The 463,392-nt window shown below is 42.0% G+C and overlaps 3 protein-coding genes and 5 long non-coding RNA genes across 62 annotated transcripts in view; 3 read left to right on the forward strand and 5 right to left on the reverse strand.

The window, feature by feature from the left end:
- Positions 1–2,390: 2,390 nt before the first annotated feature.
- On the reverse strand, positions 2,391–37,915 carry BOLL (boule RNA binding protein). 50 transcript variants are annotated; one of them, XM_086897263.1, is made up of 17 exons: positions 37,721–37,915; positions 35,453–35,562; positions 33,701–33,806; positions 30,099–30,190; positions 27,862–27,957; positions 27,227–27,343; positions 25,044–25,184; positions 22,043–22,134; positions 19,825–19,879; positions 18,384–18,462; positions 15,719–15,885; positions 15,140–15,211; positions 14,407–14,454; positions 13,272–13,397; positions 11,799–11,873; positions 8,429–8,494; positions 2,391–6,589 (listed from the first exon to the last, which is right to left on the reverse strand). In XM_086897263.1, exons 6-16 carry the CDS (start codon positions 27,242–27,244, stop codon positions 8,477–8,479), a joined length of 891 nt encoding a protein of 296 aa, XP_086753389.1. In that variant the 5' UTR covers positions 27,245–27,343; positions 27,862–27,957; positions 30,099–30,190; positions 33,701–33,806; positions 35,453–35,562; positions 37,721–37,915; the 3' UTR covers positions 2,391–6,589; positions 8,429–8,476. The 50 variants fall into 50 exon arrangements, with proteins under 50 accessions (XP_086753389.1, XP_086753396.1, XP_086753379.1 ...); XM_086897270.1 differs by having other exon boundaries at positions 27,862–27,907; positions 33,760–33,806; positions 37,721–37,911; XM_086897253.1 differs by having other exon boundaries at positions 25,044–25,187; positions 27,905–27,957; positions 33,760–33,806; positions 37,721–37,911.
- On the forward strand, positions 37,905–217,406 carry PLCL1 (phospholipase C like 1 (inactive)). The gene is made up of 6 exons (XM_086897064.1): positions 37,905–38,551; positions 177,473–179,944; positions 182,120–182,323; positions 191,954–192,029; positions 195,144–195,253; positions 215,659–217,406. Exons 1-6 carry the CDS (start codon positions 38,279–38,281, stop codon positions 215,839–215,841), a joined length of 3,318 nt encoding a protein of 1,105 aa, XP_086753190.1. The 5' UTR covers positions 37,905–38,278; the 3' UTR covers positions 215,842–217,406.
- On the reverse strand, positions 201,187–208,347 carry LOC147652202 (uncharacterized). The gene is made up of 2 exons (XR_015289137.1): positions 205,681–208,347; positions 201,187–203,031 (listed from the first exon to the last, which is right to left on the reverse strand). It is a non-coding gene; the product is annotated as an uncharacterized LOC147652202 (long non-coding RNA).
- A 2,879-nt stretch (positions 217,407–220,285) lies between the features above and the next one.
- Positions 220,286–225,475, reverse strand: LOC111931968 (uncharacterized). The gene is made up of 2 exons (XR_002865862.2): positions 225,385–225,475; positions 220,286–220,460 (listed from the first exon to the last, which is right to left on the reverse strand). It is a non-coding gene; the product is annotated as an uncharacterized LOC111931968 (long non-coding RNA).
- Positions 225,476–225,763: 288 nt separating this feature from the next.
- On the forward strand, positions 225,764–250,839 carry LOC111931967 (uncharacterized). 3 transcript variants are annotated; one of them, XM_086897298.1, is made up of 13 exons: positions 225,764–226,363; positions 227,068–227,157; positions 230,394–230,457; positions 234,332–234,736; positions 236,387–238,449; positions 239,516–239,575; positions 240,252–240,334; positions 241,150–241,206; positions 241,651–241,740; positions 244,838–244,894; positions 245,014–245,127; positions 247,006–247,199; positions 247,387–250,839. In XM_086897298.1, the coding sequence occupies exons 9-12, from the start codon at positions 241,662–241,664 to the stop codon at positions 247,011–247,013; spliced, it is 258 nt and encodes an 85-aa protein (XP_086753424.1). In that variant the 5' UTR covers positions 225,764–226,363; positions 227,068–227,157; positions 230,394–230,457; positions 234,332–234,736; positions 236,387–238,449; positions 239,516–239,575; positions 240,252–240,334; positions 241,150–241,206; positions 241,651–241,661; the 3' UTR covers positions 247,014–247,199; positions 247,387–250,839. The 3 variants fall into 3 exon arrangements, 2 of the variants coding, with proteins under 2 accessions (XP_086753424.1, XP_086753423.1); XM_086897297.1 differs by lacking the exons at positions 225,764–226,363; positions 227,068–227,157; positions 230,394–230,457; positions 234,332–234,736; positions 247,006–247,199 and having other exon boundaries at positions 238,362–238,449; XR_015289112.1 differs by lacking the exons at positions 225,764–226,363; positions 227,068–227,157; positions 230,394–230,457; ... (4 more) ...; positions 241,150–241,206; positions 241,651–241,740 and adding exons at positions 244,376–244,486; positions 244,584–244,714.
- LOC147652203 (uncharacterized) lies at positions 231,266–254,984 on the reverse strand. The gene is made up of 3 exons (XR_015289133.1): positions 254,276–254,984; positions 232,949–233,048; positions 231,266–231,361 (listed from the first exon to the last, which is right to left on the reverse strand). It is a non-coding gene; the product is annotated as an uncharacterized LOC147652203 (long non-coding RNA).
- On the forward strand, positions 254,944–321,854 carry LOC111931969 (uncharacterized). Its single transcript, XR_015289123.1, has 8 exons — positions 254,944–255,197; positions 257,122–257,203; positions 263,775–263,968; positions 272,559–272,706; positions 273,202–273,252; positions 282,653–282,721; positions 314,210–314,268; positions 321,764–321,854. It is a non-coding gene; the product is annotated as an uncharacterized LOC111931969 (long non-coding RNA).
- A 17,996-nt stretch (positions 321,855–339,850) lies between these two features.
- The window catches only part of LOC111931970 (uncharacterized), a 170,932-nt gene continuing 47,390 nt past the window's right edge, over positions 339,851–463,392 (reverse strand). For 3 of the 4 annotated variants that reach the window (XR_015289128.1, XR_015289127.1, XR_015289126.1), the window contains exons 3-5: positions 419,733–419,920; positions 349,395–349,473; positions 343,700–344,155 (exon numbers count right to left, since the gene is read on the reverse strand). This is a non-coding gene — a long non-coding RNA (uncharacterized LOC111931970). Of the gene's footprint in view, positions 344,156–349,394; positions 349,474–419,732; positions 419,921–463,392 lie in introns of all 4 variants that reach the window. The other variant, XR_015289125.1, reaches the window with a different exon arrangement.

The following is a 463,392-nucleotide window of genomic DNA, read 5'->3' on the forward strand; positions in this document are numbered from 1 at the left end:
AACTACACTGATTCACCAGCATGTTGTATTTACACCACTCCCTCTGAAAGGGCATGTGAGTCCTTCATTGAAGCTTGATATAATTTTTAGACTTTAAAATAGGCAAAGACAACCAAACAAAGGACCAATGAGTCCAATGAAACTTGGCCTCCATGGAAGGCTTTAACGATCCCCCAACAGTTCCTATTCTGATTAGATAGAAAAATGATACAAAGACAGCAAGAGTAGCACATCAATAGGAATGTGTGTCCTGTGCTGGATTACTGACTGTCTGTTGGCAACACAGGATGAGAAGCAGCAGCTTTAACCAGACTGTGAGACAAATAAGCCTTGCTGTCTACACACATCTCGGGGTTGTTCCTCCACTTGCTCATTCTCTGTTTTGTTCCCTCTTGTCTGGGGGAGGTTTGAAAACTTTTGTGTGGGAGGCATTTTTGCAACTGTAGATTGCAATGTACAATTACAAATATTATAATGTAATTAACACTACAATGTTAATTGTAACATTAACATTGTTTCATTGTTAATGTAACAATGTAAGCCTTGTTACATTACTAGGCTTATTGAACAAAAAGATACCACCCCATGCCTAAAACTGTACTCTGGAAATAGATGTCCCCCATTTTTGACTCCGTGCTTAACTGCAATCAATATGACAGCCAGGGCAGGCTCTGTCTATGGCCTTGGTGCCAAACAAGTGGTACTGGCATCTCTTTTTTATGAAATCTCTCTTTTAGAATTCTAAGGACAACCCTTCTTGAGGTCTGGAACATCTGTGACAAATCTATCTGAATACAAAGCCTATTTACAGGAATAAAACTATTTACTCCTCCAAAACCCAATACGACCTGAATAAACCATTTAATAATACATTTTAAACATTCCCTCCCTCATTATCTTAGGAGATAAAGAATGGAAGATGGTACCTGATCAGAGTTTCCTCTTGATTAAAATAATGAAATATAAGGAAAATTATAAAAACATTGCATGTACACAAAAGATGTTCCTTGTCTGTATGAACAATATCTAAACCAAAACTCAGGGAAGATCCTAAATGACTGAATCTACAGTTCAGTCAGCTTTACCAGCATCCACACCAAATATTATCTTAGAGACAACCCTGTCTCTTTCTGGTTAGGACACTGGCTAGTGAGTTAAAAGCAACAGAAATCATACTGCTTTAATACTACATTACCTTGAAAAATAAGCAAAAGAAGCAGTATTATAATTTTATACTTCAAAATATAAATCACAGACTTTGATAGAATTTTAGGTGTATCACAGCCATGACAAAACTCCTGCTCAATCCCATGATTTAGAACTGGATTAAGATTCCAAAAGAAGAACATCTCCCGTTTTCCAGCCTGTTAGGCCACCACCAGGACAAAACCATTAGTCTGGGCAGCTTGTATCAGTGAATTTATTCCAGGTAAGCTCATCAGTGAAAAGTTGTGAGTGAATAGCCTTCTCACAGATGTACTGTAACCAGTAAAGATCCATTCCTATTCTCAAGGTTGATACAGTGAGCAGCAGAAATAGAAATACCTTAAACCTCTACCAATTACCTAAAGTATTATTATTATAACTATTAAGAAAGATTTCACTGGGACCAAAACTGACTCAATGAAAAAGAAAAGGCTAACTCCCTCTGACAAAATCAAAATGCAAAATATTTGGACAGAGCATTTCCTATTCAGGCTAGAATGTGTGCAGGCTTATAAAGGATATACTGAAAATGAATTAAAGAAATCAGAATTATTATTGGCTATAGATCAGTCATCACTGACAAAATGTAAACAGAGGACACAGACATTAGTAAGATAAAAGACAGCATATTACAAATACAAGATTAATTTGTCAGATTTTTTTGGACCCCAAGGGTAGCTGAGGTAGTTGAGAACTCAGAAATAAAACATTTAAAACCCCCTAAATATTAAAAACCTCAAATTGCAACAATTTTGAACTTCAGTCCCTCTTTGAATCTTTTTTTTCAGGCTTACTTCCTTTGTTTTATGACTTAAAACAAATGTAAAGTTTTTGCTTGGGAGAGGATAATGACAGAAAACGCAAAAAGCTTCCATCAGAAGAATTCTGCAACTCAGTTGTCAAATATTTTTCACACCCCAATTCCCTGATATTTCTTTCTTTTTTCTCAAGAATGACTTAATTTAGAGATGCTAACAAAGCATGGTTCCATTCTAAAGACTCTGAGGTTTGGAAATTTGGTTTTTTTTCCTTCAGCCTAAATTTTCTTCCTTTGAAGGATGAGTTTTGTGAATGCGACAGTAACAGTCTTGTTAAACATGTTAATTTGAGCAGAAAAGCCAGCTTTTCTGCTGTAAGTTTTAACTTAATGTTCTAAAAATAATGAACAGAGATGACAACAATAGTTTGCTTTTGCAGTCATTAAAACATAGTTTAATGATCAAAGTTTCATTTTTTCCTGTTTATCTAAATCCATATTAAAACTCAGATATTACAATAAACATAAGTTACAATCCAAACAGTAAATATAGACCAGCTGGAATTAAACTTGTAGCTACCAACTCAGAACTTTAGTAGAAACCAAAAACTACAGAAGTTTGTTTATTATTGCTGTATTACAAGCAGTTTCAATATCAAAAAATTTTAATTTCTAAAATTGTCAACAGTTCTCTAAAATGAGATCTGCCAATTTATTCAACTTTTCTCTGTGCATCCACAGTGTCTCACTTACCATGGCAGCATCAAATGTATCATCTGTATCTCTTTAACACAGAATCAAACACTACAGCCATATGTTAACCACCAACTACAGCCATATGTTAGCCACCAACTAAACCCATGGATTCTAGAAGGAAACTTGGGTGGTCTAGATCTGGATTTTTTGTATAACAGCTATATAAGGATTAGTGTGCAGGACTGCACAGATGGCACTGTATTCTGGATCCTTAAAATAAGGATTTAAGTTGTACATTTTTTAATTCAATAGGAAATGTAGGAAGTTAGCAGGTGAACTGAACCTACTGTAGTACTTCAACATTACAAAGGCACAAACCCATTTTACAAAAAAAACCAAGGTATTTTGCAGCCATACAACTTTTCACATTTTATAACTATGTTAGACAGAGAGAAACATTTCAAGAGAGCCATGTGTTCTGCTAGTTTCTACTCAGTTACTACTGGAATGCAGTTTACTCAATGACTTACTAGCTCTTATGGAAAATCAGTTTCAGAATATAAAGAATTGCAAATTTAAAACAAAAACTGTAAACAGTTTTTCAGGGATAATAAATGGACTTCTGATGCATAAGATCTGAAGCAGCAGGAACCAAAAATGCTAGTCAACTAGCAAATTCTACATTTTACAAAAAAAACAACAACCAGAAATGTAAAAATACATGAGAGACAACATCAGTAACTTTCTGCTTGTCTAAGGGTTTTATCTGGTGTTAATCAAATAGAGAATGCTAGAACTAACCTACTGCAATAAAATGTATGATTAAGCAGACAGCAGTTGCTAAAAACAGGGTACAGCTAGCTCAGTAGAAAACAGAAGATATCAACCAGTTCTAAATTCTAAGGGTTGGAAGCCAGAAAATTAACATAGTTTGCTAATATGGGAATGTGGCAGCCAATGCATTAAGATGATTGTCTATCAGTTACTGCATGTCCTCAGGGCACATGGGGATACATTCCCTCCAAGTATGAGTGTGGAGCCTCAATTATCAGTGGGAAACTGCAGAAGGCCAAAGAGAACGTGACCCTTTCTCCAACCCCCATAATCCTCATCTCTAGATCTGCAGTTAACTAAATTACTAAATTATTGTTTAACAGCATTGGAATCTCCACATTCTGGAAAGCTGAACTATAAGTGTAAGACCCTGCAGTGTAAAGGAACAAGAAGTCATGAACTCTAGAACATGAAAACAGACAACTGTAGGCACTAAGGAAATGTAGTTCTTCCTCAGCACATACTTAATTCAACTAGCACATATTTAATTCAACTACAGGGATTCACAAAGGTAAGTCAGTTATGTCTCAATGGTGCCTACAGAGCGATTCAACTCCTGAAAGGTTGGTTCAGTCACTGCTGTCTGATGTTATGCCATCACTCTTGGCAAGCATTCTGAAGAAAGATGAGCTACACTATAAATGAAAAGGCCTCAGTATTTCAACAGTGACTGCCAGTTCCTGGAGAAAAACCAATATTCAGAGCTACTTGGTTTCTTCCCAGTCTCTCAAATCAAAACAAAGCTTTGTTAAGACCTGAAGACACAATCCTAACTAACAGTACCTCCAGACTGATGTTACACACCCCACAGGGGAACACTGCAGGGATAGTTAAGTGCCTGACACTGAATATCCTTACAAACAAGTTCACATGCAAGGAAAAAGACAGTGAGTGATCTGTGAAGCAAAGGCCATGGGATCAACTCATTATCAACAATCAAACATCTGCACCAATTAAGAGAAAATAAACTACATTTTGTGAGTGTCTGGAGTAGAGCCACAATCTGATGACATGTGACTGCACAGTATTCATACACTTTCAAGCAATTAGTTCAAGGGACTTCCCTCTAAGCACTCTTAAGTTAGTACTCACTATAAAATTTAATTCTTGAATCTCTGAAGCATTATCAAAAACAGGCAAGCCACATTTGGTAAACTAAGTGCAGATTCCAAAATAAGGGCTTGGGACTAAATCTCCAGAATCCTGGGTCAAATGTGTGTTTCCTGACACAAGAAGTAAGGCTCCACCAGAACACTCTCTTTCTTTGGTACCTTCAGAGATAAAACTTCATTAAAAAATATTTACTATGTAAAAATTCTTCCATGGAAATGAACTACGGCTTTGATGAGCCAATATTTTTATGATATATTTGTATTGATCAGCTCTAAAATGTGACAATTAAACAGAACTGGACGGAGGTATTTAGTGACACAGACTTGCTCAGAAACATGAGAACTTAAAACAAATTACTATTTCCCCCTTCATAAACAGGCTGAGCTCAAAATGTCTCCAAAAAATTGTATACTTCTTTTGGTACTTACTGGTAAAACAATCAACTACAGCTGCTACAGCAATAAATTGTTAAAAAGTGAAGCTATTAAAATTATATTTATGTAGATTTTTCTACCTAGTAGAAGGTGCTTGAAGAATGAAAGTCACTTGAGGAAACTTGCAACCAAAACCTAGTACATGGCATCTCCCTTCCTAACAATTTCATTACAGCATAAAACCATAACCGGACTCCAACTCTCTTCCTGGACAACACATATAGCACTATTGAACATTAGAAAAATCTTTAAAGAGATTTACATATCATACATGGAATAGTCACTGACTACAGTGTTCACCTGGCAAGATCTCTGAATGATTAAAAGGTAAAAGGCACCAACAAAACAAATCCACACAGAAAGAAAACCCCCAAATTACTACAAAACAAATAAAATTGAACAGCTCAAGGTTATTTTAGATATTAAAAAATAAAGTTTTCAGTGCAAAAGAAGCAATAACCCATACCATGCACTCCTGTTAATAGAGAGGCTGCATTTTCAACCTTTGGGGAATCTGACTTTTGTAATGAATAGAAGGAACCCTAGGAGGTGAGGGGAGAAACAAAAACCAAAAAACAAACAACCCACCACTACCAAAAACCAAAATTATTTTCCTGGATCAAGGAAAAAAAATAGTATTTCATCTCAATTTCTGTTACTGCCTTATTTTCATACAGACAACAGAAAATGTCAAAGAAGCGAAGAGAAATTTTCAATGTTTTTTCTAATTCAAGTAGTTAATTCTTACCTTTTTCTATAGCTAAAAACATACTATAAAACCAAATGCATGACAGAAAAATATTAGGATGAGAACAATTCATTATTCAACTAGGGGTCCAAATTTTATTTTAAAAAGTTGTAACTGCAAACACTAAAATGACACACAAGTACAACACCTTATAAAAGTAGAGAATACTGACAGCAAGAAGAATTAAGCTAGACAAATTGTTTTGGAATGGAAATGAAATTCACATAGATTTAAATAATCAGATTTTATCCACAGTACAAAAATGCTGTATGTGGCAAAATGGCTTCAACTTTGTAACTGAAATATCTTTAAAGTTTATGCAGCCCAGAAATTAAAGGTGACATTATCCCTTTAGTAGAAGTATGCTGGCTTTCAGTCTGGGTTAGTTACTGGAATACATACAGCAGGCTATGTTTCAGAAATCACCTTTTTGTCCTGTAACAGGATTTCTATCAAGAAAGGAAGTCCAGGGATAAAATTATTATTTCACGTGGTTTTACCTGACCAAACTATAAAATTTCATGTTATTACTTGACAAAAAGTGGTGGTATTTTAACTGGGAACCTATAGGGAAATGTCAGAAGTTAGGAAGAACATACCCTCCCCTGTGATAGGTATTTTAGCAAAATACACAGCTAAAAACCCAGTGTTTTACAGCATCTGTAGAAGGTAGTGTAAAATTTCATCTTCCATTCTGTAATCTTTTCTAGGATGAAACTGACGACTTCATGCATACTGAGGTTTCAGACTCACAGATGAATGATGCAGAACATTTCTTCTCACAGAATGCGACCTCAATTCCTAAAGAGAGGGAAAAATGCTGTGTTGTTTCTTCCATTCCAAAGTTGTCCCATTTACTGCATTAATAATGCTTCAATGAATAGTTACAGTCCACTATTGCATAAGCTGGACAGACTTGGTTCAAGAAGGAAAAACAGATTTTCATTATGCACCTAGCTCATGAAGCCCACAGTGGTAGGAAATACCTTCCTTTATTTACAAGCATGGAATCTTAGAATGAGTTCAGAATTCTTTTAGTACAGAAAATAACCAAGTTTTGTTCATTGATCATATAGTCTTATGAAGGTATGTCAAGTTATTAAAGCAATTGCATCCTCTTTATAATTGGATGGGGAAAATTTCTTTTTACAAAGTGTACAGTGAAAAACTTTTTTTTTTTTACTTTAGCATTCTCTGTAATGTAGATTAGAGCAATGCTTTACTATGGGTACTTAAAATAATGTTTACATTAAGTTTTTAGTAGCTGGTACATAAAACCTGAACTAAACAACTGAAAGTTGTTTTATTTTTAAACTGAGAGTCAATGGACTGTGCTTACATAATTTGTCAGTGGATGCCACTAGCTGCTGACGAATCATGACAAATTATGCTGATGGCAAGATGCAGAAAACACAGCTACCACTTTAGGTAACAGCACAAACAAATTTTAGGATACTTGTATTATTCTGTTTCTTCTTCCAAAGATTAAATTCTCTTACAGTCCCCCTATTTCAGCTGCTCTACATCCCAAACGTGCACTGGCCATCTCTTTTACTCTTTACTTAACTATGATAGACTCAAACTGTCCTTTTTTTCTAACCTTATTTCTTACCCCAGGCCTTTTCAGCACTAACTTCTTTTTTATTTCATTAAATGTAAACTTTTTGCCCTCCTTCTGGCTCTGACAGTTTCCTAATACAACAAGCTGCAGTATATACAGGACATCCAACCCACTATAATCTCAAGATATCAGTCTCTTTCCATCATCTACTAACTCCCCATCATGTTTTACACTGCTTTTCAAAACTTCCAAGGTTCCATGCTCTTTAGTTTTCATATCAACTTTACAGAATTTCAACCCCAATATATTTCTCTTTTTCTTTTGTTTAACTTCTATTAGTATAGATAGGATACAAACACATTCTTCTCTGTCTACTGAGAAAATCATCCCCAGTTTTACACTGGTAGGCTTCTAATGTTTGTTTAAAAGCCACAGCTGGGGATAAATCATACAGGCACATATGCAGATGAGAAGTCACATCCTAACATAAAGCAAGGCCCTCCTAAAATCAGTGAGCTGTTTGAAGGCTATCAAGTAAGAAATTGACTCTAATTTTAAGAATTGAAAACACATATTCTTCCCTAGGTGGCTCTTTTCATCAAAATTTTAGTTTTTTAAAAAAATGTAAGCAACAATAATAGGCAGCATTTTCACAGTAAAAGCATGCTTGAGCACCTGCCAGAGTATAGCCCTATAAACACAAGCTACTGTAAATTGCACAAAATAGGGAAAAAAAAGCAAAGAAGTTGTCAAAAGGGAATTGAAATACTTTTCAGAAACAAACAAACAAAAAAATCATACATTAGAAGTATTGAAAATTTTATTCTTGTTGAAGGAAAACAATCCAAACCCACATAAAATTCAGGTAGTTAAACTAAAATGATGATGGAGTTTACATATACATTACCATCCCAGGAATGAATGACACTGATTATATGGAGTTTGTTTTATGAAGAGCATTATTAGTAAGTGTCAAACTGCAGGAAGCAGGTAAGTGATGCTGCAGACTGTGTTAGATCTGAGCATGTTTCATTATTCACTAATTCATAAATAGCAAGAATTGCAATGTAACAACTGACCCAAATTCCACAACTGGCAGCTGCTAGCTGTTACGTTGATGATGGATCTCAGCCACACAGGAAGGACTGGACGCACACACAAAAAAAAAATAAAAAAAAAATTAATCAGTAAAGCTGGACTAAGTGGCCCAAATGCTTTAACAGTGAACATTCCATAGGATCATCAAGTAAAGATAAAGCAAAAGAACAAAACCGACTGAACTGGAATAAGAGCAAACTAACAGAAAAGAGAGAAGTTTGTAAAGAGAACACAGAATGTAACAATGAGAAAACGCATGCACCCCCCTGTACCTTTCCATGTTAATATTAAATTAGCAAGTGGAGTTTCAAACAGCCATTTTAGAGGCAACAGACCTAGCTGCGGCTGGTGGTAAGTCTCTTGTCAATCATATAACTAGAAGTTTAGATTCATGTTTCTTAGACTAACATATCTATAAACAAAAGGCTTAATCTCTTTCAATTTCACTTACCTATAAAGAAAATATGCAGCAATATTTTTTGTTGTTTTAGATGGAATATCAGACAATAACATGCTGTACAAGTACAAAATAACTAAACTTTTCCCCAAATGACTACACCAGAACTCTTATAAAAGACATAATTTACATCAATCTACTTGCATGTGTATCTACAGAAACATTTACAAACACACCTATTTATACGTATTGTGCACACTGAATGTAAATCTTTCCTGATTACTCTTAACTGCAAAGAAAGACAGTGTGCTATGTTCAGTTAAATTTACAGAATACTCACAACCCAAAGGCCATCATGCACCATTATGATCTGAACACAAATATCCAGGCACTATAGGACAAATGACACTTTATTGTCTGGTACTGTTGATGCCACCCAAAAATACTGCTTGACACAAACTATGGGAAAAACAGTAAATGTGACAGAGTAAAGCCATGCCTACCCCCAAAGGGGACAGTGCAGCTCAAAAAGGTAGATAGTAAGGAAAAAAAAAAAGCTAAAAGCATGAAGTAAAACAACCCTGACCCACCCACTCTGTCTATGTGCCAGAACCTTTTACACCTTGCTCACTCTCTGCAGACTGCAATTGTGTGCATAGCTCCTCAGTCCTCAGGGGTCTCCCTCATATACACATAAAATAAACAGCAAACATTTACCAGGCCAATGCCTCAGAACTTAAGATAACTACTTAGCAAAACCAAAACTTAATTCACAGATATTTGTCCTGGGCCTGAAATAAAATTCCAATCCTCTCTTAAGTTTCCACTGTTACTGTAGCTCAGGTAACTTCTACTACCAGACACTATTTAACATATCCCTTTGGAAGCATCCAAACACTAATCTCCATATTAGGAGATTATATAGGATCTGAAACATACAGTAGAGATGAGAAATCTTCTCACTTACTAAAAAACAAAATGTGTCACCTGGCGGCCTTTGAGAATGAATGTTCAACTTATCCATTTGTATAAATGTAAATAGCTGAAGTCACTTCCACATGCTCACAAACAGGACATTCTATTAATTGCCAAAAGAATTAAGCTTAAAGTAAATATATTCAACCTCATTAGCAAACACATGATCACAGGGAGGGGATTAGCATTTTTGATTCAAACTTGATCTTAAATACCAAATTTGGATCTCAAAATAATTTACAGTTGGAAGTTGGAGAATGTTGTCTTTTAATTTTCATTTAGCACTATTAAAAACTTTGTACTAAAAAATAGCATTTTGTTGATCTAACTCAATAGCTACTAGTGGTTCTACTGATGGTAGAACAGAGAATGATGTGCTGTGAGCTGCGTTTGAAATCTGTAAGAAGTCTTTGACTATCAAAAAGATCTGGATACCAGCTGTAACATCCTGCTCTCACCACCTGACTTTCAGCTCCTCGGACAAAGCCCAGGAATTGCACTGGGAATACACAGTGCAGTGGAGGCAATTAGTAGATTTCCTCCAAGGTATAGTCATTACTTCAGGCACCTGCTTTTTCTTACGTGGCCACTACTTGGCAGTTTTCAAGCAGCAGATATATTTGTTGGGGTATTTTAAGAAGACTACAGTCACCAGGCAGTCGCCTTGTGCAGCTGGGGAGCAGGTGCTAATACCACAACCATTTGCCTAACACATAGCAGAGTGCTGACAACATTTGCCTTTTTCAATCATTGATGAGAGCTCAGCCACACTGACAGACACAATACAAGCTGATCATATCCATTACCTGGGAAACATTCAAACTCCAAGTTGGTGTGTGAAAAGGTAATATGAAAATTTAAAAGGGAGAGCTATATTTTAGAACTACTAATTAATAGTAAATGAAGCTAACTAAATAAATAAAACCCAAAGAGCATTCAGCATCAAGCTGTAACAAATAAAATTATCAGAATTCAGTAAGCCTTTGGAAAGGTTTCAGTATCTGTGAATCTACTCAAGACCTGAACAGAGCAGGGTTTCAATTCTAGATAACAAGGCTTCTGAGAAAACAGGAAAGGATGAACAAGAAATACAGGGCACTTCATGCCAAGAAAACACTTGGGTTACACCTCCCCCTGCTGGAAAGAGCTAGTTCATGCTGTTTTACAATAGTCTGGAAAAATACTAAGAAAAGTAAAATAAATTTAAAATATGTGGATAAGAGAGCTTATAACATGGCTTTTATTCACTTATGTTTAGTCTACCACTTGCAGCTGAGTAGCACCTTTCACAGAAGAGTAAATGCTGTAATATCAAGTGTAATTACTGACAACTTCAGATCTCTGTCATCAGGGAAATCAGTCTTGACATTATTTCATGTATGGTATGAACAGCCTCATTAATTTAAGCAAGAGTACTTTAAACTGGGAACCAAAAAAAATCCAACAGCTTGCATCAGGTGACACAGAATAATATTCATATGGCCTTCCTAAATCAGAACTACACAGGACAACACCCAGAGGTGACTGACTGGGACAGCTTTTCATTCTCTGTGTTTCAAAATCTCACATCTCCATTACATGAGGTGCTTTGTATTAAAGCCAAAGTAATGAATGTAATGTAAAGACCCAGAGAAAGAAACAAGGATTTGTAACCACCACTTCAAAGATCTGAATGAGGTTCACCATTTTCTCCCCAAGTGGTTCTTATTTGTGGTTTACTTTGTAGCTCACTCTTAACTAGTCATGTTTTGACTTCCTAGTTTCCCCAAATAGCTCCAAAATAACATCTTTGTGGCTCTGTAACAAAACTTCAAGATAAGAAAAATCTGTTTTTCTCCCAACATTTCCCATTTCCTTATTTCCCAATTCATTAATTAAAGACTTTTTCATCCATTCCCTCTTGTCTTAGTGCCACTGCTTCAAGAAAGGAGACAGCAATACTGCCATATTTGCTATAACTATCTTAGTTTGATACTCACAGCTGCAGGCATGGCTATGTGACTCTGGACATAGGGCTGGTGATGTAGTGTTTGAACTCCATGATCAGAATACAGCTGGTATGAAAAAAACCCCACAAATTATTAGCACAAAAGCTTGTTTCACAATGTTAAGTTTTTAACACTTTCATATGAATTTAGAATCTGTAAAACTCCAAATTTTTGATGTTTATCTGAATTACTGACTTCTTTAAAAACATGGTTTCAATATTTAAATCTATGTTTTCCCCACCGACTGGTAAAGTTCAGTAAACTTAATTTAGCTTAAATCAGTGTCACAAATCATGTTCCTTGACAGAAGTAGCAGCTTCTCTATTACAAATCCATTTCACTCAGCTCTAATGGGAACAGTGTTTAAATGTGTAGATTAGTACATTGAAAATTTAATTCCCAGCAGTATCAGACTTATAAAATATTTACATACAAGTAATACAGATTATTCTTGGAATTTTACACCATTCTTCTGAAATTTGACACACTGCTTCCCTTAACATGAATGAATTGCCTATCTGTAAACTGAGAGCACATACTATCAAAATATTTCTTAAATAATTTAGTCTATTTTCTTAGTGCTCATGGTTTTCACATCTCTGTACAGCTTTATATCAAAATCGTGAAATAGTAAAGGTAAAATAGTACTAAGATTATGACTATAAAGTAAATACCAAGATTTATGCACTTTGAAAAAGGAAGAAAACCCCCCATAACCCAAGCCTTGTATCATTCAGTATCTGTGTAGGGAAATTGAATTACTTCAGCATGTCAGAATTCTCCCCTTCAGACATCTGAAATACCAGTTTTACTAGTATTAGATGTCCTAATTTAGCATCTATTTTGGCTTATTCATGAGGAATGACTATTTGAGAAGTACCAATTAATACCAAATTGAAAATCTCTGTAATTCAGTTTTTCTGTAGCCATTTACTATCATCTTTAATATCCATTTATGAAGAGACCAGTTGAATGATGAAGTATTTTTTGTTCACAGTTTTTTGACTCTGTATCAGTAACATTTCTAATGATTAATTGATTTTTTAAGTACAATAAAGCACTCTTAATTAACTCAGATCATCAGAATATTTACAAACAAGCTTCTACTCATGGAAGAATTATTTCAATAAACTATTGTGGTTCAGGGATATTAAACCCAAATTCCAAAAAATGGACTCCATTTTACTTAAACATTACTTGCAACCAAAACCAATTGACAAATCCTTATATTGCTGTCTGAAATACATTTGTGACTCTCAAAAGTATTTCAGAATCAAAGCATTCTCCTAGACAGGAAGAGAAATTCTAACTTGAGGACAACTGAAATTATTTAACATCAACATAATTACCGGAGCAGTTGACCTAACTGCTCTAACATCCAGTGCTTCAAATAAAAGATAGTATTTTCCAATCACAAATAAGCATTTCAATTTTCAGTACACTTTTTCGCATTTTTAAAAATACCTCAGGAACTGCAGCTTCCATTAGGAGAGGTGGTGATATACATCCACCCTCCTGGTTAATTCCTATTGGTTGATAGAAGACTTCAGATGGTTGCAGATACAGGAGTGGGGGTGAAGAGGTAGGAGACTGAAATAAAACACATTATTCTAATAAATTTTATGATTTAAGCGGGATAAAAAGCTTATTTTACAGTCTTTTTTGCTGCATATAAATGAAAGATAAAGCTTTAAAATAAAGTGTTAAATGAATCTTTAATAACCTAAAGAAACTGAGTGAGAGGGAAAGAGAGAGAAAGGTCAGGTAGTAGAATAAAAAAGTCCTTCAATTTTATGTGGTTTTTAGATTTTATTTACATTTTAGAGAGCATTGCAAAATCCTAAAACTTGTAAAATTCAGACTTAAGATCACAGAAACATACTACAGTTAAATTTTCCCTTACTACAGTGTTACACTAGCAAAACAAGTTTTTTGTTTTAAAATATTTAGAGTGTCTCTGTAATTCAGCACCCTGATTTCAAAGCAGTGGATTGATCTATTAGAGTGGAACAGACTAGAACTGGACAAGGCTGGCTGCTATTAAAGTAACAAGGCTGCAATGTAACAGCTCAAGCTTAAGGGACTTGGGCCTCCTTACAGGTCCAAACATTGAGCTCCTCAAGTGTCTTGATTTCCATATTAAGCTGCTCTTTTACAAAACAGATAAACTGTCCCCCCAAAATGAGTAAGTTAACAATATCTTTTCCTACTTCAGGGGCCTGGGTCAAACTTCACCATGTGTGTCCACATATTTCTGCTAACTCTCTATTCCTATGAAATATCACAGTTACTATCAGTTAATTGGCAAGTTAAAACCCGTTTCTTTAATCAGGCAAAATGTGGCAGTTTCTACTTGCTTCTGAAGAATTTGTTAGGTAATTTGATACAAATGTTTTGCTAAAGAGAAGGGGAGGGGAAGATGTTTTCTTTACATCAGATTCATATTTAATGTTTCAACAGATGCTATTTTATGCCTTCCATTATAGCAGTAAATGTTGTAAATACATTGCTAAAATACAGCAATTAATACTAATTCCAACCAAACTATGAACTAGGTGAAAAATTATGATAAAATGCTGCAATTATGAACTGTATTTACCTGTGGAACAGACCACTGCCACTGACTTGAAAGACACTGTGTTGGTGCCTAAAATTGAATAAGAAGATGTCACTAATGTGGTGAAGAATAAATACACATAGAACACTATTATTCTCAAATCTGTAATTAATTCTCAACTAGAAAGAGGAAACATGACTTCCATTAAGCCCCGAATTATTCAGGAACGTGGTTTTGTCTATTTCCACTTGGGCTCCAACTTGACCATTTCATAAACTTCAAAAATACTTAAGTCAGATTCTCAACAGAGGTGATCAGAGCACAAGAATCAATGAACCCAAGCCTGACCACTAAAAAATGCTGTAGCTTTAAGGGAAAAGTCTTATACAATGAGAAGGATCAAGTAAAGGAAGAGGCTCTCCAGAAATATTGTGTGGAATCTTCATCATTAGAGCTACTTAAAACTCAAATGGACAAGTACCCATGAAACCTGATCTAACCAGCCCTACTCTGAGCAGGAGTTTGGCTTAGCTGATAAGCCAGTTGTCCTGCAACACAAAAGAAATTGTAATTTATTAAACTTTCATGTAGTTACATAAGCAAAATAAACTGTATTTTAGTGAGTAAGTCTTCAATGAAGTTAAAATGTTTCACACTATTATCATGAACAGTCTTTTTATTTCCCAAGAATAAACAGACCTGGGACAGTGCTGCAAATAGTACTGCATGGCTGGAGGATTACTCATGGTCTGAAAATCAATTTTCAAACAGATACCTGATAGTGGTATGTAGGAGACTGATAAACAGGTGGAGCAACCATCACAGGTGAACTGGAAACAGATCGAGACTTCAAAAGAAAAGAAGTTAAAAATCTTATTGCAGCAATTTTGTAAACCATCACTCCTATTACACACAGCTCTGGAGCTATAATGCTGAACCAACCCCTCCCTTCTGAAAATGATTCACTAAACTTTAACCTACACTTGATGTGCTTCAAATCCAGTGTCTCTAATGGCTTATGTCAAACAAAAATCTCTGACCTATTCACTTACACCCTTCTAGAAAGCACTAGGCCATCACTACCTCAATATAGCAAAAGTTATTCCTGGGGCAAGGCCCAGACTGAATATGAACTATCCTGTTCAATAGGTCACACCAAAGGAAAAGTCCTCTGTAGAATCAAAATAAAATGAAGTGTTACTTAAAAACAAACAAAACAACACAAAACCAGCCCAGTACAAGGAAGCCATCTAAACATCTAGCATAGCTGAAGAAACTGAAACAGAAGGGACTTGAAAACACTGCAGTTATCCTGCTCCATAGAAAAGCATATATAGCAAAATAAATTCCTTACTGGCCATGGCTGCTGAACAGGAGAGACTTCAGATGTATGAAAATAAGCCACTCCATTATGGTAAACATATGGATATCCACTGGAAGTGGTCAAGTACATTGTACCAGCTTCTGGTGATACAGCAGTAGTTGCATACATTGTACCAGTTTGTGGTGTCACAGCAGAACCTGGAATATATATTTTAAAAGTTATTTACAAGTAACTTTTCTTAGATGTGTACACCATGAAAAAAAGAGAATATAATTTTTGATCTTCACAGAAAGAAAACATTCAAAGGAAAGAACATGGAGCAGCGTGTCTAATGGCATCTCAATTCCCTCTCAAATGCAATGATGAAAGCAAATGGCTACAGGATGTCTCCAGAACTAGAAGGGAAAGGCTGCAGGAGATGACATCCATATAAATAATTAAACACAATACATAATATGGGGAGATTTCTGGAGAGAAAAAAAAAAGGGAAAATTAATTCTGTAACTGAAGCTGAATAGTAGTAACAAAATAGTAACATAGTAGAGAAAAAATCAGGAAGAACACAATATAAACAATATCACCAAGTAAGCTTTAGTTTTTCATCTTGCCTTGCAAAGATAAAAGCCACTAAGAAGTGCCATTTTATGAACAGACAGAACACTGCAGAGATCACCAGAATGCTCAGTGGAAGATCAAAAAGGGTCTCAGAGACATTCAAGAGCATTCATTGATAGTAAGAGTTTGACTATATCCTCGAAAAGGAAGACATCTGGAAACAACACACCTGAAGTATTACCCATAGATAGGCTAAGATGTTTGTTAGGATGGTGCTAAGCACAGCTTAGGAAAACTAAAGGCTGTCTTAGATCCAGTAAGAAATCTAGACTAGCACTTACTGGTACCTCAGATGAGATCAACATGATCCCATGGCCAACAATCCTATCCACTAGCTACCCGGTACATTGCACAAACTTTCTGCCAGTGTTGAATTAATCTCTGGCAAAGAAAAACTAAATCCTTTCCATCAAATGCAGAAAATTCACTGATGAAAAAAATACATTTTGATGCTGAGGAAAAGCAAACCAAGTGGCTCTCCCAGTTACATTCAAAGCTCTTATCACAAATGATTCTATGATGACAGAAGAGCTAAAAAATCATTTTTCTTCACAGTACGAAAGACAAGCACTGTATGTGTGGGCCACAGAGGACAGCAGTATATTGTCCAGCTCTTTAATTCTGCGAAACATAATGGAACCACAGCTCTACAGTGACATTGTAAGTCCAGGTGTTCTGGCTTGATGAACCCTGATGATGATTGATGAGATGAGCTGCAGGAGGTGACTGATCATCCTGGTGACTGAGGTACACTGAGCATGAGAGCATAGACACTGAAACCAGGCCCTAGGATGTGTCTGAATGCCAGTATGATCTTGTATCACAGCTCTATCCCAGGCATGAGAGACAACCGGTAGTTGAACAGGTCCACAAATAAAGATCTCAAAAGAATGAAGCAGCTTTCTCCAAAAAAATTTTTTTTTTAAGATACTTGGTTTACCCCTCTGTTGCCTCATGTCTCAATTAAAACACAGAGATGTGCCCCTTTTCTATCAATATACACATTATAAGAGTCAGAGGAAGGAAGCCCCACAAGTCAGACAACCTAACTGAGAAAGTGTAAGTCAAAGATGGAAAGTAAAATGAGGCACAGCAAGAAAATGGCATGCAATCTCTTGATGATGCCTGAGCAAAGATCATACTGAATAATTTGTAGAGCGAAGAAACCATACAGTTAGAACAAGTATTGCAATTCCCTGTGGCGAATAATAACCCATACATTTACACACAAGGGAAAAGGGCATACTTAGACAGGCACACAGATGGGAAGAGGCAAACCTCTTGTCCTCCATCAAGTGTGTCTGCACCAACAGCATTATTGTACACATGAACTACTTCTAACAGAGCATGACGAACTAAAGAAAGCTTCAGAATTAAACCAACATTCTTCTGTATTCTGGCCTCAGAACAAAGATGAGCAAAAGGATGGGTTTTTCTTAACTCTTCCAAAAGTTACCATATGACAAATAATGCAGCAAAGTCCTGAAGTACACTTCATTGTCTGCTGCACTTGAAATCTGTTTTACACCTCTGACATGCAGCCCTTACTGAAGACAACCGACAGATCTCATCTTAAAAGTTGGTGATTTATAGCCTACATTTTCATAGTATCCATTCAATATCTTAGAACAAACAGCTCAAGAAGAGAGTGGGGACTGAAACCACCCATTCCTTATGGTTTCTACCAAAGAAAGCAAGACACAACAATCCAGATTTTAGTTACAGAAATAAATCAATGAATAACAATGCAACTAACCAGCAAAGCCTGCTTTATCCTGTAGAACCTGTGAGGACACACTAAATTAGATTTAAGGTTCTGCCAGACAACTTGAATTTCCATTCAGTTTGTTCCTAGATAGTTAACTGTCTCTAATAGAGTAAAAGAAACAATATATTGAGAGATGAAAGAACCAAGAAACCATGAATCTATTTATTTCAACACTTCCACTCACATGCATTTACTTCCACTGCAAACCATTCTGAGCACATGCCACACACAGCATTAGTGCAGACCAGGTACATCTTGGTTAAAAACTTTTATCAATATTGACAATACACAAATGCAAGTTAAAATACATACGAGCATTAGGACTTCGCACTTGCTTTCTTATTGCTGGTCCAATATTCAATTTCTTATCCTTATAGTTGAGTTTTTTAGCCTAGAATTAAAGAAAGAAGACATTATTTTCTACACTGATCTACATATCTGAGAAGTGAAAAATAACTTAGTAGCTTAGATACATTAGCACTGAAAGCAGTTACGCTGAAACCAGACCCCAGGATGTGTGTCTGGAACCTGATGAAAATCCTCAAGGTCTGTTTTTAATACTAACACATAGACAAAATAAAAGGAAGTTCTGGAGACATTACTCAAAATAGGACCAAAAAATAATAATTAAAAAAAAATAAAAATCAGAGGAAGATCAGAGTTTCATACAAAAAAAATCAAGAGTATAAAACAAAATCCCATTAATTTCATACATAAATTGAAACCTAGAAACAGCTTAAGATGGAGAAAGACCTAGATACTATATGAGCTTCAGATGAATATGAGATAGTAGAAATGTGCGAAGATGAGGAAGGTGATAGAATTGTAGGACATCCAAATTAAAGAACTTAGAGCAGGCAAAGTAAGAGTTCAGTAAGACTTTACATGGAACAGCCTTTCAGTTACAAAAGGGGAAAAATGGTACCATTTACAAAATGGTACTCAATACTGGTGTTTAGCTCAGAAAAATAAAGCAATTTTTAAAAAGCCAGGGCAAAAAAGCCAGCTGACTCAAGAAGTTGCTGCTTGTGTACTTTTTTAGCTCCACTTACTTCAAAGGCTTGGAATTTACAACATTTTAACCAGCATTCTAATTGTGAGAAGGCAATTTGCCAAGCCTCAGATGCCATTTACTTGGGTTTTTTTTCCCTGCACTTTCATACCCTCACATGAATGACTAACTCCTGACTGACAGATATCTCCAATACATTCTAACCAAAATACAACAGCACAAATTAAACAAAACCAAATGAACTGAAGAGCTGACCATGTCTCAAGGGAGGCTCTACAAGGAATGTCAAGACAGTAACATTGCTAAGAGAAGCAAAAATTCAATTACTTGAGCTTCATCACTGAAGGCTTCAAGGGAACCCAATTGTTTCTAAAAAGCATTAAATCAGGTCTGACAAACAAAGATGACAATAAATGACAGCAGTCACCTTACTAATTTTCACACAAAAATCTTGACAGCAGTGGAATGTAAAGGATAAATTTCTCCTAATTCTACATGTACTGTAGACTAAGAAAATAATAACCAATGTCAAAAACAGCACTATGAACTAGAACTTCCTTCCTTAGCTCCAGAATATCTCAGTATAAATCTTACCTTAGTCCTCTTTAAACCATTTTATTAACTATCAGACCAAATTTAACTTCAAATGCAACTTGGCAAACACAGGACAAGATTACTCAGGCCTAGTACAAAATGAATGAATTCATTGAAAACACAAACACCATGGGGACTATCACTTACATCTTGTAAAATCTTCTGTGCCTCTTCTTGGGTTTCAAATGTAACAAAGCCATACCTAAACAAAAATGACAGAAGATAAGCCTCTAGAGTTTGTAATTACAAACACAGCACATAATTACTTGATGTACAGTACAAGTAACATTACAAGGTAAATTAATGGGTAAAAAAAACCCCCCCCTAGAAATAAAGATTGAATTAACAACTGGACTCCTAGCATCTTCCTTATTACATTCAATTATGTGGCAATATACCACCATGAATGACCACGGTGATCTTGCTACTCAGCCTATGTCCCAAATTCCTACATTGCTCTTAAACAAAGATTTTGATCTAAACCTTTCACTTGTGGTGACCAAAGATGAAACACTTGGGATTTTTTTTAAAGTTAATATTACACTGTAATTCATACTACAGCCTCCACCTACTTCAGGAACAACTGTAAATGCTCCACACTGCCACAAGCACAATCCACTATTTTAAACTGAGTTCTCAGAAAAACCAGTGATGCAGCCATATTTTGTGAATTCTCTCATAATTCTTAATGGGATTAGCATTAAAAAGAGTTCTGTGGACATCAAGGATGAAGAAATTTTCATACTTTGTGACACATTGTGTCTTTTACCATACCTCTTCTAACTGCTGCAATAAATCAAACAGGCTTTCCAGTCAGAATTCTTGCTTTTCTAAACCCCCTCAATTCATTCCCAGAGCAATCTTGGTGGCACTGCCAGTTCAAAGGAATTATCTGAATGAATACATACATAAGAAAACTCAAGAACCTTTCCCCACTCCATTAAACCCGAGTTCCTAAATTTCAAGTATTACTGAAATCTTTGAAATGTGAAATGTGTATTTCTGTACACGTGATTTGTTAGGGTCATGTTTCATTTCTCAGGGTCAGATTACAGAATGTACGAGCCTCTACCCCTCCTGCCAGCAGATCAGATTTTGTCATAAAAGGTTATCATACTTTGTGAGCCTTTGTATACTAACTTAAATACAAAGGTTCAGTAAATCTGACCAGCTGTACTTTCAAATTCATGGACTTTTCTTGTATTGTCTTCTCTAAACAAGCCTGGAAACATTTCCAAGTTCAAAGACGACGAAGTATTTTCCTGCTTGGGACTTCACCTACACAGACTTTTTATTCTGTACACTGGACAATAAACTAATAGATGTAATCACAGACTTGTAAGTTTTTAAAATCATTTGTGAAGTAGAAGCAATGAAGCCTGCTTGGAATGCAATAGAAATCCTAACAGCATGGAAAGTAATTATCATCCAACACTATCTGCTGTGAGATGCATGCTGGCAATCACAACTGCATAATTATTATGGGTTATAGGGACACACACACACTGCAGTTCTCAGATATTTCTTGGAATTTACTAAAAGGGCAAGAGGCTTGGTGACAGATCTAGGACCAAGTCTCTGATGTCATGCAAGGGCATCCTCTGTGCTAAGAGCTGCAGCTCAGCACATAACTTGCTGGCACATGTTCAGCTCTGACAGCATTAAAACTGTCTTTACTACTCAGGAGAGAACTTTAGAGGTGAACTCTCATGCACATTCCTTCTTGCTTCAGCCCTCTCTCCCCTCTTCTCTGGCAGCAGACTTCGGTACCTTATTTACATCACCATCCTTTGGGCTACAGCAATAATTTTACTGTGCAATCTTCATCTTTCTCCATATTTGTTGTTATTTCTGCTACTGGTGACTTCCAGTCTCCATTTTATGTAATCATGATTTAGCATCAGACTTGTCCCCTATGCTGCTGCTCCAAAAATCTTCACACAAAAATCTGTTACTGCCATTTTACTCCAGCACATTCAGGTGTATCTCAGCTCTTCCTCAACTTTAGGCTCCTTTCCACACTGGCTTTCAGTAATAGGAATAAATATATTTAATAACTAAATAAACTTGATAGGATAATCTCCTTAAGTAATAGTCATTACGAAAACCTGAAGAAATGGAAACTATTGATTTTGTCCTAGCTGCACACAGCTTCATCTTATAACAACATGACTTATGAGTTTTAGTTATGCAAATTGGGGACATTTATATAAAGATATTAAAGAACAAGAACAGCTTTTTGCATGCACAGAATAATAAAACATCAATGATAAAGTATTATGAGCTATAAAAATCAATCCAATTTATTATAGTCAGCTTTCTGTTGTTTTCAATTTTCACAATACACTTCTTCTACTATACCAACCCCTTTGATACTCCAGCTCTGTCATTTATTATCTTCACTTCTGTCACACTGCCATACTGAGCAAAAAACTTCTTCAGGTCATTTTCATTAGTCTAGTATAGTAAATCAAGAGGGAAAAAAAAAAGGAAAAGTTGGTTTGCATGGTTATTCAATTAATTAGCTCCATGTTTATCATAGGACTACTAATGGACATACATTGGATGAAGTTTGCTACAAATTATAACTCTGCATATCAAGACAGAAGAATGAGCAAGTATGAGCCTCAGGGCCCATTTAACTACTGCATTAATTATTAAGCAATAATTCTAGAAACTTCTCATTAGCAGATTTATGTAACAACTGTCCTTTTACAGTTAAGATCACTGAAGCAGGTGTACTAGATCTGAATTTTAATTTCTGTTAATTACATGCTAGAGCAGTTTACAGTATGAAAAATCACCACCTTTCAACTTTCAACTGCAATATGGCAGAGCATACAGATATACACAGGTCACATAAACAAAAAAAACCAAAACCCTAAACTGCAGAGATTTAGTGGTCAAATCCATTGCATATACCGGGATCCTTCCTTCTGAAGTGGTATTAACATAAGAGTCTGCAAATAGGTACAGGTGCACTATAGGAACTCCCCACTGTAAGTAAGAAAATGTTATTTCAATGGAGAAATTAGAATGGTCTAAGTCAACTTGTAAGGATCTGCCCCCTTCCAAGCATGCAGGGAATAAAATAACTTGCTAATATAAAGACTCACCTAAGCTTTGTGAACACTCCTCTGTCTTCTATCAATCTTTTTTTACAATGTAAGTATATATCACACATGATGCTGTAAGCACCTCGTTTGAATTTTAAGTTTTGTTCTATGTAGCCCTTAGTTAATGCTACACCTAACACTGTGAGAAGCATGGTTATGTGCATGCATCATTCATCTATACTTCTCCTTAATTTAAAGTATATCAAGTACTGTTTTACTTCTAAGTGAATGACTTTGATTATTTGTATACAATTCAGGGAATCCTCTCCAGCACATGAAAGGTTTATGTACCTCATCCAAGTCTGAAATTGATCAGTGCTCTAAGTATTACCCAAGGACATAAGGGCTTGCTACATGAGTCTATGAATTGGGAAAGAAAAAGGTTTATGTGCAGATGGGGAATAAGAAGGAAATGCTGTTCTAAGATCACAGTGAAATCTGCAAGCATCTGTGCAAACATGGTATTTAGAAACTTACGAGAAACACATTCAGGACTTGCCTTTTCCTGCTTATGATAAGACAAAGGCACTTGTCAGACTTTTTTAAGGAAGGTAAAGGCTTATCATTAGCTTATGCCAATGACACATGGCCTGCACCACTAAAGAAAGAGCTCTTCAGACCAAGATGAAAATGTTCCCAACTGTAACTTCCCTTACTGAATTGCTTCTCTAAATTTGAGAGGCATTTCCTCTTACAAACAGGAATCACTGCCATGGTGGTAGACAAAATGGCAAAATCAGAAAAGAGCTTGTTAGAAAGCAAGTAAATTTTTGTTAATTGTCTCCCTTTTTCAGAAAAATAATGTCAATAGCTTTCGCATCACCCCAAGTGACTTAAATGAGACCTTTGGCTTAAAAAAAGTACCCCAAAAAACCCCATACTTTTTGCCATGAGATTGCCAATAGAAACCAATTCAAGACTGACACATAAACCCAATAAGGATTAGATCCGAAATTTAAAGTTGTATTTGATATAAAGAACAATACCAAATGGAAGAGCAACTAAAACGGCTATAGAGTTTTCATCCCTTCTATTTCTTCTCTCCTCCACAAAAAAATTTCATCCTCTTTATGATTACAAACATGCTTAAACCACTGTTGAAAATACAATTTAATAATAAATTTTGAAGTATCAGCAACTGAACCAAGTCAAGAGACCCTTTAAAATGAACGGCAAGTATGATAATTAATAAAAATATTGATGTTAGACAGAAAAGTATTTTAACTTTTGAAAGTGCAGAGAAGGCAGAAGAGAGCAAGAGAGGTCTTTATACAGCTTCAGTAATTTGCTTACTGTTGGTGCAAAAATGTACTGTGCCACTTTAATATTAAAGTCCAAATGTACTGAAAGGTCTTGTACATCTTAAAATATGAACACCTCTATTTGAATTATCTCAGCTAAATAAACTAGAAGATTCTGGAATTTCTTGCATTTGTTATGCAAAATAGTCTGTGTGAACTGACAATTCTTGCTCCTCTTCAAATGAATCACTACTCACAAGGTCTCAGACTAGGAGGATTAAAGGCAGGAAAGATACTCTTGGTGGGAAGAAAGCAACAGCTAAGCAGACCAAGCATGTTTTGCAAAAGTCAATGGCTTAATTCATTATCTAAAGAGGGAAGAGAGAAAAAACCTTAACCTTGTCACAAACGTTAAAATCGACTGAACAAGGTGAGAGTGGCCCAGTGTTCACTGCTATTTAAAGATTTCAGGGAATACACAAAGGCACAAGCATTCTATGAATTAAGATTCATACTGTAAAATACCCAGAGAAGCTTACATATTTCTTTTAAAAACAAACTTGCCTTTAAGAAAATTACTATGGCAAGGAATACACACACCTTTGTGTGAACCAGGAGTGTTAGAGGAACAAAAGCCACTGACGGTTGCTCCACCGGCCATATGAAACATTGTGACAGTTTATTAAATTACACTAAATGGTATACATAAACAAAACCTTCCACATGCTTTTCTGCCATCAGCTTTGCTGATGGCAAAAACTATCTTCTTTGAAAAAAGAAAACTCTAAATAAATGGTGTGTCTAAAGCTTCTAGCAGCTAGGTGTAGAGCCAACTTTGTAGGACAGTTATGCAAATCAAGGCTTAAAGCGTTATTCTCTTCTGTAGGTTTGGCTATTGAAGTGGACTTACCAACTAAACAAATACACATGACTCTGTCTTTCTTTTTTCCTCTGTTGATTTCTATATGGCTACAAACTATAATTTAGCATCAAAAAGAGGGAAGAATACCTTAAAATCAATTCCTCCAACAAAGACACGATTTGGAGTAACTGTTCCAAACCTTGGAGAACCGATCAGATTATTTAACCTCACCGGTGACACAGTGTTGGGACATGAAGGTAAAGATTCTGTTTGCATCTGATCAGTGGCCTGCTGATTGAAAGAAAACATTTTCAAAATCTTACACATTATTTGTCAGTAAATGAAACAATTCTCAACAGACAATACATACAGAATTTTTTGGAAGGCATAGCAGATACTGAACATTAACCATGTATTTTTTATTCAGAATGTAGCTCAGTGTCTAAACACAAGCTCGATCTTAATTCAGTAACTTGGTGAATACACCATGGTCTGAAGTCCAATGTTAAACACTTCCAAACTGGACACCAATCTTGGTTCAACTGCAAAGAACCCAGCTGCATAAATTTCATGTTATGAATTCTATTACACAAAGTATCTTCTATCTACTAGACCTTATTTTAAGCCTATATAGAATGGACGTTTTAAACTCAAGCTGTGCTCTCACGCACATCTACACAACTCTATTCTCTGCAACAGCCTCTGGTTCATTTTCCAAGTGCCAAGCACCTATAATTCCACCACATGAATCAACAAGTTCCATACACCTCATGAGAACAGGTATTTAAGACTGGTATTTTAATTCAACACCCTCTTGGCCTACAAACACGGCACACGGCGGTCTGAACAGCAATTCCCTCTGCAGAAGACCAACCAGATTGTTCTTGCCACAGTAAAAGAACATAACACAATGGGATATCATGGAAACCACTATTTGGTGAAGCCTGCCTTTTCTAACTTCCATCATGCTTACACTTGTGAACCATGAAATTATTTTATTGCAAACTCTTTTCAAAACAAAATAATAGTGTCTTACAAAGTCAACCCTAACTGTGAAGATAATAGCTGAAAAGCAGCCACATAGCATTGTCACTAACTTCTCCAATAAGATTATCTGATGCTTCTTGAGCTACCTAAGAGTTACTGCTACTAATTCTAATAATGGATTAACGTTATTATTGTGGATATCTTAAAGACAATAAATCCAGCTTAGTTCACACAATTTTAGTTTTAGAGAAGATACAAGTCCTTTCCAAATGTACTAAAACACACACACTTGGGGCAGAAGAAAACCTGAGGCTGTTATCTGTTTAAGAGAATCTAGTACACATCTCTCCCACTGGGAGTACTACCCTAGAGTAATAACCTGAACAAACCCTACCTCTAGTAAGCAAGGAACCAACACAGTCACTACAGCCCCCAAGAGAACTCATTTTTGCAGCAAAAAAACTCCTGAGGGACAAAACTGGTTACATTCTGCATCTCTCACACAGAAGACAACACTCCAACTGTACAATCACCTGACAATTGTATTCAGTAAGAAAAATTCTGGATTCAACTGTAACAATTAACAGGTGACAGCACAGCCAAAATGTATTCCTTACCTCAAAGAGCCCAAATTGCATTTTCCCCGTACACACTTTAAGAGGTGATATATTAAAAAAAGCCATAAATGCAAAAGCCCCAATAGAACAGGGAATTAAACACACCACTTATGAACTCACAACACTAAATACAGTAAATCCCAGTGAGTTTTAAGTGTTACATGTTAAAATCTGTACCATGATAACCACCTCTTTATCATCACTGTGGCAATAAGAAAACAGTATTTAAAAACCCAAATATGTGCCATCTGCACATCATTTGCCTAAATATTTATTTCTACTGTTTTGCAAACTTACTTTTTATCAATTTCCCTAAAAAATTATGGAAACATAAATTCATCAATATTTTAATGGATTACTTAGTGCATCTGGCAACTGCTCATTAGAGAATCGCTATTTTCATTTTTACACTGAACACAGCCACGGTCAGACAACCTGACTCCACGATCGCCTGGCGATTAAGCGCATTTAACTCCCTAAACACCTCTACTTTCCACAGTCCGTGTGCTGTAAGGTCCGAGCCAGGCCCCGTTGCCCAGGCACCGCGTCCCGCACACCCGGGGCCGCCAGCGGCTTCTCCACAGCCTGAGGCCGCCACAGACAAAATGGCGGCCCCGCGCGGGCGGGCGCGAGCCGGGGCGCCCCGGCGGGACGGCCCCGCTGCCCGCCCGCCCTCCCGCCCTCCGGGGCGGCTGCCCGGCCCCGCGGCCCCGCCGGGCTCCTCACCGCGCCCTCGGGATCCATCGGTCCTCGCAGCCGCCTCGTTCCCGGCACGTTCCCGGCACGCGTCTCGCTCCTCAGCTCCGCCTCGCGCCCGGCTGACGCGCGCCAGCGGGGAGGGGCCTGCAACGGGCGGGGGAGCCTCAGCCTGGCGGCGGCGCTGAACGCACGGGTCAGCGTCCCCCCGCGTTCCCTTCCCCCACACACCTCAGCCCGCCTTCCCCGGAGAAATCACCCCTTTTGGAAATCTCTCTCCCCGCAGCCCCCGAGTACTTTCACTAAATCGCTGCGGCGGGGCGGCCGGGAGTGCTTCTGACCCGGCGCCTCCTCGCCTCAAGGCCCTGGGGCCGCCGGTCCACCCGCGCCTCCCGGAGCGGGCAGCTCGCGGCCGCTGCAGTGCCCGGAGCCCCGGCCCCTTGTGCCGATGGCCCAGCGGGTGTCGGGCGGCCCCGGCTGCTCTGCGCTCCCCCGGGGTACCGCGGGTACCGTGACACCAGCAGCCTCCGCGCAACAACAGCGGGTGGTCCTGACTGGCTCCCCAGTGCAGTAGCTCTGAGGAGCGTGCTGGTACCACCCTTCGGAACCGTGCTTTGAAGCTCTGAGTCAGCCCAGGAACCTCCCTCCAGCAATTTCCCGATCACCTGGGGAGGCAGGAGACAAATCCCAGCTGGGTTTTTATCTTACCACCTAGGGCGTGAAACAGGAAGGAAAATAGGGTCACGCATTTCATCTGGCTTCTGTGGGAGAAATACGAAAATGCCCAGGGAGTCATTTACCTGTGTCACCAGGCTATACTTGATGTGGGTCAAAACAAAGTTTAGACTTAACAGCTATCAATGTGAAGTAAAAGTCCTTCTTTCAACTCTAAGACTCTTCCTAAGATTCCCAAAAGACCCTTGAGTAGGTAGACTAGCTTGAGAACAGCAGTGGGTCCTAGATGAGTTTAGAGATAAAAATTGGGGTCTGCTGGAGAGAGGTAGAAAAGAATACCTTGATGACCACTCCCCCAAAATACTCCAACTCAAAATATTCTTTTTCCCGCCTTTACTGAACTGGAGGAGAAGCACCAATAGTAATGCTTGTGTCAAGTGTACTTCGGTGGTCATTTACTGAACAACACTACGACCTGCTCTCTTGTTCCATAATTTCATCCTGTCTGCAAAAGCATTTTGCCCTTAGAATATCTCTGGTATTAAACAGGTCTAGAAAAAAAGAGTGATTCAAATGCCAAACTCATAATCAATGCAGGCATGAAGGTACAGTCTGATAAAAATCCTTGACTGATGACAGCAGGAGCTGGTATGCAGCAAGTGTGTGCTGAGAGAACCATGCCAGTGGGAAAACTGTTTTTCAAAGTGATCAAACATGTACAGTCTAAGTCACTGAAGCTCAATTGTCAGAATCAGTACTATCATTACTCCCATGGTTTGCGTTTTTTCGGTGCTTTAAAATAAAGACTTCAAGGAAGAGTATGTTGACAATGTCTATATTATATTTTAGTTGAATTCAAATATTTGTATTTTGCTTTATGCAAATTATACCCATCCCACCTAACCAAACAGCCCTTCACCTCATCTAACTTTCCCTTGAGGCACAGCACAGAGCTGCAGTCCTTGTGGGACCCTAGACTGCTCCTTAATTTTTTGCAGTTGCTTCAACACCTATCAGCTTCTGCAATGTTACTCTTATCATAGAGAATAAAAAACCAAATCCTAGAAAAGTCTCTAATAATTCTGTGCCTGTAATATGTGACAGTATAATGCTTAACTTTTACTATTGGTTTTTGGGTTTTTTTACCTGAGGAAACTGTATAAAAGTACAGGCAATTTTAGCAGAGCTGGTAGAATTTTTTCGAAGTACTTATTTTGTGAGATAACAGAACTCTGCTGAATTGCATTCACTGACTTTTATGAATATTTATCAGACAGCAACAAAGCTTATCCTGAGAACAGCGCTACATTTTAATGATGCAAAAGGCAGAATAGCCCAAGCCCTTCATGTGCTTCATATCTTGATTTGGTGAATTTAAACTGAGAACAGCTGAAAGAGTAAACAAACTCTCAGAGACATAGTTTTAATTGTTGTACCTTCTACATTATACCTCCTCCTTCCTAAGAAACCTAAATCTGGGACATTTACATTTAAAATAAGATTGCTGTGACAAAAATGGGACTTTTCCAATAAATAAGAATGATTGAGCTATTTTTTACTGTGATGATTTAAAACCTGAAAATTCAACACACCTATAAATGTACCAAGGTTATGAGCAGAGGTAAAAAATACTGCCATGCATACAAGATTTGAATACAACAAAGGCTGCTGGGCTGCCCTGGTATTACATGTCTGCTTCATTAAGGGAATTGTTTCCTGGCTGAGGGAGCCCCTCTCAAAGGAAGTCAAGAGTGTGACTGTTTTTCCTGATTCCACATGTCAGCAATATATACAGCATGAAATGCTGTTCTCTCCCACAAATTAAAAGGCAGTGCTGGACAGTAAAATGTCAGTAAAATACAAGATTCTGACTATGCTGGTTCCTGTAGGCTTTTGCCTTTGTCCTTTTTTTAGCATCAGATAAAGTCAGAGGTTAAGTGAGGAAAAATAAACTGAAGAAAAACCAAGAGAGAAAAATAGGGAGAAAAAATGAATTGGGAGGAGGAAAAGAATTCTCCAGGCAGAAAAAGACAAGTGTGACTGTATGAGTAATACATGGGCTTTACAACAAATTGCTATTTCACTGATTCACTGGCCTTGAAAAGACATGCTATCTTTTTTCTTCTATTATTTTTATCTGTGGAAAACAATGCTAGTTTTCCCACCAGCCTGTTAAGATCCTTTCATGGAAATATATGCATTAATGTATCCTTGTAAGAAAGCGTACCTGATGAAAGATTACTTCCTGCTCTGAAGTTCATAAAAATGTCTCTTAGGATGTTACTAGAAGATTGGCTTCTGTCTCTGTTGTACACACAACTGTATTGAAAGAAAAAACAAAAATCTCTATCTTACCAAGATGTACACACTAATTTCTCTTATGAGCTTGTGAATGTGTTCTCTACACTCTGAGCCCAAACTGAAAAACCTAAGAGCTCTTAGGTATTCAAGGACTTGGAGGAGACCTCTTGAGGGAGTTAACAATGCATAGAAGCACTGATGGTGGTCACCTAAAAAGTTCCTCAGTGTTGAGTTATGGTCAGTGCTATGTGAAAAATGCAGAAGGAAGTGACAATTTTCTGGTAAGTTTTCCCTTTATTCAAATGGGTGTATTTCTCTTATATGACATTTCCATATTACAGACCCTTTTCCCACAACATTCCCTTTCTTGGGTTGGGTACTTTTCTCTATGAGCTGTGACTTCTCACTCCAGTTTCCACTGTTCTCTCTAACCTTTGTCTCTAGCTCCTACTTTGTTTCCAGTTGCCCTAACAACACTCCTGCTCACCTCCTCTTGTCTCTGTCCCCCTTATTTAAAAAGAATTATTAGATACATAGGAAAAACAAGAACTCAAAGCATTGATTTTTAAAATGGATTTCTAATCTTTCCCTACTTAGCACTGAATTTGAAGAGGTTTTTCCATATTAATGTTTCAGTTAGAATCCAGCTTTATGAGATTACTTATCTTGCCTATGTGAGTGATTACGGGATTTTTATGCTTTGTTTCTCTTTTATTTTGCTCAATTTGCAATTCACTCTTTTTCCTGCACTTTGTAGCATACAGCCTCAGAGCATCTGTGAGCTCTGAAATGTTTTTTACCTTTTGCTTTCCATTCAGATCAAGGGGGTTTAAGTATTTGGACAAATAGGTAATTTAAATTCAATTTGTTTTATTTGTAGTGGCTCATAGGAAATAATCCAGTGTAAATTTTGGCCTACACTATGGACCTTGGGACTTACAAAACAAGAGACATCAGTCTTCCATTCTTCCTTAGATTTTTTTCCTATCCTCCCTGAAATCACAAACCTTTGAAAAGTGCAATGTTCAAGTATGGCTCACTGAGTATAATAAAATGCTCATAAAACATTGTTGGCATCTTTGAACATCGAACTTGCAGAGTATATATGAGTAAAGGTCTGCTGCCTTTTGACATCTACATAGCCTGAAGAGTTTATACACCTGAATCTCCCAAATCTTGCTACCAAGTCTGACTGTAGCATGTAAGATGAGATAAAAAGAGGGTAACCAGTTAGAATTAAAGGATTATTCCAAACCACAAAGTAAACAGGTGACTTTCTAAGTTTGCTCAACATATTTTATTATTGATTAGTCTGTAAATTTCTGTATTTTGGAATAAAACACTCCTGGACTTGTGTTTGGAGAATGCTTCAGATTTGCTAATCCTGTTGTAAGGCACAGTGGGAGTTAGGATAGGGTATAGATTTTAAACAACAGATGATAATAACCCCACTCAGAAAAGACACAGAAAAATAAATTCTTCCAATTTATGCATGTTATACTCCCACAGTGGCAAATTTCAGGAAAATATGCTTACTTAGATTAGTCATTAGGCACTTTTTTCCCCATCCTTCTAACCTGACATTAAGGAACATGAGCTTTTGCAATAAAAGACTAAATATACTTCATCCCTGATGGAAAATATTTTGAATCTTCTTTAAATCCTGTTCAATTAATACCAGAGGAATGTAAGTTATTTCGAGGATTACATTGTGTTTATAATCAGATTGCTTTTTTTTTTTTTTTTTTAGGTTATTTTTTCTAATGAATTGAGAAAGAGGGGCCAAATTTACACACAAGAAAAAGAACCAAACATAAATGTTTTTAGCAGTTTTCAAATTCATGTAACCCTGTGCTTAGAAGTGGTATCAAGGACTAGACCAGCTTGCATATAATTTTAGTTTCAGTTTAAAAAGGAAAACTTTACAGGGTATCTGTTCTCTGCATATACTAACACTGTAAGTCAGTGTAGAAGCTGTCAGAAATATTGCTGGGAAACACAGTCTTGCCTTTTTTTTCACAGGAAACCAGCTTTCTTTGAAATGAGGCAAATGTGGGTATAGCTCTTTCCACTCTTTCTTTGTGAGGCCAGTCAGGCACATTGGATCTCAAGACAGCAGTGTATTTTTAACACTTACTTGCTTTGGGTGCATCTGGTTTAGCATTTTTGTTTGGATCAAGGGGCAGTTTTGAAGCAAATCTCCTGACCATCCTAACTTACCTACTTGGTACACATCAGAGTAGTTTTTGAGTGCAAACTGGCCACTCAGTTGAAACCATGAGCTATTGTTCTCTTCTCCAATGTGCAGCTTTTCTATCCGTGGGAATGGACCTGTACCTCCACTAGAAGTACCAATGGAATGGATTTCCGGGTCTCATCACCAATACTCTCCCCATATAGACCTACTCCTACTGGGTTATTTGATACTTTCCCTCATGTCCTTGTCAGGACTCCTCAAAAAGAATTTAAATGAATTCTTTTCTCCTGGTGGTTAGGCTACTGCATAGCACCTCAGTGGACCAGGAGGCTCATGATTAATTTAGGTCCAAAACTAGTTAAGCAATGCAAAAATCTTTCAGAGAGCACGTTAGGAGGAAGGTTGTATGTCTGATTAACAGGCAGAAGAATAGCCTAACTTCCATTCTTGGTGTACCAACCAGATTTTTTCCAAACTCTTTAACTACAAAGTAGATATGAATATTTGACTCCTGCTGATGATGGTAGCAATTTCCTTCTGAGGTGGCCAGATTAGAGACTGTAAGAGTAGCTTTGTAGCTTTTGAACTAGAATACTTTCCATCCTCAGTAAGAATTTCTGGCTAATAGGTATCATTTAAAACTAATGCTGCTTCCCCAGCAACTGTGCAGTTCATTATAAGCCAAATGATCCCAAGAAATTGCAGGTAAGTGTGTGGGAGCCATGGTGTCATGTACCTTTGTAACACTGAATATATCCATTGAGCTAGCAAGGTATACAGTACACTTGAACCTATTCCTAAGTAATTACTAAAGAATGGAGGAAATTAAATACATCTATTGGATCATACTCTTCAGTAGTTAACTCTAACATACTCTAACAGTAGTTAACAAGTTCACATAACCTGAAAGTTACAACTACAATTAAATTTCTATGTATGTGTCACAGCTGAAGAAATACTAAAAGCAATGATCAGAGGAATTAAAAAGGGCTCTGTGAAAGACAAACATTGGTAAATGTTCTCATTAAGTGGAATTACCACCTACCTTAAACAAGAGTCATTATTATTATTATTATTATTATTATTATTATTATCATTAGATTTGAATAAGAATTCATATTTAACACTCCTTTAAATCCTCAAAACAATTGCTATTATAATGTATATGACATGCCTTCCCTCCCTAAAAACTAAGCAACTAGCAACTAAACATGGGCAACTTGAGAAAGCTTCACTGGTTGAACAAATGAATAAATTCTGTTTTACCTAGATTGTAACATGAATTCTGCAATTATCTCAGGCTGCCCATTAAAAACCTCATTTTCAGTTACCTGTTAACTTCTCGAACTTCAATCACTTTGGCCAAAATTCTGAAGATGAGTGTACTTACGATGTGAATCTTCATGTAAGTGGAATGAATTCTTGACAAACGTCTACCTTTGAAAATCAGATTGGAAAAAAAAGAAGTTCAGTTATTTACAAAACTAAATAACACATTTTACCATTCTCCATTAAAAAAATTCTAATGTTACTTTCTTCTTTATACCTGGTGCCATATTTGGTGGAAGAATCACTTTCGTATCAGGAAATTGACAAAATTGTTGCTACCTGCTGTGACTGTTTATAGAATGTCTCTCAGATTTTATCCCCCTTTTCATTCTAGGCTTTACCTAACCTGGGCTTCACTCAGGCTTGGGCCTGTGTCTATATAGTAAATGGAGACTGTGAAATAGGATTAAATAGAATCTAATTTGAGGTCCTGATTTTACCATTTCTCACACTTAATTAGCATATCTATTTAGGGAAGACAATACTCCTATTAATAAGATAATATTATATTATCTTATTAATATACCTTAATATTATATTTAATTATATTTAATATACCTTAAATTAATATACCTTTAATTTATATTTAATATATCTTAAAATAATATTAATATACCTTAATAATAAGATAAAGGATTATTCCTCAGAACTAGGAATATGCAGAAATCATCTATAACCACAGCATTGTAATTATTAAAAACACTGGATTTGCCTGAAAGTATCAGCAGACAGTGAAAAGAATTCATCAGTGACTTCAGTTCAACACAAATATCATTAAGATAGAAGCATATCACAAAAGTCCCTATTGTTAAGTTAGAGCAGACACAACATTTACACTACCTAGAAAATACAAAATGATGTGTAAGTATAGTGAAACTTTTTCAAAGATGTAGGAGGCAAGAAAAAACAAGAATTAATAAAAAAAAGGAGGCATTGAATCAATGTGTAAATATCTTTAAAAAAATCAAAATTGAAAGCATATGCAGTATATTTTAAAATCAAGATTTAACTACATTTTCTTTACACTGATTTGAATTTGCATTTTTTTTTCCCAGCCTAAAAGCTTCATTATAGTTTTAAAGGCAAAACATGACTTGGCGTTGCTTTGCCAAAATATGAGTGAAACTTAGCAAAAAGTATGTATTGGTATAAATAAATGATATAATTATTTTTTTATTGTTTTATAATATCAGGTTCATGAGGTACCAATGCAGACACAATAACCACTAAGACTTAAAAAAATTACTTCTTTAAGAAGTACCTAGCAAAATATATTCTCATCAATAGCTCTGCCTTAGTCTCATCAATGCTATAATTAGTTATGATTTGCTATCTGTGTGAATGCATACTTGAAGAAATTAAAACTTTTTTCCCCATTGCGTTCCTTGCCTTGTGAATTAGATGTTCATCACACAGGAAAATACATCAATTTTCACACTTCATCAGCTCTGTTCAATTGGTACAGGAGAACCACTTTTGGCTCCTAGCAGAACACTTAATTTTAAGAGCTTCCCAAAATGCAATGTCTAGGTGCAAGTACTGGCTTATGTAAGCTATGCTTCAGCACAGCTCAAAGACAACTGTATTTTCAGCTGGTTTATGATACAAACTACGCCCACTGAGGAACAATCATTTGCCTTAATGATGGAGATGGAGTAAGATGAGTGTAAAAAAAAATCCACATTAAAATAGATATCGCAGGCACTTGCTGACTTGTGTCCAGACAAACACAGAGATGTTTTTATCTATCATACCTTTCTTAGTTTGAGTGAACTCCTTGACTTCTCAAAAATATGTTCCTATCTGAAGTAGGTGTAGACAACACAGCAGTGTTTTTTCACAGGGGACTGCATCAGACCTTCAACTGAACACAGAACCTGTTATATGCACTTATCACAACCGATCTTGCTTTTTTAAAAACTTTCTAGGCAAGCACTTTTACTGTAAAGCTTCCTTTTGTCAACTCTTTTTTATTAGACATTAGGAAGTATCAAAACAAATTGCTCTTTTCTCTCATAATTCATGGTTCTCCACAAAGAAAAGCATATAGATGCCTCAGAAGCATCTAGAGGTGCACAGTCAGAAAAAGACGTTTTAGTCTCTTCTAGAGAAGAACTTAACTAAACCCTCACTTAGCTGTACCATACATAATTCCAAAACCTCTGCATCTTGTGGACAAACAGACCAAAAATACAATTTGTTCAGTGTTCCCTGTAGGTTTGATGTTTATGAAACTTAAAATTTATAGATTCCCTATAGACCTTTTCCAATTAAAGACTTCAGGTGTCAAAGGTTGTAACACAAGGACAGAATTAAAAAGTTTTAAACCTTTGATGTCAGAAGACGATTCATTTAACAATAAATCTCTCTCTAATATTAAATGTGCAAAACATATCCTAGAAAGGATAAAGTTCTTAAATATGTTACATGCATCTGTCTTTGCAACATGCTGCAGAGTTTCTGGCAGATATAGACTTCAACTACGACAGCACTGTGTTGTTCCCAAATAACTAAACCAATGATTAAACTTCGTATGATTTCACAAAATACAAGAAAGATCTTGAACATATTTCTACATGGAGCAATAATTCCCTCTATTAAAAGACTGCATGGTAATTTTCTTCTCTCTTGTCTTTAAATTAGTCTTCTTAGGTAAGCCTGTGTGGCAGTATGGGGATATGTGGTAAGTTTTTTTTTGTTGGTTTGGGGTTTTCTCCCCCCTCTTTGTTGCAGTGACTTTGTATGATGCTCTCTCTCTTGTACAGTGCAGGCTGGGGTTAAGCCCTTCATTCCCTTACAGTCTCTTCTCTCCAGTACTGTTTAACATAAACATTCCTTCAAGGTGAATATTTTCTATCTGCTTTTAGCGTTACTAATTTTGTGACATTTTTCACCGAAATGAAGCAAAATAACTGTGGTATACATGTATTTTGACATTTTTTGCATAAAATTTAGAAGGAAGTTAATGAAAAAAAGCTCAGTGGTATCTAGATCTGTCCCTCACTTAGCTTTCTTTGTGTTGGATATGATAAATGCCTCAATACCCTTGACAGAAGCTCTAGACCTTTTTAAAAATGGAATTCTACATTTATATATTATGTGTATACATATATAAATTTCACATCCTTTAAGTAGCAATTATGCCCTGTAGCCAGGCATTTGCTAGCTGCTAATAACTGGTTAAGGTAAGGAAGTTCTCTCTTATTTTCTTCCTTAATAAGTGACTGCCAACACTTGCCGAACACATTAATTAGGGAATAATAATCAGAAACCAGGGAGAAATTAATATTCCCACAGACTCTTACTGCCTCTGAAGCCGCTAACTGTAATTTTGAATAGTCTTAGATCCCCAGTGACTACCAGCTTGCCCAGCCCTACCCGTCCTATTTTCCATCTCACTGTATAATCTCTTTCCTGGGCTTTCACCCTTGCTGCACTCCCCTTCACCCCACCTTTCCCGAGGTCTCCACGTGGATAATCTCATTATAACTAAATACCCTCTGAGGAATTGCAAGGGACAGCACCACGCTCGCACGAACTCTTCCAAATGCCTCCCGCCGTTCCCGGGCGGCTCCTGATCCGCGCTGGAGCCCCGCGCCGGCACCGAGCGGGGCCCGGCCGCGCCGCCAGGGGGCGGTGTCGGCCCTGCCAGCGCCCGCCGGGCCGGGGCTGTGAGGGCAGGGCGGGAGCGGGACCGCCCCGGGCCGGCGGCCGAGAGCGGAGCAGCCCCAGCCCCACACGACCTTCTTCGCTTTCGGCTCGGTTTTAAGAGGCGGAGGAATCCCACCGTGAGTTTTCGCCGTCTTTTGCGAGCTCTCCCTTACGCTTCGCACCCACTCTGCTGGCCCGCCGTCAGGAAACTTAAGGTTGCTACCCCTTACAGCCGCAGCCCCCACAGCCGGCGCTGGCAGCGTATCTGTTCCTACCACGGTGATCCGCTTGAGGGCTACGCGGCTGCAGGGGGTTTAACCTGTCACCTCTTCCGCACGCTGCTTTTACCCTGGCACAGAGGCAGCCCACACCTGCTTAAAACACGCGCGGGGAAGCATTCCGCGGCTGCCTCGGCACACGAAAGCTCTCGACAGGCAGCACGGTCCCCCCACAGGCCCTCCCGGCCAAGGTCGTGGCGGAGGCAACCAGGTGTTACAAGTCCTCCTACACCGCCCCAGCCGCCCCCCGCGCGCCGCCCCGACCGCTCGTCCAGGAGTCCCGCGGGCACGCCCCTCCGCAAGGCCATTGGCTGCCGCTGCGCCGCCGGGGGGCGGCCGCGACGCCGATTGGCCGAGCTCGCCGTCCGTCAGCGCCGCCCGTCAACACAAGCCCGGCTCCTGTCACAACAGTGCGGGGCTGTGGCTGCACTTCCTGCGCGTTCTCCGCGTCCCTCGCCCAGCTCCTCTAGCACCGCGGGGCCCTGCGTAGTACCTTCCGCCCCGGGGGCGGACATGGCTCCTCCGGGGAAAGTTGGCGCTGTCGCCGCCGTGCCGTGAGAGGAGCGCCGCGGGACGCCGTCCGTTCCTCCGTCCGTGTGACTCCCCCGCCCTCACAGCGCCCCGGAGAAGTTGACACCGCTCAGCGGGGCGATGGCAGAGGCTGCCGGCAGCAGAGAGCAGCCGGCGGCGGGCCGTGCTCCTCCCGACGCCGCTTACCGTGCCGAAGAGGAGCCCGAGGCGGCATCGCTGGACGCTCCGGCGGTAGCCGGGGGCAGGAGGCGGGAGCGCCGCAGCGGCGTTTCGGCCGTGGGTACCGCGGAGCGCTTTCCCGGCGGCAGCCTGGGGCCAGCGGCAGCGCCCGACCCCGACGCCTGCCTGCTGGAGGCGGCCAAGGCCACCCCGCGGAGGAGCAGCATCATCAAGGTAAGGGCGTGCCGCGCCGCTGGGAAGTTTGCGCGGGTCCCGCCGCCGTGTTACCCAGGCTGAGGCCGCCCTCCGCTGCTCCCCTGCCCACGGGAGGAGGCCGCGGTGGGCAGAGGGGTGGTGGGAGCCGGCCGGGGTCGGGCTGCGCGCACCCTCCGCGCAGGTGAAGCGGCCGCTCCGCCGTGCAGCGCTGCTGCCCTGCCTGCAGCGAGCAAGGACGGGGGGCCCACGGCGCTGCCTCGCCGGATCCCCGGGGCAGGGTGCCTGCCCGGGCCGAGCGGCTCTCCGGGATCCGGGATGGGGTGCTGCTCCCGCCGCCGCTGAGAAGGATCGGGGTCCCCTCCGCGCTTCTGCGTGGCCCATGGGGCAGCTTCCCGCCGAGTTGTGAAGTTTTTGTGCAGTAGCTCATATCTGTTCTTATTTAATATTTATGAAGTACCTGGAAGGCAGAATAAATAGCTTCTACAGCGGTGGCTTTCTTAGTTCTTAAGCAGTAAAATATGCAGTGTCACAAATTAACAGAAGGTGTGTTTGGAGACTGCCTGTAGTACAGGTTGTTGCGGAGCAGCACCGGGTGTTTAGCACTTTTAATGTGAAATTAACAGGTCGGGCGTGATCTTAAAGCCTCCGCCTTCGTTGTAGTCTGCTAAGGAAAATGGCTTTATGATTATGTTAATTCTTCTTTTTTCCGGTTTAATTTTTTTAAAATAAACTCTGTGGTTTTGAATTAAATGGCATCTCCTTGCAAGTAGGTAGGCTTAATCGCCAGTTTCCGGGGAACCGATGAATGAAGTCTCCTGGGCGAACTTAATTTAGCATATGGTCACACGTGATCACTCTTGTTAGTGATTTGCACTTGGAAGGCATCGGGAGAACAGCGGAAAATAAGATTTCTCATCTGTAAATGTGTGAAGGCACTGGGTAGAGCTCTACCTCAGTGCCGGAAACCCAGGACGCATGCTTAGCTCTTGCAGCTTAGTATGCCTATTCAAAGAGAGAACAAATACGTGAAATACTTATTTTTTGCAATTTAAAGCTTTCAATGTTCAGAGGAGACCGAGGTAGTTAAATGCAAAGGAGCCTTGAGGGCTCTTTGCAAGTTTCACGTTGGAATATTAACTCATTAAGTCCAGCAAAGTGTTAAGGATTGTTTTAGTTTTCTAAGGACATCCACTAAATGTGATGGGAATGCTTCCAGTCTGAAGTTGCATAAACTCTAAATGCTTTTTCTAAATCAGGACCAAAGTTCTGTAACTGTATTGGTATGGAGATGATATTTTTCTCTTAGAATAGTGTGAAGGTTTCAAAAATTGAAAATATGCAATCTTGGATTTCAGTTAAAAAATGCATAATTAATTCTGCAGACTCTACCAGTTCCATGTGGTAGATACGGTTTTTTATGTCATAAGTCGTGTATAATTGTTAATGACTGAGTAGCATTTTCACTACAGGTCAATAGCTTGATATTGATAATTTAGCACATCCGATAATGATTAGCACATAATGATAATGATCACTCTTCTAACTGGAGGAAGTTTCTTGAAACATATCCAAGGATGGTGTCTAGAAGGAAAAAGATTTCTGACAGAGGTAAGAAGGTATTAATATTCTTATACAAGGAGCTGGTAAGGTCTCATCTGAAATACTGAGTAAGCTCAGTTTCCTGTGCTTAGGAATGATTCATTAGGAGTGCTTAGGAATGATTTCAAACTGGAGCAGATGCATAGAAGGATAACTAGGATGGGCTGATAAGGTCTCTGGATTGAGTACTTTATGGGGGGAATTACAGTTTTCTTGGACAAAAGCAAAGGATTCCTTTGCATAGATCCAGTCTGGAAACTAGAAATTTATTCCAGGGCCTGTAAGGGTTTGGAATGGTTTTATTATAGGAGTGGAATGAAAAGTACGATTGTTAATCGTAAATTTAATTTTTAAATAGATGGATTAAATTAGATAACTTGGCTGTGTCTGATAGCAGGTGTCTGAACTTGAGGATTCACAAGCTGTGAATCTCTAAGGCACAGTGTTGGGACCCCATTCAGAGCATTGCATTTCTTTTCCCACAAGGCTGTGTCAGTGGTGTATAAAAGTGTTTTAAATCACAGTTTTCCTTTGGCTTTATACTAGGAAATGCTATTAACTTGGGGTACAAATTAAACAATGTATTTGCCTGCATTTTTCAGGAATTTCTAATGTCCTAGGACATACTAATCAGGTGTTAAGTGCAAATTTTATTTGGAATTAAGATAAAACCCTCCAACTTTACTCTTTTTTTATTTTTCAGGACTTCAACAGGTAGGATTTCTGCTCAAGCATTGTATGTTTTACAGGGAAATGAATTTTCTAATGATTTATTATATTTATTTTACTCCAGAAAGTCCATATGTTCATATAAAACTATAGTCAAAATAGTATTCTATTGCTTCCTCTAAGCTGACCTTATCTGCTGAAAAATGTGACTTAAGAAGGCAAAGGGAGTTGCACAGCAAGGACAAGCACACTGCAGGAGTTGAACACACTTGCTCTGTTTTCCCATTTCTCTCCTAACTATTTAAATGTGTACTTTAAGCATGAGTGGTCTTACTCAATTAAGCAAAAAGTAAAAATTCTGTAAATTTAGATGGTCAAAGTACACTTCTAACAGCATTTTTTTCCCCAGCTATCTTCTGGAACTCCGCAAGTCTCAAGGTTAGCATCTGAGAGTTCAATTCCAGTGGAAGCCAGACTTGCTTACATTGGAGTGTTCTGGCACCCACAGTATAATTGCGAAGTACAAAGACTGAACATGGACTTGCTTTGAAAACCTTTCCTGTAACGAATTCCACTTGTCATATATTGCAAGTAAAATATGAACCCTTCTAAATAATCTTTAGTGCGTTCATGTGCTCTATATTTGGCTTCAGTAACAAGCAAACTCATTTATAGAAAAAGAACAAAGTGTAGACAGAATATTTTTATTCCCGCTTTGCTGATGTTCACAGCTTTGTAGATTGAAGTGAATTTAAGAAAAGATTTATGAGAAATAGTTGTAGCCATTCTTGTGCATTAGATTGTTTCACTAATGTGCATTAGTTGGGTTTTTTTTAGATTTTGGTTTTATGGGATTTTTTTGGTTTTTTTCCTAATGCAAGGAAGAGGTAAATGGTCTTACTACAGAACTGGAACAAGCAAGGGGGATTGCCATGAGGAACCTGAAATCAGCAGACAAGAATGCTTGGAGATAAAACTAGAGAAATGCTAAGAGATTGTAGAACTTGACCTGTTTTCTAGGAGGCCTAGAGATGGACTACGCATCTATGCATTGACTAAATCATTTGCCAAGTGTTTCCTTTCTTTTTCTCTTTTCTTTTTTTTCTTTTGCTTGTGAATAATCCAGGGCCAGTTGTTCACAAATAAAATAATAATTGCAACCACTTTTAGGCCAGGAGAGCAGAAGACTGGATTTCAGCATTCTTTACATGCAATGCTTTGCAAGCCTTCCTGTGTGGGGATCTCTAAACAGAGTTAAGGGATGTTGTTTTCCTTCTGGCGTGTTCCTGCTTCCATTGCCATGTATGAGTACTTTAATAAATGAGTAGGAAGGCTGTGTAATTTGTTATGTAATGCTACTGAAATACTTCGTAACTTTCTACCAAAATATTTCTCTGTCAATTCTTATCAAGCTTCCCTCTCTGCTTTGTTTGCATGCAAGACAAACTTTTGGGATCATGTGTTTTTCTTCCTGGATATTTGTTTAAGATACTGTAGCAGATAACGCAGCAGACTGTGCCCATGAAATGAACTTGAAGTAGCAGCTGCAGATTCTTTAATTCAAGAGACTAACTTCAGTCACAGTAGAGCTGAGACCTTTTACTGAAGTTCTTCCAATGGCTATTTGTCTGCTTCAAGCGGAGGGTTTTTTTTTCTTTAAAGGCTGGTTGAGTTGTCCTTGCTTATAATACACTACTAGCCTAAGAACTGCAAGTTTCAGAGTTTTCCAATTGAATTAATCAGTGGAAGTGTATCAAGACAGCCAGCTGTCTTATTTCAAGACTTGTATTTTTGCTGGTGACATTTTTAGCTTTCAAAAAAACAAACCTGCAATAAAAGCAATGAGGCTTAGTTTCTTTCAGTTAGTGCTTTGATATGTGGTGACAGAATTTAAGTGTTTTAAATACATACCACATCTGTCTATGCAATGTAACTATTTAAGACTTTGTTTTCAGAAGAAGGGTTTTTCAGGACTCTAATTACTCTCCAGTAGTTTTACGTAGGTTTTTGTTGTGTAAGGTTGCATTTAGACACCTGCTGCTGAAGAATATAAAACTATGACTATGTAAGATTTGTTAAACGTGATTAACTACTTGATAGTTCATTGGTGATTTTATCACTCTTACATTCTTTGACATATATGTACCAGAGAAAAAAGGAGAATACTTAAGTTGAGGTTACATTAAATAATGTGGTAGAGCCTAAAAAGGTATTTAGAAAAGCAAGAATGACATGTCTAGCCATGCAAAGACTGCCTCAGAATGGGAAATTAATCAGATGGATCTGGAAAAAGGTAATTGGAGGGTGATATTTTTATGTATGTAAATTCACAAACATTGTGAGGAAACAGGGAACTGATATTTGCTCTCTTTCATACAATGTGAAGTCAGGGAACAAACCAGTGATAGTTCTTTAGGAGCAGGTGTATATTAAATGGTAGTATTTCCTGAGGCAGCATTTGAGTACATAATGTACTTTACAGCCCCAGAAATCTGTGCAGTCAGACATGTAAATGGGTTTAAGCAGGTTTGAAATGACAAATTGACGAAGAGAGCTTTGCAATGCACCAAAAGCATCTGGCTTAGAAAGTTCCTAAACTACAAGTGCTTGAACTCTGGGAAGCCACAGCAAAGAATCGATCACTTTGTACTTCCTTGCTTCTTATGTGCATGTAATTATCTCCCCAGGCATGTACTTGTCTTGGGATGCCAGCCTAGGTTGATCTTCATGTTATCCAGTATCTGTTTGTTAAAAAAACTTAAAGGACTTGTTAAGAGATCCAGGGAACTGGTTTCCATTATTGCTAGCATAAAATTTCCTTAGAAATTAAAGAATCTTCTTTGTACATTTAGTTATTTAGAATTAATGTTTGCCAGCTTTACAGAAGAGAAGCAATTTGATGATATTTTTTCGATTGCTGTGGCATAGCAGCTGCTTATATTTTCATAACACTGCAACTGTATTCCATACACCACTGTTTTTTCTTAAGCATATATTCAAGACAATTTTGGACAGAACAAATACTGGTTGTAGACCAGTCAAATGAATTATATCCAACAGTTATTATCAGTCAAGATGGACAGTTTTTCTTTGAACTGTTGCATTTATCACTGAGGTACTTTCTCATGGGGGGCAGTAGGCATTTCAGACTGGGTTTTAACCTCCATCACTTTCCTCTTTGTTCTTAAAGCAACATCAGTAGGTCCAATATGGCTGTATCTAAGTTGGTAACACTGTAGTGAGAAAGATTTATGTCTTATGGAATTTTTTTGTCCAGCTATCAATAATAATTATCATAGCAATGGAGACCAATGTATATAAAATGATTCAGGCGCAAAATTTGGGCATTTGGGTCTTATGAAGCTATCTTAAAGGCTCATCTGGCTAAAAGTCTCCTGAAAGTCAGTGGGTCCCTTTACACTGTCTTGTCTGAACTTTACTACGTGAAAAATTTTAAACAAACCCAGTCAACCTGTATCCAGGCCTTATTGCTTCCTTTGAAGTTTATAGTGAGCTTTCTGCTAACTACTCTAGAGTTGGTAGTCCGTGTTTCTTGTTCTTTGGTTCCACTTGGCACGCAACGTAACACATGACCAGTGATCTCAGCAAACATGTGGGTACAGATGGATAAAGCATTGTATTTGGCATGTCTTTCCGTACCAGTTAATAATAGTCAAGGTGATTTGAGTGTCTTGCACTGAAATTACTGAAAGGTGACCTTTCTGTAGGATAACAGCAGGTCCAGTGGTCTGCAAACGCAAGTTCTGGCAGGTCTTTTCAGGAAGTTGTTTGCTAGGTTATCTAGGTAAGAGGTAGGAGCTGTTAAGATCAGGAATAAGAGATGAAGTTGGTGATACTGGTTGATTTGTTTTTAAATTATGTGCATAAAGACTTTTCTGCAGAAGTACGTAAGTAATGATTAAAAATAATACTCTGATGAAGTAATGGGCCTGGTGGACAGGGCAATGGCAGAGGAGGAGAGCTTTCTATTGCTTTCCAAATATGTAGCTGTCAATAAAACTGAATTTTCCTATCTGTGTGGAGATGCAAATCCTGTTTGTCATGCTAATATTTTATTCATTTTGGAGTTCCACTGAGATCATCGCCATCTGTAACAAAAATGTTTTAATTGAGTTAATGGTATGGGTTTTTTTTGTGTTCTTCCCTACAGTAGATGCGAAAATGCAGGCAGTTACTGTAGAACCAATAATACATTTGCTGTGGTGAAATGTTTAGCTGGTCATTCTTGTAAACTTAACATAATAGATTGGTAGGTGTAATTTCTGGTAATACTGGGTGATTTTTATAAGGTATGAGGAAGGATGAGTACTTTTAATAACACGTGTATTCCATTTTTTTTATCTGATGTGATTTGGAGGTTTTGACATGCATGACAGTTCAGTAACTACTCAGACTGGATTAAAAAAATAAGTGCTTCACATGGCTAGATACCTTTACTAAATACTAACAAGTTCTGAAGACTCAAAAAGATCTTTGTATGTATAAGTTTGGAAATCTTACAATCAAAGCCTTGTTCTTAAATCTTTCTGTATCATAAATATTCTGGGATTTGAAGCCTACTTATGCAGAATCCTGCTTTCTGGAAGAGTCTTACGTCCGAAGTTTGCAGTTTTAAGTGATTATTAACCCTCTTCCTGAAATGTGTTCAGATTTCTGAGATTATTGTAATGCTATCATTTAGTCTTGGTTCACTGTTTAATGTGTATTTATGAAGCTGAAAGTCTCTGATCATTAAGGCTTTTTACAGGCCCTAACTGAAATGAACTGAAAGCAAACTGAGGTAAGATATTTCTTCTCTTCCAGAGCCACTTATATCAATGAAATTAGCCGTGGGCTTATTGTTTGAGGCAGCATGCATCAGGTAATGTTATTGTGGCATGCCTATTTAGAGGTATATCACAGTCTAAAAGGTAACTGACACCAACGTATTACTGTACCAAGGGGATTTAAAAAAATATATTCTAGCTGTAAATGTAAACTGTGAAAATTTGATTCTCTTCCTGAGTAGCCTGCTCAGGGGAGTACTGACACACCATGTCTTAGATAATCCCAGCTGAAACAGTTAGAGAAAACATTCATTTGAGTTATACTGAATTTTCCCAAGGCTCTCCATCCTGCTGGATCCTGGCTGACCTTCAGGTTGACCTACGTTATTCTGCTTTGGTACTTCTTGAAGGGGTACAAGGAACATGTATTCGCTGCCCAGTTCCTTGTTCAGAGATTTGTTCAAAGTGGAAATGTGTTTGAATACTTCAAAGTTGTCATGTCATACATTGATTTGTGTGGGTGTAAATGGCTATAGAAGAAGCAGAGTGGTTGGTAATTAGGACTCAAATCATCATTGTTCACTGGGTGCTTGTTTTGGTAACTGGGATACAACTTCTGAATGGGCATTAAGAATCTCAGTTGGAAATTTATTCTTTAGGAAGCTAGCTGCTCAATTGCATAGCTTTTGACTAAGTCTAGAATCAGGTGGAGTGCAGCGCTCATTTATTATTTTATGGACCCAAAGTCTGTTAAGCTAAAGTTGAATGGTGACTCTCACAGAGTACTTTGGACCTGATCACCTGTGTTGTATTATAGCTGGACACAGCGTGTTTTTAATTGATTTGATAGGTTTGATGGATTAAAAATCTGTTTTGAGTGTAGGCTATGAAATTTTTTTATGCTATTCCACGCTTTCAGATAGTTTGAAGGGTAAATACAACATAAAAGGGAGTTTCTTAAGTAAAATGTAGGCTGCGCTAGTGGTATGAGATGCCTGCTGCTCATGGAAATGTGTCAATATCCATTTTGCTTTTGTGTGTACTGGTGGCCTTTTCTCTATTTTGTTTTGATGCATCTCCTAGAGGGTGTCTGCTTAAAAGCCAAACCAGAAGAACGAGCAGCCAGACAAACACTTCTGCCAGGAGTATTGATGAAGAAGATTTCATAAATTTAAGAAATTCTGTTATATTGGATTCTACTCCAGTCATTGCATTTTGAGGAGTAGGTGTGCATTGGAGGCTGCCTGAGAATGACAGCTACACCATGCTTTTGAGAAAAAGGCAGGAAGTAAATAGCAATAGGAGTTAAAACTCCTTGATCAGGAATCAGATGCCAGTGCTTGAGTATACCAGGGAAGCCACAGGACAGAGCAGGGTGAGAGCATGTCTAGAAGCTCAAGTGAAATTCAGAAAATTGGATTATATGTAATCAGAATGCTGCATAGAGCAGAGGCTGTCATGGGGAGCAGGCAAGGCTGAAATAAAACCAGGGAGCCTGGCTGGGAGGTTGGGCACTGGGGTCAAGAGTCAGCCAAGAATGCACAAGCAAGACAGGGGTGAGGTGAAGGACCAGGACATGGGGAAGAATTTTGAGCACAGCCATGGGGATCTCATGGCAGTGCTCAAAATCTGCAGATGCAGCACTGAGCTTCCCTGCAGGGAAAGTCACACAGGACAGAAAAGTAATAGTTTGTTGCCTGAGCTGGGTTGCTCTAGTTTTGTGGCCTTTTGGGCATGTACTGTGCTAGAGGTGTGTAGGTGCTTAAGGGGACTGGAAGCTGAATTATGTCAGGTTTGGGGATGGAGGGGTGAACCTGGAAAAGGGCACAAGGTGCCTGCCAGGAGGCCAGAGGTTTTTTTTTTTTTGGCCACAAATGTGCAGCTCTGGTTGAGAGAACAAGAGGAGGATGATTGAGGGCTGCCTTGGTCCTGCTCTTGTCAGCTTGGTGGTGATTCCTTGCATCTCTCTCTTCTAAAGTGAAGATTGCTGCCTGTTTGAGCATCACCTATTAAGCGTTCCATATCCCTGTAGGTAGCATTTAGGCACATTTACCATTGTATATTAATATTGCAGTGATGTTTTAGTTTTGTTTTTGTTGTTGGGATGATTTTTTGAGGAAATAGGTGGTCTTGGTGTATTCTCTCAGTTGTAGCCTATTTGCATAGAAGAACAAAAAGCATCATTTTTAGCAAATGTTAGATTTTCTCTTAGGACACAAAATATATTATGGGCAACACTTATGAGTTGTACATACGAGTTGTATGTAGATGAGTTCTGGGTTCTCACATTTAATTTTCTGTAAGCTGTAGTTTTGCTTGGAAGACCCCTGTGAATTTTTTTGTTGTTGTTGTTATTCTTTTAATTTGACTTTACAACAACTTCCATGAATGTCTGGTTAGAAGTTGCATTTGCTCACCTACAGAGTCTGCTGAACACTTGAGCAAGAGCTATCAGAAAAAAGCACTGTGAATGGAGTACTGTAAGATCCTTCCTCTTTTTCCAAATGAGATTATGTAGGAGGTTATTACATGAATTTAGCAGCTGTAATAGTTTAATAAAAGTACTGTGCTCCACTGGTGTATGACACACCTCCAGGCTACCTCATGTAAATACTGTAATAAAAAATTCTCTGAGCACTGGCTAAAAAATAGATGTTGGAATTGATGAAACATAAGAAGAAAGACTTTCTGCAAACATTTTGTGTTCAGTGGTAGATGGAGCCCAGTCCCCCAGACTGCCTGGAAAGCTGCACAGCCTTCACTGGGGATGGAGCTTTCATCTGCTGGAGCCGGCCTTGCTCTGTGGGTGACACCCAAGCCTTGGCACAGGAGTAAGGACAGTCTCGTTCTGGGATGTACACATGGATGTGTCCTGAAGGAAGGCTTGTCTTCTAGCATTATGTAAAATTGGTTGTATTTGTGTGTGGTTTGGAAATGCAAGTCATGGTATTCACATAGCTTGTGAATTTCTTGCTTGGTGTTATGATTCACAGTGGCAGTTACTCCCTAAAGCAATGCAGATTTTCAGTATAAACATAGTTTCTGCAGTCTGAAATCAGTGGCAATTTTCCCATTGCCATCAATGGAGGAGGGATTGGATTGAACACAAATACCCAATCACTACACCCTGCTATTTTACCTCATAGTTTTCTTTTTCAGACTCTTAAAATATGGTTAATTATGTAACACTGATTCTACTTAGAGCTAGGCAAGGTTTGTTTGGCAAAACTGTATGACTTTAAATATCAGCACTAATACTGCCGAAAAATGAATTTTGGAGGATTATTTCTAGATAAATTCTTATTGGAAGCACAAAAAAGAATAAGTTGTTATTAGAACTGAGAAAAAATTAGAGATTACTTAACTCACAGCAAATACATTTGTTTATTGTTTGCTTGGCAGTGCTGCTGTGGCATCACAGTATGTGGCAGTGATGCTGTGGCATCAGTGCTGCTGAATGCAGATTTACAATTTGGTTCATATTTAATATTTCTTTTTGCTACATCTTTATGGATGAAAGGGAGGGTACTGTCATACATAACAGTGAGATACAGTGCTCTGATGGACAGGGCTAGTGCTTAGAAGTGAGTGATTTCAATGGACTGATTCAAATCTCTGTTTGATCTTGAGATCAAATTGGAGCTTATTTGTGGACTTCAGAACATTCTCCTGGTTGCCAAAGAGGATTATTCCCTGCAGCAACACCTTCCATCTTGGAAGACTTGTTTTTTTGTTGTTTTTTTTTAACCCTTATAACTACTTAAGTTATTCTACATCCCCATGCTGAGTATAGATTACATAGACCAGTCCAAGGACAATGGTATCTTTCTGCAGAAGTAGCTGTGTTGCAGTAGGAGATTGGGGGAGGATAAGTAAATTGTTTGACTTGGGAGAGTGAAATGTGAGTTAAGCATCGTGCTTTGCCTAGGCTCAGCAGCTCTGCTGGGAGGGGCATGGGTGTGGGGAGAAGGGAAAGCTTAAGTGATAGGAAAATAAGTTGATTTAATGAGATGAGGTTAACATCCTCATTTGCATTGATCAGCGTAAAAACTGTAAGGATGTCCCATGAGCTGTGAAGTGCTGACATACAAGCACTTGCGATAAAATCTTCTGACTTTGCCCGAAGAGCTCACCTTTCTGAGGACTAATGGCCAGTATCATGTTGAGATGTGACCTGGGACTGGATGGATGATCCCATTTACCAAGAAGAGATGACACTGAGAGGAACAGGCAGCATGTTAAACAGGGCAGTACAGAGCAGAGAACAGAGATGTTGGGAAGCTGCACCTTGTAACCTGCTTGTGGCAATGCCTGTGATGTCTGGGGAGAAGAGCAATTTTGTTCCTTTTGAAAATATCAGGACTTAAATCCTTATCAAGACTTAAATGACAAATAAAAAACCCTGGCGCTTAAGAGCACACTCTTACCCTGTATAGCAGTACCTTGCCTTCCAAGTATGGAGGACAGTGCATTTTTTTATAGCTTACTTAAGAAAATTGGCATAAAGCTGTTACCTGGCTTCCACAAAGCCCGACTCTGCAAAGGAAACTATCTCACTTCAGACAAGCTTTTAACTTCTCCAATGATACACAGCTCTCAGCTTGAATAAACAGCTAGCTATATCCTACTGCAAGTGCATTTGGCATAGTTTTTAGAAATTTGAGGATTTGAAAGGAACAGTGTGGGCACAGTGTTCTGTTCACCAGGAGAAGACAGATCAGCTTTCTAACGTAAGAAGGTTGCAGCATTTTCTGCCTTGGCCGCCTCCAGCAGCTTTGAACAGTTGTGAGGCGAAAGATATGACCATGCTGAAATCCACCATTGGTAGGATATAGTCTCGTACTTTATACTTTGTTTGAAATACCATTTAGTTTGTTTTATTTATCTGTACGCCTACTCAAGGATGGCAGAATGTCTCTAGCTTGTGTTGTGGCATATTGCAGCCAGGAGCACATATTGCACAATTCTCCAAATACTACTCAAGGAAAACACTGAAGTGCTTGTGTCTGGATATCTGTATGTTCTAAAGAACATAGTTCCCATTTGCTCAGTTTATTATCTTCCCCTTAATCTCTAGATATAATGCTTTGGTATATACTTTGCATGATAATAGAAATTCACAGAACGTGTTAAATTGACTTTTTATGCACTAAATTTTGCATTATTACATAATTTTAGTAGTGGGAAATTATAGTGTTTTTTCCTTGCATGAATCCAAGAACTGAATGTGGCAGTTACTGGAAGATACAACTTCTTTTGAAAAGGAGGATAAGGCTAATTCAGTATTGCAGCAGAAGTATATGAATAGGAAGGTAAATTATGGTTTACACTGCTAAATAACTTGTATATATTGGAAATATTTCTTTCCATCTCCTGCTCTTTCTGGTATACTATAAATACAAGTCAGAATGGTTTATTTGGAAGGTTTTTTTTAAAAAAAAAGTGTTCAGACAAGTCTCAAGTTTTGAACTGATCGTTGTCAGGAGGGAGCTAAAACTAAAGCTGGTACTAGAATGCCTATATAGTGATTTGCATTAGGTCTTAACTGAAACAGTTTTCTATGTGGACAAAGGCAATGGATGCGTTTCTTCTAAGATGGAGATGAAAATAAGAATGAGAACAACCAGAGACTGTAGAAGAACAAACATGGCATCCATAGACCAGTGTGTGTGCTGCAAAACTGGTGTGCTTACCTACAGCCTGAGCTGGTTTCTGCAAAAAAGCTGCTGTAGGAGGAAGAGAGGTGCAGACTGACTTGTGCTGCTTTAGCAGACTGAGATACTGAGTACTCCTCCTGCCAACGGAATTGCTTTAACAGAGGTGTTGCAGGCCAGAGGTTCTGTGTGTTCTTCAGGATTCCAAATCCAAAGTAGGATTTGATCTGTACGGTATTTAGGTAGAAAATACTAATTGGGAGCCTTTGGTAAAGAGCTTGGTATCCCAAATGAATGTTATCTTTGTGAGTGCTGAATAATGGGAGTTAGAAATGAATGGCATCTTTCAGGGTAGAACCAATGAATGCCCCCCAGTGGTAAAATAGCAGTTACTTGCAGTTTGGGCAGGGCAAATTGTTCTTTGATCTTCCTGGCTGTGTATGGAAAAGGTCAGCGGTACAGCTGAATTAATAAAATAGTTTGTGTGCTGTTTTTCTCTTGTTTGTGTTTGTCTTGGGCTAGGTTTTTTTTTTTTTGTGGCTGGTTGTTATGCCTACCTGGATTTTACTGGTTGTTAAAAATGCATTTTCTCTTAATGAACTTTGTATGTTTCTAATTAGGAGTTGATATCTGAATCCATGGGGAGCATTTGGGTATAACCTTGTATTGCCCCTTTGGGTTTATTATGCTGCAGTAAAGTAATTAATGGATGAATGCAAATATGAAGTTAAATTATATGAAAGAGTAATGTTGTAGAAAAGATGTAAACATGCTGCATGTTTGTGTAACTCGATATTTATTATCAGTTGTTTCTCAAGTGACTTGGCCACTCATTAATCTCTACACCAGATTTCCTCCCTCTTTCATGTTTTTGAAAATACAGTGAGTTTTGTTTCTCATTTGGTTTGGTGCTGGTTTGTTTTGGTTGGTTGTGGGGTTTATTCTTTTGGTGGTTTGTTTTTAGGTTTTATTTAGTTTAACATTTTAACTTTTACTGTTTTACTACTGCATATATGATATATGCTTTGGTTGCTGTAGAAATGATTCTGCTACATCAGGAAGGTGTTTGGGGCACCTGTCATTCTTAGTTGTATGGGTAGTGGCAGTTCCATTGCAACTCTAATTTTAAATCCCTTTTGAAAAGGGGTGGAGAAGCTAACTTCAGGAGCATTCAAGACTCGAGACATCAGGGAGGTATTCAGCATCCTTCTGGAAAGACCTGAGATGGCTGGACTCATAACAGCTGTTAAATGAGCTTCTAATGGTGTCAGATGAGCCACTAAGAACCAAAGAATGCCAGGCTTCTCTCTTTTCTGTGATGATTTACCGCTCAATAGCAGTAAAATAATCCAGGCAATGCACCAGGGAGAATTACTGCTTTTCTCAAGTGGTTCTTTAACTTTTAAGATAAGCTTCATGGTGTTTCCAGTGGTAATAATGATTAATGCTTCCTTTGCTGTTGACTGCTCTAGGGTTTGTTTCTTGGTAGTTTATATACTAAACGAGAAGTTTAGCACTGTCTCTCCCAGCAGGTCACTTCCAGCCATGCCTAACTGCTTAATTAATGGAGTCATTACCGTAATGGATTCATAGTTGGTTTTACAAATCTGTCTGAGTGCCTCCTTCCCTGAGGACTCTACTGTACTTTGTTCTGAGAGGTGTGAAAAGCAAGAAGAAAAGTTTAACTGCCAAATAACTACACTATGTACAAATAACACAATATAACTGTATACAAATAACTGCAGGAGTATTCAGAGACTTGGAAGAGAACAGCTCAGGAAATAATTCCACGCTCCTGCTCACTTTGAAGTATGCTTTGTTTTGTGAAATGGTTGCTTTTAGGGGAAGAACTGTTTGGCCAAAAGAGAAAGCAGAGCTTGCAGGACCTTTCCCATGTAATCCTGTATAAATAATCTCCTGCAGAAATTGTTGCTTGTATTAATTACTGTATGCATAGAGCCAAAACACAGGGATATTCAGGATGGTGTTGGAGTATCTATTACTGGCAAAATACAGGGAGATATAGGATGGTATGGAAGTGTATTCATACATATGGAAATATATTCATAGAGACAATAAAGACTGTGACGGACCTACAAAATCCTTCCCTTTGACTGGGGCAGGGAAAGGAGGGAAATGTCCCATTAATCCAGTTACAATTTCTCCTGTCATTTCTTTTCTGTAAGCAAGAGTAATTTGTATGAAACCTTCATCCTGGTTAGCTGTACTTTGTCCATCCTGTGAAGCCAGTGCCTGGTGCTGGAAGTCAGGAGCACAGGAGCCCTGCATGTCTGAATGTGTCTGGCAGCTTGGGGGAATAGGCTGAATGTGTAGAGCAGGGGAGCAGTGCAGAATGCTTGCAGTAGGACCTAATGTGGCTTAAGTATTTCTAGCCTTTGCCAGAGACTGCTAGCCATTTTTAAATAGCTACTTTACCTTATTCTATGGCTAAATACCTTTGCTCTTTCCTGTTGTTTTGCTTTTTTTTCCAATCTTATCTTGCCACTTAAAAATAGAACACTTTATTTTACTGCAGAGCAGTTGGTCATCAGTTAATGGTGAAGATCATTAATTACATTGTCAAGTTAAAAACTGTACATCAGCAATATTTTTTCCATGTGATCATGGTATTTGCCATATATGTTGAATTTCAATGTATTCTGCTTTGAAACAATTTGCAATGTGATCACTGTTTTCCAAACAGCTGGGAAAGCCACAGCGATGGTGCTCAACCTGTGAATATTTGCTCAGATTCTTATTTTTGCCTCCACTCACTCTCTACTATAACCATGTTACAGTCAACTCAAAATCTGCTCCTTGATCTTGGTCTGTGGCCTTGCCTATACTGGGAATCAAGAGATAATTTGACGAAAGGTGTAAAAACTACACATAGAAGTCCAGATTATCAGGAAAAAAAAATTTAGTCCACTGTCACTATGATTCCCTGCTAAGCGTGGGCTCAACTCAGAGACATATTTTGACTTGATGCATTTATCTAGTCACTCTTGTATCTGTGCTGTCCCTGAGCAGATCAAAGCTAGGTACTGACCCAGTTCTTTCAGTGTGTTTGGAGTTCTGCCCAAGATCACCTTGTAGCACCTTTACAACAGTAGGATTTGCCAAGACTTGCCAGGAGTGTGTTGCGCTGTGGTGCCAGCCCAGAACTACTAAGAGTGACAATATCATGTTATGAGCAGACTTGTTGAATCCCAGTAAGTTCTGGGTTTGGGTATTTTTTTTCATGTTTTTAAAAACTTTTGCTATATTTAACAAAAGCATGATGCTGTGATTATTATTCTTTTTGTAGGAGACCCTTGCAGTGTCCTAAGACTACAAAATACGGAATAAGCTAGATAATTTTTGTTTGAAAACTAACTTTGCATCATGTAGGAATTACTGTGTTTACTACTTTGACCTCCGTAGTAGTCTTGAAAGCTTTACTGTTTTTGTTGCTATGATAACGTAGTGGTGAGTCTTTAGTTCATGTGTGTAACTATAGTTTCTGAGATGAAAACACCATCCTTCATGCGTGTTTAAGATTGGTAGTAAGAGAAAGGAAAGGTAGACACTCCCTAAGGATGCTTTGCAGCACAATAAAAGGTTGGTTGTTTTTTAAAATAAGCTTCTTCCCCAAAAGCAGTGTGTCTACAGTGCTGATTAAAAAGAATATGCTGGAGAGATGAATGAAAAAGCACAGCAAAGAGGTTATTTGATTCAAAATGAGAGTAGTCCTTGTGATCACTCTGTAGATGGATGGAACTTTTAAACCACTGTATGAGAACAGAAATGAAATCAGTTTCTTCTTGATTGGGCTTTGAGGATGTCAGGTACATAATTTGTGTTTGTTTTCAGTGATGTTAAAGGGGACACAATATCTCTTGTGCTGGGCTGTTTGGCTGCAGCCCCAGCCTGCACAGCCAGTCTCTGTGCTGACCACAGCTGTACAAGTGTGGAAATCACCCTTCCCTTTAGAACAGCTTTTACTGAAGTAGACACCTTGGTCTCAAATATGACGAATGCTGCTTTGTGTGACAAGTTGTTAGGTACTATTCCTGCAGCAGTTGGCTTTAAATCTTAGAATGTTTCTGTCATGTTCCCTTTCTGCAAGTGGTTCTTGCTTTTTGCATAGAAGGGTGGAGGTTGTGTACATTACTCTCCCAAGCAACATGAAAAGCTGAAGATTTTTGGAGGCTGGTCCTAGTTAGTATTCAGCATTCACCTTTTGTTGGAATGTGTCCTGAAACTATTTAGGTTTCATATTTTTCCAGACTGATGGAGTCTCTTTAGCCCTGAAATTTTTATTTTCAGTGCAGTAATGACATTCTCTTGGCTTCATTGTTCTCTGCCATTTTTCTGAATTTTTCAATTGCTCAAGGCAATTTCACCTTGGTACTTGATCGTTCTCTTGGAGTCTGTGTGTTCTCACCAGATTGGATACTTCCCCTTTGGACTTGTTCTCATCTCCTATAGCTGTTGTGGCAGTGTGTGGTAATTCAGGCAGGTCATAAATAATTCTTGACAGAGGCCTTGCTATAAACTTAATTTCTTGGCTATTTGGGAATCCTTGATTGCCAGTTCTTAAAATCCAGATCTCCTGCTGCAGTGTCAGATCAGAACTGTCTGATATTTCATTCTTTCTTGCTCTGTCCTGTAGCATAGTCTCAAAGATGAATTCAGTTGTCATCCTACATGGCCTTTGGAATTTGCCAGCATTGTTAAAACTCCATTATTTTGGAAATAAGTCCACAAATGTTATATTCTATGGCTCCTAGAAATTATAAGTTTTTACTATGAAGAAAAATACTACATTGAAAATATTTTCAGAATGAAATTACCCATACTTCAGTGGATGAAGAAAATAACTGGAGGATGCAAGTAGTATTATGCTAACCAGTTTAATAGGAAACAGTGCCAAGAGCTACAGGGATGGAACAGAGTAATGAGTTACTTTAATCATGTGTTTGAGAAGGGAAAAAATAATCTCAACCTGCACTTTTTAGGAGGGGAAATAAACTTTCCTAAATAATTTATTTTGGATACAAACTGAAAGGGATTTCAGAATGATCGCTTCTGTAGCCAATCAAAACCAGAGGCTACTGTTATGAGAAGTCAGCAGTTATTATTTTTACTTAATATACTTTTTACTGTATAGTTCTACTTTATTTTTCAAATATGTCTTGCTTTATAAGGTTGCAACCACACAAACAGAAATCTGCTGTCTACAAAATATCTATTTCTGCGTCTTTTGCCAAATATTTTGACTTGTGTTTCTATAGGAAAGGTAGATTGCATTCTCAAAACTCTTTAGACTTTCAGGGTGTTGAAACCTCCTTCTCCCACAAGAGAGACCTACCAAGAGAAACATGCTTGGTGTTAGGCACCAAATAGCTGTTATTCTGGATACTGCACATTATGTATTGGACATATATATATATAAATATAAAATCAGAATATACAGATTCTGAACCGGTAACCTGTTAATTTTTCAAAGGTTTTTTTTATCAGTGAGAAGGTCTGCTCAATGGAAAAACCTTTATTTTAGTGGGTTATAAAATCTAAATAAGATCTCATTGAAAAATCAGCTCATTAAAAGATGTAATTGCAAAGTATGTGAAGAGCACTGGGAAAAATCTGCATTACTGCAGCCATTTCTAGAAGGTGTAGTTTAGTGTGGGTACTAGTGACAACTGAAAATGCTGCAGTCGAGTCTGGTATAATTTCTTCCTGATGCTTGTTATTCTGAATGTTTTTGCATATAAAAGCTCTATTTTTTTTTCCAAAGATGGAGAAATATCAGCTAAAACAACCCCCTCCACAGAAAAGCTGCTCCAGCTCTATTCTAGTAATGATACATAACTAGTAAAAATACAAATAGAGTTCTCAGTTTTCTTCCTTTGAAGAAGAAAATGGTGGGGGTATAAGCTTTAGAGCATATAAAAAAATGTTTAAACTGTTACTTTGCCAGCAGTGTATCTATGTGTTTCTTATGAAAACGTGCTATTCATAACTAACTTCCTATTACTAATTTTTGTCATCAGAATGTTATTTAAGGCCATGAAGTTCTCAGGTCCTATCTGCAATTTCTGGTAACCAACTGATTTATTTATTCATTATTTTTTTTTTGCATGGACATTACAACTCTTCAGGTAATCTGTAGGATGTATTTTCTGGGGGAAGTGTTTTCTTGTTTCTAATTACCATAATTGGTTTGTGTAAAAAATACTTGCATATTTTTCAATAAGCAAGATGCTTATTGAAAAATATTCTAAGCAGTATTTCCTTGCCAAGCTCCTCTTGCTAATGCTGATTGTGGCCATCCTTTTGAACTTGCTGACTGGGAGATGGATGCTATGGAGTTTGTAACTTCTGGCAGAGTCCCTGCAGCTCCCTGTTTGGGTGGGGAGACTGTCTAGGGAGCTCTGTTGGTGCTCTCCCTCCTGCAGTTGGGATAGTCAGCCCTGCTCAGTCGGAGGGGATGTGCTAGGGAGTTGGAGGTATGTGAGGAGCAGCCTCGGGCTCTCACAGGTAGAGAATTGTAAGCAAAGAAGGTTGAAGGGGCTGAGGATGTTGCTGTGCAGCTGCGGGGATATGGGACAAGGCATATAGAACATTATTCTGCCTCTAATTTTCAGAGGATGTTTGTTAAGAAGTGTCATTTCTTATCTTTTTTGTGTTCATTTATTTTGCAGTGGCTTATAATGACCATCCCAACTGCCTTGTTTTCTCCTCACTGGAGTCGCTAAGTTTGGCCTTGCCACAGAGTTCATGTACTGAAGTGTCCTTTTGCTCACTGTTACTCCAGATGCTTTGTTTTATGATAGCTATTTTCTGATGATCCAAGCCTTGTAATAGTTGAATCTGTAAATATTTTTATTTCATCTTTGTTAAGCAACATTACTGCAGAGCATGTTATGACAGTCCTTCAGTTCCAAATAAAGGAAGCTAACATGCTGTTTTGGGCCCTAAACCAGGACACAAGCTTTCCTTTTTTAATCTGGGAGCTACAAAACTTTGGATGTCGAATGTAGTTCCTACTTTAAAGCAGCATGGTAAACCAATGAGCTGACTAACATGACCATTAAATTAACAGAACGTGATGGTGTAGAACAAACACCCTCCCTTGGGTTAGTTTACTGGTAATTTTTTTCTCCTGTAGAAACTACTGGGTCAAAATAGGTCTAGATGCAATTTAATTTAGATGTAATGTAGCTCTTACACAGTTATGATTTGGGCAAAACGGATTTTAGTTTATTATTTCATAGTGAGATATTTCAAAGATCCAATTAACTGAAAACATGAAGAAAGTGTTTTATTTCTTGGTTTCTTATAATTATAAATGGAAACCGATTGTCTACTTTTTTTTAGTTCTGTTTTTAGAGAGGTTGATGAGGCCAGCTTTTCTTGTGCTGGGTGGGACCTTCCTTTAAATACTGTCTTGGTGATTCTTCCAAGGCCTAGAAGGGTTTCCAAGCTGATGGATGAATTATTATTTCCTCTTCCTGTCTTCATTTTTTTCAGTTTTGTTGTGAAAGTAGGAAGCAGAGAGCTGTAGGCTTGAATATAAATTAAATTCTTGAGGCTTTTTATGGATGTTTTTTGTACTAATATGTTCTTATTTAGCAAAACCTTGGGTTTTGGCTGTTAATCCTAGGAAGGTCTTTAAATGATTATTTAGGCTTTATGAGTGTTTTTACAAAATGTTTATGTATGTTGATCAAGATGAATTAGAGATTGTTTAAAGGATAGGTTTTTCTGGCATCAGTGAGAGATAATTGCTGCTGTGCTGAAGCAACCTCAGGAAGCCTTGCTGCTTAAACTGCTGCATGTACTTATTGTAGCATGCTTCTGATTGACTTCTGGTGTCCTCAGCAGCCTCTCGGTAATGATAAAACTGACAGCTTTACAAATGTGTGAAACAAAATAGTCTGGAGTAGCAAAGTACTCATTGCTTTAGCAGATGACTGTAGGACCTGACGTAGCAGCAGTTCTACCCTTGGAAAGAAAACTAAGATTGGGCTATTAAATTGTGTTGCTCTTCTGTAAGTTTCTATAGGAGTAAGTTTAAAAGATAAATTTGGACTAGACAAACCTTTCAGGGGAGAGAACTAGGTTAGAAAAAAGAGATAATAAAATTATTCTAAATGATACTGCTCTGCTGAGGAAGTTGGTACTGCATAGGTTAAGAATTTGTCACATGGACATAGGTGTGGAACAAAACATGGTCACTGAGACAGGTGTTAGTCTAAATACTAAAGTAACAAGTGTTTTTATTCCTACCCCAGCAATTCATGTAAACAGAAGCTTAGTATGTTCTGCTGCAGAGTGATACAGTATGGACTAGAGTATTTGGAGAAATGAGAGGCTTATCTCTTGGATTATTCATTTTAATAATGGCAATGGACTTGTAAAGCACCACTTTTATATGACTGGCTCTGTTCTTTGCCCTCTGTGGCAGCCAGATGACCTCCCACTGAATTTGTGATGTAAATCACTACAAAAGTAGACTAAGCCAGATACTGCCTTTTTTTAATCCACTGCATACTTGTGGATGGGACTTCATAGATAATAATGGAAGCATTTTTTAAAATAAGACTGAGACAGGGCATTGAAACAATTTCCCATATGCACATTAAATATCAACTTTGCTTACATCTCAAGTGTCTTTGGGCAGTTTTACTGACAATTGTAATGTTGGATTAGAAGCATCTGGTAAGTCGGTGGCTCACCAATGATAGTTAATGTTAAAAGAAGAACCTTCTCAGTATCCTGCTGAATGTCTGAAGTAGATATATCTTTGCAGTCTTCACACTCAACATTTGAATACAGATATCATTCTTGAGTGCTGCATTTGTTGTTCATGTGTGCAAAAATCCTGGTTTGGATATGTCATCTTTGTAAAATCTTGTGTCACTATTTCTAGAAGCAGGTAAAATCAGCTCTGATGTTCGCCATGAGCAACAGATAAATCTGTGAATTCAGTTACATTGCTTTGTTGCTGATCCATAAGGGTGTTCCTTGTGATCTAAAGCCTTTGTGTATATAGGCAAGGAGTAAAAGGACCCCCAACTTTGTGTGCAGTTCCTTTCAGAAGTAGGAAGAAAGCAGAGATGGAGTAAGTTTTCCTACCTTTCATTAAGTATTTCTTTACTTGTTAGTTACAATTCTAACTTGTGAGAACCTGCTTTTTATGTTCTCCCTCTGCTTCTGTCAGTACAGGTGGTGCACAGATGAGAACAATCTGCTTACTACTTCATCCTGAAGTGTCTGGGAACTGTCTTTATCTACCTACGAGATCAAAGGAGTTCATTGACTGCCATGCCAGCCTCAGCCTCCTGAGGTTTGGTAGAAGCAAATGCCTACCATACTCGATTTTTGCAGGGATTCAGATGCAGTGGGTTTGCTTCCGTTGCTGTAGGCAGATAGTTATGGTTTTCAGATGTAGGACAGCACTGCAGCAGGCACCCTTGAATACAGTGCTGTCTGGTCTTGTGGGAAGCCTGTTGAGGTGGGCATGAAGCTGGCAGGGGCACAGTTTGGCAAACTCCCCTGCTGTGGTCATTTCTTCTTTGGGTTCTGCATGTTACAATGAAGCTATTTTGAGAATAGTATTTTCATTAATTCTTTTGCATTTACAGGCCATCCCAAAGGTTAAATAACTGGAGTGATAGAATGTGGCTATTCCAACATAGTGCTGTGCTTTAATGAGGATTCAGAAGGATATTGTTATAATAGAGGCTGCAATTGTGAGTAAGAACCTACAGAAACCTCTTTAATTACACTGTCAGCAGTCTGCTGCTGTTGTTGGATGAATGCTCAGTGCAGACTGCATAGTGAAGGAAAGATGGTAGGGGGTTGCTTCTCATTTATCTTCAGATTCATCCAGCCAAAAAACCTTTTACCATTTTTTAGGTCTGGAAGTAAATGTGGCTGCAGTGGATTTCATAGAAAGGCCTTTTCTGTCATTGATTTTGCACAATATTTCCTTTACATGTGTACGTACAGACTGTTTCATTGAACAGCATGGTAAGAGTTTGGAAATCAAAATTTATAGTACAAATTAAATACATTTTGGGAAGCCGACACTTAAAATGGAAATGGTGGAGGAAAATGAACATATTGAACCACCCACTTGACTGCTTAGTCATTCTGTTTCTTGACACACTCAGCTTCTGCTGGGTTTGCTACAGCACAAAGATGACAAGAGATGATTCTTCATTTCCTTGTCTCTTGCATTGCTGTTCATGCTTGATCTGAATATTGTTACATGATCTTGTTTATCTTGGAAGGCTGCAGGGAAGAGCAGACATCAGAGATGAACTCTGCATTGTTTCCTGGTTGAGAGTAGGTGTCAGCTGTGTAATGTAAGTGACTGAGGAGTTCATTAACTCTTTGGCTATTTTACAGTAATTTTTTTAACAGAAACAGATTCCAGAGAGCAAGGACAAATGTTCCATGGCCTGTTTCTTACAAGCTTTCTACAAGTGACTGCCTCATCTCTGCCTTCTTGGGAAAGCACAACTTCCCACAGCAGCATCGTATGTTTTTCACTACATATGCTTTCAACTACAAGTTGGGGTGAGCTCAGCTGGTACATGACTTCCCATCTGATAGTACATGACACACAAAAATCTCTGTCAAATAGTCCTAGACTAAGGTCACAAAGCAAGGCATTCAGAGTGTAGGTGCTTGTGTGCAATAATGCCTTAGATACTTTCTCCTAACCTTTCTCCAGACGTTTGCAAGGCAACTTATTTTTCCTAGTTTTCCTGCTGAATTATTTTGGTATTTTAATTTTTATTTTTTTGTTATTTAAAGGTAAGTACCTGATAGGGAAAATTTAAGCTCAGAGTTGAAAGCTGGCAAACATAAAAACGACTAAAAAAGGCAGACGCTTGCTACTGAGCAAAATTATCAATAGGTAGTTTCATTGGCTTGGCCTTCACTGTGAATGACTTCTGAACATACAGTTCAAAGAGACCTAAAAATATTTTCTCAACACTCTTTAGTCAGAGTTTACCTAACAGCAGTCTAATCTGCTGAAAAGCTCTTGAAGATTTTTCAAAAAAAATTTGAAGATCACAAAAAAGTCAGCATCAGTTTTGCTTTTTCAGTTTGTTCACAGCCTGTGTAGGTCACACTGATGATACCCTCGGATTCTCGCTTACACGAGTAATGAATTTGCAGTAACATTATAAAGCTTTTATGGGGTGTAAAGAAGGTAAAATAAAAAGCATCTACACTCGAATGCAAAAAGCCCCTCCCATCTTCTCAGCAGTAGGGGAGTATTTGTGGCTCCATTCGATTCTCTTGTTTCTGAAAAATCCTGTTTCCTACTGAAGTTTTCTGGTGAGCAGGACTGTAATTTTGCTTACATGCGCACAAATCTTTGCTATTTGATTCCTATTCTCTAGGCAGCAAACTGCAGACAAATTGCAACTGTGAAAAATTCAAAGCAAGCATTCTGCTGAGCTGGTAAAGTCATCTTAGTCTTCCAGCCCTTTTCTGGGAGCCATGGCTCTGTCACCAGTGTACTGTGGCTTACTGGATCAAAGGAGTGTAGTCCCTCAAAGGTTGGCCATCGCTGGGCTAAGCTGGGCAGCTCTGGTGGTGCGGGGTATTGGGAATCAGATGATGGGTAAGGCGAAGCTCAGTTCTTTGTCCGCAGCAGAGCAGTTCATGCTGTACATGTGCCTGTCTTTCCCTTAAGGAGAAACAACTGTAGAGCTGATCCTTTTTAATTGTTTGTGAGGGAAAAAAAATGGCATGTACAATACCTTGTCATTAGCCCCTCAGCACACCCCAGGGGTAGTGTGTTTTCACAAGCATGTATTGTTTAGGTGAATTAGAGTTATTATTCATTCTTACAGAAATTTTCATTGTCTGTGGTAAAGATAATTAACTCAGAGATAATGCATCTTCTTAGTGCTAATGCCTTGTTACAAATATAAGCAATTTGATTAATAAGTGAAGGATAATGCATTTACTTCTTCCCAAAGCACTAATGGTTTGGTTACACGCCCCCTGACAACTAGTCAATACTTCTTCACATAGATGTACTTAGTTTGTTGCACTTTGGTGAAACCATTAACAGCCTCTTCTGGGTGCATTTGTCTCGGTGTTTCAGCTGGGAGGAAGAGAGAGCGTGCCCTTGAATCGGGCCCCTGATTGTTCCTGAGCCTTGGATCTCCCTTGCAGAGGGCTTTGGGGGAGAGCATGGCCAGGCTCTGTGGAGAACAGGGACATGAGGATGCTGTGCTTCCTACGGAGTGTCCAGACTGGGACCAGGTTAGAGCTAGTCCCAGCAAAGCCCTTGATGTGTGTGTGTGTGAGGGGGAAATGGGAGAGGGGACAGCGCAAGGCTACAGTGCCAACAGTTTTTACACTTCCACTTGGGCCATGCTGCTTTGCTGATGGTCAGACAGCCTGTGTTTGCATGTTGAAAGGGTTTGAAAGATGGGCAGAGCCAAGACAGAATTGTGCTGTATAATACATACAGCAAAATCTTCAAATGATGTTTGTGGTAGGGTTTTGATCATGTGTGCATGATTATTTGCAAGAGGCTGTTTTTATTTTTCAGCATAGATACTCCATAACAATCACTAGTGTTTAAAAAATTAAATCTCACTTTTCGCTCACCATGAAAATCTGAGGCACTTCTTATGGAGTGCTACTGGACAGCCCATTTTTCAAACTGAGTCTTTTAAATGTAATTTCTTCTTCAGTTATGTTCAAGTTTTATGAAGAAACCTAAGTTATACCAAGTTTAAAATTGTGTTAGTTAATAGATTTGCTTGCTCACTTTGGCTTAATACAACTAATTGAACAGTTATTCAACTGCTAACATAGGAAGCAAAATTATCCTGGAGTGCAGTATTGCTTGAGATCTCGGACAAGCCATACACATGAAGTTATGGGTACCTTGGGGACTAGTGCTTGTCAGGGTGTGGCTGTTGTGTGTTAGAGTTTTGAAAAGAAGCAGCAGAAGGAAAGCCAAAATACCAGTCAGGAGGGAAAGGGTAATCAAATGCTCAACTTTCCTGGTCTGTGTTTTGATCCCTGGGTCCTGGAGAGTCACCAAGGTCTCAATTTGAGCGACTGGGTGAGCTGAACTTGACAAGTTCTTGCACATCAAAAGTTTGATCTTTACTGTTCTCACTGCTGGTTCTCTGGGGAAATAGGTGCCCTGTCCTCCTCTGCTGAGGTATAACAGGATTTTGCATGGTCAGTTGTGTCAGTGTTGGGCTGTCTTGCTGGAAATAAGGCTGGGCAGCTGGGTACACCAAAACATGCTGAGTCAGCACTTCAGCTGTCCATCCTGCTCCTGAGCTGTGCCCTGCCAGGCAGCTGGGAGCACTGAGAGCTTCCTCTGCTGTAGCCTGTATCTCTGCCTGTGTCATGGAGCCCTGAAAACAGAAAGAGGAATAGGGCACGAGAGTGTTGTTGTTCATGGCTGAGTGTCCCTTTTCTCCTTACTTTTTCTTTTCTTATAAGAAGGAAAAACCAATCTAATCTTCCGCTGATTTTTTCTTTTGATGCCTCATTGTAGTCCCACCTCCACTACCCTGCTTTGTGTCTTTGGACTGTTTCTTGAGAAGTGGCTAGTTAACTGATTAAGAGATTTATTTAATGGCTGCAATAATCTATTTTGTGATCTCTAAAGAATAAAACTTTAATTTCAGTGTCAGGAAACTGTTAACTGTTAAGGTCCTGCAGGTACCTTGAGTCAACTTGCCAAAGAGAGCAAAGAGATGGATGGTGGAGTGAGCAAAACTATCCCAAAACTAATGAAGAGAACTTGGTTTTGATGTGTGTAAGGGGAGGAGATGGCTCACTTCTGTGATCCAGGTATCAGTTGTCTATTACATACGTGTATTTGCTCCATGATGCTTCTATCATATTAGAATTGAAATAAAAATTTCTTATAGTGGATTAAACAGTAGTGTGGCATAAAGACTCTTTTTCTCTTGAGTTATTTGTATTGTACACATGGGCAGGTAAGCTATTCAGACAAGTCCTTTCGGAATATCCTTGATGGAAAAATGCCTTTAAAAGACCTTTGAAATAATACTTTGATTATTCTTAGCCTGTTTTACAACTTTCTTACCCTTTAAAAAGTACTGGGATAGAAACAAAATCGTATATAGCAATGTATTTTCAGAGGTTTCTTTCCGAATACTAGGCAAAAAATAAACAAAGCGGCAAGACTAATCTATCTCAAATCTAAGTCATTGTCTTTGATTTTTGTGGTTTTTCTTGCAATCACTCTCTCACTTGATAATATTTTTCTCTGCCTGCAAACTGTGAAAAATACATATGCAGCAAAGGAAATTGATTAGTGCTCCTCAGGGGAATAGTTCTGGCTTTGAATAAAGTGTTGTCAAATGTAGAATGTAAACAAACTGAAAATTTAGTATTTCTACCTGCTTAATCATGTTTTGATGGTAACATTGGAAGAAAAACCATATAATAGCAAGTGAGAGTTTTCCCCAAAGAGGCAGGAGTTTAAAGCCAATACAACACTGTCTCCTATCAGTGCTGAACTGGCATCCTGTCTTTTATTTTCTTACTCTTACAGCCTCCACCTTAAGCTTGTAGGAGGCAGCATGGTCTGGAAGAATTTACTCAGGAAGTGGGGCTGCTTTCCCCTCTGGACAGCAGAGTTCAACTCTTCCTGCCTGACATAGCACTTTCTTTTGTATGACAAGAGTGTCCTCATGTCTCCATAAAGCTTTGGTTGTGGTTAGTAGGCTGGGCATAGAGCAGGGATCCAGAATGCTGTTTAGGCAGACTATAGGGAATTTTCTTCCCTTGTATTTTTCTTTTTTTTCTTCTCTTTTTGTGGTTTCCTTTTTCAGTGCAGGAAGAGACAATTACCCTGAAGAGAGGCGGAGATACTTGCTCCTTACAGCCATGGGGAGTTGTAGCTACCACAAGTCTGTGCAAATGTGTTCCTCTGCCCTTGGTGCTTGCTCTGCCAGCTTTTGGGACTTGGTGAGAGCACCACATAGGCTGTGTTTTGGTTCTGGAACCCTTCTTGGCTGTGGAGACTGTAGTATTGGTATTTCGTGTGTTTGTACTCCGGCAGAAGGAGTTTATGCATCAAAGTATAGCCTCCAAAACCAAGTGCAGTAACTTGCTAAATGTTTATTGTGTCTCTGCTCAGGATAATCTGAGGTAAGACCATAGTTTAAACCCAGCTGAAGATCACAGAAAGCATCTTAAGCTTTGTGTTTGTTAAATCAATTCTGTTCCTTTACAATTCTAGTAGTTGGTTTTTTTTTTCCTTTCATTGAGAGCAGCGAATATGGCAAAGTACTTGACCAAATGACTGGTATTTGTGGATGTACCTTGGAGCCACCAAGGCTTGGGAAGCTTAGGCAGCTGTGAGATCATGGCTTCTTCTTTACTTCTGCCTACCTGGCTGGGTACCTCAAGCTGCACATTAGTGTCAGCACAAAGATTCACATTGGAGTGGTTATTGTCTGTGTGGGCTGTTGGAAGCACCACAGCATTTGCAGGTGCGGGATGAAGACACAGAACAGACTTCTGGGGTGCCCACTGTGTGAACCTGTACAGTCATAGTCAACCTGTTTACTAAAGTAGCTCTTAATATCAAGTCTCTTCTAAAGAAGCATCATCTGTGGCTATCACACATTGATATTCCTAAGGAAAAAAGCAATCACTGGATACCTTATCAGCTGCTGTTTGTTTCTCCAATTTAACTTGAATCATGATGGACAGAAAAAGCTTTTTGGGTTTTGTTTTGTACTTTTTCTTTTTTCTTTTCATCTTGAGTCAGGAAAGCAGCATTTGTAAACACTTTTTCTTTCTTATCTTGGCTTTTAATGAAACAAATCATGTGGTACTGTCACTTCTGCAGTCCCTGCAGTCCTTCATCCTGTGCATACAAAGGACCATATTCAAACCTGTACTGTGCTGTAAATTGCTGCGGAGGCAGTCAGCAGGCACTGACCCAGACGGTTCCTGGTGGTGAGGGAGATGAATGGAAAACTGAGAATCCTGTTGTGGTTGTGTTGTTTGCCTCTTGAAATTGGATGGACTGTTTGAATACTGCATGCTTCCTGATTTCTACCCTCCCTCCCCTTCCCCCAGGTTTTAAAATATTTAACTTGCTAAAAGACTTAGGTTTGAAATCCCCTAAGTGGGAAAGCGCTGATTGTTGGCAAGTTCAAGTGTAAAATTGGTTGTAAGTACTTGTGGGGGAAGAGTGCAATGGAGCCGAACAGTACACTGAAAATGAGAGTACTCTAAATCAAAACACATTTGTTAATTAATGTTCATTGCTGGTTTCTGAGAGGACAGCTAGTAAACACGTAATCCAAAGTCCATTTAAGTCAATCAGCAAAATCTTGCTGGAATTAATTTGGCCTGGATTTTTAATTAATTCCTTCTTCCTAGGTACTTTACCTTAAATTTCTGTTATAAGGTGTAGATCTTTTTTTTTTTGGATGTTTCATGAACATGATTATATAGTGGTTTTGTATGACTGAGGCAAACCAGATAAATATCTTAGCTATTAATTAATATCAAAATCTATAATTTAATAATTTTGATTCTCAGGAAGGAGCAGATAAATATGGATTATTTTATTTGTATTTATAGGTATTTAAAATAAGTATTAAAAAAGAGGACTTAAAAGCAGTGTTTAGGGAAAGCCTAAAGTAAGTTAATATTGCTGTATAAGGTTTGCTTTTGCCTCGTCAGAATTGCTAGATGCTCAGATTAATTTAATTTTTTTCTAAGGTTATTCTGACCTCTTTGTACAGATGAGGTACACTGAAAAATTGTTCTGTTCTGCATTGTGTGCTGTTAAATCTTGCAGAACGGGTTTGGTTGTTGATCATATTCCATCATTCTTGTAGTGGTGTGTAGGTCTGATGCTGTTCCCTGACATCAGACCATAGGGTATTGAGGCATTTTTCTGTTTACCTGGAGCTGTGCTGGTACTGCTGTCTTGCAGTACTGGAAGCTTGTGCCAGAGCTGTTTGGCATCTTTCTTTCCAGCTCTCCACAAATGCACTCTCTCTGGCTCTTCTCCTACTTGTTTTGGAAGAACATGCTGGTTATTTCTCCCCTCTCTATTTCCACATAATTTCTGTTTGCTTTGTGAGGGCCAGGGAAGAAGCACTGCTCCTTGATCCAGCCTGTGAGCAGGCCCTCTCTTTGGCCTCTGGGGTCCTTCAGGGCTGCTCTGTATTTGGAACCAGTTGGGCTGTAGCTCCTGTTTGCTGGGGGAGGCAGTTCTCAGCCTTGTGAAGGCTTGGACATGGGGCATTTTGCCATGTGTGGTGTTTCTCTTTAAAACTCACCTAAATAATTGAGCAGGGTTGTGTTTTCTTTTATCTCCCATAAACAAGCAGCTTTTCCTACATCAAAAGATCATCAGTGTGGTGGTGAAGTCAGCTCTTGGAAGGGAGAATATGGCAAATGATTGTCTGGGTGGTCGTGCTGTGGCTTACCACACGTATATACGTGTTTTAGTGCTCTGCTTTTGACATTGGCTGCACAGAATGTTTTCTCCAAGACTCCTATTTAACCAGTACACAGGAGTGGCTCTTTACCTAATGATCATCTCTTACTTGTTTTTGTCATTGTTGTGTGCTTACGCCTGTCTGTATTTCCTACGTGCTGCTGAAGTGATGCTTTCAGGATAGGATTATTAACTAACTCATGGGCTTTCCCTTGGTTCTCATTAGTATAGTAGAGTAGTGTTGCTCAGGCAATAATTACTTGTGCATACAAACTGAGGGCATATCTTTAATTTTATAAGCATAGTAACTGAGACATGGAAGAAAGAGCGTTACTTAGAAGCTGATTTAAAAGACTTTTGTTTTGAAGAGTTCTTAGTATTAAATAGCTGCAAGAATTGATCAAAGAGGGGGTCATCTTGTTTTTCTGACACATGAAGACAAGGAAGAAGAGCTGGGCTTTTTCCCCCCTCTAATGTCCTTCTTGTAAATTGCAGATCTGTCTGGTTTGAAATTCAGCTGGTGAAAGATAACACTTAATTTGCACAAGGTGGAGAGTGTTAAGTAACCTTAGGAGTAATCAGGCCCATCAACAATTAAGTCTCTGTTTTATCAGGAAGATGCCTGCTCTTTCCCTGCTGTTTCTGCTCCAAGCTAGTGATGTTCTGCACGCTCACTTGTGGTAGTGGCAGATGGTTGCTACCTCCTCCATACCAGCTACAATCCTTGCAGCACTGAAGTCTAACAGGTGGCATCAGGAGGCTGCCCCCTTTTCCTCCTCTGCATGTTGTTTGCTGGAGCTGCCAGGACTTTTTGAATGCATTACACCAAGCAAGGCTGGCTAACCCATGCTGTGGGAATGTGTGCCCAGCTCTTGGGCAGCCTTGGGAGTCCCTGCATGTGATGTGGGATGGCTCCATGACCTGGTGTTCCTGTGAAGTGAATTGCATTGCAGGAGAAATCCACTTGCATCTTATTCCATGGGATATTGTACTAACTTCTCAGTTCAGTGAACCAATCAGCATTTTTACATTGTTTTCCTGGAACCCAAGGTAAAATGGTAATAATATTTGGCTGTGGGATTTTTCCTTATGAAGTTATTTGTTTTGCTTTTTCTTTTCAAAGAGCCTAGAGACTCAGTGGAGAGGTGTGTCTCAGTCCAGCTTTGTGTCTGTGACATTCTGAAAATGGATGTTTGCATATTAATATAAAGCAGTTAAATGGGGACCAGTTAGATTTATAGTTGGTTTAATTTTTTTATTTTTTGATGCCAGAAGAATGTAAAGGGCCTTAGTGTAAGGACAGTGATGGCCAGAGTGATCTAGCTCATCTGATTGTGAATGCTTTCTGACTACAATATAATACGTGTCCAGTGCAGAAACATAAATCATAGTTCACAGTGAATCATGTTGTGAAAGCAAGTGCAAATGGTTTATTAGCATGTGTCCTTGGGAGTAAACTGAGATGTGTATTGCAGTAATACAAAGAATATGGGGTGTTGGGAGGTGTTTGTATGTATGTGTTAATTTTTCATATAGACTGGGCAGGTACGGGAGACTGTTCACAGAGCAAAGGAATTAGGTGTATGTGTTTTGTTTCATTGCTTTCCTTGCTTTATATGCTTGAGTGTCAAGATTTCACAGCACCCATGCCTGTGTAACAGTGTTGGATATGTATTTAGCATATTCAGTACCAATTTTTGTAACTCATTGACATTTATTCTTTCTATTCCTTTGTAAGCTCCCTGTTGGTTGCAGCATGGTGTAACTTCTCTTAGCAGGCAGGATTGAAACCCTTGTGAGTCAAACCACTCACCTGCATGAACCCATCTCCTCTTGCTGATGGCAAGACACATAAATATGGAACAAAATGAACCAAAACACATAAATAGACTCCTGCAGTTACCGATGTTAATAGTAATTTAATTTTTTTTTTATTCTAACTCCCCATTCCACCTGCCCCATTATCAGGGTTACAGTTCCCTCATGGCCCCAGTTCAAGAAAGCACTTCAATATTAATCTTAAGGATATTGTTATTCAAGACAAGCCTTTTAATATTTTCCTGGTGTTAAACCCTGTAAGAGCTGGATTTAATCCCTTGTTTGAATTTCAGGTTGTCCTTTTCTATTCTGAATATGGATGCTTTTTAAATCAAAGCCTGATGGGTAGCTGTGTAAGGGAAGAATACTTCTTTAGGCCTCATTTGATATTTTTTTACATAGAGGGAAAAAATAATGCTTACCAAGGAGGCTATTTTTCCCCATTTCTCAGTTTCATTTCTTATTACTGTGTTGTTGGTAAGGGTACCCAGAGATGTCAGCAGTACAATTGGTGGTTCTAGTGTGAAAACAAAGCACACACAGAAGAGTGCTTTGTCCTCCACCCAGGCAGTCCCTTCTGAAATGCTGTGCCCTGGGAAGGGCAGGGAGGCAGCAGGGCTGGCTGGATGGGCATAACAGAGAGCCAGGCACCAGGAGCTGCTGCCCTGTGCCTGCCGTGCACCCAGCCAGTCCTTCCTTCCTTCTGCCAAGCTCCTCAGGGCTGCTCTTCCTTCAAGAGAAAGGCTGCTGTAGGCCAAAATGACCTTGTTTCCCACTGCCTTTACATCTGCTCTGCCCTGCTGGTGTTCAAGTCACTAGAAGTTCTGACTATTTTTCTGATTTAAATCAAAACCCTCTGTGAGTGCAGTAGAGACCCTTGTTTTCCAGTGTGGCTTGAGCTGTAATTGTTTTTAAAATGTCCTCTACTGGTATATGGGAAGGATGTTCAGTTGTACCAACTGGTTCTTAAAGAACTGTGTGTTAATTAGGTGAGTCAACAGTTTGTCCTGTTGCTGGGGGTTCTGGTGTTGTTTTTGAAATAAAGATAGAAATATTTGCAGTAATTGTTCTCTTAAGTTACTTTTTATGCAGTAGAGATGCAGACTGTTCTGTTTTTTTGTTGTTTTTTTTTTTAGTAAGGAATAATGCACCTCAAGCTCTTAGTGTTTTGTGTGCTCAATCAAGTGATCCAAAAAGCATGTAGCTGTGCCATTTATTACCTCCATTCATTGCTCTATTACCCCTATTCTTTGCAGTTAGGGTTTGTAGGTGTTGCATGTGGGTTAGTGATTGCTCTGCAGTTACATTTTGATTGATGTGCTTATCTGGCTGGAGTGATTTTGCTTCCTTGTTTTTGCACTGCTTCTGTTCTATTTTAGACTAGAACCCAAATAACAAAAGATACATGGTGTAGTGCAAAAGTTTGCAATTCCTGAGACTGCTGTGCCATGTGTCATGTTTTCAGTGTGGGAAAGCAGTGAGGATGGGCAGTGTGTTTTTCCCTACTGCTGTCACCCACCCAGGCATGCTGTGTGTCCACAAGGAAACTGTCTTCGCATAATTTAGAGCACCCTTATGTTTAGGTTTTTGGTTTTTTTTCCTCAGAAGAAGGGGCAAAAAAAGGAAAGGAAGGGTGCTGAGAGCGTGTTCGAGAAGCAGGGGAATGGAGGCAAACTGACGAAGGATTTGTTTTGTTAATGTACTGAGAAGTTCAACTAGAGTAGCACATAGAACTTTTGGAGAACTTGGTCTCTTACTGTAGACATTTGTCTTCTGAAATACTGAGGTGTTCAGCTGGAAGGGAAAAACCACTTGCAATACAGAGTCAGTGTGACAGAGGAGATTTGGAGAGAGATCTGAGGACTAGGGTAAAAAGGCAGAATCCCGGAAAATAGATGCTGCTGTCCAAAAAAAAGAAGAAGCTACCTAGAGAAGGGTATGCAGGAAGATACATAGCCAGAGAGACAGTCTGGAGGGATGGAGCTAACAGGAGAAAGCTGCAGAGTGAGGGCTCTTGGTGGTTTGGAATATAGAAGGAAAGCACTGCAGAATTTGGAAGTTTGATTCACAGGTTTTTGCCTCATGTCCCTTTAAGTTACACAAGTCTTGCAAAATGGAAATCCAGAGGCAAATTGACTCATAAGGAAGAGCATCAATGAATGCACATCACATTCTCTAAACAATTTTCTCTTCAGAGGGACAAATGCAAGATGCATTTGGTTATAATCTTCAGAGAAGACAGTTGTCAGTGAAGACCTTAATAATGCCTCACTAGTGTAATAGGAAAAATGTGTTCATCATCTAGGGGGTCAGTGCCTAATGATTAATAGCAACATCAATGTGTGTATATGTAAAAGAAGTTCATTGCTATATTAGAATTTACTGGCTGAGGAGAAAATTGGTTGCTTCCTGTTAAATACCAAGTTATTGCTACTTTAGTCAGAGTTGTATTTGTAAGTAGGCAGTGCTGTTTACTTGTAAAATCAACATGACTTTAATTTTGTGAAATGCATTTTATGGCAGTTTCTCAAAGCTAGATAAATAGAGCTGAAAGAGAACCTGGAATTTTTTGTATTGTCTCCTTCAATTATCTGTAAGTAAATTTAGTTTGTATTCATGTTTTTCTTAGCCTTATCATGGCTTGATGAAAATGAGCATGCAGAAAGTTCAGGAAGAAAAAACTGCTTTTAAGTCACATTTCCAAGTGTTTTGTTGATCTGTAGTGAAAGACAGACTAACACTGATCTGTGTTTTCCTGGCGCCTGGAATAGCACACTAGTTTCTTTCATGTAACTAAACTCTGGACTTGCTACTTCTTTATTTTATTTGAATGTGCAACACAAAATTAATGAAGTACATGTTTTGAGCTGATATTCTAAAGTTATCATTTCAATTATCAAAATTAGGTTGCTCTCCAAGGGACCATGAGTTTTTATTTAAATGTAATTACTTAAGCAACACAGCTCTATGCAAGAGAAGGAAGTACCTTGATGAATACAATATGATGTTTTGATGTTGGTTAGCTTCTCAAAATACACTCTGATTGCCAAAGAAGTGTCTCCAGGCATGTCTTCCTGGTTTAGCTTGGAAGGGCAGGATTTATTTTACTGGCACTCTGAAAACTATACAGACAAATCACTTTTTTGTTGTTTAGGTTTAAGAGTTTGGGTGAGATTCAGCCATCTAGGACTTGAGTATTAGGATGGGTTTGAGACTGCAGAGGAAGCTGCTGTACATACAGAGACCATTTACGGTTGTAGCTACTTTTCTGAGGTGTGTAAGGCATCCTGGCACTTGCTGGCATTGCTCCCCCTTGCTGGAAGCTGCCAGCCCCATGGTAGCAGTGCTGGTGGAGGGGGACTGTTGATTTATTTTTCTCTAAATTTCTTGTATGTAGTTTTTGCATCTGGCATGTTTCTTCCAGAATGGCTTCCCAGAGAAGGCTTTTAGGCTCAGTAAGCACTGGTGCATGGGAAGCACAACACACAGGCTTTATCATGGGCTTTTCTCTTCCAGTAAGCTCAGGTGACCTTGAGTGAGTTATTTAATATCTTCATGCTTTTGTTTCCTCTCCTACTCTTTGCCCTTGTTTTTTCTTATTTGAGATGGTATCTTTTACTGAGCACAATGGAAAGCTTGTGTTAGATGGGTCATCCAAGTATTATTGTAATCTAAATGAAAAAGAGGGATTTTTTTCCTCTCTAGTTGAATGACTTTGACCACAAATAGCGCTAACATTGTGTTTGTGTTGTTACTTTACTACAGATATTCTTCTTGTTCAGCTTTTCTCTTTATTTTGGATCAGAAAAAGATCTACTTTATCCAAATGCCTGATGCTTCCAGTTGTTGGTCAAAATGGCAGGATGAAGGAAAAAAGAAGCAGTTCAAAGGTTATTTTTACTGAAATAAAGGGAAACTAAATTTTTAATTTTGGGTCATATGCAGTGTTTTTGATGTGTCAAAATAATTGATTCTGATGTACGTGAAGCTAATTATGTTGACATTTTCAAATGTGTGTTGGTTTCCCCTTGCAAGGGAAAGTGAAGTTTGCAAATCAGGGCCAGAAGTTACCTTCCCCCTTTCTGCAAGCTTGAACTAAGGGCAGTGTGCAGGGTTTTCATTCCTTCTGGAGGGGCTGTGGAGCCAATTCCCAGCATTCCAATGACAGGCTATGAACAGCCACCATCATTTAGCAGGTTCAGAATGGGAATGGAAACAGGGATTTCCACGACTTTTCATATAGGATGAGAGTAGTGCAAACAGGATCATAGATCCTTCACAGCTGGGGTGGGACCAGGGTTGACAGTAAGTGAACAGTGGCTTGCAAATCTAACATTAATTTGTTAGTGGGCGGGAATTTATTACAAGAGCTTGAAAATTTACTGTGGAAATATTTATAGTTTATTCTGAAACTGCTGGAATAAACTGTTAAGAGGTATTTTTTCTTGGTGTACTGTTTTGCTGAATCTGAACCAAATAAGCCCAGCATTTTCCAAACATTTTTTCTTTTGTTGTGGCCACAGTGTTTGGGAAAATCCTGTTATTTCAGTTACTCTGAAGTGCAGATTTTGACAAAGTGAACTGTCTAAAACAAAGGCTGAAAAATATTGTCTGGTTCTCATTTTATAGAGAAATTCCAATTGTATTTTCCACTGGCTATGCATTTTGTAAATTAATTCAGTGGTTACGTGAATTAAAAATAAAACTGTCTGTTAGCATAAAACTTTGTGATAATGTAAGAAAACCTTTTCACTTCCATTGCCTTTCCTTGTTTGTGGCACACGCAGCACAACAGTCATAGAACAGTAACAGTGAAGTGATTATCACTCACAAAGTAGCTGAGACTGAGGAGTTAGAAATATGGACTAGGAATGACATTTATAGTGTTGGCTGTGAAATACTCGTGGAAATCTACTTCTCCATAAATATTAATTTGACATTGGTTTAGGATTTAATAAGTGGAATGACTCAAGATGATAAAGATGCTTTATTACATCTAGATAGCCTTAGGAAATGTTTGTCTGCCATTAAAAAAAAAGTTACGAAACAAATATGAAAATACTTTAAGTTATGAAAAGTAAAAAAAGATTGAATATAAAGGTAATTGGTATTTAGAGCATAAAAAGCAGAGTCACATATTTCTTTTTAATTTACATAAATAGAGTCAAAGCCTATTCTGAATGACAGGGGAATAAGTCTTTATTTCTTTCCATATTTGTCACATGTTTTCAAGGCACCTATGCTCTGAGTTTAAAAATGCCCATGTGCAAAGGACAGGCTTTGTTCCACTGTAGCACACGTAAAAATGCTTTGACTGAGAAACCAAAATAACTTGGAGGTGACCTTTTGCTTCACGACCTGACTACTTTAAAGACAATTTATGGAATCAGAATCCTTTAGGTTGGAATAGATTTTTAAGATCATTGAGTCCAGCCATTAACCCAACACTGCCAAGTCCACCATTAAACCATGTCCTAAGTGCCACATCTATATATTTTAAATACCTTGGGGAATGACAATGCACCCCCTTCCTTAGGTAGCCTGTTCCAGTGCTTGACAGCCCTTTTGGTGAAGATACGTTTCATAATATCCAATATAAAGCTCCTCTGACACACAGCTTGGCCTATCACTTGTTACTTGACAGAGGAGAACTTTCCTTGTTAAATTGACCTGCAGTTTTCCTGAAGTGAGTTTGTGGCAAAAGGAACATTCCCAGAGAGAGGAATGCTTCCAGAACTGTTCTTCGTTCTTTGTTTCCTTCTGTTGATTTTTCATGCCACGTTATTTCATGGCATCCTCTGGGTCAAAGGTTTGTTGTCATAGTGATGATACTCATCTTTGTAAAATAATAAAACTTAATTTTTTGACAGCAGGAAAAGAAAGTAGATGAAATTGTTGATAGCTAGTCCTTCTTGGCAGGAAACTAGTACACAAGATAAGTCCTCATATATAAACTAGACTCTTATCTTAGGGAGATTTTGGGGTTTTGATATAAAAAGGTTAAGACTGTATCAAGTTGTTGTTAACTTTTCTATTCTACAGCCATGAGTACTTTTTTAAAGGCACATAGTACTACATGTCCTTTAAAAATAAAAGAAGCAAAAAACCCCCCAAAAAACCCAAGCCAACCCAAACCCCTAAAAATACTAAAAAGTTAAAATGTTCCTGCAGTGTTCCTCAGTGTAGCTATTTTGGTTTGATGTTTTAATTATAGCCCAAAGGCCTCCACATCCCTTTAAACCTGGTATTTATATAAAGCAGATAATTGTATTTTATTCTCAAGAGCTTGTAGTCCAAGAGAACTGACAAAGCAGATGTTTGAAGCAAGCATGGGGACTGGGAGTCACTTCAGCTGAACCTGCACACTCAGTACTGCCAGTACTGGCTTGTACCATAACCTCTTACTAGGGCAAGGTGCAGTTGATCCTGTTGCTGTAGATAAATGGTTTGAACTTATTTTCATATGAGGAGCTTGTTTGTTGTAAAGGCAAACAAAGCTTGGGTCCGGCAGGACATCGGTTTGTCTGAAAATTCATTGCTTGCTTATTTTGCTTTCATCGTATAGATTTTATTTTTTATTTCTGGACTTCAGTCCCTGGGGTTCAATTTCTTCTTGCCTGGGCCAAAGACATTTACGAAAAGATTTTATTGCTAGTCCCAACTAAAATAGCTCAACCTTGTGAGAATGTGGAAGTGAGGTAACAGCTGCAAGATCGCTCCATGAGAAAAATCCTTCCAGCTATCCAAGGACAAGTCTAGTATGATGGGAATGTCTGGAGGGGTATTCTACAAAGACAGTCCTTTTTAGCTTGTGAATTTTTAATAATTTTTGATATCTGATGCATAACAATTGGACGAAGTTTTCTTCAAAACCCTAGGAAATGTTCCTCTAAAAAGGTAAGAAATGCAATGATAGGAGCTTCACTGTGAAACTGGAGTTAAAGGTAAACCATTTATGTACTATTGAAGGCAGCTAGTGAGCTAGTTCTGAGCATCCTCCTTATTTACTTTGAATAAAACTAATGTGACTCATCTACACAGCATCACCTTGCAGGGAAACACACCTTTGTTGCCAGTGAAGGACAGTGATCAGTTCCTCTACTGCAGAGCCCAGTATGATGTACTGCAACACCCAGGTTGTCGTAGTTCTGGGTGCTGTTGCCCCTTCACCCCTGAGGATGGTACTTTTTGTTACCACTGTGGGAGAAGGGCTTAAGATGGTTTCCATTTGATTATGAAATTTAATTATGTTTTCATTTAGGAGAGGAAGAAAGAGTTTTAGAACTAGCTTAGTTGTGTTTTGAGGAAAAAAATGAGCCTGACACGTGCTTCTCTCAGCTGTGAAACGTAGTTGGCTGGTCCCCTGTGCATATCCTGGCAGTGAGAGCTAGTGATCTCTGAAAACACTAAGGAACAAAAGTTACTGCAGGATCAGAAATCCCAGCAATGCCTACTTTGGTCCTTGACTTCTTGTTTCAAAAAAGAACTTTGTAGAAATGTGAAAAGAGTCTGCTCCAGCAAGCCATTTGTTGCATTTCGTTATTGTGTGCTTTGAATGAATGCTGAACTTGATGTAATTTTGTTTAGCATATTAGTTTTTTTTCTGGTTTTGCTCCCCCTTCTACCTCCTCTGACATCTGAATGCAATATATTTGAATATAGCTGTTTAGAAAACTTATTTCTCTCAGAACACCATCTTAGCACAAAAATGGAAGCCACATTTACATGGAGGTAAATGTGAATAATCTATAGTGCATCAGGTAGGTAATTCCTAGTTCGGACAGGGTATAAAAAAAACCATAACTGCTCGTTCTTTTGTTTTAATTCACTGTTAAATGATTTCACGATCCACTTACGGTATGCATGACTGAATTATTTAAAAGAGGAAAACCCTAGGGACAGTGTAGCTCAGAAGTGAGTCTTTTATCTCTAGGTTGAAAGTTCAACCAGTTTGTAAGGCTGTTTTAGCATTTGGTGAACTCGAAAGCCAATGCTGTCGTTTGGCTAAGGTTTAGACTTACAGCAGGGCTCTCAGGCATCCAGGTGAGGGCTGAGGGTGGCTGGGGCACTGAACACTTGGCTCCTCTTTCTGTTTGGGGTGTATTGAATTGGAAATGAGACTGGGACAGTATTTTGAACAATTCCTACTGCTGTAGCTGTGTGACTTGGCTGTCAGTTCAGAGCACAGTGGCTGGAGGAGAAAGAGAGTCTCTGTTGTGACAAACATCAATCCTTGTTTTGATAAAGTAGGAAAATGATATTTTAAATATAAGTGAAAATATCTTTTACCTTCCCAGTTACACTGCTGTTTCAGTCTGCAGGTTGATTGTAGGATTTAAAAAGTATTTTTCAAGTCTAAATATGAAATCTTCTAAGGACCTCCTTCTTCAAGTAAATGGGCAGAGTGTGATGTTCATACATGATGCTTTTAGCTTTTCCCTAGATAAAGCTTTTTTTTGTGTATGTGTGGTGGTCCCACTCATATTTGGGTTTTTTGGTACCGATTTATTTATTCATTTTTGTGGAAGCAAAGAGTATACTTGGAGGTGGCAGAAAAATCACTGTTAGTGTTAATCTTCAGATTAATAGTTAAAACAGTGGGGAGAGCCATTTGAAATAAACACTTATTTTCTTTCAAATTATGATGAGATAAAGCAGTGTCAAGCCATGGAGAAGACTACAGTATTCAGACCTTAAACAGTGGTCAAGGAAAGTCTTTGTTGCTTCTCAGAATGTTTTGCCATCTGATAGATTTTAATCTAGGTCTCTCAAGTACAAGAGCCATAAAAATTTGGTGATATACTTGTGATTACAGGGTTCAGTATCTTTTTTTTTTCCCCCCCTTGCAAAGGATCTCCTTCAAAATAAAACTTAATTCAAGTAATGCTGGGACACCAGTCCAGTCATGTCCTGTACCACTTCACTACCAGTTAGACATGTAGAAATGAATTAACTTCTTCAGATTTTATAGCCGATACAACATATACTGGTTTCCATTCATGCATGCTTTGTGAATGTGATGTTCTGGGTGTTAATGAGTATCTTATTGTTTATCTTGTTGAAATCAGGCATGCTAGGATTTACTGTTGGAGAACTGCTTCAAAAGTAATACCCCCAAATCAGTAATTTTGTTAAAAAAAACTAAACCAACCAAACAAAAAAAACCCAAAAAACAAAAAAAACCCCAAATGCATTATACTTGTATTTATATTAAATTTTAAAAATGTGAAGTGGCAGATTGATAGAAAGTATTCATTCTTTATATTCTGCTTTTACACAAAAAGGGCAAGACAGACTAAAACATTCACTCAACTCTTAAAACCCAACTAAACACCCCAAAGTGAACAAAAACCCCAAAAAGTTTCCAGAGGCTTCTGCTGTGGAGACCAGAGAAAAGGAAAGTACTTGGTAACACTTTAAGAAGACCCCTATCTTGAACATGAAATGAAAATGTTAGCCTTATATCTTGTGCTTTTTTTAAACCAGATTAGTCGAAAGATGTGGCTTGAGCCATACACACAGTTTGTAGGCTTGGATGCTTTAGAATTGCATGTACCTATTGAAATAACTGACAGTGAAGGAGTCAGGGATTTACACAGATCAAGAGGCCTGTTAAGTAGAAAAGCTCTATGGCTTTTTGTGTTGTAGAGAAGAAAAATTATAGTGTTGAGATAAAAGGAGTTTGCCTACTACTGGTTTTGCAGTGAAGGGTTTATTGACTTTTTACAGACATCAAATAAGTGTTTGTTTGCTTTTTAATTTATTGCCATGCTGATGAGCTTCTGGAGGGGCCTCTGTCTCAGTGCAGAGCCCAGGCAAAGCTGTCCAAGTGCTAGTCTCAGTCAGCAGCTCCACAAAGATTGTGGACTGGCACAGAGCCTGGTTATTCTAAGTACAGAAATGGGCTTGGCCATCAGCATCCCTTGGATAAGTCTGCTTTAGCAAAAAATCATGTTAGGAAGGTATTTCTGAGAATTCCTTTGCCCATCTGGATGAAGCAATTAGAGGCAAAGGCAGTCAAGTCTGCTTTGCAGGATGACAGCCCTAATTTGCAGCTACAGCTCTGTGGCCCCATGAGCTGCCCCTTCAGGAGAAGGTACACGCCCTGCTGATGCTGCCCCAGGACTATGAAATACCATGAAGCACGGCTAGGAGAGTACCTTAGAACAGAAGTTTTGCAAGCAATATTATTGTTGTGCTTTATCTGCCAACTTGTTGTGTGTGAGACCAGCCCTGCTGGTTCTGGGAGAAGATAAAACTGAGACATTTCTGAGAAATGTGTGTGCACTCACTTGTGTATACAGAGACCTGCATCAAATGGTTTTTCCATTTTTGGTGATGGAGTTTCTGCCAGACCATTTGGCACATGTTTAATCGGGGATTAAAAGAGAAAGGAAATGTCCTTGTAAAAACTTCAGCAGTTAGGAAACACTTTGAAGTTCCATTGCTGTTGCTTTCTTCTTTGATCTCCAGATGTACCAGTCATTTTTATTCCCACATGCTTATTAATTGCTTTTATATTTAATGTTTTAAGGGAGAAGACTGTTTTACCTTTAATCAGCAGTGAAAGTGCTGTGGTCCCATCAGTTTGCTCCAGAGGAATAGAACTTACTTAGGAAATATGATAGCAAGTTTTAGATTTTTTCCTAGAGAATACTGGCACTGTAGTTGTCACTTGTCATAGTGAATCCACAGCTTGCATCCAGTTCCATCTTCAAGGTTTTAACCTTGAGATTGTTTATTACAGTACCTCATTATAAAGTATTACAATTTGTATTTACTTCTTCAATGACAGGGACTTCCCCACAGTGAGAGAACTATGGAAATATCCAAATTTCTCACGTTTGGTTAAAAAAAAAAAGTGGAGGAGGCAGATGTTACTAATGCCTTCTGCTACAGTGATTTGTGTCCTGGATCTGTCACACTTGCAGTGTAATTCTGAAGTATTTGCAATGTAAAAGGGTTTACACAAGCTTAGCACAAAGGCCCAACTTTATTAATAGTTGTAGAAACCAAAACAGAAGGGAAGGAAATGGAGATGCAATTCTACCCAGTAAAATTTTGGTTTATTAAAAAAAAAGTGTTAATGTTTTTTGAGACTCCTCCCACTGTGTCACCAAGACTGCTGACTTAAATGCAATTACACAATGCCCTTCACTCTATTTGGAACAACTTTGGAGTGACTGTGGACTTGCACTAACAATTGTGTAGAGATTTCAAATAGTACACACTTTCAAATCTCACAGTTTGAGGGCTGCAACCTTATTTTTCTAACTAAAACTTGCAATTATGAGAGTGGGAAGGCGCTGAAACAGGTTGCCCAGAGAAATTGTGGATGCCCTATCCCTGGAAGTTTTTAAGGCCAGGTTGGATGGGGCTTTAAGCAACCTGATCTAGTGGGAGGTGTCTGTCTGTGGCAGGGAGGTTGGGATTAGATAATTTTCCAGGTCTCTTTCAGACCAAACCTTTCTGTGACTCTATGATTAATTTTTTACATCATCACATCACTTAATGAGCTGTGCTTAGATCTGGTCCTCCTACTCTGAATTTATAGTTCTTTGAGGTGACTTCTTTCCCTTTTGGAATAAAAGGGCAATAGTTTAAGAATATTTCTAACATTTTTCATGCAAGCAATGCAGTTCACTTTGTGCTCCTTGAAAGCAAATAAATAGTCCTGGCTTTTCTTTGCAACAGCAGCATGCAGCAGTTGGGGCTGTTTGCCCTGAATTACAACACAGACTGTGGGACTTGATAAGAAGACACTGTGTGGGAGCAAGATAAAATTGTATCCTTGGGATTATGCTAAAAATACATGTGTGAAAACGGTGTTTTCATGGCACAGTTTGATTTAACCTGTCCTTGAAGATACCACTCCTCTTATAGCCTGGTACTGTTTTATCTGGCTTCACAGATGACATATGGGGAAAATAAAGCACAGTGATAATGGCCAGTGTCCTGTGTATCTGAAGCTTTGCAAGCAGGAGTTGCACACTGTGTTTATAACCTCAGGCACTGCATGATTTTTGTACTTATCCCTGTTTGTCAGACCACAATTCCCACTGAGCCTAAGAGCGTGTTCAAACTCCTCTCTTAGCAGCAATAGAGGAAATGTCTGTTTTTCAGAGCGTGTTGTTGGAGCATTGCCTCTGTACCTGTGTTCTGTAAACTGTGTTCAGTTGGCTCAAAGCTGAACTAATGTTATGCAAACAAATAGGTACAGGAACACTCCAAAATAAACATAGCTTTTGTTTTGCACTAAAAAGAAAAAGCTAATTAGAATATTTGCTGCTTGGAGATTGATGTATAAAAATGAGTACAAAGTAAGAAAAGTTTAACTCCTCATCATGAATCATGTTGTTTATTCTCTTGTAATCACCATTATACTCAGAGTCCTATGTATCTTAAGTCTTTCCTAGGGTCTGGGGCATGTGTGAATTTTCTTATAAAGACTGAGCTGTCACCTAGGGATCCATTTAGTCTGGGAGACAGAGCAGAAATCTGCATGTCTCATTCTTGCTTTACATCTCTGGAGCATCTCATAGAGACACATTACATTGTGTTTTCTAGTTGTTAAAAATGGATAGCCTCACCTTCTAGGGCAAGCCACTACTCAAGTCAGCTCATAGAATCATAGAATATGCTGAATCAGAAGGGACCAATTCTTAAAGGATTTTTAAACAATCTTACTATATCCTTTCACTTCATTTTTTGTTTGCCCTTCCTGTAAGGGAGGCTCTGTTTCTGTTTAAATACTTTTGCTGGTAGGAAAGAGTAGGATTTGCTTGTGTCTCTTTTCCACTTTGATTTTGATTTGCTCTCTATTCCTATTCATTCTCCTTCTTTCTTTGCCTTACCCACAAAACAGTCAGTCTGCTATGAAACAAATTAAAGATTATGAAGATTAGAATGCAGCAGTTATTCAAAGCCTTTCTACAAGAGCTATAATAAAAATTGAAATCCTTTATGTAACATGCTGTATCCACTGAAGTTATTCTTTTAAATAAGAAAACAGGCTTTTACTGTCAGCATTGTTGTGCTTGGTGAGATGCTGTCGATTTGGATGAATCCAAAGGGGTCAGGTCTGTGATGAGCACCCCTAGGGCTATAAAACTCAGGAGAACTATATAGAACATGTTTCTAAATGTTGTCCCAGAGTGAGTAGGGCACATATTCATTAGCTGGAGATGGATCATACCTTTAACTTTTCTCATTACTGAGGTGAGTTATTCTGTTTTGTCCTAGGCAGTGAGCAAGAAGTGCTAGAGCAGGGTCTGGTGGAAAGCAGGAGTGAAATGGCTGAAATTACTGTGGGGAGCAAGTGCTTGTTTAGCTTTGATTGTTTAAAAACATTGTAAATGTATCTCAGGAGAGAAACAGTCAAACACTATCTATTTAGGATAAAGCAAGTCTTCCTGGCTTCATCGCCTCTAAAGCAGCCTGGGCTGCAACTTCTGTGATGGCAGTAGCACCATGGGGCAAAAAGGGATCTGAGGGGTTGGCAGTGATTAGAGCTGAGCAGGGCAGGGAGTTGGAGCCTGCCAGCTGATTTCAGCCTGTGTCTATGGGTGCAGACACCCAGTTCATGGACTTCTATGGGATTTGTTGAGAGAAAAGCAAGGTTTTTTTGTTAGACTTACACTTCAGACTGCCACTGGAAAAAATACAGGAGCCTAGGTGTTCAGAGAAGTTTGAAAACCATTATTTATGCATAGCTGTTTCACTATCACAATCCAAAAATCATCCTATTCTGCTTCCATGAGACGTTCATCTGTGGGAGAGAAGTGGATATAACATTTGTGCTTCTCTCTCCTGCTTATCATCTGAGTAAATATCTTCTGAGGTTTTAGTGGGGCAAAGGCCAAGATGCAATCAGGTTTTGCTTAAAGGAATAAGGGATCAGTCTGACTCAGCATTTTTGTTTCTAATGATGTGCTTGCACTCTGTCCTCTTCAGGCACCTGGTTTATGCTCTAAGCAGTGTGATAGCTTGTACTTAGACTTAATCTCTGCTGTTTAATTTAGCGCTCAGGATATTTTTTAAGACCTGTGTCAAGCATTAACTTGTTCCACAGGCTGAGAATGACTGGATTGTGGATGTGGTTGTAGCTGCTGATACGGTTTTTGTTTCCCTGCGGGACAGGAGAGGTCATTCAAATGCTGCAGTAAATGTTGAAAAACCTGAAGCTTGGTTCCTGATAGATTTCCCTCTCCTGCATTCCATGCCTTTTGAGATTCCAGTTTTGCTAGGAGCCATAATTATTTGCCAGCTACTTTTAGAACTCTCTTGATCCTCGTGAGACAGATTCTGGCACAGCTCGTCACACTGGAGGTAGCTCCTGGCTTCTTATGTTGGCAGGTGGAAATTATCCAGTAGCTCTTAAGTGAGCAGTATTCTTGAGAAGCAGCTTGTTTGTATGGAATCCTACTTCAACTTTTTGAAATACCCTCTTGTCATCCTGAGTAACATTACTGAATCCCAAGGCAAAGTTGAATTTTCTTTAGTACCTTCTCTGCATAGTACCAGAAGAGCTGAAGGCATCTATAGCTGACTGGCAGTTTTGTCTTTTGATTTTGGAGTGCTTTTTTTCAGGAATGGGGAAGTGAGAAGCAGAACCTTTTCAGAGAAGGATGAAAATTAAATTAGTTGAGGTGGCTAGTTTATAGTACAGCTTGCAGCTTTTACTTCCTGCTTATTTGTTTGACCTCCTCATCATCTTGCCAGTTTGGTTGCAGTCTTGATTTTGCAGTTTCAAAATACAATGAAATGTATTGTGTTATCCCACGCAATGTTTGCTTGGTTATAACAACAGTTGTCATTGATTCTAAATTCCCCATTGTAACATAAAATGCAATAATGTCTGCAGAAGAATTAATCATGTGAAGGAGGAGGCAAAACCAAAAGCCATAGAACACCCAATAGGCCAAATCAATTTGCGGTATGTTTTTTATTTGCTAATTTTTTCTGGGTTTATTTCCTCTTTCCTTTATTATTGTCTCCTTGTGGTTTGACAGAAGATGCTAGGATGGGAAGGATCCAACCTTGATAGAGGTCTATCAGCTGCCTCTAAATTGTTGCAAGGCAGTTGTAAATATAGCGTGGCCAGCACTTGTGGTATATTTTATGCAAACTGAGTACCCACCATCTCTTTGTTAGTTTTAGTGGTGTTTGGAAGTTTGCCTCATTTTCTGACACTGCTGATTTAGTTTCAAAGGCTGTACTGAATCCCTTTTTTGTTTAAAAATATCTTAAGGGGTTAAAATATTAATGTATTACAGTTCTGTTATACATCTTCTGAATTATTCTTCTGTGACACAGGTTTGTCCAGGTGTACCTACAGAAGCAATCAAAAAAACCACATTTCTTTTGAAGGGCTGTTGTAGTTTAGTTCAATCACAGTATGTAGCAATTTGGCATTTGACTGAATTGCATGCAATCATGTAGGCACAACCCTATCTCTTGTGAGTATTTTCTGCAGCCCTCTGGATTTCTTCTGCTTAGAAAATCTGCCTCACTATTCATTTGCAGTTGCAAATAGCTCCATTACAATAGCACCCAGAGGTGCTTCAATAGAGCAAATACAACTTATTAAAAGATGACCATAAATTAGTAGGCCTTCAGATTAGATTTAGTGGTTTGGCTATATTCCAACTGAAATTAAAATCATAGGATTGCTATTAAGTTTATTTAAAAAGTACGCTGTGGAGATAAGAAAAAAACCCAAAAAAACAAAACCCAAAAACCCCATAAAATGTAACCCCATAAAAAGTAATAACTGCTGTTACTAAAATACAGATGTTTTACATCCTACATTGGGAAGTAATTTTTGCCAAAAACAGAAGTGCTAGAGGCTTCCACCAATACATTAAGGACTTCCCTAATATTGATTTTTACGGGAAGATACTCAACTACTGCAGTAAAGAGTGATGGTAGAAAAGAGGAGGAAAAGCAATGCCAGTTATATTGTGTGACACATGGGTTGCTAATTATTTAGAGCATGCCAGGAGAGAGGTTGGGATTTCTGGCTATGCTGAAAGAAGTGAGGAAGAGTGATGGTGACAGACACAAGGTTAGTGTCCAGGAAGCGATACTGAACAAAGGCTGTGGAGATCGCTGTGCCTTAGCAGGAAGTAGATGTGGGCTCTCTCCTTGAAGGTCTGAGAAGCACTGTGTGTGGAGCAGCAGTGAATTCCAGGCATCAAATTTTCTTCCCTGGTGCTCACTTGCACTGGCAGAGCTACAGAGTGATGGGTGCTGAGTGTGGGCTGAGATTCTCAACACCGGTAAATGAGGAAGTCTGGAAAAGCACAGCAAAATGACTGTGGGGGATTTAATGACTTCTGGGTAACGGTGTTGTGAAGAATTCATCTGCTTACACTTGCACAGAGCTCTCTGTAGTAATACAAGAGCATCATGGTGAGGGCAGAGGAATCCCAGTTGTTGGAATACTACTGTTCCTTGGTAAATCATACAGATGCCACTGAGGAGTGTTACTGTTGTACAGGACTTGTGCAAAAGTCAGTCAGTCTGGACTCAGGATGGCCTGATGGGGGAATAACAGGAGAAATGTTTTGAATGGATAATGACTGTCAGTCTTCAAATTTGATGCTTGGTCTGTGTTGGAAGGAAGTACAGACATCTGCAGTGGGAGAGAGCTGTTGTGTACTTCGTCCAGGTCCTCAATTTGGCTGAGGTTTCCACAGTCCCAGGCAAGTATGGAGACTGGGCTTCCAGGCTCAAGATAGCTTGCAGGTCATAGCCTATTGACAGGAATTGCAAGTGCACTTAAAGATGGGCAAAATAGCAAAATATGACAGCTTGAGACATGAGGAATGTGAATAAGACACAATGAAATTCAAGCCTTGTACATAATCAAGTGTATTGTGTGTTTCTCTACAGACGAAAGCTGAAGCAGACATTTCAATGGGGCAAGACATTTGACACGCATAGTGGTGAAGGAGACTTGGGTCAAAGTTAAATGAGAGCCTGCTTGTAAACTTACAGGCCTGGTTTATAAAGCTGTGGTATCTGCATTTAAAACACTGTTTTATTTCTATGCTTTTTCAGTGTCAGAATGACCCAGATTAACTGGAAGGAGTTTAGATAAGAAAGCAATAAATAATTAAAATGTTGTAGGAGAGTCTGAAGAATGAAGCAAGTGCAGATTAAGTTTGGCAAAGTGTAGACTGTGGAAAGCTATAAATCTACACCCATTTGAGTGTAATAGCAAGGAAGGGAGTGCAGCATTGCTGCTGGGTATGTGTGAGCACATTGTTCTGGCCAGTGGCTGTGATAGAACTTTGTAAGCCTGGCTCTGCAGGGCTCTGCCTGAAGAAATCAAACTGCAGGAGCAGGGCCTGCCTGAAGCCAAAGTGCAAACAGTCATGAAGGCAACAAACAAGATGCAAAGCTCAGGGAGTAACAGCTGCTAGAGACTGAAATGAGAGTAATTCTACTGTTTAAAATGGTTTAGCCTATTAGAATTAGGCTAGAGGAGCATGATCATATACCAAATATAGGGATGAATCACATGGAGGAGATGAGGATTAAAAACCCCCAAAAGCAGACACTGGGAAATGCAGGAGATTAGACTTTAGCTTTTTATTCTTTTGCATGAAGACATTAGCAGGTATGGCTTATGGTGCTATAGAAAATATTACTTGGTGTTGTTTTAAGGTTTCAAAGTTTTTTCTTGTGGGTTTTTTTTTTGTTTGTTTGATTTTGGTTTGTTGTTATTTACAAGCTGGAAAATGGACAGGGTTAGATTGGATGTACAGAGCTGCAATTTCATTACTGAACTTAGCTGTGCTCTCATAGATTGAATGGGCTTTTCCTTAGGAAAGTAATTAAGGAAAGAAACAGGCTTGATAAAATACCACAGTGATTTAAATTTTTTTTTAAAGTTTTCTGTTGCAGTGTATCTTGATTGAAATTAGCAATATAAGTAATCTTGATGTTAAAACTCCTGCTTGGAGACTGTGAGTCTTGAGGCCGTCCAAGAGGTTTCCTCTGTTCTGCACAATTTGCCACTGGTAAAATTTTATTTGTTTCCTAACAAAACAATGAAATTAAGAAATCCAACTCAAGAGCAAACAGGCTTTTCTGCTGGCTCCAAAGACTCTGTGTTGGCTGCTGATGTTTATCTAGGATACGGCCAAGTGCTTCTGGTGCTGCATCTGGGGAATCCTGCAGGGCTCTGCCTGCATCCACCCAGTGGTCCCCCGAGACTGCCTGCCTTTCATGGAGCTGGGTTACAGCCACATCATACATCCTTCCTCAAGGCACAGGGCTGGCAGAGCCCCTAACACTGTACCCACATGGCAAAGGCACCTGCAGCTTCAGGAGGAGAAAGAGGAGGAAGCAAGATCTCCATGATCTTCAGATAGCCTGTGGTTTATGGTACACAAGGCTCTTTCTGATTGTCTGATTATACAGAGAAACTAAATCAGTGCAGTAGTCTTTGGTCTGGTAATGCTGTACAGGGCTTGAGTAATACTGCCTCACATGGAGACTCCTGTGATCTGCTCCCCAGAACGATATTTAAAGCTCTGAGAAGTCATCTCTTCCCTTGCAGTCGAGGTCAAGACAATGAGTGGCTTGGCTTGAAGAAGTCTTTCAGGAAAGCTGGAATGGAGCTGATGAAAGCAGAGCCTGAAGTGTTTTCATATCAAAAGCAGTGACTCTTGGCTAAGCTACTCTACAAGATAAGATTGAATCAAAGCCATTCCATATCTGGAGCAAACTCCAACACCTATCTGTCTGTCTGCCACAGCCCCTGCACTGTTGTTATCTGTAAAGAATAAAGGGAAATGGGGAAAAACACATTTTGGGAAAGCAGAGAGAAGCACTGTATCAATCTGAACTCCCATACTGGGTCTTCAGCTGCACAGTCTGAGATTCTGTGTGCACTGGCTGTCAGATTTATGTACAGATGAGACCTTATATGGTATATTTACCAGTTCAACTAAATGAAGTGCAATCTACTGCTGCCTGGACCTTTCTGGATATTTGGCTGAGGAAAGAAGGGAGCAGAATTACTGACTTTGATCAAACATCTGTTCCATTGCTGTGTTTGTGAAGGAGATGCTGGTTCTATGCTTGTGGGAAACCTGACCTATGCCTAAAATTTATGGTGCCTCAAGACCCATCATCTTTGAAAGGCTTCCCAGCGATCTGATGATCTGATGATCTAAAATGCCCCCTCCTCAGATCATAAAAGTGGAGCTGCCTTGAGAACTCTACACTGATTTAAATGCCATTGGCTACTCAGGACAGCTGGCTGTGGTTTGGATCTGGAGAATGTTTTGTGGGAAACCACCTGTAGGTAACCTGTGAATTGTTCTGTGTCTCTGATTAATATTGTGAAGGGAAGGGCACTTTGAGGATATTGGGATGGAGCTGCTGTCAGTCTCATGCATCTCCAGTCTGCTTGTGGAAACACTGGCAAAATCTTAAGAATGTGGCATTTGCTGCTAGCATCTCATGATTCACAACAGAACCAACACTTCCGAGTTGGGCTGGATTAGGTCCTTATAAACCAGCAGAAGTCTTGGATGTAGCATGTCATTGTAGTCCATAAAGTTCACTGGGGTATTACTTGTCCTTTATGCTTAGAGGAGAACTCAGTTGGCCTTTTTTACAAGTTGCTTGTTTTTCTGACCTCGAGATCTAACACTTTGGTTTCTTTGTTTTGAACTAACAGTTGCAGTCATGGTGATGTACACAGAGATTCAACAACTAGGAGCTTGCAGAACTGCATATCATTTGTGCTGATAAAACATGAATTATTAATGGCTCAGGTTAAAGGAGTTCACATTGTAGTTACCATTGGTTTGAGTTGGGTTCCCCCCTCCCCCCTGCTTCTTTATTTTTAAGGTAAGTAGGATATGTGTGCTATACAGGAGGTATTCGTGTTGCTTGCTCATAAAATTCCCTCACATTCCTCAAAAATGGAGCAGTTAGATGACCTCAGGATGTTGTTTTACCCTGAAAGACACTGTTGAGACTTCCACTGTATGTTGCTACTTGGCAGTCTCTAACTTGTTTAGTGGGTGTAAAAACTTCATACTGATGAAACTGCCGACAATAAATTCAAGAACTGGAACGTTTTTGTTTGCTGCAGCTTCCCATGCTAGGATCAGCTTTGTTCAATTTGGTTTGGTGCGTATTGCCAAGGGGAAATCTAAGGATGTTGGAGTGTGTGAAGTGTGTGTTTTGAGGGTTCTGGAAAGCTTAGGTATTTATAACAGATGTGTGTATTTTAGAACACTAAAAAATTAGTGTGCTTTTCATTTAAATGTTTTGTTTAGTGGAACCAAAATAGAAAAGGAAGATAATGTTGGCAGAGACCAGAAGTAAACAGGATTGTATCACATCAAAATTATACCAAATCGGGATAGGCTGCCGAAACAAATATTTATAATGGAAAGAGCCCAAACTTGTGCCTGTTGGAATAGACTGTGTTCAGGCCATTTTTGGGACTTGCAAGGTGATTGAAGGGAAGGAGGGACAAAATGGTTTATGTACTCTGTTTCACAGTTGCTTATACTGTTTTTAGACAGTGCAGGAAAAAGACCCTTCAATGCCAAAGCTTAGGAATTTTGCCCAAAGCAAATCCCACAGGCCCAGATAGTCGTGCCTTGATCCAATAAACTAAGCGTGTCCATAGTTTAAATGTTGTTATAATGTGTTTTAAAGTTACGCATATGCTGAAGGAATCTGCTGGACTGGGGATTGGTGCCAACCCAGGAGATTATTTGAATGCAGCCACATGGAGTGTAGCCCACCCACCACTCTGCATTTGTACAGGAGGAACCATGGTCCAAATGTTCGCATTTGAGGGTAGAGAACTCCCAAACGGCAATCAGATTTTCCATGGCATTTGCAGGATCCAAGTACATTGCACTCTGACAGGGCTTTTACTGTGGCTAAATGCCACTAAATGCTCTGGAGCTCTTGGAAGCAGCCAAGACAACTCCAACATTTGCTTAAGGATTAGTCCTTCCCATCCTTCAGCTCAGACTGTTAGCATTAAAAATCACCAAAAAATCTCTTGCTTGCAGTGCCAGATTAGAATGGATAATTAAAGGATAATTTATTAGTACTATTTCTTTATAAAAGGATAATTTATTAGCACTTTTTTTAAAAAAAGGGAATTTGTTAGTTCACATTTTGGATTTTTCAGCTTGTTGCTGAGATGTTTATTACGATGTAGGTTTGCTTTAGTTAGTGGTATCAAGTCAGAGCTCAGTGGCCTGAAGGCATGAGCAGTTACCTCATATATTTATTGTTTTGAAAATGCCAAGCAGAAATGATAGCTGTTTAACTTTGTGAGCAATTTTTTGTTTTCCTCTTTCTGAAGCAATAAAGTAGTTGTAGGAATTTGCGGGGATACATATGATTTTCTGTGAGTCCCATTAGAAGAGAGAGGTTACCAGATAACTTTCTTTTACGCAGGCAGGTTGTCAGGTTGTCTCTCATGCTGGGAAGAACTTTTTTGAATATAATAGTTATGGAGTTATTAGGCTACTGGTAATGAATACTGATGCATTATTAAAAGAAACTCAAGTGTTACTTTCTCAGTGCACATACAATTAATTAGTTAACTGAGAGCCATTGCTTGAGTTACTTACTGCTGAAAATGTAATAAAGATGCTCATTAGCACTGATGAGCCTTTAAAAAGTTTTGAGTGACTAAAATTAATGCCTCTGGGATGGTTTGCAGAGGCTCTCATATTTGGTTAAGCTTTGAGAACAGCTGTGTAGGGGGTAGTAAAGCTGTTCCAAACATTAGAGCTTTCAGTGTAGTTAGGTGGCTCCTTCCACAAGATGGATATGAAATACAAAGTTATTGAAAAAGATATATGGCTTCAGTCCCATAAAGGATTGGTGCTAAGTAAATAGTTACTATGGCTGAAAACTCACTCAGCTGATAGAGAGTAAACTCAGCAAACAAATGTCCCCTTTCATTCAAGGCATTGCTATGGTTAGATGTTACTTTGTTAATACCATCATTAAAATCAATCCCTGTATTGGAGAAATCTCATCATTGTAAGAAGAGGCTAAATTTTTTAGCCTGTTTGCAATTCCAAGCAAGCTGTGGCACAGTGATGGAGTAGCTGCTTCAAAGTGGAAACAAGTGCAGCTGAACCCATTGAAGAGCTGCAGTTGTGCAGGGGAGCTGCACCCTAGGAGTGCCAGCTCCTGACACTGCTGCTTGTCCTCTGGGTACCCCTTGCTCCCTCAGCAGAGAAAATCCAGTTGGGCTGCTTTCAGCATAGAGGAGGATGTGTTAACCAGTTTTTTCACCTACAAAATTAGCATGAAAGAGAGTAATGCACGGCAATGAAATGTTTTTTTCTAAACTGCATAGATTTGAGAGAGTGTTTGACAGTTTCTATTGCAATTTGCTCTGGCACACTTTCAAATGTTAGGGTATGCCAATAGAAAAAAAAATTAACAGCGCTGAGGCTTTAAATCAGGTTGCAACTTCCATGTTTAAATAAGTCACTTAAATTGTTTGCTTTTATGTAAACACTGGTGTGAAAAGGAAACCCCCTTGCACCCTCCTGTTTAATACTGCTCTTGACTATAGAAGAAAATCCTAGACATATACAGCACATTTGCCACATAGCTTAAAAATGGTGCTAGAACATGTCTGTTTTGTTAATGGCATAGTTCTCTTATGTGGCGACTTAAGCAGTATGAAAGAAAGAAACGTGCGCTCACTACCCAGATTGTGGGAATGAGGAACAGCAACAACTTCACAAGTCAAAAAAGTATAAGATGGGAACGAGTCTTTTTGTGGCATTCTGATTCTCTAAGCTAAACACAGCCTTTCTCATCACGTTCAATATTGTTTGGTAGATACTTCTTTCATAATCTTGTCTGATCACTTTTTTGAACCCTTTCATGCTCAGGGATCTATATCCAGGCAGTTACAGAAAAGCAATTAGAGAGAAGAGCCCTTTCCCCTCCTTTCCAGGTGACTTGTGACCAACAGGAGGCAGTCGCAAGAAGTAACACCAGTGACTGGAAACTGTCAACACTGGGATGGTGTTTTGACAGGAATGGGTGGAAAATGCAAACCTACAGAAAGGAAGGAGGTAATGCTTAGATCAATCTGAGATGAGACCTCATAAATACTGTGTAATAGATGTCTTGGCTTGTGTTTTTCCTTTGGAAAGGAGAATTTTTCTAGGCTGCTTGGATAAAAGGTGGAATGTTATCTTATTCATATTTCCAAGGGTATGTCTACTCTAAAAAATTGAGGATAGTGGGTCAGATTTTAGGAAAAATATTTTTTTTCCTCCCCTCTACCAGGGTAACCCAGAAGTGGTGGGGGAGTTTCTACTAGAAAGTGATGGTGCTTAAGTTTAGCTGTCTTGAACTTCTTCTAAAAAGACCTAAGTTATAAAAGTGATTTTCAGAAACTTACAAGAATATTTAAAACCAGCATATACTGAACAAACTTCACGCTGAAGTGCAGAACTACTGTGGTGCTACCTAATATGCAAAGAGCTCATCAAATTTTGAGATGTTCATAGCTGTCTTGTTCATAGGATATTCCCAATAAACTCCTAGCTATGCACACCTGATTGTTAGAAAGTCTTTTTTTGCACGTTTTGTGATAATTTTAAGCACCTAAGCAACTCCATCCAGGTAGTTATATTTGTTGAAGTTTATACAAGCTGTGCTGTTGCTCTTGATAGATGGTGAATCCTGTACAGAGCTTAAGTTACCAATGGGTTCAAGTCCTGTGGCTGCTGTCCCCACAGTCCCAGCTTTGCCTGGTGGTGCTCGCAGAGAAGTTGCAGAGTGTTGGGTGGGGGGAGATATCCTCTCTCTGCCAGGCAGAGATGTACTGTGCACCAGAACCCCCAGCACACTGCTACCCTGGCCTGGAGATGAAGCTCTGATGGCTGGGCTGTATTCTCTGGATTTGGCAGGGTTAGCAGGCCTTCCTGTCTAATGCCCCATTCTTTTTAGTGAGCCCTCTGGGAGATGAGGAGTAAAAAGAACAACAAGATTTCGTGAAAGACTAAGAGACATGCTGTTGGTGCTATTGCTTGTTGGACTTAAAAGCAAATTAATAAGTACAATAGCAATGCTGATATGATCACCAAATGTTTTCTACCCAGTTTATCTGACAAATGCAGTTTGAAGTGTTTGTCTAGTTATTCTTTCTAAGCAGTTACTTATGGTGCACTACATAGTGCCATAATAAAGGCAAACTCAGTCTTTGTTTCTGCTTTATTGAAGCTACCAGACTGTGAGAGCTTATCAAAGCTTGGGTGCAGAGAAGTGTCTGCTGACTCCATTTAGATGAATCCCAGCATGGAAAGTTCTGAGGAGCAAGGCCCCTGAGTTGTATTTTGGGGTCTTCTCCTTCCCTTAATTCTGCTTTACCGCAGATCATCACTTTGCTTCCTTTTCAGACTGTTGTCTCCTCTTCCTGCATTGCAGCTATCTGTGACCTTTGTGGGAGGCCCATCACAGAAACTGGCATACCATGATAAAGCAAACATAATCCCATAATTTAGAGTGGGACCATGAATTCAGCACTTCACCATGTGAGCAATCTGACTTGAGTCTCTCTTGGTTGGGCATCCCCTGTAGATTTAGTCAGTGAGAGCCTCTAAACTAGCCAAGTTTTGTTGGTTAATGCAACAGCGATCCCTGAAATTGTGCTACAAGCACCAAACCATGGCTCTTTTAGAGATTCTCTAAGCATGTACAAGTCGTTGGCTATTCTTGCTCAGGACCTTATTTTGCTCTCCTTTGAGTGTGTATTACATAAAACATAGGGAAAGATGCTTACCTGAGTAGTGATTTTCTGAACAGTGTTTGAATTGAAATGCCCTGAAGGCAAAATGATAAAGTTTGAGGAAGAAAATCCAGGTCAGCATATATGTGCTGAATGCATTGCTATAGCAGATTTGGCAGGGACTTGTATGGTGCACTGGACACTGTAATCACAAACTATTCATCCAGTGTGGTTTCTGTATTTAAAATAAGAAAGAAGAATACTATTGTAGTGCCATAAATAACTTCTACATCTTCTTGGCTTGTCATACAGTTAACCTTTTTTTGTAAATTTTGTATTCATGTTGATGGTATTTAAAGGTGCGTTTGAAACTTTGAGGTCCTTGTAGATACTTGTGGATTTTTTCCTCAGTGCTCCCAATGATTTTGATTAATGTGTGAGACTGCAATTAAATACTTACATGAGTGCTTGGCAGAGGAGAGCTTGGCTTAGAGGAAAAGTACAAATATTAGCTCGATTTTATTTTTAAAGGCTTTCAGGATCATTTCTTCTTCAGGTCTCACACGTATTAAGAATGGAATGCAGTCACTGAAAAAAGCACTATAGTTTCTTCTAGCTACAAAAAATGAGGCAAGGGTTTTGGTTGCTCTGCCTTTACCCCACGGATTTTACTTGTAGACTCTTACTTGTTCACTTGATATATGGTATTTCATTTCAGTGACACTGTTTAAAAATGTGAATTCTTGTTTATGGCATATTTCATTCTGACAGGAGTTTACAGAGACTTCTCTAGGTACTGGTTAGAAAATATTAACATGTGTAGGTGCAATAGCTTTTGTCAGCAGTTCCTTGCTCCACTGGGTGTTATGCATTGCTCTAATTGTTCCTTGTAGAATTGCATGCTCTGCTGTATCAGAAAGCACAATGCATTTCTGGGGGCTGTCAGTTGGTGACTGTTTCCCTCACAATAGGCTTTTTCCTCATCTTCCTTTTGCCATATTATGTCAGGCTGTGTTGAGAGGGCTTAAGTGGCCCTTTTTTTTCCTTACCTCCTATGAAGATTACCTTGTCCCCTCTGGTGCACTAACAACTAATGACAAGTCCTGATGCTGACTGAAGCAACGTGATCCCCAGACTGCAGTGCCAGCTGCTTTGGAGTTGGGAAAAGATCCAAATGCTCAGAACAGCCTGTTTTGCAACAACAGCACTAATATTGGATTGTTTTGGGGTCTATGTGTGAGGGAAGCTCTACTGTGTTACTTGATTAATTGTAGATGTCTAGAGACAAGAGGAAAAACATGTCCATTCCCATGTCTTGTGTTTGCCAACAGTCTTCAGATAATGGCACTTCCATAAAATCAAGTTTTTCAGTTTTTAATTGTGAGCATTCAGAGTTTTCAACTCCCTAGCCCCTGAAGAGATGATTCTACCTGACATACAGTGTCCTGGGAGATGCAGGGGGAAGGAGATTCCTTGCTCAAGAAACAGCTTTTTTCTGTCAGCACCATTTCCATGCTTGTTTTTGTTTGTTCTGGAAGCATTTGGCTTGCCAGAAGCCACTGAACGACTTGAGGGAAGAACATGCTGTGTCTCTTCTGTGAGAGACTACCTGTATTCAGGATCTGGTAGATCTAGTTACATCTTTATTTCTGGAGTAAGAAACACTCAGCAGGGTTGTCAGGTGGCAAGGTGATGACAAATTATTCTTTGTTACCTTGTGCTGACTCAAGTCATGCTTATCATACCAAACAGCAACAGAAGAGCACGGAGAGGGAGGCTTTACATCATTGCTTTGTCTTGTGCACTGAACTGGGTGTGAATTCACCTTTGGTTGTCCAAAAGGTTCTCTAAAAATGTGACCAAATGTGCCCTTTTTTGGTGGGGTGGGTAGTGGAGTGGTGATGGGAGTAGTAGCTCCATATGTGTTCTATAACTGTGACATGATGATGTGGCTTATTAGTGAAAAACAGAGATCACAGGTATACAAGTGGAGATTTCTGAATTCCAGGTGGATGTGGTTTCATGGTTTGTGTACCCCTGAAACTCCTGGCTTTCCTATTTTTCCAAGAGTTGACATCATTTTAAAACTCCCCTTACTGCCAAGTGAAACAGTGGAGACTAACGAAAGGATTGCATAATGCCATTGAGAATGTGCTGAAAAATACTCAGAAGACATGCCAAAAAATGAGCAGTCCATTGTGACTAACTCCTGGACCCAAGAGCATTGGTTATTTAAAAAAAAAGGCAAAACAATAAAACAAAACAAAAACCAACCCCATAGAATTTTCCTTTGAATTATTAAAAAGTAAACAAAAGAATATGAAAACTAAACAGTAAAAGATTAGGGGCCTTTTGATAGCTCTACAACTTGGGCAACCTGCAGGAGTATGGAATAATTAGAAAAGTGATGGTTGTAGTTCTGCTGAGAAGAGTATATACAACCTTAGACTTAAATCTATTTAAAAGCAAACATGATTACCATGGGATTGATTTTGAGGTGGAGAAGAGGTTGTATCTAGCTCATATTCACTTAGCTGAACTGCAAACACACTTGTTCAAGAGCTTCTGTTTGCTACCAGAACCTGCATGCTTCTGTGGAGATGAATTTAGTTTGTGTATATAAGCTTGTGTTTGGAAGGGCAGCCAGTGGCACTGAACGCTTCTGGAGCGAGTCAGAAGGGCAGAACCTGGAGGCACCCAGTTGGTGAAGAATGAGCTTTGCTCTGCCACCTCGCAGCGCTTTTTGAGCGGACAGCAGTACTGCCTCAGCCTTGCATTTGTCCAAGTGGGTTTTATCTTCTAGCAGAGCTGTGGGAAAGTTTAAAGGAGATCACAAAGTGTTTAAATGGATCAGGAAAGAGCAGATCCTTGTTAACTGCTTGGTCTGCTTCATCCACTCCATGCGGCAGAAGCTGGGGAGTAGCTGCTCTTGCAGCTCGTAATTGCAGGTGACTTCTGGTTCTCTGCTCTGGAGGAACCAAGCTGCTGCCAGCTCTGCTGAGGCACAGTAAAGGAAAAAGAGGTTGCAGAGGGCAAGGAGTGGCCTAGAGGCCAAAAAGTCGGAGGAGATTAAAGTGGGGGGGGGGGGGGGGGAAAAGAAAAAACCCACTAACTTAAGCTGCTGGTCATGTGGTCGTTGCATGTGGCCACACGCTTATTTGGAGTAATGTTTGATGTTGGGACAGGCATTTACAACAGCAGATTAAAAGGTATTTTTTTGGGGGTTTGCCTCAGTAGTTGCACTTATCCCTCAGGGCAAAGGCGTATGTGTTTGGTTTGGTTCCTTCCTTTTAAATGCTGTTCTTGCTCCCTTGTCAGTAAGCTCGCCTGACAAGTTAAACAGATAGTAGGTGGAATGAATTTACGGATGGTTTACTGAGCATCTAAAAAGAGTAACTAGTCATGAGATCATTAGTAATTATACTGGCTTTGCTGAAATAATTCCTTTCCAAGTAACTGCTACCAGGCATAAATTGTTAGATGGAATCTTGTGATTCATATAAGTGTGTATTAGAAAAAGTTAATATTCTAGGGAAAATATGGGAAGAGCTGTATTTAAGTGGAAGTTGCAACATTTCACGTGATCCCCTTCGTTGAATAGTATAAGAAATGTAGTTTTCACAGTTTTAGGAGAAAATTACCCTCGCAGATGCTGTACATTAGCTCAGAGAAAGCAACATGATCAACAGGGCTATGGGAGAGGATTGAGGAGATAGTTAAGGCATGTGATTCTTTTTAGCAGTGGTAATGCATTTGTTCATCCTGTTCTAGTATGATTAATCCAAAACAGTATGCTGACAAATGAAACACACAGCACAGCTAATGTGGGAATTTTAGTTGGAGTAAAGTTGTATAGCTCCATTGGCTTTACTGGGAAGATGCCAACTTTCTGCACTGGAGTATTTGGCCAGTAATTTCAGAAAAAAAAGGAGAGCTCCTTAAAGATGACTATTTTATGAAGAAAATACATATTCTGTACTGATTTTGGTCTTGAAAGCTGCTACAAGATACCCATGGAAAACAGTCCAGCTATTTGTTGAAATATTCCAGCTACTAGTTCAAATAACTTTTGTTTGAAATTACATTATCGTTTACTTAAACTGATAAATGAGTTTTGGCAAGAGGAAGCATTCAGGTCTGAGCTCAGACACATGCAAATGGTTCTTGTTTTCAACAGAGCTACAACTGACAAGGAAAGAATGGACTGGTGCTTCCTGTGGTTTACACAAAGTATTACTGACATTGAACAGTCTTTATCAACCTTGTTAGTCAGGAAAAATAAAGATGTGGTTAAAATATCATACTAACCTGACACTCGGAATGAGACACAATTAGTGCTAAAGTTGTCGATTTTGTGACATTACTCCTTAGGAACTGTCCTTAGCAGTGTTCCTAATTTCCCTATTGGCTTAATGTCCTTTTTTGTAAGAGCACTTTTAACCCTCTAAACAAGACTACTTCTTTAAATATGTGAAAAAAAAACAGTCATTATCATCAGAAGGATTTATGTGCACAGAGAGAACAGAATTTGTAGAGTGTAAAAGTTTACATTTTAGTGTCTTTTTTAAAAAAAATCCCCAGTGCAGTGGAACATGATAAAAGTTTTCACTGTCTCCAGATACAGCTACACTGTGAACTGATCTCAGAAAAACTCTAGGGAAAAACTTATCCGTATCAGAAAACCCCCTTTTGCCAACAGTGTATGAGTCTGTTTTTAAAGGATGCCCACTGTTGGGAAGAAGTATCTGGACTATTTCACTGGTGTTTTTACAGAAATTTGGGCTAGCTGTGGAAAAATACCTACAAAAGTCATTAGCTGTCACAGGAGCCAGCAGCACCTCAGGGTGTGTTGCCCTGCATGGAGGCAGAGAGATGCCGTGGGGGAGGCAGGGCTGGGGTCATTGCTTCTGTCTTGAGTGTCTGGTGGAGATGGCTCCCATCCTTCACCCTGCAGGCACCTTTTATGGGTCCCCACTGGGGCTGAAGGGCAGTCCTGGAAGTGGGGCATGGCCTGGAAATGGCTTAGCATAGATAGCTCGAGTGAGCTTTATTTATAATAACCTGCATTTCCTCACTTCTTGACACATGCCAAGGTCAGTTTTGTCCCTTAAATGGAGGGAACTTCAAAGCAGCTGTTAACAGGCCCTTAAATGATCTATAATCTATAATGCTAACAGACTAGGGAACACCTCCTTTCAGAAATCTGAAAACAAAATTGCTTTATGCTGCCAAATTACAAAAATAATATAAATTTGATAAGTATAATATAAAGTTAATATACACAGGCAGATAAGCTGTGTAAACCCACAGCCTTCTTTTCTGGTTGAAAAAAAGGAAGAGGTGTCCCAAAAAAGGAGGATCTTGGGACAAATGAAATCAACAGATCTCAAAGTCACAAAATTATGTATAGCTGTGTAGAAAATGAGACAGTTTTTTGGCTCTGATCTAGGAAGGGAGGTCTGGAGAAGATCAAGGAACAATAAGCAACGTCGGGTTATAAAGGACAAATTCTGCCAGGCAGATTTGATCAAAACTTTAGATCAAATTACACAAGTAGGTGATGAAGTACTTGCTCTATCTAGGAAAGGATGAAACTGCTTTTTAATGAAGGGATTAGTCTTGCAGAAGCTTCTTGCTGAACTGTGGGATGAACAGGGCAGCTGAGGGAAAGAGTGGGGAACAGCAGTATGTGGTACTGGCAGGAGTATCCAGGGATCAGGTTTTGCCTAAGGGCTCAGATGAGGAGAACAAAAGCAGATTTTTCACTGAGGCTGTCAGACTTGTAGACTTGGGTCTTCTTCCCAGCCTGAGTCGCTGGTGTTGTGTGCAGTGAATGTCCTGACCCGGGCTGAGGGTGATTTCATAAAATGGCATGTGCTGTTTAACACTGTTCTTCTGTAAAGGCAGAAGTGAGCTGCAGAGGTGGTTGAACTCGACAGTGGAATTTATTTGCTCATGCTGCTTGGCAAGTCAGAGAAATAATGTAAATGGAGAAAATTTCTGGAAGCTTAATGACATACTCAAGAAATAAAATTAGGGTTAGAGTAGAAAAATGCAAGTTGGCACATTTTTTGGGGAATAATTAAAAATGCAGATACTCTGTGAAAGGAGACCCTTGGAAAACAGTAAGTGCTGGAAAGGACCTGTGAAAAACGAGGTTCTATGGATTTATAACAGACCTGAGGTTGATCATGGGAAGGAACAGCAGCAGGAGCTTAGTGTGCAGAATAGATGCCAGCATCTCTGCCACATTGCTTACAGGACTCTGGGTGACCCTCCTGTGAGCCAGACACTTTTTCCAAAATTAGCCAGGAGGAATGATTTTAAAATAAGGATTTTGTATATTTCAAAGTGTTTTTTAAAAGGAGTGAGCTGTTGGTAAAAAAATGTGAACTGGCTCTGTTAGAAGCACTTTTTTAAAAATGAAAAGTTTTGATTTGGTTTTCTAAGTGATAGTGTTTAGGTTGCAGAATCAAAATGTCAGGAATGGTAGAGGTTATGTGCTGAAACCAGGCAGACTTGGGCAGCTGGAAATGTAGATGTCTTAAGGCAACTCTCTTCGATACTGTAGCTGGTGCACGCCAGCCGAACTTTAGCATGGTCAAGTAAGTAGGTTTGAGGAGCTGTGTGGTTAAGGTCTTTAAAGTTCAGATGCTGACCCATTAGCAAATGAAGTACAGAGCACTTTCTAGGTTTTTATTTTTAAACTAGATCATATTTCACTTGGAGAGATGCATGGTTTATAGAGTTCAAATGTCTGAGAAGGGTCTCAGCTAGGTTAAAAGTAAATACTTGTGGTTTTGCTCCCAAATTGCATACTGTATGGTTAGTGGTTAACAGGCATTAAAATGAAAGCTTGAAGAAGTTAAAAACATCAGAAGTTTCTGCTTGAAAGACATTTGTTACTTAAGAGCTGTAGCATTCTAATTAGCAGACTTGCCCTTCACAGAGAAGAATATATCCAAAGGGCATGGCTGCAATCCAGCTGTAATTGTGAATGCTTCTTAAATCCTGCAATCACAACTGTTGCCACTGGGAAGCAATGAATATATTCACTGTTCAAGGAAGGACTATTTTTGTGGACCTCACTTTGTAAGTAACTTTACTACCCAGTAGTAGTAAGCCAGTTAGGCAGCAAGCATTTCCAAGGATCAGGTGCTTAGTAGCAGGAGGCAGGGGCGGTGCTGATCTCCCAGCATCTCCGTGCAGAAAACGTTGTTCTTTCTGCTCCACTCTCCTGAAGTCTCATTCAGCTTATGAAGCAGGTTGTGTCCCTGGAGAGTGGCTAATACCTGTACTTCTTTCATAATTTTTATAGTGTTTGGGGAGACTTCCTTCTCAACATGCTGGTATGATTGGTTCAAGTTTGAAGTTGGTACTGATGAGGGCTTCTGTTCAGCAGCCTAAAATCAAATATTTGCACCTGTAACTGCCTGGTGCTCTGCTGAGAGAGTGTGAGGGGTCTTCCTCACAGAGTCAGCTCTTCCTAAGCACCCCCATTTGGGAATAGAGAGGGATAATCTTTCCCCATTTCTTTCTCACAGGAAACAATTTGTCCCTTCCCCATGATCTGTTTTTCGAAAAAGAATGGTTCAGCCCAAACAGGATAATATCTATCTCTGCATTTTCTTGAATTGTCACTTAGAACTATTTCATCGTGCTCTGACAGCTTTTATGAGTGAGTATGCAGTCTGAGAGCGTTTTTGGGGAAATGCTATGCAAACATTCAAGTCAAGGTATAAAACATCTTCAGGCTACATTTTTAGACACAGCAATGAAAAGAAGTCTTTTTTTCTTTTTTGGGGAGGTAGATCAGACTAGAAAAAACAGAACAGGAAAGTCTGTTACCAGTATGAGTATGACCATGTGAGTATGATATTGTCAGTTTGGTTTTTTAAACTTAGACAGCTCTGCAATACAGCAGGATGAGGGTTGTTACACTCTGAGGGAGGCATTTTGACTGCTTTTCCTTTGTACTTGCTGTTGCAAAGAAGGAAGGTGTCCTAAACTATTGATGAAGGACAGTTCTGCTAACCAGTGTGCTGATGCTGGAAATACATTGCAATTTTACTCCTGTCAGCAAAGTCATGGAAACTCATAACTGTGGAACTGGACCTACTACTGGAAGTAGTACTGAAGTACAGCTACTACTTCAGCATGTTCCAATCTTGGAGAAAAAGATGTGTGAAAATCCAGCTAAGGGCATTCAGAGGTCTCCTTTGATATTTTTATATTTGGTAGGAGCAGGTGTTGTAGTGATGCTTCTGTAGCTGTTAGAGCCCTGCAACTCCCCCAGTTTCATACCCCCAGAGTTTAGATTCTTTGTGTCTGCCAAGGGCTTTGCCTTGACGTTGTTGGTGGACCCTTTTACCCCTAGGTTATATGATTAGAAGGGGATAAATACAGGCAAAGCATTTCAGATTGGTGCTTGTGCTCAAGTTTTGTAAGGCTCTTGCACAAAGAAGGTAATGAAGGACTTAGTAAGTACTACATGGAAAACATTTATTACACTGGAGGGAGACTGACAATTCCCATAAGGATAGGAATAAATCCTACCCAAGGTAACTGAATGACTAAAACTCCTACTAGGAAGGCCTGTAGGGGCTTCTCAAAACATAGAGGAAACACATCAGGTTATTATAATGAAATAAAAGATAAAATCCCCATACTTCTCTCCTACTCTAAAATCACATCAGTGTACTATAAGAAAACATGTTTTACAAGTGATTCTTTTGAGACAAATGTTTTATATCTATTGTCTAGGGCTGATGTCCTAAATGACATGAAAGGGAGAAAGAGAAATTCCATCTATTGACTGTGCAGCATTTTATCAGACTTATTGGAACCAAATTCACCATCTGTGCCTTTCTGTCAGGGTCAGTAATAGTTTCTCCTGAGTATTTTTTTTTTGAGATGACTTGGTTTTTCCAGCGATGTAAGTAACCTTGTGCCAATGTACAGTTTGAACAAGATCATGAGGCAGTTGCATTTTTTAAAAGGCATGTTTGTAAGAAGTTAAAAACCTAATTTTTTGAATGAGCAAATCTTACCATCTTTTCTTTGCTTCTGTACTGAGAGATTATTCCCAGAGCACCTTGTGCATTGTGATGCTTCTTAAAATAGACTCTGTTAAAGCTGGTAAACCAGAAATGTCACTTAAGAGTCATATTATGAGCTAGAGACACCTCTAATTGGAGCACCATGTCCCATGTTTATGTTGGAAATAGGATACAGCTCCCTTGTGGAGTACTAGAAAAAACAACCTCAGATTATATTGTGCATGGATTTCCCTGAGCTTGAATTTGGCAGCCTTTAACAAAAGGCAGCTACTGGTTTTGATCCCTTACAAAATATCTCCGTGGTTTGAGCAGTGGTGGTTAGCGTTTAGCCCTCGGCATATCTGTCAGTGTTTCACTCACTGCCTCCTTTTAAAACTCTTCCCTTTTAATATCTTTGGTGCATTTTCTTCATGTTCCTTTTCCCAGTTTTGAGGAAGTTCTGGATCCTCCTTGAGGAGCAGGTACTTTTGATGAACTTGAGGAAAAAAGAATCACTGCAGTCACAATACTGCTCCCCAGCTCCAGCCAGAGCTGGCTGCTGCGTTTGCTCATTAGAGCGAGGATGCAAACAGCAGCAGATGCCTGTTGGTGATAATTAGATAAAAGAGTACTGCAAATGCTACACTGAGAGGGGAGGTGCTTCCCAGACAGGTTGGAGAGGGATCATTCCTATTCTGAAGGGCTGACATTAGACTTCCCATAGCCCAGCTTTTCTGACTGTTTTGCTAATTATCTCCTGTGTCCTAGTTTCTTTCTCTTTCTGGCTCTTATGTGTCCCTAATTTTCCTAATTTCATGACACATGACTCTACTGGTTGTTAGTTGGTTATGGTTAATCTGCACCCCTGTGTAGGGACAATCATTTGGCAACACTGGTCTCTTTCTGCCTTGAATTTTGCAGTGTGGCCCCAGCTGCCTGGGGACATAGAGCAGAAAGTGACTTCTATTGCAGCTTGGGCTCTGGTTGCTGTGTTTCAGGGAAGTTCAGTGCTGAGTTTGTCAGCTGGCTCTGGCTTTTGAGACAGGTTGTCTTCTCCTGTGCTAGGAAGAGGTGGAAGGTTGCTGCACAGAGCAGTGTGGGGTGGGAGACAGGGAGGAAAGGTTCTTGGTTAAGAAAGATGAGCTGCCTTATGATAGCTGCTGTGTTGAGCTCAGTACATCCTTACATCCTTAGCCACATAAGTCATTCTTCATGCAGAAGGGCTGTGGGCAAAGGAACCTGGAAAGAGGATGGGTGTGATGACATCTTCCTTTTTCAGGCCAGTGCTCTGACTGATCTTGTAGCCTTAAAATAGGGAGTTATAAGTGGCAGGAAGACTATTAGAGCAAGACTGGAGGAAAGGGATGCCACAGACACTGGGGAGCATCAAAAGCATCCTCTTGTGCTTTATCCAAATTGACACTTACTGTGTTGGCAAGTTTAAAGCCTGCTGCATTCCCATCTCAGTATGAGATGTGAATAGTTTGCATTTAATATGTGGGGCTTTTTTAACATGAACTACAAGTAAGTGCTCTGTTGTGTTTTAATATTCACAGTTCTTTGAAAACTGAATATGGTGCAAGCTCCTCTTTATGTTTAGTGGCAGTGTACAAAGTTCACTCCAGCCTGCTGACTTTGTGTTTTCTAGTGCCTTTGTGAGGTCCTTAGCTGTGAAGTAGACTTAATCAGCACCTGTGTGTGATTGCAGTGCTTCAGTCCAGGTGTGGCAAACTCTCCTAAAATGCATTTTTGTGTTGCGTTCAATCTATGCTTTACCTCCTGTGGCCTGGCTGTACAGATTGGCAATTCCACACCTACAGGGACACACAGTCTTCTGTTTCAGCTTGCCTGTTCAAAATGCCTGTTCAGGATGCAAGCACTCCCTTCCCTCCGTGTTGTAGCAGGGTGTGCCCAGCCCACCCAGCTCACCTGAGACGGTACCGGTATAGGCCAGGAGCCAGTGTCACCCTGCTGGAAAGTGCAGCTTAGCTGAGGGTGTGAACAGCACTTCAGAGAAGAGCATGTGAACTCTGGGCACTGAGAGGATAGTTCAGCCTCAGTTTTAACTTTTACAAAGGCAGGGATAAACAGAAATGAGAGTCTGCACAAAGATCCTGTTACCTACCTTTCTGTCTATTTGGGTTATTGTCATGGGCTCCTCATCTCACAGCATGGGCAGGGCTTCCTGATGGAGGCTTTTATGTTCTTCATTTTCATTCAGGTGTTGTGCTTGCAGGAGGTGATCTGGATCTGGGGGACTGTGGCTCCCCTCTAGGCTTCCAACCCAGCTGTGAGTTTTTCAGAACCAAAACCTCCCCTTGGGAATTTAATCCTTACTTTGATTGAGAAGATATTTTTGGTTAATTGGAAGGGTTTTTTTTCTTTGAAGAATAATGAGGTCCCTTGCATGTGTCTGTATGAGGTAAGACTCTTCCTAGGCAGTTCAGTGGAGTCCCTAGAGATTTTAGCGAAGCAGAAAGAAGAGCCCTCCTTAGCAAATGCAGCAGAATGGCAATAACTTTCTTTCCAGGTAAATAGTGACCCATTCTCAGAGCATATAGTTTTTGTGTTATGAATCCTATGGCCTCTGTAAGCACTTAAGTTGCTAATATTTTAGGCAGTTATGTAAGTGAGCTATATGAAGGCAGCTTGCTTTGGACTCTTATCTGAGGGCAAGAAGTACAAATCATTATGTTGTGAGCCAGAGCTCTCAGAAGACCAGTTACATCTTTCAAAGAGACTGATCTAGAAACACTGTTAAGTAATTGATTACTCTGATGTATTTGATGTAAAGTTAAGTAAATAAAGATGATAAGTAGGATGGGGTGTCATTTTACAGTGATGGTAATAAACCAGTCCTGGGGATTTTTTTCTGTGATGAATGCCACACTTAGTTTGCAACACCCTCTCATTATATTCTTGCATTTCACAATAAGCTGTAAGTGCTAGTTTTAAGAGAAGACTTAGATCTTCCCACAAATTGGCTTAAGGGAATGTTTTAATGCATCTGTGCCTGTATCCCTGACTGTCTCTTCTGATCCTGTAACTCAAAAGCAGATGACAGCTGCAGATAAAACGTATGACACGGCTCATGACTCGCATAGGAATTGAAGAGGAACCTCTGAGAAATGTGTTCCCTTTGCAGAGAGAAACATCAGCATGTACAGTTGAGTATGGCACTTAATGAGCTTCCTAAGTCTGCAGGTCAGACCTGACATTAACCAAAGTGACTTGGAATAATTTTGATCAGATGGCTTAAAAGGTCATACGTAAATTGAATTTTGAGGTTGCAGATGACTTTCTAATGGATTACAGGCTTTTTTCATGAAAGCATCAGGTACAATTGGTTTATACTTATGAGGGGCTCTGACTAAGACTGATTAGGTGAAATTGGGAAAAAAAAAGGAAAGCCAAGTTGAATTTCTCTTAGGGTTCATGGGGCTTAATTTTTTCTTAGACACTGAGACCCTTTCAGTTTGGGGATTATCTCCCAAGTAAAATAATCACATTCCATTTAGGGGCATCTGAAATGAAACTGGATGAAGTACTGGAAAAAACGCTGTCAGGAGCAATCGAGCACTAGTAGTAAAATGGATTGAATAACCTCAGACTGTTTGAAAAGGCCATGTTTACCGTGTCAGCAGAGAGCAGACTGCAAAGTCTGGCATATTGTAATTACTTTGCTCTTAGTGTACAAAAATACTGCAGTGCCTCAGATATGCCCTGATAAAAGCTGCTATTACTGTGCTGTATTTTGTCCCTTGTACCTCATACTAAAAACAGGGAGATAATTTTCACCCTGAATTTTTTGCCTTCTGGCTACCTTAGGACTGAACTATTTCATCCAGCTGTACTGCTGATAAGGATACAGGGGCTTGTTTTCTTGCCTCAGAAAGCAAGACTCTCTTTTGCATGATATCCATCTTATGAGGATATGCATGAAACTTTTCCTTTCTTGCCACTATTAAAAATAAAAAAAAAAGTGTTGATGAATGCAGTATCAGTGTAGTAAAGGACATGAAGTAAAATGCTGTGGAAGGTTTGCAAAATCTGGTTAACGGTCATAAATATTTTACACAGTGTTAATCCCGCAGATGCTGATGGCTGTTCTACTGCCCATGTCTTTGAAACTGGTTTTTTGGAAGGACTTGCTGTGATGTATTTGCAGGCAGTTGTTTTACAGAAGTTCATTCATGGGAATGTGGCTGCTCTTGAGGACCCAGTCAATGTATTCTCACCAACCAGGGAATGAAAGTACCACCAACTGGGGTGAAGATCTGTGTTCTTGAAAGTCAGACCTGAATCTGGTTTCCTTTGAAGCTGATAAAAGTTTTTTTTCAGATTCCAAGGTTGACAGTCCTTGTTCAGTAGCTGTATTGAGCCTGTAGGTCCTTCAGGGTTGGCAGGCTACATAAAAGCACAGATGTTCATTCAGTGTTTAGTCTGCAAGTGCTGAAATAATTGTACAACCTATGAACTCCATGTAATTATTCAAATAAGTTTTTTTTTAAAAATTTACTATTTACTGCTCCTGAACCCTTTAGGTCTCAATTAAATTGATTTTATAATTGGTTTGCACTACTAGGTAATGATGAGAAGTGGGGATAGCCATATTTCAATCTAGAGGATATTTGAGTAATGTTAGTTTAGGAGCAAACAATTTGTCATCTCACTTTTTAGAACAAAAGAGCTAATTCATGTTCAATTGACAGCAATTTTCATTTATAATGGTAGGTCATGCTGAAGAGTGTGTGGCAGTATGACTCAAGTTTTTTAAAATGGCATCCATATGGTTGGCTTGTTTTGAAAAGCAGTTTGAAAAATATGGGCCAAAACATAAAGCTCTGCTGTTCCTTTTTCCATCTTAGTATAAAGAGGATAGCACTTGTTGGAATGCCTTAAGTTAATTGTTGTTTGAAATCAGAAGTGCAAAAGGTTGCCTGTTGTTTAGATGTTGTAGTTGTTTGTAGTTTTAGGGGTTTTTTTGTTTATTTCTTATGAGTGGTACTGAGAAGAATGAGCCAAACATAGAAAGCAGGCTGTTTCTGTTGAGGCTGAAAATGTCTGCTGAGGCATTGAACCTAGAGATTAATTAAGGAGTAGTAAGCAAATGTTCTAGGGAGAGCTGTCCATGGGGAGTACTTGTAGGTCTGGCTGGTGGATACTTACTAAAAGACTTAAGGATAATAAAACATGGTAAATGAGATGATTAATTAGGAAGAGGATACAGTGAAACTGAAAAAAAATTACAATGATAAAAGGAAATATCTTTGTGGTAAGCTATTTAAAATCAATAGATACCTGGTTTTGACTCAGTAAACCACTGCTACCACTGAACTTAAGATCTGCAGAGCTGTCTGGGTCACAGACTGAGATGGCTGGGAATCTTTGGGTGAACATCTTTAGAAGACAAATAACCTTTTGTTTGAGTAGATGTTCATGGGAGAAAATTTCCATCTGTTACAAAGTATGGGGAATGTTCCTCCCCCCTTCTCTGTGATTTGTTTTTAAAAGATGAAATCTTGGCCTGTTTATGTTCTTTTATATTTTCTGGAAGCCTCCCAGGTCTTGGGAGTGCCAGCCCCGTCTTCCCAGGGCACAGTGAAGGTCTGGACCCTTGGCATGCTGTAATGTAAAGTATGGGTCTTACCAAACTAACTGCTTTAGGCTTTAATTTTAGAGTTGAAATGTGGAACTGTCTAGCACATTTTTGTTGCATGTAACTCTTAAAAGTCGGATTTAAAATTTGTTTTCAATTTTCTGTTAAAAATAGAGGAGGTTGCAACAGATAAAAAGAATATAGTGGTGCCAGATGCCAGAACTTTGCTGTAGGCAAAAATGTTTGCTGCTCTGACCTTCCTGTGCAGGATTCATTTATCACATCAGTGGAAGGGCTGGAGTCAGGTCGTCTTGTGGAATCCTTCAGACATTCATCTTTCTGCAGGATGTACAAGTCATATCAAATGCTTCTGGAATGCAAGTCCCATAATAATTGATCATAACCTGCAAATGGCATGAAACTCCAAATGTCTTTTTGAGCTGACAAGCAGAGAGGGAAGAAACAGGGGAGAGTGGCAAACAAAGGTTGAAGAGAGTCAGCACAAGCCACAGGTGTGTGCAGGTGACTCCCCTGTTGGGCTTCATGCCCACTACTTGTCTTTTAGGGATGGATCACAATAGAGCATATTGAGAGCTGGTTGCCCTTCTTAGGCTGCAGTGCTGCCCATATCCTACTGCAGGAATGTCCTATGGGAAAGAGCACAGAAACAGCAGTGATTTAATGGCATGGTTATAAAGATTGACAGGGAGACTTTGTCACCTCTGAGTTGCCTCTCTCACACACTTCAGTTTGTCTATTCATTGCCCTATGTTAGTTGGGCAAGATCCAGTCTGTTAGACAGGACTGTGTGGCAGTTGAAATCTGTGTTTATTACACAGAACAGCTGAAACAGACTGATAAGGTATGGGCTAACTCCAATAACTGCAACTTAATTTGATGACAGTGAGAAGTGAAAAACAACTTCACTTTAATTACAAACTAAAGAAACACATATTTCTGGTTTTTGAATAATATAAAACAGTTCTCAGATTTTCTGTGGCTTTACTAAAATGAAGATGTGTTCAGTGGAAGCTTTCACAAATGTGACACAATGTGGAAACTTGGAATAATTTATGTGTATAACAAGGCTGTTTTGTTTTATGTGGAAAAAATACTGCTTCTACAGTGGCAGTTTATATTCCTGCAAGACTGAGGAGTCCCAGTTTTGCTTGCAAGTGGAAGCAGGGGCTTATATGCCTGGACCATCTTATTTATACTACTCTTACATTTAATTTATTTGTAATACCACATGTAGTGATTTAGGCCCAGTGTAGAGCTATCAAGCACTTAATTAAGAATGTGGAGTCTAATCTATTAAGAGTTCCAATAAGGCATCCTTGATATTTATGGTGTATCCATACATAATGAGCAGAGAGGGATGAGAAAATCCTTGTTTGATTGCTTGGCAGTTCAGTTATTTTCCATCCTGCAGTGAGGCTCCACATCATCAGTGCGCATCTGTCCTCCAAGCCTAGAGGTGTCAGGGAGAATGGGTGTTGTTCTTCTACCCCATTCCTCCCTGCAAAACAGACAGGGATCAGGTTCCTTTTATGCCTCTGCCTCTCTCACAGCTGGGCTGGGGAGCTGAAGCAAATGGTTGCTGGAGGGCTGGATGACTTTTCTATCTGGAAGGGTGAGGGACAGGTTAATGCCAGTGTTATTCCTTAAAAGGAGAGATGTGCTTCTGCAAGCAAAGTCTGCCTTGTGCTGTCCTGAGGTAGTGCAAGCAGGCTGTCTCCTGTAGTGCATTTGCGAAGATTTTAAAGGATGCTATTTCCCTTGCAAAATACAATTATCCAGAAAAACTGATATGAGGAAGAGGGACCCAAACTGCCTTTGCAGGAATGACTCACTGACCCTTATAAAGCTTAGTGTTCTGTGCTGTCTCTCAACGACTGGATTTAGTATTAACTGAGAGAGAAGATGGTCTCCAATTTACTGTGTTTCACCAAAACTGCAGCAGAAAGTGGAGCTGATTTACAGTGGCGAGTTGTGCAGAGAAATCTTGTGCTCTATATAAAACAATGCTCTGTTTGCAGAGAAGATTCAGGGCCATGGTCTAACCCCTCTAAACAGAGCAATGGTCTAAACATCTGTTAGGATGGTTAAGAGCCAAATGTGATGGAAACGTTTTGAAGCTGGAAGTTGTGTGCTGGACGTTTACATCAGGCTATGGATAAAGAAAATCTCTCTCAAAACAAGTGTTACTTTCTCCTTCAATTCCAAAGTGCTATCTGCTGAAGACACTGCCACCAGCAAAAGTGCTCTTCTCTCAAATAACTGTTTCCCTTTAATGTTAGAGCATCTCCTTGCTGTTTGGTTTTTCTTTTTTTTTCCCTCTAGCTGTGCAATGGATTGCACAGATGGCCTAGCATAAGGAAGAAGGAAAATAAGGATGATGCTTTTTGATGGATTTATTTGTATACAAGTCCCAATGGACCTAAGTATTAAACAGCTTCTGTTTTTTAAAGTTGGCATGAGTATACAGAAGACTGGGCACACGTCACTAAAGCTGGATTTTTTTAAAATTTTTTTTTTTAAAGTAGATAAAGTGGATTTTAGTTTTAGAGTGGATTTTTAGTAGAAGCTTGTAAATGGCTGGACTTGAGTTTCTGAAAAGTGTAACATAGTGGGGGAGAAGCACAAATGGTGATTGAAAGGAAATTATTTTAGAAGAAACCTTGAAACTATTGTTGGGACTAGCAGATACAAATTGCCTCTACCTATTATTTTTTACATGAAGATATGTTTAAACAGATGATATCAAGTACAATTAAGTATAAAACCTGCTTGTCTGTCTTGTGAGACGGCAATGGAAGTTGATGTGCCAGAACCCTGTTGGTCAATACCTGCTGAAAAGCTGTTTTCCACTAATCCTCTATTAAAAGCTTTGGCTGCCTGCTAAATGTCAGAAGGAATGGACTGGTCAGAAAGAGGTTAAAGAGCTCACCTCTGTAATAACATATGTTATTGCACTCTGAATTTTCATTGCTTTTTTCTTCCCATTGGTGGCAACTGCTCAGTTATCCCCAGGAGAGAGGGAGGTATCTCCAGTTGCTTACAGCTCCTTTCAAAATGCAATCACTGTTTATATGCATTGTAATGCAAAGGAGACTTAACTGAAAACTCAGCTGAAAGCAGGATGTTTGCATGCAAAGCATTGAAGATTGGAACCTTTAAATGTAAAGGGCTAGTCAATATTTTTGGCATTGTTAGGGTTGATGAATAACCCCTGTTGATGAGTAGCAGTGCTTAGGATGCTGTGGAATTACAGCTCTAGGGAGAAATGGCATGTGTTAGCCAAGTGTGAACACCCTGGGATTGCACCCTAGGCATTTCAACTTCCTCTTTCAGCTACTGGAGAGGAGGAGGAAATGATCCCTTTTTCTTCTGCTCTTAGTCATTGACCTTGGAGACTCCATCCATAGTTATTGTGTATTCGAGTTATTTCTGGCTCATTGTACAGTTACATAAATGCTTGTGCTGGAAGAGTGCAGAGGGTGGGAATATTCTGCTAGAGAGCTGGAGGGAAAGCAGAGATACTTTGCTTCTTCCCCCCCTGACACTGACAGCAGTGCTGATTTCAGTGGGAGTGTGTTTAGAATCCTAGGGTTTGGTAGAACATGCTACTCTTCCTGCTCTTCCTTCGTTTTATTTTTCATTTGTCTGCCCTCAGCTGCTGCTCTGTGTTCTCACAACTTGATGTGGTTTGTGTTTATTTTTGTGTTTCTGGTCCCCCTGCGGTGTTGCTGGATCCTGCTGGGTTGAATTGTAGACATTCCACTCTTACTCTATGGACAGGGTGATAGCAGTGCTTGGAGGTACCAGAGATGCCAGCAGTTTCTGGAGGAATCCCTGCATTTGATATCAATTTAAAACTGTGTGTCATTTACCCACCCAAGATTATTAACTCACGGATCGCAGGCAGAGTTTAAATTCTGTAGGAATGAAAAAAAGAATGTGGGCTTGCCAAAGGAAACTTCCCAGGCATAGGAAATTGAGAAAGTGGGTTTTGTTTGGTTGGGTTTTTTTTCATGCCGAAGGAATGCTTCTATTCAAGGGGAGCTTTCTTGAACACTTCTTTCTTTGTAGTGCACTTGTGTGTTTTTCAGTGTGAGATATATTTGCAGTTTAACAGCAAACTGTTGCTTGGCAGTGACAGTTACAGTAATTGAAATCACCTGTCAATAACTATATTGATTGTCCTTGTATTTCTGGGCATCTTCATGAACTGAAGCATGAAAGCATGATCTAGTGGTGCCTAAAGATAGAAAATAATTTCTTTAGAGCTGCAAATACTGATAACCTCTAGAGATGTGCTTGCTTATTGTCAAGTTGTTCTGTGCATGTATGAGCATGTAGGCAACTGGTTTCTTGATAGCAACTGCAGTATTCTCTCATTCTCCTGGTTCAAGGCAAGTATACAGAGGAAGCTGGAAACAGTGGTAGAGAGATGTTTTGCCTTCCAGTTGCAGAAAAAATGGTCTGATTTGGAGCAGGGGGAGTGAAAAGACATTATGAAAAAATCAGTAGGCAGTACAATATGTGTGGGAAATTAAGTTCTTTGAGTACAGAAGGGTAAGTTTTAAATGCTGATGACTCCCAGATGAAATGGAATTGGTCCCACAGCTTTGCAACTGGATCAGCATCTTTGTATATCGAGGCAAAGAGTTTGGTCAGGCCTTTAAGAAATGGGGAATAAGCAGCCTATTTACTGGGACTGAAGGTGGGGTGTGCAAGAGACACAGCAAAAAAACCAAACAAACTCAGTTCTGGGAATGAACCACGTGGGTTCAGTGCCTGTGAGAATGAAGATGGCTTTTGTGGTTGCCCTAATAACAAAATGTTAAATCTTGCAGGCCATTAAAGAATGGAAATAGTTGTAAAGGATGTGCTAGCTTTTATTTACAAAGTACATTCTATGCAAGCTTGAAAAGATGCTGATAAAAGTGAATCATATGTGGAAAATACATTTATCTGTAACCAAATCTTCTTTTTATTATATCTGTTTCCACACGTGCATCTCACTTACTGATAAGTGGGATCTCTTCACACGTATACACGATGCCATTTAAAATCACAGCAACAAAAGATTTAACAAAAATAATACTGAGGTTGTGATTTGCTACATACCATTTTGTCTCAGTAACTACTTTTTTCAAGTTTAAAAGGGTAGGGTTTTTTTAATAGGACATCTCAAATCAGAATGATCAATTTGCACAGATAAGGTGTATATGTATGGCCAAATCTTGGGTAGTAATTAGCTTATTATCAGATGGGTAACTTGCCTGGGGACCTGAGACAGTAAACTGCCATAATTGCCTTATGACATGGAGATGGCTGTTTGTTTTTACACAGACTTACCTTTGGTGTTGTTGAAGATAGACGACTATTGCATTTCCAAAGAGAGAACATTAGAAAGAGTAGAGAAATCAGGCAGTATGAGGCTTTACCAACAGATAAAAAAAATGCTCAGGTCAAAGAGTTGGAGCTCTAAATACTGTTTCTTTTTATTCACTACCAGGGTGACAATGCAGGGTGGTGGCAGCAAAAATGCAGAATTGCAGGGATACGTTTGCATTTCTTGCAAGCAGCTGAAGTGAGCAGGGCTGCAAAGCTGCACTCTGAGGCCATTACATTTTACTGAGAGGTGCCAAGAAGAGCTCCAGTGCAGAGGACTATGAAACGATGAAAATTCTCACATGGTGGTTAATATGCTTCTTATCAGTATCCTTATTTGAGATTCGTGACTGTACATCTCAGAAGGCTGCGTTGTGATTAAATCCACTGCAGTGGTTTTCTCTTCAGCATCAAACAGGTGGAGGTAAAAAGGCATGAAAGGATAGCTGGCTGAAAAACATAGCTGGCAAAGGGACAAGATGACAGTTGAAGAGTCAAACTCTTGGTTGACCTAAGCAGGCACAGAATTAAATTGTAGTTCTGGAAAAAGTCAAGTAGATTGTTAGCATGGCTGAGTGCCAGAATTTCTTTCCTCTGTGTTTCAAAAACCATGGTGAAGTTGGAAACATGAGTGAAATGTTAAGACCTGTTAATAAAATCTCATTCTCTCAGCCACTATGTTGCTGGTATTTCCCTTCTGGAATCAGAGTGAATGGGTGAATGGTTATTAATATGTAATGAGATCTTATGGGAACGATAGCATTGCAAGCAAAGGAAAAAGAATTTAGAGAAGAGAATCATTCATGTGAGAGTTAGGCTTGCCATGCTGGCATGTTAGTGCTGGTAGGGCATGGTCCTGAAGGCTTGTGCCAGTGTTTTAAAAGCTAGAAACAGCAGGATGCTTGAACCATGAAAGCAGGCGCCCTCCTGACACTATGTTGTATCAAGTCTCTTGTTCCACTTCTCTGCCTTTTACCGTGTTTTCGTCTATCCACTGAAAACTGCTGGAGGCCGAGGTCATGCCTTTTATTTGTCTATAAAGTGCTGCTACTTGTGAGGAACATATTTTGTTGGTTGCTAGAGGAACAAGTGCCTCAGTAATAGACCTTTGCATATAAAATTCTCTAAGCCTCTATAGCATTTTTCCCAATCTGTGTGGGAGCCTGTAACTCCTGGATTTCTAAAAACTGAAAGTGTACACTAGAGAAAGACAAAGCTCTGTGCTGCTGACTGTCCACTGTCTGGGCTGGATGGGCATTCAGTCTGACCCATTCATTGCCCTGGTGCTGTGTCCCATGGACAGAGCTTGTGTTCCTCCTGGCAAGGGAAATGCCAGAAAACCTCCTCCCTCCATGGCATTTCCCTTTTTCAGTGACTACAGAGTGTTCAGTGCAAGCTTTGTATACTGTACGTTTTTTTAAACAGCTTCATGACTTGGGCTTAATCACCAAAGAATTTTGAGGTTGGTCATTTCTGACGGAGCTCACCCTTACTGTAGCAGCATGCACTTTACACTCCAGTGCACAAATAACCACATATTGTGGCTTTGTGTATTGGAAGATGGAGAATGAATATGTTTTTAATACAGTTTAACACAATGTTTTCCAAGTTTTTTTTACCCAAGGATTGTATTGTGATGGAACATAAACCTGTTGTTCCCAGACTTAAAATGATACTGTCTCTTATTAGCTAACTATTAGGCATAGGTTATAAACTGGATAGGATTATTTTTTATTTGGCCAGTCTTGCTCAGATGATTTTGCCATAAAGATTTCCTGGTAGTGTTTCAGCAGCAGCATCTGGGCTAGGTTGTGTTAAATTACTTTCCCAAACAACTTCTGTTGATCCATCATGGACACAAATAAACAGTTAATACGTACCTGGGAGGATATGCTCATGGTGTTCTTAATTGCTTCTTGTAATAGGTTGCTGCAATACATATGTGATATCTAATTCTTCCAGCACCTTTGTGGGTGTCTGCCCCATTCCCTGTCTGTAAGGCAGCATTTGCCTTGCACAGCTGAACCTCTTCATGTGAAAGAAAGGGCACTGGAAGATGAGCAGAGCTGCAGTAGACAGGTGCTTTAAATCCATGCCCAAAAAAAGGGTATACAACAGGTACAAATGCTCATTAAAAAGTTATTATTTTGATACAGCTCTTAGATTCCAACTTCCCTGCCCTTCATCTTTTGATGAGTTACTTTTCAAGTTTGTGTGAACTTCGAGGGTAATTTCTACTTCTAAGATCAAAAGGCTTTTCACAGGTGAAACTATGATGGATTTCAGGTATTTTAGAAAAGCTTTATGGAAAGGAATTTCAAGAACAGGATCATAAATATAACTGAGCAAAACAAATACAAAGGTGGTAGGCTGGCACTTCAGTGCTGAAATGTCTCACACCCAAACCAGCCGATGAACATATCAGAGAATAAAAATGCACAGTGCATGCACAGAAGGAGAGGAAATACAGATTCATAGCTGTGTAATGAGGACTGCTTCTTGTAAACAGAGTGGCATGAGGGCATAGATGCTAATTAAGCATACAAATTGAATTTGCAAGGATTTCCGAGCAGGGAAGACATCTAAAAGCAGGGTTGGATTTTCTAGAGGATAGCATGAATGATTTGCCTTTACTGCTTATCAAGATCCCTCTAGGAGCTTAGATTTAGTAGTGTTCTGTGTTTTTTAGAATCAGGAAGGGAAAGTGTCAGGGGCAAAGTGACAGACTCTTCGTCCTTTCAGAAATGGCAGATCAGTCCACCTGGCTTGAGAGTTAAAGTAGGAAAAATTGAAAATGAGTTTTAAAAAAAACTGTTTAAACTTTTTCAGATTTAAATGAAACATTTATGACTTAGTTGGGGATTGACCTTTTAGCTCTCTCACCCTGGTCAGTGCTTTGCTAGACTGTAAAAGGATTTTTTTTCTCAGCTGAGAGTTACCTGCATGAAGCTGTAATTGTGGGTTTTAACTAGGGTGAGGTTTGCTGACACACCTCCCCCCGCGGGTTAAAGAAATCACAGCATTTTATAACTTTCTGGAGGCCAGCAGCAGCTGGAAGAGTCTGAGCCCCAGAGATCTGTCACTGTCGTTATCTTTCTGCTCACAGAGCTGTGAGAGAGGGCTATTAATCATCCTTCCTACGGCCTGGGAGCGTGTGGAAGTGCACAGAGAATTGACATCATTTCTGAACAGTCAACACGGCAGGATCCCTTGGTTGCTGCCTGCTTTAGGTCTGAAATACTGTCAGATTGATCAAAGTCTCTGTGAGGACCCCTTTTTCCATCTGGGCTGGTGTCAGAGCTGCCACCTTATCTCCTCTGGAGAAAGCAACAATTGGTTTCTTGCTGAATCCCTCCAGGAGCGGTTAGTGTGGCATGACAGCTGGTTTTGGCAGGAGGGACTAGAGGGTGTTTTGGTTTCTTGTAGGTGTGAGTACTGAGGCAGTGGTGGTGAGCAAAGAGTGAGAACAGAAGCCCCTTCCTGTATCTTGAAGGAACTGCTGAGGTAGGATGGGAGCTGGTGCTGGCAGATGAATGCACCAGTTTATCTGCAACACAACTTCTGGTGCTCTGAGTACTTTCAGGCTGCAGTTAATTTGCTTAGGTTAAGTTTTGAAAACCTGAGTGAGGTTTTGTGTTTCTTGCTAACTATTCTGTGGCTTTAGGATCCAGGTTGAATTGAGAAGAAGAGTTGTGCTAAACTTTGCTGTGAAGTCAGCTACAATTAATAGTTTGTGCATTTATTACATTAGTATTATTGTTAGGGTTTTGAAAAAATCCTTTATTGCAATTACATCCGCAGACTTTCTGCACAGACAAAAGGTAGATTTACTATTTCCCATACAGTACAACTTCATATTTGCAAGCATTGCTCCTTCCTTCCTTCCTCCTACATTTCCCTGTAGAAATTTCTAAGTAGTTCTCCCATAGCCCCAGGCTGAAATCTTACCTTCACCAGCATCAGTGGGGAATCTGCCACTGGCTCCAATGGGATCCTGTTTTGGGAGTAATCTTTGCCCGAGTGAATGCTGCAGGACTTGGTCCAGCAAGAGCTAGTGCTCTCTTGTCAGCAGCACAACCCCTCCCCTACCTAATTTCCATGATAACTTGGAGACAACATGGCTTTTTAATTTTTTTTTCCTTCCTTATTAAATCTAGCCATGACGGATGCCTAGTAGAAGCTGAACATTACTTCTGCAAAACAATCTCTGGAGAAACTGCAGAATTTAATGGCTTTACATTCCCCAAACAGGCTGTGTGTGCAACAGGCAGTGCTGCCAGCCCAAAAGTTGTTGATGTTCTGCTTTCTGTGGATATAAATTCCAGTTCTCTTCACTCTTCCCAGTTAAAAGCTTCTCTTCGGATAAAGGAGCAGCTGACCAAAAAGGGCAGTTGTAGTCACCAGTTTTACTAATAATGACAACTCTGGTATCACTGTCACTTTGCATGGTTTCCAGCTCAGTGACTTTACACACTTCCACTCAATAAGAATTTGTTATACCTGGGTAGTCAGCAAAATATTGATTATCTCCTCTACTTTATTTTGTCATTTATAATCTAGGAAATGAGTGAAATTGTGACTTCCCTGCACCAAAGCAGAATTCATAACACATATTTTCACCTTCCATATTGTTCAGGCTTCTTCCAGTCTCTAGTCACACACAGCTGTTTCCCTTATTTAAGCCATCTCTTTGATGTATCTTAAAAAGATACCATAATTTAGGTAAAATATAATTCAGGAACACCTACAATAACTATTTTCATCAGTACTGACACCAGCTGAAGAAATTCAATAAAGCAGTAACAAGATTAGCATTTGCAACACTGTAAGGGAATTTCAGTCCTTCAAATGGTTCATGTACTCACAGTTTGCCTGCTAAATTTATTAGGAAAATGTCAATCACTGTTGCTTGTCGAATTCAAACAGACAATTAAAGTCAAATCTTCTACACCAGCCCCAGAAAACTGCTCAAATTTATAATTTGTACAGAAGGCTGGAAATTTTAATTATTATGACAAAGACTTTCCCAAGCTGAGCATGACATGTCATTCCAGTACCTCTAGCATTTTATAGTCTTTCCCATTTTTAAACACTGTAACTCTTTCTATGGCCTCCAAGACACTTGACTTTTAAGAAGCCAGATGCAACAATCAGATTTGCCCAGTAGCTTATCTTACCTCTGAGTAGCAGACATCACTTGGACAATATAAATTTCAAAATCCACAACCCTCTTTAAAACAACACCAAAACGTACACACTGTAGGAGAGCAGAGTATCTTTGGAAGATAGCATACCCCCCCAGCGTTATAAAACAAACTTGCAAAATATAAGAGCTGAGCCACTCTGTGGAAGAGGACTCACAATCAAAGAGAAGTTTAGAAAGAAGTATCAGTTCACATTGTGCTGTGTTAATGTGATCCCCCAACCCTAGACTACTTTAATAGGAGAAGAAATGCTACTGCATACTTCCTAGAACAAAAGGACCTTCAAAAGCTTCCTTTTCAAAAATTCTGACTGCCGGTTACTGTTTTGGAGACTAATGATGGGCAAAAATGTATTAATGCTTCTCTGGAATTAAGGGGCAGGCGCTGCAGAAAGGCACTGGGTGCTGTGTGCACAGGGGCGAATACCTAACACCTTCCACTACAGGAAGCCTAAGCCTCTTGAGAAAGCACCTGCCCATAGCTCTCTTCCCCCTGCTACTTCATGCTGACCTTCAAGAGCAGCTGGATGAACAGATGTTCATTTCCTGTCAACGCCTCAGCAGTGGCAGAGGAGTATAAAGGGTCCTGCTGGAGTTGACTCTTCCCAGTAGACTCTGCAACAGCAAAATCCAGTATCCTGTTAGAAAAATGTTCTTCTGCCTTGGCTGTGACAAGAGCAGACACTCCTTTGGTTCCTTCATCTCACCTAAGACAAAAATTGAAGCATGTCTACCAAAAATCATGTGAAAGATTTGCAAGCAAGAGAATAGAATAGATTGCTTCATGGAAAATGCAAAGTAATCCAATTTACCTCTCTGCAGTCACGATCCAATCTGCTGTACTAGCACACGTACACACCCACCTTCCCTGCTCTGCTGTTGCTGTACAGACCAATTTGAATATACAAAAGAGCCCATATGCCTGGGCATAAACCTTTGGCACTATATTTGCGCTCTGCATGAACATGTGAACTTTCAACTCTGCAGCTGGAATCAGCCAGAAAGTCTCTGGTTTCACACATTTTGTCAAGATAAGTTTTGATAATCTTCCTGCGTTTTCAGCCAGCACTTGCATATCCCTTCACAATGATGGTGCCAAAAGGCATGGCTCAGAGCCAGAGGAAAAACTGCCATCATTCTTAGCAGTTTTCAGATTCAGTGCATAGATTCTGTTACATTATAAAAAAGGTGCCAAAGGCTCTATAGAGACAAAGTCCCCCTTATTCTGTACTGTGCTGTGTATCATGCTGTAAGACTGGAATGCTGAAAGGCCATTTCACATATTTACATTGTAAAGCAGACCAAGGTCTTGAATCTTACAAACCCACATAGTGTGAGGGAAAGAAGGGAAAGAAAACCGTTGTTCTGGCCACCTCAAATGAGACAAACGTTGTCCCTCCCTGTTGGAAAACAGCATGAGAATACATAGGCAGGTGCATGGGCAGGTTTCACTGCAGTTTAGCTCAAGTAGGGTTTCTCATCATCTGTGGGTTTCAGAAGAACTTCCTGAGCACACTAAGGAAGCGTGGGTGCTGCAGTTGAGTTCACCATAAAGCAGAGAATTCCCCAAGCTGAGGGAAGAAGACTGGAACTCCCAGCTTATCAGGATGGTAAGATGTTTTTGAAACACTTGCCAAAACTGTGTGTTTCTAGTATTTTGAGCTTAATTGGTTTGCCACAAATCAACATGAATTTTTCAAAGAAACTGGGAAAGGAGACTAGTTATCACTGAAGGAGAGTTTCTGAAGGACATAAAAGGTTAGGGGAAGGTCCAACTTTTCTGTTTCTGAAACCTTCCAACACTATGGATATTGAATACCTTAGATATTAAAGAAAGGGCCTTCAAAGTAAACATTGGTACCTGGTGAATATAAGACACCATGTACACATAAATATCATATCTATATAAACAGATCACAAGCCATTGTGCAATAATGCTAAAAAAATCTGCTGTGTTTAAAAAACCCAGGATGACTAATACATTTAATACTGGTGTAAAAGCAGTCCACAGAATTGCACTTAAAACACATTCATTAAGGCTCCAAGATGTTTTTCAAGCTTTCATAAAAGCAAAATTAATGGATGCTGCTAAAACAATAGGGTGATTTGATTTTTGTAATAATAGCTAAAAAGCCTTGTAAAACACAAGAGCAAGCAGCAATGAGGCTGGGAACTAGAGAGCTCAGGCTGTCTTTTACACTCAATTAAATAGTTAATCATGTCATGTGTTCACTTTTTAATCACTTTAAACCAATACAGCAATATGATAAGTAATAACATTGTTTTTATGAGAAAACTTCTGTTGTATCCTCAGTTGCCAGGAATGAGAACTGTTTATGAGAAGGTAGTTTATAGCAAAAGTTTATGTGAAATGTAGGGCTTCATGCATATCAGGCTGTATGAACAACAATTCATGAATCATGAATTCATGAAACATGAATCTGCTGAAGTTTAATTGTAATTCCTCATAGTTCTGGGACCTTTAATCTATAGTTTGTAAAGCTTATATTACATTTGCTACTCTTTCATAGAAGCTTGTATCTTTTCAGGTCTTCTAAAACTGATGAAATCCTATTTATAATGTGCAGTGAACAATGAGATTGGTATAGTTTAAAAATTGGGACTTCATTATAGGCTCTGTTGCTTTCCCATTAAATAGGTGAAAGAAAACCCAGAAGAAAATTAATCATATAATTTACATGACTTTCATGCAATCTTCTCCTAATCCTAAGCTTTACTCCAGCTATCTCTGTTCAGTGCACAGCTCAAACCCAGCATAAGGTCTGTGCACAAGCAAATGCACTAGTGCCAGCAACACCTCAAACCCGACCCTGCAATCCATAAAAATTGCTCCAAAAACACAAACTTCACCTCACTTCTTTTATGACATATTTTCTCTTTATTTGAATCTTTTCTTCTGTATAGGTGCCACCAGCTTCAATTCATTCGACATGTGCTTTGCTTATACTCCTGGGTTTATTTGTATTAATTGCAGCACATTTATTGCCCTGCAGGAGCTCTTACAAAGCTACTGTTTTGTGCAGGCCAACGGGCTGGAATAACTTCCCAGTACTCTTGCTTTGCCTTTAGTTTAGTTTATTTCAAGTGCAGCTTTTCTCTGGAAAAGATCTCTGTCCAAATGACATGGTAGCATACCAGGACTGTGTCCTTGCTGCCAGCTGGACTCAAGTACACTGTACAGACAGGTCACCTGCAACCTCTGCAGAATTCTCAGTCAGATCAGCCTCATGTAATTAATTTGATGGAAGTAATTCTCTGCACAACTTTTTTCCTGTCCTGTGTAGGGATAAAAAATTGTGTTATGTGACTTTCCTTGAGTAGCCACAGTCTGTATTGCTGTGTCCTTTTTTAGGACTGATAACATGGGGAGTTAATTTTCTGGAGATATTTGGCACCTTGCACTATTGGCTTCTTTGGCTCATGTCCTGTAACAGTCAGGATTTTTTTACCTCTTGCACAGGGCAAACTGTATATTTTGGCTGTTTACCTTTAGGGATAGAGCCACCACTTCTGCAGATCCCTTTAGGTCATCTGACAGCTTGTTTATACAGCTGGGACCACAAAGAGCAGTGAATTGCATTCAGAAGGATGGCAGAATGAAAACAGATACTCCCAAAGGCTAAAGTCTGTTTTTCTTTGCTGAAAGAAAGGGGCAGTTTTCTGTGTTTCATGACACCAGGTTATTCTTTGGAGTCATGTTCCTAGTGTTTGTTCTCACCCCACAGGGCTCAGCAGTCACCCCATGCACAAGTTGATAAAGACCCTTATCAGTCCTTTTTTTTAATATAGGTGTCCTGTTCCCTTGTCAGTGCCATGCACATCACACAGCTCCAGGTAAAACTGAACTCTTGGTTTTCATGGGAATATGATTAGGCCCAGATGATTGAAATCTTTGTTCAAGCCTCATACAGCAGAACTCAGGTATCTGGACTACTGCCATCATTCTGAGTATGATCTCTGAAATGAGGAAGGATATTATCATGCATATATTTTTGTAAATTGGCATCTTGGTATAGTTTAGTTTAGTTTTGTTTTTTTTAATCCAGAAAAAAACAAACATCCCAGTAAATTCAAATGCATGGGAATTAGTGGGTGATGCTGAAGGAGACCGGTACACCTCCAGAGGAGGTGATGAAGTGAAGGTGGTCAGCTCCACAGGGTCAGGCTGTAACTGAGCTGTAAACAGAACACATTGCTTGTGTCAGTAGGAGTTTGTCTTTTAAGTATCGTGAGAGGGTTTTACTTATGGAAATGAAATACTCTTCTAAAAACTTGCTAAAAAACTATTTGATTGAGAGCCTCTCTCAGTTGCTGAATACAGCGATTTAGAACTCTGCCTGGATGGCTTTGATTCTCTTTTAACTTTTTGTTTAGAAGGGTTATTGTGCACTGTTAAATTCTTCAGGATTTTTCCCTTATGGGAAGACTGCAGATTTTGAACCAGCCTTCATTAAAAGGATGCGTGTTAGTTCATGGCTTGGAACTGCTTTTGAATTTTTATAGAAATAAAAGGATCTAAACAGCATGCAACTGAAATTAAAAGCCATGGAAGGACAATCTCACCAGCGTATTTTCCTGAACATATTTGGAAAACAGTGAGACAGGATCTGTGAATTTATAAATATGAAGCAATACAAAAAGAACCGTGAACTTTCAATCAAAGAGGCATGTAATTAAATTTCTCCCTGCTCCATAATTTTCTATTGTATCCTTGTTACCTTTTTTGTCATATCTATTTGCAGCTTCACAAATCCAAAATATCTTAATTTGAATAAAACAAAAGCCTATTCATGCTTGTACTATTCATGTGGTTTAATTGGTTTACAAAATACAAATGTTCTTTGAAAGAAACTGATTTGATTTCAAGAGGCTGGTAGCTGTCCATCATATGTGGTCCTTCTGCTCACAAAAGCCAAAGGAACAGAACTAGACATAAATGGTTTTGCTTCAGCTTGCTTTGTTTTTGCTCCTTTTGGGCTGTGCTCTCCCTGTTGCTCAGTGAATTCAGTAGGAAAACATTAGGGTAGTAGCTTATTGCACAAACAAAAATTGTTTTCCATGTATGAAGTTTAAATGGAGAACTGAAAATACTTTTTAAATGCTCTACTTTCCAGTTCTAGGTAATATCAGCAAATATCAGACTGCAAAATTCATTATTGCCCTTGGAACACCTGGGCAGATACTACTATTATGTGGTAGTGGTAGTAGTGGTGCATACCAATATTAGTTGGGGTTAGAAAGAGATTCCAGATTAGAGAAAGATATTCTTTCTCTCAGTCTCTGCTCCCAGATGAGCAGTTCCTTCTTGGGGTATGCAGAAAAGAGAGGAAGGTGCAGCCCCGCAAGCTTTCCCATCAACCTTCTTGCAGTAGCTGTCCAGTAGCAATAATGCAGTACAGCACAGGCTAAACACCTCAGTGTGCAGGATGTTTGGTATAATTCAATACAAAAGAAGGAGTTAATGTAGGAAACTGTCAGTCAACTCATTAAATTGATCCGTGTGTATATCTGGAGAATTAGCTATTCTGCAGGAAGAATTTTATGGTAACACTAGTTAGTAGTTTAGTTAATTTTTTTTATATGTTCCCTAATGCAACCATGCAGGGACCATCAGCTGAATAATATTCATGCTGTCTTTGGGGTCCATCTGAGAGTGGGGGAATATATGTAGGGTATTTGAGAGAGGCTGCCTGCCACTGAGTCATCTTCAGTCATGTCAGCCCCTCATCTCCGTGCCTTCATGAGACCATACCCAGCATGTTTAGGCTAAACTCTGAAAGGGAAACACACAGAGCTGTCAGTCAAGTCTCTCTGGCTGTCAATATAGTTTATGTGTAAGCACAGACCAAAGGGCACAAGAAGATGCATAACTGACAAAGTAAATCAAATCATGGTTGACAACAGGTTGCAGATGCAGGAGAGAACTGACAATGGATGGGCAATGGAATTATAAAGCAGAGGGAAGTCTCTGAAGGATATGGAGATCATAAAAATGGAAAATACTGGTTACTGGCAGCAATAATCTAAACCCACACTGTGTTACCTCAATGGGAAAGTATTTGCATGTTAAAAGAGAGCTTTATGCGCAGTCTAATGTGGTGGTAATAGGAAAAAAGAAAAATCTGTTTGCAGTGTCATTTGTTGCTCTGCAACTCCCTGAGTTCTGAGACTGCTTTAAAGAAAATATTAACTGTACTGAACTGCAGATTAATTAGTCAAGCTAATGAATAATTCAACTCTTGAATTTACCCAAACCATCTCTTTTCAGTTTATCTGCTTTGCTAATAGGAAAAGAGAAGACCAGCTTCTTGTTGCAGTTTTTTAAAAGCAAAAGCCTTGGTTTATCCTCTGCTGAAATGAACTGGATCAGGAGTTCACAGTAACAGATTTAGCAACCTGCTGAATAGGCAGCTGTTAACCATGGAGTGCTTTTGTTGTACGGGGGATTCATTAGCTGAGTGTTGTTTCAGGTGTTTATCTCTTGACTTTCACGGATAAAAAATGGTGTAACAGCAGTTATTTTTTACTTTTTATTTTCCATGTGAAGCAGCTTGCTTCACTTTTTCTGTACAAAGCAGAAATCAGCCTGGAATATGTGATCAATATAGATTATATAAGTATTTTACAGTGGAGGAAGTAGAGTCTCTTACATGATGTGTACTGATAGTAAGAGTTGATGACATCCAGTCATTTTTATGAATGTCCTAAGTCCTGTGTCTGCCATGGAAAAACTGGAAGGGAACAGGTTTGTGCCCAGCCCAGTATTGCTGAGAAGCCTCTGCATTTTGCAGCTGCTGTCACCTTCTGGTAATCTCTGAGCCCCTTTGTGTCCCTTCTTCCTTCGTGCACCGTTAACTCACAGGAGTGGCAGGGCCCTGCGCTTCTGCCCCCCAACCTTGGGACAGGTGCCTCCTCCTGACTCCAGCACACTGCAGCGGCTGCTGAAGAAAGGGCTCCAGCAGGGTTGTTTTCTTGTGCTTCTGAGTGAGGCAGCTGGGCCTTTTTGGGAGAAATGGGCCAATTTAGTAGGGAAAAGGTCAGATTTTGCTCAAATACTGTGACTGCTGAACATGAGCCAATACCAGATCTAGGACTTCGTTCAGCCACGAAGGCTTTGACGACCAGAACCCCTGGTGGTACTTTGGGTAAAATTACTTTCTGAGAGAGGTCACGAGTATAATTAGTGATTCATTTAATCAAAAAATGCTGTCCCTATCTTCACTTCACTATCTGAAGTGTCTGCTGAATGAGACACTTCAGTGCCTGCTGTGTGGCTGGAGCCAGCTGCTGCACAAGTTTGTGCTACAAAGTCATAGTGCAGTAGAGATGGCTGGCAGACACTGAATGACTCAAGTTTTAAGTATTGATCTGAAAAGCTGGTAACCAGCCTGAGTTCATTGGTAACTTGGTGAGCACTGCCTTTCTGAGCAGGAGGAAAGGGAATTATGGTGGTGGGAGTGGGATGCTGAAAAGCTGTGTCTTTCTGCCTCTTCTCTGAATGTGGCACATACGGAACAGTGCTCTGCAGAGGAGAGCATAGTAGGCTTTGCCCATGGATAATAATTGTTACTGTTACTGCTCACTCTTTTAAAGCAGGGCTATTCAGAAACAGCTTTCAGACATCTTCTAAAAGCTCTTTTGTGGTGTAGGCAGATTTGCAGGGACATAATATATTCTTGTTCCCTAAAGGTTTTCCTCCACCTGCTTAGGTATAGTCCTCTGATGTTATACAGTTGCTATGGAAATGAATGACATCACTGTCTGGGGAACATGGCTTCATATGAGAAATCAATAAAGTAGAGCAAATGAATTGTCAGGCAGCTATGTTGCCTCTCTGTCTTACTAATATGGGAAAAAAAAAAGACATGGATGAGAAAGTGATAAATAATATTTTTTTCCCAAGGAAGTATGTGTTTTCTGAGCCAAATGTCTAGTCAGTTTTTAGACTCCAGCAGAAGTACTGGTAATCCCCTTAAAGATGTATAGGGAATTCCAGTCAGTGAGTTGGTAATTTCCCACTAGCAGCATCATATCTTGTATATTCCAGATATTTCTATTTCATTTTCTGCTTTTGGTACCATCTGGACAGTAGAATGCCATAAAAGGAGCTGGGAGAGATGCAGTCAACTGATGGAAGAGATAATTGGAACTCCTGCAACTCCTCTCATTAGGTGCCTGGGCCACTGCCTGCAGGCTGAGGCAGCGTGGGCAGGGCGTGCACCGAGGCCAGCTGCCTGTGGAGAGCTGGGTGCCACTGCTGCTCCCCTTGTCCAGGGAATTCCATACAGCCTTGCTGAGCCTGGAGGTATGTGACACTTGGAAGCCCCACTAGAGCCCAGCCCACTTCTTGTGGTGATTTTACACATAAGGTATCTGGTCCTAGGAATGCAAGGGTTTTTCCCTGTTCCTCCAGGGGTTATTATGGGTGGATTGCTGAAGACGTATGGGTGTAGGTAAAAGATGCTGCTGCTGTTGTTGTAGCATCTTTCAAGTAGTGTCAGTGCAATAGTCCCCAGGGAGAACACAATCAAATTAGGGTCCTAATGTAAATTGTGAGTCCTAAATAGCTCTTTCTGACACAGTTCATCAGTTAAGGAAATTTAATTGAAAATGCTTTAACTACCAGAAAAAAGGGCTCTAGAGTAAGTGTTAACTTCCATACTTGAAAGAAAACTCTGAATGGTTTAAAAACCTAGATAAAGTGTATTTTGTGTGTCACGTATAAAGACAGCTATTATTATCAGAAATAAAGCAGCTAATACTTTGCAGATTACAACATTTTTTATTGCACTGACACTGGTCCTTACTAGTCAGTGTGTGATGGATAGTCTTAAAAGGATTAGCAACAGATTCACTCCTTCACAGAAAGGCTGAGCATGAGACTGTGCTATTTAGTGGATTTGCTGTCACTTTGTGAGGAATTAGCCCGCTCTCTTCGTGACTGGAGCACACTTGAATCGTGGGATAATTTCTGGATGAATCAGTCACGCAAGAAAAGGGCTTTCAGAGGTGAAATATATATGTTGTATGGACCCATATAGGCAGTAGTGGGTTGTTTTGCAATAGTACTTTAAAGAAAAAGTAGTCTTTAACTTAAAATATTCATAGAAAGGAGTCCAGCACTGACAGGATGTGTTACTACAGCGGAGATGTCAATGTAGGACTGCTATGGTTAATGGCTGAATGGAGGAGTTCAGCACTTTATACTGCATGTTAATCTTTGCTCCTAAGCATTCTGTTTATCACTTACCAGTTGTTACTGCTTCCTTTGCATTTATACAGTGTCATCCAAGCACACCCATTGCAGCAGCCTGAGCTGCCTGTAGGAAGATGTTGTACATGTGTAGCTTTAAACAGTTACTTTAAAAATTGCCTTGTGTTACTTCTATGTTTGAAGTCATGTATGTGTGCAAGGCACAGTGGCAGGGGGGTTTGGTGTAAAACCTGGTTTTTGTAGCAGCCTTCAAGACACTGCAGATTTGCCAGCTGGTGTGATTTAGCTCACCTTAGTTTCCCTTTTGCAGTAACTTTCCACTGTCCCAGCACAGCACAGTGATGACTAATTCACTAATCCCCAAACTGGTATCAGAAACCCCACACAAGAGGGTTGAGTTTGTAGCATTTCCCTATTTTAAGCACCGGGGAGAAAAACATTGGGAGAAATTTATCTGTGTGAAGCAGGCACTGAAATGCGATAGAAACATTTTGGTAAGAAAAAGGTCTTACGCTTTATTATCTTCCCTTCAACTGTATATGATAGAAGGAAATTGTTTTCTTTAACATCCTTCTGTTTAAACTACTTGTAGTTTAAAACTTTGGGGTGCGAGCTCCCTGAAGTAGCAGCAGCAACCTTCAGGGACATGGCACATAGTTCTTGGCAGAGGTCAGTCCTGTCTGCTTTGCACACACAGTTCTATTGAAGTTGATAAAACTATTTGTGTGGCCAAGGCAAGCAAGATTTGGCTCTCTTGGGGGATAGCTTTTAATAGCAGATGTTCACTAGGAAGCCCTGATCTTGTTACCCAGAAATGTCCTTCATAATAAAGAAGAAGAGAATTGAAATAGAGGAAAGGTCTCTAGGAGAAGAATAGTTCCAAGTGTATGTTTTTCAGGAAGTATCACTTTTCTATGAGGGTTTTTCCTATAGAATCCAGCTAGTCAAGATGAAGAGCACTCATGCAAATACAGCCAGTGAGTTCACAGAAGCTGCCTAAATACATAAAACAGGCAGAGTTTTGCTTATTAAATAGTGACTGTTTTTCAGCTTTTCTTTAGTTTGTGAGGGAGTTTCAGTGTGCCTCTCCAAGTCAGGGGAAGGAAAATAATAGAGAGGATGGAAAGGGTAGTAGTAGAAGGGAAATAGTAGAAGGCACAGATTTAGTTAATGATAACATTAGGGGCAGCCTGCTTGCCATCTTGGAAATGATAGAAATATCCTTAAGTTTGTTCTGCAACTCTTCAAATTTATTGTAGACTCGTTGCTATTTTGGAGCATGGAAGAGGGACTGAAAGTTCTCTGGAGCCAGAAAGGAGTCTTGATGTTTGCATAATGGAAAAGATGGGTCTGGAATATGATACATTATTTCCTATTCATTCCCATTCCTCTGTAGAACTAACAAATGTCTGTTGCCCCTTATAGCGGCCTTTAAAATTTGTTTAGACCACAAATAACCATTAAAGGCATCAGGCAGAAACATCTGTGAGCGTAGATTGCAGTAGCTGGTGCAGCCATACCCAGGGGGAGGAGGCATAATCATAATAGTTGACCAGACAGCTCCCATTTAGCAGGGCAAGGTCTCCTGTGACACAGGGCACATCAGTCCCCTGCCCATGCTGGGTCAGCTCTGCTCCATGGGACCCTAGCCAAGCACCTGGCAAGCCAGCAGGAAGAGACCACGGCTATGGGAGACATTATCAAAGTGCAGTGGCTCAGTGTCCTTTATCAAGCTCCCGGATAATGCATGCAAATCCTGCATGCAAACAACACATGCTGGAAGGTTAAAGCTCTCTGATGCAGGGAGCAGCCTGCTGATGTGGTGGCAAGAGGAAGTGATGCATGGAAGCAACGTTAATTAAATGTCATACTGGAAAGATTAGGTACCAAGTGTTTGGGTTAAAATACTGGTGCTGTGTAAAACAGAAAACATGAGTCTTGCACTAATTTCTGGAAACATTTTCTTTATAATTTGCTTATATTCTGGTTGTTGCTGGAAGCCCCAGTCAGCAAACTGCATTATGCTAAGTGTGTTCATGAAGTACTTCAAAGCAGTACTTCCTTTAAGAGCACTGGGTTTGTCTCCTTCCAAATCCATATGTGAGAAGCCACAATTGCCTGTTCTTTTATGCACTGTGCCTACATAAGAAGATAATGTGCCAGTTCACAAGTGGCTGTATCTTGAGGTAGTGTTTATAAAAATTACATATTGAAAACTATTTTGTCTGCTGTATATTTAAGTAAATGCAAGATGGAGGTGGGAATTTGTTATAAGCCGTTCAGTCTCAGGAGAGAATGGGCTAAATGTCACTTTCCAGAGAGCTAATTACTGTGTAAGGGAAGGTGCTTAGTGTAAGCATCAGCCAGGCTGAAGGTCAGGGTGTCTCCTCTTGTGCTGTGGAGGTGCATGGAAAGGGATTCTGTATGGGAGCAGAGATGACAAGGCAGTGTCTGCTCAGGTGTTTTGAAATCCTTCAGTGCTGAGAAGTAATGTCCAGGAGAGTTTTGGAGGCTGGTTCCAGCGGTTTAATATTGATTCTCAACAAATCTGTAAAAACTTGGAAGATTCCAAAGGCCTGTGGGATTCTTAGGCTCTTTTGGTATTGAAAAAGGGCTGAAAAGCATAACCCTTGAGCTCAGGTCAGGTTGGCTTAGTATTAGCTACAGGCTGAAAGGGGCCAGCTTGTTTGGGACTCTGTATTAATTTAATACTCCAAAGTATTAAAGACTGAAATACAATTTCTACTTACTATGGTTTAACCACTGGTAGATTTGTCAGCTCTTTTTTTTTTTTCTTTTGATAGGGTTATATACTTTCATGATAAAAAAACAGCCTTTATGTAATATGCTTGGATTTCTCGAAATCATTTGAACCGCTCCTATTCATGTATCTTTTTGATTAAAAGCAAAATCCAGAGACCTCACATCATATTGAATTAACCTGCTAGGTGGATTTAAAACTTAATATTTTTGAAATTAATTTAGCATGTACATATGAACAGTGAGACCTGTTCATGCTTTCCTACAGCTATTGTTGACAGTGGAGGTTTTGTTGGTAGAGTTTGCACATGGAAGTGCAAGCTAGGAGAGAGGAAATCGGCTTACAGAATGATGTAAATCACTTTTGCTTTCATTCAACCAAAAATAAGGTAATATAGCAAAGAACTAAGAGCCCCACTTAACAAAAATAAGGTGAGAAATTACATATTTGTTGAATGGTAATATTAACCAAGCCAGTTTTAGCTATCATAACCAAGCCTAGCTTGAGCTATTATAAAAAATCTGCTCTGAGCAATCTAGCAAGTGAAGCCTGAAGTGCAACCTGAAATGCAGGGAGAGAGGTGATGAGTTTGAAAAGGGATCACATCACTACCACAAAGAAATGAAATAGTGTAGAGAGCCATGAAAGTCAATTCTAATGTTCAGATGGCTCCATTTTGTATTCCCTTGTCAGAGCAGCCACTGAATTGCCACTGGTACAGCAGTGCAGGCAGTGGGGTCTCACTGTGGGCAGAAGTAAATGGTTGGCAGTGCAGTAGTGGCTGACAAGGTCAGGATTGCTTCACAACCCCACCATGGCTCCAAAGGCGTGCTGACTAATATGTACATGTTTTGTGAAGAAAATAGATATGTGGGAGTGCAGAATTGTTGTCATACTGTTACTTAGCTCAACAGATTCAGTGCCCATGGGTTGAATGGCTTCTTTTTGTGCACAAACTCTAGGGAAGGTGTTTAAAAAAGAATTTTTCTTTTAAATGGCCATTTCTGAGGTCCTGATAGCTGTACTAAGCTTTTTGGAAGGAGCAGCATCCTTTTGTGCCAGCTTTAATTCAACCTTTCCCCTCTTCCCCCATTTTCTGCCTCTCTTATGAGGGATTTTCAGCTTGCTGCCCTGGAACAAAATGGTCACAAACTGTCTTGGATGTTTTCTTTAATTTTTATTTTTTTAAATCTGCTCTCCTCATTTGCTGGGGACGTTTGTGAAGGGGCTGTGTCAGCATCTGCTGCAAAACAGCTCTGTGTGCCAGTCAGCAGGGCAGTGGGGAAACATTTGGTGAAGTCCTCCATGCCGTCTGCCTGCTTTCTCACAGCTGGATGCCGCCAGCAACAGCAATGGGGCTTCATCATGCTTAACACTGCAAAGCCCTGCATACTGCTGGGCTGCCATGGATGCAGCTGCAGCTCAGTGGGAGCCTCAGAGGCAAATTCAATTTTCCATTCCTGGACTCAGTACAGACATAAAAACTGAAATTTAAAAAAAAAAAAGAAAAAAAGCAAATTAAAAGAAGGATAATTTTATTCTCTTGTGACACCTTTATTGGGCATTGAAGTGCTGAGATGTGTAAATGCTCTGAGTGCACACTGTTTGCAGGAATGAAGCTTTAGTCAATACCCTCCTATGAAATCATTAAAAGGAACAAGCAAGGCTGTCAGGGGTGTGTCTTAATTAATTGAGCTGGAACTTTAGATTGGTAGAGAATGTGGCTGGCAGGTGCTGGTGGATGCCGATTGCCTTTAGCTATTAGTAATAACCCCAAGGCATTTGCTGAACATTGCTTTGAGAAATGTTAAATGAGCTGTCAGCTCTCACCATGCTTTTAAAATCTACTGAAGCAGTGACTCAGTGAGCAGAGCTGCTCATCTCAGGTTGGACTAGTCCAAATGGTACTGGAAGGGCAGTGCGAGGTGACAGGAATGGTCCCAGGTATGGGTTGTCTTCTAAATGACTACAGACTTTCAAGGTGAAGGTTCTTCATCCCAGAAAAATACTACAGAAAGGAGATACAGACTCTGCAAACTTGGAGCAGTAAGAACAAAACAGATTGAAAACAAATGCTTATTTTTGCTCATAATAGAGTAAAGATACCTTGAGTGAAGCTGTCAGGTGGCACTTTCAGGCTCAAAGAGCATACTTCTTTTTATACAAGAAATATCTAAGCTTAGTCATGTCTAACTTAGATACCAAGTCAGACGTATTTTGATGGGAATATTAAAAGCAGAGCTGGTTTCAAAAAAGCAAAATCACAATGAAAAAATTGTTTGGGAGTTATTAGAAATGTCATTGCTGTCCTGGGAGGTCTCTTAGTCACAGATACTTAAAATTTATCCAGCGGACCTGTACTAGAAAAGTGTCACCACCTAATGCTCTCCTCCAAGTCTCCCATGTTCACAGCTGTCAAAGAAGGCATAGCAGGTTCCTGGTTCACCTATTTCAGCCATTGTGTTGTGATCATTCAGAGATTTCTGAGTGCTTGAGAGGTTGGGTAGGACTTCTTTTTCTTTGGTATTGACTTTTCATTCCTGGATATGCATTGTCATTAGAGAAGGACATAGCCTATTTTGCTTGTGTAGGCCTACATGGATATAAAAAATGAAATTTATCCTCAGTAAGCATCCTGCCCTCAGAAGAAAGCAAGCATTCTTCTCTCTGCTGAGCCCTCCCATTGACTTTAGTAAGATGATTATCATGACTAATGACTTACAAGCAAACTAGGTGATGCACAGATACTGGAGGTTGAAGAGGATGCCTGTAAACAAAACACATTTATGTTTTTGTCTTACTGGCTGGGCTAGTACAAATGTTTTGGTCACTACAGGTGGCCTTAGAAAAGGCCCTGGTCTAGGAGGTGAGCATTTGACCATTCAAGGAAGAAAACAGTGTACAGTAGAGAAAGTTGGTGTGATGGTTCTTTTTTTAATATTAACTTTTTGTTGCTGTTGTTCTGGCTGCGTACTCTGAGAGGAATATTTTCTCCCCTGTTGCGGAGCTGTATTAGTTTTTCAACAAAAGGCACAAGGGGCCTGACAAGGCACAGATAAAATCATACTGAGCTGTGCTTCCTGGAATGTGGCACATCAAACAGGCCTTTGTTGGGTGGTTAAAGAGCCTGTTTCGTTTAGATGCTATTGAGACAGAACACATTGTTTTCACAGACCCTGGGAATTATGCCCATAAAATGCGTTCAGCAGTTACATTTATGAGCTCAATTCAGCACTGCTACGGTGTTGTCTGGGGACCTTTAAAAACCAGACATGAAAGCAGAGCCGTAATGCTCACGTTGGATCTCATCTGTTGTTACTGCGCTGTCTCGTGGTGCAGCACATCCAGTGTGCAGAGGGTGGGGGGATCCAAGAACCCCCTTTGCCCCTTGCTGCCCATGGGAGCAGCTCGTGCTCTGTCTGGCAGCTTGGCTGGGGGCTTCTGCGGCCCGGTGTGTGCTGCTCACCCATCCAGGGGAGAGGCTGCTGTGGTGGTGAAGGGTCGAGGCTGTGGCTTCCTGAACATGGCATATTGCAAGGCACCAGCCAAGACTGCAGCCCCCTGTTTGGGCTGGTTCTTCAGGCACAGTGCCTGGGACCTGTGGCTAAAGACAGCAGGTCTTTCCAATAGCTGCCAGCCTGGCAGGGCTCAGCACTGCAGCCTCCAAGGCTTCTCCTGAGCTGGCTGTGTGTCTTGCTGGGTGGATGACCTGACCTTGCCAGGTTGACCTGACCAACAGGGTCAGTTCTTGGGCAAAAGAGAGGAGGAAAAAGAACAATCTTTTGTATAGTTCAGAGTGGACTTTTTCTTCATGGAGAGTATTTTCCATATAAATTCTCCTTGTCTTCCCCACTTTCTTACCTAGCCTTTGGTGGGCTGTGGTTGAGGGTACCAATTATACAATATTTCTATATAAATTTTCTAACAATATCTAATATATTATTATGTAATAGTTGTCTAGCATGCCGTAAGTACTGGATAGTGTTACACTTACTCTGTGTAATAGTAAAAGTCTTTCCCCCTGCACTTTCTCTACTGGTTCTGCTGAAATGAGGGCCAGAGCACAGAGTGCTATACAGAATTGCTTTTATAGTCCTCACTGCAAATCCATAAAAAATGACAACAGCAATATTTGGCACTTCTGGAGAAGGGCTGAGTAATCTTTAGGTAAATACTGACAGGGTGTTTTGTAAGTATTAACATGTAGGAAGATAACTTAAATACAGATGAACTATTTCTGAAACTTCTAGAGAAATTCTGTGCATTTTGGGGGGTAAAGGGTCCCCTGATACTCCTTCAGGGATGTTGCTGACTCTTAGGTACAGGTATGCACCATCCATATTTACATATATTTTAGCACACACCTGGATCAGTTTCCTGCATCACTGTGTGTGGTTTTAGGATTGTACTGCTGACACAAGAGAGTGAATGTGTGGAAATGTTTGGTTTGGGGTTTATAACGAGCTCTGCAGGAGGAGTTTGTGTTTGGACATGATTTAAGCCACACTTGAAATTGCACCTTCTGCCCCTACAGTGAGACCACTTCTGTCAGGTACCACCAGCTGTTCAGAGCCTGGGGAGAGTCTAGAACAGCTTTGGAGTTCAGAGCACCACAGGCCTCTGAAATTAATTGCCTTGCTCCCAGGTTAGGAGTGAAATAGAAAAGTGGCAGTATGTGCTGATGTATTTCTTTATGTGGTTTTGACTACGTGAGTCTGGTTATATAAGATATAGATGTACAAACCCAAGCTGTACTGATTTGCTGTATTGCAGCTGTTGGTGGCATGTGATTATTTTAGTTTTAGTTTGGATATTTTTTGAGTGTCAGGACTGTCTAAAGGAAAAGAAGTTCAGCTGGAATGGAGCTATACTTTCCAAGAAAGAAATAGTTGTCTTGCTCCTGCCGTAGCTTTCTCCATTACCTGAACTGGTACAATCTATTCTACTTGTTTTGAGGAGTATACTGTATTATATTCAGCCAGCACTGTTTATGGTGCCACTGCCCAGACCTATTTCCCTACTGTACCTAAAATGTAGGTTTTCCTTACCTCTCTGTCTGTATAGTCTGCCCACGTGATTTGACTAAAGCTCATGTCTTCCTGCTTATGTTACGTTTCTTTCTTGGGACTATTTTTGGGTTTGTGAGGATTTTTTTCCTTTGTGTGGGTTTTTTGTTTGTTGTTGTTTTGTTTGTGTGTTTATTTTGGTTTTGGTTTTTTTTTTTCCTTAGTTGATTTAGCATAAAACCCTAGGGTTTCAAATCTGTACAGCCAGTTCCTTTAGAAGCATACACTCTTGGGCAGGGTGAGTGCTCTTTGCACTGGAGTTGCAACACCTGGAGATATGCTGTGTCAGGGTGTGGATTTTCTACAGGGTATTGGCTGTAAAAGGCTGCAGCCTGGAAAGGGAATGTCTTCTTGTGAACACTGAGGATTTAGTGTCAGTGCTCCAGCAAAAAGCAGAGAGCACGCTAAATGCCACACTCTGAAGCACAAGGCATATGTGTCATATGGTACAGAGATTCAGCCTGTGTGCTCTGGAACAGACACTTGAGAAGGAAAGGAGTTGGCCAGGATGTGAAGATGAGTGTTGGATCCATGTGATGTTTTGCATCGTTCACCCTGAGCTCTCCAGCATGACCTGCACTTCTGGCTGGCTCTTCTGAGTCATGGCAGGAAGGGATCTCCTGGAGAGAGGGTGAGTGCTGCTTCATGAAAATCAGGCCCCCCCAAAAGGGTGTGGCAGAGAGGCTATCTTGAAATAAAAGGCCCAAACTTGCCCATCACTTTTGAAGTTAAGGAATTTAATCAGCTTATATTAATTTGGACCCACTTCTTAAAATGTTTAAACATGTGTATAAATATATTGTTACGAGAAGCCTTAAAGCTAAAATAAAACTAGGCACAATGTTTGTAGTGCTAATTGGTGAATGATAGCCTGGAAGGGCTGGGCCTTGTCAGCTGGGGATAGCTTAATTCTGGTTTTACAGCGGAGTCCTCTTCCTTTCCTGCTGGTCAACTTACTTTCTTCAGATATTAAGAGAAAAATACTTCCTTCCTGCAACTGTGAAATCTGATGGATGAACTTTGTTGCATAGAAATCTGTAAAACGACCAGCTCCAAAATACTCTGAAATTTTCCAGTCTCTTCTCTACCTGTGGCTACTACCAGTGCTTTTGTCTGCGTGTTTTGAGCTGGGTAGTAAAAGGTTGTTTAGTAAGATGGGGTCTTTTGATCTATAGCAAATAACTATTAGGGAAAAGGAGTGATGAAGTCTGTAAAATTCCTGAATGAAAACAGTGACAGAGTATATTTACCACCAAAGCTGTACCGGATTAAACAGATTAAAAATCCAGGTTAGTACTTGCTTTCCAGAGGACCTTGCTTGCGGAATTCTTGCTTGTTCATGCTTTTTGTTTCAATACTGTACTCAGATTTAGTGTTGTTTCAAGTGTGTAATTTTAGAATTTCTCAGCTGTTTGTCGTGTCCTTTCAGCTAACAGAAACAAAATGAATCATCTTTATTTTAGCAATGCTTTCTGTATCTTAGCTAATGAGATTCCCAGGTAGATAATTCTTGGATTAGTTACCAGTGTTTGCAAACCCCAGATCTGGACTCAGTACTTGAGAAGGTGATGAGAGCAAAGTGGAAAAGCAATGTACTGAAAGGTGGATTAAACAGTTCAGTGTGTTTTGCAACACTTGCATAAAATGGTCTGGAAAAATGTTGTCACTGCCTAGCAAAGCATCCTTTCCAGGGAAGGAAGGCCTGTGTAACTGGAGCTCACCACCTCTGCAGTTAGGCAATATGGTACTTTTGTTTCTTACATACTTTCACTCTTCCTTTCAGAAGAAATCTTACTTTTTTGTATTTTTAACCGTATATTTTTTTGTTGTTTCCTGTTGCTTTAATACTTTACTGTCTGCTATGATAGTAATGATAGTACAATCATTAATCTGGTGGCTTTGGATAAACAAATCCACCTGTCTCTGGCTCAGCTGATGTAGGATGTAGGAGATACTAATCATGTTTCTCAGTGCTGAGATGTAGCTTACTTGAAAGCGCTGTCTTGGTGGGATCACCACAAGTTTACTGTCACCTGTGAGTGGAACGCGGACATTTGGAGCAGTGTGAGACACCATCCTATGCACAGAACCTCCCAGGTTGGTTGGGGGAAAGTAAGAGGTGCACCGCATTCTGATCTGTTTTGCTAGAGGATTTGGAATTGCCTAAGTAGATGATGACGCCTGGCGCTTGCATGCAAGAGACTTCTTTAATTAAAAGAAGAATCCATTAGCATAGGGATGCCAGGAGAAAGCAAAGTTATTTTTAAAGCTTCTTTTTATACAGAAACTATTTTTGAAATGCTAATGGTGGTGTGTTTGCCTTGTGCTGCTGTATCATAAGCGAAATTTGCAAATGCTTAAATGCTGTCCTATTTTGACGCTTGGCAACGTCCGCTCAAATTCTGCTGACATGTTTTTACAGCTTGTTACTACACGCACTAAAGCTCCAGCCTGGAGAAATGCTTTGCATCGTGAATGCCCAGGTATTCAGTGTATGCAGTGTCTCTTCAGAGCCCAGCAGAAGGGTTCAGTGGTCACTGATGGAAGGTGTCTGTGGTCTGTAGTTGGGAGTTTTAGCGGATGATCATTGGACTTTGCCCTGTGGTGTTTGTTCAGAGAGCAATTAAAAGGCCTTAGGTTGTATTTTAGCCTGGAAGAAGACTTTTATAAAGATATACTGATTATTTGAAGAGGTTTTTAGGCTTTGCTGATTGTGGGCAGAGGTAGAGAAACACAGTGAACCAGAACCACCTAAGTCCCTGGGGACTTACACGTGCCTTGCAGTAGGTTTTTCTGCGCAGTGGTGACTTCTGCCCTAGGGCATAAGAAGTCCTCAAAAGGGATTTTTTTTTTGCTTGTTATAGTGTCTTTATTGGAGAGTCTTCTCCTGGCAAAACCAGGAAGTTTTTGGCTTCTATGGAGCTGAGCAAACAGATTTTCTCCCCCTTTACTCTGTAAGTCAGAGGCTGTTTCTGGGGAAGCACTAACCTTTAGGAGTGCAAGCTGCCCACTGAATCTCAAAATGCTGAGTGCACAAGTAGTTTATTGAGTTAGAATTTAAATAGCCCTGACTTGGAAACCAAGGTACATTGACTCTTATCTGTAGTTGCTGCAGTCTGCTGATTTTGAATTTGCACAGCTGAGGCTTCCATTTGAATGGCAAGAAAATTGTGAGACCTTTCAGCATCCTATCAGCCTCTGAACGCTGGCACAAGAATATGTCTTTTCTTTTGAACTGCCCTGGTAATTTCTTGACGTTACAGTCAGCATTTAAGACTTTCTCATCATGAAGATGTACAGACAGATGTGTCATGAGGTACTTGATGTTCTCTCAGCTCTCACATCCTTCTCCTGTACTGAGGAGATGAAGTTTTGGGAAGAGGATAAGGAGAAGTGTAGCTAAAAATAAAGATAATTGGATGATAACAGTAAGGCTCTCTCTGCTTCAGTCTCACTTTGCAGTTCAGAGTTACCCAAAGGAGGAATCTGGCCTAATATGTCCAGTATCAATGGGAAGCTTTTCCTTGAGGTCAGAGGCCTTGGGGACCAATTTTGCCATGCATATTGATCACGAATTGGAAAGGACTTCCAATGAACAGAGATACATACCTGGGCTACAGCTCCACATTTACTGACAACTCGAATATCTGCCATCTTTGGCTGTTATTGTGCTGTGCCAGTTCATTCAATAACACTAATTCAGTAAAGCCTGTGTATGGAGCTGAGGAATGACATGGTGATGGGGAACCTGAGTGGCTTTTGAAGAACCCTCTTTGCGTGGCTCAGCTGATTAAGCAGTGCTGTAGTTATGGGGGCTTTTATTGTATAGACCACTTGGGCTGTCTTCATACCCTTTAAGGAGTAGCTGGTGAATCCATCTTGTATCTGCCCCTGGGATCTGGTCTGCAAGGTGTTTGTATCCCATCCATGGGTCTTTCCAGCTCCCCTTTCACTGGTAGCAGCTTAAAATCTGTTTTCCTGGGCATGTTCTTTTGGATATAAGCAATTGCTGTGCATTTTGCAGACATGAAAACCTCAAGCAGGTGAGGTGAATGGTCTGAGCATTCATTATTTGAGATTGACAAAGACCCACAGGAGATTCTGTACGTTAAGCTGTGGTCCCTTCTGTGAAATCCTGCGAGTGCCAGGCTGTGTAACTGTAGGCCAATGGATGTGGGAAAGGCAGAGGAGTACTGAGAGACATGGATAGAAGAACAAAGAGAATTAAGTGCTTGTTGGTGTCTATCTCCTAATGATCTAGTGTAAGATCTAAGGAAAAGGGTGGTACAAATCATGTGATGAGGAGGAAAGGAAGATAAAAAAACCTATTAAGCTTTTATTGTAATGATAGTGCTCTGTGGAAAATGAAAAGTTTCTTATCTTCTTACTTAGTTAAAATATGTAATTGTTTAAAATTCACACCACCACTGGAAGGTGAGTCATAAGATAATTGCAGCTGATCTGCAGGATAGCTAACACTTTAATAGAAGCAAAGGATCCTGACATCCTTTAAAACTGCTGCTTTCAAAATACTGAAATGTACAACATGTACAGTCTGGCTGGCTTTCCACATGTAATAAGGAATACATACTTCTCATATAAACATGTGTGGACCATCAAAAGGCAGCTGTCCTTTGGCACTACAACTCCCCATGAGAGCTCCCTGCTGTGAACAGGAGCAGTGCTGTTCTCCCAAAGAGCAAGGGCCAAGGAGCAGCAAAAAAAAAAAAAAAAAGCAGCAATTTCACTTGTGTCTGCTTGTTCTGAGAAGCTTTTACTGCTCTCATGCTAAAATAGAAATAGCTTCCTCTTCTACTGAGCACAGTAGCATCTGCCTGCTGCAGGCAGACAGTGTCAGTGTCCAAATTACTGTGAATGCTCATTTGTTGGGCTGGAAGAATAACTAAAAATGTTCTTAATGTAAATATGGAGTAATGTTCGTGGGCGATCAGGAGAGTGGCAGGACAACTTGGGATGACAGTTTGAAAAATGTGGCTTGGGGTGGGGGGGGTGTGGTACTGAAGTTCTGGAGCCAAGCTCTGTTTGTAATAAACTGCAAAGTGGAAAGCTCAGGAAAAGATGGATGTGAAGGATTTAGCATCAGGACACTTTGTCAGTGATGAATGGAACTTGGCTACTTTTGCTGCTTGGCAGTTTTACCTCTGCACGGTGCCTGTTATCCTCTGGGCTATCCATAATCACACTGGCTGTGGCTGTTTGGATCCACAGCACAAACCAGGACACAGAGCAAACAGTTCTGGTGTCCTGCTGATGTCTCAGCTTTTTAATCAAGTACATTTCATATCCACTGGGACAAAGAAGCAGACATTTTCAGGTTTTTAAAGATAACTTTAAAAGGCTGGATTTGGAGGTACAACATCCTTCAGACTGTTATAAATTACTGTTATTATCTTGGATGAAATGAATTTTGTAGTTCAACTTCATCCCCCTGAAGGACACCATTTATTGTTGTTATCCCGAGGCTTCCTTCAATTTTTAGCCTGGTGTCAGTCCTAATGCAAATAAGGGGAGCTGCAGTGGCATCATTGCAGATGGACAAGCCTCCAGGCTGGGCTCTTGGGAGGGTGCAGGCTCACTGTGCCACAGCACCAGCTTTCCCTTGTTTCTGGAAGGGGAGGGGCAGCTGACTGGGAGGCTTAGGGTGGAGCAGCAAGGAGTCTGACAGGAGCAACCATCAGCAGGAGCCACGACAGCATTATCTGCCAGAATTCTGTTTTCCTGAGGGATAGTCCTGTGCTTCACGTCCCTGCTTGCTCCTGGGGGCTTTCCTGAGTTTCTTTATTCTCATTTAGGAGTTGGATTTTGATGATCCTCATGGATCCTTTGTAACTCAGGATATCCTATGATTTAGTCTTTGCTAGTCATGACCCTTATGTACAGATGAAGCCTGATTTTGCCATTGCTTCTTGACAAAATTCCAGGTCAGAAAGAATCATTCTTTGATTGAAATTTCTGGCCTTGGTTACCCACAATGGTCGCATGTGCAAGACCAGCCAGATTTTGCACTCCCGCCTGAGTGAGGAATGATGCAGTGGGTTTAAAGGCACGCATCTGTGGAAACAGCTGTATTTATGATAGAAAACTTCCTCCTTGCCGGCTCCTCCCAGCAGAGCTCTCCGCAGCCCTGCCAGCCTTTTGTGGAAGAGGAGTGGCAGCTGCCGGCAGGCTGCCAGGCAGACTCCCTGTGCTGCTTCCAGAGGCTGTGTGGGGATGCTCCTGCTGCCCCTGGGGAGCAGGAGGGTGGCTGGGAACCAATTTGGTCACTGATGATTGTTCCTGGTATGTCAGAGCAAGTCTCCCTGAAAGTTTGGGGCTGCATGATTTCAAAACTCTGCAGTTCTTTCAGACTAAACTGTGCATAATAAGAAAAACCAGAGGAGAAAAACTGCCTGCCATGCTGCCTTGCAAGATGGTTCATTAGTCATGCTTCCTTTAAGAAAGCACCTGGAATTGGAGAGATCAGGCAGCCACATCTGCCTAAATACCTCACCCTCAGCTGGGAGGCCAAAACAATCAGGATTTCATTGTCCCTGCCATACACCTGAGTTCTGTCCAGATGGTGCACATAGACAGCTGGTGTCCTGGGCATTACAGTCCTTTAGGGGAACTTTGTCTTGCACACATGTCCCATGTCTCTCCTATTTGCCTGGGAGTTACATTTTTGCATTCTGCTTATTTGAGGTGTATAATGACTGACTTTAAACAGCACATCACATAATTAGCTCTGAAGGCTTGATTTAATTCCACTGCTGCAAGTATGGGAAACTGCCTTGCCCTTGCTTAATGTAACAGGTAAAATACAATGTATTAAACTCAGCATGGTAAAATAGATTTCTTTATCTTAAAGCAGGTCTATATGAATGTTCCTCAGAGCTTGCTTTGCTGTCACTTGCAGTTTATACCATACTGGTTATAACAGATTTTTTGCTAGAAAAGTTTCTGTACAAAAAGAATAGCAGATTGAAGTTCCAATTAGGGTTTGGTGGTTCCAGTTTTACTGCCTGTAGTGGTTTGCATGGCAATAACTGCATTCACAGATGTTGAAGTTTATGTTCTATAAATTACAAAGAAACATCATACAGTATATTGAGTGTATGTTCAAGAGTGGGTATTGGCATAGTGTGAATGCATGCTGTGTCTGCCTGGGGGACTGGTGTGGTGGAGCCCAAATGTGATGCTGCAGGCTCTACTGATAGAGTAAGGAGCAGCTTAGCAATATTTTCTTTCCATCACCCTGGTGAATAGCTTCCTGTAGCATCATTTGTTTTGGGATGAAGGTGTTACTGTTCAGTGATATGAGATGTTAAGAAAACACTGAAGTGTTTTATTTCTAAGTTGATTAAAAACATGCAGGAGCGAATAGTCCCTTCTGGGTTTGGCAGTTCCAGAAATAACTGTGATTGAAATCTTGCCTGTTGTCTTAGAGGTTTAGCTAGTTCAAGCAATTGAGACCAATAAAAATGGTGCCAGGCTGTAAGTCTGTCTGAGTTTGATAGCTGAATTTGATGCTTTTCAGCCATGGTGGCACACATCTCCTTTCTGTGCTCTTTCACGAGGTAGTGATTCACTCAAGCTTTTTCAAGCCAGGTTGATTCATCTTTGCTCCTAAATCTCTGGACATGATAGGTCCTCTTGACTGTTCTACCAGCTTAGTGGTGCCAGATTTTAATTTGCTCCCAGTTAAGCTAGAAGCCTTCAGTGAGAAGAGGATCCTGTTCTGTACAGCTTTGCACTTCAGTGGAATAAGTACAATGTTCAGGCACTTGCAGACCGTACACTCATCCCATCACTTTTCTTTGGGAATATACAATACGCTGGCTGTTTTATTCAGGGCCAGAGTAACTGAAATAGCATTTACTGTATTTACAAAGGAGCTCTGCTGTCTTTGTCAGCAATAACAAGTTACCATTAACTGCTCTAGGCAGCAATTTTCTCATTAGGTGTTTTAATGAACACAGAAGGGTTTGAATTTCTTCTTATTTTCATCTTTCTTGTGGCAAACACAGCTCCTAGATGTACAGGAACCATGGCTTCCAGGGGAAGTCTTGGTTCTGAATGTAGGCTGCATTAATGAGTGTTGGAATTACAATACCAAACTCATCAGTTCAGCTGAATGCCATGTGGATAAAGGGAAAAGATCTTTATTTCTAAAGCTTTTTTTTTTTTTTTTTCTCCCCCCCAAGAAAGAGAACTTATGCAGCAAAGAGTTGCAATAGGGATTTTTGGTTAACAGAGTAATTACGCTGTTAGAACAGACTGGGCAGTAGCTTTGCTTCCATGCTGGAAAACATAGTGTTGCTTCACTGTGCCTGTGGAAGAGCTCTTTTGGGGATGTGCTTTGGGTCATAGGAAAGATGCCTTCCTGTTGTTATTTTCATAAGTTAAGCTCCTTAGCTGTCTCTGATATATATTTGTTTTTAAATCTTCCTTCTTTTCCCAATTCAATTTTTTCTCATCTCCCATACTGATGGTGAAAACAAAAGAGAAATTTTTGTGGGACAAATTAATGGAAATACTGTAAATTTTGACCTTCAAAAAAACAAACAAACAAAACCCCTGCTGTTTTCCAACCCCTTGATATTTTCCATGTCTCTGATACTGGCAGAGATGTCAGGCTTCCCCAAGTGACAGCCTCAGATGGAGCTATGGGGGGAACCTCCACAGCATTGTTCCTTTACCTGCAGGTTACTTTTTGGTAACCTGGAGATTCTTGAGTGTTTTAATGCAGTTAGTGGCTGGTTGTCCTTTTCCCTTGCTCACTCTCCTTTTACAGCAGCCCTTCAGTGGCTCTCTGGTGTCACTGTGGCTCTCCTTCCAGTCTTCCAATTCTGCCTTCTCTCCCTGCTGCTTCTTCACCTCCCTCCCTCCACTGCAGGCCCTGGGTTGCTGCTGAGATGGATGTGGGGGAGTGGAGCTGCAGTGTTAGGTACCTCATGTGCTAGAGCAGGATATGGAATATCAGCCAGTGGAACCTGTTGAGACCTTATGTTTTAAACTTCATCCAGTGTGTATGGAAAAATGCCCAAGAGAGTGCTCTGAAGGTTATTTTCTTCAACCTGTACATAATTTCTGTTAATCTGTTTTTTCAGGTAAAACTTCAGCTATATTGTGTTGCCCTGGAAGCAATTTATATTCTGTGCCAGTTAGTCCCAGTACAGTCTCCATTTGTGGCCTGATGTTCCAGCACTGCTCCCTGTGCTGCACCACACAATGGGATTAGTGATGTTTAATTATTTCAGTTCTCTCAACTGAAACACATGTACTCTTTCTTAATCTTTGTTTAAACACCTCCGTGCCTAATACACCATACGCTCCTAATCAGCCAGATTCTTTCAGTTACTCTTAATCCAACTCAAGTGCTTTTGTACACTGCAATTCCACGTAATTTCTGCAGGAGATGAACAGTTTGCCCTTATTACTTGTCAGCTGGGTAAACTGAAAAGATAGATCACATCGACTCCCTGAGCTCCACTGAGGACTTTCCTTGCCTTTGGTATTGCATCCAGCTTGTTGTGGTTTGTAGGCACATGTGTGGCCTTTTTGCTGCTGCTGTCTGTGGATGTGAAGCACAGCAGCTATTCATTTTCAGAGGATTTCTAGGTTAGGTTCAATTTTCAGTCACATGCTCAGTGTATCTGAACTAGCATATTTGTTGGCTGTTCTCAAAGGTTTGGTTCAGGTGTTTTTCAAGACGCTCAAAATTCTTTTCAACATCTCTGGATTTTTGCCCTGCTTTAAGATAATTTTTAGCCTGAGAGAAAACAATTTTCACAGCTTCTGCTATGTAGCTATCAGTTTTGGTATCAGAGAGGATTGGGGGTTGCTATACTCGGAGGGATGACTCCCACTGTTTCAAGATCATGACAAGGAAAATTTAGGAATTTTTGCAGAAAGGAGCAAAGCAAAGACATATTAGTAGTCTTTCCTCTGGCAAAAATTAGAAACCAGTCCGCTGGCATTTCAGAAATGTCAGCTTCATGTTCCAACCAGAACACTTTTCTTCCCCCTTTTGCATATACTGAAAGTCAGATATTTAACCTCAAATAAAATTTGGAAGAACTTGTTTATTCTAGCATCAGTCACCATGTTATCTCAGATAAGGCTTATAAATTGGAAGAAATGTTTTATGCTGGAGTGTGATAATTCCAGGTTCATGGGTGGATTTGCCATGGCATGCACAAATTTTGAATCGTTCTGTAGTCTTAGGTATGTGGGCAGATTCTGAAGTCAAACTGCTTGTTTCTTGGCTGAAACAAGCAGTTTTTTAAAACAAATTCTCAAGTGTCATGTGAGTTTGGTAAACCACTTTAAAAGAAGTCTTAGAACGTGAAAATTTGAATAAGTGACCTGATTTTGTTTTTAAGGCTTCAGGTATTTGCAGCACCAGTTCTAGTCTGTGGTTTTAATATGGGGATATAACAAAGACTAAGATGTATGGCTTTGGCTTTCCAAATGTGAAAATATCTACGTTAACTTTTCCCCCTGCATTTGTATAAAACCAAAGCAAAACTGAACTAATCCTGTTGTGTTGTTTGGGGTTGTTGTCTTTATCCCCAAAGCTGCAATGTTCTGTGTAATGAACTACCAACTTACCTACGTATGAGTTCTGCAGAAGAAGAGTTAGGTGAGTCTTTGTGGCCAATACTATAGCTTTTCTTGAAACATGGGGTTTATTCCTTCTTATTTTTAAATGGATGCGGTTTAGAGTTTATTTTCCTCTCAGAAGGTATTGTGAATGAGCACGGCAGAAAAAGCTTCTTCAAGTTATCTTCTTTTCCTGTGCCAGTGAGTTAATTTGTTTCAGAAGCTGCCCACTAACAGACTATTTTCTCCTCATCTGCCGAAGGAAGGAGTTGTAGCTGTTCTGGAGGTCCCATCCATAGGAGGGTGTGACTGGCAGAACATTGGGTGGTGTTCCTGAAGACACCTTCTGCTCAGAGCTGCACTTCCCTCGTGTTCATTCTATGTGCTGCATGTCCATGTTTGCCTGCACCCATCCCTGGCAGCTGGTGCTTATGCCCATTTGTCTGTATTTCATAGCAAGTGCGTGGCTCATTTTGCACAAATCTTTCCTATCCATCCGTTAGCCTTCCAGGATGTTCCTAAGGATCCAAACTAGAAAAAAAGACTATGCAAAATGAGTAGCATTTGGCTAATAACACCTCCGTGCAAGATTTTACACCAAGCACATTTTCCTGAAAATAGTATATTTGGCAAGCAGTGGAATTCCTGGAAAGGAATACTAATGATGTATTGAGCAGGGGAAGGCTCTGTGTGTGCTTGTGATTTGGAAAAGTGAGAACAGTCTGTCTAAATCTTCAATTCCTGGGAAATTAAAAACATTTTAATGCTTCACAACTTGAGCTCAAGCAGAATTTAAGTAGGGGAATGTGTCTCAGAGTCAGCAATGGTGGGAAGGAATAAGAGAGCAAGAGAGCTGAATCTGAGAAGTGTAGCTGTGAGCAAGTGGTGGCATGAAGAGTAGGTGCCAACCCTGTTAGCACACAGAAAAGCTTTTGTCTCTCACTTCTACAGACATGTCCTGGAAGGCAGTTACCATGAACAGAAGGAACCTGGAGCATTAATAGCATGTAGAGAGACTGTTCATACACAGAGAAAGCACTTTTGGTGGTTGTTGTTTGCTGTAAAAACTAAAAGAGTGGGAGAACGTGTCAAAGGAGTAGGGAGGACACAGCCCAAACTAAGTTCATCTGAAGTGTTCTCCAGTTAAGGAGGCTAGTGGGGCAAGATCACTTTAATCACTGAACATCGGGAAAATGATCCTATGGATTGACAGTAGTATGGTGACATCTTGCAGTGTAGACATTGGCAAGAATTAAGTAAAATAATTCTTATAGTTTATGTTACTTGGATGGAGAAGGTTCCAGTTGATGTGGTATCCCTGTTGTCTGCCCTATGGGTTTGGATGGCTGGACATGAACATGGTGGAAGATTCAGGTGTCTGGGTGACCTTTTACCTTCATCCTGCTGAGCCAGCATCAGGAGAGGAAGGGGAGCAGCAGCAGCCTGCTGAGCAGAAGCCCCCAGGGTCAGGACATGGTGCTTCCCTGATGAGAGTTGGAGAAGGGGTCTACTTTGCATGCAGCTGAGGAGCAGTGTGAGCAAGCTGAGCTCTGGAGGGAACTTCAGTTTCTTTTCTTTCTGGCTCCTAAGGTTGCTTTGACCTGACGGCTGAAGATACACATAGGAGAGGAAAATGTGATCCTAAGATCCCTTGAATCTTTATTTTCCATGAGATATTGAGGAAGGGTCAGAGGTTCTGGGAAGAAATGTCTGGTATTTTGATCAGCAAATAAAATACAATTTATTTGTGGGCTTTTGTTTCACTTCCTGTTTTTGAGATTGCTAGGGGATTTGCAGTAAGGAGATGGATATTCCAGCTCAGCTTGTGACTTGAGACCTTTGATGCTGGAGGTATACTCTGTTTACAGAACTACAGTTGACCTTCTTTAAATAAGCTAAAACCACTAGAAATGTATTTCTGGCTTGCAGGGTTCAGAATGTCCCATCTAGAACATGCATTCACTTGAATAGCCTAACAGTCACAGTAACTGCCGTTGTTTTTCAGCTTTCAGTGGTAGACATGTTCTTTTTAGAAGAGCTTTGGAGGGAAGCTGGACCTACAGAACCTGCTGTTGCAACAAAAAACACAACCAAAGAATCAGCAAAGCAGCACTTGTCAAGTTCATGCATCACACTTGAATGTCCCAGTGTTGGAGCGGTTGGGGGCAAGTGTTAGTTTTGGATCCACCCTGTGCAGGTGTCCGGGACCTGCCGTCCTCAGCTGTGGGCTGAAACCATCCTTCTCACAAGGCTGTGGTGGCCTTTTCCAAGGAAACGCAGTGGGCTGGACACAGTCTGGAGCATCTGTGTGAAGAAGAAGCAGCTTGTGGTCCTACAAACCAAAGCAGCCCCTTGAGCATGGTGGGGAATGGCCCATGGGAAGCTGCAGGGTCACAGTGGGGTGCAGGTGGCTTCTGTCTGGCAGTGGGTGCTGCTGGCTGTAGGAGAAATACACGGGGCAGTGCTCCTGCCATGAGTCCTGGTTCACTGAGTGCCCTCAGACCTTCCTTTCCCCAGTCCTGGGTGGAGCTTGAGGTAACATGCTGGTGTTTGATGTTGGAGCCTTGGTTTTTTCTCTTTCACAGAACTCCTACTAATGAAATTTGTCAGTGGAGTCTTCCTACTTTGTACCCTTTTCTTCAACAGCCTATGTCAGGCTTGACCACCTTGTTCGTGGTCAAGAAAACTTCCTGTTTTGCTTGATGTCTTGCCGAGTCTCATGTTCCCTCGCGATGGCAGACGTGCATAAAACTGTCCAATTTGAAAAGTGTTCAGAAAGTGAACTTTAGGCTTCTGTAACTGGCTGAAATGATCTCTTTAGCAGATTACCAAGAAATGCAAGTTCATTGAGTGTCCCATCCCTTAAGTGTTTCTAGATGAAAAAATAAATTTTTTACTGAGTTGTAGAAACATCAGTGTGTAACCCGACCAGAATTATTTGTTAGAGGAATGAGTGATGCATTTTATTTTGTTAGAGGTAAAACAGACAATTCTGATTAAATTTGACTGTCTTTCCGAAGCTGGTGCTGCCCTTGTGCCTTGGTTTGGTTTTGGTTTTTCTGTTGTTTGTTTGTTTTGGGTTTTTTTAGATAAGTGTGAGAAGAGTAATTCTCTCTCAACTTTGAAATAAAGGACTTGAATATATATTTTTAGCTGACTTTTTACACTTAAAAATATTTTTGTTGTACTCCAGTGTGTTGAAATCATCAGACCTATGCAGATTTGCACCAGCTTGGAGACAGAACATTTTCTTGATGCATTTTTCATTTCAAACTCTTAAAAGTATTTTTTTAATAGAAAGAAACCTTTCATTTCAAGGTATGTGCAAAACCTTTTTCTGGACATTTAAATAAGCTGAAGTCACCTGAATTTCTTTCCTTGTGACAGTTTACTTAACTTTCCACATTTTGGAGAAAAATGTGCTGCCTTCAGATGAACAATCTCTTTTTACTCCTATTAAATTCTGTGTAGAGGTGTGAATATATGTAACTAGAGACTTGGGGACAGACTGTGAAATAGAAAATGAGAGAGCAAGACTTCTCCATTTCTGAAATCATCTCAGTGCAATCCACTAATTAAAGTGACCTTCTTGTACCCAGGATATTGTGTGGCCGTGAGAGCACTGCAATATCTCCAGACAAACCTGGGGCAGAGGGAGCTTAGGCAAAGCTTTTGTCTTTCACAGGAGTGGAGCCCTGAAAGATTCACCATTTGGGAGGTGCTATGGCTGGTTTCAATGAGTCTGAAGCATATAAAATATATTAAGACTGCTGTGTCTCTTTCCAGAAGGTGCAGCTGAATTAAGTGCACGCCAGAAGACCATGGTGTTAGGCAGAACTTAGTGTAAAGCAGAGCATTGTTACTGTGTGTTGAGGCCAAAAATATTGGCACACCTGTGCAGCTCAGCAGGAGTTACTTTTTATAAAAGTATGTTTGTCTGCAAATTGTGTTGATCTCAATTTCAAAACTGCAGCAATATGCTTAACAGGCTAAGTAAAATGTGAATAGTCACTTGACAACTGAGAAAGGCTCTTTTGTCTTTTTATTTGTTCACATAGGCTCCTGTTGAAAGCTGATGCTTTCTGTTATACACAATTTTGAAACAGCTTTTAATATACCTGACCTTAAACCTCAAATGTTTTACTTAACTGTCAATTAATAGAAGCCTGAATCAGATTGAGAGATTAAAGTTTCTATACAGGGAGCAGAGTTCAGTTTTACTGTCTGTGAAGAACTTACAGTAAATGCAAGCCCAGGTGTAAGAATGTGGAGGCACTGTGCCGGGTGTGGTAAGCAGCAGTTACAGTAGAGATGCTGCAGATAGGTGAATGTAGATTCTTCATCTTGCTCTTCTCTTGAGGCTCCTGCTGCGGTAACAGAAACCTCAGTCTCTGCTGATGGGGGCAGGGGTTCTTGGGGACTATGCAGGAGATATTTTCAGTGCATTACAGGTATTAACATGTCAGTCAGCTTGGAAGAACAAACCAAATGCTTTTGAAGAGCGTTCTGTAACACTATTTTTCAGTAGTACACTGCATTTTCCGAGAAATGTAACTAACAACCACAAAATTTTGATTTATTAAGCAGTCAGCAACCTAGGGTGTTGGTGTTTGTCCTGCTGTAATAGGTGTTAGGCACATGGAGGTGAAAGTATGTGTGTATGTTCCTCTGTAGACCTTAATCTTTTAAAAATATTTGTGCAGGTCCATACCTGAGACTTGGTCAGTGGATTCCCTTCAGATGGCCAAGTGCTTTTTGTTGATACAGACTTCAGTTTGGGTGGTGCTCTGCAAATTTTATGGAAAAGAATAGCTCATATGGACTTGATGTACACTCATTAATTGCTTTTTTCTCTTTTATCCCTTCTGATGGAGAGGTTTAAGAGATTTTGAGCCTTGGGGAAGCTAGATTTTCTCTTTCTGGAAATGCTGATATGATAGATGACCATCCCCCGAGTTTGTGGGTAGGTCATGGCTGTCCTTGAAGGAAAGCAGTATTGCTTTGGCAGAATATCCATGTGTTGTTTTCATACCTTAGCTGTGTATTTTGGTTTCCTTGTTGCATTATTGGAGTTTTTAACAAGGCATGTCACTAATGCTTGTCTTGTGATCTCTCATCAGTTAAAGCCACATCTGCAAGGAGCAGAGAGTACATCTCAGTCTGATGGACCATCCCAGACCAGTCAGTCCAGATGGACTTTCTAAAGGCCACAGAAATGATTGTTTAGTTGTGTGACAACTAAATGCTTTTAAAATGATTTTTGTAATGGCTTACTTATATTTGCATTGCAGCTTATGTGGGTCTGTGTTGCTGCCACAGCAGGAAGCACACTCATCCCATAGGAATGGTCCACTGCTGGGAGAGTAAGTGGGGAGGAGGAACACAGGGCCTCCTCCCTGGCTGTGCCACTCTCTCTTCTGGTGTGTCTTTCCCCTGTCTCCCACCTGTGTACCCTGGTGTCTCCACTGAGTGGAGGAAGGCAGAAATTAGTCTGGAGGGAAAATCATTCTGCCTGAGTGGGCAAATAGTAGGAAACTGTCTCATTGACTGTGAAGCTTTAATCTTTTTTTATGAGCTACCTGGAGTGCAGAGCCCTTTATTTGACCCACCATCAGAGCTGGCAGGGGCACAGCAGGATCTCTGCTAGTTTGAGCTGAAGGATTTACTGGCTTTTGCCAGCTGCCTTCCCCTTGGCAAATGTCCCTGCGAGCAGAACCAAGGGCAGGGTGTCTCGGTGTGTGCAGCTGGATGCAGCCCCCGGGAAGGCCAGCAGCAGCCGTTCCCCGAGTGCTGCGCTGTGCCGGGGCTGGGCTCCTGCTTCCCCTTCTGCTCTTGGAAAGGCCCGTGCACTCCACGGCAGATGGGTGGGAGCTGTGCCCGTGTTTCCCCAAGGTTCAATCCCACAGGCCCTTGTGTGGGCCATGGGCTGCCTCCCCCTCACTGCACGCTGGAAGAATGCCTGGTGAAACTGCTTTCCACTTGGGCTGCATTTAATTTGTATAAAAGGAAACAGTGCATCCTTGTTTACCTTTCACCTTCCTGTGTCCTCCTGCAATTGCTCCCTCATCCCTGTTGAGGTGCAGCATGATGAGCTAGCAAGGACCTTCCTTCCCTTCCCTAGCCTCACTACGTCCATAGGCTCCCTTCTCCTTCCCTTGTCTCCTTCAGGCAGGGAAAGAGGCTTGGATCTCCTTCCAAGGAAGTGGAAGTGGACTCCTTAGTGTGTGCCTAAGCTGTGCTGTTTGACCTCCCTGTGTGGCTGGGGGAAAACTTTGTCTGTCTGAGAGACTGACTGTGGGCACGCTTGGCTTGCTCAAGAGACTTGGTTTTAGTCTATAATGTAACAGGTGCATGAGAAGATTTAAATGCAAAGTCAACGGCAGGCTAATGATCATAGCCAGATTAACGATTTTAAACCCCTAGTTTTCATATCTTGGAAATGAATATAAAAATTTCCATTTACAAAGGAGATTTTGAACAATGTAGTACAAGTGTTAAATTTAGCATGAATTGGGGGAGAATGGGGAGAGTGCTGCATATGGTCATGTTAAACACAGGAGCCATGACTGAGACAGGCCACTGTGTTCCCACAGCACTGAGCACGGAGAGGGATTCATGGGAAAATGCACCCTTGAAATCCTGATGGGTTTGTTACTCTTTCCATAGAAACCTTGAACTTTTTGTTTAAAGTAAGCTGCTCACATCAGTGGGAAGCTTAACAGCACTTGAAACGGCTCCCCACCCACTTTCCATCTTTGTTGAGGGTGAAGAATGCAGATTAATGGAGACTAATAAAGTCAGTTCATTTAATGCTAGTCTTGAGTCCATTTTGCAATTAAATATACATTAATTTTTCACAAACTCTTTTCCACTTCAATTTCAAAATTACTCTTTTATAACATGGGAAATGTCTTAAACCCACCACCACACAGAACATATGTAGTAATATAGGGAAGAACATCACTGCTCTTGTTAGGTTTTATCTCAAACAATATAATTTATTGTTATTGCTCTGTGTAATTCTCTTTATTGTTAACTTAGTATTTATTTTTAATTATTATTAGCACGCTTATTCTGTTTTAATAGCCTGACTGATGAGCCAGTATATTTTCTGAGTGTCTTAAATTTCCTTCTAAGATTTTTTTTTTTTAGAAATTAGAATAACACAAGCAATGTTAACAGTCAATACTTTAGGCCAACTGTTGCCTCTTTTTTTCACACACCTACCAGTGCTGTGCAACATGCCATTGCAACATCTGGTTGCTACCATCAACTGTTTACTAACCACTAATTATAGCACTCAACAATGGAAAAGAAAATGTTGTGAGCATACTGTGTTGCTATTCTTAAGGATAACTAGCTAGTTTTATTTCCTACTACTCTTGTAGTTGCATGTTAGCTAACTTGCACCCCAGTGTGTTCTGCTGGAGGTTGTTTACATCACCCATGCTGAGGTCTTGTCAGACTGTGGTTGTTATTTTTCTGATGACAGGGCTATAAATCAGTTTTGAATTGGGCTATAAATTAATTTTGAATTGGATAGCTCTGGGAGACAAAACTCCCACATGTAAAAAATGGTCCATAAACAGATGAAACTTTGTGTTTCAACACCAACCATTGTTTGTGACTATGTTTTTAATAAAAATATTTTTTAATTTAAGAAGAAAAGACAGAATAGGATTGAGCTTCATACTGCTCAAAGGGGGAGCCAAGTTTCAGCATAGGTGGATTTCTTGGGGCACTGGAGGTTCATGACCTGAGTAAGCAAAATCTCTTAAATAATCCTAAAACCATCTGGGCTGGCAGTGCATAGCTGGAAGGGGTATTGCAGTCTTGGTATCTGTGCTAACCAAGTCATTGGGTTTTGCTGTGTCTCTCTCTTTCATCTTTCTTAATGTATTTATAGAAGAGAAGTACTTCCAGACACATCTTCCTACGAAGAAGATTTGTGAGAAACATTATGTGCTTTCAAATAAGGAATAAAATGTACTTGCTGATCAATTTTCTGTCCTCATTAAGTCTCTCAGAGGTGAGTTCAAGGGAAGAAATAAAGATGGGAAGAGTTTGGAAATGAAGTCTATTTACAATGAAAAAAGATAACTCAAGAATACTGAAAAAAGACTCACAACTCAGTGGTTGGAGAGATGGAGAACAGACTCAATTATCCTAATGTTGTGCAGCTGCACTACCACATGTATTGTTTTCACTTTACTATCAGATATTTAATGCATGTCAGTAGCCAATGTTCTCTCTTTGTTTGTTCTAAATATTTCCTATGTGTAATGCAGTAAAAGATGTTTTTCTCAATTGTTAGAACAGAACAATTTGGTAAAGAAACACTCACCAGTGTTTGCACACACTACATATTTAATGACAGAGACAGACTAATAATAGAAAGTTTATTCCTGTAATAAGGGAAAGGTAAAAAAAAAGACAAGCAAACTCATACCTTGAATCTGGAATTTCAGTTTAAGGAAAAACATCTGATCATAGTGATCCACTTCTACTAATTAGTTGTGTGCACTCTTAGACCAAATTTGCATACAATGTGCAAGGTGAATCATTGCCTCCTGTTCCTGGATTCGTGAGTGAGATTATTTCTGTGTTGTGTTCTTGGAAATTCCAAAGGTGCACCGAAGAGCATTTTTCTAGCTTCTACCAATCAGGAAAGTGTCTATAGCCAGCAAGGTCCCAGAGGCTCACATCTAAAGCTCTAAAATTTGGTTTTCCACTATGTAGGCTATGTTGGTGGGGGGGAGAAAGGGCAAGATGAGTTTTTAGGGTCTTGAAGGGAAGTTAAACCAAATTGTTTCCTGTCTGAGGTGAGGCTCTTATCTTGGATTTGAGCTCATGGTGAGACAGGCAAAGTAGTGTTAATGCACAGCTATGTATTACCAGTATTTTCTATTTATCTGCCAGATGAAACAATGCTGATGAAGTTTAATGAACAAATTAAGTGATCATGCATTATCTTGTGGTGTAGTCCTTACAAGAAAGAGAAGTATATGAATCTAAAGTCTGCATAAATGAGGGGAGATGAGGAAAAGCACACAGATAATTCTGCTGGTTTTCCACAATATTGCATTATTTGCTATTTAATTCTTCTTATTTTATTTATGATGTTATTCTTCTTATCCTGGTAAAATTTTGAGGTGCAAACTTCATTAAAACAATCCTTCTTCCATCACCAGTTTCTTATATTTGCTGGTGTTTCAGAAGACATGTGAGCTAGTAATAGTTGAATATAGGGAAGACCAGTTTGCCTTCTCCCCATATATTATAGTTTGACATACATAGCATTCATTCATTACAATCTTTCCTCTTGCTTCCAGTTTTCATAGTGAGAGAGAAAGGGCTAAACATGTGAGGGGGAAAAAAAAGATGGATAAACATCCTTTATAAAGTTTGCTGTTGAGGAGGATAAAATGAGGATTCAACATAGGAGGCCTCAATTAGGCACATACTAGTGAACTAGCAGTTTAGCTAAAAGCTAAACTGAACTGAAGCTGGTTGTGTACACAGGAGGGGGTACCTTCAGTGTGAAGAGACTTCTCAGGGAGGAGGACTTGTCAGGTTTTGCAGCAACCCTAGGAGCAGGGTGTGAGGACCATGCTTCGCTTTCCACCTGCTCTGCTGAGTGTGCACAGGCATTTGGAGTCACATTAAGGTTTCACATGACCCCGAGATTGTCTCAGTCACATAAGGGATGAGAACAAGTCCTGACACCTCCAGGACCCAGGGGAAGATTTAAGAAATTGCACTGTCATTTTCCTTGCTCTTTATCAAGCTCGGGTCTCTCTAATCTTGACAATGGCCACTCGAAATACATGTTACGCGTTAGGCCTGTTCAGTGACAATACTTTGTCAGTCAGCACCAGGAAGGTAGGGGGCAATTGGATCTATCTTCAGTCTCTACATGCAGTGGAAGTCTATACCTTCCCTTTTCTTTCTTGTCTCAGTAGACTGTGGAGAGAGATCAGTGTCAGTATCAAGGAGGAGGGGGACTTTGAGGAAGAGAAGAGTGGGAAGGTGAATGCCATCTTGTGACTAGCTCCTTGCTGCATGTACTTCAGAGTCAGCAGTTTGGTGCATGAGATATTTGCATGCAACTTACACTTTGGAATATGCATGTTAGAAGGCATTTGCATTGGGAAGACAATTATAGGTCAAGCATATTCCATATTTTTCCATATGCTTTGTTGTGAATATGTACAGAGTAATGTTGCTTTTATATAGACTGCTTTTTGACTACAGTAAGTGTTTCAATGTTGTTGGAGCTTAAGAATTAAGTAGTTTGAAAGAGGGTTTAAAATCAGAAATAGCTGAAGCTATTTTTAACATGTAGGTTGTGATTTGGCTCTCCGCAGTCTTTGTCTTCTCTTCATCTATTGTAGCGTGGCTGATAAAGAGCTGTTGTCGCATGCTATGCGTTCTATGTCTCAGCTATGAGGATGCTTCCTCCCTTTGATTTCAGGAGGTCATTAGTGCTGATGAGGTTAGAGATTTATAACTTCAGGTCCAAGTCATTATTCCTCATTTAATCAATGCATTTGAAAATGTTTCCTCTAATAAAATTGTAATGACTTTACATGACTTGTTATGCTTATCAAAAACGTGGTTTAAACATTTTTGTATTTTGAGACACTGAGCTTCTGGAGAAGAGTAGATATTAGTACATCATTGCTGGGCCAATTTCCTGCCTCTCTGTCTCTGCTGTAAATCAGAATAACCTAGTCAGTGTAATCACAGTGATATACAGCCAGCAGGGCACTGGAGTCAGGCCGTCGCAAACAGCATAAAACCCTGGGAGAGATCCCTTGCGTGAGCATGATTGCTTCTCTGCCGCCACCTTCATCATTCAGCTGGGTGCTTTGCCTTCCTATGAAAGAGACTATCAGTGGGCTCATGATAAAGGAAAAAACAACCATCTATAATGCAGAGGCTTGACTGGAGAAATGGCTTTTATGTTGCAAGGGGAATGAGATAAATAACCTCCCACAGTTACTAAGGTAAGGGGAAAGCAGCAGTGCTACAGCAGAGCTGGATGTTTGTTAATTGGCTTTTGAAGAAAATTCATCCAAATGTTTGGTTTTCAGGAATGCTCCTGGAATGTGCTAGGACTACTATTTAACTCAAATTACCTGTCTCTTAAACAGTGTGCTGTGTGTATTTGGGTTCAGGCAGGTGAGGAAGGAACAGGGGACATGAATTTACTGTATGCCGGGTGGATGAGTCCCCTGTTGGAACACACAACTGCTGTTGCTCTGTGTGCTGGTCCCTCAGGTCAGTTGCTGTGGGATGGAGCTGGAATGGAGATCACGTGAGTGATTTTGATCTTGCAGGTGAACTGATGCAAAGGGGGAGGATTTGACTGTGTCTAAGGTCGAATGAATGGTCTGTGGGAGGGCTGACAAGGTTATTAGCTCTTGGCATTCATTGCTTAGTGTCCAAAAAGCAGGGTGGTGGAGTTGTAGGGGTGGGTGCAGTTGTGATGGAGGGGCTGCTGTCAGGCAGTGCAATGCACTGGCAGTAGAGGGCTGTCACCTCACTGGGATTCCTTGCATGGACTTTGGGGGTGGTACAGCTTCTCACTGCTTCTGGAGACAAAAAGCCTCCCTGTAGGGCTTAGGGTATAAATGACAAGTCTTTCTACCTCTACCCTAAGCCACTTGCTCCTTCTCAGGCAAGAGTCTAAAAGCAGTGTGTGGGTAAGAGGACCAAGAGAGGTTTTTGCCTGCGTGTTTCAGCAGCGTGGTGGCTGCGGGTACGGCAGCGTAACTGGCAAATCACAGTAGGCAGATGGCAGGTCTCGCACTAGGGGAGGATGTGTAAGCGACCAAAGATAGGTTTTAACAGCCTTTTTCAAAGCCAGAAGTTTGTCGCTGTATAAGCTCTCAGTCTAAACAGCCCTGTGAAATTACAAGCCTCAAGTCTACTAGTAGTTTATTAAACAGTTTTGGCAACTGAAATGGATGCTGTGAGTCACCATGTGCATGCCTGAGTGTGGGGTGCCTTGCATGTCTCAGGCATTTGCTGCCTCTGTGCTGGCTGATGGGTTTACCCAGCTGGCCAACCTGCCTCAGGTCTGCAAAGGACGAGCAGAAGGAAAACCAGCCCTTGGAACAGTCATGCACAAAATGCTTGTGTTTGTTGCCAAGTTAGGGCAGAGCCACTGCTGGTAAAGCGGTGGCATGTTGAGTGTCTCTGGCTGCCCCTGGTGCGTCTCTACCTTTGGGCATGCACTGGAAGCATGTGCCTCTGCTGCCACGGGAGGGATGGCTCGGTTTGACCTTTAATCATATGGATGAGAACGGCTGGTTGCCTTCTGCATCCCCAGACTGCTGTGCTGGGCTGCGTGGGGGTGTGCTGGTACACTGCAGTCAGCTGAAAAGATCAGGCTGGCTTTTCTGCCATTCTGACCTCTATTATTTCTTTTTTTCAGACTGGTCTGTTTTAACAGCAAGACTCAGTTAAGGAGAAGAGCATTTCCTGTACAAATTGCCCTGTGCAATATGTAATGTAATTCAGCTCTGTGGAAGTGCCATATTTTCTTCGAATATCAGTGCTGGTGCTGCCCATTAGTAATATTAATTTTCTTTTTTCAGCTGTTTTAATATTACAGGGAAATAATTTTCAGCTCCCTGACAGAGGTAGAGTGATGTTAGATACCTCAGCAGCAAGGATGATTGCAGTCAGATTACCACAAAATTAGCCTCAAACCATTAGCAGCTTGAGCAATAGATCATCAAATCAGCAGCCCAAAACCAGCTCTAGTGATTAAACTACCCTCCTTTTATTGACGTCAGTAGTGCAACTCTCAGTAACATTTATTGAGAAGGAAATGTGCTTCCAGGAGAACCAAGGTTTTCTTTTTCAGATGAAAAAGCTTTTTTAATGAGGAAAGCTGAACTGAGCAAGGTGTCAAAAGCTCTAGCTTGTCCCCTTCTGAAGTGTGCTGCTGCTGTCTGACAGCCACTTCTACATGGGCCCCTGTTTATTACTTCTGTCCTTTGTTTGTAATTTTTTCACCCTCTTTGTGTATTGCTATTCTTACTGGTCTTTTTCCCTTTTCTTTGACTTGAACTCTGTGACTTATTCCTTAATTTTGTTTATGTTCCCACTCCCCTTAAAGGCTCCCCAATCACTGTAAAAAGTACACTGTAAGCTACATTTCATTGTCTCTTATTTATTTCATAGCTAGAAAATTAAATTAAGTCATGGAATGGGCTTTGTTTGTGGAATCAGAGAAAGTGCTTCAGCAAATGACCAGCAGCATCAGTAGAGCCTGGTTGTGTATGGTGCTGGGCCCAAAACATGTGTGAGCTTAGAAATTGAGGCTGAAGCTGGTGACTGGTTTGAAGAGAACAAAGTTTATTACTTTGACTTCTTTAAACCCAACAGATGAACCTCTGGAAACATCAGAAACCATAGCTTTGGAGAGAAGAGCTGCAGGTCTCACTTCATGACAGTGATCCTGTGGATCTTGGATACAGGTTGAACAGTCTGATTAAAATCGTGAGTTTGAAGTTAGGAGTAGGTCCAAAATGGACTTTGAAGAGCACTCCCTGGGAACAATTGATAGGTGAATGCTGGTGTATCAAACCATTTGAAGTGATTCACAGTGGGAAGAAATGGGGTTAGGTTTCACTAGGGTAGTGGCTCTGGAAAATGGGTGTTGCACGCACAGCTCCCCTGTCACCACTTCTCCCCTGGTGAATGTTTATGGAGAGTTGGAAGGTGGTGTTCAGCCACTGCATTTGAGTCCCACCCAAATGCTGGGGGAAGCTGAGGCCGATGAGCACACACTGTGTTTGTGTGGGGTGCTGGGGGAGTTCAAGGCTTCTCTTTTGCTAAGGGGCCATTTTTTACCTGGTGAGTGAAAAAGCTGTTGGGAGTTTCCTGAGTCATGTATTATTACTGCTATACTGCATTTAGGACCTATTTGCTTTTGTTTTCCTGCTGTTTGACTAATAGAGTTCAGCTGGGCAGTCACTGATCCTGCTGGCATGTTTACTGGCAGTGAAAGGTGAGTTAAGAAAGAAAATAGACCCCTGAAACTTAATTCACTGGTGCCAGTCCCTGCTATTGGCTGAGCTGACTATTGCTTGAAACTCTTGCTCTTAAGTGTTTCTTCTTATTGTTTTCTTTTCTTTGCTCTGGGGAGAAGATAAATCTGTTCAGCAGCATTTGTGCATCACCACTGACATATTAATTTTCAGTTAAAAGATTTTAATTAAAATCCAAGATAATTTGGTATGAAAAATGAGATTGAATTGGTATTATACATGCAGACTAAACTAATGTCAATTCAGTTTCAGAACAACTCTGTCTGATTAATCCAGGCAGCAGCAATGTTTGCTGGAATGTTTGCTAGTTTCTTTTTGTATAATTCTGCCGTTATTCTACCAATATAATTATAGAGAGAGAAGCTTCGTGCTGGTTTTCCCAGTTTCTCCCTGATGGAGTTCTTCCCTTGTTCTGCTTCTCTGTGTCCTTCTGGATGCTGTGTAATCATCCCTGCAAGACATGATTGCCCTCTAGGCTTCAAGGAGAGATTTGTGTGGAGAAAATGTTTGCTCTTGCAACACCTCAGAACATACCAAGTGTTTTTATTATTATTTGCAGGTTGCATTTAGAAAGATGTTGGTGGAATCCCTTCATGGCTCTGTCTTAACTGTGTGTCAGTGTGTGATGTGTTCTTACACAGCTGCCCGCTGGTGGTTGTGTGTGCCTGTGTGCTCATGTGTCAAGCCACAGGACTTAGAACAGCTTTACTCTCAATTCCTTGTGCTAGTCACAAATGGAGTATAAACATGTCCAGGATGTGTATTTAAAATACATCTATTTGCCAAACATTGTCTGTTTGCAAAGGCTTAAATAGAAAACACAAGATGATTTTCCAGGCCTTAAGTACCTTTTTCCCCTGTAGAATAAACACCTGCATCTAATCAATTTAAGAAACGTTTTCTGTCTCTGAAAATTCTGATTTAGCTGTGGGCAGCATGTAATTTTCTTGGTGAGGCTGTGCATATGGACTGCTTCAGAACCTGGTTTTGGGTTTGCGCAGGAACAGCTCTATGCAAGGTCTGCTGAAATGAACATTTTTTCATGTCGTCACTGCAAAAGTCTATAAAAAATAAATGGCAGAGGTAGTGGGGCACTTTTGTGTATATTTTCTGATATTACATGAATAAGAGCTCTCACATACAAGAAGGAAAACAATTAAAATGAAACCTTTAAAAAACCAGTATATGGTATTATCCAAACTGAGCCATTTATTAGACCCTAAATATTGGGAAACTTATCATGAAAGCGGCATAGTTTAGGTTAAGAGGCTTCAAGTCCGTGTCTCCTACCTGCCCTCAGATTGTTTATGGTCAGAAATGAAAAGGGTTGTTTTTCAGGTATATAGTCTGTCTTTTTTCTGGAAGATATTCCAAGCAATCATGTTAAAAAAACACTCGGGAGTGATGTGTGGTGTCTTTTCGGCACTCGCAAAGAAACATTTTATTTTACCAAGACAGCTGTTTGACTTATTTCTGCTGCATGCTGCTACATTCCTACCATGAAGATATGATTCACAAAACATGTAGGTTTGATACAGAGCTCGAGCAGTTTCTGAAAACAGAGGGGTGGTTTTGTGGCTTGGTATTACAACATGTCAGCAACATTCACAGCCTGTCTGCCTTCTGTTTCCTGCGTGATTGTGGGTGCCTCAGAGATTAGCAAGCATTAAAATATCTCTTAAGTTCACTGAATACAGTAGATCTGTGTTTAAATGCTTCGTTGACTCGGCAAGAGCTGGGGATGTATCATCAGATGAGTGCAATGATGATGCAAAACAAAGTAATGGAACTCATGCTTATGTAGATATTACTCTGGAGTCAGATCTGTAGCTTCAGTGGCTGATACCAGTAAGTACCTCTCATTCTGTGTATAATATATGGGACATCTGTACTTGAGTTTTTCTGAAATAGGATGCAAGGAAAACCTGCTTCATACGCAGTCTTGTATATTTGCCTATGAGATTTCAGAATTCAGTTTCAAGCCCTGTGTTTTCAGGCAGCAGAGAAGGAGGACGCTCCAAGCTTAGCATAAAGAATGAGTGTGTCACCAAAAGTAAACTCTAAACTGTGCAAGGTAACAGCCCAGCTCAGCTCTAGAACACTCGACAAGTGTTCTACCCTTAAGTTCTTCACAGGTTTAGTTACATCACTTATCCCGCTTCTGATAGCCATGCTGACCCTGAAATCAAAGGATACATTCAGACCACTTCAGAATTTGTCCTTTGTAATTTAGTGTTTTGTGTGCTTTCTGGATGGTGCAGTTTCCATAGTTTCATACACTTTCCCAGTGTTGCACATGAGTTTATTCTGGGGCATGTTGTTATTGATAAGAAAAAACAGTTTTCTGTGAGAGTTTAGGAAGGAAACACAGATTGAGGTTGTGTTATGCCAACTTCACAACCAAAATCTGTCTTGGTGTGATGGTGTACAATGCAGTGTTTGTTGAATTACCACATTTCACGTGGAACTCTGAAACCAGTGTTTGAGTTTTAAAATACCAGCAAATGGTTGCAGGGTAGAGCATTCATTTTTCATGAGGGCAGTAATGCTATTTCAGTTTGCTGAGCTACAGGAGTGTGCTTTGATCAACAGAGCAATTTAGCAATTATAGAGTATTTGATGTGCCTCAATTTACCTAGTAGCTGAGGAATTCAATGAAAGGTAATGTGTCATTTTTGCCTTTGGAAAATGAGTTAGAAATGTATTGTTTCCCAAAGTACATAATTAAAAAACATATTTGCCACTTTACTGGATACAAAGAGTTGAATATTTTTCTCTTAGTTACTAATGATCCCAGATGAAAACACCCTGTGGGGAAAAAAAAGGAATTCATTTGGCTTATGTATAGGCATAAGGAGGAACGTATTTTTAATAAGCTTCAATATTGATTCAAGGTGAGAAAAGAGCAGAGAAAAAACCCACTGAAATTAATAAGGTATGGAGTTTAGTGTCTGTGGTAGTTTAAAAAGATTTAATCTTTGTTAATCTGTGTTATCTGTAAAATACCTGGTACTGTTACAGTGTTTTGTACTTATCTTCTGACTCCAAACATGCCTTAAAATAGTATATTCAGAAAATATGGTACAGTTAAGAATGGGATTTCCTCAAATCTTATACATTGCTCCTGTGGTCTAGGTTCTGCATTCATTAAATTGAGCTAAGTAAAGAACATTTTCTTTTTGTGAACTAAGGGAATTCAGTGTGATTTGGATCAATGTGAGCATTAATGCATTCACATTTTACTGCAGCCTCTGCTGCTGAACTACAGGACAGAAGCATGTGCAGCATTTACCATATCCAAGGACATTGTCTAGACTGTTTTCTATCTTTTCTATATTTTTTGCTTTAGGATGCATGATGATAGTGTTAGAAACTGCACTGCAAACAATGCATGCTGTATGCAGCAAGTAGAGCTGTTCTGCAATTACATAAGGTAGTTCAGATGAAAGGGCCTCTGTGTTCTGTGTCTGAGAGAGGAGACTTAATTAAGACAGGCAAATTCTCCTGGGTATAACAAAGCAGTTCTCTGGTTACAGCCCTGATTAGACTGTAGTTCTTCTAAATGCATTACCAAAGTCTTCATTATTATAATTAAACAGATATAAAATATGTTGGCCTTTCATTGCATAAAGCTTTGCTTTAGGGTTAAGATGAGAAATTTCATCAAGAGCTTTGAAATGGAAAGCTGACAAGCAAAGCAAATTATTTCTGTAATTTCCTATAATTTTTGAATTTTTGTCCTTTTTAGTCTTCTATTTAAAGTCAGACACTTTAAAAAAGATTAATCTTAAGCGGTGTATTTACAGCAATATTATTTTTCCTTAGGCAGCCAAAAACTAGTGTCATGTGTAAAACTGGAGCTCAGACAGTGGCTTCTCCCAGCACCCTGGGTTTGGAGCCGTCCAGCCTGAGAATGGGTGTGTGCTCCCCTGTGTCTGGGGCACTCACTGCTGCTGGATTCTGCCAGGTGCTTTCCTGCTTACCTTTGGCCTCTTCTTTCCAAGAGCTAGCAACGCCTGCAGCCAAGGTGAATAAAGGGGAAAAGTGTTCGGGAGCATTCATTGTTCATACATCCAACCAAAGGAACTGATGAAAAATAACAAGAAAGAAGAAAGGAGGGAGCTAATATTTCAAGAAGAAACCAACTTTTTCTCAACATTTGTCTTTTCACTGTATCCACTTATGTAAAAAACACACCATTAAGTTTAGAATCTGTTTCCCTGGTGGGAGGAATTACCTTTAAAAGTCTCAAAAAGGTAGAGCACTGTGGTTTAAAAAGGAGTTGAGGAGCTGTTGGACGAACAAATGCACAGTCGTGCCTATTTTAATCTAAATAGAATATTAACAAATAAACAGTGTGAACTTGGGGACTAAATGTGTATAACAGTTTGTAAGATTAAAGCTTAAAATGAGCAACAGGTGATTTTTGTCCATACAAAAGTGGTTCCCAGTGCTCACTAATGTCACTGTTCTGCTACCACTTGTTCACGCTTGCAGAACTAAATGTGGACAGTATTTATTGGTCCTTAGCACCCTCTCAGATTGTTCTGGGCAGAGCTGTTGGTGTTAATGACAACTGTGCTAATGATAACTGTGCAGGATGAGGGAAGCTTGTGGTTTAGTAATGGGGCCTGTGTCGTTCTGTCCTCGAGAAAGCAAATACCGAATTTGGACCTCTTAACACAAAAAGCTTCCCCAAACCCCTGGCCCAGCTGCTCCTGTCCCCACTGCTAGACCCCCTTTTCTGCCATGTGTCCTCCCCAGGTGAGAGGTTGGATGAAGACCCTGGCAGAAGCTGCCTTTTCTCCCAAGGTACTGAGATTTGTGTGTCAGCAATGTTTTTGAGTCTTGTGGAAACCACGAGACAAATGCAGAGCAGATAGTGTTTCCTCAGGATCTTCCTGGGCTTCTGAGCTGAGCTAGAAGCCAGGAGGTTCCCACTCTTCTTTCTGCAAATCCAACATTTTTCTTCTTGCTCAACATTTTCTAAATGTTGCAAATGTCCTAAACTATTGGAGATTTGAGCTGTTACTTTCTCCACATAAGTGCTAAGTTATGTTGCAGCTGAAGTGTAGTTATACTGTGGTTAGAGTTCAAATTTTTTTCTGAAACCCCTATAGCCACTAAATCATAACATTTAAACTGTAAAAATGCATGTATAAAACCCAAGGATTTGTAATACCCAGGCATGCACATAGTTTAATTCTAAGATAAAAGATTTATTATTATTTAGCAAATATATATTTATATGACCAGGATAAAACTACATTATAATTACATTCCTTTATTTAAAAAAAAAAAACCAAAAACAAAACCGAATGAGTAACTGGACTTTTTTCTCCCTAAGATATGGGCTCTGGGAAATAGAAGAGTTTTGCCCTTCAAGGGAGATAATTTTGAAGGAATGCGATTAAAAATTGTAGCGCATCTCCATAGCAAATCAATTATTCTTTAAATAAATTGGATGTTTATGATGCTGCAGTTTTCAGCTTATCAAGGTGCTTGTAACCTGCCTAATTTACTGCTTATTTTGATGAGTAATAAAAACAGACTGTGTCTGCATTGGTAAAAATTTGGAATATGCCTACTGATGGGAGTCACATAATAAGATTTAATGAGGCTAGCACACCTGTTTCTTGAATACTTCTTTCCTTTCTACTAATGGAGAAATCTGTGTTTTGCTTGTAAGGGAGATGCTTAATTTGTCATACCGTTGCTAAGTGCAAATCATTGTTTCACTTGTATGTTGTTCTCAGCCCTGCCAACTCCTTTAGCAGTGAAAATGAGGGTGTTTAGATAGCACAAAGCAGAATTTCACTCCTTTATCATAGGTCAGATAAAACACTGCCTTGTCTTGCCCATATACTTCATATTCTGCTTTATGTATTTTATCTCAACCTATTTAATAATTCAGTTATGACTGACAATTGGAATTTTAAAAAAAATCCTGTTAAACTAGTTTCATTACCTGATTTTATTGATTTTTGTAACTTCATTGCTAATTTTAGGTATAGGGGCTGATCTGAATTGGCGTAAATGTGATTAATGAAGAAATAATTTAAGTTGATTAAAAAGGGTTTAAAATAATGTGATTAGCCTCTTGAGTTTTGTGTGGCTTATTGGATTACACATTTTATTCCTGGAGGACTGCTGCAAGATTCAGAATGAAATTAAACTGGTTACCCTATTTTGGGCCCCCAATGTTTGGTAATCTCTAGTGCCATGATACCAGACCAGAAGGCACAGTCCCATTCAACCATTTTTTTGGGAGAAAACACAGGATTTAATTTTTGAGTTAATACCGAAATAATCAGGCCAAAAAATAACACTGAAGTCTTGTTTGCTCTCCATTAAATAGGACTTAAATGAAATAATTTTTCATCTCATGAGACATCGTTTTGGAAGGAGTCAGGTACTGATGAAAAAAATGCTGAAGATCTCCAGCTATCCTTGGGAGATTGAGACCATTGTCAGTTTTGCTTTTCTTGTTTAAAGTCTTGGTTTGATTTTGAATGTGTTTATTTCCAGGATTTAAAAGAATGTACCACCAGATAGAACTGATCTTCAGATAATCTTTATATAATCATCTTCATAATCAATGATCCCTGTGGATCCCTTCCAGCTCAGAATATTCTATAATCAAAAATCTGTGACATTAATCCACATTTTGATTTTCTAGGGGAAATTTTTACAGAAATATAATTTGAAAGACTTCTTAAAGTACTTTGATTAAGGATTTAATTAAGCTACTCAATTGAAAGCATTACATTCTGAATAGAAGTGCCCAGATACCCCTTAATTAGGGCATGGGGTGTCTGTTAAGTTTTTCCTTATAGTAATGCACATTTTTATTAATACTAATATAATAATTATTAGTACAGACAATATGTGTATTAAACTAAAAGAATTTGTAATCCCTTACTTGAATGTGTTTTCCAAAATCTTCCTGATTCTTGTGGTACTTGTGAACTTTCTAATTTTCAAGGTAATTTCTAAATGGAGAGTATCGCATCGTGCACAAATACAATGATATTAGAAACTTTTATCCTGAGTAGATACTATGTTTATACAACCAAGTATATTGTTTTGTGTGTGATCTTTTTGTTATGTTCTGTGCTGATCATCTGCAATGACAAAGTTGGCTTTTTTTACCCAAAATTATTCTCTTGCATCAGAGTCCTGTAAATAAGTGTTGGCCCTTGTGTCTTTAGAATTATGACCTTGTATTTTGCTCCTTATTTGGAAAATACTTAATTTTTTATGTATTGCCTGTCAAGCAGTCTTTTGACTGCTGACTCACTTCTGTTATTCATCACTGTTGAAACTTGGCTTTTTATCATCTCCAGACTCCATGTGTATTGATTTTCTGCTTTCTTCCAGGTCACTCTAAAAATGCTAAATAGCACTGGACTAAAGAATGGGTCCCTGCAGGATCCCATTTGAAGCATTTCTTCATGATAAGTGTTTCCCATTTACTATTGCATTTGAAAGTTATAATTTATCTTGTGTTTGGTCCATTTAATGTCTTCTGAGTTTATTTTTATTGCTGTATCTTCTTAATCAAAATGTTATTTACTACCAAGTCAAATACATGGCAGAAACCATAATACGTTAGTCTATTACAATGACGTCATGAGTATCAACTAAACTTTTAATATCATAAAAGCATAAATATCAGGTTAGTCTGACAAGCTCTGTTTTCCATAATGTTGGAAATAGGCAATGCTAATCATCTTTTTAGTATTAATCAAATATTGTTTTAGCTTTTCCATGATTTTGGCAGTGAAAATTACCCACTCATAGAGCAGTGCAAATCAAGTATTTGTCGGTGTAATGAAGAGGAGACCAGTTGGGCATGTTTTTCCTTAGCCAGGTCTTTCTAAACTTATTTGGCTTTTCCTCCTAAGTTGCTACTAAGTTGCTTCTTTTTTTCTCTTAATTTTTATCTCAGATGCATTCAAAGGATGTTCAGATAACATCCTTAAAGGATGTAACAGAAAGAGGATTTTTACACTGGAATTCTCCTGGGAATGCTGCAGCCGAGTTCCCCTTTTTCCAGACCTTTCTGTTACTAGTTCTGCTTGAAGACAGAAAGTGTCTTTCCGTCTTTCTCAGATTTATATTCCCTGCAAGATGAGTTCAATCCATGTCCAAGGTGCCTTCGCAGGCTAAGAAGTATTAGAGCCTGTGAGCAACCCAAGCACTTGAAGATAACAGAGTATTTGGGAGTGGTAGTGGTTGGAGATATTACATCCAGTGAGCTAGGTCAGTCCCTCACAAGCTACAAGCCTCCTTCCAGCTGGGAGTAGATCTGGCACTTGGGGTGTCCTTAGTGAAGGGGCTTTTCCTCAGGGAGAATGGACGGTATCCATGAAAAACCTTTATCAGGTGGTGTCTTCTGTAGGCTTATATGGAGATGTGGTGTCTTTGTATTGGTGTCATACAGGAATCTGTTTCTCACTGTAGATATTGCTTAATGCATAAAGGGATAGCTACTTGAAATTGTGGAAAACAGTTGGATGAAACTCTAACAACAATGGCAGAAAGCTCTGTGAAGTGGTAGCCTCATTATAGCCTCTCATGTTCTTGTGTTCTTGGAAGCTTTTCAACCTTGGCTTCATGGCCCTACTTATAAAAAGAAGGGAAAAGTAGTAACTTCAGCATGGTATCATGCCAGAAAAGAAACCCTTCTTGCATTGTGTGCTTTTCATTTCCAAAAAGCATTTCCAGATGGAGTCTTTATGTGCTGCTGATTTTTTCTTTTGCTCTAATTTCTCATTTAGACAGCAAAGGTAAATCTTCTTCAAGGTAAAATTGAATAAATTTGGTAGTCGTTTAAAAAAGAAAATGAAAAAAGCAAGTACACAACAAAGCATTTTTTAAGCAGCAAATCATTTTGGTTCAGGTTTCCTGAAGATCTGCTCCAGACATTCTTTTGTATCTCCTTCCAGCCTTACACAATAGTACTTGAAAGAGTTCTTTAGTAATGGAGCAAAAGAGGAAATCAGACAAGCCATTATAGTCTTGCCTCCTCTTGAGCTTCTCCAGTGGGGATTCTTCAGCATCCCAGAATAGTTAAGCTATTGCCTTCACTCAGTCTTCCTGCCCTTGCAGTACCCATTTTGCAGGGTGACTTTTTCATGAGAAGCTGACCATAGTTATTATTACAGGTCTTGGTGACAGTCCAGTGCCCATAACCAGTGCTGTGGCAATCGTGGGGAGTTGAGGAAAGCCTGCTGTAAATACAGACATTACTCACTGTTCCCCAGGACACTCTTCTTTCCTGTGTCTGAGCTCCCTTAGTCCTTGTTCTCTGTGAATTATGGTAGTGCTGAGGCTTCTGCGTGGAGCTTGTGCTTGAGTTAAGATGCTGGTTAGTGACAACTTGCGGGCTTTGCAGACGTGCCAGTTGGGATTGTTTTGGTATTTGAAGAACTGTTGGACACTGTGTTCTGAAGCTGTTTCTCCTGTATGTGGCCATGCTGTATTTCTGGTTGGCCTTAAGTTTTCTGTTTATTCCATTACGTGTATAGCTCAGCTTTTAACAGTGCTTGTGTTAAATTTTGGGTCTGGTCTTTGTTCTCCATGTGCACAAAAATCCCTGAAATAGTAGGAATTTTGCCTTGAAGAGGCTACCCAAGGTTGATCTCACAGCAGTAATGTCTGCTCTTGCAATCTTCTGAGCTGTGTGTTAGCCCAAGTTTGACTGTCAGCATCCCCACAGCTGCCCACATCAGTAAGGTGTTTTGGCTGTTCAGTCCCTGTGCAGAGGTGCCTGCTTTGTGCTATGAGCTGTAAGTCTGGATGAACTTTGTAAGGCAACCTTTTCTTTGTTGACATGTGAGTAGTCACAGTGGGTATCTATCTGATACTTAGATCCTACAGGTCTTGCCAAGAGAGATTAGAGGGAGTTTAGCTCCTTAATTTGGTGTGATAGCAGGGGCTGTGAGAAAAGTTGATAAAATCTGTAGAATGGGCAGTCCAAGGATACTCTCTGAGGATGGCCAGAACATGGCTGAGATTTACATAAGGAAGCTTTGTGTGCTAATGATGAGCCCTGGCTTCCAGTGATCATTGGTACCTGTCCTAATCATGTGCTGGTACTGTGTTCAAGCCTTGATACAAATCTGATCAAGTGGGCTGAGCCTCACACGTGTATGAGTTCCAGTTGCAGCCCTGACCCAGGCTTCGACTTTGTGGTTTTTTGGATGGTTTATATAAATCTTCCCTGCTCTGGCTTGCTTCATTATAGAAAAATTACACTGTCATTTTTCATCCTTCTACACAGTGCTTTGAGTGCCATTAGTGACTCACTGACTTCTTTACTTTTTGTTTAAAGGTATATTTTCCCACCACAATTATAGTAAACCCTTAAGATTTTCAGAGACTGGGATTCTGTCTTTGTGTAACTGCAATATCCAGAAGCATCCCCCAAAAAATTATCCTGAAGAGCTAACTAGTTTCTCGTAGAAAACAAAAAAAATCAGGTGATCAGTTGGCCATTTAACCGGGTTATGTAGAGTTTCCAGAGCAGAGAGCTTTTAGGACTATTTATTACAGTCTATTTGTGAGGACAGTCTAAGCTGTCTATTACTGATAACTTAGTGCTAGGTTCAGGAGAAATATCAAAGATTAGAATCAAACTGGTGAAAATGCAAATTGTTTTTTTGAGAAATAGTTCTTAATCACACTTAAAGAGTTTATTGTCATGATTATTACTGAATTTCACATCCTTTCACAGGAGCTCTGCAGGTCTTTACGGGTTTTTGGTGTCTTTGGGTAGGTGATGGTTTTTTGCCTTTTTTATCCTCTTCATCAGAATCCTGGAAGACTGTCAATACTTTAGAGAGCCTTCAAGTAACTTAATTTCAGACAAATAATAATTCATGAACTTGACCTTTGTGTGCGGGTTTGCTATCTACTCTTATTACTGCCCTGGTTCCTAACTTCAGATGGGCAATTTATGGCCTATAGTTTTGACAAAGAGGGTGGGGTGAGGTGGAGAGTGTGTTTACTCTTTTTTTTTTTTTAATCCCACTTATTTATTTCTGTTAGCTCTTTGATTTAAACAGCAGAAGTTTGAGCAGTCAAAGGTCAGGGTGAATGGGGTGGAGTTTTCCCACAACTGCTGATGGCATAGTGATCCTACTGTTTATGTATCCAGTCTCTCTGACGAGGATGATGTGTTCAACAGGAGAGCTTCTCCTATTTTGGGAGTGTGCTTAGACTGGTCTTCTGAATCCCTCCTTTAGAAACATTTAGAAAATGCAAGCATGCAGTCAGGCCAGCACACAGATATGCCTCCTTGGTCCTTAATGATTTCAGAGCAGTGGTGCATATGCTGAAATCTAAGTGCATAATGATGTGGTCTTGTACTTGAGGTCTTGAGGTATTTTATGTAAGTGATATTATGCAGGCTCAGGAGCAGGAGGGAGATGGAGTCATCCTGTTAGATCACCTTACAGGGGATAATCAAACAACTGAAGGAAACCCTAGTTGTGAGTCACTTTGAAGAAAGTATCTTGCCTTGGAAACATAAGGTTTCCCATGTAAGTGGGCATTTCCTTTTTGTACTTTCACATTGCATGCAAACTGATCATGTTCTTTTCTGGGAAGAGTGCTTTGTAAAGAGCTTGGGTGTCTCAGGTAGGAAAGATCTTGGAGTGGAAAATCTACAAGTTAGTTCCTCATTTTCACATTGATGTAGATTTCTCTTTTTTAGCAAATATAATCTTTTTTTTTTTTTTTTTTTTCCATCTTTCACTGCCACTATAAATTCAGTTCCATTGGTACAGGTGACTGAGGGTAAAGGGCAGTCCTAGGCCAGTTACTGTCCTGTTATCTAGGCAAGGCATCTTGGAGAAAGATAGTCTTTTCAGCTCCAAGATTCAGGACTGCATCTCATTGTGCTTTCTGATTGCTTTGGTTAATGAAGAGGAACAAGTGCTCTTGCATGGGTGAACACTGAGGAGAGGTTTTTTGATAACTTGCAGTGGGAATCTTCTTGGCAGGTAGCACAAGAGAGCAGGTTTCTTATTTATCCATGTAAGATGTTGGCAGCTTTTAGTTTGCCAGGTGACCGTACTTGTTACTGTATTCAGTAAAATGGAGCAGCAGTTCAGCCACTGGAGACACTGCAGCACAGTATTCTTGGCTGGATGTCTTGTTTTAGAAGATGAATCTGTTGGAATTTGATTAAGGTAGAGATTTAAAGAAAGCAATAGCTGCTCTAAAATTAGAACACAAAGTCTGGAGTCTCAGGTGAACAAGCATAAGATCAGTGGGGAGACACAGGGTATCCAAATTGTCCTCTGCAGGCATTGATGTGAGTGGGGCTCTGTGGTGGGAGGACACTTCTTGAAGAAAATACTCCTCTGCTCCCTACAGTGGTTGCTGGGGATCTGTGGGTGTGTGGCCTGGCTAAACCATGGTGTCAGGATCCAGAATTGCTTGTTCGAGCATTAGGAGTGTGGTAATGCAAAGGCAAGTGCCTGGGCTGTCAGGCTGAGAAGACAACATTGGAGCTTACAGAAACACCTTTTGACTTTTTGCAAGACTGGAATAATTAGCTTCATGATTATTATGAAAACTTTCACATTATAGCTAAGGTAACAACTCTCACTTTGAAAGAACTGAGTATGGAGCTTCTAGTCTGGAGAGACCAAGAGAGGAAAAGCTGATGCAGTAATAAGCTCAGTTAGCAATTGCAATTTTGTGGGCTTTGTGTGTATTATACATTAGATGGAGGACATTGTTAGTACCAGTTAAAGTAATCCCATCAGTGTCAATATTACGTAAATCTTGTTAATTGTAGGCAATTAGTCTGTGGATTAGGCTTGAATTCTCTTCAGTTGATTGAAAGATAGGGGGGAAGTTCTACTCTGACATGAAGTAAGGTTGTACAATTCTGATGTTCCTTACATACCACTAAGTACAAAACCAGAAGTATCCATCAAAAATAGAAGCAGATAAAGATGACACAGAAGATAATCTAATCACCACCAAAATCCCTGAGGGGTTAAGACTGAGTGTTAAAAGGAAACTTTTGTTGTTTGTCCATGAGGTCAATTTTCTTCCCACCTGAATACCTGAAAAATGGCTGATTAATTCCCTGACTTACTTTGATCAAAATACACGGGCATCTTGAAACTAAAAATAAGTATCTGTATTTTATTTCAGAAAATAAAGTATTTCCATAACATTTGTGCCTCCCTCGTTAAGACAAAATGTCAGACCTGTAGATAAATCAGATAGGCTGCTCTGATGAAATTTCCTGGTCTGGCCCTGAGGAACCTCTGTCAAGGAATGAATCACTGCAGATTCCAAGGCCATTAATACACCTAACTATATGAGAAAAATAATCCTAATTAATCATCAATTTTAAATCTAAATTTTGCTCCTGTAAACATAAGGAAATAAAAAAGAAGAGGCTCTTCTAAAACCCATGGAGTAATCTGCTACATTTGTTTGTATTCATTAGCATCTACTGCCTGAAGATTTTCCTAGCCAAAGCTGTGTATTAAAACACAATATGTTAATGCAGGAACAGAATATTTTAGCATAAAACTGTAACTTAAAAAAGCAGCTGACCTGAGGCACTTGCTTTGTTGACTTTCTTCCTGTTTCTTTGAGACCCATTCTCATAATAAGTACTAAATAAATGGCAAGAGTAATTATTCTTGTCAGTGGAAGCCTCTGTACTAGTTTAATGAGAAATCTTTGTCATAAGAAGTTTAGAGGTCTTAATTTTGTTCTTCCCAGTAGATCCCATGCCTTTAAATTCAGTAGTTAGGGGCCTGGGGCTTTGGAAATATTTTGGATGTTATTAAATGAAGTGAGTGGATGACAACAGCAATTTTGTAGAAACATTCATACTGAATAATTTGCTGAAAGCATCTAAGCAGACATGCAGATGAAGAGTGGAGATACTTGGGAGCACCAAAACTCATGCTCTGTGGCTTGGGGAACTACACAAGGTCCTGTTCAGACAGTGCACAGCATCAAAGCACACAGATGGGTGGATGGAGGGCCCTTCTAGAGCAGGGCTTATAGGTAGAATTTGCAGAGGAATATGACCCAGTGGGGGTCTGAATGACACAGCAGATGAAGTGCAGCTGAGAGGAACCAGCTGCTGGGCTAGGGAAGGGAGGTCCAGGCTGCAGAGGATTTAGGAGCTGGTGTTTTGGTGTCTCAAAGCAGATTCCCAGAGGCTGTTGGGGAAGCTGGTGCCTGGTGCACATCTGATGTCTGGGCCTGAGGCAGCAGAGTGGAAGGCTGAGTGCTTAGACCCAGCACCAACATCTCCTTGCCTTGGGGCTCCTTTTCCATTCAAATTTCAGGCAGCTGAGGTCCCTTCAAGAACAGGAGGCAGAAAACTAAGGAAGTATTGCTAGTGGCTAGGGAAATAGGAGGGAAAGCAATTTTAACAAGTCTTTCACAATTAATTGCAGTCTTGAGTGATGTTTTAAAAATATTTTTGGTAGCTGTTGGATAGTTTACATACTAATGGGGTAGATGGAAATCATGCAGAGAAAAGAATGATTTATACTTTATAATTATTGTGAGATGTTTTGAATGGATAATATGCAGGGAAAGGTTCAAACTTAGTTGCTGCACTAACATTACAGACAGCTTTGCAGGGAGCTGGGTTTACATCCAGCAGCAAGAAGTAGTTGATACTGAAAAGACAATCACATGTCTGGCTGAGTATTTTCTCAAGAGGAGTTAGAATAGATATCCTAAAGACAAAGGCTTTGGATTTCTTGTCTGGCTGTCCATTTTCCTGCAGTGCTTTGTAGTTGTTGTACACAGAAATGACCAGAATAACTACTTCTCCAATCAAGTGGGGACACAAGAGTGTGATATATCTGCTTTGAAACTGGACACAACGTATACAACTGGATACTGCCTCCTCACAGTTGTAGCAAGTTGCTGAGATCTGGAAGACAGTTTAATAGCTGCAAATGTCACTCATGAAAACTTGCTATCTCTAATGGCCACAGTCAATCAAGTTGCTTTATAGCCCAGTAGGGAACTGAATCATGGGAAGGAATAAGAATGTTGTGTTTCAAAGTTCAGAAGAACATTAATTATCTTTACATAAATGTACCTTTTCTATTATTTATGCACTTGTGGAATGGCCAAAAAAAAGCATGCTAATTTTTTAAAATGTGATTATTCCACAGGATCCTTCAAACCAGAAGTGTGGAAGAAAGAAGACAGTGTCCTTCAGCAGCATGCCATCAGAGAAGAAAATAAGCAGTGCCAGCGACTGTATCAGCTTTATGCAGGCTGGGTGTGAACTGAAGAAAGTTCGTCCAAATTCTCGGATTTATAACCGTTTTTTTACTCTGGATCCTGACCTGCAGGCTCTTCGTTGGGAGCCTTCCAAGAAGGATCTGGACAAAGCCAAGCTTGATATTTCTGCTATAAAAGAAATCAGACTTGGGAAAAACACAGAAACATTCAGGAATAATGGACTTGCAGATCAGATTTCTGAGGACTGTGCGCTGTCAGTCATTCATGGTGAGAACTATGAGTCCCTTGACTTGGTTGCCAATTCAGCTGATGTGGCCAATATTTGGGTATCGGGATTAAGATATTTAGTTTCTCGTAGCAAACAACCCCTGGACTTGATGGAAAACAGCCATAATACCCCACGGTTTGCCTGGTTAAAAACTGTATTCGAAGCAGCAGATGTTGATGGCAATGGCATAATGTTAGAAGATACAGCTGTGGAGCTAATAAAGAATCTTAACCCCACCTTAAAGGAATCAAAGATTAGATTAAAATTTAAAGAAATTCAGAAGAGCAAGGAGAAACTGACAACACGAGTAACAAAAGAAGAGTTCTGTGAAGCGTTCAGTGAACTTTGCACAAGACCTGAAGTGTATTTCTTACTTGTGCAGATCTCCAAGAACAAAGAGTACCTGGATGCCAATGACCTCATGCTGTTTTTAGAGGCTGAGCAAGGAGTGACCCACATAACAGAAGAAATGTGTCTAGATATTATTCGCAGGTATGAGCTTTCTGAAGAAGGACGATTGAAAGGTTTTCTTGCGATTGATGGATTTACTCAATACTTACTGTCCTCAGAATGTGATATTTTTGACCCAGAGCACAAAAAAGTAGTCCAAGACATGACACAGCCTTTGTCACATTACTACATCAATGCATCCCACAATACATATCTAATAGAAGACCAGCTCAGGGGCCCGGCTGATATCAATGGTTATGTCAGAGCTTTAAAGATGAGCTGCCGGAGTATTGAGCTGGACGTCTGTGACGGCCCAGATAACGAACCCATTATTTGTAACCGCAACAACATGACATCGCCACTTGCCTTTCGAAATGTCATTGAAGTAATAAACAAACTGGCCTTCTTTGCCTCAGAATACCCTCTCATTCTGTGCTTGGGGAACCACTGCTCTGTACAGCAGCAGAAGGTGGTGGTGCAACACATGAAAAGAATCTTTGGAAACAAACTGTACACAGAGGCACCTTTATCCTCAGAAGCCTACCTCCCATCACCTGAGAAACTGAAAATGAAGATCATTGTGAAGGGGAAGAAACTGCCCTGTGACCAGGATGTATCAGAAGGAGAGGTCACAGATGAAGATGAAGAGGCTGAAATATCCCGAAGACTGTCAGAGGACTTCTCAAGGGAACCAAAGCTGATCTGGCTTTGCAGGGAGTTGTCTGACTTGGTGTCCCTATGCAAATCTATCCAGTACAAAGACTTTGAGACCTCCATGAAATCTCAGAATTACTGGGAAATGTGCTCCTTCAGTGAGGCAGAAGCCAGTCGGATTGCAAATGAATACCCTGAAGATTTTGTTAACTACAACAAAAAGTTTCTGTCCAGGGTGTACCCGAGTGCTATGAGGATAGACTCCAGTAACTTAAATCCTCAAGATTTTTGGAATTGTGGTTGCCAGATAGTGGCAATGAACTATCAGACCCCGGGGCCCATGATGGACCTACACACTGGTTGGTTTCTACAGAACGGGGGATGCGGGTACGTTCTCAGGCCTTCAGTGATGCGTGATGAAGTGTCTTACTTCAGCGCAAATACCAAGGGTATTGTTCCGGGGGTCTCCCCCCAGGTCCTACATGTCAAAATTATCAGTGGTCAGAATTTTCCAAAGCCCAAGGGTGCTTGTGCAAAAGGGGATGTCATAGACCCCTATGTCTGCATAGAAATACATGGGATTCCTGCAGACTGCACCGAACAAAGAACTAAAACTGTGCAGCAAAACAGTGATAACCCCATTTTTGATGAAAGCTTTGAGTTCCAGATCAATCTACCGGAACTGGCCATGATCCGCTTTGTTGTTTTAGATGATGACTACATTGGGGATGAGTTCATAGGACAGTACACCATCCCACTGGAGTGCTTACAGCCCGGATACAGGCACATCCCACTGCGCTCTTTTGTTGGTGATATCATGGAGCACGTAACCCTCTTTGTTCACATTGCAATAACCAACCGAAGTGGCGGCGGGAAGGCACAAAAGCGCAGCCTCTCGGTGAGGATAGGGAAGAAAGCAAGGGAGTACACCATGCTGAGGAACACTGGTCTCAAGACTATCGATGACATCTTCAAGCTGGCAGTGCATCCATTGCGAGAGGCTACTGACATGAGAGAAAATATGCAGGTATGAAACTTCCATTGTGTGCGTTGGTGTGTCCTGAACGTGGAAGCGAAAGTCCTAGTGTGAGCTGCTGCTAGGACAGCCTTGCTAAAGCTGGTGTAACTCCAGACCCACAGCTTTTGCCAACCTTTAAATGGACATTGGCAAGCTGATAGTCACAGGTGCTAATTAACAAGCAAACGTAGCAGTAGGCAGAAATGTTTTAAAAATCAGTATGCCCTCTCCAAACATGTTTTACTGGTTGATTTTTTTTCCTGAGAAAGCAGAATTGAGGGTACATTTGTGTCTTCTGCCACTGGTCGTAAGTACTATAATTTCCTTATTGGTTCTAGAAAACATCAACAAGGTTTTGGTTTGCTAATTGAGTGAGGGTTATGCTCTGAATTTTCTTTGGTTGAGTGTAAGAAGCAGTCAGTGGATGTGTCATTAAGGTCTTGTGTACCCCAAAGAAACCCACTGTGTAAAGAGCAGCATGTTTTCCCGAGTGTGTGCTGCCACTGTTTGCCCCAGGGCTGCAGATGTTCAACATAGGCACTGAATGCCACTTGGATTGCAGTTTCCTCTCTGCTGAATAGCTGTTTTGTCTTGGCTGGTTGCGGGCTGGCACAGACACCAGTGCCATGTCTTGGCTCAGAGGGTCTCCTGGCAGTCTGTCCCTGCACCCGTGCTGCTGCATGCAGCAGAGCCTGCTGCGGCCAGCAGCATCAGGGCCCAGGTGCACAGCACTGTGACAAGTGCTTGGGTTAGATCTTGGTGGTTGGCAGGGTGTGAAGTGGCACCAAAGCCAAACAAGAACGTCCCCAACGTTCTCTTCTGTGGTGGGAGCAACTGGAGGTTGATTAAAGGACAGCTCAGTTCAGAGCTTCAGGCACTGCCTAGAAACAAAACTGAGTAGCATTAAATAATGAGGGTTTTCTTAATAAATAGCTGGAATCAGCTGTAGCTATCTCCTTGGTAAAGATACAGAAACAGTTCATTTTTGTCTCAAAAACAGGAGAAAAATGCGCAGCACTTCACTGACCCCACTCTTCTGGATGGAGTCTAAAGTAAATGAAATGTTGACAGCTGGAAAAGTTTACCGAATGACATAAGCTTTAAATCACTCTCAAAGGAATAGTCTCAGCATATTTTTAAGAATGGGAAACTCTTCCCAGCCTTTCTTTTCCTTCATGCCTTGAAACTAACTAGTTTGAACTGCTGACTCCACCTTCTGTCTAGGTCAGGCACTATATATGAACTACATAAATGAAAATACTCTGAATTTGACTCAGGAACAGTATTAATGTGCCTTCCTAGCAAAAGTTCAGTAAAAGATCACGTTCTGGGGAATGCTGTGTAAAGACACAATTTTGGATTTAACTGCATGCGCTCATATTTAATTAATGAGAAAAGAACTTAGCCAGGCATTGTCTGATTATTGTTTTTTTTACAGCAAGTTGTGGGAGGAACATTTGCAAGGTATGGGTTGTTACAATACTCTTCCTTGGGATTTGTGCATCTTGGTCACGCCTTGTACAACTCAAGAAGCTAAATGATGGGTGCATGTCAGCTGTATGTCCTCTGACCTGATAAATAAGTCCTGGCATGTCAGTTTGGTTTGACCTGTATATCCGGTATTGATTTTCTTACATGTGACCTATGAAGGGGAAAGAGTGTTTGTATTTCTTTATGATGTGATAATGTAAGGCTGAAAACAAAGTGAGTTTTGCCTGCTTGCCTTTCCCATGGGAAATGCAAGGTCTGTCAAACTTGTTCTTGGAAGATGATAATGATGGGAGAACAAAGTGATTAGAGCATCAAAAGTGACTGGAGTCTAAGCAGTTGGGAAGAGAAATAATATTTTAAGCTGGTGGTTTAATATTCTGGGGACCAGAACTTGTCCCTGTTAGGGCTGGAATTGCAATACAAAGTAGCTGAAGAGCTAGCAGCTGGGATGCCTGAGCCTGGGAGAAAGCTGGAGCTGGCAGTAGGCTTTGGGACAGAGAATGGGACTAGCAGGGAATTCCTGTGGGAGATGGAATCCCGTGGTCCATGGAGGGCTCGGGGATGGTGAACAGCAGGATAACACTGCCTCCCATCAGAGGGGAGAAGAAGAAAGAGCTGTCAAGGCAATGGCAGGCAGGGGGGACTGAGTGGTGAGTGGCCACACGTGCTGAGGTGTTCGTGTTGCTTCCCCAGAACGCCATGGTGTCGGTGAAGGAGCTGTGTGGGCTGCCGCCCATCTCCAGCCTCAAGCAGTGCATCCTGACCCTGTCCTCGCGCCTCGTGAGCAGCGACAACACGCCCTCGGTGGCCCTTTGCATGAAGGACACCTTTCCTTACCTGGAGCCTCTGGGGACCGTGCCCGATGTGCAGAAAAAGGTGCTGGCAGCATATGACCTGGTAAGCGCTTCACACTGCTACCTCTGCCTTTCCCCGCTGTTGGGAGTGGGACAGGCTGTGCCCACTGGCTTTCACACGCCCAAATGTTCCAGTTAAATAAACAAGGCTCTTCAAATGACTCGGGCTCTGCAAAGTTGCCCTTGAAAATCACCACAATGCCACACTGGGCTTTTTGTTGTTGTTTCCTATTTTAAACACGGTCGTGGCTAGCGCAGGTTGACATTTGAAGAGGACTTTATTTGCAAAACTAGTGGCAATTCAGCCTGGCACTGTTAGTCCTTGTCCTTGGGAAGCAGCAAGATTTGTGTGCTGCCCTTTGCTGGCCTCCCCGCAGCAGGGCACAAGGACAGTAGGTAGGGAGCTGCAGCATGGGAGTTCCCAGGCAAAGCTGAGCTCTCCCTGTCCCTATGCTTTGCAGCAGCCCTGTTAAACACTGCCCCTGCCCCTGTCAGATGAAGTGTTGCTCTTGGGGTGGACATGGCAGAGTTGGTAGAGAAGGTTAAAATGCTCACCTTCTTCTTGCCTGGGGAAGGAGAGGTCAGTGTGGTACCGGAATGCTTACACAAATGTAGAGACATGAACTGGAATCGTTCCAGATGAGTGCTGCTGCTCATTGTATGACATATGTCACTGCTGTGGGTGACTGAGCCAACAGCTGTGCATGGCTTCCAGCAGCAGAAGTTGCTGTCACACTGTGCCTCTTGGGCCATGGGGGTGCCCCGCTGCTTCCCGACTTTTGTGGCGGTCTGCAGCAACCGATAGCAGGATGCACAGTTCTGCCAAGCCTGACTTAAACACTGCACTGTGGCAGCCAGACTGAATCACGACTCATGTTCAGAGGACAGCAGGTTTTTCTGCAACTTGAGTTCATAAGGAATATAACGGTGAACAATCTGGGAGTATGCAATTGCTTCCAGAGACCCTGATGTGTTGCAAAGGGTGATCGCAGCTTTGACCAGCTGTACAATGTGCCAAATGCCCACCTCCTTCCCATCTCAATTTTGCCTTTATAGCACACTTTTCAGGGGAAAATCAGCTTGTAGGGTGGGGGAAGTCACTGATGTTGATTAAAACAGGAATACTAAAAGTAGTCTGAAATAACCCCCAGGTTCCTTCCAGAGTAGTTTCTATTACTTGGAAGTGATTAAATTATGGTAATAAAATGCCAGCTGTAACAATACCAGAACAAGGATTTGCAAATCCAGTTGATTGCCTTATTTTAGATGGAACCTTTCTGGGGTAGATTTGTTACATGGTCCCATGTCTTTCTGAAGGAGCAAATAGCACATAAATAAGAGATTTTTCTGTCTTTGGAGGCCTGCTTAATGGAGTTTTACCAAAATGAATGTGTCATCTCTTATCTTTGTAATTATATACTGAAGAGTACACATGGGACTTTTCAAGGCCTCCTTGTACTTTGGAAACAGTTTTTCAATTTAAATAGGTGAAAGGCCTCTTTTGGATGTAGGCAGAAACACTTGTATAACTGTTTTAAATAATGGTTGTTCTCACATTTGTCTCCAGTGGGGGAAGATGTAACTTGAATGTCAAGAGAGCGTGTAAATGGTTTAAAATCAGAGAGACAGAGAAAGGAGTTGTGCCTTGCCTACATAAGGATTGACTTGAGATATAATTCTGTTAAGAAGAACATGATACTATTTTTTTTTTCCCACTTTGGCTGTGAATGCCTCTTACTTTGCTAAAACTATTCGCCTCTGGAAAAAAAAAAAAAGCTGGATTTAATAAGTGGTTTTGCTGTATTTTGGATGTTTGCCTTTTGAGACAATGCCAGCAGCAGAATATTGAAATCTCTTTCACCTTTTCTACGTTTGAATAAATGAACTGTCTCTATTAATCTTGATACTTGAAAATCACAGTATGGGAAGAGGTTTGCATTTTGAATGTTGACAAGTGGATTCTCCTTGCTGTATAATGACTTCATAAAATCCAGGGTATATTTATTTTAGATACTTTTTTTGTGCAAATGAGAGCTGTGCAAGGAGATGCTGTTGGAAAGCAATATAAAATATTTTAGCTTATTTATTGATTTTAATTCAAGATAACTACTGTTCAGCCTTTTATATTGTTGATAAATATAATGGCTTCAAGGAACTGGATCCACAATGCTTGCTGCATGTGTCTTTACTTCAAAGCACTTTTTGAATTAAAAGGCCTAAGAGCATTTTTAAATGCATAAAATTAAATCTGTTTGTATTTGCTTGTCACTTGTATGAACAGGCTATAATTCTTAATTCCTTTTACAGTAAAATGGAAAAATGTTTGACCCTAAATCTCATAGTGGGACTGCAGTTCTGCTTCACTCACTGGGCCCCACAGCACAGGGAACTTGAGTACTGGCCAAACACTTCCTCACCACTTCTGCAAACACGACATGTGCCACATTCTTTAAAAAGCCTGCTTTGAAAATAATTTCTGATAAAAACAGCCCTAGTGTGTTAGAATTTTTCCCCTTACAGAAAATTGCCAATGGTATATACCTTTTTATTTTACCACAGCAAGTAGTAAAATAGACTCTGCCCGTGTGCTTAATGGGGCATAAACAGGGCTGAGGGTCCAGGGAAATGGAGGTGTGAATGCTCAGAAACCTGCCACAATGATCTGGAAAACAATTAACTGTCTGTTCCCTCCTGCTCAGCCTTTGTCAGCTGTGAGATAGACAAAGACCCGTTTGTGCAGTTTGTTTTATTTCCTGGGAAATTAATTTTACTATTGTGCGCTGCTTTAAATATCTTCTTTTGAGAGAGACCTTATTAGAATAAAATTTAATGTGCTTTGTTTAAGGAACCGGAGCAATTTGTCAGGACTGTGTTTCTCATTTTATGGTGGCATTGCAGCAGTTTAGTGGAGCTGCACTGTTGGCCACGTCTCATATAGGAAGAGGCTTCATTGAAAATACTGGGTTGTATCGGAGTTTCTGCAGAGGAGAGCAGGGGGAATAGGATTTGCCAAAACCAAGAAAATGAGATGGACTATTGGCAATACACAGACGTTTTTGAAAAGTGTGTCAATGATCAGAAATACAGTGTAGAATGGCTAATTTCAATTTACAGCTTTAGTTGATTCCATACATAGAGCATGATGAATGGATTCTGATCACGCTGTCATTGCTTCCCACACACACCTCCTAGGATAGTGTACCCTGTCACTTTTGAAGTTGCTCTTCAGAGCTTTCCTTTCCTGTGAGTTAGGGCTCTCACTCTGCTTCTCTACCTGTGTGCTCCCCCTTGTCAGTGGTTGCTCAGGTGGGCAGCACATGCAGTGTGCCTCACAACCTGTCAAATTAATGCTGGTGTTCTTTGATCACACCTTAAAAAAGGAGTTACTCCATATGAAGAGAGGGAATGGGGCCCAGCTGGACCTGACAGATGGTTGAATTATTCATTGCAAACAGTAATCCTGTGAAGTTAGGATTTATTTTTTTTTTTTGGTTGAGAATTGTTTGGAAACAGATTGTGGTTACTGTGTCTGCATGATAGATTCATGTGGTGGTGCAAGTATGCATGAACTCAGGAACACTTGTGCACTTTGCACTTCAGCTATTGGTTAAACGTTATTTTCCTCCAAGATCAAATGATTGAATAATTTGAAAATCAAAGGCAATAAACAAGTGATAATAAATGTTCTTGCTTTTACCCAATCTCCTGGTTCATGTGCATACAGAAATTTTTCTAAGAAATATGAGAAGTCCAAGTTATCTATGTCTTTTCAAATTGTAAGTAAAAAGAAGTGTAAAAAGGATTGAAGAATGAAGCTATTTGTAATACAAACTCATGTTGGCATAAATGTTTTTCTCTGTGTACAGGCCTGATCTTGCTATGTGGAAGCAGACATGGAAGGACAGGGTGGCTACAGGTACTGCTGAGAGATGGCAGGGTAGTTAAGAACATCTTGGCTAACATGGAGGTAGATTGGGGATTTTTGAGAAGAGAAGAAGCATCTGTGAGGTTGCTGGGAAATAAGTAGAGCTGTTTAATGGCAGTGATTTTGTTGACATGGCTATCGGCCCACACGTGCCAGCAGAGGTCTGCTGAAGTGTGTGTAAGGTGAGCTTCTCTTTGTCTGGTGTTCTTTCATGTGCAGTCTTTTTGGGCTTGTCTTGGTGCAGGCATGACTGCATTACCAAGAATCAAGTCCTTTTCCCCAGTTATTATGTAAATGCAAAATGACTAAGTAGATTTTTGTGAGCTTTTTCACTGAAATTCATACCTCAGCTGGGATCAAGTCATCCCCAGAGGAACATTTTTCACAATTCTCTAAGCAGCTGAAGACAAGGGATATTGCAGAGCATCCTCTGCCAAAGAAATGTCATAATGTGCTGACGTCAAACACAGTCCAGCCCATGGACATTGTCTTGCACTTGTATTTGTTTTAAATAATTTTCCATCCAAAATTGGACATAGACTGGGAAAGTCAGTTTATTTTTCCACTTCTTATTAATGAAAGTCCCATTTCTTTCTGTGCTTCTTACAATTCTCTCACCCACTGCTCTCAAAGTTTCTTGCTCTGTTGTCTATGTCCATTAGTCACTTCTAGAACAGCACCAGAAAAAGAGTCAAATCAGAACTTCCCTTAGAGAAGGAAGTTCCAGTTGGGTACTTCAGGCTGTTTTAGCATAAGCATATAGAAAACTGACCTCTCTCTCTCTCTCTCTTCTTCTTCCATTACTCCTCTTGTTCTGTAGAGGATTGATCTTCACAGATCACATTCTGCCACAATGATTCCATATTCTCCCAGAAATATTTCTAACTGAAAACGTGAAGTTGCAATTCAAGGTGAATTTTATGCAGTTTCTTCTCCAGTTTGTGCCAGAAAGGTATTTCAGATGTCTCCAACTCATGTAACCATCCTTGATGGCTGTTTCTGATGCTGGAAAAGACTCAGATACTGAATTCTGGCCTGAGCTATACTGGGACAGAGACAAGGTGAGGGATAGAATGGTGGCCACGGCATTCCTTCCTATGTCCTGGCACTGCATACCCATCTTCCTTTTCTTGCAAAACTTGCTGACACACAATTGATGGCCTGGTTATTTCTTGTCCCAGGTGCGTACAAGAAATACTCAATGCTAAAGGGAATTATCTTCAAATTTTCATGAGCTCAGTTTGCTCTTCAGCTGTTTTTTGAATTGGCTTGTTTTTGTAACCTCATATTTTTGATTAATGATGGGTCTGGATTGTTTTTGAGGTTTTTTTGTGGTTTTGTTTTTGTAACCGGGCAAAACTCTTCATTGTCAATGAAAGGCAGAGAAGATTGGGATAATGTCCATGAGGAGACACTTAAGAGAAAGCTTCCTTTTAGCCTGATGTTCAATCAATTTCTGTTCTAAACTTTGGAATATTTGTGAGAGATTTCCTTGAATTGTCCCTTTTTTCTCGTTTATCTTTCCAGCAGGAGCAGTACTTTAATTTGCCACCAGGAGCTTTTCCTCTCTTTTTTTGTCTTTTTTTTTTTTTTTGGTGAGACTGCTGTGTTAATTTCCTCTCTCCTTTTCAGTTTATAGAATAATTCACAATGAAAAGAAGAAATTGGTCTTTAGCACAAGAGTTCATTAAAGTAAAAAGAACATTCTTTTGTTCAGTTTGTACTGATCCTGTGATTAAACTGCCCTTAGTACAGGCAATAAATAGCACTGTTAATTTCATGTGAGTAATATGATGCCATCAGTATTAAGATATTTTAAATTTCACTTAAAATTTATTTAGTTTAACAGAAGTGACAAAGTAAAACATTGTTCTTTGTGTGAAGCACTGGGATTTTAAATTTGATATTCCATGCTATTCTTAGACACTGAAGTGAGACAGGTCAGTTGTGTTTTCAACCCTTGGTCTGTTTTACTTTCTGGGTCTCATATACTGGGTAAGGTGAGAACTCCTGGGTTTGGGCCACCTCCTGCTTCAATGCTTTTTTTTTTGAGAATCCACTGTGATTGTTGCAGAGAGCTTTAGGTGGATTGATAAGAATCAAGTTTATACTTCTTCTCTATACTGGAATTGGGTTTCGTGTGCTTTCATTCTTGTTTTTGTCCAGTTTCCCCCTCACCCCTCCGCTTATGTTAAACACATCTGTCAGTAAAGTTTATCGCTTTCTTTCTGACATGGGAAATGCAAGTTGTCCCAAGAAATCCTTCCAGCTTCAGCAGCTGGTAAAAATTTCCTCCCTCCGAGTGGACCCAGATACCAACAGCCATCCTCTAAAGGTTGCTTTTCAGTAAATGTCACTTGGACCTTAATCCCTTGCAGCTCAGCATTGAGGAGTTAACACACTCTGGTGGAACACAGGAGTCCTGAGGGAGCAGGACATCTCCTGCTCTGCAGGAGTCACTCATGGAAGCAAGCTGCCCTTTGGGAGCTGACATTAAAACAGCATCCTGATGGGCTCCAGCCAGATGGCTGGGACTATACAGCTGCCTGGAGGGCTGCTCAGTGCAGATCTGAGCAGAGGAAAGGTGCATGGAAAATTGTGATGCAAACATCAGAAAGCTCAGTCTTCACTTTTGAGATAGGCTGGTGGGTTTTGATATATTACTTACAAAAGTGGGCTTGAAAATCTCAGGCTGTGCTGTGATTTATGGGTTTACCTTCCCAGCAGAAAATCTCATAGCCTTCCACGTTGTGTTTTTAGGGATTCTGGTCCTTGTCACTTCTAGAAGAAGTAGGTGACATCCTCGAGCAGGGTTTCAGATATGATGGCAGCTGGAAAAGCAGGGAATGATTCAGACTGGGACATCATGGTCTCATTTCAAAACTAGTGACAAGAAAAGAAAAAGTGTATCTAAATACCATGACCCTATGCTGTAACTTTATTCCCGGATAGCAGTTACTTGCCTGTGTACTCTTGTCTGTTTGAATCAGTCTCTTCCCAGTGAACACCCAGGCTTTGTCCTTGCCCTATCCTGTTGTTGCCGTCTTTTACAGCAGCATTAGGAAGCAGGACCTCGTGCCCCCCGAAACTACACATGCAGCTCTTGTTGGGGGCAGAGTCTGGCCTGTCATGTAGGGTCCTGCACACTGTGTTATCAGAGGTGGTAAAGGTGTCACAGGCCAGCTAAAATCATATCTCATAACTGGCTTGGGTCCCATTATTTCTGTCTAGTGCATTATTTCCTAGAAGAACATGTGAGGGAGCATGCCAGGTGATGAACTGAGGTTGTCCCTTAACCTCAGTCACTGAGCTGAGGAACTCTGAAACCACTCTCAGGATTTGTCATGGAACAAAAGCTGCTTATTTTTGTCAAGATTACTGCTGAGCAAGAAGATGGGAACAGGTTAAATTCTGCTAGATGATCTGGTTTTAATTGTTTGTTCTTGCTGAGCTGAGAGCAGTGAGACTTTGATGTCAGCATCAAAGGAATGGAGGGTTGCTCTACCTGCTCTGCAGTAAGGGAAAATTGACATCCTAGTGCTAGTTTGCTCTTAAAAAATGGATGCAATACCTTCATGTCTGAGAATCTTTAAACAGGCATACCAAAAACTCCTGGGAGTGGGTCCAGTAGCTGCATGATTCTCAAGCCTGCTTTTTTGTGTGCATGGTGGGATAATTTCCTGTGGCTGTATAAATATATATATGTATGTATGTATGTGTATATATAAACCTCCCAAGTCATGTTCTGCTTGAGGGATCTGAGCACAGGAGAGTCTGACACGTTGGATGTCCTGGGCCAGTTTAGCTGCAGCTGACCTCACGGGGCAAACCTTGCTGCTGGGTAGGAAGTGTGGGCACAGACGCAGTGGGGACCCAAGCCCAGGGTGCTGGTTAAGTGGGGTGCAGGAGCCACAGAGATGCTGGGATCACCTGGCTGGGCTGGGCAGTGCAGGCACTGCCTGACGGGCCCCAGCTCTGCATGTGCACGTTTGGCCTCTGGCTGCCTCTTCAGTGACTTGCAGGATTTTTGGGACTGTCTTCGCTGCTCAGAGCAACCTTCAGCATTTGTAGCTGTCAGCGGAATGGCTCCTTCAGCACAAAGGATAATGTGCTGGGGTACAGAAAAGCCAGAGACTGGGTGTGTCTAGATGACAAGTGAAAATATCAAAGTGGAAAAGAATCAATGTGATGCATGAACGAGTAAGTAATAAGAATGAAAGGCAAAGGACACTATCGAAAGTAATTTAAATCTCAGGCATATCCACTGGGTAAGTTCTGCTAAAAAACAATTTTCCACTTTCTAGGTAGATCAGGCTTTTTTCACTCTGCCTGTGAAGCTGATAATGGATTTTGTTTTCCATGTGTTGTTCTTTATATCAAAGGAAAGGCATAAGTATTTTTATTAAATACAGCCTTACTACATTTAATTAGAAATAAAGATGGGATGAGGAGCAAAATTTGGATCTAAATTCCTCCAGAATTTAGAAGTTTGAGTGTGACAAGAGGAAGCGTCTCTCTTCCTTCTGTCTAATTAAAACAGTATAAGATGTGCTAATTTGCAAGTGTTAATTTATTACTGTTATGCTGTCTTCCACTAAAATCATCGAAGTCTACTACTTGGATTTTCATATTTAGTGTACTTGAAAGTAGGGAGGCTTTTAGCAGTTGCAGTGTTTTGGCAAAGCTTTCAGGTGGTGACATCTGTACTCTCAGGGTGTAGCATTAGGCAGTCACTCTTCAGTTTCCTGCATTTCTAACTGGCACTGCTTTGGTGCTGTTTGATTGAGGTTTGTGGTGAACATCCCGGGACAGTGAGGTTATTGTCAGGCACAGTTTGTTATACAGCATGTTCTTGCCTTCCCTAACAGAGGTATATACCACCTTTTGCAATTTCACAAAAGAGAACAATGGAACAATATTCTTTCTTGCCTGGGCTTCTGAGAGGTTTTGGAGGTTAGTTATCATCAAAGGAGAATAGTATTTGTATGTAGGGAGGCTCAGGAACCTGTCAGGTAATGGACCCTTTGTTTGCTGTAAATGGGCTATTATAGGAAGATGTCTAAGGGAGGTCTCTTGAAACTTGTGAGTAGGCTTGTTGAAACTACTGCTTTTGGTTTGGTTGGTTGGTTTTAGGTGGATTTTTTGTTTTGTTTTGGTTTGTATTTTTGTGTTGTTGTATTTTCTAGTAAACTTCAACAGAAATAATGAAGATAGGATTTGGATTTTAATTTCTCAGAGGAGAAATTCAAGAACTACTATAAGTGTCTGAGCTGTTGTATAGAATAAAATCCAGGTTTAAATACCTCTGGAAATTAGCTCTATTCATCACTTGATAACATTTTTAATAACCACCTATGCTGAGGACTAACTTCTCCTTTTAATAAAATAACAGTTAGAAAGGGCTTTGCTGAACATAGAATGAAGTTTGTCTGCTAAGTCTGTTTTCTTCTTAAATCACTTGTGTTTCCTTCATATTGGTTGCATTGGTGTCTCACAGTTGTAAAGCAGCTGTTCATTAACTTTTGGAACAAAACATTTTCAGAGCAACTAATACTTAGCTTGATACAGATCTGGGAGCCCCCCACAGGAAGGAAGGATCCAATTTTTATCATATTGCTCTCAGGGCAAACCTCCTCTCTAGTTTCAAGCTATGTACTTTCTGTGTGTTAGATATTGCAGGAAACCCTTGTAATGCTAATTTTTTCTTCTTTTTTTTTTTCTTTTTTTTTTTTTTTTTTTTTTTGACAGATGATTCAAGAGAGCAGGGTTCTTATTGAGACGGCAGACACCACTCACGACAAGATTGTTCAGTGCCAGAAAGCAGGTAATCCATCTATACTGAGCAGTTCTGGGTGGAAGGTGGGAAATAACGTGCCATAATTTACTTAGAGTTTGTGGCTAATGTAGCATTTTTTCACCTGGATGTAAGTGAGCATTCTGGTCTTTCTCTGGCATGCTCTACCCTCCTGAAGGCTCATCTTCCAGTAGAAATGCAGGTGTGGGATCAGACAAAAATACTCAGCTTTCACCTTAGAAGTTGTTTCTCCATCTGCTCTACAGCTCTGAACTGTCTGACAGCATTTAAATTAGTCAAATGAACCAAAAAAGCATTAAAAAGAGGGGGGTGAGAAGGTATGGTGCCTTTACAGAGTGCATTCTCTAGCTCAGTTGTTCCTTTGAGCACAGAGCAGGCATGAGGTTTCTATACCCACAGGACCACAACAATTATAAATATTATTGTTTCTGATAGGCATTTTTGGATTTGGCAAGTGATGCAGGGTATAGCCATTTGCTTCTATTAAATGTGAATAATGAATGAAACTGCTGTTTTGTAAATACTTCAGTTCATCTTTTTAATTAGGAGAAACCGGAAGCCTTTTCAAAAGTATCATTTAACTGATTTCATGTGGTACAAGAGCAGGATGGAATCCAGTCTTTGCTCTTTGGCCATGCTGGCATTGTGGTAGCAAAGGGATGAAAGGCAAATGGCCATGTCTGGCTGGAGGTTGTGGGGCCTCATCATTGTGACATGCCTTGAGCTCTTTGTATCTGCATAAGCAGCACAAAATTCCTCTGCCCAAGGCCTTCATCGTGTGCAGAGGGTTTAGGAAAGGAACATAACAATGAAGTGCAGACACCAGGAGGGTGTCCAGAAGGTCTAATTTAAGAACAGTACTTTGCACTAAACTGTGCAGACTCTCAGCAGCATCAGCCACCTTTCTGCCCAGCTTGGTCTGTGCAGAGAGAACCCACAGCATTTGCTTGGGCACTGGAGTCTGTGTGCTGGAGATGTGTATGGGAAATACCATGCAGTATCATGCCACCATGATGTCCAGAGTTTTATGTAGTTCCCTTCTCCTTCCTTCCCCCTGAAAAAAGAGAAATTTTTCAAGCATGTTCAGTTTTCTGCTGCATCCTCTTGTATTTTCATTTTTGTTTGCTTTATTAGCCTTAAAATTTCTGATTGTAGAAGGAAACTCAATCAGAAGAGAAATGAAGCACTTGCTTCTCTGAAGCCATGGGATTTAGAGTGAGGAAAGAACAGAGAGGTATCCCTCCCTGTGCTCATTTACCAATTGGTTTGTTGCAAATGTTACCCAGGCAAATTTTTATGTAACACTTTTAATGTGGCAAGATGAAGCACCCAGAATTAAGAGGTGTCAGAGGTACAATTGCCTGCGACATTGTCCTTTACCTCACCCCAGTGCTGCTTCCTTTGAACATGTGTTCCACCAGACCTCTGCTTCAGAGCCTGTTTCAGTGCAGGTTCCAGATGCCTCAGGGTCCTGCTGGCTCTCCCAGACTGGTTCTTGTGTGACTGGTTTTGTTGTTGTTTTTTTTTTTAAATGTGCAGGCTGAGCCTGATGCACAGAGGTCAGCAGCAGCTTGGAGGACTGACCCCGCTAAATGCTTTCACTGGTGTTGCTACCTGCAGCTTAACAAATGCTTGTGGCTCCCTCTTTCTGGAGCAGTGCTGTATCCAAGTTGCAGATGGAGAAGTGAGGGAAAAATAACTAAAAGGATGCTGCATGAAGACAGGGCTGCCCATGTAGAGCTGAGATCCATTAGCCCTCCAATTTTTTTCCAGGACAAAGCAAGTAATTTGAAGATATTATTTTCCTAATTGAAATGAAATGGTTTGTGAGACAGTTGGGATGAAGCACACCTGCAAGGAAATCTTGCTTTGGGTGCAGTTATTTAGACAGTTTTCCAAAGGATGTACTGCAGGAACTCTGTTAGCCTTGACAAGCAAAGCCTGTGAGTGGGTGAAGTTTTGGAATATAAAGAGTAGAGAGAGAAATCTTGCATTGTGTGGGGTTGAATACCTCAGTGTTATTGAGCTCCTGGAGCTGGTGCACAGGAAGGAAAACCAATTTTAATCTTCCAGGAGTGCTTTGGGCGAGCTGTGCTGAGTACAAGCCTGCCCTGGACTGTCCTTCAGCAGCCTGCCAAGTAGGCTCTGCACCAACAATGCACACATGTTCTCTCCATTGGCATTTCTTTGATGTCATTTCAATGAAGCTCAAATTTGTGAGTGACATTTACCCTAAAGTGTTAAGGGAGGGAGAGCTATGAAGCAACTGGAGATGGAGCTTGGTTTGTTCAACCAGGATAGGCTTCAGATGCTTTGGAGTTACTTAGTGCCAGTTTGGCCTTTGTAAGGTACAAGTTAAGGGAGCACAAGCAGCTCTTTTGCATTTTGTCTCTCAATCCACACCAGACTCAGAGAAATGTGTACAATGTGCAGATCTTGTGAAACTGATGGGCTAATTGGTATACCTGGAGATTTTTAATCTGCTCCCAGATTTCCTGAATTTTTGTATCCAGCAACAGATTTGCAGACGTTTGCCACAGAAACTAGCAATGAAATGCAACAGGGCTGTGGTTGGAAGTCTGTTCTTCATGCTGCAGGAGTCACAGTCCTGTGATTAGAATTATGTGCTTCTGATGTAATTTATCACTGTGGAGTACAAGGGCTCTTCTGTATGACTGATAAAGATTAATGAGGAGATGTGCATTGGAGCCTGCATTTGCTGTGCTGAACAGGTATCTTCCACATGTGTCAGACAGACTTCCAAGGTGCAAAGTCATCAACTCAAGGAGAGTGACAAGCCATTGCCTTTTGTCACACTACTGGCAGCAGTGCAGGCTGCAGGCAGAAGTGCTGGAGGAGTGTCTGTGCGGGGACCAGTGCCTGTGTGGAACCCAGCACTGGCAAGCAGAGCCACAAACCAAGCAGAAGCACAGCCCCAAAACTGTACACAGCACCTTTATTCTGGAAAATGTTTTCCCAGGATGGAGTCATAAAAAAGAAAAGGAAGTGGGGAAAGCACAGAGGAGGTTCTAGGAAGTCCCACCTGCAAGACTGAAAATGCTCACTCATCATTTTTACAGGAAAAATCAATTGTGCATTGAGTGATATGGCAATCTGTTTTAGGAATGGAATTCCATGAAGAGCTCCATAACCTTGGGACAAAAGAAGGTTTGAAAGGAAGAAAATTAAGCAAAGCAATTGAGAGTTTTGCATGGAATATCACAGTGCTGAAGGTAAGCACAGAAAGTACCACTTCCTGTCTCATATTAACTTTATAAGTAAACCTTTGCTCTTTTAGCTCCTCTGTTTGTACATCTTACTAATTCTGAAGAAACATGTCATTCTTTTTTAATGGGATGTATCAATTACCCCTGCTTACTGATATTTCTCAAATCTATCAATTACACCTCTGATTTGCAAGCTGTGAAGGGAATTTATCTAAGCCTTGAACAGAAGAGGAAAGATGGGTGGGTTGTGGTTTGTATTAGGGATTAGGGATGTGGGTTTGGTTGTCTGTTCTGCCTCTTGAACCTTGAAAGTGACCTGTTTGAGGTCACTGTGTCTCAAATACATGTTTTGTAAAATGAGAACTTGAGCATCTCTTTGGGAAGGGACAGGGGGCAGGAGGGGCTGTCAAGAAAACACTTGAGGGATATTGTAGATCCTGCAGGACTGTGTTTCCAAAGTGTAGTGCTGTCCAAACAGCTAAAAGGGGATTTTCAGCCCTTCATGGTGGCTGTGCAGGGACATACCACAGGGTGAAGTTGTTACTCACTGGCTTTTAGCCGCTGGCTTAGCATCAACCAGCCACAAATTTTCACAGTAGCTATGTGACTGAGCCAGGGTGAAAACAGCTAGGGACAACCAAGGATAGGAAGAGGAGAGGATTTGGTGGAGTCGCAGCAGAAGACAAGGAGAGGGTCTGAGCCAAGCAATCAAGTTGTGAGCATTCAACTCACACCTTTCACAGCCTCATTTCCCACCTTGCTCTGATAGATCACACTTCCCTTTGCTCTGTCCCAGCTGCTCCCTTGCTCCAGCTCCCAGGTTGCCCTGTCTGGCAACATCTCCCTGTGACCTCAAAGTGCTTTTACCTTTCTGAAATCCCAGGGCAAGCCAGTTGATGAAAGGGAATTTTTACAAAGTTCTTCATCAGATACACCCCTGAATGTAGCATGCAACAGCAGTAGGACAGGTACATGTCAGCATTGTGGTGCTGGAAAGAGCACTTAACTTGAGCAGGAGAAGGAAAGGGAGTTGGGATCAGAGAGGCTGAATGGCAGAAGTGTGTGGCAGAGGCCATTGGTGGTAAAGAAGGGTTAGAGAAGACCTGGGACACCTGTGGTTTCCTGCATACCTCGATTCACCACGAGAGAGCGGAAAAGTGAGGAATGGAGTCAGTGTCAGCTCAGTTAATTGGACCTTTGATGAGGAGAAAAGTCAACCAGTTCAAACTTACAGACTTAGATAACCAGTTCCACACAGAGCAACTGAGGTTAGTAGCCAGAGTCCCACCCAAAAGCACACTAGGCAGTTCTGAACATTAATCTGAATACCTTTAGCTGTGTTAGGTAAAATAAATGTGTAATGATCAGTCACTCTAAATGTTTTGATTTTTTAGATGTTAGTCAAATATGAAGTTTGCACATCTGAGGGTGTCCCATGATTAATGAACGTACAAGTAGGGGATCAAAGGAACATTTTCCCTGGAAAATAATTGCTGCCTAGCACATATTGTCAACATACTGGAGAACTTCTAAAAAATCTAGTCAAGGTCAAGGAATAATTTACTTCTTTTATTTGTAAGCCACAACTTATTTTCTACCTTTCTCACACAATAAAATATTAACGGAGCTTGTGACAACTATCCATGAAATGCACATGAAACATCTTTTCATTCTGACTGAAGTCCAACTCAGGAATGACATTAGAAAACTGGGAATGAAGTTGTGCCTTGGCTGTGTGATATGAAATCATCACTAACTGTTCTAATTTGTTATCTTTTTTTTTCCCCCCCTTAAAAATACTGTCTTTCAGTGACCCTGCCCATAACAAACCTCCATCTCCTCTTCAGTGCTGAGTCCTCTCAGTGCTGGTGGGAGCTGCTCAGGAGGATTTGGTGGGAAGAGACCGACAGCCCCACCCCACTCAAGCCATAGGTGTTTTCCCTGTGTCCAGTGGCAGGGTGGACACTGCAAATTTATTTCACTAGATGTTGTTGACAACTAGATGTTGTTACAGTGTTGTAAGAAAAGGACAAAAATATCCCGTAACATCTTACAAATGCATCAGCTGCTTTACAATGAGGTGAGGTGAGTGAATAGCTGATGAGAGAAAGCCTCTTTGTGTGCTCAGGGTTGTTGGAGGCAATTACATCATGCGGCAGGAGTCAGTTTGTGAGAGATGCCCGAGAGCAGTAGCAGGTATTATGTTGTTCTTGTGCTGTGAAATGATTAATAGTCTTTTCCTAGGCTAGTGAAGCCAAGACATATTTAATTAATGTGTTTCTTTATAAAAACTCATTGCAGTAGGTAAGCTTTGAATAAAAGAGGAGATACAATAAGAAATTGCTAGTGGCAAAATCATTGAATAGCTGCAGAGTGCAAGATTAAAGATTAAAGTATTTTATAAAAATCCTAACTGTGGACATTCTTCATGTTTAAAAATGCCCTGGGGTATTTTTAAGAGGTGAATCAAAATAGTATGTCATTTTCTTCCTTAGTTTATATAAACTTAATTACATATTAGAAGTACCCACTATAAGGACAAACTGTTTGCCAGAAGGTAAAAATGTCACTAAGAACATGGATGTTATAACTTGGTGACTGTCTAACAAGGCAGCTTTGACATCAATATTTATGAAATGTCACATCTTCCTCTTTGGTTCCATGTTGTGTAGAACACTGTCAAGTTCACAGAGAATAATACTGAGAGGCATAACTTAAGTACAGTGAACAGAAGAATCCTGCTCTTACAGCAAGATTACAGGAATGGCTATGATCCCAAATTTAATGTCACTTCCATTTTTATTTCTATGCAGCACCAGTCCTGTGTCTTTGTTTTCCTCTCTGTACTTAATGAAGTGCCAGTAGAATGCAAAGGTAGCAAAAGAAATTATGTGTTAACCCCCTCACAGGGGGCATGGTGTTAGGAACCCTTCATTTCACCCTACCAGGCACGCAAGGCTGCTCAGCTCAGCTGAGTCAATTGTTCTCGTGTGACCTTCCCTTGTCACAGAAGGTCGTGATTCATTTTCATGAGGTATTTCTTGTTTTTAAAGCAGATGACTCCACCTTTCCCAGAGCAGAGGCTTTTATGTAGTTTTGTGGCCTCATGCTTGTCTCTCCCCAGATGCTGGAGCTTCTCCTGCCAGGCTGGCGAGGCCACCTCTGCTCTGGTTCCTGTGGCTGCTTTTGCAGTGAGCTCCTTCTGCCTGCGCTGGGAGAGAGAGGAGCACCAAAGCCTGGAAGGCAGAAGCTGAGAAGCCTCCTTGGGGCAGTTCTGACCTGGAGCTGATGAGTCCTGAGAGCTGGGACATAACCCCTGCCCTCAGTGCTGCTGTAGAGCACTGGGTGGTTTTCAGGTCAGGTGCGCTTGCATGTGGGTGATGTCTTACAGAGCCAGCTTGGGTCTGCTCCTGGCCTTCTTGGCTCAGGACAGAGCCAGCTGCCACCTCTCCTGGGGCTCTTCAGCCCACTGCATCTGCCTCTCCCATGGGATCTTGTACACCAAGTATTTTGCGGTAACTGAGGTGCTCTTAGCATCTGTCACATGTGCAAATCACTGATTCAGTGACTGCTATATGAGTTTTTGAGAGTGTTTGAGGGGAAAAAAGGTTTTAGCAAACCTACTCTCCTTGCTGGGGAAAAACTGTCACAGACTTCCAGGAGGTGTTTACTTGAGCAAAGAAGTTGGGATCTGCTTGAGTCCCAAGAGCCTGGCAAGTAAGTGAAACAAAGTTTGAGTATATTGACTGTGACTCAGATTTGTTGCTCTCATGTGGACATGCTTTGACAGTCTGCAGACAGATTTTTCTGGACTGTTTGTGCTTTGGTGTGTCAGCACATGTGAAGTCTAGAAGCAATACCAAGAGGTACTTGTATGTTGATGGCAAATATCCAGAGAGTTAATATGCCAACATGCTGGCTTATTTATAGACAAAATATGGGAAATGAAGATAAAAGTGGTATTTACTGTTTTGTTCTTCTGCTGAAGGGAAAAACACTTAAATGTTTGAGTCTAGTCTCTTCTGAAATGCACATGGATTTTTTAAATCTTTTTTTGCTGCCCATGATAAGATTTTGCCTCTGCTCCCCTAAGTCTGTCTGTTCTGTCTTACTAGGACTCCCAACTATTAATGCATGCCACAAGACATCAAGTGGTTACATTTTCAGGGATCATTTCAGCTCTCATTCATGAGTGTATCTGTTAATTATCCTGCATTTAAATTAATGCTGATTAGCTATATCAAGAGAAGTTTGCTGAATGCAGAAGGCATACAATTATTAAATTGCTAATGCAGTTCTCTCTTTGTGGGAGGCATCCACAATTTTATGATGGGGTTGTGATCAGTGGGCATGTTAGCGCTGGTGTAAATGATTCTATGCAGCAAAACTGTGCAGAAATAGCACTTCTGCAGAATGATGTCCACAAATGACCTCTTTATTCAGCACAGTCATTTGTGACAATCAGCCTCCAGTTGCTTGGGAAACCTGCAGCATCCAGACCCCTCACTCGAGTGGCAGAGCCCCAAATGCACATTTTGAGGCTTACTTGCAGAGATGGAAGCAAGATTTCTGACAGATGTACATACAGACTACCTGCCCTCACCTAAACTGAGACAAATTTATCATCACTATATCAGTTTTCTTTATGAAGAATAACAACCTGTCAGACTGTGATTGATATTCTAAAGCACCTTAAACACAGAGTTTCTGATGATCTTTGGAAGAACTAGGTCCATTCCCAGCCTTAATTTAAGGATTGTTATAGTGCACTATGGAGGTGTTTTTGAATGGATACTGTACAGTATCATAAGATCTTGAGACATTTATATGGATCTTTTCATATCAGTCCTTTTTCCTGCAGTTAGAAGCATGCAAGAGGCATGGCTTTGTTCCTTGGCGTGCTGCAGAGTGGACAACAGAGTACCAAAACAGAATCTTAGGAATCTTATTGGTAGTTAAGCACAATGGTAACAATATATTCTACCACATATTATATAATTGTTGCTAAAGGATTTGCATGACAATTTACACTATCTAGATCTCAAGTGAGAGTATGATGGATTCATGAGTCCCCATAAAGCTGCTGTATTCTATGTACCATGTATTTTATTCACTGTAAATGTCAGGCTTTCCTCTGACCCCCAAAAATTCCTGATACCATATCTTCCCTCCTCTTCCCAGCATACCACTGTGGACATAAGCACATTGGTGCTCAATTTGTGAAACTTCAAAAATAGATGGAATATAAGCCATAGTGTGAAATTCACAGAGAGAAATTATTGTGATTTGCTGTCATCTCCTGACAGTGATAGTCCAGTAAGAGCAGTAGGCAGAAGTGGCTTGTGTGGCTTGGAGTTTTCATGCCTGCCTTTAAGTGCTGGACTCACTGTGTTATTCTGTATCAACTCACCTGTGGCTACTCATACCCAGATCTAGATAAATGTGCTTTGAATATGTTTTACCCCAAAAGCTTTTTTCCCAGTGAGACTAAATGTCTTTCCTGCTCTCTAGTTCTCACATTGTTTGCATTTGCTTTGCTAATACAGTTCAAACTTTGGAACTAAGAGCAGGTTTTAAACCTCTTCAGTCTGTGTGCCCTGGCTACTTCTGAAGGATCTGCTGCCTTGTGTCAAGATGTGCTGAGCTACAATGGAGATTGTCTGAGCCAGTCAGTGTGTGATTGAGTGGCAGATTTTACAAACATGTGAGGAAATGCAGAGCTGTTCTAATGATTCACACAGTGACTAGATCAGCTTGGTCTCTTACACATGAACTGAAGGACAAAAAGGAGAAAATTAATAAAAAATAGTTGTCTTTCTGAGAGTGCTAAAGACAAGGTGACAGGGGCCATCAAGGTCAACATCCATTTAGTCCTAAATACCAACCTGCTTACTTTGAAGAAGTTAATTTAAAAGTAGAAGGAAAGATGAGAGAGGAGGTAGATTTAGGTTTTTTTTTATTGAATCTGAGAGTCTGGAGGAGCCACATGGGAGCACAACTTGTTCCCAGACCCTTTGTATACTCTGAATGCAGTGGTGAGCACAGTGGAGGCTCCCAGCTTCAGGGCTGGTTCCAGGGCAAAGGCTGTGCTCCTGGCTCTCAGGACATGCTCCAGGGCTCTTCTGCATGTGGAGGTGTTGCAAGATTTTTCTGGGATAGGGGATTTAGAGTCCTTTGAATGATCTTGAGTTACAAAACAAGGTGGTGTTTAGTGTTGTGCTTCACATGCCAAGCTGTTTTGATTAGTGTATTTTGTAAACCACGGAAACCAAACCATGTGATTATTAGACAGGATAGGCAGATCTTTCTTGTACCTAGCAGAGTGCTGTTCTCTACTCATTTGGTTGATAAAGGCCTCTTCCATAAATGGTGAATGCACTGGTTTTTGTTTGTTTTGCCCAAGCCCAAAGGCAGGAACCAGAGCTCTTTAACAGACAGTCTTTGTAGATTTGGTCAGTTGTATCTGGTGGTGGAAACTTCTCAAGTTGCTTCACCATGTGTATTAGGGTAAAAGGAGTGTAATCCCAGTCCATCAAGAGTACTAGTTAATCAGCTGGAATATACTGTTATTCTTGGCCCTCAGCCATGCTGCCAGAGCATTGCTCCAGGGAGGATGTAGTGAGAGGTCTCAACAAGTACAGCATAACCTCTCTGGGTACCTGGCTGTTCCCTGCGAGTTTTTGAAGCCCTAATGGTGTTTCTGACAAGGTCTCTGTTTTCTTGGCCAAGGAAAATTCCGAGACACGAGTTGGATTTAGAACAAGCTAAATATTTGCGTGTGTTTAAAATACACATGAAGGCCACCCAGGCAATCTTAAGTCTTCAAGTACCAACTGCTGGCAGTAGCAGAGACTAAGCAGAGAGCAAAGATTACCAGGGTTCACAGATCTTGATGATGTCTTTCATGATCCTGTGAGTTTCTGAAGGGCATGAAGTCCCAGGATAGCCTGACAAAGAAAAGAGACTTTGTCCCCTGTTAATCATTTATTGCTGGGGTTTTGTTGAATAGTGTCACAGCAGGAGTGTTTCACTCACTGGTTTCACTGACTGGCAAGTCTGGAATGATTGTCCAGACATTCAAATCAAGCAGAGTCTGTGTTTATCTGTCCAGGCACAGGGACCCACATGGGCCCAGGGGTCACTGTGCCTGGTACCCCTTGTACCAGGGCCACGCAGCAGCGTGGGCTTTGAGCCCAGCCAAGGGCTTGACACACTGAGGTGCTGTGCATAGAAAACCACTTTTAGTATCACTTCACAAGTGCAGGCTTGTCAAGACGTTTGAAGAGCCAAACAGATGCCCAGCTCTCTCTCTTGTGTAGGCTGACACCTCAGTGAAGCCCTCTGCTTGGTTGTCTGTCCTAACTCCATTACCTCTCTGTGCCTCATGTCATCTCAGTCTTTACTGTTTCTTCTCCTCAGCCTCAAATCCCATTCTCTCTGCATTGTCCCAGTTATATCATCTAAATCATGCCAGTGTGGGGAGCAAACTACTTGTGACCCCTCACCTTGATTTAGACTAAGCTCTGCATGGCTCCAATGTTGTCCTTCAAGATGCAGTTTCTGTGAATTATTCCTCCATATTTTGTGCCACCTTTGCCCTGGGGTGGCTTGTTTGTGACCTGGCACTACTGTGCTTGTGCCTTTGGGGCAGACCCATCACAGCCTGCGCCCCATCCATGCTGCTCACATCGCTCTTCTCTCCAGCCTGGCAGGGATTTTTTTGCGAGGGTGTAAAGGCCAACTTCTCCTGAGGGGGTGTGTCATTCCATCCAAAGACTCTGCAACTGGAAATTAATAATGTTCAGGTGAAATACAAAGAAGAGTTTGTTCTCTGAAAGCTGTTTTGAGCGGCAACAAGATTATCACCTAAGAGGTTATTTGAAAAATCAGCACGTAGGGTTACAAGTTTCTTGAAGATCTTCATCTTTTGAGGAAAAGTAGTTACTCCTGCATATATGTGCTTGGGCAGAACTGCAGAACTGTGCTGGAAAGTTGTCACTATTAAGGGGAGGCAGCGGGAAGAGGAGGGGTGGCGTGAAGGAAACGTGGATGGATAAGTGGTACCCCAAGCCAAGAAGGCTTGCTTGGGTATAAAAACTGGGTCAGTTCTTACTGAGCGCTCTCAGGAAGAGACAGTGCAGGCAGAAACTGCAGGTGGCATAGGAACTTGGGCAACTTCTGCCACCACACCCTCCCTCCCCTGCAGCGGTGACATTTTTATCTGAGACATAGATATCAAAAGGCTGCTGTACTTGCAGCGGAGTTAATTAACACAACCTGGAAGACATGGAAATTGGGAATCTAGTTTGTGCCAATCTGACAGTGTGACCTTGTTCAGAGGAATGAAGAAGGCTGTAATGAAAGTACGAGTTTCTGCAGAAATTCACACATTTCTTGCTTCTGTCTGTCAATGGCTGTACTAACAAAGAACAAGAGAAAAGGACCAGCTCCCTCTGTCAGGTGTTCTGGATTGCAGTGTAACCCAAGCCAAGCTGACAGCCCTGCCCACACGGCTCAGGCAGTGAGGCAGTGCTGTGGGAGTGCTGGGAGCCTTTGCTGCCTTGAGTGGCACTGGGTGAGTGGCCCACACTACCTTGCCTGGATGTTTGTTCATGCCACTGAAGGCCACAGGGAGCAGAGGGCTCCGCTTCTAAGGCATCCATGGTGGGTTTCCATGAGGGAGCCTCCACCCACAGCTACTTCCTGAATTTGTTGAGTGTCAGGGAGAGACAATGGCATTGATTTGCACACGGCAAGAGCATTAAGAGTGAATTGCTTGTATATTACTTTTTACCAGCATTTGCTTATTGTTAAATCTGTTCTGTGACATTCCCTGGGAGCTGTAGCTGGTACTCACCTGAAACAGTTGTGTTTGAATGGTGTGTGGTAAGATGTTTAACATCTTAAAAATTACTCCTGTGGTATATTTGGAGCTCCTTACAGCTCCTGTCAGCAGATCACATACGGTGTCCCAGAGCTTACAAATGATGACAAGCTGACTGCCCCTTTTGTTGTGTGAATTATGTGCCAGCATATACAAAACCTGCTCCCTGTGGGGGAACGGGTATCTAATTTAAGATAGTTCCTCGGGGGAGCTCAGGAGGCGATGAAAGCTGCTGGTTGGATTGGAACTTCCTCCTCTGCAAGTTGCTAGGATGGTGTTTGGATTTTCCCTGGCGCAGTCAGTGCCCTCGGTGAAATCCAGGCATATATTTTATAATGGAGCAGTACCTGGCCCTTGTGCTTGGTTGAAGCTGGGGGCTGGCATGTCTGTGTGAATGCCAAGTCCTCACCTTCTCCCTCCCAAGCATTGATAGAAATCCTCTCTCCCTGTGTCAGAATGTCCATAATGCAATTGTTAGCTGAGACCTTTGACTTCTGTAACTTGTGTGAGTATATGAGTCATGGGAGCCGAACTCTGAATCCAGCAGGGAGTGATTTTCTGGCACGACCTTCCCTGTTTCATTGTGCCAGTCTAGATTCCATTACTGCCTCCTGACACTGAAAAGTGTTCATCCACACCACTGCATATTCTGAGGGTTGTGGTTAAAGTAAAATGCTCTTTAACTCAATGGTGGTATTGATTCATTTTTGTTGTCTGGAGCCACTAGCAGTAGAAGGCTGTTGAGTAAAGACTTCTGTGTTTACATGTGTGATTATTGGAAATATGGGTCTGCAGCGAGGGCTGGAACAGTGAAAAGCCACAAACTGCATTACGTGAAAGTTGTGGGTGTTCAGGAAGACCAGTCATGTGCTCTGCAGTTTTTCTCCCGTGGATCATATGGCAGACCCTATAAGCCCTAAATGTGGCAGGCATTTTAAAAACCTTGGACAGGAGCTAGGGAAATCAGAGGCCCAAGTACTTGTGGGTGGAAGTAAGCTTTACTGTAGGAACAATGGATGGGGAAACTGCAGTCTTGTATTTTTAACAGCTGCAGTCTTCTTTTACCTGGGTCATACGAATTGCGGGAGATAAAGGACGCTTTCTTACGGGTCATTTCCTCAGGTACAGGTGGGATCCATTTGTGGAGAAAAGTGAAGACAAAACCAGTGATTCATGTGCTGAGGCAGCTGCTATTTATTTTTAGATCACAAAAGAAAAAGATGGCATTTCTGACGTCAGAAAGGCTATTACATGAGAGCAGTAGGACTTAGAGGAGTAAGTTAAAAACGCCTATTTAGTAGCTCTTTTCTCCAGTACCCTCTGTGTTACAGATAAGACTTAGGTCTGGTATTGGCAGGAAGAGCCTGACTGATAGGCTGTGATTGCTCTGAATAGTAATAATAGAGGTGATAATTGCAGTTAAGTTCTCTCTCTGTTCCCTGGGTTCCCACTCCATCGGGTGGTGACCTAGGGATGCTGGTGTATGTAGCAGCGGGGAGGAGCTGAGCCACACGTAGGCACAGAAAAGCACTCCAAAAAGTGTTTTTACCTTTTCAGGCATTGATGGTGGTGGTAGTTGGACAGCTCGAGTGGCCCAGTTTAGCAGTCTGGGATAAATGGGCTGAGACTGGAGGCTGCCAGCAGCAGCAGGACAGTTTCCTTCTGGGCAGCTCAGTGCTGTGATGCTGGGTAGTCTAAACTCATCTTCTCCAACCCTCCCCAGTAATTGTGGAGGTATTACTGCAGCCATCTGTAATAATGGCATAAAAATTGAGTTCAGTTTGGCTGAAAAACCTTGTATTTTCTGTGGGATAGTATTGTAATGGGTTGTAAATTATGCTTGCTCAGTTTTCCCCACTGACATTTTGGGGCAATGAATTTGTAAATGAACACTACCCCTATCCTGCACCACTAATTTTTGTGCTTGGCTCACTCAGTTTGCTGTGTATTTCCATTCCCGTCCTTCTAGAAAACAGAAAAAGAGATTTCTCACTTCCACCCAGGCCTGTTTCTGGCCCCTGCTGAGTTTCTCCTCCCCTCTCAGTTGCTTCCTTTCAGTAGCTCTCTGCCTGCTGGGTCAGTCAGTGTTCTGCTTACAAAAATAACCCTATCCGCTCCTGCTTGTGCTTGATTTTGCATCTGCACTGGGAAGGCAGGGTTGGGGTTCTCCCAGGAGAAACAGTCCCTGTTAGCATGTGAGCCCCGTGGCTGTGCCCACAGGAGCCTCTCTGACCACTGGCTGGCAGAGCATGAGCAGACAGGGTGGCACAGCTCAGCTTTTACTGAGCTCACTGTCCAGTCCCACCAGCAAAACCTGCCTTTGGCTGCAGGGCACCAAAATGCACAGGGCTGATCCCTGGACAGGGGCGAGGAGAACCAGAGCATTTGCTCAGGGATCCTATAAAAACCTGTTCCCTCCTATTAGTTAGCGGTTTGTGCTATTTTTCCCTTTTGGCACTTAACCCTTTGTGTGATTTGGAGGCTTTGGTCTCAGCTTAAAGCTTTCTGCTTCAGCATGAAGTTGTTTGTGGCCTGTGCTGCTTGTGAACTTGTTAGAAACTGGCTGCCCACAGCTCCCAGCATGAAGGGAGGGGGGTGTCATGTCCCGCCCAGGGCAGTAGGAATAGGGAGCTTGGATGGCTTCTGCAGATTCCCATGGTGCAGTCAGCTGGTGGTGTTGGCCAGCAGCCACTGCAGCAGCAGGATTTGCAAAACACATATTTGCTAAGGCACTAGTGCTTGTGGCGGGCAGAAAGGAGCAGAGCCTTAGCTGCTGCATGTGGGAGCAATGCTGAGCATGCTCTGTCCACAAACACTCTGCTCTGACTGGCACAATTTGATTTCAGATTTGATTTCTGATTAGATGATTTCAGTTAGCGTTAAGCACAGCTGTAGGTATTTTTTTAGCTGGTGTATCTTCAGCACTTCAAAGGAGAACAGTGACTGTGTGACATTGCAGCAATGCTCCCTCCCTCCAAAAAAACCCAAACCAGCACAGGTACGTGTTGTCTTCAGTCAAAGCAGAGTCAGCTCAGAGTTGGCCACTAAACCCTTTCCAGGTTCTGATGAATGTAAGGGACGTTTTGCTGGCTGCACTGCGATGAAAGGCATGATTTTGATGTTAACTGTGTACTTGCAGCCTGTGGATCTGAGAGCCAGCACAGAGAGCACTAAGGGAGCAAGGGGTGCCAGCCAAATGTTTTGCTTGGGGGCTGCCTTTCACAGGTCTTTCATTAGGTGCAAAACATCTCTTTTCCTGCAGCTGGTCCTTTTACTCAGAAAAATCAAATGCAAAAAAAATTGTGCGCTTTCTGCCTCATGTTTCTTCGCCTTGTTTTCTTTTCCTGGGACTCTAGACCTTACTGGAGTTACCAGTTAGTGCTGGTACTGGTACATGTGAGAAACTGGGTTTTGTGATGAAAAGAGAACTAAAACATGAGTGCCTGGACATACAGCTTCAATTTTCATTTCATGGCTGTGTATCAAAAATAAACAGTGCCCAGATTTCTTCAGAGATGTGGGGTTTTCGTAGTATTACTTGTGCACTCCTGGGCTTCCAGCCAATCCTGTGATTTTAAACTTATCACCAGAAAAAAAAGGTTCCTAGCACGGAGGGGTTGGCGGCAAGAGTCCATACATTTGTGGCTGTGCTTGTGAACTGTCTGATGTAGTGCCTGAGAGACACACAGGCAGCTGAACTGCTCAGCACATGGCTAACATCAAATTAATGGCATTATTTCTGAAAGCAAATTCCTGCTGCAGCACAGTTACAGTCAATGCTCACATTCATTGCTTTTGACAGCCTGATATAACATAATATAATTTAAATGCCCATGTGAGATGGAAGCATAGGCATTTATTTAAAAAATAGAAATAAAAGCCCACTCTTTTTATACATAAAATTACTTCTCAAAGGAATAAATTAGTAGCCATACAGTGCAATTGACTTGCAAGAACCCCTGGATTTCAGTGAAAAGCTCTTTTTAAAGATCAATGGGGAAGGCTGTAGCATGAGTGCTTTTGCTACTTAGGTGTTCATACAAGTGCTTGGTGTTAATTCCTTGTCATGCTTTGATCAAGGGTTTGGTGGGGCACACAACTGAGTCTGAGAGCAAGCTAGCCATGTATGTCCTTCACCTTTGTCTTGTTAGGCAAATCCTGTAAGAGAATTACAAATACAGACCCTCCTTCCTAAGTTGCCATGGCTGCACGTATCACACGAGTGATATCCTCATGCTGGCAAGGCCAGTGGCCAGAATCAGAGGGTTTTCTAACTATTTGCTTCTTTGGTAATTGCCTGACTGTTCTCATTGAGGTTGTCCTTGTTTGTTCATTTCCACCTCCCAGGCTGCTCTCAGGGTTGTGTTTGGCTGTGTCACATAATTTGGGAATATGAAAGTGGTGGACCAGCAGTTTTGTAATAACCGGGCAGCCTTGCCCAGTGTGGTGGAGTGGTGGCTGTCTCTTGGTATCCAGCACAACCATTTAGATTTTAACTGCACCCTTCCAACAGCTGGAAAAGAAGGAAAGAAATGGTGTGGGCATTTATAGTAAGGAGTGCCATACCAGCAAAGATAGGACAGTGTTCCCTCTTCCCAACCATTTATGTCATACCATGTGCTCTGGGATTGACTGCTTGGCTGCTCAATGAACTGTCACCAGCCTCTTAGAAAACTAACCAGGCTCATGCAGAGCAGCTCTGTAAATCCCTTTAAGTCATCCTCTCCAATGCAGACCTTTGGGGTGGGATGCAAATGGCAAATTAAATCAGTGTAAAAGTTTTGGGTTTTGTGTGGGATGGCCTAATATTGAACAACTGTCAGATTGGTCTAGTTCAGGAGTTTAAATAAAAGTAATTAAAGTGAGAGAGATGTGGTTTTCAGGTAATGTGAATGTTGTTTTTAACACACCACATTTACATGGTTAACATCAGGCTCCATCCCTGGGTCTGGCTACCCACCTGCAGTCACGAATCCACGGGGTGTGCACAGCGCATGGCGTGTAATGCCATTTGAGCCACAAGTGAGGTGAACATTTGGTCTGAGTTACAACTTGGGGCCATTCTAATTTCTGCTGACTTTGCTCATTGTTAATTTATTCATTCAGTCTATTTATTATAATGTATTTACTAATTTTTATTAACTTTCTCTGTGTCCCTTTGCTATGGTATCTGAACCCCTAGAGAGATTTGTGTCTCAAAGAGGACCAGGCTGATCCACTGCAACAAGCCATTCATGGCTGAATGGGCTTTGTGCAAGTGCCATAATCCACATTCCTGCCCACTTTCCCTTGAATTACTAAGAGACCTGCTTTGCTATGGGACCAGATTGTTTTGGAGTTGCCTTGTGAATTTTCCCAGCCACCTGGAGTAATGCTGGTGTTGTCCTCTTGTCCCTTACAACTGGATGCACTGAAGAAGATACTGTGCTTTGTAAATGGTATTTGCAGAGATGGTTGCTCCTTAGCTCTTGTCCCAGCAGTTGTCCTTAGGTTAGGTGCTGCTGCCGGGAAGCTGCTGACTGGGATGCATCACCTTAGGGCTGAGTGTCTTGGCAAGGAAGTGAGTGCCCTCAAGGCCTTGAGTGCTTCTTGCAGGTGTGGTTTTGGTTTTGAGACTCATGCAAGTATCAGGTGCAAACAGGATTTTTCTTTTCCCTGAGTAAGGAGTTGGGACATACAGAGCAGTCAGGGCTGGATATGTGCTTCCCAGTGCTTTTCCTGGAAAAAGGAGCTTGGGTTTCTACTTGCTCAGCCCCCCGTGCAGTGAGAGACAGGCAGGAAAGCCTGGAGCCAGCATCCATGTGGCTGATTCATGAAGTGAATGGAGAAAAGATGACATGAGGAATAATTTGGGTTAGATACAGAATTTGTAAGAGACTGTTCCTGTTAACTATCCAGCTTCTCCTCTTTGTCATCATCCTCAGCCTTGTTCTCCTAGGCATTCTAGCTGCTGGCTGCAGTGCATTGAGCAGATCAGCCCTAGAGCTCTGACCTTGTTGCTTGACACAACCTTCAATCATTTCATTTGGTTTGTCTATCAAAACTGCACACAATGATCTGTTTCGCAGTAGTTATGCTTTGCTGCTCTTGCTTACAGAGATTTAATACTTTATATACAATGGTGACTGCCTTTCCCTCGCTGGATGTTTTCTTTTCCATACATCTCGGATCTGTTCTCTATGTGATATAATTGATTCTCAGTTGTTTCCTTGCAAATTTTTGCTAGACCCCACTTTGGGAAATGGGAGAGAAGGTCTCTGGCTGTCAGTAACATGCTGATATGCCAGGAGGAGATGCTCAGTTTGATATCTGAAATCACCAGCACACCCTGCAAAATGTGATGACTCAGGCCCCAGCGAGCACTCGGTCGGATCGCCTGATTTACTCAATGTCAAAGTTATTGTTGGTTCAGCCAGGTAGAAACAAGCTCTTGCATTTGGTTTACAATGGGTAAGCGAGAAGCTGTGCCCCTTAAATGATACACCAGTAGTACAAGGAATGCCATTTAAGTGCCATCTTTTATATTTGTGGCCTTTTTATTTTGCTGGCAGGAAGTGAATTTCTGCTGTGCAAGGGTTTAAAGATAAACTGACAAGTAACATTTGGACCCTGCTTTTCCTGTGGTGTAATCATTTTTGTAATCCTTTATTTTTCAGGGTGTGAGGAGTGATTATAGCTTTGTGTCTAATCTTTGTGTACAGTAATTTTTCATGCCAACATGTGCATTATGATCTCTGTCACAGACAATAAAGCAAAACTGTTGACAAGCTATCTGCAACAATGAAAAGGGTGGGTTTTTACAGTCTGCATTGATTCAGCAACACTATGTTGTTGGAGTTGTCTGTTCTGAAATGTGAATGTATAATAATCAAATTCAAATCAATTGTTCCCACATTTAACTTTGAAGGAGGCATGGAAAAATATCTGCTTTTTGTAATAAGTTTAACATAACAGTCTAATCTTTTCATTAATGATTTCCTACTCAAGATTACATTTTCAAAGCCATATGCGATCATTTAATTGTGTGCCTCCTTATTAATATTAAACAGAATTAGTCCTACTTTGAAAATGCACCCCTTGCAATAAATGCTGCCTCCATGCAGAGTATCCCAATGTGAGAGCAGCTCTCCAGCATTTGGAGTCCCTTGGCACAGATTTTCACTGCTGTTACCATGCCTGTGTTGCCTCTGAAATGTGGAGTGGTGTTGTGCTTGCGGCTGTTTTATTTGACTGTGTCTGGCTTTTTCAACCACCCACTGGCATCCACTGGCAGCCTCTGGAGATTTTACTTTGTGATTAAATAGTAATGAGAGAGCTTGATTCCTTGAGAATAAGTTAAAAAATAACAATAATATCACGAGCATGATGTAGGATGGTGTTAAGACCTCCATTATTTGTTTGTATTTACTCAGCCCTTGAGGATTGTCAAGAAAAGCTCCCATAATGTGCTATCAGAGAATGTGTCTGCTCAGGAGATAAGCAACTGTCTGCTTTAGCAAGCAGCAGATTAGAAAATGGCTTTCACAGCTACTGCTTCAGCTTCCCTGGAAACACAGCCAGTTTGGAACGCCAGGAAATCCCCATTGCTCAGCATGGGATTTTCTGCTTCACCCTGAGCAGTGCAAGGTGCTCGTGTGGGGCACCAGTCACTGCAATTCCCTCCTGCTGGGCCTTCAGGGTCCTCCTGCAGCCCCTGGTGCTGGCATGGGAGCTGCCAACACAGAGGCTGAGGGTGCTGCCAGTGCCATGACTGGGGTCCCCAGGGTGGGGGTGCCCACCTCCTGGCCTGTGTGTTGCAGGGTGTTTCCTAGAAAGCATAGAAATAGTAATTGTTAGTGTACATGCCCATATATTTATATTTAATATAAATATAATATAATGGTGGAAATATACATGCAGTGTATATAAAAGAAATAATATTGTGACGTTGAAAACAAAATGGTGCCATTCACCTAACCCAGCTTTCATTTCCCCAGCTCCAGAGCGGGTTGCTGTTGGATATAGAGCTGTCATCTTGACTCATAAAAACTTTGGTATTTGATATGGAAAAAAACAACTGAACCTACAATTATATGGAATTTCTCCCATTTACAGCCATTGCTAGTGTCTGTCTAGAGCTGCTTGTGCTTCTTAAAGCCTTTCATGGCTAGTCACGGAAACAGAACAATATTTAAAACCATGTCAGATTATGGGTTTTCTAAGCAGTATTAACCTGTCAAGGTAAAGGCTTATAATCTTGCAGTTGCTTGACAAGCTGCATTATTTGTCCTGTAATGTTAATTTGTGCTGAGGCTCTGCAGTTCAGTGTAGTTAGGTGTGTGAAACCTGACTTTTTATGTTCCCTAAGGCTAAATGAAAATGGACCCCTTGATCAGTTTTTGTTAGAACACTTGATGGGTCTTTCCTGGCTTAATTCACTGTCCTGCCAAATGCTGAGTTCAAACTTTCTCACAAGTATTTATTTTCAGAAAGGCTGATGATACCAGTAGCAGAAGGGAGATAGATGGAGAGATGCTCAAGTGGACTCTCATGGTCTCCCCTTGTCTGAAAGAGAGATGCTTTGTTTGTAAGGGCAAGCAGGATGGTTCAGTGCACAGAGATGATCACAATGACCGGTTTATGAAGGTTGTTTCAATGCAATCATGCTTGTAAAGTTTACTCTAGATTCTATCCAGTATTTAGTTTGTTAAGGTGTTGACACAATTTTGCCGACATTCTTCTTAAGTGGATTATGCTCACAGCCAGTTTTTCAAAGCAAACAGATGGCTTTTCAAACGGAGCATGCACACAGATTTTTTTTTTAAAATTATGACAGCTCTGTCAGAGAGGGCTAGTTTATCATTAATTTTCTCATGACAGATAATTCAAAATAATGTTTGCTTTTTCCTCTTGCTCAAATGAACCAGCTGTTTAAAAATAAAAAACACAAGGAGACTAAGACATAAATCAGTTGGTCTGTACATGAATGGAATTGCACTATTTTGGTAAGTCCACTTCTGTTTTTAGATCACTGTAAAATAAGAATATCTTTAAAATATTGGAAGTATGCTCAGGAGGCACGTGTTTCTTCTTGGAACCTGAAGACATGTTGTGCATTGCCTCAGACAAAATCTGTAATCTGAATTGCCTGGTTACTCCAATGTGAAATCAGAATATGTATATGGGAGAGCGGGTGGCTTGGCACTTTCACGTGGGATGTGAAGTCCCTTGGCTTCTGGGGGCTTCGGATGTGAGTCTTGGAAGGGCAGAGTCAGGCTGCCATCCTCCAAGTGGTGCATCTAATCCCAAATAGTGTCTGTCCATGTGTGTCTCAGTCCCTGGACAAACACATGGTTTGTGGGCCGCCCTGAGAAACATTTCCAAGCTTTGCCCTCACCCTGGAGAGGGGTTGCTTCTTGCGCGAAGGGGATTTTTCTGTTCTTGCACATGAGCACACAGTGCTAGGTTGGCTTGGGGAAGTTAAGGCTGCAAAGCATGGTCACACTGATTTTTCTCTGTTTGATGGTGAAGTCTTTAGTGTCCTTGGTCCTGAGTGCATAAGAAATAGCAGCCAGGGTATTTCATCCTAAACCCAAACTATTTAAAACTGCCTTTGTGCAGTTTGAAGGGAAGGAAGATGTATGGAGGAGGTACACTCTGATAACATTATCATGTCACTAATGATACATATTTTGCTTATGTAGCGGTGTTGTCCCTGTCACTACAGCACTGTCGCTATTCCTGTGCCATTTGCAGACAGGGAGGGACACCAAGGTGGGCTTGGTGCTCCAGGCAGCTCTGGGGCTCTTGAATTCCTGCCTGCTATCTTTAACCATAAACAAAACCTCTGACATAAAAGCAAGCTCACAGCTACGAGAAATATCCGCTGCATAAATTATTCTTGTTTTGTTTTTTTACGCTGCGCCTGCTGACTGGATCCCAAGCTCTTTGTCTGTGTATTCCCATAACTGTCAGGCTGCCGAGACACAAATCCCTTCTAAAGAGCTTCATAGCAAATAGCACAAAGCTGCTCACGCAGTCCCAGTGCTTTTTGTTATTCTCACACTGAGTTGTATTCCCAGCATCTGGATGGTGATTTGCATCGTTCAGCAGGGACAAATTCATGACACCCGGAGATGAGGCAATCACGTTCTCAGGCACAGGCTGCCGTCCCTGGATGACGTGGTGACCCACGTGGTGTTTACCAATGCTGCAGCCTTGCAAGCCACCATTGTTTCTTGGTTGTGAACATTGTGTACAGGGGTTCAGGCCCTGTGAGTGCAGTGCCAGGCACTGGCAAAAAGGGAACTGTGCTGATCAGTGTAGGATAAATGCTTCCTCTTAGCTCTGGGAAAAGGGAGAGCAGAGATGCTCCCATTGCTGGAAGGTGTCACACTGTGACTCATCCGACACATCTGATTTGTTTTGAGAACCCAAGGAGGGGCAAGTGATCAGTCCCCTCCAGTGAGCCCCATGTCCTGCTTTTGTACCCTGTGAGGCCCATCAGGGTACCTGTGATTTGCAGGAGATCAGGTTGGCTGGCAGACATCTGGATGTGACATTTCACTTAGTGGAGGTATTCCTTATGAGTATAACCAGCTGCAGCATGTGCTGTACTTCACGCTGTACTTGGGGTGACATTAGGAGAAGAGGAGCTCAAGTTCTTACTAATACTGAATTTTAGCAATCAGATACATCTCCTGGCTTTTATTTATTTGTATTCTGTAGCTCCAGAATCTTGTCGCTTCGTGGCACTTGAGATATCAATATTGCATAAATATTCATTTTGGCATTTATGAACCCCAACTCCTTAATACAAATTTCATGTAACACATTTTTCCTGATGGTTACAAATTGGATTGACATCCTGTTAGTCGCCTCATGTTTACATGCTCTCAGAAGATATAGAAGCAGCATGTTGTTCATGAAGTCTCATTCCTATTTGCCTTGTGAAAGGTGCCAAACAAAATGGTTCAGAAGGATTCACTGGAGTGCTGTGGGATGATGTGTTTCATATGGGCACAGCTTGGCCTGCTCTGCTCAAGGAGGGCCCAAGGCTGGGTATCAAATCCAGGTGCAGGGAGGGGTGGGTTATCAGGGTCTCTCAGCTCCTAAGGGGCCCCCCTGGCTGGGAACACACAGCCATTGCCATGTGGGATCTGGTGCCAGGGAGCAGGGAGGGAACAGTGGCATGGGGGAGAGGGGTGCCATGTGCCATCACTGCCTTGGCCCTGGCAGGACCTTGCTGTTGACCGTGGAAGAAGAAATGCCTTCTCCCACTGCCTCCTTCAATTCAGGCCAAAATTACCTCCCAAGGGTGGTGACATTGAAGTCATGAAGCTTTCCTACCCTGTGCAGTGCTGGCTGCTGCCTTCCTGACTGTGCTGGCACCAAGCTGCAGGAGGGGCTTTAGTCCCATTTCCAGGGGGCAGAGCTGATTTGAGACGGGACCTGGGACATGTAGGGGCAGGAAAGCAGTATTGCTGCTTTTGGCCCTGAGCTATGTGTGCAATCCCTGACTCTGTCCTGCATGTCTGTGCATCCCCAGGGCCAAGGAGATCTCCTGAAGAACGCCAAGAACGAAGCCCTGGAGAACATGAAGCAGATCCAGCTGGCGTGCCTGTCGTGCGGACTGAGCAAAACTGGGAGCGGGCAGGCGGATGCCAAGGCAAAACGGTGCCTGGAGGCAATACAGGAGAAGGATACTGGAGATGAGAATGGGAGGCTGTGAGGGGAGGCAGAGCTGTTGCATTTGTCACAGATTTCAATAACTCTAAAACTATTTTTTTAAACCATTTAAAAATTCACACAGGAGTGCCCTCTACAGGGTGTGATAGTATTAAAATCCTCACAATGTCAGTATTTTAATGCAGTTAATTTATCCAAGTTAAACTCTGGTAGTGAGATTTCTAATGAAGCCAAGCTGTCTGTATGCAAGTGCGTGTGTGTGCGCACGTGCAAATCCTGTAGACACCCTTTCACGCATTACATTAGCCATTTGCTAATTTATTCCTTTGTCATCTTTGAATAGGCCTGTTCATTCTGAAGATCAAAACAAATTGAGAGCACTTCTGTCAGTTTTGGGCTTTATTTTACTCTCCAGCTTTTATCATTTTACTTACAGGTTACATTACTGTTATGCTGTTTAAACAAACAAACAAAACACAACAAATATCACTGATGGCTGTTCTTGTGAGGACAAAACCGGTGGTTTGCTGCAGACCCTGAAGGTGATTTTTAGTGAAGCAATTACAGCCAAGTAAACAGGATATTAAATGGTCAGAGTTGCTAGGTAGATTATCAGTAGATTTGAGGTGTATTTTTTGCTGAATTTAGCAAACTACTCTTCAGGGTACGCCCAGACAGCACATACTAACATAAGAACTAGCTAATTTAGTTTATTCCAGAAAAACATTGCTACCTTGTAGATCTGCAAGACAGCTACAGTCTTTGCTGATAGGCATTAGCCTGAGTAGTAATGATCATAGCTAGTCAGCCCTGTAATTATGGGGAGAGCTGTGAATACCCTTTGGTGGTCATGAACTCTGAAGGTGACCTTCAGGCTGTTCTGAAACACCCAGTGGTGCCAGTATTAAAAGGAAGATTTTCCAGATTTCACAAAATGTGAGCTTTAGTACAAGATGTGTGAGAGGTCAGACTTTGCTTGCCACCTTCTTCATAGATGTTGGAGTCAGCTGGATGAAACAAGCAGGCTCTGGCCTTATGTTTTCACTATGCTGTGCTAGAGATGTAAAAGCAGGGCTGAAGATCTGCTACAGGTTTAGTGTAGAGAAATAGCCTGGGGGGAAACAGGGTGCCAGAGTTTTTGTGCAGCAGCTACAAATATCCTAACACATGTCACGTGTTTGGGGTGGTTCTGAGAACTGGCTGCCTCTTTGTGCCACTGTGGAAAGGAGACAGAGAATGTCCCGAAGCAATGCATCCTCGTCCCTCCCGGTGTCCGGCCCACATGTGCTCACAACATTCATTTCAATCGTTTAAGTACTGTGCTTGAGTGGAGTATTTGTGTTACCTTTAACAGGACTAAGTGTTTCATGGTTATAAAAAAGACTATATTTATTTAAAGCATTGCTTTTATTTTTAAAAGCTACTTTTTAAATTAATTTGATTAACAAATATGCTAATTTTCTGAACTTAAAAAAAGTAATTGCTGAAAGTTTGATTGTTGGAAAAATCTTATATAGCTATTGTGTTAAGTTATTTTTGACTTCTTAATAACACTATTATGTTCATGTTGCACATTACTGAGAGAGTAAAGCTATGAAACAACTTTGACCCATGATTTTGCAGTGATTTAACACATGATCCTGGATAAAGTTGGGGTAGAATGGGTAAGCTTCTTGAGAGAATGTCCTCCTCTAACAGCAGCTGTGTTATTGCAAAGGTTGTAACTCAGGTGCCTTAAATACCATTTCAGTAAAATTTGCCATACTTGTTCAGATCCATCCCTAAACATTCTGTTTATCTCTCAATTAGATTATGAGTGTGCATTCAGACTTCACTGAGGTCTGGAGAAGTGTTTTTCATGTTTCAGGCAAGGCATAAAGCCCACAAAAATGGTGTGAGTGTGCCTGTTCAAGTTTTGCCCTCTTGGATTATGTTTGTACAAAAACAACACTTGGCCTTCAATACTTACAGTTAGGGATGATGGAAACCATAACCCCAGCACCATCAGCTGCAAAGGATCAGCCTTTGGAAAGATCCCTCTCAGAAGGGAGAGGTTGCTTCAGGAAGGGTGGGTGGCTTACCTCTTGGTGCTTCATTTAAGTCTAGAAATATTTTGATTTTCTCAGTCAAAAAGCCTGTCCTAATGTCTGTACAGGAACTGCTGGCAAAATACCTTCTCTGATGTTAGGAACAAACAAACATGAAATTACAGAGAGAAGGTCTTTCTTTCTGTGCTCTGTGTACAGGGGGTACTGCACAGCTCTCACTCTGGATGCACCCAAAGTGGCTGGATGGAAATCCCATAGCATGCACACACACCTTTCATGCCATGTTTAGCATTCATGTCATGTCCTATGCCAGGGTCATGTATTCTGTGCCAAAATACAGGAGTAGAGAGTTTGGGGCATCCTGGACTGCCCCAGGCAGTTGGGACAATTCATGGTGCTGGCACCCAGAACCCTGCATCTGAAGCAGCTCCACCCTTCCTCCTGCACCAAGGGAGGGGCTGGCAGCAAAAGCTAATCCGGCCTTCCTCTGAGCTCCTTTGAAGTCAGTGGGAGTGGAAGTGAATGATAAAGTGGCAGCTGGTATCATAAAAGTTCAGCCTTGAGGGAGAGCACATGGAAAAATCATATCCAGCATCAGCAACAAACACACACACGAGACTGAGAGCCTGGCCTTTTTGGAGAGTGTTTCATGGTGTGCCTGGCTTCTTGCAGGGGCACAGCCTCTGTCTCTGGGCCCTCTGCTGGTACAATTTGCATGATATCCTACGTGAATGGGTGGATATTATCTGTATCACTTCTATGGAAGTTGCGTCAGGAAGGTGTTACAGGCGTTTGTAGTTGTTTACAGCGTAGTTGAACAACTAGAAATTGGAGAAGTTCTCAGGGACTGGTGTGGGGAGCTGTCTGCCCTAAGGGAGCACAGGAGTACCAGGGTTCTCTCTGCCTTCATCTTTACAGTATTGGTTTTCTCTCTGTCATTCTCTCAACTGTAAGATAAGACTGATGATGTTTTCCTTCCCAGGCACAGATTAATTACACATTCCTGGAAAACCTTTGAGTTTGCTCTTGCTCTCAGGAGAACAACCAGGCACTGTAGCACCAGTGTCTGCCAAATCCTTCCACTGCTGGTGAGCACAGGTGAGGCAGCACGAGTGGAAATTGCCACTCCCAAGGGCCTTGGTCCCTCCAGGGATGTCTGTTCCATGTGCTTGTGTTTCACTCCAAAGTGCACCTTTGGTCAAGGGTGGCAGAGGGGCAACCACCTCAAAGGTGTTGAATTCCTGCAGGTTTCCCAAGCAAGGATGGGACAGGCAGCTCAGAGAGGCCCCAGCAGCACTTTCCATGGGGCACAGGACTACAGTGTGACCTGTACCTGTGAGGGGGACACTGGGGGCCATGAGAAAAAGATGGATGCAGAGGTTTCACTTGGATTTTGCTGCTAATGTACATGCATGAAGGAATCCAGCCATGAGGCATGGGAAGAGGCTGAATTAGTCCAGCTCTTCACAGACCTGATTAGTCTTAAATCAGCAGGATTAGTTTTTACCAAATTTCATGAGCTGGCATGACCAGCAGGACTTGACCCCTTTCCCCTCCCTTTCCTGAACTCAGCATGACTTAAAGCATCATGCTGTTCCACTGCTTTCTATATCATTTTTCATGTATTTAGTTCGCTGTTTTTAAAGGGATAATGCAGCTCCCCAGTGCAAAGAAGGTGAAAGTTTTGTTCCTCTTTCTGAGCTTCATCTCCCAAAATAGATCATCAGATAATTGCATGCATAGAGAGCTCTTTCCTGTGTGATATTCCATCTCTCTGTTCAGACTAAAACATTAGGTCATAGCCTTCTTGGCATCGGTCCCAGTCCTACAGGGCAACAGCAGCCTCGGGCAGGGGACTAATTCAGGAAGCTTCAGAAGAAAAAGGTGAGGGGGTCACAGGAGCAGATCTTCAGGCTCCACCACTTACTGTGGGGCTGGGCATGGTGGCCCTGGCTCATATCTCAGCAGCAGTAGGTGAAACACACCTCCAATAAAACCAGGCTTTGGTTCTCTTTGGCCCCTCTCACTGCCCAGGTAAGCGTGAAAATCCATTGGTTTCCATAACATTGTACCAGTGAAGGTGTCTCCAAATTGCCACACCAAGCAAAAGGCAGCTGGGGAGCACAGCTGGGATGCGTTTCATGGATCCAAAGTGCGAGTGCTCTTTGAGACTGTTCTGGCACAGTCCTGGCAGGTTGCCTTTGCAACAGTCTCAGGCAGAGCAGTCTTGCATTTGCTTTCCACAGCAAGTCCCTGAAAAAATGTTTCCTTTTTGAAATCATCTTGAGGGCTTTGTGAGTTCAGTAACCAAGATGTCACTGACCCGGCCAGAAATGTGATGCAAGTGCTGTCTCACCAGCTGTTCCTCTGCAACAGAGAGTACTGTGTGAACATGCCCCTGATCAAACAGGTCATGTTCTAAATGAGGATGTTACACTATTTTTGATTACTTGAAATGCTTTATGAATAAATTGCTTTTGCAGAAAATATTCATGGAGTAATTCCAAGAAAACATGCAGACATCAAATTCTCAGCAGACAAATCTTGAACAGGAGACAGTGTTGTGTTTGACAGCTGTTTGCTGTGCACAGTCCACACCATCCTCCTCTGGGAACTGGAAGAAAAATTAATTATTCTAAAGGCAAATTTGAGTTATAGATGATGTTAGAAGTTCTTTTTCCTGTTAAGTTTCACTGCAGAGACTCACTCATTTAGAAAGACACGAATATAGTATAATTGGGGAGCAAATGTGATACTTGAGGCCAGAAGTGTGCTTGGAGAGGAGGTGGCATGTTGAGTGTGCTCATGGGCTGTGCATGGGGGAGCACTGGGAGCCCAGGAGGAACCATCAGCCCCCTTGCAGTGGCAGGAAAGACCATTTGGCCAGGGAGCATTTGGTAACCGGCAGGGTTGGTTTGCACCAGCAGAAGTTTGCACAGACCTCATGGAGGGCTGGAGGTGCGATGGCAATTTGTCCTGTCCCTGACCCAAGGATTACTTGGATTTTTATAAGGATTACTCCCACTGAGGTAGGAGAAAGAGGATTAATCTGGTTTGTTTGGAAGCACATATGGGGAGAATGGAGAATAGAGATGAATTATTTGTATGCTTCCTCAGATAGCGTCTGGAGAACCAGCTACGCATAATGTAATTAAAAGCAAGATAGAAATTATGGTTCAGAGAGCAGGAGCTGCTGTGATTATTTATGATGCTGATGGATGGAGAGGGGAGTTTTGCAGTTGCAGCATTAGTGTGCCCTGCATGGGGGAAAGGCCAAGTGCTGCTGCTGCCTCCTGCACCTGGCAAAGAGGGCAGAGTATGGTTTGCTGCTATGCTTCATTGCTGGGTCCTCCCAAGAGGGAAAGTCAGTGTGCTGGAGGAGCAGAAACAGCACTGAAGAACATACCAGTATTGGCAAGTGCATTGCTTGCTGGTGTTGATGCACTCTGCCTTCAGGATTCACCAGCCCTTACTCAGCCATGCTTTGCTGGTTTGCAGCAGCCTTCCTCCCACAAGGTGTTTCCAAAGCCATTGGACATCTGGTTTGCTCCTTCTCTTTGTGCTCCTTGATGGATTCTAGTTTTTATGGAATCTGAGCAGCAAGAAGGAAATGCTTTTGGGAACCCAGCCTGTGGCCACAGGTACCCTTCTCTGGGATGTGTGGGGCTGCTCCCTCAGAGACTGCCTGGTGAGGCTGTTTTTAGGAGGCTCAGATCAACCATAGCAACAGGAGGCTCAGCTCCTACAAAGCCAAGCTGTAATTTCACCTGCTGATGCTGTGACTACATTTTGCTGGTATCTTGTCTGTAAGTAGCTGGTTATCCACACAAACTGCTCTGCTGATTCCTGGTGAGACCCATCCCAGTTTCCCACTGCCTTGCCATGGCAAGCAGTATGTTGTCCGAACTCCTGAGGGAAGGGGTGGCAGCACTGTTTCAGGACTGCTCTTAGACTGTGGTGTGGAAACAGAGTTACTCTGAAGGATTTGATGCATTGACCAAGAAAACCATCTAGGGATGTACAGAAACAGGCAGCTGATGATGTGGCACAGTACCCCTTTATCAGATCAGCTGAAACATTTTGGAAGCAATTGACTACAGAATTGAATTGCCATCAGAGTAAACCGAAAATGCTGACTCCATGAGACTGGTTTGCAAACTGTGTTTGAGGTTGGCTTGGCCTTGCTTCAAGGCTCATGCCCCTTAGGGCAAGCAGAAGATGATCCTTTGGTTCTGGAAAGCCTGCTTTGGTATTTAGGGTCTGAGCAGAGGCAGCATGTGTGTAACTGCCTGCAATTCAGCATGCTGGGGGAACCAGCAAACCCAGGTGTGTCTTTTTTGGTTACTGATTCTTACTTGATATTTCTTAACAAGGTGATTGCAATTAACCAGTAGCTGTGATTCAGTTGGAATTGCCCCCTCCAGGTCTTGAGGAGATATGTGAAAACTCACACCGTGGTCTGTGACACACTGTGCACGGAGGCTGTTGCCTGGAGATTTTTTTTTGTTAATGCTTAAAGGTCATAATTACCATCAAAGGAACACAAATATCCACAGGAAAAATGTTTCTACCAGGCATCAAATCAAGGATAGGTGAAAGTCTCCAGTGTGGAGTCAGATGACAGCATTAATGAAGACAAAATGGTATCAGTTTTGATTTCTCTCATTATTTGTGTGAATCTGGATGTGAAAATTGACTGAATAGTATTTATTAATGATGTGTATGGAAAAGAGGCTTAGGCCTGGTGAAGAATTTTTATGGGGTAGCTTTACATTTTGGAGCCTCTGGGATCCCAGCTGTCCAGCAAGGAAAATACTGCTCATGTGTCCCTAGTTTCTAAGGGAGCAGATAGCTCTAAGATCTGCCCTTTTTTCTGGTAGGTGAGCAGAGCGCAGACAATACTCAGAGCCATATCCTGGAGAGGCTCAGGTGCATCCACGTGTGATACCCTCCAAACACAGGGAGCTCCTCAAGAGGGGGCCAAGGGGCTCCAGCTTGGAGAAACTGCACAAACAGCAGCATCTCAGCCTGATGGGGAGAGCAGGGAGTCTCCTGAGCACCGCCTGGAGCTGCAGTTCTGGGCATGAGGCTGCCAGCCATGTGACTTGCCAGAAGGTGTACTCTCGTACAAGGTCAGGTGGTGTATATCTATGGTCATTTGTCAGGTTCTTTGAACAAGAAAATCCAGGGAAGCTGGCGGGGATTCAGGTGACCCTGCAGACATAGGGGCAGATGTCTGCATGTGGCTGCTGTTTGCAAAGAACAGTTTTGTCATAATAAATTATTGAGTCATGAAATTAATTTGCAAATCTGCAAAACCAAAGGACAGGGAAAATGGGTGGCTTTCAGTCCCACAGCCCTTGTACTCTCTGTCTCGGGCACTGGGGCCTGAGGTGGACTGTGGCTCTGCCATGGGGTGACCAGCTGAGAGAACCCTGTGTAGCAAATCACGGAGAAAGTCGCAGGGAGGAAATGGAGACCTGTCAGGAAGCTAAAGTGACACATCTTGTTTTGTATGGTACTAACATTGCAGTGTGGCCTGATGGGAACATGACAATAATCTGCAAGATACTGCAGTAGGCACAAGGACAGTTTCCTGAAATTTGTGAGGTCAGCACTGGGAGTCCTAGGGTGTCTCTGCTTTCCCACGTAACTTGTTTCAGCCCCCACAGTGAGGCAAATTAACCTTTTCCCTTTTATAGCATATCATGAATCCTCTATTTTTCCTGCTTCACTGAAAACAGTTGTACCTTCTCCTGGGAAAGGGAAATTAATTGTAAGGAGTTCAAAGAACAAAAGCTGAGCAGGTGGCTTTCTAGATTATACACTTTTCTTGGCAAGAACTGCTTCTCTGAGCAATGTGCCTTCCTGCAAAAGTGAAACACCAAGAGCACTCAAATTCCCTGGGACAGGAGCAGCAGCAGCTGGAGAGTGAAGGCTCTGCAGAGTGAAGCTGAAAGGATGAATCTGTTTAACCGCACATCCCATTAAAACCGGCGGCTGGACAGAAAATTGCCTCTAACGGCATCCAGAATGGCTGAGACGTCAGACAGGGATTTAAGGCCGTTGCCTGTGTGATTATGTCTGCCAGAGAGACTCAGTGTGGAGCACAGCCCTGCCTCTGCCTCCTGCCAGGGTGCAGGGTCAGCCCTGGAGCACAGACAGAGTGGGGCAGTGGGGCCTGGCACCTGCCCTGCTCAGCACTGGGGATGATGCACGGGGGGGATGCCAGAGCGGGGTGAGAGCCTCTGAGCTCGCGTGTACTTCAGCAAGTGAATGTCTTCATCTTGGAAAAGGCACCTCAATCCCATGAGGTCCCTGCTGAGTGCTTGGTTTGTGCCAGATGGCAGTGGAATAGGCCATAAAAGCACCGTTTTTGTAGTGCCCATGCAAGGAGGGGAGAGTTTTGCCCTCTTTTCCTGGAAGAGCTCCTGTGGGACTTCTGGACTCCTGTGGCTGAGACTGTCATTATTTTAACAGTATTGTATCCTGCTGCAATGTTTGTGCATCCTGCATCCATCAGGTGGGGCAGTGTGTGCTCCCTGGACACACGAGGGACATGGAGACAGTGCAGAATTTGGCTGATGGGGACCTGAGGTCTGTAGCAGAGCAGGGAACCAAACTTCTCCCCAGGAATGCAGTGCAGATCTTTGCCTTTCCCATGCAGCCCTGTTCTCTGTGTACTACCAAGTACAAGATAAACTTTTAACCTCAGGGTTAAGCTTTTCTTTAAGACAGATGACAGAGAGATGATGAGGGATAAAGGTAATTAATGATATCACTCTGTCTTTCAAATACAGGTTGTTTTGTGAGTGATTGGACAGAAACTTCTGAAAGCAGAATTTAAGCAGGCATAAGATTAGCCAAGATTAGTAAGGATTTCTGCCTGATAGCCTAAATCTAAAGTCTTTCAGTTAGTAATCCTTCTTTCAAGTCAATGAATTTTCTTTTAGGAAGGAAAAAATAAAGGTTATACAAGAGAGTTCAAGAGTTTCACTTATCATGTGGAAGGATTTAGAGCTGTTTCCAGTGCCTAAACTGCTTCCACCATTTAAGGGAGCCCATACCGTTGTCTCAGAGGAAGCTCCTCTTGTGCTGTGCTGATGCTTACATGGAGAGTTGCCCAAAAATGCTTCAGTTACAGAATTTTCCTGGTCCCTTCATATAATGGTATCTGAGTTCATCCTTTAGGACAAGATGACATACATTTTTTTCCTCAGAGATTGTTCTACGTGGAAACCCCAGTCTGCATAGCTTGAGCACAGGCTGCAGGTCAGCGGAGTCTGTGTGGACCAATGACTACACTTTGCTTCAGTAAAATTGCCTGTGTATCACACTGATGGTGGGAGTTTTGTGCTGAAGGGGCACAAAGGCTTCTTGCAACTGAAGCACATTCCCACCATGAGTAGGACATCCCTGCAAAGGGCTCTGCACTGGCAGTGGTGTGCTGTGAGCTGGGCTGCATGTCATGAAGGCCATTTGCCATCCTCCTGCAGGCTCACACAAGGTACCTCAGGTTCAAAGACCTGTGCAGTTACCTGGGTCTCATTTTTTGGTGTTTCCTAGTAGATGATGAGGAACTTTGCTGGGATGCCAGAAGGTCGTGCCTGACTGCAGCAGACGTGTCCTGTAGGATGCAGAGGGAGAGGCTGGCAGAGCTGACCTGTGCAGGGAAGTTAAGAGCCTTCTCCTTAAACAAAAACTGTGAGCCCTTTGCTTTCCCCTTCAGAAAAGTGGGCTTTGCTGCTCCTCTTCCACCACCATCTTCCCCTAGTTAGCAATTTCCTGACTCTGCTTTCTGCATTTTATTCTCCCCTGTCCCTTTTTTCCCTTCTCCACTGTGAGTAAGGTGCTGCTCCCTGGCAGTTGCCATAGAGACAACACTCTTACCTCTGCTTTTCTCTTCTGCCCCTCTAGCATAGCCAGTTGCATCATTCCAAACGTGCCAGCCTGCCCTGCTCCCAGCCAAATGAGCAGGCTGTGCTGCAGAATGATGAGCTGAGTACCCCTGTCCCAGATGGATGCCTGAGCCACTATGTAGTACTTCAGGATCCCAAGAAGTTGTACTGATTGCTGCAGTGTAGCGAAGGACACGGAGTCTCCAAGTAGTGCCATGGCAGGACTGGACCCAGAGGTCTACTGGCTCTTCCCAGTTCTGGGCCTTGAAATCTCCTGCAGCTGTTGGCCACATGGGACTGGACACAAACCGTGGCCACCTTCCATGGGAAAAAAAACTCAGTCCACTTTCTACCTTCAAGCTGCCAGGGGCCCTGATCTCCTTGTGTGCAATGGCCAGAGCAGAGTGCCAGTGTCTGTGAACAGTAGTGGAGTGTCATAAACCCCTCTTGGGTGGGGTATGCAGGAGAGAGGCAAAGAAGGAACAGGGACTTGATCAGGGTCACTCCTTTCATTTCCCTCTTGCAGTGCCCTGGCTATGACTTCAGGTTGCTGCAATCTGTAGCTGACTCATAGCAGCACTGAGAGATTCAGTGCTGATGACTGGCTGAAAGATGAGAGGTAACTGGTTTTTCTCCCAGTCTAATCTCACACCCCAGGGAGAAGAGATCATGTGGAAACAAAGTGCTGAGAGTTAGTGTCCTCTGCTGACCTCATGAATATGATTATCTGAAAGGATAACTTTTACTTGGCAGATTTGTGTGTGCTGTTCTGGGTTCAAAATTATCAATATGCCTTCAAGAAGCTTATCCTAAGTAATTCTGACAAATTATTGAAGTAATTTGAGCACTCAAACTATACTGAAACCTTAAACTTATTCCTGTTCAAAAGCTTGGCTGCTGGGAATGCACTATGCAAGATACTAATTTTGCCTTACACTTCCTCTAGATGATTTTCTGACAGAAGAGAAGCTTTGTTCTTTTGTAGTGCAGTACATAAAGCAACGTGGCCACTCCAAACTGAGTCTAGATTTGATCAGGTAGAGATAGATGTATGGAAGAGCCTGTATTTTCCTCCTGTGTTTGCAGACATTTAGAGGAAATGTTTCTTTATATGGCAAAAATGAACAGAACAGCAGAGAACCTTGAAAAGTTCAGAAGGAGGAGTGTATTTGAACAGTTTCTCAAGCACTGCAGGACAAATCCTGTCCTGCTTCCACCTACATTGGAATAAAGGAGGGAGATTATGAGCTGAGTGATACCCCTAATGTGCAGCAACAGTTAATTGTTGGATGTTACAGAAAATATTCTCTTTGTCACCTTCAGTAGGGCACAGGAGATTTGACTAGAGGTGGAATCACAGAGAGATGACTGTCTTCCCTGCAGAGACTCAAATGGAAGAGACACTTTGACAGGGTAAATTAGATGCAGGACAAAGACCTTCTGATCACAGCTGGTTTCAATGGGCTTATTTGAATGGGAAAACTCTGAGCTGAGGGCAAACTCTGCTGATGACTCAGAGTTGTGTGTTGCAGTGAAGGAATTGTAGGGTTTTTATTTTCAGTACTTCTGAGATTTCCTGTTTCCTACTGACATCGCTACTAAAATGTTAAAAGATCTGAAGAGATGGAAAACAGCCCACTTGCGATGTTTGCTTTCCTGCTGAGCAGCCCCTAGCAGGGCAATTTTACCAATCAGTCAGAACCCTAAGAAAATTTTGCTGCAACTTTGTAAAATCTGACTCCGTCCTTCAAAAGAGGAAGCATTGCCTGTAGAGAGCACGCTGACTTGGCCCTCTGAAGCCTAAAGCTGAGTTTGAGATATCTCACCTTGTTTTGGGGACGTGCCTAGTCCTTGTCCTCTTCTTTAGAAAGTCTGAATGGCATTTTTCTAGTGAGGCTGGGCTGTTACAAGTTCTTCCTGGCAGTGACAGTACTGTATGTTTGAGGTCCTGCCACCACAGCACCTTGATATTTTCTGGAGAATTCTTGCTTTACCTCTAGGATACCTATAAAAATTGAAATGTGGGATGTGGAAAGTACAACAGTAGTTCATATAAAAATGGCTTCTGTCATTACTCTCTAGGACACTGGATTGTGGGTCAAGGCTATTCAGCTACGTGACAACTGTCACTGCCTCGGGATTTTCAGGCTGTTATTGCTTTTGAAGATTGCTGCTTGTCCTGTGGCTGATGGATGAGTGTTTTGGGGCTCAAAGCTGTCCCAGCAGCACTTCTGAGCCACAGGATTTTAACTATGAAATAGTAAAAAAACCAAGTCACTACTTTCTCCCCCTGCTGACTAGAGAAAATAGATCCAACAGATAACAGTTCTGAGATGAGCCAGATGTGGATGTTTTCCCCAGAACCTCAAACCCTGTGTTTATGGTCCCAGCAGCTGCTCATGTGCACGTCCCCTCCGGTGTGGCTGACCTGTTCTCCCAGGGAAGCAGCCAATGACTCCAGAGCCTGTCTGGTTCCCCAGGTGGCTGCAGCAGCACCATGGTGGGAGTGACAGGTTTAATGTTATTACAGCACTGCTGAACGATGTTGCTGGAGCTGAAATAAAACTGAAGTGGCTGAAGCCAGAGGCTGTGAAAGATGTTCCAGATGTCCTGATCACTGTATAATTTCCAGAAATGCATCTGCATTTCTTCTCCCATAGTATTCTGAAAAAAGTGCAGGGCAGCAGCAGGAGACAGAGGTGGCCAGCAGCTCCAGTACACCCCAGTCCTAAGGGGAAATCTAGTCTGAGCACATGAAGGTCTGTCTGTGTATATCTGTGTCAGGAGCAGACACTATATTTTTCACTTCTCATACCAAAGGGGCTGCCTGCTCACCTGGCTTGCCATGAGCATTAGCAATTCTCTGAGGTAGCCTGAGCACCAGCTTGTTGAGGGCTTGTTTTGGGAAACTCATCATGACCTCGCCTTTGTAGGCTGTCATGCCTGTGGTGTCACTGTCCCCACTGTGTGGTGTTTATGGACAGGGCCCAGTACAGCCCTGTGGTACTGTTATCCTGGCTGCATTGCCATGCACAGCATCTGCTTCTTCCAGAGACAGATCAGAAAGCAAAGGAGATGAATGTGTCCCATATTAACACATGTATGTAATCAAACACACAAAGGAAAGAAGGTGGTGACTTCAGTGGAAGTCATCTGAGTGAAGCCAAAGGTGCTTATAAATGTCCACTTCTTCTTCTTCTTTGCCAAGATACTGTTTGCCAAAAATAAAGAGTTGTGGTTTGAGCATAAAGTCTGCCTTGCTTTAGGGTTGGAGAATCCCAGAAGTTTTTGTGTTTGTTTGTTCCCCCTTGCATGGATTTCCTGGCTATTTCTGCTTGAAAGCTTTACTGGACAATGACTGAATCCTTTCAGCTTGCCTGCCAGAAAGCAGATTATCACATTTTGCAGACAAACCCAAAAAGAGCTTGGATGCTTCTCTTGCCCTGAACTTGCCCCCAGATCTCACAGGCCATTTTACTGAAGCTATGTGGCAAAAGCCTGTGTTTCAGTGTCTTCAAAGGGAGTCCTAATGAGCCATCTTTAATAAAAAGATTGGGTCATACTCCAAGGAGTATGAGCTGGGCTGCCTTGGGCACAAAAGTTGTGATGCTTCTGTTTCATGTAAGGTCCCATAAAAGGGTTTGTATGACCAGGTGTCCAAGGCTCAGCATTCATGTTAAATGGACCCTTTATGCACAATGTTTTGTGTCCCAAAAGACAATGTAATCAAATGCTGATTGTAACAATAACTTGCTTCCTGCAACATACTGAATAAGATGCTGGATCAAAGTCATCTCTTGGACCTGATTACTTACACCTTTCCTTATTTTGAGACCAATGAGTCAGAAATGAGCTTTCTTTCACACAGAAATGTGCTCAGCAGCTGGATGTCCACTACATAAGTAGATTCTGGTGCTGTTTCAGGAGCTCTGCTCAGCACTTTTTTCCCAAAAGAGATCCAAGGCAAGGTGTTGGTCACCTTGAGGTATGACCTAACCACAAAGGCTGAGATCTTTGGATTATCAGTTTCTAATGGCATATTGCAATGAGGTACCTGGAAATTAACCTATTTTAATTATAGTGATCCATAAAATCTTGATGTCTGACACTAGGCTTTGCAATGCCGTCTGTTGGTCACTGCAATGTCTAAGCCTGCTCTCTCAGGCAGACTTCCTCACTAAAGCAGGGAGAAGCCTTGTCCTGAGGTCTGGACCTCTCTGGAGGCCCGAGAGTATTTGTTCTCAGCCAGGTGGGTGGCTGGGCAGAGGTGTGGCCTGGGAGGCTGCAGTTGCAAAGGGCATGTTGCACCTGCCTCGCTGCTCAGGGCTGGGTAGTCTCAGTCTTGAGGCCACTGGGATTTGAATATGAGGCTGATTCTTCAGAGGCAGCATCTGTTCTTAGTGCTATCTCAAACTTTTGTGCAAATTCTCTAGCAAAAATAAAGTTTCATGAGGAAAGTCTAACCACAAATCAACAGAGGTGGTAAAAGGCAGTGGGTAGGAAAGAAACTTGCTCACCTCCAGTCTATTTTAATTATATGTTGTGAAGTAAAGGGGCCTTAATGATCCTAGTCAAGCATCCTCAGAGGAACAGAACTATCTGCATGTTTTATCTTCAATAATACTGGGGTTTTTTTCCTTTTTCTATAGGGAATCAAGTTACTGCTTCATGAAGCTGATCTGGGGCAGTGTGTGCCTGTGTCCCAAATTCCTGGTAAGGGGAGAGGAGTTATGTAACTGGCACGAGGAAATCAAAACTCCTGCTATGCTGGGCTCACTCAATAAAAATGGTATCATGGGAAAAGACATGCCAAAGTAGGCTTAAATAAACAGCACAGAGGCAATGGACCTGCATGACATATGGAAGGGTTACAGGGATGACACAGTAATTTTAGTTGTGATTTAAGAGTTTAAAGGAGCGACGGCAGATTAGGGGTAAATCCAGAGTTCATCTGTATGTTACAAACAGCTGCTTATTTTCATTAGAGAGGTTTTTTCTTTTACTTTTGTTTTTCTCTATCAAGTCTTAGCTGTCTGGTGTGAAATCTGGCAGTGTGTGTTGGATCAGAGCACGTTCCCACTGAAACCCAGTGTAAAGGCTTCCACAGGCTTGTCAGTTTTCCAGGGTCTATCAAACTTCACAAATATTTATCAAGTAGATAAGCTTTTACAGCAACTCATTCTAAACCATTGAAGTTACTTCTTGGAATAGATAAAATTTGTTAAGAAAAGAAACCCTCTTAAACTTTCCTAACAGATAGCAGTCCAATGAGAGCTAGCCTCCTAAATACCCAGCATAAAAGGGAAGAATAGCATGGCATTTGATTTCCTGAGTGCTAAGAAATGAGCTAAGAACAACAAATATTGTCCCTGTTTGATTTGAAATGGAGCCATGCACATGCTGGCACTCCTTGCAGTTCTGCAGTGTTTTCCCACCAGTGCTGGAGCCTTTGCACAGGCACTGTGTGTATGTGTGCTTCTGTAGATATTTGGAGCTACCCAAAGAGGTTCACACTACTCACCTGTCCCCCATTCCTGATGTAAATATAGATGGGCTGTAGCTCCTTTCTGAAACCTGCTTGGTTTCATTAGGTTTTTAAAGAGTTATTCTGTTGTGTCTGAAAAACAGGAGCAAGACTATAGACTACCTTATATTATTCACGTGCATGCTATGTTTTGGCTTTCTCAGAACTTGATGTAACAGAGGTACATTTTCATTGCTCAGATCCCCCTCTGTTCCTCAAGCCTAATAAAAGCCATCTATAAATCAGCAATGTAGTGCTTTCACAATGCTGGGGCACACACAAGAGGGGTATAATGTACTTAGCAAAAGGCCAGACTAACTTGAAGGAATTCCAAGCTAAACAGAGACCCTTTAACAACAAGTTTCCATTGGGCTCTGACAAGGCTAGACCAGGATGTGTGAAGGGCAAAATAATCTCTCAGCACTCAATAGAAGCAGAAGATCTATAAACCGTGGAGGATCATTGGCATTTCTTGCTCTTTGCCTCCCATTTCTGGTCTGAAAATTGTCAAGGCCCCAGCCTCTTCAGAGCCTCATCACTGCAAAAAGGCACTCTTCTCTGGCAGTCTTAACTGTCTTTGGAACAGAAGGATCCACTGCAAATGCCCCTGGTGTCCCTCTGTGGTCATATGCTATTATGCACTGATTGCAGAGTTTTACTGGTCCCTGTGAAAATGAGAATATGCCCACCTTTGTTAAATGTCAGTGTTTTCAGAGATGTGTAAAGAGATATCAGACAATGTGGGGAGACAGGAAAGATAATGTTGCTTGCTTTTCCCTTTAGGATTGGGATAGCTGAGTTTCCCAGAGGTGTTCCCCTTTCTTCCACTGCTTGGAATTGAAAACCAGGGCCAGTGACAAAGGCTTAGCTATAGCAACAGTGCAGCTGGGAATGCTCATTACAAACAGGCTGTGTCATTATGGTGGTGTGGAAAAACTCTTCAAGAGTTTTTCCACACCACTCTACTGCCTTTCAAGAACTCCTAACTTCCTTTCTTCCTTCCCTCCTCTTGGCATGCTCTTGCAGTCTATTGCTAGGAGGCCTTGTGCATCCTGCTTTGTATTTGTTCTCCTACTCCTGGCCCTTGGTTCTTCCATTAGCTGTTTTCAAACAACCTATCTTGCCAGTCTAATACACACTAGACACCTCATTTTAGAGAAGAAATGATCCCAGGTGCTTTTCTGGCTTGCTCTGTAATATATTTTTCTTAAACAGCAGTTTGATTTTTAATCTTCCAAAAGTGATGTAGCACTTGGAAGAGCAGCCTCATTTGGGGCCTCCTTTACCTGCTGTTTCATGTTCCTGTGATGAGAATTACAAGTAAAATCACATTTCAAAGTCCTTAATCATGGTCTGAAGGTTAATACCAAGGGGTAACCCTCTGCGTTTCCCTCACATCTCAGCAGGAATACTTAGCTCCTGTGCATGTCGCAATTTCTGTGCCATAGCAGCTATTGCCTGGTTGTTACTGAAATGACAATAGAGAATCACTTGGTTGGAGGTAAAGCTGAGCTGTGATACGTGTTCAATCTTATCAGACCCAAGTGTGAGGCTAAGTTCCAACAAGAGTGATGATTTCATCCTTTAGATACAAAGCTAAATATTCCAAATTTGTGAGGATAAAAAGAAAGACATCATTTTGTATGATGGGATGTTGTTGGTACTTTTTCTGTCTCCTACCTGAACTCAGGCACCTAAGGATTATATTTTTCTTGGAGAGTCCTTTTTCTCAGCTGAATTTACAGCATCTATGCTGAGCTCTTACGGCTTGATCCAAAATCTGCACAAAGAGATAAAATATTTTCAGAAAACTTCTATTTAACTTTAATGCCCGGTGTCTTTTCATGCAGAATTTGCTGTGATTTAGCAGTATGACTACTGCATAATATGCTATAACTAGCATAATCTACCTAGCTTTGTAGAGAGATGTAATTAAAAGTAAAGATAAAATTGCATGGTATTGGGAGAAAGAAAACATAATACACAAGAAGGCTGAGAAAACTTTGTTTCTTCTCCATAATATTAGCTGGTTATTAAGAAACATAACTTCTCTAAAACCCCAGCCTTGGATAGAATCACTGCAACCTTACAGAACAAGACACACATTACAGTAGGATGTGTTGAAACACCCTTTTCTTTGTTTATATGTAGTATCCCTGGGAAGAAACAAACATGACCTTCATTTACAAATGAATCATTGATTAAGCAACAGTTTAAAAAACAACAAAAAAAAGAGAATAGCAAAAAGAAAGAAAAAGGCACAGCAGATATTTTGATGACTAGTCAAACAGCAGACAGCAGAGTCTCTCTTGCCTGGTGTGCATCATTCCAATGTCACTGTTGTCCCTCCAGAGGATTGGTGTGGTTTGTAGATGTACACAAATATTGGGGATTGGCAGACTCTTAGAAATACAGCCTCTCTCTCCTCTTTGTTCTTGGTACCTCATCAGCCATGCTCAGCAGAGTATAACGAGCCCTTTCGATACCTTAATTTCTCTTTTCCATTTTAGGGTCTTCTTTTTAAGCCTTCTTTTGGTTTTGCTGTAATGTGATGCTAGTTCTTTTGTAAGTCAAAATGTTGACAGGCATATGCTTGCTCTGTAGGTTTAGAGCTTGTGGGTGAATAACGTGTGTGTGTGCCACATTTAGCTTTGTGCTTTGCTGGAACAGTCTGTTCCAGCACATGGGGGTTTTTTCTCCTAGACCTCACCTTTCTGCCCATATGAAATGCAAGCTGCTTGCTATTTCGTATCACGCTCCTTTATAATGAGCTAATTCTTTTCCTACACTGTCTTCCTCCTACTGTCCCACCTTTTCTATATCTCTGTAGAATTCTTTAAGCAGGAAATGGAATCTCTTCAAGCCAAGTGCTGTGCTTGATTGCTGCTGTTTATTTAGGGTAGCTATAGTGCTCTAGTGGCCCAGAGTCCCTGTAGAAGGCCATGGAGACCAAGGTCATGGTTCCCAGGGAACTGAGGGACATTGAATTTGCGTCCTATGTTTTGATGGCAAGCTCTGGAAGGAGAGCCTAGCCATTTCTTAATGTCTCTATTTTCTTGCAAGCAAAAGCTGCAGTTGCCATGGATATGTTTTGAGATCTTAAATGGAAGGGGAAGAGGTTGAGAAGGCACATGCCATGGTGCAGCCCGTGCACTTACACCACAGTCTCTTCAGGAGCTGCAGCCAAGTAGACCCCAACTCAGCACTGTGAAGTCCAAACTCGTCTACTAAATGGACAGAAGGAACCTGGACAAACAGCAAAGAAGGAATGTGATTAATGAGTGCCAACCAACTGTGAATGCTGCTCAGCAGCAGCACGCAAAGCTACTCCTGTATCAGTGCTGTGTTGGGAGCAGACCCCAGTCCTTGAAACACACCCACTGTGTGCTGCTATTGGAGCAGAGAGCAGTCATGTAAAAAGAAACAGCACATCTGAATTTCCTCTCCATATTTATAGTTCTGTTCAAGGTAACTCAACATTTTTCCTAGAAAGGAACCATCTTAAAACTATTGGGTGGAATAAGAAAAGTGCATGGGTGCTTTCCAGAGTCAAGCCATCTCCAGATTCTAGCATTGATGTAGGAATAGATTTGGACTAAAAATACCCATTGATTTCATTTTTGGCAGGCAAACAGCAGCTACTTGAGGGACAACATAGGTAGTTTGGGCTCTTGAAGAAGTGCCTGCAGACTTGATCTGGGATTTATGCAGCTGGCTATACCATCAGAGGTGTACACATTACTGCATTTTCCCCAGCAACACCAGACAGTAACACTTTTGGTGCTTAGTGCTCTTCTGTAACTATGTTTAAAGTTGATGTAGAATGAAAATGTTCCACGTGCCATTGATGACTCCTTGCTTTGGAGGGTGTTGTCTGCTAGGTCAGCTCAGGGCACTGGTTTCAGACGAGCCTGGAAGATTTGTGTTTTAATTCAGAATTGTGCCTACTTTGGCACAAATCATGACAAGAGACATGTTTCTGTTGGAGAAACACACAGTTCCTGGCATACTCTCCTAAAACTATGCTTGTGCTGATCTTCCTTCTTTTCTTTTGTTACCATGCATATTAGACAGACACTTGAATCACCTGGCCTTGCACTCATCAACCTATCCTGGAATCTTCCAGGATTGTGGTGCTTTGGGAAGAAAAAAATCACATAGGGGTCCTATAGACACCATGTGTCCCTGTGTTCCTCTCTCTCCCCATCTCCCGAGTCCTTCATGATATGCCCGAGACATTGCTGCAGCATCACCTGGTGCCCCAACCCCGCCATCTCTCTGTGTCTCTGTGATCTGTGCAGCCAAAGTGACAGCCAGGTGACATCGGGGCTGGGGCAGCATCTCCAGCACCACCACTGCATCCCAAAGGCAAGGGCCCCGGGATCTGGGAAGGCTGAGGACCCTGACATCTTGGGTACTGAGGACCCACAGAGACTCCCAGGACCAAGTCATTTGGGGATGTTAAGGATCCCACTCCCTGGGGCATCCACCTCTGGGGGCTCAATGTGTGTCTGCTTATAGACAAACAATATTGCAAAGAAAAATGTCATCTTAGTAAATATTTATCTGGGTGCCACATACAGTATAAATTTAAATTGGCTCACTGTATTCAGTAACAGGGTTTGCCAGCAAATGGACAGTCTTTGTGTGAAATTCAGTTCTAACAATTAAGGATCTGTCAGATTTCCACCAGATGAACAGTTATTTAATTGAGGATATATGTCCTGTACTATTTAATACATAATAAAATTTTTTTAATGAATATGTGAGCTAAGATTAAGGCTGCTAATTTAATCACTGACAGCAGAGTCTCTCAGTGTGGAAAATAATGCTTTTGCATTGACACATTAATTGTTGCTAATTTTTCTATGCTGTTATTTTACATGCAAAGATCAAAAAACCACCATTTTCCTGGAGGCAGGAATAAAACTGCAAAAGCTATAGAGGAAGCTGGGCAGGGAGCTGTGGTACTGACTTTCTGACAGGAAAAAAAAAGTAATTTTGGAGAGGAGCAGAGTCTGTGACTTTTTATTGGAAAAATCAGTCAGGTGGAAAACTCTTGATCAGTCATCCCAGTTGCCTCAACTGGTTCTGAATATCTTATTTCCCAATACCCAGTACCAGTTCCAGGTTTCAGGGGGAGAACTGTGACTTCTTGCTGACCAGTCCTGCACTCCCAGCACACTGATTTCTCCAAAACAGGTTGTATGATTTTGTATGAGTGCTGCATCTGCTGTATGTTAGATTAATATTGTGTGTACTGGTGTCAGGAGACAGAAAGAATAAATAGCCTCTAAGCAGACAGAAGGCTATATTTAGGTCTAGGCTGAGTATGCCCTCTGCCTGCCAAATGCAAAAAATCCAAACCCTAGCGCCTCTTCATTTCCTGCTGGAGACTTACATACGGTTGTTTCCTCCTTGTGTTTTAAAACTTTCAGACATGGTTACAGCCTTGTGTGAGGCAGCTGCTCTGTGACAGCCCCAAGACCACATGGTGTGACTTCCACCATGGGCCATGGGGCACTAACACAGGCTCTCCCCTGGGGCCTCTCCTCAGCCCTGCCATGGGCCAGAGCCCCACCTGAGTCCCTGCACCAGTGCTGCCATAGGAAGCTGATCCCAGCTTTGTGCAGCCATGGCTTTGCCAAGCCCAGTTCCATCCCCAGGGCCCTGCCCAGCCATTCTGGGACTGTGGCTGATCCTGGTTTCCTGCACCAAGCCTGAACCTGACCCCCACTCCTGGGGGTACATCCTGGCCTGGACTTGTCCTATCCCCATGCCCAGGGAGTTGCTGGAGCTGCTCACAGGTTTCCCTGGTCCTTGGCCACAGTCCCCCTGGGAACACCCACTGCCTCTGTCATTCACAGTGTCCAACTTCCAAACACCACCACAGAAAGACCCCTTCCACCACCTCAGCTAAGAAATATTAATCCAGAAAGGACAGAAAGGGCTAAAGTGTATGCAAAGGCCGCCTATGGTTCCTGCTTTATGATTTTTCACCAGGAGCACAGGACTCCCCTTTACAGAGGCAGTGTGTCTCTGGGAAGCAGCCTCTGTCATGGTGGAATATAGATGTTCCTGAGTTAGATTTAAATGAAATGCAGTGGATATCACAGAGGAATCCAGCTGTGAGACTCAGCATGGGCTAAATTTATCCTGTTCTCTGCACTCTGCTGTACTCTGGTTTAGAAGTTTGATAAATGGTCCACAGGTCTGAATATTTCAGAAACAGCCTGGCATTACTCCCAGGTTCAAATAGGAAGTAAAGACTGCCAAAAGACATTGGGAAAAGTAAAAGAGCTGCTTGTCACCAGCACTTAGAGGACTTTAGCCTTTCAAGAGGAGATTCTGAGCTCCTGATGAGAGCTGACTTTCATAAACTGCATTCTAGTTTTACAATTGTATTGCCAGTCTGGATCTTTTTTGTTCCCAGAACTTCTGAAGTTGCTAAAGAAATTTGTTATTGAAAGCCTCTTTTTTTCTTCCCTTTTACCAAGACTGATTCACCTCAATAATGCTGAGCCTGTGTACACTGTCAGGAGTAAGTTACCATGAAATGGAGAATCAGAGCATACACCTTTGTGGGGAAGACAGTTGAAGAGATAGGAGAGCAATTTCCCCTTCTAGATATTGCTTCCTTCCCTGTGCAGACTATGTGTAGATACGAGTGTAAACCCACCTAATCCATAAACCCAAACTGTTTGGAAACACATTTTGTAGCATGAAAGTCAGGTTGCCCAGGTCCCATTTAATGCCCAGCACAAAGTAATGTTTCACGACCTGCTCTTTCAGAAAAGGATGGTTTATTTTAAATGTTTCAGTACAGGACTATGTCTCACTGTGCCATCTGTGTTTTGAATGCAGCAGGTTCTGTTGTGTAGCTACGCATATATATATGGTGCATATGTAAGTGAGAGGAGCTAAGGGTGACTATCTACCTGCCTCCACTTCTCATTTCTATGAACTAGACAGACATCTGTATCACTGCTTAACCTCAAGCTAAGATTGGTGGCATTAGGAGCTTTCTACACAATTCACTACTGGAGGAGTAGCAAAGAGTTTTTCCAAAACCAAACGCTTATTTCCAGTATCCACCAGAATACAGGTCTCCTGAATGAACTGCAAATTCAAAACTGACTATGAATGACCAAGGGAATGATACAAGTTCTTTAGCCAGCCAGGTAAGGCACAGTCTTTGATCTTGGACTGTAGTGAAAATGCTGTTTTGATTTAATTGTCACTTAAATGGGAATAAATCAGAAATAACTCACGTAAATCTTACATCTGTACTTCACTTTCTGGTAAATCTCATAGGCTCAATGGTGATGTGATCTAATTTGAAATGTCTTTGAGAATTTATTCAGAATGAGTTTTACCAGAGTACTCTTTCTATTTGAAAGGAGAAGGTAGGTTAAAAAAAAATAAAAAAGGTATTTTACAAGGAAAATTCAAGGAAAGAACACTCAGCATGAAGGTCTGGTTAGACACATGGTAGTGTTTAATCCTTACTGTTCCTACCCCTTCAGGCCAGGCTTGCAACACTGGGAACTTTTCAGTTCTTGCTCCTGGACCTACTGACTGCTAAGAGGACAGAGCTGTCCCAGCCTCCTCATTTTGTCTTGGCTTAATAAAGAACAGTGTAAAGGACAAGATGCAGCATATGCCAAAAGTATACGCCTGTGGGCTCCATATGTCATACAGCTGGAAGGCAGCTGTGTTACAGAAGTAATAAGTAATATAGCCAAGAAACAACCATTATAATCAGGTGTAGGGGCAGCCAAGTGAGTAATACTGCCAGGAGGAATGCCTACAGTACAGCAGTTGTGAAATACTGATTAAGAAGTCCTAAAGTGGCTACTTTCCCCTGACAAGTCATTCCTGCTGAAGCAGGCATGTTTCCAGGCTAATAGTTTCTAAGTGCACTTTCAGGCTTATGTGTTTTGGATGTCTTTAGCTGAAGCTGGTTAGTTCTTCCTGTCTGTATATGCAATGCCTCCTATCATAACCCATCATTTCAGCTTATCATCACACTCCTGGGAATCTTGAGTTCCTTAACAGAACTGACTGAAAACCTCCCCTCATGCATCATTTCCTGGACAATTCAGTCAAACCCTACTAAGACAAGCTTTCTTATGGTAAAAAGAACACTAGATGTATCAGCTGCTATTTTTATTTATTTATTTATTTTAATTATTATTATTCTTTTTCTTTTCTTTTTCTTCATCTCATCCTTATTGTATGTGAAAGGTGAGGATGAAATCTGCCCCTGTCAGATACTGGCTGCTGTTAAAAATAGACATGTCTCTGGTAAGAAATCTTGGGATGGGGTATTGCTGGCAACCTGATCAAACCTATCACTTTGCAATTTTTGCTTTCCTACTTTGTTTTTTTATCCCCCAGTTACATGAATGCATTGTTGCTCAGAGGTTTGTTACTTATTTTAAACAAACTCTTCCATACAGTAGTTCCAGCAACCTAGAAATGAAGCAAGTTGTTCTGCAATGTCAACAATTCATATTATATATTCTATTTATATTATTTAGCCAGTGTTAGAGCTTTATCCCAGTATCATTTGATCATTGTGGGAAAAGTCATGTTAATAATATTTAGGGTAAAACTGAAAACAGGACTTAATAACATTTCTTGTCTGCTTCAAAACAGCCTTAGGATCTTGACAGCATCTCATTAGGTACAGGCATATTCATGATATTGCTGTGGGCTCCTGAGAGTTATTGTGCTGCACTCAAGGGTATTACTGGTGGTAGTTCTGCCTGCAGTCTGCTCAGCCCCTTGCTACCAAAAGTGTTTGTCAGACTAATTTTGTGATGTATGTGGCCTTTTGAGGTCTCCAGTTAAAAGAAGTGTTAAAGCTACAAGACATTCTTAGCTGTTGACAGCTACAAGACATTTTCCTAATCAAAAGAAGTGAGTTCAGAGTGTGGTTGTTATCGGTGCTCCTGTTCTTTTTTAAACTTTCTTACAGTAATTGTGCCAAATGTCACTCTTTGAAGAACATAAAGGAGCTGATCAAGTTAAATTCCAAGATTGCTTTGTCATCATAAAAGGGTAAGGAGTGACTGCAAATATTCTTTATGAAAAACAAATGGAGGGCTTAAGTTTCTTTCCCTGTTTTTTCTTGAGTGGAGTAAATCCCAATTTGTGGTGGCAGGTATGAGAGGACAAGAATCCTAGGCAACAATCCAAGGGAGAATGTATCCAAGCACCTAAAAGTCAAATAATTGAGAGTTGGTTCCTTCTTGCACACTTGACAATTAGTGAGGAAAGTCACTCTTTCCTCCAGCAGAAAAATGTCCTTCTTTGCTTTACTGGCATTTTCCTACTGGTGTTTGTCAAGTGTCTCTTCTGGAGCATGAATGACCCTATAGCAGAGAGCTGCTAATATCTTCTACTCTGTGCAATAAAAGCTATTTGGCTTCACTTTTGAGGCTTCAGAGTGGAACTTTACAAGTTTTAAAGAAATGTATGTATGTTGGTGTGTATGTCATACACACAGAGCTGTGTATCTACATATAAGGGCAAACTCATAGTTTATTAATGTTCTTGTGGCTGTAAATACTGATGATATCGGAAAATGTAACATGACCTTATAAAAAATAATGTATTAGCACATGGTAAAGTGCAGGCTCCCATTGTAACTCAGTTGCTATTTGCTAATTAACAAAATTAACTTTCTCAGAGACAAATGGGAATTATTGAGTTTTAACTGTTATTTAGATTTTTGGTTTTTAAAAATTTCCATGGCTAATCTCTTCTTTATAAGTATCAGATGTTCTTCAAGGTTAGCTTGTGTAATGCAATGATTAGAGCAGCTGAATTTTTTCGCTGGTGCTGATGACTCCAAATCTCCTGCACATCTGCAGTGTGCACCTACTGCCCTGGAGCAGAGCTACCTGCAATGGCCTGGCTTTCACTCACAGGTACATAGGAAATCAGTTGTGGTATTTGATGTAATTGGCTCAGTTTCATTTTGGGGGGTGGATTTGAGATCTGAGATCTCAGCAGAGTTTAGACAATGTGATCATGCTGAAATGCAGTATTGGACAGAAGTGATAAATATGCTTACTTAGAGATCCAGCTGTCAGTTCTTCTAAAAACTGCTGGATGTGGATACCATTTCTGGGATCACAATGAAAAAGAAAAGTTTGCTTTGGGAATTGTGCTGTCCTTAGTCAACATCTTTTTGTAACTATATAATAAACCTACCCTGTTGCTGTGTGAGCTCATGAGTGGGTTGGCAATGTAGTAGTGAGTCTTTTGATGTCAAAACATTACAATGCACTTAGAGTTGCCATTGGCTAATGCTATTTTAAGTGAGAGAGAGAGTATGAATGAGAGTTACAGTAATGGCCATTTATTTGTAGGTCACTGAAGGATGGAAAGCCTCACCCTGCCTGCCTGTGTGAACTTGGCTGTTGATCTACATAGCAGCAGGACCTGGGGTTCCCTGCAAGGTGAGCTTGCACATGCTGCCCATAGACAATGGGCTAATTGTGTGCCTGACAAAATGATCTCAAAGTATCAAGAGTTGTGATATGTGATTGAGATGAAAGAACGGAGAGAGGGAAAATGGAGACAGAACCATAAGAGGGTGATAACAAAGTCTCTTTTGAGTAAAGATCTTGTGATGCTATGAGGCTCCCAATGGGAATAGTGTCACTTCAAGCACTACCTCTTCAGGAACAGATTTCCATTCATATCCCAGCATTTGGCTCTGTTAATGGAATCTTTTTGTATGGAACAGCTGCTTCTGGAGGGCAGGATATGTCATGCTGGTATCAGTCTTCTTACCAAGCTCAATGCATGAAAAAAGCTAGTTTATGCTGGCAAAACAAATAGTTAAGTTCTGCTTACTGAAGAAAAATGCAAAAATGAGAAAACTCAAACTTAAGTACATCTGGCACTTATCCCTTGGATTAGAGGATATCTGAAGCATCTCTCAGCTTCAGAAACCTCAAGAGACCAATTCAGAAATTCACCAAGATGGTATTTTTCAGTGGACCTCCATCCACTTCTCACTGTTATTTGGGACAGAGGAACAGTGTCATTTTTTTGAGTACCAATGAAGCTTTAAAATCTCTTTCACTGAGAACAGCTGAAAAATAAAGAGCCCCTAAGGTGAAAATACAATTGGAAACTCTGTGGCCATTGAAGAACACATCTGTGTTCTGCATATTCTGCAAATATTGAAGCTGATGAGGAAGATACAGCCAGCCCCATCTATCAAGTTGTTACCTTTTACATAAAGGTGAAGACAGTACACTTTAATATCTGGGATTTTTGGACAGGCTTGTGTCCTAAAAAGCTGTAAGACATCAGTTGCAGTTATCACCGGAAATCCAGCAGTTTGCACAAGTAAAGCCACAGGCTTTAAATTTATACTAAAACCATACAAGTATTCTGCACTTTCTTCTCAAGGATAACACTCTTCACCGTCTTATCATTAAAATCTTCTGTGCTTGATGGAAGCAAGAAGGGTAAATTGGTTACAGAGATCTATTTTTCTAACAGCTTTTGTTCCCTGTAAACCATGGGCCATGCCAGTATCACCTTAAAACATAAAATATGAATACTTGCTTGTATATTTTATGCATTGCTCACATATCTATGCTAAAACTAACATGTCTTAGTCAGCTATTTAATGTTATGTGACCCTTTGTTCTTGCATTCCAATGTCATCAGTGCCACACTGTTAAACATTAGCAATTTAAACATTAAAATTTAAACATTTAACAATTATTTTGAAAAGCACAACTTGACTTCATTAACCTTTTGTAAGGACACTTGATGTTAAAATATGATAGTTAGCGTGTTCTAAGCCTAGTGTGATGATGCACTTCATGCTTTTATTGCTCTTAATGCTGTATTAGCAGGTACAGTTTATCTGTTCATAGACATAATAAAATCATGATATATTTATTTCGCCCTTGGGGTCTAAGGTGCAGATATACTTTGATGTTTATTATAGAAGCTAACAAAACATTTTGGTGGGGCATTAAATACTTAATTGATTTCTGTTAGCAGATGTCCATTAGCCATTTCTGCTGAAAACACTAAAATTACCAACAATACTTCCATATCCCCATTGAGACTGAAACTGGGCAGTTCTCCATGTTTCTTGCTAATATTCAGGAGAGGTTTCATCTCCAAGAGTCCTATTTTCCTGAATAATTGGTCTCAGCTGTCCAGTTTGGCCTCTTAATTATTTCAAATATTTTGTGATTTAATAAAAGAAATTAATAAAATAAGCTTGATACTGATTTCAGCCTCAGGCTTTCTTTTCTCCCCCTATGCACAAGTAGTGAAGATTATTGCTTTTCTAGTAGTAGTATTCTTCCTAGGTATCTTTTTTAGGGACTGCTGTAGAGTTCATCACTGTGCTCTGAGTTCCTCTTATTTGTCTAGGGACTTTGGGTTTTGTGGAGTTTTGTTTTCCTTATGGTTCATGCAAGAACTAAGCCCTAGGCTAAAGATATATAAACAAAACCAGAAATTACGGGGATCTTCTCTCTCAAAGTAATTTTACTTTAATAATTTTTTGTGCTGAAGAAATCCCAAGCAAACTCCTTATTTGGTCAGTTTAGGAGAAGGAAGAGGTCAAGAAGAGACACCAGCTGTCGGATGGAGAGCCTTTCCAAAATCCTTTGGACCAGACTTTAAGGAACACGCAGTGTAGACAAGAACAGTATTTCTGAGTAGATGCGGTTCTTTGATCTTTCCTGGGATGTCCCCTGTGACAAGAGTTTGTGAGACACTACTCTGCTGTTGTCAAAACTGGATCTGAACAATGAAATGGAGAAGGAAAAGCTCTCATTATTTTCCTGCTCATCTACACTTCTTTCTTTTTCCTGTAACTCTTGTGCTCTGGCTGAGCTGGGATCACCAGTGAAACATCTGTGCTTTGTCTGGAGATGGGCAGTGCATTGACTCTGGAAATAACATCAGGGACAACTATTCACACAATGAACTCCCATAGTAAAGCCCTGGATGACAAGATTAACTTTGAGGTCACACAGCTGTGTACAGACACCTGAGCTGGGTTAGGCTCTGATGCCTGGGCCATAGTGCCCTGCAATGCAGGGCACAGGTGTTTCCTCATTCTAGATACATCAGAACTCCAAATCAGGCAGAAACTAGAGAGACACATTATCATTGTCGAGTGCTGGTGAAACTGCTGCAGGAATTCAGTATCTGCTCTTGGTAGATTTGTTTTTAGCTTACAAGGAGTACAGACTTTAAAAAAATATAAAATCTCTTTTGTTGGGCAACTAGCTGACTCCTGATTTTTTATGTACAGGATTCCCTTATCTCCTATCTTCTTGAAAGTGTCCAGAGGAAGCATGACGAGGGACTGTGCCTAGAAGGATCAAGAAGGATCTTGCTTTGAAAGCATTAGATAAATCAGATTCATATCACACTGATAGCTCTGTAACAAACCTAACTTTATCTTCCTTTGGCCTCTTCCTCAAAGAGAAATGCCCTGAATAAGAATCCACAGTGCTTTGTTTAATCTGTAAGAATAACATGCAGTCCTGTTTCTTTCCAATGTAGTCGTAAGCCATATCTCAGGACTGGAATTCCAGTTTCATTGCCTGTACACACTTGGAGGTAAGTGACTGCAGTACACAAAGATCAGAATTTTTATGCATCTCATTCTGTGATTGTTGCTTTTACCTCCTAGTATTTAATTATGGGAAAGCCTTTTTTCTGTCATGCATATGCTATAGTGCTTTCAGGTGCCTCCTTTGTGAAACAGCATGAAACTTCCAGTGAAGTAGTACATTTGTATATGTTATGGATTCTGCTGGAAATAAGCACATTTTCTGGAAGTCATTCTCCAGGTAAGACACCAGAATGTTATACCTACTCTCTTTGTTCCTCCATTTCCCAACTGCATCCTGACATAGCAGTGGGCTGAGTGATCCAGGCTGATCAGGAACCAGTTGCCAACCTCTGCTACAGGATGGCCCTTCAGATGAGCTCAGGAGTGACCATTCACAGCAGGGCACTGTGGCAGAAGAGGTCACTGGCAGTTCTGAGCTGCCTTGGTGGCAAACGAAAACTCAGAGTGTCATTTCAGTTACAAACCCTGCTTAGAAAACAATTCTCAGCAGATTGAGCTCACCAAGCACTCTAGATTGAGACAGTAGAAATAATTTCTCTGACTTCCACTCCCATTGCCAAGAGGAATCAAGGCTTCTGGAGAACTCTGAATTGATCCAGATACAGAGCTGGAGAGGCAGAGAAGGTGAATGCTGCTGGCAGCAGGGCAGGCAGCCAGCATGCTGTTCTCTTCCAGACTTTCATGGCTGCACAGAGCATAGCATCTCCCTCTACCATTTAGTAAATTTATGACATCACCAGCTGTTACCAGGGAAACACAGAAATTACAGATTTGGATCTTGGCAGCTAGGTAAAGAGAAAATATCTTGCTCTTTTGGGGGTCAAATAGGAAGGCTGAAAACAAATTCCAGAACAACTTTGAATTGGAACAAAATTGAGGTAGATCAATAATTCCAAACCAAACAATTTACCTGCTAAAGTGACAGTGTGGTCCCTATTATATTCCTCACAGAAGACAATCATAGGGGATCAAGTGCAAGACATGTAACTTCATGCAGTTTAAACATATCATTCAGACATGAGACCACTGACAACTTCAGTTCTGATCTGTGGATTTAACAAGCTACTTTTAAGGATGTGATATCCTCTGACCAATGATTTTTCAGAAAGTGCTGCCTCTTGAGAAAATTTGCTGGTGTTTCACATCAAAGAAAGTAGGTAGTGTTGAGTTTTGGTAAAATGGTGTGCAAATACCATTACTGTTCTGACAAAGTATGTGATTTTATAGCTTTTAAAAATGCGGGGTTTGTGAGAACTGATGTTTTCAGACATTAATTTTATGACTTTTAGGTGCTTGAGATTATTGAAGTTATGAAAATCACATTTTAGTCTTTTAGTAGCATTAGCTGACATTTTATTTATGTTGCATGTTGAAATGAGAACTCTGCTTTTTAAATTAGTTATTATTTGAGTACTGAGTAGTTGAGACCCAGCCAATATGAGCTCTTAAGCAGGCCTGTTTGATTTCATTCACACTGCACAAGATGTACGGGTGTGTACTTGAGTTACCCAGAAACAAATGCATCTTTGCAGCAGATGGAGCAAGCTCAAGTGGGGACTCCAGCTGAACTCAAGCCTGGAATTGTAACAGCTGCTTTGCCTCTATTAATGCCTGCAAAGCTATGGGCTGTATGACTGGAGATCCCAGGTCATACCTCTACCAGAAAGGCAGAGGTTGTTATGCCCACTAGATGTGCAGAAGATCTGAGACAATCTGTATGGAATGCTAAAGATCTGTGGACTCATCCTGTTTGGCTGTATCTCCACTAAGGAGCAAAATTATGTAGGGAAAAAATCCCTCTAATGCTAATCTGGTGTTAAATATATCCATGATGAAGGTTCTTATGTGGACATTGAGCATATTTCTAGCACTGTTCCACAGCTCTTGTCTTAAAGTGCACAGGAACAAGTTTAATCTGATTTGTGTCCTCCACACCGAAACCCAGGCAAGATCTGGTTGCCAAACAAGGAGTCTCTTTCCCGTTTTGTTGGTGGCCTTGGATCCTAGAATTTCTATGTCACAAAGTAGTTTGCATACAGTCTGGATTTTGTTATCTGCAACATGGTTCAATGTTCCCTGTTGTGCCTTGTTTCAGTGGGATAATGACCAAGGAAACTGCTGAGATATGGATGGATTGCCAGGGATATGTCATGAGAAAGCTGTCCAGAGTCCTCTGCCCACATGCTGTGATGCTGGCTCACATTTCCAAAGCAGGGATGCACACAGAGGAGATCATTACTGCTCCAAAGAGCTTAGTTATCTATGCAAGTTCCTTTTTTATCCTTTAAAGTGAGTCACTTGGAAAGGCTCCTTTTTTGGTCCTCTTTAGTTTGACTGCTGGTTCCTTTTGCTTGTATGCCCAGCCAGAGCCCTGAGACTTGTGACTGGGCCTGCAATGGCCACTGGGGCTGCTGTCATGGTTTATCTCTCTGGAGTGGTGAAAATATAATTCTTCTCAATTTTCTTTTCTTTAAAGGACATCGAAGATGTTTCGGACAAGGAAGGAATGGAATTATTGGGATAATTCATGGACAGCCAGGATGGAGTTCCACCTGCAGACTTTCCAGTTGCAGATTTGAACTGAAATTCCCATGAGAAGGATGTTTTGTGTGGTCATTTCATGGTGTTTGCGGCCTCTGCCATGGTTATAGAACTCAGTGCACTCCTGTGGTCTCCACATATGTCTCCAGTTCCACTTTCCAAATGCTGTGTCCACTGGAGCTACTCTTACATCCACAGGGGATCAGTAGGAAGTACTTTAGCCCTCTGCACACCTCACATTGGCATTTAGCAAAACAAATCAATATGACAAGACTGCATTAATCAGACCAATAGATGATACTTATTATTTTATATACACAGGCTCTTATAAGTTACTACAGGGCACCTTCACATTCTTGCTGATGTCCTCCCTGTATGTGGTGCACTGGAAGAGGAGGGGCAGTTTTATAGGACATACAGGGACAGCAAGACAAGGAGCTTCAACTGGATGGAAGCCCTGTCCTCTGAAGAAGTTACTTGTGAAGAGCCAGAAAGAAAATCATTAAATCTGGTAACTGCATTGATGTGAGTTTGTAACACAAATGGACACAGCACAATTCTCCCCATTCCTTCTGGATTGGCACTGTGTTGGAAAGGTGATAAAGAAAATTTCTGCTGTGCTACTTATATTTATGATAGATGAAAGCCTCTCTAAAAATGACATCCTCTTGCTCTCTTTCATGATCTTCTGATATATCTTGATTGCTGACTAAGGTAGCAACATGGATAATCAAGCTTTTAAAGGCCCTATTTAATAAATCTTATAACAACATTAAGAGAAGCTAAGGTGTATTCTTCTCTTACAGTGTACCATTAAAAGAACTGGTATCACATTTTTCCTGTAAAATAGCTCCTAAAAATTATCTTAGCTGACTTTGAAGCTCCAGTAGGATGACCATGCAAACCTTCCTGCTTCCTTCTTTAGAAAGAAAAGGGACACTGCATGAGAGACACTTTTCAAAGTATTCCTCACCATTAGCCTAGTGCTGAGGGATTTGGTGCCCTGCAGCTAGGAAAACTCAGAAGTGTCATGCAGAAAAGGGACTCAGGGCAGTCCTGAGTTGCTAAGTTCCTCTAAAGGGATTTTGCCAAAAAAGGAGAGGAATTTGTCACCTATTAGAACATAGTTCGGCTGTACTATGCAAGCAATTTAATAAACTCTTCCTGTAGGAGTAGTGGCAGTTTTTGAAATGAAAGAAGTAGGGCTGCTTCATTTGCACTGTTGACTTTGAATTTCAGTGTTGACACTGAATTTTCACTGTTGACTTCACTGGAGCCATGGCTCTTTACCAGATCCAAATTCTAAAGTGCCCTTAAAGGAGTGGCTGCAAATTTATAAATCATAATCTGAGTCCTCAGCTGACATGACAACCAGCACCACTCCTGCTTAGGATCTTGCCCTGCAAACCTGTAACCCCCTGTCTACAGTAGTCACTCAGTATTCAATTTGCCCCCAGCTATTTTTACTGGAATTTCTGTTAATAACAAAGAGCATCTCCTTTCAAAGAAGTGTTTAAAGGCAAATTATACTACTGAGTACATAGTGTTTCAGTGCTTGGGCTTCAAACACTCTGGAACAGGCTGATTTGTTTAATAGCTACAGTCCTGACTGGAATGTTTTTAAACTGTGTAAACATTCCTACTAGTTTTATGGGTTGCTAAACTTTTTTCTTTTTTCTTTTTTCTTCTTTCCTTTTTGTTTTTTTTAATGCTGGTACAAATTTAACTTGACAGTGTACTTTCCAAGCCTCCATTAAATAGGGCCAACTTGCTATTGATAGAAAAATATCTCTGGAATAGCTTTATGATGCCTTGCAATAGAAGATTTTTCATTAACTCTGCCTAGAAAGAGAAACCCTACCTAACATGTCTTTGTGAGTTCTTACTGTGCCTTAATGTCTGTGAGACCCCTGCTGGTTGAAAGGGGAAGAGATTGGAAAGAAAAACTCCAAGATAATTTAATGGAGAAAGGAATTTCTTTTCAGTCTGTTGTGTTTGCCAATCACTGTTACCATGCAGCCACCAAAGACCTCAGTGCTTTGAAACTTCTCACGTACAGGTTGCAGTTTGTTGGTGCTTTCCTCACATAATTGTGTTTTATCTCTCTTCAAGTGTGTCAGTGCTGTTTTAAAAGATCGTATAGAAATATTCAGCTACACCATCTGGTTTCAGTTTTCCTTAATTTGGTGTCAGCCAAGATCAATCTTATACAGCCTGGATGATTAAAAAGGACAGAGTTAAACCTGCTGCATTTTAGGGATTTAAGCCTTCCTTTTCCTCCTGTAAATTTTGACCTTTTCAAAATGGGCTTCCCCCTCCCCCTTAAGAAAGTGGAACACAAAATAAATGTTTGCTACTTTTCCAGAGGAGCCAAATTCCATGCATTCTGGCTGCTTTTCACTGATACAAAAATTATTCCAAAATAATTTGTCATTATTTACAAAATGACACTATGTTACTGTAACAATAACAGCTAACTTGGCCCTTTGAAAGTTATGTACTTTCTCAAGAAATTTCAGTCTAAGAGGCAAAACACTGATCATGGTGACCTTGGGAAAATACAGCCTCAAGAAAGTAGTGGATGTTTGTGATTATTTTGAAATCTCCCGGCTGCATCAGTTTCCCATTGAGGCAATTTGTGCTTGTGTCACACCCCACAGAGTGGTTCTCTTGCTTTCCCTGTCTGCAGCCTGGGTCCTGGAGAGGTAAAAGGAGCAGGGGCAGCTTTAGTCCCCTCTGCTGATGAGTTTCCTGGGGAAGGAAAATGTGCTGTGCATAAAAAAAAAATCTATGTAACTGTTGCCTGATTGTCTGCCTGGTGATGGGACTAAGCAGAGTTGGGGTGGGTACCAATCCATGCCATGTAGATTTGTTTCCTCTGTTCCCGATAGCATGACTGAGCCTTGGGAACAGTTAGTGGGATCATTGATGAGCTGCTGAATTCTTCCTTGTCTACTTTCTTTTGTCTAGGTTGCCTCAAATTATCACTGAATTTTATTGTTTTTATACACACACAACTTTTAAATCCACACAGATGACACTTTTGGTCAAAATGCATTACACACTTCTCAGACTTCGCAGCTGGTTGAGCACCAATGAAGGAAATACATTTGGTAACTGAGCTGGGAAAGAAAGGTGCTTGGAGATGCAGTTTCTAATGCTTTCTTTTAGATATTCCCATCAGACCATACAAAGAACTCTTCCTGACTATATTAAGAAAGAAACAGGAGAATATAATTTATTTTTTTTAAGAAATCTTTTAAAATTAAAACGTTTGGGAGCTTGATTAAATGTTCTGTGAGAAAAATGTGCAGTTCACTTACAGCTATTGACTTGAGGTTTATACAGTATTGCCAAGTGCTGGAACGAATAAAGCTTTAATATTGGAGCATTTGTTTGGTGCATTTTTTTAGGCTGAAGCAATGAGAAAACACATACCTAGATTCCACATATATACTAAAAAGGAATTTGGATTGCAAGTAATGAATGACTTGTTTAAAACTTGCAGTTCTCTTAAGAGAAAATTTTCAATCAGTCCCTTGAAAATTCAGGAGTTTTCAAGGATTGTGTGGGATGAAGAACAGCATCTTGTAAGGCCCACGTTTCGGTTGACATCCCGTAACATGTAGGGGATTATTTGTAACTGCAGCGCACACCCGCCCGTCCACTCCTTTTCACCCGTTCATTTCTTTTCCTGCGTGTGCTCATCTGCTGAGGAAACCTCCCTGCTGCTGCAGCTGCCGCCCGCACCTTGCCGCGGGCCGTTTCCCCCGCGCTGCGCCGGGAGCGCCGGGAGGCGGCGGCAGCGCCCCGCGCCCGGCCCAGCCGCGCTCCGCCGCCTGCGCCCTGCGGGGACCTCGGTGGAGCCGCTCGTGCTCCAGGCTGGAACGGGGTCGGGAAGTCGCACAACTCGTTTCTCAAGCGCAAGGATCTTTGCTGTTCTTTGGCCATCGGCACAGGTGCTTTTACTGACACGTTCAGTTTTACAGCGACACGCCCGGTCACCCGCAGGAGCAGCTGGTTCCTGGTGCTTCCCAGAGGTTTGGGAGAAGTAAGATGGCACAGAGAGGGGCAGCACCCAGAAATGCAGGTATTGCTGCTATGAAGCACATGGAAATCGGAATTATTTCGAGAAATGCCAGAACTATTGGTGAACACGACTTGCAACTGCAGACAGAGGGAGATATTCTCAAAGCAAAGCAGGAAAATAATAAATAAATAGGCATAAGAAGAAAGCTGAACACTCTAGTTCCAAGATGTGATTTGTGGGACATTACACAATAGTCTCAAATTGAAACAGAGCACGTATTATTGCATGTAATGAGAGGGGCTGGGAAGGAAAACTATCAAAATACAGAAAAACATGTCTAGAGTGCTAGGACTGGACAAATTCTCCAGAGAGAACATCACAAAAACAGACCTCATGATGGCCTTTTGTAGAACTCAGAGTTGTAAAGATCTGGCAAATTTTATTTATTTTTTTTCCCCCTAAGTCTGAGGCTCTGTGTGGGACTACTGTATTAGAAATGTCAGTGTTTTAAAGCAAAATTAGTTACAAGTATTTCTTAGATGAACATTTTAAAATATTGTTACTGTGTTTCAGCCTTTCAGGTAATTTTGTCTTTATTTGAGAGCACACAATTTTCATGTAGATTGTGGGTAGTTCTGCACATTTTGGGCACACCCATTGCAGGTCCTTAACTGTGTTCACACCACACGGAGGGGCACTACACTGATTACCTAAGCTTGTTTTTTAGGAATGATTTTTTTCTTCTAATTAAAAACAATGTCTTCTTTTAAGCACTGAGTTCTATGAATGCATCCCCTATTTAGATGTTTTGTTTTTACAATGTAATTTTTCCTACTTCCGATCTATACCACCAGCAGGAGAAAATTCGCATCAGTGCTCATCCCCTGTAGTGCTAATTCTATTTGCCATTATTTGAGAGTAAAGAACATGTAGGTGTGTATTTCTGATATATCCCCAGCAGCACTTTCTGTGAGTAATCAAACTGGAAGCAATGCATTCCTCCTTTTGAAGAAAATTTATTTTTTGTCAGCAAGTATGTCAGTAGTTTGTCCATCCCAGTTCTTTTATCTGGGATTGTTTGTCTTGGATGTCTTAAAAAAATCCAGTGATTTTAAATATGTTTTAAATTATCCTCACTAGCTTTAAAGTAAAATGAAATACTGTTCCACCCATAAAGTGGGTTTGGTCACCATGAACAGGAAAAGAGAAAATAATAAGGATCAGGTAACTGAATTGGGCACAAAACTGGAGCAAAGAGAAAAGGTAACTATAGAGACAGGGATCTCCCCTGGTAAAGAGGAAATAAATTACCACCACAACTCAGTAAATCAGGACAAAGGTTCCAGTCTAGGATCAATTTCTAAGGTCACTGTCTATAAGAATTTTAATTGACAGGCTGGTGGTTTTCAACATGAGTTCACTTCTGAATGCAAGAGAAATAGCAGGAACAGGGGCATTATTAAACATGGATTGATTCATCTAAATGAGGTAACTGGATGTAGAAAAAAACTTCATCTCTCTAGGGAAAGCTGTCTCCTGTAGTGTAGCTCCATCAGATGTATGAACTCGGGCAAGGAGGAGTTTGACCATTTGTTTCTGTAACTATGATGACAAACTGATCTTGCATCAGGGAATCCAATCTACTTCTGAACATTTAATGAGAAATGCTTGGCTCTCATGGGCTCCATAAAAGCCCTAAACACAGCTTCTGGCCCCTGTGGAAAGTCCCTGCTTTCAGGCACTGCAGGAATTACAGCTGGGAGGAGCACTGACTGCTATGGAAAGTGTGAGAAGGCGTCCTGAGAGCTCAGAACAGGGCAATAAGCCTGAGCAGAGACTCTCATGGGGAATGGCAGCTTGAGGAAAGGTGTATGAAAGAGAGGATTGCCATGTAAAAGGAGAACATATGTAGCCTTATTTTTGCCAACCTGGAGGCAAGGCCTAAGGAAAGACCCAAGAGTGTTGTTAAGGCAGGCCAACCAAAAGTGGTGAGAATCCCAGTTTTCTACCAAGTACTACAGCCTTGGTTTTATTGCACCTCATTGCAGCCATGGTGAACCAAGGGATCAGCACTTTGGAGGTGAAGGTTTGGCATGCACTTTCTCCCTTAGAGCATTGGGAAAGAGATGAGGTTTGCTGGATCTCTTTCAGTCTGTTGGATCCAGCACTTCTGCCAGGAAATCCAAATAAGTAATGGCACAAGTTGTACCCAATGCTAGATCCTTCTGTTGGCAGACTGGAGACAAGACGTGTCTGGCACAGCCGGGAAGGAGGCAGTGAGGGATGGAAGGAAGGCCTTGTGTCCAGACTAGTCAGTGTTGGGACCCTTTTGCCAGCCTGCAGTTCACGTTTGTAACTCCTGTGGTGCACAAATGTCTGAACACCAAACACTTGCTGGTGGGGCTTTGCTGGGTAGTAGGTAGCAGGTAGGGTTGCAGAAGCATTGCAGATCAGTGGATACCCAGAAGTACCATCAGGACCCTTCATCATGGAAGTTTCTGCTGACAGAGAACACTGGATTGCTAAGCTTGCCATATCTCATTCTGACTACAGAAAGAGGAAACTGCACATCTGTGCATGCCATGCTCAAGTGAGCTGCTGCTGCTGCTGCTGCTGTGGAGAGGCTGTGTGTGCCTAGGTGGAGCCCCAGACCATCATAACTACTCCACTCATTACCTGGGCTGTGCTGGTACACTGAAGTGTGTTGAAATCAATCCTATCAGGATGCAGAAGTACAAGTAAAGTAAACAAGAAGTACAAAAAAATAAAGTTACGAAATTACATAAATTCTTACCATGCAACTCGCTGCTTTGCTGTTTTGGTTTTTTGTTGTTTTTTTTCTTTTGTGTAGAACTGGCTTGGTGGCACATCTCTTTAACTGTGCAGAAGTGGGTGAGATTTAGATGATCAGATAAAAGGTATCCTTCTCAGTCTTTGAGGCTAAAAAGTCATACAGTTGAGCTGTCTCACTTGGAGGTGAATGCTGGCAGGAACCAGTCAGGAGCAGTAGGTTTTACCACACTCAAAAAACCAAACCAAAACCCAAACAAATCAAGAAGCCAGAAACGTTGCCAGTGCTAGGCTGCAGCTGGAGTCACAGGAAGCAGTGCCACAGCTTTTTGACACACGTTTTGACAAGTTCACTTCTACTGCTGCATCAGTGGCCCAAAGCCTTGGTGTGCCCCTGTAGGAAACATGCAGTAGAGTGGTGGTGCTTTGTCATTTACTCCTGGGGTGCTTGTGCAAGGAAGGGACAGGCACTGTGTAGTCACTGACAAAACAGACACAGATGCTGACTTTTAAAAACAAGGATTTTCTGGCTTTTTTACCAGTTTGAGTGAAAATGATCAAAAATTTAGTCCTTTTTGGAAAAAAAGAAAATTAGGTGAGTGGCCTTTGTAAAGGAGTAATTGATGTAGAGGATGCAGCATTTGTAGCTACTGCAGTTCACAGAATCACGCTGGCAGAACGGGTCAGGCTGGCAGGGCCCACAGCGGGGGTCACCCGGCCCCAACTCCCCGCTCCAGCCCGGGGCTGCAGCGCCAGTCGTTCGGTCATGTCTTTCACCGCTTTGAGGAATAATGAAGGAATCGTCAGTATCAGCTGCCATGGCAAGGGTGCCGTGCTGTCGTGCAAAACCATTTCTGCCGAAGTTTGCACTCCAGCGCACACGGCGCACCTTGAAACCCTCACTGACTGTCTTGACGTTCCTTGAGGTAAATCTGAGGAGAAGGGGCAGCTTGTCCATGAGGGCCGCGCTCCAGAGCGTCTCTGTGCGCGGGGAGTGCCAGAGGGCTGCGGCCGCCGGGGTCGCTCCCGTTTTCCCTGGGGAATCCCGGGTTTCCCCGGGCGGGCCGGGCCGCGCGCTCCGCCCCCTCAGGGCGCGGGGCCCGCGGTGGGCGCGGCGGGCCGCCAGGGGGCAGCAGAGCGCCGCGGGAGGCGCGCGGGGCCCTCAGGCGGCCCGGCTCCCCCAGAGCGCGGCCCGCGGCCGATGGCGGCCCCTGCCCGGGAGCGGCCGCCCCCGCCCCAGCCAGAGCAGCGCCCCCGCTCCCCCCCCGGCGTGTGGCAGCGCCGCCAGGGGCCGGGCCGGCGGCCAAAAGCGCCGCTTTGCCGGTGTTAACGCCGGAGAGCCTCCCGCTGGAACTGCCCCCCCCGCAGAGCAGCCGTGCGCCCTGCCCCGGCGTTGTTCAGCGCATCAGCTGATACCATGTCCCGCAATTCGACGTTTTTGTTTCTTGACAACTTCATGCATCTTTTTAGCAGGTTTTGTTTTGGACAGAGGTTTTGCGCGTATTTACAGAATTCAGTGCGATGCGTAATATTCAGACGCGTTGTGAATAAGCAGAATTTGTTAGCTTGTTAAAATTAAGTGATTCCCAGTAAGCACAGGGTATAATCCTATACTTAGGCTTCTGGCTCTCATTTATTTCGCAGCACAACTTTTTGTCTTGGACACACACTTCAGCGCTACAAATTAATCTTTGAGGTGAGACACCGCGTTGCCGCTGGCAAGAAAAGCTTGCTTTTGTAGTAGTAGTGACTAATTTACACGCCTGCCCCCGCTCTCTTTCTAGCCTTCTATTCATAAGCAATATATCAAGGGTGGACCAATGCCAGCGGAACAGTCTGTCTTCAGGAAAGATACTAGCTTTTTTTTCACCCTTGCTTGACTCTCTACTTGTGCTGGCACAGAAAGTCTGTCAGTACAACCTCCATCGTTACCTTATTTTTCCTTGTTTCCTTTCCTCCTACTCCAGTTCCCTCCAACCCTTCAACTTCTTCCTGATAAATATCTTGATGCTGAGGAAGGCGCTAACAGGAGTTTGTGAGTGTTTTAATTTAGAAATCATTCTTTCTGAGATTGATTTCGAGGAAGCAGAAGTCCCTTTGTAACTGACACTTGAATATTTCGCGTCTGATACAAATGCCTTGTCTGCTTTGCTCAGGTTTATTACGAGCTGCTCTGAAGCCACGGAAGTCCTCAGGCTTCTTGCTGAAATTGCACTCAGCCATCCCTTTCCACAAGGCGAGGGAGAATGAAGGTCCGCAAGAGTTCATGCTAACAATGACTCTAAATGCCCATTTCCCGCACATCTTTGCTAGCACAAACAGCAAAAATAGTCCACTTGCACAGAATCTGATTCAGCTTTCTTGCATTCCGCAATAACAGATGGATTGCTAGACTGTTTACTGTTGCTTTCCACAAACTTCCTGTTAGTAAACTCCTGTATTATTTATGAAACAAAAAAATTACAAAGAAGTATCTTAGCTGATTACTGCCTGCTGGTGAACCACTGCCAGATAAACTTTTAATAAAAATATATGTATGTGAGCAAAGATCCCTTCTGATGCAGTTGTTGGAGTATTATTATTATTTTTACAATTGTTTGTTTCACAATTTCCTGTGACTCTATTGGCTCTATTGTGCTGTGCTCCAGAGCAGGTATTTCCTGCACTCAGACATTTGCAGTTGAGATGAGGTATCTGTGAATGTGTAAAGGAGTGAGGGGAAAAAAAAAGCAGCACACATACATGTTACAGAGATCAGCTATGAATAAGAAATATTTAAATCCTTTTTGCTTTGCAATGACAATGACAAATGAGATTTTACTAATGTGGTATTAATCTCTGCTGACCCAGTTTAGGAAGCCAAGTGTCTCCGAGCTTTTTGACAGAAAACAGCGAACAGTGTTGTATTGACCACCTTCATGCTATTTCTGACGTAAGTAGAAAGTAAATGTGAAGAAACTTTATTTTCCTCTCAGATTGGCTGTTACACTCCACAAAACAGAGGAGCTGAGAGGAGCACTTTGTTTGCACTGCATACCATAGATTAGACTGATTTCTGACTCTCAGTGGCGAGAGAGGAGGCCAGCCTGAAATCTGTCTGTACAATTTTATCAACAGAGCTAGTGAATTTTAAAAATCATCTGTAATAATAAAGAGCAGAATGCAGTGTAAAAATATGAAATTTGTATATTAACAGAAGCACTTTTAGTGTTTTTAGAAATAACACTTGACCTAACAGTCATTCTGTTTTTTTAAATTGTTGCTATTATATTTCATTGAGATTCTATTCTATTTACGTGTTCTGTATGAATGAATTGGCTGCTCCACCTGATATTTATGATTGTAGTCATGCATTATATACATACACAGAAACAGAATGAAATTTTTCCTGATCTGAGACACAGATAATTTTTCCTCAAGATTTTTTATTTGATTCCCTAAACCAAAACCAAAACTCAAACCAGCACTGCAGAGCGAGGACTTTCTAATGTTAGCCCTGCTACACGGATCATTCATTGCATGAGGTTTAACAAAAAAAAGCTGCTGTGTATTGTAGGCAACTGCAGGATGCTGATTAAATCATTGCATACCTTTATAAGATCTGTATTTGCAAAAAAACTGGTATAAGATGGAACAGGGCATTTACTGATCCTGGGACAGAGCTCGTTTCTGAGTGTTTGTGTGAGATGGCGTCACGTAACCAATCACTCATTTCAAGTAATAGTAAGAATATGTCTTCTCTGAGCAAACTCTCTTTTCTCTGCCTCCTCAAACACCCTCGCTCAGAGCTCCTGCTGACAGAAACTGAATTCAATAGTATTAAGGCAGATGATCCAGTGGCACTATCTCCTGATGCTTCAATCCACCATCAAGAATCTTGTGACAGATGTTTCTGCACTTTATGCAAATAGGAGCTTCATGTTTTCTTTTTCTCCACGGAATATATGCAGCTGGAAAATAAAAATCCAGCTCCACGGCAAAAAGTGGGGGAAAAAAAATAAAAATCATGCTGCTGACCAAACAGGCAGCCGGGAGAAAGCGATCTGTAGATGTGAAATCAAATAATTAATCTGCTGGTTCTCAGGATCACTTCTGGGCTTAATCAAGTCATGTATGCGCCGATATGGGTTTTGTGGGCTCTCTCTGCCACGGCGCTGTGGCTCACAAGTCATTTCTGAAACGGGTAAAAGACATCTTTCCTGTGTGTGTATAATGTTTCCTTATAAATGTTTTTCTTTCTTTTACCCTTTCTGATACGCTGTTTTAATTCTCACAGTAGCTGTGGATAGCTGTATTGGATGTGATATGTAAGTGTATTAGAATAGTGGAGTTTGCACACGAAGAAAGGGTTTCAGCCTATTATATGTAATAAATAGGGTATAGACATTTATATAAACTGAATGGGTTCAGGTATGTTCTTTACAATAGCACAGAAAGCTGGACATGTGAGGATGACTGATGAAAAGAAGAAGAATAATTTCCTTCCTCTTGGTTAAAAGGAAAAAATAACCCTTAAACTTAGTGAATTAGAGGAGGTTCTAAGGAAATATAGTTTTACAAATGATAGTGTAATATATAAAATCATGCAATATGGAAGAGCTGTAGAATCCCACCTATTAATACCGTTGAAAATAATGAAAGGTGATCATCTTAAAAAAAATAATACAATTATTTTTAAGAAGCTATTTTTATTACTATTAATAAATAAAATCAATACCATTATTTTAGACTGATTTGTTCTTCTTCTGATTTTTTATATTTATTTGAAGATTTCTGTGGAAGTATTTTTAATCGTCAGATATCAGAATAAGTCTTGTGGCTTGTTAGACAACGCCTGTATCTTATTTTCTCAGTGAGGCTTTTGTTAATTTTGTATATTTTAGGTATTTTAAAATCTCTTGTGGGTCACAATTTTTTTTTTTCAGTATTTTCACTTAATACTTAATTCAAAGCCTGTATATGGTACCACGTGAACATTCAGCCAGGATCTATGATAAAATTTATTTGTAAATACACAAAGCAATGACACAATAATTTTGTGTCATGGTATTGTCTAGAATCTTGTCTTCATTTCATGACTAGTCAAATTCTAGGGAAAGATCTTTATTCAATTCAGATGTACTACATGATTTTGTTCAAAAGCCTCCTTCTGTACTTCTAGGTAAATTTACAATAAACATTAGTGATTTTACCTGGATTTATTTTAATTTAGTTTCTTAAAGAAAAAAAAAACAAACAAGTACCAAACCAACACCCAAAGATGTAGTGCCATTTCTAAGAAAAGAGGAAAGAGAGGCTCTGTGTGTGAAAATGACAATCATGCTATACTGACTCTAATTCAGATACCAGCAAATACTTACAAATACATCTGTATGTACTATTACATGTCTGCTTTTGAAAGTGGCTGTGCAGATAACTGAAGTTCTGCAGTTAAGGTACAGTTTGAGCTGACCTGTGTCTGAAGAGTTCAAATACAATTCTAGACTCAAGTATTAATAGAATAAACTTAATTTTATTTTTTTTCATAGGTGCAGCTGCATTTTCGATTTAATTATAGGCTCCCACAGTAGTAATTTTTCCGTGACCTACTCAATCTCAAAAGTCAGAAAATTGCTTCTTTTTTAAAGCTGACAATAGCACGGTATGTTTCCAAAGGAAAAAGACAAATTACAGCAAATCATTACTTTAAGCATATTTAAATAGCCAGGAAGAAATCCTAATTGAAAAGTTTGCTAAAATGTGAAAAAGTTAGTGGTGCTTTTTTTCTTTTTTAGAAAAAGATTATTCTCATGTTTGTAACATTGCAAGCTGCTTATGATACGATGCCTTTCCTTTCTCTGCTCACCCTCTACTTCTCCTTCTTTTCTTTCTGATGAGGTTACACACAACATTTTTAGGAAGCAAAAATTTTGACTGGAGAGAAATTAATCTGTAGATGTGTTTAATAATGTAAGTTGGCTATTCCTCGTGAAGCTGAGACAAAGATAATGGGAATTTTTGTATTTCTTTGCATGGGCTCCAGACCAGTCTGCAGCATTACTGCCAGAAATGGTACTCTAACCACAGCTGTTCAGAAAGGAAAAAAAAAGGTTATCATAAAGTTGACTTGACAGTCATGAAATGCACCCTGGTCCTGCCAGAAACCTCCTCCCCAGTAAACCTGTGCTCTTCCCCCATTATCTCTGGTTCTTCTCATGTTGCTTCCTGCTTCTGAACTTTCCCCCAGCAGGGCCTTTCCCTGACAGCCCCCTAGGATTGTGGCAGGGGTTTTGGCAGCTCATCCCCAGGGTATCTGCAGCAGGCCGGCTCCCAGAGAGCAGAGGCAGGACAGCCCCAGGCTCACAGGAGATGTTGAAGGGGTTGGTGAATGCAGACACCATGGGAGGAGGTGAGCTGGCCAGCAGGAACCACTGTTGGCATTGCCTCATGGAAGAAAGGAGAAGCAGGAAGCTGGCACTGGGGTCCCTTCTTCTGCCATGAAATAACTGGGAAAAAAGGGTTGTCTGTTAAGGTAGGTAGCCATGGTGATGTGCCTTCAGCAGTTTCCCCAAGGGAGCTCACAGAAGAAGGTGTTGCTCTCCTGTGTCTGCTGAAGTGCTTTCATTCTTCCCCATCCCTGTGTTCTGCATTTCTTATATCTAAATGACTGAAGCTGTTAAAATTAGGCCCAGACCATGGTCCCATGACAGAAAGCAGTGGTTAGCATGATTCTTATTACAAAAAAGACAACCATTGGAGGGGAAATTTGCTGTATTTTTCACTTATTTTCCAGCAGGTCAGGTTTACCTGTGTGTCTCTTCCCATAAGACACATAAAGAGATCCAGCCCTTAGACCCAGAGCAGTGCAAAAGGACAGTGAAAGGGCTGGTTCCTGTGTGAGGGGCAGCTCGAAGTGCGTGTGGGAGCAGCACTGCAGCTTCCATTTGCAGTTGTGCTGGGCTGGCTGTCCCGCAGCTGTTCAGAGCTGGGATCCATCAGCCGCTCTGTTCTCTATCCTGGTGCTACTCTTCCTCTGGCTTGTACGTCAGAGGAGCTGTGTGCAAAACCAGCCGGCATCCAAGGATTGTTCTGGCATGCAGTGTTTTTAGTTTAAAACCAAAATGAAAAATGAGGTAAAGTTTGTCATACTCGCCTGATTCTTTTTCTTTCTGTCACGTCTGTTTTCTTCACTTGTGTGAAAAAAGGGGAGTTTAAGTATGAGGGAGGTGGATTTTTCTTGCTTTTTCTTTGTCTAATTTTTCAGTCATTTATGAGACTATGCTGTTGTGTTTTCTGACCCACCTGATCCCAGAGCAAGCTGATCTACAGTCTTATTTTTATGACAGATGGCTGATCATCAGCACAGCTGAGTTAGGAGCCTCAATGAAAGGACCTTGACCCCCCAACCAGCATCTCTTGAGGAATTCTCTTTGTTGGGTGCTTTCAGCTGAGGCCTCCCCCAAAGTCGAAGGTGATTTCTATTTGCCAAAGTGGGAAGACAACGGGAGGCAGAATAAAGATGACAATTTAAGCAGGCAGTTGAACTTGTTCAGACTGATACCAGCCTGCAGTATTCAGGCAGCAGCTAACCCAAGGTTTCCCTAACCTTGGCAGAAGTGCAGGAAATAGTTGAAGGAGGATGAAGTGTTCTTGAACTGTTTCTCCAATGTATCAAGCACAAGCAGGCTATTCTTCAATATTAAGCACGTGCTTCTCTTTTCTCCCCCTTTAAAGAAACTTTTTATTGTAGACTATAAAAGGGGAAAAAAAAAATCAATCAATCTCTGTTTGTGGACCCCTGTGCTGCATCTACGCTATCCAAGGACAAAGATGCAAATCAGGACCTCCCCAGCATAATAGCATTTATAAGGCAAATTTCTTGCTGAAGTCTTATAGCAAAAGAAATAGCTGTGCTCAAGTGTTATTTTAAACAAAAATAAAAAAAAAAATTAACCACATTCTTTAAAACATCAGCTTCCCTGGATACATCAGAAACAGCATTCCAGATAAAAGCAGCATGATGTGAAAAGACCTGATCAGCAACATATTGATGTCTGGGCTTGGGGACTAATGTAAGAACTTAAAGACTTGGCTAGAGAATGTATCTTGAGAAGCATAAACATATAAGAGGATGCCAAACCATGAAAGGCTTCCTTTGCACTGAGAATTCAGAAATCAGCGTGTTGACAAGCAGAGAAGCCAATGCTGCTAGCACAGCACATAGGGTGATGAATAAACTCAGATTTTGAGAGCCTAGGATGAGATCTAGAAAGGGGCCAACTGATTTAGCCATGTTTTTAAGTCTCTATACCCAGCATTTAGGTGCTGTCAAGCCTCAGGCCTCCCTGCCCAGCTGCCAGTGATGACGTGTCACGGGCTGGGGCAGCCAGCTTTGATTCAGAATGTGTGTGTCAGTGTTCAGTTCTCAGAGGGGATGGAGAAACTACCAAGAGACTGACTGCAGCAGGCTGGCTGAGCCTCATTCGCTGAGGCTATGGGAGAGTCAGGTTTGATTTCCTGCTCAAATGTGCTGCATTTTCTGGCTGTGGGCTCAGCAGTAGGCTCCTGCAGTGCCTCCCTGGAGGCCAGATACACCTCCTCCTGTGTACCAGGGGAGAGCCTGGAGGCTGTGTGGGATCTGAGCTGTTCCCTGCCTGGCACAGCACGTTCGAGGCAGATGTATGCCTCTGTAACTGTGACATCCCACCAGTGTCTCTGGAGCTACTGCAGCAGGAATGCTGGCTTGAAACACTTGAGCCATGAGCAAAGCAAGTGAACAGATATGGCTCATGGAGTTCTGAAACTTGAGACCTGGCCACCCATTATTAATTGATGAGGTCTCTTCGGGATGCCAGCAGAGAAGCAGTATTCTTCTCTTGTTAGGAAAAAATGCAGTTTTCCTCCAGCTGCACTTAAAATTAGATAGTTCAATAATGAGCTGAGAAATAACAGATTTACGTATGAAGCAATATAGCAATAGAAAGACAGTTAAAAAACTAACTAAAAGTTAGTTTTTTAGTTTTTAATTCAAGGTAGTTAAAACACTAGCTTATGTGAGTTTTGATGAATAAGCTAAGTTTAAAAGCTATAATCTAAGGAAAATGAACATATCTGCAAAAATATGGGATGTACATACAATGAGGAAAAATAAAACCCCTTTACCTAAAAGAGAAACTTGAGAGGGCAGTCCATGGGAAAAAACACTGATGGCTTAATCTTTTGCGTTTAGCATAAGCCTACCATGCAACCGCCCAAGATAAACACCATCTTTTTCTGGTTTGGAAAACATCTTGAATGTCCTTTAAACTTGTTGACTTGCTCCACTTTTATCAGGCCTTTTTGCATAAGCACATTGATCCCAACACAATCATCCCTTGAGACGTACTCATGCTATTGTCAGGTACCTCCTGGGGGCTGAGCACCTACCCTGGGAGGGTGTTGGTAAGTACTTGCAGGCACCTCTTCTTCAGCAAAGCGATCATCGTCTGTGCAGCTGATGGCTCTCATTTTTGTTTGGTTGGCAGGGATGGTGTCACTAAACTTGAGCTCACTTGTCACAATGGAATTTAATTATCTGCTGGAGAGAAGCCCTGACAGCTGTGGCGTAGGTTTTTCAATGTGATGTTGCCTGGATTGCAAGAAAAATATCAAGGGCTGGTGAGAACAGCCATGTTCTAAAAGCATCTCTGCCTGGGTTAGACCACTGCCTACCAAAGAGGTATGTGTGATTATCTTGAAGTTATTTATTGACTGTCATGTCAGATCATGGTTAAAGTTTATCTTTACTGCAAGTTGTCCTCAGGAATTCTTTTAGTTCATCAAAAGTAACTTTTCCAGGGCTTGGGTTGGAAGCACAGTGTTTGTTTACCACATTGCCCCTGGGTTTGCCTCTGGCTTGTGCTTCCTGGGGGAGAGCAGTGGGTCTGCTGCTGGTTTCTAAAGCATTGACATCTGTGATGGCCTTCTGTAGTAAAACCATTTTCCCAGCAGCAGCAGCATCAGACATCATCATTTTCTTATGGTAATGGTTATCATTGATAAACTAAGGAAATCTGAGCTGAACAAAAGAGCGAGTGGTTTGTTTGTGTGTCTGTGTGCTTTGTGGTTTGTTTTTTTAATGGAACATTGCCTTAGCTCGTATACCATAGTATCGGGACTTTTTAATTTTTAGCTTTTTTCTTGTTGGCAAACAAATACTCATACCAGTAGCTCTCTAAGGTTACTGACATACTCTGAGATGCTGAAAACACTTTTTAATAAATTCTGCTATACACTTGCACAAGCAAAGGACCTATACTGTGAAGAGGAAGATGGCCCATCTGGCATCTGGTTGCCCTGCTGCCAACCTTTGGAGAAGCACCCAACACCCAAATGCACACACACCTTTGGGAGCCCTAAAGGTAGACCAGGATTTACCCCCTGACTTAGATCCCTGAATCCACCTATCCCCCAGGATCCAGGAACCAGGAACATTGTCCCTCAACCACTGAAAAAGAAGCCTCTTTTCTGTGGGGAATCTGTGGCAGCCAAGCTATACCACACCAAAGGCTACCATACATGTCTTTTGGGAAGTCCTAGCTGTGTCCTCTGGGCTTCAGATAAGCTCTCCCTAATCACAGAATGTTCTGAGTTGGAAGAGACCCACAAGGATCATCAAGGCAAACTCTTAGGTGAATGGCTCCTATGGGATCAAACCCACAACCTTGGCATTATTAGCACCATGTGGAGCTGATGTCCTGGAGACCATGGCTCCAGTCCCTTCCTTCCCCTCCTGTGGCTGAAGCAGAAAGCACTTTTTCAGTGGTGGAGGGGAGGCACTGCATCACCTCTACTAAAAAAGGGTGAAGCTTTCTTGGCCCCAAGGATGTATTTCTGTCTGGAGCTTTTAAAGAACAGATGCCTGTGCACTCTTTAGGCCACTGTCAGATTAAACCATGCATAGTGCAAGCTGGTGTTTCTTGTGCCTGTCATCCTGGAGCATCCTGGAGCATCCTGGAGCATCCTGGGCTAGGTTTGGAAATTAGACCATGCTGTTCTTCCCAGGACCAAGCAGGGCAAGGAATCATCTATCCGTGCCCTGCCCAAATGCGACCTTTGTAAGGCCCTGTGCTCCTGCCTTGAGCTGAAAGGGATGACCTGTCTGGCAAGCGCTTGGGGAAGGAGTTTCTTCTCCAAAAAGTGAGTGTGTTGTAATATGTTTACATTATTCACTGTCAGCTCTCAATGACTGCTATTAGGATTAGAAACAATTTGGAAATTCTGGAGTTAAAAGTATGTAAGTTGCACAAAGATAATACTTAATAAACATGAATACATGGTAAGGAGGGTTTTTTCCAACCTTTTAATATGACTTTTAGACTTACATGCTTTTATCTTATTTTATTAGGCCATGTGAAATAAATTAAATGTAACATAAGATGATGTTAAAAAAGATTTTATGACATTGAGAACTGGTTCTATATTAGGACCAGATCCTACAAAGGCTTATTGATGTGAACAGTTTTGCTCCCATAGATAAGCTATGGAGTCAGCTATGGCTAACCATTTAAATGCTCAGAATCAGGCCCTCATTTTGGATGCACTTCTCATTGTTAAATCAATGTGAAAGTGAAATCTGTCTCCTCTCAAAAGGAAATTGCCAAGACTTTCTACACTAAGATTTGGGATCTGTAGAAAATGAAGTCTTTTTATTTTTTCTTCCCTCCAATAATCTGTTCAGTGAACAAGCTGTGAAAAATAGTTCTATATTTTTTCCATGTGATGCAGCAGACGGTAAATTTCCATTTAAAAGAATGATCAGAGTAGCTGCTGGCACTGAACTCTGTTGTCTTAGTCAAATCTACTTACAAAGAGTTTACAGCAATACAATAGCTTATTATTTCACTCAACCAGAAATCAGATGAAAAAGGCAAAGGGGAAGCCTGAAGTAGGTTCATGGTCACAATTCTTTTCTTCCTTAACATCTTGGGTTTTTTTTAATGCAGGAGTTGAGATCAGTAGTTTTATGTATAAGGAGGAGACTACTTCTTTTCACCTCTACTTTTGTATGCTTTGAAATAATCAGACTACACACTTCTATAGTGCCTTTCTTCTGGGAATCTGAAAGCACTTTACAAACATTAATTAAAGTCTCACAACACCCATGTGGAGGTAAAGAAGCATTGTTTGTGTATCTAATGCAAAGGCTTAACCTGATTCTTTAAGTACTCTACCAGGAAAATAATGGAATAGCCAAAGCAAATTAATCTAACTGAATTGCTGGGAGCATTTATATGTTCATGTGCATGTGTATATGTGCATATATATATGTGTGTGTCCGTGCATGTGTGTGCCTGCATCTCTGTGCTGCTGGAAGCCTCAGACTGCACCTCCTCTGCCCTGCACATCCTGCCCGTTGTTGTCTCAGGGGATTTGATGTGTGCTGCTGCTTCTCTCTGCATGATGCCTCAGGTCCATCAACAAATGTGTATTTTCCAGGAAACCTGGGGAAATCTTTCATTGTCACTGATTATGCTAAGATTAGTTTTAAAAATTTAAAAAACAGAAAAAGTCTTTTGATCACCAAATTTGTGAATGAAAATAATAGGTGGGCAGTGAGGACTCAGAAGGGGTTTTTGCCACCTGAGCTGGACCCCTCTGCTGGAGGCTCCAGCACCTCTCCTCTTTAACTACCACTTGTTCTCAAGCCTGGTGGCCTTGTCATTGCTGCTGTTACTTCCAAAGTCTCCCCATCCCAGGGAATTTTGGGTGCAGCACTGCACAGAGACAAGCTGCAGGGTGGGCTTGGCTCCTGCTGAAGCTGCCAGGTCCCCTCCATGTCTGGAGGCAGGAGAGGGGCATCATCCTACTGCAGCTTAATGCTGACCTTGGCTATACACAGTAGCAATGTCTACATTAAAGTATGTTAAATTATTTTACAGACTTTATAGGAAGGGTGTTACCCTCCTCGAGAGGGGCTTTTAGCATCATTCCTGCAGAGGTGTATTCCCTGTACTTTGCCTGGATGGTGCCCACCCCATGCCCTGGGCAGGGAGAGTTGTCCTGACTATCTCCACCTGCCCACCTTTGCTGCTTTGATTTCCTGCTGCTGTGTCTTCAGCTCCAGCTAAAGATCAGAGCAGCCCCAGCCCATGGGATCTGACAGGGATGGCTGATTCATCATGGCTCCCTAGTTACACCGACAGAAATGAAAATGAAGTCAGGGAATCAATCAAAATGGAGGAAACTAAAGCTGAAGGACCAAGTTACTCTTACTTCTTTTTTCAGCTCAGTGCTGTAGTGCACAGGCCTTTCTTCTGCTTGTGCAGCCCTGAACTGCTGAACTCTTGCAGCCTGACTTCTCTTTTCCTTAGACTAATCAGATGAAAAAAATATTTTTCTAGTGGTTACAGGATGGCATTATTTTCTTTCTTTGGGTCAAAGTTGTAGGGAAATGGGTTCACATGGGTACCATGAGTTTGAGAGAGGATCCGATTTTTGTAGGACTAAAAACAAAAAAGGCCCCAGAACCATGAGTTTTCATCAGCCCTAGTCCCACATGCTGTTACAATCTAAAAATGCTTTTGGGTCACCAGCATTAGATCCTTTTCTTAATCTTCACCATGTCTTCTTTCTGCTAATTTTACTTTCTCTATCTGACATAGGCTCTAAGATCTTCAGTGCAAAGAGAGCATCTTTTATCTCTGTAAAGTGTCATGCAAACTTAGGGTGGTACGTAAATATTTAATAATAATATTAGTGATGAAGATTAGAGTCCTGGAGGAACACGTCTTCTTCTTAGCAGATGCAGAACATATCGTGGTAATTGGGTGCTGTTTCATTTCCCTGGGGAGAATTTCTCAGCTCACTCATTTTCCCGTTGCCTCTGGCATCATCTTGGGTAGGGCTATTGGGGCACGCTGCTCTTGACTGGGAATGACTTAATTAGAATTGGGCAAATAACTGCTTTTTCACCTGAGGCTTTGAAAAAAATTCCCCTAAAATACAAGTTGCCTTTTCTTTCATGTTAGAAAAATGGGAACCTGAGGGTTTCCAGAGGGTGTCCAGAGGTGCCCAAAAATGAGGCATGTGTGAGCTCTCGTGATGCTGGAGGTGGCTGATCTGTGCTCCCTGAGAGCAGTGGAGGGGCTTCAATGTGCTCAAGCTGGGGCAGCATCAGAGGAAACAGGCTGCAAGGAGCTATAAACTGTCCCCAGCACTCTGCTCTTCGAGCTTTCTTACTTCTTTTCAGTAGCCTAAATAATTTCAAAAATAGTTTGGCTATATAATTAGATTCACTTTATAGGAGAGTTTGTACTCTACCTTACTTAAATCTTAAATTTTCTAATGATTGTAGCCAATAGCAATTAATTTAAAATAATTAAGGCAAATATACACATTTAATTGCCAAGCACTACATTTTCCTCATTCATTTATGACTTAATAGACTTCAGTGTATATGTTCAGCCTTTACTAATTGCACAGTTGACAATTCTTTATGACTTTGAGGAGTTCAACATTTCTCTCTTTACTGGCTGCATTCTCTTAGCATAATCATAGTCTTAATTTTGTTTAACTTATGCTAAAGCAAAATATGAATCTAAACCACAGGAGGCAAATAAAACACGACATTGTACAGTTCACTACATTTTATAAAACCATTTTACAACATGAACCATCCACCCATTCTGTTCAATGGAGTAAATGGGATCTAACCATGCTTTAAGGACTGTGCTCATCTTTAAACTGATTAGTTTCTCTCCTTATTACAAAACACAGGCATCTATACCAGGTCTAATGTCTAATTTTATATACAATTAAATGGGTAAGCCCTGTTGCCTCCAGCAATGTTTAATCTTTGTTATTTACCTTGAGGGTTTTTGGGTAGGATCAGAGTCCCATTTCTCCCCTTGCTGTGTGGTGTGAGGCAAGCCTCAGCAGGGAGGAGACCCTTACGGTCCTGGTTGCTGTATGTAAAATGGGATGGAGATGCACAGAAGGGTCAAGCTCATGGCCTGGAGTCGGTGGGACATCAAGGAAGACTGAGCCTTGTGCCTGGAGCAGGTTGGGCAGCAGGGATGGGGTGGGAAGGTGGAGACAGGGACTGGTGTCAGGGGGTTCACTGGAGCGGGGGGCAGAGTGCTGCTGCAAGCTGTGCCAGCTTCCCTCTGTGCCAGATTTGGGGTGCATGTCCCCAGGACAAGACCGGTCTAAGGCTGTGTGGATGGGGCTGCAAAGCAGGGTTGGGGTGCTCACGGGGCAGCTCTGGAGATGGGTTTGGTGGGGATGAGCGCTTCAGGGAGTGCTGTGAGGGTGCAGCACTACGGTCACAGGCAGGAGAATTCTCCTGCCCGGGGCACCTCTACATGGCGATGCATCTTCCCTGCCCCGCACCAGGAGCAGGGAAAGCAAACGGTGCCTCGACCAAAGGTTAATGCTTAAAAAAATCCCCCAGGGCAAGGAGGAGGCAGCCGGGGCTGGCAGCAGCTCAGCAGCCGGGGCCGAATGTCGGCCGGGAGCCCATTTGCTCATAGCAGCGCCTGGTCAAACCCGCAGCCTGCACATGGCTTTAACCAAGCGCGGTGCAGCGACGCGAGCGAGGGACTGCCTTTGGCATGAGGGCTCTGCTCGGCCCCGCGGTTAGGGAGGAAGGCTGAGATTTGTGCTGGCAAACAGGCTTCCTTCTCTATTGCTTACTCTTCTTCTTTATTTTTTTTTTCTTTTTTTTTTTTTTTTAAAAATCGTGTTTAACACTTGTACAATTTGGTGAAATTACAAGCCCGCGAGGACAGAGGGAGAAGCCAGTCTGTTTAAAAAATAAAAAGAGGACATGATTACTTTGCTGAAGCTGTACTTTCTATTTTCTCTTCCAAAAGAGACAAAGGGAATAAATACTTAAAACCCAGTGGTGACGACAGTGAAGCAATCATGCAGTCGCTGGATACCTTTGTCTCAGGGAGGCATGTAGTCATTTTTACATGTCTGCCACTGGGTGTCAAACCTTTCTTTTCTTCCCCTTTCCATTTTGGATGGCCAAACTGATTATCTAAAATAGAAAATTAGCACACAATGGCTTTACTCTGTGATACCCCTTATGCAACTAATGGGCAAAGCTTGTTAATTGGTTGTAAATGCCAGCAGGTTGCCAAGATAATACTTCAGAAATAAGCGGGTATTCTGATAATTACAGCAATCTTCATCTATAAAAGCTTAAGTAGATGAAGTACTGGCTGGCTTAAAACCAAGATTTATCCCGCTGCACTCGCATTAAAAGAAAAAATAAGATGAAAACAATAATGTAGCAAAACAATTATATAGCAGGAAGCGTTGTAGGTTTTAGAGATTGTGAAAACTCAGAAAGTAAAACAGTGCTGTAATAACCAGTTATGGAAAAATAGGCCATTTACATTTGTGTATAATTAAATAGTAGGCTATGCAATTTCACTTTTTAAAGTAAACTGCCTTTTCCTTTTTTTATAGGGCAACGTAGCCATAATTGCTGCATTAAAGCTTTAATGAAAGAAAAAAGCAGCAGATCAAGATGACATGTAACATCCACATTTGTACTGTGGTGTTCTGCTTGTTTAGTAATGGGAAGCTACTGAGGAGATTAAAATTGCAGAATTCTTCTTATTTTTTTTTCCCTGAAAATTGCTATAGGAAGATCATTCAAAGTCTAAAATACATACAATTTATTTTTCTACCTTCAATCCACAAGGATTTAATGTCTTTCCTAAATCTCAGAGTGTCTGAAGAAATACTTTCTTGCAAAAAAGGGAGATATTATTTTAGCTCATCAAAATTATCAAAAGTAAGCGGCTCAAACTTGAAGCATAGAGGTTTCATCTCATGTTTTAGACTATTACTGCAAATGCTGAACACTGTTTTTTAACTCAGGGCTGCTTTTCAGCTTTCCTGTCAGAATGATCAACAGGTTGATATATAATCTTGTTATTTGTCATTTTGAGATTTTTGGGTTTTTCACATGCCACAAACAAATTGCAAAATGTGGTAAAGCCAGGCTCAGCTGTGTTAAAGCTCTGGACTATAGGTGTGAGTTTTCAAACCAAAGTTTTGTCTATGATAGTGTAAACCAAGTGTTGATATTGGGGCAGGAGAAAACCTTTAGTTTGTTTGGTTTTTTCTAATGACCTTGGGTACATCTCATAGACCGCTTTTAATCATTGATGCCTCCTACAACAGAGGGCACATTTTGGCAAATTTTGGCACGTTTTGTCAGGAGTGCCTCAGAGACAGAGGAGTGCAGGGCAGCCCTGAGGGGCTGCTTTGCTTGAACTTTGGGGGAAAAGGCAATGTCAGGCTGGGATACCCTTCCTGCTGGGTGTTTGGGGATCTGTGCTGTTGGCATGCAGATAACAGGGGTCTGCCCCTGGGTAGTGCTGCTTTGCTGGAGCATTGACCCTTCCCCTCCATGCAGAGGCCCAGGGGCTGCAGTGAGCCCTTTCCTGGTGGCTGAATGCATGTGCCTGGCATGGTCCTGTGTGCAGGGCACTGGCACAAGAGCAGACTACACTGGATTTTTCCAGACGTGGAAAACAGGATATGACATGCCCTCTGGTAGGGTCAGTCTGGTGGGACACTGGTGGATGTACTGGAAACAAGGCACACCATGCCATGGAAAGTTAGATTTGCATGTGTGTATTTTCTCCTGGTAGTCAGCTTATCAAATATTTGATGGAGATATCTTTCCTGTGTGTGGTCATGCAACATCAACTCGAAATTTCTCTCACACATGACTCACAGAAAAATAAAAAGAGCCCAGTGCACCACTAGGGATAGCTCGCTATGCCGACAAACATGTAAAATTTTCAAAATAAAGAGGTGCACCTTGTCACCTAAACCCTCTGGGAAAACAAGGTCTGAGAGTGCAGGGGCTGCTAGGGGAGTAGGTGTGAGGCCAGCCCTGCTACCTGCCAGCCCCAGGCCCTGCACACATAATGGACTTTCCTAGTTAGTACATAATATATAGCACTTGTCCGAAGTGTGGCTGCAGGAACCAGCGGAGGAAGAAATAACTTGATGAGATCCTTTAATGGATCTCTCTCCCTTGTCTTCCAGGAACAAAATAAATAGGAGACTTTTTCAACTGGCATGTATTTCCATTTATGCTTTAAAAATTCATGAGCATAGGTTTCATATGATGGTGTAGTTACTATGGTAATTGTTTATTAATCTGGAGGAGCTTGGTAATTACCACAGCACAGTTTATATAACTCAAACTCAGAGTTAAAGTACAGTTATGATTTCTTTACGCATCCATCTTTTAGACACTTTTTTCAACTTTTTTTTTTTTTATTTTTATTTAACAGAATATGCATTTTCCCCTCTCAGTTCTACTTTTATCCAAATGCATACATTTCTGGAAGTGTAGAGAGAGTGCAAAAATGACAGAGAAAAGCTTGCTCGGAGTTGGCAGGCCAGGACAGCCAGGAAAAAATGTGCAGACTTAAGTTGCAGGTGGATATTTTTTTCATTAAAAAGAAGAGATGTCTTTCTCTTTTCCCTGGAGCATGCCTTATTAGTGGGAGGGCAGCAAGGGGCAGAGGAAAGAAGGTGGCAAAATGGGGATGTTGCAGGAGCCCATGTGTCTATCCTGGGACCGTCCCCCCTAGATGAGCATGAGGCTGAGGGATGTGGGACTCTGTGGGGATGTGTGTACATTAGCCTACAGCTCTGCAGTTTGTGTGTGACAGAAACACACAAGAAGAAAACCACATGTGCTGGACTGAGGATGAATGGCTGGCTGGCTTTGGCATTTGGGGTTTTTTTGGTGTTGTGTTTGGTTTTGCTAATGGAGAGTGGTGAGGTACCTGCTGGCTACACCATGGCCCTTCAAAAACCCCTGCTGCCAGTGTTCAGCCCTGACAGTCTCCCAGGGGCATGTACTTGCCTTTCCTGGAGAAATTGAATGTAAAAATGAGTTTATTCATTCTAAAATATTTTTTTTTTCAGAAAAGCACTACTGCAGGATGCTCTCCAGAAACCCAAGAAACAGAAAACCATGTGAGTGTTTTTCAATGAATTTTTTTCTTTTATCTAAAAGCTCCTTTCTCCCAGAGAGTGAAAAAATTTGCCCACTGTGAATTTTGTTCCTGTGGTGATCCTAGTGGTGAGACAATTAATGGCCATCAGTTCATTCTGTGCTGACCTGTAAGCCAGGAGCAGCCCTGTTGGAGGGTGAGCCCTCCTCGCCTGTCCTCGCTCTCTCCCGCCGGCTCGCGCGGCTGGCGGGCTGGAGAAACTCCCTGGTCGGCCTGGCTTCATTGCCGAGAGATTCACATTATTTATATGGAAAAAGTGCAGGATGCCATCTCCTCGCTCGCTCTGCCTGCATAAATTGCGCGTGTTTATTATTCATCGTAACACAGCACATTCTCTGTTTCTGTGTCACTTGTCACTAATCACTTATGCATCTGATGTGCGGATCCAGAGCAGGTTCTTAAGCATTCTTGGCTTCAAAACATAAGATATGCATGGGTAAGAGTTTATCCCACCCCCAAAATAACAACTTTGATACATTTTCAAAAGGGAAAGTGCATATGTTACAGTACTCAGGAGCAGCAATAACCAAACTAGCTGAGAAGTGACACGGACTTGGGTTATTTTCTTGTTGCTTTCTTTTTTCTTTTTTTCTTTTTTTTTTTTGGTTTCTCTTTAGTATTTTATGAAAGTGTGTAAAAATCTTAACATTTGAATGCCACACGCTTCGTTCTGCCTGCGAGATAAAGGACATTTCTCTAAAAGAAACATACGCTCCTTGTTCCTTGTTTTGATTCCCCGTACAGCTTGTCACAATGCATTTACATTTTGCCCATACATTTGGATTTGCAGCCCGAGCTGTGCTTTTGAGGAAGGGATGCAAACTCTTTTCTTTGACTTTTGGGTGTCAGTTGGGCACTGACTGTAGAGGGGCAGGCACAGAGGGCGCAGCTTGCGCGCACCCCTTGCAGCTTCCACTGACCCACAGCCCCAGGCTGCATCAGCTCCTTTGTGAGGGGCTGCAGCCTGCGTTGGCCACCAGCTGGGGAAGGGCTCTTTTCCGGAGCTTTTCTCCCCTGTTGCACCTGACTCCCTTCCCAGGCTGCCTCCCAACTGCCAAATCTCAGTGGACGGCGGCACTGTGTCTACCCCACCTTTTCCCCGCATATTTCTTCCTCCTCTTGTAGACTCTGGGAAATGCCAGAAATTTCCCTTTCCTTGTCTGGATCTGCTCTAGGGAGCACTGTGGAAATGCTGGCAACCCTGAGAACCCTGTCTTTAAGACAATGCCATGTTTTTCCCCTTCTCATGGCACTGGATGAGTGGCACTAACAGTGTGAGGCTGAGGATGGAGAGAGACCCCAACCAGCCTCAGCGGGGATAACGAGCGGAGTCTTCTGGAGTTTGGGTACCACTGTGAATAATGGTCATTGAGCCTGGCAAATGCCATCTCTTGGGTTGAGAATACAGAAAACATTCTCGCACTTTCTTGTGGTTGGCCTGATTGCTCTGTAACTGCAAATCTGGTGAGCACAGCCAGTGCAAGGTCCACCCACAGGTCTCCTAACGATCTCCTGCATCAGACCCCTGAAAGAGATGATGGCTAAGCTGTATCTCCACTGCTCTCTGGCTCACCTGCACCACTCTAACCTGCAGTACAAAATCTGTGATAGTGGCCTGGTCTTGTGGGAGGGCAATGTGCAGAGCAGCTACCAGAACAGTAGCCTGGGATGACCTATATTTAATTTAATTTCCTGGAATCATAGAATGGTTTGGGTTGGAAGGGTCCTTAAAGATTATCTAGTTCCCAACATCCCTTTCTTTTTTTTTTTTTTTTTTGCACCAAGCATCTGCAGAGCAAAAATTATGCACTGTGGAAATACTGAAAAAGTCACAAATCTGGTCAAATTGTCTGATGTGAATGTTTTCTCCCTCAAGGCTGCTGAAATGAAGCCTGATTACTGACCTCTGCACCAGGAAACACAGGGGTTTCATCCAAGGAGAGAGATAATTTGAATTGTTCCTTGTTCTGTTGCTATCTGATGGGAACAATCTTACTAACAACTTCCAACTGCAAGTCCTCCTTGACTGTGTAGTGAAGGCAGCCCTATGATAACACCAGAGAGGCAGCTTGAAATTAGGATACAGAAAACTGATGCCAAAAATATGTCAGCTTGGAAGGTCATTAAGAATTATCCATTTGTGCATGTTCACATGCCAACAGTACCTTAAGTGATTACCTTAGAGGAATGGATTTGTCAAATGAACATATGAATTAACAATACAAAATTGTGATTGATAAATCAAATAAGAATTTACAATTTGCTATTGAATCTAACTGGAATGGAGTTTCACTGGATGTGAATGTGAGAGGAGCTGTTGATGTTCTTTGCTAAAAATGACTCTTGGTGGTATTTTTCCACTTTATGACACCACAGTTGTAGGTGACTGATCTAAAAACCAGCTTGCCTGTACCTCAGGCAGGGACACGTTGTTCCAAAGATCTTGGCTCATCGTTTCCAGTACTCATTTTTTAAACCTCTCCACCTACACCTTTATTGATCTTTCAGGGTTTTTTTTAAGCTCAGCTAAGAAATTAACCTAGACTGGTATTGGCAGACAGATGATGGAGTTTTAATGTAATAGTTGGTAGAATCCTGGTTAAGTACTTTTACATTTAGGCACTCAGATAAAAGCAGCTGATATTTAACTCTGCTTTTCTGCATGGACATAGCTCAGGTGGGTCTTCTGATTTTCGTTTCTGAAAGATAGATTACATTAGTATTTATCTGAGTTGTGGATTATACCTCCTTCACAAAGAGTTTTTAAAGCCTAGAAGAGCAAGATATTTAGGTTTAAAAATATACAGTTGGGCATTTCATTCTTTTCCTTCTAAAGCTCTACCTTTGCAGTGGCTGCAGTGGCTAAGATCATTGCAATCCACACATTTTTTTTTAAAATAAACCCTAATGTCAGATATACTTAATCTGACGTTTACAATAAACTTCTTGTGATTCCTTGCTGCATCTTCACCTTTTTGGCTAGTGCCTTTTTGGGTTTGGGGCATTCCTAGTGAGCACCAGCTCTACAAAATGCTGTTAAAGCTGCTGCTAGTCTAAACTGCATGTTAAAGACATAGATAATAAGAAAGTACTAAAGGAGATATTACATTTCATTACTGTGTGTCATTAATGTCTTATTATGTGCTAATGAACCAAAGTTAGGTCATAAATGTCTTTGAAATTTAAGATCATTGAGGATTTATTTGACTTGATATAAAGGGGTGGCTTCAGCCTGATGGGTCTGTAGTGCCCTAAGTACACTTTTGCAAACTAAAAATTGCCATAGTAAAATTTACTATTCAGTTGAGGTGGAAATTTCAAAGAATACTAAATTTCAATTTTGCTACTAAAATGGTTTGGGTAATCATGAAATGGGTAACATCAGTTACCAAAAACCCTGTATATAATTTGACATTTTTTTTGGCAGAAATGGTGCTGATCTGGGGCTCTCCAGTGCATTTCTGGCTGTGGAGAACTCCATGATGGCATCCAAGGAACACACACACACACACACACAGACACACACACAGAGTGAGCAGCATCTTTATTTGTTGGTACATTTCAGGGTGCCCCAGGAGGCTCCCAGTCCAGAGTTGTGGGCCTCCCTTCTGTTTTCTTTTTTCCTATACCTAGCAGCTGTCAATTAGATTTTTTTGCACCCTTTATTTGTCCCAGACCTGTGGCATATTCTGTGTAATTTATGGCATGTAATTCTCAGTGACAAAATGCCCTACGTGTAAAAATCATAGTACAAACACGAAGGTAAAAGCACTTGCTCGCTGCTATAAGTGGAAAACAATGCACTAAGAATCAGCGTATACTTAAACAATGTCTTTGTGCCTATGGACATTATGGGAAACACAGCAGCCGAGCTGCATTGTACAGCGGGCTTCCCAACGTGCAGGATTCCCGAGGGGAGGGAAGGGCAGAGGGAGCTGCCCCATCACAGCCAGTGCCCTCTCCCTGGGAAGGGCAAGGCTTGGAGCGCACGGTGAGCTCGGGAAGGCAGGAGCGCAGTTGTGCCTCGCTGTGCGCTGGAGTGGCGGGGCTCCCTCGCACGAGAAGGGAGCGGGAGGCGGCTGCACGGGGCTGGCGGCAGCCCTGAGCCGCACAACGTCCCGGGAAGCTGCGCAGAGAAGCATGACACAAGCCTTGAAACATTTAGGGAGGGGGCATGTTATTTTAATATCCTTTTTTGTGCTTAATAGAAAAGGGGTTTGTGGTTAGTTCTTTATTATCTCCGACAGCAGTTCTCGCTTCGGCTCCTCTTTCTTTAACTGCCAAGCTAGCATTTTCCTTTTTTATTGCTCCTTTCTTCGAGGTTTGCTTTGGAATAGTGCCAGTTATCATTTCCCATTAGGGCAAATATTGCATCAAACTCATGATTAGAGATTTGAGGGCTTGGGAATATCATTCTCGAACATTTGTCTTTCATTTTCTAAGCCTTTTTCTCTCTCTTTGTACACACACATATGTGCACATGCCTGCATATCTGTGGATATACATATGTGTATATATATTTATAGAGAAGAAGAGAGAGTGTGCTGCATGTGGCTGGTTACACGGGTAGGTTTACATGTATGCATGTATCTATTTGCATGTAAAGTTTAAACCTCATCTGCTAGACAAAGGAAAAGGGAAGAGCTTTCTCCTCGTGTGTGATTTCAGAGGACTCAGAAGGTTAATAAAGGAGAAGAATAACAGATTTGTTTGTATGTTTTGGGTTAAATACTTCAGTTTTGCAGAGAAGGAAGGTGTTAAGAACACACACTGTGAGCGTGGAGATGAAGCCACTGCTAGGGAACTGCTATCAGTTTTACCGACCCTACAAAACTGGGGAACAACACTGCCTGGTTTTGAGTGTGCCTTTTATGGTACCTTTTCTACTACCTTTACCTGCACATATATAGTCACTTCGTGTCTAGCACATCCCTTGAATAAAGTGGCAAAAAATATTACATTTCTAGAAATGATCTATTCTGCGGTATGAACATATGCTGCATCACCTATATTAAAGAATTATATAGATACTAAGGCTCTAATTTGGAAATCCTGATTTGCTCATTAAAGGTGCCCATTTCTGTTGGTTAAATGTGGCCTAAATGTGCCAAGGCAGACACGAGACTTGCCGGGCATGTGCGCTGATTTAGGCTTCAAGGCGTCTGGGTTCCGGTTTAATCTACCTCTTCCCTTGCTTACCTCCCAACACTTAGGCGCTTCTGAGATGTTCCAAAGTCTTTCCAGCTGCCACCTATTTCTGATGCTGGCTCACAAAACCCAGCACCCGCTTTCAGTACCTAATTTTAGGAGGATTTTTGCAGAATATATTTTTTTTCCTTGTAAAACTTTGCTTACGGCTGGCCTGGGGGAAGGCATGTTACAGGTGGTTCCCCCCACTTGGTGCCCTTGTGGAAATGGGAATTGTGGTGATGCCTGAAGTCTGTGGTCCCCTCCTCCACCACCCTCCTGACCCCCCTCCCAAAAAAGGGTTCCCGAGAGCCAGGCACCATCCTACTTCACACCCGGCAAATCACTTAACCTCTCAGCACGTCGGCTTTCGCAGCTGTTAACACAGGGAATGGTTTTATTTCACCTCCTCTCGTAAAGAGCATTGCGGCTCTCATCGACCCGAGGCCAAGCATTATTTCCACTTACAGATAAGTTGGATTTTGGCAGCTGGTGAGAGGGAGGCAAGCACATTCATCTGGGTAAAATCCCCTGGCTGGAGAAATAGCCAACGGGGAAGTTTTATAAGGCAGGCACAAAGCAATATCAGCAATATCCAGAGCAAATCTTGTATCGGAGTTGTCATTTTTGCTCCAGCCTGGCAGTGGTCGGCTGGGGAATTGGGGGGTCTGTGAGGAGACTGGGGCAGGCAAACAGCAGAGCGGTGCCGGCCAGCTCAGCTGGGGTGATGCTGACACTCACAGCACCCGACAGGTTCCTAAATACATATATTTCCAGGCAGCCAATTTGCCTCCAAAAAATTTATTCTTCAAGGCTTATTCCCATCTGCCAAAAGAAAACATGTCATTTATGAAAAAAACCCCGAAAATCTAACACTGACAGGGAGGAGTGCGTCGTTGAGCTACAGCCCTCTGCTTTTACCTGAGCCAAGCGCCGGAACCATGTGGGGAGACAGCCCTGTCACCCACATGCTTTATTAACAGTCAGCTTTTAATTGTGATTTTTCCTTTACTCACAGTTCACCTTTTCTTTTTCCCAGCAAATACCGCACTTACTTCATTAAAATTTCTGCCAAAATGAGCCCGGTCAAAGTCTCTGTGCAGATTAAATACAATGCCACCTCTTTTCCTGCTCCTAGTACAATGGTTGTAAGTTAAAATCAGTAGAGTAATTTCAGCCATTTATTCTGTAATTCAGACTGATAAATTTGACTCCACATTTCTAGCTCTGCCCTGCTTCTTCTATCCTCCGTTCCTGAAACTAAAGTCATGGTCCCCACACGGGAAAGCTTAAAGTTGAGAAAAGGTACAGTAAACTCCCAGTTATTTTAGGAGTCTTTAAGTGATTAAGTCAAAAGGATGGTTAATTATAACATTCTAAAAACACAGCTGCTAAAAAAATAGTTTCCAGCAGCCACCAACTTATTATTTTGTCATCATCTTAGACATACTTATGACATATGGGAAAAATAAAAGATTAAATCTCCATCCCCAAACTGCCCCCACAGCCACGCAGTCCTGGAACAAGCAACATCTTCTGAAAGAAGGAGGCTCGGCCTGACTCCCTGCCAGTGTGTGCAGGGGCGGCTTCCAGCCCCACGTTCACTTTCACAGCCTTGAAAGCTGAATCTTCTGTGGGGCTTGCAAAACATCAGCTGGGAAAACTGTGGCTAAATCAAGAGCAACCACAGTTTGCCAGGGAACAAATATCCCAGCTTTGGCCATATCAATCTTCTATGCACTCTCGCTCATGTTTTCATTTCTCACACACCACGGAAATAGAAAAGTCATTGCTGGTATTGCCAGTGGGGCTGAATTATGGAGCCCCATAAACATTTTCACTCTGCCTCAGTAAAGAGCAGCAGCCTTCTCCCTGTGCCCACATTGTTGAGGCTACCTCAAAAATAAATCTGCCTACAAGAGGAAACCACAGTAGGTTTCCCAGAGGCGGACAGTGCCTTGGGTGGGGAGAAGATTTTATATTGCCAGTCTCTCCATATGTCGAGGCCAAAGTGAGTAAGGAGCCCTTGGTGTGGTGTGGCACCCGGGAAGTTGGGCGGCAGTGGGCGACTGTTATTGTCAGCAGTGTTATTTATGCTGATGTGCTTTAAAAAAAAATCACCCACTTCATTTAAAAACTACAGATCAAACAGGATGGCTTCTAACTTATGATCAAGGTGGAGGCTGCTGAGGAAACCAGAGACACTCAGATGAAAAGTAGATGTTGCTTCAAACACTAACCAGAAGCTGTGGTTGCATGAGTGGCACAGCAGTGTCTGTGGTGGCTTGGTGGGGAGACCAGAATTTCTGTGAATAAGGTCTGACCATCCCCTTATTTCCACCAAACCATAAGCAGCTAAGGAACACAAGATTAACCTTTGTGCTGCAGCAATGATATGTACTGCAATATCATTTCTTTTAGTTATATGGGAGGCAGAGACCATGACTATGATGGTGTTTGTACAAAGCTCTGGTAAAAGAAACCATCCATGCTGGGAGTACAGCAGAATGTCCCTCACTTCCCAGCGTGAGCATCACCTAATCTCATGTGAGAGAAAAGAAGGCATGCCAGCCCATGAAAGAAACACTTCCAGCTCTTTACAGAGAAATATCATTGGAGGTTTAGAAAAATACTGGCCCATGTTGGTTCCAAACCTTCCAGATCTGTCTGTGGCACATCTCAGAGTGCTGGCATTGCTTGGCATTGCTGCCCTGGCAGTGCTGGTTCTGCACAGGGGCTGACAAGTGCCAGTGCTGCAAGTGGCTCTCATAACACCCCAAAATCCAGGATGTACCTGTGTGCGCCTTTCTCACAGCTGTTCTTTCCTCCAGTGTCCTGCCACCACAGGCTGAGTGCTCACAAATAGAGCTGACAGTGCTTGTCACTGAGATTTGCAGCTTGAGTCTCAGGAGAAAGGAAAATTTGGGCACCTGGGAGATGACACTCATCCTGAAGCTAAACATGTGCAAATTCTTGTGGTGTGAGTGTAATGGAAACGTATGGGTCCCTGTACACGGGTGTGTACATACTAGGGGTACCTGGCCCAGCTCATGCAATGCAGAAAGCCTCTCTACAGTCCCCCAGTTACAGGAGACTATTCCCAAAGCTTGCTAGAAAATGTCTGCAGGAGGATGTGAAGCACAAACTGGGGTAGCAGCAGGATGAGAAGCTGTAACCTGCCTGCTCCAACAGGCATTTTTTCCCCATACTTGCCACCCTCCAACCCTTTTTTCCCTGTGGAGCAGCTGGGATGTCATGTACATGCACCAAGCTACAATGTGTAAAACTTGGTGCCACAGCCATGCCACCAGCTGGCCACCTGCATGGAGCTGAAACCCGGCTATATGGAGCACCAGGGGTAATTCCCTGGGGCAGGAAAGCGTCTGATTCTTCCTCTCCACTCTCTGATACCACTTGTTGCATAGAAATTATGCAACAAAGTGGCTGCAGCATCAGGGTGGGATGGTGCCTCACCCCAAAGCCACTCAGGCTAGTGGAGGTGGTGTCCCTCACTCCTGAGCATCTGGGACAGGCCAGTAACAGCAATAACACCATCAGAATTGTTCTCGTGGGTTCACAGGGCTGCAGATCCCACCAGCAGCCACCTTTGGGCTCCCACCAGTGCTGGCTTTCTGCTCCTCATGAAAACACCTGTCTGCACTCAGGAGGTTTTCCTACCACTTCCCATGAAAGGCTCATCCAAACACCTTTACTGTCATCATAGCTTGTGTTAATTTGGTATAACACAGGCCAGCTTAAGCTTATAGTGCTGTTTTTTATAGAGGAGCATTTATTTCTTGTATCAACTCTCAAGGATGTTTTATCTGTTTTATATCCCATTGAATCCTCTGTGAAACTGCACTAGTTTACAATAATTTTATTACTTTATTAATTAAACGTTTTCCAACAAGCTAGCTATGGCATTTCTTATCATCAAGGGTTCCATTAGTTTTTAATGGTGTGAGACAAAATTACCATTTACCCACATGCAATTTAAGAAGCATCATTAACACAGAGAAAGCACCAGGTGGGATTTCTAATAGTTACTGTTTCTCATTTTTGTTTTTATTTAAAAGGAATAACTGGTTTTGAGGTTTTTGCTGCAAGGTTGCCAAATCCTCACTTTGTTTTTTATGTTCAAGATAATTTAAAATAATGTTCTTCTATCTCCTTAGGCTCTTCTCCACACTATTTCCCTTATCAGCACATCGCGTGGTGTGTACGCAGTGTCTCGGTGCAGCCGGGTGAGTGTGTTGTCTGCACAGTAATCACCAAGAACAAAGACTCATCTGCACGGTCAGTGAGCAGGGCTGGGGGGCCGTGTGTGCACACGCGTGCCTGAGACACTGCCTGGCTTTGCAGGGCTGTGGCAGGAGGGAGCTGAGCCGGCATAAGCCCCAAACTACATGCAGCACCTACCTTGTGTGGTTCAGGGCCCACAGGTGCTGGTCACTGGGTGCCACAGGAGCCATCCCAAGCACAGGAGAGCAGGAAGTGCTCCTCGGCCATGCTCATCCATGGCATCAGGGACCAGCACCGTGAGGATGGAAAGTGGCAACTTGCCCTTTTTAAAGTTCTTGAGAAACTTTCACATAGGTTGGTACTTTGACACTGGTGTTCCTTGCCAAAGACAAGGGAAACTCCACGATTGTAGTAAATATTTACCTTAAACGAAATGAGAATAATTAAATGGCACCTTCATTGCTATATTCTATTCAATTATGCTGACTATGAACTAATTGCTGACTCAGTTCATTTACATGTTAATAAATGTCTGTGTTTAAGGTCCTCCTTGGTTAATTTTCTAGGCTTAACGATACGGAATTGCTGGAGTTTTTTTCCCCATTAACTCTTTGCTTTTGCTTAATTCTGTGACCTCCTGCTGCCATGCATGGATGTGGGTGGTGCAGCCCTGCCCCTGGCCATGGGGCACGCGGTGGGTCCGAGCTGGGGCCTTGCCGGCGAGATGGAGCGCGAGGGTCCAGATGGTGCACGATCCCATGAACCGCTGAGCGCGAAGCACGCGGGAGGGTGTTAGGGATATTTAGTGGGATGTGTTTGACAAGGTGTTTCCTTATTTAAAGGGGAGGGGAGGAAAAGGCAGATGGTGTGGCTGTTTCTAATGACATTCCCTGGCTGGGTTTTTTAACAGCAGACATAAGAGGGGCATAAGCACCTGACGCGCCTGTCTGCTTGGCTGCTGGGAGGGAAGGGACGCTGACAAAACAGGTCCCACCGCCACCCTGCTACCTGTTCTGCTAATTTCATATGCCAGGGTTCCTGGTGAGGCTGATGGAAGGGTCTGTCCTGGGCCAAAGTCCCCAGAGCCACTGGTGCAGTGTTTACCAGGTTGCTTTATTGCCTCACATCCACATAGCTTGGGGGAAACAGCTCTTTCCCAGAACCCCACCACCCCTGTTTTGCTTCCCAGCACCCCTCTCCCTCCAGATTCATCCTTTTTTATTTTCTTGCTTTCTGAGCTCTCTTCTTGCCCAGGTGGCTGTGCTGTCACTGCCAGCACTGTGCAGGTCTGTCCCACTGCAGGCTGGAGCTGCTGCTTGCCCAGTGGCCTCCTGGAAACACCTGGGGTGATGCTCTGTGTGGGAGAAGAGGGGTTACAAGTGGTGTTTTCCTGTTGGAGGTTTTTAAGCACGCTACAATCAGAAGTGGTCTGGTATTTTTTTATGCTTAGGAGCTTCTATTAAAATAGAAACAAATGCTGAATTTCCTAAATGGGCAGATAATTGTTCCATGACGGAGAGCAAACAAATGCACAGGGATGTCCTCTGCTTTAAATGTACGCTGCGTTGAACTCCTGGTCAGATAAATTTCTAATTAATTTGCTTGCGCAAGACATGGAACAAAAGCTCTGATTATATATTAGAGCAAGAGGTGCAATAATATCTTCCTGCATGCTTCCACATTATCTTATTTCTTGCCTGCAAAGGGACTCTGGGGCGGCCGTGCTGGGGGCGATGCCACCGCAAGCCCCAGTGGGAGTCCCCAAAGAATCGTGACCCCCCAGCAGGCCAGGGGCCGGGACAGCTCCCGGAGCCCGCTGGCAGCCTGTGGCAGGATCCCCCAGGCCCGGGCCGGCGGCCGGCTGGGTGGGTTTGGAAGCGGTGCCAGGCGGGCAGGCGGGCAGCGCAGAGCTGCGACTGGCACTTTATGCTAATGGCTCAGCCATTATTTATTCCTTTGGAATTCATTACAATCGCATTATTTGCGATCGGCTCATTTAGTGTCGCGAATGCATCCGTAGGATTTTTTTATTGTGACCTAATTAATAATGAATGATTCTGTTTAGAGGCGCCGCCGTACGCAGGGCTCCAAGGCAGGAGCGAGAGTTTCAGCGAGCGCCGCTCGGCTGCTCCGTGCGCCGTGACAAAAGTGCCAGCAAGCGCTGCTCAGCCTCCCGTGCCCCACGGGCAGAGAGAGGCCAGGCAAGGGCTCTGCAGGCTCCACACAGCTTCCCTGGGGCCAGCAGCCCCCGGCCCAGGCGCCCTGTGCAGCTCCAGCTCCAGCTTTCTCTCTAGTCAGAGTACTTTTTTTTTTTTTTATTTATTTTTTTTTTTTTTTTTTGGCGCCAGCAGATCAGAGCTGACCATCCTACCAAAACCAAAGTTGAACACTGACCTTGTCTAAAGCAGGAAAAAACTTCAACAGTATTTTGGGAAAATTCTGTCTCAGTTTTCGTTGACCAGTAATATATTTGGGTATTGTAAAGCTGTACAGGATGAGAAGATCTTCATTGACAGAAAATCTTCACCAATTGAAGTAAATATTTTCTTTGAACATGGTACTTTAAAAAAAGCCCCAAAACAAAACAAACAAACAAAAAAGCCTTAACTTTTTTAAAATGAAATTTCCAGCAATACATAAAAAGTTATTTTATTTTGAAAGCACTGAAGTGACATCGATTTGTCTATTTTTTTTTCCCCTCCCTAAGAACCTTGGCAATACCCAAAAGAATATACTCTCTTTTTCCCAAGGAAGTTCTCACCCAAATCTTTTGCCAAGACCTACTTTTATGTGAACCCATGCCATCCATCAGCTCCGTTTCACACTGACCCTGAGCCTGGGTAAATGTGGCACCACAGCATGGGAATGGCTTCATCCTTCTCTACTCAACACCTCCTTGCTAAAAACACTTCAGTTCAGCAGCAGGAATGTCAGTTCACACTGATGTCTGGGCTAAATTAGTCCCTGGAGGAGCGGTGCAGGGAAGTCCCTGTCCTCTGCACACCCATTTCAGCTCAGCAGGTTGATCTACACCATATTTTTTTTTATTTTCACAAAGTCATATAATTTCAAATCTCCCTGCAGAGCAGCAAGAAAATTTTAAAAAATATTTGTAAAAGCCTATACATAGTTATAATGATATAAATAATTTCTGTGTGAATGCAAACCTATTCCTCTGTTTCCCACATACACAGCCTGGGGGAGTCTGTAAAGGGGCAGCAGGGCAGCTCTGGGTCCAGACACATGGGAACATTTACTGGGAAGTGACAGGTTCTCCTTTCCTCCCACCTGAGGTACCCCCACACCCCTTGCAGCATTCCAGGGGCTCATCTCCCTCTGGGGTGGTGGGAGCTGGACAGAGCCAGGGTGGTGGCTGCCAGTTTGGTTTGGGTTTTGAAGCAGGAGCACCCAGTCCCACACAGCAGGGAAAAGCCCACCTTGAGCTTCATACCTTTGACACAAGTACCATAGACAACTTCATTTCATATTTTTAAGGCTAAACCAATGATCCTGTTTTATTTTGTTACAATGAATACCTATCATTCAGGTAATCAACCTGAACTAACAGCAAAAGCTGTGTCTACTTGTGGACTAATTTACATATATTGCTAAAATGAATGAATTTTCTTTTATTTGTTGGCTGCATTCTGGGAGAATGATTCTCTTGCTGAGAGTTTCAGGTTGGCATAAGACCTTAAATCCTTTATGAAGAGGTACAAGACAAACACACGAAGTACTTGCTAACATCAAGTCATAGAATAGTTTGCACTAATACTTCAGGACCAGATTTCCTAAAAAAAAGAGGTCACAACAAAGAAGGACCTTTAGAAATCTATTTTTGCTCATGGTGAGACATTTTAAATAGCAAGGGGGTGGGTTCCTTGCTCACTCCTTTTGCAAAACCTCCCAAAGGCCATGCCAGTTCCTGGTGGAAAGCCCTCCTGGGCAAGCAGGACCTCCTGCCTGTGTTGGTGCATGGTCCTTCAGGGCTGGATTCCTCCCACACATGGCTACTAGGTCTTTATGAAGCAAATTATTTAAGCAAAAGTCCTTTTAGGACTACAAGTAAACGCCTTTTGTGTCAGAAAGTGCGTAGTGGAAACTCCTAAGTCAGGCCATGCCTGTGCAGCTTGCTATGTTTGGCCATCTGATTCCTCTTCTCAGGAGTAATCACTAAGGACAGTCCCACAGCAGCATTTATAAGCAGAAGACATGGGTGCATGGAAATTTTCAAGGAAAGAAGGAAATAACTGAAGGCCTGAGCCTTTTCTTCAGCGCATGGGAAGGGGAAGGAAGTTGTTAGGAGCACTGCTGTCCCACCAGTGCATACAGGAGCTACCTGTCCCCACCACAGAGGTGACAAAAAGCTGTGTGATAACATCTCTCAGGAACATTACAAAATTAAAATGTATGTTCCTAAGGTGCCTTCAAAGCCTCAGGAGGAAACCACCAACCATGGTCACTGTAGAGGCTGCTACCTCTCTGAGAACACAGTGTCAGAAGCTCAGGAGCTCCCCTCCAGCAGGGCCACCTGAAGGGCTGCACATCACCTGTCCCTTTCTTTTCTCTAAATAAACAGAAATAAGCTACTCTTGCTGGTGTGCAAAATCACATAGCACACAGACTTCCTAGCAGACAAGTCATGATGTCTTCTTTGTTGTGCATATGTAGGTACACACATACCTCTGTCCACACCCATCTCATTATTTTATTGGCAAGTACCTGGAGGTGGGGTGTGTGGGGAGCACATGTGTGTTTTGTTTGCTTGTGTGATCACTGCAGAGAAATCCACATTAAACAGGGAATTGGAGACTGTGTTTCTCTAGCTGAAATTCAGCTTAATTTTAGAGCAAATACTGCTACCAGAAGCGCTGCCAGAGTCTGCATTGCACAACTCCAGACAGCATCTTTCATAAAACAATTATATTTTTTCTAGATGTAGTGAAAGCCTTGAAAAAAGTTTACTTGATGTCTAACCAAGCAATGCTGCATCTTCAAATTTGAAGGAGAGCTCAGAAAGTTAGTTTTTTATTATTCTTCATTTAAGTATTATTTTTTAATTGCAGCGTATTAAACATAAAATCTGGTACAATCTTTAAAAATAAATAGGACCTAACTATAAATGGGCCCTGTTGTGTTTTTATCTTTGACAAGCAAGTAATTGCTTCTCAAATTTATCAGTTTGTTTATGCAAAAACCATTTACCAAGCCTAGCTCAAAAGCATCAATTTCATCATTATCATCTTATTAATTTAGCCAAGCTATAACACAGCTGATTATTCCTGAGTAATATCCTCTGCAGCACATCATGTGTGGCAAAACCATCTGTACAGTACCTATTTAATAAATAAACCCTCGGCTAAATGTCTCTGTTTATTGAGAACTAATGTTTATAGAAAATATAATGGAACTCAATAAATAACTCAGCTTCATCAACCTGCATATGAATCAGTATGAAGAACGCTGACATCATCACCTTTCAAGTACCAGAGAAAGCAAAATTACCCAAAAGAGCTATAGAGTCAATATTAAGGCATTAAAACTGCAATGAAGGCATATTAATGCTTAAAACTTCATTGTTGGCAGTAGAATTGCCACCACGGACATATTTTATAACTCTAAGAATACTTAGGCTTTATGACTGTTTCTTCGTTGAGTGCCTTGCACTTAATGTAGTTTTCCACTTTAAATAAAAAAAAAAACCTCAAGATCTTAAAAAAAAAAAAAAAGGGAAAAAGAAAATTGCTGATTCCAAGCATTCATTTTTAAAATAATGCAAACTGCTGATTCCAATTGTTCGGATGGAGGAAAAGACAAACTTATTTAACTCCATGCTTCCTGAGCTCCTGGCAGCAGGCACGGGGTGTGCCGAGGTGAAAATTGCTCAGCAGCACTGCACAAAGATTACAGAGCAGTCCATGCACAGCCTAAGACATTATTAATAGAATTCCTAGGTTTAGGGGAAAGGAAAATGAATAGAGTCGTGGCAGACATTGGGATACTTATTGATTGCTGGTTGTTCCTACAACAGCAGCTCTCACTCGTTTATTTGATTTGGTGCTTTACAACTGCTTCTCTGCCACAAATCAGGCATTTAAAACATATCTCTACACCATCAGCAAATAGTAACAGATTAATTTTCTTACAGCTCCTTTCCTGGGGCCCTCTGAGAGGTCTTTTTTTTTTGTTTGCTGTCTTTATTTCTGAGGAATATCACTCCGTGCATGCAGTTTAAGGGAGGGCACTTCAAGGCTGCAGGCATGAGTGGACATCCAGTCAGCATCACTTTCTGCAGTCTCCCCAGGTGCCTCCAACAGGTCGCAATTCCATAGGAGACAACTCTCTCCTTGATGAATGCAAAGTCCCACGGCACTGCGTCAGTAACGCGGCAGCTCCAGCTCTTGTAAGGGATCAAGGACACAGTGCACATTGTTACGACTTCTTGCAGCATTTCCCTGCCCGCAGGCAGGGCCACCCTCCCCAGGGTCCCTTCTGGTGGGAGAGAGTGGATCAGAGGGACCAAGTGTAAAGCACAGAAAACATATTTCATAATCCCCTCATTAGCGCACACGTGATGGGAAACACTCAAGGGTGTGAATATTTTTAACACTGTATGTGTTTACATAAAAAATGTGATTTACACAAATCTTCATTTGCTACACTGTATAAACTTGCTACATGGATTAGAACTGGTCCATCATGCCTTCCTGGGAGAGAGAGAAAAGGGACACTGCAGTCTGAAGAACCTGCTGTTTTGTTCCCTGTGTCCAAAATGGCTTGGAAAAAAATAAGAAAAAAGTGAATATGCTTCTGAGTTATGGAAAAAAAAATAATTTTCAATTCTTGGAACATTTTGACGAGATAACTAGAGAAACAAAGCAATAAGCAAAAAATTCCTAATGACTACAAATGGAAAAATTTGAGAGATTTTTCTCCAATAGGAGAAAATCTGGGGGAGCCCAAAGCCATCTCTCTCAGCTTGCAGACTGTTCTGGCACCCTGAGGTCCAGCTGTCCCCCAGCATGGGGGCTTGGGCTTGGGATGAATTCACCCCTTGCATCCTGCAGGCATCAGGAATCAGTGGCACATCCTGCTGCAAGCTGCCTTTGTTAACTGTCATTCAGAAAGGGTTTTTGGTGGGCAGTGGTTGGCCCCTCAGCCTGGGGGACTGCTGCTGGCAGCAGAGACAAACCCACACACCGGCCACCTGCAGCCCCACTTTTCTGGTCCACTTTTCTGAAGGACTTTGAGGCTGCCAAAGGGCAGGAGCACCACCGGTTGGATCATCACCAGTCAGAGCATCACGGGCTGGATCACGCTGATCTCTGCTAGTGACAAGGCTGACGGAAACAAGCTGGGTGCAATCCCACATTAAATCATCACGTCCGAGCATCTCAGGCACTCTGCAAGTGCCTTGAGTTTTTCCCATTCTCCTCAACTTATGTTGCACATATGCAGCTCTTGTTTGCCTTCCTGAATAAAATAGCAGATCCACAGCGCTTCGCCGCCTAATGAAACTGAACATATTTAGAACATATGTGAGCCCGCTCGTCGCGAAAAGAACCATTTGTGGTTAACGAAGAAAGTATTCATGGTTTTGCTGCTAATTGCAGGGCGGTCTGCGTTTTCTTTCTGAGGAAAGAAAAAGGTAGTGCTGCAGTTGGGAGCACACAATAGAAGCATGGCGCCTTTTTTTTTGCCGAGTTTCGATGCCTTAGGATAAGCGAATCAATCCATGGGGCAAGGACACGGACGGGGGGAAAATATCATTGATAATCCTTATGTGGTTGTACATCAGCTGAAAACCCATATGTTTCTTTTAATTATTACTCACACTGCACATGAAAAAGATGGGATATTTTCCTTGCTCAAAGTCGATGGAGGTTTGCCATCTATTATAATCTAGCAGGATCTGCCAGAGCTGGAGACTGGCAGTTTCCAGTGACTCCCCGATAGCAGCACTGCCTACCACAGCCCCATGACCAGGGCTCTGCCATGGCTCAGGGGCCAGGAGAGTTCTCCTCCCCTCCTGGCTTCCAAGATGATATTTCTTGGAATTTAAGGTTTCCTGGGAACTCAAACTGGTCATGAGAAATGTCACAAATGCAATATATTAGACAATTTACTGAAAGTATAATGCATTTTTTTAAATTACCATGTTTCAACCTACTCATCTGCGGCAGGCACCAAATCTTCACAAATTTTGGAGTATCAACACAAATTTTTCTAGCCTTTATAATTTTTTGATTTTAATTTACTAAAGTGTCTTATCATACCCTATCCTCAAAATTACCCCTGAAGCCTCCCTTTGCTTCTAAATATAAATAATGCCTTTTTTCTTTCAAAAAGAGAATTAAAATGGTGATGAATATCTCCTTCAGAAGTATAAACTGCTACATCTTCATATTATGAAATGTGAAGAAAATCTTTTGTCACTATCTCTACCAGACTCAGAAATTCATCATAATCTGTGGCTTGAGAATACATTAGTAAGTGAACAAACTGATACAGAATGATCACAGAACTGGCAAGTCCCAAATGAACCCTAAATTAGAAGCACATAAACCATCAATGCACTTGAAGGGACCAATAAGAGTTTTAGCAGGGAAAAATCAGGATCAAAATATGAGATAAATGCTGCAGGGCAGAATATACAATTTTAAAGGCTTATTCATATGTTATACAGAGAGCTGAGCTGATGTTACACAGTCAGTGCTAATGTATCTGCCTGAGTGGGAGGCTGACAATTTAATTCAGAGAAAGAATTTAGGTTTTGAATGAGTTTGCACGCGTACGGAGAGTTGGAGCACTGAGGAGAAGGGCTTTGTTCCTAATGAAAGAGTGTTTCAGAGGGCTAAAGTTTTAATACGTGGTTTTGGTGTCCCTGGCTGCTGGCAAGATTGCTGTATGTAGAGGGGCACTTGTCACCTTCCAGCCCTCAAATGTCACATTGTGACAGCTGTCCCTGAAAATGCAGGGCTGAAGGAGGAAATGGGGAAAGGGCTCTGCGGACAAACCCTGTTGTTCACAGCAATACTGCACTGCGGGCAGAAGGGCTCAAAGGCAGAACTTACAGCAGGGCAGAGGCAGATAGGACAGCAAACTGTCACCTTTTGAGCTTGTGCAGGCTGTCCATGCTCCCCTTAGGGGACTCAGATACGGGTGCTGGAGCGTGCTGCTGTTTGGGAGCTGGCAGGCAGGTCTCAGCATGAGGGAAGAAGAGGGCACGCTGCTGGTCTGGAGCCCAGGTCCTATCTCCTTACTGGGGTTTGGTGAGGGTCATGTGGCACACTGGGACCAAGACCAGCACGCTGGCAGCCTTGGGATGCAGGTGATGGCATTTCAGCTGGTTGTGTGAGACTTCTGTCAGAGACATTGCATTTATGGCAATGAACACTTTCCTGAAAGGTGCCTTAACTGACAAAATCCTGGTGGCTGCAGGTGAATCAGCTGCACAGTTCATGGGCAGTGAAAGGAGGGAGCAACTGAGATACAAAATGCAGACAAGATATTAATTTTTGCCTCTAATATTTTATGAAGAGTAAAGATTCCCTTTACAGCTGCCTGGCTGCTCTTAAAGAGTACCCAAAAGGGATATATTCCTGATTACGTCCTTCTGCCCCACTGCTCTGACAGTCACACATTGATCTGCAGACCAAAACCAAACTAATGCAAATGACTTAAAATAAAGTGCACTCTTTGGGGTGTTCATAAATAGTGATTTATGATGCATTATCACTGAGACTATGAGTATGCCATGTAGAAACACCATGGCAAAGTACAGCCAGCGTAGAAAAAGTTTAGGGCTTGGGCTGGTATAAAAACACCAACAGGACACTGCTGGTGGGGAAAACCTGGCTAAGGGGAAAACTGGGCTCTCCTTTGCTTTTCAGAGGGACATGAAAAACCATTATGTTTGTGCTTGTACAATAACCTTACAGCAACTGAGAAGGTAAGGAGATCATTGGAGGAAGATAATTGTAACGAAGAAAGACTAACACAGCAGCCTTCTTGCAGCTGAAGGTCATTGACCATCAGTGTGCCCTGCCAGGCTCTCATCCCCAGCTGTTCCTTGCCCCGATCGCTGGCCAAGGCAGTAGGGAGCGCCATGCCACCATCACAGCACGCATACCAAAATAGCCTCAGCAAGGCTGTTAAGAAACTAAATTACAACCTTGATGTCTTCTGACTTCCAGAGGGTTGGTTTTGTTTACAGGATGGGTAAAACCCAGTGGACTCAGCTCAGCAAGAATAGAAACCCCTCCATTACTGTGAGGCCGGACAACAGATGGCAGGAAGGTCAGGGGCTGGGTTTGTAACCACAGGGCAGCCAAATGCTGACCTGATCTTTGGGGACACACAGGCTTGGCCAGCAATTCCCTAACCGCCCTGTCACAGGCAGCGTTTTGGGTGCACTGCTCTCCACCACCTCACTGATGACACAGTGGCTCGGGGCAACCAGGGCGCAGGTGGCCCACAAGGTTGTCGGCATCGGCTTCCGCCCACGCTGCAGCAGGCAAGAGACACTCGCAGGGAGCCTGAGAGGTCAGGAACTGGTCCCTCTGGGCTATTTCAGGTTGGTGATTGCAGGTTGTGGCTTTCACTCCCCTCTGCTGTTTGACTCAAATGTGGTCTGACTGTGAGAGCAGCCAAGGGTGAGGAAGGGCTGTGAGGTTGCTCTGGGGTCAGGATCATTTGCAGTGGTAAGAGCCACCAATGATGTCACCGGGAAGGTGAATGGTTATCTGTCGCTTTGACATCAATTGACTGATGCTGCTTGATGCTGCTTCTGCTGGGGCTGCCTGGACCAGCACACCCCATCACTGCTTTTTCCCTTTCCATAGCCACCTCCCAGCTGAAGCTCCTGGTTCACCCAAAGCTTGATTAATTCAGCTGGGTCTTTCAGCCTTTATGTACCTTCCGACCAAGGTGCTTTTACCTAACAGCAGTAATTATGAGTTCCTGAGTGCATGACCATTGCAGTTCCTTCCAGCCAGCACCCTGACTTTGGCCATGCAGATGTTCCAGTATCACATTCCACTCTGTCCACCCCAGAAAATTTCACGGGACATTATCACATTTGTGTCAAGGTAAATGGCTGAAATACAGAAACATAGTCCCAAGAAAGATGCTTAAAAAAACAGGCAAGTAACTATCCTCTCATGCCACACATCCCTTGGAAGTGTATGAAGTCATTGTCACTGCCAGCATGGATGTGAGGATTACTGCCTCTGTGTGATGTGTGAGAGCCCATCAGCTCTCACTCCCTGATTCCCCTCCTGCCTGTAGTACCACCATCATCAGGAAAAATGGGGGCAATTATTTTGGGGGCACTCCAAAATTACCTTTAATTCTTAGTGCAATGTGCCCTTACTTTTCTCCCTCTCTTTGTATTCTTTTTCTCTATTTTGATAAAGAATTATGGTTTGTTTTATTTTCCTTTACAAGGTCTACTGCAGCTTGAACAGGAGAAGCTTCTCTTGCCTTTTGCATGATGCTTCATAAAAGACAGTAGCTCTTGAACGTGGAGTGAGCCAGAGAACATTATTTCTGAGGTACCTCAGTAATAATGCACACACCATCCTCCACAAATAAGAAAATAATGTCATTGCCAGGTTAACCGTTGTTTGAGAAATACAGAAGCCCTATTCCTGGAGGCAGCTGTTCTCTGATGGAGGAGCAAACAGGTTGCTGTGGCAAACCAAACTGAATTGCCAGGCTGCAGCAATGGGCTCCCTTTGCTGGGGAGCTCTGACAGTGCAGAGGGCAGCCCTCTGGCCTGGCTCCTGCTGGAGCAGAGGGATCTGTCACCAGCTCCCTCTTCCCGGCAGGTATATGGGATGCCCAGGCAGTGACAGGGGTGCACTGCAGCCCAGCCTTCTGGGGTGCCTTACAGCCCAGTGCAGCTGAGCTCCAGTAAGGGTATTACATTCTGACCCACAATTACCCATTTAGGTTCTGCCCCACCGGCAAAAATGTTTTCTATGGAAAGTAATAGGCTCCTCTGCTTGCCAAAAGTAGAAATCAGTCCTATTGAAAGGCACTTGACAGAACTGTAAATAAATAGAGATACCTTGAACAAACATTGGAGGAAGGCTAATTTCTGAAACCTGTAACTCAGATGTCAGATCAGATTTGTGAATAGTGAAGAACATAAACAAATAGATGAGAAGACTGTGATTAATGAAAATCAATTAACTATGTAAGAGGGGCTTTTGCAATCTGAAAGACAAAACCAGGTGAGCAGACCCCTGCCAGGTGCTCTTGGCAGGGCAGCCAGGTAGGAATCAAGGGTGGCTGGGGCCAGGTCCCTTTTCCCCTTCCCTCGGAAGAGGAGCTGTGCCAGGTACCACACCAGGGATGCACCAGGCTCATGCCCTGCCCTGGGGTTCTGGGAAGGCTGCTGGCACCCAGAGCATGTGGCTGACACCTGCCTGGAGGTTCTCCCTCCAGCCCCTCATCCCAGCAGCTGCTCCACCAACACAGACAGCTCTTCTCTCCAGTCTCAGTCCCAGCTCACACCAGAGCAGCACAGCTGCAGCCAGAGAGGAAGGAAGTGTCCCTCAGTGCAGGAAGGTGGTTAAAAACATAATCTAACCCTCTAGCCCTGCACAGCCATCTCCTCTCCTCTGTGGCCCAGGGTGCTTTGGAGCGCTGCAGGGTGGCCTTGGGGCTGCTCCCCATGCTGGGTCCCTGGTGCAGCATGGGGAGCTTGCCTGGCCAGCACAGCACGGGCCATGGGCTGACCCTGCTGGGATGTGGCACAGCGTGGCCACACCACGCCCGCCGGCTGGGGCAAGAGCTGTGCTGTGCTGCAACTGGGTTCCCCTCGGCCTGCAGCTATAATTAGATTTCTCAGTGTTAATATGTTGAATTAAACACCTACTTCTGGGAGGGGAGGAAAACAGCGGGTTGTATTTTTTTTTCCTCTGCAAGTAAGCAATTTGCTGCATGCTGTAATTTGTCTGCATGCTGTCCCTTTTTTTGGGACACATGTAATTTTGCTTTGATGAATGACACACATTAGTGATAGCCCTCCTTGCCGGCCAGGCAAGTAGGCACTGACAGCCCGCGGGACGTTTACAAAGAAACTTTGTCAGCAACCGCAGGAGCCATAGTCTTTCCAAGGAAAACAAGCTGGGAGAATGGGGTGACTGAGGGACCGTGCTGATGGCAGGTCAACAGTGATGCTCTGCAGATGAGGAAACCCAAATAGGATCAGCATCCTGGCAGGTCATGATTTTGATGGGATTTACTCCACAGCCCCTATTTTCATGTTGAAGATGAGGAACGGCAGCAGGGAGATGCTGGGGAGTGGAGTCTCAGCAGAGGCAGGCTTCTGAGGGGGAGGAGGCGTCAGGGGGCAGAGCGATGCCAGTCAGAGGGGGCCAACCCCCTGGCAGGCATCACTTTCCCCCGATGGCTGCCCCATAAGGGCTGCCATACGGGCAGCAGATAAACCACTTGCCATATCCCTCCTAATAGGGGCCGGTGCATGGGTGGCAGGAGCCAAAGTGGCGGTTTGCTGCACAGCCTGCCAGTGAATTCATGACTCCCATCCAAGCACTGCAGAAGCGACTGGCAGTGGGGGAAAGACCTTATGGCATGCAACAATATTTGGAAAACATTTTTTTAAAAAACCTCAGGGAAGGGAAGACTAAACATCTGAGTTTTCTGTTAATAGGCTCTCCTAAACAATGAGCTCTTCTGACACTGGTGTGCTGCATGGGATGGCCTTTCCTCACTGAAACTGAGACCAGGGGCTTGGGCACTGAAGCAGCAATCAAAGGCACACAGCCCTCAGTGCTGCTGGTAGGGCAGCGCTGCCTCTCTAGCTGTTTAAAATGCTGAGAGGAAGGCATGTATTTACTCTTAAGGGAACAAAAGTATAAATGAGGCAGAGGTGCTGCCTGAGCATGGATTCAGTGCACACCAGGAATTTAGGAGGGATTCCTGCACCCATGGAATGCTTTGCTCCCAAGCTCCCTGCAACCAGAGCACAATTTTGACCCCCTAACTGAAGGAAAGAGGCTCTCCTTAAGTACAACAAGAGACACAAGTATGAGCAATTGCTTGCTAAGCAGAGATGATCATCTCTCTGTCACTCAGTTTTAAGGAGGGCTGGCTGTTCTCTCCTGTGCAAGGCATCTCCCCTCCCTCCCATGCAGGCTGCTGCCTCCTGAGAGCCTCTCACATCGTGGTTATCAGTGCTGGAGTGCACTTAACCTCTCCCAAACAAAGCCAGCCTGGATCAAGATGGGCTCTTCAGCAAAGGTCATTTGAACCCCAGCCCATGCCACTGCCACCAAACCACCAGGTAGCATGAGTTAGTGCATTGTGAACTCACCACAGCCTTCACTAACTTGGTAAAATGAAAGACACTGAATCAAAGATCCCACGGTTCCTTGCTCTGTCACTTAATTTTGCAAAAGTGACTCTTACAAAGATAAAGGAAAATAAACATTTTAGAGCCAGAATACAAAGTTAGTTAACAGCTTGTGAGAAAATTTTGACATCTGAAAGCAGGAACTGCCCCAATTTGCTGAGAGGTTCCTGCTGCAGGGAGAGTCTGCAGGGTGGATCAATCCTGCTACCAGCACCTTTGTGAAAGGTCACCCTCTCACCGTGGTCTCCTTCCCTTTGATGTTGGGATGATAATTTTCCAAGCTGATAACTAGGCCTGTACCATGCCCTGTATGGCACAGGAGCTGCTCCTACAGACAGGAACGGCCGACTCAGATCCCTCAAGACCCCAGCTGGGCAGTAGGTTGGGCAGCTGCTGCCTCACCAGCAGCCAGGGTGTGAGCAGGACACACATCCTGTGCCAAAAACATGCTCTGCCATGTGCAGATTTGTGATGATCTGTGCTGGGTAACCCAGCTGCTGGAGCAGCTGCAGTCAGACCACAGACAGAGCATTTTGGGTGCAGAGCAGAGGGGAACTGCAAGAGGCAGGGACAGCTGGAGACAAAACTCCACTGGACCAGCTGGATGCAGCCACCTGAGCATCACCACACTGGGAATAGGAGGGCACCGCCAGCACTGTGGAATAACAGAGCCCAGAGTGGTTTGGGATTATTGAGTCTGAGGAGTTCCTAAAGGCCTCAGGGATCAGACCTGCTGTCCTGGGACAGGGGGCAGTGCGGACACTGCAGAGGTACAGTGCCAGGGCCCACGGGAACAGGAAACCTGGGCAGTGCATAAACAAATCCCATTCAGCTTGAGGGTAAATGCAAGCTGAAAAACATCTGGGGAAAACTAATCCAAAACACATATGGGTTTTTTTTGCCCAAGCGATCAGGAAGACATGTTCATTCCTACAAACGGGTGTCTGTGTAGGGACTTGTGCCTTTGCCTGCCTGCTGCAGCTTGGGGATAGGGACCAGCCACCAGTGAGGAGGTCACAGGAGAGCCCACACAGCAGATATGTGCCCCAAAACATGCTGATAATACACCTGGCCATAAGAAGGGAAACAGAAATCAGGAAGGAGGTGGTCTAAAATGACAGAAGTGTCCCCAGTAACACCACAGCAGCAGCTCTGGAAGTCAGAGGAGCCCTTGCAGCTGAGACCACTTTAGGGCAGAATAGAAATACTGCTGTGATTTCTTAGCAGTGTCTTTGCAGCATCAAGAAACAAGGGGAAGGGCCTCCTCATGCAGGACTCATGCAAAGGCATTGGAACAAGAGAGGGCTGATGACCCAAAGTGTTTACAATCCCAATGACAACATATAAAACTGCTAGTATTCAACAAATCTGGTTGATATCATTCCTTCCCCCTCAGGCAAGAAGGAAACCAGCTCTTTAAGAGAGGACTCCTCTATGCAGCCAAACATAACACCCATTCTTGTGCAAAGCTTTGCAGGAAAAGATTAAAACATCCTGTTGTTTCCCAAGCCTGCTCCAAGCCCCCTCCCTGAACGACCACACTGTGCCCAACCAGTACTGGGCAGTGTGCTTGGAGATCCTAGTGGGGATCTGGGGATGAGGGGAAGGGAGAAACAGGAGACCCCTCAGTCTTCCCATGAACTCAGCTGAGTGAGGGTGGGGTCTGAGTGGTCTGTGCACTGCAGAGAGCAGCCTGGCACTCCATGAACTGCCTCACCTCACAGCACAGAAGTGAAGCCCCAGATTTGGTATCAGAATCACACAGAGTGTCTTCTCCAGTAGGAAAAGAAGATGGCAGTAGTGTCAGCCGAAGTGCCTGATGTTCCCCAGGTTATACGGCAGTGACATGAACATGTCAGTTACCCCAGCGCTTTCCCAGGCTCATTATTTCCCAGCTGAGCTCAGCCCATGACTTTGTCCTTCTCTCTTGTTCACACATGGGTGCCTCACCACAGCACTTCTTGGATCCTTCTGCGTAAAAATTCTAATTTTAAGGTATTTTGAGCTCCACTCTGGAAAATCCCATTTGCCCCATTAAACAGGTGCTGGAACTCAGCAAGTTTATGTTTTTCCCAGACACTGTGCACAAGACCTGCAGTGTGAGATGAGCTGAAGGCAAGAACTTTAATTTGCTGAAATTGAATCAGAGCTGTAGGCGAAAATCTGACTAGAAATATGACCATATCTGGGGTAAGCTACAAAAGTTTATTTGCTTCAATTTATTCATATCACCAGTCTCTCTGAGTAAAACCTGGCCCTTGCTGCAGCCAAGGACAGAAGTGCCAGAGGATCGTCATTGCATTGGGGTAACACTGGGGCAGTGGAACAGAGCTGTGCTCAGGCAATGGGCTGCAGTGATGGCATCAGACTGCAGGAAGGACCAATTGCAAGGACAGCAGGCAAATCCCACACTTCTGTCTACCTCTTTGGATAAAAGGGTTGGGATGGAAAGAGAAGACACCAGCTGGTGGGGTGTCATGCTTTGCTGGGCTCATGCCCGGCATTAGGCTCCTCTGTTGGGGTGCCCAGTGGTCAGGAGCAGGGGCTGCCTCCTTCTTCCTCGCTTTCCCAACTTGGCAATGCAGGTTGCCAGAAACATGCCAAAGTGCTCTGTGCCCTCTACCTTCTGCAGCACAGGGGAAAGTAATTTATCTTAGCATTGCCAAGATTTAGATATTTACCACGAGCTTGTCTGGCTGGTCGCCTCCAAGCATGGGGGCAGAGGGATAGCAGCCTGCAGGGCATGATGGTTGGCTTTTGTGAATGGCAAGAAATGCTTCCAGATAATGGAAATCAAAGCATTGTGGGAGGACCAGATGAGAAAGATAGAGAAGCCCCACATTGTTCCTGACTCCCTAGAACATCTCCTTGGATAACGTTTAAGAATGAGAAATAGAGGGCAAAGATTATTTTGAAGTGTGAAATTAACAGACTCTTCACCTTCCGTCTGGGGAAAACTTTCAAGGCCTCCAAGGATAAAGAAAAGGACCCAAGGACCTGAGCCACCTGAGATGTGCAGACACCACCACTCTGCCAATGCTGGAGACCTTGAAGCGAGTAAGTAGGGACTCAACAACACCATCAAGGGACAGGGACGAAGAATCCTTTTACAAAACACTGAGGTGCCATTGATTGCCAAGACAATACCTGAAAAAGCTTCATTGCAAGAGGGAAATAATCAAGAGGCACTGAGGGGTCTGCTCCTCCCAGCTCCATGGGACTGAAGAGGGGCCAGGGCCTTCCCTACAGCTTTAGCCCTTGGACACATCAGGGAGATGGGGACAAGCAAAAAAATGGAGCACAGACAACAGCCATGCACAGTGTATAGTGACTACTCACTGTCCTTGCAGCAGAGAGGGAGGAGAGGGCTGAAAAATCAAAGGGAGAAAGACAGTTTCAAAAATGTACAAGAGCTCATCCGGATGGACTGGATAAATCACACATTGCTTGTGGATATGCAGAGTTTAAAGGTGTAGAAAAATATCTGTGAGATGCACAATTATTCCTTAGACCTTCTTGAAAGGAGAACAGAGGTATCAGTATGGAAGCTTCAGAAATAAAGGTATGTTCCAAAAGAAAGGAGGAAGGAGGCATGAAAAAGGGATTGACAGATTTTTTTAAGTTTGAAGGAATTAGCATCCCTAAAGGCTAACAGATATGTACAGAGGTAATGTTAAAATAATTCAGCTTTTCATGTCTTGTTTTCTGGTAGTGTTAGCGTTAGTGTTAGTGTTTGCTGGATATTAATCCTCCTGGCACTGGTTCTTCATCCTAACAAGTTGTCTCAGATGTTTGTGAGCCCCCAGGTCTGCAGACACTGTCCCATCTCACACTTAGGCTGGTACACTGATACCCTAAACCTGTCTGCAGGGAGGAGACCCAAGTGTGTGACTGCAGCCAGCCCCTGCTTGGGAGCAAGAGCCAGGTGAGATTGCATCTCCATGCACTAAACACTTGCTGTATTTTTTTAAAAATTGCATTCTTCTGAAGTGAATTTACTGAGTCAGACAGAACAGAAACCTTTATCTAGATAGACACCCAAAGCTGCTCCTGGCTCTGCAGCCTGACTCCACCTGTGGGTGCCCACACTGAACTCTTCCAAGACTCTGAAGCCAAGAGCTTGCCATCTCTGACCATGATACATACCATTCCTAGCACCTGCAGGCTTTGGGCTTTCAAAGATACTTATTTTCCCCTAAATCCATTCCTACTGATCTCAACAGGACTTCAACTGGGCATTGTTCAGCACTGCCATTGCAACAGCCTTGGGAATCCAACAGGTCATTGCCAAATGCTTTCAGATATGGCTCAGGTATTTAGGGAGATGCTCAAACCCAACCAGAGTTGGGTATCAGCAACTCAGCAGGTATCACTGAATTAACCTTTCCTTATGTGAAATTTGGCTCTCATACCACACTCTGCAAATGGGAAAAACATTGAGGGACACGTACATGGCCACAAATCACGATTCTGAGCTTGCTGGTACATGCAGTGAGGCTGAGAGGAAGATGAAGTGAAATAACAGTGATAGAATACAAAAATAAAATGAAAATGAAGATGCTTATTTCCATTGCCCAATGCAATTTTTTTTTCTTCATGAAATAAAAGTGACTTGAAAGAAGTGGAACAGCAGGTTAGTGCTGTTCTTGGCTGTTATAAGACATGGCCTTGCAGCAGGAAGCTGAGCAGGGTTTGGAGTCCTGAGGTGCTGGCTGACAGCTCCTCCTGCTGTGTAGCACAGCATGCCTCCTGTCTCAACTGGTGTGGGTAATTTCAAGCTATCCCACTGTTTCTCCACTCCAGAAGTGTCCACAAGAATGGCCCTGAACCCTGCTTCCATCAGATCCTGGCATTTGCATGCGCTGGTTTTCCATGTGCTCACTAAAAGGGATATGCAGTCCTGGGTCACACAACGTCCATATGGATATAGACATAAACTATGGGAGCTGCTACATTTGAACCTTTAGAATCACTGTGAAATTCTCTGCCTTTCTGCCACTGAGTGCCCTGTATGTGTGATTCCAGCTGGGTGAAACATCTGAAAAACCAAAAGTCCTGCAATGGAGTGAAAAACAACCCTGGGAAGTCATCTAGGGTCAGTGCAGGAACTTTTTTATTGGGAGTGAAAAGCATGAGAGGTAAAGTTGTGTCTGGGAGGACAATGTCATGGGGCATTAGCCAAAAGGTTGCACTTTTTAGGGCAAATAGAAATAGGGCAAAATCTAAAGCCCTGAAGTCAGTGGAAAGAGTCCCTCTAATTCCAGTGGTCTATGAACCAGGCACATGTGGATTTGTGAATAAATGTTTCATTTCATGGTACTGTAAAATGGAGTCTCTCACAGTAAGCCTTTGATGGTTTATGGGACAATGGCATTTCAGCTTAAGAAAAGGAGCCCAAAGATCACCATCAAGAGTGGCATTGACAGACACAATTTCTCTAAACTAATTACACAAAGAAGAAATGTGGGAGAACGACAGCTGCCTCTTAAGATAATAGGAAACCTGTCTCTTTAAATGTACTGGGGTTTTTCAATGCAGACCAGGCAGGACTATAATCAGAGCAGCAGCGGGTCAAATTTAGGTTCAGTACAGTATAATTCCATTGCAGGGACCATCCAAGAATACTTTGGCAAGCTCAAATACATTGAAATTGCCTTGGCTAGTGGCTTGCAAAATGGCTGTGGAAAGTCAAGATAATTAGAGCATTGTGGAGAGGAGAGACAGTAAAATAAAGGGTAGAAGTCAAAAAAAGACAGGCCAATAAAAAAAAAAGGGGGGGTTAGAGACATGAAGAAAGTTTCAGAACAGAATAATTGAAGGAGAAGGGCATAGCCAGCAGATTGGAGCCATGTCATTTCTACAGCAGGAAAAGAACACACACACCAAGGAAAAGAAAGAACAACCTCTCAATAATTTGAGATTGATAAATGAATTTAAAAATGCCAAGAAAGACACAGCTGGAAATTACACAGGGTTTTTGCATGGACCTAATTTAAAAATCATAGAGGAAGCATGAGAGAAGAGAATAAGTACTTTTGGAAGTAACACTTTGCATTGATCCTTTCCTGTTTTGGCCTGACAAGTAATAAAAAAAAATCAAAAAAATCAGTTGTATAAGCTCAGAAGCCTTTCACTGAGGCAGCAGCACCTTAGTCAAGTTAGCAAATCTGAGCCCTGTTCAGCAAGGTGCTTGAACCTATGCCCAAACACATGCATGGCACACACCATCACCCCTACAATTACACACTTAGGAGCCCTGCTTAGTACCAAATCACATCTTACCTGAAACCTGAGATGATTATGCAATGTAAAGCACCCAAACCAACAGGAATTTTTCCAGCAACTACAATGGGATGAGTTCTGCAGGCATCTATTTTACAAAAAGTAGGTGCTGCAATAAAACCAGTGAGGTGATGACCCCTTCCCAGTGCTCCCTATCTCCAGTGTTGCTCTTCCTCCTGTAGAAGAGCAAACCATGCACCAGCACTGTACTTGTGCACAGAGAGTGTGCTCTCAGCTCTGCCTGTTACATTCTAGTTTCCCAATCCTGATTTCTATTGCTATTCGTTTTGTGTTTGAATGTCCAACAAAATGTATTTGCATAAGAGTGTGGGTCTACACAAACACTGCAAGAGATGTTTCTCTCCCACACAGAATTATGCTTCTACATATTACTTACACATGTATACATAATTTATATGTGTACTTACTATAAACACAGAGATGTGTATATAACCGTCCTTGTGCAGTTTTTTTCTGTTTTCCACAGAGGAAACAACTTTTATACCTAATGAGCAACACTATCACCCATGTTGCTGTGATCAGTTATGGAAGCAGGCAGGATAAAGAGTTTTTGAGCCTCTGACTCCAGCCCAGCTCTGCAAGGCGAAGGCAGCAGCTGGTGCTGAGGGAGCAGGCAGTGCTTTCAACACACCCCGTGTGTCCCAGCCCTGAGCAGAGTGGGCTGTCCCTAGGGCTGGTTATCACCTGATATGTAGCACAGCTCTCTGCAGAAGCCTGGCAGCCCCCGCTCCCCTCTCACCCACTATTGGTGCATTTCTTTCTCTCTGCTTGCACTGGATAACTGGTTGGGTTTTTTAAGGTTTCTGGGCCTGATTCTTAGCTGAGTAAACTCACACAGCTGCAGTGAGATGGAGCAGCATCCCTGTATCACAAACAGAAACCTTGGGTCTTGAAGACTGGTGTTGCTCACTGGCTGACACAGCTATTGCAGTGTGGGGTGTCAGCATGTTCCTCCTCATGTCATCTTCCCTGGAGATTTGCATCACTATCACATTTATTTACTAGTATTAACCTTTGCAGTAAAAAACCAAAGAGGATTTCCAAAGAAACAGCAAGTCAGGATGAACAGTGCTCACTCCCAGCTGGGACAGGCAGAGCACATTGCTGCAGCAGGGACCTCTCACAACTCAGCATACGAGAAAGCTGCTCGTTTGCACAGGTTCACTAACCTTCATTTCAAACTTAGCATTACAAAATTTCCTTCACCTTCCTCTAACTCAAGTGGCTTTTGCCATGGGTGGGAGCAGGCTGCAGAACCAGACAGAGTGATGGTCCATCTGGCTTGGAGATTTCTCTTTTCCTCTGGCCTTAGTCTAGTTTTCTGCTCAAAGAGGAGAGCACCAAAGCAAAGAACACAATCTGTGTTCAGTGGCAAGACACAGCTAGCATGAGCTGTGAAAATCATCACCAAAGAAAGCACTAACTGCAGCCACTTTCATTAAATATCCTCTGGATATAGATGGGAAACTCATGGGCCACAGCCCTGTGCTGGGACACACGTTTGTAAAGGAGCTAAGCTTTCCTGGAGAAACATGTTTTGGACATCAGAGGAGTAAAGCTCAAAGGTGCTGGGGTGAGGGATGCAGAGGTTCTGCTCAGCCCCGCTGTTCAGCCACCCCTGCCCAGCCACTACAAAATGATCTCTGCCAAGTGGGCACCATACCCACAGCTGCAGTGGTCCCGGCTCAGGCTGTCCTCTGGCTGTTTCATCTCACAGGCTGTGACAGACACAGGAAGACGGAAAAATGTTTCTCACTTCCAACCGCAATGTGGCTATAGCCCATCCCGAAAGCTTAACATGTTAGCAGGGAGCACGATGAAAATTTCATCAGGCAGCTGTTCCCTCTGGTCCTTGTGGGGACTTGTCCCAGTCCTGCAACCTCCCTCTGCTATGCCAGCAGGCTTGAGGTCCTGCGATGAATCATTTTAATGTGCAACACGGAAAAAATATTACCTGGAAATGCCTGGACGTGCAACTCCTGATGCAATGAGCATCTCTCTTTTCATCCTCATAGATGTGCTTCATTATTAACTTTTCATGTGACAACTGTTTGTGCATTAAGAGTGCTTCACAAAACATAAATATTGGAAGTGAGGACTTCTAACAGCCCATATTAGCGGGTCCAGCCTTTTAAATGATGGTGACTGAGAAAGTGGAACGCAAATCAGCGAGGTCTGCTCTGACCATCCTACCCTTGTTTTCTGTTCTTCAATTAAACCATTGCTTTTAGCTATTCATTTTTATCAGTATTATATAAAACTAGGACAGAGTAAATGAAAATTTATAATTTATAAACAATCTGGAGGAAAAAAAAAATCACTGAATTATTTATGGCACTTTTGAAATATGTGTTTGTTACTTGTACAGGAATTAGTTGCTAGGTCTTAATCACAGCAGTGCCACAAATATGTTGGAAATTAGGGCTTATAAACCTGCTTGTTTGGAAAGAAAAAAAGTCCTGTAATTCTACCTACAATTGAAAAACCCAAACCAAACTGATTCTGAATGGTCTAGTCAAACAAGTGCCAATTATTGAATAATTCTCTGACCTAAACAGAAAGTTATTGTATATGGAAAGATTTTTTTTTTTTTTCCCAGAGAGTGCTTTATACCAGATGCCCTTTTAAATTGTTTTGAATTCTCTGTAGGCAGTAGATAACTAAACCTACAGAATGTAGTAATGGCAAAAAGGAAGCAATCAAGTTGGCCACTTCTAGTTAAGAGTCATGGAAAAGGCATCTGTTCTATATGAATTGCAGACTATAGGAACTTTGACAGGTCATAGACCAGACTTAATTTATTAAACTAAGTTTCTAATATAAACAGTAATTCGTTTCAGGCACTGACACTGAAGGTCTGGATTATGTGAATAAAATATAGAGACCTCCACTGGCCTCCTGAAAAAAAGGTAGTTTTTCTGCACAGGAAGAAAATAACCAAGTGTGCCTTAGCAGCAGACATCAGTGCTGAGGCGATGCCCTGCATGCACCAAGGCACAGGCTGCAACCCTCCCTGCAACCCTGGCCCAGCACTGGCAGTGCTGGCAGCAGGTCCAGCTGGCATTCCTGCCTGCCTCCTGTCACCTGGGCACAGAGCATCCTTGAGATCAAGGATGGCAGCTGTCAGATGTCTTAGCAAAACTGCAGTTTGAAGTCTTCGGAGAGAAGTTCATTTGCAAACAAAACAATGACTAATAGGATGAATGCTGGGGAAAAAAGATTGAAGTAGGAATGCCTCGATGCTGTGTGCCTGCTGCTTATCTAGAAAGGCTGTTACCCCAGCCTATGCCAGGACATGGGCTGGTTGGGCACCCACCCACACCCAGCCAGCCTACCCAGGCAGGACAGGGGACACAATGATAACTGGTGTCTGCAACATGCATGCACGTGTGCATAGCAAAATAACTTCTCAATGGCAGGTCTGCTGATGCAGTACAACAAATACTGCTATGAAGTGCCTGAGAAAATTAAATACTTAAGCCATGACTTATGGGAGACCCTCACTTTGTTTGCCCCGTCTTCATCCAAGTCTGAAAGTAGCATGGACTAGGGGGTCTCAGGCCATGATGTCAGCAAATGTTTATCTTCAAACACTTCAGTAATTCAGGTGGATGCAGGAGGACAATTTCACTGCTTAAAATTAGGCAGGTACCGAAACAATTTCCTGAATTAAGTTTGCATTCATCTCAAGTTTCAAGCACTGGATTTGCTGTAGCTTTGACCGAAAGTTTGGTCATAACTCAGAAATCACACACAACTATTTCCTTATGTCATCAGCCCTCAGCAAAGATTGAGTATGGAAAACCTCAGCTGGGGTTTTTCTGTTCCAAAAAGGTTATGGATATGAGTAACGAGATGAAAGTGTTTTGCATTGGTGCAGACCAGTCCACTGCTGTTGGTGAGATTAACAGACCGAAGTTCTGATAGCCAGGGTGTGAAAGCAGCTGCCCAGCCTCCTCTCCAAAAGCCAAAGACAAGCTCCCTGTTGCCCCACACTCCAGCAGGAAGCGAGAGGGGTGGCTTTTGTGCAGCACTTCACTCAGGCTGAACCCGCTGTGTTGCCAACCCCAGTTAATTGTTTGATTCCCCATCTCATTTGCCTGAGAACGACTGAGAATGTGAGACAGAGTAGGGTCTATAAAATCATTAATTGAATTACTAGTGTGGAATAAGTAGTGCATCAATTTGAATTCACCATCATCCCCCTCCTCTCCTCCCCCGTGTTTTAGAGACCAATCCTACTGTTGATATGTGAACAGCTTCAGAAGGAGGCTCAATAAATAGATGTGCTATTCTAGCTAAACAAATTTATTTTTCCAGCTGTTCTACTGAATTAGTAAATTGTAATGTTGACTTCAGACTATCTTCCCCATAAAATATATGCTGGCCTGTATATTTTACTGACACTTCTTTTGTGACACCTCATTAAGGGCTGATCCAATCTGTATCCCATTCTTTTGGAATTATGCTTTGACCCAAATGAGCTTTGGACCAGAATGCAATACTGATTCAGTACCTATATTATATTTTATTGTTGAATCATTAGCAAGATTTTTGTGTGCTCTCTCCCCTTACATGGTTTTCTAAGAGATTTTAGGACAATAATTGCAGGTACAAGTGGGCTTGGGGTTTTGTGCCAAGTGTGCTGTCTGAGCACATGCGGTTTCACTGGCACATACTGATAACTGCTTGTCTGGGAAGCAATCAGGAATTTTTGTACAGCCTTGATATGGACAATTCTGTTTAGCCTGCCCCTGTGCTCAAATGGACTCAAAATCTTTTATAAGTTTTAGTTTGCTATAGTTTATCATCTTCCATTTCATTTACACTAAGGCATAGTAAAGCAAAAGTGTCACCAGGTCCCAACAGCAGCATAGCAGCATTTTGATTCCAATGTAAATGTAAATTAATTTTGGGCTACTGTTCAAATTTACCATTTTTTAAGCCAACACACATTTCAGCTGAAATGAAGCTTCAGGTAAAGCTGAGCCTGGTGGCCTTTGCCCCACAGGTCCATGTCACACAGCAGCACATAGTCAGTCACTGCAACTTTGGGGCTCCTGGGTGGCTTTGAGGAACAATTCCAGTAAGGACAAGTCCATAGATACCCTGTCTCCAGCGTTTACCAACACTGAGAAGAGCCTGGCAGGCTTGCCATCACAAGGGCAGGATGACCCACGTGTTTTGGAGATCTATTGGCTTTGGCAAACCATGACCTTCCTGTGAAAAATGGGTTTGTGGGGTGCTGTTGGGAACTGTATTCCAGACAGCAGGAACCAGGACCACTTTTCACAGAATCACAGAATAAGCAGAGTTAGAAGCAGCCCTCCAGAATCATCACTCCGACTGCTGGCCCTGCACAGCACCATCCCCAGGAGTCACATCCTGTGCCTGAGAGCATTGTCCAAACCCTTCCTGAGCTGTGTCTGGTGCAGGCCTGGTGCTGGGACCACTTCTCTGGGGAGCCTGTTCCAGTGCCCAGCCACCCTCTGGGTGAAGAACTTTTTTCTAATAACCAACCTAAGCTTCCCCTGACAGAACTTCAGGACATTCCCTCTGGTCCAGTCGCTGGTCACCAGAGAAAAGAGATCAGTGTCTGCTCCTAGACTGAAGCCACTGCCATTTGTTCCCATCTCCTCTTTTTACTTCTTTGAAAGGTTTGGGTTCTCCCAGCACCACCAAAATAGCCTTTGATAACAGGGAAATCAGCCTGAAGTCCACACACGACTGTCTAAGCCTCGGAAGAATGCTGCCAGGCTGTGTGGAGGGACAGAGGCAGCTCCCCGTGCCCCTGAGCGCTGGCAGCCAGGAGTGATGGGCACAGTGCCTGTGGGGCAGCAGAGCGGGCAGCGGGAAGGGCTCCACTGGGCTGGCAGAGGGGCCGGGGAGTGGCCACAGCAGCAAACAAACCCCAAACAAAACCAGCTCCGAACTTAAAAACAAGCAAATAAAGATCCAATAACATGCTCTTAATGTCCTGATGCGAGAGGGATCTAATACCATTTTCACATCCATTAGGCAAAGGATTTTGCATGTTCCCTCACAAAGAGTGAGCATTCTCAGCGACTTTCTCTTAAATTAAGATGACAGGTTACTGCTCCGGTGTTGTTAATCTTTTTCTAAAAGCTTAATGTTACTACTTAGTAGTTTACTAATAAATCAGAGAAAATATGTAATGTCATTTTGGTTTAGATATAGATGGATGACTTTTTAGTATTTGTGAAGTTGTAAAACAGGTACTGCCGCAGCCCGTGGTGGAGGAAACAGTACTTGCTGTGGTGGCTGTATTCCTTTCAGCCCTGGGGCCACAGTGCATTACACCACTCACGTGTTCAAAACCCATTTAATACTCTGTCATATGTACACCACCAGTAACTGGCTTTCAGCTGTCCTTCATGCAAGTTGTATTTAGGATGGCTGTTAATTTTCATGTACTTGCCATTACTTGAGCCTAATTTTCATTATTTTAACCTTCTTTTTGCCTGAAAATATTTTGATCATAATCTTTAGGATTTTATATTTTTAAGCATACATCAATGCTATTGTGATGCTGCAATTGATTTTGCTGCTGAATTTTCTCTGCTTTCTGGATTTACTGTTTTTGATGCCATACAGGTGTATTCAAATCAGTAGCCAGGAGGGGATGTTGCCCCTAGAGCAGGACAGGCAGCAGCTGGTGCATCTGCCATGCATTCCCCAGGCCCCAGTGAGGGCCTCACCCTGGGATTCCAGTAGCACTAATCCTCCCTTTACTGACAGGTCCACCTTTGCCTACATGGACAGGGCATCCCTCAGAACCAGGGGTCACCAGTAACCTGCAGCACTGGAGGCACAACATTCCCTCAGCAGAGCAAGGAGAGAGGAGAAATGCCTGCTGCATTCTGCCATGATGGGTCCCAGTCTGCAGCCACCAGGGCTGGGAGTAAGATCCTGAGGGAAATGCACACAGTCCTAGTTTTGAAACCAGAGGACGTTTTTGAAAAGCCAGGCTCTCTGAAGTTGACTTTGGCCATGAGTTCTCCCATCACTTTGGGTAAAACAGGAGTAACCCAGTGAGTAGGGTTAGCGTAAAATCAGTATGAGCAAGAGATGAAACACCTGTGATACACCTGAACCAATCCCACAAGGAAAAACACTTGGCCCTAGCACACACCTTCTTGAAGGCATTTTTGCCCAGTTACTGTCACTACAGACAACAAGAGCGTCTTTTAGCTGTCTGCACGGTGGCACAACCCTTTCTGCAGAAACACAGTGGCACTCTGGACAGAGGAGGCAGCCCCTAAGAGGGAAGTAGAAGATGAGAAAACCTCCATTTCCATTCTGGTCAGCTCCTGCTGCTGCACAGGCATTGACAGCAGCTGGAGGGGCTGCAGCTGTGCAGGGGATAGGGGGAGCAGAAACACAGACAAGGGGCCCCTGCCTGGTTCCCCTGGGGTGGGGACAAGCCCTGAACAGGGCGACAGGAGCCTGTGTCTACCCTGCCCAAGGCCATGCATAGGCTGGCCCCATGCTGGGACATCCAGGTGCCAACTGTCCAGGGAGCCAGGGCCTGCTTCCCCTTTATGGGGAATTTTTACAAGAAAAGGCCCGGCAGCCCGTTTGTACTTTCTAACACCAGATCCTATCTATATTCCTTGGTGCTCCTAAGGCCTCCTAATTATTGCTTCCTGGTCAGTTTTACTTCTCCTTATTAACTTAATAGTTTCTCTTATAAAGCAAAAGCAATTGCAAGCACCCAGAAGCCACCACCAAACCCTCCAATTTAAATCAGAACTCAGGATTTTCTGCCACTGAACTATGCATTTTTTGCTGCACAATAGATGGCAGTAGAGAAAAAAGGCTGAGACTAGACAATTTATAATTTGGAATATATGCAGATGATTTTTTTCCCCCGTCAAATCACCGTACAGTATTTGTTGCTTTCTTCTCAACAGAGAGCTTTCCTAGAAAAGGCAGTCTGGGGCGGATGAGGCTAGATGAAATAAAAGATTCATGCATGAATAATTAACATATTGGAGGCCTCACTTGAACTTGTTGGCTTACCCAGATGAATGAGTTAACATGTTGGAGATTATTATAAAGAGGGACTATTCTGCTCCAGTAGATCAATTCAGCTGAAAATGATGAAGTATCGACGCACATATAAATATATGCTTGGTACTTAAAAATAATCCTTCCAATAAGTATAGTCATATTGGAGTTCTGCTACGCTGACAGTCGCAGAGACAAGATAAAAAGATTTGGCATGAGTCATTCAGTTTGACTTTTGCACTGAAATGAGATGCAAGCCTGGGAAGTCGCTCTATGTAGGGCAGCCGCCGCGCAGGCGGGCAGCTCCCACCTCCCCGGTTTCGCGGCGCGGGGGAAGAGTGGCGGCAAGCGGAGCAAGAGCACCTCCAACTTCAACACAAAGACTGCTGGATGAACGCACAGGTTCATCCTCGCCTGCTGCTGCCTTCCATGTGCAGGGCCTCACTCAGGTGCTGAGGTGAAAGCTCAGCCGAGCATCACCAGTGGCCACGGGGTCCACACAGGCGCTGGCAGAGAGCGATGCAGTCTGACAGCGGCCCTGCACCGAGCAGAAAGTGCCCCTTAACTCTAAATAACCATGCTTTGCCAGTCTTTTTCATTTAGCCACTGCTTTCCATTACTGTCTACTTCTTTGAAGGATAATTGCTGCAAAAAGGAGTCTTCCTTGTAAATTGACATCAAATTCGTGCTAACCATGGGAGGGAGAGAAAATTTAATTATAAACTTTAATTCTTACCTCAGCTTTACTAATTTTTAATTGTGCCTAATAATAGCAAAAGCCAAACTGGGAAAAATGTAGGGGATTAAATTCACTGAAAATAAATTGCTAAATTTCCTATCCAAAAGTGTGCCAAGGCTTTACTTCCTCTCCATACCTCTCTATATCTCAGAGCACTAATAGTAAAATAAGGTTGGGAAATAAAGCCATATCATCACTTTTCCATGCCTCTGTTAAATAAAACCTGTTTTGATGCAGGCACACAGAGCTGTGGTGAGGCAGGGAGCTCATGCCATGCGTGTGGGGTGCCTGGACTGCAAAGGGATGGCAGCCACAGGCTTGTGTTGAGCAAGCAGGGGGACTTGGCAAGGCAAATTGAGAGCGCAGCACACCCTGTCCTGGTTGTAGCTCTCATTGCATTAGCTGTAAGAAATTATTTCAGAATCAAATGATTTCTCTTTCAGCCAAAGCTCCTCTAACACCACTGCAGCCACCTCTCGGCCACATGGCAGGTCACAGTGGCTGTAACACTCGTGCTGAGCAGGGGCAGCACAGGGTCACTCTGGCATTTGGTACCGGGGAGATGATGGGTCCTTCCCACATGGTTTTTTTGGTTTTCAGAGTTAAAGGTGTACCATTCCATGACACTATCCAGGGCTGCTGGAAAAATAAAAATAGATTGGAATTATTTTGGAGATGTTTCTGTATGTTATCTCTCAGCTGCACAGTGCTGTCAAGCAAAATTTCTTCTTTCTTCAATCAATGCACAAACATAAGCCAGATATAACAGGGCACGGAATTTGTGTGTGTGTGAAAACACACGATTTCTATGTACAACTCAGTTTTTTGACAAACTTAAAGTTACCACTAGCAGCAGCTCTGGGCAAGGCAGAGCTTTCCTTCCAGCCATGACAGTGAACCAGGGCTCTCCAGATGTCTGCAGCCAGTCTTGGGCTGCCAAGGTCTCCAGACCCACGGTGAGAATTGAACAGCACTTTTCTATACATGGCTCCCCAAGCTGCTCACACAGTCATAAGGTGATGCACTTATTTACAGGCACCTTAAGTAAACTGATGCTCCCCAAACTCTGGGCAGAACTAGCAGCACAGGCATGTGCTGTGTGTGCTTCTGTGGATGTATTTAGCTATCCCTGAGGCTGCTGCTCAGGGAGGCGTGGGAGGGAGGTGATCCTCCCTAACACCCAAACACTGTGCTTCAGAGCGTGCTTCCTGGTGAAATAATCCTGCTCTGCAGACAGTCCAGGGATCTGGTAAGAAAACCTTCACCTGCTAGCAATATTTTTCCACTTAGATCTGTTCCTAAAGCTTATTGCCACATCAAATCCCATTATAGAAAATAAGGAAATGTTAAAATTAAGAACTAATGTTCACATGAAAGAATTTTTTTTACTATTTCCTTCAGCAAACCAATGAATGTTTAACAGTTGAAATTGCTTTGAAACAGCAATAAATTATTTCATGCATACATGCCAAATATTAAAACCAGAAGTTTTCTTAATATGAAGTCACTGGTACTAAGATTCATGTTTGTCTTTGTTAATTATCTACTTGTTTATTAGCTTAGTTTCACTGAGGAGCTGCTGATATCCCCAAGTTAAGGATTTTGGAGCTGTTCACAGGATGTAATAATACAATTTTATTGGGTGCTTGTTCAGAAAGCGTTTTTAGTTGTTTGCACTTAAGCCATAAAACTGCCATTTTGCTGCCTGAAGCCCCCTGCACGGGTTCCTGCTGGCCCATGTCTCCCCAGGGCAGCCACGGTGCCCCAGTGCTGCAGGCGTGGATGCTGAGGGAAGGTGGGATGCTGCCCTGGCACAGCAGCTCAAGCAGATCTCTCCCCTGAACTAAAACCAGCCTCAGCCAGGACAGTCCTGCCCCAGGCTCATGCTCCCTGCAACTCAGGAGGGGCTGCTTCAAATCAGGTTTGGAGTAGGCCAAACCAAAGAGATACAAACTTTGCTGTTGATTTAATATTTGGGCAGATTTTTTAATTATTCTTTTTTAATCAGCAGACTGTGCTTTCTCTACACAGCAAACTGCTCCAGGCTGTAAGGATTTCCTTCGGGAGGGAAAATCAGTGGCACAGACTCTGTGAGTATGTTACTATTGGCTAAAGTGTTTTTATCACTATCAGTAATGAGTTATTCCCTCAAGTATCACCTCCCAGAGCTGGGGCAGTAGAGTCAAGTTTGAAAAAAAGTTTATGGTTGTACTGACTGCAAGGAAAGTCTTCAGGTACATTTGGGGTGAGAAAACAAATGCTTCCAAATCTCACCAGTTAGCAAGGACTTGTGGTGTTCAAGCCACTGTAATCCCTCTGGAATACTTGATGTGCTCAGTACTGGCAACATCAAACCAAACCATGTCTCCCCAGCCATCGATCTGCCTGAAGCACCATTGCCTCCAAACAGTCCTGCCCATGCTGCCTGCTGTGAGTGCCCTGCACCCAGCACCCAGCAGAAGTGGGAGCAGGGAGCTGCAGGGCAAAGCCCACCTGGCCCCTATCCAACTTGGAGTGCCTCCGTTTGGGGAGCCTGTCCCTGTGCCACCTGGAAGCCATGGCAAGAGGAGGGCACTTGTGGCAGAGCAGGCTGCTGCTACAGCAAACAACAAACCCTTGCTTGGGGCAAATTTCAAACATGACTACTAAGCTTTGCTCTGAACCTTACACATGGCTTTGAACTTGGTCTTTTTCTGAGCAAAATCTCATTTACTTCAAAATGGAGTCATCAAAGAATATAATAGCCTTTCCTAAAGGCATACCAGCACAATGGGTAAGATGGGACAGGTCTCAGCTCCTGTTTGGGATGTTTGACTCATCCTTAGTCCACGGAGCACAGCAAGAGGACAGCATCAACTTTGCATTGCAATGTCTTCTCAATTTCCAGTGGATGCTGGGAGGCCTCTGCAGACACATCCAATTGCACCTTGCAGAGATGCAGTGCCCCAAGGCACTGATGTAATGGAGACTCCAGGGGAGAGGCTGGGAAATGCATCTTGGCTGCAAGCAGGCACCTCTGACCTCCTGAACAAAAATGTGTTTTCTTCTGACTGGGAACATATTACACAGAACCTAGGGCAAAAGAATTATCTTATGTTGTCCCCTCTCAAATGCAGCAGATTACCTTTCTAGAAATGTTTTTTAACAATTTTTCAGTGCAACTTCAGAAAATATCAGCTTTCTTTTTCAAAGTCTGCAATATTTTGAAACTCAGCTTTTCCTGTTGCTGCTTAAAATCCACAGAAGTTTAACACAGTGAGAACTGCACAATTTAAAAAAAAATTCCTATAAGTAATACTAAATACATTAAACACATTTGACCTGCTCTGGTGCTTTTCAGAGACAACACAGGTCCTTCATGGCAGCCCCTCATGGGGTTGCACAGTCCTTCAGCCTGACAGTAACCAGCTGCAGGTTACCAGCAGACTTGGAGAAGTGCTTTTCCAGAAAGATAATCATTTTTTGGACATGTGTGGCAGATGGGACTGCTAACTCATAGTGCTAGGAGTTAACCTGATTGTATTATAATGTGATAGCTCCACAGCTAATGCCCATCAGCACTGTGGGCCATTTACTTTATCATAAAATAAAATTAATTGAGTGAAAATAAATTGCAGAGAGATACAGAAGAGTTTGAGAACATATACATGAAATATACAATAGCTCGAGTCTCCTGTGACACTTATCTTCATTAGGGAGGAAACAATTATTATTAATTCTCTCTTTAAAAATAAATATCCTGAAACCCACAACAAGATTTACTGTACAGACTGCGGATGCTGATATGGCTACACAAGCACTAAAACTTCCTTTGAAGGAGGACTTTCAGACTCAGCAAAACATTACAACAAGGCAGCTGCTGGTACCCACATCCTGCTGAAGCCTGCCCAGAGCCCTCAGGGAGTGGGGAAGGGGATGTGGGGGGCCCTGGTGCTGCTGTGGGAGCAGCACAGCATATCCCCCCAATCAGGTGAGAAGCAGGCTGCTGGGCTGCAGACACTTGAGTTGGCTAATGGGCTGCAATATTTCTAATGGAAAATGTTTATTTGAGTGCATGCCTGCATTTGGCAAGTACAGCGAAATAATGACATTGAGGCTTATTGATAATAGTTATAATTCCATGTAATGACCAACTGAGCAAAATGATACAGACATCTCTCCTTCATACATTATATTCCTGGTCACAAAGATTTCTCAGTTAAGGGCTGTTTATTTCTGCAGCAAGACATAGACCAGATATGCAGAGTACAAACCTTCCTATTAGGACTCACTCATATGGTTTTTTTCCTTCCAAGTCATTCAGTGGCACACAGTTTTGGGGATCAGTTTTCTGGTTGTGTGTAAGCTAGGAGTCAGAAATGCACTCATGATCATTGTGCCAAGTGAGAAGTAACCAGCCTGTCTGGTCCTGGTGGCAGACACCCCCTACACTCCCACTCAAGAGAAGCTTTTATTTATCTTCTTACAAGTCAGTCACAAATTCTGACAAGAGGATTTCTGCATGTGTTAGCAATGGCATTTTACAGGTCACCATAATACGTTTCCCTAAATAAAAGTAGGACAAAAGGTTTTTGCTTTTCTTTTTGACATCAGTATAGTGGCAGTCCCCCAAACTGTCCAATGTCAGCTCCATGCTGAGGAGCAGCTTGTGGGTAGCTCTTCCTAGTGCCAGCAGAAGGAGGCATCACTGGACATACCAAGAATGCTGCTTCTGACACAGTCACCCCAGGTCCCTGTCAGGTCCTGCCTTGGACCTATTCTACCACTCCAGCAAGGCTGAGGAAAGCCCACAGGGCTGCTTCAGCAATCCCAGACACCCTCCAGTTCTGGCTTTTACAGATCTGCAATAAAATTCACATCTTCTCACAGCAAACCACACTGGCAGCTTCTGCATTTTCTGAGCAGTTGCCCATAGGTGCAGATGTGAGGCTTCACTTGCAAAAACACCCTGCTGAGTCCCCCCCTAACGCCACCTCTTCTATTTAACTGGCACCAGACACAGATTTGTCACCTCCAGGTGACATCTCCAGCCTGGCCACTGAGAGGCTGGGCAGTAATAAACCTCCTGAAGTGCTGGGTGAGCAGAAGAGACCCTTTAAACTCAAAGGCATTTTACTTTGTTACTGAAGACTTCATGTGCCTTTTACATGATGAGTTTTGTTCCTGGGTCTCAGCCCTCTGTGCTGCTCAAGGTTAATTGGATAAACTAAATAGAAATAGCCATGTTTGAAAGAGTTCCATGCATCTGCCTCCGTCTTTATAGGAAGGGATAACCCTCAAGCACTTGACCAGTGTGCAATAACTCCAGGTAGTGGGAACCTGAAATCAGATTATATCCCCCTGCAATTCCATTAGCGCTGCCCAGTGACTGGGTGCAGGTAGTGGTTGCTGGGCTGCAGCACAAGGTGAATGCTTGGTCGCAACACAGTCTTTGGGCACTGCTCTGGAGATGCAGGAAGACAGATAAGATGCAAGGGATGTGGTTTAATTAGACCACAACTTTATTAAGTTAACTCATCTGGGATCTATCCAGCACAATTCTTTCTTTAATCACTCCCACATGGTGGAGAGTTGCCATTAGCCCTCCTGCTCCCCACAGCTGGTAACCAGTCCTGTGCCGGACTCTGCCACCCAGGGCATGTACAAGGGTTAGGTTTTCCTTTTACAAAGCACCTTTGCTGCCATGGATGCCATACCCAGTGCCAGCTCAGCTTGGCAGTGAAGCATCCCACTCTGCTCCCACAAGGACAGCCTGTGGCACAGCTCCTGTCCTGCCACAAACCCCAGAGCCACAACAACCCAAAGACACGCTTGGCACAGAGCAGCAGTGTGCAGGGATAAATGGCCCCTAAGATGCAAAGATGAATTAGCATCATGTCCTGGATTATAATTTTTTTTTCCTAAAAGCTGTCTCTTTAACCCTGTAGCAAGAGTAATAGCCAAAGTCTATTTTAGCAAGGGAGATCTGTTTCCAAGGGAGAAAAGAGCTAGGCTTCTTCCAGCTATTGTCCATAGCATTGCATAGCAGCCAGTGCTGGCTTTTTTCTTCCTCCTGACGAAATGCAGACTGCCTTCCTGCATTAGAATATCTTGGTGACTTTAATTATCCAGTTGTGTGTGTTTGGGGCAAAGAGAGAGAGAGAGAGAGAGAGAATCCTGAATGCAGAACAGACATTACTCTGCACTGTCAAGTCCAGCATTGGTCACCAAGCTGCAGTGAGGAGCTCTTCCCCTGTCCATGAATGCACACTTGCACCTTTCCACCACCCTGTCTGAACCCAGCAGTATCACTCATGCTTTGATGCAGAAATATTGGCTGTGTGTGGGTCATCAGCAGCCAGTTTTTCATCTCTGTAGGAGCTGAGCTTGCCATTTTCCTGCCCAAAAGTCAGCGCAAAAAACATCCTCTGAGGGCCATCTCCACATACCAGAAGAACTTCAATTCCCATCTAGGGTGGCACAATATGGCTGGCAGGCAACAGAACCTGCCTTGAGGTTGCTCACTGGTGTGATGCTGCGTTTCCACAGTGTAACTTGAACTAATTCAATGTTTATTGTGTCATGGATGCTACTTTTTTCTAGAAAACATCAGGGGTCAGAGGAAAAGGGCATCATCTGTTGCATGACTTTGTTGTTGTATGCTGGTTGCACTGGAAGCAGCAGCAGAATCATGCCCAGGATCCACCACTACATAACAGCGGCTGTTCCTCCTGCCACGCAACACTTGGGCTTTGCTTTTCTCCTACACAGCATTATGACTTGTTTTTATCTTCCTGATTATTATAAGCCTTTATTTGGCTGCTGCAAACCAAAGTCTTAATCAAGCTCAAGGCTAAATTATGCTGGAAATCCTCCGAGGGAGCAGAGGTGATGCCAAGCTGTGGGCTCCCAGGCAGGGCCAAGTCCCTGACTCAGCAGCTGTGCGGCATTGTTTATTTTGAGCTAACTATGTATGTGTAGAGCAGAGCATGTGCATGACAGAGACCTGCGAGAGTCAGCGGGCCTGTACTGAGCACTGATGCTGTGGCTGCTCTTGCTGGAGCAGCCAAGATGTGCCTGTGCTTTTGTCATTTCAGTGTTTCAACAAAGTGGAAACATATTTTTGCTAACATACCAAAATCTTGCTTTACCCTCTCTCCATCCCATCCTGGGGTGTTGATTCTAGGTCCCTGACAAAGCAGTGGCAGTCATGAGCCTCCAAGAAAGGCTGACCCCCAGTCCAGCCTTTGGGAAAGGAGCCATCTTTCTGGTGGTGCCCCCATCAAACCTTGTGTTTTGAGGGACACTGAAGAGACTTGCATCTTGCAATGAGCCTCACAGTGATGTGCTGTGCTCTTACTCCTCAAACCCCATGCAGAGTTGGTTTCTCCCAGCTGTTTGTGCTTTCCCAGGCTTCTTCTCCCACTGCTGCAAAACCAAGCTACCCAGCTCTGGAAGTCACTTAGCTGTTACCTGTACTTGCTCCATACAAATACAGCAACACACCTGTTTTACTCCTTAGGTGACACAAAGCTTTCTCCAGCAGAAGAATTGCATCAGGCTTCTTTTGCCAATGAGCAAGAATAACCCCTGGGGAGCCCAGAAACCCTCAAATCTCTGACATACCCAGACCTGAACCTGCCAAGAGGCCAGAGGACAGACCATGCCTGTGTTTAAATGTCTATGCTTTCCCACCAAGGACAATCCCACTAAAGTGGGATCTTGGTGCACCCCAGGCAGTTATACTCCAGGTATCACCCATCCCTGTATTGTAGGTTAACCCCTGAGCTCTTAGACCAGATCTAACAAGATTTTGTTCTTCAGGGGAAAGCAAGTGAGGTGGAAGAGATCAGGAAGGCAACGGTTGTGCTGACTGCCTGCACTAAGGTGCTCAAGAAACACCACCGTTCCTTGACTTTGAGCATGTTTCCACCTAAATCTTTCTGGGGGCTTATTTCTTCTCTGCTGTCCTACTGCTAACTCCTTCTTCTTCTCCCAGATGAATTTCCCTGAGCTTTTGCCTTCTATCCCCTTTGGATTCGTTGCTCTGTGGAAGTCAACAGAGCTGATATCCCAAGGATATGAGCTTACTTTACATCTACTGCTGTCTAAAGAGAACACCACATGTGGTATCCACAAAAGCACACAGTCTCCTTTAATAAATCAGTCCATTCCACATACATTAACATACAGTTAATATTCCCTTGTATTTATATTGCTTGTATATTTTTCTTCTGTGTCCCTCAAATACAAGCCTTTCCCTCTTGCTGTAATAGAACATTTGCCAAGAAGAAAATTAACCTTTCTCACTGAGCAGTTGAAGTTATACAGCTCTTCCAGACCACACATTCAGCTCAATCCCTGTATGGGCCATTCATTTAAGAGTTGGACTCAATGATCCACATGGGTCCCTTCCAATCAGAATATTCTGTAAATTGCACCGAAAGGGGACAGTGTGCTGGGGCTGACACAGTGACACACTTCAACTACAAGGACACCTGGAAGATCAAGGTCTCAACACATCTGTTTATGATTATTTCCTTTATAATGCACAAATACATGAGGCAGGTTTCAACTTGAGATGCATAGCTTCCAAAATACAGGGGAAGATGGGCAAATATTATGTTGGCTTTGGTCAGCATTGATATACACACACCCCAGAGCCAAGACATGCCAAGTTTCCTTGTTCCTCTTTCCACTTCCCTCTTGCAGCTACTGATGGAATATCAGCATTTTGTCATTATGTAAGGATTTAATCTCAGCTGGCTATTTTATAACTTGCTTTGTCCCATCACTGTAATTAACATGTAGCATTAACATTTTTGAACATGACTTTAAAACCTTCAGGCAAATATAAGCAGAGATGTAAACGTATGTACCTATGTAAAACAGGTTTCCTTGGCAGGACAACAAGCCCTCTGAAATGGCAGGCATGAAGGCTGTCTCTCTTCATGGGGTACAGTGCATGCTTTGGAACTGTTTGATAGTTTTAAAATATTTCTGATGCAATGGGTCATAATGCTTTCCAGATGAGTACATGGAGTGCAAAAGGTAATGGCACAGACACTTCACTGTTCTACCTCTTGTCCTCTTTCTGGCAATATAAGAAGAATCAGCCTCATCTTATCTCTTGTTTGCTGGTAAATGTGAGTTATTCGCTTCCCCCCCTTTCACTAAACTGAAAATGTTAAATGTACCACAAACAAAACTTATGAACTTTTTTATGTGATTAAAATGGTCATAACTATCTGATGTTTCTTGCTGATTGGATCTGCCACTTCCATTTACTAGGAAAATAAATAACACATGTTTGCTGTCTTTCTAAAAGGTTCTATTTATTCTGTGGTCATTTCCCACTTATGATATTTCCAGCTTAATTTCATAAAACAGCTTTTACATAGCTAAAAAAAAGGCTCTTATTGTACATTGTCTTCAAAATATTTTGCCTTTAAGCTGTGGGCTTTTATTTGTAGGAACAACCAACCACCCTGTTTGTGAGGCCTGTATTCCTCCAAATTAAAAAGAGAAACAGCTGTAAGTCTTATAAATGTCTGCAGAGCTCCAGTGAGATACTGCTGAATTGTTTGCTTCCCTATCTTCCCACAGGACATGCCTCCTAAATCTACTGCATGGGAGAAAAGCACAGGTAAAAGCCAAACAAATGTTCTCCTCTGGGCACACACTTGTAGGCACAAGTCATCCACACATCTCCAACAGAGAGTTTACAGCTACATTTTGGGATTCACAGATATAAATATGAACACAAATAGTTTGATAAAAAGTGGTGGACCAACACACAAGTTGATTCAATTTTCGGAGCAAGGGCTGCCACACCTAATTTGTCAGTCGTCAACACAATGCTAATTACAGCCATCTTTTGGTGTTTCATTGAAAGATGTTTTTCTTCAATCGCCAGCCTGCTGAATTCAAATGATCAGATGATTCAGATGATTTCCATCTCTCACTCATTGATCTCTCCAATTATACAGGTGGCATAAAGAGCCACCCTGTATCAGAGCTAAAAGGAGAAAATTTGAAAACAGGAGTGACTCTAAACTTGAAACTCTGGACAAAAAATAAAAAAAGGCAAAGTAAGAAAGATTCATGGCTGGTTTTGTTGACAGCAACAACAAATATTTCTGAGCTGATTTTTAGCCTACCTCACAATCCATGAGTGCTTCAGGTGGGTCGTCGTTTGCCAGCTGCTAATGAACACCCACTGTGTGCTCAGGCATCTCTGGGTCCCACAGGGCACTCCTGGGGGCCGAGGGCTGGTCCCAGCTCCTGGTGCAGGATGTGAGCTGCATCCCGGCACATCAGCTCTCACACATGCCTACCTTGTGCAGAGTTGCCAGTTTTACAAGATGGGCTGTGTTGTGTTCACACATAATGATGAGCAGATTTGAGCCCTAAATCTGGAGAGCTCAACAGCTGCCCCCAAGTCAAACAGGAACAGAGACAATGCATAACTGAAATGGCAAGTCATGGGATAATTAAATTATTTGTGACAGTAAACCAAAATAGAAAGAAACAAAAAAACCCTAAAACAAACAAACAAACCAGACAGAGCCATATGCTCCCATGCGCTGCACACCGCAAAGAGAGTTATTGCAACACAGCACAGAGACCCCACAGCCCCGGCCAATGGCTGTGCCGGGCGAGAGCCTCCGCAAAGCTCCAGGATGGAGGCGAGGCACAGCTTGGGCATATGCAGGCTGGGCCACTGCTGGGCCTCTCCATCCCACACACGTGCAGAGATGTGTGGAGGCTTGGGGCTGCAGCCTTGCTGGGGAGGATGCTGGTGCCTGACTCCTTCAACCAAATCAGAAGATGAAAGGCAAGAAAAAGGCTCTTCTCTGATAGCAGCCCAGGGCCCCTGGGGTGATACAGGTGAATTCCTTCATAACATCCCAGCTGGTTGTGCTGGGACAGCTCCACCACCAGTGCTGTGCTATTAATTTACTCCGCTGGCCCAGAACAGTGTTGCACCAGGCTGATGTGTGGAGCAGAGGGCTCTGCTCTCAGGAGCACCATCTCCCCTCCAGTTACCAGCTGTACAGGCATGCATACAGCCATGTCAGCAGGCAGCTGCTGTGGGACTGCCCTGCCAGCAGCACCACACAGCCCAGCTCTGGTCCCACTCCAGAGAAGGCTGAGGCCTCTGCAGCGTGTTTTCTCCTGAATGATAGGCACCGTTTGGCATCGAGTGATTAATGCTAGCAGATGGTAAAAGCCCAAAAAGCCAGGAAAAAAGTTCCTAGGATCTGTTCAGTGAAGTAGATTAAAGAGAGCTAAACTGACAAACAAACTCCAAATAAATCAAGTTTCTGCAGATGATCCAAAACCCATCCATAGTTTCTGTGGACTGATCCTTGAGAAGTTTTGAGCAGGCAGCAATCAGCCCCCATTCACAGGCAGGAAGGGACCAGCAGCTGCTTTCGTGTCAGTCCCACTGTGGCCACCTACGGCTTGGTATAAGCCTTTAAATAAGCCTTCAAGGAAGGCATGCAAAGGCTGTGAAGGGGGTTGTTGGGGGTAAAGGGCAGGCTGAGGAATGCAAAGGGACATGGGGTGAGGGGCTCTGGTGACCACACTGCCACCAGTGGCACTCACTGCTGCCAGGTCACAGGGCCGGCTTCGCTCCTGTGTGCATCCATGTGCCGTTTCCTTTTTAAAACTGATAACTTGCAGAGTAGGAATATGGAAATATGGTAATGTTTATAGGCGACAGCAGCCTCCACCTTCGGATGTTAATTATACATTAGAACTGGACAAATTATTCATTGGGAACAGTTTGGGCTCAGGGGAAAGAAAACAGTTTTCTCCTCTAAATACTGCAACCAAAGTCTTTGTCAGTGCACTTAAAATATATAGAGAGGATTTGTGTGCACGCACTTTACAGCACAGCTATATTTATGACCAATGTGATCTGCCTGCTAACTCAAGTTCATGTAAGGGTCCAACTTTGCTCATCTATAAACTGCTCAGAATGATTCAGGTATGTTATTCTTCCAACACGTTACCCCTGCCATGCTGGATTTGCAGCCCTTGGCTCCAGTTTGTGTGCCTGGACCTATCTCCCCTAGAAGTAAAATCATTTGGGAGCTGGGTTCCTGTCTGTCAGGAAAGGGTTGCTGGGCTTTCCCACCCAAGACAAGCATTTGTCATAGAATATCTTCAGGCATGTATGAAAATCTCATCAAAAACATTCTGATAATGTGTCAGCAGAGGGTGTCCACATTTAATGTAGGCTCAGGTATCTCAATCACTCTCAGAGGTATTTGTCCCATCACCAGTGGCTGAATCTCAAGCTGCCCAGAAAGTTTCAGCCACATCATCCTTTCTGCAGCCACCTCACTCCCTGCTCTTCCCACACAAGCACAAACCTCAGACATTGTGGTCTTATTCTTTGACTGGGTTTCCATGAGTGGTGAAATCCCATTTTAACTATGCAGCAGTCCCAGAATTACTTTAGCACTTGGAAAAAATACTGCTTCCACTAAACTTCGTAGATTTTAGGAAGACAAAGCCCTTACATGTAAATTGCTTGATGTTTTGAGGAAAGAAGAAGAGGAAGAAAACTAACACCAAAACTTTGGGAGGGAATTTTGTCATGAATTAAACTTAAAGGAAAGAAACCCCAACACAAAAATAGAACAGAGTAAGATATTTACAGCTTAATGCTTTTTTAAGTCAGCAGAACAAAACTCTGGTTTTCCTGATTGACTGTTAACCACAATAACATCAGACTTGCTCAATTTCATCTTTGTTCCTTTAATATTGGGAATTTCTTTTTTTATTTTATTGACGAGGAAACATCCAGTTTTCTGGCTGGAGCCTATTATGTAAAGAAAGCATAAAAGGATTCATTACTTTTTAACTACTAGCAGGGAAGCAAACAGAAGAACTGTATTCTTTTCGGTGAGTTCAGCAGCTGGTAGCATTAGTATTTCAAGCACAACATTTGTAATATCCCATCTCCCAAACTCTTTGAAAGAACACCCTTGCAGGATGTGACGACTACGTCATGCACACACGTACGCGTGGGGGCTGACGTAGGTTACAAACGATGCGTTTGCCAACGCACAAGGGATCGCACCTCATCCTCCTTCCATTAACTGGCAGCGCGTGTCAGAGCACAAGTGCTGGGATTCAGTCACTTCGTTGGGAATTCAGACTGGGTCTCCATGCACTCTCCTGGGACCCAATGCAGCTGAGCCAGTGGGACATGCTTTGGTCACTGTGCCTGTGCTGTGATGGCAATCCCCCGAGCCCAGCCATGAGAGCCATGCCTGACTTCCCCCTTGGGAAAAGGAAACCAGACAAACAGCAGGGATGCTCAAGGAGACATGCTCTTCCCTTTCTCCTCAAACAGAAATCCTACTCCTAGTGCATCTCTCCACAGTATCTCTTTTTTTTTTTTTCTTTTTCAGAGACTAAATATTACAAAGGTTTGGCATACAGGACATTTTAGGGTAGGTTTTGGGGTTTTTTTGAACCCACACAGTAATTAAACCAGTGGGTTAAGCAGCAGAAGAGAGAATCTGCCTCAGGGCTGAGGGCTGTGGAATACCATTCCCACCAGAGACTAAACACTGCAAACCACTCTGCTGGTAATGGATGGGCATTTTAAAGGAGGCAAATGATAAACAGCAAAGGAGTGTAATTGGCGCTGTTTGTTGTGCACTGGCTGATGAAATGCCAGCGAAACTGAGTCGCTTCAAAATGACATGTTTATGTGACATCAAAGAGGCTGAGCTGACTTCACATTATATCTGTGACAAATGTATATATTGGATCGCTGTTTGCCATTTAGACCTCCTCTGATTACTTCTCATTGTAAAGAGAAACATTTGCGATTCTGCTCACTTGGTAAATCTGTAGAGTGACTTGTTAGCAACACATGCAGGGAAAGTTGTTGAAAAGCCCTTCTGGGCCTACCGTAGTAAATATGTATTCACACACCCGATAACGTGCTGCCGCTTGTTGCCTGAAAGACAAATGCAGACAGAGAGTGCTGCACACAGCAGTGCCTCCACACGTGCTCCCAACCAACTATTTGCACTTCAGGCACTAAACTCAAGCCACCACCACCTCCTCCTCCTCCCTAGACCTTCATGTGAGCCCACTTCATGCGCTTTTGCCCCTCAGACATCAGGAAAGTTTGCTTTGCTGCCTGGCTATAATAGTAGGATTAAATTGTCCTGGGGAATGGAAAATAAGCAATTGTACTGGGAAGAGTTAGAAGCAAAAAGTTGCTTGCCTTTCCCAAACATGTGTCTCTTGCCTTTAGAGAGAAAACAAAAGTCCAAGGAAGCATTCAGTACTGGTATATCCTGGCTATAGCCTGGGAGGGCTGGGATTTTTCCCAAACCCAGCAGCCCTCCCTCTGGCAGTGGAGTGGAGTTCAGCACCTGCCAGCAGAGCAGAGGTTGCAAGCATTGGAGCTGACACAGCTTGGTGGCAAGCTGGGAGGTGGCACAGGTGGGCATTCCCAGCCACCCTGATGCTCTAGGTACCACGTGCCACCTCGTCCCCTGGATACCTGTGGCTGCTGCTTGGATCTCCGTGTACCCCATGGCCTCACAGCTCAGTCAGTCACAGGACACAGTTGCAGAGTGAGGTGTCCCTGTGCAGGGAGACCATGGGAAACATGGGGCAGCTGGAAGGAATCCAGGCAAGCCTTTGGGGTAAAGGCCATCTTTGATGCATTCCACCGTTTCTTGTGCTTACTAACAAGCAGGTAACACGTTCAGGCTGAAAGGAACATGCTATCATTGAGATACTTGAGCATGTGCTTCACCAGGAAAGCTAACAGCTCCCACAAAGCAAGGGAGCAGGATGTAGTGGGGAGAAATACATCTCCAACTGCTAATTCCTACCCAGACCTGCTGGGTCAATGGCTCCTGCCAGGCTCAAAATTCTGGGTGCCCCACAGAGAGCAAACAGACACAGGCAACTCCTCTCCATCTTTCTCTCCCTCGAAAGACACTGCCCATCAGTCCTGGATAAGGAAAGCCTTGGAAGATGTTGCCCGAAGCACTCCTAGCAGTACTCCAGGCCAGGATACCACAGGAAGTACCTGAAGAAATATCTGGGGCCAAGCATGGCATCATCTGATGGTAGCAAGGGGAAGAGAGAGAGCACAGTCACCTGCAATCTTGCTGGCTCAAGAACGGTTAGTGGCCACAGGGTGCTTGTGCCCAAGCAGGTGAAATGAAAGGAAAGGAAAGCAATTGCTTTGTGCTGGGGCCAGCTTGAGAAGCAGCTTTCCACTGAGGGCAAGCCAAAGAGAAGAGACTGGCCACAGAAAATCTGAGAACATTATTAGCTGAACATCAGAAGACATGGAGCCCTCAAATCAATTTTAATAACAAGCAAAGCCCTGTCACACAGCTAACAGCCTTGCACCACTTACTGCTTCACGTGCAAACTGTGGGAAAGCAGGTTTTGAGCCCAAGAACAAAGCATCTGCTTTGGGAAAGAACAGCACACCCCTCTCTCAAGGGACTCAGAGCTGGCTCGCAGATCCAGCTGTGGTCTCATGGCAGTTCCCTCACCCTCGGCACAGGGGAGGCAGCTGACAACAGCTGAATGCACCACACGGCTTCCCCCTGCCTCTGTGGGTCGATACATAAATAGAGAAAAGATTTTCAAGCTGCTTTCTATTACTTCTGTTATGTTTTAGCCTTCCTTTCCCCTCTGCCCCTGCCAGCCCCCTCCATTTGCCCGGCAGGCAGCGAGTGGGGCTGGCTGCTGTCACCCTCCTCACCACAGCACTGCTGCTCTCACAACAGGCAGCAGCTCCACTGTCCTCCGAGAGGGCAGAGGCTGCCAGGACGATGAAGCCCCAGCCTCAGGGCCTGCAGCACTCTCTTCCCATTATCTGGACAGCTTCTATGTTTTGTTTTGATCTTGTTAGCCTTTTTTTTTTTTTGTTGGGTTTTTTTTAGGCATGTTGATGATTATCATACTGGAGGAATGCACTAAATACATAGCATAACTGGAGGAAGGAATTATTGCTGGGGGAATGTATAACATGTGTGTGCACAGCTCTGTAATGTTATTCCTGTCTCATTGATAAACTCAGGCAGATTTCAGAGGCAGATATATTTGTAAATATTGCAGGGAGCGGATGGCCTTTGAGCTGACATGCAGACAGGGGCTCAGGAAAGCAGCCCACACCCAAGCTTTGGTGCTCCCCAGCACTGCCCTTTGGCCCCAGGAGGGGAGAGGCAGCATCTCCCCCACCAGCCCACCACCCAAATGGTCTGTGTAGCCTTGTCTGCACACATTCATATTTGAGAGCATATTCACCTGGGGGGCAGCAGGGGCTTTTGCCACTAGAGAAAAATATTTCTCAAATTAAAGCAGAGGTGGTCTTTTACCTCTCTTTATGGACATACCTTCATTACAGCCAGGACTCATGATACTTGTTCCAGGGAAGAAATGAGAAGATGCAGACTGGATGCTTTCTGCTTTCACTTGGATAAGGAAGACTAAGGTATAGTTTTTCTTAAACCAATGCCATTACAACAGCACCACACTGCCACTTCCACCTCCTGCACGAATGAGAGGGAACCTGAAGCCCCAGCTATGCTCTGGCTCACTCATCATCATCAGCCTTCCTGCAGGTCCTCCCTGGACCACTCCAGGAGTGCTGCTTCCCTTGTCCCTGTCCATGCATTGGAGGCTATGAACCATAAACTGACAGCATCCCTGCTGCGAGCTGTCCTGTCACTGCCAGAGTCTGCAGAGTCCAAGTACCAAGACCCCCATCGCTCTGCTGTAGGCCAGACCTTATTAGATACCACTTTTTCTTCTAGCCCATAGCACACACAACACAAATCTGCAGCATTTCAGGTCACAGGCAGCCACCAAAGATGAAGCTCCAGGCCTCTCTACAAAGCTTGCACAGGGGTAAATACATGTGGGGCCCAGAGCAGACGTGGTTGCTGCAGGCCCTTTCCATCAGAGGACATGGCTTTGCCCTTGTGTAACATGTGCCACCGATGGAGCTGCGATGCTCTTGGAGTGCCAGCACTCCTCTCCACAGCTTTGTGCCCGCAGCACCCTGTGCCCAGCCCATCTGCAGCTCCCAAGGAATCAGTGCACTCCCAAACACACCTCTGCCTCCTCGCCTCTGCAGGGCACCTCCAGAGTTGGCCTAGCGAGCATGTTTACTGGTGGGTTACAAATAATTGCGCATGTTGACATGTGATTGTTAATATGTCTGTTGATATTGATTAAATAAGGAGTAAGATGTTTCCCTTCTCCTTGGCGCGGCACTTTGCCTGTTTGTTTCTGGCTGGCGCCGGCGCCGAGCACTGAGCAGGGGAGTGACTGCCAGCAGCGCTTGGCCATGCCCGCGCCGATCGGCAGAGGCTCTGCAATGGGCTTCACGTTGGATTCTGCAGATTGAGCTGGGACAGCACTAAAAGCATGACAGACTACTTGGATCCTTTTGTGAGTTTTGAAGCAAAGCATTTTTCCAAGATTAGGAATGTTTTGCTGAACTTTGAGCTTCTTCCTCACCAAAGCTAGGACTCAATGCCTCCCATGGGAACTTCATTTTCTACATCAGTTCACACCAAAGGCCACAGGTCCTGAAAAAACCTTTTCCTTCCTGGCATGAGCACAGCTGCCACGTGCTTGTGCCAAAACTGGGACATCAATACCAGCACCGTGCCCAGTACCCTCCAGTATAAGACCCTGCCCTTGCTGCCCATTAGGGACAGTCACACGGTGTCACCTCAGAGCAGGGCACCCTGTGCCACACCCTTCACCTGAAATGAGCCAGCAGATCCCCCCTGCCCATCAGAATGGTGTTTAAACATTTTCAGTCACCAGCAGTAGCACTTTGGGAAGCCTCATCCGGATTCAGAAATGCAGGATATTCCCCTCCACCACAAACCTGTCTAATTCCCTGGCTGCCCAGCAGTACCTGTGTGCCTCATTTCAGTCCTGCAAGAGCTCTGCAGCTTCCAGGGCACTTGTTGAGGCAAAAAACCCTGTTTGCAATACCAGAGCCTAAAGAGAGAACAGGTGTGCCGAAAGCACCATGTGAACCTCCAGCTGGGGATGTGGGAGAAGGAATAACCCTGGTATTCAATAACATGTTGTTAAAATACTTAGATTTTTTTCATGGTATGATTTATTAAGGAGGCAAGATTTATGCAACTATACTATTTACTTTCTGGTCCTTTCTGGTCCTACTGTGCTCTGATGGCTGATTTCAGTCAAAACTAATGCCACTGAGGAATCTCAAATGTACCAGATTCCTAGGAGTCTCAAGAAAATATGTAGAAAGACTTGAACTGCTGTCATCTCTGAAGAATAAGACTGCAATGTAAAATTACCCATGCTATTAGATACCCCAAATCCTGCATGGGAAAGCAATGCTATACTCCAGCCCCAGAAAAGCTTTCATCAGTGTGAGCACAAGATAATCAAGCCATGGGCGAGAGCATCAGTGAGAAAAGAGTATCCCTAAGTTCTGCTGCTCTTGCAGCATTTTCCCCTCTTAAAAACTGAATAATCAAGAGGCTCTTTTTCCAGCCTTCTTTTCGTGCTCTTTTTGGATTGCCTTTCTCTAGCTGCTTCCAGGCAGCATAGAGGTTACTGGCTTTGATACTGCACAGCATCCCTGAGAGCCCAGGGCTGAGAAGGCTTCAGCTGGGATTCTGGCAACTGCACAGCTGCATGCTCCAAGAGGGAGAGGAAAGGAGGAAAATGCTGCTATTCATGTTAGCCTGTAGCTTCAAATCTTAGTTTTGCTGCTTATGAATAGCCAGGTGTGAGCTGAGAGCTCAGCAACGGGCCCTGACACTCTCCCTACCTGTGACAGGCACTCCCCAGCACTGAGGGGGCAGCTTGGCACAGCTCCACACGGGTACAGCAGTGTGGTGAGCAAATGGCTTTCGACTCGAGATGAGGAGCAGTCACTGCACAGCAGCAACCAAAGGCCAATGGCAGCAGTGCTTCCGGAAAGCAGGAAAGGAGACTGCACCAGCAGCTCACTGCCTCCCCTTCCCACTCAGGCTAAGGGCTCCCCAAAGCCATGGCAGAGCTGAGCATCCCACATTTTTGACTTGCTATCCAGATGTGCAGAGAACTGGATCAGGCTGCTGGAGTTACAGCTCAGCAGTTTAAGGGCTTAACTGGGCCAGGTTTTGGATAAAACATGCTGGCCCTGCTGGACCCAGACACATCACCCAAGCTCCATTTAGAACAAGAAGGAGGTGAGGAGCCAGAGGAGCTCCCTGTCTTCCCCAGAAGCAGGTCATGCTCCATCCTGAATCTGTGCCATGCTCTGACCAGGGCAGCAATGGCAGCAAACAGAGGCTGTTGGCAGACGGGGCTGTCTGCCAAGTTTAGTAACTATGCCCACCCTGTTGTTTTCCTTCAGAGAGGGACAAGAAGGAAGTATTATTATTTTGTCTTTGCCCTATACAGGCAGTACAAGGTGCAAGGAGATACCCTTAAGCTGAGCTTCCACTTCAGTGCCCCAAGGCTGTTTCCTTTAATGCTGTAGATGAGTGGGGTTATCCAGTCACTTTGGCACCTCCCTTACAGCCATCTGTGTCCTTTCTGTTGTGCCACTCTGAACAATACAAGTGCTGCCATTCCTCCTGCATAGCCTTTCCTCTTCTCCACCAACACAGACTGGCCAGCCAACCGTTCCAGTCAACCACATCAATCCTCCTGCCACTCACAGTCATCTCAAAGGCATTTAATATAGACATAATGCACAAAACACTTTTACATATTCTGATAACATCCCACTCACATTCCCCTGTGTGCTGTAAGCTCTTTGAAAGAGACACACAAATGCTCCCATTGCACAACACACTTCTACCACAGGGCAGGAGTAGTTCTGCATGCTTGAAGAGGGATGGAGGGCCCTGCACTGCCCTTCTGGGCAAGTTGTGCTGCCAGACTTTCAGGGTACAGCCCAGAGGGGACTGATGCTGGTCAAAGAGGTTGGGACTCCCAACTTCCCTCCAAAGCCTGTTTGAGCTGGGCATGGAAGGACATACTGCAGAAGGGTTTAAGACACAGCTGGATCATGCATTTGATCCAGGGTCAGTAACTACATGTTCCTCTGTTTTTAGGGTGTCCTCAGCAAAAGCATGTTTCAGATAAATAAAGCAGCCTCGACAACTGATTTTAATTTACTGGTATCAGCTCCACAGGTGTGGAATAGGGTTTTAAAGAAAAATAAGGTCTACACCTCTTAATGAAGCTTAATTGGTTCCATCCGCAGCTCCCCATAGCTATTGAACTCATTGTACACCTATGTTTTATGCATAATGACTTTTCTATCTGGTATCAGACAGTAATCATTCCAGAAGGCAAAAATCTCAAAATAACCACAATATATGCATACAGAATACATTTAAAAGAAAATCTAAATTGACTGTTCAGACCTTCCCTCACTTGCCAGTGGATCTTCTCCAAACAGAAGGCATTCCAAGTCGGCGTAGGAAATGCTAAGATAGCATGCTTTCCATATTGTGTTATCGGAGCGTCTTCCAAAAACTCAAGCTTTCCCGTACAACAAAATGTCATGAAGAAGGTTTTACTCCAGTCTGCGTATCACAGGCTGTACATACTGCTTCAGCTACTGTAAGGTTGGCAAGCAAAGCTTGTAATGACTTGAAGTACAGTTTAAGAGCAGAAAAACTTTGCTTCAGAGCCACTTGCTCCCATGTCTGATTTTCATTAGGAGGGGTTTTATGTGCCTTTGTTTTTTCCCCCAGAAACGAAGACAGAGATAAATGTCAGAGGGGACTTTTTGGTTTTCAAGTTACTGCACGTAGCTTGATTAATTGAGCTGATGTTGTATATGCAATGACAGGAGGAGGAGTTTCCCAGAACCAGATAGCCTGGCTGAACTGAGAACTGGGTCAAACCCTGGCAGCAACAATGCACTTCAGAGCACAGTGATCATCTTGGTTTTAAGAACAGATTTTACACCCAAGCACATAGCTTTTCCCTCTCCCTCTTATTAACATCACTTGCTCTCATCTCTGTTTTCACAAGGCCATCAAGAAGCAGTCTCTGCAATACTTCACCCAGGCGCTATCACAGCAAAACCACCACAGCTGGTTTCAAACAGTACGAAAGGCAGTAAGTAGTATCAGTACCAGGATGCCAAGTGTAACAACCCACCAGAGCACCACAAAACAAACCACCAGGCCACAAATACATGCTCATACCATCTTACCTGGCAGAGTCCAAACCACTCAGTGCTCTTCATGCAGCATTTCTAGTCCTGCCGTAGCAGTGGCAGGTGGGCAACAGGGAAGCTGGGATACAGCCAGGAAGCCTTTGCTGCACATCTACCTCCTGCAGCTCAGCCCTTCTCACTGCTGCATGTCCTCTGCAGGTCAGCCTCAGCTTCCTTCCTCTCAGGTTCAGCTGAAATCAATGCAAAAAACCCAGCTCACCCAGAGGTTAACTTGGAGCATGTAGTGCCCAGGCCCTGTTAAAGTCCTGCCCAGGGGCACCTCCGAGGGCTATGTTCAGTCCCTGCTCTAGCAAGCCCTGTGCTGCCCTAGAGTGTTCTGGCAAGACCCAGGCCCCTGGAGTGGCAGGCACCCCACATCTGTCCTGTGTGTGTCTGTGCAGATGAAGATCTCTGGGGGCTTGACTCCTCTGCCACACTGATAATGCTGTGCACATCATTCAGGGCAGTGAAGGTGCTGATCCTGCAATCAGGCCCAGGCAAAAGGAAGAGGAAACAGAGTTTCACTAGAAACTCAGCCTTTGGCACATTGATTCAAGTTAAATTCTGAGTGAAACAAAATATGCTTAAAGACTTTAATAAAAATCCATTTACCCAAATAGAGTCCTCATTTTCCTTTTTTTTTTTTTTTTAACTGTCAAAGAATTTGACAAATTTGATCAGATCATATCGCTGAGCCGAAAGTGTGAGTTCTGGGAATGAGCTATTTGCATCACTGTAGCTCCCCACTTACAGTTTTGGGCTTGCTACATGCCCCCCTCTCTGCCTACTCTGCTATTACAACCCATCTGATCTCACTTTGGGTGGAAAAACACACTTCTGCAGTCACAGAAATCTTCACAGCAAAAAGGCAGAGTTCTCGTCCACAGCTCGAACGGGGCAGGCTGGGTGTCCTGGTGGGTGTCCTGTCTTGCCCCTTCTGGTCCTAGCAGAGCCCCACTTCAGCTCACACTGCTGGGTGGCAGAGCCCCGGTGTGCCGAGCTCCACACGACACAGATGCCAGCTGCAAGTCGTGTGCTTAAGTGTAAACGTGTGTGCAGATACATTTGCTTGCAAAGGTGTGGGCACAAAATTTGGCTGAGCAGCTATTTGACCCAAGCTCCAATTAGACAGGGTGGAATAAGGTAGATCTTTCTCCTAGAGGCACACAACAGTGAGTAAATATTCATTTCTCTCTCTCAAAAGTGAGGGTCATGCACAAGGTCCAGTTTGGCTGAGTCACTATGACTACCTGATGGCCACAGGAACTGCATCAGCTCCTCTGCAACAGTTCCTCTGCGCTGCCCTGGCACAGAGAGGTGCTGTCAGCTTGTCATGGTTGTCTTCCATCAGAAGATGTCACATGGAGATCACACACACGTGCTGCTCACAGGCTCCAGTGACCACCTCTGCTGGAAAGCAGCCACTCTTCAGAAGAAACCCCACTCAGCAGTGAATAACAGCTGCTTTGGTGAAGACCAAAGTACTGCTCTCTTTCATTTATTTTCCCTGTGCACAACAAATGACAGGAGCAGGACAACCAAGACAACCAAGAAGTCCCCTTTCCCTCCTAAATTCCATCTTTCCTCAGGACCAGGCACCACTACAAGCCGGGTGTTTTCCCCTCCAAGCAGCAAATCCTGGCAAATTTTCTGAAAGGTTTGAACATTCCAAGTGGTCATGCAGAAGCACCCTCCAGCGTTGGGGGGTCCCTAGACAGTTTTTTCCTAGGTAAAAATGAGGATTTAAAAGGAAGCACAGCAGCAAAGCTCCCCAGACACAGGCTGTCAGCCACCGTGGCAGCTGCAGCCACTGCTGCTCACAGCCCGCTGAGGAAGGAGCCCACAGCTCAAATGTAGCAGTGCTCTGTGTCATCCACCAGTGCCACGGCGTGAAAATGTCCACAGCTTTGTTGATCTGCTTGCCTGCTTTGCCTGTTAGTCAGTGAAGGAGAGTACAAACAGCTGTGGTGTGGCTCCTAACAGCGTCAGTTTGTGAACAAGTGGACTGTTCAGGGGGATAAAATTGGGGGTGAGTTATTCAGGTCATCTTCTGTATGTGCTCACCTGTGCTCAGCTGTTCAGTGCAAGCCAGTTTTCAGAATAATTCTGATGGAAAACTGAGTATTCTGGAGAAAAGCTTGTGGTTTCAGAGGCAGTGGTAGCACTTGGTTATCAGTTCATTCCTTCTTTGAGCCCTGTTGCCCAAGCAGTCAGTGCGCCAGAAAGCGAGTCCAGCTGCTCAAGACTGGGATGAAAAATGAATCTGTTTGTCCTTTCAAACTCCTCAGAATGTCCTGACATGTCCATCTCCTCTCACCAGGATCACTGTGCTCCTACAGTGTGCTGTGTGTCAGATGCAAGATCTGAAAAGTCATCCAGGCAGGAGAGAAAAGCTGGCGGCTTCATCCTGAGTCACTTCTGGTGGGAAGAGGGAAGATGGTGATGGGGAAACAGTTCTAACAGCTGCTCTGAGGTGAGAAGCAGCAGCGTGGAGGAGGAAGAGAATATATAGAAGGAAATACCTTGGTGTTCTTCAGAAGCTTGTTTTTCTTTAAAGAACCCAAACCAGAAGGTATTTCCACCAACCAAGTCAGGAGTCCTGCAATATTCATAGCCTGGAATTACCCCTGCTCTGTGGAGGGTTTGCTTGCTCAGCTCCTCAAAATGACCTGAAAATAATTGTACAAGCCATTAAAATAAACTGATTTATGGATTTCCATTTTTCCCTTTCACAATAGACAGTAGTCTCTATTAGAACAGTTTTTATTTTAAAACAGATCAGAAAAGCAAAGACAAAAGTACAATTCTCCAGATGCAGCTCCATTTCCAAACATCACCAACCAAAAAAGCTTTGAAAGGCTCTACAAAATAGGACAGAAATAGATACTGTATTGTGGTAAACCTGAAATGTGTCATGACAATTTTGACTTTTTTTTTCTTTCATCTGTAGTTTTCATAAAACTGTTTATAACATTACAAAAAAATGTTTTTTTATAAAACAAATTTCAACTTGAAAAATCAGAATATCCCCATCTACAAGTATGAATGCAGCTGTTTTAGCCTGCTTAGAATACTATATTTTCATTAAATATTTTCTTTTGATAAAACAGCATTTTTATGGTAGAAATTTCCCAAGTAGCTTCAAGTGTAAGTCAATACACTGCAGCAAAAAACTCCAAGCTTAAGATTCAAGTTCTCATATTCTGAGCTGGCCATTGGGAAATAAAGGTTTTGCTCATAGACTGAACTTGTTTGGTATGCACTAGCTGAAATCTAATAAAGAGGAGACCCTGGAAAGTAACCATAGATATTGGCATTCAAGTGAAGCAGGTTGAACCTAAGCTTATTTACCTCACAGTGTTTTCTTTACAGAGTTTTTAGTTGAGTGGAAACACACATGGATTTGTCCAGTTCCCTATTCCTTCCCCAAAAGCATTCTGGGAGCATGCTGGGTTTACCACATCTGATGGGAAAATTTCTCTGGCATGTCTGTGGCTACTATATTAGCAGCAAGTTTCTGACAGCCTCATAATAATCACCCAATCTTTTTATGTCCAAAGACAAAACACTTCCATTGGCTTTCCAAGAGATAGGTTTTCATAAGAGGATTTTTTTTTTTTGTTTTCCCAGCACTGTGGAAGAGAGCAGGGAGAGTTTCAAAAATGCCAGCATCTGCTGTAGGTCAGCTCAGGGGACCTGCACAGGGCAGGGCTGTACAGAACAGTAGAAGTGGGCAGGAGGGAAGGAGTGTGCCTGAGCATGGAGTGTCTCCTGTTTCCTGGGAGCACATGCTGACCCTCTGCAGCTCAGGATCAACATGCAACATCTGAAGGGTTTGTACAATGAAAGTGGTAAAATCACAATTGCACAGTGTGAGTGCTGTCATTACTTAACTGTATGCCTGTGCTGACTATGTGTATGTGCACAGGACAGTTTATCAGGGGACTTCATGAGGGCACTGTTCCACAGCAACCTGCATCCCACTGGCACTGTAATGGTTAATGCCTAAAACTTGCCTTGGCTGAGATCCTTCTGCTGTTTGATGGCTCAACTGAAGCTTGATGTTTATGGTGGAAATTGTCTTGATTTCTTTAGATGAGATGAGCATCCATGGAGTTTGAAAATGTGTTTTAATTAAGATTCTGCTAAATTCTACCAGACACCTACTTGGAAAACAAAGCAACTGAATAATTAACTCTGATGAGAGCAGATGCTGCTCTAATGACAACCTGTTACTGCTCAAGTGCATCATTAGTTGTTTTACTGTGTTCTTTTAATATGTCCAGAGATCCTCAGCTAATGAATATATTGGTAGCAATGTATTTAAAATAATTCTTCAGTGTGGACTGCTGTTAAAAAAAAAAAAAAAAAGAAAAAAGAAAAAGCCAACAACCAAAAATCCCAACATACTGAATTCAACTGAAATAGTGTTTCCACTGGTCTGCGTTCTGTGTGCTTGAAAGCAGACACTTCTTTAGTTATCCTTGTGGGATTATTTTAGCCATACATCAAGTGAAGCTTACAAATTGATGAGAATCTAATGATGCATTTATTTACAGATGTGCAGTTCTGTTCCCTGTTATGTTGCCGAGGGGTGAGAAGAGGGAAGGCTTTTTCTCTCCCCTATGTAATGTGCACAGTCGTGCATTTAACAAAGTGACTAGAAAAATACTACCAGCAAAATTTTACTCTGTTATTTCCAGCCCTCAAAAAATAAATCTATATCATCTCCTAAAATATAGACAGAACTCTTAAAAAATAGAAAATAGAATATTTATACTTAAATAACTCACTTTAATGACACACTGCACTGTCTGTTTTCACAATATCTTGTGGTTTCATCTAAAAGCATGTATTAAAAATTGTGGGTTTCTATTTCGGACTATCAACACCAGGAAGGTTTGGTTTCACCATAAAAGTAATGAGATTAAATGCAGTAAAGTGAGCAAAAACATCAAATGGGAGTATCTAGCTCATACTTTTATATTTCCTTCTCTATTTTTTTATAGTGTCAGAATTACATCTTCTACCTTCAAAGATATACTGAGGAATGATTGAGGTACTCTGAGATGTTTTTCAGAGCCTATTGAGCCCAATACCCACCAGTCTAGCAGAGCCAATGGCATCAGAAAAATCTCTAATCCCTGGAGAGAAGCTGGGGATTGCTGGGAAACGTGTGCAGGGACATCTCCATCAGCCCCTGGGGAGCAGTAATACTCACCCAGGCGCAGCTGGATACCCAGAGTGCAGCTTTTAAAGCCCCAAGTTCTGCCAACCCAGCAAGAGTGCAACAAATACTGCCTAGCCCTTGCCTGACTCCCCTCAATCTTCCTCCATGGGTCACAGCCCCAAGCTAAGATGCCAGGGCCACTGTCAAAGCCCCTGTGTCCCTCACAAAGACAGCAGCACTCTGAAGAAGGGAAGAAGCACCTGAAGCACCTGTGAAGAGTCACTCTTCTAAGAAAGATAGTCAACCCACTTCATCCCAGCATCTCACACTGCCTTTTTAACAATGCTTGACTGCAGTCAAGCTGGTTGCATTCTTACTAGGGAGGGAGAAAAAAAAAATCAACAAAAACAAATAACAAGTTTGGTTTCTTCTGTGACCAGCACCTAACTGCAGGATGCACACCTTCACAGGGTACCTTTCCTACATAAAGGATAGAGGAGCCCTCTGAATTTATAGGGCTCACAGCTGACTGCTATGCCTTTTACAGAGACCTCTTTGGGTCTGATTAATTAGTAGTTGGGGCAGGAGCTATGCACTTCAGTGACTCTTGGTGCCTTGATTGTAAATCGCAATCTGGTGCTAAATCTCAGCAAGTCACATTGCTGTTTTTGCTGTGCCCCAGTAACACAACTGATTAAATCCGTGTAAACAGTATCTTAACAGAAACATTTTGGGGGGGTGGGGTGGGGGGTGGATGGCTGCCTTCAGTTTGGAGGAACTGAGTAATGTATTTCTGTGGGTTCTGTCTGTTCTGAAACATTTTCATCAATTGTCAGCTGTCCCAACAAGACAAACTTATGGTTTTAATGGGGCCTTTGAAAGATTGCCCACTGTGGGGGCTTTTAAATAGCGAGTCTGCACTCAATTCACACACGCAAACCTAGGATGATAAACAAACTCTCTCCTGGTGGCTTTACAACTAAAGAAAGGACAAGGACAGTACTAGAACATATTTTTTTCTGCATGTTCTCCTGCCAGGAGGCCCCACAGGGCCTGGTGTGCAGCCTCCTCAGCAGGCGTGCGCAGCGTGGCTCGCCTTGTGTCTGTGCTTTTGACCATGAGAAACGTAGAGCTGTCTGCTTTACAGGTTACTGCAGAGCAAGCAATGGCCCCACATGTCCCAGTCCACCTCTGGTGCTCCAGTCAGGGCCCTGGCTGACGCCACCTCTGTACCTGCCCAGCTGGGTTCTCAGGCCTGTCCTGTTCCCTTTCCATGTGCTGGCAGGGCCGGTTTTCCATGGTGTCGCAGCCCCTGTGTTACCTCCCCCTCACAAGATGCTCCTTATCTCTGACCCTGGTGTTGGTGCGCTCCCCACAGACCCTTCCTGCACCCCAGATTCTGAACCTCGTGAGGTTGAGGCCTGCCAATATTTTGATGCAAGGAGAGCGAAATAAGTTACTGTAAGACCATTGGAGAAGTATTTGACATGTTGCCTGCCTCAGAAGTTTGGTCATTAAACACCTGACTTTTCCCCCTCCACTTAATTCACAAAAGCATCTTCATAAATGTCAGATGCAAACGAATGAACTTGGCAAATCACTGCCTTTCCTCAGCTCCTGCTTCCTCTCCAAGCATCGTAGCTCAGTGCAGGTACAGGGTGTTTCTTTGCGTTATCCAAGAACAACTGCCTCTGATGAGACAAGAAAACATTTGCAATATACCGTAATGCAGAACAGCTGTTTCCGTACGCTCTTTGGGAAGGAATTATGTTTATCTGCAGCACTGATGAGCTGGAATGCTGTCCATGACCTTGCAAGGATGTCTCTGCTGTGTGGAGAAGAAGCCAGCCACTGTTCCCCATAATATTCCTTGGAGTGGTGGGGGGTGCGTAGTGTGTTTACATTCACTTTCATGACACACACAAATCCATGGCCAAGACTGAGGATTCACACTTGAACTACCTGCTGGCTATTGTGATTGAACAGAATCTGACCTGCTTTTAAACAATGTTACCTTTGCACTTACAAATTCAGATGTTCAAATTAGTTCTGCAGAATCTGGCTCTGGTGCCAGGGGAGGCAATTTGCTCCTGAAGTTAAAGGTGGAGTTAAAGAGCTGGTGCACACTTTCTTGGATGGCATTCATGGAGGAAAAGGAAAGACCTGTGGAGCCAGTGGGGCAGCACCCTCTGAGGTTCACAGAGATCCTGGCCACAGCAGGCTTTTCTGAGTATGGTGTCCAGCTGGTGTCCAGCCTATGTCCCCACCATAGCCCCAACTCATTAAGTTTCGCTAGAAGTAGTAGACCCAAAGAAGAGCTCAAAGCAAGAAGGAAAATGTTCCAATGCCTGAACTTAGAAAAAGAAAACTACACAGGAGAGAATATCAAAAATCCCAATTAAAATTTGACATCAGAGTTGGGAAGACCTATCCAAAACTTATTGCATTATAGACCCCTGGGATCTGGAACAGAGATTAAAAAATCCTGGAAGATCAGAGGAATGTTTTTGGGTGGAATTCCAGGAGTTCATGACTTTTTTCCCCACCAGGATGTTGCTGCAAGAATGCTTTCCCTTGTGCTAATTTGTTACTTCCTCTCCTGATTCCAGAAAACAGCAGTGAAGCACACAGCAGTGGAGTTAAAACTACTGAACTTTTAGAAGCCTCACATAAATAAATTCTGTTTGGGTAAAAACCTTGTCTGTTCTTATCTTGCCTGAAATTGTTTGCCTTGTCTAAAGCTTCAGCACAGTCATGTTATCTGAGGAGCTGGAGAGTTGATGACAAACTGGAGCACCAAATGAACCTGTGCATCACCTTCTGGGCTTGTCATGATGAGAGATGTGTTCACATTAGCCAGTTCAAGTGGAGAACCACACACAGATCCAGTGGGGGTTGTTTGGAGCCAGCATTCAGGGTAGGTCACTGGGGAAATACATGTGATTTGCAGAATTCAGTCCTGGATTTTGGCACAATAGACTGAAGGAGGCTTCAGGTCCACAACTGGTCTTAGGACTAAGACTGCTTCTCCTCAGATCACTGCCTCTCTGGTGTGCAGCCTCTTACTGTCCTATGTCGCACAGGCCACCAAGTAAGCTTCAGTCCATGAGACCAAGATGCTGTGACAGCAGTCTAGTGAGTGATCCAGCCTTTTTTCTTCCAGACACTATAGTACATATGGCCCTGGGATCTAAATGTTAAGCACATTACTTCAATGCTTCTGGAGACTAGGGAGAAATGCCCTGATGCCTTTAAGTAGGGGTCAGGCTGAGGATTTCTTATTGAGATGCATCAAGCAAAGTGCAAGAAATATAAAAGCATCTGCCAGAAGGCAAACAGCAGGTCACAGACTGGGCAGCAATATCATTCTATCTCCTGAATTCTACAAGCCAGTGCTTGTAGTCTCTCCAGCCTTTCAGTCAGTTCCTCAGTATGGATTCCTCTTCTCTTTCTCACACTTTTTCAGTGAAGAGAAAGATCCCCAGCTGCTTTCACACGTAGCAGTTTTTATCTGACTAAAATTGAGGCCTTGTTGAAGACATCAGGATTTTGCTACCAACTTCAGTAGTCACGTCTGGAAGTACTGGAGCATATGTTATACTAACTGCATGGCAACTATTCACTGTGCATCTCTTAATTGCATACATACAGACAAGATGTTCTACTGCACATGGTCAATTCCAAATGAGCATGAATCCCGCTGATGAAACTAGATTTTCTCCAGAGCAACTGTAAGTGCTGCTCCTTATTGAGGACTTTGTTCTTGCCAAATTTCAAGATTTTAGCTCTATCCATTCCTGCAGGAGCCCTGCCTGAATAATCATGGTTGATTGTTCCTGGAGTTGTGTGAATATTCACAACAGCATTTGTCATCTTCTTGTTTAGTGTTTTTTTTAAGAAAATAATTTTGCTGTCAACAAAATCCTTTCTTGAATGAAAAGCTAGTAGCTAAAGTAGCATTCGAAAAAGAATGGGTTTTTGCCATCAGTTTGCCAAACTCAGCACTGCTTCAGAACTTAACATCCAAAGGATCAAAGTGCATCAAGGGCTCTGAAATGTCTGAATTCTTTTTCAGCCAATGGCAACTATCAGTATTCCATTACAACGATTAACCATGAGCTTTCTTGTGCTTTACTCTTTCTGTTCAAGTTGAGTCCTGTGAAAGACTTTTCATATATTGGTACCTATTACCCAGCTTCTCTTAGCTTTAGGAATATGACCACATATTTTCTTAACCCTCTTTTTCCTTATTACTATACCAAGACAAAGCTGACTTATTAAAATGGAAACGTGCATTTTAAAGTCAGGAACTAATGTTCTCTGTGTAGAATAAATTGAGGTTTTGAGATAGGTTAAATTGTGTTTCATGTTCTTCCTGAGTTGAGAAAAAGACAGAGAGCTATACGTGGGTTACAGAAGAATGGGACAATATTCAAATTCAGTATGCAATGTTCCTAGGGTGACCTGCTGGAGAGTTTAGGAGTTGCAGGCTGAGGGAATGTGTCCCCAAGTTGTGAGAAACAGATTATTTCAGATGAGCTAAACTCTTCTAATTCAGATTACTTCTGTAGACATTAGTCTTTGTAAATTGTCTTTAAGAATATTTATTGTCTATTTCAAACAAGAGTTCCCTTTTTTGCTTCCATTTAATCTATAGTGGCTGAGTCCTGAAACACCAGTCTTGCATGTGATACTTCATTGTACATCAGTGCAAGACATGTGACTCATTCTTTAGAGAATTAAGGTGATTTTTCTGAGCTTGTGACATGTTCTGTAGAATATTATTCTTGAGAAGACAGAGAAAACATTTTTAACTGAAGAATTAATGATGGGCCACTTCTGTGAGTTAGAATTTGCATTAGCAAACACAAAGATGTGCTGCCAGTTTGTTCCTGGATCACACCTGGCTGGGAGAATTCAGCTGTATATTTATTCACTTGGAGCAGAGTCACCAGGAGATACTGAGTAGAGCATGTATTTTTCTTCTTTGGGAAAAGAATTTTTACTATCACATTATATCAGGTTATCCTGGATTAATAACTCAAGCAAATAGCTTTATTTTGTACCATGCAGTTAAAAGCACAAAATGTTTAACTTCACTGCTGAAGGAATAAATAGATACCTGCATTGATGCCCATTTGCTGATATGCTTTCAGAAGAAACTTAAATTAATTTCTCTAATCGTGAATGCTGAAGAAGAGTTAGATGTCAAGATTTAAATTAAGCATTAATAAGAAGAGAGAAGATGACACTGGAATTTATGGAGGGTAGTCTTTTTCATATTCTGGATATTCTTTTTTATATTCAATGGATCTGCAGAGCAAGAATTGGGTTGCAGATGTATGTCTCTGTTCACAATAATCACATTACAGGATCATGGCCATCATCTGGAGCTTCTAAAAACAGCAGTCCATCATCTGTTTGCCTAGCTGATGGATAACACATATTTACATAGGCTCTCATCTTTGGAAGTTTCATCATCTCTTGCGTAGGAGAATGCTGAAATGATGTTTGCACCATAAATGTTCCAGATTCCACACATGCTTTCAGTCACCCAGCATGGTCTTGCAGGCAAAAATATGTGAATACCACTGTCCTGTAGGGTAAAAGTAAAGCAGTACATATCTCATTAGAGTTATCCAGCAGATTCTTGGATCTAAAAAGCCCTGGCCTTCAAATATTGGCATAGGATTATTTATATGCTCCAAGTGAAATATATTCTTTAGCATTTTCCTTAGGAGGTCTGATTCACCAGGATGCCTAAAAATAGGATTAAGGGTGTGAAATACAGAAGGTAATAGGAGCATTTGCCCACTTCAGTTTCTTGAGTCAGAGTTTAACCCCTAAACAGAGTTTAAGCACTGATCACCAACTCAAAGTGTACAATCTGAAATTTAGGAAGTGTGTATCTTTAGGCTCAGTTAAACTGGAACTACATGCTTGGAAGCAGTCATAATAAAAAGAGCAAATGCAGCCACACTTGGAACAAGGGGGTTGCCCAGCCTGATTATGTGCTCCTCTTGCCATGTGAACTGACAACACCAATTGACCATGGCACAGGGTTAGCAGGTTTCCAGCCCCAGGAACCCCAGCTTTGCCCTTCCCTCAATTATTCATTGAAATGAACCATCACCAGACCAATTCAATACATTTTCAAGCCCCTAAACTTTATTTATGATGTATTTTGGCTTAATTCAATGTGAGTTCAATATACAGATGACAATTTCTCGTATCATCATATTGAGGGGTTAATACAAATTACTGTATTAACACTTTTTTACTCTTGCATTACATGTTGATATTTTGCAATCATATGGCTAAGTAAATTTAAAAAAATCATATCCTGTGCACAAGATCTGTTTGGGTGACAATAACTTAAAATAACCTGTCAGTCAAGAAAGATGGCTGGAGCTAAGTATGGAGTTCTCTGGGTGCACACAACACATCACTGTGGGAAGCTTGCATTTATACAGAATCCTTTGGTGATATATAAAAAGTATTGTGTTTTTTGAAATCTCTGACTGATCAGAGGCCTCCAAATCACACTCAAGGTCCATGAAAACATGGACCTTAAACAGTTTTTAAGGTTTCTCAGTATCTCAGCAAGAAGAATAACGGGAAATTAGTCAGTATGGAAGCTCTGGGAATGCTGACTTCAAAGCACAAATCTTAGCAGGCTGGGGAGCCAAAAGAGTAAAAGCCTGCTTCAAGAATGGCAAACATCAAATAGATTTGGTAAAACCACAAGAAACCACATTTTCCTCCTAAACCTCCTAAATTTATTGATTTCAACAAATCAATAAATTCTAGTGTGTTCATTTTAGGCAGACAAAAACAGCAGGAAGCACATTGCTGGCAAGAAATTGACTGTAGGTGTTATGAGAAGTTTTCTGATGTGCTCCACAAGAAATTGTTCAACTTTCAACATTTTATGAAATTGGCAAGTTTGATAATTGTACTTTAAATCCTTTAACTGATGTACAAGGGAGTCGATATGCAAAGAGAAACCCCAGAAGGCTGACAGGGAAGGATTATTCTTGTGGATTTTGTACCACTCTGGTGATACAACTTGGTTGCCCAAGAACATGAACTTTGTCAGGAAAGAGTGAAATGACAAATTAATGCTTAGAGAGGACAATGTCTGTAATTTTATCCAGTTTCACTCATACACTCAAATCTCCCTGCCATTTCAGGCCCAGCCCTTGAAAGTGGTGTGGACAAAGACTGGGTTTGCAACAAAGACAAGGTAGGACACTAGAAAAGGATAAGCACAGCTTGCACAAGGAAAACTTCATGAATGAAGTCATTCAATTCTGGTTTGTGAATAAATAACTCTCATGGTCCCTGGTCCCCATAAGAATTCTGCAGACACACTTTATTTTATTGCACTTTGAAATCTAAAGGACTCCTCAGGAATGGAAGGTTAAACATGCACATAAGTGTTCACAAAGCTGGAGCCTTATTTGACTAATTTCTCCTAGGCTGATAATCAAATACTAAATAGCCCTGGCTTTTGGAACAAACATTTCCCCTAAGGACAAGCCTCTTTACTAAGCAATAGATCAGAAGTGAACTGGCACTCCAGAGTTCAAGGCAGACCCACTGTAATTAATTCAGTTAAAGCACAGCAATTTGGAGGTAGCAGAAGGATGGCAAATCCCACCCTGTTTCCTAATCTTCCCCAAAGGAACATATTTATTACAAACTCTTAAAATCACCTTTTGATAATGTTGAACAGTCTGTGAGGGGCCCATTAAGGCATACAAGGCAGACCCATTTTAGTCCTTAATACCACTTGAAGATTATCCATTTTAAATGGCCTTGCAGAGCTTATCATAATTTTGTAAACTATTAAAAAGTATTAAAAGGCACTACACATCTATCTGATGAGAAGCCTGGGCTCCTCCAGCCTTCCTGACAGAACACACTGTTTCTCTGTGACTGCCTGATGGTGAATCCAGCTGTGGCAATCCAGATTCTCACTGGTACATAAACTTCCCCATTTCACCAAGAGTGAATTTTGTACTATAGGTATCTGGGTTAGTCTGCTCCTCAGGATGAATCCAGAGAGGTCATTTTCTGCATGAAGCACTGTCAACCAAAACCAAGACAGCTAACTCACAACTGCCCATTCTTTTCAGGATACATAGTAACTGGCATTTAAGGCATATTGGCTTTTAAGAGTGTGTCTGAAACAGCCATGCTTCATTTGTTACTTTATAAAAGGTCTCAAATCTAAATTGATAGAAGAGGAGAAAACCGAGCCATTCAGTGGCTCTAGGACCAGGCAGTGGCTAACACTGGGTAGAGCTCCTCACACACACTGTTGAGGCAATATGAGAATAATATTTTTCATGGGGACTCAAGAGTCCAGAGTTTACTAGTCTCCCCGCTCAAGAGCGGGTGAATCAACCTCTGTTCCTGCAAACCCATGAGATTCATCACAGCGGTTGCAGTTACTGCCTGCAGTGTCTCTTGGTGCATTTTTTCAGGTGCAGCAGCTGCTCATAGCTCCTAAACACAGGCTGCTGCATCAGTAACTAATTCACACGGGAAAAGGAGAAAAGGAAAGTAGAGCAAAGTGCAGTCCCGCCAAGAGTGCAGTGAAAGAAAGATGTGCCAGATTTCCTGAAACGCCTTGGAATGAGTAGAGCCCCAGTCAGCTTATCCCCCACTAACTGCTGTTTGAGGAGCATGGGGGACCATGGAGAGAGAGGAAAGAGCTGGGCAGGTTGTTCAGCTTGTCTGACTTCCTGCTGTGACCCTGAGTTTAATGAAGAGAAGTCATCATGGATGAGACCTGTTGACTTCTAAAACTGCAAGTGGACGATCTGTCCCCTCCTCATACCCTGGTCTGTCTTCACTAAGTGAGCAGTCATCACACTTGCAGGGATAAATGCTAAAGGAAAATAAATGTGAGCTGATGAGAGAAGTGCATCACTGCATGTTTGCTTTTCACAGTACAAAAACTCAGAAGAGCAGGCACAACAAACCTACAAAAAGTACAAAAATCACAAAAAGTATACAAAGCATGGAATGAGTGGGATGACGTGAAAAAAATGGGGCACTAATTATCCTGGTTTGAGCCAGATAAGTAGGGCTTCTCACACAGCAGCACCCACACCACATCTAAAGCCTGACCTGCAACACCAATCTGGGCTTGAGAGTAGAGAGGCGTTCAGGCTGAAATTGAGCAGATTAGAATGTGAGGGGAGGCTGCCAAACTAATTTTCACTTGGGATCTGAACCACAATTCAGTCCAGGTGACATTTTACATATTTTCACCATTGTTTTTGTTTAATTTGTGAAAGTAATTACACAGCCAATTGAACAGTGTAGAGCAACTGCTGCAATAGTCACTATTTCAGTGAGGTACAGTGCAGCTCAGCTTTTCCAGTTAGGATATGCCGGCATAGCCCTACGGTATCTGTGCCATTCATCACTGACACTGCCATCTGGCTTACCTGAATCCTCCCCAGCTACAGCTTGTGCTGAACAAACCTGACTTTTCTTTGGGTTCCTTTTGAAGAAAACAAGGCAATGAAACATCTTGCACTGCTGCTGCTATGGGTGATGTTAACTGGCATTCTCAGCTCTTAACTGAAGCATGACAGGGGACAGCTAAGTGACGGACGAGGCCAAATACACTGGGCATCTGGGTGGTCACTTTGATGCAGATAATTGATGGCTAGCCCTGCTGAATTACACAGAGTAAACATGTAATATTAGACTCTTACAGGAGTGCTTTGCCCTTGTGACACTTCAGCTGAACTACCCTGAGTTTTATGGCTGTGGCTGGAGTCAAACCTGTTTCTCTTTGTCGCGGTGTGATGCAGGAACCACTCCTACCCCACAGACTGGGGCTGAGCCAGCAGGGCCCAGTGTGCTGTCAGGACTGTGTTGGGACAAATTGGTAATGCAGGTGAGTTGCTGAGGTGGTGTATCAGTGTCAGAAGAGTAGGAGATAACTGTGCACACAAGTTCACGGGGAGCTGGCGGTAGTGCCGCTGTGTTACCTATGATAAATAGCCTGTGTCACCACAGTAGTTGGTCTCCAGATTGAAGCAGACTTTTGCGAATCAGCAGGGTCAGCATTTGAAAAGCATGTGAATATTGTGCACTTGTAAATATTTGAGCACATCTGTTTAGCTCCCTCTCAAAAACCACTGGGAAAAACTACTTCACATTGTGCCATGCAATGCTGTTACCCTGCTCTAATTGTCAAATCTGTTGAGTGTTTTTCTCATGCACACAAAAATTAAAAATTACTATCCTCATTCATGATTAATTCAGCTGCAGTGCTGCAATGTGTCACACCACATTTTTTAAAGTATTAAATTCCACCTCATAATCAGAAGAGTTTTAATTAACTTTTTGCTAGTTCATCTTTTTTTCCCCCCCTCTTTCACATAGCCCTAGACAATCTCCAGAGCTGCCTTCCCTACAAACATCTCCTTGGACGTTACTGAGAGAGTGACAGAGTGCGGAGTAAAAATTGTCTGCACCAACCCCAAACTATTTGCCTCTTCCATTCCTCCCTGCTTACAAAGCTAAGGCCTGTTGGCTGTCTGTGCACAGCCAGGACATTACAGAGATATGACCCATGGCATTTCTTAGTTTCTTGGAAAGACCATCTGGTTATTACTTCCCTTCAGCCTAATTCTCCAAGCAGATATTGGGCTGGCCTTTTTCATTAGATCTCTAGGGAAGTGAAAGAGAGGACTCCAGAGGAGATATATTCCTGCCTGTATGTCATTTTTCTATAAAAGCATCTGCTGTTTCCTCTGCACCTGGTACACCCCAGGGTTGCCCCAAAAGGCTCACACACGTCTTACATGTTTGCAGATGGACTTTCCAGGCAGGGACATGTCAACAGGTAGGAAGAGCCATGTTCCCTCTCTTCCCCAAGCTGGCCTAGATGAGAAAGAATGAAACAGGTTATTAAACCTCATTAGTTTCAGAAGAGAGCAAAAGGAAAAGAAGACAGCATGGAAAGAGGACTCTCTTAGTTTAGGAGACTAAACTCCCTCCCACTTCATGAACCTCTCTGGATCACTATGGCTTTTTAGATTTGACTGAAAGTGATTAAAAAGCCAATAGCCAAGTGGGCTTGAAAGTTTTGATACAGGACCTTGATACAGGACTTTTCATTTTGAACAAAAAGAATAGAGAAAAGCAGCAGGAGCTCCTCTCTCTGCCCCTACAGGACCCTGATGGAAAATTGCCTCAGCAATACGACCACACTGCCTCTAGATGGTTTTTCCTTGCAGGACCAGCACTTACTCAGCGGATCTCCTTAGGTTTTTCTGACCTTGGCAATATTACAAGGGACGTATTTTCACATGGCTGAATTGTTTCTGAACAATTTCTCCAACGTATTAGGCACAAACATGCTATCTGTCAGCACCAGGCATGTCTAATCTCTCCACCTGCTTTCTCCCCCAGCGGTTACATTTGGTATCTGTTGCATGGAAAATCCAACTTTGTTTTGCTTCTGTTTAGAAGCAAATTCCCACTGCAGGATGAGGGAGCAGTCACTCTTCAGAGGAAGAGGGGCCAGATGGGTTAAATTGACATTGCTTTACCAAGAAAACGTCTTCCTGTGTCTGTGATCTCTATTAACTAGAACCATTATTCCCTTGAAGGGACATCAGATGACCTCTTTTGGATCCAAGGTCACTCAGAGCACACTCCTTCCATGGCCCCAGTGTGGGTGATTCCTCTCCTAAGAGCCTGTCTATGTGGTAAACCAGCAGCTGTGGTCCCAAGCCTTGGACACACCTGTAAGGCCAAATGCCTCTTTTACAGGGGTAAGGTCTCACAAACAGGTGGAGCAAGCAGGCACCTCCTGGCTGACAGGGAGCACGAGCACTTTCCCCCAGGGTATGTGCAGGTAGCTCAGGGCAGGGCAGGAGTGCCCTCTGGACTTCTGGGCTGGCTGAGCAGAGGGAGGTTTCCATGGAGCACACAATGCAAAGGACTGCTCTGCCTCTCCTCCCTGCCCATATCAAGGCCTCACTACCCTCATTAATCAGCACTGGCAGGTTTCAGGGTAGAACTGGCACCAGTGAGGGTTTGAATCCCTCCTGAGGGGCAATGGGTAGAAGGGAGCTCTGAGAGAGTCCCTCCACCTGCATCAGGACAGCCACACCAGAGATTGCTATGCAGCGACATTTGTCACAGTGTACAGGAGCTGAGACAGAGGGTACGTAGTTTGGCAGAGCTAATTCTGATTAATAAGGCATGGGACATTCTGGACAAGAAACAAGCAATAGGAAAATGGAAAGCAAACAAAAGTCTCAGACATTTCATTATGGGAATATCTAACAGTGGTTTGCTGCACATTTGAATGCAGGAAGAGGGCAGTAGCCATTCACCAGCTCTGATCAAAAGGACACAGAATCCTCTGCAAGGGCAGAGGTGACATTGATTTGCTGCTCACACTGACATCTTACAACGTCCACAGCTTTTTTACTACTTTTTTTGTCTCTTTAAGGATCACATTGCTGTGGAAGTTCTCTGAGCCTCTGTAAAGAGCTGGAAATCCTGTCAGTACTTGAGAGGATAAAATGTGGTCATGTTTGATATATGAGGCCAGAAGAAAGATCTTCTAAAACATTTGCTTTTCAGTAAGAAAACAAGCAAAGGCATTCCTGGCCTGAGGAATTTTTGGTGGGATTTCCTTAAAGCTTTTTTCCTAGCCCCTCCTGTCTGCTTCCTTCCAGCTCTGAACACACTTGTGCATCACACAGGTGGCAAACAACCGTTCTCATGCCAGAGCAACATGAACCTCGTCTAGACAGGAACTGCTCCAAAGATGATGACTTCTTGCAAGCTGCTCTTTGCCTGGCATAGAATCATAGCATCAGTAAGGTTGGAAAAGACCTCCAAGATCAAGTCCAATCTTTGATGAAACACCACCATGCCAAGTAGGCTATGGCACTAAGTGCCCTGGTGGGAAAGAAGCTGTACTCACCAAGACACTTTAATGTCATTATTTTCTATTTGCTGTCACAACAGTTGTGTGCACACAATAGCTTTGCCCCAGCCCTGCAGTGGTCAAACATTACCAGCCATTTGAGAAATAAACTCATGTAATGACTAGACCGTGGGCTATTAGGGCAAATCTTACAAAAACAATCTTGTCTGCCCTGGGGTTTGAGCAGTACAGAGTTCCAAGGGTTAAGACTGTGTTTATCTGCAGATAAAAATATGAAGAGCCAAAAATAAGGAGTATGGCTGATACTTGCATGTGAGCACTGCAAGACTGAGTAAGGGATTTGGACATTTTACCACTAAAATTAATCAAAGACACGTATTTCAGTCCCCTAGGCTGATTTGCAAGTACACCTGTGGGTCTGAAGTGTAACAGTGCATGTGTGTAATTGTCAGTTCTCGTTTATTTGGAATTGATTCAAGGTAAGATAAACCAGACAGAAATGCAGGCACTTGGGTATATTCTGAATTTGGCAGAACGAAGAACACCACCTACCTATCTGCCTGGAACCATTTGAAAATGCTTATCAATCCTGCATGTTCAGCTTGCAGGTTATTCTCAAACAGCAAATTGTGTTAGCCTTTTTTGCTTGGAACTTAGAAGAAACATGTAAAAGCAGGGCCAAATCTGCAGTTGTAAAGGGACACCTTTCCCCAAACTGTAATTTTTATTAATTCATTCTTAGCCATCCCTCTTCTGCCAGAGGCTGCCTTCCTCCAGCCCAGCAACCTCATCTCATGCCATACACAGCTTTTTTTGCCTTTCCACTGCCAAATCCTCATTAGCACTGCCCCAGGGGCACAACAGGACTGTTACCAGCCTCTCTGCTTGTGATTCTCAGCTCTACCATAAGCATCAAAGCGCTTCTGTTTCTGGGCCAGAGGCAGTAGCTTTAAAAGAGGTTTGTTTTGTTTACTCAGTAGAATTTCTAGGTATTGTGAAGTTCTGTGTTTCCCCTGCTTCAGGATACAGAGATGCTTTGGCTACCATTTGACCTCTAATGCTATCTTTCCATACAAGTGCTTTCTCTTAAGTAACCAGGACTGAAATAAAATCATGCATGAAACTCCATTACACCTTAACAAACACCCTCAAAGACAAAAAGAGGACATAGAAAGAGACTGTGCTCTGGATAAATTGAACACACAACAGAAAAAGGCTGTTCAAGAGTTTCCTATAATTCAGCATGATGGGCTATAAGGGATATCTCAGGGGAGAAATTCCCGGGGCAAAATTAATTTGGTAGATCCTTTGGCTAAAAGCATAAAATAGAATTCCCCAGAAGTAGATAGGTAACCACATATAAGCTAAATTGCAGCTCCTTAGAATATTTTTCAGCTGATTTTTGATCACAGAATACTGTCATTAAGATCTGAAAGTTAATAAAACCTGTTTTCTCTGGATCTGGAAAAGGAATTTGAAATGTTTTTTATCTTTTCTTTATTATATATTTTATTTCCCTTCTGCTCTCTCTGCACCTTTCTTTAATGGGGTATGGGATAAAGGGTAACAAAGGAGAGGGTGGAGATGGAAAGGAGGAAGTACATTCAATAGGAAGTGTGTGAAAACAAATAGAAAAGAAAGAATAGAACAACAAAAACTGAGATCTTTCAACTGCAATTATTTTCCCTAAATTTCAGTAAAACCATTCAGTAAAACAAAATATTACTCATTTTCTCTCCAGAGGTTTTTGAAATGGTTTCAACATTCTTCCCCAGCCTGGTTTTCTCCCATCTCCAAGCCATTGTGATGAGCGGTGCCGGAGGAGCCGCTCTACCCAAGCAGGAGCTGGGGAACGTGGCATCACACTGTCAGAGGACACATTGCCCAGATTAAGAAATCACCCAGGCTAATCTGAATCCAGCAGGTTTTAGCAGGAGTGTGCTGTGGCCACCCTGTCACCTCATCTTTCTGCATCTCAGAATCATTTTGTCCAGTATGGATAGTGTGATGTCATTTAGACAGCTGGCAACATAAACATCTGACAGACTGAATGCTCAGAAAGGAAAACTCAAATCCCGAGGAACTCCTTTGTCCAGGTCAGCCCACTGTAATGCATTTGCAGTACAAGCTTCCCTGTACACTTTGGCTGGTAGAGATGAGTCTGCTAGTTTAATCCAGGGGATGCATTCAGGGAGTTGTAGGACCTCCCCAGTACTTTGCCTGTGTCCAGGGCTTGGGCAGGTTCCCTTGCTGTTGGCCAGTGGGCACACACCAGCAAAGAGAGTGCTGGCCTTCTAAACCCAGAAGGAAGTGCTGGCTGATGGAGCCCTGCAAGCACTGATCTGAACAGCTTGTGAACCATTACTATCTAGAAGTGTCAAGAAAGATTAGAACAAACATGAAGCAAAGATGAAATAAACAGCTATTGTATGGGCAGAAATGGATTTTCAGTTTCCACAGTAAATAAAATAATGTGCTGTCTTAGTCAGTGCCCCTGTGATGATACAGTTTGCAGGATTTTTACTGGCAAGCTGCCATACTTACTTTCATTTATCTGCCTCAAAGCACCATTTCAAAAAGTGCAAAAGCATGTTGTTGATAGAGTAGATTGTTTATAGCTGAATTGAGTATTTCAGAACAACACACATTGTAATAAAGTGGGGGAGGGTACAAGAAAGCCAGCACAGCTGCAGTTTCTTGAATCCTTTGTCAAAAATCAATGCCAGAAAGCTGAGACATATTTGTTCTGTCTCAGGAAAGGCAATGCACAGACCCCTCACAGCTCTGCTCTGTGACAAGTGCTAACAAAGGCCAATGGCACTACCAAGGCTCTCCCAGCACCTTGCACCGACAGTGCTGGCACCCCTGGATGGCTGAGAAAGGGACAGCTCTGCTTTCCCAGCTCCTTGGTGACCAGTGCAGCCCGAGGACCCACTACCCCTGAGCAGCACCACAGCTGTGATGCTGCATGTAGGCAAAGGGGAGCACGTGGCACAGTAACTCCTCCAGCAATCGAAAGACCACGTAGGTCTGGGGGCAGAGTGAGAGAAGGGTATGAAAAATAGTCATGTGAATAAAATCAAGATGTTTCAAGAGCAGAGTGCAGTCCTCACACAGTGGTGAGCAACCTGCCGCTGCTGCAGCAAGGTGGAAACCTGTGGCAACTCACTGCAAGTAGGGAGTGGTGTCTGAAGCAGAAAAGTGGCTTGTCCCAGTTCACCAGTCTCCCTCACACTGACAGAGCCTTCAAAAGGACAGTAAGTCACACAGACTGGTTCTCCGTGTTGAAAAACAGCATGAAAAGCACACGCCTCTGGAGGTTTGCACCACTAACAAGGGCTGGTTTCCTCAGCACAAACAATAAAAGGCTGATGAGTGAGGATTTCAGTTCTCCTGAGACCATTGCATCTAAACAAACAACAGACTGAAAAATAAAACTAAAATTAAGGTGAAAAGAGAAGACGGCTTTATGGAAGGATAACCGCAGCTGCTACCCAGACTTAAAAGAAATGGAAAAAATGTGAGGATCTCTTTCTCCAGCCCTGCTGGTCCCAGAAGAAGACATCTCCCCTTCACACCACTCTGGGGCACAGCAACATTTCTGGCCAGTGTTTCTGTAGCTTACCACAGATAACTGGCAGGGAATTGCCTTCAGCCTGGCAGCCAGAAGGTACTGGATTACAGGTCATAGGCGATGCACAGCCTCTGTTTCCTCCCTCACTCCCAGCTTCCCATGTCCCACAGCTCCGTGCCAGTTCATGCTGTGTGGGGTGGCTCTGCTGCTTGTTCCTGGCAGGCTGGGGCCCAGGCTGGCCTGGCAAAATGCTGTGCTGGGGCATATCCACTGCGTGGGTGACTCTCACTTTGCCATGCCCCCCTTGGCTGGTCTAGCTGACACCAAAAGCTCTCAGCATTATCCATATAAGCACAGCTCTCTCAGGCACCACAGGCTTCTAGGAGATATTGAGGTCCTTCAGCTCCCTTTGTCAGCAGGAGCTCCTGGAGGCACTCAGCACCCCAAAGGAATGCTTAATCCTTCACTGAATCAAGCCCTATTAGCATATTTCCAGGCATTTACAGATGCCATATTTTCTACATTAATATTTAACCCACCAAGTCTTTCAAAGCCCATCCTTCCAAACCTCAAGTTCCCAGATGCTTTTTAATGCCCTTCTCAATAGTGCAATAAAAGTCTGATATTTTATTACTCCCATGAATTATTATCCTAATTTGTAATTTGCCAGACTTTTTAAAACTTCAAAATCTGTATTGTATTTTCCCACACACACACACAAAAAATGCTGTGTGTGACAGATTTTTGACTAACAAGCTAAAGCACAATATCTAAATAGACACAATGGTTTTTTCAGAAAGGGCACACTATCTCTGTCCCAGTCAGCTAGGTTGTTTTATGATACCCCAAATCATATTTAAAGGTTTTTCTAAAACAGAAAGGATAACCTAGAAGTGTGCATGAAAGATTGGAAGCAGAAAGAAACAGTGATGTGTTTGTCTGAACTTTGATGTAATGTAAACTTCCAGGATGGTTTATAGGCACCATTTTTATTTTATTTTTTTTTTAAGAAGTACACACTTGGTTATCTGGAATGCAGATGCTGGGAAAATTCAGAAGCTCTGGAATGCTTGCAAGCTGTGCACCCTATGTAGTAGACGCCAAAGATAATGGAGCAAAAGACGCTCAAGATCTCATCCAGCATCTGCTGGAGTCAGCAAGGGCTCTTTTACTGACTGATCTGAGCTGCAGATGAAGCCTCCAAGGAGCACCTTCTTATCAATAAAACTGAGGCTTGACTGAATCTGGAACACCAAAAATTAGGTGGGTCAAATCAAAGAGAGCAGAGACACTTAAAGGGTGAATGCAAAGCAAAGGGTAGCACACCGAGAATTTCTAAACAGGGCAAGACTTCTAAGGACATGAGGTTGATTGTGTCCTGCTTCTTTTGATGCAGGTTTCCAAGAAAAGCAGGGCTTTGTATTGAGAATGATCTGTCAATGTGAGGATGGAAACCTCCACTTGACACTCAGTGAGAAGTGAATGTTTGATAGTCATAACTCACAAAAGGACCTTCCATTGGAATTTCAGTAGTAAGCTCTGGAAAAGCAAAAGTGAAAGTTAATCGCAACAATTTTCTTTCTCCTTTTAACAATCCTATTAAAAATGAAGGCAAAAAACATCAGTGGAGTCAATCTATGATGGCTCAGAACTGGCCACAGCTTAGTGCAGGGTGCTACATCAGCATCCTGACTGGCAGGAGGCGAAAAATATTTCTTTTCCTAGGTGGAAACATGGCATCACACTTCCCATAGATATAGGCTATTTCTCCTGGAATGAACAGCTTGATTTCAGAGAACTTGCAATATTTGAAGACTATCTAAACACTCAAATCCTAGAGCTTATAAAATAATCTGCTGTTGGACAAATCTGAGCCAGAGACATTAGAGTGCCTTGGCTGGGGAACCTGGACCTGGGGACTCTCTGAAAAAGTGCTACACTTTCAGTATTGTTTTTTAAGGATCCTTTTTCACCATGGGAGAGACCTACCTTGCATTGGACCTTTCAAAATCTATTTTCAGGTGTATTGAATATTAAACTGCCCTCAGAGAGTACTGATTCCTAGTGGTGTAAATGGAATTCTACAGAGCATCTGTGAATGTGGCTGAGAAGCTTCTTCAAAGGAACAGAGGTCCTGTTCCACTAATACTGCTTACTCTGCTTTCAGCCCTTTCAACAACTCCCTGTGCAAGGCCACTTAAAATTCACAGTAGAGCTGAGCTTCATAAAATGCAAAAAATGCTCCCTCACCCATCATACTTATCTCCCATTCTCTCATCCCCTTGGCTTCTCCTTGGCCTTTCAGTTGTTATGGGGGATCCTCTTGCAAAATTTATTTGTCTGGAAAACTGTAGAAGAGATGTAAAAAAGTAGATTCCAGACTAAACAGAAGGAACCTGCTTCTTCCTAGAAATGCTCTTTGGAGTTCAAACCTCCTTTAGGAAGAATACATAACTTTTACTTGTTTCTGGTCAGCTTTGTACTCCATATAGGACCAGCACTAGCTGGTTTAGCTTTAAAAGGGAGCAACTTTGACCCTCTCTGAACAGCCAGGTATTAGTCCTGGCACAAATTCAAGCCTGGAAGCTAGAGCCAGGTCACTGAAATTACTTTGCTCTGTTGAAGTAAGGATTTGTTTCAGGTACAACACTGACCTAATAGTAAAATACAATACATACATATAGAACTAATATGCTACAGCAAATGGAATAATTTTACCCAGCTACAAATTCTTTTCTGTTTGCCTTTTTTTTTTCTTCCCTTTTAAACACCTTTCCTGCAATCACTTGTTGACTTGTTGAAGACAACTCTAGGTACAAAGATAACCCTATTGCTGAAGACAACTCTCTTTTGCTGAGTATGACTTCATGCCTTTAATTCCTCTGACAGTTGGTAAAGTAGACAATTTTTGCATCTCATCCAGCCAAGAAGCAGCCACCTCAGATGAGAGAATTCCAGCTGTCTTTTGCATTATTCTTACAGGAGGTTTTTGGAGAACTTCACCTCAAACCCCTGATTTTGCTTGAGGCTCAGGGAGCTGAGAAGTGCAAATTCCCTTCAGCATTCAGGAACCCACAGTCAAGCTGTTAATACAATACAGAGAAGATGCACAGCTACATTACAGGCTGAAACACAAGCATGGTCAGGGACAGCACTGCCTCAAATTATCACTAATCTTAAAAAGTCTTTCAAAGGTGTCAAGGCAGAGTTGTAAAACCTTAGGGAAAAGTCAAATACATTTTCCTAAAGGCCACTGAGAAACAGCGCAGACCCGCTCATGTTTTTCAGCTCAGGTAACCATGGTGTTCACCCCTGAAGTCCTACCACCAGAGGACTGCTACTGGGACCCTGTCAACTCTGTTTTCCCCCCTTGTGCCTCTTCCACTGCCTCTGTGAGCAAGCTCAGGGATGATATTCAGGAGTCCAGCTTAGCACCCAGCAGCATGTGTGTGATCGATGGCCTCTGTGTGGCACTTACCCTTCTGCTTATTTCTCAGGGCTGCAATTTATTAACAGTATTATCTTTTCTGATGAAATATCATCATCACATGCAAACATCAGTGACAGGCATTAATCACAGACAATGCTTTTAATCAACAATTGAACATTAATAAGCATAGACTCTGTGAATTAACACAGTGAGAGACTTAATGAGAGTATAAATACTAAAGAGTATTTCTCATAAAGAAAACCCTCTCCTTTTGTTCCTAAGGAGGTCAAAGTCTTCTTTTCTCTATTTGACAAGGACAAAACCCACACATAGCAGAGCATATCTAGGCTGCTTTATGTGACTTAAATTATTTCCATCCATGTGTAAAAAACATTTCTTTTCAAAGATGTTCACCAAGTTTTTGTATGTGATCTACAGCTCACAGACTCTCTGTTCCTGAAATTATTAGGTTAGCTGCTGAAAGCAGCAATCAAGTTTTACTGTTAATCTTAAAAGCTAATCTTTTTTATTGACTTGCCAGTCAATAAACTTGTAGCTCTGAAACTACTTTCAGGTTTCCTTGAGTAATAAGAGGGTCTGTATATACCTGTGCATGTATTTGAGGCTGCTAATTTCCTTGCTGAGTAACTTGCACTCACAGGTTAAAACTATAAAACAATTTGCTTTATCAGCTGACAGGGGGTCTTCCATGAAAATCAGAATGAGGCTGGAGCTGAGAGAACTCGGGCAGTAAGGTCAGGATCCTCATCTGGTTACAGTTTATGGAGGGCTGTTACAGGGAGTGAATCTTCCTCATGAACTGAAAGGACAAGGAGAGAAGGAGAGTTTTGATCCTTTTTTTTAAGGGACCCAATAGATATATTCTTGTCAATTTATTCTTGAATTAAAATCTGAGAGAGCTAAAGAATAGTTACGCATCACACAGATTTATCCTTCCTCAGCTCTAGCCAAAGAAAAGGGAACGAAGGACATGCCAGATGTCTCAGACTACTTCAAGTTGCTGTGAACCAGTTTGGCTGTATTCAGCTGTGCACAAGCTCTGCGCACAAGTTCCTCTTACGCCAGGAACTAGCAGCGTGGGACTCCCCAGAAGTCCCAGCATCACCTCAGTAAGAAGAGGACATGGTATGGGAGAAGAAAAGCAGCTCTGTTCTCAGCTTACATGCTATGTTGAACACTAAAATATAAATAGCTCTCCGAGCAGCAGGGAAAACATGAAGGCTTCCTTGGCTTTGTAATTTGTGGTGGGATTTTCTTGTGCTGAGCTGTAGGCAAGTTCTGACTGAAGCTCTTCCCACTGGTGGGGGGCATTCAGGCTGCTACTCTGGGAGCAGCCCTTCTCTTGGCAGCTTCGTTAATGCTCTTTGTCCATCACCAGTTCCATCTCATCTGCCAGAGTTAAAACCTCTGCCATTCATGGATGCTGCTCAAGATTAGCAGAGACCCTGGGTTCAAAAGATGCAGGAGTTGATTTTCTCTCCCTCATTAAGAGTGAAATTTTCTCTCAGACTAGCCCCCTTTCTGAGGCTCTCTGGACAGCAAGCTGCTATCCAACCTTCAATTGCACCAGGAGACCACATCTGGGCACCTCTCCCACCCAGCACAGAGCAGAGGGCAGTCCACGCTCGCTGCCCACACAAGACAGGAGGCCAGCTCGCAGCCCAAACTTCTGCTCAGCTTTCAGGTGGGGCTGCTCCCCGCCTGCTCTTAGCGTGTACACCAAGCTTCATGCTCTTAACATTTCCCAGAAATTCAAAGTGACAGAACCGGAGGTATTGCAATCTGGAACTTTTAACTTTCGTAAACTGGTGAGAATACTGGAATGTGCATGTTCCTTATTTAACTGCTCCACCAGCTTTTCTTATATGCTGCTCGGCGCAGCCGTTCAGGATACATATTAGACAACTAACATCTGGACTGAATATCTATTAGGACCATATGCTCTACTCAGCTACAGCATCATGTTGGAGATTGAGAAAATCCAAACCAAATGGAGATATCAGAAACTTTCAAGGGTCAAAAATAAAGTAATTTTGGTTTTCCCAGGCCCGATGAATATGGTATATTGGCTTGCGCTCTACGCCTCGTGCGAAAGTCTCATTACAGAAATAACCTGTCTGAAAAAAATGAAAAACAACTTGGGTATTGTGGTTGAAAATAGATCTATCTTGATGATTTTTTCCCTAGTAAAGTTTTCAGTTAGTCAGTGCTGAATGTCTCTGTCTCCTAAATGAGAATGAACAGCAAGAGCCTCAACCTTCCTGTTCCTGTTGATATTTTATGGTGGTGTTTTCCACGTGGGTGTGATGGTTTCCAGTTTCACCTCAATAGGATTTTCCTGGTTTACGGCTGAAAAGGGTTATATATGCCCTAAATGGCTCTGCCTGGGAATGTAGTGCTTACACAAACAGAAGTAGTGCTTAAGTGTCGTAAAAGCCCCTCAAGGTAGTTGATGGAGGATGGTGTGACTCCCTCACTACTGAATAATGAATTGAGAGCACTGAGCAGCTAAGACAATCTTCTACATGAAAGGAAGATGGCAGGAATTGCTTTAACTGGCTTCGAGAAAAAAATCAAGAAAAAAATATGAATTTATAAAAAAATATAAATCCTCACATTCTCACAAATATCTCAAGTAGGAGGAGATATTTTAGGCTTCTACAACTTTATAGGTAAAGTCCTGCATCACCAGAGGTCAACCATGTTCTTCAGATAACTTATGCCCAAGTTTCCTGTGACCGTATCCTGTGACCACCCCCTTGACTGGGGAAAGGAGCAGAACTTAATACTCTGGCTGCTTGGTACTGAGACAGCTCCAGACAAAGTTTTGCACAGCTCCAGATAAAGTTGGGCAGTGCACATCCCAGCGGTGTCTTGGACTCCAGATAAACGGATTTCACCCAACTTGGTTGGGACATGTAGGGAATCACTGCACTTCCTCAAAGTAATATCCACACTGTATTTTCCAGGTCAAAAGGGAAATAAACACAAAATAATTTTGCAAGAGAAAGCAATTGGTTTTTTTCCCCTATTGTTTTGTTTGTTACAAAATGAAATTAGTCAAATTCCACTACATTTGAAAACTTGACACAAAAACACCTAAATGTCCCTTTTTAACAATCGTTTCATGTTTGGTTTTGATGGTTGGACCAACACAACAAAAGTAGAGAAAAGGAGTACATAGGAGGGATATTTCTGGAGCAGGAGAACTGGAAGAGCTGGATGACTGGAGTGATAGAAATGGGTGGAATTCAACAGCATATGTGCCCAACCACAAGCTGTAAGGAGTCAGAGCAGCATGGCTGCTGTGCTCTGGGAGCTCATTATCAGGGAATGAGAAATACTGGCTGATCACAGGACAAATGCAAGTAAACTAACACAACTTGGCCTTGGGAAAAAGGCATCTGCTGTGGCAGGTAAAGCGAAGTAATCCCCACAGAAATAAGGTAGCAGTAACAGCTTTGTTGGAGGTCAGGAGACTTCACCAGGCAGAATGTTATCACCACACATGTTCAGGAAAGATGAAACAGGTAGAGAGAAAGACCATTAGGATGACCAGGGAGGTATGGATCACAAGGATCTTGGCTGGTTTAGTCCAGAAAAATGAAGCTTCAAGCAGATCATGATGATGGCTACAGAATCATTGCAGCACAAAAGGAAAAGGAGGAATAAATGCCATGGAGGAAAATTCTTTTCAATAACTACGTAGGCAAAAAATATCTAACAAGTGGTTAGCTAGCCATTACTGTTTTCTTCAGGGTGTTCTACTGAACTATGGTCCCTCAGAAAAAGAAAAAATGTGAGGCTCAATAAGCCTTCTGAATCACTGACATCTCAATGAAGTCAACAACAAATTCCTGTCCTCCATCCCTGTGTCTGGTTTCCCGTGGATTCAAGCAGATGTTATTGAACTCCGTAGTTCCAACGCCTTGCCAAAGCCCTTTTTTTTGGTACCTTTTTTTTTCAAAAAATAAAAAAACCTCTGAGGTCTAGAGACTTCTCTTTCTTCAGATGAAAGATTAGATTCTGTCAGTTCTGAGTACATATGTGGGCTGATCTGGCCTATGGGCCGTATGTTTGACACCTCTAGTATACTGTGTTATTGTACCCGGGGGAGGTGACGGGGACTTATTTATAGAGACAGTGTCTGTCAGGGGAATTTATAAGTGCGATTTCTGTGGGTTAAAATAGGAAGAGTATGTACTTTCTTAAGTGGACACTCCCTTGCTTTTAGGCATGGCCAGGGTGAGTGCCCTTAACGGATGCTAACGTATTTCAATTTATTACTTTTTTGTGGGAAGATGCAATATTTTTAGAATCCTCAGCTATATCTTTAAACTTGGAGAAATGACAAGTCCAGGGACTTCTGGGACACTTGAAGCAGATCTAACCTGTCATCTGTGCCGTGAGTAGCTGCAGATGCCATTGCAGTGAGTGCAAACAGTGCCTCGCTGCAGGGCAGTGCTCAGCACCCATGCAGCACCAAGGCATCGTGGAGCAGGGGCTACTGAGGCTTCAGCCCACTGAGTCCCCAGACTGCACCCAGCCAGGCTCTCCCTTGCCTCTTAGCGCCCCTCCCTTCACACCAGAGGGATATTAAAATACACACAGAGCTCTGTACAAGCTGAATGTTTAGGAAGATCACTTCCTCTAAAACGCCTTAAATATGAAACAAAAAAAAAAGCAGGTTAAGGAGGAGGAAAACATCTCCTGTTGACTTCATGACAGGGGCTCGGGGGCTTCACCCTGTCTCACTGAATCTGTTCATTCTCTAATGTAAATTACTTGAGAAGGAAAGTTTCCTGATATTAGCGTTTCACACATCACCAAGCCACATTGCTGGTGCTTGAAAAATAGCCAACAAAAATAAATTCCTTGCAGGGTTTAGGTACATAAGATTTAAAGCACCCAATGAAGTTTTCAGACTCCTAACACTTCAAACAGAAGAGATCCAGCAGTAAGCATACAGCTTAAAATCTTTAATCAAACACATTAGTTCACAGCAAGAGCCAGTAGATAAAACAGATGCAAGATTTCCAGACCAAGTCGTTCTCACATATGGTAACACCATCTTCTCTTAGGGGAAAGCAGTGATGGCAAACAATGAAAATGCTCTTATTTAAAAAAATTCCTTAGTATGTCCAAACTGCCACCTCTGTTTAATCTCAAACTTACAAAAAACAATCCCCTTGGTTAGGACTCTGTAGATACATTAGGTTGGGAAAAAAAAATCCCCAAACCCCAAAAACCTCACAAGATTCCTCCTGTCCCAGCCCCACAGTTTCGCAGAGATGCTGCTATGTAAGTTAGTGTGAGGGAATTTGCTCAAGATTGTTTCATATTCTGGTTTCTAACACAGAGTACTGGGACAACATCCTTAAAGGTAGGGTCCAAACCATGTTAGCCCATTGTCACAGGTCCCTAATATTCTACCAGCAGCTGGCAACAGACCCCAGACCTCCCGCAGCCTCTGCTTGGCAACCGTGAAACAGAACTGACCTGCTTGTACTCAAATTTCCTGGAAAACTCCTTGCATTTAATCAAAAGGAGGTTTTTTTTATTCTCTGGTCTGGATTGGATGTGGTTCATAATCTCAGTGATGAAAAAGCCAATAATTCACCTTACTAGTCAGCCCTACATTTTCTATGATCATTTGTTAAATTAAATTCCAGCTGTTACCAACAATTCATGCGCTGTCTGCCGTGTGTACACATACACATATGCTGGAACAGTAATGTTCATTAAACAGTAGTGCTGTTAGGCTTGCCCATCTAAGAATCAGCTTACTAAGTACTATTTTCCAGCAAAAAATGAAAGCTGTGACTTTCATCCATACTGTCTCATGCAAACTCAGAAAAATAACAGACTGATTTCCTAGGTCCATATACCAGCACAGTGCTGCTGCGTGGAGCGAGGCTTCTTTCTCAGGTCTGATGAAAGTCAGCTTCTTTGACTTTCTCATTAGTCCCCCTTTTTAAGTCATGCAGCAGAGGATTTTGAAGCAAGGAAAAGCTGTGGGCTCAGAGGACAGGTCCAGGGCTGCAGCAGCAATGCTAGAGGTGAGAGCATCCTGTGCCTGTGCCCATCAGCACTGGCTTCGGCTCCTTTTGAACTTTCTCATGCACAGGCAGAGAAGGCAAGATTTCAGGTTGCTCCAGCTTGCAGACTTTAGAAGTGGGGACATGCAGCTTCACTTGTTCCCTGGAAAACCCTGTGGTCAGGGGAAGAATGCCCTGCTCTCGCATCCACCTTGGCTGTCTTATACCCCCCATTTTGGGTACTTGGAAGTAAGAAAGAGAACTTCTTTGTTTAACTTGCTAGTGCCATTTGCAGGCAGGATCATGCCCTGAGCTGCTGCAAACTGGCAGAACCAAATTGGGGCTGGGGAGGGTCAGTCAGGGCACTCCAGCTGAGGATCTGTGCCCCCATACCAGGGCTATGGGGCAGCAGCAACACTTATTGCCAGCGCCTACAAAGTAGTTGCAGAACACATTATCTGGATGATCTCGCAGCTTTCAAGGCAGCAGATCAGTAACAACTAAACCCAGAGCTCCTCCTGAAACTGAAACAATATCAGCTTTGAGCAAACAGTTGTCCTAAATGAAAATTCATCCCCTGCTAAATATAACCAGGTTGCATGACAGCACATATGTGTTGATTTCAGAGAGGTTTCTGAGGCATGAGGGAGATCATAAATAGGCCTTAACATCTAAGAAAATTAGACAGAAAACACAGATTCGCTTTCCATTACACTTTTGTTTAGAATTCAGCTCAGTATCTGCTCTTCCTTAAATGTCCTGACACAGAGTTTATTTATTAGCACAGCCTCCTTCAGAGGAAATGGTTACTTTTATTTCAATGTCATATAGAAATTAATGGAAAAATTATTTGCAACCTGAGAGTTTTTAACTTTTTCAACTGCAAACCTGTCTGGGGTGCTGCAAACTCCTGTGTTTGTTCTGCTTGACCTCACACAGCCACCAGCAGTGTCAGGTTAATCATCTTGGGTGCGAAAAAACACCCAAACGATGGGAACGGTAAACTACACAAAGCCAAAGGCAGAACTTTCCTAACCACAGACCGGGCAGGTGAGACCAGGATAGCTGGGCTGTGGTGGGGCCCTACCATCTTCATGCATTGCTGACCCGAGAGCAGAGCTTGCCTGCGGGTCATGCGGCTTCATCTCCAGGACTTACATCGAGCAGAAGCAGAGATGCAGGAAAATTATTACGGGAGTGGGACCGAAAGTGGCTTTTTATCTCTCTTCAAATAAACAGTGAGTTCATGCTAAACTGCCTGGGTGTCTAAGCACTGAAAACCGAAGCCCTCAGTGCAATATGCTGTGGTTCCAGCATAAGCTCTGCCAGACGCAGATGGGATGCGCCACCGTCCCCCCTGCCAACCGCAGGACATGCCCTGAGGAAATGGGAGCAAAGCTGTGGAGGTGCTGGGAACAGAAGGAACTGCTGGCAGGTCTCTAGCAATACAAAGACGTAAAGCAGTCAGGTCTGTGCTCTGCGATGCAGTTCCTTTCCCATTCCTTTCCCCTGCTTGGCATTTGGGCCTTGTGAGCACAACCAGAGGCATTTCCACAGGCCAAGTCCTGGAGCGCTCAGCTCCCGGCTGTGCTGCCGGCTGACCCCTGGCCCTGAGGAGCCTGTGGCCCCTGGTGAGAGCAGGGATCCACTCCACCCACGTCCTGACCATCATCCAGCAGAGCAAACATCCAGCCAGACACAGAGCGTGTTTGTAGGAATACTAACCTACTTCTGTTAAAGTTATTTGGTTTTATTCTGAAAACAAACAAAAGGATGAGAAAAAGAGTAATTTCCAGAGCAAACAACACACGATTTTGTATCTTGTGATTTACCCTAAATATACTAAATAGTTTGAAAATGGGAAGCTTTGTGAAATCTTGGCCATCAAATTTGCAAAGCAAGCACCAACCAAGTAAATAGTGGTGTTTAATAATGGTTAATTTAAAATAACATCACTGGCCTTACCACTGCATGTATCTCTCCACACAAAGTTGAAATGCATTTAGCTTAGTGTTGCCAAACATTATTTGTAACTGATGAAACACCCTCTCATCCATTCAGGCTACACACAAAGGCTTATAAAGCTCTCTCACAGTCAGTGTCAAGAAGGAGGGACTACAACTTTGTCTCTATTACAGACTGCAGGTCCCATTTCAAATTCTTTTTTCTAAGAATCTCAGCATTTAAGTCACTATTCTAAAGAAAGCTGGTTTGTTTATAAATTATTAAAAAATATTAAGTAAAAGACATAACTTTTCCTTTTGATTTTTTGTCATCTTAAATTTTTTTATGCAGTGCAGACACAACTAACCTGTCTTTTGTATTTCCCCCAGGATGAAAGTCATCAGCAGTGGTACTAAGCATTACAGACCATGCTCAGATGAACCCTCTGGATGCTCTGCACGAAAGAGTTTCCATATTTTGAGAGCTGGAAAGTTTTGGTTTTACATGAGAATATTACAAAACTAGAGGGGTAAGGCTGAAAGCAAGTGCTCTGTTGTCCTGGAGATTTTCCTGTGTGTTTGGCCCAACTCTCAGGTCTCTGAAAGAACTTGCAGGTTCTCCAGGTGCCAGAGACCATGACCACAACCCTTGGCATGAGGGATGTATGAGGAGGCCAGGGAGGTAGCAAGATTAAGAATAAAATAATAACAACAATAAAATAATAAAAATACTAATAAAATAAACATGGACTGAGGAGGGAGGTGGAAGAAAGGACAGGGTTGATGTTGGCATGCAGGTTTGAGATGAGCAGAGGAAGGGAATCTGTGGAGCCTGCTGATGCCATACATCATGTCCTGCATGCTTGATCCCCTGCTTTCCCCTGGACTAAGCATAAGAACATGATGACTATGATGATGGATGACTCAAACTGTGCAAAAATGTTTTCCTTTTACATGATGTCCTAGAACTAATGTTTTTACGCTTTAATATATTCATTACTGGCTAAGTTTCTTGGAGTAACAGGGTGGTTTTGTTCTGGTTTCTTCCAGGTTTTTTTTTGCTCTTACATACAAAATTATTTGAAAGCATTTACATCTGTTTATAAACTACTTTTTATTTTATTTCATTTCCTTCATCAGCTGAAAAAAAGTTTCACCTGACAGAGGAACACAAATACCTTTGGTTACTATTATAATTGCTAAAACCCACAGAAAAAGGTGCATCTTAGAGAAATATTTGTAGATTATGCACAAATAGAGCAGAAACTCAAACTGTGGCAGGAGGAAAACACTACTATTTGGGAATATGAAATTTCCCTGTCTCTGTCCAACATGGCTGAGTGGATGCCTCAGGATGCCCAAAGGAATGTCTCTGTTAGAGGGACAATGTTTCCTACTCAAAGCTTCTGAATAGTCAGATTTTAAAATTTAATTGAATTTCGTTTCTTAAGGAAATGTCTAAGTCACACAAGGACCCACTAAAAAAACCCTTGAAATTGTTTTGATGGAAAAAAAGAACCCCACAGATAAATCAGATTGCACAGAAATCATGCTTAATTGTGATTCCAGACTTTCCTAGAAGTGTCAAGTTACTAATGAGAAAATCTGGATAGTCTCCTCTAGAATACTCAGACCTTAAATTCTCTGATAATGTGTAAGGGATATTTACTCAATACTTATCCCTTCATCCCTTAACCAATATACAACGCTCCTGGTGAAGAAACATGTCTAAGTCAAAAGGGAGTGGTCTCCATCTCCTTAGGCTCCCACATGAGGGAAGGAGAAAGGAATAAGAATTTACTCCTCCCCTGAGTCAAAATCTCAATTTACCCCAAGAAAACATATATGCCTTCCATGCAATGTAATTGCAAGTCAGCTGAGAAACTTGGAATTAAGGAAAGCAGATCCATACATTGGCAAATTCATGTAGTCCCTCAGCTTTAAGGGATGCCAACAAATCCATTACCACAATAGTATTTAGCACTGAGAAAGTCCCACTTCAGGATTTACAGGCTTAATATAAAGAACTTAGACTGGAAAGGAAAATTCCCCTCCCATTCACTATTTCCAATGGAAAAGGATTTTTCCCAAGTGAAAAGTAAATTGCTGAGAAAATGCAATTGAAATGATTAAAATTGCTGAAGGTTTTCCCCTTAATTTTGTTCCCGTCCTTCTCCCCCCCAAATTCCCACGATAGTCAATGTCAGAAGATTTCGCTTACTCTTGAATTCCTCCTCCCAAATCATAAATATTTATCACGTGAATGGGGTTCTTACAAGTCTCTCACATTTGTGAAAGAAAGCAGTTTGCTGCAGGATTTGACCTTGAAAATCTTCCCCAGTCTCATTGACAGGAGCCAATGCTATTTTTCCCTTTTAATAGCCTTGGAAACTTGTGCCAGACAGACAGAACAGCCAGACAGACCACACGCAGATTATTAAAAACAGTTAAGAGTGCACGATTTTGGTATAGGGACATAATGGCCACTACATTATGGGCAAACGGGAGGTGGTAGGGCAGGAGGGGGGTTATTCATTAATGAACATAAATAATGAAAGGGCATTGGAACATGGTTCATTCAACACTAAAAGCCAACTTCTTCAGTTAGAAAATGGAATCAATCATCTGGAGTAATGGAAGAATTAGAAAACTGTCAATCTTTATGTTTTGGATCCCTAAACAACCATTAGACTTGGATGTCAGGAAAGAAACATTACACTACTGCCTAAAAAAGCAAGAGATTGTGTGAACTTTGTGTTCTTTTCCACAAAACCTTGTACTGAAATAACTGAAGTGCCCATAGCCCCTTCATCTCCCCAGATTTCTGTCAGAAGCACACACCATGTGCTGGACACTTTAACACTGAAGAAGCAACAAAGCTCTAGGTAGAGAGCAGATCAAGAAGCAAAAGGCAATGCTGCTTTGGTCAGCTCTGCTGTGAGAAGCAGGGGGAGGCATTTTGTTTTCCTGCATCCATGCTTTCCTCTTCCATACCTTCTGTTGGATCTGTACAAGTGCTCCGTCACAGGGCTTGCAGAACCCAACTCACATCCAGACCTTGAGGAAGGGCAGAACGTGCTCTCTGAGCACTGTTGCCTTGAAGTTGCTCCTTTGACTACCACTGATCTTTTTTTAAAGTCCCAAACTCAACACAAAAATCGATGACCTTGAGGGCAGCCTGAGAAGTCTTGCTCTTATTGAGGTGATGGAACAGTTTTCTGACAATTTTGATGAGTGCTGGATTATCATCCAGGGGTGAATCTGAATATCATGTAAAACTAATGCTAGCCAGTGCACAGCCCCTATTTAAAGATATCAAGGGAGAGGGTTTAGAGAAGCCTTCCTGAGAAGCTCTCAGACCAGAAAAGAGCATGCACAGATACCTCAGGATACGCATTGATGCTTGTGGCACAGAACAAATCCCAGGGTTCCTAGGATTGCTGAGGCCCACTGAGGTCATCAACAAAGCAAAGGGACAGTGTCCTGTGGAACAGACAATCTTCTGGTCCTATAGCCAAGGAAACTGACCTGGTCTGGAAACCCATTGCCTGACTCTTCTTTCCCAGTGTCTCCCCTCCACTCCCTTTATCTTTACATAGGTGTTTTGATAAAAATAAGGGGGGGAAGAAGATGTTTTTGTTAGAAATTTCCTTGGTTTTCCAGGGCTGTATGGTGAATCTCAAAGATGCTTTGACCAGGTTTCCTCCTTCAGCTCACTTCTCTGAAGCACAATAGAGTTTCATTCTGGTTGCAGGATCTGATTACTCATGGTATCTTTAGCAAAAGAACATTTCAATTGAAAAATGCTTTTTGGAAAACTCGTTTTCCATTGACCTAAAAAAGACCATTGACTGAAAAGGTCTCTCTCCATTTGAAATCCTAGCTTAAGTTCAGAGCCTTGGCTGAATTCAGAAGCATCTCAGTATCACTGAAGGAGGGGACAGTTTCTCAGAGATGATTTAGGCTCTTTATCACTTCTTCCACTTGCCTTTTCCAGCCTATCACATCATCTCAATTACGTCCAGCCTACTAACCTGAACACAAACTGCTAAATCAGATCAGCAACTGCTGTGCATGAAAGTCTTATCCCAGGAAAAAAAAAAAAGGAGAGAAGAGAAAGAGAAGAGATAAGAAAGGAGAGGCCTTAAATTTCCTTCAGGATGCAAAAAAAAAAAAAAAAAAGAAAACAGAAAAAAAAAATATTGTATCACAAAGCAAAAAGAATATTTTCCATCAGCACAATGAAATATTTATTAATAGCAGACACTAAATAATCTAGTGCAGACTTGTTCGCCAGAGTGCAGATTTTAGCAGGAGTCTCTGAGAACCAAAGCCCATTTAATTATAATGAATAATAGCACAGATTTCCTATATTTGGGCTCCTATTTTGCAAAAAGCATTAGCAAGTAAACATGGATATTCCCAAACTGTGAATATTTAGTTAAGTTTTATTCTGATGTTTCTTGTTCTAAATATTACGTAATGAATTATTAAATTGCAACGAATTTTCATAAGGATAAATTTTTTTGTTTGCAAAAACTGCTACTTTCTTCCACCTGAAGCTAAATCCACTACACATGGAGACAACTAGAGGCAATATACTCTTGAAAAGGAATGTAAAATCTGAGCCAAAGTATATATCGGAGGAAAACCAGAAATGGTACTTTCATTTTGACTGTCATACACCCATAATGGCTTCAGCCAAATTAAGATTTTTACCAAATGTGTTACTAATATTAAAAGTTCCTGAGTAGAAATGGATTTAGTAGAGGATATGCTACTGACTGAGCATTTTTATTTTATTTACACCTCATGTCTCTGTCATTATTTGCAGAAATAAGCAAAAAAACCCATATCCCAAATGCAGAGTGTATGGGACAGAGGAAGAAGGGTCTGCAGAGGAGAAACTCTGCAGAGGAGAAACCAAGTGCTCACCACATGGGTCACTGCACTGCGCTGGGAAGCTCTTCCCAAACTTCTGCATGGCACCAAGTCGCCCATCAACACTGGGTGGTGGAGGTGAAGCAGGAACACTTGTCCAGGTGGAAACATGTGCCCTGCACTAAAACACCAACATTCCCTCACCACACTTGCTTAAAATTCTGCCACTCTTTCTTTCCCTTGAGACTGGACACTGCTGGGCCAGCAAGTCCCTCCTGTGCTTTTTTATGAGGCCCCAAAAAAATGATCAGGACCTCACAAGAGCTTCATCTGTGCTCATCGAGTCTGTGGAGATGAGGGGTGCTCATGTAGCAGCATAATTAGCAGAAACAGAGAGAGATGAGACCTCCAGCAGCTGAATTCTCTGTGGGGAACAGAGGGGATACTTATAAACTTATGTAACAAAAGGATCATCTACAGTAAGCTTTAAATGATGGTCACAACAGAGGTGGAGAAATACAGAGGAATAATTAACATCAACACCATTTCATAAAGTGAGAGTCAGCTACTCACATACTTCAGTAACTCCCAGAACTATTCCTACAATAGTACAGGCACAGTGAAAATACCATTTATTCCTGTAGAAAACGTTTTTCTAATACTAAGCCTACATAGAGAAGGGAGAAAAAGATAACACATGTGCCTATAGCTGCAGTTTCCCCCTGCCAGAGTTACTGCTCAGCCTGTGGGCACATACTGGTGCTGCCAAGTGGTCAGTATTTGCCGCTATTTGCACATCAGTGTGCGTGGCAGGGCTCACAGTGTTCTGTGATTTATTTTTTCCAAAAATGACTCTGTTCAACAAGCACCAAGTGAGGGTGGCAAAGCTGTTTAACCACTCTACTGCTGGGCTGTGCTGGAAGCGGAAGGTTAGACCAGATTTACAGGTACCTTACAATTGTCCTGTCTATTTTAATGCGCCGTACACAAAGCTGCAAATCAGCCTGACAGCGTGGAGAAGCCTCTGATTATACAGCAAACTTCACTTTCTGTCCTTTTTAAGTGTAACATTTTCAATTCTCGCACATGTGCATGCTCATTTGGGAAGCATCTGACTAGTTCTGGCATCAGATTTGGACACCTTAATGTGTGCATCTTCCTCACAGTCTCATATCACTGAATAACACATGAAGTTACATTTGTCTAGAGGTCTGCTCAGTTCAGCCTGGGTGGGTAAAGAGGCAGATATTTATTTACACTGCAGCCACAGGGGTGGGATCCTGACTGCGAGCTGAGTCACAGGTTTCAGCTCAAGTCCTGGGAGAGCACGGCACCGCTCATCAAAGGCGACGCTGGACCTTGCCTTGGAGCCTTGTAGAGGTCAGCATGGCTGGGGGCAGCCAGAGCAGCTGCCCTTTGCTAGCACTTCTCACCTGCTGTCTGCACAGCAGTTGTACTTAGAACAACATATCACAGTGCCTCTGTGATGTTTGCTAGCAAATACCAACTTTCAATAGCAAGTGCTACTGATAAGCACAGATTCATTTGACAAACCATGTCCTGTTGTAGAAAAAACCCCAAAATCTTCCTGCAGAGGAAAACTATCCTTTAATGCTAAATAGTTTAGGGTTAGGCCTGCACAGCCTTCTCTGTCCCTAACAGTGATACAATATGCAAGAGATTACGGGAGGAAAGTGATAGCTAGGTTATTCCTAGAGCACAGAATAGATTTTGAATGGAAAATCCCAGCATTTTCTTATATAAACAAGTACAAAATGCATTTATAGGATAGGTTTGGGTGTTTTCAGCTTGCAAAAGGGTTTTAAATTTTTTTCCTTGCCACATGAACTGCCAACTAAACTGAGAAACAGAAATCCTAAATAAAAGTTTAAATGCAACCACCAACTGTTTAGAAACTGAAAAAGAAACTCTACTAGGAAATCAGTCCTTTTAAGACAGCATTCCAGTAAGATGTCAGGGATAGGTCACTTGGTCGTCTCGCTGGAATAAACACGTTTTAGGTTTTCAGAGTGAAATATATGAGGTTGGGCAGCCACAAGGGTTAGTACAGGGCTCACATTGTAACACAAAGGGTAATCTGGTCTGGTGCAGTCTGGTCACTGCTGCAGTGCTTCTGAAGGTTAGGTTTTATGTTTATTAGCATCATCCAGATGGCGTTTTATGTCCTTAATAACTTTGTCCCTGACTAAGCCATGAACCTACTGTTTGACAAACACTGTAGGAAATATCCATCAGCAAAAAAGCCATTTTGTAACAAGGGATAGAGCCCGTACATTTAAGGCACCTACAATTTACTTCTGTGTACCTGTCACCTTTTGGTGTGTACACTTTACATAGTGAAGGGCTTTAAGCAGCTGTCCTTAAGCTGAGGAGTCTGGACAAAGGAGTTCAGTACCACTGCAGATGCCTGGCAGCCCTGCAGCTCCTCCCAGTGCACTGCTGAGCAGCATAAACACCTCCTCATTTGCCTACACCCTGACCCATCAGCAGAGACATCTCCAACACTGCCCTAAACACTGGATACCTAGCAAGACATCTGGGATTTACAGTATTTTGGTGATTATTAGTCCCACTTCTAATTAGTGGGACATGTAACTGTCTGGGAAAAACTATTTTAGTTATAACAAAAGGAACATGGACATTCCTTTTAGCAAGACTGTCCTGGTCCCATAGGACATCTCAGTAACCCAGGAGTTTCTTTCAGCAACTGAGCTGTATAGATTTTTCCACTTTCAATATAAATTGAAAAAATGTTTGATTTCTTCCTGGGTGCAAAGCACATGGGCAAGACATTTCTGCCGATATGTGGAGGACAAAGGCCTGTGTGCAGCTCGCAGCAGGAGCTGGGGTGAGCAGGGCAGCCCACCAAGTGCAGCTCCTGCACAGCTCCCTCTCCGTGCCAGCCTTTACACATCCATGGTGGCCTGTACAGCCCTGGGATTCCATATCCAGCCATCCTTGTGCACAAAAGCCTCTGTGACATTTCAAACCCGAGCTGTGGCCATCAAACAGGCTAAAACATAATGGGTTTACACAATCCAAGAGGTGCTGCATACTTGTCCTGCTGGTTTACTCAACTAATTTAAGTTAAATTGGTTCAGCCTCACGATTCAGACAAGACCAGAATGAATGTTAGCAGCACTTTTGGTGTTTCATGACACAATTTACTTCAAATTAAAGCAACTGGAAAAAACCTTGTGCTCAGGGAAGTATGTATGTATCGCTGTTGAAGCAGACACTGGCAGTAGTGACATCAGCATGTTTTTTTAAGCATACGTTCGTCTTTTGCAGGGATATTTTGAGACCCTAAAAATGTCACTACAGAACTGTCCCAGTTTTTGATTTTGAAAATGTCACCTGTGTCATCATTGGAACTGGGCTGTTATTTCCAGAACTAACCATTTGGGGAACAGTTTACATGAAACTGAAACCTTAGCACCAGCTCTGCAGTGAAAGAGAGAAGGCAAAAGTGCTGGCACTCACACTGGCGCTGGAGTTATCCAGGAATTGGCTGGCTTACCTCAGGCCAGCCTTTCACTTGCCAGAATTCAGAAACTCACATTTCTTTTCAAATTTGCTATTTTCTTTAGGCATTCATTTTGAACGTGACCAGCTGTTCTCAGAACAGAGATCTGGAGCCATATTCTATATTTTTAGAGCAGGCATCTTTCCTGTTAAACAGAAAGATGAAAAAACTCCAAATTAGATTATGGTTAGGAGGAACAGAAGAAAATTCACAAGTGCAAAGCTGCTGCTGTTCACCCAAAAGGCTTGCAACAAAGATGCAGAGAGACTTTCTTGATAACTCACAATGGTTTACCTGAAATGGGAGCAGGAAAGACAAACAAGGCAACCATACAGCACACAAATAACTCATCGGAAGCCCCAGCATCTGGTGCCCTAATCTGCTGAAGATACCAAAAGGGTATCAAAAGATACCAAAAGGGATCCTGGTACAGGATCCTGCTCATCGCTTGGGCCTGCATCAACACTGACACAACTGTCTCAGGGGCTGGATCAAGAATCTCACCAAGCTGGCTGAAAATATCCTGGTTTTGATAGAGTGCATCACTCAGCTGCTCCATGGCGAGTATACTGGTGCTGTCCAAGTGGCTGGGACTGGGAAAGTGGTACTGGGATGCACAGTAGGACTGGCACACTTGGCAGCAAGTGATGGCAAATGTGCAGCCTGGGTGAGAGTCCCACACATTTCCAATAGTGCTGGAAACAATAAAGCCTGAGCTCACAAGGCCGTGGGCTGTGAGCTGATAGCCAAGGGCTGCAGCTACCTGGGCCATACAGCACGTCATCTGCAGGCATGCTCACCTTCTAAAGCTGCTAACAGGCATGTTCATGCCACATCCTTTCCTTCTGTCAAAACTCACAGAGCCTTTCTGCTCTAAACAACCATATATATTAAATATATAAACCTTGCTGGGAATTAATCATCCCTGAGGCCTTTACTGCTTCAACCAATTTGGTTGAAGACAATTGACTATTTTCACTGCCTTTGAATCTAGTAAAAATGCACAAAATAATATTACCAGACAATCCCATATTCTTAACAAATAACCCAACAGAAGAGCTGAAACAACACAGAAGAAAAGAAAAAAGCAACTTCAAGCTAAAGGGAAATGTATTTGAAGGCCATCCCTGGGGCACCATCTCCAAAATGCTTTTGTCTTCACTGGTCACTTCCTACAAGAGGTCCCCAGCCCCTTTGGAGCAATTTTTAAAGAAATTTGGGGAAAAAGGTCCACATCCTAGTCCCCAAAGAGCAAAATATTAGCTCATTCCTATAACCAATCCTCAAGATGTCACCTATTATTGTTCATGTTGTTCCTAATTCTCACCAAGTTAATCAAAATTTTAAAATGTTACATTTTTTTAAAGCCCTGTGTTTATCAGGTTATTATTATTTGTCCAATGTTAAGTATTTAACATTAACATTACTATTTAACATTTAACAATGACAAGTAGAGGAAGGCTTTGTTTTTTTCCACATGGCCACATTTCTGAAACTAATTACTTAAATTTGTCACAAGGTTAAGTTGAAAAGTTTCAGTCGTGTACTCTGTGCTCCCAGGATTTATAAATCCAGATAAAATGCTCTGTGGGAGACTTTACCCCCAATTAAATTATTAACTGAGGGAATTAATCCCTCCTCGGTGGAGGTAAGACCCTTTCCTATTCTACTCTAGAGTGAATTGCATCATCAGGGAAACTCAGAGGAGATGCTTTATAAGGATCCAGCTCTGCTGCCTTCTCATCAGCCCTTGGCCAGCAGCAAGGCTGGTCACTGCCAGCACACAGCCAGTCTATGCCACCTCCCTTGGAATCCAAGGGCCCATGTAAACACAATATGTAAAATCCTTCCCCCTGTTTAACAGGAAATCAAAAAACTCCTTCAAAGGCCCTTTCCTTCAAGAGGGAAAACCCCCAAAACTTCGAGGTTGTATTTCACCCCTCTTCCAACTCTTGGGTGAAGAAGAGCATTTGAGATGAAGGCAAAAGGTCTCTCATGAAAGTGGATCCCAACTGTTTCTCTGTGTGATTCAGAAGAGATGGCCACTTGCAACACTGAGGGAGTTTCACTCAACATGCACTACTCTCAGTCCCAAAGGAAAATGGGTTCCCATGAATAATCCTGTGATCAGACAGAATACGGTTACTTTACATTTGAATTTTAGAGATGAAAGGGTGTGAAACAACCTTGGCTTGTTATTAACCAATGCCTTGTTATCCCCTTTCCTTTGAATTCAGTCAGTGCTATTTGTAGAAAAGCCATTTCTCCCCAGGAACCATTTCTTTTCAGATTGCCTTTACCCCTGCTTCCCAGCAATTTCTGTTTTCAGAGTAATGAAGACCAGTGCGGTTCTCTTCTACGCCATTTCACTACATTTACATTTTTTAAAATAATTGATCATATCTCTGTAATTTTATACTTTTATTCTAAAACATAGGATGCATACAGTCGCTACTCAGCATGGCCAGTGAATTATGGCTTATTTGGGTTTTTAAGTACAAAGATTATAAAAGTGTTGGTTAAAGTGCTGCCAAGTGAACTAAATTTAGTGCTCATGGTATCTGGCTAAATATATGTTTTTTAAGTAATAAGAAGGAGTTGTTATTGAAACTGCAATCATCTTTCACAATAAATACTGTTTAACTTGAAGGCTTCTATACAGTAAAGTTATATCAGTACTTGGGTATGGTGTACTTGTAATTAACACAAATATAGGGAAAACACACTAATGTTTCCTAAACTACATTTCTTTTGTTTATGCTAATGCAAAGGATAATGTGGTGTGCCACGTGCATGGAGGACTGATAAAGGCTGAGTACTACTGTACAAAGATGTCTACTCAGAGGTTATCGGCTTGGAAAGGAGCATTGTCATAAGGAAACCAATACAGGAACATTATCAAGTGTAATAATGCATTAAAAAGGTGTTAAGGCTCATGGACTGTTAATAAGAAAAGGTTTGGGGGCAGAATAATGATGGTATTGTTTAAACTGAGACTTCCTAGGTATGTTCAGAACCATATACAAATACAGCCCAGATGAACACTCCTGAGACCTGCTGAACTCATCTAAACTTTTCCAGGATGAAAGTTCTCCAAAATTAGCAACTTCAGACACAGGGACCCAGATGGAAAGATTAACTTTATCATAAGATCTGAAAGCATGGTTTACAAGTACTTAAAAATCAGCTTTGTTTCTCTCGGCTGCAACTAAAGGCAATTGAAAAAACAGCATCTTTTTACTTTTAAATATGTATATACACATTTAAATAATATGCATAAATATCAAATATATCTATTTAAATATATACTTTTTTCTAAGCAGATCACAGTGACAAAGTACATACAGTAAACACAGTATCAAGAATGCAAAAGAAAAGTAAAATGGGGGCATTTATATAGGGGCAAAGATTGAACAGAGCTTGAGCTTGAGAGAGGTTAACTGTCTTTTTCTCTTGCATACAGAAAAACTTACCAGTTGTGGTTTCCACCACTGAAAGCAGAATTTCACTTTTATAAAGGATTCTGAAAATTGCACTCACATATTTTACTAAAACCAAGTCACTTATGGGATCAATGAGGCATTAGACACATGAGTAACTAAAGTTTGCGAGCCTACATGCCTATTTACTGCAGCACCTTCTGTGTCCTTAGGGTTTACAAAACCCTATCCCACTCCTGCATAGCAAGGGAATTGGTTTCCTTATGACACGTCATCACTCTTTTAGGGAGATGCATTGCATTCGTGTACAGATTAAAATATTTGAAAGAACAAATCTTTCTGGTGAAAGCAATCTGAGGTGCCCTGTTGTCACCACCACAGTACCCCTTCAGACCTCCAAATACAGCTCCCCAGAGAAGCATGTCACAGCTGGCCCCACACAGAGGACTGCTGACCCTTCCTTCCTGTGGCCACAGCTGGCTGGGGACTAAGCTGGGACAGCAGCCTTTCCAGTGTCTGTGCCAAGGCTTCACTGCCTGCCCTGGCTCTGGAAGAGGTGCCACAGGACACAGCGAGGAGGAAACAGCCCTGCTGCCCACGCAGGAGCAGGCAAGGGACAGAGGGAGCAAGGGAGGAACCACAGATTTGTTCTTCATCCCTGACCGCTTTACAGCTGAAACATCAAACCCAAAAGCGTCAGCACACTGCCTGACATTTCAGACATACAAGCCTGTGAGAAACTCTCTGATCAGCTGCATCCTGGTGCCTTCAGTCCTGGGCATCTCTCAGCTTGATAGTTTGTGGCCAAAGGATGAGGCACATCTGGCACATCAAGTCTTGCCTGCCCATGGCTGGGCTGATCATGTCTTGGGGCCATGTCCCTTCCCATGCCACCTTCCCTCTCCTTGCCTGCACCTCCTTCAAAGTGCTGCAGGGCCACATTGCCACCTGACATTGCCTGACATGCACCCAAAGCCAGATGGTCTCTTCTACTCGCCAGGCTCAGACTGAATCTTCTTTGGGAGGCTGCCCCAGCTGAGGAGCAGAGCCTGTGGGGATGGCCAGCAGAGCCTCCCAAAAACCCACATGTGAGTCCTGGACAGCCGCTGGTTGCAGCTCAGCATCACGGTCCAGCTGGTCCAGCTGCCTCAGTCAACAAGATTTCTCGCCGGAAAAAGGTGATTTTTAGAACTTGAAACTTTTTCATGTGAAAATGGCAGTTTTGACAAAGGCCTTTCATTCTGTGATAGAGATAATCAAAATGAAAAATCTCATCTTGAATCAAAATGTAAAGGAATTGAAAACTGAAACAGTTACACTTTCTGTTTTGACATTTCCCATTCAAAACTCCTCAGAATCCTTTCCCCGCTGTGTGAAAATGTTCCTTTTCTGATTTTTTTTTTTTTAATTTGTTTCACTGGGGAAAAAGAATTTGGAAATGCTGACATTTCTTGCAAGAGATATTTCAAGCTTTATCTACAGAAGTTGTGCCTACAAGTACACTGAATTCCTTGCACCACACCCCACAAGTATTTTAGAAGACGTGTTGGAAAATATCAAATTTGAATAATAACATTACAATATTTAAAGCAAGGTTAATAGGTTATATTTTTCTCTTTGAATCCAAACACTTTTCTGGGATTTCAAATATTAAAAGGTAACCAGATTTCAAACTAATTTCACAGCAGAAATCCTTCCATAGAAAATGAGAGACCAGCTGATGCAACTGGCAAAATTCACACTTTTAATTAAAATGATTAAACACAAGAGACCCCATTGCCTGTTTTATGTATAAAACAACAACAAAGTAGGGATTTATGAAAGAAATATCATGTTTCTGTGTATCTTAAAGGAAAATATGATAATTGAATTTAAACTGAGGATTTTTCATGTGAGCTGTTGATACTCTTTCCTTCTCCAAACTACTACTACAAATCTGAAACTATCCCACTGTTCAAATTTTATACCATCAAAGGCAATCTGCTGTTAGACATTTCTTTTACAAAATCTATCTATATACACTGGAAGTCTGTCATACTTGATATTCCAGCAGTAAAAGCAGTATGAAATGAGTATTTTCCTCAATGGTCAAAGGTATCCCTATTGCGAAACAAGTCTCCTTTGAAATATTTCATATCTGTAGTGTGCTCTTTTGCAACAAGGATTACCCACATTACATGTCATATTTTATAATGCAGAACTGCTCTGGAATGAGTAAACAGCGTCCATGAGGAGATCAAGAACAATATATATTTTGGTAATATTAAATGTACTTATAATCTATTTTACACTCAGGTTCCCTGCAAAAAAATAATACCATATTCTGTCTATACATCTAACTCTTAATAAGCTCAATATAGATGTCTTATTCTTTTCCTGGGAAGCAATGCTTTTTACCAGAGTTATTTGTAAATGCAGTTAAATTAACATCTTCAACTGCTTTCACGCCACAATCATGAAAATAACTACATCTAGAATCATTTCACTTTAAAAAAAAAATAAAGTCATTTTAGTCTAAAGTTTGGCAAAAAAATAAACTGAAATGCTTAGAAATTTACATTTTTGTCACTCCATAAATCAAAACTTACTTTACATATTAGAACAATTTTTGTGAGAATTTTGGATCTGAGCTGATAACCTTTTGCCAAGTTTTAACGAAATGCAAATTGAAACATCTGAGATATTAAACAGACAATCGAGGTTTATGGTTACATCATAAGATTATTGCCCAGTAACACTGCATACTATGGCCCTGAAACACTCACAGGCTTTATGTATGCAAGCAACCCTTGTGAACACAAATATAAGTGCTAATATAACCTCATGGCATCGAGAACACAATGTTGTATCAGCAATTGACATGCAAACTGTTTTGCTAAGGGAACATTCCTCCAAAAGATGTAGGAGGGTGTATGTGTAGAAAAGGGCAGCGAACGATGGCAGAAGCTTAATTATAGAACCACTAATGGCAGGAGAAGAACACAGCGCTGAAGAGAGCCAGCAGCAGTAGCTCAGGGCGGCCTGGGAGTGCTCAGCACAGCTCCCAGGCCTGTGCAGCCTGGAACGGGTCTGCTGGAGTCACAGCATGTGGATTTTTACCAGATCAGGATCTGACCTGTAGCTGTACTAGCTGTGTACAGAAAAAAAGCCCACTGGCTGACAAAGAACGAAGACCAGGTCCTCACCCTGCAGGTCACCAAGGAGCGCCCTGGCACTAATGTCTTCTCCTTCAGAAGCCCATGCTGCAGATGCACACCGTAATGCAGACTTTATGTAGTGCCGAGAGAAGTGTTAATTAATATCTTTGATTGGTAGATACTACAGCAAGATAAGAATAAGTGGCTTGCTGGACATAAGATCTTTCCAGACACTGCATGTAGACTCAATTGCCCACACCCACACCTTGCAGAGGTAATACTGATGTGTTCCTGCTCAGGCCAGGACTGACTTCCACAGTAGCCCCCCAGGAAGAGCTAAGCATGTAAACCTTAATGCATTCATGGCTCATATTAATTAATCCCTGGCCTTTGTGGAAACTACTGACAAACTTCTGACAAAGGAAAAATGGTTAATTTAAATGGAATGTTGTTAAATAATGAAGGGCATGCAACACTCAAACAGTAAGAAAGGTCCGATTTGAGAGAAAGGATTCATGTGGTGTTTGGAGATACACTGATACCAAACACAGGTCCTTGGAGGGAATGGCTGGAATGGGGCCATGAGCTGGCATCAGTTTCATAGATAGGTTCCTGCTCCCCTAGTGTTCAAAGCAGAGGAGGCAACAACATATCCTTGAGGGGGTCCATAGTACATTTACAGGAGAGGTGCCCGTTGCTTATAAAACAGATGCACTACAAATAGTTCACTGTGAGGTTATTAATCAGTGGATGCCCCCAAAGTCTTGTTGTTCAACTTTTCTAACCAAAGACATTGAGACTTAGTTGTAGGCTAAGCTTTCCTCTGGTAAAATAATGCTCCCACTCAAATTTCACTGTTCTAATTGCAGAAGCTAGAAATAAAAATACTTTCATTCAAATAAGTAGCATTCAAAACAATTTCAGCTGGACTTTGCCTCCCAAGAGAAGCAAAGATACATGAAGGATGTTCTATGTTACCATTTTAATTGGCATTATGGGCCAGGACCCCATAGGTGCTGTCCTACCACAAAACGAAGATGATTATCCCTACTTCAAATCATGATATTTTATTACAACAGTTTACAGTCCTTATTTAATTATCTCAGCATGTACTGCATGGAGTCTGCAGTGGAATCAATTCATTTCTAGCAAGTATTGGGCCAAATTGTGCTTTTACTCCCTGGAGAGGGGGTGGGGGTAAAATATACAGAACAGCTGGGGCCACCCAGTAGTTCAGCAAGGCACTCTGACAGCAGTAATGGCAGATACAAGCAGAAAACATCTTTAAAGAGCCCTCAATTCTTCAGCAAAGCCGTAATTATATTCTGAACATTTTTCCCATAATAATTTTCGTCCAAAAATTTGCCAAAAAAATTCATCGTGAAAGGCGTAGAAATCTACATTTTTGACACTCCATAAATCAAAAGCTTATTTTACATAGCAGAACAAAATTGCTGTATATTTTACCTCAACCCTACTGTCTTTTAGCATTACCTGCCGTATTTCCAGACTTGAGGATTTTTACATACCCTTCCACTGCTCCTCCTCAGGCTTTTTTTAACCTTCACCATCCTCTTCCTTAAAACACGTAATTTCTCAAAACCTACTCCCTTGAAGCACAATATGGCCCTGGGGCTGAACCAGCTCGGGTTCTGCTGTGATGTTGTAAGGCAACCCAGGATGCTCACCCACCACTTCCCATCTCTCCAGGCTCTCTGAGCTATTCCCAGGTTAACAATGTTCCCTCTGCAGGTTAACAGTGCTCCCTTCTCCAGCCAAAGGTGCAGCAGACCTTTTGTGAACACACCAAGGTGCAAATGAGTGCAGACTTGACTTCTAGCACTGCCACTTCATCCTGGAGGGCAAAAAGACTTCCACTGCGGAGGATTCATTTAGGAACATTCATTCCAAGTAGAGGGATGAGGAAGCCCTCATTTTGTGTTAGTACCTAAAAGAATGTTTGTTTTTCAGTTTTCACTCAGATTTCTTTTTTTTTTTTTTTTAAATCAGAATGAGTCACCCTTTTATTTGATAAACTGGATCATATATTCATCTAGTCAAACCACAACCAAACCAAATCAAAATAGAAGTAAATCTGAGAATAATAGTGACTTTCAGACATGATCAAGCTGGGTTTGGTTTCTGTTATTTATCAAGAGTTAAGAAACCTTGTTTCCCTTCACCAATCCCCTGAGCCATTAACATTCTCATTGCACTACATTCTTGTAAGATTATGGGAATTTTCAGTTTAGAAAATCCAAAGCTATCTGTAGCTGAGCATATTTAGTTGCATTTTACAGTTCTATTTTAAAATAATACCACTACATCTGATACCCCATAGTTGTCTGTGACAAATGTAATATGCAAACATCTTCATTGCATAAACGGCATAGGCATGGAAATAACAATACGCTGAATGTCTAACGCCCATTGTCTGGAGAGCAGTCTTAATGTTGCTGAGTTAATGAGTGAAATGAGCATTGTGGTCTAAGTGTCACATAAATAATGGTTTCCATTACACAAAAAACTGTGCCACCACACCCCAGCCATCTCAAAAAGCAAAGCTCTAGAGGTTTCCCACAGACAAATACATAAACCAGTGCTGAATTTCTTCCCTTTCCCCCTCTTTGAGGCAGCTAGTTTAGTGGTCTCTTTCTTTTTGTAACCTATTTTTGTGACAAAATGCAGTTAAAACATTATGTGCTTTTTCTATGATCAGGAGTAAAATACAGTGACTGTAGACCAGACTCCTCCCTGGTGTGAGGGTCATCCACCCAAGCTACTGAGTGGCAACTCAAGCCATTCTCACAGAGATATAAATCTCCCTCCCTCTGTCTGCATCTTTTTACCCATACAAAGCAGCGATGCCCAGGTCCTCCCTGCCCAGTCCTGACTCTGCAGTCACAGCTGTGACAGAAAAAAAGGGCATGTGTGTGGAAGGACATGCACACCAACAAATGTTTGGATGCAATTCCATGAAGCCATGGTGCTGCTGCCAGGGATGTACTAAGGATAGCTTTCAAGCAGGTTTTGGAAAGGAAACAAAGCACACACAACTAAGCTACAAGCTGCAATAACAACAGCAGTCAGAGGGATATAAAAGGCTAAGCATATCCCAGCTCTGGTCAGTCTAAGCACACAGCCTTTCCCCAGGCACTGAAGCAAAGGTGGGGAAGAAAAGGGAGTGCTGACCAAACTAACCTGGGAAGTCAGTCTCACATGAAACCAGGCTCCCAAAGTACCAAACAGGCTGTTCTCCTACTGCCACAAGCACAAAAGTAGATACTTCTTTCTCCCCAAACTCCTAAAGAAGTGTGAAAATTACACTAAAAGTCTTTGGAAAAAAATTACCTGCAATTCATTGTGGGCTTTCTACCCAACATCTGGCAAGATGCACAGTCAGCCACAGTGTTTTACAAAGATGCAGGAGATAGCCTACAAAATGGTCAGTAGATTCAGTTGTTTATCTGGGCTTCTGTCAATTTTCTGTAATTTTCTAGCGTGTTTCTTGTTATTCAGGATCTGCAAAACAATTAAAGAGAGTCAGGTGTTCTAATCCCACTGAAACCAAACAGCAGGTAGGTCTCCAAATGCCTCGAGCACATCAGAAGGTGGGAGGTTTCTCCTGCAGCTACCCATGGCAGCTGCAGCCTGAATGATATTGGCTATGGGCAGTTCTACTCCTCTATGTTCACAGCATCCATCTCAAGCCAGGGTGAACTTGCACAGAACCTGAGTCTCTGCTTTCATTCTATAACAAATACATCCGTTTTGATTTGCTGGCACTGGTGACTCCTGGGTTTAAGGAAGGCTCAAATGAAAATCAAGTAATCCGTTCCATCAAAACAGGAAAGGTCCAAGTAATTAAAGGTGGGCAAAAGCAGTAATCTTTTCCTTAACAGGTCACTCCCCATTTTATCATGACGTTCCAGGACTACTTTGGGAGCACCTGGAATTAATAGCCCCTTTTTTAAACTGCAGTAGCAGCTCTAGGAGTTTCGGTTGCAAGTCAAGACCCAGGTCAGTTTGCAGGAAATATCACGGCAGCTTGTCCTTGCTTCATTCTGTTTACAGTGTAAGTCTTGAGTGAAAGACAGAAACAAGCCCAGAGAGAGGGAGCACAGAAGATGATGAGTGAAGATTGGTGTCACAGTGCTGAGCTGTTCTATTTCTTTTCATCAACTCAAACATCTGGAGCTTTTTAAATGTTATTTTCTTTTTAGCTGTGCAGCATACTGATCTGTAGGGTAGGATTCACTTTGTGCACATAGTTAGCTGGAGCAGTGTGATAAAGATTGTTTGAAAAGTCTTAGACATGCAGACTCCCTCAAAGCTGGCCTCCTTCTTAAAGCAAAACGTAAGTGCTGGGTCTTTTTTGAGGTGAACTTATTCAGCACACAAGTTATTTGAAAAGATTGCTCACTGAGAAATAATTTTATGACTCTGACAGTAGACCTGAGAGCAGAAACATCAGATTCCCCAAAGAGAAAGATAGTCTTCTGTCTTTTCCAATTTAAAGGTGAGCTTCTTTTAAAAAAGACAAAATGTAAAATTTTAAGGACACGGCTTATCTACTTAAAAAGAAAGTGTCATTTCTAGGTTCCATGTGTGCTGTGTATTCCCTAGTTCAATACACAATTTAAAAATGCAAGTTTTTAGACAAGCATTACTAGAAAAGGTTTGAAGAAGGTAAAAGCTATTCCAATAGCAAAATTAAATCCTCTTTGCTTGAAATAGTGTGGTTTCTTTTGCCTCATGTTCAGTTTCTGTAGCTGATTTTTGTGAGGCAGACTGAAGTATCAGACTCAGCCATAAGGACTTTAAGATCCATTATGGAACCACAACACATATCCAGAACTCATTTAGATGTGACTCACCTGTGGCCACCCTGTGACTCTGGTCTTGGTGCCATGAGAGAAGTTCACACTGTTAAACACCAACAGGCAAAACCTCAAACCACCATCATATTACTGCCAAAATCCCAGGTAGTGTGGCAGCTGTTAGACTTAACTGCTATGTAAAAATGCAGCGTTTCCTGAGGCAGTGGCAAACCTGTTTGGTTTAAAGGGTAGAGCAGGCACCTTGAAAAGATGGGAAGAACTTTGTATTCACCAAGTTCTGTCCCATGGGTATGATTAGGTGGCATGATGAGTCAGGCTCTGCATACAGGTTATAAAACCATGCTGAGTATGAGTCATTAGCTCTTCACTTTATTTCTGGGCACATTTAATCACTTCTTTTGCCCAGGCACCCGCTTCCTGCTTTGCTAGGTTTTGGCAGCACACCTCTGGGCTGAGATACTTTTAGTATGTCTTGAAATTGTACTGAAATGATTTTCAAGTATTTCAATTGGCCAATACTAAAACAAGTTCAGTAGAGAAGATGCATGCAAGTGCACTACTGATTTAGCCAATCAAAAATGGATTTGCTCTGCCTATTTCATACCACATGACTTTCAGAAAAGCATGGAACTCCATGTTCCACCAAACACAGGCTGTAGGACAGTATCTTCATGTGAGCTGGAGCTATCAAGCACACCACCAATGCCAACCCAATATTTTCACTTGGGTTTAAAACATGTAACTTTAACTCATAGCGTATTTTTCTGATATGAGGTCTGCTCCCAAGAATGACTAACAGATTATCAGAAACAGATAAACCTATGGAAACATGGAGAAGACAAATCATTCAAGGAAACCAACGGCTTGGTGTTTCTTCCAAACCAAGAACTGAAGATGGGAAAAGTACCAGACAAACCAACTGGGTAGCGGGGTCCAAGCAGGCAAAGCAGGAGCAATGTTTGCACACAAAGCGTAGCTAACCTAAGAACTGCTCACTGTGGAACTTGAAAGTTAAATGGGTTCAGAGAGGGATCAGACAAATGTGTTGACCCGTGAGACTTCTTCTTTCATGAAGGCTCTGAGCAACTCCATTTTAAGAGGAGGAAGATTTGGAGAGAGGAGATTAAATCCAGCCTATTGCATATCTCCAAATGTAAATGTTCTGGGTGTTGTGGTTTACACTTGAAGGGACTCATGGGGTTGGTAGTTTCTCTGAACCTGCATGACGAGTATCAGCCCCCTTCTCCCAGCCACTATTTCCTGCCTGCTGTTCAGAATGGGCCCTATTCTCAGGAGATACAGAGAGCTGAAGCTTTTAACAGCCCCTGCAACCGGATTCTCTCCTTCCCTCCTTCCCAGTTGACTCTCATCCATGGAATCTTCTATCTCCTTCATCCCATGTGCCATGCCACATATGCCAGCTCCCAGCCTCTGGGCATCAGAACAATGCTTCTGCCTTCCCCTGCCCTTCCACCATTGTGTCCTCAGTTTCAGAGGACTCAGGGACAAGGATAAGTTTCAAACTGAGCTTGGTACAAAACAAAAAACTGGGCCTGCAGAGGACTGCCTCAATGGGCACTACTCCAGGCAACAGGAGGCTTGGTGTGGCAAGCAGGAGGAGCACGAAAATGACAGCAAGGGATCGTGGTGAGGAAGACAGGTTTTCCTCAGGGTAACTTTCTGGAGCCTGCAGTAGTTGTTGCCTGGGATTTGGGCTTCTCATTCTGACAAACATTCTGACAGTTCAGCACTCTGCTCACTGCATCCCCTTCAGCTAATCCCTTCAGAGTTTCATGGGAACACAGCCTGACCTTAAACAAGTTGCACCACATATTTACTTTCTTGTTACAAATCCCAGTCAGTAGCTTTTTCTAGACACTATACCTTTCTGAAGGCCTTTGCATTACTTGAGAAGTACAATGTACAAATTAAATATTTTGGATTCACATCATAAACCGCTAGAGCTGCTAGTAAAATCTTTTTCTCTGATCCCAGGATATAGGTAATACAGATTGCAGAATACTGTAGTTTGTTTGTGGGTATGGAAGTTAATTTTAATGCCAGTTTTTATTTCTGAGATACTGTAAATGAATATCTTCAACTTATATTGCCCATCGTAAACTTTTTTAACCTGTGAGTCATTTTCAAAATAATAAACGTAACTATTCCATAAAAATATCTCAACACAGAAGAGCCAGAAAAGTGAAGGACATGAACAGATGGCACATCAATCTTCTGCATTTATACAATTTGTTTTTTAATGCAAATAGTGTGGGTTGCCTGCTCTTGCCTTGGATATTGTTCCAAAGACGAGCACATTTTCTTATCTTTCTGGATCAATGTGACATTTGCAGTTATCATAAAGTGGGAGCCCATTTAATGATGTTAATGCTTCCTTAATGTAAAAATAAAATCACCTCCTTTATAAAAGCAAACAGATTAAAAGTCCCAAAGAGACCATTGAAATCTGTGACATTTGCAGTTACTGGTGCTGGCATGGCTTGATTATACACAGGTAAAAAATATCTTAAAAGCATTGTTTATGGTCATTAATCAGAACTATTAAATAGGAATGCTGGAGTCTCACCAGCTAGAATCAGTTTTAAAGATGTATTAATAAAAAAAAATGGAGGCAGCATTTCATGCAGCCTGTTTAGATCGTTCAAAAAACCCAAAAACTGCAAACAATCAAACGTATGGCCTTATGGCAGCCTGGTAAATCTTCAGACCCCAGATGTAATATGTGGTCTGCATTTTTATTTGCACATATTGGAAAGTGACTCTGCCAGCAGTCCCTGATTCATGCCTGTACCGTTCCCTCCACAGTGCCACCAAGCAAGTGGCACATCACTAATATTTCTGTTCTTGCCCCTGGGGAAAATTTGAATCTTTAATTTTTGTGCAGGCTTTTCAGAGGAAGGAAAAACCCAAACAAAACACCATCAAGCGAAACAACCTTTTTCTTCTGTTCTGAATTATTGCAAAAAGAGAAATTAAAAATTATTGAAACATGTCAATTAAAACTATTCTGAGTACAATATAGCCTACAAGTCACAGATTCACAGACTCAAAAATTTAGTTTGGGCTACATTACATCTCTCTAGTTCTAAGAGGAAAGAAGTTAAGTAAATGGTATGAGCAGTATAATATATTTTTCATCAAAAATATTTTCAAGAAAAAATAGATTTAAAAAAAAAATTTAAAAAACTTTGATTTGTAATTGTTTGAAAGACAAAATGTGCTGACAGCTTCTGTGGAAACTTAATTTTGAGTAGAAAAACCAAAACCCAAATGACCCCTTTGAACTCCACCCATGATTTTGCTCAGGAAAAAGGCCACCACTTCTTCAGGGAAAACAAGGGAGCTCCACATGCCCTGAGAAGGCTGCAGCAATTGCTCCAACAATCAGGCTGGAGATGACGGCCTCGCAGCCAACTGACCCCCAACACAGTCTGTGACAAATGAACTCTAAGCACTACTTCTCTTTTAAGATTTTATAGTGGAGAAGGGATGGATCAGGACAGGGTGGAGGAAATAATCACAGAATAAGTAAGAGTACCTCAGTAATTCAGGCATTCCCCTGTGCACACTGTCCTCAACCACCTCTCAGTCTTCCTTTCAGACCTGCAGCTTCTTGTAACCACTCTTCTCCCTTTGCTGCCCAAAATCCAGCCTAAAAGAGCCCAGCTGCAGGGACAAATCACAGATACAGCCATTGCTTGCCCAGTAGCACACACAGGGTAGATCCTCACAGCCACTCCCCGAACGGTACCTGCAAAGCAGGTAAGAGGAACAAGCAAGGTGGTAGGAAGCCAAATTTACTGAACATGTCACAGAAAAAACACTTCTTTATTACTGTTTTAGAGGCGCTGCCCTCAGACACAAACACACAACAGGGGACAGTTTGTTGTCATAGGGAACAAACCCCCTTTGATACACCCCACTAACCCGGAACAGATAATGAAAAAAAATGCCTTTTAATTCCCTGTCCTTCTCCTTCTGAATGAGCTGTTAAAAGACCAAGAAAAACTGTTATAGCGATACCATAAAAAGAAGAAAGCCCAAAAAAAAACAAAGAGCTCTCAGCTCCAGGCGTGTCCGAGGGGCTGGCAGGGAGAGACAGCGCCCACATGGGAAAGTTCTGTCACCCCATCTGAGATATCACTTAGTGGTGGCAGCTCTCCAGAGGCAGAACGGGTCCCACCTGTTTGCAATGTGTTTAGCTATTAATATTTATATAGTAGTTCAAGTGGGTATAAAAAAAAAAAAGGATGAAATTCATCAAATTTTATGTCATCTCTTGGTGGTGTAAAATAAAAACCGTTGCAGCAGGGGAAGAAGGGGATGGCTTGTTTTCTTGCCTTTCTGCAAAGCGAAATGTCGCTGCTCTCAAAATGTCTCAGTGCAGAGCAGTTGGCAATCACCTCGGTGTGATCCACACCTTGACATCCAGGCTAAATACCACGGCCACGGCCTGGCCCTAAATCACAAGGCTTTGAATAGCACCACATAAATAACACATCTTGACTTACAACATCAAAAAAAAAAAAAGTGAAAAAGATTCACATTGATGTGGAACTACTTTTCTTAAGCTTCATTTACTGTGCAGAAAGAAAAAACCTCCCAAAACTTTTCATTTTTCTAAGAATTCATGGATCGCTGTGAAAATGAGCTATGTCTAAGGGAAGGCCTATGCCAAGGTGAAGAAACAACCAAGGGAATGCTTCTTAACTAGGAAACTACAGGTATTCCAGACAAAATGTCACTCAGTCCTTTTGGATTTGTTCTACCTTCTATAAAATACTTCAATATTCATTGGAACAAGAGAGGGAAGAATGACTGACCACCTAGTAATAACTTTGCCATCATCCTTGATATATATTTGAGGTGAAAGTAAATATTATATGTATTTAGAGGCTACTTTCAGCATGGTAAACATGGAAGCATCCACTCTGTATACCCCTTATCACGGAGCATGGATTCCTTTCCAGGCAAACAAGACTAAGGATGCTGCTCCAATAATATAAGTCTTGCATATATAACATTAATCTGCTTGACATAATTAAGATTTAAGCCATTGAAAGTCGAAAGGTTTTAATAGATAAAAAAATAAAATTCATTCATTCCAGAATGAACACCCATCTTTGGCCATTGGCCCAAGGACACATTTTCCTTGCATAAATGGAAAGGTTGCTTCTCCCCGAGAGGTGTGTACTAAACAAGGAGTAGGTAAGGGAGTTAAACATCCAAACCAGACTTTCTGTTCAGTCTTGGGAACACCATAAAAATATTTTGGCCGAGGGAGCTTGGAAAATCCCAGGATGGGTGACAGGGGTGGGACTGCTCTCCTTTCCCCAGATACTTCTTACACACTCAGTACAGAATGAGAAGGAGACAAGTTTCTTTCTCCTTGCCCGCACTCATCTGTAGCCTCCTTTAAGCTGATCTAACTCCCACACCACCCTCACCTACACAGAGAATTTGCACCCAATTAAAGGACTTGGGTAGAAAAGCTGAGCTCTGTGGAGATCACAACCCCAGGCAGTGCCTCAGCCCACGCCTGCAGCGGGACTGTGTGTAAGCATTGGAGCTTAGTGCATGGCAGAGCCAGGACCCAAATCAGTCACTGTTATACTTCTCTCTTCCCTCTCACTTGCACATGAACAAAACTCAAACCCACACAGCGTCTTTTGCACGATATCGTACAGTCCAGAGGAGGAAAATAAACTGAAGAAACATTAGCAAGAAGGAAATTATAAATCAGAATGACAAACAACGACTGTAAAATGTTTAGCTGTAGCCATGCCTGGAAACCTTCTGAAGACAAGTTAAACTAGCATGTGTTTTGCTTACTTACTTCAAGCAACCAACAAGCTATATGTTTAAAAGTCACCGTGAGCCCTGAATGATGATATTTAGCTCAATTGCCTCTAACATGTACAGCTAGTTTCCATTTAATCTTAATCCAAGTTTTCCAAGAACTTTCATTCCCATTGGCCTAATCAAAGTCTCGTTATTTGCTATCATAAATTTTCAGCATTAGATTTCATGAAATCTCTATAAAGTTCTGTGAACTCTTGTAGTAAATTCATTTTAATGAGCACTTCTCTCTGACACGCAGACTCAGAGTATTGCAGGCATTTTGAAACCTGACTACCTTCCTTTCAGAAATAAAAACACTTTCTTTTGTCTTCAGCTTCTATCCACTTGAGCACTGTCAGAGTCTGAAGTTGTAAAAAAAACTTTTCTATTACACTTTTTCACACACCATTCAGCAAAAACTTTTAAAGAGCAGGCTTTTTAAAAATTGTACCCTTCCTGAAGTCCTCTCGTTGGTAGAGGGGCTAAGTGAATTTCTATGTGTGTGTAAGAAATGGAGCACTAGAAACAGGGAGGATGGGGACATAGAGAAAAGTATATCTGCCATTGTAGCTCTGCATTAAGATCCCAGATTCGGGATTAGTCTGCACAGAAATCCACTAGCAAGTTAGCAAGCACAGAGATGGGACTACTGAAGGAAACCTTTTACCTGCCTTGCCCAACCACAAGCTCCAAATTCACCTGAATGTTGATTTATGCAAGGAAAAAGGAATTTAACTTTCTCACTTCTATCCTTAATAGTATTTTTAGCTAATAAGTACATCTGGATATGACCCAGGTGACTGAAAGACTCATATCTTCAGGCTTTTGACTTAACCTAAGAGTATAAAAACCAAGAAGAGTCACAGAAAGCGTATTTTCTTTTAATGCTCCTACACAGAATTTGGGGGTTTCTGGGAGCACAGCACCATTAGCTGATTTTAATTACACTGACTCTTCTCAGCAATTTTGTGTTGCTGATAAGGTGGTCTCTGGGTAAGGCAGTCTTCAGCAAAAGTTTCCTGTAAAGAAACACACAAGTTAAAAAAAGGCAGCCCCGTGAAAGCACAGATTCCAGTGGTTCTGCATTTCAGACATTGTGTGTACAAACTACAACCTACTCAGATGGAGCAAGGGGTTGTCTTGCTCCTCTACAAATGCACCTTGGATTATCTCCTGGGGACAAAGATCTGCAGCAGACCAAGACAGACACCATCCCTCCTCCTCCCAACGCTTGGAGCCAAGTGGCATATCTAAAAGGAAAATGTGAGCCTGAGGAAGTCTCCAAACTGTAGGGAAAGCAGCAGGCAGTCTCATTCTTTTCTCCTTTCTGCATGCACTCAAGATTCGGGAAACAAGTATGTTTCTTTGGCTTTGACCCTGAAGGGGAAAAATATCCCTAATTTTGTCATCTACATGTTTTAATTAATAGCCTTTCATATCTTCAGGTTTCAGTTTTTATTTCCCAGTATCTCTCACATTTTGACTTTGGATCAAATCTAGAGCAAGAGGACCCACTTCCAGTAAGTGGATGACAAAATTCCTCTCTGGATCTGTCAGGACAACTTGACTGAGAACACACTGTTGCTACTAGCCAGTCAAGAACTGAGTGCTGCTTTGATTTACCCCAGCTCTAAAGTACAAATCCCCTGTACAAAGCTGAAACAAATGCAGACAAAGATTTCACATGCTTCCTCATTTAGTCTTAGCTTGTTACTTGTCCCTGTCAGAGAGATCAAGGAGACTGACTGCTGTTGGCATGTTTATCAGAAAAAAGGAACAAGCTTTACCTCCACGGACAGCTCTCATGCTTCATGAGACACTTTTATACACATCTGAAATAATTCTTCATGAAACAAAAGAGAAAAGAAGTCATGGTCAGCAAAGCAGAGAACAAACATAGGGAAAACTGATTGTGGGAGACATATTTTTAATGCTAATTTTCAGTTAAAATATTCTTCTCCTTTCCAAAGAAATAGAACTGGGTACGAAACAACCTCAGTAAGGAGCATCAGATTCAAATCACGATTACCTTATCCCTACCCACCTTAAATTCAAGGAAAGTCAGTTCTGAATGTGTATTAAATTTATTTATTTTTTTTTTTAAAAAAAGCACCCTGAGCTTTTTATATCAGAGAAATTAGAAAAAGAATATATTCAAATAGAGATCAAAGACACAAGACTGCATAAGTGAAACCGTAGGTCAAATCAAGGTCCATCTAGGTTGTCACTTCGTTTCCCAAAGGAAATAGTGGAGTGGTAGTGGATACCAAGCCAGTGGATACCAAGCCAAATTAGTACCATTGCTGCTTAAAGAATATGAGAATTCTTCAGAGTGAACAGAAAGAGGATTCAATTTGTAACACTGCTTGGTCACTGAGACACCACCAATTCTAACTCATGCCAGCAAAATGCCAAATCAGCCTCAAATTTGTTGCAAGATTTTCTTTTGACAAACTAATCACAGTCTTAGGGAATCAAGAAATTAGGCAAATGGAAGGAACCATTTATCCATTGCAATGCTCCAGCCAGACCACAGCCTGCACATCTGATATCTGGACAGAAAAGCCCAGGTGCTTCCCCAGTTGCCATCCATTCTGCTACCTTCCAAAAGCATCCCACCAGCACAGACTGTCTCCTCCCACCTCTCTCAGAGGATACACACAGGAGCAGGGCCAAGGGCAGGGAGCAGGACAAGTGTGGAAAATCTCTGCTTCTGCCCTCTGCCTCATCAGCTCTCAGAGATAAAGGCACCTGTAACCTCAGTGAGATAGTGATGCTGCCTGCTCTGGCCTGATGGATTTGCTTCTGCAGCTATGCCAGGAAGAACTCAGAACCTGTTTTCCTTGCCACCGGTGTCTGCTCTGTGGTGCACAAGAGACATCATTAAACAGCCACATATACTACCATTTTAACATGTTTAAATCAATTCCACCTCCATTCAGATAAGTGTTGAAACCCCCGTGTGGCTGGCAATTCCTAGAAGAGGACAGATCTTTTCCAAAAGCTAGGCTGAACTTAAAGTAGATACAAAATAATACTATAGATTTTCTTTCTCTCTCTCCCTCATCACAGCCCTAAGATTAGCATAAAAATGTGCTATCCTAACTAAGCAGTCTGTTAACTGATAAGCTATCAAAAAATCATCTGTTATTTTTATAGCTCAAAGGCAGATGCCATTCCAAGAACCAGAGTTGATTGAGTAGGATTTTTAGTGCTTCGTAGATTTATCATTGTAAAATTGAGGTATTTTAAAACAGAATGATTCAAGTCTTGAAATATTACCTCCAGAGCAATCAAGCATTAGGATTTTTTGCTGGTCTTCAGTTTTATCTGGGATGAAATAATTTAATCTCACATCATAAAGAATTTGAGTAGTTTCTTAATGCGTGCACTAAAAAAAATCTTTTCTGCATTACGGTCCAAACCGATGTAATTACTCAAAAGCATGGATGTCAAAGCTTCCCAGCTCCTCCTGCAGGGCCCCCTTCTGCACATTCTGTTCATATCCCCCTTCTCTGGAGCTTATTTGGTGAGGACCTCAGACAGTCAGTTGCAGTCAGGCTTAGTGTATCAGGTTTAAGGCTTTAATTGGCTTGGCACTGATGCGCTGCCCTGCCAATATCTGTCCGATGATCCTGCTGAGTGCTGTACAGAGCTTTTATTGCAAAGCTGAAGCACACAGGCCACTGCAGGAAAGGCAAGGCACAACCAGCATGGGCGGTGCACAAAGTAAATCAAGTATGCTGAGATTTTTCAATAGTAGGGAGAGTGGAACGAGGCCAACATGCAGCTTGTAGGGAGAGAGAGGGTAATGTGGAACAACGCTAACCTCGCCTAATGTGTGATGTGGCCACTCTATCAGGAAAATATGTATCACTGTGGAGAAGCAATCAGAAATTCCAGAGGATTGGAAAGCTCCAGTGAAGGAGCTTCTTCTTTCATAATGAGAGACAGGTGCCAAAGGGAATCAAAAGTCTGCAACCAGTTATGAAGATTAATATTAAACTTTTGTGAGTTCTACAAGCTTTCACATCAAGGCATGGGCAGACTGGCTTTCCAGGGCAGCTCTTCCACATTTTATACCAGTCAAAACAATTAGACATACCTCCAAGCTGATGTCCTCGAAGAAAGAGGCATGACATTACCCCCAAAAGAGAAATAACAGGAGTGTCAAAACATGCATATCACCCATTTTCAGAGGAAGTTGCCTCTGAAATATTTCAGTGCTTACACCACCATGAGCTTGCATAGCTGGCTGGGATGAACTTCCTTTTTCACCAGTTTTTACTCAGTTCAGGGCTCTCCACACAAGAAAATAAATCACTGCAATCCGAAAACAGACCTTTTTTTTTTTTTTTTTTGAGCAAGAGATGCTCAAACAGCCAAAAAAGACAGCAAAGAGGCACTAAGTTACAGCCTGACAGACCAAGAATACTTCATTTGTGCGTTGGTTTCATGTGACTGACATTTCAAAATGCCTCGTAATTGCTCTTATCACCAGTTAATCCCAGCACAGGGTCTCTGGCACTGACACTCTGCACAGTGACACAAATGCATGTGGCTGGAATACACTGCTGGGATATTTCTGCAAGTTTCCTGAAGAATTCCTGGTTCCACATGCTCCTGACTCCTCCTGCAGGCAATTGAGCTCCTCATTATGCAGCAAATACGCACCTTTCCCAAAGCACCTTATACTTTACTCCATCAGTTCCTTCAGGGACAGAAGGCCCAGCAAAAAGACTTAGTGAGTACTCATTTATCTCCCTGAGTCTGTGGGGCATCCAAACTGCAGTACTTTCCCTCAGCTCACAGGCTGCCCCTGCACATGTTATCCCAGGGGGATCCTGGTTTTGGCAGACAGCAGGAAAGCACAGTAGGTAGCTTTTCTGACTGACTGCTGCACAAAGTGCTGAGGTTTCAGGTGCCCTGCCTCCCTCTCCCCCACACACTGGGGGATCTCGTGTGGTTGAGGAATATCCATAGCTTTGGAAAGAGGAATAAACACCCTGTTAGTTATTGTCTCCCAGGAAAAGATTCATTTCATCATGCAGAATTCCTGACTGCCTTTTGTTGCAGGCATAAGCTCACTCTGTCCTTGGTCTGGCCCATCCAGAAGTTGTGCTGGTGTGGTCACTACAGAGTTCAGGCCCAGTTTGTGTGTCCAGAAGTGGGACAGGCAGCCCAGACCACAGGGTTCCCTAGGACCTGGCAAGCAGGGGCAGGATGCAGAGCACTCCACTCTAACACCCCAGCTGGCATCAGGGTAGCCTGGGGAGTTAACCCAAAAGGGAAGGAGGCTCACACTAATCTCACCAAGCTACCCTCTGGTAAATATTAGAAGAGCCTGACTACTTTTGGGGTTTTACAGACCTCACACTATGCAAAATTAAAAAAAAAAATTCCCTCCTCCAAACAAATAAAAATATCCACCTGCTTGTCCAAACAGCAAAGACAAAGCTCTCCATGTAGTGGCAACTGTCTCCTGAATGTATGATCCTCCACTAACCCTCTGCCACTGCTGGCAATGACTCCAAGGTTTCAGTCTCTTCCAGGAGTGTGCTAGATGAATTAGTTTGGGAAATGGCACCACATACTTTAACATGTGCTACCAAAGCTCTGAGTGAGCTATGGTGGCATCCTGGGAGTTCATATGCCTCAAATAAATGAATTTTTAAAACCAAGCAAAGCAAAACACTGGAACAGGTTAAAAGCTGCTGTGTCAAAGCTGAAAAAAAGCCTTAATGGTCCAGGGATAACTAATTTTGTGCGTGAATTTGCCCCATCAGTTTGTAGCAGCCGCTTCCCTAACAGACCTCAGATTTTGCCAGCTATCTCCCAACAAAATGGGCAGAGATGTTTTTCTTGCCCAAAATAGTTAAGTCATCAAACAGCTCTGTACTTACAAGGCCAACTTTTCCTGACCTTTCTGGCTAGACCAACTCCTGTTACATTAACCCCTGACCTCAAGTCTCCTTAATAGCAATATTCCTGGGCACTGTGATTTCCCTCCCACTGTGTTGGCTCAGGGATATATTTACTCTCTTGGCTTCAGAATTTATTTTTCAACAGAAGTGGCAGGGACCACCCTATTCCACCCCCTCCTCATGCAGTACAAGTGAAGTAATTCTCAAGATATTATTTTACCCGAACAAATGTGCTTCAGAGTCTCCTTAGCTTTGTACGAAGCCCTGACTTCCTACCAAAATCAAACAGGGACCTGGTCAGATTTGAGATGGATATAAACAAGAAATGGGAGCCCATAATTGGTGATGGAAATCAGATAAGCTCCTTTTAAATACAACCATTGATAGACCAATGGGAACTCAAATTACCTTTGATTAAGTCTCTTAAGAAAATAAAGTAAGGGGGAGGGAAAGGAGGGGTCTGACTTAGTAAAATTACCCTCGTGGCGAAAATCACTGGGACAGGAGTGGGAAGGAGATGGGTGTAGCTTGTCAAACTTCCCAGGCTGGATGCAGAAGGAATGGAGCCAAGGAGAAATTCCTCACCCCCCATAAGCCTTGTCAGTGCTTGTGATAGGGGCTCCCACTGAATAAGCCATGATAGGCATTTCATCTCCAATGCCCTTGTTAACTTCAGGCTCTGTAGCCAGAGATTGTGCAGAGGTTATGCACAGAAACTCAGCTGAAATCAGATGGGAACACACACAATACCAGCTTTTCTTCAGCCTTTTTTTTTTTTACTAGAGGGTTTATCTCATTGTTTCCACATTTAAATAAACCAAATTATTTCAAAACTGGACTATGAGGACTGAGGAACTTGCTCTATGACCTCAGGGTAAAACACCTATGGATTTGGTTGTAAGTCTGCCTGGTGCACCTCTGAACAGGAAAAAAAAACAACATTTTGTCTAGAGATCTGACTGACCTCTTCAGCTAATCTGATTTTCTCACCATTTAATTACAGTTAACTGTAGTGCTGAGGGACTTGTAGATACTTTGTCCAATTGGGATTGAAATCAGATTTTTGGATGTATATCAGGCAGGATAAAAAGAATTACTTCCACTGTGAAACTGAAATAAGAAAAAAGAAGAAACTTCCTTTGTATGATATTATTTTTCAATAGCCCTTTTTCCATTTTTGTGACTTGACTCCTCTTCCTGCCTCTCCCCACCCTGAGACAGCTTTTTATATACTTTAAAAAGCTTCTCTTGATTCAAAAGCTAACCTCAAGCTCAAAATATAAATCTATTCCAGAGGAGGACAAGGGTGGACAAAGCAGGTTTACTAGTGTCTCTCAAGAAGTGAACTGATGTTGAGCCCTGGTCACAGCCCAGAGAGCCACCACTGCCTGCATCACACCAGCAACAGGGGATAGGCTCATTCCTTACAAATCCATTCCCAGAAAGCTGTTTCAGAGCTCTGCTAATGCTGAGCCTCTGGAAGCCTGCAGCAGCCACCACGCATTCCTCCACTCCCCACTGGACTGGGAAGGGCTTTGAAAAAGTGTTGGTGTTTAAGCTGCTGCCATTCAGAGCACACCTGACAGCCCCCACCAGACAGCACAAGACTGAGCAGTGTGAGGCCACGTGTTCTTACCTGAGGGTTCTGTGGTGCTGTGTGCTGCTCCTCCTCACAGGGGGAAGGGGAGCAGCATGCCCAAGAGAGCCAGCTCCTGCCCAGGGGAGCCAGCTCCTGCCCAAGGATGGGTGGGCACCACGGGGAAGCAGCTCTCCTAGGATAGAGGAAGGGCTGAGCATGAGCACAGGGCAGGAGCAGTCACCCCTCTGGGCAGTGCTAGGAGCTGTGCTGGGGAGGAACAGGCAGGGAAACGCTGGGCTTGGGTTTATTTTCATTTAGGGACACCAAGCTGCACTGAGTCTTTCTTGAGCTAAGTGCCTCATAGTCATGTGCAGACAGCCAGAGATTCTGGGGCACCTGGCCACCCAAGGGAAAGCCACAACAAAGGAGCTGCCCATGGCTGCCCCCTGAACGCAGGCAGCCTCAGCCAGGCATCCCAGGGTGCCTGGGTGGCAACACAGCACACAGGCACAATTAAGGGGACACACGCTGTGTTAGATGTCAAAAGCCGGTTTTCACACCGTTCGCCTGGCTCTGAACACGATCCAAAACCATGTCCTCCATGCAACCATGCTGAAGTCAAGGTCATCCCCCAGCATGCCACGAAGGCACCTCACCCCTAAGCACAGGCCAGTCTGCTCCTGCACTCCTGAGTTTTGGATCAGGCAGCCGCAGCTCAGGACAGGTACAATTACCGCGCTACTGTAAGTAATACCTTCGGCTTAATTACAGACCAAACCCCTATTTGCGGGTCAGTACTCTGTCAGGATAAATAAGCATTTTCACACAGTATTACATTTCTCTATTTCTTTTGGCTGATAATATTGGATACTGCCCAAGTCTGTCCCTAATGACCACAATAATCGTTCTTATCTGGACTCTAATCAGTGTCATATACAACCTTATCACGCACACCTCTTTGTAAACATGTAGTGTTTAAACAAGTGTAAGGTCATAAGGAACTCTAATATTTTAAGCAAGTTTGTGAAACACAAACTACTCATTTTTTGAAGAAAGTTTAAAATTAAAACTTCTGATTCTGGGAAATTGAAAATTTGAGGGCTATTGGATTGAAATACAGCTGCACACAAAATTGATCTTTATAGTGACGGATGGGTCCCTCCATGCAGATAAAATTCAGATTTAAAATATTTCTTTTAATCGTTATTGTCTTTGTGCTCAAGGTCTGATTGTGGGAAAAATGCCATTCTCTGACCATAAAAATAAAAAGAAAATACAATAAAGCAGTAATTGGTCAATGATGATTGAACTAACGACTTTACAGTGCCAGTCAAACACATATAATAATTGCTCTTTGGACTCTTTATGAAGGTACACTTCTATTTCATAAGACTAAACCAGCATTATAAATTCTTCATTTTATATCACTTCCCACCATTATCACATAAGCCTTATGACAAATTGCATATATTATTAAAGTGTCCTAATTTAGACAACAAGACGTGATAAAAATGAAGGGTTATCTCCACCAAAAGCAGGTCAGATGCAAGTTGCCACCAAGATGGCAATAATTTCCCTTTGTTTAAAAATCTGACTGACAAGGCTTTGGAAGTGTTGGGTGCTATGATCTGTCCCTCCCTCTTTTCCCTCGACATCCCATTAAAGGCTTAGATAGACCATGAATTTTTGTTAATGACATAGAATCACACAGAATCACTAGGTTGGAAGAGACCTTCAAGATCACTGAGTCCAACCCAGCCCTAACACCTCAACTAGACCATGGCACCAAGTGCCATATCCAGTCTTTTTAAAACACATCCAGGGATGGTGACTCCACCACCTCCCTGGACAAACCATTCCAGTACTTTATCACTCCTTCTGTAAATAATATCCAACCTATATTTCCCTTGGCACAGCTTGAGACTGTGTCCTCTTGTTCTGTCAGCTGCTGCCTGGAGAAAGAGACCAGCCCCCACCTGACTACACCCACCTTTCAGGAAGTTGCAGAGAGTGATCAGGTCACCTCTGAGTCTCCTTTTCTTGAGCCTAAACAACCCCAGCTCCCTCAGTTGCTCCTCAGAGGGCTTGTGTTCGAAGCCCCTCACTGGTCTTGTTAAGTGCTCCCATAACACATATTTTACTTTTTTATTTTCTTTTTCTTAAATGTAGTCTTAGAAACATATCAGGAGAAGACTGCAATTTAATTTACAACATTAGGATAAGCTCCTCTGACAATTCTCTGTCCTGGCTGTGCCCTTGATCCCTGTCCCAGTTCTGCTCTGTGGGATGTGCCAAAGGAAGTGGCGTCCCAGCCCAGTGAAATCACACTGTGTCCTTTCCCCATGTGGTCAATTTTGAGACTTCACAGTGTCTGTCAAGCATGCTAATAAAATTCACAGTGTTTTTCTATTAAACACCACCACCAAGGAAGACATTTGCTCTGCACAGCAGCATTCAGCCCTTGCTAGCTAGCAGGGGCCATCTCTGCCCTCCAACTCAACAGCCTTGTACGCTCCAAATTATGCTCAAAAATTAATAAAAATTAGCAGAGATAGAAGAGATGACAGACATATAGTTTGCTTGTGTGTCAGTGAAATCTCTACAGGACCAAATTGCACCATACTCTTTGCACATCCCCATAAAAATACATAAGGGAAGAAACAAACAGAATTTTTTGGGTCACGAGTAAAGCATTGAAACAATATTACTCTATCAAATGCTCTTAACCAGCACTGGCAATGCAGGACTTACAACCCAGGTTGCAATCACATCTCCAGTGGAAGGGATGAAGATACAAGCCAAAAAAACAAGGAAGAGCTGGCAGTAAAAGGAAGCTGAAACAGGAAGTTTCACATCACCACCACCACTGCATGCTAGGCAGGAAGGACCCCCACTGCAGGATACTGCATGGGGCTGTGCTGCCTTGTTTGTCACAGCCTGGGAGTCAGGGAAGCCAAGGCTGTAGGGAGGGAAGATCACACAATTCCTGAGTGCTCTAGAGCATGAGTGTCCACAACCTGCTTCTGCCCGGCATGTGGCACTGCTATTTTGTGCGGTTGTGCTGGCTTGGGGCAGGAGAGCTGGCACACACAGAGGCTGTATCCCACACAGCCGTGCCAGGGAGATTGAATGAGTCTTTGTAATTAAGCTTTTGTTCGCTATATGTTATCGCACAAGATCACCAAGTGAAAAATGTATCTCAGCCTTGGAGCTCTGAAAGGATAAATTTTGGCTTTCCTCTGTATCAGAGACTTGTCTGTGTACATTATCCAAATGAGATCTGGGTACATGTAAAACCACTAGAGTCAGCCCAGACTGTAGAAGAAAAAGCCTTACAGACTGGAAGCACACTTGAATGACAACATTAGAAGTTACAGCTTTGGCTCTCAGGTCACAGCACAAAGCTCCTCACACCTGACCTTGACCTGCAGCTTCTCTCAGAGGAGAGGGGTTTGTAAACCTTCAGCCTCTGCAAGACCAAAAATAACTGCCCAGTAGGAATTTTGAAATAGTAATTTCATCCCAAACTGCCATCAGACAACAAAGATATTTCGACACAGTGGATGTGGGCTGGGGCAGCACCCAGGAAGGCACTGCAGCCTTTAACCGTGCTGTGCCCACCACACAGCCCAGCAGCTCCGGGCAGGGATGGTTAGAGGCTGCCCACTGGCATTTTAAACGGTGAACACTTACTGTTACTGATCAAAATTTATATTTGCTCTGTGCAGGCAGCAGTCTCAAGCATCAAAGCTTCTGTTTCAACACTGTGCCAAAAGCCATAAAGTTTAAGGCTTGACCAAGCATTGATTCAACACTAAAGCAGAAGCCTGGACTCTAGAGACTACTGAATAGCAGGATTAAATAAACAGTTTAAAATATCTCTAGCACTGCTAATAAAATCTGGGACTAAAGAAATGCATAGGTGAACCTTTGTTTGCTGAGTAGAGATTTTATTTTCATATTTAATGACTTCATATTTAATAACTATATTCACAATGGGATTTTTTTTTTCTAAAATAACTATAAAAATAAAAACGTTCCCAGTGAGATCCAGGTGCTAAATACAGGTATTTTAAGACAGACGTAAAATTAATTCTATTTGAGGCTCGTTAACAGGGTTCAAGGGTCCTGTGGACACTTCCTGTCCCTTTTACAGAGGAGAAAGACACAGATCAGAGGCAGTGAAAGAACTGAGACAGAGACCTGAACGTGAGTTACAGCAGCATCCGTGGCAGCAAGCACAACCTCAATGTTTCAAACCCAGACATATTTCCCATGACAAATTCATCTGAGCTTCCTATCAGGCAGACATTAGCTGTGCTGCAACATCACACCTATGAGTTTGAGCTGCCCCAAGGTATGTGGGGCACATGGCCTCTGCCCCCTCCTTATCTGAGCACAGCCCAGTCACCAATACATCTCCACAAACAGAAAGACCAGACACAGAGCTGGAAATGCCCTCAGTTTCATCCATGGTTTTACTCTACCCTCCATTCCTCTTAAACCTGCTATCCTGGAGCCATGTAATTCCCTGGAAATAAAAATTAGTTAATGGATAGCATTTAAATCTCTAGAACCAATTCTGCTGGGAGTAAAAGTATAGGAGGGAAGGCAGCGTGTGTTCTTGCAGACTTACAGTGAGGTTTAAATAATTTCCTTGGAATCTCACATGTGGGACTGTGCAGATGATAGAAGTCTATGAAGACCCTTGAAAGGTCCCAGTGCTAGGATCAGGGGAATATAGAGACAGCACCCAAGGAAGCTCCTCTGAGAGGGCAGCTTGGACTGGGAGGGGGAGGGCAGCTGTACACTGCACTGCTTGGGATCGTCTGGCTGAGTAGCACAGTCTAGTCCATCTGGAAGAAATAACTAATTATACCCCACCTCTATTTATGTCTAATTTTAACAGCAAATTTCCTAGGATATAAAACATGATCTGTTACCAGTCAGACTCAGTGCTAGCGAATGTCAATGAGCACTGTGTTACCTTAATGCTAAATGGTTTTGAACGTCTCCATTCAGTGCTTTGGATTTAAAGAACAAATCAAATAAGATCTTCTTGACTAGGCCATTTTACAAAGATAGGCATATTTTGAAATCTTTCTGGGGAAAGATTTCCCCCCAGATATCTGGTTAAAACAAGTTATAATCTGACTAGAGTGAGAACCAAGTTTGAGGCTGGGCCACAGAGGAGCTGTCATAGCTCCAGCACAGAAAAGAAAGATAACAGTCAAACAGAACTACCAAAACACCCTAACAAAGTTTCTTTTTAAAGTTGCTTTACCTAATAAACTAAGTGACTGGATCTTTCTTCTCATAATATTTATTCATTGACAAAAAGTACTTGGTATCCCTTCATTAGTATTCCCTAGAGACTCCCTGTATTGTCCTACAAATGCCAACTTGGGATGTATATAATTATTCTCTGTGAGAGTGTAATAGGGCTGAGGGCTCAGAGAATCTACCTAGAATATTTCTATCCGGTCACTAACTTTTTTCCCCTACTGTCTTTATTATAACAAACATTTAAGTTATTTCATACTTCCTTTTATCATTGGATTTGACAATCTATAAGGCTTGAACAAGAGATCAGCAAAGAAATTTAATGGAAAGCATGCCAGAGGCAAATACAAGTAAGGCCACAAAGATGCAGTATAGTTAAAAAATGCTGGCTACTCCTGCCCCCGTCAGTAAACAATTGGGTTATTTACAGCCCAAACTTACTGCAGACTGGGGAGGTGCTGCACTGAGTGCCCTGCAAAGATGAAATTACAGTAATCAAGTCTGGTGGTCAAAAAGTCCAAGGCTGCTCCTCGTAGTTCCCTGTGGGACACAAAAGGGCTCACCGCAGCCTACGCAGACATCACAAAAAAGTCCCCAGCAAAACGTCAAAAAACACACAAACCCTTTGATATCACATCAGCACACAGAAAATTTCCAGCGAAAATGGGGGATCGAAAGACTAGTTAAGGTGGCCAGACCAATGAGATACCTCTGTGCTTCCCTTCTCACTAGGACAGGGGACTGTGGAAGGAGTGGACTGCTTCTACAATACTCCTACCTGTGCAGGATTCGCTTGGCTGAAGAGAAACATGCTCCAACATTTCTTGAAGCTTAAATCTTCTAGAGTACCTTCATATATTGCCCACAGTTTAAAAAATACTGATGTAGAATAATCTGGAGTCACAAAATCTATCTTCTGCTTCTATGTGACCCACCTAACTTCACACATACTATAAACACAGTGACTTGTGTGACTTTCTCCTAGGTGCTGCCTGCCAGACCCTTTAATGGCAGACACGGATGCCCTGAGGCCCCTTATCCTCTAAAATCAGCAGCCAGAGCTGGAGTCAGCTACTCATAAGCACAGTCCTCGGTAGTGAGTGCTGCTGGTTAAGGAAGGCACCTGGCTTCCTTGTATAAAAGCAATGAGAGGCATTTTCCAGGATGGAATCCCTATGCTAGGGAATCCCTGGTACCTAGGCAGACTTTGGGTAGCAGCATAATGTGGTTTTGGTCAGGCAAATGAGGAAACATACTTGAAAAGAGAAGGCTTGGGGTCAGTCCATAGCAAAAAACCCTTTTCCTACATTAAAACTTAAGGATAATTTGGGGCAGAAATATCCCAGAGAGGCCATCCTCTACACTACTCTAGTGTATCTCTCCTTTATCTCCCTCAAGTGGTATGTAAGTCTTCTAATAAATCTTTTAAATACCACAAACCAGTAAAACCTGAGTATCTCGCTGCTGAAGACTAACTGTAAAAGCATTCCTGTTCTCCAAATGTATTTTCCTGTTTCTGCAAAGTCCTAAGATGCTTGTCACAGAGATGTCTCTGCTTGTCACTCACAGCAGAAAATCCTGACCGAGAACAATTTCCTTTGTGCATACAAGAGCAGTACGGCTGCATGGAGAAACACATGGATAAAGCTGTTCAAGAAAAGGGAACTACAACACAAAGTGAAGCTAATACTCCATGAGAACTGCTGCACCTTGGACCACAAGGCTAACAAACATGCACAGGAGCTCTGAAAATAACAAAGATCAAAATTAGCCCCCTGGGGCATGTGGTTGGCTATGCTGTCTGCTTAAATAAGTTTAAATGTTAATATCCAGTAAAAGGAGGCACCTTCTCCCATTGTTTAAAAGCATTTAATGAAAAAGAAATTTCATTAATTTCTCAGGCCCTGGAATCTGGAACACAAGCATGCAGCACCACAAAAAGAAAATCAGGGAGTTTGCTTCTCTGCCCAAACCTCTCCAGCCCCATGCCCAAGCTCACAGCAGCTGCATCCCTGTGCAGACACAGATCTGCACTGAAGTCATGCTTTATATGAGAAGACAGCAAACATCTGAAAATGTTTTCTGATAAACTTTTTTTCATTTGGCTGTTGTACAACTACCACATATTTTCATGGCTGAGCTGCACTCTATCTCTCTAACTTGGGTTTTATTACTGTAGAAGTATCTGGGTGTTGTATTTAGTGAAACATATGAGAGCCCTGTTCTTCTGACTGGAAGATTAGTATCATTAAACCAAATTTTCTTTTGTGCTACAAAACTGCCCTATAGGTCTGACACACTTGGGCATCTTTAAATTTGTTGAGATCATCTCCCTGCACGAGGATCATGCACCTCTGTGTTTTAGGGACTTCTGCTCACTCCAGAGGTACAGTGAGGTCAATGGCCCTTCACCCAGTTCTTGACCTCTCCTTTTGCTCATGCCGCCCTCTCCCTTTCCCACCATCCACCTCAGCAGTGAAAGGCCCCACCAGAGCCTTGCCAGAGCCATGTGCCCCACAGAGCTCCTCGCTGGTCCCTCTTTTCCATTTTCTTTCCTGTTTCAGGTTGCACTCCACTGTTTTGAACAACCTAGGGGAACCTCATTTACCTGCTCCTTGAGCCAGGGCTACAGTGCAGACAAGGCACCTTTTCCTGTCTGCCCCTGCAGCAGAGCCCAGAATTTAACTCCTGCAGGATTCAAGAGCCTCTGGGGGATGATGCTGCTCTACAGCAAGAAACTTGCCTCAGAAGGGGGAAAAAGTCAGGTGAAAGGAGCTAAACCTTTGTGCAGTAGTCTCTGGGTATTATCCTAGTGCCAAAGCTCTCGGCTCTCCCTGCACTAGGCTGCAGGCAGCACACGCCTCGCCTCTGATGGTGGGAGATGACAGCAAAAGCAAGGGAAGGTGTCTGCACTTGCCTGGCTGTGTTCAGCACCCACCTCCAAAATACTTCAAAATCTATTCAGTTTCCATTGGCTTACTGAAACCCTCTAACGCATCTTCCCGGAGCAGGGAGAAACAAGATTCTTTTTTAAATGGAAACGTCACAATAGTTCTGACTTGCAAAAAAACACAACCAAAAAAAAAAAAATTGCCATCAGATATGTTTGTGCAGCAAGCTCATTCTTCCCTTTTTATAAAGCCACAAAAGATATAAAATATAGAACATCCAAGGACCACATGAAAAGAATGTCTGGATCTGTTAAAACATAAAGAAAGCCCTACCAGCCAAGGGCAAAAGTTTAGCAACAATAAAAGTGTCTTTAGGGTTTTGTTTTTTAAGTGCATAGAGAGAGGAAAAGAGTTTGTGGTCATGTTTTCCAGCTTTATGTATATTTGTCTATCATTTTAATATAAACAGGGTTTATTTATAAAGCCTGAAGAAATGGGAAACAGATTCACTGGTTTCTAAATGCCAAGAAGTCTCTTCAAAGATGATAAGCAATTAAAGAGGAAAGTCAATCAAACTTTTATGACACTTCTGACCAAGGGTTTTATTTTTATTGCACAAAATCCAATGTGACAACAGATACATACAGTAGCTGCACCCACCCGTCCTTCTGTTGTGAGGGGCCTGCCAGCATTCCCAGTAAAATCCCACTTCTGAAAGGAAAACAATGCTTGAATTCACGTACCCTTTGACAGAAGAGTTCTCAGCACTTCTGAATATACTAATACACACAGGAAAGCACATATAGAAATAGATACACATGTCAATTGCCATATGCATCCACAAATACTCTCTTAGAGCAATTCTCCACACAGCCCTGAAGGAAATAGGATCTGTTTTCTACAGCAAATACTCGGGAGAGTCAAGAAATCCTTCAGTAGCCCTGAAAAAATTAAGCAGAAATGGAATAAAGCAGGAAAACAGACAATGCAGCTGGTGCGTTATTTTGCACCAGCCCCAAATATTCAGCTTTCATAGTGGTACAGACAATTTTATATTGACAAGGCAGAACTTCAGTTGTCAGGTTTTGACAGGCCATTTTGGTAGTGAAGAGGGTTTGGCTTTTTCCTGGGAGAGGGGGAAGGGGGAGAGGAATGAAGGTGCTAATTAAAGACATAGTGCATATTATGTGCCCATGGAAAGAGACTCAGAAAGTCTTATTAATGGCTCTTTTTATAAAGGATATCTAAAAATGGTGACTAAAATACAGTGGGCAGGACTGTGTATTTTACAGAAGAAGAATGCTGCATAGTTCAATACTATGGTTCCTATCAAAAATAAGCAGTTTTAGACATTTTGAGTGCAGTTCATGAAGGATGTCTTTGGAGTAATGAGTTATAAGTCATTAAGTGACTGCAACCTATATATCAAGTATCCTGAAAACAAAAAGCAAGACATAGCACAGGAAAATGAGTAAAAAGCTTTTTGAGATAAAAACATTTTTATTTATTTTTAAAAAGCCCCCAAAACCCAACAAAATCTTGTGATAACTCAGTTGATGATACTGACCTGGAGACTGGGGACAGTCCCATTGTAGATGTGGCACAAATACACCCTCCCTCCATTTATCCCTTTACTCTGAGCACAGTTCTTCAGCTGGAAATCAGCTCAAGCCACACAAACCCAGCTACATACCATAGTATGTAGGAACTGAGGGAAAGTTAGGGAAAGGCTGCTTTCAGCTAGAATGTCATTCTATACAAAGGAGAATGTTTCTGTATGACAAATATTGTTAAGATATTCATTTTTGTGGCATTTCTCATCACTGCCACAAACTAGATCAGAGAAGATCGGAAAACACTTACTGAAGTGTTTCTCAAGGGAGGCTCCAGAGACCTGGCAGCTGGAGCATCCCACACTGCAGCTCACCTTCCAGCTGGCTGAGCACCCCTTGTCCTGCCTGCTCCCATAGCACACAGGGACCACCACATCTTACTGCCTCCTGGCTTTGCAGGAAAGCAAATCTGAGATTTCCAACCCTTTTTAAAAAAACATTTAAATGGGTCAGTTACAAAGAACTCAAAATGACTTGATTCACTCTGCAGTTATTTTTTTCTCACCTCCTTCATCTTGCCAGCTCTTGAAAGTTACCTGCCAGAATGCAAAAATTCTTTGCTTTTTCCTTCATCACTTGGGGTAAGCATTCTTGAGGGACTAAAGTATTTACATTTTGTTCTATTTTGGCTCTGAGCTCCATTTTATCCTTCAGATGAAATTTATCCTGGTGTAAATCCAGAGTAAATCCCAAGCAAATCTAGCAAATCACTGAAATTACTCCAAAATTATACAACATGTAGGATTTGACCTTGAAAATGCAACAGGCTTTCGTTCCAGACAAGCTAAGCCTCATCTCTTCTCATCCCATCAGTTAGAGCAGTGACCTGGGGCCTACCCATACCAACCCTGCAACCCACAGGCAGCACAGCACCGAGCCTCTGGCACAGTTTGCTAGAGATGAACACAACAAAAAGGCAAGAAACAGGCCTAGTTCCCATGAGGAACATGGGGCAAGGGATATCTTTTGTTGTGCTGGTTTTATTGTAAGCTACAAGTGATTTGTTTGTTGGGGTTTTTTTTCATGCAAGTTCACACGTCCCACTGCCCTACAAAGGACGTGTTCATGTGCATTCGTGGACTGAAGAGCCCTCAGGAACAGTCAAGTCATCAAATAGCTCATAGAAATGTTCAAGCCAGAGCATTTCTACTCCCTCCCTTGGTGCTAGGTTTGATTTGGGAAGGCAGAATAAGTTAAATATAATGTGATGTGAAAAGTACAGGAGGGTATCAGCAATGAACTGATAAAGCAGACTGCCTTTCCTCTTAAATACCAGGAGACTGCTCAACATTAGTCAAGCAGAATTAATAATTCACATTGAGTAATCTGGAAAATTAGATCTCCTTCTGACTATGCCTGCAAGCAGCTTACAATTTGGTTTTATTCATTATTCTTGGAAACACCTATGAATAATTTTTGGTCCACTTGAATTTCTGCGGGAAGCTAATTCAGAAAGGGGAATGAGCGCAGCTTTGGCCACTGCAGTCCAATTTTTTGTTCATTTTTTGCATAGCGGTCAGCTGACTATACTGTCAATGCTGAAGTATTTGTTTGGCTCCCCAGCAACTGCTCCCTTTTTTCCACTAAGAAGGTAAAATGTGTAACATTTTCATATTTGGTCTGAAGTACCACAACAACATATAGTTGTTTTCTCTGCTTATTTCAAGTTCCATTTGGTCGCAAGAGGAAGGTGGAAGAAAATAAAAGAAAAGTGGTTTATTTTATGGCAGAAAAACCTGATATCATCTGGCCTTCCTTGGTGTCCCCTCTCTCCCAGGAGGGGTTTGTACAGACCAGAGCTGATCCCTGCTGCTCCCCACTTCCCAGGCTGGAGCAGACAGCACCAGCTGAAGGGAAGGACAGGAGGGAGTCCGCCAGCTCTTTCAAGACACCAGAATCAGCATTTAAATGAATTGGTCACACATGAAACTTCTTTCTCTTCCTGTAGCCCAGCATAGAAACAGTATTTCTGGCCTGATGTGAGTGACAACATCTCCAACTTTTGCTCTGTTGAGCTGCTACTGCATTCTTGCCTCTTCTCTGGGGACTTGGCTCTTCCTTGCATACCAGAGATGCCATGTTTTAATGTGGAAAATTGACCATGCTCGAAACCAAACAGAAAGCCAAGGAATTAATAGAACCAGCAAGTAAAATTAATCACCTTGAGTCTAAACATGACTCTGGTTGGGTTTCTGGCCACAGATTAAGAAACACTGGGGGAGGAAGACTGCAGGCTGCACTTTTCTAGAAGATTTTGTGAAAACCTCGACAAGCACATGCCAGAGATGGAGTACACATGATTGATTCCACGTTCTTGAAGAAGAAGAGAAGATCTCTCAAAGTCTTTCCTGGTCTACATTTCCAGGATTTTAAAACCCACCAGCATAAAAGTTCAGGGCGATACAGAGCTGGTGGAAAATTGCATCGTCCAACATTCACTAATGAAAACCAGCACAACCAACACTACTGATGGAATCAGCTGAATTCTGAACTTCCTTGCTTTTCTGGGATTAGTGAACCCATAACAGATCTTCAAACTTTTTTTTCTTTGTGGTTAAATTTTTTATATCATGCTTATCATCAGGGAGCTCCTAGAAATTATAGCAAACGTGTGCATGAGGGTCACACAACTGCTAAAATGTTAATGTCATTTATTCTCTATGGGTTCTGCAGTTCTGAACTAAGAAGTTTGTACTTTTGTGAGAAATGATGGGGGAAGGTTTCTAGAACTCTACTAATTATTCTAAAATAAGGAGATAGTGTATTTTTCATTAGTTGCAAAGATACAAAACTCTGGACATGCTAAAAGACAGCCACTGCCAGTCTGGAAATTAAAGTACAACTAAGCTTTTCCCTAAAATATTTGGCAATTCTACTGCTGAGCAGCTTTTGGTTTCATATCATCTGAAGCCCTCAGCTTCCCACCAAGGTGTGTTTCTTCTTGCAGGCAATGCCAGACATCAACAAACTGGAGTTTTCTGTTGGCTATGAGCTGGGCTGACCACACAAGTGAGTTCCCTGAGCACAGACTGCCTGAGCAGCTAAATATACCCCACTGGCAATACCTCTTCCCCTCTCTAATCCTTTCCTGGGTGACAGCAGTTAACCAGAGGTTCCAAGGAAGTCAGTGAAAGTTTCTCCATCAGGGACCTTCACCTCTCTCAGGGCAGCCATACTAAGCAACACCCACCACTCCAAGGACAAGTGAATAGTAAAAGAAGAAGAAGGGGGAGAAAAACAAGGGGAAAATTGTTTAAGTCCCTGACTTCCTGAGCTCAGAGCAGCAGAAGACAAGCTGCTCACCACCCACAGTCACATCAACAGTGCCTCTCAGCTCAGCATCCAAACAGGCAGCCAAGCAGCTGCCGGTGGCACCACAGAATGGGAAGGGAGCACATTGAGGTACTGCACACTGTGGGAGGAAACACTGTCCACCACCCACATATGATGACCTTCAGCTCCTAAAACAAAAATAAAAGTCAATGTACAAGCAGTCAATATCCCCCTTCCCAGTTCTAGTCATAATTTATAGATGTCACCTCTTCAGGACCACCATAGATTTTTTATAATTTTTTTTTCATTTAACATTTAGTAACAGTCAGGATCAGAACTCATCTCTAGGCATGTTTCTATTAATACAGCTAGACATGAAATTGGTTAAAAATTCCTCAGGTTTTACTAACAGTCATACACAGGCACATGAAGTGAACAAAATGAATGTTTGGCAGTATTTGTGCTGCCCAGATTGAAATTAGTCTGCCCAGGCTGCACCTTCAGGCAATAGGGAAGGCTGGGATCCACTAGATGGAAATATGAAATGCGTAAACCAAAGAAAATGTCCTTTGAGGAAAGTGTCTGCTTTCCTTTACCTTTATAAGAAATGTTTGAAGTCAGTCACTGTGAAACTTCCCAAAATCTCTCTCTCTCTCTCTCTCACACACACACACCCACACACCCACACCCTTCCCTCCCCCTCCCCAAGGCTTCATTTGTTATTTCTTACTTGCATCTTTACTAAACAACTGGAAAAGTAGGAATCAATTTCTGGAGCCAAACAGAGCAAAAAACATTATTTTCTTCCTATCCACATCCTTACAATCCCTTTGCTTTATTTTCTGCTGATGAAAGTGAAATTATTTTGGTTTTCTAACAGAAGGAAATGAAAAAATTAAACCAAAACAGAAGCTCATCACATAATTTTTTTCAGCAAATCAAAGCCTTTTTTTTTTCTATTAAAAATGTTTTGATGAAAAATTACAACCATTTTTCAGTGAAGTGGCTTTATAGCTTCCCTTAATCTTACAGAGACACCCACACAGAGGCTGCGTTGTTTAACCAGCTGTAGCATCTCCTCTACAGTCCCACTCTGCAGAGCTCCTTGCTGAGCAGTGAAGATATTTATAGCCTGGATTCCCAGAAGGGAAGTCTCTAAGGTGCCACTAATTAGTTCTCCTAATGCACTGTTAATAAAAAGGGGAAACACATCTTGTGAATAACAGCTTTGCTGCTGTTTGCCGTAGGAAGTAGGATATCCCACGAGTGTTACTCCAGGAATGAATTCCTGGCCAAAATGTGGATCTCCTCCCGGGGTTTCCCTTCAGCAGGAAGATCCAATTGCTGTGCTTGTGGGGAGCAGCAATGACCACATTTGCCTGAACCCCAGAGTGAGAACTTCTTATTAGCCCTGTGCCCTACATCTGGGTTCTACAAAGAGAAAATCCATGAACTGGTCTAGAAAGGAGCCCTGCTGCACTGAGAGTAGATGCTCAGACAGACTGATGGACAGTTCTCAAGAGAGCTGCAGTAAGTCCCACTGTGATTCCCTTTGGTCTGGATACTTTCACAGGTATTTGACCCAAGAAATTTGTTATTGGAGTGAAATCCTATCTTCATCCCCAATAACAGATGACTTGTGACAGGCCCCCAGTAAGCAAAAGTACTCTCACCTCCACTGAGAAATAACTATCAAGACACAGTCTCAATAAAATGTGGAGAAAACATCATCAAATAATCACAACCTGTGTATTCAGAGACATTTCATTAAGTGGTTACCTGCTGGAGAAACAGTGAATAGATAGCAAATAAATTCTTCTGGGCATTGGTAGAGGATGGACTGGAGTTTTACTATCCTGATCCATAAAGACAAGTGCCTTTGCAAATTTTCCATTTCCTGCAGTCAACTGTTAGAGCCCCTAACAGCCCCATTAAAACACCCACCACAAATCAGCTTTGCTCACCACCTTCTCTCAGCCCCTTTCAGAATCAGAGGCTATTATCCAGTAGACCCCTATCCCTGCAGGCACTCTCTATCTCACTCTGTAGGAGCTGTTATACCTCCTTGTTGCCAGGAAGGCAGTCATCAATTAGCGTTCTGCCATGCCTCAAACGGCTGCCCTGTGTCCATCTTTTTACATCAAGTACAAATTCACATGGGTGAGCATCTGGATGAGTATGTTCACAAGAGCTATGGAATAAGGAGTGAAAATTTCAAAAGAAAGCAAGATACTTGCTAAACTCTTACAATCTTGCAATGCTATTGCTGAGTGTCATTAAAGATGGGTTTGAAAAGCTTACCTGTGCTACATCTACCTACGACCTTGTCTGAGTTAACTATCTGTAAACCAACAGCACTGGAAGCCTGATGGAACACTCAAATCACAGAAAGACAGGCAACAGTACTGGAAAAGTCTGTCTTCATGAAGAAAAAATATTTCAGGGGAAAAAAAATTGCAATGCCATTTAAAGAAATTGGCATTTTGATGTCTCAGTGCAATGGTTTTCACCTGCCACAGTTTTAGGGTGGAGAGAGAATGTTACTTACACCATGCAAATATAGCATACTGAATAAAAATAATAATTATTTCTGATAAATTCAAGCCATATTCATGTTTGGCAGCTTTCTCATCATGCCAAAAATTTATCCAACGCCCCTTTTATTTATGATGAAACAAAAGTGACATAACACTTTGTCTTGAAAGAATGCTGTAAATTATGCTTTTTTAATTACATACACTGTTGTTCTTGAAACAACTCTCCAGTAATTTATGTTTATATTCCTACACATGTTGCAGAAGTGGATATAAAATGCAGCTGTGGTCAACAACCATGTGATTTCAGTCTGATGCTAGCTCAACATTAAGCCTGGAAGAAGAAAGAGGGAACAGATACTCCAAGTGCTTTTCCCCATCCTCAATTTTTGCAATGTTATTGAAGCACTAGCCTACCAAAACCCAGACGTTTACAGTCAGTCAGGCTACAAAATAGGATAACATCCTGAGACCCAAATCTGAACACCGATGTGTCTCTTCAGTAGATGAAAAACAACAGCAGAAAGTCCTGATTTCTGTGGGAAATTTGGGAAATACTTGTACATTTTAATTTCTTTCCAGTATGTCAGAGCACCATTGGGACTGAGTGATCCCTCTTAGCTACAGAGGGACCTTTAGGTTGCTCAAGAGCCTAAGATGCCAATAATACCAGCTAGGTCTGTCTCTGCTTTCCATCTCCTACTCGTTTTTCCTAGCTCCTCAAATGTTGTTGAAGCTAACATTCATAGATTTCTGAAAACTACTATTCTTACACTTCACTGTAGTCAACACACACCAGAACTCAGCCATTGATATGAATTTCCTCCTGCTTGGGGCCCTCATAAAATACTTGAGTTTGGAGTGCTAATAAGAATTAATTCCACCTCTCCTTTCTCCTGGTCATCCTTTCCAACAGAGTCTCTGAGCTTTATTCACATGAATGTAAGTGTCAAAGCAACACAATGTTGAGGCCTTCCAGGCTGGGAAATAAGGGTATCAAGGATGTGAAAATTCAGACATGCAAGATCTGGAAGGTATCAGCTCACTTTTCCACTGAGCTCAACCAGTTCATGCAAATGAATCCATTGGAGCAGAGCACCAGAGACAATCAACTGCACAGTGCAGAAGCCAAAAAAGGATCAGGGCTACTGTGAACTGTGCCCATACAGCAACTGCAAGGTAAGATATTAAAGGAGATACATGGATAGAGACATAAACAGAAGCTTGTGTCTTACTTCAGAGAACAGTGATGACAGGACCACTGAGAACAGTTTGTATTTATATAGGCGTAAAATAACATAAAATGCAAAGAAGATGATCAGAGAAGAAACAGGTTTATCTAAAATGGACAAATATGTGTTCTGCTCTTTGTTTTTAATGGTATTTAACATAATAATATTTTTCATTTTGGGGGGTTTTTTACCCCCCCACCCCCCCCTTACATTCTATTTCTCACATTTATAAATTTAATACCTCACTTCTTCCTGAAATTCAAAATTTTGCTGAGTCCAGAAGTCTCCAGAGTTACAGGCCAAATGCAGTTCTGGTTACATTTAGGCTGAGTATCAGGGATGAATCCTCTGTGTTTCACTAAACAAAGCATGCAGCCCATGAATGACGAACCTCTATTTTTTTCCTCTGGCTTTCTTTCAACACACAAGTTTGGTCCACTTCTTAAGATTTCTGACTTTCAAATAAAACCATCCTTTGAGTTCAGATGATTAGGAGAGCCAAAAGGCATTGTTTTAGTTTTTGCTACATTTAAAACCAGTTTGTTTTCCTTGAACCAGTCTGTCAAAGTCTTTTTGCAGTTCAGGCGTTATGTGAGAAACAGATTTGCCATTAAAATGCACAGTCGTGCCATCTGTATAAAAATGTATAGCACAGTAATGACATAGCCTTGCAAAATCATTAATAAAAAGAAAAAAACAGGAATGACTGACACTACTCAACTCAGGGAGGGGGGAGGATAGAGGGGAGAGACATTGACACCTTTGACTGACAAAGGGGGGAAGAGACAGCCCTGTGAAGAGAAACAGATTGATGCTTCTCCCAGATTCTTTGTCTTCCTGACAGAGAATGGGCAGCAGCACAGGCCACCTACTTGCTGCGCTAACGCCTGCAGCAGCACGTTAGGCCAAAAGCTTTGGTGAAGTTAGCTAAGAAAGATTTCCACTACATTTTCATTTATTTTGGGTATGCTTGCAAGAATTTGTTATTAAATGCCTGCTCAGAAATCCCATTTCACCAGAGCTGTTCCTCTGCTGACCGGCACAGACGGGTGCCCCACGTCGGGTCCCTCTGCAGCTCTCCCCAGCCAGGCTGTCACCGCCTGGCGCTGCTCAGGGGAGCCTTTCCCTGACCACACATCTGCCTGTAACACCCCTGATTTGAACCTTTGTACAGTCTAGGCCAAACCCTGAGGGCTGCCCTGCTGTTTCCCAACTGGATTGCTACCTGCGTGCCCCTGCTTCTCCAGCCATCCAGTCACACCGGAGCTTTTTTGTTTAAATGCTGGCAGGCACACAGCTCTTCTCACTCCCAGGCAGAGGCAACGTTATAATGGCAACATACTTCAGGTTTGTCCTTACTGGGACTGTACCATGAGCTGAGGCAACAAGCAGCAGCAGTAGTGCACAGTTCCCTCAGTGGCCTGGCAAAAGAGCACTGGCTGCTGGCAGCCCTCACGTCACGCTTATTAGATAGGATTTAGGTTCAGAGTTGACGTGTGTTGGTCCCACCTCATTCTGACAAGCCAGCAGGATACTGTGATTCACAGAGGGAGACGTGCGAGTCTTCCAAAAATATGCCTGGAAGGAAAGAACTGATGAGGGCATCTGAAAAAGATGCACATATGGTTTTTTTGATGGCTAAATAGCAACCAGTTCTTTAGACTTTTCCTCAGGTCACACAGGTGAATGTTTTCCCTAGGCTGAAGCCTTCTAAAAATATCATGAAAAAGATTCATTTTTGGCTATGTCGAGTTTAACAAGTGTCCCTTAAGCTTTGTTTACCCATCATCTTGTCAACGTGGCATATGCATCTCTTCGCTATCAACTACGTGCTCCACCCTTTGCGTCTGGCTGAGTGCTGAGAGCCGACTGCAGCCCACAGCCTCGGAACAGTCCTGGGGCACAGCCCGGGTCTCCTGACAAATCTAGGAACATGTGCTGAAATTGCAAAAGCATCAAAACAATAAAAGCCAGAAGAACATCTTTACAAGGTATTTGCTAGCATTCACCCCAGGGACTTCACTGTCATTTGAGAGAAAACATTGTAATTGTGGTAGAATTATAGATTACAGTTTTAGTCGGACTTCCTAAAGTTAACCTCTACCATTACAGACCTAAATTTGGAGCAGTCCATTGTGCCACTTGGAGGAAGGCTGCTAGTTCAGCACTAGCAACTTCAGTTGTATAAAAAGAACTTCTTTAATGATGATTTGTGTTTCATAAGCATTGTACTATTTTTAGCAATATGAGAAAGTAAAGTATGCCTACTTTTAAATCTGGATTTTACTGCACCCTGTAATTTATGGTGATATAATAAGTAATTTGAAAATAAAGATTTGAGACAACATTTTAGCATTAGTGTTTTTAAGACAAAACAAACATTCAAAATAAAACCTAAACCACAGCAATGAAATCTATCATTAAATGCCTACTTTCTGCTAAATTTGTAGCTATGGCAGCTTAAATCTCAAACATTTGTTGTGACCTCTTGCAAAGTAAAAATAATCATATTATTCATTGTGGTTCAAGACCAATATAGGGTATTATTTCATCCAAGCCATAAATATTCAAGGAGTTATATAGCATATCTTTAAAAATTGTATTAATTAGTCTTTGTTGAGTCCAAGTGACTGCTGGTTTTCAGAAAGGAATGTATATCACCTCGCTGTATTTGCTTTATTTGTGAAGATTAGCACTTTTTAAGCTCATTTATGCATAATACATCAGATGTGACCTGTTTAATCAATGCCAAAGTTCTACTGAATTAGTATCTCTGTGCAAGTTTCAAACACAAAGGCTTTTGACTGTTCATGGAAAAATTCAGACACTTTTTCTCTTGTTCACTGTGTAAAAGCTGCTACTGTACTGTGGTGCCAAAACTCAAAGTTAGACTGCCGTGAATAATACATGCCAAGCAGTTCAACCCAGTCCATTACGTCTCTCAGACAGCACTCATGTCCCACCACATAGCACCTCATATATCCCCATTTATCACAGACTTGTTTTTCTGAGAGAAGGAGTGTCCCCTCTGCATGGGAACCGGCCTTAGGTATGGACACAGGCATGCGGCAGTTCTCTCTACCCACACACTTAACAAAAGCCACTTCTCTGCCTCCATTTCTGCTTTCACCCAGTTTTAATATCACCTAGGAATTGCATGACTTGGTCATGAAGAGACGTGTTCTCTTACCTTGACTTTAAGGAATTAGAATGTCATATTGAAAAGGTTTCAAGAAATCACTATGTAAGACTTCCAACTTGCTGTGCATTTTCAAGACCAAGCACCGTAGGAGACTGGCTGAAGACCAGAGACCTTCTTCAACCAAAGATGGGAATTGTAGGTTGTGACCTTTATCAGTTGTTCTCCTCCTGTGATTTCTGAAAAAGATAACATTCAGAGAAGAAGAAATAGAAGGGATTTTGCCTTAAAATCTCTGTACCTTTTGAGCTTCAAACTCATATATCTAAGTATTGCTCCCTTCATTCTTCAAACCCATTATGGACCTGTACTCTGAACCATCCAAGTGCAGCAAAAATCATGTCTGTAGCCGTGTGTGAACTACAACTTAAATTTGCATGCACATCTCATTGGGAGAAAAAGGTTTTTCCTGTTAGAAAAACAAGCTACTTGATTTCAAGAAGCCAGAGACAAGTGATCATGTGTTTTGGAGGGCAGCTAGAGTCTGATCTACCAACCAGATCCAAAACTGGCAAGCAAACTCAAAGTTTAGAAGAGGCCAACAAAACAGAAATGGCTAAGCATTGATATAACCAAATTTTACACAAGCAGAAGATCACTTAAGGGTTAAAATTAATATTTAGCCATCAAAATCCTTCTCTGAATTCTAGAACTTTCTGGGGCTCTTGTAAAACCCAATCTGACAGGCCAGAGCACTTAGACCTTGAAAACAAGATTCAGGCTTTTGTGGCTTAAGATCCTCAGTCCGCCTCTTGAGCAGCACATGTGAGCTCTACAGCAGAAAAGGCAAAGATTGACATTCTCTCTGGGTTTACACCCATACCAGCCTGCTGACTTCTGTGTGGCTTGGCAGGTGCAAACAAGAAGAGAGTTTATCTCCTGCTTTTTATTTCTAGAGTTCCCAAAGCTTTTTGTTGTTTTAGACCAAGAAAAATATTCACATTTAAAGAAAGAAAAATACTTTAATAATTTTTGTTCTCTTTACCGTTACAAAACCATTACATAAATGACTCATGTAAATCATAACTTGAAACTTTTAAATTGATAGAATTGAAGATCTATATCTTTAGTATGGTTTTTTTGTGCCATACAAAATAAAATTTCAACCAACTAGTAATGTTTGGTCCGATTATTAAACACATTTTTGACTTTGATATCACTGGCACCAAGTCTGGGTAGTCTTTTCCTGGTAACAGTTTTTCCATAACATAAATATGAATTTATGAGAATTTTGTGAGAGTGGTATAAAAGGAGAAGTAGAAGAAGAAGTTGGTGCAATAAATTATACTACACACAGTCAGGCATGACTTACAGAGATGACAGTGCTGGAGATTGCTAACCTGAAAAAGCAGCCTCAAGGAAGAGAGGAGCAGCAGCAGCATTCCTCACTGAGGTACCTGCACAAAAGTTTATGGGTTCCAGGATGAAGTTAATGCAGTGGCAGGGCACCTGTCCTCCCCTTTTCCAGGTGTGTTAGCATTTATGGAACACTTAGAGTTTGGGAGGAAATAGTCAAGAGGTCTCTGTTCCAGCTAGGTCTTTCCCGTCCCTCTTTAAATCTGTGGAACTCTTCGTATTTAGAGATGGTTTTTTCCTTTAACTAAATACAGCCTCTGGGGGGGAAAAAAAGCTTTTATATAAAATGGTAATGAACTTCTAGAAAATGTGGGTTTCATGGGGAAAATAAATCTTTCATAAATAAAAAATCCTATTTAAGCTGTCATTGTAGTAGTACTTGTTAAACTGGGAGAAGATACAGAAAATTCTCAAACATATTGATATAATTTAAAAACAAGCAGAAAGGAACAGAAAGGGAACCAATTCACTTTTAACTTTCATAAAAAAACCCGACTTCAAGAACACTGTAGATGTTCATGAAAATAGATTTTCATTTACTATCAGCTCTAGAGGTGATATAACCATATACTTATTCTCTTTCGAGTCTCACATAATCTACTAATCCACATTTCAAAAAAAAGAAATGGCAAAATGCATTCATAAACACAAGTGCCAATATGTACATGTCTGAAAAAAGATAGTAATTTAAGACTCTTAAGACTCTTAAGTGTTCCCCAAAGAATGTTATTAAAAACTGCTGCAAGAAAAATAATGCTAGTAAACACATTTATGATGAAATAATTGTGTGGAAGGCATGGTCACATAAGAACATGGACCTACAGCCAAGGACAATTGCTTTACTATGCTTAATTATTTATGAAACATGAGGTGTCAGTTTTATGTGGTTTTCCTAAGACTGGTGAGGATTTTTTAAAAAAATTATTCCTACAAGGCTAATGGATTATAATATATTTTGCCTCAGACTGCATTCCATAACACATATTTTATACAGAGGATATATGATGTATTCAAGGCTCACTTTCCCCATGAATTGATGGATCAACAAACAACTCCCTGTTGTGTAAGATACTGGTGTCTGGTTGCATTTAAGAAAAGATTATTTGCTCAGAGCATTGTGAAGTTATGGGAGGAGGAGGTACACTAGGCAAGGAATCCTTTTGTGATGATTCAAGAAAACACACAATCACCAAACCAAAGGCTTGCCAGGCATGGAAGTTCACAGGTCATTGGTTCAGAGCCTGCAGTGCACTTCAAGTCATCTCCTACACAGAATACAGCGCAAAACAGGAACATGCTCAAAACACAGTAGCTTGAAGGATAAAAGTGGCCTTTTATACTTTTTTGGATCAAGCTCAGCCTAGGAACACAAGCCCTTGAACCAATGTTGTTTAATGGCCACAACATTCTGTACTTGCCTTGGATGAGTAGGGAGACCCAAAGACAGGCCTTGTAATTTCTGCCTTGGATGAGTAGGCATTCTGTACTTGCCTTGGATGAGTAGGGAGACCCAAAGACAGGCCTTGTAATTTCTGCAAAATCCCTCATGCTGTGCTGTTCTCAAGCCTCAGGGCTCTCTACTGCAATCATCAAAACTGACCCACACACTCTAGCAGGCTGCTAACCCTTCCACTGCCATGGCACAGATACTGGAAGCCCTTGTGGTACCTGGTTCTGCTCTAAACAGTAAAGCAGGGTTGACTGCCTGTGAACCCAGGAGCCAGCAGGTTGAGAGAACAGTGTCTAGGAGAAGATTCACTGTCAAGCATTCATCCAGACCTGAGCTCTACATTACCAAGTGGATCAGCACAACTGACTTGCTTCCACAAATGAATTTGGTATCTGCCAAGGATGTGCATTCACTCTGCAGCTGCCAATCACACAGGGTACAGATGATGGTGACCACACAGGGAGGCTCAGGAGCCCCTTTCCCAGTCCAGCCTTACCTCTGAAGGAGGCCTCTTTCACGACCTAACCACTCACTTCTCCTCTGGCACACATCGCTCCTCCTTCCTTCCTGTGACCTCTGGCTGCACTTGCTCCCCTAAGATGGACAAGGGACTGCATTTATTTGAATTAGACATGCAGGTAAATTCCTGCAGCAGACTCAGCAGACTCACACAGCTAAATTTGTTGCAAGCTTCTCAGCTCTCCCTACTTCAGCTGTGCCCTATTTTAGTTTTCAGCTGTTGGCTCAAAGGGAGCAGCAGAAGAAAGCGCAGGTCGTGTGATCTCCTGTGAGTGGGATGCTGAAAACAAGCCTAAGTGAGCAGTAACAGGCACGGATTGCCTGCAAAGGGGACTGTGCAATGGCAGCAAGCTGCCCAGCAATTGGACTCCTCTCTATGGGAGACGAACATTTTGGGGGAAGAGAAATACACAGACTTCCAAGCCTGGCCATGCCCAAGGAAAAGCAGAGTCCTGCTGACCCCAAGGAGCGCCCCCTGCAAGCTGCGGAGCACCACCTACTTCTGGACCAGTAAAGTAAAGAGTACTCCATCCTCGGATAGTCTTCTAAAACTGTAAATCACTTTTCTCTCTCAAAGTCATTTCGGAGCTATTGTGTAATACAGAGGGAGGAAAAAAACCCCTTTTCTTTTCCTAAAAAGAAGGCTTTCGCACCACCTACAACCCAGGATTAAACTTCAGAGGCAGTTACACAAAGAAAAGGATTTCTGTAAAGAAATCAATCAATCATTCGTCAAGTGTGGGTTCAGCACCTCTGAAAACCAGGCCGTTTCTCAGGTACACGAAGATATGAGATCTTTATTTAAACCACCCTCAAACTGTTTCACTCAAATCTCAGAAAACTGTGACCTAAATGCCTTTAAAGAGCTTAGATTTCAATACTAGCCTCTTTGGGGCTGAAACCACTGCTCCTCAGTATCTCCACTTCACCTTTCCTTTCAAATTCCATGTGAAGCAGGGAAAACCACTGCCCGTGGACAAGCCAGACAGTTCTCACTGCATTAACTGCACCAGGAGCTACAGGGCTTTGTGTTACATATAGCCATCTTACAGGTTTCACATTGGAAGCTTTCAGAAATCTAAATACTCAGAAAAAGGGCCTTTGACACACTGCCCTCTGTCCTCCAGTTTCGTTAACCTTCCCCTTTTTTATGTACTGTAAAGCCCGTTCTTATAATTAACTGTCTGTAACAAAGTAATCCAAGTAAGATTGGTATTTCTAAACTTTTAAGACATTTCAATGCTTTATAGGCTTGGTCAGAGCTCCTGAAAAGTCAAACCCCACTTTTATCTATATTTTGGGGTTTTTTTTATTGTATGTACACAAGCAGAGTAGGTGGGACTTATCAATCAACACCTGCAGTACATTGTGAGTAACTGAAGATAACACCACCTCACCTGGAATGACTTCAGTCCTTTGCAATAAAGATATTCAAACTCTTAAATGCTTAATGGTACACTGAGGCAAACAGTCCATGGAAATAATTTTATGGTTCAGATCAAAGGATCAAATCAAAGCATTTCACTAATTTCAATACACGTTATTTAGAAGTCTCTGTCACACCAGATGGTCTTAAATCAGGGAGAGTGCTATAAACCAAGAGGTAAAACTAGTGCTATCATAGGCACACCTAAAGTGCAGCTCCAGCTCCCACCTGAGGCAGGGCAAGGCCAGACCTGAGCAGGGAAGCAGGAGGATGCTCCCATGAGTAGGGGACAGTGCTCCATGGTGCCCTCATTCACCTCAGGGTGCAAAGGAACCTGCAGTAGGCTGCAAAAGCAGCTCTGGAAAACACCTGCAAGTCCCCTCCCAGTGGACCACAGCCCCTTCAGGTGGTTTTGCACCTCATTGCTCTCCCAGCAGCAGCCAACCTGTGTGTGTGTGAATCCTGTCTCAAGCCTGATGCTTGTGGGAAAGCCACACTGGCACTGCCCTGCCCAGAGCCTGTTACTTGACTGGGGCTGCATCCAAGAGAGACAGCCTTTCAGCAGGTGCATGAGTTGCCCAACATCAGACAGCTTTGAGCAGATGGTGATGTGCTCTGCTTCATCCCCATGCAGAAAAAAACATTTTTATTATCAGGCATGGAGTGTTTGGACTCTCAATATCTGCTGCTCTTTGCTCGGGGCTGCTGACAGAGGTATCACTGGAGGGCTGTGATTTACCACCTTCGTATTTATTTACATTTGTGTCTCAAGAAAAGTGGCAATTTGCCAGATTTGAAAGTGCTTAATCAGATCTGATGGGCAGATTAATTAGTGCAGGTCACAGCACTAGTTGTCTTCCAGAAACATTACCTTTTCTTTTTTTCCTTTTTTTTTTTGTCAAGGTAAAGCAGGAGGAGGTCAATGCCATCAGCATGTTTTACATTGTGCTAGTTTAAGTCTTTGTGGGTTTATTTCATTTCCTCTGAGTAAATGACCTTTGCTTCTGTTTCTATCATGACAGTATACTCCAAATAAAAAAGTGCAGGCACACACAAAAACTGCAAAGTACAAAGACAAAAATCTTTATCTCTCCCTTCCATCCATACTGCTCATAATAATCCTCCCTTCTCCTCCTCCCTCCACGATAGTTTCTGCCCCTCCAGTATAATCCTCTTGGTATCTTTCCATCTTTGAAAAAAGGTGATTTGGACTATGGAGCATTTTCATTACACGTACACACACGCATATTTATACAGACATTCATTTTTATATATACACATATAAATAAATCTATAAGTACAGAGAGATGGAGGCAGACACTGTATTTGGCTAAATGTTATAGCAGACTGAGCAATTATAAACTCAGATGGATTATTCTTAATTTTCACCACCCTGACCGAAATTTGAATGCGGCCAATTATGTACAGACTGATAAACCAGAGAACATAGAGATTAATTTTTTATGGCTACAGAACCATTTGCACTCCATAACCTTGGGAGTGACACACTGCTGATAATCAGGGATACACGTTGTTGTCATGCCACCATGGTAAACGTGAAAGGACCTTTTACATCTGTCATGCCACAGAAGGCAGGAGTGGCATATGGAGAGCCAAACCTCCCCAGGACACCCTTACTTACACCAAGGACCACATTACTTTTTGAACAAATGAGAAAAAAAGTATTTGTCCCTTTTTTTCTTTACAAAAAGGAGTTAAGTGGGACTTCAGAAAGCAGAGGAGGGCACAGCTACACGGATCATACACAGTCACAGCACCAGGGCTCCGACCCTGCCCCATGGAATATCCTCACCACTTACCCATGGCATTGCAGAGGACAGGGCTTGGCCCTTGTCATTTCTCTAACACAGAGCACTGGCATAAACAAAACATTCCTTTACAACTTCTGGACACTATTAGCAGACATAAGGCACAAGACACACAACCAACCAAGATACTGGGAGGTGAGTGGATCCAGCAGTTTACTAAGAAGATTATCTAACTCTATCCATTCAAACTTTTTTTAACTAGGCTTATTTTCCTTTCCTCTGGCACTCAGTTTTATCACAGCATTCAGGGGAGAAGGAAACAGTCTCCAGTATTGTCCACGTATAATCCAGTATCCAAAGGCACATGTCCCCACAGGATTTTGCAGGTAGCTGTGACCTGCATCCTCATTCACCCACTGCCTTCCAGAAGTTGCCCTGCAGTGAGCAGGAGGCTCCTGACTGCCCTGAGCAGGAAGGTCAGGTTAAAAGAGGGAAAAACATTTACAAACATGTCCAGTGAAGAAAGAGACTGGGTATGGCCCAAAGCAATACAGTTAAGCTCTTCAGGAAGGATATAAATTGACTGATTTATTTTTCCCTTCCTTTCTTTTTTCTTTTATGTATCCTCACTCTCACATCCTGAGAAAAAGGAAAAAAAAACCCTTCCACAAAATGAATGACCATAGCTCTAGAGCCAAGCCCCTATTCAATAAAACAAGCAGAGAATGTGTTTTTACATTTCCCTATTTACTCTGACTCATTTTATTAAGTAAGTTGAAGATGATTATTTTTATGCCCATTTATGACCACATTTCCAATACACGTGGCACCCTGTAAATCCTACCAGTACTGCACCCCACCCAGGGCTGTGCTCCAGCTTCCCATACATTCTGTAATTACATTAGTGAGGCTTGGTATTGCCACTGCAGGTCAGGCTGTGCCAGTGTTTCCACTCAAACTCTCTTCTGGATGAGTGTTCCAGATTTGAATTTAGCTGGGCTTTGCTTCACACAGTGGGACAAATTCACTTCCCTCCATATTATTAAAGGGAACAAACTCCTACGAAAACATATTGCCTGATTTTGATTAAATGAAGATGAAGGAGTTGAGAGGGAGAAGCCCTGCCTTTTGTTTGAACATATATTTGTCTTTAATTATCTCCAAGTATCCCACTGCAGTGGGACAGGTGGTTACAAGATGCTAACTCTTCTCCAGCAACATCCCTCATACATGTTCAGTTTCCCACTGCTAAAGCTGATGGCACAGTTTATTCCAGGGCCACCTCTTCTTTTTGCAACTGTAATTTATAACCACAAAACTTGCACCTGTAATTTTAAACCCACGTTTGAACTGTGGGCAAAAGTCAACTAACCCCTGTCTGTCATTGCCTTTGTGTGCAGCCAAGTCACAGAATAGGCAGCCACATCCTCTCAGCAGAGGGGGAAAAACACTGCAGTTACAGCTGGCAAGATGTGCCCTGCCCCATTCAAAGCAAAGCAAGTTCTCAGCTATTTTCAGTGACAGTGAAGCTTCTTAGTTCTCTGGTTAGGAGGGAAACCTTCCAAGAAGGGATGTAAGGACAGACTGCTGGCTCAAGCTGCTGGAATGCTCCAACAATAGTGAGGAGAGATTTAAGATGCTGCCTTTAATCAAAAGGGAGTGTTTAGGCTGCAGCTTAATGGTGACAATGTGAATGTCAACATTGTTAACAGTTTCACTGCTGATCTGATTAGCAGGAAAACCCAGTTAGTCCAGGGCTGTGGGCAATTTGAGTAGTTTCCCACCCCTTCACACCCACTCCATCACTTGAATCTAACTTAAAAGAACTGTTAACTTTTATATAAGCCAGATATTTCATAGGCTCGTTCCTTCTCAGCAGCAGCTGTTATGTATTTATTTTCAAATAATAAAAAAAAAAATAGCTTAAGCAGTCACATCCATATTAAGTTTCTCTAGGCAGGGCCCATCTTTATGTTCTGAGCTTGTACAGCATCTAATTCAATCTGGAAAATAATAATAAGTAACAACAGTGTAAAAGATTGCTGTAGCATGAACTGACACAATGATCTACTTCAGAGGAGCCTAAATACATTTCCAGTCCCAAACACTGGGCTTCTTAGCACTGCGTGAGAACACCCTATAGCTCCTTGTCACTATTACAGGTCTGACTCCACAAGGCTTATTCTTATGTGAAATTTTCTTTGAAGAATGAATAACTCCATTCCTGGCATAATACTGCCAGAGCAGGCTCCAGCCTACCAGAGGATGCTCTTTAGTTTTACCAGGCCAAGCTGCCCATTATGAAATTCACCTTCCACTAACACATACCTGCATTTATATATAGCAACACTCTAAATCAGCTATTGGGGTTATATTGTCACGTTACCCAGCACAAACCTTGCATCTCAAAGAGATCACTGTTCCAGAGTTTCAAAAGCTGGGTCTCTGTTTCTCTCACAGCTGTAGGTTGCAGATGTGATGGCAATAATGCACAAGAAGCAAATCCCTATTCCACTTCATTGGCACCCCAAGAGCTCAGTGTATCCACAGAATTGGTACTGTACCAAACTCAGCTGTCAGGAGAAGCTGGGCTTGCACTTGAGTAATTAATATTTTTTTTGTGGCCTATATAAATTCTAACTAGCATTTTATTTTGACCACTCTGAACTAAGGCGAGAACAGCCCTTCTGACTGAAATCTTGCATAGGACAAACCATATTCCTGCTTCAGGGTACATGGTTTTGGTTTGCATTGTTCTATGATAGCAATTCCCACTGACTTCAGTGCAAATCATGCATGAAAACAGAATAATTAATCCCCAGAGGCAGTATTTTAAAAGCTACATTTTATTTTGGAGGCAATTCTTTGGTACAAGAAAATCACTGATGCCTGATCAACAAGTGCCTTAAATGCTTCAAGACATTGCACATACGTATGTATGTGTGATAAATAAATTGAAAATGAAGAATGAAAGTACATGTCAGTGTTTTACAAATAAAAACCTTAGAGGGATGTTACAGACTTCAGTTCAGGAAGTACATGGAGATTAGCAAATACAGCCACCTATTCTCTATATAGGAAGGGGTTCTCCAGCATCTCCAACTGATGCTGGTCACAAACTACCCTGAAAAAAACTTAAAATCACATAGCAAAAGGAATAAATCTCCTAACTATAAAAAGTCCTAAGACAGAAAAAGAATTAAAGAAGTTCTCTATGCAGATACTGAATAAACTCTCTGCTCTACAGAGAGTACAAAAAATGAAAACCCGACTTAGGTGAAAAACCCTGCCCTGGACTCAAACCAGCACTCATTTTAGTACTCTGGGAACTAACAGAACACAGGAGTATTTGGTAGTGCTTGCAGGGATACACAGGATCAACAACTGCAGAGTTAAAATGGCAAATGAAAGGAAACCAGGTGTCCAAAAACTCTGGGCATACCCTGCTCCAACTCAGAACTTTAAAGCTGTACACTCCTCATGCCAGGCAACAGTCATATGATTAGTAGCTGTGATCTCTCAGTCAATGAATATTGATTTTAAAGATGTATTAGCTTGGTGTTCATTGGAGCTTTTTCGCTTGATCCCATTGTCCTCTTCATTTTTTTTGCCCTGAAGCAACCAGGGCAAACCAATGATTTGTTTCATTTGCATACTCCTGTGTCTCAGAAAATGTTTCTGAATTCTACACAGAAAAGATGGCAAGATTTTAAGCAGAGGGAAAGGAAAGTCCTGGCCCACTAGCATCATGCAGAACAGAATGATGAACTGCAATTTAGAAAGGAAAAAGTCTTTGAAGGGTTTTAGCAAACACAGATTTGCTTGTGCTACTCACAAAATTCATCCTACATCCTAAAACAAACAGCACATTTAGAAGGAACCTCTGTCTTCATAGTAAAAGCAAATTAGTGCAGAAAAGGGCTGAGACTGTGCCAGTAGTAAGGCTTGGAGCCACCACAGACCTGCAAGCACCCGTGGCAGCAGGCACCTCATAGAAAAGAGTGCAGTGGAGACCTGAAATAAGGAAGGAAAACAAGGGCAGCTTCCACTGCTGTTAGAAAGTGTGTGTCCATTATCATATTGCACTAACATGATACAGGATGTGAACTCAGAAAAACCTGCCTACCAAGCAACTCAGACAAACTTACCACACTCCACATTCATGGGACATTAATTTAATAGGTAATAAACTGCTGTAAATTAAATACATGGTTTTCTTATTACCAGGTTTGCACTAAAGCATTACCCTCCCCATCACTATCACCAGCAGGAAATCTATCATTATTTAGTAGTAGCACAATCTACCTCAGTAAAAGGCAAACAAAAGCCAAAAGGTACATCTGATTTAATGGGAAGACTTACTGCTGTGGGAAGAATAGGGCACTTGAGGTGCAGAAGTGATTAGGCTGCCAATATGGTACCAGTGGAGATGGTAACAGCACTGGTAGGCAGCTGCTGCTCCCATTGCCAATGGATGTTGTTTATGGAGTGGAGTTTCCTCCCAGGGAGTTCTGATAAAATGATTTTCCGCTGGAAAATGGGATGAGAGTATTTGCTCATTTTAAATACACTGAATAGTCATTAAATGGCATGATTGTTTCTGGTGATCGAGACCAGACTGAAATCAGTGTCCCAGAAACAAGCTGATCTGTGCCACTTGACCAGCCTCAAGAAATATCAATCCTTCCTTAAAAAGAAACCACAAAATAAAAAGTATTTTAAATGACACAACAGTGAGAAATTGAAAGCACAGCAATTTGGACATCAGATGGAACAAATCCATACAGACACTCAGGCTTTTCCAAATAGCTCTACAAATAAAATTATTTTTTTCCTAGGGTACGTTTGTGTTGAACTTGAGCATCCACTTGCTCCATCTGCCTTGTTGGACTGTAGTGTTCAACCGGACACCCAAATCTGCCCTGGCACTGCAGGGGTCATCAGGAAGATCACTCTATCATGTGATCTTCCAGAGGACCAGGTAGAAAATAGACACAAACACACTGAATCTCTCACAGAGGTTCAGTGCATTGTAATGAAGATCAAGGACACCCTGATTACAGCAGCAAAGTGATACTGAACATCTGTTAATGCTGGAGAAGGTACTTCAAAGAATGAGGACAGCTGGACTTCACATAAAATGGAATTGCTAAGTGCTTGTGCGTGAGGCTGCGAGAGGGGCACGCGGGCTCCTGACAGTCGGACCAGAAATGGACCCACCCTGCCTCAGACAAGGTGACTCCACAGGGAGAATGACAGAAACCCCTCTCACATCAGGCCAACAACCCCCACCCCACCTGCTCTGCTCTCCCCAGGGGACCACTCCCTGGGACATCAGCGTCTGCCTGGGCAGTATTTAAGTTTTCCCCATTCCCATTTTCTGCTGTGAAAACTTGGTGTCCTCCCCTCCTTCCTCCTCATTCATGAAAAATTGTTCAGCCTGGGGATCAGCTGCATTTCTGTATTTGACACTGTATGTAGCTGGAAACTGAAATTCACACCTTCCTCTTCACCCTTCCAAGCCTGAAAAAATTTGGATTTTCTTATAGGTTAAAAACTATTTTCACTTCAGCTTAGCACTAATGAAATCATTCATAACTATACTGCTAAATCCTTTTCTTTCAGAAATATAGGGGGAAAAAACCCAAAAACCCTAAGGCAGACCAGACCTCAACATTTACATTTCATGAAAAAATCCAATCTGATTTTGAAGTTTGGCTTTGTTGTCAGTCAGAAAATAAAATATAAAAATAAAAACAATTTCTGTGTCTAACATTGCTGTTGATAATGTTTTCAAAATATTTTGTCTCAAAAGTGGCAAAATAAATACCAAATTTTCAGTGTTTCCTGTAAAATAAATTTAAACTCTATGTGCTTTTATGAGTCAACCTTATTGTGAATGAACAGGTAGAGGAAGTGAGTTGTGAAATAAAAGGCTGGTATGAGGAATCACAAAAAATACTGGAAACCAGAAAAAATTACCCAGAATTAAACAGCCCCATTTAACTCAAGTTTTTCTATAAACTTTATATCAAATATTTATTCAAATGACAATTTCACACAGAAAGAAAATGGCTTTGTCAAGATCACTTTTTTGAGTTTTGAAAACAATTCTCTTAAAGCCTGTTATTTGAGCATAGTCAAAACAAAATTGTTTTGTCAAACATGGTGGAAGTGGGGGGAGAAAAAAAATCAACATTTTTTTACCTCACAAATACCAACAGTTTACGGGCTCTCATGAAATGTATTGGAACTATGGGAAAACGTGGGCCACCTTCAGTTTGAAGTCTAAAATGTGCTGTTAGCCCATGCTATCCAGCTAACCCCCTGCAGCCAGCTCTGAGCCCAGCCATCCTCCCATCCACACCATGGAAGGGTAACACTTTACAACCGAGCTGTTCTCCAGCTTCCCTGGGAATGCTCGCAGCACTGCCGATCATCCCAGCTCTAGTGCTGCTACTCATGCTCGAAACAGCGCTCTTTTCTCTAAATCTTCCCCTTTTGTCTTCTTAAATATTCATCCTTGGAGGAAAAAGAAATCCAACCGATCCTTACCCTGTGGAAGACGAAATGCTTTTGTGTTTAAGCTATTTTTGGTTAAAACTGTACGATCTTTTGTACATGGCAGTTCTGTATGCATTCAAACTAAAAAAAAAAATAAAAATAAAAAATGTTGAAGTTGAAGCACAGTGAGAAGGGAAAAGAAAGAAAGAAAGAGAAGGAATTATGTTTACTGAAAATAAGTTATCAATAAGAAGCATGGAGCACTTGCACTTTTAAAGCAGGATGGAGTCAGATGCAAATAAACTGGCAAAGCTTATTCTGAAAAAGGGCAACCCCAGCATGCTTGCTGAGGCTGTCAGCGCTCCCTGGCCTGTGCACAGCCGGCAGCTTGGGCTGGAGCACAGGGCTGAGCCGTGGGGTTTGCCAGGAGGTTGTGGGGAGCTGCGCTGCCACTCGGGGCCTTCCCGCTCTCTGCTACAGGGACGTGCTGCAAACTGCGCCACGGAGCCTTTTGTCTGGTCGCTCTCCTTCAGAGCAACTGTGGCTGCCTCCTCATTCCAGCTCAGGAGCTTGAAGTGATTATAACTTCCTCTAGAAACTTAACTCTCTGACTTTCTGATTTTTAACACCCAAATGGAACACAAATTCATATTATAAGAGTAGCAGAGATTAAATAAGGCAGAATTCATTAATGTGCCAAAAATATGTGCCAATGTGTCTCCAACTAGTTAAAAGACAAATACACAGATTGATTTTTTTTTTCCTCCCAGTACATCCCACATTGCCTATTTCCTAAAACCTTCTGTCAAATGCATAATCGACTGCTATGCCTTCAAAAATAGCACTTTTTTATAATCATTCATCTAGATATTTGGGAGTAGATGTCACACTGTCTGTCATGCCCATGCAAGACTGGGACACGGAAAGCATGGGCATCTCTGCTGAGAACCTGGGCAGGCACCTTGTGCTACCACAGCCTGAGTGGGACAGGGCAGCAGGTGGGAAAAGCTGGCTGAGGGCACATGGCAGAAAGGGCACCACAGGCTATGCTGGCTGCAAAGCAGGCATCTGCAGCCTCCGGTTCCCCACTTCTTGGCAGGTGGGGAACCAAAGCACACATGTCTTCTCAGGTCTCTGCACCTATAACCAATTCCCCAGAAGTCCTGGAGAGTGGCAGGGCCAATACAAAGGAAAAATATCCCACCAGAATGAATTCTTTCCCAGAGGAGAAACCAAGCGGAAGCAACTTTTCTTTATAGCTGCCAAAAGAGCATGCTAACTTTCCTGCAGAATATTTTAACACGCTATTTTGCAAATCCAGTCAGGTTGTCATTACCAGAAAAGGTTTCTCTGAACTGACAATCAGCACAGTGCTATCTATTATATAGCCAGCAAAAGATTCCCATCTCTAAGAAAAAAAACAGTTTTCAATTTTGCAGAGGGAAGAAAACCAACCCACACTAGCCTGTTTTACTCACGAGCTCAGAAAAAAGAAATTCCCCTGAGCAAGGGGACCCACATGACAGCAAATCTAGAAAAGGATCTCCCAGTACTGTTTTTTTTACAGTATTTGGCCAAGCTCAATCTTGTCCTGGGGTACCACTGCTTCCCAAATCCACAACTGCAGGGGGTCACTGAGATCCCAGGCTCTGCTGATGCCTAACCTCTGAGGAAATTTCCTACTCGGCTCTGTTGCACAGTATCTCTTCTCTTTCTGACAAGAACACTTGACTCCAGCTCTTCAGAGCAGACACATTTCTGGACCATACATTTTTATGCAAAACCAGCAGAGCAGTGTTTAACAACCTGCAAAGCAGAAGGGCCAGAAATGCAGAGATAACCCCAGGTTAGGTGGGCAGGAAACTCCTCCCAGTACAGTAGCTAGCAACTAGCAGTGATTTTTCTCCTGTAGTGCTATAAGAATTTACTGTAGATTTTATACTGCTACCTTGGGGGAGCTGCTTATTGTATCTCATTTCCATTTTTACACAGAAAATGTGGATTGTAAAATTTACTGCATCATACGTGGCGTTTAAACTCACAGCCATTAGACTCTTACAACTCTACTAATGCCACTTTTATAGGTGTTGGCCACAGTCCTAGTTTACCATTTCATCAAAGAAATAGATGCAGCTCCCATAGTGACCAGGATTTGTGATTTAAATAAATGGGGCTTAGGAAATCTCCGAATGCGTTTTCTTCTTAAAAAAGAATAGTTAACAGAAATTTAACAGAAAGAGATCGTTCCAAAAACAATTGGTAGGAACAATGCTGCTAAAGTGTAAATTACAAGGTGGTAGGCAGTAGGAAAAAAATGGTTCCCACATGTTTTGAAGCAGCATCAAAGAAACACTTAGCGGAAAACAAAAGAAGTAAGCTGAAGGACAGAAAGAAGAGCTCAGGACTTACTGAATTTGGCTTACTAACACAGAGAGCAATTCTATAGCACTGTACGGAGGTTTTGCATATTTAAATTCAGATATGAGGTCAAAATAATCATGGTTCAGGGTCTGTTGCTCCTTTGGCATAGGCCAGGTTGGTTCAAACCCTTTCAGAGCTGTGTCAGGCCGAGCCACCTGGGACCTGTCCACTTGGCTCACCTGCTGTTGCAGATACACGAAAGAGAGGAGACCCACAACACCCTCCCTTTGCTGGAGCTGGCTGCAGGAGTCATTGAAAGCCAGGCCTTGGGGAGTAGAGCACAACCACCAAAAAATGTCTCTTTTGTCAGCATTTAACTGTAAAAGGGGAAGTATGAAATGAAGTTCAGAGGCAGACATCATAGCCCAGCTGTGCTTTCTGGCTCTCTCCAAGTCCACACCAAGCTTTCCCTGCAAATCTCTAAATCCTCCTCCCTGAAGCACCGAGGTCCTTTCCATTCCCACAGAACTTCCTCTCTGTGCCCAGTGTCCCAGTCAATGATGGAAAAAAGGGAGCCTCTCTCAGCCCACATATTTGGAGGCATTTCTGTTCATTTTTCTCTCCTAATCAGCCTCACTGCCATCAGTTAGGATTGAGTGTCTGGAACAGGCAGACAGTATTAGTAAATCCTAGACTGCAAATCCTTGTGATCTCTAGAAACAGTGAGAAGAAGAGACTTGTTAAAAGGAGAATTTTTATAGCAAAAAAAGAGCATGTTTGAATCACCAGGTCAATTTTTGTTTTTTGAACTTGTTTTATGAACCAGAAAAACCATAATAGCTTCCATAAAACATCAAAATAGATAGATTTTGATCCACCAGAGGAGATGAAAATGGTTCATAGGTTAGCTTTACAGACAGGAAGAGCACAGAGGTACCAAGAGATAATTAAACTTACTTGATCCTTAAACAAATGAATGTAGGAAGTAACACCATGTGCATACTCTTAAAATCCGCACAGGCACGTACTCTTAAGTGATCCTATATGACCATGCATGGCACTAAACTGCAAATGCTGTCATCAGAAAAGAGCAGAAGCAGAAGATGCCTCTCTGGATGCAACTTTCCTTCCCATGTGAATAAAAGTCTGGATGATGCTGCTTGCAGCACCAAACCCCTGCCTAGGAGCAAGGAAGGAACCTGCAGGCTCCTGAACATAGAAAGGAAAAGTGCAAGTGTTTGGGCAGCACTGAAACCCAAGCATGGCTTCAGACCCAAATGCCACGTACAATCAGGCAGATGTGGCAGAGCAGGAGCAGGGCAAACCCAGCACAGACACCCCTTTCCAAACAGCCAAATGTAGGCAAGAGCACTCATTTCCTATTAGGACTGCACCCATAAAAAGTCTGCTTATATTTTGCATCCAGGACCTCATTGCAAACTGGATTTCAAAACCATGGACCTCTTTCCTCCCTCTCCTGTGTGCTTTTACCAGAGCAGGACTTACCCAATCCTTTAATTTTTATTATATAGGGTTGCTTTTGTTCTGCCTCACTCCTCCACCCAATTTAACGATTTAAGCAAGGTTTATTTAAACACAGCCTGTGGCTTAATGAATCAATTTTTCTTCAAAGTGTACAGGTCCCTCTGAAAGGGGAGCAGGTTTAATGCCACTGGGAGGTGCTGCCTTCCGACCAGGGTAGTAGGGGCTGTTACATTTAATTGCTGGGCTGGTCCTTACAAGTGGTGAATGCATCTGCCCCAAAGCAGCAGCAACACTTTACTTGGAGCTGTAGCTGGAAATGGGAAAGTCTATGGGTGGCCTGTCACCTGTAATTTGCCAACAAGGAGAGCAGGTTTAGTTAGATCCATCTAAAGGTTGCTCTGAGCCTCTTTTTATTTCTCTGTTCTTCCACCAGGAACAATGCAAAAGTCTCTTTGGTTTTACTCATCCTATTGCCCTTCTCCAGTCAATCTGTTTAATGGAAAATATTGCCATCCCCTAAAAAAACACCTGGTATGGTCATATATGCAAGTACGGAGTCTGACCAGATCACATCCTTTGATTTGCCTGACTTTTCAGTTGATTATTTAGACTCAGGGATCTGAGGTAGCTCCCTCCCATGGAAGGAACCCACTAGCTTTGGCAGAACAAGCAGCCTGTTGGGGTTGCATCTCCCTTTCCCTTGCATTCAAGCGAGTGATGGGAAAAGAGCTCTTTTCCTTTCCTTCATCTCTCAACAGAGGTCTCTATCCAATCCCTGGCACAGCCACCTCCTTCCCAGGAGGGTTTTGGGCAGAAAGAACACAACCTCTCAACCTGGCCACCCTGGCCTGGCTTTGGGCAGTGTGTCATAGGCTTCTTCCATTTGAATCAGGCTGCCTCACACCAGCTGGAGAGCAGCACCAGAGTGGGAAATAACTCTACAGACTGAGCTTCTCTGAACACCAAGCACAGCACGATCCTTTTGGCTCTCCTCAGAATTTACCTTGAAGCTTTTTACCTTGTCTGTAGGCTAAAGTGAAGGATAACACCAAACAGCTAAAGGAAGGAGTGATAAAAATGAATAAGCCATTGTTTCCACCACTGTTACGTTCTCTGGAGCTGCACCAGTGCTCGAACAAAGATGAAAAACTATCCAAGTTTTAAACAAAAGCCTGAGAAGCAATTGGGGCCAGCAGTCCAGGAGCAGCTGCCAGTGAAGAAAAATGCTTGTCTTGAAGCTGAGAGCTATGACCCTGCAGTCAAAGTGAGCTCATGGTGCTGCACGAGGCCACTGCTCCTGTGGGCAGTGGGCAGAAGGGAAGGCAGTGCCATCAGAGGCAAGCACAGATGTGAAGAAGTAGAGACACCCTGTGATAAGCAGAGGCTTCAGAGAATGAGAGAGGTCTTTCTGCAAATCCTGCATTGTCCATTTCTCAGCTGAACTTTGGAATCCACTTTCAACAGCCAGTATGAGCAACTCATCACTCTATCCAAAGCCTTTCCTTCCTAAGGGTAAGAGACACACAGCAAAAGGCAGAGGGTCTCTGCCCCAGCAAGGGCTACTCCTGCTCTGGCCCACCCATCCCAGCAGCAGGAGGCATCACCTCCTGCCCAGCCAGTGCAGGGATAAGTAACCCTACTTTGGTGCACTCTGAAGTAGGTCCTGTCAGTTCCTCAATGATTATGTGGCTGCACTTCAATCCAGCTGCAAAGAAAGTATTTCTTGATAGATGTAAAAAAGGATGTGATTACACTCAAGACTCCAGGACACTGCCAGATTCTTATTCAAAAAGTTAATAAACAGGCTTTTTAGTATCTGCCTTTTCTTTGAAAAAAGGGAGACAGAAAGCAAAAGAGAAAGGAGGGGTTTTTCTCTCACCAAAGCTAACAACATCAGTGAAGCATTTCAACATTTTAACCTAAAGAAATTCTTGGTCTTCCCTCTCTCCTGCTGTGGGCAAAAAATATTTTCATAGGAAATAGTTGACTTTACAAAAAAAATTTATTTTATTTACTTATTAATTTTAATAGTTTACTTTACAAAAAAGACACAAGCATGTTGATACTGATGTTGGTCCTGGCAGAGACTGTTGGTGTGATGTTTTAGGTGTTCCCAGCCTTCCTTCCTAAGCTGTGTCTGCTGTGTCTCCAAATCACTACATTTTGTCCACTGATGTCTCTTCACCTATGTCACTTTTGGCACTTTTTGCATCCTCTCAGTCACACCACTTCTGGCTGGGGAAACACTTTCAGCTGCAGAAATTAAAGCTGTCCCATGTCTGTAATAGTAATTTGACAGATCTTGACCTTTTTTGTGCTGTCAAAACTATCATGCTCTGAGTGTGACAACAGTCCTGAGCCCCAGGAGCCAAAGAAACAGAAGCAGTGTGTTCTTCTGATCTGTAATAGTGGGGGGACTGACAGAACTACCCTTGTATTTCCACCCACCCTGACAAATTTCTTCTGTATATGTTTTTCTACGTAGGTGGTGGTTTGTTGTTTGGTTTTTTTTTTCCTTTGGGTTTGGTTGGGTGGATATTTTTTGTTGTCATTGTTTTTGTTGAGGGGTTGTGGAGTTTCTTGGTTGGGTTTTTGTTTGCTTGTGCTTTCCCCAAAAACCCTAATGTACTTCTGTTTGGTGCTGGAAAACAAGCCCCTTCCATGGCTGAATCTCTGGGCACGGGGGAACTGTCAAACACATTCATTCATAAGCCCTGAGTCCTCCACTAAGTGAGCCATTAAGAGGTCAGCGAAGGTGCTGGAATGTGTGTTTAAGGCAAATGGCTTGGCACGCGAATGCCTCTCACCTCTGTACACCAGGCAGCTCAGAGAATTTCCCTCCAGCAACTCCTGGCAGCACAGGGTGCTCATTAGCCACGGAAAACAGAGAAGGGCATCCCTCCCACGGGTAACTTCTCCAGGTGCCATTGCTGGCCCAGGGAGGAGGTAGTGCCCCTTCCCCAAGGGCAGAGTAATAGAGACTTAGTAAGTAGCTGAAGATTCCAGGACTAAAGTGGGAGGCAGTCAGCCAGGAAAAGGTGAGATAAAGAAATTTCTTTCAAGAACAGCTACCGGGGACTTCCATGAGCCACAAAACAGGCAGAAATTTTGCTAATCATTTCAGATAAAAGCTACTGTATTCTAGAAGTGGTCCTGAGAAGAAGAGGGAATTTTTTTTAATAGTTAATCCAGGCACTCTGAACACAGGAGAAATTAATGACCCAGTAGTACTGTCAGTCAGAGAGATGAGCATAAGTTCTTAGACCTTACCAGCAGTTCATCTTCCTTCCCCTGAGTATAAACAGTCTCTTTGCATTACATCACATGAAAGAAGTCCAGGATGTACTCTTAACTGTAAGTAGTTCACTTATCTGTGATAGTTTGTAATAAGGGTCACTAAGAGATTCCCTGGGATATTTTTCTATACAACTCAATTTACAAGCAGAGCTTCAATTTGTGAGTCATCTGAATCATGAGTATTACACAGATGTGTTTGCCAAATAGTTTAAGGAAAGAATCTTTGACCCATGGGATGCCATCTGACAGTGACAATTCTTGCTGTGCAGTGCCTTAGAGCAGCCACATAACACTGATGGCGTCTGCTGGCACACCTAAATGGTTCCTGCTCTATCTGGGAGAAACTGCAGAGACAGTTTGGGGCTTTTTTTTTTCCAAGAGATAAATAAGAATTCACCAGTCATAAATTATGAAATTGCACCAGTGTTATCTATTTGTATGAAGTCATAAACAGGTTGGAGGATTTCTGCATTTTCAGGTTTTGAGTAGCTGTTCAAAACATTGCAATCCTTACAAAACCCAAAATAATCTATAAACAAAGCAGAAATGTAATTCTAGCTGTTGGAGTATTTTTTTTTAAATTCAATCAAAGCTCCTTCAGAAATTCATAATCTTATGGAAAGACAAATTATATTTTTACCTATATACAGACATGTGTTCATGTAGACTTGCACACCACTATGAAGTACACCAACCTGAGCAACACACTGGGGGTCTTGTGTAATGAAATATCCTAGACACTTCAAAAAATCATAGTTGACAATCTCCTAACTCAGTAAAAATAAAATCCAGCAGGGGGGAATTCTATACCAGATCTCATTTTGACAGATAAAGAAGAACCTATCACCAAACTAAAAATTAGTGGTAGCTTCCATACAAGTGATTGTGACTTGATTGCATATATATGCAAACAGAATGAAGTCCAAACTAGTAAGCTATACACATGGCAGTTTAGGAAGACAATTTTGCAAAGCTGAAAACAATTATGGACCAAATCATTTAGGAAAATGGATTTAAATAGAAAAACATGAATAATAACTGGGAGCTGCTTAAGAATGTATTACTAGATGCCCAAAAGCCACAATCAACAAAAAAAGGCCATATTGGTTAGGAACCTCAACCTGGCTCAGGGGAAGTCAGAGCAACCAGAATAAATGAAATATCAAAATAGAAATGTACAAAAAATTGGTAAGCAATAAATAAAAACAAAAACTTAAGTATTATAGAAAAATTATTAGTACCCAAGATAATAGACAAGGAGGACACACCAAAATAGAACTGTACAAAAAAGGGGTAAATAACAAATAAAAAACCTAGGACCTATAGAAAAATTATAAGTGCAGAAGAGAATATACAAGGAGGACAATAGAGAATTCTAGGTGTATTGCAAAAAAACTTACTAAACATCACTATCTGGGAACAGTAGGCAGATCTGTCAAAGTTATCCAGAAAATATTTAACTGGCAAATACATATTTAGATTCTACACAGAGGGGACAAAAGTCAAGCAGCTGCTAAGGTTAAATTTTTTAAACCAATTTAATGTCAAAAATTCTCACTGATCAATTTTCAAAGTAAAGATCAGGGCTCTTTGAAAAACTAAAGCTGATGTTGGGACATAACCAAGTCAATGAAACAAAAGTAATGTCAAGCCAATGCGTTGGGAAGAGAAATGGAATGGCCCAAGCACATACTAACTAACAGAAAAATAATCATGCCAGGTAGAAAAATGGAAGAGCAGATGCAGGATTCAATCAATTAAAAATTAAAGGAAGGTAATATAACTAATACTGAGCAGCAAAGGTTTATGGAAAACAGAGCTCCTCAAACTAATTTGACATCTTTTCTCTAAATAAAATTACTGTTGCCAATAAATGTAATAGTACTGAGGTAATAGATATCTATTTCTACGAAGACAGTGGACTGCATGACATTTTGATTAAGATACCAGCACAACACACAAAATAAGTCAGCTTGGCACATATTAATGCTTTAAGAATGATGAGCTGACAAATCACAATATATGGAAAGGAAGATCTCACTGAGCAGATGTGGACCTAACAGCTTTCAACCCCACACTCTGCTTTTCATAGGCCTGGCAGAAAACCCATCATTATGATAAAAGACATTGTTGATGCAAGTGAAAGAGTGGTAAGTAAGGGAGAGACCAACCTGGATTGCTTTGTAAATAAGATGTAAATACCAGCAAACACGTGAGTTGTATTTCCTGGGCATGGGGAGAAGGCTACCTTTGACTCTAAGACATAATTACAGCATCTCAGTGCACAATCACCTGCACAGGAACTCTCACAGAGAGGGTGCAGAGAGAAGAATGTCCATCCTCCTCTATTCAGAAGCAGGGGCAGCACCAGGAGCATCAGGAACCCTGAGGTACCCACTATTTTGGACCAGCTGCTGTTGGATAGCTGTGTGCTATCTGGTGTCCTGACTGAAGGTGTTGAAGAACTGAACAGATTTATAGAAGAATTATAAAAATAACCAAAAAGATTGGGAAAGTGTGAAATAGAAACAAAGTACTAATTGATGCAGTTAGCTAACAGCAGACAGCATGGAATTAAGCAGGGAACAGTGATGTGACTGTGCTTCTTGACAGTATACCCCTCAAAGATCAGCTTTAATTCAAACTGGAATTAATTCAGAGCAAATCACAGTAGATCACAGTGAGCATGTCTTCATACTGAAATAGAGTAGCGAGCATACCAAGAGGTCAGGTGGGATTTGATAACTCCCACGAGATTATAGCTCGTGCGTCTACAAAGCAGAGCAAAGTATGCCATGCACATTCACACATGTTCAGAGGCTCAAGCCATCTTCCTCTCAAACTACTGGTTTAGGGCTTCCTTTCTTGCATGCAGTCTCAAATGAGCACAACCTTCCCGCAGGGATGGGCAGTCTCAGCAGCACAGATATAAGGGAGACTGGTGTGCCCCTTCACCAAAGCTCCTTGTTCTGAAGGGGCAGGGGACAGACCATGAGGAATGGCCTTTTTGTCAGGGGTCTCGCTGGGGATTCCAGCTCTGACTGCATCCCATCACGTGTGTTTTTATTGCACGGAAATTACAATTCTGTTAATAACTTGGGGGTTGCAGTCCTATGCATGCCATGCTGAATGAGCCAAATTCAGTTTGGGAGTGCTCCAGAGAACCTGAAGGAGTTGTACCAGGCTGTCACAGCTTACTTTAAAGCTGCCAATACGACGAAAGTATTCCTGTTAGCTTTGCATTTAGTTAAGCTTTATTTAAAATATTAACTACTGTCTTCACATTCAAAGTCCAACTTGGCTTTGCTCAACATCATAAACAGAGGCATTAATCTCCTAAGCCTCCCTGCCTCAGTGGCATTAACACTGTGTTTGAAACAACGCTGAAACCAAGTCCTACAACCTGTCCAGGCTGCAGGCGAGCCATTGGAGAGGGTGGATAACCCCTGCGGCCTGGACAATGTCCCCTCTCAGGAAACAGTCTCTAATGTCCAAGGTCATTCAAGATACAACTGAGTGTAAGTTGCAAGCCACCATTTTGTCTGCACAGCTGGGGCATTTTCAAGTATTTAACACCTTACTTTCTGAATAGACAGGAGTTGCTTAAAAGGAACCAGCAGAAAGCAAAGACCTGTTCCCTACAGCACAAACACAGAATATAGGCTCAGCATGAGTGGCACAGTGACGACACTCTAGCTGTAACACATATACACACACATTACACCTCCTGTGATTTTTATATATATATTACACATTTTCCAATTGCGCTTTACTTTAACTAGGCAAACTGCTAGTCCAGTTTTATTTCCTGCAAGTCCAGATGCAAAGAGAAACAGAACTCTGCTGGTCTGCATTCACAAGTAAAACTGTGAGGAAAAGAAAAGGCCATTAGAAAAATTCTCTTGTTTACACATACCCTACTCCCTGGGGATCAGAGGCAGGAGTTTATGCAGACAGTTTTTCCTCTTCTACTAGAAAATTAGATGTTTTAATTTAATAACCCTTGTTGCATACAAAGGCAGGTACAAGTCTAGCAACGGCAGTGTTAATACCTAAGTAGGTCAGTCTTCTGTGTGGTCCTTGAGGGTTTCATCACAAGATTAGTCCATTGATATTAATGGGAGGTACTCCTCCCCAGTCCCCACACACCACAATGACAAGTCAGCTCAGCGTGGTAATTAATGCTGCTTCTGAAATGGCTTTGGGTCAAATGATTCCTCCTTTCCCAATGCTCAGAAAACATACTTGTGGGACGAAGCGGCAAAAGCACAGACCTAAGGAGAGCAGAGCACACCCACCCCAAAAGTATTTCTTTGCCTGGTGAAATACATGTGTGTTGATCCCCTGTGGATATATGTGTACAGAGAAGTGCGCAGGCAGGAGCCTGGTGACCTGGCCAGATACAAGCCAGCTCTAACTGGAAGCTGACCAGCCCTTCTAAGAAGGTGTCACAGGGTGCAGGAGCACCCAGGACACACAGAACAGAGCTGAATCCTATCCAGCCAGCACCAGCTCAGCAACAGGGGCAGGTGTGTGCACACCTCTGCACACAGACATTTGTGCCAGTTGCTCAGTATCATTAAGTGAGCTGCATTCTCTAAAATCACATTCCCTCAACCCTCACTTTTTTCCTTGCTCAAACAACTGCTAGTACAAATGTGCAAGCCATAACTCACTCTGCAACCATTATTACCTTTCAGTGACTCCATGTAAAAGGTAAATCTCTTGGAAAAAATTGTATTTCGCTTTATATGATCAGTATTTTCACTTTACCACCCTCATTTTACAACATACTGCTACAGACCTGCTACTACACCAAAGCATTCAAAAACAACATTTGATCCATCTTAATAAAATACTATCTAAATTACATAATTCTTTTTTAAATACAGGCACACATTCTTCAGTACCAAACTTCAGCACAGATTCTTCAATTTCCTACTTCCTATGAAATGCATTATCTGGGATAAAACTTTGGCATAATTCCTATTAAAGATAGCAGTGTTTTTTCCTGAGTATGAAATAAAATCTTAATCTTTCAGGTATTTTTTTACATGGAGAAATTATAAAGTAGAGAACAGCTACTGGGATTACGAAAGCCATGACTGAAAGTCCTTAGGAAGAAGAATTGATCCAGAAAAGGTCTTGATCCAAGAAACAGTTTTAATCACTTTGCAAAATCTCAGCGACTGAGACACGCTTTATTGACCTGTAACATTGCCACCATCTTGTCAAAATATTTTCAAACTGGATCAAGCTGGAGCATGCTATTTTACGATACCACATATTTTTTTCTTCCAAAGGAATACAGCAAACTGTAGAGTATCTCTGAGACAGGCAAATCTTCTGACCTTTTTTTCTTTCAGAATTCCTATCTTAGTGACCCAGGAATAAACGTATTTTTGAAATGTCAAATTTGTTTCCATGGTAACATGAAATGTCACTCCTGGAGATGATGTTCAATACAAATGTGAAGAGTTGAAGGCTATTTAACATGTTTTCAGTTGAACCTATTCAGCAGTGGTTGTTATACTTTAAAACTCAATTAAGAAATTAAAATATATTTATCAAAAATTGATCTCTAGCAAAGTGACTTTTACACCTCACATTATTGCCTGAAACAACATTCTCTAAGGAGAAGCCTCTTTAAGTACTTGTCTGCTGGTGGAACATGGAAGCATTTTCTATTATGTTGACAGTCATTGCCAAGTTCTGTTCTCTGATTTCCCAAGGAAAAGAAGAGGTTTCATCTACCATTTCTACCCAGATCTTCCCCATGAATAGACTGTGGGAGGGGGGAAATGAAGAAAAAGAAAGATAAATATTATCAGGGCAGCTGAAGGGGAAAAATGGCTTTTATGAATCCATAAGAAAATGACTTAATGATAGTGCAACCCATTCATACTAATTACACATAGTAGGTATAGAGTGCTTCTGTGCATGCATAGAGAGTGTTTATATGCATAAACCAATTGTGGACTAAAAGGTTTCTAGCAGATTTTTCTATTTACTTCCTCTGCAACACAAAGGTCTCCCCTCAGACTCTAACCTCAGCAAGGAAGGCCAAAGGGACACAGAAGGATTGCTCATGAGGGCAGAACGATTTTGACACTACCACACTAGAGAGGTGGCCTGGACACCTGGGCCAAGTCTGATTGCCTGAGCCCATGCCAAGGACAGCAAGAGGAGGCCTGAAGTGGGAAGGAAGGTCCTGGCACTACCAGAGGGCTCCTTCCCTGCCCATGGCTGACTATTGAGAAAATGAGCCCCTAGGAAGAAGGAACGCTAGCCCTTCCTGCTCAAGGAGATACCTCTGCACTACAGCTCTCAGGGGCTGCTCTAAAAGGTAAAAACAAGATAAATTGTTCCTCAAAGTTCATAAATAATATATGAACAATTAAGTCTCTTTTTATGGATGCATCATAAAATATTAATCCATTTTTATTTTCATAAATTTTACAATTTACAAGTTGTTGTTGTTTAAATTTTATGTTAACAAGGTATCCAAAGCTGACAAATTTGGTTTCAGGTAAAAAAAAATAATCCACTTTAAAAAAATTGAGAAAGAAAATGAGTAGAACTTCTTACTTGCAGTCTCAAATGTCATAAGGGTCTTATTGTTACTTCTTAAAAAGGAAGGAAAGAACCAGTTCTCTCTGCTAAAAAAAGAATTTTCAAATATCAATTCCGTTTTATTTCATGAGCTTTATTAAAGACTAATTGCATGCATGGTGTCCATCCTGATAGGCATTCATACCACTATATGGTGTGCTGTCAGAGTAAGTGCACTGTGTAACTAATAAAAAAAAACAACAACCAAAAAATCCCAAGCAACTACAAAAAAAAAAAAATAGTGAATAAGCAGTAGAGACCACTAATTTAAAGAACCAGGTTCTGCTTGCATGCCTACAAGTTCCTAGCTAGTTGAGGTAGAAACTCTGCAGGGAAAACTTAAGAACAATTAGATTTATTACCTATAGGGCTATGCACACAGAAGTATACGTGCTGAACATACACAAACCCCCTGTACAGCAGAGGTAGAATAACTGGCCCTCCAAGCCACCCACAGGCTGCTGAGCAAAATTGTTACAGCATTTTGCTTTGGGCTTGTCCTTAATTTTCCCCCACAGGTTGACCTTCTATTCAGACCATTCTGAAAAGAAGCAAAGGAACCAAACAGAGATAAGAAATTAAGCAAATGAAGGCTTTAGAAGTAAGAGGAATATCCTAGAAATTCCACAGGGATAAAGGAATCAGAGGATATTGTTGGAAGATAACCATGGATATTTCTGTAGGGTTTAGGAAGCCAATTTGTTTGATATGATGTGAGTACTGCAAAGCTACAGTTCATAGACCAGGTTTACATACATCAGAACACTTGGAGAAAAGCCATTCGAAACAGTGGGGGAAAGGGGCACCTGCCAGAGAAAGAAGGCAAAAGAGAGAAGTTATGAAACAGCTGTGCAAGGCCAGTTGTAGGTGGCCAGTTTGGGTGGACCCTTTATCCGAACATTGATCTCATCATACGTGACCATTTAAAAGAATTTGATTTCCAAAACCCAGTTATTTTGTTGTTGTTCTGTATCTCCAAAATGTTAGTTTCAGAGATTCCAAGCCACTTTTGCTAGTAAGGAAATGGAGGAAGAAAATCCTGTGCATTAGAGCAAGATAACAGATGCCAGGCATCCCAACAGAACATACTCGGGGTCACTTTGACTGTTCCAGCATGAGTTAAAATTAATGTCCCAAGAAATTTTTCTTAGTTAACTTAGTTACATGGCTCCAAATTTTGCCTCTTGGTTCAATTTAGGTAGTTCTGCATTATGGTGTGGATACAGCAGTGACAACAGCAAGAAATCTCCAAAGGCATTAATGCAATCCCCATCACAGCAGAAATACTGTTTCAGCACCATGCATCTTGATGACTGATTTCCTCTGAGCTTCACTGACCAGTGTCATTATAACAACAAAAATAGACTGTGGAAGTAAGACGAAGCCAGGGGAAATAGTTCATTAAAAAGTAAAAGCATGTTCTGTCATACACACAACTTGCACACCGTCAAAGCAGCCAGCTGTCTCAGAACAGACTAATTTTTCTAAATGCAATAAAAGGGACACATTATATTTTACAGTGATTAAAAAGTAACAAAGGTATGTCTGAAGCAGTCACCGGTTTCTAGAAATCCGTGTCAACGATGGCAACACAAAACTGTGGAGGATCAGAAGACTCTCATCTACAAGGATTTAGGCAAGCAGTTTTGAGCCTGGGGAGAAATTCATGACACTTTCCTGAAGTCACTGGTACCACACTGGTACCAGGAGCCAGCCTTCCTGGGTGGACATCAAAAATCAAGGCAGCCTGGCTTCTCTAAGAGAAGCTGGTAGCAAAAAGGAAGCTGTTCACTGCATTGGTGTCTCAGCTGCAGCAGTTAATTTGGATGCCAAAGTTATATCTCAGAAATGCGTTTACACAAGTCAAGCCCTTCTCCACCATCTGAGCCAGTCAGTGTGGGTACCTGAGGGGAGTATGGGTTGTATCACATTTGAAGCCTTCCTAAGGCAAGAGACATAACCCAGAACAAACTCTCTGCTAGTCTGACATATATTGGGTTTAATAGCCCCACAGTGATTTCCATGAGCTGCAGGTTACGCGGCAGCGCGGCTGTCACCGGGAGGTACCTGTACCCTTTTAAAGAATTACCAGGAGAAGCAGCTCTGTTTTATGAACAGCCAGTTTTGCATTGCCAAATTGCAGTGTCGTACATCTACTTCATTTAGAGTAGTAAGTTTGGCCCCAGTTTATGACTCTCAGCAGAGTCTCTGAGGACCAAACTCACTGGCTGGAGGGAAGAAGTGTTTACTGTGACAGCCTGGTAAAGCTTGCACGGCTGCTGCGAGGGATACATCGCCCAGGGCTCTCAGCCTGGCACCTCTGGCAAGCACTGCAAGGAAGTTACCATCACATGAGGCAAACATCATTTCAGAACTTCCAGAAGACACAAACAGTACTCCTTTATTTACTTATATTTAGAAAACCACCCAGTCAAACTCTTCCCTAACTTGTGTCTGTGAAGGCAGACTGCAGTCAGCATTGCACAGGGTGAAAATCAGGTCAGAGTCTGGCCTAAAGCCTTGCTGGGGAACGGGTGGCAGGTGACATCTCTACTGCTCAGAGGCACTTGGCAGATGGGACTAATTCTACCCCCAATCACACTGTCACCTACTTCCTTCTCACAAACCTGTGAGAAGACTTGGGTCTTCTCATTCTCTTTTAGTTTTCTTCCACTTCACTCACAGCTTATTTATTTTACAAGCTTATTTTAGAGAGGGGTTACTGATATGTTCTTGTTTAATTTGCCCTTGTTTTTGTCTCTTGCACAGGCCAGGACCTCAGATAAAAATCAGACTTGAGCCTTAGTGAGCAATATCCTGGTGCACTTTGTGAATAAATAAAAACAAGATCATTCAATAAATGCCACTCAATTTTGTTAAACTCCTTACACATGTCAAAATTCCATTTAATCCTTCAATAAGTGAAGTGACTCCAAAATAAGGATCCAAGTGCAATGAGCACACTGCTTTAAAATAAAAAGAATTAAAAGAAAAAGAAATTCCATTAAAAAAAACCCCCAACAAAAACCAAAAACTATCCTAAGAGGAGAAAACCTCAAGCAAACAAGAAAGATTAAGTCAACTATAATATGTAGAAACCTAATATCCCCCAAACTGAAAATAACTCCAAAATCCAATAATATAAAAATGCTTTATAAGGTTTTCCCTTTAAGTTGTGGTGGGTTCCAAAAGGTTCTGCAATGCAGAACCAATGAAATAACATGCAGACACAGACGTGCCTTTGCTTTGTGAGCCTTCGCTCCAAGTGACAGCTTTCACTGTAAACTTTTGTTTAGAAACAACAGATAATGTGATAAGGCTCTTCCAAAGGAGGTTATGAAAAAGACATTGAGCAATTGCTCTCCAACAATATTAGGACTAGCACAGAAAGAAATTGCTTTAATTCACAGCAAATGTCACTTTGATTATGATTAGGGAGAAAAAAAATAGAACAGTAGCTTGGTACTTGAACCTCTATGGGAGGTTAGGGAACGTCTTTTCTTTGGAGGTTGTTTAACGAAAAGACAACTTCCTTCAAAACCAGGCTAGGGATTCTTGGCATGGACTCAGAGCAGGTGCAGTAATATACTTTTCCTTAAATTTGAGCAGTTCTTGCAGCTTTTATTTGAGGAAAATTAGTGCATTCTGTCTTGGGAAATCTGGTGAAACTTGTTTACCCAAGCTGCAGGCTTTTCAGTAACTTCTGCAGGTATCTGCAGGTCCCACGGGAACACCACTTACATGTACACACTGCTCCCCAGTTATATCCATGCTTCCCCATTACTGCACTCCTATCTCAGTCTCAATTCAATTATTAATTCTGTCATTTCTCAGCTTTGAAGCCCTTTTTTTTCCCGACCCTAACACTTCCCTACCAGATTTACGGAGCGTAAATGTCATTTGCAGTCACTCGTAACTTTACGATACATTCTGAATCTGACACCTACTAGATGACTCCCTGCCAAAAGGCAATATTTTTGTATAAAATGTGATCAAAAAAACATTCAGCTATATAAATATATACATCCACAAGGCTTTTTTTAAGCAGCTCAGTGTGGAAAGATGGAATTTGGCAAGAAAAGAGTCTTCAAACAAGAAGAACAGCCTCTGTGCGTTTGTGGTAAAAACTGGGTTTGATTTGATCCAGTTCTGAATGTTTTAATATCACACATTGGGCATGCAGCGTTCACACTGTGCCATTTTGAAGTAATTTTCGGAGTCCTACCAAGCGAGGGCTGCTGCACAGCACATGCCTTAGCTGTGCAGTGAGCACACATCTTTCTCCCCACGAGCAACACTGATGGCAGAAGTCTTTTTCTCCAGTGCACACTGCAAACCATGCTGCTGAAAACTTCATGCTCTCAGCAAAGGAAGAGGTTTTGGCATGTGTGTCCCAGAATTCAAGAACAGTTGAAGGGGGAGGAGAAACAAAGATGTGAGAAAGACCAAGAGCTGCCTGATGATCATTTTTTAAATTTGGAGGAAGTTTGAGATGTGCCTTTTTCTGAAAGTTTCTCTTACCGAAGACACTGTAGTTACCAATTTACAGCCCAGGAAGATACAGATGTTGCCTATAGAAAAACATATCTGAAGATCCAACCCCAGGACCACCATTTACCCATACGGAGTAGAAGCAGCTTAAGCACTCCCTACCTCTGTGGGTGGCGTGGGCCACACACAAGTGGTTCCCCAGGCACAAGGCCCTCTGCCTGACACTGCAGCCCCTTCCTTGGCCCTGCAGAAGGAGGTGGACAACTCTCTGGGATTACCTCTCATGAGACCCAGTCCCCCTCCTTTGGGCAGCAGCACCTTCCACTCCCATGTAAACTGTTACTTGTGGTACCTCTGTGCCCAGTACCAGAGCTCACCAGCCAGCTCTGAGCCCAAAAAAACGCAATGTTCATTTAACACCCCGAGGATTTATTCCTGCTTGTTCACACTGAGCTTATGCCTTTAATTGGAAGGGGTGGGATTTTTCCTAATTTTTCAAACAAGCACCAAGAACCCCAGAAAAAAAACCTTGGAGGATCTGAATGTTTAACAGGAGCTGGCATTCATGACCAGTACACTCGGGCTCAGGGCCCTTCCAACAAGAAAGGCTAAACAAGAAAAATCCTCTGCACCAACTAGTCACTGCAGAAAAGCTCCCACAGTCCTTCCTTGCACTGCCCCACTAGCTCTGACTGTGCTGCCAAGCAGGGAGCCCACAGAGCCTCTGGTTCACCACATCCTGCTCTCTGCAGCATGTTCACAGCTGAATCCATGCTGCAAGTCCCAGGGGAATAAATAAGCTCAGGAAAGAGAAGAAACATCACTGAACTTCCAGGGACTATGTCTTGGCTTTCAAAGAAATGGTCTCTCTCTATTTTTCTCTTTCCAGAAGAAATGTTTCCCAACATGTTAAACTTTTCCGTGTTATTTTTTTCCCCCTGTAGTTAATGAAATTCTATTGTTTTCTTGTCAATTACTTAATCATTAAAACAAGGCTTGCATGAAATGCAGGAAGCTGAGCAAGCCTACAGAGGCTGCTGCCCAGCACGGCCGTACGAGGAGCGTGACTGCGCCAGGACAGCGACAGCGCTCCCGCCTCCAGCACAACACAGGGTCCCCAGCAAGGAGGGCACCTCTGGGCAGGGAGGGCCAGACCACAGCCAGGGCAGGCCAAGGGGCTGCTCCACAGCACTGGTGGCCGTGGGGACGTCAGCACTGTCAGACACAGCCGTGGGCAAACCCAAAGAAACTCAGGCACAAAGGAAAGATCTTCGTTATCACAAATTCAGCTTCTCCTTCCTGAAATTGGAATGGATGGTAGCAGCCATATTGTCTTTTATTCCATTTGTGCTGCGTGAGCTTTATCCGGCACCAATTAATAAATCCTGTGGAATTATGAATTTAGTCCTGTTCCTGCAAGAGCCTGAGGTAACAGCTACGCAGCCGATCCCCCTTGGACAGGGAGGGGGCCCAGAACAAGCAGAGAGCTGCACCCCCAGGCAAGCAGCCTTCTAGAGTTTGGTTTCTACAGAAACAAGATGGAAGATGGGAAAAAAGATGTGTTATTAATCCCTTCTGCAAAAGTAAGCCACGGAAATTCGCTGTCTGTTCAAAGTCAGTCTGTTGCACAGCTGGGAACTGATCTCTTATCTCAAGTGCCAGTCTAGTGCCTAAACCATGAAAGCGCTCTTTCCTGCACTCCTTCGACATGCAAATGGGGTATAATTGTACAGGCATGCTCACCATAAACAACTAGCAGGACTTGGCATCATGCTAATGGGATTTTTATTAGCCAAATATTTCTTTAGTAACCAGGTCAAACAATCACGTTCTCTTTTGTTTCCTGTTATGAAATGAAACTGAAAAAATATGCCACTTAAAAAAATAAAATAAGAAGAAGCCCAACCAGTCCTTTTTTCATAAAGAAAACAATATGCTTAATGCAGAATAAACCACATTTTATGAAAAGAGGTCATCTTTGGGGGGAGGGAGAGAAACAATTGAAAAGAAAAAATGTAGCACAAGAGGGAATTATGAATCTTTTTTTTCTTATGGAAAGTATTTACATGTTTATTTTAAGCCTAACATAAATGTAAATATTTTAAACAAACAAAAACACACCAGGGTAACAATAGAGTATTGTTTTTTTTATGTTGAATAAAAACTGCCAGGACAGTGCATGTATATTTTTAAACATGCTGCTTCAAAAAGCAGGATGCAAGGGATGTTGCATCTTTAATTTTTTTGTTAATTATGGATTGAGTATTGTTGTGAGCCTTGTCCTCAAAACCCAGCTCAGAAAATAAGAGCAGATGCTCATACCCAGGTTTGGCTCATGTGGGAATTGAACAGAACATATTGGTTTATAATTAATGTAATTTGTTGGATTATCTTTTGTGAAGGAGCTAAGGTAAACAACCTTGCAGCATTGTAGTGAAATTCTTCTGCGCTCAGAGCCTCTATACTTGATGGAAGATGACAAAAAAACCTACCCTTCCTCCTGGATTGTGGGAAGATTTGGAAATGTCTGTCACATTCAAACATATTTTAATTAACTCAAAGGAAAGAATTAGGCTACAGACCCTAAAGCAAATTACAAATAGTGTTTAAAATCAGAGCTAATGATTCCCCAATTGACTATTCTGATTAACAAAATTCTCTTTTCTAGTTTGCTGCAATTTTGTTATGGGGCAAGGATGGCGAAAGAACATGCTTTTCTGCCCTGAAAATGTTCTTCAGACCAAATTTACTGATCCAAGAGACTCCTTCCCATGCCACACAGCACTTGAGCAAGCATTGGCACTAAGTGGTAAGTTAAAGAAGAAGGAAAAAGAAAAATCATGATTATATAATGACACTTAGCAAAAGACTTTTCTCCAAGAACACTCAGTCTTGGTAAGCATTAACGAACAATACTTTCGTCTCCAGGAAAAAGAAAAGGAAGGGGAGAAATAATAATTAAAAAACACCAACCCACTACAGTCCCAAGCACTGTGCTCTAAGGGATAAAAATTGCAGATATATGGGCCAAAAAACCTGGCTGTGTGTTCCAGGATGATTCCACCCATCCTCTCTCCAAACCACCACCATCAACCTTAGCTCTTTTTTACTCCGTACCCCACAGGAAAAAAATACAACATGAAAGCAGCAGCTTAGGGAGTCAGGTCAGGCTTGCTGCTCTCACAGCAGAGAGAGTAAACTTTTTTATCCTTTGTGCATTTTAGTTTTTCTCCATTCAAGACAATCATGAGTTCACCTTTCGGTACGAGGAGTACCAGCATGGTGTGCTCCCCTTGGCCCTGCTGCCAGGTGCCATGCTGGAAAGCTGGCCAGGACCACGATGGGAAGCTGGCCCAGAGCCACCAAGAGAGATATTTTGAGCCAAGGCTACCATGCCATGCACCCTTTGCCTTAAAGGGCTTCCTTGCACAGCAAACATGTCTTATTTTGGCCTCACGTCTTATGTAAGTAACAAGACACCTTGGGATTGTGTCTTCTGCAAAAACCTAACAAGGAAGAATAGGAAACCAAAGATCTTGTTTCAGGCCTTGCTGCCACCCTCCATAACTGGCCACCAGCACAGAAGGGACAGAGACTGATCATCAAGTCATTTCAGTGCTACCTTGAGACCTCTAGCTTGCAACAGGGCAAGTACTTCAAGCACCCCCAGCTGTCTAAAAATAAGACCTCTCTTTGGGGCTTTGCCAGCATCCCACAGACAGATGCCTTTGTCCACAGTTAGGATGCTGGCATCACACAAAGTCTTCACCTTATAGAAGTTACATTTCAGCTGACAGATGGACACAGAGGCAGAGTTTTAAACAAAAGCAGGAGTACCAAATATTTGGTCTGACAAAAATAAAAGTAGATATTGGATGGATGTTGTTCCCTTGGTCAGGACCACCAGGAGTTTGTACTGCTAATGTTCATTAACAGAGTCATTCTCTTCCCATGGAAAAAGAAAAAGTGAAAAAAGTCTTTAAACCCAGGCATTTATTCTGGTATCAGTAAAATTTGGGTTAAGGCTCTGCCAGGACTTGGAAAGGTTCTCCCAGCTGAGCTGCAAATTGGCACTGACCATCCCAGAGGTAGCCTGCCACTTTTCCAACTCTTCTCTACCAGAAAAATAGCACTCCTGAAAGCACATTCACATACCAGGCACAAACCAGTTCATCTGCCAAAGGTTTTGACTCTTAAAATAAGAAGTCAGCTGCTCACAAGACTGCACATACAGAATATTTTTGGAGAGCAGTTTTTCCTGGATATGTAGCACTTCAGCAATTTTATGAGAGAGGCAGAAGTAGAAAGCTTGGGACACTCGCACACCAACTTTAAAGTCATAAGTGAAGTACACTTTCAGCTCAGAAATGTACATTGTTAATGAGCTACAGGCACAGCTGATACAGTAATAGTTCCATCCCATATTCACAAGAACAATGCTCACTCATGGGGAACGACAGTCTTATCAGGTTGGTAACTTTATCTCGAATATCATGTTCAAATTTTCATATCCTTATAAATTAAGAAATACTAGAATGAAGTGACCAGATGTTCAAGTCTCCTCTGCAGCACATTCATTACCAGGCACGCATTTAAGATGCATGCAAGTCCGCTAGGACTCTTCTCTGAAGAGGATCGCTCCTCTTAGTGTCATTTGGTTTTGCTTGCACAATGTCTTCAGCACCTCAGCTAAGAAGAAACTTCTGCCTCCACCATTACCTCATCCCAGGACTTCTAACATACTTTTTTTCTTTCTATGAGCTCAGGAAAGACAAAACACTGATTGTTCTTCCATGCCAAAAGCAAGGGAAGAGAGAGCAGAGGAAGAACATAAAGGAGAGGCTGAGCAAAGTTCTTGCTTCATGCAAAAGAGTTGCAGTTTTATTCAGTCTCCCATCTTCTTCACCTCTGCATAACATCACACTCAAAGCTACATAAGTTCTTACTTCTTCATTTTTCATGTAGCACAAGTTTTTGTTCCATGTTAACCAAGCACCTCATCTCCCTGGGGACTGCAGTCCAAGCTGCTGGGCCTTCAGTCTGTGCCTTTACCATGCCAACAGCTACATCCCTGTCTTTCAGCACTGCTGATAGTGTAAACCTACAGCATGATAAGCTGCAGTGCTCTGATAGTAAAAGCAGCATATAGACATATCTGCTCCCTTTGACAGCTTACTATTGTTTCTGAAAGATATGGAATATAACGCTATAATATGATGATGATGATGATTATTATTATTATTATTATTCAGAAATTTAAGAGTAAACATGTTGGCCCACATAAGTGAGAAATGCTGAGGACCAGGCTACAGTGCATCTTAAATCACTTATTACTCTTTTCCTTTGCTGTTATAATGCCAACAGGACATTTTCTTCTCAAATTTTGTAAAAGAAAAAAAATATAAACTAAACAGGCTGTTCCCTGGCTGAGACCTTGGATTCTTTGGCACCTAATATAACAACAAAAAAATTAATTTCACATCATACTGGCAATAGCTTATATTAAAATTGCATTCTTGCTGCTTTGACATTACTGTACATGGATCTTTTTGTTGTATATAAATGCTTTACATTTGGGCTTTTTTTAATTAGCTAGTATTCCCTCCAGTTCAACAGGATACACAAGACTAGTGTTTTCCTACTTGTTCACATATCCATGAAAACTGTCCCTTTCTCTAGGTTTAGTTTTAGTCTGTAAGTAAACAGACATGGCACAATCCAAATGGACATCCCATTTGCACCAGCCCCTGCTCCCAGTGTTGGTCCAGGGAGCAGATTTTATTGTACAGAAGCCTTAGAGACAGACCTTCAGCTGGAAGTCCATGGCCAACAGACAACTGACCCATAATAAAAACCTGCCCCTTCCTGTCTCAGGCACAGCTAAAGGATAGAATAACTCCACAGAAGACCAAAGGAAGGAGCACTTCTAGTGATGAGTTTGCTATGAAAGGACAAGTCAGATTCCCTCTGAGGTACAGAAACCCAGGGTGGTTGCTCTGCTTCTTGTTGCTTCTGCTCACCTGCCATCACCATTCACAAGAGACTTGGATGAAACCAAATATTTTCCAGTATTCTCTGTTCCATCCCAGCTGAAGAGTTTCAGGCGTCTATATACCCAGAGAAAGTGTAAGGTAGCAACTCTTCCCCACCATTGACCATTACTTCCTCCCAGCCATCCCCAGAAACACCATTTCCCTATGCTCATTACCTTCTCCTCAAAAGGAGTTAACACAGAACTGAATCCAGTCTGCAGTGGCCCTCCTCTCTCTTTTGGTGGGTAAGTCTGTTTGGCCACCTTTGATGCAGAAACTTGAATTGCTGCAAGAATTTGCAATGTTAAAACCCAAAAGGAACTGGACACTTTCTATGTAGCTAATGCAAGGTTTTACTGCCTCAGCAGATACCAAAAGCATTAATTGTTCACACTGTTTACTACTGGTTTTTTTCAGTATTTGAGGCAGTGTTGGTTTGCCTTTTCTCCTGGGAGTGGGTACTCTTTTTATTACAACACTAATAAGATAATTTCATATTTACTAAAAATGCAATTGTGTAACTCTAAGTATCATTTATTTGCTGTCTCCATACATTCCACAATGGGACTAGAATTTGGGAAAGCAAAAAAACATTTATGTGAAAAGGTCAAGTCCTCAAATGAAGGGAAAAATAAATAAATTTTAAAAAAACAACACTGGTTTCTTTATTTTCTTTAGCCCCTCTATCCTGGCTCTTTATCCTGTGTTAGTAAATAAGCAGAGGGAGGGGGTGAACCATAGGAACCATTTACTCAGCTGAACTGAAGAGATGAGAGCAACAGTCCATGCCAAATGGGTTTGTGGTTTTTCACCATAAGAGTTGCCACTTCAGGAGGGTACCAAGTTTTTACTGGAAACTTGACATTTGTTGACCGGAATGTTTTTAGTGGTCTTCAAAACTGAAAAATTGCAAGGCAGAAGCTTTGCACCTTGATGTGGTAAATTAGCTAAGAAAATCTAGACTTTAGGAGAAAGCAGCATTAAAAAAAAGCCCCAAAACATCTCAGTGACCAGAGTCTCTGCTGTTTCTCCCCCTCATCAGAAAGTCACACAAATTGGCTGCAGCCACCCCTCAGTGCAAGAGCAATTGTCTCCATTTGGAGAAGCATGTCAGGCTGAAGCCAGGCAGGAGATGCTGTTTGATTTGCAACTGGAATTCTTGAATGAAGAAGCTTGAAATTTGTGCATGCCACCCCCCAGGAAAAGTAGCCATCTCAAAGCCCTGCCCTCACCCCTAGAGTCTAATTCTGTGGTCTCCTAAACTGTGCATGCTAGGAAAAAAAACAAAACACCATTGTCCTCAAGCTTTTTCTAAGATTAGATCTGACCTAGAGCGTACTGAAAGATCACAACCCGTCATTATTCCTATTTTACAGAAAGGAAAAAATGACATTTGAAAGTCAAAATGTCTACTTTGACAAATAAGCTTCTTTGAATACAGCATCTTCTCCCACTGCGTATCTGCACTACAGGCATCTTTAAAGTGGCACTATGTTGGAGTATTGAAGAATGTTGTCTCTTTAAAATGGCTGTCCCAGGTTGTGTACCCCTTCTTAGGAATCTGGACATGGTATATTTCTCCTTCATGACACTTAGAGCTGGAACAGATGATTGCTCTCTGTGGTTTAGAGCATAAGGGAAGAGAGGGAAAATCCTACAGACTAGGATGCTTGGGCCATTTGATTTCCTGAAGATCAAAATCACTGCCTTGAACCCAACACAGGCCCACAGCAAAACATATATTATTTTATAGACAGGCTGTGCTTCCTCTGGTAGCCTGACTTCCTGGGTTAAATTACAGATCTCGTATAATGCATGAAGATAACCCAGCATCCGTGGACAAAGTCAAGGTGATAGAAGCACATTTTAGACCTTCAGGAGAATGGCATACAGCCTGTCTAGAAGATGCAGGAGGCCTTTGAAGCTTTCAGAGCATCAAATGTACTTATTTTCACAGCCAGTTGGGAACTTCAGGAGCAAGCAAAATTCAGAACCAGCATGGCAGGCTGCATATGAGATGAGGTAAAATTGTCTCTACGATCTGCATCACCCTGCTCAGGGTTTTTAACCTTTAGAAGAAAGGAGAGATTGAACACTAGTAGAATTTAAAGGTAAAACAAGATTGATTCAGTAATTTTGTACCTTCTTGATTATCTCATGAGATCATCCTACAAAAGATTTTTTTGGAAGAAACCGAGTAAAAGCAAAAGCCCAGCTTCACACTGGCAGAACCAAAGGAGAACAAGGGGAGGATCTGTTTGCAGAGAAACTGCTACTGAGGAGGCTGAAGAGACTACTCTACGAGAGGAGGTAATAGCCATACACAGAAGAGCTGTAATAAACTGACTTATAAACAGACTTCATCACGATCTCACTTTGCATATGCATGTCCCAAAGACCAGCTTTATGCATTCTGTCACTCTGCACATAGGAGAAAACACTTTCAATTTCAAGGAATACATGTTCCTCACTCCTGCTTTCAGAAGGTAGCAGTAGTTCAAATGGGAAGCACCATGTACTCTTAAGCAGCAAATTGCACACAATTATATATTTTCTTAAGGTGCTTTGCATTATTAAAGCCTCTTTAAAGAAAACAAAACTGAACACAGTTTAAGTACATGACTGCACAACTAAGCTACATATCAGAACAGAAATGGACAATGATTCTGCTCTTTTGCCCATCCCATGTTAACCACTAGATACTCACAAACAACAGCAAAACATCTGCAGATGCATTTGTCACCATCTTTCAGCTCTATTTCTACAATGAACTAACAAAACCACAGAAGTCACAGTGTTTACAACACTTATTTACTGAAATATGATTTCTGATAACCTTGTAGGCAAAACATTCATAATCAAAATTTGGATGTGAGATCACAAATTAGGGATTTGCTTTTAAAAAGCAGCCAAGATAAGAAGCTACATGAGACATTCAGCTAGTGTAAGAGAAAGCAGTTCTACCCACTGAACACTGGGCCACATGTTTTCCTTAAAACAGACCACAAAGAATTACTTAATACAATCAATTACCCACATCTAGCAGAGGAGATGAATGTTGCTGTTTGATTATAACCCCAAGAGTTTGTTCCTGAAATAAAAACTTTGACTGTCAGGGAATACAGAAATATAATAGACTTTTGGCTTTGTTTTAACAGTAAGTTTTCTGAAGGGGAATAGTGTGATATGTACTCGCCACACCATAGGGAGCCTGGAACATGCCCAAGTCTATTTTAGGGCCTTGCCTCAGGGTACCTTTCTGAGGAAACAGGAAACTTTAATACCAAAGCTAAACCTAGACCACAGTTCCCAAAGAATTTTTCTCCCCATCTTTTGCCTCTTTTCTGAGTTTTCTCCCCAAACTTCAGATTCCCAGAGCTTCTTCTGACTTGCAGAATTTTTTTACTTATGATGTACCCTCAAGACCTGAGTATCCTGCTATCACCTCCCTCAGGAGCCCTCTGGTCTGCCCATCACATCCCCCAGAGCACTTCCCTGCTCTAGACACCCCAGTGCAGAGTCCCTGACAACCATTCAATGCACGATTTCTTCTCAGGTCTTCCCCACCCACTGGCTGCTCCACCTGAGCCAGCACCGCCTGATTAGTACTCACAGTGGCTCCTGTCACCTCTCCCATGGCCAGTCACCCTGTGTCTTGGGTATAGAAGCTAGTCCAAAAACTCTGTTTAAAGGCTTGCAGTAGCCACAGGAAGGGTAAGCAGCTGCCCTGAGGAGCACATTGTTTTGGTACCACAGAATAAATATGAATCTAAACGTGCTAAGGGCTGGGCCCAATATAGGCAAGACCTTTAAAGTGCTTTTTACAGTTTCTGAGTCACCATGCTGTATTCCTCTTCCTTAAGCAAGAGGGAGAAAGGTCTAGGCCCCAGATTAAGTGTCTGGGGGATAGGTGACTGCCACAGCTCAACAAATCCACATGTGTGAGCTGAGCTTGATGCATCAGTTCTTCGCATGCACCACAAGTGCAGGGCTATCAACATAGAGCCTTGGGTCTGCACAGGGCTAGAGCTCAACATAATTTAGAAACAATACAGGCTCTCTCTCATCCATTCCTGCCTCATCACAAGCATTCAAATTGAACAGTTTGAGGTCTTAGAGTCATAAGAGACTAAACTAGCCAATAAAAGCCATTGTGTATGAGACTGGCTTGAGCCATGCCAGGGAAATAGATCACTGAAGTCCATGGGGACAACCTGTGAAGCAGCAGACTCAAGCCAATTTATCTGGAGAATCACCAAACAATTTCTCCATCCCACTACCCCTAAAAAAAAAAAAAAAGTTCCTTAAATATACACCAGCTACCTAAAGATCCCCTTCCTCCACAGAACCAATTGTTGCTCTTAATGGACAGATCCAATAATATGAGAGGATTTTCCTAGAACCAGACTTCCCCTGGGTTCAGTGGCAATTACTGGTGCTCCTAGTAGTCAGTTCATCTGTAATTGATTGGTTATTCATGTAGATTATTAACTATCAGATGTTACAACCTTCTGGAGCACGTATATTATTTTCATATGTCCCTCTGCCATGTGCACCTACAGAACATTTGAGCTTTCTTTAAACAAATCTGCAGCTGTAACCAGAAAAAAAAAAAAAAAGTATGAATTATTGAAAGTTTAGAAAAAATGTTAATTGCTTCCAACCAAGGTCCAAAAGATTTAGTTAAAGACTCCTTAGAGTGTATATAGCACATTCAAGAATACTGGCTATTCTCCAACAGTTTGTATCTGCTAAGCTTAAAAATTCATGTAAGTCTTTAAAATTAATGCTGCATAACCATGTGTATCCTCTAGAACCATAGCAATTACAATAAAAGTGCTTTAATTTGTTATCCAGTGATTTTCATCATAATGTGACACTAAATACCAAAACATTTAATAATTATCCCACTACTCTAATGTATTAGCAACATTTCCAAATATTTACACTAGAAGATAAGGTGGTTTTCAGTTCTCACTTTGCTTACAAACATAAATTATTTGAGAGGTTCTTGAAACAGGTCACATCCTACAATTTCTCTGGCAGCTGCTTCTCTTTCAGACTAAAATAAGGAGAGACAACAAAAACAAAGTCTTCTCTAAGTCCTAGCAATACCACAAGAAAAATCCTCTTTACAAACCAGGCCCTCAGTCTTGAAGCCTTGCACAGATGCTGGACTTTGAATTCAATTGGCTTACTCACATGCATCAATTCAAGCATAAACTTCAGTCCCTACAGCTTCAAACCTGACCTATCCAGCAACTAAAATCCAAGGTATTAGCTATACATTTCTTCATCTAGTTTTACATGTACCAGTTCATCAAAAATGCCACACACGCATGACAGTGCTTTAAGATTTCAAACACAAAACTAGAGCGGAGCAAGGAGTTGCACCAAAATGTCATTGCTGCAACACCCAAACCTAAATAATGACAGTGACTGAAATCCTGCAGATCCTGTTCCTGACTGGAGGAAAAACACCCCCTATAAAGTTCCCCCCAAAGTGAGTGGGTGCAGTTCCCTCCCTGTCTGAGGCTAAGGGAGAAAACCTAGCACACTGGTGGTTTTAACCAATTTTTATAGGCATTGGTCAGTGACACCCTGACAGGGAAATATATACAGATGCTTCTTTCTTCCTGAAATCTCTGTCCTCCCATTCATCAGATGGGATTTCAACTCCTATCTCAGACCCTGTCCTTTGTCTGAGCTGCCAAGGTCAGCCTATGACGAAATGCTGTTGTTTTCACACTCGACCACTGGCTCAGCAATCCTCCACTTCCATAGTGCTGCTCAGATTCCTCATAGGACTGTTGCAAGTCTGTGTGGATACAGGAGCACACACTTGCCAGACAGACCAAGGCCAGACCCTTCTGTTTTTCCAGCACTCTGCAACAACAGGGCTGTTGGTGTTCTCAAAAACACCCTTTGGGAGAGGCACAGGGGTGTTGGCCCAGCACAAGTAAAAGCAGCACATGTTGCCTCCTTTCAGAAAAAGAGGGGACACTGGAGACAACAGCAAAACTTTTGCCTCCTTGATTATTCCTGTGCCTCTCAGAAAAGAGACCCCTTCACTCACCAGCTCCCTACATTTCCAGAACAATTGCCTGAGAAATCAAAAAGGAAGGAGAGGTCTCTTTCTGACAGTGACATCTGTCCTGGATTTCAAGTCTAGCAGCAATCTTCAAAAGTCTGTTTTGAGAACCATGAAGACATCTGAAGCTTGTGCTTCCTAGATTTCAGGAAAGGTAATACAACAGTTCTTTTGGTTCTCTGTGTGCTGTTGTTTTCATATTGGTGGCTGGGAGCACTCCCAGAGAGACAGAAAGCCCACAGGTACCCCCAATCCACA

The sequence above is a fragment of the Cyanistes caeruleus genome, chromosome 7 (assembly GCF_971803275.1).
Source record: "Cyanistes caeruleus chromosome 7, bCyaCae1.hap1.1, whole genome shotgun sequence".
Taxonomy (NCBI): domain Eukaryota; kingdom Metazoa; phylum Chordata; class Aves; order Passeriformes; family Paridae; genus Cyanistes; species Cyanistes caeruleus.

What these genes read in the sequence shown, in the direction of transcription:
- BOLL (XM_023930782.2), bottom strand. Translation starts at nt 26,968, where the DNA reads ATGCGCTTAATCGCCAGGCGATCGTGGAGTCAG. An exon ending in AGAGCTGGAGTATCAAAGGG is followed by an intron (nt 19,880 to 22,042) that starts GTTGGTATAGTA and finishes ATTTTTGTTTAG; the next exon opens with GTATGGCTTTGTTACATTTG. An exon ending in AGTGCGAAGTCCTAATGCTC is followed by an intron (nt 15,886 to 18,383) that starts GTATGTATTTTA and finishes TATATATTCCAG; the next exon opens with GTTCTGCTGTGACACCACAA.
- LOC111931967 (XM_086897297.1), top strand. Translation starts at nt 241,662, where the DNA reads ATGGAAAGCCTCACCCTGCCTGCCTGTGTGAACTTGGCTGTTGATCTA. An exon ending in GACCTGGGGTTCCCTGCAAG is followed by an intron (nt 241,741 to 244,837) that starts GTGAGCTTGCAC and finishes TTTCCAATGTAG; the next exon opens with TCGTAAGCCATATCTCAGGA. An exon ending in TTGCCTGTACACACTTGGAG is followed by an intron (nt 244,895 to 245,013) that starts GTAAGTGACTGC and finishes CATATGCTATAG; the next exon opens with TGCTTTCAGGTGCCTCCTTT.
- PLCL1 (XM_086897064.1), top strand. Translation starts at nt 38,279, where the DNA reads ATGGCAGAGGCTGCCGGCAGCAGAGAGCAGCCGGCGGCGGGCCGTGCT. An exon ending in ACATGAGAGAAAATATGCAG is followed by an intron (nt 179,945 to 182,119) that starts GTATGAAACTTC and finishes TTGCTTCCCCAG; the next exon opens with AACGCCATGGTGTCGGTGAA. An exon ending in GGAATATCACAGTGCTGAAG is followed by an intron (nt 195,254 to 215,658) that starts GTAAGCACAGAA and finishes GTGCATCCCCAG; the next exon opens with GGCCAAGGAGATCTCCTGAA.